Source organism: Python bivittatus, unplaced genomic scaffold (genome assembly GCF_059951505.1).
Source record: "Python bivittatus isolate LINGU-HERP-01145 unplaced genomic scaffold, Pbiv_v1 ctg000560_np1212, whole genome shotgun sequence".
Lineage (NCBI taxonomy): Eukaryota > Metazoa > Chordata > Lepidosauria > Squamata > Pythonidae > Python > Python bivittatus.
The window spans coordinates 7,019,968-7,575,000 of NW_028277083.1; the positions used below are offsets into that span (position 1 = coordinate 7,019,968).

Sequence of the window (555,033 nt, forward strand, 5' to 3'; positions counted from 1 at the left end):
AGATGCTAAAATCAGGATAAATGGCTTTCCTTGTGGGTTTTTAAGACATGTAAAAGATCATTTAGAGGGTAGATGAGATATACTTCAGAGAGAGCAAGTATGATGAAGGGGTGAAGGTGCTGGACAAGGGCTGGGGAGACCTGGGTCCTAGTCCTCCCTTAGCCACAGAAACTCCCTAGGTGATTTTGACCTACCACCCTCCCTTAGCCCTTGACTGGGAAATCAAAAAACATTGATCTTCCAACCCAACTAGAACAGAGGGATAGATTATGGTCCATAACCTTCAGTGAAGAGGCCTTCAGCCTGCAGTGGATTGATGTGGGTTGATAAATGTAATTCAGTGGAGAACCTACTAACACTTTATAGTGGTTTGTGAGAAATATGGTTGCAGGTGAAAAACTCAAGATGCTGGCTGTGACACATGGAAAATAGGCAGGGCTTTGATCATTGGACATGGTCCTCTTCTTGATTTTTACACCCCCTCTGCAGATACACCTTTGCTGATTGTATGTTCTTCTGTCCATTTATAGGTTGACATGATGCTGGGAACAGCAGTGCATAAGTAAAATTATCATCATTATATGCCTGTGTGCCCATCAATTTAGGCTAGTATTTTTGTCCTGTCTTGTAGTTCTTAAGCTTTGTGGTTTTAAGTCTGTTGTTTTTTATGGGAAGGGCTTACTGAAGTGTTTTAATGGTTCTTGATTTATTGTAAAAATATAATAAAATGTTCCCTGCTTTGGAATTTGTTTTTAACAGTGTAAAGGGGCATTAACGAAACAAATGCACACAGAGAAAATCACAGTCACAATCGTAAAAATGCCAACAATCCTTAATTTCCATTTTACCAATGCTTAGTTGTGAATTGGGGGATTCATGGTGAGTGAAACGGTCTTCTTTTTCAAGGAAGGGAGAGTGAGCAAGGGAACAAGAATTCAGGAATTCTCGGGGAAAAAACGGTCTTCAGTTGGCTGATAATCTGTTGGGAACATGACTGTCAAGAGAGACTGATGGTCCTGCTTGTTGCAATCACCTGATAAGGAAGTCTGCTCTTCAAACCTATGGGGAAGGTAGCAAAAATTACCCCAGAAAAAAGATACCATCACAAATAGCTTTGTATTTTGCTCATTTATAACTCTGATAACACTTGCTTGTCGGACTTGGCTTCCCACCAGCTCGATGAAATGCAAACAAATCTCAAATACCTTTCCTCCTCAAACAGAATCCTTCTCAAGATTGCCAAGGGCATCACGTCAGCATACAATGGTTATAGGAGGGGGGGGGGGGTATATTATTACTCCTTTACTAGTTTATTTTAAAATCTGTTTGATTTTAGCTTGTGAGGGACCTAGGAAAGTGCCCAGTTTTGAGCTGGATCACTGCTTTCTTTAGCCCAGCATTCTGAAGCTATGTTCAAACATGGCCCTGAGCTATGGTTGAACTATGTTTCTTCATTAATAAACCACAACATTCTAAGCCCAAAGCAACCCAGTTCCATGAGGGTTTAGTGCAGTGTATAACTGGCAGCAGCTTTTCTGGGAAGAGTCATACCTAGAGATACTGGGGGTAACCACATGTTTATAACCAGAAAGAAAATTCACATTCTAACCATCTGGACATCCCTCCATTATCACTTAAGAGAACAGCCTCAGTTTCACCAGTTCACACTGGCACCATGAATAAGAGACTGGGAATGTCTCCACCTTAGGCGCCCAGGAGATAAACTGAAATCTAAAAAGGGGAACCATCCAGTTGATGAGATGTTGGCCACCTGATCCCATCCTCTTTCAGTAAATCTTGGAAAAGAAAACTTGACACAGGGAATTGAACCTGGGAACATCTGCTTGCAGGCCAGGAGTGCCACCATGGAGATATGAATAGATAGGATGGAAAAGGTAGGAATCCATCAACCTGGAAGCTCTGGAAACTCTTGGCCACAAATACAATGGCCGATCTCTAATCTAGAAGGTCTTCTTTGGTGATGATAAGGACACTTTTAGGAGGAGGGTCTAGAACTCAGGGAGAGATTGTTTCAGGAGGATAAGGAAAGTCCATATTCGTACAACCTAATAAGTGCCGAACTAGTGTGGTGAGGTGGTATTATCATTTTCTAAATAGCATTATTTTAGCAGTGGTGAAGGTGTTGGACCAAGAGGAAGGAGACCCAGGTTAAACTCACTGGTTGACTTAGGGCCAATCCCTCTCTCTTACTTACTCCAACCTACCTCACAGGGTGATTGTGGGGAAAACTTGGAGCAGGCATGCCATGTCTCCCTTTAAGTCATGAAGGAAAGATAGGATATAAATCTAAAAATATACGCAACGTGTAATAGAACAATCAGATAAGAGACAGGATAGCCAGCAACTGGATAGTGGCCAGGGCAAGAGGCTCAAAAGAGACCCTCCCTAGTCTCTCGGGTTATAAAGGAGATGTGGGGGGAGAGAACTGTACTTTCAGACTTTCAAGATTCTGTTAATGTAGCTTTACCATAAAGTAGAATTTGCTCATCTGGTCGTGTTTTCTGTCTGGTCTACCTGGTAAGGCTGACATGTACTAATCAAACCCAGTGGGGAAAGGATCTGGGTATTTTAGCCTGGGAAATGTAATGGCATGTGGGAAAGACCTTGGGAGATGGGGCAGAGAGATGCTGCCCAGGGGACGGTCAGGTAAGAGACAACAGCTGGATAGTGGGAGGAGCAAGAGGCTGAGGGGAGACCCTCCCTAGTTTCTCGGGCTGTAAAGGAGACGGGGGAGAATTGTTCTTTGAGATTTGCAAGATTGATATTGGCCTTGTGGGATAAACCAGGTAGGAATCATAAAGTGATATGCAAGGATATTTAAAAAAAACAAAAAACAATCAGCACCAGCTGAACTCCTTTCTACCATCTTCAACAATAACATGAGCTCAAAAAAGCCTAAGAGAGAAATTCCAAAGAAATTCTCAAGCACACTGAGAATGAAGCAGAAAACCGGAAGCCTCTTTTTTTGCAAAGCAAGAAAACCTCAGGTAAATTGCAAGGCAGGCTTCCGTGCCACAAGAATTCTCACCTAACTTACTTTTGCCCCTTGGTGTTGGATCAAGTGTGTAATGACGACCTCTCAGGGAACCATTCCACAAATGTTCTTCCCGCGACCGTGTCTTCAGCTGAAAATGTCCTATCAGCGGCTTATTAACACAGAGATTTGCATCCAGAAAAAGAAAATACACCAAACACACCCAAAACCAAACCAAACCCAGCCATCGGTAGCCAGATAGTCTATTAGGCAGGTGGCTATTAACCTACTATGTTGTGTCTGCAAGAAGATGTTAGCGATAGCTGCAAAGTGGGCAGGGATGATGGCGGGGGAATCACGGCATTACCAAGCATATAAACAGGCATCAGGCTGGCACACCAACTCAAAGGTCATACAGCAAACAACCGAGATTCCCAGGCTTCTGAATCACAGCTGCTAAAACAAAGCTATTCTCAAGTTACAGTTTTAACTAAGAGCCAGCCTCTGCTCAGTTGCAGGGCTTAGTAAGCCCTGCTTGGTCCATTGGAAGGTGGCCAGCAATGGCTTAAAGTCCTTGCACTTTTTCCCTAGGCGGGGAAAAAAACAACCCACCCTAAAACTCAAATGCTAGGCCCCAAATCAACTATGCATGATCAATAGTGTTACGGGAGAGGAGTAGAGGAGGGGAGACGTAGCCTTCTAGCTCAGTGTTTCTCAACCTCAGCAACTTTAAGGCGTGTGGACTTCAACTCCGCATGGCTGGCTGGGGAATCCTGGGAGTTGAAGTCCACACGCCTTAAAGTTGCTGAGGTTGAGAAACACTGTTCTAGCTCATGGAAGAAATGAGGATGGGGATCGGCGCTCTGCCCTTTGTCCTCCTTCTCTGAGTATTCGCATGAGTGGTCCTTTGGACGCAAACTGTGATGAGAGTTGGCCAAGGACCCCCATTAGAAAGGTTACCTGATGTAGAGGCATAGGGAATGGCCTTGAGGGATAGGAGGAAAAGCCACCACCAAGGCAATGATCAGATAGGAGGGGTTTGAGCCTGGGCCAGGAAAATAACCTGAGGAAACATCTCAGACAGACCCTTCCCTAGTTCACACAAAGATAAAGGATACACATTCACACTTGCAAGATTCTGTTACTGTAACTCAGCTCTTCCCAAACTTTTTCCTTCATTACCCAAAACTCAGGTGGAAGAAGGGCGCTGGTGGGTGCGTGGGAGTGAGTGAAGGAGGGAAGGAGGGTGTGGTGCGTGTGAGCAAGCAAGTGAAGAAAGATCAGGGTGGGTGGGAGAGATTTACCCAAGCACCTCGTGACCTTCTCTGCCGGCTTCCCCATTGATTTTGCTTGTGGAAAGCCTGCAGGGAAGTGTTTCAAAGTGTGATCACGTGACCGCGGGATGCAGCAACTGGTCATAAGTGCAAGCTGGTTGCCAAGTGCCCGAATTTTGTTCACGTGCCCGCAAGGGTGCTGCAATGGCTGGAACTTCAAGGGCCAGTCATAAGTCCTCTCCTTCAGCACCTTCGTAACTTTGAACAGTTGAATGAATGGTCATAACTCGAGGACTACCTGCATTATAAATACAATATTATTGAATGATCTTTATGTCATTTCAACAAATCACCTTTGATCATTTCATTGATTTTCATCTTAATAGGAATACTTTGGGAGATTTTCAAATATATTTTAGTACACGTGGCAATCTTTAAGTCAGTTTAAATGTCCTGGTTGTGAATGGGTTTGTCGTTACCCAAAGAAAAAGCACTTTTACCCAATTTTGGGTAATTTACCCAGGTTTGGGAAGCACTGTTATAACTGTTAAAATAAAAGTAGTCCTGACCTATATGGTATTGGTTTCTTAGATGGTCTGCCTTATGGGCCGACACCCCCCGCCCATCACTAAAGTCCATCAGCTGATAGGACAGGGACTATTCTCCTGGGTTTGGGCTTAAACCTTCCATTTCTATCTGTCACCCACTTCTCCGTCCAGCCACTTGGCCCTAAAAAAGAGGATGATCTTTCTCTTTCCTTCCTCCCCTCCCTGCTGGAATTAGGACAGATTATTTGAGGTTAGAGTGAAAGCCAACCCCAGTGGGGCTCCATAGCACACAGGAATTCTATTTTTTTCTTCCCAATTTTTTGGATTCTATTATTTCTCAAAACTGTTTTACTACTTATATTACAGTTTCCATGCATCTCTTGTCTCAAAACGTGTCCTGGCTTCAGAAACAGTGGTGCTTATTTGGATAGTAATAAATCTATCAGACTTATCTCAAAATTGTAGATCAAGTTTCCTACGCACACCAGCAGATACACTAGGCAGGCAGCACCCAAAAGCTCTATCTTCAGAGGATGATGTCCTCAAAGGTTGGATGATGGAAGCTGCTGGTCTGGGACAGAGTCTGCTTGACCCAGGGCAGGAATGGGGGGCTGACTGGTCTCAGTTGTGGCCTGGCAGCATGGGTTCTGATTCTTGGGGTGCTCTTCCTGGTCCTTGTGGTCTTCTTTCTCATCTCACAAGGGTTTTGGGGACTGAACCATGCCATCGATATTTGACTTTTTGCTGTTGAAATTCAGTGGTCGGATCAAGAAAACATTGGGCTCCACAGAAAGGCCATTTGGAGTTTTGTGCACTCTCACCTTGAATGGTTTGCCTTGCGTTATTTCCTTTAAAAAGTATTTAATTGATCGATGGGATCTTTAATTCTGCTTTCAATTTAATGACTATGTCAGATGATCCCAGCTTGGTCAGACCAACACAAAAGTCCATTTAGAACAGACAGTAAACGGCTTTGCATGAATTCTTCTGGTGCCCTGAAATGAGCAAGAATGAAGGTCAGACATGATTAAAACTCCTACAGGATATTTCTTCAACAGTGGATTGATAATGTTCATGAGTCATCAATTAAGGACAGAAGCAATGAGGCTTTGTAACCGAGCAAGCACTACTTAGATGAATGAAAGTTTCACAGGGCACGAGCTTACGACTGATATCCTCTGGAGGGGCATCGCCATTTTATCTCATCTTCCTTGGCACTCTTCCTCCTTCATTCCAACCATTGCGAGAGCCAAGAAGTATAATTGACACATCATACCAACCTCTCCAGGGCAGGGACACTCATCTGTTTGCTTCCTAATCATTTCATCACAAGTTGCCAACAAAACAGGAGTTTAGCAAAAGACACCATGTGGTGCAGAGATGGATGTTATGGACGTCCGTCATCAATCAGAAAAAGCACCAGGTCCAAGGCAGCATTTGACAAGCCAACTATCCAATTAAATCATTACAGAAACTAGGCTGTGCAACGTCAACAGTCTTGGATGACTGCCTGAACAAACAGGTGTTCCATTCTTCAACTCAAGTTCTGGATATGGAAAGGTGGGGGAGAAAGGGCAAACATTTCAGAGACTGATCAGAAACCAAGAGTCTTGGGGCACCTTAGAGGCCAACAGATTTATTGCGGCATAAACTAGAATGTAGCCTAGATGTCATCATTTGATGGAAGGGGATGCTAGATCTTGAAGGGGTGGCGATAATCAGCAGGTGCCCTTGGAGTATCATGAGTTTCTTCAACAATTTTGTCACTCCCTAGGTCCTTCACTAGAAGTTTTTAATCAGCCAATACAGCTCATATTATAAATAGGAATGGCAACCGACCACCTTTTATGGTCTACAGAACCCCTCCCTCCCTGCCCCCGCTTCTATTGCTGAGAGCAGCTTTTAACACACTCACATGGAAGTGTGATTTTGCCATTTCTGTCTTTGTGTTTGCCTTCCTCTCCCAAATGCTGTCTGTCCGTCCATCCGTCCATTGGTTCGTCCGTCTGCCCATCTGTCTGCTGTCCGTCTGTCTGTCCACCTGTCCACCTCTCCATCCATCATCTGCCTGTCCATCCATCCATCTGCAGTCCCAGTCTGGAAGTGCAGTCTCTAGCACAATGGATCTGTAGACTTACATAGACTTTCAACAGCTCTGTAGGCTTTCAGCTTTGTGGAGATGTGGACATTGTGTTGATTGAGCACTCCGGTACGCAGCTGCCCCAGAGCCTGGCTGGCCTTGCTGATCCTGGAGTCAATGTCTTTGTCCAAAGACCCATTGCTCGAGATGATGCTTCCCAGGTATTTGAAGCTGTTTACATTTGTCAGCTGGGTGTGGTTAACAATGATTTTTGGTTTTATAGGGTTGATATTTGTCATGGGCTGGTAAAGTACTTCAATCTTGTTCAGGCTGATAATCGGGCTGAAGAATGTAGCAGCATCTGAGAATTTGTTCAGCATCAACTGATCACTGTCTTTGTGTGCAGAAGCAAAAAGGGTTTCTTCAATGACTGCATGGAGGCACTTTGTTTGTGTGTTCAAGTGGCGAAGGTCAAAGAGAGAGCCATCCAATCGGTACCCAATGTATACTCCCTCCTTCAAACCTTGGACAGTATATGTCAACTGGCAAGCAAAAAACAGACTGAACAGGACTGGAGCTAGTACACAGCCCTGCTTCATCCCATTGGAAATGGCAAGTGCAGCTGACGTATCGCCACTGTAAAGAACTTGTCTTGTCATTCCGTCTTGGAGTAGCTGAATCAACTTCATGAATTTCCATAACATCTCAGGATGATCCAAAGACCCTCCCTGTTTACAGTGTCAAATGCCTTTGTCAGGTCAATAAAGACAAAGTAAAGAGGCTTGTTCTGCTCGATGCACTTCTGGACTCGCCTCATGGTAAATATCATGTCTACTGTTGGCCAAAAGCCACACTGCATCTCCAGGAGGTTCCTTTCCAAGACAGTGACGTGTTCAGAAGAATGTGGGCAAAAATCTTGCCTGCGATGGACAGCAATGAGATACCCCTGTAGTTTCCTCAGTCTGATTTGCTTCCCTTGTCCCTAGTTCCCTTGACAGCCTGATTGCTCTTAATAAGCTCTAAATTTTCAAGATGCAACCCAGGAACATGGATATTTTTCTCCCTCTAAAAATCTGTAGCACCTTCGCTGAAAGTTGTTGGATGAGGGAGGGCTTAGGTGCTAATAGCAGGTGAGGGTTCTCCTCAAACTGGGTGGCACCAAAGTCAAAGTGAGTGGAGTTTGCGAAGTGGGCTGGATTTGCGGAATGGGCTAAGATCCTCAGGAAGGTAGGTCTCATTCCACCAACCCCTTCTCTTCCTCTTGCAAGTTCAACAGGGGTCTGATGTATCAACCACTGATGCAAGGCTAGGCTGATTATCACCGCCTGCTTTCGTCTGGATGAGCAGTTAGGTCCAGGGATGGTCCTAACTGGATGGTCCATTTTTCTGAGCTCCTATGTTGCTTTTCTTTCTACCCTGACTTATATTCAGCTCTCACCTTCACAAAGCTTTGATTAAAGATCTTTCCTGGGAAGTCTTTTAGCAGGCGCCCTGCTTAACCGAACTGAACCTTCCTTCCCCCTTTTACTCTCTACTCATTTTCTCAAGTTTTCTGACCCTCCTCACAACCCTGCCAGACTTTACTGAATTGCCCTGCCCTACAATCCTGGAACCTCATTTGCAACAAGGCATTATTTTTCTTGGGGGAGTTTATAATTCCACTTTAAGACCACAGGCACATCATCATCATCATCATCATCATCGTCGTCGTCGTCATCGTCATCTCCCCTTTTCGTATTTGGTGATACTTTAAACTTGGTAGGTGCTCTCACACGAAGGGTTGGCTGTTTGCAGCGATGGCCTCTGATTTATTATCTGATTTATCAGATGTTCAGCCTGTAAAGAACTGCCTTGGACTACATGGCTCAACACCGTCTAATCACCAAAATCAATCTGGAGACCATAAGAAATGATTTCATTTTACTAGGTTTGCGTGTTGCTCCAATCATCAAGTAACTTACACTTTGTGGAACTCAGCTGGGAGAATCTGATCTAATATGTAAAGACACATAGCCCAGGGCAAAATTCCTCGCCAGTCTCTGGGAAATTGGGTGTGAGTCTGATTGTAGGAGTATGTTTCCTTTTTCCACATGGAGAGATACTCTATCTTTGAATAAACATGAAATGGATGACATTTTAATTTGAATTTCACTGAGCCTCTTACAAACACATGTACCTACATGTGAAAACATACATGATGTACATTCCAATACAGTGGATGAGATGCGACAATTTCCCAGCATTTATTTGGACTTAGGGCCATTGCATGTCAGTTTCACTATTGCCTAAAAAAAAAAAAATACTGTGGTCTCCAACATGAGTCAATGTACTTGGAAAGCATACTTCCTGACATTGTTTTTTTCTGCCCAAAAGCCCCCCCCCCCCATGCCCCCCTACAAAAACCCATGGAAGAACATCCACACATCTGAGTCTCTGCCTTCAGAAATGCTGTTCAGTTTGTTTCTTTGGCCCGACAGGTCAAGAGAACCAGGCTGCTGAGCCCATCTGTCAGTAAATGCATTAGGGATCCCTAAAATTAGATTGACTCAGCCAAGGAGCAAGGAGGGTTGTTTCTTCTTCAAATTAGATTCTTAGAGGTAAGTTACTAGGGATTCAGAAACAGCTCATTAAGAAGCCTGTCCACCACATCTTGCATGCTCAACCTTAAAAAAGTCTGTAGGATTTGCTTAGATCTCCCACTTTCTCTTCAACCTTTATCGACTTTGAAATGCAAATTACCACCCCAAACTCTATCATTAGCTTACAGTCTAAGCTTGTGAACAAGACCAGCTAGATTGAGGTGAAACCTGAAGCAGCAGGCTGAGATATGTCGGGGAAGCAATTCAAGGCAGGTTTGCAGAGGGCCACTGAGATGGAGGATAGGAAGACTCTTTCAAGATGCCACAAGATATTCATGTCCATTGATATCTTAGAGGCTGTGTGCATCTTCAACTCCATATCTAACATGTTCACAATGACACAACGATCAAGATCGTACTGGATAAGCAATATAGCTTTGACTGGAACCAACTTACCACCATCTTACATGTACGCATGATGGATATCATTATGTCATTTCATAATTGTGCCTTTTCTGCAATGATGTCACGACATCCTTCCATAACTATACCATCTCAATAATGATGTCATGATGCTGGACCATCATTTTGATATCATTATGGTTTGTTACATATGCTGCTGAAGCCATAGTGACTCCACAAGCAAGAGGCATTATTGAAATATCTTGGAGACACCTTCTCATCACAGCAGAAGGGAAGCCATAGCAAGCAAGATCCTTGGCTGACATCCAGTAATACGTACCCCAGGTAAATCAGTATGGTTTAAATCACCAGTAGGCAACCTGTGATTTTCCAGGTTTTGTTTAATTGCTATCGGTCCCATCTACCCTGGCGAGGGGAGATGGGAATTATAGTCTAGCAGCACCAACAAGGTTGCCCACTCATATCCTAAATAATCCCATGGAAAATATATTACTCAGCAAGGAAAACCAAATCACACGTTACAAAAGCTTTTATGATGCTACCAAAAATTGTATCCATCCATCACCTCTGGCCCATCTTTCTGCCATTCTGCTTTCGAATAGTGAAAAAGAAAGTCCCGGTTTCTATTGCCTTCAAACAAACTTCAATAATCCAAAGCAAGGACAGAGGGCAACTGGTGGCCATGCTGGACAATTGGCCAGCATGGCAAGCCATTGGATTGCAAATGGAAGCTTCTTAGTGAAGAAACATCCTCCCATTTAGGTTGACGGCCGGGATCCTCCTGGACTGGAAATAATATAAAATTGTTTCCTGTTCCGGTTGATTAAACAGCAATCTCTTGCTGAGCTCTGGAACATTCCAGTGTCTTTCTGGTCTTGATTCCTGCCTTGATTCTGCCTTCTAGCCTGTCCTTTGTTTCTTTTATTCAGTCCTGGCTACCAGCTTGTCCAACAATTCCTTCTCTCAGCAGGCTGCAGCCCAGTTTTGACGGGCAATAACTACATCTGCTTTTCAGCCTGACATTTGCTGGAGAGCTCTTAAATAAACAGAGTAAGCCTTCTCGTCCTCAGCATTGCATTAAAGCAGCTGACTATTTGCCTATCAACTTCATTACTCTATTACTCGATTCACCTTTTTAAACTGCTGGGTAATAAGATAGTGTGTTGAATTAGTAGAAATACAGGGAAGGCTGGCAAAGCATAGTAATGATGTGGCTAGGATCAACATTTACTAGTTTGATGTTTTGCTCCCTTAATATCCTTGTATATGCAAGAGAGAGAAAGACTGTGTATAATATAACATGGACTGCACAGTTGGTGCAGATCAACCCTTTGCCTGGAAACACTCATAGGTTTAATAGGCTGAATCCAGACATAGGCAGACCAAGAGCAGACTTGTAGGAACCAACTGGACAAGGTGACCATGAACAGACAATTTTCACAAGGCCAAGAAATACTATTATTTGTTAATATCAATGTTCAACATATTTTGTAGTTATCCTTTCATCTGGAGCAATTTCTCTTGCCTAGTTTCAACTAGGTTAAGTGGGAGAACAATTGGAAAGATGCCAGACATCAAGCTCTGGATCTTTATTTAAGAAGATCCGAATAAAACTTTATTTTCTGGGAACTTCACGAGAACTTGGCTTCCCCAACTTTTCTAATCCAGCAAGCTCTATTACCATTTTCAGTAAAGCCATGTCTCCTGCCAAAGGATATATCTTTATCCATCTCACTGAAAAAGCTGTTTGATTTCCACTGCTGGTGGTTTATGAATATATGAAAAAAAAAACAGAAGACAGGAAATGGAAAGAGTAGGGAAAACTAACAAATAACACACACACACACACCCATTCACATGCTAATTGGTTTTAATGTTGTGGCAAAACTCAGCCTGGGCTGCTCTTAAATCAAATATGCCAGAGTTGAGTTTGGCTTTTAATGCAGATATTGTAGCCTGCAGGAGTTAAAAATGAAACTAATTACATTTAATAATTCAAGGGGACTTGATATGCTTCATTGTTACTCAGAAACTAATTACTTCTTTCCATCCAAAACCCTCCTTCACAGTATAAATAAAAGTGGGTGTAGGGAATATCATTCCAAATGAAATACAGGGATGTATGGATGAAGGTCTTTCAGAAGCAAGGGGTTTGGAGAGGGGTGAGCAATTTTTTTCTGGTGAGGGTCACACCATCTTGGAGTTGGCCTATGGAACTGTACAGTGGAAAGGGCTGTCATAGATGGACACCTGCTCTCTTTCTGGTAGCATTTTCTCTTTCCCAAGTTGGCTGCAGGCCCAGTGGTAGATAACTTCTACTAGAGGTATGATTCATCTCATGCATGGGATGATCCCCCCCCCCACCATTATGCCAAAAGTTGCATGCAATTAATTGTCTACTCTTGATGTAGCCTTCCATGGTGCTTGGACTGTAACTCCCAGGATTAGATTCCATAGTATAGTATATTCATTCCACCAAGGTCATCCCAGGAGAAGCTGCTATGCTAAGTGCCTAAACCTCAAACCAGGAGGGTGGGTTAGCAAAACCTATCTGCCTTCAAAATTACAATATAAATTTAGGAGTGATTATTTCAGAAGATGAGAGAACATGCTTTGTAACTTCAGGTACTTTGTCTACCTAATCTTGTCTTCTCAAAGCCAGTGTTCTGCAGATGTGCAGGGATCCAACTCCCATCATTCCAGGGCTACTATACTGGAATGACCAGTGACCTGTACTTCAAGAAGATGCTGGATTGGGGAAAGGGTGTAGAAGGACACAAAGAGCTGTGCATCGATGGGTCTGCAGCCTTCCCGGGTAGACCAGACAAGAAACGCGATCAGATGAGCTAATTCTACTTTATTGTAGGGCTACATTAACAGAATCTTGCAAGTCTGAAAGTACAAATCTCCCACTGTCTTCTTTACAGCCTGAGAAACTAGGGAGGGTCTCTTATGAGCCTCTTGCCCGGCCCATTATACAGCAGCAGGCTATGCCCTCTCTTATCTGACTGTTCCCTAGACAGCATCTCTTTGCCCTGTCTCTCAAGGTCTTTTTCACATACTATTACAGGGTCTTTGTCCCCTGCCCCACAATTTTATTTTGGGGGAGGGCTTCATGGTAGGGGGATAGAAATTATTTAACAATTATTCTAATGGAACATAGAAGTTACTTGACATTTTGAGAGTCATAATACTCCCCATTCTGTTGCTCTGTGCAGTTTCCTATCCTTCTCCAAAACTAACATGATTCAAGAATAGAAGGAAGTATGGATAAAATGAAAGCATGAATTTCATTATCCTTTTTTTTTTTTTTTTTTGCAAATGGGGGTCAAATACAATGGATGTCCAACATCCAAAAATAGTCCATGTCATGGAACCCCAGGTCTTTTTCATCAATACAACAGAGCATCTCCTGGAATTCTGCAATAGAACCATCCAGGCTGTGTAAACAGTGGTCCAATGAAATGTACATGTACCAACTCAACTCATTTGTCCCAATGGGTTTAGTTGAGTCAAACCTCGGGAGCAGAGGTGGAATTGGACAAGGAATCTTTAGCCTGTTCAATGCAAAATCCAAATCACATTAAGAGAGAAGCACGGCCACAGAAGCACTGGCAATCATCAAGAACCATGGCAATGAATGCCTGATATGCAATCGTGAACAACAGCAACAAAGAAAACTAGTGATATGTGGAAGGGTGTGAGTTCCTTATTAACAGGATAGTGGATTGTGAACCCACCAGGCTACCCAACTCTGTTTTTTGTTTAAAGATTACAGCAACAGCCTGTGCTGGCTTTTCAGCAACTTGAATCACCCAATGAAGTGTGGAATTTTAGAAAAGTCACAAGGCTTGTGACTGTAAGAGTTACTCTATAGTTTCTGTAGTCTGCTATCATGATCCCAAACCATGAAGGTCTAGTTGTATAAAGGCCAACTCTCCTTCAAGTGGAGTTTGACTCTTGAACACATATGAAGCTTTCCTGGCAGCAACACTGAAATGATTTCCCACTGCCTTCTCAATCTAGGCTATGGTCTAGGGATTTTTCTGGTGGTCTCCCATGGACTAACTGGTTCTTATCTTGCTTAGCTTTTCTGAAATCAGGCAAGGTTAGCTAGATGTTACCACCAGCCTGGGGTGAAAGTTTCCCTTGAGTTAAGCTTGACTCTTGATGACCATCTAGTTTTCAAGGCAATCACCCAAAAGTGGTTTTGCTATTACCTTTTTACAGCATGTTTTTTTAATACATTAAAAAATGAAATGGGGACAAGAACCTAAGAATTCTGCCAAGAACTTGATGCAAGCTGTATCATGTTACTTATGCTCTACAGCAGATGACCATTTGGGTCCCTTTTGGATTGGATGCAGGGCCTGTCACCCTTCCAAAGTCAGGCATGAGTAAATGGCAATTTCTTAATGGAAAGACTCTTTCAATACTTATTAACTGTGTTTATTAAATTTAATTCCACTGAAATCTAAATTAAAGCAAATTGAGCTGTTGCCATGGCCCATCCCATTCCTTTTAGGTCCTGGACCTGTCCACTTTCTGAGAGCATAGCTCTTACGTAGCATTCAGAAGGCTTTTCAGAAGTGGAACAGGCCTGCTCTAGAGATTGCATAAGCTGATCAAACTGCCCACGAGGCTAGAACATTTCCTAAAAAGAAGCCTTTTCATTTCATCTCTATGCTAGAAGAAAAAAAGACGAAGAAGCAGAAGACCTACCACACTGATAGAGCCAAAACTTATCTTCATATTTCCCTCTAGCTTTCCTTAATTTCTCTTTGCTTGTTAAGGTCATCGACAAGAGAACAATTTTTCTAATAAAGCTTTATTACTTCAACTTTCACAGGAAGCTAGAATGGATTGTCATTTTAAAAAGGAAAGATTGTGGAGAGCAATATAAATTGGAACTATACTTTGAAAAGCAAAGAAAAATGTTTGATTTTTTAAAAAGTCACTTTGGAAAAATGCCAGAACAGCCCATTTAATTTGTGTTATAAAGTCTGCTTTGATCATATCCTGATAGAATTTATGGATAGTCCTTGTTTAGCAACCACAATTGGGATCGGCAACTTAGTCATTAAGCGAAGCGGTTGATAAGTGAAACCACAACTGTGCTTATGATCTTACTTCAGCTTTCCTATACTTTACAGACCTGCAAAGGTCATAAATGTGAGGATGGGTCAAAAAGTTACTTTTTCATCATTATCATAATTGTGAATGGTCTCTAAATGAGGCAGTTGCTAAATGAGGACTACCTGTATAAGGACCAAAAAAGTTGAGTTTGCTAACAGCCAATCTGAACAGGTAGGTTAATGACAGGATTTATTTTAGTTGCCTGACCTAAGTACATCAGCAGATTGTTAATTCAGTACACAAATGTACAAAACAGTACATTAAAAACCCTTCTTTTTTTTCCCATTGAATTGCAAAATTGGAAAAATCCATGTAGTTTAGGTAGGCTAGAATTGTAATAGTCCCAATTATTGGTTATCCAGCCTTGTGATTGATGATCACTGGGAAGACAGATTCTACAGTCCTTCTGAACATCAGACTTTATTCTCCAATTATTTTACCACCAAATCTTTCTCATAATGTTCAACCAAGATGTCCACCCCTGCAGGTTAAGAGCAATAAGCCACTATTTAGGTACAGCTAGATCCAGTGGCATCAAGAAAACAGATTACTGATGGCTCAGTATTTGCTTCAGATATACTGCTTAATACATGGTAGTCAGGTTCAGCCCAAGAACCACAATGAGACAGTCCAGGAACAGCTCAGTTACTTTGTTACCTTGCACCTACTAGACAGAACCTTGCCAGACTAACTCTAACCCCAAACGACAGCAGCTATAACCCTGAATCCCTTAGGGAGGGGCCAGTCTCCTCTTCACTTTCACACGCCCCGGCTTGGGGCTGAGGAGATGCTTGGAATGTCTCTCCCCCTCCCTGTAACCTTGAAGCCCCATTCCAGGATCCTTCTCGCTCATGCCTTCCATCACAGTAGTACTTATTAGAAAATCCAGTGTGTGTGCGTGTGTGCGTGTGTGTGTACGTGTGAAAGAGAGGGAGGGAGGGAGGGAGAGAGAATTCTGAGACTAGACTATCTTATTTAAGGACCTGCCAGGAGTGTATTAGCCAGAGAAATGGCATTTTCTTTTCCAACAGTTTTCCTTCTGTTGGTTTCAATGGAAGCAAACTGATTCACATCCTCTAAAACTGGCATACTTTCCCCCCATTCTAAGAAAAGCTTTGGGGGCATTGGAGGACTTGGATATCATGGTTCCATAAGAAGAACAACAGTGTCTTCTTCCTTCATCCCATGGAGCATCTTTCATGACCTCTAAGACTGGTGGGTTCACCACCCAACCACCACCTAACAAGCAATATATCAAATATCCATAGGATCCTGACCATCCTATGCATGGTCTGGATCAGGATTCTAATGACAAAGCAACATGTGGATCAGCATCTATAAAAGTGTTCAGCTGGAGTCTAATTGTTGCTGAAGAAACATCTGCCTGCTGGACAGCTCCTCTTAATTTAGGTTCTTAAACCTTAACCAACACAACTACTGCTGAGGCAGAATTTATGTTCCTCAGCAGAATTGGCAAGAACAGGACAATTCATCTCAAAGGAAGCTTACGTGTGCCAAGAGTGGGTTAGGATTGTCCTTCCAGCTGTTCAAGTGTTTGCATGTCATAGGAGCTGACACTTGATCACCTTCTAAGCAAACTCCTCCCCAGCAGCTTAAACGCTGAGATTTTGATGGATGGAGTCAAGATCGGAAGTACTTGACTCCCAGTTTAAGGACCTTTTGGAGGAAGACCAAATTGGGGGTGTGCCAATTGCCAAGAGACCGGAAAGGACTTGCCAGGAAAGGTTGTGGCAGATTTCATTCTGTCCTTTTGCAAAATGGGCAATTTTCTTTTAATACATGAGTTTCACTTTGAGAAGGTCAGTGTTCCTGATGTTTTTAGATGCAGAAGTTATTCAGCTAAACGGTGGATCCAGTCTCAGTGTTGACCGATGTTCCACATTTGAGATATACAACAAGAATGAAGTGTTTTATCAGGAGCTTTTACATAAGGTGTTTGGAGTAATAATCTGTGGTAGCCCTTTTCAGAATGGTAACCTAACTTTAGCCCCATCTAAAGGGTCTCCATTTTTTTGCTCAACTTTTTATTTTATAGTTTGACTATTCCCTCAGGTAGCATCCTTCAGAAAACGGACCACCCCCCAAAAGGACTTAAAACAAACTCCCAGGATACAGATATATCAGCTCATAAAAGTTAAATGGTTGCTTTAGAAATATCAACCCACCTTCTCCAATCCCTTTTCAATCTTTCTTGGGACTTTGGGGGAGTTTAATGTTCAGTTATTTCATTAACTTCAAGAATCATATGCAGAGAAGATAGAAGAACACTTTATCAATATTAAACTCCAATCCCAAAATGCTAGAAGGAATTTGGTGGCAAAATTAATGCAGAATGACTATAAATTTTCTTTTCTACCAGCACCACCTTGGAAGATATTGTTATTTTATTGGGTTTTTATTGTATTTTTACTGTATTTTTATACTATTTTACTGTATTTTAATTAATATTTATGTTTTGTTTTTGTTGTAAACCACCCAGAGTCACTTCCTAGTGAGATGGGCAGTGACCATACTTGAAATAAATAAAATATAAATAAATACATACATACATAAGTACCACAAAGAGTATGAGACACACCAGGGAAGGGAAGGGAAGGGAAGGGAAGGGAAGGGAAGAGAAGAGAAGAGAAGAGAAGAGAAGAGAAGAGAAGAGAAGAGAAGGGAAGGGAAGGGAAGGGAAGGGAAGGGAAGGGAAGGGAAGGGAAGGGAAGGGAAGGGAAGGGAAGGGAAGGGAAGATTGGACACCTGTTGGTGCAATGACCCTCTAACTGAACACCGATGAGGACTCACGAGGGTAAGCCTTGCACATCAATATCTCTACAGGCACCTCCCTTGGAGCCCATCATATTCCCTGACTCATTTCCTGGCTTTAATTTTGTTTCGATTCTTTTAATTAAAACAAATTAAATGGGAAGCTGACATATTGCCAAACAAAATATCGCCCTCCAGCTTCGTTTGTTATTGCTCAGAATGCCTCAGAGCCCCGCATAGACCCCAAAGGCAATCTCAGAAAAAATTAAAAAATGGGAAGCTGCGGCCCATTGTTTTGTTGAGAAATATACCTGGGGGAGAAGAAATCTGGATAAACTGGGTGAGGTGAAAGGAAGCGACCTTATAGGTTCACTTTCTGGGAAATTGAGGTTGTACAACTGACCATGCCCTCTTGGCTTTCACGTTGTGAAAAGGCACAGGCCCTTCATGGTAGCCATTTTTGAAATTAAATGTGGACTCCAATGCCCCCTACATTTGCCTCTGTCTTTCTAGAGCAGTATTGTCCAAACTTGGCCACTTTAAGATGAGTGGACTTCAACTCCCAGAATTCCTCAGCCAGCATCAACTTTCAGCCCATGCATTGAGAAGAACCAGGGTATTTTTAGTTGCCAAAATCCTACGCGGTGTAGCTTGTATTCTCAGATCCTTTAAATGGGTACTTCTAGTTCTCATATCATCAGATTATATTTATGTAAGATTTTGTTTATGTAGGATTAGTGATTAGTCATGTAAGATTATATTATATTTGTATACTGTTTATATTATCGTATTAGTGTTATTGCATTGTATTATATATATTGTAAACCCCCTACAGTCCAATTGGACTACGTACATTTCATAAACAAACACGTAAAATAATTTTCATAAGATGTCTAATTTCATTTTAGTGAAGATAAAGTCTTGCTTGCATTGAACTCAACTCATAATACGGACATGGACTTGTAGTTTTCTAAGCAACAATATGGAAGTGGGATTTTTTTTCCCCTGAACTTACTAGTCCAGCCTATTGCCCTGGGATGTTCTAGTGGCCTTCCATCCAAGCACTCCCTAGGTCCAACTCTACTTAACTTTTTTAAGATCGGCCAAATTTGGCAAGGTGTTGCCACTTCCTAAAATAGCAGGACACGTTCTTTAATTTATGAGTGATCAAGTCCTCTTCTACCCTGATTAATGCTTCTATGTATTCCATGGGCTATGTTACACCCTTTTTGTTACAGTGGGTGGGAAACCTGAAGACTTCCAAATGCTGATTCCCATTAGCTTCAGCCAGCATGGTCAGTGATCATGAATAATAGAAACTGGGGCGCAACAATTTTGGTAGGGCCACAGATGCTTTGAATTTCCAAAGAGCCCTTCCTGCAGAACAAGGCTGGGGAGTCCTAAGAGGATTTATGGGGACAGCATCAACCAAGTGACATCTCTGTAGAAGATAACTGGAGAAAAAAATAACACTTTTATCACTAGATCAACTGATAAGTGAAAAGAATTTGCTCTTCCTTTGCTGGGGCTTCCTCTGTTGATCTTTCAACATATCTCTAATAGCAGAAATTACAGCCTGGAGAGGAACAACAACAACAAAAAACTTCAACCAAATCTAAAGGATAAGAAACAAAGATGCCCCAGTGAACAGTTATTAGATTGAAGCCTCATTGATGTGGCAGCATGAACATGAAATGATAAACGCTTTTAATATTGTTTCATCACAAAACCTATGATGGTGGAGGCATCATGGCTAATACTCCACATAAAAGCAGAGTTAGGGGTTCAGTGCCAACAGGATTAAGGGAAAAATAGAGCCACTGAGAAATAAGAGGAAGGCACCAACATGGAAGAGGACATTCCACATCTGCAGAAGTACAGATACTTATTTACAGGAGACCCACAGAACATAGAGTTAGATGGGCTCTTTTGTGTCTAACCTTCTGCTCAGCGCAGGAAGCCAGATCAAAACATCCGAAATTGATATTGCCTGGCCTCTGCTTATGTATAAATCCAGGGACAGGAAATACCATCAGAAAGTCCAAAAACAATTGAGTTCACTGAGAATATTGGACAACAGTTGGAGAAGAACACCAAGAGTGGAAGGTCTTGATCTGAGCAGATTCTACCCTACAGAATTCTGGAGGAACAACTGGCTCACTGTAACCCTGAATACAGCACTCCTCCTGGGGGTGAAGATAGGACACACCAAACATTTCATTCTACAGCATGTCTGTCTGCATTTTAAAGATTGTTTGATTACTAAATCCCCGTAGGCTATGAATATAATAAAGAGTCACCAAGTTAATACTGTAAAGTTAACCCATTGTCACCTTAACAGAAAATACATCTTGCTAGGTTTCTCGTTTTTATTGCTATCAGAATCACTGGGGCTCATTGAGTACTCATTATGCATTTTAAAGAGGTAGAGGACTTCTGTTCTAGTTGACCTGAAGTATAACCTTCTATAGCTAACGTTCTAACATTCCTCCTCCACCCACACATACAAATTTAACTTTTGATGTCTAAGCAAATGTTCTGATTGTGGAGGAAACAGGATGAGCAGAACAACAGAATTAGGCTGATCATTTTTAAAATGGCTCATGAGAAATGGACACACCTTTTAAATAATATCAAATATATTTTTCAGGCAGTTGCTTCAGGAAAGACCATAAGTAGAGCATAGGTCTTATTGCTTGGCCTCAATTTGAGTGATGCCCAGCTGATTCCATGAAAAGAAAGAGAATGTGTTTCAGCTGGTCCTACCATGAGGAAGCAGATGTTAAGAAGTGGAAAGAGAACACTGGAAGAGAGAACTGTGAGCTAGATCTCTTCTTCTAAGTTCACCTTCTGCTTCCAGGTTGTGTGGAGAGGCTCCCCCATCACCAGAGGGGGGGAAAAAGTCAACTTACAGTTTGTACTAGGAAGCTAAGATGCACCAATTGTTCTGAATCACAAATATCTGGGGCCAGCCCCTGAAAGAGCCAATGGAAAGGAGACAGGATCTTAGTCTTCTGATTTGCAATGGTTTCCAAACTATTTGTAGTTCTATCACAGATTGTTGGATATCTCAAATTTCAAATAAGGAATAGAGATTTCTTTCACTGATGATGGGTTGGGCTAAACCTGTGGAAAAATAATGGAAAAGATGTTAGACATTGGGGATTGGAGGGGAATCTCTTGGGAACTTATCCCATAAATGGCAACTCAGTCCAGGTGGTGAGAAACCTGAGAAGAAATTATTCAAAATGCTCTGAGAGATACCATCTGAATGAATTCACTATAAATGACAGTTAGAAATTCCCTTGCTGTTTCCAAAATTCTGTATTTATGCCAAACTAGGACTAAATATACATTCCTGAAATGGGGGAATTCTTGCTTCCTTGATCTTGCCCAGCTGTATGGATTTTGACATTACTGAGTCACTTGACCCAGAAAAGAAAGGAAGGTCAGCATCAAAGACAGCTGGGCTTTGTTTCTCTTCAAGAAAGTCACACACAAACGTTGACAAGCTGCTCATTTGGGAAGCTGGCTCAGATGGTGGTACTTCTAAGGGCCTTGTCAATCAGAGAAGGGGGCTGTGTGAAATATATGTCTTGGTATGAGTCTTTTTCTCTGTTGCTCACTTATGATCACTCCCTAAACACTTGACCATAGGAAACTATCTTATGCAACTTCAGAATGGTTGGTCTGCTTACCTCAACATAGTCTATACTGAGTTGTGGTGATTTTCTAAGTACCAGTAGAAGAGAATATCTGCAGCTCAGGGTTGAACCGTGGAGTCCTTGGGGTTCTCTGACTTGGTGGTTTGCTTGCAGATGTTTCATTACCTGACTAGGTAACATCTTCAGTGCTAGAAGGGAGCAATTTCCTAGTTTCAACTGGGAAACTGGGAAATCAAGGAACTGCCAACTCATACAATCAAGTAGTAAACAACTACCTAATCTAGGAACTACCAAAGGAGAAAACACCACCCTCACCAACACTGACAGGGCAAGCTAGTGTGTATAAACAGAGCAAACCCCACCCCCTTCTAGCACTGAAGATGTTACCTAGTCAGGTAATGAAACATCCGTAAGAAAACAACCAAGCTCAGAGAACCCCAAGGACTCTGCAGATCTTCAACGTGCCTGGACAGGAGAGCAGCTTGGAAAACATTGCAGGTTCAGCAATATGGACATTCTTCCATTATCTGGAAAACATAGTTTGTTCTCCTGTTCATCCAAGATTGTTACCAAGAGTATGAAGAAAACTCTACCCTAGCAAACTCAAAGATAAACTGGGTCCTAAATGTGAAAATCTTGCCGAGATTTCTGTAACCTGATCCCTTTTCCCTTTTAATAAATCTTGGTCTGGGTGACAATCTGGGTTTGATGTGCTTGGCTGTCAAGAGTTTGACATTAGAGACTGTTAGAATTTTAGACTGAATTCTTTTTCAGATGTACCTGGAATAGAGCAGCAGACTTTTGTTCTTCTGCCACTAACAATAGGCTTTTCGGAAGGGGTGGTGGGAAGACAAAGGCTATTGGAGATCTCCCTCCCATACACCCACCTGCTCCGCTGTTGGTTTTCTCAAATCATTGCTAACTGGCTTTCTCTTAATTCAAACTGAATCATTTCTAGAAAGCTTAACATCCCATGTAATTCAAATAATATACAGGACATTGTTTTTGAACATTTAGCTGTGAATACTTCTCAGGACTTTGTGACAGGGTCACGTCCTTCCTGAGTTGCCAGATGAGGAAGAGGTGTTTATTTGCAGAGACCTGGGATGAGTAAAGCAGCGCTGGCCTACAACTGGATGGTGCATGAGGCAACCCTTTGTGTAGTTACGGAGGTATTAATTCTTTTCCTCTAGAACAATAACGTTTCTGCGTATTTCTCTGATCTCTTCCTTTTTGCACAACCTTTTTCAGCTGCAACCTTCTGAAAAGTGTGGGTTTAGACAGACACAGACATCCTGGACTACCCCCAATGTTTTTTGCTGCGGGGTGGAAAAATTTGCCTGCATTTTTTTCCTCGCAGTTCTTATTTAGCTGGAGAAATGCACTAGATTTCAGAGTTAATTGTCATATCCCCAAGCTTAGTTTGGCTCTGTTCAGCCTCACTGCGTTCTTAAAAAATCACTGTCCGTAGGATTTCCAACTTGCTAACCAAGATAGAGGGAAAGTCGCTTGCGTAGCTTTGAGATGAATTGCCAAATCATTTTTTTTTTTTTTTTGCTACTTTGAGTTGCAGAGGCATCGAGTTCAGAAATGAACTCGGTCTCCTAGGGATCCATAATTCTTCACCGTTGGGCTAAGAGGGCATAATTATCATTATTTAGATGGCTGTCAGCTAATGAGATCCAGCATAAAAGTTCCTTCAGAAGAGGCAAAAGGGAACTGGCAATCTGGTTCGAGCTGAGCAGGCCAAATCATCTCACAGTGGCTGGCTCCCTAAAATGATAGAAAAAACCTCAGTGAGAAAATGAACTCTCTGTAACTCCCCATAGTTGGGGGGGTGTCAGCCTTTAGTGACTATGGGTCGCTCTGAATCCTTTCTGTTGGGTGCAGGACTGTAGGGAGTGGGTGTACAGGCATCTGGGGCAAATCATGATGGATGGTCTAATTCATGTCATTTGCATGACATGACAATGGCCAGGGCCAGGTGAGATTTTCCACTTTTTCTTGGATTTGGATAGCGGTAGTGGTGTTTTGAGCTGTGTGATGCTCATTTTAAGGCAGCCATTCCAGTTTCCGTGGGTTTCCTATTATAAACTTATCCAGCAAGTAGACAGAAAGAATACACATTGTCAGATAGAATAAATGAAGAACATTGCAGCAAACCGTGCTGTCTGTTGTCAGCAATCATGTTCTGGTATTGTCGAAGGCTTTCATGGCCGGCATATGATGGCTGGTGTGGGTCTTCCGGGCTGTGTGGCCGTGGTCTTGAAGTTTTGTTTCCTAACGTTTCGCCAGCACCTGTGACCAGCATCTTTAGAGTACAGGAGCAGTTCTCTCTGTGCCCAGAGTGATGTGACCCTTTTGTGGGTATTTATAGAGATCTGAGGGGGGGGAAAGGGGGGGATTAGGGGTGTGTGTGTGGGGGGGTTGAGTTACTGAGTGGCTGCTTGTTTTGGTGTCAGAATATGTGTGTATCTTCCTGGGGATTAGGCAGGGTTTTTTCTTCTATTGAATTGTTAATGAGGGGCTACTGGGGGTGATTAGCAAGTTCATTGTGTGAACTGTTCACATGTCCTGGTGGTTGAGCTGAGTTCGTTGACCTTTTGCAGGCTGTATTTTTCAGGATTGGTAGCCAGGTTTTGTTGATTTTTAGACTCTCCTCTTTTTTATTGAAACTGTGCTGGTGTTTGTGAATCTCAATGGCTTCCCGGTATAGCCTGGTATAGTGGCTGTTGGTGTTATCCAGTATCTCTGTGTTTTCAAATAGGATTTTGTGTCCAGTGTGCTTGAGAGCATGTTCAGCTACTGCAGATTTTTCTGGTTGCTGTAGTCTGCAGTGCCTTTCGTATTCTTTTATCCTGGTATGGATGCTGCGTTTTGTGGTCCTGATGTATACTTGCCCGCAACTGCATGGTATGCGGTATACTCCTGCGGCGGTGAGGGGATCTCTATAAATACCCACAAAAGGGTCACATCACTCTGGGCACAGAGAGAACTGCTCCTGTCTGTGCTCCTGCACTCTGAAGATGCCGGTCACAGGTGCTGGTGAAACGTTAGGAAACAAAACTTCAAGAACACGGCCACACAGCCCGGAAGACCCACACCAGCCAATCATGTTCTGGGTTTCCAAAAAGGATCTTGAGGGGGCAGATGGGCCAGCCTTGAAAACTTTGCTCTAATTCCCAGGAAATTTTTTCTCCTCTGTGAGAAGTAAATGCAGCTGAGCCAGAGCTCATGTAGAACATCTAACGCTGATGTTCCAGAGCCTCTCCAAATAAAAAGGTTCAGCCTGAACAACACTCAGAGCATGGGGTGGAGGGACAAGTTAATGCAAGAAAGGAGCTAGTTAGAGAGCTATGTAAAAAGGAGCTAAAGGATCAGGGAATTGGCCAAATAGAGTCAAGGAAGGGAGTAGAGGGAGAAAGACTCATATTCTGACACCTTCTGACCTGCCCACTGAAGCCATCAACTCCTGGGGAAAGAGTGGAACATGGAATCTGTGCTGGGGATGTGGTCTAAGGAGAAGGAATCTCCTCCTATTCTTTGGTTCAATCAGCAGTTTATTTTCAAAAAATAGAAACAGAAAAAAGGCACAATAATCACTGGGGATGGGGTGGGATGAGATCTCAACAGAACAATGAAAAGGTGAGGGAAAGATCAATCACAAGGCGCAATCAGATGATGTAAAGACTTCAAGCTTCAGTGGGAGAAAGCTGTAATTTCAGGGGGAGCCATGTACAGGGGGAAAAAGACAACTAAAGTAGGCTATGAGTACAAATGATTGGGAAATAACTTTTCCCAAAATGTAGACAAGAACTGAGCCAACTGCATCTCCCAAACTAACTCTAGCTATCCATGGGAGGAACCGGGCCCCCTTGGGTGAAGACCTCCCCTCTAACAGAAGAATATGTCTTCATCCTATTCTTCATCAGTCACTGTTTCTGGGCTTTAGGGTTTTCTTTGACTTCAGAGATCATAAATTGGGAGATGACAGAGACCCATTTCAGCTCAAAGTAGCTGATAGTCTACAATTTGCCGAGTTCTGCTTTTACTCAAGGAAGTGTAAGCGGTACTTCTGAGAAGACCTTCTTAATCAGTGCGATGGATGGTGGGGTTGGAGATCTTTTAGTAGAGGTGGGTAACTTGTGACCCCCAGGCTGCAAGGGAATCCCCAATATCTTTTTGGTGGCTCTGGGCTAACCATCCAGGTGAGTGGCCATTTGTTCAGTTACAGGGCTCAGTCTGCAGGCTGATTCTGCAGGCTGAATGGAAGTTATTCATAATTATGTTTGCAGGCTAAAGATAGAACTTCTCCAGTTGTGTGGGCTGGTGGCTCTCCAAGAAAGGGCCTTTTCTTTTTCTTGGAGGAGAACAAGAATGAAAGCCAACTTGCTAACTTTTCTTAAAGACTTGATACAAAACTGACCCTTGGGAGTTTAAGAGTAATTACAACCTTTTCCCCTACCATATATTCATGGTCAAGTAAAGCTACCTTTCACCTGCTCATGAAAAATACAGTAAAGTTTAGATTTTCAGGCAACATGTGTCCTCTATTTAAAAAAATCACATAAACAAACATTGTTCTCACTATCATGGCATGAAACAAATATTCAAAAAGGGGCGTAAGGGTTGTTAAGTTAGAGGAAGTACCATCATCAACAAAACATAATTCCTCCCAAGGCGATCAGTGAGGGAGGCCAAATCTAATCAGAATTCTCAGCTTAATTTCATTTCTGTAGATCATTTTATTTCCCTGTTGCTGATAAAGTTAGATGATTTGGTCAGCCACTCGTGAACAACATTGTGCATTAAGGGCTAGATAGAAACAAAATCCTGTTGATAGAAACAAAAACACAAGGTAAAGCTTAAGGATAGCCCAGTGATAAAATTTTATTTCCACGAAATCTCCTGTTCTTGCCCATTCTTCCACAGGATCCAAACTTACTTTATTAAAGTAAGTCCTCTGAGATTCAAAGGAGTTCTCCAGCATGAAGGAAGACCCCAAAGCCATCCTGGCCACATTCCAAACAGTTTCATAGCCACATTGCTGCCTTGTTCCTCTCTGTCAAATTATTAGAGTAAAATTTCTCTACTTCAGGGAGCCAAATCTGAGAGCAGAACCCTAGATGTTCCTTTATTTTAGAATAGTTCCATATGCCACACACCCTGTATGGAACTGAATGAAGAGGATCCCCCTTGATTACTCAGATCACACATATTTCAAGTCCTTGTCATTTCAGGAACATTGATTGTGGGCAACATTCAGTAAGACATGGGTGTGTTTTGTTGGCAATTCTGCTTGGGCACTGTGTTTTCATACTACCCAGATGTCCTTAGATTGATTCAAAACAGCCATTTTTTATGTGGCGCGTTCATCAAAAAAGTAGGAAAACATATATATTGATCTTTGAAAGTGCTTAAGTATAAGGTAAAAAATATGTCAAAGTTAAAAAAAAATCAATGTGTGTAAATTGAAGCTCCTCTCGGCTCTATGAGAAGAAAGAGGACTACAGACATTAAGAGGTTTTAAATGGACATTTAAAAACCTCAGCGCAGCAGATGACCAAAATAGTTTGAATAGGCCTTTTTTAAAAATAATAATTTTAATATGTGGAGCAAATGCATCCATTATGCATTTCTAAATTTTGAAAGGCATGGGATCTTACTTTTGCAAAAAGGCTGATACAATTGCCTGCTCTGTCTTCCACTACAATGACAGTTTGTCCTCCACAATTCCTGTCACATCCCAAATTTTCTCTGCCTAAACTAAAAGATCTGCCGTTCGGACATCCTTTTCTAAATGAAACATTTATCAGTTGTGCAATTTTCTGTCAATGATATGATAATCACCCGCTGAGATGGCTTGACAAGAGGTGAGAGGCTCAGAAGAGACCCTCCCTAGTTTCTTGGGCTGTAAAGGAGACGGGGATGGAGATCTTCTGAGCCTCTTGACCTACCCACTATCCAGCTTTGGGCTATGCAGTCTCTTATCTATTTCCTTGGTAGCGTCTCTTTGCCCAGTCTCCCAAGGTCTTTCCCACATACCATTACGCTTCTGCAGACTAAAACACCCAGATCCTTTCCTCATAGGGTTTGATTAGTAGTCCTCCACAGAACTTACTCCAGTTTGTCACTGTCCTTTTTGAACTGTGGTGCCAAGAACAGGACACAGGACTCCAAGGGAGGTCTGGCGGGTGCAGAGTGAAACAGTTACTTCCTGAGATCTGAACTTGTATGCTGGCCAATTCTCTTGGTGAAATCAAAACAGGGTTCTAGGAGACAGCAAATGTTTTGGGGACATATGCCAGCTGTGAAGTGCCCAGTCTTGTTTTCCAAGGTGTTTTCAATAAATAGACTCTCAGACATGATCTCAGTGTTCTCAAGGCATTTCAACTGATATATTATTAGTGAAAACAATTGCAATTGAAAGCATTCAAAATTCTCATCTTTCTTTCTCTCCCTCTCTCTGTGTTATTATCACCAGCTTCAGATTCCCATCAAACTGTATTACACACTTCCCTGGCGTCACGTCACTGTCTTTCAATCTTTGCCATATTTCTTGCAAACCAGAGGGGAGGCAAAATGCATAAAGATTAAAATAAGTCAGAAGCCACATTATTGAAAATAGCTAGCTCATACCTGTCTCAAAACAGAATCCAAAGGATGCCCAGAATTGCTGCTGTGATGGATTTGAGTCAAAAGGCTCCCATTTGTATTAAACGGCTGGTCTTTGGTGCTGAAGAACTGGGACTGGAGAGAGATTTGGCCCCGAATGTTTAGACTAGTGTTTCTCAACCTTGGCAGCTTTAAGCTGTGTGGACTTCAACTCCCAGAATTCCCCAGCCAGCAAAGTCCACACAGCTTAAAGCTGCCAAGGTTGAGAAACACTGGTTTGGACAACTGGAGCTATTTCTGATCTCCTAAACTGCTTCTACAAGCCAACATGGGCACTTTTTGAAATTTTGCAGAGGGGTTAAAAAAGAAATTCTATTCAAATGTTCACAGGGGGATTAGGAGGTGTGCATATATCAGAACTGTATAGCTTGCATTTTACTTGCAAATTGTTTGCAAAAAAATGTAAAAAAAAAAATGGAAACGTGTAGGAAAATATCTAAATTAGAAAGTGCCCAAAACGGCGGGGAAATGCTTGTGCACATTTCGGGGGAAGCCATCCAATGCAGGAACTGAAGCACATTTGGGGTTGGGAAAATTAAAAATTAGGAGAAAATAAAAGGGAGGGAATTATGCAACCCAACTAAAAAAACCCATAAAAAAAAACCCATCAAAATTCGCCTGACATTTTGCATGGACTAGAGTCCTTTGCCACCCTACCTTCCTACAAATTGGATGTTCAGTCTACAAAGCATCATCTTCGTTTCCAACCTTGGACTGTTGGATTTTGCAGGATTACACTCTTATCCCCTATGAACATTGATCCTGCTGGTTTTGGCTGACGGAAATTCCAGTCTTAAAATCTTGAGGACAGGGACGGGAAGCTGGAGATCTACTTCACATGTTTAAGAAGGCGTCTCAGGCCACAGTGGGTGAAAGAATCACAAATGGACGAGGCTGAGTCATGTATATGGGTGAAAGCAGGTTCTTTGTGTTTTTCTTGGGAGTTTGGGGGTGCGTGTGGAAGAGCATTTTTGTTTTCAAAGTTATATTAAATCTATTTGAGGTCCCTTGCTACCTCTAGAACGGAGAACCTCTGTCTCTTCAGAGTTAGTACCCCTCCACTTCAGAGTGGAGAAGAGAGAAATGTGAACTGAATTCCTCTCCTGATTAATGTGAAGTGTAGAATCAGAAAAAAATAAATTGTGCCAAAGTGCTCTCTTGGAAAGCAATATCATGAGTCAGTCTGGGTTTTCATCATCAACAAGTCCAGGTGTTAAGAGGGCTTCCCCAAATCACTTACTGGATGATACAAAGCCCAGGTGAATTAAAGTTGACTTCACCCAACTCCAGCTGGCAAAGAGAATTTGGAAATGTAGCAACAGACCTACATTAAACTATAGGAGGGCTCAGGACAGACAGCTGTCAATTATTTCTTTTGACATTGCAGTCTGAAAACATTGGCAGTTCTGCTGAAATAGCACATCATTCTTTTAAAAAAAACTGTGGATAAAGGCTGATATGGTGTAAAAGACAAAGCAAGGAAATTGTTCCTTGCCCAGATGTCTGAAACATGGATTTTTTAATCTGTATGGCTTTGCATGTGTCTCTCTGAGGGGTGCACCTGTGTAGAATTTGAAGATGCTCCAAATATTTTGCATTTGAGTTCAACTGAACGTTTCCTTAGGGCAGTGTTGTCCAAACTTGGCCACTTTAAGATGAGTGGACTTCAACTCCCAGAATTCCCCAGCCAGCCATGCTGGGAGTTGAAGTCCACTCATCTTAAAGTGGCCAAGTTTGGACAACACTGATTTACATGAATGTGTGTGTGGGAGGGAACCTTTTACCAATTATCTGCACCTTTTCCCCATAAAGATGCTTATTTGGGGGGTGAAATATTTGTCTCTCAAAAGAGCTCAACTGTCTAGTTGTTGTTAGGGGATCTGTAACAGCCGTGGACCTCTAGAGATTCATTTCTATCGGAAAGCATAACCTTGGCCTTTATGCTATCTTTCTCCTGTTGGAAATCAGCTATAGAAAAAATAGGTAATATTGTTTTGGGCAGGAACGGAGCCGAAATTTGTTGTTAAAATGTTCCCTTTTTACCTTCCCCCACGTTCACAGAAGCTGTCTGCCGTATCTAGTAACCGGGAGATAATGTGTTCTTTCATAGCTGTGAACGTTTTTTTTTTTTTTTAACCATGTTATTATACAGATCTGTTTTAATAAAATCAGGAAACTTCATTTCCAGTTGTCAGTGGCACCCGCAGGGGGGTTAAAAAAGGCAAGTTGGCAGAGGCAGTGTGGCAACAGAAGTTCTATGCCTTTTGTACATATACAAAAGGGGAAAGCCGTGCAGGCAACGCTGCCTTTGCCGTCTCGCCTTTACGACCCACACACACACACGGATGCCACCGAATGCAGTTCCTACTCCCAGGGTTGCAGCTAGACATTTACAGCTCTTTTGATTGACACAATACAGTAGTAAAAAGTGTAATACCATTTTCGTAAATGGAAGCATCTTCTGCACACAGGACATTTGGGGATCCAACTGATTATCTTTCCTCAAACCTAAAGGGCAAGTGTTGTGTACACAGGAGTCAAGGTATGCATGTAGGAGTCAATCAAAGTCTTTCACATACCCCGTTCTCTCCTTTCCATTCATTTATTTCAGGTTTTCTCCAGCTACAACAATGACGCCTCTTCCTGCATTTCTTTCCAACAAAGGAAACGTTCAGAATAAGTATTTCTTATGTAAGCTAAATTACATTGATTCTGACAGCTTTATCGTCGTTTGAAGATTAGAGTTGGCAAACGTCCCAATTATTTGTGGAATAAATCCAAGCAAATGGATTCCTGACCACAGGAAGTTAACCAAATGAATGTCTTCGATAGAACAGAACTTATGCGGAGCATCTCCACTTTTTGAATGGGTTTAGTGGCTTTGATTGTTTTCTTAGTATGGGACTACAGGAGGTATTTATTATATTGTCTTTGAGCTTGTTCGTCTGCTACTTTCCTCAGGACGATGTTGAAGCAGCCCAGCAATCTTTAAACTAACAGCAGTTCTTTGTTGGTGGTCAGTTTCTGAATTATTGACACAATAAAAAGGCTAATCAGGTTCAGGGAATGAAGCGAGGAAAGTTTAGGAAAGAGATTCTGTAATTGATTTTCAAAATGCCTGAGTGCAATTGTTCTGTTGCTGGAGCTTTTGGTTTCTGTGTGCAAGATCTCAGTCCTTGTCTTCTTCAGTCTGAAGGAGTCAAAAGCAGGTGATGTGACCAACATCTTCCTGGAAACCTGGATAGTACCTAGAGAATTATTTGCTATCTGGCCAGGTAATCATTTGATCTGGGATGAGCAGATTCACATAACTAAGAAGGTGTCATTTCCACCAGGTCTCCATGAACAACATTATGAGTTGTCCATCAACATTGCCTGACAGTCACAGCCACGGCCAACCATCATACAAATCTCTAGTTTCTATACAACTGTGTCATGTTACAATTGGTATATGAGAGAAAATTATAAATATTACTGAGAAGTATGACCATGCCTCTGGCTCTTATGTGCTCTGTGATCATAGCACAGACATGGTAGTAAAACATGTATTTATTCATAGGAAAATACATGCATGTTCTTCCTTACAGCTTGTTGAAATATGGGCCAGAGCTCTTCAGATTTGCCAAGGTCAATCAAGTCTGAAATGAGCTAAGAGCAAGACAGAATTGAAAGGAAGAATTCAGGCTCAAGACATTTATGTTGCTCGGACAAGAGTCCACTGGAACAGGAAGCAATCTTACATTGCTTTCTGTTCAGGAAGAGCCACTGGCCCACAGACGTGGAAAAAGTTCATCTAGAGCCTGATGGTACTTTATTAAGAAGAAGTCATTTGTAGCTATGGGCTAGCCACATGGAACAGTCATCCACAGATCCCAATTATATCAGTATTGGTAAAAGGTTAATACATCTGAAGAGACTCTAATCCTTGATTAAAAACAGAAATGTGTAAATTAGACAGTTGAGATCAATCAGCTTTATGAAAGACTACATGAATAAAAGATTCATTGCTGGTCTTAGAGAGAATATGCATTTGTAGCAAGTGCAGATTCTTTAAACATAGTGGTTAAAAACATAGGAAAGAATAGGGAGCTGAGATTTTAAAGCTGCAGACAGAATTTGCAATCAACCTGCTGCTTTGAATACTGGCTTGTTTCTCTTGGCTGAAAACTATGACATGAAAAGGTTGCACTAACATCTGGATGCTATTTAGATGGCACAAAGAGCAAACAAACAACATTTATTCAGAGTAAGGATTTAACTTTCTCTTATTCTGAATCCCATCAGTGGGATCTTGATGGTTTAGGGGAAGCAATAAAGACACTATCCCACAATCAAACAATCATCAGGAGGAATCCTGGTTGCTCCACTCCTGCCTCAGATACTTTGTTTCTGAGACCATCTTCCCTTTTGTGATCCCACATTCACAGTACCCCCTCCCCCATGGCAGAACAGGTCTCAGCAGAGCACAGGAAGACTATGCCCTTCCACTCCAAACAAGCAAATACTCATAAACACCTCCTCTCAGCCAGATTTGTGCTGAGCAGTAAAAGTGTACTGGCTCAGCACAAATCATGGGCTTGCCCTGTGAACTGGCAGGCATATGCTATTATTATGGATGTCATGGGTGTAATTTCTGCTCGTTCATAAGCCAGAGCACAGAAGGAAGGAGAAAGCAACATAGCTATGCCTCAGAGCTGATCCCTCTCATGTGAAAGCCTGAATAGAGACTCACAACCATCTGTAAATACTGACATGCAGGAGGAAATGGGCACTGAGGAAGACCGGTCAATAGTCCCTGTTACCTGTGACAGTTGGGTGGTGTGAAGGTGTGTGTGGTATGTACAGTTTGGCAATCCAAACCATTGGGCAGGGGAGAGTAACCGTTAGATCATTTTCCAAGCTAGGAGAGAAGATGGGGTCATCTCCTGAAGGTTAGCCTGCAAATGTCCTCTAACTGCCCAGTGGGAGTTCTGTGGTTGGGTTGACAGCTGGCCTCTCTGTGTTTGTTGACCTTTCCTTCACTCGCCCCTCCTCCAGTCTGCAGTAAGTGAACCAAGCTCTTCTTTGGGTTGTCAACTGGACATGGCTGTACCAGATGGAGCAAGAGAAGATGAAACAAACTACGTAGTAGGAAGCACTGACCTCTAAGAGAACTACATTGTAGAGACATAGGATAGAGTAATAAGACCGAAGTACTACAGCAGATAGTAATAGAGAACTAAATTGTAGAGAGATAGGATAAGAAATAGTATAGATATAGAGGTAATAGAAAATAGAAGGTTAACATTAAGAACATTGATTTAGCAATATATTTGTGTATATAGTTGTGTTCTACACTTCTGTTCTGTGAAGTAACTTTGTTTTACAGAATAAAAAGTCTCCCCCCTCCATTCTAGGGGGATACAAAACAAATCACCTGGTCTAGTGTCCAGTGCTTTTCCATCTGCCTGGGTCAATCTGATTTGGTATGGTTTCAAAAGGCTACATTCTCATCTGTCAGAACCAGAGACATTCAAGGAAGGATGCACAGAGTGATGCCAGGAGCCACTTATAGGCCTAAAGCCAAAGAGGAGCACCTTTGGTGTAAATCTTTGCCCTCTGCAAAATGCTCCAGCATCTTTTCTGATGAGCATTTGAGGAAGAGAAGGGAATCCATAAATCAGGTTCAAAATGTTCATCCATACTGAGTGAGGGCAGGAAAGATTGCCCACACCTGGATTTGACTTTACTGCATACTCTTATGGCAGTGTTGTCCAAACTTGGCCACTTTAAGATGAGTGGACTTCAACTCCCAGAATTCCCCAGCCAGCATGGCTGGCTGGGGAATTCTGGGAGTTGAAATCCACTCATCTTAAAGTGGCCAAGTTTGGACAACACTGTCTTATGGCTACATCTGCGGTGATATTACCCTGGCTACTTCATCTTTGAGTGTTTGGCTTATGCAGACTTTGGGAAACAGGAACCACATCTTCCCCCTCGCCATCGTCATCATTCCTTCTCTTAAGTCATAGCCAATAAGAACGAGATAACGGGGGGGGGGGGAATAACTGCAAAGAGGCCAAAATCTTGTAGGGTCTTTTTTTTTTAAATGGATTTCCTTCTCCAGAGCAAAAACATTCAGCAAAAATTCAGCATGTCCTTAGCTACACTATGGATTTGAATAGATGGAGAGGAGAGATAGAAACAAAGGTGTGTCTTGCTGTTTATGTTGTAAAGTTGAACATAAATCTGCACATTATTAAATGAACAACCAGAGGGAACAATTGGATGACAAATGCAGGGCAATCCGGGCTGTGCAACCCCCTTCCAATTATTCCTGCATCACACATCTTTTAGCCCACTAGAATATTCAAGTACGAAATACTGTCGAGAAACTAATGCTGGCTCTGCCAGCTGATCATTACTTATCTTCGGTTCGACACTTCATAAATTATTTGTGGCGGGTCTCTGCTTTTACGAATAATGATAAAATAGTCTGTCAGTAAGAATAAGCCTCAAATGGAGTTTCAGGATAAGAAATGTGAAATATGCCTTACTTAGTAATCTTGGTGAGCCAGATTAAAAACAGAGTCCATTGGAATACAATGTAAAAGTGTGTGATTTATCAAAGAAATAACAGGCACCTGATTTTCCCCCACGCCAGGACAGAGCGGTGAGAACCACTCAGAAACTTGATGGTTCCAGTGGCCAAATGGTCAAGAGAAGTTGGAATTTTTTTGAAGAACCTTGAATCTATCCATGGATTGACGAAGAGAATTATTCCGTGCAGGTGGAAGCAGAACCACACTCCCCACCCCAGGGAGAGGATTGCAGCGATGGCGCTTTGTCATTTTTTGAGATGTATTTACACTGTAGGAATGGCAAATGGAGCAGAAAGTTTCTAAACAAGTTACCTGCGGGACTATCTTCTCCTGAGGGTATCTGCCCATCTTACATTCTCCAACAGGGAGGGCTCACTCTGAGTCTCTTCTCTGAAACAATGTCCACCTCGTGTAGAGAGTAAGGAAGAAGACCTTGATGGAGATATGCAGACTCCATTGTCAAGGCAAAAGGGGCTGAAACATTTTTTAAGTCAAGAACAAGAAGATAACATTCAGAAGTGGCTCAGGCAGAGGCCTGCCTGATTCACAGGAGTATAAGAAGGGGGAGGAGGTACAACACAATCAGACTTGCGAGATTCTTTCATTACAGTCAATCTCAAAAAAAGTCATTGTAGACATCCTGTGGAGCTATTTCATGGTCTTGTCTACCTAGTGGGGCTGGGACTTTATGAGACCCAGGACCCTTCTCAGGGGTAGCCCTGCCCATCAGAATGATCTCTCCTCCACCAATATATAGTTCACCCCAACCCTGCAGGCCTTTAGGAAAGCAGTTAAGACCTGGGTCAGGATAAGTAGCGTTCCCAACTGGAAAGATACAATATATTTTTAATCCTGATTGTCATGTAATTGTTTTAGTTTGGTTTAGTGGCATTGGGTGATTTTTCTTTCGTATTTTTAATGACTTTGTACAGCGCCCAGAGCAACATTGTTTGAGTTGGGCAGCAATATAAATGTTCTAAATAAATGAATAAAGATGTTAAAGTTGTATATTAATATCATATGGACCTTTTTCTTTTTTTTTTCAGTATTCATTTATTTTTGTCCCTATTATATACTCTCTCTCTCTTTTTTTAGGGAGATTGTTTTGAATAATCAACTCAAGTGCAATGAATTTGGACACTGGAGGTTGTATTACTTAGTCAACTTTTGCTTCCTTTTTCCTGAAGTAAGCTCATCTCCAGCAGAATGAGGACAAGCCACATCGGTTTTTGATATGTAGGCCTAAAGGTGACCAACTGGGGTGACCCCCCCCCCCAGTGCTACGAGACATAGAGCAGAGATTAGCACACATGCAGATCCCCCCTCCCAAAAGCAGGGATCATAAGTACAGCATCTCTAGGCATCTGGTTTATTTATTGATTTGTTTTATTGCTTCTAATCTATAAAGAAGGGATAAGAAAAGACAACAATCAAATACAAAATGAAGTGATAATACAAAAACCAAAACTAAACAAGAAAGAAACAGGAAATTAAAAAAATACATAGCAAGGGACGAGAACAAGGAATACACATTAGAGTAAATCTCTACAGAACAAAACTCCGTGCCTGTGATAACCCCAAATGGCAAAATATTTTTTTTAAACAAATAAAATGGGAAAGAAAGAGAAGAAGGGTTAAAATATAATGAGAGCTCCAAATCTCTTTTAGAAGATCTCATGTAATAATGTGAAAAACCCTAAAAGGTTTTTGATATTCTTGAGCAAGATTCTAGGAGAAGGCTTGGCTTGTTATCATGAGATTGGATTATTTTAGGGGGCTGGGGAAGATTTTTAAATATATTGGGAGGGGGAAAAAGCTTGCCAGTTGTAGAAAGATGCTTGACTCGTGAACTTCTACTAAAAAAACTCTTCCTCCCCCGTAAAAAATCCCTAGCTCTGTTAGTTCAATTTGGAAAGCTTTCACACCATCATAGGAGGCCCCAATGGGGGCAAATTTAAATGGATACTAACTCTTCCCTATTTGATTTCTGTAATCAGGTCCATCAGCAAAAGCAATACCTGAAGTTGATGGAAGCATACTGATGGGCCATGAAGAACAGCTGATGTTTCTCCATGGAAGCTAAGAAGTCTAGGTGATCCTCAGAAGAGTTTACACTTCTGCATCCCCCCTCCTGATCTTAGGTGAAAAAAATAATGGAAGAGTTAAACAACGATGGTTTCTGTGTTTACACAACACACTACACCTTGGTTGAACAAATAAATCATCACTGGAGTTCACACAACATAGTAACCGAAAAGTATGGTTTACATACAACGATGCTTGGGTTCAAACAACTTACTGAGTCAAAACCTAAATGAACCTCATCCTGGGTTAGTCTGTTGTATGAATCTGTCCATTCAGAAGTCCAGAGAGATAAGCTAGGGCTCTGTATTTAGGGTGCTAGGTGGTCTCCTAGAGATATGCTATGGAAACAATGGGTTTTGTCATCTGATCCTTTGGAATACTGAAGCTGTTCCTTCACTTACACTCAAGCTGAACATATGGAAACAAACACAAATATTTGTAAGTATGTACAAATATTATAATGGACCAATGACCATCCAGTGATTTCCTTCAGGAGATCACCGAACACACAAAAACTCAGTGCTCTTGAAATCATTTGCTGCTCAAAGGCATGATGTAATATTATGACATTTGTCTGATTTTCCACAAACAGGGGTTTAATAAGAGAAAGGGATTACCCCAGATTTTATGAGGAAGCTAAGACATATTTACTTTCTCCATCTACCCCTTAGGTCATAAATCACAGCAGGCAGTTTAAAATAATACGCCTGATTTATAGGATATTAGTAATCTCAAGACTATCTGGCTTCTCCTCCACTGCACTTTCACACACACACACACTTTTCAAATTCCTTTTACAATGGTGAGCTATTCAGCAAAAATGCCCAAAGCCGAAACAAACAGCAGAAGTGCTTAATGCACAGAAAATAGGATTCCGATCAGCAGCAGACGTCATAATTTTTAATGGACAACTTTAATGGACAAGTGACTATAAATCAACGCTAGAGCAGATAAGCTTTAGGTTTTCCAGTGAGGGCTTCAGTTCTTTCTCTCCAGGTATTTGACTAACAACCTTCACTATTAATCCGCCCCCCCCCCCCAGGAATCAGGGCATGAGATAGAGCTTGGGGTGAGTCACAACTAAAGAGGTAGGATCTGCAGAGTATGGGACTCTGAAGGCAAAGTGGGCCAAGAAGGATTGGCATCACTGCAGGTGGAGAACACTGTGGGGACAGTCTTCCAAGTCATTTGTCCAGCATCCCAACTTTGGTTAGGAGCACCTGATCTACTTATCATTGCTGGGCCTCCAAAAGGTGAACTAAGAAGTCACCACTTCCTCTCATTCCCATTGCACTGGCCTGTATTCGATGACTCCAAGCAGCCTTCCCTGGTAAGATGCCCTCCAGATATTCTGGATTATAACTCCCCCAGCCTGGTCCATGGTCACCACATGGATCTTAGTGAAGTGACCAGGATGATGGACCTTTAAACAGTCTAATCCTGTTTAATACATTTTACATTTTAGCTTTTGTATTTATATATTGGTTGTTTGTTGTTATTATCATTGTTAAACATCATGTGTTAAACATAAACATCATGTGTTTATGTTGTACACCACCCAAAGTCATACTGTCTGAGTTGGATGGCCTCATACATCTTGAAATAAATATATAAATAAACAAATGTGAGAGTTTTCATGTGTATCCTATCTCAGAATGGAGGAAAATAATTTCATTGGTATTCTACAACTGTGATCCATAGACCTCCATCTTTCCCTGAATGATGTCACCACAAAAACCTTCCCGATTATTGTGTTAACCCATTTGGAGGGCTTACACAGTACCTAAAGTCAGTAACCAACAACAAAGCCAGAACGCTGTCCAAAACTTAACGTAGCGAGTGAATGCCGTCACTCCGATCTTAACTGAGCTAGTTGAATGTGTTGCGTGAACACATTCAATCTGTTATTGGGTTTTCATTCCTCCATAACTGTGTTATTTCCCCACCAGTCTACTTCTTCCCTTAAAAAGGGACCCATGGAGATAGGACTTTGGATTCAGACCGGAAGTTGTCCCCATGGAGGTCACCAGAAATGACCTTCAGGTGGGGAATGTCTATTTGGGGGGAGGGTATGAACAGTAAACCCTCCAAAGCCTATTCAGCTGTACGTGAATCTTCGGTGCACCTTGCCCCGTTTTGTGCCGTAAGGAAGCTAACCATTAATGATTCGGAGATTCCTTAATTACTTGGTAACTTGATATTTTGTTTTCTCCCCAGCCGGCTACAGCTGATTGGCCTCTTGAGTTTTGTGTTTCAAAATATAATTACAAGGTTTGCACCGTTGCCAATTCTTTGTGTGTCAGAGGTGAGCAATCTGGCTAATGTGACATTTTGTACACTCACTTGCCCTAACTGCTGTCAAATAAACAAGGTGAAAACAAAAAAAACTGAAATGCCCTTAAGGCTCAACTTTATCTATTTCCCTGTTGAAAAACCTTGAAGAAAAGCCACCTTGGGGTTGGTAGGTAGCTGGATGGTTTCACATGCTGTACATTTAAAAAAGAAAAAAGAAAACAAGAAGAGATTTCCAGCAAATTAAAACTATAAACTCAGATAGAAAGACAGCCAAAGAACTCAGGGCTATTTTGTGGAGACTTAGAATCCAAGGGAAAGTACAAGATTAATTAAGGCAGGTTAGATGAAAGTCTGATCAAAACCAGAGGAGAATCAAGTCTTCCCTAATGCAGTCTTCTCCATTTCCCACAATTCCAAGCTGGCATGACCAAGGTTCACCCCATCTGGAGGGCCAGGGTGATGCCAGGACTGTTAATACAATCAGGACCTTGGAGAGCGCTCAATGTGATCAGCTGAGTTGTATTAAAAACTGCTATATCCACCGGATCCTTCTAAGCCACACCACAGTTTCTTTAGCTCTGGCTTAGAAAAATGTGAGAATCTGGCTGTTGTGAGGTGTAAACCAGCACTGATAGCTCAGTATGTTCTGTGAATGCCATCAAACATGGCTTATTTACTGCAAGATGGTTAAACAGACCATAGCTTATGGTGACACATCAACCCAGCTTATTGGGTGCTTGATATTAAGCTTTGGCTTATTTTAACCAAAGTTCGTTGAACAAGCCACAATGGTTGGGCTCCCCAGCTACAGATGATGGTTTTGTCTGGCTTTGATTGAGTAGGCTGGGTGTGAACTAAGGTACTGTGGTTTGTCAATCATTTTTTATCACAGTTGATGTTGTGCCTATGCATTTATGTAAACACAAATCTATATTTGGCATTACACATCAGGGCTTCCAAAACTAGATTTTCAAAGTGGTTAATCGCGTTGCGTAAAAAAACTGATGACAGACAACCAAGCAATGCTCGCATTTTACAGGACAAAAAACATTTTATAGGTAAGGTTGAGTTGTAAGTGATTTTGCTAACTGCATTTAAATGACTAAAAGTCATTCTTGCTAATACATTGGAAATCCCTCCCTGGTTTTATTAGGAAGAAGCTTTTTACCACATTCAAATGTCACATTCAACTCTCTCCCCCCCCCCACCATCAAACTTTCTGACTGCATGGCACACCCCCAAATGCCGAACATTTCCAGAAATGTCAAAATGAAGCATATGCTAGCAAAGCTGCAGATTGAAACTCCCAAGGCAGACAACACAACGCACTGCCACTAAACAAATAAATAGCAAGTAAATGTCAGCAGAGATCCAGATTCAGTGAAGGAAATTGAGGAAAATGAATGCCAGATGTGGGGATGCCACAGAAATCCAACATGCTTTTTTCCCCGCAGATGAAATGACTTGACCTAGCAACTACACTCTGAGTCATCGCAGACGGACACAACCTCACGAAACCGGAGAAAGCTGTATATCTAATCAAACAAAAGAAAGCTATGGATGTGGAAACCGTAGGCCCAGAAACATGAATTTGGAAAAATGCCGACTAAGAAGAAATCAGGCATTGTTCACTTCCTAGACCTTCATGGCAACTTTTGCTCTGTAATTGCTGTGATATTTATTTATCTGTTTAAATTTATCGGCTGCCCATCTCCAGTGGACTCTGGGCAGTGATAGAGATCCTCCAAACAGAAACAAGATCCCTCTTTCAGAGACAGTGGCTGGATTGAGACATTATACCAAGCCATTGTTTTTTAAACCACAGTTTAGGGAATGAACAATCCCTGTTTGAGTTTAGGCTGTATGCTGTGCTATAAATCTCAGTGTATAAACCCACGGCTGGGCGTATAAACCATCTTGCATAAATTCAGTGGTTAGGGTTGCTCTACGCACTAAGCCAAAATCAAATCAATCACATTAAGCGTTAGAGCAATGGGTGAATCCAACGTCTGCTGGGAAGGCTGCATTCTGGGACACTCACCGAGACATGCCATTGGCCAAAATATGTCACATGACTTAGCTTTGCACATGTAAAAGAGATTTCAGCATAGAGCACCTGCTTTGATCACAAGTGCAGCAGCGCTGGGGTTAAAAGTTAGATGAATCCGTTCTTTTAACAAGCTGTTAAAACGGATCAGATTTCTGATCCAGCAAATTTCTGGTCCAATCCTATAGAATCTTGCTGGATCAAATCTAGGCTCAGGCAGAGATTGCATTTATTTTATAAATTTTACACAGTGGTCAAGGAGCCGCTTCCGTGGGTTTTTTTTTTTAATGAAACAGAAACGTAGAGGCTTCCATCTCAGCACTGGAATACCCATCTGATTATACATGATGACTTAGTGTTTCCAAGAAGTACACCAGGTTTTTTAACCATTAAACAAACCAATAAAGACAAAAAATTCTTGGCCATATTTCAAACGTATACATTAAGTGCAAACCACCAAGCTCCTTTTTTTTTTTCTGGAGAAGAATAGAATATAGACATCCATCTCGCCCAGGGTCTGATGAAAGCAGAACACTCAGCTTTGCATTGGGGCTGCCTTTTTCCTGCCTTCCCACAAAATCTTCCAGACTTCTCCAAAACCCGACTTAGATGTTACCACTTGGAAAATGAAACTGATTCTCTCACAGCACAGTTCTCATGGAAAGCTGTATTTATGAGGTGTGCTAAAGCATGGAAATGCCTAGGAGAAAAATGACTTCATTAAAAGAAATGCTGGGTGATGAGAAGAAAGAGGAGAATCATGTCCTCGCATGAACCTGGAGAACGCTGCTGAGGGATGTAAGGATTAATGTCAGCTTCTTGTTCACCTTGAAGCATGATTCTATGACTTTAACTCCTGTTATTAGCATATTAGCTTCTTCTCCTGGTAATAATAATTAGACAAAAAGATGTGTAGATTGGATTTTGTTCATCACGTTGTCTTGCATTTGATCACATCAAAAGATCAGTCTTATAAGGCATCTAAGGAAACTGAAAAGCCAACATCATATAATGGTTAAGGTGTTGCCCGGGAAACTCCCAGAGTGACTTTGGGCCTATCGCATTATCTCAGTCCAGCCTACCCCACATGGTGTTCCTGTGGGGATAACATCAGTGGAAGGAATGCCTTCTCCACTGCCTGCAAGAAAGATGGGATGGCCATCAAAAGAATAAATACAATGGAAAAGGAATTAGAGTGATCTGATTAAAATCTTGATCGAGCAAGAATTTGGGGGGGGCTGTGTAAGATGGCGTTTCAATTTGCATCCTGTGTTTCTGCTTTTAGGGGACTCCAAATGTGGCTAAGGGGAATAACCAATTATAAAACAATTAGAACCCTCTGAAACAGCAGTTAAAATAATGATTCATTCAACCTTCAAAGAACAAGATTTGGACTTGAATGCTCCATAGCTTGCGAGCAACACATCAAGAGCCTTTTTTTTTTCCAGGCCTAGCAAATGATTCTCTGAAAGCAGAGAGTCTTGCCCATGGCTGTCAAAGGAGGTCATGCAGCCAGGGGAACCAGAGTTGCAAAAAAAAAAAAGTCTTAGGATGCTGATCCTTGGATTTCTTGAACATCTCTTTGGTGTGCTTCTTACAAGAACTGAATGGACGTGGGATCTCTTATGCTAAGCAGCTGAGCACAGACAAAGGGCTATAACAAGGAAACAACTTGTCTGTGATGTCATCCCTGTCCATAATACTGAGCAGAGAAATTCTCCTGCATTTTTTTCCCCCATCAGCTCACAAGCACATTGATGAAAGAGAATTTGCTCTAAATCTCTTTTGAAGCTGAAGGGAATTTTGGAGGATTCCCCGAGAGGGTGACGTGATGTGTGACATTGCTGCACAAATTTCATTACCAAGTAGCCAAGGGAAATATGCAAACATCCTGCTGTTCATTGTATAATCTCCGCTCCTGTGATCTGTAGCCTTCCTGCTTTCCTACACTTCTATTAAACCCCCAAAGGAAAACATCAAGAGGAGAAATCTGGACCCAAAAGATTTCTTTAGTTTTTCTGTCAAATCCAAGGGGGAATCCTGACCTTAAGAAATGGTTGAAAAATTCCCTCTCCCCTTGGAGAAAGTGGGAGAAATCAACTACAGGTAGTCCTTGTTTAGCAACCACAGCTGGGACCGGCAACTTAGTTGTTAAGCAAAATGGCCACTAAGCGAAACCGCGACTATGCTTATGATCTTACTTCAGCTTTCCTTTTGCTTTACAGACCTGCAAAGGTCGCCAATGCAAAGATTGGTCATAAAGTTACTTTTTCATTACCGTCATAACTTCGAATGGTCGCTAAACAAGGCAGTCACTAAATGAGAACTACCTGTACTATGGTGGAGAACGTTGAAGGCCCATTTGTGGCTAAGATTGCATTAAGAGGAGGAGAAAGAAAATTTTGTCCTTCCTTCCTTCCTTCCTTCCTTCCTTCCTTCCTTCCTTCCTTCCTTCCTTCCTTCCTTCCTTCCTTTTCTGCTATTTCTGACTGATGCACAGGAGAGTATGTCTAAAAACTTGCGAGACAAAGAGTCAAACAGCCGAACCAGCAAAAATTAAACCTTATTCTGCCTTAAAAAGTGTTTCCAACTTCTTTCCCCTCCCCACTGTCTTCATTCTGATGAGATGATCCCTGCCAGGGGTTTAAAGCAGAATAGGATGGGGCATATCAACATTCAGAAACCTCTGAAATTAAGGCACTTGTGTTATCAAGCATGCATTTTACTTCACAGCCTATTTCCCTCACAGATTATGATAGAGTGCCACACAATACTGGATTAAATGCACACATAAGCACACATCCAAACTGACCTGGAATAAAGGCTTTACCTCTTTCCTTATGTCAGAAAAATAGTTGCCCTGAAACACTTACAGTCTAAAACATGGAATAAGAAAGAGATTTTGTGTTATACTGGAATGATAGTGTCCCCCCCACTCCCTGTATGATTATTTTTTACAATTGGAAGACTCTGAGCCCCCAGTAACCTATTACATTTTTTTTCCTTCATTCCCTTTCAGTTAAAAGTGGAGTTTTCCTGGACTTACATCCCCAAGTATTCTTCCAACAGATTTCTTCTGCACCGGGGAAAAGAGCCAAGAGCCAAGAAATAAAATAACCCAGCAACATTTCTTTCTCTCTTCCCTGCTCGCCCCAATATTGTTAGAAGTGGCTTTTTGGTCTGATGAATGATCTGCTCCTGGCTGGGTTTGATCTGCAAAAGTCTTTACAGAATGAAAAAAGCACCGAGCGATTGCAAAAGGCCTGACTGGAAGGTGTTAAGAGGAGGAATGAGTCTGTATATTTTAAAAGATCATGTTAAAGGAATCACCGACACAAAGCACAGGGGGACTGCCACTGCCATGCCATTGCTTAGCAACCGTGTGTTAACCCCCGGGAAGAAAACAGCAAGAGGTGTCCCAGCCAAAGCAGAGCTTGTGGGGGATATTACAGGCAGCAGACTCCATAGAAGCTGAGATCGTAAGAGGCTGAAGGTCACCGTTTTCCATTCCATCTTCGGGATCACAACAACCATGTCTTGACTGCATTGGGTGGTCCTTCTCTGGGCAGAATGGTAACCAGAGGTCTTCAGCATCTCCTCCAAGCAATTGAGGAAGCCTGATTTGAAACTTCTCAACAGCTTGGGAGGGAAGCTAAAGAAACTTGGACCACAGGACCAGTTTGGGGTAATGTCGTACTTGTTTTTCCCTTGCCAGCTTTCATGCAACTTTAGGAAAGAAAATTGGCATGAGAAGGTATTTCTAAGGAGAATTTGTGGTGAAATTCTCAGGGGGAGTAGTTATTTAGTTACAAGGTACTCAAGGGGTGTGTGTGTATGTGTGTGATTGTGGCCCACCTTTCTCTCCATTGACTGACAATCTCTCTGACTTCCTATGCTGCCATTCAGTCCTCAGGGAAGACATCTGACGATGCTTTCATGGGTTTTATTTTTCAAAGCAGCACTCCAGGAATTGCTAATGAGGAATTCTGCCTTTGAGAAATTCTTGGAGAACATTTCCCTCCCCTAGGGAAATTCTAAGAAACTGGCCAACTAATTTCTCTGTCTCAAAATCTGGTGGAGAATTTTGACAGAACATTTATGCCTGGCTCTTACCCTTCAACTCCTGTCTCTGGAATGAATAAATGTATATATGAATGAATGTACAAACAAATAAATGAATGTGCGTGTATGTACATTGAATGAGGTTATTCTCTTGTGGGGCTCTATGTACCAGGCTTAAACTGAGTCAGATCATCAACTTATTCAGAAAATCAATCCAAAATAATTTTTTAAAAAATCATCTTCAGATAGCCAGATCAACTCATTGATTCAGATTTCTAAACCAATTCCAAAAACACAACAGAAACCTCACACACGTTTTTGTACATGTGCAGAAACCTTCAAATCATTCTAATAAATTCGAAGGCATCCCAATCAATTGCAATTTCTGATTTAATTCAGAAAGTCAATTCAGCTTGGACGTTTGATCAAGTCACCTTTAAGTGGTGAAACAAAAGGAAAAACGTAAAGCAGTTGAGCTACTCAGGCACTAATTTAACTGCATTAACTTAGAAGCAAATTTCACTAAGGCAGTGTTTTTCTAACTTGGCAAGTTTAAGATGTGTAGACTTCAGCTTCCAGAATTCCCCAGCCAGCATGAGTTGAAGTCCATACATCTTAAACTTGCCAAGTTTGAAAAACACTAAGCACTAAGGCAGTTTTAGGAGACTCCATGCAACTTAATGGAAGTTGCTTCTAAATAAATGCCAATGGTTAAGCCAGTGTTTAAGATGTGTGGATTGCAACTCCCAGAATTCCCTGGCCAACTCCCTGGAATTCTGGGAGCTGAAGTCCACACATCTTAAACTTGCTGATGTCAGGAAACACTAGGTTAAGCAGTTCATACACAACATATGCATAGGATATGTAGAACCTGCTCCTAACCACAATGACATCAAATGTTCAAAGGTGTGTCAGTACAAACTCTGCCCCTTTGTGCTTGCATCATGACATCACACATAAGTACATAAGGGGTGGGGTTTGCATCACAATGTGGTGACATCATGGCACGCATTTCATCTGCCTCCCTCTACAGGGCCTAAAGTTGAATGTACAGGTATTAGGAACACAGCTGTAATCTTCCATCAATCCTTGTGTATGTAGAACAAAGATCAGAAAAGGAAACCCAATGATTTGGTTCTGCCATCACAACAATCCTTAATGTGGTCTGTTGTAGAGGAACTTAGCTCTGACCTTGAGAAGGAGGTGGGAGAAGGGAAACAGTTGCTTAGCCCTGGGAAAGTAGAAAATATGACTCGGCCCCACCTTGACCTTGTTGTCCTTAAAAGGGGGCAGTGAAGGTTCTGGACAGGCTTTCAAGATTCTGTTAATATACTCTGCTATAATAAAGTAGCATTCCTGGAATCCCTGTGGTGTCTGTTTCTTGACCAGGTCTACCACAAAATGTCAACATTTGTTTAGTTATGGCTTAGCATGGTCTATGACTTCAATAAACCATACTTACTGCTTACTCATTGCAGCTTAATCTCTTTCATTAAAACAAGACATGGCTTACCATAAAGGATGAAGGCTTACCCTTTGCAGTATTTCCTTGCACTAAGGAACTCTGTGCTTTTGGAATTTTTCAGCAGACAAGTTCTCTGACTGAAGAATGATCTTACACATGAACCAAGGTACAAACGTATGTTTCCATCTGAAAAATCAGCATCCAGTGAAGGCGAGCTTACCAAGAGATAGTGTTAGGACAATCCCATTTCGGCTTCAACTGGAGTAAAACGGGGGTGGGGAAGTGAAAGCAACTTTGAAAGATCTCTCCCCACCCATCACTGAAGTGCCCCAAAAAAACCATCCTCATGAAGAACATTCAAATTTCAAGATGCAAATGTTGAGAGCTTGATGCAGCTGTTCTTATAAGCATTGTGCTTGTGAGAACCCCTAACCTTGGTTTTAATTGCTATTTCACATTAAGGAGCATGTCAAAAAGTCAACAGGATGCTATTAGAATAATGATTTCTGAGTTGTTCTTCAAGCAGAACATCTGTTGCTGCTAATTAAAGACAAGTGAAGGAGTAACCTCTTCAAAAGGACTCTGATGTCTAAATGGGCATTGGAAGGAAAGTTAAAAAAAAAAAAGTTAGCAATGTAAGAGTCAAATGCAGTCCTTGATTTTTTTTTCAGCACCTGGTGCACCTTCAAACTACAGCGGTTGAAGATTGGTGGAATGGTTCATAAATACATCATCCTAGAAATATGATCTTCCACAGTACTGAGTTCCAAATCAGAAGCCTAGCTTTTTTCCCCTCTCCATATCATGTCATTTTCTTCATTCCCCTTTAACCTGAAATAACTCCTGTTATTTCCAGCTCCACCAGTTTCTCCTGTTCAAGTTGATGCATTCAGCATTGGAAAAATCCATGAAGACGTTCTGCATTTCTACCTGGGCAGTGAGGGGCTATCCCACTTTTAAAAGGAAGGAAGTCTTTGACATTATGAATAAGTTAGATGGTGCATCCACACAGAACCTAAATCATTGGGGGACAGGGAGAGACAAATTGATCCATAATGAAATTTACAGTTGAATTCGTCTAAGGAACTAGTAGTCTCTTCTTTGCTGGAGGGAAAGAGGAAGAGAAGTTGGGTGTCTATCTGCCAGGAATGGTTTAATTGCTCCACCATCCCAGAATTGTTTGGAGTTGGGCAGCCTCTAAATTTAAGATAGATAGATAGATAGATAGATAGATAGATAGATAGATAGATAGATAGATAGATAGATAGATAGAAGCAGGTTAGACTAAGTGACCTCTTCCATCTCTAAAATTCCGCAGCAACTTTGTTCATTCTCCGATCCATAAATGGGTCTTTCAGCTGCCAAAATTCTACCCAGCTTCTAGCATAAACACGTTTCAGACTGCCTCTGTATCTGCCACTTCATGTCTTTCTCTTGAAGAATTAAAATGTCTTTCGTGAAAGATAAGCGGTTTGGGTTCCATCGATGTGGCCATCACTTAACATTCAGAAACGGTGGGTATCATTCCCAACCACCGAAACGTGTACTATTTTTTAAAAATTGTCCCTGATCATATGCCTGAAAATTAGGAAAAAGATTTGGGACACAATGCAAACTGTATTTGTTTTACCCACAGCAGTGCCTTGGGGAGGGAGGGAGGTTCCCTTCATTTTAGCCCCCCAACAAAATTTGGGCTAAGTGAGAATAATTGAAAAAGTCATCCGGTGGCAGTGGGGGGATCTGATTCAGGATTTTCCCCAGTACTAATCTAACACCATGAAGCATTATAACAAATTGTTTGTGGCTGCTAAACAAGGGCAAATAATACACCTCCACCCTCCCAAATGTATGAAAGTCACTGCTTGTTTTCCAACAACCTCCTCAAACCCAAGAAAGCTCTCGCCATTGCATTTGGACAGCCTACCAAGTATGGTCCGTTTTAACCTTATCTGATTTGCGTGTCGCTGCACGTAGCTTGCGGTTCAATGTTCTGTGCAAAGCCAGATGAGAGGTTAAGTCAGGAAGCCAGTGAAGAAAAAGTTGGGTTGAACAAACCCAGTCTGTGGATCAGCATCCAAGTGTCCCTCTGTTGGCTGGTGCTGATCATGAGGGCTGCATCAGCACCAAAGATCGGATCTTGTCCAACGGACACCTCTACAGAGAGGTTAGACAAAAGGTCCCCGTGTGCTTGCTGCTAGCATGTAAAGCCCGGGCATTCCGCAGCCAGCATTGTGGTTGGCACAAATGGTCCTCCACTTAATACCATTCCTTTAACAACAGCACAAGCTGTACAGGCATGGCCAGTGTGCAGTAAAAGGTGGGGGTCTCTCCGATCCACTGTGAATTTCATTCCTGCAGCAGCATGTTACAGAATGATAAAGAAGGGGCTGCTGAGATCATCCAGTCCAGCTCAACAGCTCAGTTCAATGCACCCACAGAAATGCAGGATGTAATGACTGAGATCACCCACAGTTTGTTTAAACTTGGCTTCCTGAGCAAGCCACAGTTGGTTGAGTTCCTCCAACCCATTCCATTATCAACCATGGTTTACAAACCACAACAGCTGGGATATTTTTTCCCAGGCCTAAGACCTCCGAATAGCATGTTCAAAGTGGGGAGCTGTATGCCCACAAAGAGCCACAGCCAGGGCAAAAATGAAATTTGAGTTAGTCTCACTTCAATGGCTATGAATTTAAATGTCTGTTCTATTAAGAAAATGCAGAAAATGTCATGATTTCTCATTGTTTAATTCTGTTTCCCGTCTGTCTCCTATAAAATATTATTGGGGGATATCTTTTAGAAGGGAGATCATACCCCACCCCCTGCAAACATCCCTGGCCTGTGACCATCTGTTCTGGGGTCTGAGAGCTCTTACTGAAACATCCCTGCGAATTCCACCCACTCATTCTGTTCTCTTCCATGCGTTGGGCCTTCTCAAATTTGGTGATTTCCCCTGAAGCTTTTGCTTTCCAGATGAAACATGTTCCACTCTATCTTTTCTCTAAATCTTGCCTTTGGGCAACTCATTGTTCTGACTCACTTCTAGATTGAGGATGTGCAAATTGTTCAAAAACCACTTTATTGTCCTCATTAGTAGGACAGAACAGTATTCCAGCATGGTTTTTTCCCCCTCCTATTCTTTATTCTCCCTTCTTCCATTCATACTAATAAGCCGTTGATAACTTTCTGGAACTGAACACAGTAAGCAGTAGGAACCCTAGATCAAGCCTGCAGGTCACTAGGAATTGAATTAACATCATTAAAGTCCATTGGCACAGATCAACCTACACACAAACGCATACTCAGGAAAATATACAGAGCCTTCCTGTTCTCTTCTGCAAGGAAGTCTGCTTGATGCCACACAGAAGGGTAACAAAGGCAGTAATAGGGAGAAAAAGAAAATCAGGATGGATGGACAAGAACAGGCAGCAGAACTGATGGTGGAGAAGAATGCATTCTATGCCCCATGTGGGGAGGAATCTTCTATAGTCACAATCAGGACACATCTGTGCAATTGGTCGGAGCAAGTCCTTCATGAGGAAAGATTAGAACTAAGGCAAAGCAAGGTGGGAAGAGGCATGGAAGAGGGGTATCAAATATTCCCTGATGGTGAGAAAGTGGCTCTGAAGGAATATCCTCCCTTCCTTCATAGTCTGGGGTCATCCAATGAAGCTGAATGGCAGTGATGGAGGATCTGGGTCTGAGAAAAGGAAGTTCTTCACATAGATTATGTTTATTGGTTTAACAGTGTGTTTTATGAAGATGTATGGCCATTTATAGAATCATGGAAATGACAGAGGGGTTCAAGGCCAATCTCCTATTCATTGAGGAATTGAAATTAAAGCACTAGCAACAAATGTCTATCCTGCTTGACCACATTCATCAAGGGGGTGTCCAGCATCTCCCTAGATCATCAGTTCCACCGTTGAACTGCTGTCATTGTTGATTACGTGTCATGAATTTGGTGTTGACTCTTAGTGACCACATAGATAAATCTTCCCCAAGATGATGTGTCCCCAACTTGGCCCTTTAGGTCTCCCAGCAGTCCACCTATTACCACTGTAAACAAGTCCATCTACCTTGCTACTGGTTATTCTCTTCTCTTTCTTCTAGCTTTCCCCAAAATATTGACTTATCAAAAGAGCTAGTAGTTTTCCTCCCATATTCATCAGGAATCTGTCTCCCTGTACCTTGAGACCATTATTCAGTGTCCTGTACCCAACAAAAGAGAACAACTTGTGTCTTCTTTGCACACTTGAAAAATGTAATTATACCCCCTCTCAGACTTCTCTTCTCAAGGCTAAACAGATCCAGCTCTCTTGATCTCTTAAAGCCCTTCTTAAAACTTTGGTCTTAGAAGGGGATTCAGGATTTGAGGTGGAGTCTTATCTAAACCAGGTTTGGAACTAGATAACCTCTACAGAATCCCTTTCAACCCAGCCTAACATTCTCTTTTTATGCTCTCCATCAGAAGTCTGCAAGAACTTGATCATTCCCAACAGACCCTTGTATCTGACCTGGTATGGTCCAAGGTGGTTAAGATGCTGGACCAGAAGTGCAAAAACTAGTCCTGCCTTACGCATGACAGCCACCTGGTGACCTTGAGCCAATCACTCCTCCTCAGCCCTAGGAAGAAGGCAAGGTCAAACCACTTCCATGATGCTGCCTAGAAAATTTCATGAACTTGCCCACATAATGTCAAGGAGTTTGAAGAGTCTGAATTGAAGGGGGAAAAGAATGTCCAAGCAACGTTGCACCACTTGATGATTTTGAAGGCAAAGGTGATTCTCCTGGATCGCTGTAACCCTGCATTTCAGGGCTTCTTTTTGTGCATTTCTCTTTACTGATTAAGTTGGTTTGGTGACTCATGTTCTTTGTTCCTCCTGAGCTACTATCTGGACAGGGATAATTGCAGGAACCTCCTTTTTACATTCAGAGAAAGAGCTGTCACCCTCTGTTGATTCCTTTGCTAGACCTCATAAAGCAATTTGATGCTTTTGAAGGGAACTAGGTTTAAATGATTGTATCCCTGCATGATAAAAAAAAATAATGGAGGCCACATTTTGTGTAAGTTGGCTGCCAAGTGTATGATTCACAGAGGGCACGCCGGGTTGGGCCAAAGACTTTTTCCAGAATGTTCCAGGATGTTCAGGGCAATTAAGCCTATACCCCATTTGTGCAAATATAAAAATGCATATCAAGTGCAAAAGAGACAGACACTATTCTAACTACAGACAGATACTCCATGGCTGGTGGCTTCACACATCCTGTTAAGCAAAGATATGGTTTTATTTAGTTTTTAGCTTGATGTGTTCTGCAGACCTAGTCATGATGGTTTACAAGCCAAGATCTGAGGTTTAGCACATTCCTTGAATCCAGTCAGCTAGAAGAAACCACGGCTTAGGACCAATGTGAACTCATACAATGATGGTTGTGTATGTGTTTTCTAAGCAAGGAGGCCGTCTCTAGACAGTTTGCAAGTAAAGCAAATGGAAAGGAGACGTTCTCTTTGGGGTTCACAATGACAATAATTCAGTTTGGCCTTGGAAAGGAAGAAAGCTTGGAGTAACTTGGTGTTCAGCGTTTTCATGCAGCTCTGGTAGGAAAAGCAAGTGTCTCGGCTCAGAACACGCTCAAAGGCACACTCTTGTTGAATTCTAACTATTTATCTTTGACTCTGGTGGCCGATAGCCAAGACCTTGTCTGCTTAAAAAACAAAAACAAAAACCGAGAGACTAAAATGTGTCAGTCCCAAAGTTGCTGAAAGCTTTTCTCCAGCTTACAGAGACAGGAGAGGGAATATTCCTTTCTGATCAGTTGGCAATCAAGAGTTTCCTTTCTTTTTTGGTGGTGGTTATACATCGATGCCATCCTGCGTGCATCGTTCCCCAGCAGCTAAAGAATCACTCAGGTTCTGCAAATGCAGACAAAGCTTCTGTCAAATAAAACACGGGGTTCTGCAAGGAGTGGAAGACCTTTTCCTGAGGTTGCCGTTTTTAAGGTATTTGGAGGGGAAAGCCACCGCCTGCACGGACAGCGATCATCTTAACCGCATTTAGGTCAGTTTTGTTCATGTTAAATTGAATCTGAACAAGAGCCAGGGTGGTACAGTGGGGAAAGCGTGGGACTGATCTGTGGATAGCCGGGTTCTGGATCCCTTTGGGCCAGTTACTCCATCTGAGCCTTAAAGTTTGTTGCTGGGAAATTTTGCAGAAAGAGTGATCTATATAAATACAGATACATATAGGTAGGTAAGCTAATTGCTTTGGGAGGCCAGTAGTATGTAGTGGGTAAGGCACTGGATTAGGAGCAGAGAGATTCTGATTCCAGTCTACCGTCCGTCATAGAAACTCCCCAGATGATGGGGCCAGATACGCTCTCTCAGCCCAACTAGAGCTGTTGCTGTTGGAGAGGAATAAAAATAAGAGAGGAAGGAGTCCTATGCCTACTGCCTTGAGTTGCCAACTGAAAGGAAGGTAATCAATCTAATTAACCTATACCAATTTTGTCTTTATCTTAGCTCCAGCTTCTTTCTGGAGGGCAACCTATGGCATTTGGGGCTCCAAGCCCCCATCCTCCCCAAACTGGACTCTCCTGATGCAGTTCAAGCATGTAGTTCGAGCAAATAGCTTGAACTAAACACTTGGGGTGGGGGGCACGCATGATCCTTAAGCAGGCCTATGTGGAAAACCAAATCCATTGGTCTAACCTTGGATTAGAAATGGCCTCCGCTGAACTCAGTATTACTGATGGATGACTGCTTCGGTCCACCTTCGAAGACATGCTGAGCGGTGACAAAGACCATTCATTTTCCATCAGGAATTTAAACCATCCTTGCCAAGGCTTTCAACTAGTCAGCGGGATCCACGGGGTGGGGGGAGATGTCAAAGACCTCAAAGTGGCAGCTATGCAATTGAAAGTCCTGCCCTTTAGTCATCCGTCAAAAGTTGCCGGGAGTCAGGCGGCATATAAATTTAATCAATTATCGTTATTATTGTCGTCTTTGCATGCATGCAACAGGGGCGAGGCTTCTGTTGTCTGCTAAGAGCCCCCTCCTGACTTTTTAACCCCCTCCCCCAAGGCCACTGGAACTAGTAACATTGCTAGAACCCCACTGAAGCAAAAAAAGAAAAATAGCATCTGGAGTCTGCTTGATTTTTTTCTCTCTCTTTTATGTAAATCGATCATAGTTGGTGTTGAAACTTGAAAGCCTTCTTATCACCGCACTCGCTGCCCGGAGAAAAGTGAGTTTGATGCACCATTTCTGCTCGGGATGCAATCCCATTACAGGCTGTTATTCCCAATATTTTTGCCTAATCCGTTTAACTGGAGATGGTAGGATTCGAACCTTGGGCCAGCCATCGATCTTCTCCTCTCAAGCAACTAAGAGGGGAGCAATTCGTCAGATAATAACTTGACTGGCCGACACCAGATCCTTGCTAACTGCTCATTGCTCACCAGGGAAAGGAGAAGTATTACCCTGCTCTGCGATCTGTGAATGAATGAATGAATCTCCTTCGATGCTTGGCAGAAGATTAGCCCATCCTAGCTGTATTTCATCATATTTAAGGCTTGGTTCTGCTTCTGGTTTGGGAGGGAAATCCACTGGGTTTGACATCACTGTGGCTGGGTTATTTATTTACTCATCCTCAAAATGATATAGAAACATAATTTAAGCAAGTTGACTGATGCATGGGGCGTTTAAATCTTTAAATGGAGACTTTGACTTAAGCAAATGTTAAATGTTCATCACCATCATCTCAGATGTTATTTTTCAAATGCACTAACACACACCCACATTAATGCAAGCAAAGCAAAGAAATAGAACTGCCCATAATCACATCGTGTTATCCAATTAAATTAATCGTTGAGTCATTTTGCTTAACCCTAGAAACAAATTAAGCAGATACACTAGCACCTCTTTCAGCCATGAACATATGTCCAGGCAGGCACCAGGCATCAAGTCTGAATAGGTGACACCTAAGTAAATTTGGTCTAAATTTCTAAAGAGCCCTCCAAAACTGACCCAGTGCTTCCTCAGGTTTAAGGCTCATCCAGACACCCCTCCAATTGCACCTCAGATACCTCGCTAACCATTTTTGAAGAACGCATCCTGATGATGCAGCATTCATCCCATCAGCAGGCTGTAGCTGAGGCCACCTAAAATTGTATCTTCCCAACTGGATATTAAAGTCTCCACCCTCTCCAGACAGGCTTTACTCTAGAGCAGTGTCTCTCAACCTTGGCCACTTTAAGATGGATGGACTTCAACTCCCAGAATTCTCATCCATGACCATGGCGGCTGGGGAATTCTGGGAGTTGAAGTCCACCCATCTTAAACTTGTGGAGGTTGAGCAACACTCTAGAGAGTGCTTGTCAGCGCTTCGGTCGGACATCTCCCAGCTCCTGTGGACGCTTCCAGTTGCTGGCAGCTTCCTTTGTGACCCTTTTAGAGATCAGCCACCAGGCTACAGATGTGAAACACCAGTCAGATGGGGGCAGGGGTGTGGGGCAGGCTGAGGAAGGAGACACCCCCTGGCATCCCCTCCCCCCATCCACATGGCAGAGCTCACAACAGGGCAGGGAAGTGAGAGGAGGATGAGGGAGAGAGACGTAAGTCAGACTAGAGAGAAGGACTGAGTCAGTGTAAAGGAGTTTAGAGATGGCCCTGAGGAAAGCCTGCAAGAGCTGTTTAGGAGGGATGCAGAGAAGAGATTACACAGTCTTGAGGAAGAGGGAAGTGCGAGAAAGTAACTCAAAAGAACCCCATCTTGATTCTTTTTAGTATAAGATGGGGCAAAGGGAAAGCTGGATGGGATTTCAAAATTCTGTCATTCTGCTTTCCTACAATCAAGTAACTTTCCTGGAATCTCTGTGGGGTCTGTTTCTGGCCTGCCTCAAAGGACTGACAGGGAGAGGCAGACGGACAGACAGACCAGCAAGAGAGACAGATGAGCAAAAGGGAGGGAATGGGAGAAGACGAGATGAGGATGGAGTGGGGGATTGAGGGAGAAAGACATACAAGGGAGAGTGGGTTGAGGGAGCAAGCAAGGGGTTCCAGTGCTCCAGGAGAAAAAAAGAGGGGAGATCAACCATGGATCATTCATGGAGTGAGCAGGGCTTCCTGCAAAGCAAGAGAGGCAGAATGCCCCCCTCTCACCCCACCCCCATGAATCAAGCACTGACAAATGGCTAACACCCCCCAAAAAACCTCACCTCTTCCCCCAGCACCACCTGAGGGACAATGACTGAAAGGTGCTTTTCCTGCCAGCCAAAAATCCACCAGTTGCTTTCCTTAACTCGTCCCAAGGCCGAAGAGCAACTGGCTGTTGGGACAAAGCAAATTACACCCCTGTATTTTGGAACCACCTCAAGGACTACAGGAAAGGACATTAAAGGAACGGTCTGGATGAGACCATAGAAAGACAACAGTGGCTCCTTAGACTGCTGAGTAATTGTAATTTTATCCAATTTTATACAGTCATAAAATTGACCAAGCTTGGGCATTCTTCCAACTGAGTGGCTCCAATGTTGTGGTGGTTGTTTTTCAATTAAACACACACACACACACACACACACACAACCATTAATTATGGATGTATCTGTGCTCTTCATTATTATAGGACATTCTTTTAAAAATGTATGGTGGTTGTGTTTGATTTTATTTGAAAATATTGGTTTCATTGGATTGGTAGTTGTGAATTAATTTTATCGGTTGGAATTCTGTACTTGTTTTGCTCTTCTTTTGATCTATACCTTGATAAATATATTAGTAGTAGTAGTAGTAGTAGTACTTTAGTTTTACTTTTAGTTGTACTGGTCTATGACTGTAATAAACTGATTGATTGATTGATTGATTGATTGAGTAGTAGTACTACTACTAACCATTTCTGTCCTACTGTTATTTCTAAACAGTGGGATTTGGTAAAAAAAAACTCAACCAAACACAAACATCTCCAAAAATCAGTAAGTCTTCAAGAACCAAATTAAAATGAGAAATAACATCTGTCCAAAAGGGAGTCATTACAGGGCATGACCACAACCAGCCCAGCCTTGCCAACTTTTCGCCAAACTCTCCCAATTTCATCCCCCAAGGATGTAAGAAAGTCCAGCTTATGGGAAACAATCGTTTCAATTGAGTTCATTCTAATTAGAAAAGTATGGAACCATGTCCTATACATTCCCAAATGGTTTTCTCTGAATGAGGGTTTACAGGCCACAAGAGGTGTGTTTTCACAACATGTTGATCCACCATCAAACTGATGACCCATCTGCTCAGGGTCTTGTCTGAAGCTAGCCAGAATACAATGGTAAGGTAAAACACAGACACACACACATAAAAAATCCCAATCAAGCCTAACGTTGTGGGATTTCCCAGGAGTCTCCCACCCAAGTACTAACCAGGCCCTGCTGAGGTTTCTGGGAAACAGGGCCAGCTATGTGCTGCCACCTCCTGCGAGCCAGTCCTACAGAAAGCCCTTCCAATATCCATCCAAAGAAATGTATTGAAGGCGATGGGAGTTAGGACCCAGAAGGAAGACCAGGAAAGAACGTATGTGTGTCTGGTATGCATTTGTGTGTGTGTGTGCGCGCACAGCATTCGAAGGTGGGCGCCGCGCCTCCAGTCGGGAAGAACCATTAACCCTTTGCTTAACCGCAGGCTGGAATTGCCTCCTCCCTCCCTCCCTCCCTCCCTCCTTCCCTCCCTCCCTCCTTCTTCTTCCTCCCTCCCTGCCACTCTATGCTCGACTGGCTGGAAGGACCATGTGCTGCCTGGGCTGAGTTCCTCCCTCCCCAGTGACAGGTGCCCAGCCATCTCCAGTGGCAGAGGCTGGGATGTGGAACAGCCGATCCCGGAGCCCGACACTGCCTCCCCGCCTCCTAGCCCGGCTCAGCTCGGCAACCCAGAAGGAGCAGGTCAATGGAGCAGGACTACATTCACATGTATAATGCTTCCTTGCGTGGCTGCGGCTTAGGATACGCGCCCATCATTTATTACAGTCTCCTGCTCTGCTTGGGGCTCCCGGGTAAGATCTATCTTTCCTTCCTTCCTTCCTTCCTTCCTTCCTTCCTTCCTTCCTTCCTTCCTTCCTTCCTTCCTTCCTTCCTTCCTTCCTTCCTTCCTCTTAAAACTTACGGACAGCCACACGCCCTTCCTCACCCATGTAGAGGTGTTGGACTACAATGCCTACTATTGCCTTCAGGAAGAAGGTATGGGCATTGCCCTTCGGAAGGTGACAGATGGGGCAGGCTGCCAGCTCAGGCACTCGATTGGGAACTCTAGTCTGCCCTTTCCAACTTGAGGTGGGCTTGCCTTTGCAAGTTGTTTTAGGATCAGTGGACATTCTGCATTTAGCCTGCCCAGCATTGCTTTATTCATTTTTTAAGGAAGGGTTAGAAGCTACATGGGAGAGTATAGGAGGGTCACTTTCCCAAGGTTGGACCTGGGGGGGGGGGAGGCATGCATGGTGAAGGTTTACTCTGACTTGGGCATTTCCGCCCTCCAAAGTTTGGATCTGAAGAACGTGTTGCTGTTATACCGGGCGCTGGGGAATGGATAACTGATGATATCAAGTAAGATTAGCCAATAGAAGAGAATATACAACCAAGCTCAGAGAACCCCAAGGACTCCACAAGTGAGATGAGTCTTGCCTTCTTGAAACAGCCTTCTTGAACAGCCTTCTTGAAATGCCAGTTAGGGGCTGGGATCAGATGGTTCCTTCCCCTGTTTCAGGAGAGAGGCCTGGCATTTAGTTAAGTTCTGGGGCTGGACCCAAATTCACCCCTTTGGAGAGCTTGGAAGTCACATTTGGACAGTCAAGATTGGGGAAGGGCAAGGTAGAGGCAGAATAAAGAGAACAAGTTGAGGGAGACCAAACTCCATAAAGCTGGACTTGATGAGTCCTCTTGTTAAGTTCTACATCCAGCACCATGCTGGATCTGGCTATGTGCTTAGAAAAAAATCCCAGGGTGGATGGGCTATTAGTAAATCAGCAATTTTAGTTTGCCAGTAGACTGCCTTGACACTTGGAGGTTTGTTATTGCCTTGCTGTAAGTCATTGCTTTTATGAGACTTATCCTTTGTGAACTAGCCAAACCCTCTTCTCTTCTCTTCTCTTCTCTTCTCTTCTCTTCTCTTCTCTTCTCTTCTCTTCTCTTCTCTTCTCTTCTCTTCTCTTCTCTTCTCTTCTCTTCTCTTCTCTTCCTCTTCCTCTTCCTCTTCCTCTTCCTCTTCTTCTCCTTTCTCTTCTCTTCTCTTTTCCTCTTCTCCTCCCCTCTTCTCCTCTCCTCTCTTCTTCTTCTCTTCTCTTTTCCTCTTCTTCTGTTCTCCTGTCCTCCTGTCCTCCTCTCCTCTCTTCCATTCTTCCTTCCTTTTTAAAAACATCAGTTCAAATGTCTCCCAAAATCTACCCCCAGCGAGGAGAAGGAAAATCACGAAATACCTCTCCCCACACTGGTGCCCACCAGAGGGGCTCAGCTACAGCTCTCTCGTCATCCTCTTTCCAGCCGGCCCGGCTGGGGAGGATGGGAGTTGTGATCCAGGCCCCCTGGAGGGTCATCTGGTCCTGGAGAACGTGAGAGCGATTCCCTGAAGTCAAGGGCTAGGAAGACAACGGGGAACGTAGCCCGCCAAGGCAATGAGAATGTAGCAGAGATGTGCCTCCCCCCCGCCCCACCGCGCCATTAAAAATAAATAAATAACCGGGCGAGCTGTCCGTGGTGCTGACACAGCAGGAGCCGCTCCGAGAACGCTCGGGAGCTCACGTTCAAATGTACTAAGAGGGAGTTTTAAAACAAAAACAAAAAGAAACACCTCTGTTGGCAGCGGAGAGATGGCTCGATTTATGGGCTTATTTATTTATTTTGCTCGGCTTCCGTGCCCCTCCGACTGCAGCCGGCGTTGCAAAACAGGGCTGATTCATGATATCAGAGAGGAAACCTAGAAAGGAGCACTTAAAAAAAAAAATCTGGCAATGTGCTTTTTTGGAAAGGTCTGCCTTGGACCGTGCCATGCTGTCCAGCAAGTTCTTCAAAGGCAAGTCCTTCAAGAAGCTGGGCTACAGTCGTATCTGCGCCATAGCCCCCCAGGGCAAACCTTTGCAGATGAGAAATGGTGTTTTCAGAGACAAGAAGGACCATCCTATATTTTGGCATCCTATATTTTTAAACCTAGTCCTTGCTGCTGGCCCAAACCTGCACCCCCACTCCTGGATAGCTGCTCTCAAGCTCCTAGTCCAAATATCCTTTCTACTTTCTTAATAGGAACATCCAATATGGTGAGACCTCAAGGCTTATCTAGACCGACCCCTATTGACCAAGGAGAGGTCAACTCTCTTCAAAACACACTGATGAGAAGGTGGTTTTCAGGACTGAAAGGAAATGGTTTGGAAAACTGAGGGGGAGGACATTTACCCATGGATATCAATTAGCTCTTTTAGCCTGTAATTTTAGCCCACCCTTCCTCCAACTTGATCAGGACAACATTCATAAATCACGTCTTGGTCCTCCAAACCATGCTCTCAACTGAATGAGGCTAAGAGGGCAAACGCAACGTAGGGCAGCAAGTTTTGTGTCTAAATGGAGATTAAAGCTGGAGGCACCACCATTTGTTTGCAGAACCACTTTGCAATATATTTAATCAGTCAGCAATTCTTTTTAAAGTGATGGTATGTGAAAGACTATACAATGTGCTTTCTTCTTCTTTTTTGGGAGGAGGTAGTGCAGAAATAGCTATGGAAAGAAAGCGGGGAAATTATATCTGTTTGACCTTGGTGGAACAGCAAAATGGAAGGGTTTGGTTAACTTGCTTTTGGGGATATCCAAGTGATAAACTTTCCTGTGGGTACATCTGTTGTTTAAAGTTGAACCAAACTTATCAGCCAGCCTTCTTCCTCAGCTTTGTGCCCCCTCCTCCCATAAAATGGCAAAGTCCAACAGATCAAGAGTGTGCCAAGCTGGGAGAAAGCTGAGCTAGAACAAGCCCTGCCTATCTCAAGGGAACATAATTATGTGGTCCCTCCAGAAGTGGGTGGGTAGTCAAGGTCATTAGAAAAGGTTTGATTTGCATTTCTCCCCTGATTGCTGATCGTGCATCATACCCTCCAAATCACAGCTGATAGCTAAAATATCTGGTGTTAAAATATCTTTCTTGATCAAAGAGAGAAGTTCCATCTTGAGCTATAGAAACAAAGTTTGGAACATGGAATTGTGTGTCTCTGTGTATGTCCATGCGTGCATGATGCACAGACATCTATGTACTATACAGTTGTAGAACTTGGACCAAGCCAACTCAGGTTCAAGTCTAGATTCAGCTAGGGAAGCTCAGGGGGTGACTTTGAGGAATTCACTCTTTCTTAGCCCAACCAAATAAACAAACAAACAAACAAACAACCACAACAGATTAGATAAGCTTACATTTCCCTCCTATAGTATTCCCCAAATGCAATTGACTGAAGTGGGGGGAGGAATTCATGTTCTTCATTTATCCTGGCATTTGGGGGGAGGTATGCAAAACATTCTTCCTTGGTTCTTTGGATCAGTCAGAAAAAGTTATTACTAGTGCTGTGTGGCTGAACACTTAATCAGTCCATTGTTTCTCTGTCTCTATAAGGTGAAATATTAAGTCTGTCCTCTCTCCTTCTTTCTCTCCTTCCTCTTTTGGAATTCTGTGCCAAGAATTCAAATGAGGTCCTCCTGAAAGGAGAGGAAAAGGCAGCTGGACCCTACACTCAGCCAGGATTAACACTGCTGTAATTAGGCATCGCTTCATCTTCCTTCCCCAATGACTGGGATTCTCTTTGTCTTTGGAATAAATGGGTACAGATGCTGCAGAATGGATGGGGCCACCTTAAAAAGTCTGGCACAGGAAGATTTCTAGACACCCCTTCTCTGGACCTCCCTAAAAAGAGGACCTCTTGAAAGGAAGGGAGAGAGATGGCTGAGAAGTGTCACAGCCATCAAGGTCAGATAAGGACCTCTCTTGACATCTTAAGGAGCAGCCAACTGCTTGCATCTTAAGAGTTCCTGGAGTGAAAGTCAGGTGAGTGGAGTGTGCATGCCTAGGTGTGCAAATTATGTGTCCCTGGGATGAAGGCTATCGTGTCAGACAAATTCACGTTTTTTATGGTAAGGATGGATTCCTTCTGTGATGGGCAAGGGCAGCTGGGTTCAACTAAGCCACAAGTGTTTTCCCCCTCCCCCTTCAAATGCCGATGTCATCACTGCATACAATTCTACTGCCTTGAGTTGGTGATGTCATCTGAGGATAGGTCCAACACTATCCATCATAGCAATAGTGTAGAAGAAATGGGTGGATTCGGTTTCAGTGTTGTCATAAGTTATGGACAGTTCAGGCCACTGAGTTATTGGGGAGTTCGCCTAGCTGTGCTGGGGAAAAGGACATCTCTCAAACCACCATGGGAGTTTTAAGTGCACTGCTGTTCCCTCTGATGTTTTATTCCCACCACAGACCCAAAAATTTCCCCTGAAGTTAACATAGGACTGAAGATAAGGAACCAAGCTAATAATTCTAGGACTCACCACATCTGAAGATCCTATCCATACTGTTGCAAGAAAGGGAAAGGAAAATGGTGCCAGGGCAATTGTAAGTCAAACTGTTCTCCCCAAACTAAAAAATGCACTCTACTGGTATTCGAACCCAGCCAGCCAGTCCTCCAATGAAAAGAGATCGAGTTGTAGAGTGGCTGAAAACACAAGACGCTCCATTACAAAACTGGATGCCAGGGCCTGATAGCTACAAGGTACAGCTCCCAAATACTGATTGGCTGCAGAGCCCAAGCCACACCCACTTCTATCTGCCTGGCCAATGCGAATGGAGCTATTGAGGTAATGATGCCTTGCCAATAGCACAAGGGCTTATGGGATGCCAAGGCAGGATTGGAGGAAATGGGCTGAGATGCTGCATTCCCCACAGTTACTATGACTACGTGCTCCCAGAGCCAATTCTAAGGACTCTGATTGGTGTAATGCCTGCCCGGGTTATGCGTTAGGTGAACTCAGCCACAAAGTTGGAAATAAACTTGTACGCCATCGAATCAAACCTGTTGACTGATGCAGAAAGTTCAAAATCAGAGCTTTCAGCCTAGAAAGTATCCCTTCCCTTTCACTTAGAACTAAATGCATCTTACTATCAAGACATTCCCCCCCCCCACTAATGTTTAAACAAAACCTACTCTTCTTTAACTTAAGCCCACATGATTTGGGATGATCAGAGAATTTGGCTCCTGATTGTAAATGACTGGACAGGTAATAGCTAAACTTTGCCCAAAGGGAAAAAGCTTTCAATTCTATTCGCCTGAAATAAGAATGAAATGAACGCTGTGGCAACTGAACTTTAAACTCTAAATGCTAAGATTGGAGTAGAGTTTGGAGAAGATTAAAATCTCTGTGAATCTTATTTAGATTCAAAGGGGTGTTCTTTTACTGACTACATCAGAAATTCTTCCATAATCTGCATTTCTCAATTTACACCCCGAGGAGAACAAAATGGCTTGTAAAAACAGTGCAAGATGATAGGCTGATGCTCAGACAGGGAAAAATATTTGCCATTATGGTCATTGTCTATTTTTGTGATCAAGGGGAAAGAGCCATTGTGACAGCTCAGAAAAAGAAGAGAGAAACTAAACTCCAGGGCAGGTGTCAGTAAGGAATATGCATTAAAAACACTTAGTGCCAGTCAATATGATGTCTAGCAAAAGGGTCTACTTAACAGTCCCTGTCTGAAGATATAATTTCCAGAGAGAATGGGAGAATATGGTGGCAGATATTTGTTTCATTTCAAAAGACAGGGGAATTATGGTGCATCATGCGTATCTTGGAATGAAGCTGTGATGGAGAGCACTGAGATTCTGCAAGGAGGAAGCATCCACTGATAGATGCTCTGAAGTCAAGGTCAGGGCTGTAACGCATCAGCTGCTGAAACAAAGCGGAGGTTGGAAGTGCAGCTGTTTGCAGAGGAGCAACATGGAGAAAGATTTGTGGCGAATGAGTAGAGATGTCAGAGAGATCTGGCACAGATATCTATGGGAGCCGATTAATGGCATCTCCTGGAATAGACTGAGATTCCACATGGACAGCGGGAATGTCTGACAATTACTAGCATTCAGTAGCAACGAGCAGAATTGACGAGCAACCATCTTTTCTGGTCAAAAGAATGCACCCACACTCACTCATGAGAGACATGCATGTTTCTGAAATTGGCTCATAGAAAAGTAGCTATGTAAATGCTTGCCCAAGGGGCATTTCCATTTAAAAGCAAACCCAGGAGAAAATTGGTAACAAAGAAGGACATCAATGATATGAGGGTGTGTGTTTGTTTTTTTCGGGCAATTTATGCTAACAAGACTCTCCTTTAGGGAGACTTTACATGCACATTTTAGGTAAGTGGTTGTGTGTGTGTATGCACACACTGAGACTCTGATCAATATTACAATAAGCTAGATTTATATTGATCCATCCCATTTTTTTAAATGCCTCAGCAAGCGTTAGCACCCTGGCTATCTTGAAAAAGCTAAGCTGGTAGGGCTTGGTTGGTACTTGTATGGGGGATCACTTGGGAATCTTAAGTGGTTGGCTAGGCTGAGTACTAAAAACAAAAATCCTAGAAAGTGGCAATGGAAATCTATTTCTGTAATCCTGCCAGGAGAAGTGTATAGCTGTTGAGCTTGATATGAGTGTGAATGTATCTTGAGCTTTACTATACACCGTATCCTTATCTTGAAGTAGAAGAGAAGGGGAACTTGAATGTATCTAATGGGCTGATTGAACTCTGTAGGATACATATCTGCACACGATGGTGCAAACCGCCCCGGAACCAGTGCAGATGAACTGATGCACAGAGAAATACCATTGGAAGAGACAGTGGTTCAGTGGGCTTACATACATTTGGCTAACAGAGGAGAAGATTTAGACTCGTGGCTATGCTGGCCATCCCATAGGCTTACACATTTGTTCAATGTATAAGCCACCTCAATTGCCAAAGGTAATGTACACGATATTAAAAGATTAAAACGATTAAAAAAACAGGAACCAAAACAAATTACTATATCAGAGAAGGAAAGTTCTATGAACACCAAGGAATAATACTCCAGTGTTAATGTGGGATCACTCATTGTTCTGTCCTGGGTCTGCTTAGGGCTTTCTTCTCTTGTTGACAGTAGGAAGCCACCTTGCTCCCCCACATTGCTCAAGCTACCCTACATTTTGGGCAATATGGAAGAGGTAAGCAGAGTCAGGTTTCCTTGCCAATCCCCTGCAGAACTGCCCTTCAGTTTCGTATGCCTCCTTTAGGGTGAAGTTGAAGGAAGAACTGTGTTTTAAGCACTGAGCCAAGTGCATGGTTTACATTTGCAAACACCTCAATGCAAAATCTATTGACTCCCTTTCATCTTTCCATCAAGGAGAAGATGTTCATTTAGGGTCTTTGGGGGAAGGAGTAGCAACATCTCCATCTGAACCCCCTGCATTCATTAGCTTTATTCCCATCTCACTATTTTCCACCTGTGTCATAAGGCCTACGTGGCAACTAGAGAAAGAACAAAACTGCCAACACACATTTCAAATTTGCAGCACTTCCAGAAAGTCACGTCAATGTTAGCCTCCAGCAGGAGCCAACCCTCCTGGAAACCTATGGGTGAGAAGGCTGCTGGGTTGCCTTGTTTGGTAGAAGTTGCAGCCTCATCATGGATCATGAAAAATCAATAGCTTCTTCGGAGAACAAGGCAGAGAGCTGTGTCTGCCTACGGATCTTGCTCCATTAATATCTAGGAAGCTCCCTGGCAGCAGGACAAACTTTTTGTTCAGCTAGCCTAGGGTTACCTACACCAGGAACAGAAAACGTGCAGTTCTCCACATCTTGCTGAGCTCCATCTCCCATCAGACCTAGTCAGGACAAAGGTTGGCGTGTCTGTTTTGGGTGTTTGCCTTGAGTAAGGCTATCATATCTGGCCTGCCAAACTCAGGCAACCACTAGATGGTATCAAAGAATTAGACTGTTCTGTCTCTCCTTTTCTGCCCCTTAGTGCTCATCCAGATTTTTGCAAGCTCAGATTTGGTAGCTCTAAAATCTTGAGAATTTTCAAAGAAGCTTCCGGTGACCTAATGTTTAAAAAAAATTAGAAAGCAATGGCCTTTGGAATAGGTGAAGGGCTGATAGGTGAAGGGCACATTTATCTGAAAATGCTTGTACAAAACCAGCAGAGGAAGTCTGGGCGAAAGTAAAGCTATGGATCTAATAGGATGGACTTTGCACTGAAGTTTATTCATGGTCAGGGTCTTAATCAATCCTTTCTCTCTCTTACTTTGACAAATGGGTAAGCCTGCAGTAGCTAACTCATAAACCAGGGGACACATCCAGTGTCCACGTGGCAACCTGGTGAGTGTGCCCATGTTGCAGTATCAAAATTCTAGGAGGCCTAAGATATTTGTTTTCCACTTTAAGCCTCCTCTGGGCCACTAAATAAATTAATAAATGGCTGATTGTGTTTGGCTTGCACCCTCTGATGATTTCATGCTCTCTAATGGCCCCATTTTCTAGAAGGCCAAGAAAAAAGTTAAACAAGTGCAGCCTTTGAATGGGAAATGGTGCCCCCTCCCGTCCTACGATCTACTTAGTGCAGTTCTTGATCCATACATGGATTTGCACTTGGGAACTATGAATTGTACTTTTAATAGTGGCACCTAGGTGACCATGGTAGATCTCAAAAAATGTTACAAGGTCAGACCTCTTTAGTAGTTTGACGGGAGACATATATGAATATCAAGAGTTGAAAGCTAGAATGGGAGGTCCAACCTACTTCCCAGTGGAAGACAATGATATTATTGTTGAGAAAACTTTATGGATCTGTTCATATAGTCTCAAGGACTTAAGCTTGACTCAAAGGAGTCGTTCTCATTTAACTATGAATTGTAAACTTGGCAACCATGCAATCTTTTCAGGGATGTTATCCCCTCATGGAGACATCACCACTCTAAAGCTTCACCCATCAATTCCCTAGTCAGCTTTGAACAAAGGAAGCATTGGGAATGAAGACCACCTGATCTCAAAATACAGGTGGCTGGGTAGTGAGCCTTTCCATCTTCCCCTTCAGCATTTAGTAAAGCAGGAATTAACTTGAGAGTTTGAAGATGCAATTCTCTTAAAAAAAAAAAAAAAGTTGGCAAAGCAGAACGTCAGTAGCATCTTCCCCACTCCCATGCTGTCACTGTTTAAGTTTCTTTTTTCTCTGGGAAATCAAGTTTCCGCAGGATGCACTAAGAGGGTGGCCATAAATATTTGGCAGTTGAGTGGCAAATAATATGCACTTGTACTTTTAGCTACAGTATGCATCCAAGAGAATCATTTGCATCATGTATTTTGCTCCCACCTTTCTCTTCAGTTCTTAGCTAGAGGAATCCATGTCATTATTCTTGATTGGCCGTGGAAAAGAAAAAAGCACGATCAGAAGTTTAACATTAAACGTGGTGCATTAGGTCTGCAGAAAGAGTAATTACTGAATGCATATGAAATTTCAATACTTGGCAACTCACCCCGTCGGTAAACCAAACCTCTGTACTTTGTGAACTAATTAAATGGGTTGGTGGTGTGGAAACTGCTGAGAAACGTCTGCAAGAAATCCAGCCAGAATGTCTTGCAGCCAGAGCAGAATTAAATCAGGGTCCAGTTAAAGAGAATCAATGTTGACCCATATTCTAAAGGAGCCCATCCTTCATCTAAGAGCCATCTCCTCAACTGTAGTCATCTAGATACTTCAGAGTAAATGTTACTACTCTGAATGATCACATAAGAATAGCCCTACATCAAACCAAGGTCCATCCTATTCCAGCATCATAGTAGTCAACTTTTGACATATTTGCAAGTAGGAATTAGTTGCATACCCCTCTCCCACCATTGCTCCCGCAACTAGTATTCGGAGGCATAGTATTTCCAACCCCAAAGTAACACTGAATCTTCAAGACTAATCAGCCTTGATAGATCTATCCTCTGTGAATTTATCCAATCTCTTTTTAAAGCCGTCCAAATTAGCAACCGTCACCGCATCTTGCAGTAATGAATTCCACAGGGGAAATCTCAGTTCAGGTCCCATTCCTAAAATTAAGATATTTGAAAAATCCAAAAAAGACTCAGGGGAGAAAAAGTACTGGAAGCACTGGACAGCCCATGACAAAGAAGACACAAAATTTGAACCATGGTTGGAAAATCTATTGCTCATGCACAAGATCCATCTCCCCAACCCCAAGAAAAGACAATATCTATGTTTATTGCTGATAAAAAAACCCTGATGGACTTTCTGCATAAAAAAAAAAAATGAACTTACGATTGATGGTTTTGACAATTAGATAGGATAGATTACAGAAAAATAGAGTCACAATGTAACTTTAGAGAAAGAGGTAAATCTACAATTTTATTATGCTGTAAAGAAGATCAGAAGCGACTTCTTTATATATGTTTTTCTTTCTTTTCTATTTTTCTTCTTTTTTTTTTTGCACTTTAGCTTTCTTTTATTTCTTCCTTTTTCTTTTTTTCCTTCTTACTCTATTTTAGTTTGTATTACTTTTTACTCTTGTTTTTAAAACTTTCAATAAAACTATATTTTTTTTAAAAATCCATCTCCCCAACCCCATGTTTATGTTGGTGAAATGCAGAAAGAGTATTTTTCTGAAAGGGGGCATTAATCACCATTTTCAGTTATGTGATTATTATTTTTTCATTATTTTTTTCTTACGATTCTCAAGAACCCAAATAGGTGCATTAAGTTTATTCTGTTTTTATTTTTTTAATGCTTTCTCCCAAATGAAAAAAGTGCTGAAAATTCAGGGCTCCTCACTCCAATGATATCTTCAATTTGGTCCACAACAAATGTTGTGCAAAAAAGATCTACCAGATTTGCAAGCCTCCAAATTCTTCTCCTGCTCAGGTAAATAACCAAGCCAGAAAAGAATTTTCACTTTCCTTCTGCCTTTTTCAGTTCTCCAGTATGGTTGGGCTACATTATGGGAACTAGTTCTCACAAGATCAGAAGAAAACAGCCTGAAACCAGACCAGTCCATTACCAGAACAAGAGACCGCTGAACATTGTTCTTCCTGCCCCAAAGAGTATACAGGTGGGAGGAAGAGATTATAACTTAAACCTTGATTCCACTATAAATAGGGCTTGCATCTGAGTTGTAGCCAGGGGCACTCACGACTAGTCATGATTTCATCAAAATTACAAAATATGTGTGAGATGTCACCACCCGAGTTCCATCCCCTACATTCTTGTGTGCAACATCATGATGCAAGTGTAAAAAGGATGGATGTCATGATGCGCCTGTGGACATCTGTGGACATAGTGATCACTGAAATCCATCCCTTTGGAGCATCATTTGTTTTTCTACAATAAATCTCCTTATCAAAAGCTTTGGTATCCTTGAATGCCTGTTGTGTAAGCTTCAAGTCCTGTTTGTCAAGAGAAGTCAAGCACAGATATTCCGATAGGGATTGGTAACCAACATCTTCTAAAGTTAACGTAATCTCTCTCTCTCTCTTTCTCTCCCACGTTACAGCTAACATTTTGACGGTAATCATTTTGTCGCAGTTGGTGGCTCGGCGTCAAAAATCCTCCTATAACTACCTTTTAGCTCTCGCAGCAGCTGATTTGCTAGTTCTTTTCTTCATTGTCTTTGTCGACTTCTTATTGGAAGACTTCATCTTGAAGAAGAAGATGCCAGAAATCCTGGACAAAATTATTGAGGTCTTGGAATTCTCTTCCATCCATACCTCCATCTGGATTACTGTCCCTCTCACAATTGACCGCTATATAGCCGTCTGCCATCCACTCAAATATCACATGGTTTCTTATCCAGCTCGTACACGCAAAGTCATTGTGAGCGTTTACATTATTTGCTTTCTAACCAGCATCCCATACTACTGGTGGCCCGATATTTGGAAAGAAGATTACACAAGTACTCTTGTTCACCACGTCCTCATCTGGATCCATTGTTTCACCATCTATTTAGTCCCGTGCTCCATCTTTTTCATCTTGAACTCAATCATTGTGTACAAGCTTCGACAGAAGTGCAATTTCCGATTGCGAGGCTATTCCACTGGGAAAACCACCGCCATCTTGTTTACCATCACCTCCATTTTCGCCATACTCTGGGCACCGAGGATTATCATGATCCTTTACCACCTTTACGTCTCACCAATAAACAACAGCTGGTCTGTCCATATTGTCTCCGATGTGGCCAACATGCTCGCGTTGCTGAACACCGCCATCAACTTCTTCCTGTACTGTTTCATCAGCAAGCGATTCCGCACAATGGCAGCTGTAACTCTTAAAGCCTTCTTCCGGTGCCAGAAGCAACCCGTTCAGTTCTATACAAACCATAACTTTTCAATAACTAGCAGCCCATGGATATCTCCAGCCAACTCCCACTGTATCAAAATGCTTGTTTACCAATATGATAAGAATGGGAAGCCTATAAAGATCTCGCCATGACAGACACATGAAAGATTACCCATGGAAGCAAGTTCTTTTTAAGGTGTTCCGTCAATCGCATGGAAAAGCCAGAAATAATCACTGCAAATAGCAGCCATTGGATTTTGTTCCTCTCCGATCGTCAGAAGATAAACAGGCTACAATCGTTTATAGGAGCCTTTGATACATCCAGGAGAACAAAGGAGAGGGTGAAACAGCTTCATCTCTTGCAAGGCTTAATCAATAGCGTTGAATCAAGAGGCCTTCAGGACTGAGAGGTGTTCAAGTTCATTTCCCTGTGTAAGATTCTGGGTGAAAAGCCTACAGCGCAACTTTGAATTAAGTGTTGCTCTATCACCCTACCAGACATTTCAGAAGATATATAAATCTAAATATTTATATATTTCATAGACCTTGATGGAAACTTTCTGCATTTTATGTCATTGCTTGCTTCCTTTCCCGTTCCGGTTGGTTTATTTTCATCGTGGCATGGAATTTTATTGCATGGATGTTTGGACACTACATAAAGGAAGTTAGCCATCTTTAGAATATTGGTACGGCGCACGGGTATATCTTTGGAAGTTCCTTGGAAGAAGGATGAATACTTAGAAGGATGGGAATCACTTTCATGTCTCTTTTTTTCCATTTTGGCATGGAAACCTATAGAGTGGATGTTTGGGACGTTGAGTGAAGGAAGTTAGTCATCCTTACAATATTTGTATGGTCTATAAGTTTATCACTGGAGATTCATTGGAAGAAAGATGAATGCTTAGAAGGAATCACTTTCTTAACACTAGCATGTGAAGCAATGTGAAAACTCCAACCCTTATCCCATGTTACATTTTGAGCAATGTCCACGATAGATTTCTTTTTTTTAACAAAAGGAGAGTTTTCCTGAGCAGAGAATAAGAACAATCACATTTCTACCTGTATACATTTTTTTTTTTACTTAGCTTTTTTAAAATGGTCAATCACTAGCCCTACCAGTGCATTTTGTTTCCTTTAAGGCACCCAATTCATGGGTGATTTTTATGGAATCCATGAAGGTCTCCAAGAAATAGTCAAACTTTCCAAGGGTGAGTGCTAGGGGTTGTTGGCATACATTGGAAGAGACCAAGAATGTATAGAGGATGGAATCCAGTGGGGTTGCGTGTGTCCTTGTGTGTATGAATTCAAGTACTTAACTATTCACCTTCAAAAGTGACACACCCCAAAAAATCTATTTATGGAAGTGGCTTCTTAAAGTCCTTATAGTTTTCCATTGACTGAGATTTGGTTAGTTGGACAAAAGATTGAAAGCAATCTTAAGAAAACCAACCGTCACAAAGATCCAGTGGTGGGATGAGCTGAAGAAAGTGCATCGTCAATGACACTGACGTTATTTAACGTTTGTAAAATGCAGAGAAAATCAATGCCACCTCGTCTCTTGTGGCTGAAGAATTATGTTGGACTGTTAATGCTTGCCTTAGAAAACATGAAAAATAATACTTGGTATGTTATGCACCACCTTATATGATAGAATCCTGGGGAAACAGTAACCCCTGGATGTATCACTTTGGCACATATTTCCAAATAACTTATTTATTATGAGTCCAGATCTGCAATTTAGAGCTTTCAGGAATAGTACTGTGAATTCCACTGCAAAAATAATAATCATAATAATTTTAAAAATTAAAGATGGATTTAAAATGGCTACGGGGCATATTAATAATCTAAGAGCTCACGTTGCCAAGGACCAGATAGAATACATGTTTACAAGCCTTTTGGTTTACGGCTATGGAAAGAAGTACATAAATTGGTAATTAAGAAATTCAGTAATTAAGAGCACGTGCCCCCTTTCTGGGAAGAATTATGTTCATCTGAGCAGGGAAAGTACATATGCGGTTCAGTTGCCCAAAATGCTGACTCTTACAGACATCGAATCACAGAAATAGGGAGTTAGAAAAGATCTGGGAGGTTTTATAGTCCAACCACCCCCAAGACAGAAATCCTCAGAAAACCCCAGACAAATAACTGTATAAAACTGTCCAATAATGGAGCTCCCGGGACTCCAGAGGCAAGTAGTTGTTAGAGTTGGGAAGATACAAAATGTGTGTTATTGATCCCAGTTAATTAAAGATTTTTGGGAAACAGCTTCTCCACCCAGTTTAGCTTCTCCAAGTAACTGCTGATTATGCAAGGGTGTGTGTGGCTATTTAGGTATAGGCATGTATCAGATAGCATGGTTAATCTCTGATTGTTCCTCACACACCCATATCTATAGACACACACACACACACACACACACACACACACACACATATCCGCTTGAGATATTTCTTCACATTTCCATGGGCTTTTTCAAATAAAGCACTGTTGATTTCTTTCCTCTCCAATCTCATTAAAAGGAAGAAATCTAGGCATGAAACATGTTTTTTTCCCCCCTCTACTAGTTCAGCTTCATAAGGGAAAATTGCATGGAATGACACCTTCCTATTTTTTTAACAAGGCTACTTTGAAAAGAAGAGCATTTCATGGTGCGCACTTGAATTAAATGAGCGACTGGAGGTATCATCTGGCCCTTCTGTAAAACGATCGCTTTTGTTTGGGCTAAACAACGGCTTCCATTATGAATGCCTTCAGTGAGAGGCAGAAGAGGCAGCCATGTTTTTTGGGGGTGGCAGCCCATTTCTTATGCTGGCAATAATTTTAAATGTCCACCGTGGTAAAAACAAATGAAAATCATAAATGAAAATAAATGAAATATTTAAAAAGCACTTCGCAACAGGGCTTTTTGAGGAAAAAGAAACCGGAAACCATTCAAATTTCATTTCCAAGGGAAAGAAAAAAATCACCTCAACCTCAACAGTATGGTGGGGGGGAGGAAAGATGGTTTTGAACAGAATGAAGTGGTTGTGAATTGCTACTTGTCTGTTGTGACATCCTGATTTACATACAGTGGAGGTAAAAAAAAAAAAAGGAGTGGGGCTCAACTGTATAGTCATGTACGTCAGCCATCTTAACCCCTTCTGCAGACCTCCCTACGGGTACCAGTTCCTCCAATTTAACCTGATCCAGGAATGCCAGTTCATTGACGAACCTTCCAGGTTTTCACTTGTTTAACCGACGTTTGAATTTGGCTTGCTTTCCCTGAAACAAAGATGAGGGTTACTGTACCTGGGATGCAAAATTCTGGACCATTGCTTGGTTGAAGAAAAGAGATGCAGAAGACTCTGTTTGCTCATTTCTAGTGGTCTTCTGCAGCGCAGATATGGTAGTCTTACAAGTCTCATTCCTCAATAGCGCAAGAATCAACCGCAACCCCCATTGGTTCTGCACCCATGTTTAGCTCACAAATATACTTCTGGACCCTCTACAACTGAATTTGTAGAGGAAGAACAGCTAGGGTGGTTTCAACCAAAGATAGGGGATATCTTCAGTAACCCTTCCCAGCTCTCCTATCCCTCATTCTTTCTTTACCCTGCATTCACCCTTCTCCTCACTTCTCACTTCTCAATCCCCAATCCTCTCCTTGCTTTTTCCTATCCCATCTCCACACTTCCCAACCCCACCCAACAATTCACCCAAGACAATGTCCCAGAAGGTCATCCAGGATGTAGGGTGCCAGATCATTGCCTAGCGTTCCACCCTTAATGATGCCACAGCCTCTTTCTCCCACATTTTTGCCTACTACAAAGTGTCCCTCCTGTTAGGCTATTGCTGTAGAGAGAGTTGCAGTAGTTTGGTCCATGGGCAACGTGACCAGATCTGAGCATGGCTTATAGAGCAGCGAGGCATGGGCTTATCACTCCGTTTGCTAGATGCAGAAGATGCCTAAGCATTTTCACGACTTCTCGTTGTAGACATTGTGTCTGATGAAGGGATCTGCAGCTTGCAGATCCTTTAATAAAACACGTTAGTCAGAAAAAGTGCTACTAGACTGATTTTTTCCAGGACTTCCATGTGCTTCAGTTTCTAGAACTGGATTTGTGTCCGGGCTAAGTTCTCCATAGACAAATTGTGGGAAGACATTCTGTCCTAATGAAGACATTGTATGTCTCTGGGACACCTACATGATCAGACTCCACTGACATATCTACCCTTCATATCCTTCCTAGATGCTCCAAAGTGGAATAGTCCACTTTGAAGTGGTATAGTCCCACCCAGTTATGTTAAATTTCCCACAATGTCCAAAGACACCAATGTAGTGGTACCACAGGGAGAATTTTGCAGCTTGCAATGCCAGCCCACTGTCCATATCCAGTTTTAATGGAAAAAAAAAAGACAATTGTTCAAATCATGACCACAGACGGCACTGTATGTTTTACTATAGATCTCATCATTACACAACTGAATGTGAGCACTTTTGCTACCCTAATCTTAAAACCTCATTGTCTGTCTACTTTTCATTGCAAATGATTATATATACTAAACTGGACTTTTGAAACATTCTGTATTCTTAAGGTTGATCAACTTCTGTATTTTAACTTGTTTGGAATTTGCTTTGCAGAAAATTGGGCAAAGGGATTATATGATTGTATGATGGAAGTGTGATTGATATATATATATATATGTTTTTTTTAATGCATCTGATAACTCGGGGGGTGGAAGGGATAAACTATTTATATACAGCATTTTATTCTTCTATATTCACAACTACATAAGCAATTGAACGTTTAGATTAAAAAGAAGATGTAAACTTTTGGTGTGGAAAGCATAAGGAGATTTCTTTTCAACAGCAGAATGAGACTCCAGCAGAAGGTCAATTAGCCCGTTGTAAATCAGGAAGTCCACAACATTGGCTCATTTCGCCATAAATTCAGCTTTAGCCTTTGATCAGGATCACAGGGGGTCAGGCTGAAGTAGGTTTCAAGTCAGTCTGAGAATCAACATTCCCAGAAATGCTCAGGTTCCAAAAGGGGAAATCAGTTGCTGCTGGCAAACTGGGTATTTAGAGCGTTGAGAACATGTGGTGGGTGCACTCACAAAATGGATGCCACTGGACCCTTGCCAATTCTTAAAAGGGTTGGAATGGTGAATCGGCCAGTCCCCAACCTCCATTGGCCAAAAGTGGCCTTTGAAGATGCTCTCGACCAATTCACTGGGACCTCTGGGGTGGCCAAAGATTGCTGGAACCCTGTCCAATACGAAAGAGCAGGGCTTTGATCCTCAGCAGATCGGCTTTCGATGTCATGTTTTTATTCAAAGAATTGGAAAAAACTAAGGGAGGTCAGGCAGCCCTACAATTCCAGCCCAATTAAAAATCCCTGAGCTGTTTGTTTATACAGCATGATTCGTGACTTTGCCGTCTATCGCTCCTTTGGAAGTAAGGGTTTAATACGCTGAATATGTGACTTGACCATTTCCTCTTGAACTCCTCCTGACCTGTCCTCTTAGCTTCTCCATCCCTTCTTAGCTTCTCCATGTCTTAAGGCCCACACGAAATCCCGCCAAGACAAGAGCCAAGGAGTTCAGCAAACTCCAACCGTTAAATAATAACCAAGCTATTACTTCTCTGAGCGTGGATTTGATGGCACAGCCGCTATGACAAAAAGCAATTCATCTGACTCTGGGCAACCCTTCCCAGGGAAAACCATGAGTCTTCCAGTCTTCAGGAATGAAAAGGCAATGGGAATCAATCTGCAGTGAGATGGCTCCAAATCAATCAGGGCACACATATTTTAGGACCATAAAAAAATGTTGGAAAAGAAACTATGGAGGATGAGGTGTGTTATTAATATTTACTTATTTTCAACACGTTGGGCCTAAACTTCCATTCCTGGTATTAGAGGGACACCTAAGCAGGCAGTATGTACAAACTGTACATTTTATAGGAGGAAGAGTTTTAGTTCCCCACCCCCCAAAAATATAAAGAAGGAGTATTAAAGGATGGATCTCACTTCCAGCTTACTGGAATGGATGGACGTAGAGGTGGCCCAGATTGTTTTGCTTTACAATAGGAGAAAGCTTCTTGCCTCTCCAAAAGTCTGGGGGGGGGGTGTCCAGGTGGGTAGTCACAGGAAGGTGTGCCAAAATCCACCTTGCAATTTCTATCTTGAGAAAGAGGCTTCTGTTTTCCTTCTTTATTCTCAGGGCATGTGAGAATTCCTTGAGAATTTCTCTTGGGAGTGGTTTTGAGCCTGCTCGGTTTTAAGAGCTGGCAGAAGGTGGCGCTGTTTTCTGCGATGCATTTTCTGTCCCTCTTTCTGAGGCTTCCCAATCTGAAAAAAAAGACCAGCGGGAGAAGTCCCCTTCTGACGTCTTCCCAGGAGATTGAATGGAAGTGTGGGAAGCTGGAAAGGCAATGGCCGGTGTTCTGGCTTGCACGCAGGCTTGCATTTTTCCTCTTCCTCTGCCTTTCCCTCCCCTTTTCCTTTTGTGTTATATCCTTTTGAGCATAAGGGTGCAAGCAGGAACAATGTTTTTAACCGCATGTAAGAGCTCTGGGCCTGTTTTGGCTAAACACAGGGATGATGATGATGATGTTAATGACGATGACGACGATGCAATAACGTCGAAATAAAGAGAGAGAATTCTCTCTCTGGAATCGTCCACTCTCCTATGTTAAGGTAGCTGTCATTCCCCAGCCCCCTTTCCAGGAGTACAAAAGACCAGCGCGGTTTTCCATGGCTGCATGAAAGAGACAGGGTTGCCTACAGTCATAATAACGCAGCAGCTCTGAGCGGGCATTCTCAGGATACATCCCTGGGGTGTGGAGGGGGGGGATACCCTCCCTTCAGCCTCCCTCTGCAGGTTCCCCTTTCCAGGAATCGATCAGCTTTGCAAAGGAAACATCCCAGCTACCTCCATGCACCAGATGCAGCATCGAAGGCCTCCATCAAAAAAATTAATCAGTGTAATTATAATACGCTCTGAGTTTAAGCAGACTCTCCAGAGATCAGCCACGTGATTTGCTGCTCTTTGATCTGTCTGGCATGCACGCACATACCACACACACTGCATTTTAATGGAAAATAAGCCTTTCTTCCTTATATGCGTCTTCTCCTATCACTTCGCCTTCTCCTCGCTTCAGTGAAAAACAGAGAGCAGGGAGGGAAGGGAAGGGAAGGGAAGGGAATCAGAAAAGAGCCCCGTTAGATCACCCTCAGCTAGCTAGCATTCCGTCTCCCTCAGGGACCCACCAGATGATCTAGGAAGTCCACAAATTGTCCACATCAGCCCACCTCTCCATCGTTGCTCCCGTGCACCTCGGATGGAGATTGGTTGTAGTTCAAGCCACATGTTAAATCCTAAAGGCTGGCTTCAAAATGGCATCTGCCAACATGTTGGGATGGCAACTGGTCAGATGCCCAATCGGCATGGCTAAAGGCAAAGGAATTCTGGGACTTGTAGTCCCAACACACCTTCAGAGGTTTGGGTTGGAGAAGAATGCTATGAATGAATCGAATTGGCTCGGGAAGGGCGAGCTTGAGAGTCACATGGATTCGTTCTCAGCAGGCCGTCTGCTGCCAGTAATCAAGGAAAGCAATAAAGTTAAGCCCTGTTAGAAACAGACCGTGGTAATTGCAATTCATCGCAAAGACGGCTGGTGAACAGCCTCCCCTCAACCTACGTGACCATGGCCCTATCGTTCCTGCCATGATGAGGTCTGTTCCGCCTTGAACTGGGGCATTAAAAAGCCATCCATTTCTCCTCAATGTGCTGTCACTGATTAGGAATTTAATTACCACCATACACAAGGAGGCCTTTTAATTTCTCCTGCATAATAGGAACCCGATCAGGGCTGTACGGCAGATCCTCATGCACTCTGTAGGGATTCAGGGCAATGTGGTACATCTTTGCCTGGGAAAACTGCCCAGGCAAGTCACCGGATGGATTTTGGTGGTGGAGGCAAACTGGTGGCCCTCTTGATGCGGTGGAACTACAATTCCCAGCAGCCTCAGGAAACAAAGCCCATCTTGAGGGATGCTGGAAGCTGTCCTTTAGCACCCTAGGTTCCTCATTTACAATCAATGGCAAACCCTCTAGGAGAGGAACTAGCTGTGGAAGGCTGTGTTGCCAGAACATCACTTCCTTCCTATTCTTCAATCAGCTGACTTATAGGCAAGCCCGCCAGCATCTTATTTATTTAGCTATACTTGTCTTTCCCCTTCAGATTCCATGCCAACGTGCTACGAATTTCTAGGGAAGCTGGGAATGGATGTTGGGGAAATATCCAAGCGAATGAACCAACAGGCTGGAGAGAGCTAAAGGTGTGCTGTGATAGTATGTGGGAATGACCTTGGGAGACAGGAGGAAGAGCCGCAGCCTAGACAACAGCCTGATAAACAAAAGTTGAGTCGGGGTGGGGGGGTGGCGAAAACGACTCAGAAGGGACCCTCCCTAGTTTTTTGGGAAGTAAAAGTGAGGAACAAGAGGGGTACTTTCAGACTTGCAAGACTCTGTTAATGTAACCTTAAAAAATAATAAAGCTAGTGTTCCTGGTTGTGCTTCTTGTCTAGACTACCTCGCAAGGCTAACATCAATCTTGCAAGTCTGAAAGTATGCCTCCCATCCCTTACTTTTACTCTCCCAAAAACTAGGGAAGGTCCCTTCTGAGGCGTTTTCACAATCACCACCCCTCCTTCAGACTCAAATTTATTTTATCAGACAGTTGTCTAGATTGCAGCTCTTCCTCCTGTCTCCCAAGGTCATTCCCACATACCATCACATGTGCCTCTATTACATAAAAAAAGAATGAGGATCAACGTGCATTTTCCAGTAAGGGAAAATGTCCTTGGATGGAAGTACGAGCAGAATATACAGTGGACCAAAAGTCAGGCTCCAAAGACAAGCAATTACATAAATTACATTAAATGTTTGAATTGGTTGCCATTTTCTTCTAAACGCTTCCTTACTCATTTGACCCAAGACCTTTGAATGTTCCTAAGTACAGTAACATTTTCTCTGAAAACCAAATTAATTCATAAAACATATTGTTATGGGCCTATGGGGCCTGACTTTTGGTACATCGTGAATGTTTCCAAAATACATATCCACTTAACTAATATTCACATGGCTATGAACAACTAAGCAAGGTTACATTATCTCATCTGCATAGTGCTCTTCAAGAAGATTCATTCTGCATTTTGTGTAGACTTTCTCCTTTTATCTGTAGATAAGGATCCGTTCTGACCAGCTTACAACTAAGGGGATTGTGCCAACTCATAAGGTTACTAGAGTTTGCTTCAGGGGATTTCTCAAGGTTATCAAGTTCCTGTTATTGTCTGAGGAATCTGCTTGCTTATTTTTCCCATTACTGACCAAACTCACTCCACACGGAAAGGAAGAGAAAGTAGACATAGAGATAATGGGTAAATCAGTTGACAACATCTCACAAACCACTCCTGAGCCTAGGTGAAAAGAAACTGAGGAAGAAGCATTTTAAATCATTGAAAGAGACTCTGCCTTAATGACCTTACTAGACACGAAGCTGGGAAATTCCTCTTTCTGTTTCCAAAATGCTGTACTTATTCCAGAGGAGCATTTAAGATGCTGAAATCTGTATAGTTCTTCTTTCCTTGATCTCACTTTCCTTGATCTTGAAAGGCCACCAAGTTGGGAAACGTTGTTTTACACAGAGGAGAATCCATGTTGCAACTTTGCAAGCAGATGTCTTTCCTATCACCTACCTGCTGACCAAGAAAAGGATCTGGAGGTTGGGAAGGATAATGCCATGAAAACAATGACTCTGGGAAAGACAATTTCAATCTCATCCTGATAGCATAATGCCTTCCCATTTATGATATGCTAACATTTGGAACCTTGAGTAGAAATGGCAATGACGCTAGAGGGGGCAATAAAACTCATTAAGGATCTTAAGCTACGAGAAGAAGTTTGGGGCTCTTTAGCTAAAGGCCCTGGAAGAAGGACCAGGATGTCTCAAAATGGGCATACATTGAAGAAAGTGGAGACAGAGAAACCTGATTCACTCAATGTTAGAACCTGAAGGCTTCCAGTGAAGATGAATAGGGATTGATTTAGTGAAGATAAAAAAGATTGCTTTGGACCAGAATAGCATAGAATTCAGTGCCACATGAGGTAGGGTGCCTGTTGACATGAGCACCTTTAGAAAAGGAACTCCACTCAAGGTTGTCCAATAGAACCTGGAATGATCTGAACTCCTCCAACATTTCACATTTTCAGCATGGCCAACACACAGACCAGATCTCAAGCTGATCTAAATTAGAGCTGTGCAAACTCATATTGGGTGACCAACTCCAAAAAAGCAGGTCTGAAGAAGAAAATAGTGCTTTCACTCCCTAGATTGGAAACACTGCTTTGCTTCAAATGCTCAGGTGGCCCTTTGGCCCAAGCCCATCAGCTGGGAGAGATGCCACAGCCTAACAAAATGGCAAGGCAGCGTGTGCTCGCTGTGCACACTCTTCATCTCAGTGTAGGCTCTTCTTCATACCCACCTTGCCAGCCTGAGTCCAGGTGTGGGTTGGGTTTGTCAGACCCTTTGAAGATGAGCCAGCTGGTCAGGTGGTTTGGACCATGTAGCCCTTCTAAGAAAGAGCGAGCTGGATTTGATGGAAAAGAAAGAATTCTACTCATTAGCTCTAGTGTTAATGGCTGAGGATAATTGGGGCAATTAATGCTGCAGTCTCCCCCGCCCTTGGAGTAGGTTGGAAAAATAATAGAGATAAATAATATAGAACAGAGATAAAATATAGAATGGAGAGTTCATTGGGTTATAATTAAAAATCATGGCTGTGTTTTCACTTTAACAGTCATTTATGCTAGAGAGAGATGAAACGGTATTGTGGGGTTTGGATCTTCAGACTTAGCCCTGGAAAGCTAAGAAAAAGAGGGGGCAAAGCTGGAACAATGCTGGGATGTAGTTCCACCTTGTAGTTCTCCATATTTTAAGGAGAAACAAAGCAACAATTTAACACTCATTCAGGGCTAATTTTTACTTTCCTTCCAGTGTATTCCTTGCTCAAATCAGAGCCCAGCCAATAAAACAGGCAGGAGCGTAGCCCAGGTTAGTACTCTGTGGCGTTTAAAAGAGAAAACAAACATAACATCTGGCAAGCATGGCATGAATCTGCTCTCTTACCTACTAAAATGCTGAATTATCATTGCCCGTCACATCTGCCTGGGAATTGTCGTTCAATGCAGGTCAAGACAGCAATTTGGGGAAGGGGATCTTGAGGTGCGATCTGAACATGGAGGCCCATTACTATGGAACTGGGTCACTCAGACAGCATCTCCAGGCTGCACGCTTTTAACAGCACGTACCACGTGGGTGACTAGTTCTCGGGAGCATGAAGGAAAACTGGAACTATCAGGACTTTTATTGTCTCTTTTATTGATTTCATTGTAATGTCTTTGTTGGATTGTTGCGCTGGCTGGGGAATTCTGGGAGTTGAAGTCCACACATCTTAAAGTTACCCAGGTGGAGAAACACTGCCCTAGACAGAGGATTCTCCCTGGGATCTGGATGGCCCCCCCACTCTGCTGTGGTTTAGAAGAGCCATGAGGGCAAGCGAGACCCATTGCTTCATCGCGCTGGCCATCTTTTATCTTTAATTTTTTATGTCTTGCTGATTTTACTGTAATTTCTTTGCTTGTCGGGAGCCGCCCAGCGTCACTGAGAGTTGGGTGGCGTACACGTTTTAATTAATAATTATAATAAGAATAATAACAGGAATATCCTTTAAGGATCTCAGAATGTGTGTGCAGGTGGGTGTTTACGAAGGCTTCAGCAATCTGCCCCCAATGAACACAAACTTGTGTGAAATTAGGAAAATGGGTTTATCCTGAATAAAGACAGTACGAAACCTGGGTGCAAAAATGAAACAAGATGATGCTCAACAGCACGGTTTTTATGTCCGTAGGATACTATTGAACTGTTATCGATATCGAAACATCTCTCCACCTTTGGCTCTCAATCCTTCAGAGCTGATTAGAGATTTTTCCCCCCTCCGTAGCACGTAGCTGGTGCAACCACAACGGTCGTGACTAATTTAAAGCTGACGGGATTAAATTTAATGTCTTTAAGTAAATGTAGCCTGAACCTTTATTACCCACGCACAGCAACACGCCTGTAGCCAGCCTGGAGTCAAGATCCATTCACAAAAGGATTAAGCAAGCTTTTTCAGCCAGCGGCCAGGGTGGCCATGTGTGTGTGTGTGTGGTAAAATGGCTGTACCGCAAAAGAGGCACTTGTGGGCATACTGGTAGCTGTGAGCACCCCGACGTTGCCAATCAATTCCTATTTTACAAGTCTTTTCCTTCCCTCAACTATCGTGCAGGGTTGCAAGCAGCTAGCAGAAGCGAAGGGCCATTATCTTTAAATTAAGCCTTTGCTGGAAGACCTTTCCCTCAGCTTCTTTAGCTTTTAAGCCACCAATTTCTTCGCCAGGGAGAACGTGCTTCCCCTTGTCTGTCTCCTGCTTTTCTCACTGATTATTGTCTTCCATCTGGGTTCGCCTGAGACAAGCAACCCAAAAGAGCCCACTTTTCTTTTCCTTGATGTTACAGCTGAACCCAAGGCAGGAGGGTCCTTCATTTTCCTAAGGGTTAACTGGGGCAACCATAGCTCTGGCTGCTTTCATCTAAGTGACAAAAGTAGCCTCATGTCACAAGCACCACCCCTTGGGGATGTGTATGTGAAGCTGCCATGTAAGGCACAGAAGGGCTGAGGGTTGCATCATGACAGCTTTTGATGGACTGACCAGTGTGACTGCTGCCCCTGATGCAGGTATAAAGGACTTCGTGTTCCATCATTCCTCCATATCCTCTCTGGGTGCCCGTGACTCTAACCTGGATCAGTGTTTCTCAACCTTGGCCACTTGAAGTTGTGTGGACTTCAACTCCCAGAAGTCCCCAGGTTGAGAAACACTGCCCCAGATTTTGCAATGAAGCCCATAGTTGCATACTCAGAACACTATGAAAACCGTGGCTGAAAAAAAGGTACACAATTCAACGTTACTTGTAAATAGTGGCAGCTTCATTTTTAAAAATAAAGGCTTACAGGAAAGGAAATTTTGCACTTTTGAATTCTGAAACGGAGAAATTATGCATCAAAGTGTAAAAGCAGGTAATTTGCTTTAAAATAAAACAAAATGGGGAAATTTATCCAGCATTAAGAACTTCCATTAGGGGAAGATGGATAGAAAATCTGCTGCGGTGGAAATAGAACATTACACATTTTGCTCTCCGGTCATTTATCCACAAGGAAAAGAAAACACCAGTAGACCAGAATGCTGTTCTGTAATATGGATAATAAAGCAGGAAGGAGAGATTCACACGTTGTGAGTCTAGCTAGCCATCTATCTGCATATCAAAACCTAACCAAAGCTCCTACTGAAGGGGAATAAAAGAGAGTTTTCCTATCTGGATGTAGCAAAGGGGGAAAGAGAGATGCTGTTTCTCCCCACCAACTCTCCACCACCTCCCCCTGAGGCTGCTCTAATGTCCACGCACATACCCCCTCATTGCCTCCACATCACAAAGTCACATCCAATTTGATCACAAGTTAAGAACTTGTCAAGGGAAATGGAGGGAGAAGAAAAGTGATGGCATTGAAGAAGGAAAATAATTTGTTTGAGGTTCACTGTTGCTCCAAACGGGTCAAACAGAACATATTTTCCTGTCCATTGTTACTGACTTTATGGGAGTGAATGGAAGATTTTGGAAAGCAGACAAGTCAGGCTGAATTTGCTGCTTTGTATCTGCAGTTGTTGTCTCCATCTTATTTGAATTTCCACGTGAAACTGGCAGCTTATTGGAGAAGGGAGGGCTGTTGCAAATTTTCTTCCTCTTGCCAAGGAAATGACAGTACTAGTGTTGACTTCCATATGTCTTTCAAAGAATGAAAATTGGATTCCCTGATTGCTCAGATGCCCCATCAAACAGCCATCCATAAGCAACTCCCCCACAACTCCAGAATTTCCAGGCCACCTGGCTAAAGGCTGGGAATTCTGAAAGTGGTAGCTCAGCATATCAAGATAAATCATTAAGTCAGAATGGACCTTAGAGGTGTAGTCCAACCCCCTGGTCAGCAGAAGAACCACTAGAACATATCTGACAGTTGGCCATCCATCCTTTGTTTGAAGATGTCCAGTGAAGAAGGATTTGCCATATTAAGGTAGGAAGGCTACCATGGGGAAATATGCAGAAGAACAACAACTTAATGTGGGTTGAGCCATCTTACATACATGGCTTGTTCTGGGGAGAGTTCCCCAATATTTTTGATAGGAGATTCCCTTGCTTTTTAAATTATAATGGACCTTACAACACTCTTTTGGTGATTCCTGAATCAATGTGTTGGGGAAACCATGCCACAAAAATTTGGCAGTGCAGTTGGAGGTGGCCCCAGATGTTGCAAAAAAAAAAGCAGTGAGCTAGGGTTGACCCATGTCAATGAATGGGTTGGAAAAAGGCTCTAGAGAGAGGTCTTCTTATTGCCTTTATATTGTTATAACTTGGATTATTTGCCTTAGTCTGCCTGTCCCAGAAACCAGATATGGCCATCTGATTATGGCCATCTGAACTTATCATAATTTGATTCAAGAGTCCCTCAATAGGGATGGCCCTGTTAGCATTTCAAAAGGATCTGGGCTTTGAATAATTGATTGTATTTCTCTTCAAGCACTTCCTTGTTAATTCATTACAGAAAAGACAGATGTCTTATGCAAGGCCCCTCTCTGTTTTGCCTGTAGATCAGGATTAACAGAATATAAGCACAACACTTTTAAGAAACAGATCACAGTTCTTTTCACAACCTGGTGCCCTCCAGATATGTCAGGGCTATCATTCCCAGAATTTTCCCATTTCTTGTTTAAAAACTGGAGCCAAATTGGCCTCTTTTCTAGCTCTATGAGACAGACGCTGATTCTAGGGAATTAGCAAACCAGCCACTTTTTAGGTGCTTAAAAACTCTTCAGCAGATGATGTCTGAATTTTATTTTACTCATTTTGTCATCTCCAGATCACTTTTCCACATATTAAGGTCACAATTACAACATTTGGGGTAATGGCTGTAGGCCTTGGCAAGTTTGTGTATAATTTCTTTGGTTTTGAGAAGAAAAAAAAAAGCTAGCCCGAGGAACTAACTATCAGGCTGAACAAGGGGAAAAAGGAATAAAGGAAGAGATGGAGAAGCCCATGGGCTATTGCTTTTGTAAAACAGCTTCTCAAGAAGTGCTCTTCATAATCTGGAAAATTGGCTGAATGGTGTTAAAGAGGGAGAACATCTGAATGTCCTTCAGGCTTCTGTCATTAAATTCAAAGTCAAGGGAAGAAGGAAATTATATATTAGATCAATGGAAAGCAGCCTGAGGAAAGATGCATTGATTGGATATGTCTTGGTTAGGCAAGGAGGTGGAATGACACCAAACGAGAACACTAACCCACCATTAATTAGATGTTACCCTCTGTCAGCTGCAACCATTCACTGTATTTTAATCTCCTTTTTAAAAAACTAAAATATTGTGAATAAGAATTTCTGTGAAAGGCGTTAACCCAGAAGCTGGGTTTATCCAACATGCTAAGACAATGTTTACTTAACCATGGATGACTGAATAAACCACTGTTTGTTGGGGTCACCCAAACTCACTAAATTAGAAATCCTGGTGGACAAATACACTACCTACCTAGCCACAAGTATACATGCCACATTTTGGTTTGTTATCGGAACCAGTCAGTGGTTCAAATGATTTCTTAGCCTGTTGAACTTTCCCAATGGAGGCATTTGTGAATTTTAGATGCCAGCAGAACGTGCAGTAGAGGAAGCATTCTCCATGGTGCTGTTTCTGGAGCTCTCCGTGGTGCTGTTTCTGGGGCTCTCCATGGTCTGGTTTAAGACTCAACTGGAATGGGAACCTTTTCATATTTCTTCCCGAACCCAATAGCCACTTCAGATGGGGGAAGCCAGCCCAAAACATTCTTCCCCAATTCAAATGTTCATTAATGGGACTATGGCCCACACATCCAGCAATGGAAGATCCACCTTTGGTATTGCATGATGGTGCCCATTAAAAGGAATGGAACATCAGGTGATAGGAAAGACATCTCTCTTATTTTCATTATGTCATATAAGTCATCAGCACACCCCACAGAAGTTATTCCTGGGGTGAATAAGTATTTTCTTTGCTCTGTCCTGAATCTCAATCTACTTCAATTGACCCTCAATTCGGTTATTATAGAGCAAGCAACATTTCTTTCTTGCTTGTCAATGCATCATAGGTAATTTTCTGACAGGCGCTTCTCCCAAATGCACTTTTTTCAAAACAAAGTTGTATTCCCCCAAGCTAAAATGCCCCTATTGCTTCAGTTGTCCTGCTCTGACATCAGTCTTTGTGTTGCAAAAGACAACCAAGCCATGGTAGTTTGGGTTAATTGCTTGCCTGTGTCCTTGGCAGACTTTGTCGTGCTCCCGACAGCAGCAGGAGCACTTGATCCCTTTAAAGAGATTGCAAATGCTCATCTAGCAGCAAGAGTCAATTAACTGCATTTATTGGTTTCATCTGTCTCCCAGGCTGGGTGGTGGTGGTGGTGGTGGAAGCTTGCTGTCAAAACAGCTCCAGCTGTTTTAATAAAGCTTCAACTTGCTATCTAAAGGTTATTTCCCTGCCTTTCCTCCCTCCCCCAACCCATAATAATCTGGGCTCAGACACTTCAGAGGCCTGGTTGGGAGAGTTCCCTTCCCAAGCCACTTGACTCTGCTACGTGATTTCCACGTCTACAAAGTGAATTCAGTATGTTTAACCTGCTTGCTGACTTAACCCATTAGCTGGCTTTTCCAATGCACTGAACTATCAATTAACCACATGGTGGTTCACACAACACACTAAGCCACTAAAAAAGCAACAACTAAGGTTGACACCATACGTTGCATAAAGAGAGCCATTCAGTATGCAACTGACCTGGTTAAGCATGTTATATGGACACTGAGATACAGACACCTGCTTGTCTAAAACAAGCTGATTTTTTCCTAGATTCCAATTCCACATTCTGCATAAGAAATCACCTCTCTCAAATGGTGTTTAGATTTCCTTGAAAAAGGTCAGGCTTGAGAGATGGGGTTTCAACTGAAACTAGCTTTTTGGTTTGCTTCTTTTAGTGTGATCTACAAACTTTTGCTCCAGATTCCTGCTACTCCGTGCTAATCTCTGTCCCTCCTCCATTTTTCTGTTCTCTTTCCAAATAATTAGCCAGCATGGCTGGTTAGCATCTTCATTCCTCATTGGCCATTGGAAGGGGATGGAAGGTAAAGAAAGAGGTTCCCCCTTGGTTTGGGGTAAATGTTTTGCTAAGGAGTATTTAAGCTAATGCAGATATTAAGCTTACACACAGCTAATATCATTTAGGTAATATAAGCATGAGAAGTCACAGCCTGAAAACTGGAATCATGACAAACGTTTGCCTGTCCATCCTGCTTTTCCCAGCTAGGCAATAATCAAACTGGCTAATGTACCTCAAAACAAGACATTAGAAGAAAAAGAAATTTCATCCTCCAAAGTATTAGGAACCAATCAACCATTGAGAGTATGCTGGCCAATGGGAGTAAGAGAAAGAAAAACACTTACAACACTTCATTAAGAGCATCAAATGAGTATCGATATCAAACAGCTTACTAAATGATCATTTAGAACTGAGAAAACATGGATAATAAACATGCTTTGTCACAAATTGTTTCAGAATTGTATAATATGCATGCCTTTCACCCCATGGAGCAGGGAGATTCTTCTTAAGGTCACCATGCTCAAGTGTTCATTCCACTGAAGATTGGAATAATAACCATCAAGCCTCTGTAATCTTTCCAAAGAGGGCACAAGCTCCATTAAGCACAACTTTGAACAAAGTCAACCTGCGTAGGGGTATGTGGTTACAGAGTGTGTGTGTGTGTGTGTGTGTGTATATATATATATACACACAGTATATATATATATATATATATATAGACAGAGAGAGAGAGATTCGGAAGTAGACCCCATTTTGTTGCCCGAAAATTAACTTCTGGGTGACGGTGCTACTCCATAGAGGTGGGACAATTTAAGGAAGAGGAGTCATCCCATCGAAGGCTATGGGGGTACTGTCCATATGTTAAGTTTTATTAGGGCCATTTCCCTGTTCCATGAATCCAGTGATTCATCATTTTACCAGGATTGTCTTCTGGCTCAGATGTCAAACTGAAAAAAAAACACAACAAGAGAAGTGTGCTTGTCAAACTATAGTCACACAGAGCAGGAAGCCAACAGGGAAACAACAACAACACTGCATAACAATGAAGAATGAGAACACCAGTCCAACATCTAAATCCCAAACAAGGTAGAACAGAACGTTTTCACAATAAAATAAACCATAAACTTGCTTCCTTCAAACTCAATTGTGCTCTTATTTTGTAAAAGAGCATGTTGTCCCATCCTGAGAAATGAATGAACTGCTTGGATTCCAGCTCACTTCAAAATCCCTTGTTGAGGAATAAATTAATCCATTGGTCTTATTCCTCTTCTCTCCAGTTCCACAAATCAGAACAATGCTGTTACATTTGACTCCTCTTTACTTAATTCAATTCCTAGCATTGTAACACACAATGATATGGCTGGGGGTACTATTTACAAACATGCCGTAAGCAAAAGAAGTTCCATTCTATTGAACCTGCTAAGAACCAGGAGATGTAACCTTCTCCATCACTTATTCAAAATATATATTACTGTAAAGGTTGAGAAGGACCTTGAAGATCATGTAGACCAGGGTTCCTCAACCTCAGCAACTTTAAGATGGGTGGATTTCAACTCCCAGAATTCCCCAGGCAGCATGGCTGCCTGGGGAATTCTGGGAGTTGAAGTCCACCCATCTTAAAGTTGCTGAGGTTGAGGAACCCTGATGTAGACCAACTCCAGACTTTTGATGCAGTTTAATTCTGGGGTTTCCTTGGCTGCATCACACAACACATTTAATTTGGTTACTGAAATAAGCCATTTCTGAGTTTGTATACTCTGAACCATAAACTCACCAGATGGGTTGGATTCACAAACACAAATTCACACAGTACACACACATTATGCAATCACAAGTTTTTTTACTGACCAGATAAAGAACATTGAGCGTGAATAGCCTCCCCCCATTTTATTTGCTGAAATATTATTTCTGTTATGGATACCAAGGCTGCAACTTGGACTCCCCAAGGATTTGTGTTGTGGAAATCCAAACACAAAGATAATGTAAGTTGGGTTCACACAACACCCTTAGCCCTGACTCTAGTTGACAACCCAATAACATGCAAGGCCACCAATAAACCAGATGGTGGTTTAATGTGATAGTAGATTCACACAAAGTGCTTAGACAAGGACTGGGCTGCCCCAACATATGGGACTGAAAACACTCCAATTCCATTTCAGTCCTAGTCTGGTTTGACATGCAAACCCAGCTTCAGAGATTGTATCCACTTCTTCCTCCTAACAAACTCACATCTCTTTCACTCTTGTACACTCTGGCTCAGAAGTGGAGAAGCTGAATGCTGACACTTCATAAAGATTTTTGCAGGTTTGCTAGTGACTTCATAAAACGAGTTTCTGAACTGTCTTTCTAGCTGCATCCGGTATACTAGATAAGTGGCAAGAAAAAATAGTTATTTCTGTGTTCTTGGCCTTGGTACCCATTAACTCAGTTTTCTCATCTGGGAACATATTGGCATCTATATCCTAATCCTATATCTATATCCTATATCTATATCTATATCTATATCTATATCTATATCTATATCTATATCTATATCTATATCTATATCTATATATATATATATATAGGATATACCTATATCCTAAGGAGGTGATTTAACCCAGCAATTAGTACATCAAATGCCTTTCTTGCTTAGCCTGATCAATGTATAGAATACTGTGAAATTTGGGGTGGAAAGCCTACATTTTTGGCAGTGAGGTATATGTAGACGGCAGCTGCAAATTTCACAGGCAGAAAAGAATTGTTTTAAGATTATTTTAAAGTCAGCTGTTACCTCTACAGGGCGAATTGTCCTCAGATGTCTTCTTCTAATCTCAGGGTGCCATGAAAGCATCACCATTTTCAATCTGGAGCCCCAGAAGCAGATGGTTTGGGAAACTAAATGGCAGCTGCCAACATTCAGCCATCTTGCTCAGTGTTCGCCAACCTTGACCACACCCAAATGTGGAATTCAATTTCCAGAATTCTCAGCAATGACCATACTGGCTGGGGAATTCTGGGAGTTGAAGTCCACATGACAGGAGGACACCCAAGTTAGGATTAGCATATGTGGGCTGCAAAAAAATCAGTTCCCCGCCAGATTGCAGCAATTGAGGTGGTCATCTGGATTTTTGTACCCCACATATGGGAATCGTAGCCCAGGTTGGAAACAATGATCTATGTCATTAGTATTATTGTTGGTGGCCTTTTCCCAACAATACATATGCTGGAAACTGAAAGCCATGCTTTCTTTCTTCAAGGATGTCTTCTGCTATGGACTAACACTTCTTCCTTGGGGGAGGAAGGGGGAGTGCAAACACTAGCATGTCTTTAACAGTAAGGGTTCCTTTAGAAGCCACTAAGAAAGTTCTAAAAATCAGGCTAGAAAACCCAGGACTTTTTGACTACTCTTTAGAAGGCATTAGAGCATCAAGCTACGAGCTCAGGGCTATGAACTTGTCGTCATGGCTTTAATCCAAATTAGGGGCATCTGCAGGAGGATCAAAAAAGTCAAGATGGTGGCTGAGACTGTGCAGTCAAAGCCCCGTTCTTTCTGAATACCCGTTGCACAGTTGCCATCTCCACTTTTTGACCATCCCCCCTCTGCTGACACGCCTGACCTGAATTGTTGAGCAGAGAAAGGAACAGATGATTCTGACAGTATGAAAAATGATATAACTAAAATTATTCTGGGAACAAGACTTTTTCCCCAAAATTTCTATTCTGAAACAAGATCCAGCTTCTCAAAATGGTTCCCCATATCACAAATGTGTGCAGCCTGATACCCAATTGTGAACATTTGGTATCGCTGCATACAAGAAAATGAATGGTCAGCTTCTACAACTGAGAAGTGTTGGGCCAATGTCCCTCCTGCATTCTTTCTGTTCATGCTCCTTTGATACTGTTTTTTTAAAGAAAAGAAAGTGCTTAAAACACACCCAAAATTTGAAAAAAAATGAACTTATAGAGAGAGTATAAGACTCTTGGGTTGGGCAGAGTTTCAAGGTAACGGCAGCTGGGTGTGAGATCTGGTGTTAGTCTGGTTCATTTACTCATTTTCTGTTCACTGAATCTCAGTCAGTTACGTTCACACTTACTCATTTGTGCTGTATAACCGCAATGGCTGGATTTCAAACATGCTAAGCCCCAACTCAACAAATCACATTATGGCTGAGCACGTTGGGTATCTCCTGCTTTTCACTGGAGAAATAACAAACAACTCTGATGTTCTGCAGTGCCCCGATTTCTAGCACTTCAATTAGAGATGTGAGAGATGTGTAATCAAAGGAACCACAAGGCACTCTGGGTCATTTTGCCACAATAAAAAACTCCAACGTTTAAAGCATGGGGCCATCTTTCACAGAAGGAGAAAACTTGCAGGAAACTAAAAATTCGGAAGGGCAGATTTTGGCCCCACACCATTCGCCGAATTGCAGCTTGCAATGCCTGCATTTCAACCGGGGCTGAATCTGTAGCATCTGGCCTACGACCTGTGATGGTTTGAAAGAGCGTAATTATAATAAACGCCTGGATGACATTCCCCAAGCCCTACAATTTTTAGTGACCATCAGTTATCTTGGAAGATGCTTCACATTTATTTAGGATAAATTATTACATTGTTGTATTGTATTTTTAAGTGGTATTTGTCTTTTCTGTAAACCACCCAGAGTCGTTTTTTAACGAGATGGGCGGCGATAAATTCGATGTGTAAATTAAATAATTAATTAAAATAAAATAAAATAATTATGCTTCAGAGTTCTTCGGTATTTGAGGGATAGAGGAGAACCCCCAGAACCAGAGCTCTTCCATGTATGAAAAGGTTGCCGAAACCTTGACGCAGACACCACGTCTTCTAAGCAAATGAAAAATGGGAGCTTCCATATTGCTACTTTAATCCTGTTAGCAGAGCAGCTGATGACAGCTGGCATAAATCCAGAACTGACAAAGTGGATTTTAGGTATCACTGCAAGTTTCCCTTTCAGGAGGACAAAGTCTGTCTCCATTTTCATATTTTTCAATGCTCTCTCGCTCTTCCTGCCCCACTCGCCAAAGAGCACCCACCTCCCATTCACCAAGGCCAAAACATTTTGGCCAGCAGTGCCATCTAGTGTCCTCCAAATGAATGCAGCCAAAGCAAAATTTGGAACCTGCAGCGGATTTGGTGCATTTCACTGCACGAATGCAGTGATTGGCATGAATGTACTTAATTGCATTCCTGCACCGGGCCTAAGTCAAAAGCAACCGACTGCCAGTGGCTTCAACTGCTTGCAATCTGAGCACTCGGAGAAGCAAGCGCACAGAGTTCTTTTGGCTTCGACATCGTTTTATATGCCTGCAAAATGTGGGTCTCCTGAGATCCCCTTTTTGGGTATGGAGGCTGCTGTTTTGGCAGCATGAGGAACAACACTCAGCCTGCCTATTGTAAATATTATCTATTTTCTGCACAAACTCTTACACGCAGTTGCTTGTTCAGCATCGTCTATATCAATGATCTGGGTCCTTGTCCCAGAACTACAATTCCCACCATCCCTCATCCTTGTCCATGTGGGCAGAGGGTGCTAGACGTTGCCATTCAACAATACTAGAGGGACACAGTTCCCCACTGGTGCAGGATGATATCTCAGTGGCCTTTTGCAGGAACTCTAGAGGAAGGATTTCCACAGCCTCAACTATGAAGTCTACTGAAAATTACACTGATGCAACAGCAAAATTAAAGTCATCACAACAGTACATTTGATTTCAATTAGACATTGCCTCAAAGGAAGAATTACTCAGAGGGGGATCAATTAAGCCAAGAAGCCTTTTAATGTTTTGAAAAGCTAGCAGACTTCTTTTTCTATTCATTTGCTTTCACAGAGGATAAATTACCCTGGCTGTCTTCTTCTCAGTTTATAAAATCTCAGAGTCAGTAGTAAATTAAGGAAATTTCACCCAAGGCAGGAGGTTTTGTTAGCCGGCTCTGCTCATATATTTTACAAAATAGGGTACTACCATGTTCACCAAGGGATGAGTCCAGAAACTCCAAAGGAAATTTAATTCAATTAAAATGGCCATTTCTAATCATGATTTCCTCCATTTCTTAGGAAGGCTGATGCATATTTAACCAACACAGCAACACCAACATAGGACCAGGAGATATGAAAGAAAACCAAGATTTGCAGAAGTGAGAACAAAAGCAGAGGAACAGAGCTGAATAGGCGTTAGCAGTCTAAGATGGCTGCAAAGAATGGCGATCCCATCTCAAATCCTGCGCCCAGATCTTGAAACACATCCTAACTAACATTCAGAGAAACTGGAATAGGGACCAGGAAGAGCAACAAGGATGATCAGGGACTGGGAATTAATGAGGAATGATAAGAGGGCATTGAATATATTTGAGAAGGGGAGACTGGATCAGAAGAGCCCAAGGGGACTTCTCAAGAACTTGAAGAATGCCACACAGAAGGAGGTCAAGACCGATTATCTGTTATCTGTTCCTCTATAACTGTCTGGTTTGATTCCGCAACCAAACAGGACAGACTCAGACTCCAACGGATAGTTAAGTCTGCAGAAAGGATAATTGCAACCCGCCTGCCTTCTATAGAAGAACTATATATGTGAGGGTCAAAAGGAGGACAGAGAGGACATCTGCAGACTCTTCCCATCCTGGATATAAACTGGTCCAACTTCTTCCTTCAGGACGGCGCTACAGAGCACCATATGTTAAAACATCTAGACATCAGAATAGTTTTCTCCCTTGTGCCATTGCTCTGTTAAATACTACATGACTTGATATGTGCTGGACAGTGGCTTCTCCCTTTGAAAAAGTTATTTTACTGTGTAGTGTTATTGTTACTGTTTATTATTTTTCTGTTGCTATCCAAACGCACCGTTGATCTTGCTGTTCGTCACCGAAGACAAATTCCTTGTATATATTTTATACTTGGTTATTAAAGTATTTTGTATTTGTATTTTGTATTCTCCATTATTCCAGAATTCAAAACACAGAATAATGATCTTAAGTCACATGGAGGAGGATGCTAGACTGAAAGTTAGAAAATAGTAAGAGCTGGTTGACAGTGGAACCAGTGACCCAGAGAGAGACGGTGGGCTCCCCTTCACTGAATGTGTTCAAGCAGAGACCAGACAAGCATCACTTGCAGATGCTTTAAGATGGACTCCTGCATTGAATGGGGGCATGGTGTGTGTGTGTTAGACTCGGTAGCCTCAATGACCTCTTCCAACTCCATGATTCTTCTATTTTATGTCCGTTTCTTGCTGTTTTTCAATGGTGGGGACTTCTTTGATGCAGACACTGATTGGAAATAATGCCTCTCACTTCCTGCTTAATACAGTCCAATGTTTGGTCACTTTCAGGACAATTCAGAAGTCCCATCATACCAAGTGGCACTAGGCAAACGTGAAAAGGAAGGGAGGGAGGGAGGGAGGAAGGAAGGAAGGAAGGAAGGAAGGAAGGAAGGAAGGAAGGAAGGAAGGAAGGAAGGAAGGAAGGAAGGCAGGCAGGCAGGCAGGCAGGCAGGCTACTCATTCTTTAACCATCTCTGCTTAGGATCTTGGGCAAGGCAGACTAAGGAAATTGAGAGTGCATTCATGCTTCCACTGTACAACCAGCACCAGAACACTGACATCATGCTTTAAAAACAAGATCGATCAGTGATGCACAATTTCAGGTCACAAAACCACACGTGGTCCCTGAATGGTAGAGTAGAACTGCACTGCAAAAGTGGGCAAGGCCAGGACCAGTCAGGGCAGGATAGGATCTAACAAGAGGGCAAATTCGGTTTGAATGTTAGGAGAAACTAACAGCAACGGAAGAGGCTGGGTGACCAGTTTCTGCAGAGGTGACAGGCTCTTCCTTAGTGGACAGTCCTTCAACCAGAAGCTGGAGAGCTAACAATAGGAGAAGATGTAGTTCTAGGTTCCCTCAAGATCTGAGTCCTTTAGCATTAGCACGAATGTTAAAAAGGACAACGCATATGAAAAGAATTAGAGACCCAATTTGAGTATTTTCAAGCTTTAAAAAGTAACTAACTACATTTGAATCCCCTTTGAGCTTGAGACGCAGAACAAACGGCTGTCCTTTCCTGCCTCCCATTCCTGACCGCTTCTGCCTCCCTCTGGAGCATCTGTTTTGAGCAGAGAGTTGGGCGAGGGCCATGTTCTTCTACCCATGAGCTAAAAAAACCCTCTTCTGGCAATTTGGGAAATCAACTGTCCCAGGAAAGAGGGCCATCAGCATCCACTGCTTCTGCAGGATTGGCAAGCACCATGCTTGTGTTAGAATTAACATGCAGCTAACAGCATTTCATCAACAGTAGGTGTCTGTCTTGATAGCTTTATTATTTTTGTAAAGCAAACTTCCCTTGGGTTTTCTTACCCCCACCCCACCCCATTAGTGTCTCCTTTCTCTCAAAAGGGGCTATTTTATGCAGTGGGCTGTGCCAGGGAAATCCTTATCTAACTGCCGTCACCTCAAGGCCACTCTCAAAACACAGGATTGCTTTCACAAGCTGTCAGCCACAATAGTATGCACATGGGTGCTCATGCCTCTCCACGCCAGACTCCTCTCCCCCTCCCTCCAATTTCACAGCATGCAAAGGTAGACATCTGAGATTAGATGGGCCAGGAGTAAATGGGGTTGACTCACTGCACCACTAACAGTGAACAGAGAGAATTTAACTTAGAATTTTTGAAAACCACTAAAAACTTCTCAAAATAGCACCTCTTCTGCATCATATAAAAGATCAACTCACTAAGTGGTTGGTGGGATTTCCATTTGTCGTCTCACCTTCTGTAACAATGGGGTTCAGCAGGACGAAAAATGCCTCGTTTCCTCATGCTACTCTTACCTGTAACTCTAATCGTCTAACCCATCTGTCCCTTTCACTCCCTGCCCCCAACCCACGAGAACAAGCCCTCGATTTGACGCAGACCCACATCCTAAGCCTTAACCTTGAAGACTCCTCCTTGGCCGCCTCAACATCAGAGTAATTACGACACTGATCGCAGACCCTGAGCATTGATCTAGGGGTCTCCACCCTTGACCCTGGGTCTTGGCCTTTGACCCGGAGGCCTTGACACTTAACCGTGGAACTTTGGCCTTTCAACAGAACTATTGACTGTTGACGCTGAGCCTTGACCTTTGACCTCGGGTCCTGGCCTTTGACCCTGGGGTCCTGGCCTTTGACCCTGTGGTCATGGCCTTTGTTCCTGTAGTCTTTGGTTTTGCTACTGGGTTATTAATCTTTGACCCTGGAGTCCTGGCACGTAACCCTGGGGTCTTCACCTTGACCCTGGGGTCATGACCTTTGAGCCTGGGGACCTGGCCTTTGACCCTGGGGTCCTTGCCTTTGCTCCTGTGGTCTTTGGTTTTGCCACTAGGCTATTAACCTTTGACCCTGGGGTCCTGACCCATGACCCTGGGATCTTAACCCTTGAACCTTGGTGCTGACCTTCCATACAGGGGTCTTGGCTGTGGACACTGGGGTCCCAGGTTTGGACTTCTGTCCTCGCCCCTGACCCTCGTCCCAGACTTATGGAGCCGCGGTCTGAGCTTTTCAGATTCAAGCTCGGAATCCTGAGTCTAGATCCTAAAGGTCTTGACCTTTGACCCTGGGGTCCTGACCTCTGACCCTAGGGTCCTGACCTTTGCTCCTAGGGCGATTGGTTTTGCCACTGGGGCCTTGGACTTTGACAATGGGGCCCTGACCCTTGACCCCGGGGTCATGACCATTGACCCAGGGGTCATGACCTTTGACCCTGGGGTCCTGACCTCTCACCCTAGGGCCTTTGGGTTTGCCACTGGGGCCTTGGGTGTTGACCCTGGGGCCTGACCCTTGACCCTGGGGCCTTGACCTTTGACCCTGGGGTCTTGACCTCTGACCCTGGGGTCCTGACCTTTGCTCCTAGGGCCATTGGTTTTGCCACTGGGGCCTTGGACTTTGACCCTGGGGTCCTGACCTTTGACCCAGGGTCTTGGCCTTTGACCTGTGGACTTGACCTTTCACCCAATGGTCCTGGCCTTTGACCCAGGCGTCTCACCTTTTGCCCTAGGGGTCTCAGCCTTTCAGCTGGGGTTTCAGCCACTGAGCCCAGAGATCTTGACGTTTCACCAAGGGGTCCTAGCCTCTGACCCAGGGGTCTTCCTCTTTAGGCCTGGGCTCACTTCTTTGCACCTGTCAAGTTTGAGCCGTGTCCCCCTCAGTGGTGACCCTGGCCCTGGCCCCCTAGCGATTCCATGTCTTTTCTCACAACGTTATTTGTCCTCTTCAGGTGAAATTGCAAATGTGAGCCACCGGACGGAAGCCCCCTAATCCTCCACCCACCGCGTTCCCCATACAGATCACCAAGTCCTGCAGCATGGACAATCGCTCCCCAGCAGGGAATGCAGCAGAGAAAACAGGGGACCTACAAATTCTGCTCTCCCCTGGCACTTAGCCGCCTACCAGGGAATAAGGAGGATTTAACCCAGAATCGGTCGAAACCACTGAAAACCTGTCACATTCCTTCCTTTTCTGCTCCCAATCCTGCATCAGCCAGCCAAGCGGTCATTTCGCCTTCTGTAACAATGGGGCTCAGCAGGACAAAAATTGCCTCTTTTCCTCACGCTACTCTTAACCGTAACCCTAAGCGTCTAACCCATCTGTCCCTTTCACTTCCTGACCCCAACCCGCCAAACCAAGCTCCTGACTTGATCCGGACCCACATCCTAAGCCTCAACCTTGAAGATTCCTCCTTCACCCCCTCAACATCAGAGTGACTGTGACACTGATGCCAAACCCTGACCATTGACCTAGGAGTCTGGACTCTTTGACCTGGGGTCTTGACCTTTGACCCTGGGGTCCTGGCCTCTGACCCTAGGGTCCTGACCTTTGCTCCTAGGGCCATTGGTTTTGCAATTGGGGCCTTGGACTTTGAGAATGGGGCCCTGACCCTTGACCCCGGGGTCATGACCCTTGACCCCGGGGTCATGACCTTTGACCCCGGGTCCTGACCTCTGGCCCTAGGGCCTTTGGGTTTGCCACTGGGGCCTTGGGTGTTGACCCTGGTTTCTGACCCTTGACCCTGGGGCCTTGACCTTTGACCCTGGGGTCTTGACCTCTGACCCTGGGGTCCTGACCTTTGACCCAGGGTCTTGGCCTTTGACCTGTGGGCTTGACCTTTCACCCAGTGTTCCTGGCCTTTGACCCAGGTGTCTCACCTTGTGCCCCAGGGGTCTCAGCCTTTCAGCTGGTGTCTCAGCCACTGAGCCCAGAGATCTTGACGTTTCACCAAGGGGTCCTGGCCTCTGACCGAGGGGTCTTCCTCTTTAGGCCTGGGCTCACTTCTTTGCACCTGTCAAGTTTGAGCCGTGTCCCCCTCAGTGGTGACCCTGGCCCTGGCCCCCTAGCGATTCCATGTCTTTTCTCACAACGTTATTTGTCCTCTTCAGGTGAAATTGCAAATGTGAGCCACCGGACGGAAGCCCCCTAATCCTCCACCCACCGCGTTCCCCATGCAGATCACCAAGTCCTGCAGCATGGACAATCGCTCCCCAGCAGGGAATGCAGCAGAGAAAACAGGGGACCTACAAATTCTGCTCTCCCCTGGCACTTAGCCGCCTACCAGGGAATAAGGAGGATTTAACCCAGAATCGGTCGAAACCACTGAAAACCTGTCACATTCCTTCCTTTTCTGCTCCCAATCCTGCATCAGCCAGCCAAGCGGTCATTTCGCCTTGTGTAACAATGGGGCTCAGCAGGACAAAAATTGCCTCTTTTCCTCACGCTACTCTTAACCGTAACTCTAAGCCTCTAACCCATCTGCCCCTTTCACTTCCTGACCCCAACCCGCCAAACCAAGCTCTTGACTTGATCCGGACCCACATCCTAAGCCTCAACCTTGAAGATTCCTCCTTCACCCCCTCAACATCAGAGGGACTGTGACACTGATCCCAGACCCTGACCATTGACCTCGGGGTCATGACCCTTGACCCCCGGGGTCATGACCTTTGACCCTGGGGTCCTGACCTCTGACCCTAGGGTCCTGACCTTTGCTCCTAGGGCCATTGGCTTTGCCACTGGGGCCTTGGACTTTGACAATGGGGCTCTGACCCTTGACCCCGGGGTCATGACCCTTGACCCTAGGGTCATGCCGCTTGACCCAGGGGTCATGACCTTTGACCCTAGGGCCTTTGGGTTTGCCACTGGGGCCTTGGGTGTTGACCCTGGGTCCTGACCCTTGACCCTGGGGCCTTGACCTTTGACCCTGGGGTCTTGACCTCTGACCCTGGGGTCCTGACCTTTGCTCCTAGGGCCATTGGTTTTGCCACTGGGGCCTTGGACTTTGACCCTGGAGTCCTGACCTTTGACCCAGGGTCTTGGCCTTTGACCTGTGGACTTGACCTTTCACCCAGTGGTCCTGGCCTTTGACCCAGGCGTCTCACCTTTTGACCCAGGGGTCTCAGCCTTTCAGCTGGGGTCTCAGCCACTGAGCCCAGAGATCTTGACGTTTCACCAAGGGGTCCTGGCCTCTGACCCAGGGGTCTTCCTCTTTAGGCCTGGGCTCACTTCCTTGCACCTGTCAAGTTTGAGCCGTGTCCCCCTCAGTGGTGACCCTGGCCCTGGCCCCCTAGCGATTCCATGTCTTTTCTCACAACGTTATTTGTCCTCTTCAGGTGAAATTGCAAATGTGAGCCACCGGACGGAAGCCCCCTAATCCTCCACCCACCGCGTTCCCCATACAGATCACCAAGTCCTGCAGCATGGACAATCGCTCCCCAGCAGGGAATGCAGCAGAGAAAACAGGGGACCTACAAATTCTGCTCTCCCCTGGCACTTAGCCGCCTACCAGGGAATAAGGAGGATTTAACCCAGAATCGGTCGAAACCACTGAAAACCTGTCACATTCCTTCCTTTTCTGCTCCCAATCCTGCATCAGCCAGCCAAGCGGTCATTTCGCCTTCTGTAACAATGGGGCTCAGCAGGACAAAAATTGCCTCTTTTCCTCACGCTACTCTTAACCGTAACCCTAAGCGTCTAACCCATCTGTCCCTTTCACTTCCTGACCCCAACCCGCCAAACCAAGCTCCTGACTTGATCCGGACCCACATCCTAAACCTCAACCTTGAAGATTCCTCCTTCACCCCCTCAACATCAGAGGGACTGTGACACTGATCCCAGACCCTGACCATTGACCTCGGGGTCATGACCCTTGACCCCCGGGGTCATGTCCTTTGACCCTGGGGTCCTGACCTCTGACCCTAGGGTCCTGACCTTTGCTCCTAGGGCCATTGGCTTTGCCACTGGGGCCTTGGACTTTGACAATGGGGCTCTGACCCTTGACCCTGGGGGCTTGACCTTTGACCCTGGGGTCTTGACCTCTGACCCTGGGGTCCTGACCTTTGCTCCTAGGGCCATTGGTTTTGCCACTGGGGCCTTGGACTTTGACCCTGGGGTCCTGACCTTTGACCCAGGGTCTTGGCCTTTGACCTGTGGACTTGACCTTTCACCCAGTGGTCCTGGCCTTTGACCCAGGCGTCTCACCTTTTGACCCAGGGGTCTCAGCCTTTCAGCTGGGGTCTCAGCCACTGAGCCCAGAGATCTTGACGTTTCACCAAGGGGTCCTGGCCTCTGACCCAGGGGTCTTCCTCTTTAGGCCTGGGCTCACTTCTTTGCACCTGTCAAGTTTGAGCCATGTCCCCCTCAGTGGTGACCCTGGCCCTGGCCCTCTAGCGATTCCATGTCTTTTCTCACAACGTTATTTGTCCTCTTCAGGTGAAATTGCAAATGTGAGCCACCGGAAGGAAGCCCCCTAATCCTCCACCCACCGCGTTCCCCATGCAGATTACCAAGTCCTGCAGCATGGACAATCGCTCCCCAGCAGGGAATGTAGCAGAGAAAACAGGGGACCTACAAATTCTGCTCTCCCCTGGCACTTAGCCGCCTACCACGGAATAAGGAGGATTTAACCCAGAATCGGTCGAAACCACTGAAAACCTGTCACATTCCTACCTTTTCTGCTCCCAATCCTGCATCAGCCAGCCAAGCGGTCATTTCGCCTTCTGTAACAATGGGGCTCAGCAGGACAAAAATTGCCTCTTTTCCTCACGCTACTCTTAACCGTAACCCTAAGCGTTTAACCCATCTGTCCCTTTCACTTCCTGACCCCAACCGGCCAAACCAAGCTCTTGACTTGATCCGGACCCACATCCTAAGCCTCAACCTTGAAGATTCTTCCTTCACCCCCTCAACATCAGAGTGACTGTGACACTGATCCCAGACCCTGACCATTGACCTAGGAGTCTGGACTCTTTGACCTGGGGTCTTGACCTTTGACCCTGGGGTCCTGACCTCTGACCCTAGGGTCCTGACCTTTGCTCCTAGGGCCATTGGTTTTGCCACTGGGGCCTTGGACTTTGACAATGGGGCCCTGACCCTTGACCCCGGGGTCATGACCCTTGACCCTGGGGTCCTGACCTTTGACCCCGGGGTCCTGACCTTTGACCCCGGGGTCCTGACCTCTGACCCTCGGGCCTTTGGGTTTGCCATTGGGGCCTTGGGTGTTGACCCTGGGTACTGACCCTTGACCCTGGGGCCTTGACCTTTGACCCTGGGGCCTTGACCTCTGACCCTAGGGTCCCGACCTTTGCTCCTAGGGCCATTGGTTTTGCCACTGGGGCCTTGGACTGACAATGGGGCCCTGACCCTTGACCCCGGGGTCATGACCCTTGACCCCGGGGTCATGACCTTTGACCCCGGGTCCTGACCTTTGACCCAGGGTCTTGGCCTTTGACCTGTGGGCTTAACCTTTCACCCAGTGTTCCTGGCCTTTGACCCAGGCGTCTCACCTTTTGACCCAGGGGTCTCAGCCTTTCAGCTGGGGTCTCAGCCACTGAGCCCAGAGATCTTGACGTTTCACCAAGGGGTCCTGGCCTCTGACCCAGGGGTCTTCCTCTTTAGGCCTGGGCTCACTTCCTTGCACCTGTCAAGTTTGAGCCGTGTCCCCCTCAGTGGTGACCCTGGCCCTGGCCCCCTAGCGATTCCATGTCTTTTCTCACAACGTTATTTGTCCTCTTCAGGTGAAATTGCAAATGTGAGCCACCGGACGGAAGCCCCCTAATCCTCCACCCACCGCGTTCCCCATACAGATCACCAAGTCCTGCAGCATGGACAATCGCTCCCCAGCAGGGAATGCAGCAGAGAAAACAGGGGACCTACAAATTCTGCTCTCCCCTGGCACTTAGCCGCCTACCAGGGAATAAGGAGGATTTAACCCAGAATCGGTCGAAACCACTGAAAACCTGTCACATTCCTTCCTTTTCTGCTCCCAATCCTGCATCAGCCAGCCAAGCGGTCATTTCGCCTTCTGTAACAATGGGGCTCAGCAGGACAAAAATTGCCTCTTTTCCTCACGCTACTCTTAACCGTAACCCTAAGCGTCTAACCCATCTGTCCCTTTCACTTCCTGACCCCAACCCGCCAAACCAAGCTCCTGACTTGATCCGGACCCACATCCTAAACCTCAACCTTGAAGATTCCTCCTTCACCCCCTCAACATCAGAGGGACTGTGACACTGATCCCAGACCCTGACCATTGACCTCGGGGTCATGACCCTTGACCCCCGGGGTCATGTCCTTTGACCCTGGGGTCCTGACCTCTGACCCTAGGGTCCTGACCTTTGCTCCTAGGGCCATTGGCTTTGCCACTGGGGCCTTGGACTTTGACAATGGGGCTCTGACCCTTGACCCTGGGGTCATGACCCTTGACCCTGGGGTCCTGACCTTTGACCCTGGGGTCCTGACCTCTGACCCTAGGGCCTTTGGGTTTGCCATTGGGGCCTTGGGTGTTGACCCTGGGTCCTGACCCTTGACCCTGGGGCCTTGACCACTGGGGCCTTGGACTTTGACCCTGGGGTCCTGACCTTTGACCCAGGGTCTTGGCCTTTGACCTGTGGACTTGACCTTTCACCCAGTGGTCCTGGCATTTGACCCAGGCGTCTCACCTTTTGACCCAGGGGTCTCAGCCTTTCAGCTGGGGTCTCAGCCACTGAGCCCAGAGATCTTGACGTTTCACCAAGGGGTCCTGGCCTCTGACCCAGGGGTCTTCCTCTTTAGGCCTGGGCTCACTTCTTTGCACATGTCAAGTTTGAGCCGTGTCCCCCTCAGTGGTGACCCTGGCCCTGGCCCTCTAGCGATTCCATGTCTTTTCTCACAACGTTATTTGTCCTCTTCAGGTGAAATTGCAAATGTGAGCACCGGATGGAAGCCCCCTAATCCTCCACCCACCGCGTTCCCCATGCAGATTACCAAGTCCTGCAGCATGGACAATCGCTCCCCAGCAGGGAATGTAGCAGAGAAAACAGGGGACCTACAAATTCTGCTCTCCCCTGGCACTTAGCCGCCTACCAGGGAATAAGGAGGATTTAACCCAGAATCGGTCGAAACCACTGAAAACCTGTCACATTCCTTCCTTTTCTGCTCCCAATCCTGCATCAGCCAGCCAAGCGGTCATTTCGCCTTCTGTAACAATGGGGCTCAGCAGGACAAAAATTGCCTCTTTTCCTCACGCTACTCTTAACCGTAACCCTAAGCGTCTAACCCATCTGTCCCTTTCACTTCCTGACCCCAACCCGCCAAACCAAGCTCCTGACTTGATCCGGACCCACATCCTAAGCCTCAACCTTGAAGATTCCTCCTTCACCCCCTCAACATCAGAGGGACTGTGACACTGATCCCAGACCCTGACCATTGACCTCGGGGTCATGACCCTTGACCCCCGGGGTCATGTCCTTTGACCCTGGGGTCCTGACCTCTGACCCTAGGGTCCTGACCTTTGCTCCTAGGGCCATTGGCTTTGCCACTGGGGCCTTGCACTTTGACAATGGGGCCCTGACCCTTGACCCCGGGGTCATGACCCTTGACCCTGGGGTCCTGACCTTTGACCCCGGGGTCCTGACCTTTGACCCCGGGGTCCTGACCTCTGACCCTAGGGCCTTTGGGTTTGCCATTGGGGCCTTGGGTGTTGACCCTGGGTACTGACCCTTGACCCTGGGGCCTTGACCTTTGACCCTGGGGCCTTGACCTCTGACCCTGGGGTCCTGACCTTTGCTCCTAGGGCCATTGGTTTTGCCACTGGGGCCTTGGACTGACAATGGGGCCCTGACCTTTGACCCCGGGGTCATGACCCTTGACCCCGGGGTCATGACCTTTGACCCCGGGTCCTGACCTTTGACCCAGGGTCTTGGCCTTTGACCTGTGGGCTTAACCTTTCACCCAGTGTTCCTGGCCTTTGACCCAGGCGTCTCACCTTTTGACCCAGGGGTCTCAGCCTTTCAGCTGGGGTCTCAGCCACTGAGCCCAGAGATCTTGACGTTTCACCAAGGGGTCCTGGCCTCTGACCCAGGGGTCTTCCTCTTTAGGCCTGGGCTCACTTCCTTGCACCTGTCAAGTTTGAGCCGTGTCCCCCTCAGTGGTGACCCTGGCCCTGGCCCCCTAGCGATTCCATGTCTTTTCTCACAACGTTATTTGTCCTCTTCAGGTGAAATTGCAAATGTGAGCCACCGGACGGAAGCCCCCTAATCCTCCACCCACCGCGTTCCCCATACAGATCACCAAGTCCTGCAGCATGGACAATCGCTCCCCAGCAGGGAATGCAGCAGAGAAAACAGGGGACCTACAAATTCTGCTCTCCCCTGGCACTTAGCCGCCTACCAGGGAATAAGGAGGATTTAACCCAGAATCGGTCGAAACCACTGAAAACCTGTCACATTCCTTCCTTTTCTGCTCCCAATCCTGCATCAGCCAGCCAAGCGGTCATTTCGCCTTCTGTAACAATGGGGCTCAGCAGGACAAAAATTGCCTCTTTTCCTCACGCTACTCTTAACCGTAACCCTAAGCGTCTAACCCATCTGTCCCTTTCACTTCCTGACCCCAACCCGCCAAACCAAGCTCCTGACTTGATCCGGACCCACATCCTAAACCTCAACCTTGAAGATTCCTCCTTCACCCCCTCAACATCAGAGGGACTGTGACACTGATCCCAGACCCTGACCATTGACCTCGGGGTCATGACCCTTGACCCCCGGGGTCATGTCCTTTGACCCTGGGGTCCTGACCTCTGACCCTAGGGTCCTGACCTTTGCTCCTAGGGCCATTGGCTTTGCCACTGGGGCCTTGGACTTTGACAATGGGGCTCTGACCCTTGACCCCGGGGTCATGACCCTTGACCCTGGGGTCCTGACCTTTGACCCCGGGGTCCTGACCTTTGACCCCGGGGTCCTGACCTCTGACCCTAGGGCCTTTGGGTTTGCCATTGGGGCCCAGAGATCTTGACGTTTCACCAAGGGGTCCTGGCCTCTGACCCAGGGGTCTTCCTCTTTAGGCCTGGGCTCACTTCTTTGCACCTGTCAAGTTTGAGCCGTGTCCCCCTCAGTGGTGACCCTGGCCCTGGCCCTCTAGCGATTCCATGTCTTTTCTCACAACGTTATTTGTCCTCTTCAGGTGAAATTGCAAATGTGAGCCACCGGATGGAAGCCCCCTAATCCTCCACCCACCGCGTTCCCCATGCAGATTACCAAGTCCTGCAGCATGGACAATCGCTCCCCAGCAGGGAATGTAGCAGAGAAAACAGGGGACCTACAAATTCTGCTCTCCCCTGGCACTTAGCCGCCTACCAGGGAATAAGGAGGATTTAACCCAGAATCGGTCGAAACCACTGAAAACCTGTCACATTCCTACCTTTTCTGCTCCCAATCCTGCATCAGCCAGCCAAGCGGTCATTTCGCCTTCTGTAACAATGGGGCTCAGCAGGACAAAAATTGCCTCTTTTCCTCACGCTACTCTTAACCGTAACCCTAAGCGTCTAACCCATCTGTCCCTTTCACTTCCTGACCCCAACCCGCCAAACCAAGCTCCTGACTTGATCCGGACCCACATCCTAAGCCTCAACCTTGAAGATTCCTCCTTCACCCCCTCAACATCAGAGGGACTGTGACACTGATCCCAGACCCTGACCATTGACCTCGGGGTCATGACCCTTGAACCCCGGGGTCATGTCCTTTGACCCTGGGGTCCTGACCTCTGACCCTAGGGTCCTGACCTTTGCTCCTAGGGCCATTGGCTTTGCCACTGGGGCCTTGGACTTTGACAGGGCCCTGACCCTTGACCCCGGGGTCATGACCCTTGACCCTGGGGTCCTGACCTTTGACCCCGGGTCCTGACCTTTGACCCCGGGGTCCTGACCTCTGACCCTAGGGCCTTTGGGTTTGCCATTGGGGCCTTGGGTGTTGACCCTGGGTCCTGACCCTTGACCCTGGGGCCTTGACCTTTGACCCTGGGGTCTTGACCTCTGACCCTGGGGTCCTGACCTTTGCTCCTAGGGCCATTGGTTTTGCCACTGGGGCCTTGGACTTTGACCCTGGGGTCCTGACCTTTGACCCAGGGTCTTGGCCTTTGACCTGTGGACTTGACCTTTCACCCAGTGGTCCTGGCCTTTGACCCAGGCGTCTCACCTTTTGACCCAGGGGTCTCAGCCTTTCAGCTGGGGTCTCAGCCACTGAGCCCAGAGATCTTGACGTTTCACCAAGGGGTCCTGGCCTCTGACCCAGGGGTCTTCCTCTTTAGGCCTGGGCTCACTTCCTTGCACCTGTCAAGTTTGAGCCGTGTCCCCCTCAGTGGTGACCCTGGCCCTGGCCCTCTAGCGATTCCATGTCTTTTCTCACAACGTTATTTGTCCTCTTCAGGTGAAATTGCAAATGTGAGCCACCGGACGGAAGCCCCCTAATCCTCCACCCACCGCGTTCCCCATACAGATCACCAAGTCCTGCAGCATGGACAATCGCTCCCCAGCAGGGAATGCAGCAGAGAAAACAGGGGACCTACAAATTCTGCTCTCCCCTGGCACTTAGCCGCCTACCAGGGAATAAGGAGGATTTAACCCAGAATCGGTCGAAACCACTGAAAACCTGTCACATTCCTTCCTTTTCTGCTCCCAATCCTGCATCAGCCAGCCAAGCGGTCATTTCGCCTTCTGTAACAATGGGGCTCAGCAGGACAAAAATTGCCTCTTTTCCTCACGCTACTCTTAACCGTAACCCTAAGCGTCTAACCCATCTGTCCCTTTCACTTCCTGACCCCAACCCGCCAAACCAAGCTCCTGACTTGATCCGGACCCACATCCTAAACCTCAACCTTGAAGATTCCTCCTTCACCCCCTCAACATCAGAGGGACTGTGACACTGATCCCAGACCCTGACCATTGACCTCGGGGTCATGACCCTTGACCCCCGGGGTCATGTCCTTTGACCCTGGGGTCCTGACCTCTGACCCTAGGGTCCTGACCTTTGCTCCTAGGGCCATTGGCTTTGCCACTGGGGCCTTGGACTTTGACAATGGGGCTCTGACCCTTGACCCCGGGGTCCTGACCCTTGACCCCGGGGTCCTGACCTTTGACCCCGGGGTCCTGACCTCTGACCCTAGGGCCTTTGGGTTTGCCACTGGGGCCTTGGGTGTTGACCCTGGGTCCTGACCCTTGACCCTGGGGCCTTGACCTTTGACCCTGGGGTCTTGACCTCTGACCCTGGGGTCCTGACCTTTGCTCCTAGGGCCATTGGCTTTGCCACTGGGGCCTTGGACTTTGACAATGGGGCTCTGACCCTTGACCCTGGGGGCTTGACCTTTGACCCTGGGGTCTTGACCTCTGACCCTGGGGTCCTGACCTTTGCTCCTAGGGCCATTGGTTTTGCCACTGGGGCCTTGGACTTTGACCCTGGGGTCCTGACCTTTGACCCAGGGTCTTGGCCTTTGACCTGTGGACTTGACCTTTCACCCAGTGGTCCTGGCCTTTGACCCAGGCGTCTCACCTTTTGACCCAGGGGTCTCAGCCTTTCAGCTGGGGTCTCAGCCACTGAGCCCAGAGATCTTGACGTTTCACCAAGGGGTCCTGGCCTCTGACCCAGGGGTCTTCCTCTTTAGGCCTGGGCTCACTTCCTTGCACCTGTCAAGTTTGAGCCGTGTCCCCCTCAGTGGTGACCCTGGCCCTGGCCCTCTAGCGATTCCATGTCTTTTCTCACAACGTTATTTGTCCTCTTCAGGTGAAATTGCAAATGTGAGCCACCGGACGGAAGCCCCCTAATCCTCCACCCACCGCGTTCCCCATGCAGATCACCAAGTCCTGCAGCATGGACAATCGCTCCCCAGCAGGGAATGCAGCAGAGAAAACAGGGGACCTACAAATTCTGCTCTCCCCTGGCACTTAGCCGCCTACCAGGGAATAAGGAGGATTTAACCCAGAATCGGTCGAAACCACTGAAAACCTGTCACATTCCTTCCTTTTCTGCTCCCAATCCTGCATCAGCCAGCCAAGCGGTCATTTCGCCTTCTGTAACAATGGGGCTCAGCAGGACAAAAATTGCCTCTTTTCCTCACGCTACTCTTAACCGTAACCCTAAGCGTCTAACCCATCTGTCCCTTTCACTTCCTGACCCCAACCCGCCAAACCAAGCTCCTGACTTGATCCGGACCCACATCCTAAGCCTCAACCTTGAAGATTCCTCCTTCACCCCCTCAACATCAGAGGGACTGTGACACTGATCCCAGACCCTGACCATTGACCTAGGAGTCTGGACTCTTTGACCTGGGGTCTTGACCTTTGACCCTGGGGTCCTGACCTCTGACCCTAGGGTCCTGACCTTTGCTCCTAGGGCCATTGGTTTTGCCACTGGGGCCTTGGACTTTGACAATGGGGCCCTGACCCTTGACCCCGGGGTCATGACCCTTGACCCTGGGGTCCTGACCTTTGACCCCGGGGTCCTGACCTCTGACCCTAGGGCCTTTGGGTTTGCCATTGGGGCCTTGGGTGTTGACCCTGGGTCCTGACCCTTGACCCTGGGGCCTTGACCTTTGACCCTGGGGTCTTGACCTCTGACCCTGGGGTCCTGACCTTTGCTCCTAGGGCCATTGGTTTTGCCACTGGGGCCTTGGACTTTGACCCTGGGGTCCTGACCTTTGACCCAGGGTCTTGGCCTTTGACCTGTGGACTTGACCTTTCACCCAGTGGTCCTGGCCTTTGACCCAGGCGTCTCACCTTTTGACCCAGGGGTCTCAGCCTTTCAGCTGGGGTCTCAGCCACTGAGCCCAGAGATCTTGACGTTTCACCAAGGGGTCCTGGCCTCTGACCCAGGGGTCTTCCTCTTTAGGCCTGGGCTCACTTCCTTGCACCTGTCAAGTTTGAGCCGTGTCCCCCTCAGTGGTGACCCTGGCCCTGGCCCCCTAGCGATTCCATGTCTTTTCTCACAACGTTATTTGTCCTCTTCAGGTGAAATTGCAAATGTGAGCCACCGGACGGAAGCCCCTAATCCTCCACCCACCGCGTTCCCCATACAGATCACCAAGTCCTGCAGCATGGACAATCGCTCCCCAGCAGGGAATGCAGCAGAGAAAACAGGGGACCTACAAATTCTGCTCTCCCCTGGCACTTAGCCGCCTACCAGGGAATAAGGAGGATTTAACCCAGAATCGGTCGAAACCACTGAAAACCTGTCACATTCCTTCCTTTTCTGCTCCCAATCCTGCATCAGCCAGCCAAGCGGTCATTTCGCCTTCTGTAACAATGGGGCTCAGCAGGACAAAAATTGCCTCTTTTCCTCACGCTACTCTTAACCGTAACCCTAAGCGTCTAACCCATCTGTCCCTTTCACTTCCTGACCCCAACCCGCCAAACCAAGCTCCTGACTTGATCCGGACCCACATCCTAAGCCTCAACCTTGAAGATTCCTCCTTCACCCCCTCAACATCAGAGGGACTGTGACACTGATCCCAGACCCTGACCATTGACCTCGGGGTCATGACCCTTGACCCCCGGGGTCATGTCCTTTGACCCTGGGGTCCTGACCTCTGACCCTAGGGTCCTGACCTTTGCTCCTAGGGCCATTGGCTTTGCCACTGGGGCCTTGGACTTTGACAATGGGGCTCTGACCCTTGACCCCGGGGTCATGACCCTTGACCCTGGGGTCCTGACCTTTGACCCCGGGGTCCTGACCTTTGACCCCGGGGTCCTGACCTCTGACCCTAGGGCCTTTGGGTTTGCCATTGGGGCCTTGGGTGTTGACCCTGGGTCCTGACCCTTGACCCTGGGGCCTTGACCTTTGACCCTGGGGTCTTGACCTCTGACCCTGGGGTCCTGACCTTTGCTCCTAGGGCCATTGGTTTTGCCACTGGGGCCTTGGACTTTGACCCTGGGGTCCTGACCTTTGACCCAGGGTCTTGGCCTTTGACCTGTGGACTTGACCTTTCACCCAGTGGTCCTGGCCTTTGACCCAGGCGTCTCACCTTTTGACCCAGGGGTCTCAGCCTTTCAGCTGGGGTCTCAGCCACTGAGCCCAGAGATCTTGACGTTTCACCAAGGGGTCCTGGCCTCTGACCCAGGGGTCTTCCTCTTTAGGCCTGGGCTCACTTCCTTGCACCTGTCAAGTTTGAGCCGTGTCCCCCTCAGTGGTGACCCTGGCCCTGGCCCTCTAGCGATTCCATGTCTTTTCTCACAACGTTATTTGTCCTCTTCAGGTGAAATTGCAAATGTGAGCCACCGGACGGAAGCCCCCTAATCCTCCACCCACCGCGTTCCCCATACAGATCACCAAGTCCTGCAGCATGGACAATCGCTCCCCAGCAGGGAATGCAGCAGAGAAAACAGGGGACCTACAAATTCTGCTCTCCCCTGGCACTTAGCCGCCTACCAGGGAATAAGGAGGATTTAACCCAGAATCGGTCGAAACCACTGAAAACCTGTCACATTCCTTCCTTTTCTGCTCCCAATCCTGCATCAGCCAGCCAAGCGGTCATTTCGCCTTCTGTAACAATGGGGCTCAGCAGGACAAAAATTGCCTCTTTTCCTCACGCTACTCTTAACCGTAACCCTAAGCGTCTAACCCATCTGTCCCTTTCACTTCCTGACCCCAACCCGCCAAACCAAGCTCCTGACTTGATCCGGACCCACATCCTAAGCCTCAACCTTGAAGATTCCTCCTTCACCCCCTCAACATCAGAGGGACTGTGACACTGATCCCAGACCCTGACCATTGACCTCGGGGTCATGACCCTTGACCCCCGGGGTCATGTCCTTTGACCCTGGGGTCCTGACCTCTGACCCTAGGGTCCTGACCTTTGCTCCTAGGGCCATTGGCTTTGCCACTGGGGCCTTGGACTTTGACAATGGGGCTCTGACCCTTGACCCCGGGGTCATGACCCTTGACCCTGGGGTCCTGACCTTTGACCCCGGGGTCCTGACCTCTGACCCCGGGGTCCTGACCTCTGACCCTAGGGCCTTTGGGTTTGCCATTGGGGCCTTGGGTGTTGACCCTGGGTCCTGACCCTTGACCCTGGGGCCTTGACCTTTGACCCTGGGGTCTTGACCTCTGACCCTGGGGTCCTGACCTTTGCTCCTAGGGCCATTGGTTTTGCCACTGGGGCCTTGGACTTTGACCCTGGGGTCCTGACCTTTGACCCAGGGTCTTGGCCTTTGACCTGTGGACTTGACCTTTCACCCAGTGGTCCTGGCCTTTGACCCAGGCGTCTCACCTTTTGACCCAGGGGTCTCAGCCTTTCAGCTGGGGTCTCAGCCACTGAGCCCAGAGATCTTGACGTTTCACCAAGGGGTCCTGGCCTCTGACCCAGGGGTCTTCCTCTTTAGGCCTGGGCTCACTTCCTTGCACCTGTCAAGTTTGAGCCGTGTCCCCCTCAGTGGTGACCCTGGCCCTGGCCCTCTAGCGATTCCATGTCTTTTCTCACAACGTTATTTGTCCTCTTCAGGTGAAATTGCAAATGTGAGCCACCGGACGGAAGCCCCTAATCCTCCACCCACCGCGTTCCCCATACAGATCACCAAGTCCTGCAGCATGGACAATCGCTCCCCAGCAGGGAATGCAGCAGAGAAAACAGGGGACCTACAAATTCTGCTCTCCCCTGGCACTTAGCCGCCTACCAGGGAATAAGGAGGATTTAACCCAGAATCGGTCGAAACCACTGAAAACCTGTCACATTCCTTCCTTTTCTGCTCCCAATCCTGCATCAGCCAGCCAAGCGGTCATTTCGCCTTCTGTAACAATGGGGCTCAGCAGGACAAAAATTGCCTCTTTTCCTCACGCTACTCTTAACCGTAACCCTAAGCGTCTAACCCATCTGTCCCTTTCACTTCCTGACCCCAACCCGCCAAACCAAGCTCCTGACTTGATCCGGACCCACATCCTAAGCCTCAACCTTGAAGATTCCTCCTTCACCCCCTCAACATCAGAGGGACTGTGACACTGATCCCAGACCCTGACCATTGACCTCGGGGTCATGACCCTTGACCCCCGGGGTCATGTCCTTTGACCCTGGGGTCCTGACCTCTGACCCTAGGGTCCTGACCTTTGCTCCTAGGGCCATTGGCTTTGCCACTGGGGCCTTGGACTTTGACAATGGGGCTCTGACCCTTGACCCCGGGGTCATGACCCTTGACCCTGGGGTCCTGACCTTTGACCCCGGGGTCCTGACCTCTGACCCTAGGGCCTTTGGGTTTGCCATTGGGGCCTTGGGTGTTGACCCTGGGTCCTGACCCTTGACCCTGGGGCCTTGACCTTTGACCCTGGGGTCTTGACCTCTGACCCTGGGGTCCTGACCTTTGCTCCTAGGGCCATTGGTTTTGCCACTGGGGCCTTGGACTTTGACCCTGGGGTCCTGACCTTTGACCCAGGGTCTTGGCCTTTGACCTGTGGACTTGACCTTTCACCCAGTGGTCCTGGCCTTTGACCCAGGCGTCTCACCTTTTGACCCAGGGGTCTCAGCCTTTCAGCTGGGGTCTCAGCCACTGAGCCCAGAGATCTTGACGTTTCACCAAGGGGTCCTGGCCTCTGACCCAGGGGTCTTCCTCTTTAGGCCTGGGCTCACTTCCTTGCACCTGTCAAGTTTGAGCCGTGTCCCCCTCAGTGGTGACCCTGGCCCTGGCCCTCTAGCGATTCCATGTCTTTTCTCACAACGTTATTTGTCCTCTTCAGGTGAAATTGCAAATGTGAGCCACCGGACGGAAGCCCCCTAATCCTCCACCCACCGCGTTCCCCATACAGATCACCAAGTCCTGCAGCATGGACAATCGCTCCCCAGCAGGGAATGCAGCAGAGAAAACAGGGGACCTACAAATTCTGCTCTCCCCTGGCACTTAGCCGCCTACCAGGGAATAAGGAGGATTTAACCCAGAATCGGTCGAAACCACTGAAAACCTGTCACATTCCTTCCTTTTCTGCTCCCAATCCTGCATCAGCCAGCCAAGCGGTCATTTCGCCTTCTGTAACAATGGGGCTCAGCAGGACAAAAATTGCCTCTTTTCCTCACGCTACTCTTAACCGTAACCCTAAGCGTCTAACCCATCTGTCCCTTTCACTTCCTGACCCCAACCCGCCAAACCAAGCTCCTGACTTGATCCGGACCCACATCCTAAGCCTCAACCTTGAAGATTCCTCCTTCACCCCCTCAACATCAGAGGGACTGTGACACTGATCCCAGACCCTGACCATTGACCTCGGGGTCATGACCCTTGACCCTGGGGTCATGTCCTTTGACCCTGGGGTCCTGACCTCTGACCCTAGGGTCCTGACCTTTGCTCCTAGGGCCATTGGCTTTGCCACTGGGGCCTTGGACTTTGACAATGGGGCCCTGACCCTTGACCCCGGGGTCATGACCCTTGACCCTGGGGTCCTGACCTTTGACCCCGGGGTCCTGACCTCTGACCCCGGGGTCCTGACCTCTGACCCTAGGGCCTTTGGGTTTGCCATTGGGGCCTTGGGTGTTGACCCTGGGTCCTGACCCTTGACCCTGGGGCCTTGACCTTTGACCCTGGGGTCTTGACCTCTGACCCTGGGGTCCTGACCTTTGCTCCTAGGGCCATTGGTTTTGCCACTGGGGCCTTGGACTTTGACCCTGGGGTCCTGACCTTTGACCCAGGGTCTTGGCCTTTGACCTGTGGACTTGACCTTTCACCCAGTGGTCCTGGCCTTTGACCCAGGCGTCTCACCTTTTGACCCAGGGGTCTCAGCCTTTCAGCTGGGGTCTCAGCCACTGAGCCCAGAGATCTTGACGTTTCACCAAGGGGTCCTGGCCTCTGACCCAGGGGTCTTCCTCTTTAGGCCTGGGCTCACTTCCTTGCACCTGTCAAGTTTGAGCCGTGTCCCCCTCAGTGGTGACCCTGGCCCTGGCCCCCTAGCGATTCCATGTCTTTTCTCACAACGTTATTTGTCCTCTTCAGGTGAAATTGCAAATGTGAGCCACCGGACGGAAGCCCCCTAATCCTCCACCCACCGCGTTCCCCATACAGATCACCAAGTCCTGCAGCATGGACAATCGCTCCCCAGCAGGGAATGCAGCAGAGAAAACAGGGGACCTACAAATTCTGCTCTCCCCTGGCACTTAGCCGCCTACCAGGGAATAAGGAGGATTTAACCCAGAATCGGTCGAAACCACTGAAAACCTGTCACATTCCTTCCTTTTCTGCTCCCAATCCTGCATCAGCCAGCCAAGCGGTCATTTCGCCTTCTGTAACAATGGGGCTCAGCAGGACAAAAATTGCCTCTTTTCCTCACGCTACTCTTAACCGTAACCCTAAGCGTCTAACCCATCTGTCCCTTTCACTTCCTGACCCCAACCCGCCAAACCAAGCTCCTGACTTGATCCGGACCCACATCCTAAGCCTCAACCTTGAAGATTCCTCCTTCACCCCCTCAACATCAGAGGGACTGTGACACTGATCCCAGACCCTGACCATTGACCTCGGGGTCATGACCCTTGACCGCCGGGGTCATGTCCTTTGACCCTGGGGTCCTGACCTCTGACCCTAGGGTCCTGACCTTTGCTCCTAGGGCCATTGGCTTTGCCACTGGGGCCTTGGACTTTGACAATGGGGGTCTGACCCTTGACCCCGGGGTCATGACCCTTGACCCTGGGGTCCTGACCTTTGACCCCGGGGTCCTGACCTTTGACCCCGGGGTCCTGACCTCTGACCCTAGGGCCTTTGGGTTTGCCATTGGGGCCTTGGGTGTTGACCCTGGGTCCTGACCCTTGACCCTGGGGCCTTGACCTTTGACCCCGGGGTCATGACCTTTGACCCTGGGGTCCTGACCTCTCACCCTAGGGCCTTTGGGTTTGCCACTGGGGCCTTGGGTGTTGACCCTGGGGCCTGACCCTTGACCCAGGGGTCATGACCTTTGACCCTGGGGTCCTGACCTCTCACCCTAGGGCCTTTGGGTTTGCCACTGGGGCCTTGGGTGTTGACCCTGGGGCCTGACCCTTGACCCTGGGGCCTTGACCTCTGACCCTGGGGTCCTGACCTTTGCTCCTAGGGCCATTGGTTTTGCCACTGGGGCCTTGGACTTTGACCCTGGGGTCCTGACCTTTGACCCAGGGTCTTGGCCTTTGACCTGTGGACTTGACCTTTCACCCAGTGGTCCTGGCCTTTGACCCAGGCGTCTCACCTTTTGACCCAGGGGTCTCAGCCTTTCAGCTGGGGTCTCAGCCACTGAGCCCAGAGATCTTGACGTTTCACCAAGGGGTCCTGGCCTCTGACCCAGGGGTCTTCCTCTTTAGGCCTGGGCTCACTTCCTTGCACCTGTCAAGTTTGAGCCGTGTCCCCCTCAGTGGTGACCCTGGCCCTGGCCCCCTAGCGATTCCATGTCTTTTCTCACAACGTTATTTGTCCTCTTCAGGTGAAATTGCAAATGTGAGCACCGGATGGAAGCCCCCTAATCCTCCACCCACCGCGTTCCCCATGCAGATTACCAAGTCCTGCAGCATGGACAATCGCTCCCCAGCAGGGAATGTAGCAGAGAAAACAGGGGACCTACAAATTCTGCTCTCCCCTGGCACTTAGCCGCCTACCAGGGAATAAGGAGGATTTAACCCAGAATCGGTCGAAACCACTGAAAACCTGTCACATTCCTACCTTTTCTGCTCCCAATCCTGCATCAGCCAGCCAAGCGGTCATTTCGCCTTCTGTAACAATGGGGCTCAGCAGGACAAAAATTGCCTCTTTTCCTCACGCTACTCTTAACCGTAACCCTAAGCGTCTAACCCATCTGTCCCTTTCACTTCCTGACCCCAACCCGCCAAACCAAGCTCTTGACTTGATCCGGACCCACATCCTAAGCCTCAACCTTGAAGATTCTTCCTTCACCCCCTCAACATCAGAGTGACTGTGACACTGATCCCAGACCCTGACCATTGACCTAGGAGTCTGGACTCTTTGACCTGGGGTCTTGACCTTTGACCCTGGGGTCCTGACCTCTGACCCTAGGGTCCTGACCTTTCCTCCTAGGGCCATTGGTTTTGCCACTGGGGCCTTGGACTTTGACAATGGGGCCCTGACCCTTGACCCCGGGGTCATGACCCTTGACCACGGGGTCATGACCTCTGACCCCAGGTCCTGACCTCTGACCCTAGGGCCTTTGGGTTTGCCACTGGGGCCTTGGGTGTTGATCCTGGTTCCTGACCCTTGACCCTGGGGCCTTGACCTTTGACCCTGGGGTCTTGACCTCTGACCCTGGGGTCCTGACCTTTGCTCCTAGGGCCATTGGTTTTGCCAATGGGGCCTTGGACTTTGACCCTGGGGTTCTGACCTTTGACCCAGGGTCTTGGCCTTTGACCTGTGGACTTGACCTTTCACCCAGTGGTCCTGGCCTTTGACCCAGGCGTCTCACCTTTTGACCCAGGGGTCTCAGCCTTTCAGCTGGGGTCTCAGCCACTGAGCCCAGAGATCTTGACGTTTCACCAAGGGGTCCTGGCCTCTGACCCAGGGGTCTTCCTCTTTAGGCCTGGGCTCACTTCCTTGCACCTGTCAAGTTTGAGCTGTGTCCCCCTCAGTGGTGACCCTGGCCCTGGCCCCCTAGCGATTCCATGTCTTTTCTCACAACGTTATTTGTCCTCTTCAGGTGAAATTGCAAATGTGAGCCACCGGACGGAAGCCCCCTAATCCTCCACCCACCGCGTTCCCCATACAGATCACCAAGTCCTGCAGCATGGACAATCGCTCCCCAGCAGGGAATGCAGCAGAGAAAACAGGGGACCTACAAATTCTGCTCTCCCCTGGCACTTAGCCGCCTACCAGGGAATAAGGAGGATTTAACCCAGAATCGGTCGAAACCACTGAAAACCTGTCACATTCCTTCCTTTTCTGCTCCCAATCCTGCATCAGCCAGCCAAGCGGTCATTTCGCCTTCTGTAACAATGGGGCTCAGCAGGACAAAAATTGCCTCTTTTCCTCACGGTACTCTTAACCGTAACCCTAAGCGTCTAACCCATCTGTCCCTTTCACTTCCTGACCCCAACCCGCCAAACCAAGCTCCTGACTTGATCCGGACCCACATCCTAAGCCTCAACCTTGAAGATTCCTCCTTCACCCCCTCAACATCAGAGGGACTGTGACACTGATCCCAGACCCTGACCATTGACCTCGGGGTCATGACCCTTGACCCCCGGGGTCATGTCCTTTGACCCTGGGGTCCTGACCTCTGACCCTAGGGTCCTGACCTTTGCTCCTAGGGCCATTGGCTTTGCCACTGGGGCCTTGGACTTTGACAATGGGGGTCTGACCCTTGACCCCGGGGTCATGACCCTTGACCTTGGGGTCCTGACCTTTGACCCCGGGGTCCTGACCTTTGACCCCGGGGTCCTGACCTCTGACCCTAGGGCCTTTGGGTTTGCCATTGGGGCCTTGGGTCCTGACCCTGGGTCCTGACCCTTGACCCTGGGGCCTTGACCTTTGACCCCGGGGTCATGACCTTTGACCCTGGGGTCCTGACCTCTCACCCTAGGGCCTTTGGGTTTGCCACTGGGGCCTTGGGTGTTGACCCTGGGGCCTGACCCTTGACCCAGGGGTCATGACCTTTGACCCTGGGGTCCTGACCTCTCACCCTAGGGCCTTTGGGTTTGCCACTGGGGCCTTGGGTGTTGACCCTGGGGCCTGACCCTTGACCCTGGGGCCTTGACCTTTGACCCTGGGGTCCTGACCTTTGCTCCTTGGGCCATTGGTTTTGCCACTGGGGCCTTGGACGTTGACGCTGGGGTCCTGACCTTTGACCCAGGGTCTTGGCCTTTGACCTGTGGACTTGACCTTTCACCCAGTGGTCCTGGCCTTTGACCCAGGCGTCTAACCTTTTGACCCAGGGGTCTCAGCCTTTCAGCTGGGGTCTCAGCCACTGAGCCCAGAGATCCTGACGTTTCACCAAGGGGTCCTGGCCTCTGACCCAGGGGTCTTCCTCTTTAGGCCTGCGCTCACTTCCTTGCACCTGTCAAGTTTGAGCCGTGTCCCCCTCAGTGGTGACCCTGGCCCTGGCCCCCTAGCGATTCCATGTCTTTTCTCACAACGTTATTTGTCCTCTTCAGGTGAAATTGCAAATGTGAGCCACCGGACGGAAGCCCCCTAATCCTCCACCCACCGCGTTCCCCATGCAGATCACCAAGTCCTGCAGCATGGACAATCGCTCCCCAGCAGGGAATGCAGCAGAGAAAACAGGGGACCTACAAATTCTGCTCTCCCCTGGCACTTAGCCGCCTACCAGGGAATAAGGAGGATTTAACCCAGAATCGGTCGAAACCACTGAAAACCTGTCACATTCCTACCTTTTCTGCTCCCAATCATGCATCAGCCAGCCAAGCGGTTATTTCGCCTTGTGTAACAATGGAGCTCAGCAGGACAAAAATTGCCTCTTTTCCTCACGCTACTCTTAACCGTAACTCTAAGCGTCTAACCCATCTGTCCCTTTCACTTCCTGACCCCAACCCGCCAAACCAAGCTCTTGACTTGATCCGGACCCACATCCTAAGCCTCAACCTTGAAGATTCCTCCTTCACCCCCTCAACATCAGAGTGACTGTGACACTGATCCCAGACCCTGACCATTGACCTAGGAGTCTGGACTCTTTGACCTGGGGTCTTGACCTTTGAACAGGGGTCTTGAACTTTGAGTGGGAGTCCTGGCCTTTGACCCTGGGTCTTGGCCTTTGACCCTGGGGCCTTGGCCTTTGACCAGGGTTCTTGAGCCTTGACCTTTCACCTGGGGTCCCGGCCTTTGACACCAGGGTCCTGTCCTTTGACCCGGGGCCATGTCCTTTGACCTGGGGTCCCAACCTGCATATATATGAGTATTTCAATAATGGAGAATTCATGTAGCTGTGGTTCAAATCGTTGGAATCTTCCAACTTGCCTTTGTGTCTGCTAAGCAATGTTCATAGCATGAGTGTCCTGAGAAGATAGCAAATGAGCATGTGAGTGTGTCATGATGCAACTGATGCAACTTGTCTTCTCGTGTCAGACATCACACGTGCATTACTTTCCACATGATGATGTCATGATGTGGACATCATTTTTATACCCCTTCAGGTTGTCAGAGACTTGGCACTTGACATCATTTGCTTTTTCCTCCCAAATACAAGCAAGGATGCTACTGTCGAATTCTACCACTGAGGAAACAAAATTAGCCAGTTTTCACCACATTTTAACTAGATTTCATTCTCAACATCACCAAAAGAAAAAAGAAACACACTTTATACTGTTTTTTTACAAGTTGCAGGCTGAAAATACTTTTCAATATTATCTACTTACATTTCCAATCATTTCTGGGATCAGATGGTGTGCAGGTTGCTGGGTTCTGTTAGAAGCAATCACTCTGAGGCACCCTGCACATTGAATGGACTGAGATTACACAGAGCCCAAATATTTCCTTCCTTCCTTCCTTCCTTCCTTCCTTCCTTCCTTCCTTCCTTCCTTCCTTCCTTCCTTCCTTCCTTCCCTCCCTCGGTTCTTTGAATACATATAGCTAGATTCCCTTCCTCTTCCTTCCTTCCTTCCTTCCTTCCTTCCTTCCTTCCTTCCTTCCTTCCTTCCTTCCTTCCTTCCTTCCTTCCTATGCTGCCTTTTGTTCAGACGTGCAAGGCAGTGAAGATCTCACTCACTCCTCCAATATCTCCAATGCTGCCTGTTGCTGAAACAGACACCTATTTACTCACCAAAACCTTCTTACTGTAAAGGCTGAGCTTGCCATCCAGAATGAATTCCACCTTGAGGTACACCTTAGCCTAGGGCAGGGATGGGGAAATCTGTTAAACTACATCTCCCAGGAACCCAGTCAGTGAGGTCCAAACTGATGGATGCTGGGAGCTGCAGTTCAGCAATGTATTGGCTATTGGTGCTGGTTTAGGCTGCTGTGTTGCTCATGCATGTGTATGCATGGTGTATGCATGTAACCCTAACATGGAACGTCAGTTGGAGCTGTCCTTGGTCCTGCTAGATATCAAGAATTCTTCATCTGCATGCTTATCCCTGAATCTGGCAGTGAATAGCACTTCGAAGAGGAGAAACAGATCCACCCAAGGTAGTGAATCACACAAATGTGATTCAGGGCCAAAGTTAGCATGCTACTTTCCCCTTGGTAATTGCATTTTACAACCGGAGCAAGTGTGGCAACACATGACCAAGATCCCTGAAACGTTTAATACTTGCCCAGCTAGTTAAGTATTTGGCATCGAGGCCGTCTTAAATTTACAGACAGGATGTAAGATCCTTTCAGTGGCAAATACTTGCTCATTCTAATATAATAACTAGATTAATAATTAATATTAATAATAATAATAAGTACACCATGAAGGCTTCCTGAATACCAAAGAAACTAAACTGGCCTATAAGAAAGACCAAATGAAGAATAGAAAAGAGACATGGTAAGGCAAAGTATAACAGGACCTATACACAAAAAAACAAGCAGACAAAGCAGATAACAAGGAAACCTGGCAATGGCTAAGAGCAGGAAAGTTGAAGAAAGAGACAGAGGGACTCATTCTGGCTGCCCAAGAACAAGCCTTAAGACCAAATGGATATAAAGCCAGAATTGAGAAGACAGAAACAGACAGCAAATACTGCCTCTACAAAGAAGCTGAAGAAACAGTAGATCACCTAGTTAGCTGCTGCAAGAAAATCGCACAGACTGACTACAAACAACGGCATGACAAGGTAGCAACCATGGTGCATTGGAATATCTGTAAGAAATACCATTTGCCTGCAAGCAAGAACTGGTAGGACCACAAAACAGACAAAATCATAGAAAATGAAGAAGATGAAGTGCCCTGGGACTTTAGAATTCAAACAGACAAGCACCTGTCACCCAACACCCCAGACTTAACCGTTGTTGATAAGAAAGACGAAAAAGTCTGGACAGTGGACATTGCAATACCTGGAGACAGCAGAAGAGAAGAGAAAGAAGTGGAGAAAATCACAAAAGATAAAGACCTGCAAATAGAAGTAGAACGACTGTGGCAACAGAAAACAAAGTTAGTACCAATAGTAATAGGCGCCTTGGGTGCAATTCCAAAACATCTGGAACACCACTTGAACACCGTCAGCATTGAAAAAATCACCATCAGTCAATTGCAAAAAGCTGCTTTACTTGGATCAGCTTCCATCCTGAAACAATACCTTTAACACCATCAAACAACATCTGCCTATCCCAGGTCCTTGGGAAGGACTCGATAGGTGAACAAAAATGCCAAATCCAGTCTAACATCTGGCTGACTGTGCAACCAACCGTAATAATATAATAACTGGATAGATGGTCTACTGTCCTGTCCTGACCTTCTGGACACCAATTCCCGTAAGACCTGAGTAGCCTGGACAAGGGATTGTGGGATTTCTTCTTCAAAATGCCTGGAAGATAGCAGATGACTTTGTCTTTGAATTAAAGAATAATCAACACTCTACCATTTCAGGTCTCTGGTATGACTGCATTAATAGACCTAGAAAGGTAAGTTGGCTTCTTACACATTACCAAATGGCTAATGGTAAGGACTAGTGGGAGTTGTCATGTAGAAATGAGGTTTTCAAACTTTTTCAGGCTGCTGAACCTGTTTGTCAACAAACAAACAAAAGCCTTGGAACATCTGGTCAAGAAGGCTAGGGGCTTCTGAATGACAGCTGACAAATTCCACTCTATTCACTGTACTTAAGTGACTAAAGCTTAGTCCCTTGAGGAGATTTTTTCCCCCCCAAAATCACTTCTGGAGGATTTCTCCTCTTAGTCCCACAGAACCCATTCAAGTCCCTGTGGAATCTTCCCTGGAATTCAGTTTGAAAAACCCTGATCTAGACATCTGAAAGCATCAGTTGTTCCCTGAATTAGAAGATGTGAGTTGGTTGTCTACAAGTTACAGCAGCCCAGATTTTGTTTGTAAAATGTTGGAGACATCGGTTATGAAAGAGGACATGGGAAAGAAACACTGAGGACATTTGGGATCACAACAACATAGAGATCCCTTCCCTTCTATGCATGTTTGCTTGGACTATGCCCCTAGTCATGCAGAAAACTGGGCCCAGATGTCAAGGAAGTCTTCATCTACCAAGGTCAGCTGCTGCCTTTCACTATCAGAACTTGACAACGGAGTCAATTCATGGATGAGGATCTCAGAAATAGCCTGTCTTTCATAAAGGCAACCCAACCACAAACATTATCATCTAATGGCATTGATTCGTGGGAAGAACTGAAAAACGGAGCAGAAGGCTGGGGGCGAGGGGATTGGTTTGAAATGACCCATTGAAGCAAAAGCACCAGTGCAACGTCCAGCCATGACTGCCATTTTTAGAGAGGCTAAAAGGATGGAGGGAACAATAGTGGACCTTTTGTGAGAGCGACCTGTTTTAAATTCCTGCTTTAAGTCATGGTCAGTTTTAATTGTCAATTTTAATTCACAGGATTTGTCCCCCACAAAATATGAAGAGCCATAGATTCCTATCCATGCAAGTCAGTGTTTACCAGCATCCTTTAGTAATGTCCAAAAAGCTACAGACCTTCCTCCCTTGCGTCAGTAAGCATTAAGCCACAATGTGGTTGGCTAGCTTATGATTCAGCATGTTCTACAAAGGGAACCTGTCCAGCTTTTACTACAAGAAAAGCACCCTCCCTCCAGTGGCATTCAGGAAGATTCCAGGTTCTGCTATTTTTTCCGAAAAAGAGAAAAAGAACCGATTCTCGCACAGGAGAGAGGTAACAGGAAGTCTCCAATCTATATCTTCTCCCCAGGACTGCCTACTTATACCTGGTGATTCCAACAGTGGACACCCACCAGTCTCAGCTCACCAGGGATGGGTCAAGCTTGAGCTATTAATTCTGACCCACTTCTTCTTAACCTCCTGAAGGCCATCCATCTTTTTGGAAAGACAGCACCAGCTTAATGCATGTCGGGCATTGACTTAATCTGGTTAATCTGATTAACCTATTTACTAGTTTGCACCCTACCGTGATTCTAAAGCCAAACCCAGCCATCTGGATTTGTGTGTGGATTAAGGGAACCCCTTCCCCCCCCAAGAAAAAGAAAACAAAGACTGGCACTGAACAGCTTAGCATGCCGGGCAAATGCAGCAGTAGTTGTGCGGATGGCAAGAAGGGAACCCGGGAGGACTTTGCACCCAGACCCCGGCGACCCCATCGCCAGCGCTCACGCGCTCACGAGAGATATGCTGGCTGCAAAACTGCAGTTAAGTGAAAGTGTCCTCGCACAGGAGAGCAACGGCAACTTGCATTCGCACATTAGGCTTACCCAGATCAATCTAGTGACTTGCAAACGTGCGAAACTTGGTTGGAGTTAATCTTGGTTAATGTCTCTGTGGCTCACCCCGGAAAATGGGATTGATCGAGTAATCAGGTCCGGGGGGGGGGGTGTCTGTGAAAGAGCGCCCGCTCCACCCGTCCCTCTCACCTCGGAGAGTCCGGAGCGCGCGCCTTCTCCCCCCCAGCCGGGGGCGCTGTGGACCGCGGAGCCGTCGAGAGGGCGGGGCAGGGAGGCGAAGAGGGCGGGGACTGGGCGGGGCCTCCCGGACGGCGAGCCCGCGCTGGGAGGGGGGCCGAGCAGAGCAGAGCAGGCGAGCGGGGTGCCTCGGCTGGCCGAGCAGTTGGCGACGCCTCGCAGGCTGCAGCGGCGCGTCCAGTTGCGCGGCCCGGGGGGCGCCGCTCGTGTCGCTCTATGAGCCCGGCCGGGGCTGCGGCGCCGAGGGCGGGTCGTCTAGTGCCGCCGCCACCGCCACCGCCGAGCGCTCGGCTCCCCGCGGCCGAGGGGCCAGTGTGACCTGCGGGGGCTGCGGAACCGACGCGTCGCAGCCGCCAGCCGGCCAGCCTCCTCAGCCGGGGAGGGGAGACGAGAGGCAGCCAGGGTGAGCCAGCGGAGGAGGAGGAGGAGGAGGAAGGGGAGGCTCTGCACCGGGATCGCTACTCCGGACGCGTTGCCGGGGGGGGGGGGGAGAGAGACTTGCTTAAGTCCAGCGCACAGCAGCGACCGCTCCTGGAAGGCAAAGTCTGCGCGCGCGTGTCCTGAATTAGACCCGGGACGAGGGACCGTGTGTAAGTGGTGAAACGCCTCTCGGTGGGATCTGTTCCCCCGGCGCCGGATGGATGCCGAACCCGCCCGTCAGTTCGGCTGCGGTGGGTGGGGATGATGGGTCTTGGAACCTGGCGCTGCCGCCGGGAAAGCGGGAGGGAAGCTAGGTCGAAAGGGCTGGAGCGTGGCGGCGCGCCTCGGGCTCTGCAGAAAGCCGTGCCGACGCAGCCGGGCGTTGGAGAAGCGGCGGAGGCGGCGGCGGCGGCGGCGGCGCCCGCCGGGCCGCCCCCTCCCAAGCGCGGGTGTCGGCTGGGCTTGGAGGCGATCCGTCCTGGCATCCCTTGCCCCGACGGAGGAGCGCGGGGCCCGCGCGCGCGCTTGGCGGCCGGGGCAGCCTGCGAATTCGCGCTTCTGCGCGCGTCGACCCGGCACTGAGTCCCGCGGGGTCCTTGGGTAAGGGCGCCTGGCCGTGGAGCGGAGGGTCGCGCTAGAAGAGACCGTCAGCAGCTCAGGGTTGAACTACGGAGCCCTCGGGGCTCTCTGAGCTCGGTTCTCTGCTTGCCGACGTTTCGCTACCTGACTAAGTTACATCTTCAGAGCACTGAAGATGTTACCTAGTCGGTAGCGAAACGTCGGCAAGAAAACAACCAAGCTCAGAGACCCCTTAAAAATAACTTTTAAGTGATGGCTGCAAGTGTTCCTGAGGAGGGCGGGGTGTGTGTGTCGGGGTTTAAAGCTTGCTGTGCTCCTGCGTCCTCCAAAGGGTTTGGACTACAAGTCCCATGACCCCTGGGCTGACAGGGGAAGAGTAATCCAGCCTGCTTGGAGTTCTGCTGCCTGGGTGGCTTATTGGAGGTAAAAAAAAATATGTTCTTGTGCGGTGGCCTTTGGGAGTGAAGGCGGAGATGTTTTCAGTTACGGGGTGCAGAGTAGGAGGTAGGGCTGGGGGGGGGGAGAGAGATTTGCAAGGATCTGGGTGTTTGTTTGGGTGAGGGGTGGTAGTAGTCAGACGGGGCAGCTCGCTTCAGGAGAAGCAGGGCTGGAATTTGAGATCTAGGGTGGGGATGGGGAGGAATTCTCCAAGAGTGCCAGACCAAGAGCTGAGCCTGGTCTGCCTTCTTTGACTGAGAGCAGATGGCTGCCTTTATTCCCGAGACCTCCTTAGTTGCTGTTGGAGAGCAGTTTTTAAAGTTGTGTTTTTCTCACTGCCCAGATTCACTTGTCTGAGATGGATGGCTATAGAAATTGAGGGAGGGAGGGAGGGAGGGAAGGAGAGAGAGAGAGAGAGAGAGAGAGAGAGAGAAAGAAAGAAAGAAAGAAAGAAAGAAAGAAAGAAAGAAAGAAAGAAAGAAAGAAAGAAAGAAAGAAAGAAAGAAAGAAAGAAAGAAAGAAAACACCAACCTCTGGAACGCACAATAAAATTGAGAAACGCTTTTTTCCCCCCCCCCTCCAAAAGCAAAAGTATCTATTGGATTTTTGCCCTGGCTTTCCACGGCAAGAAGAGCTGTGAGGACCAGGTTGTCATCCCCCCCCCCCCGCCACTCTGGGACTGAAGAACATCTGCTTTGTGCTGCAGGAGCCAATAAATGAACCGAGGGGGGAGGACATGTGCCTTAATGGGTGGGGGGACACAGCTACGCTGGCCGTTGTCATCCAACCAGTCCAGAGGGCACCAAGTGGGAGCAGGCTGCTGCGGTCCTTGGAGGTTGGTTTTGACTTCCCTCCCCACCCCTTTTGCTTCCTTAGAACCAAAGTGGGGAGGGATGCATGGCAAGCTTTATGCAACTGCTTTGCGAGAAGGGTAAGAGCACGTGCGCTTTGAAAACAACAACACTTTGAAGACAAAGAGTTCCAGGCCTGCAACAGCAGCCGCTGATCTCAATGTCGCTTGAAGTCACTTTTCTTGGATGTATTATTTTTTCAAGCAGCTTGGCAAGGGGACCGCCAAAGAGAACGCAAAGGAGCCCGCCCCCCCGCCAAAAAAGGCTAGGGCTGTAAAATAGCAGGTGGAAATCCGAAAGGGTTAAGGAGGAAGATGCAGTGGTTTGAGGAATGGAATCCTGAAGGATTTTGCAACCTTTTGAAGCTGCCTTTCTGCCTCCTGCTTCCATCGTTTGAAATCCTTTTGCCAAGTTGGATGTTGGGGGGATGAAGGGTGTCTGGGCGTCATATATGCCTGCCCCAAGATGTCACGGTTGAAAGGTGTAAAAGAACAGGGCCGTGGAGAAATGGGGAGGGTGGAACAGGGTTCCTTTCGGAGTCCGACGCTTCCTTGGGCCATTTTGAAAAGCAGGTCATGCAAGCTGAACCTGCAGTAGGAAACAGCTGCTCTTTTCTCAGACAGCCCAGACAGAACTCAAAGTCTGGTTGGGGGGTGGGGGGTGGGGTAGATGCAAAGCATCCCATCCCCAACTTTCCTGAGAGAATTTCCTTGGTAACAGAATGATGGCTAAATCTAAAGACCAGGTTCGGCGGGGGGGGGGGGATTTAGTTAGATACAGACCTGGAAAAGACGGAGGGGGGTAAATGTCAAGATATATTGTCGGGTGGGGAAAACTGAAGGTTGTGTCTTGATGCAGGTGGAGGGGGGGGCGGCTTGGAGATCTCGGGCTGGGATAAAGGGAGTGAGAAACTGAATTGCAGATCAAGTACAGTCCCAAAGAGGTTACATATCTGTTCAGGGAGGTGTTGTTGACGCAGCCTGGAGAAGCACCGGGCAACGATTGGCTTGTTCTACACCCATCAGATCTGATAAAGCAAGTCCGATGATCTGGAAATAAACCCTATTCCGAGTAAGGGAGTGAAAATGCAAAAAAAAAAAAAAAAGCATTGTTTATCTGGTAGATGCTCAGAGGCATAGGTTGACCTGCTTATCAATGAAGTGGGAAGAAACACTTGAAGATTCCACTCCTGCCGTTCCCTCTGGAACTGCTTGGGGAGAATACGTTAAGAAAACTCCACTCCTCTGGGTCAGGCGGTGGAGTGAGTTATGTGTTGGCTGGATTACATCTGTACAAGGAGGAGAGGGAAAACAAGGTTTTGGCAGGCAGAGCAGCCACAGCTGGAGATGGCTAGTGCTGAGTTAATGGGTTGCTTCTTCCTTGTATCAGGCTCCTAAAAAAAATATTAAATGGATTTTGCTGCAGAAGCTGCCTTATTCACCCCAGTGTGTGCTGAGGTTCACAAGACTCAGCCAAACCCACTGGCTATCTGAGCCAATGGTTGGCTCAAGAGAAATCTAGTGGTGCTAATTTCCATGCTAATTGCTCCTTTAAAAAAAAAAAGTGACCAATGGGATGAAGAATACAGTTTCAGGGTGATGGTACAATTGTAAACGTACCAAAGCAATTCTACAGTTAGGCGGGTACAAGAAAGAGTCCTAGGCTTCCATCTAGGGCAGTCATTCGGCCACCCAAGAACAGGTTGGGCAGTTCTGATTGCATCCTGGTTATATTTCCCTTGGATCCTCATGACAGAAAGGCACGGCAGCTCAGAACTGTGGGTCTTACTTTGCCTTTTGAAAATCCTGGGTTCAAGCCTGGCTTCTCTACTCAAAAGTATCAGATGATAGCAAAAGGATTCTGTCGGCCTGAGAGTGGTGAGCAATCCAGGTGAACTCCGCTAGTCTTGCTAGGCTAAGTCTGATACAAGTCCACTTCCTGCGATGTAGATCCAGACTGAAGAACATCTGACCCTTCATATGCTGTACTTCTGTTTCCCACTGTCCCTGAACAGTGGCCATTGCATTATATGACAACTCCAAATAGTTTCCCAGTCCAGTGCAGACTCCAAGTTTCCTTTATAAGAGTGTGATCTGGTAGGACCTAGGAGATGCGCCTTCTCTGTTGTAGCACCTGCCCTATGGGATGGACTACTCCCTTAGATTCAAAGGGCTTTGGCATTTCAGAAGACCATGAAACCTTGGCTCTTCCCCTTGGCACTGGACCAGGGCATTAGATGTTCTATAGAAGTTTGGTTGTATTGTGAGGTTGGATATGGTATCTTGGTTGTGGTATTATGATTATTTCAATCTGCCTTTGGTTCATTGATGGAGGTATTTATTATTACATTGTTTTTGTAGATGGTTGTTAGCTGCCCAGAGTTGGTATGTAAGATAGGTGGCCATATGCATTTTCTAAACAAATAAGTGGAGTGCCTTCCCTTTCTGATGGAGACCAACTCTAGAAGCCATGATTTTCTCTACCAGGGTCCAACATCCATAAGTGGAGTGCCTTCCCTCTCTGATGGAGACTAGCCCTGAGCAATTTACAGTACCCCAACCTGAGTGCATCTCTGGCTCTCGGTGCACTCCTTAACATCTGGCTTTAATTTTAAGGAAATTAAAATGCTACTGTTTGGCAGGCTATGAAATGCAGGTAGCCTCTTGGTTCTTACACAATCTTTGGAATGTTCCAGTTTGATTCCCAGAGGGAAGGGGCGGAGGTAGCTATTCTCATGAGTGCAAAAGGAGGCTCTTGAACATGTGACATCAGGCCTGCTATATTTGGGGGGGATGGATGACCGAACTCCACAACCCATTTGGATTCCAGTTGGACTTTGGTCTTCTAAAAATACCCCATTGACATTTTTCATCCTACTTCTGCTTCTCTAAGCTGGGTCCTTTAGCAGCAGAGGTGCAGGGCTGTTTGTCTGCAGTGTTATTATGCAGAAAGAGAGGAAACAGTCATGGCACTTTTTCTGCACACCAAGCACAATGTCCTCATCAATTACGGTTCAGGAATCACATCTCTTCAGCAGGCTGATCTTCACTCCGCTGTCGTTTTGCTCCGTTGTCTCCCCTGAAGCTTATTCTTTTAGAAGTGGCTGGGAAGAAACTGGGCAGAATTCCCACTCATTGCGATATTCTCCAGGGAAAGAGGGTGGGGAGGTGTCAGAACTGCAGCAAAGGTTCAAGTTCTGAAGACAGAGTAGGATTTTTTTCCCCTTACCATTATTTTGCAGTAGTACTGCAGTGATAATCCAAGGCCTTCAATTCCTTGGACAGCTGAAATAATTAATGATGAAAACTCTATTGTGGTTCTTGTTTTGGTCCAGGAAGTCAACCCTGACTCTTGGTGACCACAGGAAAAAATCCCTGCAGTTTTCTTGGCAGTGTTTTTCAGAAGTGGCTTGCTAGTGTCTTCTTCCTAGGGCTGAGTGTGTGTGACTGGCCCAGGTGGCTTTTGCACCTAAGATAGGACTAGAACTCATGGTCTCTTGATATCTAATGTAGTATCTTTAACCACCACACCAAACTGGCTCTGTCTGGAAGATCTAGGAAAGTAGAATTTGCACAAATCATCAATTAATGTTTGGAGGCAGGGCCTCAATTTCCAGTTCATCAATAGACAGCGAGCAGGTAATGCAGATGCTATGCAGAACAGGGGGTCTCTGCATGGGCCTGTTTAGATAACACTAAAATTCTCCAGGAGGTTTCAACCTGTGCAGCTATGCTGGCTTGGAATTCTGCCAATTCTAGTGCCATCTTCTCTGGGGGGATTGCCTAGAAATAGGAGGAAGTAGGCAAAGATAGTCTTATTTTCTTCTTTTTTTTTACAGATAGAAAAATGTCCACTTTTCTTACAGTTGGCCTTCTCCTACTCTTTGTCGTTGATTATGGGTCCTCCGAGAACTCCAGTACTCCACGAGGATGTGGACTGGATCTCCTTCCTCAATATGTTGACCTATGTGATCTGGATGCTATCTGGGGAATTGTCGTTGAGGCTGTGGCAGGTGCAGGAGTGTTGACCACATTGCTCCTCAAGTTGATCTTGCTGGCGAGGCTGCCCTTTATCAAAGGCAAAGAAAAAAGGAGCCCGTTAGGCATCCATTTCCTCTTCTTTTTAGGGACCTTGGCTCTTTTTGGCTTGGCATTTGCATTCATCATTGAGGAGGATGAGACCATCTGTTCCATCCGCAGGTTCTCCTGGGGAGTTCTCTTTGCACTGTGCTTCTCCTGTTTGCTCGCTCAAGCCTGGCGGCTCAGGAGACTCGTCCGCCACGGCAAAAGTCCATCTGGATGGCAGCTGTCTGGAATTGCTGTCTGTATTGCGTTAGTCCAGGTCATCATTGCAACAGAATGGCTGATACTGACCATCGTGAGGGATGGAAAGCCGGCCTGCCATTATGAGCCAATGGATTTTGCGATGGCTTCCATTTATGTGATGTTCTTGATGATGGTCGCCATGAGTTTGTCCTTCTTCACATTGTGTGGGAAATTTAAGAAGTGGAAGAAGAATGGGGTGTGCCTTGTCATCACCAGTTTTTTCTCAATCCTCATTTGGGTGGCTTGGCTAACTATGTACCTTTATGGTAACAAGGAACTGGGAAGAAGAGACCAGTGGCGGGATCCAACTCTTGCAGTGGCGCTGGTAGCCAATGGCTGGGTGTTTATAATCTTCTATGCCATCCCAGAGGTTCACTGCGCCATCCTGCCATCCCAACAAGAGAACACACCCAATTATTTTGATACTACACAACCACGAATGCGCGAAACTGCTTTTGAGGATGACCTCCAGCTTCCTCGAAGTTACATGGAAAATAAAGCTTTTTCGATGGATGAACATAATGCAGGTGAGTGTGTATTAACTCTAGTAATTATTTCCCAATGTACATCTACACATTAAATCGGTGTCCTCCTAGGTCATCATAAGTAGTAATAATGTGGAATTATTCACCAAATAAAATTTGAGAATGGAATACTTCAAAATAGCAATGACTCAAACAGGAACCACCCCAGAGGTTGATGGTGTCATGACAGCACAACTATAGTTTTGTCTGGTTGTTGTCAAAAGCAATTCTTTCTGTTCTTCTGGGATCTAGAATATAATTTCACTAGGTAACTCCTAATCTGCATAGCTATAAGACTGAAGCTGTGTTTTGGCCTCTTTGTGATGAAGTTGCAACTTCCTGTCCGGTTTCACCTTGAATTAGATGCCGTACATCATTCCTGTTTGGCACTGAGTGTCTGAAACCTGATGTTCTGCTGCAATCATTAGCAGCAAGGTTGAGGAGACCAAGGCCCCCCATATGCTGCTGAACTACAATTCCCAGCATTCCCCAATTCTGGCCATGTTACTAGAATTATAGGAAGTATAGTTCAGCAACATCTGGAAGAGAACAGATCCAACAGGCCTTCCTTAAAGACTATTCTCTGTTCACTGGCACTGAGAAGATTTAACAGCCATTTGCCTGTTTCTGAAAAGTTGTCTATTTTTTCCCCCCTTTTTAACTTCCTTTCCTTTATTGAGGAAGATGGCAAAAATCGACAAGTTATGAGACTGAGTCTAAAAGATTTATTACTGAAAAACTGAAAACCCCCGATTGTGTATTCCCTTTTCTGCCAGCTGAATCAATACCTCTGCATCCTCAAGTATGCATTGTAGCAAGCTGGGTTGATCTTATTTCAATAAAGCAATGAATCACTGATTTACAATATCCTGAAATTTCCCCCAGGAAAACAAGAGACATAAGTAGGGTGAGAGTTGGTGTTTCTTTAGCATTTTTAAAAATCATGTTCTTTCCATTTCCTTTATGAAGAAAATTACAGTACAACTTTTTGATAGATTCCTTTTCTTTTTAAATCTCACCTGCCATATTGAGCATGTTTCCAACAAAAGCAAGCCATCTGGAATGGTCACGATGCTTTGTAAATGAACCTAGGAAGAAGCTGAGTTAGACACTGTGGATTTGACTCCCAAGTCAGCACAGAGGACAATGCCTCACATTGTGCTCCAGTGAGATGTCCTAATTTGGTGATGCTTAACTTACAGGAACGGTTAGGTTGAACACTAGAAGAAATTTGTCAGAGAGCAACTGGAGGGTGCAAAGCAGTTAGCTGTAGCAATAAAGGATGAGCTTTTTCTTCTTGAAAGACATCAAGCAAAGGACAGCTACCTGTAGAGGCTTCGGATTACTTGACTTGAGTTGAGGCCCGGATGACCTAAAAGTCCCCTGTTGAGCTTTATTCGGGCCCTTGTTTGGTGTGGCTGCAGCAAAGAAGAGGAAATGGGACCACAAGGGCTGCTCTACTGAGGACTCTCAATTTCATGTAACAGCAGCCATTTCACCAGAAACTGAGAGATGGACAGGACACTACATACCATTGGTTCAGTTTAAAGTTCAGTTGACATTTGGCTCCTTTTATCCCTCAACTATTTCCAACCATAGCTTGGGTTTTGGTTAGCTTTTTCTTGCTCTTCCCTCCACATTCCTGTTTCCATTTGTGTTGCATCCTTTAAACTGTACACTTTGAAGGCAGGAAGTACATTTGAGAGCTATACGGAATCAGACTAAGACTTTTTCCAGCCTTTAGTTTTTATGGTAGCTAACCACATGCCCAGCAGAATTGCAAAATTCTTGATCACCATGGCTTTTGTTTCTGGTTCTAGTTCTGGTGGTAATTTAATCATTATTATAGCCATTAATCTCCACCACTAATCTACCTAATCAACTTTTATAGTGTCCTAGGTTAGTGGCCATCACTTGAGGAAGTGCATTGCCTGGGTTTACCTGGTACAGTGGAAATAAGTTTCAAGTTTTAGCTTCTTTGGCTTCTAGTATTTTGAGAAAACATCTCAAAAATCTCTACTTTTCCTATACCATGCATAATTCTCTATATCACTGTCAAGTGTGCAATCTTTTGGGATTCTTTAGCATTTTGGTTTCTAACATGTCTAAGATATGGTATGTTTTCAGCTGTCTCTCATTGTTGGCTGAACAGAAACATTAAATAATTATGATATGAAACAAATTCTGTTACACCAGAGAAAAGATCTTGACATGATTTGTAAAACCACACATTTCTTGTGAACTCATGTTTTAAAAAATAACCTTCCTTTTAATTTTTGTTTAATTAAGTAGATTGATTAGATTTATTGGTGGGGGAATATTTCCTTCGCCCTGGCAGAGATATTGCACTTATATTTTTTTCCCATTCTGGTTTAGATTACTCTGTTACTGAAGAAATATTCGACCTTGTGGTATATGTGTAACCCTCCAGGCCAGTGTTTCTCAACCTTGGCCACTTGAAGATGTGTGGACTTCAACTCCCAGAATTCCCCAGCCAGCATGGCTGGCTGGGGAATTCTGGGAGTTGAAGTCCACACTTCTTCAAGTGGCCAAGGTTGAAAAATCACTGCTTCAGGCAGAGTTGGAGCTGTCCCAGGTCCTGCCTGGAGTTAACATCCTACCTGTAGATCTCTTCCTCACTTTAAAGACTTCTATGGAGAACTTCTGGCTGCTTCTGCTTTTGTTTGCTTCCCCCCTTAAATCACTTCTCCCTCTTTCTGTCTTCTTTCCCTGCCTCTTTCTTGATTGTGCGCAGCATTACGGACGGCAGGATTTCGCAATGGCAGTTTGGGAAGCCGTTCAAGTGCTCCCTTCCGAAGCAACGTCTACCAGCCCACTGAGATGGCGGTTGTCTTGAATGGTGGGACTGTAAGTATCAAAATATGATGCATAGAAGAAGCTGCCACTTAGGGGGAGTGCTGAACCACTGCTTTCAACTCAGAACTTCGTTCAGTTGGATGCTTGCTGATATTGGGGAGCAGGGGAGAATGAAGGGTGCGGTGGGGATGGGAGGTGGGAAGCTTTAACACCCAAGTATGCATGCAGGACTGAATTCCAAATTCCGTGTGGTTGAGCCAGTCAAGTTTTTCTTTGCTCAGGTTGCTCTCTGAGGACTAACACAACAACACCATCTCCTCCCTCTTTGGGGAAGGAGGAAAATGATCCATCCTGTCCATTTCATCATAGCAAGTCAGTGAGAAAATGTTGGAATGGTAACTTTTGCAATGTTCTTGTGGTCTGAGAAACCAGCAGATGTCTCTAGGAAAGCTCACCCACTTCTTTGTCCATTGGCATTGACCATTGCCACCTTTCCCAACAAATCACTGCCTGGTGTTTTGTTTTTGCTGAACTTCTGTCTGTTGGTTTTCTTCTTCCTTTAAATTTGAGTTGCTTTGCAAAAAGGGCCCTTATCAAAGAGTTCATACACATGGCAGCCAAGACACCTGGTGCTCGTGGTGCAAGTTGGTCCCTTAAAAAGATCCCAAAGGAGTCCCAACAGGATCCTTATAACTCCTTTGCATTGCCTTTTGCTCTTTACTTTCCTCCAGTTTTGCTGGCCCATCAATGGTGCTCCCCTCCCACAGTTGCTTAATTGTCATTACCATGACGCCATGTGGCCTGCTTCAAAATGCCATTCATTTGGCTTTTGCTCCATGGAACTTAGGTTTGCATTCTTTTAAGTCACCCACTGAGTCCATAAGGCAATTTGCATCTTTTCTTTGAGGCCTTTTTTTGGGGGGTGGGGGTGTTGATGTTGAAAAGGGTACCGTAGATCTCTTCTCCTCCAGCTTGATGCAGTCTGTTCCAGACCATATCAGGAAGGACATGCATGATTGCTTGAGTTTAGCCACTAGCAGAAGGAGCTGAGATGTGACTCCAAGTTCATGCTGTTCTGGACTGTAATAAATCCTGTGCCATCCTCACCTCCCACCCATGGCACGGTTCAGCTGATTAATATCAGGAAGCGGCTGGCTTTCTGAAACTCTCAAGCCTCTTTGCAACTCTTTAGTCAAACCCCACTGGGGCCTTTTGGCAGGTGGGAGGTTGAAAATTGAGCAATAGGGACTGTTACCCCTGGCTCACCCATGGAAGGTATCTCATCCCTAGTATGGTTCAGTAGTTGAAAGTCTTTGATAAATTCAAGGCAGTAAAACAAAGCAGTCAAAATATAAATTCCAAGCATTTGTTTCATCGTTGGAGGAAGAAGAAGAAGAAGAAGAAAAAAGTACATTGAATAGGATGAAACAAGAAAAACATTGGGGTGGGTCTAAAAGGAATATTTGTTCTGAGTCTCTCAAACTTAAAAAGCCTCCCCCCCCCCCAATCACAAGAAGACATTGCAGGAATCAGCATGACACAAACTGAGCCTTTCACTCACAGATCAGAATTTGCATAGCCCTTAACATACTACAAGGTTAACTGCAGTGCAGAACTATGTAATATAACTGTCGTAAAGCAGTGATTTCTTAACGCTCTAAAATGCTTAATTGTGGATGTATTATCCTTATTTCCAGATTCCAACTGCTCCACCAAGTTACACTGGAAGACACCTATGGTGAAAAAACTTAGAGGCCATAGAGGAAGAGAGAGAGAGAGAGAGAATCCATTAACAAAGTTTTATTCTCCCCCCCCCCCCAAACAGTGTGTGTCTTTCAGAGGAAGGAAACCCATCTGGGTGCATGGAAGGTCCTAGAAACGGATAGTTTGGCGGGGGGGAGGTTCCTCCTTTTTTAAAAAATAAAATGAATAAATAAAACAAAAACATGAGCACTGTCAAATTGATAAGCTAACTACAAGGAGCCTCTGCAATGCGATAGAAGCTGACCGAATTTAAAAGTAGATCTAGGCACGCTCTTCTTTTTTCAAAAGAAAAAAAGGGAGGGGGAGAAAAGGATTGAGCAGCAAAATCACAAGAAAGTGTTTGGTTAGAGAAAGGGGAAAGGCTTTGGAAGGCACTGAATTATAGTAAGGCAAAGATCTTTAATTCATATCTTCATAGATTCACGTGATTGCCCACACAAGTGGTCTTTTGATTCCTTTGCTACTCTTTGAGCAACATTTGCGTGGGGGGGAAAAAGCCCATTGTTCATTTAGAGCAGTGTTTCTGAAACTTGGCAACTTTAAGATGTTGTGGACTTCATGCTGGCTGGGGAATTCTGGGAGTTGAAGTCCACACATCTTAAAGCTGCCAAGTTTCAGAAACACTGATTTAGAGTCAGTTGTGATCTGCACTGTGGAACCTCAAGCAATGGACCGAATGCTTTCTCTTCACACGCAAGGTGCTGGTGTGCTTGTGGGACTCCAGATCAGGTGGCAACAATGGCCCAAAGACAGTGGTGTCTTAGCAGGCACTTTCTCGGGTGCTTAAGCTCTTTTTAAAACCATAAGAGCTTTCAGACAGCTTGTCTTCTGCCAGAATCAGTGCAGAACATTGGCCATCGGGATGTGCTCGGTAGGAACAAGAAAGCGTCTACTCTACCTTCCCTGCTGACCAGACTGTAAAGTCAAAGGGAACCAAAGAGTGGCAAAGCCTCTCAAATTGTGTCTCAAGAGGGGAAAACAACTGATGCAAGAGAGACAAGGTAGCTCAGGAGGAGGACCAGGAAGGGGGAGACAACACATGTGGGCAATTATTCCCCCCTTCCCAAGGGTTTTTATGTAAAGGAAAATGTATCTCAGTGAGTCACCAAATGTATTGCCCTCATCATGAATTCAAACTCAAGGTGCTGGGCATGCAAGAAAATCCTCTCTATGGGGTTTCTTTAAATCTCCCACTCTTTGCTCCCATACCTAGTTGAACACTGAAGCCTCACTGACTGCAATGGTTTGCACATGTATTGCCTTTTCTCATCTGTTTCTGGAACATTTGGTTATTATTATTATTATTATATTGTTTTCACGTGGATGTTGGGAATCTCTCCACCCCCCTTTGCCAAGACTCCCTCGTTCTTGCTGCCTTTTCATATTTCTATGATTTTAGTGATGTTTGGTAAAGCATTCCTTCATTGGTGAGCATTTGAAAGCATATTGGGCATGTAGATTTGTCATTACATTTGCCTGGCTAGCTAGCACCTGCTTTTTGCTTTCCTAGAGACTAAAAAAGCAAGTGTGATTTGCTTTGTTGATGTGTGTGTGCGTGAGAGTGCACGTGCGTGTGCACATATGTGTGAGACAGAGATCAATAAAACCGTGAGGCTACAAAATATCTCAAATGATGGGACTTTTTGCACTTGTTCTAAAGAGATTCAGTTTCCAAATGGGCAGGGACAGTGATAACAACAGATTGCTGAACTCGGTAGACTCGTGAAGCTGCCCACTGGTTTTTAGAAAAGAAAATGAAATGTAATCAATGCTGTTTGAAGATATTTTTTTTTCACATCCCTAGTTTTTAATTTATCTAATTCTATCGATTTCACCCTACTAACTAATGTATCCAACCTTGCTGTCTGGGTAATAGATCTGTAGTGGGTCGGGGGCAAACTGGCTGAATACTGTTTTATATTGTATGTCAGTTCCTTGCACTCAGAATTCTCCAATATTCAAAAGATACATCCTGTCTTCTCAGGAAAGATTCTAGCTGAACCCCCCTCTGGCATGCTCGTTTTCTAGACACAAGTATTAGCGTTAGCGTTAGTTATAATAATAATATTATATGAGGGGATGCCATTATGTAATACCCTGGATTGAGAACCACCTTGAAAATCTTGGATCTTGACTAGTAGAGAGCCTGTTTTACCTGCAAGTGGTCCTAAAGTCGTGTTCACTCGGACTGGGTTGTAGGGGATGGGAAAGTAAGCTCCCATCCCCACCAAATTTGCTGCACTTTAATATTCTGCTAACATTGCTTTTTCTTCCTGTTAAAAAACATGCTCTGCTTTCCTTTCATGATTTATTTGAGTCTTGCTGCTGTTTGGCGGAAGAAAGGGCTAATAAAACTCTGTCATTAATTTATGTATTAGCTTTTAAACCCTCGTCAGCTTTGAATATCCTTGTTTAGAGTGAAAAGGCAGAGTGTGAAAAGCCTTGAAATAAATGTGACTGTAGATGCCTCGTCTGTGCGTTGCACCGCCTCTGTGAGAACCTGGCCTATCTAGGAGTGCAACTGGTATAAAACCAGGCAGCGTGTGATACACTCTTTCCTTTGTTCTATGAATTCTGAACTGCTCTTGTGGCCATGATCATCTTAGCAAGTTTAGTCTTTTAAAAAATTGTCGAGTAAGTAACAGCAATAATTTTCATACAAGAGGAAAAAATTGCATTCTTGTGTTCTTGCAAATTTTAATTTGACACAAATCTAATTTCATCATGTAAGAACATGGGACAAGTGGATTATTTGCTGTTCTCCTAACCTTTGTTTAAAATATAAAGCTATATTTTTAATAAGGGGGACATTCATAAGAAATGTATGATTTCACTATGTGTGGGTACCTAACACACAAAATTGGTACTTTCCTTTAAGTCTGTGCTTGAGGGAGATTTGATACATATGAAAATGGCTTTTTGAAACTATTTTTATTATCCAAATGCATATGGTGAACATGGCATAAATGGTTGGAATAATTACTTCTCCCAGCTGAATTTTGATAAGAGGAGAGAAATAAAATTGTATTGTTTTTAACTGGAGGAAAAGACCATTTTTAGAAGGTTGTGAGGTTGTCCAATTTGTATTTATTTATTTTTTCTTTTAGACGAGGAAGGATTTAGCAGTCCTACTTCCCGTTAAATCAATGGCAGTTTGGGAACTTAAAGACAGGGTTGGATCTTGGAAACACAGGACTTCCTCTAACCTCTCCTGTGAACCTGGCCCGTGCCTCCTAGTGGTGGGAGGCGTGCCGATTAAACTATAAGAAGGGATTATTTTTTCTTGAAGTATTATTATTATTATTATTATTATTATTATTATTATTATTATTATTAGTCAGTCTGTGGTTTCTGATGTTCACTGCTGCTGCCACTCCCCCCCAAATGCCTCTGTTAGAAACCTTTTAAAAGGCACCCTTGTGTTAAGTTATATTTCTTTTTGTTAAAAGTTACAAAGTTGTATGTTTGCCTTTTGAAGAAAGTTGTTATGAATGTAGAGCGTCTGGGGAGGCACTTAATAACAGGAAGCAGAACTGCCTGGGTTTCCCTGTAGCTTGCTTTGGGAAGCATAAAAGTTGTTCTGTTCTTTATGATTGCCAATTAATATAACTTCAGAAAAATACAGCAACCACCCAATGATAGAAAGGCATGGTATAGAAGGTGATTACGTAGAAGTTGGGGAGATGAATTTTCCCCCAGCCAATTGAAAAGGAACAGTTTGAATTACAGATGCAATCCAAACAGCGAGCCAAGTTCCATGTTCTATCGATTGGCATAAGAGTGAGTTGTTTTAGTAGGACTACCAGAACTGGGCTGGAAACATCCAACTGACCACCAGATGGCAACAGAAAGGTAGAGTTTTCTGTACCTCTTTGCAGCCACCTAGAGCTTGCCTTGATTTCTGCAGCCCAGGTCCTGGAGCCCTGGCATCAAGTAGCAAATGCTAATAAGCGGTGGCAAAGGGTTGAAGGAGAGAGTTGGGTAGCATGTTCTCCATGCTTGCTTGCTTGCTGCCTTAGGTGGAGGATGGTAGGCCATTGTCTCCACAGAGGAAGCATGATCTGCCAGGCTTTTCTGCATGGGGTGGGAGCACCAACTTGTTCTTCCTTTCCTTCCCTTCAGTTTCTTGGGCTGACTCTGACTGCTTGTAAGCTGTACTTCCCCAAAGCCGGTAGCAACCTTTCCAGTGACTTTTAACAGTGCTGGGCCTCGTAGACGCATTCCAAAAAACGTTAAGCATGCTTCTGTTCTACTAATCTTGGTGCATGTCCAGTAGTCTTAACTTCCTGTCCGCTGCACCCCTTTTCCACAGCTGAATAGCTTGGAGGGTCATGCATGAAATACATGGAAAACAGGGCTGGCCAATCAGAACCCAAGGAGGTTTCTGGCTTGACGTCATTGGCTCTGAGTCTGAGATGTGTATCCAGTCCCATTAATCTACTGTCCATTTCCATTAAGCTTTAATTATGTGGGGATCACCTGGATAACGAGTTCTTCCTCCTAGCTCAGCCTTCTCAACCTTGGCACTCTCCTGATGAGAGCAAAATCATGAGTCTTGGACTCCCAGAATACTCAATGGCTACCCTGGTGGGGAATTCTGGGAGTTAAAGTCCATGCATCCGGAGGGTGTCCAAGCTGTGAAAGAGTGTTCCATCATCATGGCCAATGTTTGAGAAGGCCTGTGCTTCCATGTCTATGATATCAGAATGATTGCGGGTCCCAAGAAGGGCACGATCATTTCCAGGCTGAATCCTGAGTTAAGTAAGATGTCTTCCAATACTAGCTGAAATCTGCTTTTCTAGAACATCATTGCTTTGGCTAATTTGCTGCTTGAAGCTTCAGTTCTAAACAAAAGCAGCAGAATCAGAAGCTTATGTAGCTTTTATTAGGAGATTTGAAAAAAAAAATAGATTTGACTCCTCTACTATCCTACCAGATAACCCAACCGGTGCTTTTTATTAAATGACAAGTGCTCTCTTCTTCTTTTGATAATATATGTAAATATTTATTAAATGTATTAATGTGCATTTTTATAATATTCCCCTTTCCTATCCTGCTGACTGTTGCGTACCATTTCATATTCTACATCTTTGGAAGGTTTTTGAGACAATCAATGTGTACCATATTGACTGTACATAAGAGATATGAAATTTAAACAAAACAAAAACAGAATTGTAAAGCCTGGGCAGAAAGATACATTTTATTTTCAAAATGCTGTTCTTAATGAAGAAAATAAAAATTAAAAAAATAAAGAATTACTATTTACTTACAATGGCCTGGTCATTTTTTGCTTAAAGGCTTTGTGTTTCAATGTTCACGCGACGGTGCAGTTCACTGAGCACAGCTGCCGTAGCCAAATTTGGTCCCATGAGATCTTTTTGATCCTTGCAGCTGCTAATGCTTCTAGAATGAAGGTGCAGGGAGAACATTTTCTCAGTTAGCACATCAGATGGTTATAAACCAATTGCACAGACTGGGTTTGCGACACATCCTGGGTGACAGTGAAATTGGTTCGTCGTGAGAACACAGTCCCATGTAGCTACCAAAGGCTCTATTTTAAATTGATGGCAAGCAGCTTTTATAGGACAGTGGTTCTCAAACATTTTGGTCTCAAGACCCCTTTGCATTCTTAAATATGATTCAGGACCCCAAGGCTCTTTGGTTTATATCTATATCTATCAATATTTACTGTGTTAAATATTTTAAAATTTCCCAGTTTTAATTTCTATTTACTTGACTTCGCAGACCCCCTGAAAGGATCTTGGGGACTTCCAGAGGTCCTCAGACCTCACTTGGAGAACTACTATCCTAGATCATCTTTGCTTTGAGGCATTTATAATTTGTTTGGATGAATAGGAGCCCATAACAATGGCATATTTATTTATTGTATCTATCTACAGCCGATTCAGAGGACAACTCCTGATGCTTGATACCATAAAATATACAAACATAATAAAACATAAGAACTTCCAAAAACTCAAAACTGCCACAAGGCAATAGGGGCAATGGGACCTGTTCACTCCCCAAAGATTTCAGATGGCCTTCCCAGCGTTCTTTTACAAACTCCAGTTAATATGCATCTCACACCAAAGCAAAAAGTGAAGTAGAACCAGATATTCCAATCTAGCCAAGCTTTTGTTAATAGAGGTGCTGATTCCATTGTCGGGGGGGGAGGAGAGGGGAGATCCATGATGCATATTTGTATGATTTTTGATTGCATTTGTTCAAAAGGATCTTTAGTTTGGACTTGCCCTGGTAGCCGTAGTTTGCTTGATTACGTTTAACCACAATTGTCTAGATTTGCCCAGTATTTTAAATCATAAACAATGGATTACAATGAATCTACAATGCTAGATTCACACACACACACACTAACTGGAATCTAAACTAGCCTCATTATGGCTGAGTGAGTAGGTTCACATTTTGCACTATCGACATTTAAACTAAAACGCAATGTTGTGATGGACTTATCCATTTAAATCAAAGGACTCCTAAGAATTAAGCCCCTAGGCTGTCTTGTGTTATTCTGCCTTGAGAGGCTCAGAAGATAATTTAGGTACCAGTATGTCTAAAGCATGATCTTGTTCTATAGATCAATAAACCTACTCCAGCAAAGCTGTACCCCTTAACCAGCTGTCAGCCCCATGGGGTAGACTAGAAAATCAACTCCACAGAACCAGAGCCACACTTTATTAAGATAGGCTATAACAGGGGTTCTCAAAGTACGGCCCACGGGCCATATCTGGCCCGTCACGGTCATTTATCTGGTCTGCCCGCCTGATTGGCCGCCGCTGTCTGTCTGTCAGAAGTGGAAGTGTTGGGGCTGTGTCAGGAGCTGCAGGCAATGCATGAAGAGGGAGATTGCAGAGCCGGACTATTCTACATAACAGGTATGCCGGGTCCGGCGGCTCTCCTCCTCTCCTCAAACTATAGTCTGGCCCCCCAACATTCTGAGGGACCGTGAACTGGCCCCCTGTTTAAAAAGTTTGAGGACCCCTAGGCTATAATAACAGAAAGGTACAGATACCTCCCCTCCTTATACTCCAATGAATCAGGGAGGTGTTTGCCTGAATCACTTTCAAATACTATCTTGTTTCCCCAGGCTTAAAGAATGTTTCAGCCCCCTTTGTTTAGCTAACAGTTCTTGCATATTTCTCTCAAGGTCACCTCCCTTATGCCCTACACCATCACGCTGATGGTTTGGGACTCCTGAACCCATCATTCTGAAGAATACGACTTCATAACTAAAAGAGATTGGTGGCCAAAGCATCTTACCTTTGATGAATTCTCTGCAGGCTTGGAGGTGCTTGGCTGGTCTTTAATCTTCGGTACGACCTCAGGCTTCTGTGAGATTTCCGCAAATACGGTTTTTGAGAGATTTGGGCTGGGCTGCACAGAGTCTTCCAGCTTGGTTCCCACTGGAAAAAAAAATAATACCACATATTTGGGGGTTTATAATATAAATGTCTATATACTAATATTTTAAAATTTTTGACTGTTGAAAATGTTTTTAATAAGATAACATTTTCAGCAGTCAACAATTTTAAAATATTAGTATATAGATATTTAAATAGATGTGGATGGGGTCAGGGATCAGTAAAATGCCATCAAGTTGGGCTCAACTCATGGTCTCCTTGAACAAATGCCCCCCAACATAACAGTAATCTCTCCATCCACCCTATCCATTGTAATCTTCTTCCTTCAGCCTTTTGAAGCACAGTTATTATTTTTAGTCCATCATTTGCTCATATCACAAGCCCAAAGCATGTGAGTTACCATAAAACTTACTGGGTAACCTTGGAAAGGTTGTGGAGTTTCTGTCTTACCAGTGCAGGATTCCACCTAAAGTTCTGACTGGAGATGAGTTATTGCTGGTGGCTGATCACACAAAGCCAGTTTGTGGAATAAACACAAGTAGCTAGCTTTGCAATTCATGCTAAGCTAACAGTTCTCAGCTGTGGGTCAAGATTCCCCAGGGCTCACAAGCAATTTAGATGGGGAGGCTCACAATTTTGTAAAGAACTCCATCAGTCTTGGACAAGCAGGAAGGAAGCACATCCCAAACACTCCAGGATTTTTTCCTCACTGTGCCTGCACAAGCCACAAGAAGCAACTGCAAAAGTTTGAGAATCTCTGTAACATAAAGCTATAATAATTATATTTACTTATCAGAAGTGTTATATTTATGTCTTGCCCAACCCTAACTCCAATTAAATCATTCTTTTGTTATTATTTTAGGGGGGTCACAGCGCTATAAGGTTTGAGAAGCCTTGTGCTAAGCCATAATGTAAGTTTGACAAATCACTAAAAGTGGATTTACTTTGCTCCAACTAAGCAAGACTTATTATGGCTTTGTGTGATGTATGAATCCAACTAAAGGTGCCTTTTTTTTAAAAAAAAAAAATCCCCAGTCACTTTGATTTAAAAAGATTGATAAGGAGATGCCTTAGGACGTGCACGGTGGTGGTTGCTGTAGTTTCTAGTATAACGTAGGTCAAAAAGGAATGTTAGCCATGTGATTGGAGAGTGGTGCTCCAGTTGAGCAACGCTCTAAACACAGTGAGGCTGGCGTGCTCAGAGTGACCATAAAGCAACAAATCACCACCACAATAGGAGTAAAAGTCCCTACTTCCTCCCCTGTAGTCACGTAGGGATGACAGGCCAAAGTCAGATGATTTAGGAGGCTATGGTCAGAAATCCCACTTCTGTTCAACTCCATCTAGCAATTGGTCAACATCTTTTGGCTGATGACCATCCCTAGGGTTCGATGGACAGTTTCAGTTTTGTTGTTTTTCCCCCCAAGGAGTCTTTGACTTCCTTCCAAGTCAGCTGAAGGTTGCACTATAAGAGTTATGACACTCACAGCCAGGAAGTCGGAAATACTAGGGACATTTGCTCCCCAGTGGCGTTTGCTCCTTCCGTGGCATCTGCTCCCCAGAGGTAGTATTAAGAATGCAGCCTAAGCAAGTAGTGCAAGGCAATGGTCACTCTGTGGTGAGAGGGCGGGGACAAATTTGAAATATAAATAAATAAAAATAAATAAGTGGTTTAGAAGGAGAGAGGAAGGACCTGCCAATGCAGACGGCTGGCAGGCAAAGGGAAACAGACATTTGGAGAGTCATCAAGTGTACAGTCTTGCAAAGGAAAGATAACTCAGTTTTAGAAACCTCCAGCTGCAACCTTACAGCAAGGGCTGGGGTGAAGTATACATGCTCAAAGCACCTCAGAAGGTCATCGGAGCTGCCGGCATTTGGATCCAGGTCTTAAGAAGGCATAGGACATTCCACTTGGGGGAAAAAAATCTAGTCTGGGGTGATAGAGTCCGCTGTGTTTTGCAAATTTGTTCTTGGTGAGATGGCAGAGACCTTGCATTTCAGACTTACTACAGTCTTCCTGGCTTTTGCTTCCTCTCAAAGCAGAGTTTCCAAGACACCTACACACACACACACACACACACACACACACTGCAGACTTGGACCACTGCAGCAGCACTGACCTCTCCGTGGGGCCGTGGGGCTTCAAGCACTGCATTCTCAGCTGTTGCTGATGAGATCAAGTGTCTGCACCCTCCCTGGCACCTGAATGGCACTGGATGCAGACACAAACGCTCTTTAACATCCAGGCTCACACAGAACGAGTGCTAGCTTCATTTTGAAAGGACAGTTCACAATTCTGTGTGCATGTGTGTGGAGGAGGGAAGAGGGGAGGCCCAATCAAGAAAAAAATATTAAATGAAAGGCTGTCATTTGGCATAAACCCTCTTGCAGATATTTCTAAGCTTAAGCAGCACAGTGTAGGCAGCCTGGTCCTTCAGGTCTCCCAACGGTGCCCCCATCGCCACTGTACTTTCCACCTTGCTGCTGGTCCTCCTCTTCTTCTCTTTCTTGCCACCTTTCCCAGCATTATGGGTTTCTTGAGGAAGTCAGTTCTTCACATAATGCATCCAAAGTAGGATAATTTGAGCCTGGTCATTGGTGCCTTGAGTGAGACCTCTGGGTTCATTTATTTGATGATCCATTGGTTTCTTTTCTTGGCTGTCCGTGGTATTCTCAAGAGTCTTCTCCAACACCATAGTTCAAAAGTGCTAATACTCTTCCTATCCTGCTTCTTCAAAGTCCAACTTTCATTTCCATGAAGTGTCATGGGAAATACCATTGCTGTGAGTTAGCTTACTCTGGGATAACTGGGGTGCCACCGATTTGATCTATCGATCAATCAATCATTCTAACTCACAAGGCTGTCTTGATAAAATAGGGAGTCCTAGGGAACCACATCAGACATCCTCCAGGGTGTGGCCGCAAACGGGTATTTCTGAAGCTTTCTCTGATGACACAGGACAGACAATTATCAGGTGGACTTCAGCCTCCACAACTACCAACAGAATCAGTCCTTTAGAAAGATATTAGTATTCCTAAACTAGGAAGAGAATCTCAAGCATTCAATAAGGGGAAAGTTACACACAAGTGCCAAATCACGACACATGCCCATTGATAAGTTTCAACACTGAACTACAAAGTTTCAGGAAAGAGAACGGTAGCTTTTGTGCACATTTTGAATGAAGGCTGCTGTTTGCAAAGCACAGATGTGCCATTGTTTGGGTGGGAAAAAAAACCGAATAAACAATTTTGTTATCATGTGATGGGCCCCAAAGAGGCAGGCTTATGAAATCCTCAGTCTTGGGTCTGCCAACTCATGGTGAGTAAAACGCTTAAAAAAAAGGACAGTTCTTTTAAATAAACGTAGTGAAAGAAAAGGGGAAATATTTTTCTCTTCCTCCATCCAATAATGTGAGAGGGGATTTTTGCAATTTGAGGAGGTGGGGAGAATGGTTTAATCACTACCATAACTTCAGGAAGAACAAGAGCGGTCAAATAAATTGTGAGCTAAGATATCTGGGTTTGGGACACAAGAACCAGTTGTCTTCACAGAACAATGCTAGCACAGAGATGGCGGACAGAATTGCCATCATGATATTCTTCATATGCAATGGATGAAAAACACTTTTGGATGTGTCCATAAAGTAAAGAGCAAAGCATCTTCCAACCCCTTCATTGTTCAACGCATACTAGTTTCTTTCAAGAGTGCACCTTTAAATTGCAAGAAAACTTTACAGATGATCAGGAAGACAGATGGGGGAGACTGAGAGGGAAAGGAGGAAACAACATCATGAGAAGGTATGACTGGTGGGCACATGGAACAGAAGCTCTCCATAATGGAACATTTTATTACCACTCTCACGTATTATTTCCTATCAATAATGATGGCAATATCAAAAAAGTAGGCTTCAACTCATACAATGCGGAAAATTTAAAAAAAAAAAATCTTGATCCAAGGGTTAGGGTTAGGGTTAGAGCTTCAAGTAGGATTCTAAGGAGATTTTTTTTTTTTTAATATCTAAGTTTCATTGGTGTAACTATGCTTCTGGAGGCAAACTGTTGCCCAAAAGAAACATGGATGTTTGATCTCAAAGAATGATTTGCCAGAAAGCTAGAGAGAAAGATATCGTACTAATTCCTAATTTTTGGCAGGGCCACGTCAACCAATGTTTATCAACAAAATATATCTGTTAAATTATTTTTAATTCTCTGTTAGGCTTGTTATTGAAAGAATGACCAAACAGGGGAGTGATAATTCCAGTGATAGTAAAGTGGTCTAGATAGCAGTTAATTTTTTTTCATCTTGATTGCAAATCTTCCACTTACACACACATACTTCTTTTTTTTCCTGGACACAATCTTATGATCTCTGTGTCCCTTAGGCCAAAGATGAAGTCTGGCTACAATTTAAGAACAGGCATTCAATTATGTGCGTGCAAGGAAATGAGGAATTACTTAGTACATGTGGCCTTTCTTAAATTTTTGCAATAAAATAATTAATTATTCTTCCAAAATAATCCTGCTGCCTGATTATTTCAACTTTTGAGTGGTGGTAGGAGTATGATGGGTGTCCCTTTTTTAGTTAATCAAAAATGTGTTTACTGTTCATATAATCCATCCTTCCCAAGACCATAGCCCCAATGGGTTGGAGTTCAATTTCCTAGTGGTGAACCTATGACACGTGTGTCAAAGGTGACACGCCACGATATTTTGGGTGACACACCAGTGTTCACCAGCTCCTAGCAACAATTATTCTCCTTGTTTGAGTTACCAAAGAAACTGAGTTATTTTTACTTGTATTTCATTTTTGTAATTATTTGATGTTTCTTTATATAAAACATAGCATCACACATGACTGGACTGCATTTTTTTTTAAATCAATGAATATGTAAAGAATTGTTTCTCTTTTGTTCGGGGAGGGGGGTGAGATGCCAGAAGAGTCAAGTTAGGCATTTTCTGAATTTTTGACACGCGGAGCCCAAAAGGTTTGCCATTACTACCTTAGTGGGAAGCTGTAATCTGGTGCAATCTAACATACACTGTTGAGAAAAGCTGATCTGACTTATCAACCAGCCCAACATTTTTCAGTTCTGACACTGACCTCTTGAGAACAAACCATGTCAGCCTAGTTACCTTTCTTTTCTTGATTGGCCCAGAACTCTCGTACCCGTTTGTTAATGTTCTTTGTCTCCCTCAAATGTTTTTGCCACTGGCGTAATTCCTGGACTTCAGGATCACAACGGATCTAGAAATGGGAAACATAAATGCCTCTGTAAGAAACTCTAGGCTGTCTGTTGAGTTAGTATTAAATAGCCTCCTTGACAACATGCTTGGCCTCAATTTGCATTTCAACAGGAACACTTCTGTGATGGTGACAACGCTATGCAAGGGAGTCCTTTGTAGCTGTCAGAGTTCACTTAAGATGTTTGCTATCTGGATCAGAACAACAAATGGTGTAGCAAGTCCAGCTACAGATTACTCAATGCTTGGCAAGTTATTCAGCCACATAAGGCATAACATCACATAACACATAACATCTTCTATGCGTCTCTCAAATAAGCTGGCAATAATAGCACAATGGCAAATTATCGCATTGGACTAAGCCATGGCTTACTTAAACATGCTTTATGTATTAAACACGATTGGCTGGATTGACTTACGCCATGAACAAACATGCTTTACCATGTTTTATTTATTTATTTATTTAAATTATATGCCGCCCATCTTCCCCAGAGATTAACTGCTGAGTGCTGCCAGATGGCAGCGGAATAAAAATTTATTTCTTTACAAAACGTATATGGCCACCCAACTTAAATGAATAACTCTAAGCTGCTAACAAGAATACAAAAACCAGTTTAAAAATGGAAGAGAAAAATGCAACTAAAAGCAATCATAATAGAATATAAGAGTGACCCACAGCTCCCAAAACATTGGGAAAGGGTGACATGCAATGTTCTTATTAAGTTTTCCACAAAAGTTAAAATACAGAAAAATCAAGAAAAAAAGAAGGGGGAAAAAAGGAAAAAAGAAGAAAAAAGGGGGGGGAGAAAAAGGGACACGAGAAAGAGAGAGTAGCTTCCAACTTTCCTTGGTGCAGGTATAGATAGAAAATATATTCGCCTCTTACTCTAATATCTAAAAATGTACATAGTAATAAATAGTTGTTAATCTAATATTCAGAAAGATTCCTAAAAATTAATCATACATATGATTTGTACAAGGTATTTCTATAAGTTTAACAGCAAATCCCAAAATCAAGGTTGCTTTTTTTTTGAGTATCAAGCCAAAAGTCTAAGAGTGGTTTCCAATTAGAGACAAAGTTGGACAGGGCCCTGTCTTTGAGCTGAGCAGTGAGTTTCGCCATCTCAGCCAATTCTACTAATTTCAATATCCATTCTTCAATACTTAACTACCATTTTGATAAACAGAAGCAACACCTTCAAAGCAGTCTATTTCTCATTAGGTATTGTCCCCCATACTTATGTCTCAGGTATCTTAGCACCTGGACAGGGTTAAGCTCAAAACCAAGTCATTCGTTAAGAAATGGTTTTTTAAAGGGTGCTTGTGGTCCTAACCTGAGCACTAATTACTGTTTACAAAGTGTGCTGAAAATATGAGCATACAATGCACAAAGACACAAAGTAAGGGGGAGAAGAGACAATGGGAATAACATTTCCAAAGGCATTAAAAAAAAAAAAAAACAATCACAAGAGTCTGTTGATCGGAAGTACAGTAGTTATTCCTATTGTTGTCAACTTCCCAAACTCAGTTCTCCATCAACTGTTAAGTATTTAGGAGGTGATATTTTTTAACTGATTGGTACCAAAGAAACCAGAGACAACACCCCCATTTAACTTCTTGCCCTGTGGCCAGAAGCTTTGAAGGAATGTATTCAGGGAGTGATTTTTCTGGATTTTCCTTTACCCATCTTCCTCTCTCTCTCACTGAGCAGCAAGACAGAATAAGCTACCAAAAAGGTTATTCCTTGTACTGGAAACCATTATACGTGTGCTGTGTCTGGCTTAAAATAGCAAGGGGAGTATAAGTAGCAAATCTCCAGCAGTATTCTGTCTGCTGACCTTTAAATCCAGAATGAGAGGATGTGTCTGTGCAACCATCTCTGTACTCCCCAACACCATGTGCTCTCCTCTGATGAAAAAAAGCAGCACCACTAAAAGCCGTGCTGGATCAGAGCAATCAACCCATCAATCAAACCGTTTATTTCGCTCGTAGACCAGCAGAGGATTAGAGCAAAGGTCCTCTAGCCCATGATCATGTTTCCAGCAGAAGCTGCCCAGAAAATCCACAGTAGGGACATGCCAGCCAGACTTCTCCCACACTCTTATCTTATAGCCCATTGGGCTAAGTTCATCTGTCACACATTATGTGGGCCTGCTCTGGAGTGTGACGGTTGCTGCTCTCAGTTGGGCCTATTTCCTTTCCCAATCTCTGTGCGCATCACACAAGCTGTTTTGAGCCTTCAAATTGGAGGTCAACCACAAGGAAATAGTCATGGCAGCCATGTTGCTCTAGCAGCCGTTTTGTGAGAGTGCCCTCAGCACGCTTTCCATTCTCTAAATCTTTCTAACAGATCTACATGATTTACAGACTCAAATATATGCAAGGACATAGATTTGGGATTTATGGGCAAGATTCCTGAAATCTTGCAAAGTTTAGCTGGCAAAAGTCAGGGAATTGTGAGTGGGTGTGTGTTTAAAATTTCTAACAATTATTTAAACTCTAACATACTTTTGAGAGGATCTCAGCTGGTGTTGGGATGGGCAATGGACATCTCAAGGACAGGAACTAGAAACACCAGAAGGTTGTCCTCTCATAAAGCAGCTTTGTATGTTCTTAGCTTCCTTCATTTCCTCTCCTTATGACTTCTTTTCAAATTACCTTTCATGCCTCTCTCCTACATTCTCTTTTCTCCTTCCTTCTCAAATACCAAGCCTCCTGTTCTTTGCTTTTTCTTCTCCCCCAGTTTGCTGACACCCTTCATCCTCTCAAATGACACATGGAGTTTTTATTAGATTATCATCTGGACTAAAAAGGACAAGGGGCAACACAGACATTGGCTTGAAGTAGTTCCTGGCCCCTGACCACTTCTGCTTTTGAACTTCTGTATGGCAGAAAACAAAAGCAGAGTTTCACCTTGTCAACTTTCTTCTCCTGTGGCCAAATCTCAACTGTGAAACAGCTGCTATGCAAATCCTGTTGAACCCTCTGCATCTTTGTAGACATTTATAGCACTTGGGGCTGAAGCCATGCGCAGGGGGTTCCCCTGAAGCCAACAGCTCTTGCGCAGACTGAACATCAAGCAGAATTATTAGAGATGGCTCTTACCCGATGACCTCTCCAGAACGATTGGATAATGTTGCCGGCTTGTTCCTCCGTGAACAACAGAGACAGAGGAACGGGAGGCCTAGGACTAGAGCAAATATTTTCACTTCAAAATCATACATCATTTTGGGCAATTTATGAACACAAATATCTTTCTTTTTGAAACAAAACACTGTTTGCCTAGTCTTGTACCCAGCCAGATGCTAGGGACTTAAAGTAGGCATGCTCATAAAAAGTATCCTCTTTCTCACATCTGCACACAAGCATTCCTGCATTTACATTTGCAAAATGCTGCCATTTACATGTTGCCCAAAATATACTAGTCTTAATCAGTTCTGAAAATGCTCTGGACACGAGCCTATTTTTTCAAGGAGCTGGGAAGAACTGGCAGGATTATCTGGCTTTTATTCTCAGAATAAAACAACTATTGTAACGTAGCATGGCTAGGATTACTGACACTGGCTCGATTCACATGCTGCATTAAATCATAACACAAGATTGGTTGGGTTTGCCTTAATGTATTTTGTGCATCCAGATACGGCAGCTTGCAGACCATGGGTTGTGGTTTATGTTACATATAAACCCAGGCTTCCTTGGCTTATCCAAAACCATGGTTAAGACAAACACTGGTTTAGCGCAATGTGTACACTCAGACAATGACAAGAGAGAGGGAGGGAGGGGAGAGGGAGAGGGAGAGAGAGACACGTTTCAAAGAAGCTGAACCTTCACGACAATACAGCTTATCACATGGCTGTGAGCTATCAAGACACAAGGGCTGGATCAGCGCATACTAAAAGTCTTACGAATTCAGGAAATTTCACAGCTAAGCGAAATAGAAAACCACCTAATATCAGATCTGGCCGATACCGAAACAAAGCCAAGATGGAAACCAAGCTCCCTGCTGCCCAGCCCATTGCACAGCATGAGCAGGAGAGTTACAGAAACCGAAGACCGGAGTTCATTACGTAGAAGGCCTGTTTCTGATCAACAGCAGTCAATGGAATTCTTCTATAGTGGCTTCTTAATTTTTCTGTACTAGCATCAGAATATCAGAAGTTCCTGGATTCTTGTGCACCTTTTTAACTGCTTCCAGAGTAGCCTGCAGGAGAAGATCCAAGGGAATCAGTAATCCAGAGTTTAATGGTACAGCACATGTCTGGCAAGTGGAAAGGCCCGCATTCAATCCACAATCAGGGTGGACTTACCTACAGTACGTCCAATCCATGTTAGTTTTGCATGGGTGTTCACGCCTCAGTTCATTCCTTCCCACGTTCTGTAAATATTTCTTTTCACCCATGGAGGTTCGCATTCAACTGAAGGTCTTGTCCTTCAAATGTAAGTTACTGTATGCCTTTCACCCCAAATAGGCAGAATGTTGTACAGATTTTGTCCATAATGCAGGGTTTGACATACAGTTTCATCTAAGATACGCTTCTTTAGATGTAATGTTCTGGAACTGAGGACTGCATCACAAAATTCAGGGCATGATGCAATCCTGAAGAAAGTACTCATTTGTATAGGTCAGTGTTTCTACAATGTTGCTGGCTGGGGAATTCTGGGAGTTGAAGTCCACACGTCTTAAAGTCCCCAAGGTGGAGAAACACTGATCTAGGCAGTGCGAGCTGGGTTTATTTCTATATATGAGCAAAACAAAATTCTCCAGTATCCTGAATTCCTCAGCCTTGGGGAAAAATTAGATCCATCCCTTGGCCGAGGGTTCAGATGAATCCATACATTTCAACTGTTCAATTCCCTTTTCTTATTTTCATAATTAAAGCACGAATCCTTACGAGGCTACCAGGATCTTTGCTATTCTCATCAAAAGTGATCAGATGAACAAGTCTGGAAACCTCTTTTTTTACAATGACTTCATAATTTATCACAAGTCGCATCCTGCCAGCCCACTCAATTTTAGTTTTATCGTGGAAGGAGCGGGGGGAAAAAGGTCTCAGAATGCTCCTTTTCAATCAGCACCCATGCGATGTCTTTTGAGGACCAGTTTTCTCATTTCATTTTTTCTCCCTGATGTTTATGTCCCAGTATTCTTTTCCGGAGAAATACAAGCCCACCCTTCCTAACACTGCAATATGAATTCTGTCCACCCCTGCCATGGGCTTCATTTTTAAATCACGAGGATCTGTCAGGGAACCGATCCAAGACTAAAGTAGGAATGGCATGTATAACTCAAGTCCAACGGGGAAGGACTTCGTGTCCAGAGAGCCAATCATGGGAGACATCAATCATTCCAGTCTGAAGGAGCAGGAGTCACACCAGGTCCATTTTTCTCTGCTGGAATATTAGTAATTGACTTTAGGTCAAATGAAAATAGAATACCCGCAGGGGCAGGGGCCTATCAAAAGTGAACTGGGAAAGCGGGAATAAATTATTTGTGGCAGGAGACAGCTGGGACACTCCAAGATGAATCGGAGCTGACACACCAACGCAGAGAGAATGTGCGAGGTGTGTTGGTTTCAAAAATTAAATGCTCCCCACAGAGCATCCGTCAATAGAACGAAAATGCTTGGCTCACGTGGAATTGGATTTCCCAGAACAACTTGCCATCTCCTTTTGGCTTGCTGCCCTCCTAGGCAAAGTTTCAGCCACGGGAACAGATAAATCTAACATCAGCAAGAAAAATGGGGGAGCAGCCAGATTAATTACAGTTGACATCAACATGATATACCTGTTCTAGTTGGGTCTATAGATGCAACTTACTCAAAATGGTGGAGGCTGGAGATTTGTTTTGAAAAGGTTGCCAGAAATGTTGAGGGTTATTCCTTGACACGACTCTGTTGCAATTACTTTGAGATGTCGAGCTCCATCCTATGTATCTTTTCCATTTTCCAGAAAGACTTCCGTGCTCCAAGTTCTCTGCCTACGCATGTCCCATCTTCTCTGCATTTAGATCAGCCCTGTAGCTCAGGGGACAGCTATTTCACACACAGGATTGCAGGTTATTAAAAGATGCATAAAGATAGTCCCAAGATGTGGTGAAGCAAAGCAAGCCAAGAGCAGCTTTCAAATCCAAGATGTCGTGATGGGGGCAGTTTTTGCTGGTTTGGAGAGAAGCTATGTATATAAGCAGGTTTTTTTTACAAAGCATTGTCTGTAAACTCTGGGATATAAGCTCACAGGACTTGATTAGGAAACCCAACTCGCCCTGCTTCCCCAGTTCATTTAGGCATCCATCATCAAGACAATTGGCGAATGGCCCCATATTTAACCAATCTAAGTCATGGTACTTATCAGATCCCTTTTGCAAAGGTGCAGTTAAATGCCTTTCCATCAGAGGTCCTGCTAGGAAGATTCCAGGGTTTAGTTCTGCCCTTGTCAGAACTCAGAAGTAGAATCGGTGGAGCACATACTTTTGGGTTGCAGACGGTAGACTGATCTGAGAGAAACTTTTATTTCCCCTTTATTGATTCCTCAACCGGGTCGTTTAAACCATGCATATGTAAATTTTCTTTTATCCAACTCTAGGTCAAATGTGACTTTGGTGGTAGCCACATTTTTGGCTGAGGTGATTAGATGTAGGAAGAAACTATTTGCTGAATGACTTGTTTCCCATGAAATGTCAACTTGCATGCTGTTTTCTTTTTTTATTATTTTGCTCATTCTTAGGTCCTTTGAGTGTAATAAACCTTCATTCATTCAAGTACTGTTTGAGATGTTCCAGTGTGTAGTGGTGAAGGTGCTGGACTAGGAGTAAGTTCTAGTCACCCCTCAACCATGGAAGCTTCCTGGTGACTTTGGACCAGTCCCTCTCTCCCAATCTTCACTGGGTTGTTTTGAGGAAAAAATGGGAGGAGGGGACATTTCCTATACTGCCTTGAACTCCTGAATGAAAGGCCAGAGATAAATCTAACAAATAAATATTTTTGAACATTGCCGGAGGAAGGAATTTCAAGCAGAATCCAGCACGGGACAGCTGCACGTGCCACAGAAGGCAGCTAAGTTACAGTTACAGCTTTCATATGCACTTCTGCATGAAGGGCCAAAATAGAAGCATGTCAGAATTGATCATCAAGGTCTTTTTGCTCCCTCCCCCCCACCAGGAAAGAAATCAACTATCCAAAGAAGAGATGAAATCAGGGGTGTTGGTGGGGAGGAGAGGTTAAAAAAGAGGGTGCCTCCAACTGCGTACTTGAAGACTTGCCTCTTTTTTACTTGCAAAACTGGTTAAAAAGGGATGGGGAAACTTGCTTCAATTATGCAATTGCAGCTGCAGCCTTGACCTCCCCTCCCGCAGTGGATTCCCCTGCATCTACTGCAAAATTGCCCAGAGATTGCCTGTATGATCCATCAATCTGTTGCCGCCCCACCATTATTGATTGATTGATTGATCATATTTATATAGCCGCCCTCTCACAAAAGAGTGACTCTGGGTGGCGTACAACACTCAAAAAGAACCAATAAATACATATAAAACAATCATTAAAACTGTAAAAACTATTAAAAAACACACAAAACAGGAGAGGGTGATGTTAACCGTACCCAGGGAGCCATTGCAAAATCTCCCCGGTCCTAGTGTGCGGATCCCCTCGCGGATAACTCAGGCTGTTGATCTAAGTCAAAGGTGCCAGGCAGAGCGTGACGTTCATTGGGGTTGACGGGCCAAAAGCTCCAGCCTTGCAGGGTTTCTTGTGCCAATGTTTAGAAACAGAGCACCCTCCCTGCACGCTCCCTTCCCTGATTTGGGATGGAGATGCATGGGGAGGAAAGTCGACGTGGAGACATTCGGGCACTGTTGGGAATTTTTGTCCGCAATCTCTTCCTGTGGTTACTTCCCGCATAGCAAGCGAAAGGGAGCCTGCTTGGCATTTACGGATGAACCGCCTGACAGCTTTGTGGTGGGTGTGTTGAAGTAATGAAAGGGAAAACAGAGACAAAGCAATAACTGCAGCAGAAGACCTGGGAAATAGTGTGCAAACCCAGCAGGCACAGATGGCAAGAGAGCTGGGGCTTCTCAGTTCTGTCGGAAGGGAAAACAGCAGAGGAGTTGCAGAAAGGGACAGGAGGCTTGTATAATAATAATAATAATAATAATAATAATAATAATAATAATAATAATAGGGGAGGGAAGGAATTTCCTTGTTTTTCCACTCCAGCCATTCACCATCCCTTCCCTCCTTCCAGCTGCTTTTGCAGCCCCTGTGCTAAAGCGTTGCAGGAGGAAAGGGCCCACTGAGCAACAGCACCAAACATGCAGCAAGCAAAGCAGCCAACCCAAGTTGAAAAGTCATTCAGGAGCATTAAGTAGACATGAAATATTCATTAGCTTAACTTCTAGAGATGAGAAGAATGGTAGACTTTGGCAAGCCCTTCCAAGCTCATCAAATGAAACTGTAGTCATGACTGTGCCAGGATGCATTCTTAGTTGGTCCAGGGGAGATGTCCCTAAAACAAGCCGGCTCAGTCCCATCAGACCCAGAAGGGCTATGAGGTTACACTCGACTGTTCTGAAGCTTGCCAGAAAGAACCCACAAATAATGGTGGCTTCCCCTCTTTCCGTGTTTTACTAAAGATTAGGAAATACAAACTCAGTTGAGCCAAAGTGCATCCTTGGCAAGGTAGGAGAAACACTTGGTCTAGCCTAACACCCCTTCTGTACCTGTAAATGCCTGTAATCTAGTATAGACCTCGCTTAAACACCAAGCATGATTTCTCTTCTCCTCTTTTCACTTCTCGAAACTTGAATCCATTTGCCATTAATCCGTTATCTTTTGTATACAATAATAGATCATTCCGAGTTAGTCTCTAGGCTTTTCATTGTGAGATTTTTGTATTTATTCGTTAATTTTAATCTGTATTTTGATTTTATTTTTGCATTCTGCTTCTTTTAAACTTTGTTAACCCCCTTGAGGGCTTCTCAGAGAAGAAGGGCAGAGTATCATTCAACCGTACAAATGAATAAAACGTTAGGAACAATGTTATACACACTTTGGCTTTCTACTTGCTTTACTGATTATGCCTACTTTCCACGTTTTGTGTGAAGAAAGAAGGGGGGATTAGTAACCACCATTAGCACTGGGCCACAGAAGCTGGAACTCCTGAAACAAGGGTTTTGAAAATGAATGCTTGGCGGACAAGCTGGAGTAGGAACAGACGGACAGAATATTCAGGAGCAGAGAAGCTGAATGGAAGGAGAAACAGAGTGAAAAGCTGCTCATCCACGCAAAATTAGCCCTATGGGTCAACTAAAAACTAGCAGTGATGTGAACTATAAAGACAACTGAGACTAACAGACTTGGGTGCATTAGAATATGAAAAGGAGAAGGGGGGCTGGGAACGTTGCTTGGGCGTACACTTGACACACCACCGCCACTCTCCTGAAATCTGTTAGTGAAACAAAGTGAACAGCAGCGGCGCTGGTCTCCTGAAGGATCTGGAGGGGTGGAAGCCGGAGTGAAATTCTTTGGAGAATACAGAGAATGAGAGTGGGAGATGAAAAGCTCCAACAAGATGGTGTTTCCAAACCCTTCACAATACGAGCCCACTGAAGGGCCTTTGTCACCTGAGTCAGATGCTTGGAGACCAGCTGGCCGTGGGCAGATGGCACAGGAAGCCACACAAATGTAGAAATGTGGACTATTTCCTTTCATTCCCTGGCAATACGGCCGGGTGAATCTGAATGCAAGTCCAGGCCAGCTGAATATTGCACAATGTTCTTATTATATCCTACCTCCTCCCCTCTTTTCTGCAGCATCCTGGATGTCTCAGATCATCCATGAAGAGCAACTATATTCAGCCCCTTTCTGGCTGCATTCCAATCATCATCCCACCAAGGACTGAGGCAGGATAGGAAAATATAATCAGGTCTCTTAGGAGCAGCATCAAATGTGGAAACCCACGGGGGAGGAGTGTGAGCGTAAAATGGGGCCTATACATTCTTACTCTAGGGAAACATGTGTCTTCTGGACTGAATGGCAGGGATTCCATTATCCTTGGAAATTCATTTCCCCTGAGGGAAAATGCAGTATGTGAGTCAGTTCACGGACTGCCCTCGTCCAAGTCACATTATGACCTCATAATAGGTTGCTTGGTAACGTCACAATGCCCCAGTCAAATCTGTGTGCAACTTCTACATTCTTTGCGATCAAGAGCTACACAAGATCCTTGTGGTATTTTAAAGCTCACACACATACACAGAGCTCCCCAAGATTTCCCTGCACCCAAAAATGTGGAACCCAAGGGCTGCCAGCTGCCAATCTCTGCATATATGCCCAGAAGAACTGTACCCTTTTTCTGCATGGAGTACATGCACAGACTGGCCAGCAGATTCTGAAAAATAATAAAATTGTTGTCTAAAACTAATTGAAACAAAAAATGGAGTAAACGTTCGTGCATTTGGGGACATTTGTTGCTTTCCAAGACATCTGGTGATGCTTTGCACCTGAACTATTTGTTTCCACTGTAATTGCCCAAATGGTGAGTTTTCAAACTCTTCTGCTAGTAAACGATACCTGCTCATTAGCATAAAGGTATTCAAAATAACGAGCAGCAATATTTAAAGAAGAAAGCCAGTTCGGTGTAGTGATTAAGGCACCAAGCTAGAAGGTGGGAGACGGTGAGTCCTAGGCCCACCTTGGACACAAAGCCAACTGGGTGATCTTAGGCTAGACACACTCTCAGCCCTAGGAAGAAACAGCCGACCATTTCTGGAAATCTTGCCAAGAAAACTGCAGGGACTAGTCCAGGCAGTCGCCAGGAGTCAACACTGACTGGAAGGCCCAAATTTAAAGAAATGCCTCAGTTCTTCAGAACAGTGAATCTTTTTGCTCTCCCCCTCCCCTTCCCCTGTGCAAATAAGCCTAGGACAAAACATCTTTGCAAGGAAGTGGTAACCAAATTAGGCTGCATGTCAGGGTGTCATTGTGACGAAGAAAGAATAAATGGCAACTGAAAAGGGACAAGGAGATTGCATCTCATCCTCTTTCACAAGATAGCAAATGGAGCAAAGGAGGGAAATGGTGTAAATCACGAGTAATACTTACTGAGCCTTTAGCCAATCCTTCACAAAAGGGATCTCGAAAAATTCTACAAACGGTTCATCCTTTCTCTTTGCATTGTGGCTAGAAAAATCAGCATTGTGGGGAAAAATAGACATGTATAAAACTGAGAGTAGAAACTAAAACACACTGGTCTCTGTTAGAAGGAAAAAAAAAACGGAATATCTTCAAATACTTACTCCTGACAAAGAAACTTACTTGTATAACCATTCAGTGAGGAAATCAAGGGCAATAAATCTGGTTCGTTTCCTCTGAAAGAAAGAAGAGACAGCAATTTCAGAAGGACAATGAGGAGAATTGATAGGGCATTTTATTTTTATTCCACTTTTTCTCCAAGGGGCAATTTGACAAGGAAACAGCCCTGTTCAGCAAGCCTTCGACTGTGGGCAACCATGGGATGGTGAGGATAGGACCACACGTGTGTGATAATGCTATCATGCGAATGGTGATACTTATGTACAGTAATTGCTTCAGATGCAAGTACATAATTATGGCGATTGTACAAATACATCACTGCATTCTTTGATGTCATCGCCATTTGTCATAGGTATGGATGCCTTAAGTCAACGTATTCAGGAGTGCAGGAACACCCAGTCTGGTTTTCCAACATGCTGCTATTATCCCCAGCCTCTTGGCCCTTGTTGCTTGAGTCAATTGTCTTTCTGCCTAATGGCTGGGCTGGCTTTGCAAAACAGATTCCCAGAGCAACGTGCTTATCTTCTAAAATGGTGTTTCTCAACCTTGGCAACTTTAAGATGGGTGGACTTCAACTCCCAGAATCCCCCAGCCAGCATGTTGAGTTGAAGTCCACCCATCTTAATGCTGCCAAGGTTGAGAAACACCGATCTAAAAGATGTAAATGGGAAGTGAGCACAATCCGGTTGCAGTTTTCAAAAGCTGCACTCTTCTGACTACCTTGAACAGACACAGTATAGGGAGAAGAAAAAGTTAGCATCTCAGTCAAGCCAACAGAGCAGGTCCTGCTGTCACATGATGGGGGCACTGGGAGAATCCTCCTTGTACCTGGATGGTGGTCTTTTGGCTAGGAAAACTGGGGTACCCATCTCTGAACTTCGGAAATACAGAGAATGAATATTCAAGTTCCCCAAGTCCTGTTTGTGTTCAGTTTCAATAAAAAGGCAAGTCCTCCATGAAAAAAAAAAAGCCATCCCAACAGACATTTACGCCTACTGACTTCCATGGGGAGTTTAGCCCGTCCTCTTCCAAATCTAAATTCAATACTCTATCAAACTGATTGCTCTCTTGGAACGATGAGGCCCCTGCAAAGCCATCAAAATCATTAACAGCCCTATTTATTATTCAGGCTTGATTGTCTTTAAAGAAAGCAAAAAGGCCAGTTTTTCCCACAGCTGTGTTGGGTTAAGCAAACCCGGATATGCACAGGAAACCTCCATAACAATGTGCATTGTTCACCAGCAGATGGGTTGCATGTTATTTTTCACAATAAGAATTATTCCCCATTCTTGACTGTGTTTGTTTTTACACTCTGGAACACAATACAGTGCATAAAATAATTTAGCCACCCTGCTTGCTTTATTTTTTATATATATATAAAAAACACAACTTCTAATAAAACACACAACCTCTCTCTCTCTCTGACAGACACACACACACACACACGAAGACCAATTTGTTTTCTTTAGTCTGCAAACTATAATTTTAGCCTCAAAATATTTAGCCCAAGGTGTCTTAGAAGTGGCAGACTTGCTATTCTCTTACCCTTGAGAGCTGCCTTCCCCAACTGGGTGGCTTCCGGCTGCATAGGACTTCAAATCCCATCATCCACTGCCAGCCTTCTGCTGGCTAAGGATGATGACAATTTGCAGGTCCCTTATCAGAAGGGAATGGAGGTAATTGTATCACACCATCCAATCTGGTATTGCTGACTCTGATTTGCCGTAGTTCATCAGTCACATATCATAAAGACTCAATTTGTGTTAATACAATAAAAATCCATTTTGTAAAACACACATTGCCATTTGCTCAGCCCTCCTCAAACGTGCATCTGTCTTTTTGAAAAGCATCTATCTCACAGACGAAGTGCAAACCAAACATCCCGCTTATATTGGTTTAAAAGAAAGTTGCTGTTGTTTTTAAAAAGGGGGTTGGCGATTAACCTACCGTTAATAGCTGCATCTTAACTACAATAAGCCAGTCAGAAAACAACAAAGAAATACAATAGAAATGAAGGCTTAATAAGGTGAGCTTCCCTAAAAGCCGTCATTAAATCTGCAGGGAAGCAGCATTTCAACCCACTAATGGGATGCTAGGAAGAAGGCTACAGCTGTTTATGTCGGTTACAAAAGACTGAAATGGTAGGCCTACATCTTTCAAATTAATAGTCAAACTATACTACACATGCTAAGGTACGGAAACCTCTATAGAGTTTTGTGTTGAGGTACTGGAACCAATGCTCCTGATCCCTCCATTCCAGACCTGCAAAACCATCCATGTTGCTTTGTGCATCCGGTCCAGCATTCTGCGTCTAAGAGTGGAAACCAACATTTCTTGGGCAACACATTAGGTTAGGCTGAACCAGGCGATACTGCAGTTAGCTTTGTTGAGCTGTGGAAATCTGGCCACCGTGAACTACACTTTATAGTTTAGTGAGTTGTCTGGCTTCAGCAAATTGGGATTTAGTTAATAACCCGTGGCTGAGACAAATAAAAGCTTTGCTTGATGTGCCAGCCCAGACAACTGATCACAACAGACGTTTTCATGAAATATAGCCCACTTCATGACACTTTGTACTTTTATGGATAATATGCTAATCTTTAAGACATAAGATATATTGTTGCTATTACAGAGTAGGACTGTGAGGTTCCTTCTTTGAAATCTGGCTCATACCAGGAGATCTGGTCTCTTTTCAACAGAGACATTTCATTCCTTGCAGACAACCTATACACCAACGATCTGAACTTTGGGTCTGTCAATGTTGTCAGATTACAACTCCAACTTGCTGGGAGCAAGGGTGGTTAAACCTCTAAAGATGCAGGCTTCAGAAACCTTTTAGGTTCTCACATTAAATGCAGTGTCTCATAATTCACATCATAATGATGTGGTAGCCAGAATTTCAAAACAGTAGGTTTAATGTGGATAATTTGATGGAGGATTAGACTGTCAGTGATTACTAGCCTTGAATCATAGGTAGCATCCCATAAATACCAGCTGCTGGGAAGTAACAGTAGAATTGGGCACTTGCTCTCCTATCAATGCCCGGAAGCTTCCTGATTGCACTAAGCTGGCCACTGTTGGGCACGCAATGCTAGACAAGATGGGCCTTTCACATGATTCAACAAGGTTCTCCTTTTCTTCTTATGCTCTTCTTCCACTACCAATGTCTCACAATCAAAATTACACCATCCATGCATAAGGGGAAAGTACCAGCTTCAGCAACCCAATATTTTGGATATATAGGAAAGTTGAGTTGAGAATTAAAGGGAAGGCAGTTCAACACAGCATGAACAGACTGTGTTCAGTAGGTTCAGAATGATTGTTGGTGGAGAATAGAATATAACAACCCCCTGCCCCAACCTCATAGCCTTGATGTAGGCTGGATGACAACTCCCATAAACCCCAGCCAGAGTTGAGGTCATGGAGGTGGATACTGACTCCTCAAGCAACCTAATATCCTTCTGAAAACAAGCTGAACATTTTGGACTCACCTCAAAACATCTTTCTTTCTTAGCTTGATGTAACAGCTCTACCATCCCAGGAAGAAGCACTGGAAAAATGTAGCATTCCAAGAATTCTCTTGGAGTACCTGGACAAATCAGTGTTTTTTTTTTCAGCCATGGAAATATTAAGTCTGTTCCATTTACATATAATGGCCAAATTGTTATATACAGTTCTCTGCCTCATAGTAGTATTTCCTCCTTTTCTTGTCACCCGATTGCTACCTGATCCTTTTAACTTTCTCATCTCTTCTATTCTCTTCTCCCATCTTCCACCAATGCCTGCAAACAAAGTTCAGGCTAGGACTTTGGACAACTACCCACGATAAAAGGCAATTTCAGATATGACCAAATCATATGAGTTAATGTATCTTCCAGTTTGGGTTTCTTTTTGGAAGAATATTATAACATACATAAGTGGATGTCTTCGTTAAAGTTTTCAAGTTAAAGATGTCAACGTCATTTTGAATTAAATTCCAAACTTGTGGAATCTGACTTTTTGGAAAGAGTATTGGCTATATTGGGCATGGGGAACAGCCAAGAGAATTATATTAAGAGATTGGAAAAGTACTATTATTCCAGATATTGAAAACTAGATTCAAGAAATGTGTAATTTACTCCTTTCTGAAAAGGCTACTTTTTCTACAAAGGGACACAATGCATTTTCCTTTGCCATAGATTTCAGAATACTTTACACAAAGACCAATCTTATGCACAATTTGATATATCACCACATGATTAAATAAATATGCGATTCATTTAGATGATTAGTATTAATTTAGTATGTTAATTGTTTAGGTTTTTTTCCTGCATTTGTTTAATTTTCTATTTTTCTCTCTTCTTTCTTAATTCAATTGTTGGATATTACCATAAAACTTTTAATGTGTTTTTGTCTACTGTTCTCTCTGTATTTCTGTTTTAAACATTGCAATAAAAATGATTAAACATGCACAAAGGGGAATTCCAGACAGGTACATGGCTGCAACTGTGAAACAGGTCTCTTGGGCAGAAAACATGGTGTCGCTCCATTTCCCTCTCTCTCTCTCTCTTTTTTTTTTAAAGTGGCTCTTATGAAGCAAGATGAGGTGCAGTATGACTTACATGTTTTTAGATCAGGGAGCTCAGGAGCTACCGGTTCAAGAAGAGATGGAGTCTTCCGAAGGACCACTTCTTCAGTAACCACAGATTTGCTCTCATCCCAACTCAAATCTGGCAGTGCCCCAGCATCCGCAGGAACCTGTTGAAAAGCAAAAACAAGGAGATAAACGCCCTGCTCCAACTTCAATAAATAAATAAATACCATAAATGAATGAATGAATGAATGAATGAATGAATGAATGAATGAATGAATGAACGAACAAATGAATGAAGAACAAAACAAAGGAAACATTCCGTACCTACTCCCAATGCAACGGGGGGTAATTCTCTAAATCAGGATTTTTCAGTCTGGATATCCTTCATGTGTGTGATCTTAACTCCCAGAATTCCCCAGCCAGCCTGGGGAATTCTGGGAGATGAAACTGTAGAGCTGGAGTGTACCTCGGGGAAGGCTGATCTAAAGTGTTAGAAATGTATCAGGGAGATCCTCCTGGATTAATGATTAAGTTTCTAGGTGACGTTTGATCCAGTCATTAGCCAAGCTTACAAGTTTGTCAGGAATTCAAAATACAGAGCAAGGGTTAAAAAATCCACACATATGTCATCCCAAACTTCACTGCGGAGAAAAACAATCATTAAATGATTGTTAGGGAAAAAAGCCCTTAATAATAAGGATTCTGGTATTTTTAATTTTTAGACAACGGGGGAAAAAAGGGGATTACAGAATTTTTTGGGACTCACAGTTCTTCTGACCAAGACCAGAGCCTGAAATATGTAAGAACACACAGAAAATAAGAGCCAAGTATGGCTCAGTAGGGCTGATTTGTAAGGACGAAGCTGGCTACGGTGAACTGAGCTTGTCAGTTCATATTAGACAGATAACTTGAAAGCTGCAAAATGAGACTTGCTACATAGAGAAGGGCGGCCCTTAGGAAAACGTGCTTGCTTTGCCTGCAAAAATATCCAGATTCAGCTTCTTGCATCTCCAGGCAAAGCCAGAGAAAAATTACGGGAAGCAGTTACCCATCGGTGTTGACAAGCTGAATAACAGGCTCATAAGCTGGGAATAAAACCTGACAGGCAATTTTGGCTTGGAAAAACACAACAAGCCAGGATCCCCAACTTGGATTACATGCTAAAATGTGCCTGACTTCTTTAGCAGACATTCTAAGGGAATGGGGATGAGCAAACAGGCTTGGCATGCTCACACGCAACTCGAGCACGGTATGCCAGCATTCTCTGGAATTCCATTGGTTGCTTCCAAAAAAAGTAAGCATGGGGGATCTCATTTAGAACCATTTCACAAATCTGTGGGGGCAACTTGCATCAATACCTAATGCAATACTATGGAAAGACAAGCCGGGGCAGGTTCAGAGAAGCACCATTAAATGACTGGAAACTAATTCCTAAGAGGACAGATGGAGGGTTGAGAAGGTAGCCTTGAGAAGGGAATCTGAACGGGGAATCTGTTGGCGCTCTTCAAACAGGGGTGTCACCCAGAAGGACATTACCACCTCCTGAGCTCTCATCTCAGAGTTCAGGGCACCAAATAATGGGCTGACGTTACAGGAAGGCTGATTTGGAACATGCTTAGCAAAAAACTTCCTAACAGGAAGAGCATTCGACAGTACAAGAGCCAATTATACAGAAAGGTCATGACTCCTGTGTGCTGGGTGTTTTCAAGCAGAGGCCAAACGGACATTTCTCAGGGGTACTTTAATTTGGATTCCCACTCGGAGCAGGGGGATGGGCTTGATGGTCTCCACAACCCCCTTTCAACTCCATTTCTGAACTTCTCCAGCCGGGCAACTTCACGGGACTACACCAGCTTCCACATTATGAGAGAGGGGCAGAAATGGCTCTCAGTGGCAGAAGTGGGCAGTCTCTTGATGGCTTGGAGTGGGTATGACTAACTTGGAGGGGGGGCTGTCTGAAAAGTGCTACAGGTAGTGCCGAGGTTGAGTGGGCATGGGGTGGGATTTTAAAGGATGACATCTTTGAGTTTGGAGAAATTTTCTTAGTTTATTTTAACTGGATCAAACCCATTCTAGGGCTCACGCGACAGTGTTTTCAAGTTTCCCAGCTCAAAGCGGCAGGAAACTATGTTGGTATTTAGCAGCTGGCAACAGAAGTGGTTTGGGAGGTTGAAAAAGGGAGCTTGGGGGCACATGCAGGGCTGGAGTCTTTATCATAGAGCAGTGTTGTCCAAAGTTGGCCACTTTAAGATGAGTGGACTTCAACTCCCAGAATTCCCCAGCCAGCATGGCTGGCTGGGGAATTCTGGAAGTTGAAGTCCACTCATCTTAAAGTGGCCAACTTTGGGCAACACTGTCATAGAGAATGTCTGGCACCCTAGATGCTGCTGGCCTACCAGCCCTGATCATAGACCATACTGGGGACCCACAATTAGAAACAACATAACTTTATTCACAAAGTACATATAATTCATTTCAGGTCCTTGTTTTTTACCCATCTATCACATTTTTAATCCCCCCAATCACAGAGTTTCTCTGGGAAGATTACAAAGCTATTTAAAACATTATCGTATCTTGCTTTTACAGTAGTTTCTTTCCCCGTCCCCTGAAACTAAAACACCACAAACACTGTAGTCTTTCAGTGGTTCTATGCACATTGTGAGTATATCTAGAATAACAATCTTTTGGCAACACTACATGGAGTATTTATCCTCTCATCTTTTTTTTTTTTTAAACAAAGAATAAAAGAGTTTCAGATTTTTTTTAAAAAAAAAAGCTGAAGATGACCACCAGCTGGATTATTTCTATTTTTTTTTTTTTTTTTTACCTGTAAGGCAAGCACAGGTTCCTTTTTCTTCTCCAAATGATCCGGATGAACAGGCTGCTTGGCTTCAAATTCTTTTTTTTGTTTGTTTTCAAGAAGGTGAAAGATAACAGTGGAGAGAAAAGTACCAGAGGTTTATTCCTACTTTACAAGGGCTAAATACCTTTCCCTGAAAATATAAAAATCGCAATCACATTGTTGCATGCCTACTTCACTCAACCAAATTCAAAGTTAGGAATAAACAAGGTAAGACCTTAGGGCTGGATGGGGCCTTGGGGGTGACTCTCAAGTTCCTCCAAAATTTGCCAACACATTGAAATATGACAGAAGGAGAAAATGGTAAATAACACAATGAAATGAACAATATTTAATTTATTACAAGTAAATTTAATAATGCAAGTGATGCAAGCAAGTGAAATTTGGAGTTTGGCCTAGCCTTACTCACTTTTTAGCCAGTCAATGCTGCCACTCAAAGGTATCTGATTTGATTTGGCTTCGTTAAATGACAATACTGGAAAGGATTTAGTCTGTGGGAGACAAGCCAGCATTCCTGAATGTTGGACAGCTCAAATGTAGCCCACTGAGCGTCTCAAACATTTTCAATAAATCAATAAAATATAATGCATCCTCAGACCAGTGTCCAAGATTCATTACATTGCTTTGCATTACAATAACCAGAGACATAACAGACATATAAAAGTGAATAAAATCAATGTGAATGCAGTCACATGCAGGGGTGTCATGCGGGACAACAGGCGTTTTCTTCTCTATTAATGTGTGCATGAGTGTGCGTGTGTTGGGGGGGTAATTTCACTGATGGATTTATAGACAGAGAGATAATCAACTTTTCCAAGGCTCCCAAAGATCGATGCTAAAGAAGAGCCACAATTACTTTTCTCCTTAGGAACCGGAATGAGAGCCAAATTAGTTTTGAATTAATTAAGCTGCACTGCAACAGCAGTCACAATGTTTGCTTGGTGGTGCCATAAACTCATCCCCTTGCTGCAAGAACCGCGAGGCCAGATTGGCAAGGGACTCAGAAATGGGAACTGGGGGAATTGCCACTTTGCTGGGCATCATAAATAGTGCAAATCTTTCTGCTTGCTGCCAATCTATAATGCAGGAACTCTATATTGGGGTGGGGGTGGGGATTCCAGAGATTAGATGACCTGCTGAAAAACGATGTGCCATCCTTAGCATCCTTACTTCTCAGCCTGCACATAGACTTGATAGACATTTTTTAGAAAAAAATAGATTGGAATATCTTTTTAGAAAAAATATAGCAGCCCATAGTGTTGCTTAGAAGAGTTTTCAGGTCTCAGCAAAAAGGCAGAGCCAGATTGGGAGGGAACATCCAAGGGGGCTAAAGCCATTTCATAGGAATGCCCATAATGCACAACTAGAATTCCAGATGTGTCCTCTGGTTCATGAAGGTTGCCTGTGCTTTGGCTACACAATTCTATTAGGCTTCCCCAACTGGCACCAATTTAGAAGTGCTGGACTACATATCCCACCCATCCCCATTCAGACAGGGGCTGTAGTCCAACACCTCTTGAGTTATATCATTGCAGAAAGTTGGGTTAAATGTTCCTTCTCAATAGTGTCCTGAAAAAAAATGCTTTTAAGACTCTCCTCTTCCTCTTCTTCATTGTTCTGTGTCCTCCCTTAATTTACAGTTGTTTTAAGAAACCGAGAAAGGAAAAACAAACAAACCAAAAAACTGCAACCCAACCCATGACAAATTAAGATACAAAGTTGTCCAACAAGATGAAACACCCACACTTCAGAAAATAAAAGAATAACAGCAGCTCACTCTTCAGTTCTGATCTGCAAAACAAACAGCCAGGAACAGATCTGGAAACCCAACCAGACCTGCTGAGAGATGTGAAGTACCAACACCTAGAAGCCCACAGTTATCCAGGGAATTTCATGCCGAATTTGAAACTCAGGAGCCCCCTCAGACCTTGCCCAAGACTTTTTTCAGCCTTCTTTACCCTCCAGATATGTCAAATCTACAGGTCCCATAAATTCTAGTTGGTACAGGCTGCTCTCCATCAGGAGAGTTTCAATTCAAGCCACATGGGGGTCCCCAGACTGCTCCAGAGATTATGGCCCCCCCAGCCGTCTTTTCGGACAAACAGCTGGGGGCTGATGGGATTGCTCAAAATGTCTGTTCTGCAGAGACTGAAGATTAGAAATGCTGAATCTAAAGCGTTATCCCCTTTGCCATTTGCATTAGGACATCACGGGCATCTCCCTCCCCATCCATCGATTATGTCAGGCCAAGCCCAAGAACAACGGTGAAACGGTCCAGTTGAGTTAAATTCCTTTGCTTACACTATATAGATTAAATCTATAGTACTGCAACTAGTGGATGTACTCTGGGAGATTCTAGGGAGTGGCTACCCTGAACCTCTTTCGCTTCCCACGCTCCCCCTGCGGACTGTGTTGCCTCTTGTCTCCTTTCCCTTCCTGGAACATGCCCCCTCCTTCCTGGCAGCCTTGCTCTCTGCTGCAATCCACCACAGATTAGCTGGCAATCTTTACCAGGTCCTTCTGCAAAGGCCAACAAAATAACTGCAGACGCTCTGGAGTTCAGGGGCGTCTGCAAGGGAGGGGGGTCAAAAAGTCAAGGTGGCAGCCCCAGCTCTGCCCTTGAAGCCCCACCCTTTTCAAAGTTAAAGAGAGCAGAGTTTCAAATGCAGGGTTGCGCCCACCTTCTTGACGTTTTGAAGTCTGAACTCTTCCTCATGTTCAGACCACCAACTCCATCCAGTTGCTGAATGTGCCCGTTTTCTGGATTGGCACCATCTATTAAACTCTGGAGAGCCAGTCTGGTGTCATGGTTAAAGCACCAGGCTAGGAACCGGGAGACCATGAGTTCTAGTCGTGCCTTAGGCAATAAAGCCAGCTGGGTGACCTTGGGCCAGTCCCTCTCTCTCAGCCCTAGGAAGAAGGAGGAGGCAAGGGCCAACCACTTCTGAAAAACCTTGCCAAGAAAACTGCAGGGACTAGTCCAGACAGTCACCAGGAGTCAAGACTGATTGGAAGGCACCAAAAAATAAAACAAAACAAAATATATAAAATAAAATAAAATAAAATAAAATAAAATAAAATAAAATAAAATAAAATAAAATAAAATAAAATAAAAATAATATAATACAATACAATACAATACAATACAATACAATACAATATAATATAATATAAATATTAAAAAACAAAACAAAACTCTGGCCTGGGTTGGCACATACTCCCAGCACGGGGATGCACAAACCCTAACCCAGCGTTCCTCAAACTTGGCCACTTGAAGACATGTGGACTTCAACTCCCAGAATTGCCCATGCTGTCTAGGGAATTCTGGGAGTTGAAGTCCACATGTCTCCAAGTGGCCAAGTTTGAGGAACACTGCAATAACCAAAGCTGAAACAAACCGGGCTCTCTCACTGCTTTGGGGGGCTCTGGCTAATTCCAATAAAATCTGTGCGCACGGACCTCTCTTTCTGTCCCCACTCAGCCTTTCCTCCCTAAGGAGGAACTGTGTGGCACGTCCGTTTGCATGCGCGCGCACGCCCTTTGGAGGCGCAAGCTGCGCTGCTCTCGGCTTTGGATGCTCGACGAAAGTCCGGCCAATTCTCCCGGGTCTATCTGCCGCCACCTGCTGGTCACCCCCAGTCCTGCAGCCAGGAGCCCTAAATCCATTCAGGATTTGGGATACTTTCCCCCCGGGGGACAGACCCGTCTCCCCCTCCCCCGGCAAAGGCCCCTCAGCAGAAGGCCCCCGCCCGGCGACTTCCGTCCCCGGCGCCCCACCTGCGCAGATTTCCTCCCAGAGGCTCCGCAGCGGGGGCTCCTCCGCGACGGCCGCCATGGAAGGGCGCGAGCGAGGAAGCCGTTGCTAGGCGACCGCAGCCGCGTCGCTGGGCGACGCCGAGCCCGCCGCATTTTCGCTTCCGGGTCGAGGCGGGGAGAACTGCCCCGTCGCCCGCGGGAGAGGAAGTGTGGGGTACCGCGCGGCCGCGTGGGAAGGGGCGAGTGGTGAGTGGGGCGGCTCCGGGAAGGAGAGACGGAGCGTGTGACGGAGCCGGGCTGGGGGGGGCCGGGTGATCTTCCGCGGGTGGTTCAAGCTGGACTCGAGGGCGCCAGGTTGGGGAAGAGTTCCCCGAGCCTTTGTGGGACTGGCAAGGGGCCATTTGTAGGCGAGTGCCTCTGGGCTTGTGCAGAGTGCCTTTGGTTACAGAGCAGTTGGACTCTGATGCAGTTGCGGGGTGGGAGGGTGGTAAAGCGGTCTGTTCAGCTCCCTCCATGAATACATTTTTACAGTGGATGTATTCTGCAGCGTTTGTAAAGTAGTATTTTCTGCGAGAGACTGCAGTCTGCCTTGCAATAATTGCACTCGGTAGCACTGCCTTACTATCATTGCAGTTGGAGCTCCTTTATGCTCTAGGGCAGGGGTTCTCAACCTTGGCCACTGGAAGACGTGTGGACTTCAACTCCCAGAATTCCCCAGCCAGCCATGGAGAGATGTAGGTTCAAATCCTTCCTCAGCCATGAAGCTGACTTCTCACAGGACCATTGTGATGATAAGACTCAGAGTAGAAAATCAAACCTGAGGAAGGCTGCTGTGGTCAGTATTTCACCACCTGAACGCTAAATGAGATGTTATTTATTGAATACATAGAATTGTTCAGTAAGCCAGTCCCTTGTGGCTGGGGAGAATATTCCCCTGAATTTCCTTTGGGGTTAGAAATGTAGTTTGGAAAGAAATCTGCCTCTGCTTAGCATTCCATTTAAAACAATTGACTTTCCATACTTGCTGTGATAAATTTACTACTTGGTAAGCAGAGGTCTGTCACCCGCTGTGGTAATCATGTATCTAGAACCTCTATCTCTTGTGGATTTTTCGCCCCCAGAAAAGTTTTAAAGAATATGAAGAATTCTGAACCAACAGCAAGGAAAAAGAACAAAGCTACAGATCCTAATTGTGGCCAGGTTGTTATAATTGAAAGCACTAAGAAAGGATGCTATTCAGATTTAGCCATAAGAGTCAAGCCGAACAAGAAGAAGTGCTTGGTAAAAGGAATGGGTTCAGAACTGCTAGGCCCGAAGAAGAAAAAGAAACAGAGTAACTCTGAATCAAAGAAGAAAGCACGTTCAAGGTCTCCCATGATTATAGAAAACAACTCCGATTCAGAATTGTTAAGAGGCACCAGGAAAAGACTTAAGGTGTTCAAAAAAAAGAAAGACAGAAAGCTTTCTTATAAACAAGTCCAAGATTATGAGGCTCTGGGTGAAGGGCAGCCTGGTGCTGATTTTCATGTGAATAAAAAATGCAACAGGAATATTCTTAAAGTTGAGGAGCAGGTTGAAGAACTGATGATGAAAAGGAAGAAGAAGACAAAGGAAAAAAGAAAACACAAACCTACTTGCTCTTTGAGTTTACATAGTGGTGACAGTGAAGAGTCTGCGAAACAGATCTCAGGAAAACAGAAAGCCGATTGCCAAGAAATGCTATTCTCCAGTCAGAAAAAGAGAAGAACCCTTGGCCAGAAGGCTGTGGGTGACGGTGTTCTCGTCAAAAAGAAACACCGTAACTACCACATGGGCAATCAAGAGAATAGCAATGGCATTTCAAAAGAAGGCACTGCCAACTCTGTCAGCAAGTTACAAGATGCCCAGAGTTGGGACGGTCATATGCAGTGGCAGGAGGATTTGGTCTGTAGCTCAGAAAAAGGTAGTAAAGCCATCAAGAAGAAGAAGCGGCTGAAGAAAGCAAATACTGGTTCCCTCTCCTCCTTAGCCAAGAATCACAAAAACTATGGCAGTGTTAAATGCCAATCTAAAACAGGACTGGGGGTTGGCAAGGTCCCTAAAGAAGTTAATAAACCAGCGAAGAAGAAGCAGAAGAAGACAAGAGAAGCTGGAGATGTAAGCCATTTTTCAGAGGGTGGCCAAGACATCTTGTCAGAGGTGGCAGCACCAGGAGGGAAAGAAAAGAGGAAGAAAGCAAAAAAGGCCAAAATGGAACAAGATTGCATTGTGAGGAATGACCAATTTGAGGACAGCCAAGAACATCAGATCAAGAAAAAGAAGAAGAACAGGGAAACTGGAAGCTCTCAAGATAGCAACTGGGAGGCGAGTTGGAAGCAAGCCAAGGCAAGAAAGGAATCCAAGGTACATTTGGAATGGAGAGGGCTGTTGGTAATTTTATTTATGGGCTGGATCTGAACAAAGCACTTTGCTTTGCTAACTCCAGTGCGACTAAAGCGTGTCTTAAAATAATAGTAGTATGTATTCTGTTAGAAATGGTTTTAAAGGGGATTAGATATATTAATACAAGATCAAACCATCCATTTGTTCAAACCCTCAATGGCTAAAGCTGAGGCCCCAGTGGCATTCATGTCCCAGAAAAAAACCTCCAAGGGACCTGAGCCAGGTTAGATAGGCTGTGGGTCTCTAGTCCAACAGATCCCACAGACTATATAAAGTTCAGACTATCCGGTCTGCGTTATCCTTGCCGCAGCTCTGTCAGGTAGATTGAGAGTTTTGTGACTGAGGTGACATTTGAACTCAGATCTCGCCATTCCTACTCTGGTGTTCTAACCACTGTGCCATGATATGCCTCTCCAGCTCAGTTTACTTCTGTCCAAAGAATTCCAAACCATTGTTGTAGATCTTGTCCATATTCACAGCGAATTCCACCTTTACCTTAAGAATCAGCTCAGCTGGCTGGGGACGTGGGCAACATGACCACCAGACGCTTCTGCCTCCAGAAATGATTTTTTTTTCTTACTGATACACAAACTCAACCAATGCTTTGCTTACCTACTTGTTTGTTTTCTTGTTGAGTATTTTGATCTGTTTGGGATGGCCAGAAAGAAATCCCAGTGGATTGACCAACCTCACCCATTTGTTATAATGCTCATTCTATTAGGTTGTAGGGCCTCTTCATACTGCAAGAAGAGACCTTGCTTGCAATTGAAACCACCAGTAGTATTCCCTTTCTGGCTGTACATCAGCAACTGTAATACCCCTGGGTGGTATCCATACCCCCCGCCCCCATTTTTAATGGTCCTCCTCTTCCTCCTCATCTCTGGGGAAAAGGGACAGCCTTGTATATAAACGTATTAATTTATATCTCATTTTTCCTTGGAGAGCTGAAAGTTGACACATACCTCTATCCTACCTACCCATTTTTTTACTTACAACAAGCCTGTGAAGTTGACGCAAGCCTCATGGAGGAACAAGGATTTGAATCTGAGTCCCCATTCATAATCTGGCATGGCACTTTTTCCATCACCTCCGTCTTTTAAGGCAACACTTTTCAGAGCGGTCTAGTTAGCAGTAGGATAAAGATGCTGTTCCCCCAGCCCCAAGGCTTTTAAGATTTAAACAGGGGCCTCTTGGTCATATGCCTCCATTATACGACTTAGGATAGATAAAAGTCACATCTCCGTGGTGGTTTCTGTGTATATAGTTTTCCTTTTGCAAGACAGGATAGCTTGATTGCAAGGATATGTTTTCTAATTAAACACGCTTCGCCTGTTTGCTTATGATTTGGATGCGTGCAGACGTCCGTGTCTGATGCAATTGCATTATGGGGCTGCATACTGAAAATGGAGGCAAAGCCAAAATCACGAGCAACTGCAGAAGATGAGTTTAGAGAACGCTGGTTGTGCCACAATATTATTTCTTAGCTCACTATGAAATGTGTGATCTTCAGCACCTGCCTTTGAGTTTAAGGTGATAGACACTGAGATGGCGTAGATTCTAAAGGAGCAGAAACAAAATCCAGTGTAGAGAGAAACTGGGTAAGTTTAGCTTTGAAATGAAGACACACTGTAAATACCTGAAGGGATGTTCACACAAAAGAAAACTAAAATCTTCTTAGAGGATAAAGCATCACAGATTTAAATTACAGAAAGGCAGATTCCTGTGGAACTGCTAAGATGGGTTTGACAGTCAAATCAGTTGCTTAGAAGAGGAGCTCCCTTTCTCTGGGCTAGTGTTTCTCAACCTTGGCCACTTTAAGACGTGTGGATTTCAACTCCCAGAATTCCCCAGCCAGCAAGGCTAGCTGGGGAAGTCTGAAAGTCCACATATCTTAAAGTTGCCATGGGCGCTTCAAACCATATGATGCTATGAGTATCTGGGCAAGAAAGTTCTTCCATGAAGCTGCCCATCCTGTAGCCTCTACAGGAGCACTGATTCCAGCTGCAAAATGGCCTGACCTGTAGCACTTTGCCTTGACCACTTGATCTTTGATTCCCTGTGAAAAAATGGGCCTCAGACTTGCTGACATCAAACTTTGTTCAAGTCATTAAAAGAGTGATTGGGTTTTTTCACAGCAAGTTTCCTTTAACGAGGAGTAGCCAGCCAATGGCCCCCAGTCTTGTTTGTGGTGCCTTGAGCCCCTCTCTGGCCACATACGCAGACTGTAGTAACAAGGCCAGAGTTAGGCTTGATGTGGTTTTCTTTAAAAAAAACAAACACCAAAATAACAAAAATAAAAATCCTGGCCCTTTCCACACAGGCAACATGCATGAAGAAGCCACTTTGCAGTACATCCCTAGCCATTTCAGGTAGTCCTTGTTTAATGACTATTCGTTTAAAGACGGTTCAAAGTTACAACAGCCTCAGAAAAAGTGCTTTATGACCTGTACTCGCACTTACAACTGTCACCCCTCCCATGGTCCCGTGATCGCGATTTGCGACCTTTTTTATGAGGAATCATATGGTTAAGTGAATTCTGGCAAAAAACATCCATTGGGGAAGCTGGATTCGCTTAACGACAACATGATTCGCTTTACAGACATCGTAAAAATGATCGTAAAATCGGGTCTGGTCACATAGTAACTCACTAATGACTGCCCCGCTTAATGACCAATTTTCTGTCCCTATTATGGTTGTTAAGTGAGGACTATCTGTAATCAGAAGCCTTGCCAAAACTGATTGGAGGGTGGCCTGTATCCCCACCCTCCACAGATTACTGGCCTCTGCTTCAGAAACTCCTTTGCCTTCGGTGCCTTGTTTTTCAAAGCCCCGGCCTTCTGTTTGCTGCAGTTCTGGCCCAAAAGCGTCAGCATTGCCATCTTAGAAACCTGATGGTTTGAGAAAACTGTAGAAAAACCTACAGGTAATATTTTGCTGGCATAAATTCCAAGGGTGTTCCAATTCTCTGATTGTTTATGGAAGCGAAGGCTCAGTTAAGTCCTATAATCCCCATAAAAAAGTGGAATCCTTCAAGTACTGAGTGCTGGTGCATTCCAGTTTCTTGTGTGGTCTATAAAAGGGGCTGGGGAAATGTGGTTTTATACTTTGAGCAGCGCTGAACACCAAGAGAAAGCCACATAAGCAAAGGAGCTAAAATAAATAAAGGTGGCCTTGCTGACGGGATGGTTGGTTGATCCTTGCTGGAGGACTTGCCCTAAGCTGCATCTAGCTGTAATAGCAGGGAAGGGATGCTTCCCCAGAGAAGCAAGCATCTCCACAACTTAATCATAGTCCAAATATCATCCAGTACAACCTATTCTTTGCACTGAGACACTGGTGTGCTGCAAATCATCATCTTAATATCTCCAAGTTATTTCATGCTCGGGCTGACACTTTAACTGCTTCAATGAACGTATGCTAGCAACCTTTTCATTTGGAAAGCTGAAAGGCTTCAGTCAGTTTTATTTTATCTGGTCTGCTGGAGAATGGCTTCTGTGATTTGTACGATATCCCTTGGCCTTTTATTGCTTTGCACATATCTTGTACCCCAAACAGTTTAACATAAAGAGGAAGACTTCTTGGAATTGGCTGTCAAACATATCCTCTGTCCTTTTAGGTATGGCCACCTATTTACGGTTCTGAAGCATTTGGAATTCAGGTGCTGCTTAACAGTGGAACGGCCCAGACAGGATCTGGATCCTGTTTGCTAGGGCATATGGGAAATGTAGTGCGAAACCAGATCGGGGAGAAGGACTGCGAGGTTTTACCCTACCATACTCAACCATTAAGAGGTTTCAGCGGTATTGTGTCTTTTTTTAAAAAACAGGAAACAGAAGACGAAATAAAACTGGTGGCATTCAGAAAAGGAAACTGTGATGAAGTGAACATAGACAAGGTATAATAATTTCTTATCTTATGGCTGGGTTGGGATCTCGTTATGGTAGCACTTGTCGGATGAGGGCTGGTTTTGATGCAGAGGAGCCCTGTGTTGTCCGTCACCTCGTCTTGCCCTCCGGATGCACAGTGTTCAAGCCGTGTGAGACTTTTGTACGGAAGGGAATTTTGGGAACTGGTGCATGATGAGCAGTGTGAATGTCCACAAGTCTCAAAAAACCAGGCAGGCTTAGTATGAATTTCTTTTCCTTTGCTTTCTCGCCTATTTAGAGCTGCCTAGATTCATGAGAGTAGTCAGCATACAACTGTATGTAAATAAATACAATACATACATCTCAATCTGCACTGACCTCTATACTGAAAAAATTGCATTTGGGGTGCGTTTGCGGGCATCAAAGGGTCAGGGCACCGGAGAGTTTGAGAACCTCTGGGTGAAGAGATTGTGTGATTTGCTTCGTTTTGGCTTCGCAAGTGCTGTTATAAGCTACAAAGGGTAGCGTGTTGTGCCAGTGCAGCTTTTCTTAGTTTTGTCTTCATGGAGATTCCCTTAATCTTCAATAACATCAGTACGTGGCGTGCTAGTATGGCACATATGTAAAGGAATTTTTAAAAGTGGGCGCTTTATTTTGGATCAGAAAGAAACGATCCCCAAAGGAATGTTTGCCAGTCCTTAGCAGCTTCTCTTTCCAATTGTACTCAAGCTTTTCCACAGGAGCACCGAAATCAAATCCATTCTTTCTTGCTTCAGGTGAGACGCCAAGCACTGCAAGAAGAGATTGACCGGGAATCTGGCAAAACCAAGATTGTCAGGGAAGAACCGGTGAGTGCGCTCCTTTTGGGCCTAGTCAGTTTGGGTGGAGCTGTTTGGTAATGCTATCAGCTTACCACACTAGTTGCATCCATGACTTGATCCATCAATCTCTGATTGGAAACCTGAGGTCATGTCACAGGGCAAATTAGTCCAGCCCCTAGAGACTTTAAAAGCATATCAGTAGTGTCTGGCCTCTGGCAAATTGTAAATCTTGCCATTGATCCTGAAAAGTGGCATTTCCCCCCTCCCTTCTATTTCCTTAGGAGAATTAGTTGTGATGTCTTTGTGCAAAAACAACACTTCCTGTTTACTATGGAACATAAATAGTATGAGCTTCTAGGCCTTGCTGACAGTGGAACTTTTAATTAGATTTTTTTTCATGATTGACTATTATTTCCAATTGAATCAAAATGGAGAAAGCGAGGGAGTATGGACAGAGACCAGGACTCTGGGCTGCCACCGGTGCACTGATTGTTGCTGAATGACTTAAATCTTCTTCCTTTTAAAAGAATTTAGCTACATGGAGCCTGCTAAACTTTCCTCCTTGCTCTTCAGGACAACCGTTTTGGCCAGTGGAGCACAGCAACATTTGAAACTTCAGAGCAAAAGGCAACGTTTCTCAGACTGATGGGTGGATTTAAAAAAGGCACGGCGTCATCGCAGACTTCTCCAGCAAATATTATCAAACCAAATATGGCTCTGGATCGGAGCAGAGAACAAGAACTGCAACATAACCTTCAGGCAGAATTCGAGAAAGCCGTTGCTTTTAAGCACCATCGAGGTATCGGCCTGGGGTTCCAGCCCACTGCCCCAAGCCATGTACACATAGACAAATACACTTCAAAATCTATTAAATTTGAAGACTGACATGTTGGGAAGGGAAGAACAAATTGCCCAAACAGGTTGAGGTTTAATATTTTTCACCTACGACAAGAAAATGACCCTGGATTTTGACTCAGATGCTGTTTCAAACAGGTGAGAGATGGCCTCTACAATACTTGAGATCACTAGATATTGCTAGTGTGCGAATATGCATATACACACCCACACGTATTTGTAATGTTATATATATATATATATATTTGTAATGAATTGCTGTTTGGCAGGTTTAAAGGGCCACTTATGATGAGTTTGGGATGGGCAGTTGAGCTACTGAGTCATATAACAGTATAGCTAAATAAGTGGCAGGCAAGAATATAGCCTAGTTTAGCTCCAACTTCAGAGGTGGCAACATGTGGATTGCCTACAGGTTGCCACCATTTTTTTCAACCTTCAAGTTTCCGTATCAGCCACTGAATCTTGTGGACAGAATGTGAGGTTTGTCTGTTCAATTTTTTTCTACTCCAGATGCAAAACAAACAATTCCCTCTACCCCAAAAGGTACGTTAAGGCCTGTTAAGTCTTGTCTCCCTACCAGCCCTGGCATCTCCAGTCCCATCGCTGTCATCTTGGTCTAGTAGTGAAGGTGCTGGATTTAAAAACCAGGAGACCAAGTTCCAGTCCTCCCTTAGCCATCAAAGCCGGTTGGGTGATTTGGGGCTAGTCCTCCCTTTCAGCCCAACCCACCTCACAGGGTTGTTCTCATGGGGGAAAGAGGAGGAGGGACTATTATTTTTATACAACTCAAAGTGGGATACATAAGTGGGATATAAATCTATTAATAAATAAATAAGATCTCCCTGTGGCCTGTTTAAGGATGGGGGAAATTTAAATGCAGCCTCTGACCAATAATCTTGTCCACCCAGGCCATATATGATATATACATGTGCACGCACACACATACACACTTGTTCTCTTGGCCTCGGTGAGGTTATTCTGAGAATACTTTCAGTCTGTTCTGGGAGATGAAGTATTGAGATTTACTAGATCACACGGCCATGAATTCTGCAAATCAAGTTAGCAAAGGCTATACTATTTCAAGGTGGTGTCATTGCTTACAACGCTTATAGATGAATACCAGTTGATTTAACATTCCCATTTCTTACCCAGGTTAGTGTTAATTGAATGACAGGGTGGTTTGTTTTAGCAACATAATTGAGTTTTCCAAAATATCCTTTTTGAAATTCAACAGGGGGCAGGTTCAGGAAAAAATACACATGGACAAATGACTATATTAATTTATAGTCCTGGGATTGGTTTTGTGCTCATCTATCATATAGTGACTGTGTCCAGGGGAGAAAAGCTTATATCAATTTTATTAAATTTTTTCTACAATCCATCTTTCTCAAGTGGTATCTCAAAGTAAATGTCCTTGTATCTACAGGGAGATGATAACCTTTATCCTTAGCCAAGCTACACCTTTGCACCTCTACACAGGGCCACCCTTGAAGATGACCCAGAAGTTACAGCTGGTCCAGAATGCACCAGCGCATATGGGTGTGCCTAAGTATGCCCATGTAAAACCTCTATTTTATAAGCTGCACTGGCTCCCACTGGGCTTCTAGGTGCAATTCAAGCTGTTGGTTATTGCCTATGAAGCCCCTCACAGCTGGGCTATTTGTGCTGTTTTTTAAATTGTTCATTAACTGTAGTGGTTTTTCATTAAACCATCCAGAGTTGCACATTTGAATGGGCAGCCATGTCAATCTAAATCAGTGTTTTTCAAACTTGGCAACTTTTAAGATGTGTGAACATCAAGTCCCAGAATTCCCCTGCTGGCTGAGAATAGTAAGACTGGAAAAGAGATGACAGGGGGAAGCCGGGACCAAAAAGACAGGGTGGGCAAGCACTGCAGTGAACTTCAGAAAGAACATGGAGTTTATGCTGCAAAAATAATGCTGGGATATTTGTTTTGTATGGCCCCTGAACACTGTGCCAGTGGAGAGAGCCTCATGTTTTCAGGGGGCAACCAGCGGGTTTTGATGAGCTACTGTGGTCAAAGGATTCTGCAACAGAATCTCATGACCTCATGTACTCTCCTTTTCTTCTCTGTTTGAACTCCCTCCCCTCACTTTGTACAGTTGGTATGACATCACCTTTTTCCTTCAGATCCTTCCTCGAATCCAGCCTTAACATTTATGCAAAATCAGGGTTAAAGCTGAGATTAACTGCATTCCTGCTTATTTTGAATGCCAGCTTCTGCAGTTAGGGACTTCATTTTTGCTTTGTCGGGTGGCACTGAACTAGCGTGCACATTTTTCTCTGTTTTAAAATGCTGCTCCCCTGTTCTCAAAGGATTACATCATTTAGTAATTTAAAGGCAAAACTCTTCATTCACTCCCTGGCAATTATAAATTAAACAGATGAAGACTGCATCATAGTAACTACGCATAATGATTAAAAAATAGCCAGCTAAGGACTGCTTTGAAAGATGAATACTGAATATAAGTGCCTCCTAGCTTTTTAAATGCATTTTAAAAGAAATGTGTTGTGAATTAACTGATCTGTACTGTGAATGCATACATTTCCAGTACTTCACAACGTTTATCACAAATGTGAACGTTCTTTCAGTTGTGATGACTTGAATAGGTGGTTTCAAAACATATACTTTGAAGATATAAAATAATTCTAGCTTACCCATTTCTCAAAGCTAGTAAGGACTGCCTTTCTCCCTCACCCCGTCAACACAAATTATCATCTTTCTTTTCTTTGCAAGTCTGCCAAATTTGGATTTAAAAGTTATGTTTTCCACTCTGCAATGATTAAGATAACATTTCACTGACCCAACATTAGCATTAAAGTCAACTTTTAATGATTAACAGCTGTGTAGTGGGAAACAAAACCTCATTTAAAAAAAAAGTGACTGTACCACCAGGAAAATTTACCTTCTGTTCTCCAACCAAAGAAATCTGCCATGCACTGAGGGACACTTTAAAATGAAAAGATACTGATACAAGGCAGCTTGGAGTTTAAAGGGCTTGGAGAACTATCTTTCCACAGACGGAGCTGCATGAATCCATGTTCATTAGGTTCTTGACTGCAAAGGAAGGCGTAGCACCAGCTCTGTAAAATGGCTCAGTTCAGGATGCTTGCTTTGCAGCTTGATGTATTCCAAGGTTTTGACCTAGAAAGGGAAAAGGGGAAAAAAACATAGTGAACATTGAATGGTTATGCATCTCCGCATCAGCCTAAAGGGTGTTTTTAAGGTCCAGTGATTCAGGCATGAAATTATTACCCAGATTTCTTTTCAGACAACAAAACTTGACAGCTGAATTGGATGAAAGGCTACACAGATGAAAGAGCTTCTTCTGTCAAGTCAAGGACTATTTTTATGAACTAAGCAGAGATTGGCCTTCCATCATCACCACCCTGGCCTTAGGTGCCAGTTGTGTTCTGTCTCTCCTTACTGTGGTTTTGGTGTCAGCAAAGCCGTGTTTCTGAGCCAGGTTCCACAGGTTAACTGCAAGCTGGTTGAGTTTGTTGTTGCGCAGATCTGCGTGGGCCAAGAGGCTATTGAAGAAGCAGAGGGCCAGGTGACTTTGGCGCTTTAGAGTCTGCCAATTAGAGTAAGAATTGATTAGGGTACAGCTATGCAATATACAGAATTGTGCAAATTACTGGAGGGGACAGAGGATTCCCCCCCCCCCCAGTTGAATACCCATTTGTATATACTTGCCAACAGAGGCTAGCACTATGGGAAAGATGGAGTCTCACTCACAACCATCACACCATTAGATTTTAAGACGTTCAAAACAAGCATACCATCAAAGATGTTACAAGACTCTTTTCTTGTTTGGCGGCAGATATTCCACCAACCAATCAACCCTCCAGCATTGGAGGGGTAATTGTGGGAACACTGATGTATTTTGTAAATGATGCATGGGTAACATTTTATCCACAGAGGGAATTAAGATGACCATGTACTGAAGCTGCTATGAAAACATTTGTCTGTGCTAAATTCTCTTCATTCCTCTACCTGTCCCTATCTTCTTTACATACCCTTTACCTTCTCTCTGGGCAGAGAATGTCACAGTAATCCAGAACTGGGAGTAAGACCAATTACCTGCAAGTGCATGAAATGCATTGCCCTACAATTCCTAATGGACAGATTCCTAATCTCTGCTGGAAAATCTGACAAAAGAAAGCTGACCACCTTTCCTAAGCCATCTGTTCCCCTGTCAGAATGTCCTAATAATTAGCTGAAAGTCCTCCTCCTCTACATTTGAACTCAGAAGACAAACTTGCTTCAAAAATCACTTTCAGCATGTAGCATTAACATAGTAACTAAAGGGACTAAGAAAAGCATGTCTGACCAATCCTTGGAGAACCAACACCCAACCATGGACATAACCGAGTTACAGGAACTGATGGTCTGCCTCAGTAGTAATCAGGCGTATGTTTTCTTATATGATTTTAGTGGATGTCATGAAAATGACGGTACAGCAGGAGGGTAGGCCATCTGGTGTCCTTCAGATGTTTGTTAATACCACTTCCACACTCCTTTGCCATTGGGCATCCTGGCTGAGGGTAATGTAAGCCAAAGGGCAAAACACTGGGAAGGGACCAGTGGCCTGCTTCTGCAATCGTACTTGCCAAACTTTGGGGGAATGCCATGGCAAGCTCAACCGGGCATCCATGTGGAAGACCAAGTACTCTTTCTGAGCTTTCCCTCTGTCAAAATGTGCTTTTCCCTGGACAAAGCTTGGAACGAAACCAGGAAGTCCTCAGCTGAGAGGCTGAGTTACCAGCCATCTCCTCAAGCCATGACATCAGTCGAAAAATTATTTCTTTGGGAGTTGGTGAGCAATCACGGTTGACCTACCACCTCAATTAATGTGTTTCATACTTCACTGCAGCTCTCTTTAAAGTCAGCCAGCCTTAACTGTTGCCCGGGGTATGAGTTAACCACGGAAGCAAGCAGGGAAAGGAAATGCAATACCACTGCCAAAATGCAGCCACCTAGATTACTGTAATGTGCTCTACATGGGGCTGCCATTGAAAACTATTTGGAAGTTACAGCTGGTCCAGATTGCAGCAATGCAGGTAGTTATGGGTACACCTTAGTATGCCCATATCAAACCAATACTGTTTGTAGCTGCACTGGTTCCCATACAGTTTCTGGGTGCAATTCAAACTGCTGGTTGCCACCTATAAAGCCCTTCATGGCACAGGACCAGGACACTGCGGGACTGCCTATCTCCAACTATCTCTACCCACCCAGCAAGATCAGACAGGATTGGCATGCTCTGGGTCCATCTAAACAGTGCCATCCTGCAGGACACAGGAAGCATGGCCTGTGTCCTGTATGGTCCTGGTCCTACTGGCCTTTAGAAAGGCCTTGAAGACATGGCTCTTCCTTCAGGCACTGGGCCAGGGTACTGTATGTGTCAGTATGTATTATGTGAATTAGTGTGCCTGGTGCTATCAGTGTTAGGTGTGTTCCTGCTACTTTGATGGATTTTTATTACTCCTGTATTTTTTATGATTTTTAATATTGTCAGTCACTCAGTTGGTAGAATGAATGAATGAATGAATGAATGAATGAATGAATGAATGAATGAATGAATGAATGAATGTCTTGCAAACACACAGGCTGAAAGTTTTGCAGGGAGGAGGCTTCTAAGGGAGACTTGCTGTATCCACAGGCACTGTGGCTCCAGGAAAATCCAGAAGTCTGCCCAAACACAGGCCTCCCTTATACCAACTTTTCCACTCTGGGCAACTTCTAGGCGTGTGGACTTAAGTTCCCAGAGTTCTCATCAATGATCATGCTGGCAGTGGAATTCTGGGATTTGAAGTCCACACAACTGGAAATGGCCAAGGTTGGGAAACACTGCCTTATACAGCGGTGATAGAAAGTCTGTGAGTCCTTTAGAACTATCTGTATCCTACAGTGCAGAGACTTACAACACAGCTTAATCAAGCCCTACAGATAAGAGATTCTGATTAAACAACACAGAAATCAGGATATCATATTGGGCTAGACAGGGAAAAGCACAGAAGCAAGCAGGGAAAAAAAGCTATTTTTCAGTATGAAGCTCCAAACCATTTCACTGATGCTGTGAATCTCCTTCTCACCTCATCTTTTCCAAGATTCTTCAGATGCTCTAAGATTTGGCTTATCACTGTTTCACACAGCCTGCTTGTTTCTGCCAAAAATTTAGTGTCTCCACCATACAAGGTATCATTAGATTCAACTGAGGAAACAAGATTAAATACAGGGAGGGAGGTAAATAAGAACTTAGAAGGCTAACCATATATAAAATGAAATAAAAATTTGAAATAAACCTAGCAGAAGAGCTAACTTCCCCCACCATCTGCCTGCTTTGTCTCCCTTCTCACCTTTGTCTATGTGATAGATGTAGGTCTCCTGACTCATTGCAGAGAGAAGATGCACCACATTGGTGTAAATTTTGATTTTGTCATCACTGTTATCTTCCCAAGTATAATCCTGGATAACATTCAGCAACCCTCGCACGAGAAACAGCACACCTTGTTCAGGATGGTCCTAGGGAACAAAGACAGATGAAGGATACTACAACATATTAAGGGACTGACTTCTTTCCCCAGACACTGTTGTATTAAAGGACTTACATCAGAGGACTCAAAACTAAGCCTCAGAATGCAACATTGAGGGAGATGGGTATATGTTATGTTAGTCAGATGTTGGGTTGACTCAGGGTCTGAATAGACATACACTTGCCCTCTTGAACTTTCTCCAGTAACAGCATATAGTTCTTCCAAGGACATCCTGAGTATTTTTTTTTAATACTACCCATTTTACCCATTGCCTTCCCCTTCTACTTCTCTCAGTCTTGCCAAGCATATTTTTTCTAGCCTGTCATCTGTTTGAATCCCATCCTGAAACTTGTGAGTTTAGCTTGCTGATCATCACTCCAATGGAGTAATCAGCCTTTACTTGGTCCAACACAGAACAACACACAGTGGCCTGGTTCATATACAACGCTGAGCCATAATGGCTAGGGTCATACAACATACTCAGATCCAAACAAATTGTATGATGGCTTGACATTGGAGCATATAACCTCCTGATGGTAAGGGCTGCACTCAACATTTTTGGAGGTTTAGAGGGCAGTGAATATTACAAAGGCACTAGATGGCTAAGGCATCAGGCTAGGAACTGGGGGACTGAGTTCTAGTCCTGCCTTAGGCATGAAGCCATCTGGGTGACGTTGGGCCAGTCACTCTCTCTCAGCCCTAGGAAAAAGAAGGCAAGGGCAAACCACTTCTGAAATCTTGCCAAGAAAACTGCAGGGACTTGTCCAGACAGTCGCCAGGAGTCAACACTGACTCAAAGGGACCCCCCTCACCAACAAGAACTGTGCCATATGTTTTAGCAGAGCCCAACATTTTTTCCCTTGCATTTAATTTTTTTAAAAAAACTACATTTAAGCTCATTTGAAGGTTTCTGGGATGTTTTTCAAGTACTTCCAACTTCAGGAAACTGCACTGCCAATTTTCTATAGCATTTTGACTTAATTTTTTGTGAATATCTATACGGAAGCAAATAAGGGAATACTTAGGTGGGATCTTAGGTTATCCATTACTGGTTAGCTATATATGTGAACCGGGCCATTAAAAACTTTGTCAGAGTTCTCTAGCAGCAATCAGGACTGGAAACAACTGACCAAGGAACAAATCTCTCTGAGCCCTGATTAGTAACATGCATTAGGAAAAAAGGTTAAGGGGGCAGTACAAGAATTCCAGTAAGTATTTTTGCTTTCAAATGTGAACCCTATATATAGCAATTAAAGGTGGTTCCTCTTTGCTTTCACTGGGGTGGATGCATTGCCTTCTGCTGCTCTGGTGGGGTGTTCCAAAAATATTCCCCTACACCAATATATATAGGGATGTGTGTGTGTGTGTGTATCCTTGAGAGAATGGCTCAGTAGAGTCCATGAGCCATATGTTCCTTTAAGGCATCCTGGATGACTTTTATCCAGCTTGTCCTTAAGAAATTCCCTGGTAGACAGCAAGATTTCTATTTATCACTCCCTCTGTCTAACTGCTGTGGGCTTGGGTTGCCTGATTTTGCGTCTCTATACGCACCATCTATCTCTCCTTGCATGTGAACTGTATTAGCTTCTTTTCTTTTTTAGCTTCTCCGAGAGAGAAAGTGAATTTTTTATTGTTTCATCTTTATCTGACTGATTTATGGCTGTAATAGAGGTTTGGTTTGATCTGAAAGCCGTTTGCTTCTTCCTTTCTTTCTCCCATGCTTTCAGCTAGAGGGGAGGAAGACCGTCTGGTCTGAGAAGGTGGGCCAATCTACAGCTGGATATTGCTTATACAACAAGTACTAGGCCCTTTATCAGCATAAACTTCCTCTCCACTTACAGGAATGATTAACAAAGTTGAAAAGAAATTGCAGAGGAATTCTAAGAGATATGCTTCCGAAGGCCGCAGCTTCCCGTCTATGCTGATCATCTTTGGTACCTCAGGAACAAGACTTATCGCCGCTCTGAAAAAGGCATCCGCTATAAAAAGATCACAGTTGGGGCCTCGTTAGCAGACCAAATTGAGATTGATCAATACGCCTATCATTCAAAAGGGAGCTACAATCAGAAGCCTGAGAACATGCAGCACCCTCCACTCTGTGGGCTTTGTTTTCTTCTGAGTGATCCTTGCAGCTGTAGGAAATTCACGAAGGAGAGACTACAACAAACCGTTACAGAACATCCAGAGAGGCAAACTTTTGTTCAAGGTTTCAGCCTGCTGGGTCTTCTCCCCAGGATACTGTTAGAAGCTCAAGAAGGTCAGCTCATTTTCATTTGTAATTTTATTTATTTTATTTAAAGAGCTTACATGGCTGCCTCTTTCACGTAGTGGCTCACAACCACTAATAAAACAATAGGATAAAGACAAAGCCACCCTTCCCAACCAGGTGCCAGACCAGCCAAATGATTTGCCTCCTGACTCGACCCCCAGCCTGGCCCAATGCTAAAAAGGGTAGGGGGTCCCTCAAATCTCAGGTGGGAAGCCATTCCAAAGGGTTGGGGCAACTACGGAGAAGGCGCGCCTCCAAAGTCCCATCAGATGACCACATTTAAGGGAAGGGACCTGTTTTGTTTTCTGAATAGACATGCAATATTCTGTGACTAGGATATTGTTCACAGGGCTAATGACTTGTGTTGACAGTGTGGCTGTCTCCAGAAGGAGAAGGATCCTGAATTTCAGCAAACTTGGGTTTCCTTTGAAAATTCTGACACATTCCACATTTCTTGACAGGCCTGTTTTGGTTTCTTTCCTATATGCTCTTGCCACATGAGTGAATTATGAAAATGGTAGGAAATAAAAGCCAATCCAGCAGTAGGAGGACACCAAGCTGTGGGAAGCTGCATAAAATATAGCTTCCAACGCTGGCAGTTTTAGGGAGAAGCTGTAACTCTAAGAGCATCTGTTCCACATGGAGGTGTTGGAACCAGCTAAGATGGAGAAAGATCTTTCTGAAATCCAAGAGTCAGATGATAATGAACTAAATGGAAAAGGAGATATGGAAGCATCTTATGCTCATTAAATTAATGGACTGGGCTACTATTTATATCTTAAATTTCAACAGCTCATTTCCCAGAACATAAGGGTTTTCCCTCTTCCTAAAGACTATTAAGGCAAAGGTCACAGAATGTATGAATTTCAGTCTTATCTTCAGTTATTCTGGTTTTAAAAATATACATGTTCTAGACTATAATCATATCAGAGGGCAAATTCAATTTTACCACCAGAAAAAAAATCCTATTTGCACAGTGTTAAGTATCTAATTCCATAAACAGGAATACTTTGAGCTTCTAAAATTATACATCTTTTTTTTAAGTGGAGCTTTCATCAGTTCACTTATCCTACCTCAGTTCACTTTAGGTAAAAAATAACAATCAGGGACAAACATTTGTGTACATCAGAGTTAATAACCTGCATTAAAAGCTCAGTGCTCATGTTATCACTAAAGCCAAACAACACAATTAGCTATTTTGAACAGAGACTTCTGACTCCAGCGTCACTGTAAGCAAAAGTATGTAATTAAGATCATCCTCCCTTTTCATCACAGGAAGATTCCACTTTTACATAAGCCACAGTACCTGTTTAGATCCAACGTGATGGAAACTGACATAACTCCAGTTGAGGACAAGCCTGGATCAAACCATGATTGTCCACAAGGGAGACCAAGGCCAGCTGCATCCCAACTGAACTAAAAATGGATCTGATCAAATCTGGAGAAATGGAAGGAGGTGAAGAAGGAGATGTAATTTCTTCTGAGGACCTTTTTCTTAGATATGCAGAATATTCAATCTAGGAGATCAAATATTACAAAATGATGAAAAGGATCCTTTGTTCCTTTCTTCTGAATAGCTCTAAAACTAGGTCACTAGGAAAAAAATCCTGACAATCTTGTCCTCCTGTTGCACTTTCAAATACTGGGGGTTGGGGAGGGGGCAAAATAGAAATGTTAGCTCAATGAGAGCATGGTGTGCTATTGAACTCTGAATCTCAATTCAATATCAAACCAGAGCAAGACAAATCCCACCCCAGCATGGTACTTCCACTTTTGTTAGTCCCTTGGTGAAATTAGTCATCTATAAAACAGGCATTTGCTAAATAGTTCTGGCTTTGTGCCCCATTACCCACCAAGCCCAGCAACAATATAATAGCCAAGAAGACCAAAATGTCAGGACGACCCACCACATGGACTATAAAGAGCTGGACACTTGACAACCCTTCTTGAACCACTTGATCACTCAGAGGAAACATGCTTCAAAAGTATTGATCATTCTCTCTTGGCAACATTACTCTGGCTGGATTTACCCTTTTTGCAAACTCAGGTTTTCTTTTACTTCCATGTGCTGAATAAACCAAACGGCTGGATTCTCATGACCCAGTAAGTCCAACATGTCTGGAGCGTTGGAGAAGACCTTTCTACTGAAATATATTGACAGCCAGATCCTGGCAAAGCTACATCTAACTGTCAGTGATGTTTAAAGGCACTTGCAGCAAGAGTAGCCAATCTATTTAACAAGATATAGTAGTGGCACAGTTTGCTGCTACAAATGGGGTTAGTGGTGTTCCCCAATGGGGATATCCTCCAGATGTACCAACTTTGATGTACCAACATTTCCTAGCCAGCATAGCCACTGCTAGAATTCTGGAAGTCTGCATATTTGGAAAGTGCCAAGGTTGGTGGAGAAGACTTTAATATTAGGGACAAGAGCATTTAGAAACGGTGTTAGAGAACAAAGCAAGGAGGCAGCAGAACTGAAAAATGGTTTTAGACATTTTGTCCCACATTTCTCCTGAACTCATGCCAAACAAGCATATAAAACCAGGTGAGCAGGACCGGATTGCAAAAATCCAGACCACCACTGGATGGCATCAAAAAGAGAGGCTCTCATCCAGAATCCACTTTTCGAGGAACTTCCAGTCTTTCCAAAGATCATTTTTATTGCCCTTAGAATTATTTTTAGTCATTCAAACCTTCTGTGAAGAGGGGCAAGTGAAAATCCTGAGCAAACAAACACACCCATTAATTATCTGGAGGGAAAAACAACAACAAAACCGTCACAGCTGGCGGGAGCTAAAACATGACTTTATGCTGGTTTGTCTACAAATAAATACAGAGTGTACCTCGTTGACTAAATCTATTGTTTTTAGAATGTGCTTGGATGGTACAGTCAGCTTTACTTTAAACCCCTCTGTTCTCATGATGCACTCAAAACGATGTCTAAACAAAGGAACCCGCCGCTCTGCTGGAAAGGGCTTAGTCAGTGTCCCACATCAGCTTGTTTGCCTTTACAGCTGGAATTTGCTCGTAAGCGTGCAATGCTGACAATATTGGTTATCTCCCTGAATAGGGCAGGATCAAATTCTCCTTTGCAAATGCCAGGAACCATCCAAATTATGCACTGAATTCTGTGCCACTGTAACCTCCTCCCTCTCTGTCATCCCACATCACACACATGATTCTAAGAGGGAGAACTAGTCATTTCTTTAATATTTAACTGAAATCCTTTTTTTCCCCCCAAGAATGTTAACTCACTGATTGGACTCTTGCTTTCTGCAGAAAACAAAGCCTGCTTTGTCCCTCCTTTGAATCTCTCCCTTCAGACAGATAAAGGTAGCAACTGCCTTTGCAGTGCTTCCTGTAATATTTGCAGGGTTGTTTTTTTTTTTTTTTCTGGTTTTGCAACTTTTTTCAAAATAATCAGCAGGGGTGAGAAAAAATATAGGCGGTTATAAACAAACATGTTTGTGTACTGCTTCTGATTGGACAACTGAATCAGGAAATTCAGAGGAGTAGAGAAAAGAAAGTACTTTAGTTCAGGAATTGCCCGTTTCTCTTTCCTCTCTGCCTCCTTGCAAGGGACGCTGTTTTGGCTTTTGTTTTTAACATCTTGTCCAAAATGCAGTCACATTTAATCATCAGTTCAGTGCATTCTTTAAAAAGAAAACAAAAATAATGCATTGCTCTTAGATCTTTGTGATTCCAAACACTAGCTCATGCCATTTCCGTGTTTTCCACTGCTGCATATTATTATTGTTGTTGTTGTTGAATTGTTTTTTGCCCACATATTGCCTCTGTCTAAAATGTCGCTCTTCTGCCAAGGAATATTTCTCCACCAAAGCTAACCAAGCCATGAGAAGCAGAGTCAACATCCTTCTCAAGCTCTTTATAGGGAAGACTTTAAAAATCTAAGCCATCCTCTTCTGTTTTGCCTCTGGCAAGAAAGCCCCCCCCCCTGTAAAAAAATTAACATTGACAACAACGATGCATGTCTTAGAAAACTGGGCAGCTTACCACTCAGAAGATTTACCTTGTGAAAGGCACTGATTAGCCAGAGCAACTTGTCCAGAGTGCAAGTACAAATTGAGACGAGTAAAGATGCTGGTCAGAGATGGAATTGTAATAAAGCAGAAGGCAACACAAGCCTAAAATAAGGAAAGAACAGCTTCTGAAGATCAACCATATCCAGGTTTTTTAGATTCAGACTTTAATATCAACCTTTGAAATGGAAACTATTTTTGTACATTTTATCTATACAGTAGCGCAATATAAATAACATATTTAATGTAATAAATATAAGTAACATATAATATTGGCTAAATATAAGATTGGCTAAACAAGAAGCCTATTGGGGAGGTTTTCCCAGGTCTTTTAAAAGGCAGATTCAATCATCAGAGAGGATGCAGATCAGACTGAGATCTCTTCCCCTACAAGGAGTCATCAAGCCAAGATTTAGCGGTAGGTCTCAACCACCAATTGTTCCATGTCTGCACCTACCCTGACAAACGCCGCGGTCTTTCTGGAATGATTCCCTTTCATCACTTTTCTTGTTTCCATCGCCAGCTGATTCACGCTCTGTTTTGGAAGATAATGTTACCAATGGGGACAACTCTGCACCCCAGTCACTTAAAGACTTAACGACACAGTACCAAGAGCAGTTCAAGGAACAGAGCAAGCTTAGTGTGATGTTGAATTAGATTCAGAGGTGAAGGAAGGTAGAACTCCAATGATATGCAAGTGGACAAGTATTAACTCTGCACGAAAAAGATCAAAAACCTGCACAAAGATAGGCCAGACACACACGGGGAACTGAACGTAAATGATGCTGGGACATTACCAAGGTGGGTCAAAGGGGTAGACTCTGCTCAGCGTTTTCTAGGAATCTGAGGATATCAGTAGATGAGCAGGGATGGAAACTAGGTAGCATTGTATCATACACTAGTTGACTGAGGATATTATGTTTTTTCTTGACTCAGGAGAACAACTGGCATGAGCATCCATTAGAAGCCATTAGAAGGACTTTGCATGTACCATGAGGTCATTTGTGCCATGTCATCCTCACACCAGTGATGCAATTATGTTGTCTGGGTCAGCTACAACATGCAACTGCCCTGAATTATTGCATCACTTGCATTATGAAGTTGTGGTATGCTGGAATCTCTTGCTCTCCCATGGATACCCCCATGGAAACTGGGGACAAGATGGGGAATTAAAATTATGATGAGTTCATTTTATGGCACATGCTACAATTTTTGTATGCTTCTTCTCTCAAAATGGTCAGAAACTGAGCTTCTGATTTGGGGGGGCATTTCTGATAAGAGAATAACCTCCCATCCCCAAGCCCCAAAATGGATATGAGAGGTTCATATATATATATATATATATATATTCAATTTATTTATTTGAAGCATTTATATGCCCGCCCAACTCACTGTGACTCTGGATGGCTTACAATAAACCAAAAGACAATAAACCAGTCACAATTATAATCTAATGTACAACCCTTAATAGGTGACTAGGGATTCGCTACTACTGTCCCCCTTCAGATGGGACTCCAAACATCCTGGTCCTAGTGCCCAAGGAGAAACCCGCATTTTTAAATGCCTTTCTAAAGGCCAACTGATTTGAGGCCAACTGTATGTTTGGGTGCGGGGTTGGGGAGGAGCAGAGGAATTGTAGCTTAAAAATTGCTCAGCATGTTGGCTGGGGAATTCTGGGAGTTTTATTTATTTATTTTTATTTATTTATTAAATTTCTCCCCCGCCCATCTCCCCCCAATGGGGGAACTCTGGGTGACTCACACAGAACATTAAGAACATAAATATATATAAATACATAAAACTATCGATTTTGAAGTCCATGCATCTTAGCGTTGCCAAAATTGAGAAACCCTGGCCTAGCCCTGATGACAAATTCCTAGTTCCTAGCTAACTGAACTCCTTCTGAACCTCTCTCCCTGCCAAACAATTACTGACGTATCCCTAGACATTGCAAATACGTAGGGTTAAGATTTGAAACTTGCTTTAAAGAAAGCAAAGCAAAACTGACATTCTTAAAAGGTGGCATCAGCTCACTGCCCTGGAATAGCAGCTCCGGTTACGCATTGGTGGGACCACATTCAGACTAAGATCCTATCCGTGCTGCTGATTCAGAAAGGGAAGCAAAAGTGGTAACGTCTGACAGCGGGTGCCGATTTCAGGCTTTTTGTCACAGCAGCCGGCTAACGTCGGACATAAAACAGCGCCCAGAAATGTTCCTTCTCTCCTGTTCAAACGTTTAGGTAGCTGACCTTGCCTTGCGGAGAAATGTAAGGAATGACAATGCGCAGCAGCAAAAAATAGCTTCGCCGTTCATTTGCCCGGAAAACTACGCTTACGTGAATCAGCTGGACGAGAACAGGTTCCAAATGGCAAAACATGGATCTGGCTTCCACGTAAAAATTCAGCTGCTGCTCAAAGTCCCGGCCAAACGATACCTGGGATTAAAGAGATTCACCGAGCAGTTTTGTGAGATGTAGCAGCGGCATCTGGTTACCCATTCTTTCCGTTTTATTTGCAGCGCGGTCTCTAGGGGAACAGTTGCAAAGAAGGGCCTGTATCTGCCTCACAGCAGGGCCAGAAAATGTCTTTTCTTCCCAGTTAACGTCTAGGAAATTCCTCACTCTTTTGATGTGATGGGAACTAAAGAGCAGCTCTGCTGGATCCATCCAGAAGATCCATTTCCTTCAGGATCCCATGCTAGGCAGCATGCTTTCCAAAACCTCACAAACTAAACAGAAAAGCCCCAATCCCCCCCGCCCCCCATGGGTCACCTAAGCATCCTTTTAGGGATCAGAACTTATTGTCAAATGAACAGGGGCAACCTTCCATGAATTTAAAGCCAGCTAAGCTGGGAGCTATCACTATGTCTTGCAACAGGGATCTCTGTAGAAGGCAAAAAAAAGGGGGAGTGAGCCACTGGATCACCATAGCTAGGGTGGCACTGGCATCAGCGGGCATGATGAGTGGCTAATCTTCCACTTTACTTGACATGGAGCCATCAGCAAATACCATCTTGCACAGGGATTCTCTCTTTCCCATGCTCCAAAGTTGAGAAAATGATAATGACTGTTTGGCACCTACACAGCCAAGAAAGACCAGTGTGGTACCTCCTTCTCCATGACTGCCCAGCTCAAGGCCAAGACAACCAGCAGAGAAGGTGCTTCTTCCTCCAGATGAGGTTGGGGGGGGGGATTAATATTTTAGAAATTAAAATCCTTCTCATTCTCACACTCCAAAGGAGAACAAACATTTGGCACCTGCAAGCCAAGAAGGACCAGGTAGAACCTCCTCCCACAGATCTTTCCTGTTCAAGAGCAAGAAAAGCAGTCAGGGGAGATGTTCTTCCTCCAGTTCGGAGGGTTGGATTCTGTGCAGTCTAAAGATGGGGAAGGTGAATTTAAGACAGCAAAGACTGACTGGGCCTATCACTCCCACCAGGCCTTTCCCCTCAGTATGAGCCCAAATAAAGATTTAAAGGGCAGTACAACAAAACAGGAGAGCCAGTTTGGTGTAGTGGTTAAGATACTAGGCTAGAAACCGGGAGACTGTGAGTTCTAGTCCTGCCTTAGGCACAAAGCCAGCTGGGTGACCTTGGGCCAGTCCCTCTCTCTCAGCCCTAGGAAGGAGGCAATGGCAAACCACTTCTGAAATCTTGACAAGAAAACTGCAGGGACTTGTCCAGGTAGTTGCCAAGAGTCAACACTGACTCGAAGGCACCCCCCCACACAACAAAACAGATTCTCACCATTCTTATAAATCCATTTATCAAAGAGGCCAACGTTCGCTTTTCGTCTTCCAGAGTCAGTGCACTAGAAAAGAACATTTCGAAGCATCAGTTGTTAAAAACACAATGTTCATGTAACTGCTTACATGTCTATTTGGGAAGTCTCCTAAAGTGAGAATGAATCCCAGGAAAGTGGGCATGTAACTGCAGCTTTATTTTTTCCCCAAAGGGCTAGTGGCTGGAGGGAAAAGTTGCCTGGTCAAAGAGTGGGAAAAGTTTCTTACATGTAATAAACCCAACCAAGGTCACCCAGCATCTGTTTGGGAAAGCATGAAAGCTGCCTGGCCTTCCCCCTCAGATGCAGAATACTGTTAAGACAACGTGTTGCAAAGCACTGTGAGTGGGAAAGGTGGAGGAAAGTAACCCCCTGAATGCTGGAAGAAGCTTCTTCTCTGACCATTGCTGACACTGGAAGAGACTACCTTAGGAGGAGGAAAGACTGCAGGCTACCAGGGGTGGGGGCTGGTTGGGGACTGATTTTGAGCACCCCTAAACAGTAGGGCCACGTGTTCAGGATGGGGGGCAGGAGGAGGAGTAACCTAACCATGCTTGACTTTTCTGCCTCTTCTCTGTCAATTCTTTTGGGTTAGGGTTGCATCGTTGGACAAGATGGCTAGGTGGAAAACATGTCCATGAAAGAGTGATTAGAAAAATCCAGCAATTGGATTCACGCATTGCGCTACAATCTAATGTGACTGCTTGCTTTGGTTTGGCATAGCATTTTAAGTGAACCTAGTCATTCTGATTTGCAAACCATCACTGATGGCTCAGACCAGCCATAAGGAGCCTTATCTTTAGTTGACAACAGAATGCTGGTTTTTTTTTAAGGCTAACAATAATATTTAAGAATTATATAGCATTTGCAAGTGTTAGAAGCACTGAATGTGTGTTCTCAAGAAAGCCAGCATTTTCCAATATATTGCAGGGAGGGAAGACTAGAGACCGAGCAAAAAAATTGGGAGAAGATGAGCTTCTGAACTGGGAATAACTCTAAAGTATTATTTCAGAAAGCAGATGGCTTAGGGCAATTGTTTTATTATTGCACATGTTATTAGTTACAGCAAAAATCTTAATAGACTCAATATTGGATTTATGGTTACAGGCATGGAAATGCATTTGTTTCTGCAAATTGGGTGTCATTAATTTAAAAAAAAAAATTGATTTCGCATTTATTTAAATTCAATTACTAGAGTTAAGGAAGCAAAGAGAGTGGGAAACCTACATTTTGTTCCCAATGTTGCCAAAGAACTCCCATGAAGATTAACTCCACATCTTCAGAAAAGTTCAGATGTGATAATATGCAACAGCCTAAACGTACATGCTACTTTTCATCATCTGAAAAGCATACGCCCCTACGAATAGGGGAATAGCTAGCAACTCCGCTAGGTAGGCTGAAAAAGTGTATTGCTGGCAAAGGTGTAGCAAGGAAATGGGTTCCTTCTTGATAATACTTGGCCAAAAATATTCATGCTCCACAAAGAACCAGTTGGAAGTCAGAAAGCATGATCCAGAAGATGAATTACCATAAGCCATTTGAGTCAGCTCCAGTGATCCTAACCATCTACTGACCTCGGGCAACTAATTCAATTGTTAAATATGGGAAAGTTAACTTTGCGAACTTCCAGTGAGCCGTGGTGAACTGAACACGTCCCTGGATAACGGGGATGACATTATGGCTGAAATTCAGGGCTGGATGCAGAATCCGGACTGGCGAAATCTCTCTGGAGTAAGGAGAGATCTCGAGATCACCCATGCGTACTCCACACAGTTACTTCTTGTGAGTAAACCACAGGAACAGATGTTTTCATGGTCGCCTGGTGAGTGGAGCAGCTGGGATCAGAGCTCATAGCCACAACGTAGCCTTTTTTGGACTCAAAGTTCTGCCAATCCTCATTTCTTAAGTCACTTTGGACTTTAAATGTTTTACTACTTTGTAAATATTAAGAACCTCCAAAATGGCAAGTTTTATGGTTTTCACCAGGTGAGTTTTAATCCAACCTTTTGCAAAAGAAGTTTTAAATGTGATTTTAAGATTTATAAAAATTTGTATAAAGGAATTAACAGCAAAAGGGTGATGGGACCGTTGTTTTTATAAAGTTACAAATGGACTAAAGGCCCAGGTGGATTTATTATAAAAAAAATAACTTTGCCTGAATTGGTAGCTGAGAACATTATAGGTAGAGCAGCCATCAACTGTCTCATGAAGTTTTCCTAAAATTGCTTTTCATAGTTCAACCCCTGACCTTACCCCCTCCCCCATCACCACTCCCGCCTTTAGACCAGGTCCTCTGTTTCAGCAAAAAACACTGTATTGATATAATTTGTTTAATTTTCAACCAACAGTTTTACATTGTAGGTGTTAAATCATTCAGGAAAGGACTACATCTCTTCTGTTTTCTGGATGTGTGCGAGGCACTACAGTAAAATTGGGATAAAGCTCCCATCTGCCCTGCTGGCTTCGCATCAAAGAACATGGGCTGAATCGCAACTGCTTCGTGCCCAACGAAGCAGACATTATCAAAGTGGAAACACTGCCTGACCATAATAGAGACAGAACGCAGGAATGGCGCTTCTGTGTTCCTGGCACTCTATTGTCACTAAACAGGAGATCAGCTTTCTGCAGAAAGAGCGATAAAAATAGCATCCTACAAGGGAGAATTCATTTCATGTGGACAGGAGTAAGATTTGTTTTCAGTATCAATAAGACTGCTTCTCAAAAGGACCCACATCAATCCTGCCTTGTTCCCAGCGGTGCTTAAGCTTTTTCCAACAAAGGCATTAAATTGAAAGCACGTCTCACACAAGTGTGTCACTTGCTTTATCCTTTTTAACGGTCTTAAAATGTCCCTTGCCCTCTCTCGCTCTCTGTGAGTTAAACTGTGAAGTCATTTGCCAGAACATTCCTTCAGTTTGCATTTAAAACACCACTTTCTCCTGGCTTTTTTCTTTTTTTCCTAAACAAACGGTAGCCTTATTAATGAGGGCCCTGAAAAGAACTGGTGCTTGGAAAAAGACCAGTCCTTTCTGGTCCTTCCCTAGGTTATCCTGGAACTCAGAAGTGATCATGACATCCACCCTTGTGGAAAGAAATGGAAGGAAAAGGAAAATAACTTACTTTACTGAATCATGCATCGTTTTGCACACGTGCAGTAGGGCGTTGAGAATCACGGGGTCCTTGGTAGATTCCTGTTGGTGCCTAGGAAGTAAATGTGCATTTTCAAAAACAAGAATGAGAAGCACTTGGGCTACAGCCTAAATCAGGGTTCCTCAACCTCAGCAACTTTAAGATGGGTGGACTTCAACTCCCAGAATTCCCCAGCCAGCCATTGAAGTCCACCCATCTTAAAGTCGCTGAGGTTGAGAAACCCTGGCCTAAATGAAAATGGTAGCTCCTTATTTGATGTATATTCAAATAAATTCAGAATGGCCAGAGAAATTGGCCTACAGTTTAAACACACACACAATAAAAACAAATACATCTAAATGCAAGGAATAAAGTAATAGATCTTTAAAGATACCTGACTAGAGATGGGTCTTTACAGATTCCCTATAGGCAGAGAGGTGGGTCAGGGTTCAAGAACAACTCTTGAAGGAATGCATTTGATAGCCTGGGAGCACCAACAAACCTGTGCCTGACAAATGGATACTGCAGGCCTTTTCTGAAGATAGCTCACTCCATTCACAAGGCAAAGGGAAGGGAAATAAATTAAGGCTCCGACCCTATATACCAGAAGAGGGAAAGGTGCCCCCCTCCATGGGTCCCTAACAACGCCCAGCAGCCCCAGCCCATACCGCCAATACTGCAAGGAAGAGCACAGCTCTCCGCACTTTCTGTGCAAAGCTTACACGAGAATAGGATGAGGTCAGCTAAGACCAGGTCTCTCCTGGACCCCACTGTCAAACTTGAATGAAGATCAGGAAGAGAATATCTAGACCTATTTAATACAGGAGGCACCTTTGAGACCAAGGCCTGGATAGATCCTGGCCGTCAAAAGCCAACAAGAAGCAAAGCATCTTTGGAATCTTCTCCACGGTATTCGGACTCTAGCCAGTCCTTAAGACAAAAGAGCAAACTGAAGAGACTGATCCCATGACCTCAGCTTTGTGGCACCGTGCAAAAGGGACTGACCCCAGGGATCTGGAGACAAAGAAATTGAATTGCAAATCGGGACTAATGTTAGAAAGGAAGCGTTGTGTTTTGGCAATCAAATCTCGGAAGAAGATTGTTTTGTCCTTCTCTCTGAACAACTGGAACACCAGGAAATGCTAAATATCTTCATCCAACTTGATGGGGCACAATTCTACCCAAGGGTCCAGTTCCAATGCAGAGTTTTTGTGTGAGTTTGGTTTCTGCCAGCAGGGTGCTTTTCTGCTCTATCAAAATGCCCCCAGTTAAAAAATGTTTTGGAGAAGATGATCTAATTTTGCTCCTTATACCACAAACATTCATTTGGAAAGTAAGGTTCCTATGAATCGTGAAAGACCTCTGCCAACCAGCATGGACTAGTATTTTTATTTGTAAATAGAAGTCACATATGAGACATCCATTGCCCCTGAAATGCTGCATCACTGTACAAAATCAGAACCACAAGACTCTTCCAAAACCAAAATGGAATGAGAAAAAAGAAAAAAAGCTTGCTAATCAACATCTATCAAGGTTTAGCTGTCATCATAAAACAAAAAGGAAATAAACATCTGAAAGGGGCGTTTAGCACTGAAAAAGAAGGTATTTTGATGAATCTCATTTCAATTAGAACAATGCTGACTGTTCTCTTTTCACAATGCAGCTTGTTAACACGGCACTCCTGTGTTTTTCTTTCAGGATCACAGTTGCCATCAGCAAAGAAGAGAAACATATGGCAAAAAGATTGTTTCCGCCTTTTCAAGCTGCTTCACGGGGAACAACACGCCTGTAAACAGAAGCCCTGCATTCTGTGAAATCAATCCATTGCTTAAAAATATTATTGACAGACTAAAGCAGAATCATTATATCCATGTAGCTATGCAGGCATAAAAAGCAGGATTTGCAGGAAAATATTTCCTTCCTGTCCCCCTCCTTCCATTTTACTTTTCCAAACCAAGTCCTTGCGCACATTCTTTTCTTGTTTTCTTTTTCCAAGTGCCCATTTTTGTGGGCATATACTATCAGAGCAGGTTATTAGAAAGTGACACTTAGAAAAATTTGCAAATGTGAAAATTCCTCTTCAGGTGCCCAGCTGGGGGGATGTGCCAGTATCATCTGAGAAGAAATTGCATGTTCTCTTCCTTCAAAAGCATTGCTTTCATGATGTGCAATTTAATTCCCATTTTAAAAAGCAAATAGAATCCCATTAATTATTTTTTCTGATCAGGTATCAGCTCTGGTAAGCAGGTAACTTATACACCCAACCTTTTTTTTTTAGAAACACTGGGCACAATCCAACAATGTAAACTTTACACAAATCTTTCTTGCATTCTGGAGTAAACAATTCAGCACCCACCCGAACCATTCATGGCTTATTTTCTACTTTACTGTATACTTGTACTTTATATGGCCTTATTTCTACACTGCCTAGAGGCAGTTCATAAATCTTCTGAGTAAATAAAGGAAGCATCTAGCTCTGCTTTCTGATCTGTCCTTCTGCAAATGTTCACTCCTCATTGCATTTCTGGATTGTACCCAGCATGTCCAACAGCAAAACCAATGTTTGCAAGAATACGATTGCTTTAATGCATTCAGTTGCATAATAATTTATGTATCTAAATAACAGATCAATACAAATGAGAATATATTTTAAATTCTTTATTTAGAGCAATCTTAGGTGCCTTTCAAAACCTTTCAATGCCAAATGGACTGCAGATGAATTCTATCCGTCACACTTAACAGCACCTAAATAGATTTGTCTAGATTCTCTGAAGTGCACTTAATCAGAAGACTTTAGACTTACTTAATAAAAGCTTCCATGATGCACTTACAAACTTCTACTCTCACAGTCTCTTTCTGGAACATATCCAGGAACGGTAAGAATTTCTCCTAGGAAATCAAGGAAAATGTTAAGTTTAGAGCCCTATGCTCATATCTTTGTATAACTGAGGATGAAGTTGCTTTGTCATTGGCAAGGCACAGCTATGTTTGGGGCAAGTACCATGGAAATCAATGAAGATTGATGTGGGCTTTCTGCCTAAGACACAGTTGAGAGGACAACAATCAGTTGTTCAATTGAACCCAACTGTGTATTTGGAAGCCCAACAGTTTTCCAAATTCAGAGGACATGGAACACCAGCTAGTTGGAATTCCTTAACTCTGGGAAGGCAGCCAGGTGGCTGTTTGAGCTTCACTTAATATTCTGAGAGGAAAGACCAAACAGGCAGAGCATGTCATGCTCATGAGCAGAACTAGCATGTTTTGGACAGTTGTCCTGCTGATGGACAAAGCTGGACCCTTTTCCATGTAATTTCTTTCCAACGTTCCACCAGGTTGCAAGGAATAACAATGATGGTAAGCTTTTGGGTGAAAAATAGGGATATGCAAAGTTTTGAATTTGAACTCTTTATAAAATCTGATATGCCCCATTTCAAATCTGAAACAGGCTGTTTTTGGAAGTCACCAGTTCTGTTCAAGTTCACTCCCTTAAGCTCAAAACATTTCCAAAACAAGCAATGTGGCCCTTTCCAAACTCGAAACTCCCATTTTGAACTCAAAACTGGGTGGTTTGAATTCAAGACAGTTCAAATTCAGAACCTTTTCTACCACTCCAGAAAGAAACAGTGCCAATGATTTATATCACCCCTTTCCTTCAAGTAACATACATGGTCTCTGCCTTCCATTATATTCTTACAAGAAATTCACAGGGAAGGTTGGCCTGAAAGACAGAAATTAGTTCAAAGTCCCCAGATGACCTCCAAAGCTGAATGGGAACTTGCCTCCCTGTCTTCAATCTGAGTCCAACATTCATTCCCTGCCAGAGGACTATATCCCCTGGAACTCCCTAGCCAATGTGGCCAACAGCTAAAAATTCTGAGTTGTAGCCCAACCAAACTAATGACCAGCAGAGGGAAACATCCTAACCACAGCAAAATCATGTCACTTTGGGGTAACCTTCCCCTTACAATAAACTTCCAGAGTTCATAAAAGATCTGAACACCCTTTTGAGAAAAGATAAACTTTATATTGCAGAATACCATACCTGCTTTGGAAGGTATCTTGTCAGTGAGAGAACTATAAAACTAAAAGAAGGAGGTATGATTTCAATCTGACTCCACATCCCAACAGCCCCTCTGCTTTTCACACTCAGGGATATGTGAAGTTCTTGAGTTTCTTCAAAACCAAGAAGGGGCTGGTAAAGGAAAGCCGTAGTTTGGGGATGGGAACATTAAGACATGTATGAATGAGATTTTCTTCTAATTCCCAGATCTGCTCATCTGTCTTCCAGCTAACCTCAAATTGTCTCCAAGAGAAAGTGCACATTTCTTTTAGACAGTAGGAACGCAGGATCCTTGTAGCCCCATAGAAACTCACCAATGAAAAGAGAATGGAGAAATCATGGAGATAGGTGATGACTTTCTGAATTATTGATTGAAGCTAAGATCAAGAAAGGAGAAGAAAAAAACATCCAGTAAGGATACTCCTCCTTTTTATCAACCCTAACTCTAATTTCCTTTCATTTGAACCTACTGCCTCTGTCCTGTCCTTCAAGCATAAATAATATTGTTTCTTTGTTAAAAAATAGCCATGTAAGTTTTGCAATAAGTTTGGTTTTATACCATGCACACGTGCGCATGCGCACGCACGCACACACACACACACTAATGCATCTGGTTTCATTTGCTTTAGATCACTCTATACTGTATTTTCTTCTTAAAACAGGCTCAGGGTCATAATACGTCGGCATTAAAGCCACCCAGATTTCCCAGATCTACTGTACTATTTAGCTCAAGCACCTTTCTTTGCGCCCTTTTAGAAATTATGACTGAACTCTCCTTTTACCTGAGGGTAGGCCTCTTCAAAAGCCCGATCTGGAGTCATATGTTTAATGACATCAGCTAAAACGGTATTGACTTCGCGCTTCTGCAGATGCAATAAAATAAAATAGCATCACAGTGGTCATAAATTCAAAACTATACAAAGCCAGGACAAGTATATTACGAAGCTGAATAACTGAGCAGCTTTTTCCTACGTGACTAGCATCAAACAACTGGAATTCTTTAAGGCAGGGCAAATCATATTTTAAGACAATGCTGGCTGGGGAAGCTTATGACAGTTCAAATCTATTGCATCTGCAAAGTGTGATAGATTTGCAACCTTCTACGCTGAGAAGGCAGATTTCAAGATTTAATCCAATATTAAAGCTTGTAATACCAAGAAAGTACTCATGTTTTAGGACTGGATATCCTACCATGCAGATGTAATAGCTATGATATATTGCTGCAGATATTTACAGATTAATGTACACCACCAAACTGGAAAAGCTACGGAAACCAATTACAATTAGAACTCCAAGATTTGCTCTTTTTTGTTCCACTCTGGAGACAACTGTTCCTATTGCTATGTCAAAGTTCACTAATGACAAATGCATGATGTTACTTTCAAGGTCATTCATTCTCACTGCCTCTTAAACACTCCCCCAAGAGATATCAGCTTGACCTGTGAGCAACATCTAGATAAATGCCAGGCGTACCTACTTCCACTACAGCAGTAGCAAATGCTATAAACTGTCATAAAGGGGGGAAGAAGGGAGAGAAAGGAAAGAAATTAATATTGAAAAATGAAGGGCTTAAATCCGCACCTACCGTAAAATGCCTGCAAGTATATTCCATCCAGATTTCTGCACAATTTATATAATCCTAAAAATAAATGCATGGGCATTACATTTCAAGGCACTTTGACATGTTTTCACCCCACCCACCCTGCTTTTTCCATGTTTAGCTGATTCTCTAGGAAATGAGGTCAAAATATTACAACCATCTATTTATTTATTAGATTTATATCCCTCCTTTTATTCAGGAGCTCAAGCTGGCATACTCTGTGCTCCCTCCTATCGGGGGGAATAGAATTTGAGTCTTCCCACTCCTGGTCCAGTACCTTTACCATGGAACCACCATGGCTCTTGGGCTGAGAGGGAGGGACTGGCCCAAGGTCTCCTTGGGAGCTTCTGTGACTCTAGAACCTCAGTATTCCTGCTTCTAGTTCAACTCCTTCAAAGCTGCACCACATTGTTCTCCATAAGTGAGGCCAAGAATAGACAGAGGAGGACCTACAACATTGCCTGCCCCCCCCCCCAACTCTTTGCTAAAATCCTTTAATAAAACCTCAGGTAGGAAGCTGGTCTGGTGCAAATCAAAGTATCAGCTACTAATATAAGATTGATTGCCCACAATGTCTTTGGGCCCCAGAAATGTCCCACTAGGATGGCACACAGCATTCTGAAGAGGAAGAAACTAGTTTGCTTTCTGGAAAACGGATATTTGGGGCCTGGATACATTCATCCTGGTGGCCATTCTGAGAACAGACAAGTGGGAGCCACTCAAAATTTCAAACATACCCCCAGCCCTAACTCTGAGCTAGGCAATACTCTTAAGAGAGAATGTTTCTAATTTACAGTGTATTTATTTCAACCATCTGTCACTCCAGCTAAGTTGCCAAATTCTTCTCTTACTAATAACCCACCTGTGGACTCTTTAACTTTGTAATAACTTTCCAGGCTTCATTTAAGATTTGAAGCCGGTCGCTTTCTGGGGGGTCAGCTAAGGCCAAGTTCTGTCCCAGAGAGCAGAAGAGAAGATGCTGTGAAAATAAAATGAGTTGCATGCCCGTTTTACTGCCTTCATTCATGTTCTCACTTGGATAAAGAACATTAGTAATAAAAAGACAGATATTTGTTTTGTAAAAGAGAGAGAGAGATGGGAAATACCATCAGGGTAAAAATTTGCTATCCAGTTGAAAGAAACTTTGGTTAAATTCTTACAGCTTTTAATCAGTTTAAACTACTTAACATTTTTTGTTCTGAATCAAAAAAGCAACAACTTCATTTTTCGATGAAGCACACACTTGTTGCATGAGCAAAATCTCAGGAAGAGGCTTTCTCTCCCTGTGAGGAGAGTACTTTAAAGAATCAAGTTTCTAAATCTATTAAACTATTACAACCATAGTGGATCCCTTCTGCAAAGTTGTGCCCAAGACAGAACCAGCTATTGGCAAAAGAGCGGCTATGGAGAAGTCAAGTGCATATCCCCAAAAGATTTTTGAGCCATAGCACTAGAGCAAAAGACCATAATGCACATTTCATGGAACTATTTGGGGATCTATGAAGTGGCTGACAATAAAAGAGTTTGAGTGGAGAGGCTGCAGAAGAATTTACCTTGGGGAACCCAGATTCGTCACACTCTTTTATCATACCAATAAAATCCATCGACCTTGCAGCGATAAATTCAGCTCTGAAGGCAGACATGACAGAATTCAAGAGCAAGGCACTGGAAGAAATATTATTCAGAGCATTACAAGACAGCCCCCCAATTGATACTTTATATGTTGACCTTTACATAAAAATGTACCCAGAACATACAACATTTACGCCGCTACTGCATCCTTGCAGCCAGAGACCATTAGTGGCTTGTTTGGTAAAAGCGAAAGCTTGCTCTTTTTCCATTCTCTGGATCAGTTCACTCCCTGTTTCTGGCATGTTGCAAGAACTACAGAAGTGAGCAGCAACAAAACCACTTGTCACCCTTGAATGGCAAAAAACTGGGTCAAGGCATAAACCCATCCAAACAAAAGAGTTCTCAGACTTCCCGGCTGAAGGGGAAGGAGCCAAATGAAGAGCCTAGGAAAGGCTTCAAAAAACATTTTGCATCTCAGTTATGGAGGGTGGAATTACATATGCACAAAGCAATATATTCCCTCCTACATATATACTGGAGCACTGGTGTATTCTGTCCAAGACGGGGCTAAAGGACGTAGGCCTCTGATAACCACATGCTCAGTGGGCAAGAAGTCTCCAATTCAAAACAGCTGTACTGTAGCTTCATCAGCTGCCAGTCAGGGTTGACAATGATAGTTTTTACTGTATGCCACCCAGAACTGTTGTAAAATTGAGTGGCCTTATACATTTCTAAAATAAGAAAGATGACAAAAATGTTAGAGCACGGAACCAGGTTACTTGTGTGGGACCACCTCTTCTTGAAGTTATCTGCCCATCCCACCAGGCCAGATAGGGTGGGTGTGCTCCAGGTTTCTTCTCTTGTATGTTGTCATCTAGTGGGACCTAGGAAGCACACCTCCTCTGCAGCTTTTCTCCCAGAGATACAGCAGGTTCCCTTCCTCCTTGCCTTCTGGAAGGCCTTGAAGAGCTGGCTCCTCCCACAAATATGGGGGCAGGATGAGGCTGGAGCCCAACAAGATGACATGTTGACATGTGGGAGAGTGTAGCCACAGCACCATGAGTTTTTATTGTAATTGGAGCTTTTTTGTGTGTGTGTGACTGTTTTTATTGTCTTGTGAACTGCCCAGGGTTGTGGTTACAATGGGGGGGCGCTATATAAGTCTTTTTAAATAAATAAATAAAGCAAGGGTTTTTTTGTACAAAGCGCAGGTCTCTTGTAAGGGCTGTTGGGTGGAGGTCGGCCAACAGAAGATAGATCCAGGCAGACTTGCACAGGCACGGGCACCATTTCAAAAGCGAATGTTTCTTCTTCCTGTCCCCTTAATGAGGGCCAATGCCCCCGTTCATTGGAGTATCTCCAAAGGGACCAAACCAAACCTCCACCGACCCTACTCTTTGGGGCAAATGGGCAGGACTGACTGCTCCTTGACTGGGACCCTGGAATACAACCACTTCCATCCAAACTGATGCTGATGCCACAAGCGGAAGGACCCGGCCTTTCCTGAGATAAAAAATAAACTTAGAGCGTGGCACTTACTTGTTGCCCAGCTTCTTGCATCTCTCCATCATCTCTGTCAGCAATGCCTATGAAAGGGAGAACAGAAAAGCAACAAAAACAAAGGCAAACAAAGCCCCTGGTATTGCATCTGCTGTATTTTGCAGCAAAATAGCAGCTTTGGGTGGCATGAAACGAAGCTTCTGGAGGGTTTAAGGCTCCAATATTGCTGCGCTGCAACGAGGAAAATAATGGAAAACACCTCACCACAAAATGCAGCCCCCCCCCAAATGTTGCCTGCACATGCTGTATTGGAGCATGAATTTACAATTCTTTAGTTTCCTACAGCCCATCAACATCCCAATTCCAAACATCCCAACCCTTTTTGCTGAACGTGGAGCATGAAAAAAAATCCCTAACTCAAACTGCCATCAGCTTCTGGTAGAGGCAATTTCCCTCGCTCTCCTTGCATGCTTTTCATCACGTGATTTGTGTGCAGAGTTGTTTGCTTATTTATGTATTTTATGTGTTGGATGCCGAGATGCCCGATTCTTTAAAAAAAAACCTCCGGAGAGCTTCCATTATTTAAAAGAATAACTTAAGTTAAATAAGGAACATGACTGCCCGGATAAAACCACACAAATTCACATCCTGGAACGAACAAACAAAATTCACCAGCGGCTCCACAGTCACCCTAACCCAAGGCCTGGGGACAGAATCAGGTCTTAAGGGACTTCTGGAGCATTTTGAGAGAGGGAGCCATACGGATCTCCAGGGAGATGCAGTTCCACAGGGCAGGGACCATGAGAAATGCTTACGGGTTCAATCTTTACATACCCACTCATCGGAACAAGGAAGCATGTTCCGGCAGGGATCTCTTGGATCAGAGAGGGCAGCCATCGGTGGTCCTAACTCATCGCTCAACAACTAGCTTCTGCTACAACACACATTCCCTCCATCTCTCCTCTGCTAAAGAATATTCTAGCATAAAAAGGTTTCCACTTCCATTCAGGAAAGAACAAAACAATTCCCTTTGCTATCATCAGCTTAACAAAAGGGTGTTCTCCCTGAGAGCAATTTTTTTTTAAGATGTTTTATTCCCCCTTTGTTATTTTTATAAATACCTCAGGGCGGCGAACATACCTAATACTCCTTCCTCCTCCTATTTCCCCACCACAATGACCCTGTGAGGTGAGTTGGGCTGAGAGAGAGGGACTGGCCCAAAGTCGCCCAGCCGGCTTTCACCCCTCAAACAGGACTAGAACTCACCGTCTCCTGCTTTCTAGCCTGGCGCCTTCACCACTAGACCAAACCAGCCCTCTAATTTGCATTTACAACACGAAGAACAAAACTGATTTCTGGCGAAGCATCTGTTGTTGTCTTTTAAGATGCATGGAAAACTGAGGCAAAAGCTCAGCTTGTGAAAGATTTTTGTATTTCCACATGGTTGCATTTCCACAAGCTTTTTTTAAAACAAAAAAGAAAAAAAAAGAAGTTGGCACATTGAAGTGTCTCATTAGAAATCAGAAGTCTTGCTTCAGATTGTCTTAAAGAAGCTATCATATTAAGCCGATCGAGTTTAAAAATAAAAGGAAGTGTCATCTGTATGACCAAAGTGAAAAAGGAGTGCGAACAATGGCACCCAGGAGGATTCCAAAGTAGGATAACAAGTTCCCTTGTTTTGTGCCAAGAAACAAGCTGGGCTGTAAAAACTGGGAAGGGTACATTATGCTGAGGGGTCTGATGAAGGCTTTGCATTCAAACTGTCTCAAATGCCTCTATGTGGTCGTCTGCAGAACGTCTGAGGTTGCCATAGTTTTATTTCGAAGTTAAAAAGAAATCCTACTAACAAAATCTGTGCTGGATTGGGGAACTCTTCAGCTATAAAACAGCCCAGCCTTGAGAGAAAAGTCAAGTCAGTTCCTTGTCCCCATCCCCAAATTAACTCTTTTTCTACTGAATATTAGCAGCTGAGCACTAGGGAGGAGGAGTGATTAAGGGGATAAAACCGTTAAAATTCCTTTCTCCACAGTGGGCTCCCTCTCATGGTCGGATCATTTTTCTTGACTGAGGAATGGCTATGCCACAGCAAAGAGAGTTTCTACCATAAGAAACTGCATCTATTCACTCCCAACGTCTCTAACGAAAACAGTGGGTGCATTCAAATTAACATTTTCCGTTATACAAAGACAAGAGTTATTGAGACCTTCAAAACCTTTTCAGAATGAGTTTTTTTTTTACCTCTGCAGCTCGGTAAGCAATGCACTGTAGAATCCAATCTATTGCTGGAGAATAAAGCGTTAGATATAATGGGATCTCGACACACTGTGCCACCAGCTGATTCTGGACAGTATCCCCGTGAACCTGTTGAACACATCCAAGGCAAATGGTCACGAAAAAGTCCAAGTGGTAGAAAAAAAGGAAGGATTCACCACACAGTCAAGGCATTTGATGCTGACCTCAAGGAAAACTCTGGGAAACCTGTTTCAAGATGAAACCATCCAAGGTCATAGAAATGTGAGAAATCCCAGTTTGGTCAGCTTTCCCACATTGAAGAAAATGAATGTGGAGATAGCTTCTCATCTGTCCTGCTTTCAAGTAAAGTTCCAGGATGGAACATAATCTGAACAAGCCAATACTGTTGTGGATTGGAAGTCACACACCCTGATTTGCAGACATCTTGAAGACTATGGCACCCTTTAAGTCAGCACCAGATGGAAAGTAAACCAAGTCCTACTATGTGGATGAACACTAGATGATTTGTAGTAGACTGACCAGTGTTTCTAATTCCAAGGTTCTTTAACAATACCAACAACTAAAACACTTTCTGTCTAAATTAGGGGGCTGGAAAGAACCTTATAGGGGAAACCAGGTGTGGATTTTGTAGCAATAAGGACATCATTTCATCTACTTACTTGTTTAAATGTTAGAAGAAAGTCAAAGAAGTTCTTGTTGAGGCTGTCTTTCAGATGAGGAGCCACTTCCATCCCAACCTGTGTTTGGGGAACCAAAGGAATGAAATCTGTTCTTTATTTCTTTTAATACAATTCTGTGCATTTCCATATTTCTTCGAAGCCTTAATAAAAAAGGGCCAGCGTATCATGGAAGATTAATTTTGTATATGGTAATGGCAGCAAGATTATTATATGCACAAAGTTGGACGAATATTGAATTTCCCACAATGGATGAATGGATTGTAAAACTGTCAGAAGTAGCAGAAATGGCAAAAATGCTAAAAGAAGAAAAAAATGAAATGATTTATGGATTTAATAACTGAAAAAGATGAGAATTTAATATGGGGTTGAAAGGATTTCTGGAAGAGATAAGAGGGAGGAGAGATGATGGGTTTGTCAATATCTATTGAAGAGAAGGTTGGAAGTCATTATTTTTCATAATTTTAGTTTTCTTTCTTTTTTTCTTTTCTTGCACCTTTTTCTTTTTTCTTCTTTTCTATCTTTTTCTTTAGATTTGTCTTTTACTTTATGTAAAAATAAATGTAAATTTTAAAAATGGGTCAGCGTATATGAAGACAAAGAACTAATGCAAATGTTTCTATCCATCCATCCATCTATCCATCCACATATGTAACTGGAAACAAGGAAATAAAGAAAATTGAAAAAAAGTTAAAGGAGCAAACAGAGGCACATGGTAGCTGCACTGTAAATAGGGAAGCAAAGAACTACATCCCATCACCCGAGCACCCTGCAGGGTAGATGAGATCCTAATTTATTATAGTTTAAAATTAGGAAGCGGCATCTTGCCCTGGAGAAATGTTCAGTGGTGGTCTAATCGCTTTTCTAGTGTTCTGTAAAACCAGATTGGTAAGAACAAAATCTCACCCTGCAGAGATATGCTCTAGCATAGACAGCCACCAGAGGATCACCAATTCCTCGGATCATGGAAGTCAATCGGGGGAGGCATTCCAAAATTCCCCTAAAAAAATAATTTGAGAAATAGGTTTCATCACTGAAGCTGAGACCCACTGACCGATTCATCTTCTGACAACCTCCAACGCATATGATGGTGGCATCTTCATCCTGGTCACCCTTAAACAGTGTAATACTGAAATATTCCAAAATATATTTAGCAGCTCAGTTATCCCAAAGCCACTGCAGCAAACACAGCAAATCGCTCAAATCTAACAGAACATCCTGTGCATTCCTCCCAAGGGGGGAGGCTGAAGGTGATGTGAAGAAGCCCCCCCCCCCCCCAATAGAAGAGCTTATCCCAAGGTTCATGAAGCCCTTTACCCTGCTACTCTTTCATTAGGCTGTTAAGCTTTTAGCACTAATAGAGGTTTTACTAGAGGAAACAAGCATATGCTACCACAGAATTACCCAGACATTTGCTGAGAAATACTGCAAGGTTTTTATGTTACTTGACTTCTCAAGGCCACTGGAGCATCACAGTTTACATTTTTCAAGACTACAGTTACGTAACACCAAACTAGAAAGAACTCAACAGAAATTATACAGCAAAAATTTACCCTCCTATCAGAGTGTTCATCCCGTAGCCCTAAAGTCCTCCCTGCTATTTGTGATCCATGGAGCCTTCTCTGATCAGTCTGCTAAATTTCAGGGCCCAATCAATGAAAAAGCTCTTTGCATCCCAGACATATGTCTTTTCTCCTATTTTATGTCCCACGCAAAAGAGACTATCAGCATGAAATGAAATTGCAAATAGATGGGGGAGAAGTCTCAAGCCAGAATCCGTGTTTCATTGCCACATTCATTCCATTTATCTAACATACATTATCCAATGCTATCAAGCCTTACGTTTTGGAAAGGAATTTGTTGCACTTCAGTATTGCTGTCTCCACATAACTGGTACAGAGTCAGGGAAAAAAAAAAAGAATCACGAATAAAATTATACATAGCAAAAGAAGCAGATAATATATTTCCAGGACTGCTATAAAACCTTCCCTACATCAGGAGTTAGAGAAGCAAATAAGTTAAACCCATTCTAAAAAATTACATAATCTGCAAGTACATAGATGACCTCTATTTCACCCAGACCCTTCCTATAATCCAGCCTGCTGAAGAAGGAAAAATTCTTTTGACATTCATACTTAATAGTTTAATTCTCTGGACTTCAAGAAATCTATATATTGATCAGGTTTTTTTGCAGACATTTCACCCCACATCCCAGCAAAACTTCCTATGGCCACATCTATACACACACACAGAGACAGATAGATACCACTAATAAATCTGCTAACTTGGTTATTACTTTAGAGCAGTATTTCTCAACCTTGGCAACTTTAAGATGTGTGGACTTCAACTCCCAGAATTCCCCAGCCAGCATGGTTGGCTGGGGAATTCTGGGAGTTGAAGTCCACACATCTTAAAGTCGCCAAGGTTGAGAAACACTGCTTTAGAGGACCCTTGAGGGTGGAACCAATCCATCTTACCTGGAACACATTCTGCAGGGGGGAGGGGCAACCTTAGTAAACCAAAAATAGCTTTCAGAAGAACCCTTGGGTCTGCATATTTAGTTGACACATGTTGGCTTGATTCACACTAGAAACTAGATTAGGCTAAAACAGGGTTGGGTAGCTTATCGTTCAGTAGGTTAGCTACCAACCTAATCAATGTCTTAGCATGCTATGCAACCCAACCCATCATGCTAAACCATAATATGATTTATTTGTTGGGTGTATCACATTATGTGAAAACAACAATTGTGCTTCATCAATGCAGGTTTAGGGAGTTGTGTGAGTGCTCCCACATGTTCCTTCTATCGCACCATGCTAAGGCACCACACAAAAAAAAAGAAGAAAGGAATCTAGTGTGACAAAAATATTGTTGGAAAAAATAAGTTGGGTGAACTAAACATACATTGCTGGAAAGAGCTGGATGTTAAATAATTTCATTACCTCATTTATTACAGCTCTCCTCCTCCTGAAGAGCTGAAATTAACACATTTCTTTCCTCTGTATCTCTTTATGTCTACCATTGTAGCAGGTAGATTAGGCTAAAAGGAATATGAACTAGTTTTTCTGTATCCTAATCTAGGTCTGTTAGACAGTAACCCATACTTTATTTTTAAACCTACCAAAAAAACCCCTTCTTAATTAAAAATCATAAACACAGAGGAAATCAATTCACTTCTACTGGGTGATCAATGATCTTTTGTTTCTGAGATCTCTTGATACCCACTTAGCATATCCTTCTTGTTTCCCTCAGTGGAGAAAACTCAGATGCCATTTGAAATTCTTCTTTTCAATAGAAATTCAAGTATAAATCAGGTAATATTTCCTTTGTCAAAGTCTTATTCAAAAAAGGATACAATCTTGGAATGAGTTCTCGGATGGAAGCAATCTTGAAAAACCAGTTTAAGCAGGTTTCTTTGGCGATATCATTAACACTTTCAGGAGTAAAATTATCTGATTAAAAAAAAAAGAAGTCTTAACCGAGAACCTACTTCCTCAATTAAATTAGATATTTTAATCATACAGATCTGAGAAAATGGCATTCAATCATATAAAAATATAACATCATTAGAAAATGCTAATTTCAGAGGTCATCTGTCAATTACACAGTAATAAGAAACTAGAGATTCGACTACTGTTTGGTTTGTGATGGTTCTTGGCCTTAATTTCCAGTTTTATATTTCTGAAGAAGGTTTGTTTAATGGTAGTTCAGCATTTAATAGCCGTGTATCGTTAAATAGCAACTAATATGTTAGTCTACTAATACAGGCATTTATTCAGGAAAAAATAAGGCTATAATGATACACCCACTTATGTAAGCACACAGCCCAGTAAACAGAAGGCAAGATATTTTTGAGCAAATATGGATATTATGATGTCAAAGGAATCAGCCAAAGGCTTATTATTACACAAAATACTGTAATTGATTTAAACTAACCCCCTCCAGCACAAATAGCAGCAGCAAATGGAATACGCCAGAATCCGTTGCTCTTTGCTGGAAAAATGTGTCCCCAAATTGAACCCATTGGTAAAAGCTTAGCATATATACGAAAAGGATGCATGGAAAAATTGAATAATAGGCCTACTTGGGTTCAAATGGAGCATATATTATGGGAGCATTCAGCAGGTGGTAGCACCCCACTGACTTTGGGCTAGTTGCTAACCAAGGATGGCTGTTTAATACTTGGATGGGAGACTACTAGGAAACCCATTATTTTAAAAGCAGAGTTTCCTTAATGTTGCAATATCATGGCTCTACCACTAGCAAGAGCAGACATCTATTCAGAATGTAAATGGCAGAAGGAACACAGCTGAATGGTTGAATGCGCTGTACACGTTGCACAGAGAATACCCAAATGCAGTGCCCGGCATTTGCCTCCGCCCTGATCTACAATCTGGGTTCGGTGATGAAGATGAACCAAATGGCAGTTCTTACTTAAAAACTCCCTGCCACCAGGCCTCTGTATGCCTCTCTCCCCCGAGACTCAGCAGCAGAGGGAGAGACACTAAGACGTAGGCCAGCATTCCTGCAGCTGGGCTCCCTCCAGATGTGTGGGCTTCATAGTGGCTCTGGAGTTCTAGGAATTGAAATTCTCCCATTTGGGGGGTGCCCAGTTTGGGGATGGTGGCTGTGAACCCTTTAAGGGTTCCAACTGGATGTAACAGCATTGCCTTGTTCAAGAGCTGGCTGTGAATCAGTGCTGAAGCAATGGTGCTGTTCCTTTTGCTCCAAGCTCAGAACGTGCCCTGTATTACAGAATGACCCTGAACTGTGACTCTTTGCAACCAATCTGGATTAAGCCTCGCACTGCTTTTTTGGCTTCCATTCCAGATTATCAATTCTGACCACTTCTGATTTACAAACCATGGAGGTCCACTGCTTCAGTGGAAACGGATGTAGCAGGACTAGGGAAGAGCTCTGTGTGAAACTCTTAAGAGAGTCACACTGTGTACAGAGAAAATATTCAGAAACTGTTTTGTAACCAAGAGGGCAGAAGCATTCCCAGAGTCGCTCTTGAGTGAGATGGGCAGTGACTAAATTTGAAATATAAATAAATTTAAAAATTCCTAATTCCTGGGATGGGAGATCATATTAAGAAGATGACTCCTGCCTGGCTCACTGGGGTATAAGAGGAAGGGAAGGAGAAGCACAATCAGATTTGCAAGATTCTGTTATTACAGCCTATCTCAATAAAGTAGAGTTCCAGGCATCCTGCAGAGTGTTTCTCCTGATCTGGTCTACCTCAAAGGGCTGATGCCCCAGTCACTGGGCAGCTTCAAGACACCCCGTTTGGTTTATTGATTGACCCAATTTTACTCCATCAGGTCCCCTGGACCAAGATGCTTCCTTGTCTAGTAGAAGAAAAGGCCAGGCTCGTTCATTGTAAGGCAAAGTGGAACAAATGGATTGATGATACGACCTAGGATGATTTTATCCCCTCTGTATTCTGAGCACCTCTTTGGCATCAAACAAGAGAACAGCAGCAGATGCTTTAACTTAATTGCAAGACGCCACCATTTGTTATTCCACTGCTGTTCTGCTCTCTCTCTTCAAAAACACGGAGCCCGGGCAGGAATTGGAGAAAGGCCGCAATCCTCTCCCATTTTGGCCACTGCCCCCCGCCTTGAGAACTTTTACATAATGGAGCACTATGGGGATCCAGAGTCTGTAGTTCAAGCATGTACTAACTGCCAAGTTGGTTAAGGACAAGGATCCTTAATCAAAGCAGCTCAACAGAGAGCACAACAAACCAACAAGATAGATCAGGAATGTAACAAAGCAGGATCGAACCCCCCACAAAGCCGAACTAATTTCGGGTTGCAAAAACATTTCCATGTTTTTTTAAAAGGGAATTATGAAGGCTCCGGTAAGAAGCAGAGCTGGCTTCACAGAGCATTTGTTTGTAGCCATAAAGCTTTGGTCTCATTATCGGGGGCAAAACATAGCCCTTTCCAATTATTTCTGCTGCAGGCAGGTTTCTTGAAGGCAGGGGGTGTGGGCTCAATCAGAACCGTTTCTCTTTCATCAGAATGGAAAGAATGAGTACAAGGCGTCATGAGCATGCCCTCGTTTCACAGACAACTGCTCACGGCACAGCTTGGCCCAGGAAATTGTGTGGGTTTACCATACCTGGAATATCTCATTCCAGCATGAGTGCAAGAGGGAACCGTTTGCTGATCCAAGATCAGCTTCAGGCAAAAGAGACATATATCCTCCAACGATCAAGACAGGAGTAAAGGAGCAGTAGGCAGAAGCAAAAGATCACACGGCGTCTCAAACCATCCTGCGCATCTAGAGAGAGAGAGTTTGGGGTAGCGGCTAAGGTGATGGACTAGAAACTGGGGGAATGCAAGTTCTAGTCTTCATTAGGCACAGAAGCCAGCTGGGTGATTTGAGGCCAGTCTCTCAACCCAACTCAACTCAAGTCAGAGTTGTGGGGAAGATAGGAGCAGGAACATTATGTACAATGCCTTGAGTTGTATAAATAAAGGCAGGATGTAAATAATACATTTATATACGTATTTTTAAAAGGAAAATCATCCTCAAATTGAGCTAGTGATAAAATTGACACCACCATGCCATCTTCTTGAACGAGCGAATGAACAAACAAATGAATGAATGGACTTTATTAGGATGGACACCACCACACCATTTTCTCAACAACCGTATGGAAATGGTTTGCTTCTGCATTCTCCCAGGATCATTTTTCAACTTCCCAATCTAGTTACAGCCCTAGGATGTCCTGTTAGTCTCCCATCCAAGCCCTAACTTTGGAGATCAGACAAGATCAGCTAGGGATTGCCACTTGCTGTGAAACCTGTATGTTTATACAGAGAAACAGAGAGACTGTGGAAGTTGTCTTATAAGCAAGGTAAACCCCCAGTCCATCTAGGTCAATATTACTGTATCTACCAGAACTGGGGACTTTGTGGTTCTCAAGAAGATGCTGAAGAACAACTCCCAGGAGCCCCAATCAGCATGTAGTTTGGCAACATGCAGAGTCCCCAGTTTTGGTCTCTACTGACTCACAGCAGCTCCAGCCAAGGAACCTCTCTAGTCCTACTTTGATTTTGGATTTTCTGCAGAGAGGTTGTGCTTGAAGGTACGTATAATGGAATTATCCCACATTTCTTACTTAGTCTTTGTTCTCACTAACTAAAACACAGTCAGTCAACCTGAGGTCAACAATCCCCATGTGATCTTCCCCAAAAGCTTGCTAAGGCTCTCAGAGCCCCTTTCTCTTAAAATGCAATAGAACTATGATTGGAAAACTCATATCAATGACAAGACTGTTGGAAACAACATTAGAATTAACTTTTAGGAAGTTAAACTTCTGAGATATTTTGGAATGTGCCTTTATCTTTCTCCGTTGGGTCTTATTCATCTTTTCTACTGCTAATTCTGAACAATTGTCTCCAACTGGCTGCTGGTGACAAAGATGTTAATGAGTGTGCACCATCTTATTTGCTACAGAACATCTTACCTGGCAATGGGCTACAATGATCAGTACACATAGAAAAGATCCTTTCATACACCAACTTTCCTGTAATAATAACAATAAGAAGATGGAAAAATACCATTTGTGTGGCCCAGACATTCTCTGGATGCAAGTTCTGGAAGAGACTGTCAATTACTGCTTATCAAGTATATGGGTTAAAATTAGAAAATTAAAGTGCAGATAGTTTGGAAATTCATAAACTAATCAATGAAAACCCAGGAGGAACTTCGAGTTCCACCCTAGTTATCCAAAGCAAAAAGCTAGACAGGTAAGAAAATGAACTTTTGAGGGTTGCATTTAAAAAGAACAGAATATATAAATAAGACTGGTGATCTGCTCACAACATAATATCTCAGGAAATAAAATCAGGATGGTAAGCAAATTTTTATTTTATTATGTGCTACCTTTCCTCAAAAAGCTCAAAACCAAGCACAGAGTTCAGGCCCCCTGATCGATCATGTTTATTTTTGAGATTCCTTAAGGATAAGGAATTCATGGAAATCTCTAAAGTGGTTCACATAAATCAGAGGGGATTACTGATTGATACTGAGCTAGTATGACACAATAGGTCAAATCTCTCCTTACGCCACCATGGAATTCATTAGGTAATACATGGCTAGTCAATCTCTCAGTCAGACCTGCCTTCTGGAATGAGGTTCCCTCTGAGATCCAGACAGCCCCCACCCCGCTGTTATTTAGAAGGGCCTAGAAGACATGGCTCTTTGCCCAGGCCTTTGGCGGGGGAGAATAAAGACCCTTTGCTTCGTCCTTCTCCAGTCTGTCATTCTAGCCATTTTAATTTATTTTTTACATTGTTCTTTTTAAAAAAAACTGGTCATTTTTTGTATTTTCCTTGTTTTGCTTGTTCTAAGCTGCCCAGAGTTATTGAGAGTTGGGCAGCATGCAAATTAGATAGAGACAGACAGACAAAATCTCCACTGTAAGGTTGTTTTGAAATGGATTAATCCTCATGCTCTCTATTCCACTGGAGCTCACTGGATCATTATGTTAAATGATTAAGTATTTTATGAAATGCGCAGAAAACCTGCTTTCCTGAAAATGGTATTAACTGGATATCCTCTCTAAAATGTTTTGTGGCATACTCATGCAACCTCCATATCCTGCTGTCAGAAGAGAATGGGTTAGAAATCTAAATAAAGAGTTCTTCCACTCTGCCTCCTCTAATTCTAATCATGTTATGCTTTTTATTTGCTAAATGCACTTTTGTCATTACATCATGCTGCCCCCAAGTGGGATAATGGGTACATCGTGGTATCTTGCTTGATAGTCCAGATTTAAAAGAGGGTATAACCTGTTTCATTAAATTGCAGAATGAAAGGGATGAATGCTCAAAAACCTCCTAGTGTGTTATTACCCAAAAATTGCTTTTAAAAGTTGGCCATACAACATTTATTCTATATGGTATCCTGTACAGAATGTCTATAAGGCAGTGTTTCTCAACCTTGGCAACTTTAAGATGTGTGGACTTCAACTCCCAGAATTCCCCAGCCAGCCTGGCTGGCTAGGGAATTCTGGGAGTCGAAGTCCACATCTTAAAGTCGCCAAGGTTGAGAAACAGTGCTCTAAGGGGTCCATGTGTATACAGGTATATCTATGCATGTGTGGAAAGAATATCCATAATTACTTCTAGCTACCAGGAATTATAGACAAACCATGCTGTCAAGGAGAAACAAAAGCTATTATCAGTGCCTGCAAATGAAAGGGAAAATTGTTTCTTCAGCATGTGTAGATTATGCACTCTCACATACATGCACGCCAAGTTAGGTGATAGCTTTTAAAAATAATAAATAATCAAATAAAGACTTCTCAGCCATTGCAGCCAAGACACTTACAAGAAGGAATCCAGCACAATAATATTTCTACTTTTCTTGGAAGGGCCAGGTTGCAACAGCTGTTAGCAGGCACCTGTCAAAATAGTCTTCAACTTGGCTCACAACAACCCAAGCCATGAATATTGTTATTCTTGAGCTTGAAGCCATCCAAATCTGACACATTGTGGGTAAACCCAGAAATTTCAAGAGTTTGATCTTAGAGGTTCTGGGAACTGCAAAAAATAGAGATGGCTAGAGAAATGATGGCATAGATTTTTCCTAAGTGTTCCCCTGTTCCTATTGGAAAGAAGCCTCTATTTTCTCTTCAGGATTTTATTAAGGGCATAAGATTTTGTGACCTGCAGCTTAGAACAACTTCTGCCTTCTAATAAAATTTGTTACTTGGAAAAGGTGCTACAGGATTGTTCTGATTTTTTGCATCAGAGACTAACAAGGCTGTCCTCCTCCAAGATCCTCTTTTCCAGAATTCCTTGCTCACATAAATTATTTCTCAGAAATCATTCATATTTTTCTTTTTTCTTTTTTAATAAAAAGTACAATATGGCCCCATACTTACCAAATGTATCAAGGATGTCTGTTATTAAGACAAATTTACTGGGATAAAACTGAATTACAGTTGTATCTGAAAGAAGTTTAGAACACTAGGTGGGGAGAAAAAGAGAAAAGAAAATTAACATATTGTGTAATTACAGCTTGTCATTTTGCCAATTAAAAGGTAGCTCAAAGACAGCACATTATTTGAAGGGCAGAATTCATCCACTTTTAGAAACACATAGACTTCCATTCCAACTCTACAGCATCCAATTATTTATTTCCTGGCTGACCCTCAAGCTGCATACTGATTTCTTCAGCACTAAATTCCTTCTTAACCCAACAGCAATGGAATGGAACTGCTGCCAAGCCCCACCATATTATTTATAATATATTCCAGATGTCATTCCAGCACCAAAAGATAAACATTCCCAATAAACGCTAGTAACAATGCTGGGGAAGGAAAGGTGGAACAGCGGGGCCAGACTCCTTTCACAACTGAACACTCCAACGGCAAACCCCTAGGAAGTTTCTCTTTGAACCCTCCCCAACCATCTTTGCTAGAAGAAAATTAACCAGGGAGAAAGAAAATACACAGATATGAAGGGATTGTTCTTTCCATCCATTACTGCTGTTATTAACTGGCCTGAGCCTCTCCCCTACAGGCCAGCAGTGCTAAATGCTCTGAGAGAAAAAGTAACAGAATATCCCTGGATATCCCATTTCCAGTTATTCCTGTGTTAGCTACTCATTACAGTAACCGTGAAGAATTAAGCATTACTGCAGGATCATTCTGCTTTCCTCTTCTCTTCCCATCACCTTTTTCCTTCTGGTCAGCCCAGGGATTATCCCTCGCAATGAACCTTTCAGGTATAAATACTTCAAATAAATAAAATACCTATCTAGGAAGCAAAGCATCTCCTCTCCCTCATCTGCAAAGCTCAGGAGGAGGAGGAGAAGCAGAGTCACCTGGTTTGGGGGGTTGCACCTACCTGAAGCAAAGGTGGAGCGAGGGTAAAAAAGAGAAAACGCCAGTAAGGAGAATGAAGATGGGCCTCTGATTTCCTGCCTTCTTTCCAAGCAAGAGAGCATTACTTGCTGGATTCCTTCTTTGCAGGGAGCTATTGTACGGAGCTACCCCTGGTCTCTAATGTTTTCCTTGCCACTTTTTTACCTCTTTTCTAGTTTTATAATATTTTTCAAGGAGCAGTCACCAAAACTATACCCAGCAGCCAAAGCGTGCTCATCTGTGTTGCCCTAGTGCATGAGGGCATTCCACTGGCAGTTCTCTTTTGAGTTCCCTTCCTAAGCGTGGAATGTGCCTCCTTATAGCAGTCACAGGCTGGCTTGACTCTTTCACCAAACCGCCAACATAACTCCAAGATTCTCTGCTGGTCAGGCACTGCCAGCTCAGGAGTCTGCTGAGAACTTACAGCACCTAGATTTCTGTCTGCGGGCCACAGCCAAGACCAGCCTCAAAGGCTGGAACCACTAGGTGCCTGGCAAGGTTCCAGCCCAGGAAGGGGACTTCCAGTTCAGCTGTTGTGCACCTCCTTCCTAGTGCTGCTTATCCACCCATCTTCAGCAGGAGAGCGAAGAAGACACGGCAACAGCAGCAGCCTATGCTCATCTTGCCTGTCCATCTTAGGGCCTGTGCAGACAGACCCACTGGGAAAATTGAAATAAACACAAGTGGTGAAAGCATCAGAGCCAGGTTACCTGCACACTTCTTGTTCAAGCTTGTCCACTCAAAAAGAAAAGGGGGAAAACCTGGAAGCAGCAGTTAACTCTTCTGAAGAGGTTAAAAGCATTCTTTTTCATGAACTTGTAACCCTACTTATTATAATAACATTATAATACTCACCTGAATAACAATCTTTAGGGCTTTTACTTTCTGATCTGAGGCCCACGCATCCTTCAAGGATTGGTTGAGTTCTTCAATCCGGTTTGTATAGTCTTGCTGGGTTAAGTTGAGTAATTCTTTTTGGGACCCCTGAGAAAGTATACGTAGGGTGCAAACAGTGAGTTATTTTTTAACAACTTACTTCTCTCTCTTTGGGAGAACAGTGTGGAAAATGCAGAATTGCTGTCCAGTAGAAACCAGCTATCACTCCTGAAGAATTCCAGACAGCATCTTTTCTCCTCAAACAGGCATTTCTGTCTTATTGTTTACATTAGAACATAATTTTTTTATCTGTTACAAATTACAGGATCAAAAGCTCTCATCTGGATTTTCTCAAAAGACAGGGTACAATAGACTGTAAAGTATGTGAAAATCCCATAGAATACTGGAAATCAATGACAGATATTGTTTTAAAAAACAAGTTGTTGCTCACCTCTTCAAGATCATCCAATTCTTCTAGTCTGGTCCGCACTTTCTCTGAAACTGCAGATCCAGGAGTTGTAGCTTTTCCTGCAAGTAATTACATGGTTTAAATTGTACAATCCTCAGGAACTCAATTTTTGAGGATGAGATTCTACACTAATTTTGGATTGAGATTAATAATAAATTATGCCCCAATGATATCTGTAGAAAACAAATGCACACAGGGGTTAGAATAGACATGTTCTGATGTACATCTCGAACTTTTGTAATTGCCAGTATTTTACATGTTGTATGCCAAATTTCTGCTTTATAAAAGCCCTAGGAGTCCTCTGTTTGGAAAACAAATGTATAGCTGTCCAACCTTTAGGTTGTTTTTTTTTAAGAATGTGAAGACTCCATATGTATCAAAAGAGAGGGTGTCAGTTCATGAGGAAACTCCTTCATGTAATATTCTTTCAATTAAGCAACAATATGTTTTACAGGAAAGAGAACAGAAGATAATGCTGGCAGTTATATGTAAAACTTTCAATATAGTTAAGTATTTGGAAGCAAATGCTTACCTTTTTCAGATCCCATGTATAAATTCTACAAAAGAAAGAGATATTCAGTTTCAAAATTAGTGATGCCCAACTGCCCAGTTTTGTTACGTAACCAAAGGCCAACATAACAATCAGGACCTTTCAAAATTCACAATGTGAATTATCACGTACTACTCAAAGCTACAATATGGCTGGTTTGGTTTGATATGTTCTATGAATATAATCATTACACTTTATAAACCATGGCTTTTGGCTTAAAACATGAACCCAGGCAATTATATTTTAAAGTATGGTTTTGCAGCTCCAGATGTTCCAGGAGAAAGGTAGCTCAGGAGAAAAATGTGACCCACTGCCAATTCTCAACATGCCCCGATAAATTACCTTTCTTTTATAATAATTAGACTTGCCTCATGAAATGTTTTCCTTGATTCCCAACAGCTTTATTTGCATTATTTAAACAAGATTAAAAATTGACTCACTATGGACAGTTTCTCATTTGTTGTGTACCGTGCCAGTATTTCACCCCGTTTGCTTGACCAAGGTTCAAAGTCACTTCCCACAGACAAACTCTCATCTTTATCACGCTTCTTCCTGGCATTATCCTACAAAGGAATAAGAGAGTTACAAAGAAAGTGTAACATTCTTGCATAAATAAATAGTGCTGCTTTTATGGTTAAAAACGCCTTCCTTTTATTTTTTTCTAAATTGAAGATAAAATTAAATGGTACAACACAAGAATGAATAAAAGCCAGTGACAAACATGAATTGTCAGAAATATATTAAAAAAAAATAACTGCAGGCAAATCCATCAGCTATTCAGTAAAAGCAGACAGATTAGCTACCTATGGAGAGTAGCACAAATGAAGTCTGGCCTGTGCATTCAGCACCTTGGAGAGCTCACTGAAAGACTTGTTAAACCACTTACCTTCTTTGCAGCCCCCCATCCCTCTGAGTGCATCGGTGAATACTAAAAACGACAGCTGAAAATAACAGAACACTTTCTGTCATGGTATGTGGGAAAGACCTTGGGAGACCGGGCAAAGAGATGCTGCTAAGGGAATGGTCAGATAAGAGACGGCATAGTGGGAAGGGCAAGAGGCTCAGAAGGGACCCTCCCTAGTTGTAAAGGAGATGATGGGGGGGGAGGATTGTACTGTCAGACTTGCAAGGTTCTGTTAATGTAGCTTTACAATAAAGTAGAATTAGCTCATGTGGTTGTGATTCCTATCTGCTTCTCCTACCATTTTGAGACAGGAAACTCACAAAATATAAAGTAACACCGACCCTGAACAAGCTTGAAATGATTAAAAAAAGATATCCACCTTCTCCCCTCTATCGCCCCCCAAATATGAGTGGAGACCACAACATTTGGGAGGAGCCCATAGGTGTGACGTGACCCTATCCACTGCAATCCTCACTATAAGGAATTTAAATATAGCCCCCAGCCAGCAAAAAAACTTGTCTATCCAAAAGAGAAGGCAATTAAACTCTCATCCAGACAGCTGTCACTTCAGAGCCTGACTGTGATCCCAGGAGATGTCTTAACTCTATCCCTGCTTGCTGCTAAGTCAAAGGGTCTGTGTCCCCTTTCTGCAACTTGGAAAATATAGAGGCTATGGAGGAGTCATTGTCCGGCTAGGATGACATTACAGAGCATTCAGAAGGCTTCTTCTAACTGGGTTGACCTGGGCTCTCTTCAGTGGCCTCTGGGTTCGTGACCCCGGAGACAAAACATTACAATTTTGGACAACGCACATTTGCAGAATGCAGGGGCAGCAGGATATCAGCCCCCTCTAAAATCAGTCTGAAATAACATTACCATTGTTATAGTCACCATTGGATCTGCCGTAGCTGCAAACAAAGATAAAGGATCTGTGCCATCCAGAACGCTGCTCAGTGGATCCAACATTGAACTAGAGGAGGAGGAAGATGTAGAGGATGTGCTTCCTTTACGACCCAATTTTTTTGTCTTAGATTCAGTAACCTGAGGAATAAAATACCATATATGAGAGGTTTGCAGCCCAATCTCTTCCATGCTTATTCCAAAGGAAATGGCACTTATTCCAAGACCAGGCAAACATGTGGAAGATACCAGCTCTCGTCTAACTATTTCAGATTGAGATGATTCAATCTGTAAGCTACCACTGAGCTAGGCATACTTATGGCCATTTCCTTAAGAAGACAATGGAGGAGAATAAAACTCAGTGCTAGCCATAGCCAAATTCTGAATAAGCTTAAATCAGGATTTCAGGCATATCCACATGCTGCAAATAGAAAACTGAACATTCTACCACCAGTGTACACAGCAAATGGTGTAGAATTTAATTTCCCCCACTTGAAGTCACACTGATGGTATCAAACAGACCCCTTTATGGAGGATATGATTGGTGCCACAACTAAAAAGGTCTTGCTCTTTTATTAATCAAACTTGATAATGATACTGTGGATTTGGATTCTGCCCAAACAGACCAATATGGCAGTGTATATTTTTCTGCAGATTACAAGGTAAACCTACCATAATGGGTTTGAGTGGATGGAAGTCTCCAAATTCCACAGACACAGCTTCCAGCCTGCATAATTCCAATTCACGTCCATAGTTTCGAGTTCTTGCATGCCTGAAGGACAAAAGTAAAAATATATAATTTCATGAGCAGGCATGATTTGCAAAGCCCACTCACAGTATGGAAAAGCCTTATTCAACCTGCCACTAATGCAAAAGCTGATGAGATTCCCTCTATTTTGGCTTCACCAATGTGAAGGGCAATGAATTCACTGGAGGAAAAATAAATGGAGGAATCATAAATCACATCTTGCAAGTCAGCTTTACTCCACATCTGTTTCAGCAGAGACAAGAATTCAAACCAGTACGTTGAAGGCCAATTCTCACACACCTTTCCACAAGTCTCTCTATAAAAGGTTAGGAGAATTCAGAAGAAATCCACAGGGTGGACAGGCAACATGTGGTCTTCTACAGGTGCTAAATTCCAATTCCAACCTACTCTAACCAGCACGGGACACCCATGATGATGGGAAGACCAATCCAACACCATCCAAAGGGCCAACCCTGAGATATATCATAATTCAATAAAAATAAATTTTACCTATAAGCATAAGTTCAAGGCAAGTTGCAAGAAAAATGACCTAGCACTTCCAGTCAAAAGGACAGAGGAGCTGTTTTGAAATTATCTGAATGTAGGAGAACATTATTACACATAATTTCACTTTCATCAGTTCAATGTAGACGTTTTGCAGTAAGTAAACATTTATTAACAAAAGAGAAGAAACATTTCTTTCCTAAGATGAATCACCAGTGACACCAACTGGAATCTGAAAGAATACTTTTTTTTCCTTCCAGTCAAAAGCAAACTTCTGGACTGACATACTACCGTAGCTACACATTTGTTTAATGTTGGTATATTGAATAAACCACAATGGCTGGGTTCAGCAACATGCTCAGCTGTAAGATAGTTTATCAGGGTTTGGCTTAGAGTGTGAACCCAGTCAATCCATTTGAAAAATATACACTTCTCTGTAACAAATCGAGTTTGGAAGTAAACACCTGATCACTGGAGGGACAGAAAGTATTTCATCAATATTTCTGCACACGCACATTTCCATTGGAAGCCTATTCTTGTGGCATAATTAAGGGATGTGAAAATGCATGTAAAAGTCTAGTGTTTTCCCAAGTATGTAACTTTTCATCATGCTTTTCCCTTTCAGGATAATCAGCATAAAGCAAAAGGCATACCGAAGTTAGACATAGTAACCTGCAAGATGCTTTGCTGCTAAAACCTCTTTTTAGTTTGCATGTGATACGGCTGATTTCTCCAAGCAACCAAGTTACTGCCCATTGCTGCACCATTCACTGCTGCACAGAGGCACCTCTTTACTACCCGCCATAGCACTATTTAGAGGAAAAGTTTGCTGGCATCTGCACCTTGCTTTAAGGGTTCATATTCCTTTCCCTTCATCCTCCCTCCTGTCCCAAAAGAGATGGACCGGGGGATTGCTATTTGCTGGACAACTGCTAAAAGCCACAGTGTCTTTTTGCATTAAATATTAACACAGTTCATCTCCCCCCCCCACCATGCATACCTCTCCCACCGTTGCAGCTCTGATTCCAGGTTTAATTTCCATCTCTCAGACCACCAAAAGAACATCTCTTTGTCCTACAAATCTCCCTATTACCCCTTTCCTTGCCTCACCCCAAGTATATCCCCCAACTCCAAAAAGGCCGCACCTGTGGGATTTCCACCTGGTCCATCACTGCTAAGATAAACAGGGCTTTTTCGTTTGCAGACAAACCCTAATTTATTCAAAAGGCCAAGGCTGCACCTCAGATTCCCAGAAAAATATAGGCCTCCACTTTCCAGCTCGCTGACCTCCCCATCCCCATCACTCCAATTCCAGAGGGTTGCCTATAGTGACCATCCATCCTTTATTATAAAGGCCAGGCCTTTATTTCAGAAAGCTGTCCTTAGATTTATTTATTTTTCAAAACTCCCGCTGCTCCTTTATTTTGGTGATTTAACTTTTCCCGTACAAATGGTACCATTTAACGCAGTCTTTCACATTCATGTGAAAAATATGGAAATGGAATGGTCTTTTTAAAATAAATTTACAGATACCGTTTGATTGTAGAGGTTTTTATTCAAACAGGCGTTTTTGTAAAGTTTTTCTTGGTTTGGCTCTTGAATTTTCCTTTGCAAAGCCAAGTTGTCAACATAAACCATCAACATTTTTTATCCTGACGAACCTCTTTCAGATTTGCCCCTTTTTCAGACTGGTCCGTTATTTTTCCCAAGGAAATACGGTCACCGTAGGATGTCCCTGTTGGATTTCTATCTGCCCAAGCCTCTCTGAGGGCCTTAAGGCTGCTTCTCACGCCAAGACATGTAAAGCCCCCGCCCGCTTGCCCCCCCCCCGCCCAATGCGCCGGGAAGACAACGTCCGTCCTTCGCAGCCGGTGGAGGATGATGGGAGTTGTCGTCCCGACGCCTCTAGGGAGGATAAGGCTCGCCACGGAGGGGGCCGCCCTTTCAAGCCCCTGCGCCCCCTCCCCGAGCCAAGCCCCGCGGCCGGAGGCCTCTGAGGGGGGAGGGAAAAGGGCGGGAAAGCCGAGGCTCCCTTATCTGACGGGGTGGGGGGGTCCCTCCTATTTCTTTCTTCCTTTCCTTCCCTCCCCGCCGCGATCCTCACCAGGGAATGGCAGCCATCTTGGTCCCCTCACGTGACTCCCCGCCCGCCAGCGCCGCCCGACGCTGGAGCGGCCACGTTTGAGAAGGGCACTTGCCCGGCTGCCTTTGCTAGCGAGGGGCGGGGCGAAGGGAAGCTAAAAGGCTCTGCGGAACTTAGCGGGCGAAGGGAAGGCGCCTGAGACCAGCCTTAGGGTTGGCAATGCGTGACGCTGGGCACGAAGCGTGAGCTTAGCCTATGCTGGTTTTTAGCCAACAAGCTATTGTGGCTTAGCTGCCAGAACTCAACTTTTACAGCAGTGTTTCTCAACCTTGGCAGCTTTCAGATGTGGGGACCCCAACTCCCAGAATTCCCCAGCCAGCAAGCTGGCTGGGGAATTCTGGGAGTTGGGGTCCCCACATCTGAAAGCTGCCAAGGTTGAGAAACACGGTTTAAGAGGCTTCTGACTATGCCATGACATTGCAGTGCAAACTCGGCTTAGGGTGGCTTGTCCAACAAACCAGAGCTTAGGGCGAACACAGCTTATAGTCAACTAGCCGTGACTCGGTCCGATGTTGCAACTGAATCATAGCACTGCTCCGACTCTGTGTTCCCCCTCTAGGTTCATTGGGGCCAATGGAACTTGTAGGGCGGTGTCAAAAAACATTCGACTCCAGAAACTAAGAGATGCCCGTGTTTTGATAACCAAAGAGGGTAAGTAAGCAGCGAGCAAAAAGCAAACGTGTGAATCCAACTGAAGTGTTCGATTTTTAAAATGTCCCCTGACCGGTCACTGTCTCAGAGCGTAGAGGTGAAGGGGATCTAAAGTTAAAAACTGACGTCTGCATTGTTTAATCATCCAAAATTATCCTTGGCATCACAGAAGGGAATTGAGGAAGAAAACGAACCCACACGCATACACATATACACAGTTATTTTTTTTTAAAAAAAGTTTAATTGTATAATATACTTAAAGGAGATAAAAAAGGACAGGTGAAAACCAATATACAAAAATAAGGCTTATAATGGCATTGCATTCCACTCAAACTAAAAAAAAGGCAACCAAATATTAAGAGAATAAATAAATATGAAACATTAAATTACAAAAGTCATCCTGGCACTTGTAAACAGAAGACCATATCTGTTAGAAGATTTGATATTTTAGAACAGAAGTTCTACTTAAATTACTGAACAAAGTAAACATTCACTTGTACTTAAAAACATGCTTCTATTTACATACAGCCTATTGCTAACCCCACAGCACACAGTCAATTTCGATTACCTTTAGCATCGACATAACATGTAAACTGTAGCCTAACATGCAAAGTAATGTCCACAATTCTTAAGTAAGCTTGTGAATCTTCGGTTCAGATCTTTTCAGCCTTTAAGGAAGATGTTCAGGTCAGGCAAGAGCATTGAAGAATAGATTTAAAACCCCTTCAGAATGCAGTAAATTATTTTCATGGCAAGCACTTGCATTACGCTATTCAAATTAGCCAAGGGCAATCTTTAAAACCATGATTGGTTACATCACAATTTGTGGCTTGTCTACTTTTACTGTGAAAGCAGAGCCAACTTCTGTACTACAGAAGTTCACTCACTCCTATTTCAGTCCCCCTTCTTAGAAGCATACAAAACAAGTCAGAAATACAAAGCATTTGTGCAAAGTTCAAACTAGATGCTTGTTTTGCTCCTCATAATCAAGTTGGGGTTTGTTTATAAATCCTAGTTTAGTCAGGATGAGAAATCAAGTGTCTGGGGCTGGATACGCTTAAAACTTTACATTGCTGATTTTGTTTATCCATCTGCATGCTGCTTGTCTACAGTAAACCAGGATGACCCAGCAAGTTTGGATTATCATTCTGTCAATAATCCTTGACATTTTTTTACATTGGCATCAAGACAGCCCCAGTTCCAGAATGTGACTTTAAAACACTGCATGATGTAACAAAAGCTTTAGAAGGTGTACACATAAGTTTACAAACATCTCAGTATAAATAAATGTATCCATGTATAAAGCTTTCTCCCAGCTTTGTCGCTGAACCTTAATTATTCAATCCATGGGAATGATTTCAGTGGCACCACATTTGAAACTTCTACTATTGGCAAAATATTAATATCAATGTAACATGTAAAATTAACATCAGACGTTAACTGTGACTAAATACGCTACTAGGATAAAGCGCTATTAAACTAAAAGCGGCACACAAATTTATTTCCCAACATGGTCTTGTTTGATTCGATCTTTCAAAACCACCCTGAAATCCACTTAGCTTTTTCCCTCTAAAAGAGTATTTACATAAATACAATTCTTATTCTGAAATGGTTTTGTTAATCTAGCTTTTCTGTGAAATTAAATAAGGCTTATCTTATGCTGTAAATTTAAAGACAAGAGATGGACAATGCTAAAATTCTGTCCCAAATCACTATTAGCAATGTTCCATCAATTATTCAAATTTTGTTTATAGAGAACACCACCAGATATCTGGATCTAAAAAGAAAAATGAGGCTGCATTTACCAAAATAAGCTCCCCCACCCACCTAATTGTTATCATTTGTAAAAGGTGATATTTCTGGTCTGCCTACTATAAAATCAAGCCTTATAGCATCTTTTAAATGATCTTTCACAGCATGCTCAGAAACAAGACCATAGCAGGAAAAGAAGGTGGGTGGATACAACATTTATATCCTATGGCTAATAGCATCATTGCTGAAAGCTTAAAGAAATATACGTTCAACAAAAGCCAAAATGGAACCTCCTGATTTCCATAGGTCTGAAGTGGCCAAGAGAAGCTTTGTCTAGTACAAAAGTGCAGCAATCTTTGGAGACAATCCACAGAGCTGAGACCAAAGATTTCCTTTTCAGAAGTGCTTTGAATAATCACAAAGCGTGACCGAGAGAAGCAGGAATGCAAGATGTATAAAGCAGTCACATTTCAGGGTTACTTATTGCACAATTTAAAAATGCAACCCAGGTCCAAAATGTTTTTTAAACAGTCCCCATGAAAACATCTACTTGAGGGAGTAAGCAAAGAAGGGAAGCAGAAACACCCAGAGCACAAATGCTCCTTCTGGAAGGCTCTGCCTTATAGGCATTAATTTTTCCATTCCAGGGACAACTTCTACGTCTGATCAATAGGACAACGCACAGACCTGTCAACTCAGCCCATCAACCTGCAGTCCAGCAGGAACATCTGGAGAACATTGAAGGACAATGCTAAGCAACTTCCTAGCCTAGGGAGTGCTGCCTCCTTAGGTTGTCGCAACATTTGGCTTCTTTCTTTGGATTCTTCCTGCATATACTCCTGAAAGGAAAAATCAGAAATAACTCATTCTTGTTTACTAAAGGGTTACTAGCTTAGAATGCCTACTGTCTGTCGTAAGCAAGCAGTTTTAAAGCAGATGCAGGTTAAGTGTCAAACTGTGTATAGAAATAAATTAAGGTTGTCCATGAAACTGAAGAGAAACAGTAGCAAAGAGCCATTTGCAGCTTAAGCAGCTTTGTGGGGAACTTCTAAGAAACACAGCAGGTCCGCATTAAAATTCGGGATGTAGCCCATGGCTTTATACAACAGATATACCTGACAGATTTTAAATTACTTTGTCAGAACACATCACAGATTGCAGAAAAATCATTTTGATTTTTGTTGAGATACAAGAAAGTTGTGGAAAAGGCAGGTAGGTAAAACCACTGGAGGGCTGGTTGGCTGACTTTTAAAGAACTTGGGTTCATATTGATTTGATTTGCATATTGTGGTAAGTCATGGCTTATTAAATAAACCATAATTAGTCATGTTCATTCAACACACTACAACCACAAAAAATGCTTCCCAATCCAGAATGGCTGAGTTCACTCTCTGCCAAAACCAACCGCCATTTTGGCTTAACTCAATGGGCAAACCCAGCCATATCTTCAGAGCTACTATGAGTTATGTTGGGATTAATAGAAGATACCTGGAACCCTCATCTGGCAGAAAGAATAGTAAGAGACAGACTTTGCTGGACAGACACCACCGGAAGCTTCCTCCAGTCCCTTCTACCATTCAGGATATGGATGCTGAACTGTGGAGCTTTTAAGTTTGGGGCCCAGATATCAGAACTAGCTGTCTGTCTGTCTGTCTCTACAAGTGCCCCATCTCTATGATCCTTCATGAAGGGTTCTCAAGATGACCTCATTCCCTGTGGTCATGAAGAGTATCCAGTGGGGAGGGGACCTTTTCAAGGAGAAAGTTTGGTTCCAATGATGGAATTTGCTTCCCTGGGGAGATGCGCATAGAACTGGTAATCATTATGGTCTAACAGAATTTCTCTGGGGTGGGGAGCCCTGTGAGGGTCATGGGGGTGCTTGTAGTTGTCACCTAAGGAAGGCAACTCATGTATTTTTAAAAAATGTTTCAACGTCACACTAACAAGAATAAGCAAGCAATGTTTTTTTAAGAAACAGATAAATCCTTTCTGCTTTTTTTTCTAAATTAATGTTAGCTTTCTGAAACCCTTTGTCCCTCATCAAAAAAAGTCCACATGCACAGCACCATCAGTACCCAAGACCTTCTCAGGCCACACACTCCTCATCATATACATACATTATGATGTATGTATGTGGTACAAACATGCATAATAATGGGAGGAACAGGTAAGTGTTCCAGCCAGGATGTTTTAGTTAAAACACAAAAACCCCACATTCAAGGCACCTCGTGTTATCCACAAATGAAACACAACTAAAAAATATTCAATCTGCTCAGTTTCTGAAGCTTTGCTCAGAGTAGCTACTACAGCGGACTATAATGAAACTGAGTCGCCTATTCATGCAATTGGTGATCACGAATTTTTTATTTCGTGTTCTGTTCGTTCCAGTCGGGGTTAGTATAGCACAGTTAGAGCAGAGCTGGCACACCAAGAGGAAATAAAGCATCTGCTGCTTAAGCTTTTTCTACTGAGATGAAAAACATACTCTTTTTCTTCTTACGTGAGATCCCAGCACCCGCCTTTGTGTACACACCTGAAAAGGCCTTGTTAGGCACTCTGTTGTCTGAGGGTTTCTTTCTATTTTGCTCAGCCCCCTTCACAGAGGTCTTAGGGGTTCTGATTGAACATAAAAGGAGTTAATAAGTCACCTGCATCCAAGGTAAATGCTACTTCCCAACATACCCATGACAAGAGGTTCTTCACCGGCAAAAAAAACATCGTTTTCTCCAAATACATCATTCCAGAAGTCCCATGGATGATGCTTTGGCATGACATCAGCCTTCTCCAACCTGGTGCCCGCTAGATGGGTAGATTTCAACTTCCAGATGGCTCAACTGTGTCTATGGCTGAATCAGGTCATCTGGAAACGATCAGTAGCCCCATCCCACATCTAGAAGACACTCCAGTTGAGGAGGTCCTGCATTATATGAATGAATTTCCTGCTTGCACGTTCTTTCCTCCCCATTCATACTCTGTTTTAATTTATAAGCTCCATCTTTATTGAAACGGACTTGGAAGGAAAGGCAACATTTCACTGGTGCAAGACATACCTGATATTCTGAAAGCCACAGTTAGCTGGGAAAGATGGCAGGCCAGCCAACTATTTGATTCTATGAAGCTTACATCGCAAATCACAGTTCAGTTTTGATCTACAATCAGGGCTTGGAAAGATCAAGTCCTGACAATTTCTGGATTTCAACTCAATTGTTCAACTCAATTATGATTTTTGGCAAATTTCAAGGTAATTTATGAGGAACAGGGTGTAACTGGGAGTGGGGAGCATGTAAGCAGGTGTCTCGTTCATTGCATCTAAACCAATCTGTTGTTTAATACTCTTATTTGATTAAATTGCCGTTTATAAACCCATTCCTGAACCCAAGCTGAACCCAAAAACAAAATAATACAACAGAATAAATACTGTATTCATAGAGTGCTACAAAGATGGAAATGAAACTTCAAAGACCCTATATGACTAACAGGTATGCGACAAGAAATGCTAGATCATCATCATCTCGGTAAAGAGAACATTAGCATTTCATATCAGGAAATATCTGTCTTACCCTTGTCTGGACAGCAGCCTTTGAATAGGAGCATTTTGACCTTGGTTTGGCTGAAGAACTCTGCAGAAAAAATAACATATTGATTTTACAATCATAAAGGTTGCTTTCTGATCAAGCAGCAGTAGAAAGAGAATAATGAAAACTAATAGAGAATTCAGGATGGAATAGAACGGAAAAAGCAAGGGACAAAAAAAAAGAGAAATTGTTGTGAGCCCCCAGGAGTTATTGGGAGTTAGGAGGCATACAAGTTTACTTCTTGTTGTTGTTATTATTATTATTATTAAAAATGTTACAGACCTGTTTTCGAAGATCTTTTGCTTCCCAATTGTTTTTTTATTTGGAATTCCCATTTCAGCAGCCCTATTGGGGAAAAGGTGCACATGAATGAAAACAAGACAATAAAACAAGCAAGCATATGGTTGGCTTATTTCTATCTTTATTATGTACAAAGCTATAAACTGGGTAGATTGGTTGCCAAATGGTGTACAAGCAGGATGTATAGACAGCTTTAGAAAAGACAAGATTCTGAGCATTTTCCGATATGAACCTCTGAGCTTAAAGTCTTACACAACTCAAGACACCCTGATACAATTGTTGCTTCCACTATTAATGATAGTTGAAGTTAACCAGGCTTTTTCTTGGTTGCAAATAGGTTTACAGATCTTAATTAATAGGAAATCCTAGCATTTTAGAGGGGGGAGAATCATGAAATAAGATAATGCAGTCACCAGAAATTCAGTTACCTGAGTTTACACTAATCATACTAAATCAATAAAACAATACAGGTAGTCCTCAGGTTATGATCACTTGTTCAGTGGCTGTCCAAAGTTACCATGGCACTGGAATTATGACAGGTCCTGGAGTTCTGGCTGCCACAGCGTCATGATCACATAATCATGATTTCTGATGTTCCCTGCCAGCTTCCCATAAGCAAAGTCAATGGGGAAGCCAGCAGGAAGTCAGAAGATGTGATCACGTGAGGTCCTCGCTTAATGACCCACACAGTCCTCATTTAACAAAGGCAACTGGGACTGCCAGAATTTGTCACTTAGTGATATGGTCACATGACATTTTGCTTTACAATTGTGTCACTTAATGATGGAGTTCCCAGTCCCAATTGCCGTCATAACCTGAGGACTACCTGTGACTGGAAGAGAAAATTTAGAACAGATTCCCAATGTTTCATATTAATTGACAAACCTTAAAATACAAACTACTTTGCCAACACATTTATCCCTGTGTGCTGATTGCATGGGCATGTTACCGTTTCCCCCACGTACTTTATGTATTTCTTTCTATCCAGAGACTTCTGCGTGGCTGTAGAAAGCGTCACTCTCTCTCTCGGGGACTTGGCTTTATCCTATATACCCAACAATTAGAGACGTTGGTTTTATTACAAGCTAATTTGTAAGATATTACTTTTAACAAAAACAGCCTTGCCTAAATTACAATTAAAACCAGTTGTAATCCCAGCAGAAATCATGCATGTCGGCAATAAACTGTATTTAAAACCAGTATTGAGTTTTCAGGTATACTGGGATTTGGGGCCCTACGTTCAACTGTAAAACACAAACACCGCCATCAGCTCCTTAACATGAAATATCTATTACAGACACATGCACGGGGTCAATCTGTACAGACCTGCTCTTCAAAGTCACAAAGAAAACAAAAAGAGATGCTACTGAATGCAACAATCACAGTTAACCGAAGGGCGGCTGCAACGCACCAGCTGCCGAAGCATTTTCTCTTTGCGAATTTCTCGATCGTGACGCAAGATGTTCATTCTTTCGGATGCTTCCATTTTGAAGAAAATATCATGAATATCATATAGTGCTGCCTGCAGCTGAAAAACAACAACACCACCACCAAAACTAAACTTCAAATGCCCCAAGTTTTGCTCCGGTAACATTCACAAGAAACATACGGACACCACACAGATTGGATCCTGAGGGACGATTTTCGGTGGATTTCAGAAAAACTGAGGCAAATTTAATTTAAGGAATCTCAAAATGGACACCAATAACAACATTTTAGGTTCCCAGTTTAATACAGGAACACTTTGGTAAGTGCCCTATAGAGCCTCTGTTAAAGACTTCAGTGGAAATCAAACCACATTGGGCAGTGAAAGATTTTCACCGTTGCTGCCCCTTGACACTTTATTTTTGTTTTATCTATCTTTTTAATGTGTGTGCATATCCCTTTGGGTCATTCTTGATTCTAGTGACTGCTTGGACAAGTCCCTGCAGTTTTCTTGGCTACGTTTTTGGAAGCGTTTTATCCTTGCCTTCTTCCTAAGGCTGAGAGAGAGGGACCGGCCAAAAGTCGCCCAGCTGGCTTTGTGCCTAAGTAAGAATTAGAATTCCCATGAAGTGCCTAGACCCACTACACCAAACTCATGGCTTATAAGAAGTCAATATTCAAAGTCTGTGTTTGGAACAACTGTTTTTTGTGACCATGAACCAATCTCGGGTATACCTCTATACTTTACCTGAGCTACCACTCTCTCTTGTAGATTGGCATCCTGAGCTGGAACGTTTCCTCTCTTCAACAGAGCTTCGGACTGGAAGTTTTTGATGAACTCCATTGTATCCTACAAAATGCACAAACGTACATGCTTGTCGTGGCAGTACAACTCTTCTCATAATGAATTCAAACACCAAGCCACTGAGGCCATCGTTGCTTTAAAGAAGGCAGGTTAGTTCCTTCAAAGAGAGTATCTGCCAAGTATTCTTTTTCAAGGAAAATTGATTAGGAACGGGACGGTGCTAAACCAGGATTTCTCAATCTTGCCAACTTTAAGATGAGGGGACTTCAACTCCCAGAATTCCCTAGCCAGCCATTGTTGGCTGGGGAATTCTGGGAGTTGAAGTCCACTCATCTTAAAGTTGCCAAGGTTGAGAAACATTGCACTAAATAGTTTCTTAAGCAGGCCCCTAACGTTTTGGTTTCATGGATAAACCAACCACCATTGGCCTCCTAACTTTATCTATCCAAAAGTCAATTGGAAACTGAACTGAAAAGCTGAAGCACCACTTTGATCCTTCATTCCTGCCCTCTCAGAATTTAACACCGTGGGATTTGCATCTAAGTAAACATGCACCACATTACCCCACAGGCTTTGAGAAATTGCAGAGAGAACTTTCTTTCACTCAACTTTGCTTTCTTTTCTTTAAAAAAAAGTCTTTAAAGCCAAGCTACCAGTGATTCAAGTATATCTCAAGGTCAGCTCAAAAACATCTGTTTTAAAATTAAACAAGGTCTTTGCTTCTTTGGAGAGTGATAGATGAAAATAATCAACAGCTACAAAAATGTACAATTAAACAAAGTATTGGAGGTGGCCTCTCCAACATTTCTTCCAACTCAAAAAAAAAACAAAAAACCCCACCCTATAATTCTAAGTGCATTTTTTAAGAACTGGGGAATTTATCTGACAATTGCTCACTGCCCAGAGTCACCTGGTGAGATGGGCAGCCATACAAAATGAATGAATGAATGAATGAATGAATGAATGAATGAATGAATGAATGAATGAATGAATAGGTTTGGAGAGAAGATAAAAACTGTTGAAAGAAGTTGGGGAACCTCCATCCCTCCAGATGTCACTGGTTCCAGCCCCTGTAGCCACCATAGCCCGTGGCAGGAATGATGGTAGTGGGGGTCTAATATATGTAGAAGAGCACATCTTCCCCCCACCAAGACACATACTGGGGGGAGAGGTGGGAAAATAAAGGGGAGAGCTTTGGAGGTAACATTTGGGCAGCAAAGATGAGATAAGGAATGCCAGTGGCTTCAGGTTTCTGCAAATCATGCAAGTTTCTAAAGGAGCAGCTGCTGCAGATAAAGGAAGGGAGAAAAAGCATGCTCGGTGTTAATCGTGCGTACATGCACATTCACAGCCATAGAGCCCATGTAGCTGGTTCCTTACGTGGACAGTTTGCCTGAGATGTTTTAGCTTCTCTGTTTGCAAGAGTCTTCTAGTTAGAAATCCCTTGGCTAGAGCAGAGATCTTGTTCAATTTCCTTTTCATCTCAGGACTGTACACCTTCAAGAGGAAAGGTAAAATCACGTAACCATAAGGCTATCTCCCCCATGAGCTTGCATTTAACAACTGAAACAAAGCAGAAGTCACACTCTGGGGTCTTAATTACCAAATCTGGTGCTATAGCCTTTTACGCGCATTTCCTGGGAATGGCATACCCAACTCCCTCACACACATACCATAGCTGAGATGAATTTATCCAGTAATATAGCACATTAATTAAAGAGCAGTGAATAAATAGCTCTTTATTTGCCAATGAAATGTTAATATTCATTCCTCTCGGATTTATTTACCAACACATTTCTTTAAATCCCCACCTGAGACCACCTCATTTTACTCCTGTTAATAGACCTGGATACCGAAACAGGTTTTCCACTTGCTGACTGCTCCCAAAGGTAGAATGGAGATCCAGCAGGTAAACTGGGTACAGCAGCATTCACAAAACCTACGTTTAAAAAGTGTTAACAGTTGATATCATAATTAAGTGAGTATCAAAATTAAAAATGTATGTTCGTTACACGCTATTCCTCATTCCTGCTAGCTAAAATATTAAGGATTAGATCATTATGCCGGCTGTCTGGATCATGGAAATAACCTTGTTAAGGTTCAGTTCTGTCTTCCAAGAATTATTAGAGGAAGGAAATTGAGAGTTTCTGTGGCTTTTAGTTCTTAACTCCATATAGTCAACACAGGAAAACACATGAATATCAACCAAATATGAAGGATATGTTCTTCGTGGTTTATTCACCCTGGACTACATATTCAAATCAGTATGTACAGCTTCTGCTTTTACCAGCACTCTCCAAGTTCGTGCTATGGACAGCTTCAACTCGAGTCAGCACAGATTCCAACAAATGAACGTCGCTGATCTTTCTCCACTCCAGAGCCACACCAACATCAATTGGGAGAATCCCACTTTCAGCTGCAGCGTTTTTTTCTTCTTTTAACCTTCGTGCCTGCTCTTCTATCTCCTGACCATTTAAGAAAACAGAGATGTTGGTTATGACAAGCATTTGGAACGTCTCAGGACAAAACGTTGCTCCTTAAATCCTGTTTTTTGGAAAGTCAAGGAGTGGGGGACACGGGCTGACCACATTCAAGACGATTCCATTCTCCCAACCTTGTTGCTGATGGTAAGGATATCTCCCTAGATATATTTTCATTAGAATACTATCCAATCAATTGTCCCTACTGCTTTTAACATTTTAAAATTCAAGGTGCCTTGAGATAGTTTGTAATAAATCCTGGTAGGGAGACAGGAGACAGCATCAAAAGCTGAAAGAGACTAACATGGAAAGTGATCATCTGCAGAACTTGCAATGTCTTGCTTGAAAGACGCTTATGTGCAAAACCCCCCACCTTTGTTAGCTTTCTTCCCTAATCTGGCGTCTTCCAGCTAGGCTGGGATTACACCTTCCATCCTCCACAGCAAACACAACCTTTGCTAGCTGGCCATGAGGAGAGCCGTAGTCCCCACACATCTGAAAGCTGAGCAAATCTGATATATATATATAAAAAATCCTTTTACCTTTTTTTGTAAGGAAACATTTGTGGGACCAACCACCATTCTGCCATTTGACCACTATGCCCAGAACTCAGCTCTGGCTTCTACACGGTTGGAAAGGAGGGGGGCCATAATGGAACCTTCTCAATGTTTTCTCACTTTCCCCCATCCCACAGAAACAATTCCAGCATTCTAAGAAGACTTCACAAGAACTGGGGGATAGCTAGAGAACACAGATCTTTTCTTAGAGGAGCCCAATTCAGTCCAGGAAACATTCCATCAGGACTGTTTTGGCTGTCCAGCTGGATTTGGGCTTACCAACAATTAAATGACCAGACTACCTGTTCCTCCTACTCCAACTAGGTTGGTGGCCTTCAAACTCTGTTGCAAAGCCTTAGGTGAACGAGCCTAAGGCATGCTGACTACCGCAACCATCTGCCTCTTGCTGGCAAAACAATTCCCAGTTGCTTCTCGTACCATTTGAGGCACTGCAGCAAGGTACTTAATGATGCTACAGCCTCCCGGGAAGCTCTTCCCCCATCTCCAGACTATAATTATCCAACAGCCTGGCCTGATATTTACTAGGCATTGTTTTCACAACAGAGATACTGGCCTCCACCCAAAACAGTTTTGTCCCTACCTGGTGCATCCCAGATAGGTTGGAACTACCCTTCCCAATGTTCCTCGGCTGGGAATTCTGGGAACTGCACTCCAACAGATCCAGAGAGCACCAAGTTGTGGACGCCTGATCTTGAGACTCCTATCCAGGTTTTTCGATCACAACAGTTTGTTCACCTCCAGAATCCCTGCAGATTCAGGTTTCCGGAAAAGTGGAAAAGGTCAAAGGTCTCTACCCCCAGGGTTAGATTTTATTTGGTCCTCTCACCTTCTGCAGCCTCTCCTGTTCCCGCTCTTGCTCTGCTATCAACAACAACAACTGCTGGGCATGTTGCTCTTCGAGCTTCTGCCTCAGCTCTGCGAGGGCCCGCATCTTCTGCTTTAACGCCTCCTCTTCTGAAAAGCATCCGTATAAGATATAACCAATTCCTGTAAAACTCTGCGGTCTTACACAGCACGTACAGTAAACTTCCTCAATAGACTTTTCAAGACAAATGCTACCCACTCATGCAGGAACAGCCTCCCACTTGCAAGCTGTGTCACATCTGAGAAGGTTCAGTGCAGGGCAGAACAAGCATCAACTGGATGTCCCCTTAGTTCCTGCGGGAAAGAGCAGTTTTCAGGCCACCCCTAGGTAGAACATCCAAGTTTGGGAACGTCTATCGGTGGGCATCTCAGGAAGCTTTTTTGGGTCCAGTGGAAATGTCCCAGGCAACTCTGATGGTCTACCCACCCTATAGCATGGAATTAAAAGCATAGCTAGACCCAGCGAATGCCAAGCCTGCCCAGACAATTTTTTAAAAAATAATGTATTTTTCTTATCTATTTTTTAATTGGATTTATAGGGCCGCCCAACTCACACAATGTGACTCTGGATGGATGCAATAGTATGTGGGAATGACCTTGGGAGACTGGGCCCAGAGACACTGCCTAGGGAACAGTCAGATAAGAGACAGCATAGCCCACAGCTGGACAGTGGGTGGGGCAAGAGGCTCAGATGAGACCCTCCTAATTTCTCGGAGGTAAAGGAGACAGCGAGAGAATTGTACTTTCAGACCTGCAAGATTCTGCTAATGTAGCTTTACAATAAAGTAGAATTAGCTCATCTGTTGTATTTCCTGTCTGGTCTACCTGGTAAGGCTGACATCAGCTTACAACAGAAAGAAACAATAATAGTGCATTTTATATCTTTCTATCTATGTACCTATGACACATAAAGTAAGGCTGACTTTAATAGGGAAATCAGTTACTAACCTTTATGAACTCCCACTCAACTGGCAGCTGCAAAACTTTGAATCTTTCAGCAGTTAGGATAGCATTAAAAGTTATCATCATTATTACGTTAGCTGCCCAGTCATATGTCCAAGATGGGCGGCCATATAAATCAAATAAATAAATAAATAAATAATCAATCAATCAATCAGTCAATCTTGTGGCAATCCAGTTAGCATTCAGGAAATTCCTCCCTGAAATGTCTATTACTACTTTGAAGCTTCAATCCTGTACCTATTTCCTCAGGAGCAAGCCCCACTGAAAACAGTGAGGGACACCTACCGTCACCAAACAGACTTTTGTCAAGGCAAAATGCCACTGATCTACGAGAAGAGCCTGGTATCAGGGCTATGGACTTCAAGCAACTAATGCAAAAGAGCCCATCCAAACCAACTCAGGCTCTCGGTCCCACCTTCCACAACATCAGGTGGTGGCTATCCATGAACCACCATTTATAATTTTTCGCAACTTGAAATGGTTGATGTGGCATCCTTCCAGAGCACTGTGGGGAACTGAAGATGACAACTTCCATCTGCCCACTGCTGCTGTTGAGTCAGGTCACAACTAAAAGGAACCACCAAAATAAGAGTTCTACCACAAAAAGAGAGCCAATGGGCTACCACTAGAAGAGGCCTACAAGCTGGCAATTTCCTAAGACCCTTCTCAACTGTATTTAACTAATATAACTGAACCCAGTAATACAATATTTTAAAAACCCCTCTGAACATTTTGAAATCAACACAAGCTTACTACAATGTCTATTTTCTCACCTCTGAGACATTGTGGTGTTTCATTCTTGGCATCGAGTACAGCTCTCGTTGGATAGCTCTGATTGTGCGGCCGTCGCCTCTCTGGTGTGTCAACTTCTGTAGACACAACCCATGGCACGTTCTCCTTCTGCACGGCATCCACATCCAGCTCAAGTCTACGTTTCACCTTTTCCAACCCGTTTTCTAAAATCTGCTCATTTCCAAGAGTCACTTCCGGGGTATCCAGCAGTGGCTTACTCTGCATTTGCATTAATAAGGGAGATGGGCTTGCTACATCGTAAGATTTATTGAGCTCCATGGGCATGCTGCACTTGGCTCTGTCTGGCAGGCTCTCGGTCTTAGCTGGATTCTGGGTCAAGAGGGGACAGCTCACATATTGTAGCTCCTGGGGGCTGAAATTTGAAAGGCAACTGTTTGATGTCGTTCCATTTTCCAACATTGATTCTCCCTCTATTGTAGGATTGACAGGGAAACTTCTGCTTTCTTGTTGATTGGGCGGGAGCTGGCACACTTCATTGCATTTGCTGACAACTAGTTCATTGAAGGTATCTGAAGAGCTCTTGCTAAAAGCCTGAGCTTTGTGGGGACAAATGGGAACGAGATCCTTAGACAGTTTTGGCACAGGGTCAGAGGCCGTCTGCCTTTCACTGGCATCCTGAACGATCAAGTCTGCAGCTCTTCCCTTTTCTTTAGGACTCAACTCATAGGCATTCACAGGGTTGGTAATGACGATGTGCCCTACTGAAGAGGGTCTGGGGCGTCTCCTGTGCATCTTGGGGCTCATACTTGGCTCGGGACTGGGCAATTTTGAGTAAGAGCCTGTGAGGCTCCGGAGGATGCTGTCCCGTTCAAAGAGAGAGATGTTTCTGAAGTCTTCATCCGAATCAGAGTCCAAAACAGGAGGTGTTCCAGACCTCATTGGTATATCTACTTTAGAAAAACTGGATGAGGCTATTCCACTGGCATTATTTTTAGAGGCTGGGGAACTTTGAGGAGAAGCACTGGCCTTAATAAGGTTTGACTTCTCCTGGGTCAGAACTGGAGTACTTCTGCCCGTAAATTTTCCTCTCTCCTTCCCCAACTCGTTCATTTTAACTGCACTGTTTTCTTTATCAGGATGGCTTTCGCTGTTATTTCTCTTTGAACTGCTTCGCAGGCTGCGTCGGATTTGTTCTCTCTGAATGTACTCCCTGGATTTTTTTAAGAGGTTCTGAAGGCTCATTATGTATGGGTCTGGACCTTCCACATCAACTAGGACGGGGTCAGCGGACTCTGTCTTCACAATCTCATTTGAAGGAGGTGTGCCTGGAAGACTGGAAAATGTACCTTCTGGGCTAGTTCTCTTCTCCAAGCGGTTACTGCAAGTTTCCTTTGGATTATGAAGAAGAAATGGTTCAGTTCCTGCAAAAGTGTTCCCATCTGATGCACCCTGGGTATCTACCGGCTTAACATCTGGGGTCTGTTTAGGTTCTAGACATTCGCTGAAAGCAGTAGAATTTGGCAAAACGTTGCATGGTTCTGTTGCAAAGCCATTCAACACTTTGGATTCTAAATCCAAATGAATGTTCTCTTTCTCAGACTGATCTAAATCACTTTGGCTGGACATTTTTTTCATCTGTCAGAGGGGAAAAAAAAGAATTGACTTAAAGTACTAGGTTAAAAAATTAAGAGATTGTTCTAAAAGAAGTCCCAAAAGCATGTAAAAGGCATACTGGATAGGATCCAAATAATCGGGAGCTAATGATACAGTCATAAATGTTCACCCACTCAAGCCTTTACCCATTTCATTCGTACAAACCTTGGGCTTTTAATTGCATTTTAGGATTGATTTTATTGTACACCACCCAGAGTCTTTATAGAATAGGGCAGACTAATAAATTTAAGTAATGCATGGCAAACAACTTTTAGAACTAAAAATAAAATCAGAACCAGATTTGAAAGACAAAGTTCAAAGAAAAAAGAATCTCAGGGGCTATAAACAGGATTTTAACCATACCTGAAATAGAAGTCAACTGATCAGTTGGTTTACAGATGAAAGCAATTTTTTGGCAGATGCAGCAACCTAACAATAATCCTTTAGTTTGGTCTGTCACAATTTTTAAAAGCTCTTTTTTTTAAAGTAGAAAGAGCATCATGACAAAGGAGTAGCTTAAGTTAATCAGACAATTGCTCTTTAGCTCTGTTGCAGGCACGTCTTAAGACAATTAACTGGGTGAGAGCTACAGCATGGTTAAAAATACATACTGTGTAGAAGAAATGTAAGTGATTATTATCTTATTCTCCCCACACTCTTGCCACATCTTCTGAATCCCAAGCTAGGTAATGGTTGCCAAGTGCACACTAGTAAACATAGCAAGAAATTGAATAGATTTCTGTTTGGGCTCCTGTTATTACTCCAGCTCAACAAGCTGAACTAACAAGTGAGCTAATTTAAAGAAACAGAACTGCATTGTTTGCTGAAACACACTTTCGTTGTGCCCGTCAAGGACCGTGAAGACCTCATTCACAACTTCCAGTTAGCACACAGATCTCTCTAATTCAGTAGAAATGGTGTCGATACTTTAAAGTGTCTGATATAAAAAGAAGACACAGAGAATTTATGAGAGGGAGGGGCAGACCCCCGTGCCTACTTATGTAGGTCTGTTACAGCAAAAACAACAAAGAGTTTTCAACTCTTAGCAGAACTACAAGATTTGTTCCAGATCAAAGGTGCCTAAATTCTTTATCTAGCAAAAGTAAACTTGGCCTACAAAAAGGTATGCTCCAAAAAATCTGCTAGGGTGTTTAGGTGCCCCAAAATTCTTTATCACATTAAGATATACAAAAGAAAGAATCATGGTTATTTTACATCAATGTATATATCTTAAATGTCAAATTTCAACTAGTACATCCATTGAACAGAAGCTGTCATTTTATTTATTCATTCATTCATCATGTCCACCCTGCATTTATATCCTGCTTTTTCTCCAGGAGCCCAAGTTAGCTTATGTGGGAGCCTCCCCCAGTGTTATCCTTACAATAACCCTGGGAGGTAGGCTGGCCTGAAAAGTCCCCTAATATATTCTGTGGCTGGGGGGAACTTGAACTTATCCAAATCAAATATCTTGTTCCATTCTGGTACACGCTCAATATTTAGTATAAGCAGCCTATCCTTGACTGTGTTTAGTTAGAAAGCCTTCTCCAATTGCCATCCTGAAATCCTACTTTAATCTCAGCAGGATTATTTAATGTAATTTAATTATTTAATGTAAAACTCACAGAGATTTTGCTCCTTGAGAGCAAATGAGCGCAGGCACCTATTTCCTTCCAAATTTGCTGCAGATAAGACAGCTCCCCTTCCACCTTCTCAAAAAGAAGTGTTTCAACTTACCTGCACATCGGCCACAATTTCCTCAACGCGCGTCAGCAAAATCCTTTGCTTGGAATTCTGTCGCCAGCGTTCTAAATCCAGAGCTTTCTGCCTGTCCTGCTGAAGTTCTTTCTTTTTCTCCAGAGTCAGCTATAAAAGCAAAGGAGAAAAATGATTATCATCCTCTATTATTTATGAGTTCATACTTTATTTAATGTCATCGATTTACAGTCAGTGCCCCCAGAAACTTCTGCACAGTCCATGGGGGGAAAAAAAGTTTCAAATTAGGAATAAGATTGTAAAGTCTCAGAAAAAGATACACACATACACACACACACACACACACACCCATAGAAGCCAGACCCAAAGCCTTCTGAAAGCAATTGCAATTAAGCAAAACTTCACATTTCTAGAAATTTGGGGTTAAACGTCAGCAAGTAAAAAGTAAATAAGTTTGGTTTTGGCCCAGCCCTTGCAAAGAGTAAGCAGTGGGCATATGAACTCTTGTAAAGAACTATTAAAGATTTCCCCAGTGGACATTCTTAGTGATTCTTAATTTTTTAATGGAGGAGGGAAAAAACGATTTGCTCTAAAAATAAGGCAAAGCAAGACAGAAGTCTCATACATGCAGCAAGGTGTCAAATGTAATTTGAGTTTACTCACTTTCTTTTTACCATGGATACAATAAGCCAACTTACCAGAGGAGAAAGCACAGGAGCCCCATTAAATCGAATAAGGGAAACGTTTTTGCATTGAGCAACAGGAGACATTCCATTCTCCATAAGCTCTCCTTGAATCCTAGCCAGGTGCTTCTCGCAGAATTTTTCATATCCCTCCATCTTAATGCAATTGAGCTGAAGAATGAGAGAGGCATACAGAAAGAGAGAAAACAGACCCTTTTGCAAATAACAAGTAACAATACTGAGTAACAATAAGAATATATTGTTATTCTCTGCTATACAATTCCCTGGTTGATCTGCCTCTGTTGTTACTACTGGCCTGGAAAACTGCACTGCCAACTAAAGGAACTCTGCAACAGAGCTCTAAAATTATTACGGAAATCAGGACGAAAAACTCAGTGCTTGAAACCAAAGGAAAGCAAGTCTACTTTGCCCAACAAAACTACAAAACTCTCAACTCTTCCAGGCAGCCACAGCCCACAACAGGGTTCAATTCTGACCATATTAGAACAGGTTACTGATAAAAAAAGGTTCTAATAGGAATACTTACTGCAAAGACAAGCTTAAAAATCAATGTACCCCCATCCAAGAGGATGGCACTGTCCCTGTTATACAGTGACTACAAAGTTAAGGAGGTTCCTGGCATCGATTTTAGTCCCCAGTCATCCCACTCCTGCCGCCTCGATCCCCAAATCTCAATCGAGTCTTTGCAAGGATCTTTAAAGATCTGCTCTGCTGTCAGAAGCAGGTGATCGGGTGCAACCCCCTCCTCCATGAAGCTTCCCAGTTGACCTTTATTATTAAAGGCTTCTGTTGTTGTCATTTTTACTAATGAGGTTTATTTATCCCAAGAACAAACCCCTTCCGACCCCCCCCCCATACGCTTTGGCATCTTTAAATCAGGGCTGGGATTCCAGAGTAGCTTGACTGGGGGGGGGCAACGCCCCAAAGCTGAATAAACAGGTTCCTCCCCGTCTCAAGCGCCTGGCTGGGAGGTGGGGGGATAATTTCAACCAAGGCCAAATAAAGCTTAAGTAAAAATGAAGCTTAACATTAAGTACAGCTTAACATTAGGCGAAGCTTAACCTTATATGCAGCTTAAACGGCCCTCCCCCTTTCTCTCTCGGCGGACCAGGCCTCCGACCACGCTGCCGACAGCAAGCTTGCAGCCCCCCGCGGCTCCCCACAAAGCCGTCCCCGGCCGCCCCGCTTCCAAAGAGCGCAAACTGCGCGCCTTCAGCGCTCCTGCCCGCCAAGGCCGGCCCTACCCATCCCCTGGCAACCCTGAACACGGCCCGCCTCTTCCGGCTTGAGGCCGTTGCAGCCTCCCACGGCGTCTCCGGGCAACCGAAGGGAAGAGCCGGAAGTCGGGGATCGCAGCGGGCGGTCTCCAAACTCTTGCATTTTGGGAGTTGTAGTTTAAACAGGAAAGAGGCCCTCCAGTGGAACTGGATTCTCGGATGGAAGTGTAGTTTTCTTGGCAACCTTGTGGAAGAGGATGGCCATTGTCTTCTGGAACTGACAGACATTTTTTGAAGTTCTAGTCTAGTTCATGTGGGTGGGGATTTTCTGGTGGTCTCTCATCCTAGTCCTAACCAGGTTTCCCTCGGACAGTTTTTCAAGCTTCTTGCGTGCCATGGTGGTGCCCAACGGATTAAAAGAGTAAAAGAAAATCCAGGAGAAAACAATAGAAAAGAAAAAGTTTCTAGTGGGAGACTAGTGGGCTTCCTTGTGCAATCGATTGCCCCCTGTGAAAACTGATTGCTAGGCTAGATGGGTCAGGGGTCTGATTCACCAGGTCACTGCTTGGCTTCTGAAGCGCCACACTGCATGGATGCAGTCAAAAAGGGCCAAATGTAAATTCAGCTCACTGGAAAAGGCTCTAATGCCGGGAATGGTGGAAGGAAGGAAGGAGAAGAGGATGGCCAGCAGCAAGGTGGAGGGACTCAGTTACAGGGGCAATGAGTGCACCATTGGAAGACCTGAAACACCCAGGTTAGGGACAGATCATCCTGAGATTGTCTGTCTGTGTGGTCACTAAGCGTCAACGCTGACTTGATGGCATATAATCAAATCAATTAATCAATGCAAAGACCCAGCTCCCCTGAGAAACCCATAATGCTGGGAAAGTGGAAGGAAAGAGAAGAAGAGGACGACCAGCAGCAAGGTGATGGACTCCGTTACAGTGGCGATGGGGGCACCACTGGAAGAGCTGAAGGACCAGGTTGGGGACAGATTGTCATGGAGAAAATCTATCTATGTGGTTGCCAGGAGTCAAAAACAACTTGATGGCCCATAATCGAGCAATCGGTTCCACAGCTATTGAATTTCCTGGCCATCTTCTCCACGGACGAACTGAACCTGACCCTGTTTAGCTTTCCAGCATCAGCTGGGTTCATCTCTTCAAACGGCAAGCGGCGATTTGAGATTTGGAGTGGGTTTTTTTCCCCTAGTCGTCGAAAACAACCTGATGGCACATAATCAATGCAGCCTATTTGGGTTTTTGTCAGCCTCTCTCTTATAGGCATGGTCAACAAGGGAATTGGGGGGGGGTGTTGGTTGCCCAAATGTAACGCAGGCGCGGAATTTGGAAATCGCGCTTCTCGTCGCCGCCGCCTCGTCCAAACCCCGCCAAGCTTATTACTCCGCTACGGAAGCCATTGTTTCGCAAGCCGCCTTTGACAGCGCCCCGCGGAAAAGCCGGTCCGCAACTCAGCGCCGCCTGCCTCCCGATTGGGGGCGGCCAGCCAATCCCGGGCGCGCCCGGGAGCAGAAGGCCGCCCCTTCCCGCCCTCGCCGTGGCCGTCTTCTCTCGCGCGATTGGCTGAGGTGGCCGGCCCGCGCGGCCCGCTATTGGCCGTGCACCGCGCGGCCGGCGCGGCGATTGTGCGGTCAGGGCGGGGGCCCGCCGCCAAGCCTGAGGAGAGCGCTGCTGCTGCTGCTGCGGCGCCCGCCGCCCTCCTCCGCCGGCGCGGGGGCCGCCATGTTCTGCTATTCGGAGGGGCTGGTGGTGGCCTTCTCGGCGCTGGTGCTGGCGACGCTGGCGCTGAGCCGGAGCGCCGCGCTGGCCTGCGCGCTGTCGGGCGGCTTCTACGTGGCGCTGCGCCTCTTCAGTCTCGAGCCGGTCGCTCCGCAGCGCGCCCAGCTGGTGGTGCAGCCGCGCGGGAACCCCTCCCGCATCGCCCACCGCGGCGCCGGGCACGACGCGCCCGAGAACACGCTGGCTGCCATCCGGCAGGTCGGTCGCGCTGAGGGTGTGGGTGGCATTTATTGTGTGTGCAGAGTAGTCGTGGGGGTGTGGTGTGGGTGTAGCATTTTGCGTGCCCGGGGCGTATGTAGCATTTATTGGGTGTATAGAGCATTTATTGTGTGCGTGCACGGTAGGCACAGTGTATCTGGGCTGCAAACATGTGGATGGCAGCAAATGCGCACTCCGTGCTGGCGCTTCTCCCGATGAGAAATTTATGTATGGGCGTATACGTATTTGGACACATATGTATAGTGTGTGCGCATATGTATACATATATATGTACAGCATTACTACTGTGTCTGTTTATATTTGGTATGCATCCCATGTGTGCATTCTATGAATTGGTGTGCAGGTACAGTAGGTATTGTGTGGCATATATATATGTATGTATGTATGTATATACGTATATACATATATACATACACACACATACTTACGTACATACAGAGAGAATGCATTGTCTGCATGTGTATAGTATATCTTGTATGCATGTGGGCGCATATCTAATATGTATTACAGTATTTGTGTGTTAGACATACCACATCTGGACTGCAGACATTAGGACATCTGGATGGCAGTAAATGCCCACTCCTTGCTGACAGCTGGTGCTTCTCCAGATGAGAAATTTATGTCTGGGTATATATGTATAAGTACATACAGTATAGTGTGTATTGTGTTTGCATATGCATGTATGTATGTATAGTATTACCACTGCGTCTGCATTTTTATATTTTATATGTATTGTATGTGTGTGGGTCTATAAGTTGGTTTGAGGGCACAGCATGTGTTATGTGACTACATATATGAGGAAGTATGTATTTGCATGTGTATATTGTGTGCATGTGGTTGCATATCTAGTATGTATTGTGTGTAGTTAGATATACTACATCTGGGCTGCAAACATTAGGAGGCCATCTGGATGGCAGCAAATACACATTTGTTGCTAACACGTAATGGTCATCCAGGTGCTTACAGCTCAGGCATGCTATACTGAAAAATTATTATTGGAAAGGTAGCTTGGCAAAAGTCGATGGAAGGAATACTCTAAAGTATAATTACATGAAAGATGGCTTGTGTATGTTTGTGAGTATCTGTAAAACATGACTGGTTGGGAGTGGGGAGAAGTTGCAACCTATGAGAAGTAGAAATAAGCTTTGGTTTATACACTTTGGAGAGCTACATGGGTGAAATTGGGAGAGAAGCCTACAAACAGAAAATAAATTACGCTTGTAAAGGTATCTGGGATAGGCAGCCTGTGTATATGTATATGTATGACTTTCTGGGAAATAGGATGTCTTGAGTATGCACATCTATGGCTAAATCATATTGGTTGCATCAGTACAACATGCTAGACATGACTGAACTGGGGCTGAGCCATTGCTTGACTTACTATAGGGTTGCCTGCAAAATGTTAGAGCAGTAAGAATTGTAAGTATGAATTGTACCCCTTTTATGAATGAAGCAGTGGTGGAGAACTTACTTTTTTTTCTCCAAGTTCATCAACTTGAGAGTCAGTACAACAACGATCGAGAGATAATGGAAGTTGCAGTCCCACGACATTGACCAGAAATGACAGATACAGCCTTTTCCTCAGTCAACAGATAAAACACCTGCCTGTCCTAGAAGCTAGCCATCTTCTAGGAAATTTAGAATTGAACCAGTACATTTAACTCCCCGCTTTGCAGGATAGCTGAAAGTGTAAGGCCTAGGAAAATTAATATTACTCTAAGCTAGTTAAAGCATTATTGTGCATCACCAACCACATAAATCCTATTGATGTTCAGTTATACGTAAATTATACTTCCGATTTAACTTTAAAGGGATAGTGCGACAGGCAGCATGGATTTCAGAAAGTTATTCATTTATTTACAATATTTGCCTCTTGTTCCTGAAGGATCTGAGGGGCTAACAGAAACTCACAGAAATAAAGAAGGTGAGATGGGTCTTCCACTGCTACTTTTACTAAATCAGATGAATCCTAGCAGAGGGCCTTGATGGATTAAAAACCTGTTGGAAGCAAGCAATTGCAATTAAATGCATGATAAACAAAGGAAGGGCTGTGCTTGTTTGGTTTGCAAACGGGAGTGATTAAAACATCCAAGAACCTCCTAAACAGAAGCATCAAATTAGCAAGGGAGATTACCTGCAAATATTTGTGAATCATTAAAGGTAAATATAGTAACTGTCCGCTTCCCAAGATAATGCACGGTGGATTTGATCAGAAGGGAATTTATGAGAGAAGCTGTTTACCCTGTTGTCTTTTTCTAATGGCTTGTAGAAACCAGATTACTAATGCTTTTTGGGTGGCCTTTGCTGATTTCTGAATGGGAACTCTGCCTTCACACCTAACATCATTCTTTTGCATTATAAAAGATGGCATCTATGTTTATTTTCAGCTTTAGTGGCTTCTGCTAGATTGGGCATGAAATTGTAATGGCTTTGCTTTTTCTCCAAATATCCCCATGTAAAGATGATACATATCTGTTGTATCACTTAACTGCCTGATATGACCTGCGGTCTTAACGCGCCCTATTCTTTTGGGTGTTTGCGCAACATGGCTGATCCAGTCAGTGCTACCTTGAGGAAGTCCTTTAACCCCACACTCTGGCAGCACTTGGTCACAGAAGCCCTGTCAGATGAGGAACAACTATTTTGACAGTCTTCCAGCTGCCCCAAAGGGTCTTCCAACCCTCCCTGGTGATGTCAACAAGGGAAAATTTGCATATCTTCTGTCACTGAGCTTTCCAAGTTTGGGATTGCAACCTTGATATTCAAAGGATGAAATGCTGTAGTTTGAACATTTGTTTTTAGTTGCCCCTGTATTTGTAAGTAGCCATTTTGATTAGCCCTCATTGCTTAAGTCATGTTACTCAACCTCAGCAACTTTTGACTTCAACTCCCAGAATTCCCCAGCCAGCATGGGAAAATTCTGGGAGTTGAAGTCCACAGATCTATAAAGTTGTTGAGGTTGAGAAACACTGGCTTGGGTGAAGTGTTAGAGTGGAGGAGCAGAAGGTGGATTGCCAGTGCATTTGATAAACTTTAGCCAAAACAAAGAGTCTTGTAGCATCTTAAAAATCCAAGTTTATCCTCACATAATTAAAAAATACTAACCACAATGCAAGACTATTTATTTATTTATTTATTTATTTATTTATTTATTTATGGTTAGCTGTGAGACTAACAATCTGGATGTTGTTGTTCCTCAACTGGGATCATTGTTAATAAAAGATACATATTGAAGCAAAAAAGTGTTCTTAATTAATTTTTACAAAACTGTACACCCCCATCTCTCTGATTAAGGGATTGCTCTGCTGTTCTAGTTTAATGAAAATCTGACCCTGCTAACATTATTTTAGGGCTATAATTTGGTGCAGGTAGTTTTCATCAAGTTCTGGCTAACAGCCATTTTGCACTTATATGAATGACTCCAGGTAGAATAGGAAACCTTGCAGAGCCTGGCCAAAAACACACCGTTGTTTCAGGTATTGAAAACCAGGTGTCGAGGCTGTAGCTGGCAGACTGGTTTGATCATTTCCAATACAAAGTTATCCGAGCACATTCAGCTAAAAAGCCCACCTTATGTTCCCATGTTCTGTTCTGAAATCCTTGACTTTGTTCCTCAAGGCAGCTGAGAATGGAGCAACAGGTGTGGAACTCGACCTTGAATTCACGGCTGATGGAATTCCTATCCTGATGCACGATAGCACGGTGGACAGGACCACCGATGGCTCTGGAAGCTTACGTGCTTTGACCTTTGCTGAGATTCGACAGTTTAATCCAGCTGCTAAACATAGATTATGGTAAGGGAACAATCTGTAGTTCACTCACATCCCAGAAATAGTTTCTATATAATTTTAATTCTTTTAGAAGTTAAGTTGCAATCCAGAAATGTAATTTCACTGTTGTCTTGTTGACTTGAATGGGAAAGACACGCATATACTTTGTGGATTACAGCTTCCCAATAGAAAGTCATGTCTTCAGGCACTGAAATGACTGATCACTCAGGGATCTTTAAAGGACTTTTAAGAATTTATTTTCCCCTCCTAGTGGAATAGATCCTTAGATCTTTAGTGGTGGTACAGTATGAATGGGAGCGGACTTTTTTTTTTTTTTATTGGATACTTTTCTGTTGAAGTGCACACCTTTCAAGTAGTTGTGGTGATTTTCCTCCAGGAGGGATTACCGTGGGGAAAAAATACCAACTCTAAAAGAAGCTGTTTTGGAAAGTTTGCAACATGACCTCATCATCTACTTTGATGTCAAGGGGCACGCAGATCAGGTACTCTTTTAACAGCTACACATCAAAAGCTTTTCCCTTCCTGTAGAGCTTCCATTCAACAAAAAGTTCTGACGATAAAATGCTGAAACCGACTAAGTGATGTTTTTAATACTGTTTTTTTATTCATGGTCCTAAAGTAATGACTGGCTTAAGGTTTTCTCAGAAATGCTTTTTCTCCAATTCATAGAGCTCTGTTAAGGCAGGGGCAGGTGGTGGAATTTAAAAAAAAATAAGGCACTTACCAACAGCAATCAGTTTTTCTGATTAATATGGAGTAAATTGCATGAAGGTATGTGGCTGTTTGCATAGAGTTATTCTCCTCTAGCACTAGAAGGTAGAAGCTGTCAAACCTTTTATTTGACATAATCAAAAGAGTGAGGCTGGAAGCTTCTTCATTGACTCAAGTGCTGAATTCTGAGTCTTTCCCTAAATCCATGGTCTTTTAAATTAAAATAAGTTGCTGTTTTTGAACGCAGCTTTTTCACGTACATTAGTACAAATACTGTTCCGTTCACCCAGATTGATGTTTTTTTTTAAAGCACTAATTATCTTGCACCATCTGCTCTGCACATGCCACTTTAGTCATTAGCATCTTTTACACAAGAATTGCCTCCAGCAACTGAAAAGAACAAGAAAAAAACTGCCTTTGTCCAATGTTATTTAGAAAAATAATGTTAAGTGTTCTATAGCTCTTTCATGCCATTTTCCTTTTTCTGGCAGGCAGTTGCAGCCCTGAAACATCTCTACCTGGAATATCCCCGGCTGTACAATACCAGTGTCGTTTGTTCATTTATGCCAGATGTTATCTATAAGGTGAAGCTTTCAGAATGTTATTAATATCTCATTATTTCTTGCCACTGTTGACATGATAGGAAGTTTTTGAGTAAGTTAGGTGTTACACAAGGTGCGCGAAATGTATCTCATAGACAGGGAAGCATAGACTATCTTTCAGAGCTTTAAAATAATCTAGTTTATTTTAAAATAGTCAATAGAGTAATTACTGGTCCTTCCTTAAATTGGAAAGTCACTTTTAAGAAGAGTTCATTGGATTAAGCCCATGGGTTGATCACATTCATGTTTTACAATGGCTGCATGGTGAAGAAATGTGTTTTTCTCAGTATTTTTTAATGTTTGTGTGTTCAATTTATAACACTAATACCCCACTTCAGCTCCTTGAGGAAACAGTCAATAACAGGTAATCTTCTGTATGCAATAGGTGGGAGTAGTTATGTTTTAAAGTACAGTAAATATGCATTGAATGAACTACTGATCTTTAAATGTTGTATCATGAAATGCTGAAGCATTTCTGAGCAAGGTCAGCTGTTGAAGTTGGAAGTAAACACTCATGGGGAAAAAAATCAGTGGGGTATTCTTCTAAGTCAGTGTTTTGGATTTTAATGCAAAACAATGTGGATCTTTCTACAACACAATGATTTGCAGTTTGGTTCTCAGCCTTGTTTTTCCTAAAAACCCCAAACTGCCAGAAACCAGGCATTGTTAAATCTCTTGTATTATAACATTATTTAGATATCAGGATGCATGTATTTAGCTTTTGTGTTTGGTCTTTTAGATGAGGCAAGCTGATAGAAATGTCATAACGGCTCTGACCCACCGACCGTGGAGCTTCAGTCATTTCGGGGATGGGAGGCCTCGCTATACATCTTTATGGAAACACTATTTGTTTATGGCCCTTGATGTTATCATGGACTGGAGCATGCACAACTTCCTCTGGCATTTATGTGGCATTTCTGTTTTTCTGATACAGAAAAATTATGTTTCACAGTAAGTTGCACAGCATGACCCAACCGCATACTTGAGTTTAACCAATCTATTGCTGCTAGATTTCTTGATGGGGATTGCATGGAAAAAGAAGGCAAGCTTGCCTCACATTTATGAAACAGAGGCATGAGGAACAGTGGGATTTATACTGAGCCTTTTCTGGATTAATCCCAAATTTAAATGGCTTTAATTGCTTTTTCATGTTTTTTAAGGGAGGTAAGAGAGCTGTATCAAAGCAGTAAAGCACTATTGCTATAGAAATATTTTTAAAATAGGACACAGTGCAACTGCTTGTTCTCTCATATCATTTTTGCCTTCTTCCTTTCAGGGACTATATAAATCGGTGGTCTTCTAAAGGAGTTCACGTTGTTGCTTGGACCGTCAACTCACTTGCTGAAAAAATGTATTATGAAAATGTTCTCCAGGCAAGCTATATTACCGACAGCTTACTAGAGGATTGTGACCCTCATTACTAGCTTGATCTTCTACTGCTTATTGGCTTCATTAGTCAACTAAAGTTCATCAGCAGTGGAACTTTATGATTTTATTTCACGAAGGCTGCATTGCTTCCCTCGGGGGTAAAAAAAATTACATTTCAGATTGCACCAAAGTCTCTTCTTTTTGCTTAGATTGAGATTTCTCATTACTATCACTTTTCATCCAAGAAAGAATTAGTATTTTTAATCAAGTAGGCACGTGCAGCTTAAATGGAAAAAATTATTTGCTACAAGTGAGCTGTACAAGACTAAGGGGGTTGGGAAATTAACTTTTTGGAAAATTCTTGAATGTTCCATTCTGCCCCTGGACCACCCGAAACCTCTGCTGGTCCATGCTGCTTGGGTGGTTCCCCAGAATTAAATCCTCTAAACCAGAAGTGGTTTCAAGGTGTTCTGGGGGTATCCTGGCCCCCAAACAGTCCTGTTTTGTCCAGGACACCAGTTCAGAGAAATGGTCAACTACCCCAGTCAGCATAGTTGAAAGAGAGAATGGAACATTCTACCGTTTTTCCAGTGTTCTATTCCTAAACCTGTGATTTTTGCACATTTCTGGTACACGGCATACAGTAATGGCTGATTTATACTCAATCAAAACAAAATCAAAACAACCAGCTAGACTGACAAAACGTTTAGCCTTCACAAATTACTGGCATGACTTGAAATGTTAGTCTGTACTTACAAAGAACAATACAGGCAGTCCTCATTCAGCAATGGTTTGAAGTTACGACAGTGCTGAACAAATGGTGGCTATGACCTGTCCTCGGAGTTCCGTCCATTCCAGCACCCCCACCGTCTTGTGATTGCAGTCTGGGTGCTTGGCAACTGGTTTGCACTTAGGACTGGTTGCAGTGCCCTGCAATCATGTGATCACCATTTGCAACCTTCCCTTCCAGCTTCCCCAGAAAGTCAGTGGGGAAGCCAGCAGGGAAGTTTGCAAGTTGCTGGGGTAAGTCTCCCCCATCTGCAAACCCTCTCCAAGCCCCTCTGTGCTCACGTAGCACCGGCCAATTGTGTACCCAAGCATACCCTCCCTGACCGAGTCTCTTGCACGCCCCCTCCCCATGCTGTGCTGAGCATCTTGCACACCCTCCCTGACCCTCCTATGCACCCTCGCATGCCCTCCCATGCACTGTCATGCACCCCCTTGTTTCCTCCCCCACCCGGCAGCAGCCACTTACCTGCCTGCAGGCCTGGGACATGCAACTTCCTGCCGGCTTCCCCACTGACTTTGGGGAACGACCGTGGGATTCAGGTAACAACAGCAACAGGGACTGCAGGGATTGCTGTCGCTAAGCTTTACAACCGCATTGCTTAGCAATGGAAATTCCAGTCCCAATTGCAGTCATAAATTGAGGACCACCGGTAGCGAGTGCGGTGGGAACACTTGCGACTATGGCTAGTATGCAAGTATTTTCTGTCTCCCGCCCGCACATGAATTCAAAGTGCATTTTTGATAATAGAGTTAATTTAATCTCTCATAAATATTTAGCAAGGCAGTGTGCAATATATTTTGATGATATATTTTGATGTGATGGGGCATTTAATGAAAAGCTGGGAATGGGAGCTTTTCACAGCTGCCAGGGTTAGGATGCATGGGAGTGGGGTATGTTTACTGCATCTACACTTTTAAAAGTTAGCTTTTGTTCAAGGTTGCATTTGAAACTTGTAGGAAATACTTACACTGAAATTGTTCATGCAAACTTGAAACAGTTCTCTGGACTGCATTTTTCTTCAGTCATTTCTTTGCAGAATTGAGTCTTGTCCAAATATGAAAGAATGCCAATTATTTCTAAGGGATGTTTCCATCAGGATTGAAAGTATCACTTCAGAAAACATCACTGTGTGCTGGAGATTACAGCAACAAAGGCTTTTAAAATAACATATTTTAGATAACTGCTGTAATGGAAACCACAAGAAGGGGAGAAAATGGAGAAAATGAGGATAAATTATCTCATATACCCAGGGCATGGGACCATCTGAAACGTAATACTAAGGAGATGTTACACTAGTGCAAAAACTGGTGCCTTAAAACTTTGCAGCCAAGCATAAATAAAATTCTTGATGTTTCTTAGGAATGCTAAACTTCTCACTTGAATAATTTGGCTAAAGCAGAAACAGGTAGTTGGCAACTGCCATTAATATTGTTCCCAAATAAAAGGTTCCTTATCAACTGATTTAAGGCGCAGCTGCTAAGTCAGACAAAATATGTATTTGTGGTTATAATATTCCAACTTTTGTTTCCCCCAATACATCACTAACCGCTGTTTAAGCTGACATAAAATGTAAATCTGTTCCTGCCTTTCTTTCACCATGCCGCCATACATGTTCATTTAAAGAAATCAATGTTTCCTTTATCATTCTGTATAAATCTCTGTATAATTTCTGTAAAAAAAAAAATCCTTACAATTATAAAAATAAATTTGGAGAGAAAATGATGACAATGCTTAAGGAATTATTCCTGGCAGTTACAATCTGGAATAAGTTATATTACTCCACTATCAGATTTCCATCTTAAAATTGATTAGCCTGTTTCCTCAAGTGTACAGTAAGTTCTGGGGAGAGATTCTTGTCATAAAGAATAGTTTGGCACCTGCATTTTCTGAAGTCATAATAAAGAAAAACCTCAACAAATGTAAAAGCGTACAGTAATTTGATTTAAAAATTCTCATTTTTGGAGTTCTGTCAGTTCCTACTGAGACATTATTTGTGCAAATAGCAGAGTTCTAGATGAGGGGTGCTTGGTGCAGGTGGACATTACTTCACTCCAACTTTCATGAGCTTTCTTCATTTTCCATTTCCCATTCAGCCTCTTGCCTGGCTCTCAAAGCCAAAACCAGGGTTTCAGATACTCCAGCATTCCTGGTTATTTGGCTAGGCTCTGTTACAAGCAAAAGGAAGAAGAATGGTGTAATTCATTGAAGGCATCCATGTTCCTAATAGCCCCTTTAGGTTTTCTTATCCCAAAGCACACCAAACTGCCATAGGTAGCCCCACTGAACACCCGATTCTCCTGCCCTGGATATCCATGCACTTGTGTGGTCATGTGGTTAGCGAAGTCATGCTGATTTCTAGGGACGTTGATTTCTTTACCTCTGTAGAGTTGGGGAAGACTACATGATATTTTGGAGACAGAAAAAAAAAAAGATCTACCAATAAACTTTGGTTTTGCCACCAAATTTCAGTGACACAATTTGGGATACCCTGAGGTTTATTTCAACCCTTTTATAGAAGACTACATAAGTAGGTTTCCCTTTCTCCTATCCTACAAACCAAGTACCAGGAGAAGCTTTGCTGACTTAGGACTTCCCTGCAGCCTCTTTCTACACACTTGACCCATTTGATTTATGTCACTTCCCCTTCCAGACAAAGTTGACTTCCGGTGACTACAGAGTTATCAAGTACCTTTCTCCTAGACACGTTTTGACTTCCCAATCTAGTCCCAATACAAGCATTAATCATAGTTTACTTAATGTTTTGAGATAAGCAATATCAGCTAGGTATTGCATGCTTGATTATGCATGCTTTCAATTTAGCATGCTGAAATTAACTTTATTTTGATGAAAAAGACCCCAAACACCCATTGTGTAGGGCACTGATATAACTGTTCTGCCTAACGCTCTTAGTACTTACCGTGAGTAAAGCTGGTCATCGCAGGGTATCTAGCAGACTGAAAAGGAGACGATAATAACTGATTTGAAATACAGACCACTGTTTTAAAAATTAAAATGTTAACTCTTTAAACATATTCTGTGTCTCTGATGTTTATCCTGGTAGTACTCATTCATACTACCGACTTAAAACACTGGTAAAAAACCCAATACATTAATAATAAAATACTTCTCTGCCCTAGTGGAAATTAGGTTAGCCTCTCTGCTTTTTGTTAGCAGCAAATTCACAATGGGACCTATTACTGACTTTGTACTCCACACATACTGAACACTTCCCACAGCCAAAAGACTTCTACATCAACTAGTTGACTTGCTAATCAGTTAAAAGAATGATGCTAATGCTGTTCAGACAATTAAGGCAATGACCACGACTGCTGGTCATTTGGAGGTAAAGTTTACATACAAGTACATGGCAATACATAGACACAAAATAAGAGAAGAACCCAATATTGCTGTGTTTTGCTATCCTGGGAAAAGGAAAGCAGAAGAATCCTAGCATTCACCTCTCCCCAAAGATCTCTGTAAACTTCATTTTTTCTTGGGTTCCTTCCCTGGCCTGCTGCCTTCCTCAATCTGTTGCTCTTTAGGTTGGTTGGCCACATGGCCAAGAGATGGAAATTAGGGAAGTTGCAGTCCAACCCATCTAGAAAGTACCAAACTGGAGAAGGCTGTGCCAAGAACTATCAGAAGCACAGCACAGTGCAAAAATAGAGTTTCCATCTGGTGGAGACACTGATTGGAGACACTGCTAAGAACATTTATGGTTCAACTGTCTTCATACAGTCTGGATTATCATTTCCATCATCTCCAAACAGTATCAACATGATATAATCCAGATGGGTCAAACAATAAGGCCAAGGCTGGCAAAGAAAAAAAAAAAAAAGGCTGGCAAAGAAAAGAAAAAAAAAAGGGAGGTGAAGTCCAACCTATCTAGAGGACAGCATGGAGGGGGTAGTTAGCATCTGCAATTCAAATGCCTTTATTCAAAGGAAAGTGTTCCGAAGTTTGTTCTTCCTCACCCACACCACACCCTCTATTACCTCAGTAGACAAAGCTCTCTCTTCCATCCACGGGGAGTGCTCCATGCAGCTGGGCAGGAAAACACGGATTTGTTCCTTAGGCAGCTGGTTCAGAGAGAAATCCCTCTAGAAGACAAATCAAAATTAGACTTACCTTCTGTTCTTGACTAGTGTTCTGTGCCACCAATGACACACCCACCACCAGCTTCTGATAAGAAATTCAAGATATTTATTGCAGTCATAAAGCTTTCACCGAAGTCACACAAAGCATGCTACAAACCCAAAACTTTTTGCAGGCCTGAGACCTCATTTTAGCGAAATAATTCAGAGAGACAAACTCAGCTTCAGAAAGATCCAATCGCAGTCCATTTCTAAGCCATGCATCCAGGTAACCCAACAACAGCATACCGACAATGTCAAAGCTGGGGAACGGTTTGCCCCAAAGAGCTGGTCACAAAAGCCATCCTGCTTATCTAGCCGGGAATATCAGCTTGACTATTTGGCTGGGTCACGCTTCTTTCTTTCAAGTAGATGGCCAGAGTTGCCTGGCTCTTCTCAGTTTGTGATGGGTTGCTGGCCTTGGGACCTCTTCTAGTTCTGGCTTTTGGTCAGCTGACTCACCCTGCACCTAGTTGATCCCCAGGTGTGCTTCCTTCAGCTAATTCTTTGGTCCAGGCTGAGACTCAGTCTGGTCAAGCTCCTTAGCTTCTGAATTTCAAAACTCAGACAAATCCCTCACCACAGGGTACAACTGACCAAGCTGTTCCCCTGCACACGCGTACTGCCTGCCTGGTTTCTCTGCCTTTAGCTCAGTCTGCTCTTGTCATAGATCTCAATTAATTATGTGAGGTTTGGTATTATACCAAGGGTCTCCTGCGGTCAGTGGTGCACTGGTAAATGTTTAACAACCTGCTCTCCCCCACAAAAAGTATGCACATACATACCGTCAAAAGACCTGATCCACCGCCTAGTCTTTTGCATTCACCTCCGTCCCGAAAGACATGCTGCTGAGTGTCAGGCCCAGCCCAAGAACAACGGTGAAACAGTCCAGTCCAGTCCAGTGCCTTTATTTGCTTACACCTTATAGACAGAATCTTGCCAAACTCCATCTATACTACAGCAACTAGTGGATCTACCCTGGGAGATTCTAGGGAGTGGCTATCCTGAATCTCTTACTCTTCTCACACTCCCCCTGCGGACTATGCTGCCTCTTGCCTCCTCCCCCCTCCTGGAATGCGCCCCCTCCTTCCCGATAGCCTTGATCCCCCACATCACTCTCCTCCTTGTAGATACATTCCATCACACCAAGCTCTTCCAGCACCTCCAGGTCTCACTGACGCTGCTGGCTCCATTGTAGTTACAGCGCAGCACCGCTAGCCACCAAACAGCTGGTGAGTGCACCAGCCATCTTGCTCACCTCTGCTCTCAATTGGCTTGCAAAATTCCAGAACATTTAACAGGCTCCCGCAGGCTAGTACAAGCCAGCTCCAGTGCACCATATTGTCCACCTTGGTGTCAGAGCCTGGTTCATCCCCTGGCAGGCTACTGTGCTGGGCACAGCCAACGATAGCTCTGATCAGTCCACAGGAATGCTGTCACTAGTGCTCTCCCCTCTGTGGGAAGAGGTTCTGGCTTAAAGAGGCTGAGACCCTCTTTAGTCTTAACTCTTCTTTTTAAGGATTCCCTTAAAGTACCATACCATCCTTTGGCACAGTGTGTCTCAACCTCAGCAGCTTTAAGAAGTGTGGACTTCAACTTCTGGGAGTTGAAGTCCATACATCTGAAAGTTGCCGAGGTTGAGACGCACTGCTTTTGCATGATCCATTTTTCTGAATTCCTTATCACCATCTGCTGGCAGTCCTAAGAAACAACAACTCACCGTAAGGCATTTTCCCCAAATCCAGAACTGGCTAAATACAGTAATGGTCACTCCAACTCCCATCCAAAGTCTTTTTTTTTTTTTTAGATTGTCCACCTATCTTAAAGTTGCCACAGCTGAGCAACACTGTTATAGAGGGTACAGTATAGCAGGCCATGAACTGTAGTTTCAACAGCCCCTTATCCACAGGGGCACAGTCTCAGCTCTAGGGGACCTTTTTTGTATCGGCCCTCCAACACTGCTGTGGGGAGAGCGCTGAAGCACGCTAAAGTTAGTCTTCTTCGGAATTTGGAAACAGTTATGTGGCTGTACCTCACAGGTTTCTAAAAATTCAATCGCAAATTTCCCCCATCCCCTTCCCTCCGGGTTTATCTAAGTTTGGTCTCATGTTAGCTAGAAATTCAGCAGTTTCCCAGTGCTCAGAGGGCAGGATAACGTGTATACCTGGAGCTGCAGAGAAGACCATTCTTTCCAGCCAAAAGACTCCACCACTAAAGTACCAACACAAACCATGAATGGATACACGTTCTCCCCCTCACCTCCCGACAATTAGTGAATCGCCTTTTTCAATCTGCAGTTTTCCAAATAAAAAATATTTTGGACTGGTTCACATGCTAAGCCATTACACAGTGTGCTTGGCTTGACCTTAGTCACTGTGGTTTATGAGACATGGCTTCACAGCTTAGCATGTTAGTGGATCCCAGACAGTTGTGCTTTATTCAGTAAACCATTATTAAACAAAGAGCGTATGCAATGGGTACATTTGGTCTTTAAAAGCCCAGATCTGCAAAACTAACCTCTGGTTGCCTTCCCAAACACAGCAACTTAGAAGCTTCCAGTGCCCGTAATTGCTTCAGTAGAAACATTTTATCTTTGCCTGCCTACAAAATCAAGAAACAGTTAAATAACAAGGGATGATGGGTTAGAGGGATTCATTTGATATTTTTCTTTAAAAAATTAACAGGTAAACTGAGCAGTCAAACACCTCTCTTGAAAACTAATCCTTCCTTTGTTTTATTTATTAAACGCATTTCTATCCCGCCACAATCAAAAAGACCCTCAGTGGCTTACATAGAGTCCTAAACTTCCACAATAAAATCTGAAATTAGACAGAAACATCATAAATAACAACCATAAAACCACACTAACCCAAAACAACAATAAAGGTAATAAAAATAAAATAAAATTACAGATACATTACAATCTGTTCAACAAAGCAAATGCATATTTTAGAATCACAGAGCTGGAAGAGAGGTTGGAAAGCCTTCTAACCCAAAGCTAAAGTTCCCTGAAAGGTGCCTGTCTAGCCCTGTGATTCTTAAAGAATGAACTGTAGGCCACTAGGTGATCTGCTGTACTTCCCCACATTCACTGGCCAGAACTTACTTGCTGCCTTAGATCTTCCCTCGAGTGACCAGTAAATGCTTAATTTTAGATTATATGTTTAGTATAACATTTAGCTTAAAAATACATTTTTAAATAGAGGGAATAAGAAGGCATAAACATATGCAACTAAAGGATTATTTTATTTGCCAAAAAACCTAAACTGCCATATTTGTAAAGATAAAGTCATGGGGGAGGGGGTGTTTGTTTATCTGGGTGGTCCCTGAAATTCCCAAACTTTTATATGTAGTGACCCACAGTTGCAGAAAGTTTGAGAAACGCTGGTCTAGCCGCTGCTTGAAGACCTTCAGTGATACAGCACCCACCCCCTGTAGAAGCAACTACTGTAGTCAACCTTCTCAAATTGTTTCTCCCCATATTCAACAGTAAGATGCCCTCCTGTAATTTAAGCTAATTTGACTAGATCCCAACAGAGTTTCTCTAAGAAAATACTTACATTAACAATTTGCTCTTGTAGGAGTTTAACCATTGTTTTTCGCCCACTGATGATTTGCCAGTAAAGATATGTGATCATCCTAAAACAGAATGCAGAAATTAAAACTCAGTCTTTATTGGTCAATAAACTATGTTCCATATTCTTATTCATTGTTTACTTTTTAAAAAAATATATTCCTCAGCCAAGAACCCCAAACTGTGCCACCAGACAGAATAAACAACACGAAGTTTGTAGGGCCCATAATCTATAGAAGTGCTGCATTATGAAAGAATTCATTTAACAAATGGGTCACCTTCCTTCCCCAACCCACCTCTTTTTCCTTTATGGGAAACTTACAGCACAATGATGGAAAGGATGAAGAAGAAAAAGGTGCTCTCGATTATGTTGTGATAGATCCACACTACCCATCCTGAACTCGGGTAAGAAGCCAGGAGTGACACCCACCCAGAAATAGCCTCAAAGGTAGTTGTCAGACCTCGGAAAGGACCACATGCTTCTGAAGGCTTCCGTCTTGGAAAATAAAGGAAAGAAAAAAAGCCAGGTTCTTCTTATACAAATATAGCCAGTTTATATGTTTGTTGAAAGAAACACTCACAGACGCTGGGCAACATCAGAGACATCACTAGATATCTGCTGGAACCATGTCCCTGTGGAGATCTGCAAATCCTGAGATCTCTGACTTTGTTGAGAAGGGCTACCATGATGGGCAAGACTAGGGACAGGATCGAAGAGGACTCCACATGAACAGAGGAGCTGCCAGCCCCTTGAAGTAGGCCATGTCAAGAAGATGCACGGCTCTTTATTGTTGTAGATAGACCAACAGAATCTTAAAAGCCTATCCAAGCTTTTCTCTGCCCCATGTTATACCAAACAAAATCAATGTGGGGTTATTTTGGGTTTCTTTCTCATGCCTTCCTCTTTCTCAAGACTGGATCATCTTTTTCTGAAAGCCCCCCACCCCCCTTTAATGGTTTGCTCATTCCTTCTCCATTCCCAAAGTCAGATCTGCATTCCTTCACAGGGACACAATGGATCCAGAGGAAGCGAATAAACCAATGACCAGCTGCATCTTGCCTGAGGGTCCTCCAAAGCCTGGGCTGAAATGCCAAATAAGGCCCTGAAGCCACTTGAAAAGGGTGGACCAAGGAGCTTCTGACCTCCAGACGGTGACTGCGATGACCGAGAGGACTCCAGTGAAAGATGGGAAAAAGAGCAGGAAAACAAAGATGGTGTTCATCTGTGATCCTCGCCAAGCTTTGCGGGGCTGCTGGCAGTTCATCAACAGGCTGATCTGGAGGAGCAAGCCATAGAGACCATGGGCAGATCAAAGAGGTGCAGTCTTTTGGTGTTCCCACCATCAAAAGATTGACCTCTGAAACCAAAGGGAGCCAAACAGCGGCAGATACAAAAAGGCTGTTCATCTGTGAAGCAGGCAACCAAACTGCCCACTTTTTAGGATCTTTGGGAGGTAGGGGGGAGCAAAGGCAGAAACAGATGTCTTAACACATCTTGCCACCTAAAATCAGTAATTTGTTGTCAAATTTTGATGGGGTCAACTTGTAGGCCACCAAAAGGAGCAGTGAGGCACATGCATACCTTAAGCTTCCCCCCTCCCCTGTAAAAGCCATAATACATGGTAGGTTTGGCTTAAATATGTAGCTCATGCATTAGGGCTTGATCAATCGATTTGATTACTAGCCATCAAGTCATTGTCGACTCTTAGCGATCACATAGATAGATCTTCTCCATGATGATCTGTCCCTAATCTGTCCCTTCAGCTCTTCCAATGGCACCCCCATCGCCACTGTAACTGAGTTTAGGGCTTAGCAGTATGTATGAACCAGGCCACAGTAGCCTGGGTTAGCAAACTGGGTGAGCCCTGACCATTCCTCATTCTTGTACTGTTCCAGAGTGCTATTGATCATCCCGCTGAATGAAAGGAAACTGAACTGTGAGTCCATATACAGTATGTAACAGCAGGAGGCTTGAGGGAGAACAATGGAATTATGGCTGGCAAGGAAAAATCACAAAAAGCAGCCTAACCTTTTTCACGCAAAATATTATAAAAAATGTTATCATCTGGATGGCAGGAAGCAGAGGGGAGAAGAAGATCCCAATCCTGAAGAAGAGGGGGAAAAAAGACAATTGAGTAAGAATTCAAGGACAGAGTTCTCTTCGTATGCCATTCAATGTAAGTAGAGACTATTTTTTGTGTTTGGATAAAAATGCCGGATATGTGGCCCACTCTGTGAATGGTGACCTGTGACTGGTCTGGAGAGATCATATGCACAGAGGTAAGCAAACCCTGTATCAGCCAACAGAGGTTAGACCACACTTTCTCAGTTCCAACAAAGCAGGAAGTGATGGCTTAATGCATAAGAGGGGAGAGAAACTACAAGCTGTAAAATGAAATTCCCAACTATCAATGGAGCCAAGGTCTCCAACGATCAGTCCAGCAGAGAGCAGGGAGAAATAACCCCATAGTTTCCCTGAAATATCAAGATTCTTCCTAAGAAATTAAGAACAACCTGAATGTGCTAAGAACCTTCAACTTGATCTACAGTCATTCTCACTATTCCTGATACTCAAGCTATGAATGCTGCTGTTTCAATAGCTAAAAAATCAATGCCCAGAAAGAAGAAACACCATTTTCAGACTGGGAACAGCAAAGTATTTCACATTGCATCATCACCACCACCACCACCACCACCACCACCTCCTCTACTTTAGGGTTAGGTTTCTTCGTTTGTTTTCACAACTTTACATAGAGTGGAATGTTTTTGGTTTTTTGCTTTAAATCGTACTAGGACTTTAGGGAGCCAGTTGCATCAGCCCAGCAACACTTATTTTTCTGAGCTCCTGCCCTTTCAATTTCAAGTTACTTTATAATAATATATTTTAATTACTTTGGGGGGGTTTTTAGCTAATTTTTAGTTAAGTATACTAGGTTACAGTCGACTTATTAGATTTTTATTAGACTTATTAGATCTTTTTCAATTTAATCATAATTTCTTCGGGCGAGATGAACGTGGAGACAAAAGGCATAGGCAAAAGATTCTGAGTGGATTTGAACGTGGGAAAACGAAAGAAACAACATGGCATCAGTCTGGGTCCCCTTTCTTCATCAAAGTCTGCTAAATAACCAACAATAGAAGAACATTTGATATGAAGGGAGCCAGTTTTCATCTTCCATGCCATCACCCAATTTATATCAGGACATTTATCAGCAATATTTAGAAGCTTGGGCAATTTCCTCTGCAGTTTCTGTTGACTCAGAGACACAATAATTCAGATGCATTCAAGCATACGACAAAGGAAAAACTGCAAAAATCTTCAAAATGTGATTTTTCACTCACCATGTCAAAGTCTGAGCGTAGATCAAATCCAAAACATTTCGAGCAATGTCAAATTCTGGCACTCCAAGTTTTTTATAGCATTTCGTGCCAATAAGTCTGAAATGGCACATTTTTCAGTTACAAAGTTTGGCGACATCTTTCAGAACAGATTATGCAGCAGCTCTACAGAAAGACATTCTCGATGTGTGACAATTTGTAAGATATCTTTTTTCAAAAGGGAAGCTGTTCTTTCGATCAGCTGATTATCAGGAGTTTCTTTGGAGCACAATTGACTGGGCAAAAACAGGCTATAAATAAACTACTGTAATCTAGAACTGTCATTTATCATCTTGCAAGGGATACCAAGTTTCCAACCCCTAATTTTTAACAACAGCATTACAGTAGCATTTTTTAAATTTGGCGGCTGAAATGAAGAACGGTTGGGGTACCGCAAGGTAGACTTTCATGCAACCCCTTCTTCCCTGAGTTCCATTTGGAAACTGAAAACGAAATCCTGGTTTCTGGATATGCTTGGAAGGATTCTATTTTTTCCACTTTTAAATGAATATCCTTTGCTCCTGACAATTGGTTGTAGATTTGGGAGTTCTGCTGATATAACTGTGGCCCATCAGACATGTCTCTAACCTGCCTATCCCTATGTCAGAATTTCCAATCCAAATGTAGAAATATGAAAGTTTTATTTGAGTCAAATACAGACATATGCACATACCGTAGTAGATATTCACCAAAGAATGAACCTAGGAGGCAGCATACAAAGTCTGCTATGAGCAGCCTGTATATATCTTGGCCAACCATGGTCTCCCAGCACTAATGAGGAGAACAGATTAGAAGATGGTCATTTAGTTCACGCAACATGTTAAAGCCAGATCCAGATCTGTGGACATCAACTCCCAGAATTCTCAGCTGTGGCTGTGCTGGCTGGGAAATTCTGGGTAAGAACATCAACATGCCTGGAAAATATCTAGGTCAGAGAAGGCTGAGCTAAGCCGTCAAACAGTTTATTTGATTCTTGTTTAATGTACTGTGTGAACCCAGCAGTCATCCTTTAGTAACCATCGTTTATGGCTTAATGTATTGTACAAAACCAGCCAACGGCAGTTTGATCAATAAACCCTAGGTAGATAAACCATGGCTTAGCCCAATCTGTAAATCCAACTTAAGTGAAAGAAGGCCTCACATCACTTTCTAAGGAATTTTACAACAGTACAGAAACATGTTTGAAAACCTACCTCTACTTTGGATATAGCCACTATGTTGAGCCAGTAGTAGCAGAGGATTCCAATGATAGATATTTTCAGGATGATATTCCTACAAAGAGGAAGCAACAGCTATCAGGATTCAGAAGCATGGGACGCACACAACTGTTTCCTACAAGTCTGCTCTGAAAGGTTTGAAGTTGGGAATTTGAAGGCAATGTTCTGCTCATGGAAAAATACCTGGAAAAGAACTATTTCCTTCTCTCTCCCCTGTCATAGCATTGTGTAATGCGGTGTTTCTCAACCTTGGGAACTTTAAGATGTGTGGACCACACAAAGGGATTGTTGTGGGGGAAAATCGGAGGAAGGGGTCCTATTTCTGCTGCCTTGAGCTCCTGAAGGCAAAGCAGAATATAAATCTAACAGATCAATAAATACGTTCAGTAAAGAATATCTGGATGGGTTATTATGGTGTGGTTCACTCTAAAGGAAGGTAAAAACCACCACAATGTACCTGATAATAGCAGTGTAGATCTGGTGCCTGGGATAGGTGAACTTTTCAACCAAGCTGGAAAACGAGTATAGGAAAGGCATCACGTGGTTGAGGAGGCTCACCACGATAGGCAAAACCAGCGTGGCAGCTTCATTTGTCAGCTTGGTGTTTTCCTGGTTCAGAAATAACTTGAAAGGCGGTAGAGAGAGAGAGCGAACCTACGTTAAGAGCTCAGAGTAATTTCCTCAAGTCTTAGTCATTCTATATTCGCAAATGTATTGTAGAAATGGAAAAAAAGAAGGGGCAGAAGTTATCCCCTGGCATTGTGAAAGCCCATTTACATTTTGCAGTCCATCTTGGATTATGTTTATTATTTATTTGTTTATGAACTGATGGTTTCAACAAATATTTACGTTCACGTCATGTCTAACAACCAAGCATCCACAGCAACTGTGTGCAAAGACCCCAACTGCAAATCAGCTCACGAGGCTGTTACTTGAATGAGGAGGAGGAGGAGGAGGAGGAGGAGAACTTCCAACCAGCAACCTTGGGAGGGATATCAAGTAAACAGATTTATTTTACACTTCCTGGACTTTTAGACAGGCTGGTGATTGTGGCTTCTCACTCCCTCCAACCCTCTTCAGTTTGAAAAGCAGTTCTCAGCTCAACACTCGAAATCATGGCAAACTGCTCCAACTTCCTAGATGAGGGATAGACAGGTTGAGAGCGCCAGTAACCTCTGCCCCAAAGTAGGCAAGGTCAGGATGAAGAACTGGGTAGGCCCCAAGCTAGACCCAATTTCAATTTTAATTTACTCCTCCAGGGTTTTCAATATTTCTCCATCCTTCATTTCTGCCTCATTAAAAATGACAACTTTGTAGCAATGTTTGGAGAAGCTCTATGGGCTACACCTACATTGGGGTGGGGGAGAAATACAGTGGTACCTCTACTTACGAACGCCCCTACTTACGAATTTTTCGAGATACGACCAGCTCCGGCCCCAAAAATATACCTCTACTTACGAACTCGCCTCAACTTACGAACCAGATCCGCGGCCATTTTCCGCCCGTTCCACGTGGTCCGCGGCCATTTTCCGCCCGTTCCATGTGGTCCGCGGCCATTTTTCTGCCCGTTCCACGTGGTCCGCGGCCATTTTCCACCCGTTTCACATGGTCCGCGGCCATTTTTCCGCCCCTGACACGTGGTCCGCGGCCATTTTTCCGCCCTGCCGCGTGGTCAGTGGCCGTTTTTCCGCCCCTGATGCGTGGTCTGCGGACGCCGGAATGGATTAACGGTAATTACATTGAACCTTATGGGAAAATTTACTTCGACTTGCGACCAACTCGACTTGCGATCAGAGTCACGGAACGGATTAAGTTCGTAAGTAGAGGTACCACTGTATATTGTCCTGGGGAGTCAGTCCTTCTATCCAAGCTCAACACACTGTTGAGAGCATGCAGTCATGTTTAAAACCCACTCCCAGGGACATTACATATTTGTTCATTATTTAATACAGGTATGAAAAAGCAAAGAAGGTGCCAGGGAATAAAATAATCGCACCTAACCTCTAAATTAATAAGGCAAAAGAAATAAATGCCAGCACACGAAGCCACCGCAGAGCCCAACGAGAGAAACCATGCGGCCAGATGAATAGAGATGCGAGAAATCCTCTGCTTCAGAGGAAGCTTCAGAGATTCAGTACGCATTTCAGAAAGGGTCTCCTAGAATTAAAAAGAGCGGTTAAATAAGTTAGAAGCATGGGACATGAATTCAAGTCTGGCTTTGCACTCAACAACTGCCCTAAAGTTTAGAAGGCCTGGTTGGGAATGAGTTAGCAAAAGCAAGGGGTAGCAGTAAAAGGTTGTTTGGTGGATTGAGTATGAATATCATCTTCTGAATCAAATATTTCCCCACCCTACTTCCCAAAAGGAGACCATCAAAGGATGGTAGCAAAGGAATGGTGAGAAAGCCATGGACCACAGAACACATTATTTCCTGCTGTGTCAACTGTCCTGAGAAAAAGTGACATCTTGATGCATAAATAATTTACTCCCTGCCTTAGGGTGACTTCTCATACACCTTCTCATAAAATTCCAATTCAATCAAAATAACACATGGTTAATAAAATTGTAATAAAACCAACTTAACACTGACCTTTTTTTAAAAAAAAAAAAGCTTTCTTCAAAATCATGCCAGCCCAACCAGGTTAAACAACGTCACACATTATACAAATGGGGCTAGTCAACATTTCAGATATATTTAACCATAAGCACTGTTCCCCAACCTTGCTTTTTTCCTCTTCCCTCCCCACCCTTCTTTCCTTCTCTAACCGTATCCTTAAACTGGAAATCTTCAGACATGGGTTATATTTTTCATTAACTACCTATACACTGCTCTGTTTTTTTCTGAAGAGCAGAAGGAAAAGGGTAGAAATAATATGGCGTCACGTATTGGTATTATTACTATTATTTTAAAAAAAGGTATCAGTCCACCAGGAGAACAGGCAGTCTTACCACTGGCTACAGACTATCCATTCTTACAGATAAAAATACCAGTCATCACCCAGGGACCAGAGGTCTTTCTAACTGGTCTTTGGGCCACAATGACCAAATTGATGCTCCCAGAGGGTTCACAAGTGGGACATGAACATTCTCTTCTATGCTCCCAGAAACTAATATTTTGCCTCCAATCTAGCGAACATACAATCAGGACCAGCGGCATTGCCTTCTATGGACTTGAACCCATTTTTCAAGCCGCTGAAATTGGTGGCTGTCACATCCTTGGGGCAGGGAATTTTTTTAAATAGATAAATTCCTTGGTTTAGATCTTCTGCAAATCCGTGCTAGTATCTCACTTTCCTTACCTATCTCAATGCGACCGCCATCATCTTTACCTTGATCTGTGTGCTGATATTTTTCTGATTCATCTGTACGGCTTTCTCGCCGATTATGCTGAAGTCCCAGATGCAAAGGAGCTTGGCAGCGTTTCCAGAGCGCATCTGAGGCATAATGACATTGCTATGGAAGGATTTTGCCATGCTGTAGAGGGTAGGGAGAAAGAGAAAAGATGGCAGGCATCTTTATGTGCATTTTCCACATCTGCAATGGAAAAAGGTTCTATAAGTGTCATCTGGAATGCTGTATTTCTGTCTGGCTTATCCTTTGCTCTGCCAAGGGTGCTGGCCTGGTGGCCTGCAAGGGTACTTACAGACAGGCCCCGGTACAGGCCCCAAAACATACATACACACATAATTTTTTTAAATAGCTGAAATTTTGCAGAATTGGCAAATGCCTTGGCAGATTGGGCAGCCAATCTCATGGGAATACATGTATGTATATGTGCATGCATATGTAAGTATGTCTCTGTGTGTGTGCATGTATGTTTACACACGTATATACACACACACAACACATATATGAAGTTCCACTGAAAGGAAAACTGCTCCACCAATCTGCAACATAATTTGTTCAGATCTGCCTCATTGTGCTGATGACACCCAGCCAAATGTCCCTTATTCGATGCATTCCAGTCCTTAGGCAGGTATTTGTTTGCTCTGCCATTGTGGTAACTCAGCATTCTTGTGGCCCGTTCTTTCTCTGATGCAACTGCTAGGGAGAGGCTGTGTACCCGAGTCCAATTACAAGCCGCGTGATAATAAAGCAAGGAAAAGAATGAAAGGAAGGGCCTAATTACGCGTATTCAAAGGAGTAAACTGCTTCACAGGTAATGAAGCTGCAAGTTGCCCCAGCTGTTCCTTTTGCTTTTCATTCCAAAAAAAGAAAAACAAAGGTGAGAAACCACTTTGGGAGAGATTATTTGGAGTGGTAAAACAGGGAAGGGGATTGTTGTGAATTTCTTCTGCTCTCCAAACCCAAGATTCTGCTTTTTAACAGTTCTTCAGTTTCAAGTCTGCAGGCCCAGACCCATGCTCTTTCTTGTACGTATCTGGAAACCGTGGAGCAATGCCCCAAAAATAAGATTTAACTTTAAGTTGGCCCCCAAGATTCATAGAAGTGACCATGGGATGTTTCTTTCCTTTTTAGAAATCCATTTTGTTTAATAAAACCAAATATTCAGCATTTAAGGGGAACATTCAGGAGAGATTTGTATTTTGAAAGGACAGCAGTTTCACGCCAGGCTTTTGAGCCTTGTCAGCAATGACCTTCCTTTTGCTAAAGACTATTAAAGCTGCCCAGGACTGACTTAACACATTACATTTCTGTCTTCAACCTTTGCCAAAACTGCAATAATTCAGTTTTCTTTCTCGCTCTATCACACTGTGAATGGGACAATGAAAAATTATTCCAGCGTTGAGCACAGGGTGATACTTAGACACTATTTTCTTAGTTGTCAGCAGATAAAGCCTAAACTGCCATTACATCCACTTCTGTAACAGAATTATTTTTATGCTTAAGTAATATTCAAGAGTCCAACCCTTTTGTCTTAATAAAACGTATGACTCTTTGAAATTACAGAATTTGGAAAATACAGAGGTATCCAATTATATTCCACCTCTCTCTAGGCTTCATGGTGGCTTCCATGGGGGTCTCCCCAGCAAGAACTCGGTGAGGTGGGCAAGGGGCCAAGAGAGAGTGACTGGCCCACAGTCACTCAGAGAGTTTCCATGACTGAGGGTGGTCTTGAACTTAGTCTCCTCCCTGCTAGCCCAACACCTTAACCAACCTGTAGATCAAGCTGAGAAAGCAGATGATAAAATAAATCCCAATTGTGAAAATGTAAGCTAGCTGCATGTAATATGGCGAGGTGTTCTCAATTTTTGCTATTGTAGCGTTGGTATAAAAGCCGCTGTAGAGCACCGTGTTTGTAAAGTAACCCTGGAATGATAAGAGAAAGTATCAGAATTCAGGAGATCAGCAAAAGATTGTTATTGATAGTATCAGTTGTCTAATATTCTTCCCTCCCCGTACAGGCAGAGAAGAACTCGCTGGTATTCAGCCTGTTTCATGCTGGGTTTATTTTGTAACATTCACTCTTATTTTGGGTTGCTTCTTCTTAAACAGTCTTTTTAACAGGCAATTAGAATCACACACCATACTAAAACATGAAGTGGTTTGCTTGCTGGAGTTAAGTGTGTTGTGTGAATCCAAATACTGAAGTCTAAACCATAATTCATGACTTAGCATCTCAAGTGAACCCAGCCAGCTGTGGTTGAATCAATAAACCACAATTAAATCAGATTAGTACAATGGAAGGGAAAAAAGAAAACCCAGCTCTGTCTCGATTTTTCATTTTACAAACACACGTACAGCTCCGGTGAAAAACTCCAGGCCCATGAAGGAAAGGTGGTTTGGTTGGGCTGCAATGAGCTGAGGAACAGCAAGAAAACTGAAGTTCACAAGGAATGAGAAAACGTTGAACATGAGAAGCCATGTCAGAAACACAAAGTAGGAATGGATGCTGGTCCCAAATTGGCTGCCGATGTCTTTGAGCGTCTTCTGCCAAAACCGAAAGAGCTGAAGGCAGTCCACAAAGCTGTTCTTTAACTGCCGGAAGGACTAGGAGAAGAAAACAAAATCAGCTCACCATTGCTATGAAGAGCATCATGCCCAAACCATCATGTAACCATAGTTAAACGAAGAAACCCTAACTGCTTGGGTCCACGCCATGCAATAAGCGAAATACCAACCAATTCCTTCTTGGTTTTATCAAGTTTCAGATGCAAAATAACTCAATCAGGCCTGACAATATATATATTGACTCACAGGGAAGGAAACCTCCTGGGGATCCACATCAAGAGTAAACGTCTCAGACCAGCTTTGATAGGCTAATGCATCCCCCTTCTCAGGCACTGCAGCACACCAGCAGGGATATGCTACATGGCTGGGCCTGATGGAAACTGAAGTCTAAAATACCAGGCTGAGTACAGCCCACACATCCTCGCAATAGATAACATTTCTTTTTCTCTCAACAAATGCTCTTTATTCAACAAAGGCATGTCTCAGTTAACAAGAGTAGAATTTCAAGGCTGACCGAGAGGAACCTGCATACTCTTTCCACACGCCATTCTCTTGCCCACTGCCTCCTTTTCCTCCCAGGCATTACAGGAGGAAATGCAGAGAGGAAGGAGGATGACCTTGACAGAGATCAGCAAACGCTGTTGCTTAGGCAAAAGATGTCATGGTATATGGGAATGACCTTGGGAGACAGGAAGAGTCCCAGGCTAGGTAACAGGTCAGATAAGGGGCAGCTGAGCTCGCAGAAGGAATGGGGACCTGGCAGACATCTCAGGAGGGGCTCTCCCTGGTTTCCTGGATGTGAAGGTGAAGGGGGAGAGATGTATTTTCAGATTTGCAAGATTCTGTTAATGTAACCTTATAATAAAGATAGAGCTAGTATTCCTGGGTGTGCTTCTTGTCTGGACTACCTCGCAAGGTTGACAAAAGGGGCTAAAGCATTTTTGAAGTCCAGAACGTTCAGATAACATTTGGAAACAGCTCAGACAGACACCTCCCTAATTTGCTGAACTATTAGGAGGAGGAAGAGGTACAGCACAATCAGACTGGCAAGATTATTATAGCTAATCTCAGTAAAAGTACTTTTAGTCTTCTTGGGGACTTGATTTGCTGGTCTGGTCTATCTAGCGGGGCTGGCAGGAAACACAGGACCTAAAAGGCCATTCATCTGGGAACCCCCATGTTATGGGTACCCTGATCTTCTGCCCTATAGTCTGGCAATAAAAGGGTGACTTCTTACCAAAGCTGTGCTGTAGAAGCACTGGGTACAACAATTAAGATGCGCATCCCGGCTGTGGGAGTTCTTCTTTCTTTCTGTAAGAACACGGTTCCTGTCAAATATCAGACAGCAAAATAATATTAGTGAGATGGGTGGGTGGAAACCAGCTCTTTTAAAACTTTATTATCTCATCCTAAATTGGCAAGTCTAAAACACTAGATTAACTAAAGATGATAAAACTCCAGTTGTTGTTTTAAATCAGTTTTTTCCCTTATTTCATTCTCCTTCCTGCAAGATAAGACTGACGTGTTCCATTAGCAAAATGTGACCACATGCACAACATGTCATTTAGACATTTAAAATAATTTCTGTAGAATATTTAGACATTTTGTATCTAAAACCACTTATAGGGCAGTTTACAAAACAAACAAAATAAACAGTTCTACATATATCCAGAGAAAAAATTAAAGTGAGAACCAACAACAGTATAACAAGAGCTCTTTCCAGCACTTCAATTAAATGTCAGTCTTTTTCTATTTCTGTATAACACAAATCTCTGTACGCTTGCTAGATATGGAGAATAATATATATGTGTATAATCTCTATATGCAAACACTGTACTTGCTAGATGCAGAGAAGGAAAAGAATAGAAGGAGGTGAAACATTAAAATAATCTATTTATTTTATATATTTATATTTCGAATTTAGACACCACCCATCTCCCAAAGAAGTGACTCTGGGAGGTTTACAATAAAACAACAAGAACTAAAACAACAAAGAAACATTAATTAAAATAGAATAAAAACAGTATAAAAATAGAGTAAAACCAAACACATGCATAAATAATGCATTTTTAACCCTTGTGAGTTAACTAAGTACCCTCAGAATACAAATATGTGCCTGCTACCTAATCTCACGTTTTTCTTTCATTGATTTGGGAATCTTCTGGATTGCTTTAACTCTTTCACGGCTAGACATGGTTGACAAATCGTTGATTAATTTTTCTTCTGCAAAAAATAAAGATGGCAATAAAATCAGGAGAGAGACGGGGTTCATACATTCCATGAAGTCATAGTTTCTCAGTTGATTTCAGGTAAGTTTCTCTGGGTGATCCATCTTGTAATTAGGAGGCGACACAGCCCCACCAAACCAAAAAAGAAACTTTTGCATTCCAATGGTCAATGATTATAACAACAGGAATCAGTTCCTGATGGGACTCTAAAATTTGAAAAGAAAACTAAAGAGAACGGAATTAAACAAAATAAATAAATAACTGACCTTCTTTCCTCTTTGCTTCCATATAGCCTGGGTCTAAACGAAGCAAGCTGGGTGTTGCAAAATCTGCATCGCTGTCTCGCCTGCTATGTCTCCGGACAATGTTAACTGTAGTAAAAGAATTAACCGTGGAAAGTTTCAATGAATTTGCAATTAACTGCACAATCATACAAGCATCTAATCAGAAATCTACGCCTACCTTGCCTAGAACTGAGCAGACCAGGATTGTGCTTGCCAAGAAGGAAAAAAGGAGCCGGAGCAAACCGTTTCATAATATTACTCAATAAGGGAGAAAGGAATGAGGAAAAGGCCACAGAAGAGCCACTGTTGTGGCAAAGTAACCGTTGGCCTTCCAAACAGCACCGCTCAAACCCAACCGTTCACTCAAATGTATTGCTTTAGCAAATTAAAGGTCTGACCAAGGGAGATTCTGGATTGAGATTCAACGTGGCTCATTTAACCAGAGTTTACTGGCTCAACTACAGTTAGTTTGGTTTAGGCAACACACTAAGCCCTAAGCCCGGATACACGAATCATAGTGTTTGGCTTCACAACAAACCAAGTGCACAAAACCCAGATGGCGAGCAAGCTTCAGCATGAGGATCTAAGAGATCCGGGATGTCACGATGTTGTTTGGGTTTGCATGCAACATTATAAAGATGGTATATAAACCATAATGGCTGAGCTGTACATGTTAAGCTTTTCTAGCTATGGCTTGTTACTTCCTTGGGTTGATAGAACCCAGCTCTTGATGTCTTTTTGGTGCCAGGCTAAGCTCCTTCTCTGGGCGTTTTAAGTGATAGCCTTACACTTGGGCAGCAACATTTAACCTCTTATCTGTTCTGGGCTACTTATTAATGTATTTTATTGCATTTATTATTTTGCCTGTTTGGGAAGTTACTCTTTTTCCTGTTTTAAATATGTTTTTTTTCCTCTGCCAAAAGAGTTTCAGCAACTGGTCGGATTAGAAATATGATTATGGTTTGCCTCAATCTCTTTCATGGATATTTATGTGATAATTTCTACTGTCTGCTCACTAGGAACTTGACAGGAATATTGATCTTCTTCCCTGCATTCTTCTTTTGGCATTTGCTTTTCAGTCTTTGCTGGCCCAGAAAGAAAACGTGAATTATTTCTGAGTATTCCTGTTCTCCATCTGCCTTAGTGGAAAAGCCTTGTCCGTGAAGGACTTTCACCTGGACGCCCTTTCTGTGAAACCATTTAAACAATCTAGATGATTCATCTTCAGTATCTATCTATTTATTTATTTGATTTAGAGGTAGGGCGCCTAGTGTACTCTCCTCCCATTCTTCCCCTCAATAACAACCCTGTGAGATAGGTTGGAGTGAAAGAAAGTAACTGGATCGCTGTCCCCCAGGGAACTTCTATGGCTGAGGAGGGAGTAGAACCTGGATCTCCCTGGTGTCAGTCTAACACTTTAACCACCATACCACAACGGCTCTTACTCTGGCGTTTCAGTGTTGGATGTTAAGTCTTTAATCGGTATCTTGGAAAATCCATGTTCATACAGTTGAAACATTAACTAAAGAGATTTTCCAGTATGGAATTTCCTCCTTTCTTGACCAAAATGAGTCAACCCCCACTTTCCACAAATCGCCTAAAACATGTACTTTTGTGCAATTTTCCATAAATTGCCCAAAATACGTACTAGAGAATACGCCTGGTTCCCGCCTTACAAGCATAGTGACTGATAATAAAATTAATAAAATTTGGTTAAAGAATGTTAGAAAAAAATAAGGTTGGGTCACTGAATATTTTTGGACCAAATCTTTTAATAAATCCAGTAAATGAATTGTCTTAAATCTTACCGCTCTCTGATGCATCTGAGTACCTGTCTGCATCCTGAATATTGCAAGCATGGCTGGTAGGAGGTAACATCCATCCAAATTCTGGTTGATACTCAAAGGAAGGATTCACTGATAAAGGAAAAAGAAAAACACAGAATAAACTGTTTACACATCTTGTAATACATACAGACTGGATTTATCTATCTTCTTAACCTAAGTTTCTTAATCCATGATTGAATAAACCACAATGGGCTAGGTTCATACAACATGGCTAAATGGTTGGATTCATAAAACATGCTAAGCCACAATCAAGCTAATCACATTTTACCATAGTGTAATGTATGAACCCAGCCACAGAAAATGAGGGATATCTAGGCTATAGCATTTCCATCTGACATGTGAGTTTTCTACATGCAGGGAAATATGTATATGGAATGACATTAAGTCATGAGAACCTTCACCCCCAATCTGAAATGGTACAACCCGGACCCAAATTGACCAGCTCAATACAAATGAGGACACAGCCAAATTCAGAAGACTCATGCAAGCACACTTAGAACCATTCAGATCATTGCTCCAAACATTAAACAATTAAAAGTTGCATGCTCAGACATTTTGGCATAAGGACTAGAAATATTTGTTTAACCAGAAAACAGTTCAGGATTGTTAGTCTGCAAGCAGCAGATTAAAAAGCTCAAAGCAGGTTATAGAACCCTGGAAGGGTTAAAAACATTCACTACATAAACACCAGTCAAGACACTGACGACACCATCTTCATCCCCAAATGGATTCTTAAAGAGACAGATCTTCACAGTCTTCACAGGTAGACTCGTGTCTACATCTATATACAGTACAGAGACAGACTTATCTCTGTGTCTATACTGTGGACACCTCAATTATCTGCACTGCTTTGACCTATACATTCAGTGGAGCTGCATACCATGTGCATTTCCATATGGGTTTGAATGGGGCAACTCAACCCCCAAATCTCTTGGTTGATATTCATCCTCATATTCACTCCGTACTAAGTTCAGCGGTATTAGAACTGGTGCGTTCTGCCTTTGTCCTCCTCCCCTGTTGTAATCTTCAAAGGGGACATAAGGAAAGGTATTGCCTGAACTGTGATTAAAAGAAGTACTCCTTTGAGAAGGTCTTCTGTAGAACAAACAAAGAAGGGGGAAGTTAACAATTATCCAAACCAGATAAAGGTATTGCTTTCAAATTCACCTACAGATGCCGCAGAAACCTGGTGGAATTACATCTCCTGTGCAATTATTAGAGATCAAAGAACAACTTGGACTCCCTAACAGTACAATTTGTTACAGCCCTACTCAGAATAAGAGTGTGTTTTACATTTTTAACAACCTGAGAAACCTTTCAGAGTTGAAAAGTAGTATGTAAGTACATGCAAATAAACATCTTTTTCTAAGAGCGAAGTTAGAGGGTGAGTGCCAAAAGGATTGTAGCTTAAAAAGGGGGCACTGAGTAACACAACAAAGTAGGTTGCTAAATGTCAAGAGCAACCTTAAAGCTTTTATTTCAAGTAACCGAAATGAAAAATGGAAAACAGAAATTGAACTGATGCTGGGGGAAGGCAACATTGGCAGGCACACCAAATAGGAGTATAAAAATAAGAGGAGGAGGAAATATTGCAATCTTTTTGTCACCAATTCCACTTCTAATAGCCCCCTTAACAAAAACCAAATCTCTATCCAAATTTCTTTTAGGCACATACACAGTTCTTCCTGATCGGAAACTTACAGCTTGTCGATTTCCAATGTTTCAGAATAGCGGTAGCCAGGATTTTCAATATCACCGTAAGGAAAAGACATGATGGGTCCAAATCTTGGCCTTTGTAGGAAAGAGCCCCTGGAAATTTGCTTAGATTATCTCGGTTCTGCAAATCTCATCTTGAACCTATTTCAAAAGAAATTAACATCATGGATGTTATGGAGACTATTAGAGAGTTCTTCAAGAAGACATCTATTTTTCCGTTAGCAGGCAAAAGTAGCTATATTGGTATCTAGAGAATTAAGGAGAAGAGGGAACTTTACATTATTTTTTAACTTTCCTATTTCTCTTGAGTTCTGTCCTCTTCCTACCAAAAGTCCTATGTTTCATCTAAGGACAGACAGAAACCTAGCAGTATTACTTGACCTCACAGCAGAAGTTCAGGGCTCTGCAAGTGGGCTGTTTGTGTATGTGTGTGTGTTTGCATAAGAGAGACAGGGAGGGAGAATTAACACCCCATGACTAGCAAACGATTGGGGAAGCAACAAATCAGTCTGCCAATTATTTCCTCCTTTCTTTCTTTCCAAAAAGACAGTTTATAATCAAGAAGGAGTTAGATTACAACAGACATAGCTACCGTACAGAGAAACCCTGTTGTAGATTTCTGAAGAGGGAGTTGAGTATCTTGCATTACAGATGGAAATTCGTGTGACAGTATAAACACTAATTTATTATCATATAAATTAATTATTAGACTGACACTGCATCTTTTCCCCCGAGACTCCTTTTATTGATACGCATGATACTGTATCAGTATCGCAGGCTTTGTCTACAAACTACAGTCTTCTCTCCCAATTACATCTTGTAATCTGGCTATAAGAATGAAAATGTTTCATCTTTTATTATTCTCACCAAATGATGTGCTTTAACTTATCCAGAAACAAATCACCCCCAATGTTCTCTGCATCACCCAAAAGTCATGTGTGTTTGTTCATGAACACGGAAACATGCAAAGGCCTTAGGGATTGTCACACTGGCATTAAGAGACAAAGGTCAGTTATTTTCATGTTGGAAAAAATGTCTTATGTCAGCTACATAAAAGCATATTTCAGAGACTTTATCATCCAGAAATAGCTGGCAGTCCTAACAGAGCATAATAAAATGAATTATACTTTGATCTGATATCAAGCTCTTTCTCCTTCCCAACTACTTCCATCCCACCCCAGAAAAACCAACCATAATTGTTTTCATGTTTATCTATGACTGTTTGGTTTGATTGGAGTTTAATGCGACGAATACTATTTTATGTTATATACGAAGCCATCCCTGTGATTTATTTAACAAACCATGTTAAAAATCAACTAAAGTTTAGTGACTGCATTTAATATTTTTCCTCGTTTCACCAAACTTTTTGGCTTTTTACAAATTTTCCTTCTTGGCCCTCCTGTAGAATTGTTATCTATTCTTAGGGTAGAGGAGATCTTGTTTATTTTGATCTTTTCAATCAGATCATGTTTTAACATATGGCATTAAGCTGCCTTGAAATTCTATCCAGGTTGAAAAGCAGGAGGGAAAATTATTTCAGAAGTTTGAAAAAAAATACTAGTATAAATTTTTAAATTCTATCTCAACAGTATAAATATTACGAGGTACTGTACCCATGTCATTTAAAAAGCACTCATAACCTTCACCATGCACTAAAGTAAAATTATTTTATCTTTGCAATAGCTTCTCGGATGACCCTGAGCAGGAAAGGTAAAACTGATCTGGCTTTGGTACCAGTTCCACTTTATAATTTAATGAGATATATCGTTTTCACCAACCTCACTTACAAGCTCCTGTGCAGAACAAAAGAAAGAAACTGAAAAAGTCTTAAAATTAACAACACAGACTGGCTACTTGCCACTGCCTCAAGTTAATATAGTGCCTTTTTTTTGCCCAATATTGCAAAAAAGTAAAAGCAACATGTGCAAAAAGATGTATGTGGCCAATGCCACTTCAAGAGCAGAAACTATAGCTTATTTCTCACTGATAAGTCAATTTGGATTGTACAGTTTCAGACGAGCTGCATATTTATCCATTAATACATATACATACACAGAAACAGCATGTTGGGTAGAAGCCTTTTCCTCTTAAAAAGATGATTTATCTATACACATGGTGTTTTGACTTTAATTTCAGCACAGTAAAAAATGTATCTTTTAAATGTACCATTAAAATGGTATCTTCTACATGTTTTCCAATGCTGATCACACATTTGTGGATAATCTCTAGCTGCTCAGATGAAGAGTAAATATGGGGGTGAATACCAGCAGGACTTTAGCACAAATGGGGATACTGAGGAACCAAACAGACGAATCAGTGACAGGAGTGGGACACTGCAATGTACAACTCAGCCAAAAAGGAAGAGAAAAATGCATTTGGGGCGGGAGGAAGTTCCCAGCTGATGTCTGAAGTTTATCAATACTGATCCTGTAACGTGCCTAGATAAGAAGCACAGGTGTTCTCTTGTATACATTTTCTTGGCAAAAGTCCCACTAACCTCAAGGAAGATAACTTGGAGTAAACAAGTACAAGCTTGCATAGTTACGTGCATTTAAATCCCCTCCATTTCTATGGGAATTAAGCCTAAAATATTTATTTAGGGGCTCCACCTATATATAAACATTGTAACTAACTGATAAAGCCCTTGTAAGTTTTGTTTTTTAAAAAGTTACTGTGATAAAGCAAACAATGCTTTATTTATATATGTAGGTAAGTATGTATGTGTTTTATTTCGAATGTAGATACCGTCCATCTCATGAAGATGTTGACAGATATGCAACACAGGATATTTAGCCCTTAGATTTTCACTTGTATTTTATCATCTGTTTACATCTGAAAACTGTATAGGAGAAAACGAATGGATGATCCAGTTGTTTAAAGTCACACAAATACACTGGGAAAATGTAATTCCTGTACCGGAGTCTCAATAGAAAAAAATTCAACCAGTTAGTAGCTTTTTCCACTAGTGAGGCAGTCAAGAAGTACTACTGGAATTACTACAATACTACTATTGTCGAAAAGACTACCCTATATTTTCAAGAACTTTAGCAAACATCAATCCTTTGACTCTAATAATCATTAATACAACTCGTCAGATCTCTTTCTTCCCCGTCGTCCCCAGTCTAATATGTTGCATTTACTTCCTGATCAGTGAAACATTCGAAAATTCCCTGTGAAATTATTATGCAGTTCAGATAATCCCCAGTTTAAGAACAAGTTCCATTCCCAAGGTCTGTCCTTAAGTCAAATTTGTACGTAAGCTGGAACAGTATTATTGTATAATACTGTATAAGTAGTATTGTGTAATGAACTCAAACCATTGTGTATTTAACTCAAATTTTGCTACAGTAGGCTGTGTTCTTAAGTATGGGTCATCTGTAACTTGGGCGTTCTTAACCCGAGGACAAGACCTTTCAATGCACAACAAGGACAAGCTTCAAGAATCCTAAAAAAATTAAATTAAATTACTAACCCAGAGGCCAACACTTCCCCAGATAGCAGTTACATTCGCACAACACACCTATAGTTTGAATAATTCAGTTTTTTGGATTACCCACACAGTAAGGACATGAACAGAGTTTGCACGATACGCAGATTTAACCTGTGTGGTATTAGCAGTTGAACTTGAGAAATTGGGATTTTCAGGATGATTCTGTGCTATTGACTGAGTTCCCGCATTATGCTAAATCATAGCTTGTTTTAACCATAGTTCATTGAATAAATTATAACAGTTGGGCTAACACATGACATACTAAGGTAAAACAATGACTTGCAATCAATGTCTAGGTTGGTACGTTAAAGTAAATCAAGTGGCTTTAGACAAATTGCACACAGTTAGCTATTCTCACAGTCTGGCAAAGCTGTTGAGCAGATAAAACAACACAGAAGGATGAAGCATGAATGCCACCTTGAATTGCTTGGAGAAAGGTTGGGAAATAAATGTTAAGAAATGCAAAAGGTTCTCAGGTGAGGAAGGAGAGAAAGTATTTCTCTCCTTCCTCCATGGTTAGCCCTGGAGGGGGGAAAAACATTTTTTAAATACGGGAGATCCTAGAAACTGAGGAATGGGATGCAGAAATGCAGGAAACAATATCCCTGCAAAGAGCAGAAACTGGGTTTGGCAAAGCAAGGAATTACCAAAAGAGAAAAAAAAACATGTCACTTTTCAAAACAACAGGGCTAAAGTACCCTGATAGGAAAATCTTGTGGCTCCTTACCCCTCCCAGGATGAGTTTAATTTTAAGATCTCTTGGCAGACACCGCCGGCAACATTTGCTCAGATCCACTCATCTTTGCATTTTCCCGGCTTTCTTGGAAAAAGCTGGCATCAGTTCCTGGGGAGGAAGACGGAAAAAGAAGAGGAAAGAACCACGACGTATCTTTGGAACAGCGCTGGAGGAAATGCCCGTACCTGAATTTCAGCTGCCAACTCAACCCAAACTCTCAGAAATTCAATCTTTGTCCTGCAGGGTGTGCACACTCATTTGCAGTGCTGGGACGGAGGGGGGGGGGGATTAACTCACCATTGACTCACCTTCCTGAAACAAATCCCAGGTAGCTAACTTGAGATCAAATGAAGCGGATTGTCGGGGTCATAGGTTACCTTGCCCTGAGCTGTTTTTTCCCTGCGTCAGCATAATGCTTTTTTGTACACTTCACTCCTTTGGGATGGTACCTATTTTGATTCACTTTGGGTCTTTTAGGCTGCAATTACGGTTAGAGAAGGGGGTGTTATTGTTCCTGGCAGGTTTTGCCACCTGTTATTCTCAGCCTTTCACTTAGCTTTGTACGGAAGGAAAGGCCGATGTACCAAGAAGAGGCTCTTCCGCTGGGCCTTAACTGTCTTTAAGTCCAGAGGATTTTTTAAATTAAAAAAAGGGCTGCATTACTGGAAAAGCAACAGAGAAAACAAGCAGCCAAGTCTGGTTTTGTTTTTTTCTCATCCATGTGGAATTTATCCCCTAAAGTACTTTGTGTATTAGTCACAGCATTTCAATTGTCAGTATTGTTACAGGAGACTAACAATGTGTACGTTATTGATAATACAGTTCCTAGAGGAAGTAGAAACTGGATGTGTAACTTTGTCCAGTTCAGAACAGAAAAATCTGGCAGTTCGATAAAGACTCAGTTTTCACATGATAAAACCTTATGTCATAATAAATCATTGAATCTCTAAAATGCCCTAATGCTGTCTCCAGTCTGCTGTTACACAACCCAATAGGCCATATTTTGCTTAACCATAGTTTATTGAAGTCACCACAAACAGTCCACATTTGCTTAGTGCAATGTATGAAGCAGGCCTGGGTTAAATTTGCAGAAGACAATTGCACAACTGTACCAGAACTTCAATTTCTGGGGCACAGATTCAAGAGAATGAGAGCTTGGGGAACTTCCACGAGACGCCCAGCAATCTTGGTTACCTTAATTCAGTGCTTTGCTGGCTGGGGAATTCTGGGAATTGAAGTCCACACATCTTAAAGTTGCCAAGGTGGAGAAATACTGCCTTAATTGATGGAAAGGATACTGGAAGTTGTAGTTCCAGTGCCTGCAAAGCCAATGGCTGGTAAACTCAGAGGGCAGATCTGGACTTCCCAATTCCTTGTTGTTGGAACCACAGCAAGGTTATCCCATACAATGTAATGAGATACTGTTCAAAAGGCTTTAAAATCAGCAGGAGAAACTCTGGTTTATAATTCCCCAGCGACTGACTTATACTAAAATCAGTCCTCTTTCTTTTGAAATGTTTCAAAGATCATAGCCACAAAGCCAAGCGTTGTAAACGCCACTCCTAGTGAAACGCTAATACAAACACTGACTAGAATGCTCTGAACTGAAATTGAGTAGAAGTATTGTTGGATTATTCAAAGCTAATGTTTATCTTAAAAGGGTTTTTTAAAAAAAAGGTTTGATGAATGCAGAGTGGAAAATGCAACTGTACAATTACCGTTGTTCAAAGAATGAAGCATGGAGAAGGCGGTGGTTGATGAAAAGAATAATCCCAAATTAGCAATCCCTGCAGGAATTTGAGTTAAAACACTCTGTACAGTTAAAGAGTAGAAATTTAGGAAGAACACAACTGAAATTATTAAAAACAACTTGTGTTGTTGAATAAAAACTGAAAAGATGTAGCCAGTAATTCTCATTATTCTACAACTGTTTGGCCTCTTATTTAAAATTCTCAAATTGAAAGTTAGGGCAGAAAAGCATCAAGAAAGTCTGTTAAGAATTATTAACATATTTTAAACAAGAAAGTGAAGTCATAGAAACTATCATCTTCATTTCATCACTCTTAACAGGGTTTTGACCACAGCTGGGCTCACACATTGCACTAAAAAGTAGATTGCTTGGTTTGGTCTTAGTTTGTTGGGTGAATCCAACTTTTGTTCCTTGTACACCATGATTTAAGAGACTGTTGCATAAATCCAGTCATTGTGGCTGGTAAATTAACGACTTATCCTCTTGCTTGAACGTACTCATTGTGATTTGTAATGCAGAGATTATGACAATTGAGCTGATGAAATCATGATTAAACAAATCTTCACTGAATGAACCATGGGAGCCCAGCCAAAGGTAATTTAATTAACAAGCCAAAGGTAAACCCCTGATTTAACCTGAATGCGAGATGTGAACCCAAGTTTAGAAACACCTGCCAGGTTCCAAAAGGTGAAAACAGTAGGCAGCATTTATCTGCTAAGGAAGCACAATAAAATCAGATTCATAGAAATGAATGGCATCTAGCAATAAGATTGAATTTACAGAAGGGAACGGCCTTCATTTGATGGTGGAATAAAATCTAGTTCATGGAAAAGAATGGCCTTCATTTAGTAATGAAATTTAATTTACAGAAAATAGCATTTCTTTGCTAATGAAATGGAATAAAGTCGAATATACAGAAAAAATGGCATTCCTTGATGATGAAATGGAATAAAAACAGATTTATAGAAGAGAATGGAAGCCATGGAGTAAAAAACCTCCCTCAAATTTATTAAATGGATAATGAAATGGAATAAAGTTGATTTTACAATAACAGACCCAATTTATCTAATGGTAAAGCCAAATACAACCAAATTTTCAGAAGAAAAAGGCCTGCCTTTGATGATGAAACGGAACAAAATTGAGTTCATAGCAGAGAAAGGCAATAAATCGAATTTACAGAAGAAAAAGGCATTCATTTCAGGTTGAAAGGGAATAATATCAAATTCAGGTAAGAGAATGGCATTCATGAGATTTTAAACAATCAAATGTACAGATGAGATTTCCATTCACCATGAAATAAAGCTGAATTTACAGGACAGGATCCCTTCCTTCATCTACTGATCGAGGGAAATAAAACTGAATCTACCGAGGAAAAAGGCATTAAACTGATGAGGAAAAGTAGCAAGTTCAGAGAAGAGAAAGGCATTCCTCATTCCTTGAGTAAAAACACCTCCAAAAATGCTATTAATTGGATAATGAAATGGAATAAAGTCAAATTTCCAACAGAAGTCCCGATTATCTAATGGTGAAGCGAAATAAAACTGAATTTACCGAAGAAAAGAGGCATTTGTTCGGAAAAATGGAATAAAAATGAATTCATAGAAGGGCAGTCATGACTTTTTAAAAAGCCAAACGCACAGAAGAGAATGCCATTCATCGCGGAATGAAGTCGAATTTTCAGAAGATCCTATCGTCTAATGGTGAAGCGAAATAACATTGAATTTCCTGAAGAAAAAGGCGTTCTTTCGACAACGACACGGACTGCAATCGAGCGCACAGCGGCCCGAGGCGGACCCGCCCTCCCCCGATCGGCCTCCCGGGCCCGGAAGCACGGCGGCGCCGGGGCGGGGCGCGCCGGGCCGGGCCACCAGGAAAGCGCGGGGAGGCGCGGCCGGAGCGGGCCGGCGGCGACCATGAGCGGGCGGCGGGGCTCGGAGAGCAGCGGTGGGTCGGGGCTGCCGGGCCTTCGTTCCCCTGAGGAGACGGCCGCGGGCGAGGGAGGCTGGGGGCCTTCAGGAGCCGGGGCTGCGTGGGCGGAGGAGCGGCGCTTGGTCCGCCGCCGATGCTTTCCTCAGAAGGAGCCCCGTTGAAGCGAAGGGGGGCTGTCCCCAGTCAGCTCACCTCCAGCCCTGGCCCTTCCCGGTGGTCACCCGTCCCCGACCCAGATTCCTGGTGGTCTCCTACTTCCAACCCAGATTCCTCATGGTTTCCCATCCCCAGCCCAGGTCCTTGGTGGTCTCCCAGCCCCAATACAGGTTCCCTGTGGTCTCCCACCCTTGACCCAGGTTCATGGTGGTCTCCCATCCCAAGCCCAGATTCCTGGTAGTCTCTTACTTCCAACCCAGATTCCTGGTGGTCTCCCATCCCCAAACCTGATTCCTGGTAGTCTTCTACTTCCATCCCAGATTCCCGATGGTCTCCCACTTCCAACCCAGATTCCTCATGGTTTCCCATCACCAACCCAGGTCCTTGGTGGTCTCCCACCCCCAGCTCAGGTTCCCTGTGGTCTCTCACCCCTGACCCAGGTTCATGGTGGTCTCCCACCCCCAACCCAGCTTCCCAGTGATCTCCCATCTCTGACCCAGATTCCTGGTGGTCTTTCATTCCCAGCCCAGTCTCTGGTTGGGCCCCTGGAGCCATCAGGAATTGACCTCCACTGGAGGGGATCCTTATTTCTAATTCTGAATTTACGTGGCAGGAATCTGACTCTGAATCAAGCTGCTTAGAGTTTAGACTTCCCCCTTTGAAATCTAATCCGGTGGGATTTGCGCTCTGGATGTTTGCAATTTAGCCCTAAAATGGCAGGCACTTGTTCTTTGGCTGATGCAAAAAAGCGTTTAAAGAATGACAAGAATAATCATTCTTTAAACCCTTTTTTACCCGGTGCCTTCCAGGCATTTGGGATCCCAACTCTCATCAGCCCCGGCTAGCGTAACCAGTGTGGTCAGGGTGTATGGCAGGTGCAGAACTTTAATTTCTCTCTTGGAAATGTTGAAATAATCCTTTAAAAATGTCCTTAGAGATCGGGCAGTCAGTTGTCCTAAATCACACCTAATGCTAAACCACAGTGGTGAGTTTGTGAGTCCAACCCCCTGTGACTTGCTCAAGAAATGATGGCTAAACAGGCTTGGCTTAACACGCGTAAACCAGGCCAATGCGTTTCTCTGTGTAACAGAATGGTACCAGTCAGATTTAGCACGTCCCCTGTCTTTCTCTTGTCCTTCCATCAAGAATGGGGGCATTTCTCAAGTGGTTCTCTTGATTTCTTTTTATTCTTCATGGGGAGGGGTATCTAAAATAATTTATGTCTTTCAGTGATGAGGTTTGAGGAGGGAAAAAAACAGTTTCTGTGAAATATTAAATCTGTAGCCCAGTTCTGTAGGCACATCTGTTGTAATTGAAAAGCAAGCTAAAAAAGGTCTGTTTAAGCAGGCGTTTTAATGGTGAGCAATTGAGTACCTCTAGGGAGACCACATGCTACTGAATGATAAAGGTCATTTGTTGTTATTCTTCTGGCAGATGTTTTCCTTCCTGACTCACATATGCCAGCTGTAACCTTCCTCCAAGAACTGCCCAGTTACCAGTCTATGCGGAGGAGAAGACTGTTATCCCCACATGTGGGCAACTACCACAGTTTAGCCCGATCGGCTTCTGGAGAGACCAGGAATCTGCTCAAAGGGACAGAATTCAGAAGTCTCAACTTGGCATGCCCGCTGAGAGAATGTACCTTGTCGATTGCGGAGAAGAGACGTTTAAGGTTTGAGTGGAAATGCTGCCAATTGTAGAGCAGTATAGTTCTGGGGTCTCTTTCTAGTTGTTTAAAAAAAAATGCCCTCTGACATTGGACAGTGGGAGATCTAAGTCCCATTTGTAAAAGAGCGATCCGAAGGCTGTCGTGATGAATTGCTTTAAGCTTGGAGCTCTGTTTAAACATGGCCTTGCTTGGAACACGCATGTCAAGATTTTCCAAACTGCACGCTGTGTGTCAAGCTGTCTCCCACGAAAAGGGCATATGGAATGTGTTTGCCAACCTAGTGAATCTTTGAAAAGTTCAGGAACATGTTCGCACATCATGGTTTAGAAGAAAATTTTAATATTTAGGTTTTGTAATTGGAAATACAGGTGATCACATAATTCACATAATGGTGCTTGAAGACATCACAATTGTCTTTTGTGTTTTCTTTTGTATTTTTAAGTTGTAAACTGCCAGGAATCTGTTCAGAGTGTGGTAGCATATATGAATGCCACACCGTGTTTTTTAAAACGTGGTTTGTGGAAAGAAACAGTTGGGGAGATTCACAGAACTTGCTGAGCCGTAAACCTTGGTGTCACAACTGCAGTGGCTGCATTCACACAATACAGTAAAAGCCAAAGAAACCATGTTATGCTTAGCATAATGTAAGAACCTAACCTGTATTTTACTCATTCCAAAGTGAGATGTGAGATGCACTTACCATGTCTGTTTTTCTGATCAGGGAGATTGAGGAAAAACACATAAAATCTCAGTCAAGGTGGGATCAGTGGAAGAAATCATCTAATAGATCACTAAAAAGAATTACAGAGAATGCCAAAGAATTAATCTCTTACCTGGAATTGTGGAGATACAACATCCATAGCATTGAAGGTACATCTTATTTATTGCTTTTGCACTCTGCTACATTGGCTTCTTGGCTGGCAGATCTGTTGCATTGCCTGTGGTGTACATAGACTAGAAAGACATTTTTGGTGTCTGAAGGAGGATTTCCTGGAACACTTACTATGATCCCATTTGGCTGCTGAGTCTGGAACAAGGCAAGGCGTCTCTCCCCCAAATAGGAATAACAGGTCATCTGATGCGTGAGAGGTTTCAAGCTTTTGATTAGAAAAACAAGCTGAATAAAAAATGAATGATGCCAGTTGAGTGTCTTTAGAACGAACATCCTAAAATCAGGGTGCCCCACCAAACTGTATTTTATGTTATGTGTGTAATTTATGAGAAACAACCCTAAGATGTGGCTTGCTTGACCAAGATTTATTTAATTAACCATAATTGATTGGCTCATGGAGTTAGGTTAAGGCACAAACCATAATGTGACAGCCCACAACTGGCACAGCTGCACAGAAAGACAAGTCACCGAACGGGGCTGTGAGTCCCATAAAGGGATCAGTTGACTGTCTTAATGCTGAATAATTAAATGATTCATTTGTGCACCGCTGGAATATTTCTCTCTCTTTCTCTTAGAGAAATTTGGCACTGGGATCAAGTCTTACTTTTCTTTCCTGCGGTTCCTGGTGGTGTTGAACGTTGTCATCTTCCTTCTCCTGTTCAGCTTTATCGCCCTTCCGACTGCTCTTTTTAGATACGGAATTGTCAACGGCAGCTACGTGAAGGTTCCCCTAGAAACAGGTAACTTGCTCTTCCTGTGAACCTCTTTGCAGAGCATGATTAGAACTGCATGCCTGTGGAAGAACAGGCTATCCTCGATGCAGCTGATGGGCAAAATATTCAGGTTTTTTGCTCCTTCTAATGTTTTTCTTTTGCTCTGAATGTTGTTCTCTACAGAGCCAGAGTGCACGGTTTATGCAATCAGTAGCACCAAAGGACTTGTCTCTTTCTACAGTTATATTATAGATCTGCTATCGGGCACAGTGAGTAGTTGACCGTACCTTTCTAAATCCAACGAACACATGTAAAATAGCAATAACCCCCCCCCCCAAAGAGGTGGTTTTCATTATGCCTTTCTCTGCCAGTTGCAGAATAAATTAGTGAGAATGTGCTAGAGAGGCAGATCTTCTTAAGCCTCCATAGGATCAAGAACAGACCACCTTTGAAAAGTTGCTAAATGGATAAGCTCCAAGCAACCTTTGTCAGCATGTCCCCTCGCAGGGGATGTTAAAAGTTGTACTTCAGCAGCTTCTGCTGCTCCATAAAGACAGTCTTGTGTTTGGAGAAACTTTAAAGCGAATATGGGCACTGCACTTGTGTTTTTACAGTTACCAAAAAAAAAACCAAATACCCAACCCCACTATTATAACTTCAGCATCCTGAAAACTTTTGCTTTATTTTTTTTAAACCAAGTTCCTAGTTCTTTCTGATTAAAAACGCATTACTTTTCAGAAGCCTTCCCCTGTTGCTCCCAGTAGCTTATGACAGCATATCTATTTTTCTTTTCCTTTTCATTGCCGGGATGGGAAAACAAATCCTAGCTCTACCTCTAGTCCTAAAACAAAGAGACCAGTTTTGCTTTTTCGTCAGTTGAGGTTGGTACCAGCCCTGATTCCTCCTCCCCCCCCCCCGCAAATGTCTCTGGTGCATCTGGTGCTTTGACGTTCTTCAGTCTGGTTCATGTAGCTGGATATGAAGCCCTGCATTTGTTGGGATTTAGTCAGTGAACCACTGTTGGCTGGGTGTGTTGCCACCATGGAAGATTGGAGAAGGAACAGGGATGCAGAGCCCTTTTTCCCTTTCCATGTCTAAGAAATCCCTGGGTAGAAAGGAAAAAATTAGGGGTGCAGTAGTGCCTTTTCTGTGCAACAAATTTTGGTCAGAAATGTGCAGGTCGTGACACTTTTTAATAATCAGAGTTGTGAGTCAGAAAACGTGCTATCAGACTCCTGATTTTTTGCTTTCAGAGATTAACACCTGACTGTTCTACGACACTGTGTAGAAAGGGTTCTTTAGCTACCTGGGGCAATTTGTTTTTTAAATTCCTCCGCAGGTGTGCTTAGAAAAAGTGAATTGTGTCAGGCTTGCTTGTGAGCCTTTTATCTTTCTTCGTACTTGTCACCGTTAAGATAAAGAGGATGACACCAGCTCCCTAATCTAACAAAAGGGATGGGGCAACAATCACAGCACACTAGAAGCAGTGTTCTCATAGACATATTGCAAGGGCCACTTCTCAGGGACTCCAAATTCTTGATCAGAGATTTCATCAGACCATCCTGAGGTGCTGTTTGCTAGGGACTCTATCTTACTGAAAAATACCTGTGGCACGTGGTCCATCATCTGAAGTGATGACCAGGTCACTGATAAGATCGGCTACTGAGCCATTCCCAGTGGTACTTTTTTTTAATTAAGAGCCAGAAAAATGTATACTTTATGCTTAAGAATGAAAAATATTGAAAGATAACAAAAGCCCCCTAGAGAGCTTGAATCTCAGCATAGACCCAAAGTCTTAAGAAGGTGCCACAGAACCACCAGCTCCAGTGGTCCATCTGCTGACCCTCTTGGGGTTCTTGGCAAGCTGAAAGAATGTGGATTGGTATATCTTTTTTTCTCTGTAACTCTTCTAATATTTACTCAATAAAATCCTTTTAGACCTTTCACCCTAGATTAAGCCTATTGTCTCTGAATCCTAAAGAACCTGCTGTCTTCCAGCAGGCCGCTGGGGGGCAACACACTGGGTTTGCTCCACATGCTATACGAACCATGGTTTAGAAGCCACTAGCTTACAGATCATTCCTCGTTGCCTCTTGGATCCTTCACTGTGGTTGTATATATGAAGTAGGATGGATTTTATGTATATATGCTGGTCCGTGATCGTAATAAAGTCTTAGTGACTAGCCACTAACTGGTTTGCAATCCGTGGTTGCTTTTTTCAGACAATATGCTAAGAAATCAGATGATGGCTTAGTTTGTTATACAAACAGTCCTTTCAGAAGGATTTGACTTCTGTAGCTGGTGGATTTCTGAATGGGTCAATGGTAGAGGGGAAAAACTGCTTTGTAGTAGCTGTAGCCTAATAGCCATTGATGGCTTCAGACTGCTGGGTTCAGCATTCAGCCAAGCCTCTAAAGCATAACTGTTCCCCATTGTGTGTCTCTATGAAGCAGCTTGACCTTTCTTTGTTGAACTCTATTTGCAGGGGTTTCTTGAAATGACAAGTCTCTTTTATGGCTATTACACAGTGGATAATGTATATTTGGGCCTGCTGGAATATCATGTGCCGCTTGCGTATTTGCTGATCACGCTGGCTTACCTTTCTTTGAGCTTTGTCTGGATTATCAAAAGGTGAGTCCTGTTGGGAAAGTCAATCCATGACTTTGGTTCCCTCTGCCAACAGAGCACAGTAGAAATGACCATTCTAAAGAGCAGTGTTGAGGATTGAAGGATTCTAAAGGGCTGTGTATTTTTAACACACTGGATAGATATTCTGACCACATGAGCGTAATATGGATTCCCAAAATCTGACATCTCTCTATTCAGACAGCATTAACTCTCATCCTTCCAATATTGGTTTGTACAGTAGTCTAAAGTAAGTGTATTGTTTATAGCAAATTCAAGCTGAAGCTGTTCAACTCTCAGGTACTGTCCAAATGCAGCTGAAGATCCCATCAGTTTGAGCAGATGTTGGCCGGAAAGATGTTGGCTTTGTTGGCACAGACAGTGATTGAGCTGGTGATCAGTTGATCCTGGAGATCACATTTCGGTAATGGAGGATCCCAGGATGTCGGATAAACATGAAGCACTCTGGGATCAGGCTATGTTAAGCAACCAGATGATTTTTAAGATTGCAGTGGCTATGATGTGGATATACATATGAAAGTCTGTGCTACATCTGAGTGGCATGTAGGAGCAGAAAAATAGATATGAGGAGTGAAATCAGTAACAATCCATTACAATATTGAGAACCTAATTATTAGCACTGTTCTGAATGGAGGAAGGTCTTCAAAGCTCCATAGAAAATCATGACGATTAGAAAGAATTTGAGATAAAATAGTCTGAGTTCACACAACCCTCTAAGCCAGCCCAGACATTAGGGCTTAGCACAATGTGTGAAACCAGCCACTGTTAGAGAACCAAATTACGGCTTTATTACACGAAAACTGTGCTACATAAACCTTGAAAGCAACCCAGCTGCCTACATACAATGTTTTGCTTGAATTTCCCTACTGTACTTTCAAGTATTGGGGAGAGGAATAAAAGAAAGTATAACAAAACGTGGTGTTTTCATCTGAAGTTACACTGCAGAGTCATGGATTTGACCCTAGATGCCAGTTGGTGTTCTGATCTAAGACTGATCCCATTGAAAAAGTCCCAGATTAAACAGAACTGATTCTCATCAAGTATACCTGAAATGCTGCTGCAGAAGATGTAAACTCTTTGAAGTCTGTGTAAAAATTTTACACCCTGAAATTTCTTCATAATACTGTTTTCTTTTTTAAAAAACAAAACAAAACTGGCAATGTTATTAATAGGTCGGTTGAAGGTTTTAAGCGAAGCTTGGTGTACAGTGAAGATCCGTTTCAGAGCTACTGCAACAAAATTCTTGCTGGCTGGGATTTCTGCATTACAGATGTAAACGCCGCACGGCTGAAACAGAGTAGTTTACTTTATGAACTTAAAGTACGTATATGTTTTTTTCTAAGAGCGTATTGAACTGTGCTGCCTTATCAAATATCCCAAGGAGCAAACAACTGCATAAACTTGCAATATGGTTATGCAAAAATGGATTGATTGATAAACAGAATATTCCAGAGGATTCCAGAACATTCCATTTTCTCTCTGGGCCATGCCATTCAAAGAGCGGTCTGGTGGTTTCTGGAAGTAAATCCTCCAAACCAGAAGTGGTTTGAGATGTTCCAGGGAGGGTCCACCCCTGTTTCACCCAGAATACCATATCCAAGATATATCACACTGCTTCCAGTTTAGAGGGTTTATTTCTGGAAACTGCAAAACTCCCCCCAAAATAGCATGGCCAGGAGGAGGTTGGGCGTGGTCCAAAGGGGGAACAGAATGTTCCAGAGTTCTCCAGAACGTTCCATTTTGCAAAGCAATGAGTTTTGCATGTCTCTAGTTCATAGTATCCCTCCCCGTCCTGATGTCTGACAAGTGTGTTGACATTACAAGTCCTGGCCCACATATTTTTGGGTCATACTGGCTAGGAGTGATGGGAGGTGGTATACGGTACTTCTAGGGAGCATCAGGTCAAGGAAGACCATGGTTAGATGTCTGGGTGAAGAACAGGATGCAGTTACGTTAGATAATGGTCAGATTTGCAAACAAATTGTTTTGCAACCTGAAGAAATCTTTTTTGCAGGCCCCCTTAAAGACAGTTGTGGCAAGAACAAGAGCCTTTCCATGCCTTTGTTAGCACTCTCCATTACCAGGGATGAGCCAGGTGCACACTGTATTCTTTTATGTCTTTGTGCAAAGCTTCGTCTTGTATTGCAAGATGGACGGTTCCCAGACCCTTTTTTCCAGCCCCAGAAATTCTCTCAACTGGACTGGTTTGGAATTTTAAGAGAAATAAAAACAGGCTACGGGTTGTGTATGGGTCCCCGTAGGCTTAATATATCTATATTAGTTTGAAAAAGAGAAGGATAGAAAAAGTTGGATGACTTTGCCAGACAGCCTTTCGGAGCTAAATAATAAATAAAAGTGGAACCTCTGGCCACAAAACGAGTTTTGTAGTTTCTTCTCCGATCTCCTGACAGCTGCATTCAGGGATAATCCTAGAAAAAGGATGTGTGGTTTTTTTCCCCCCCTCCTGGCATTTGCCATAAGTTGTGTTAGAAATATCAGCAACAAAGGTAGGAAAACTATTCAGCTGGGGAAATGCTTGATTGTTGAATTATCCAAGATTTCTCTTCTTATGACCAGGAAGAGGTCATTGCTTTGTCTCAGATGATATGGTCTCTTCTTTTGACTCAAAGATTTGTTTAAAAATTATTCTTTTGATTGACTGATCAATTGATTGATTTAAAAATCAAACCTGTAAATATATTTTTGTTCACAGACTGATTTGCAGGAAGAAGACAGAAGGCAGAAGGCAGCAGAAAGAACCCTCAAAGAGAAAATACGTATCTATTGCTTGAGAATCTTCTTAAACGGTGTCGTTTTGGCTGTTCTATCAGCTTGTTTTTATTCCATCTATAGAGTAACTGTCTATTCACAAGAACATACTTTCCAAGTGAGTAGCATGCAATTTTTGAAATTATTCTATATTTAGAATATATTTAGAGTATAGAATGTATTTAGAATATTTAAAAGGCTCATGGCATTTTATTCTTTCAGTCAGTTTTATTTTCTCAACAACTCTGAGGAAAAGATTTGGCTTAGGGTGGTAGTTGGTTCACACATTGGGTTAAACTAGTATTTATTTTAACCATGGTTTGTTGAACCCAGCCATTGTGGCCATATATAAACTAGGCTACTGTGACATGCTTAACAAACCAATGTTCAAGCAGATCATTGGCTTAGCCCAATGTTGGGAGCAAACCACAAATTTCTGTGCAAAGATGTTGCACCTGTGGAACAATTTTGAAATGTCCAGTTTGATGATGGCAAGTTGGTATACGAGAGGAATAATGCAGAGCTGAAAGCCAGATCTATTTTAATCTGCTGGGAGAGGAGTTATCTGCAGTGCCTTAAGCCCTGGGCAGCTGGAGGCTGAAAGAAGGAGATTGGTGGCAGTTTGATTTGTTAAAGATTTCTTAATTGGATAGCAAAGAAACTTTTCCTCCATGCAGGAAAACAACATCAAATTTGACAACCTCTTTGTGCAATACTTACCTTCTATGGTGATCACCGTAGCGAACTTTTTTGCCCCCCTGATTTTTTCGTTTCTCGTCCAATATGAAGATTATTCGCCTGTCTTTGAGATACGATTAACTCTGATCAGGTAAGCCCACATGCTGGTGGCCTTCCATTGCTTGCTTGCTTTTCTAATATGGGGAGCAGGACTGCCTGTAGACCACAGGCAACCCACTAAGCTCCATTTGTGGGTCCTGAAATTGGATAGGATTCAGTAGCAGCTACAGTGGTACCTCGGGTTACGAACGCCTCTGTTAACAAACTTTTTGGGTTACGACCAGCTCCGGCCGCAAAAATTTACCTCGGTTTGCGAACTCCGCCTCGGGGTACGAACAGGATACGCGGCCATTTTCCCTCCCGTGACATGGTCCGCGGCCATTTTTTCGCCCCTGACACGTGGTCCGCGGCCATTTTCCGCCCCTGACACGTGGTCCGCGGCCATTTTCCCGCCCCTGACACGTGGTCCGCGGCCATTTTCCGCCCCTGACACGTGGTCCGCGGCCATTTTTCCGCCCCTGACACGTGGTCCGCGCCCACTTTTCCGCCCCTGACACGTGGTCCGCGGCCATTTTTCCGCCCCTGACACGTGGTCCGCGCCCACTTTTCCGCCCCTGACACGTGGTCCGCGCCCACTTTTCCGCCCCTGACACATGGTTGTAGGGAGGGGGACTCTCCCTCCAAGCAATAGCCGCCTCCCTGTCTTCCACACCAGAACGGATTAACGGTAATTACATTGAACCTTATGGGGAAATTTCCTTCAGGTTGCGACCAATTCGGGGTGCGACCAGAGTCACGGAACGAATTAAATTCGTAACCCGAGGTTCCACTGTATTTTCAGTAGGGAAATGATCAGGAAGAGGGGATTAATGCTACAGGTAGGAAATGGGACAAATGATCACATGGCCTTCCAAAACTGAATGATTTGAACAAGCTTTCAGAAATATGGTAGCTTGTCATATCCCAACAATAGTAGGTGGGGAAAAAACACTGTCTTGGCCCCCCAACTCTTGATTTGTGAATGAGTGGGATTTTGAAGGATTCAGTAGCAGTTCCAATGCAGCACATGAGCAGGGATCTCTTCCACCCCTAAATATCAAAGATTAATATAGAAATCAATATATCCAGTTCATTTCTTCTTTTTTTATGACAAGGCCTAAGTTCCATGCTTCAGCTGGGTCACACATTATTCTTAGTATAAAATATGGTTTCTTGGGGTTTTGGCTTAGTATATTATGCAACCCAACCGTTATGGGTTGTAAACCATAGTGTATGACTTGGTGTGGCATGTGAACCCAACCAGCTGTAGCTTATTGAATAAACCATGGCTAACCAAACCACAGCTTAGCAGTGTGGTACCCCCAGCAACCCATTTTATGCATGCCCACAATTCCTCTTTAATCTTGTTATCGCAAAATGTCTGGGATACGGAAACTGGCTTGTTTCTTCATGTACCTCCATCTTGTCTTGAAGGTGTGTCTTCGTGCGATTGGCCAACATTGTTGTCCTTTTGGTCTCGCTGTGGGCTCGGATCACATCCTGTGCTGACAAGTGCAAGACATGTGGATACAATTATGACCTTTATCCAGTAAGTAGGTTTACATACGAAATGAAATGAGTTATGACATAAGGTAAGTGAACAAAAAGAAATTCTCTCTCTGTTGGCTCTCCTTGAACGGTGCTCAGCCGTGAAGAAGATGTTTAGCAGAAGATGTTTAGCATCTGCCCTGAGACGCTTTGTCTTGATGTAAATAGCTCACTAAGATGCCGATGGCTGTTTTTAACATCTGTTTTATGCCGCTTTCAGCAATCGCTGTATTTAATCTGAGAATACCCTTGTCTCTTCTTTCAGTGCTGGGAATCTCGAGTTGGCCAGGAAATGTATAAACTGATGATCTTTGACTTGATCATCATCTTTGCCGTTATAGTCTTCATTGACTTTCCTAGGAAGTGAGTATTTTGGGGCAGAGGGTGAGAGTCACACCTGTCTGTAACTTTTCACATTTAGACTTGATTCCAAACTCCTCATAAACTTTTACTTTTTACTTTTACTCTTCCGGCATACCGCTGTTCGTAAAGTTGCCCTCTCCCTTCCATTTCAGCTGCAGGTTCTGATTAGATATTGCTGTCAAGCCTGTGTCTGAACAAAGGAGAGGAGCTCTTTGCTTGTTTTTTCTGACAGCTTGTTGTTGATGTTGACAATGCCCTCCAAGCTTTCCTGGCCAAGAGAACATAGCACACAAACCCACACAACCTTGGGTAGCCAGGAACTAGAATACCATGGATCAGTGTTTCTCAGCCTTGGCAACTTTAAGACCTGTGGTCTTCAATTCCCAGAATTCCCATGGCTGGCTGGGGAATTCCGGGAGTTGAAATCCACAGGTCTTAAAGTTGCCAAGGTTGAGAAACACTGCCATAGATTAATGGTGAAAATGGGCAGTCGTACTTTATCAAACCTTTCCAAACTTTCTAAGGCCTGTGTATACGGAAGAAAGAAACTGCCTTTGTGTTAAGTGTTTTGTGAAGTGGCAAAGATCATTTAACTTTGGGTCAAGCAAGCTCTGCTTGCTCACACTCAACCACATTTGCCACTTTAATGCCATTTCTGCCAATTGGTAGAGAACCTTTTGGAATTTCATGTTAAGTCTGCCTCCACCTTCTCTAGAGTAGCTATAAATCCATTTTTTCCAACATCCTGTTGTGTTGGATGATAGTTCCCCTCACCCCAACCAGCCTGGCTATTAGGCTGCTATGAATATAACCCAAGAACACAAGCTTTTTGCTTTCTGGGAAGACAAGTGCTGAGCATCAGAATTGGAAGTGAATGAATGTTTCTGCTTTTAGGTTGATCATTACCCATTGTCCCGTGAAGGCCTTTCAGTGGGTTGGGCTGCAGGAGTTTGCCATCCCAGACAACGTGTTGGAGATAGTTTATGGACAAACCATCTGCTGGATTGGAACTTTCTACTGTCCTCTTCTCCCAGCAATTGCAGCCATAAAATATTTCATTGTCTTTTATATTAAAAAGGTAACTAGATGGTCTTTCTGTGCCTTAGATTGTCTAGGAACATCTGTCCTTGTTCCATCCTGAGTGCAGTGTGAATACTTAGGGAAGTAAACATCTAGGAAGCCTTGGCAATTGTTTTCCTCTTATACGTATATTTTCCTCTACAGCTTAAGTTTTCTTCTCCAACTTTTTAATTCAAGCTTTGTGTATGGATTCTGTATTTAAGCTTTTTCTTGGATTGCACTGTCTTCAACGGTTGTGTTTCCATATAATGGGAAATCTCTCCATGTTCTTTTCTCTGAGTGTTTCGGTAGCAGATCCTAGTTTGTGATAGGAGAATGACAGAAAATAAAAAGGGAAAATGGAAAGAAGTCATCAGTTCTCTTTTTACTCTCCAGATAAGTTTGATGCACACATGTAAACCTTCTGCCCGGCCCTTCAGAGCCTCCAGCTCCAACTTTTTCTTCCTGGTGGTCCTCCTGATTGGTCTCCTTTTGGCATTCATTCCTTTGGGAATCAGCATGACACAGTAAGTAGCTTTAATGTTGGGGATGATTCACAGGTGTTCCTTAGTATTCCTTTGTGTTGTCACCCCACATATTGTAGCCTGTTTCCTTGCCCCCAGACCTCAGTTGCAGCTCTCCCCTTCGTGGGCAAGTAGAGGAAGCATGAAGCCTTCCCTGACAGATTGGACCTCAACCACCATCTCCAGGGTTGGCAGGCTGGAGATCGTGCGGGTTCTAGTCTACATCTGGCAGCCACTGGGTGCAGTAAGCTGCTATAATGTTCACCACAGATGGCAGAGGAACATTTATGTTTGGTAATATTTTGTATTTTCTCATCTCTCCCCTCCTGAACAGCATTCCGTCTTCTAAAGCCTGTGGGCCTTTTGTGAATTTCCATCGTTCGTGGGATGTCATTGGACATACCATAAAGAAATTCCCCCGCCTGTTGCAAAGAATCTTGAATGGCATTTCTTCTGAAACGTTTGCTGTGCCTTTCTTCATGGTTACCTGGTGAGCTTTTGCCGGCAGACACATGGGTGTGGTTCACATGACCATTCTAGCAAGCTATCGTGTGGTTTTCAGTGGGTGTAGCGTTTTATACAGACTTTGCAATTGTGGTATATTATCCAGGGTAGATAGTTTAATGTGAAATCCAAGCATTAACTAGACTGACTATTTTTCCAAAAACATCTAAAAGAACACTAAAATGGGGGTGGGAGATAGTGTTTCATGTTCCTGGTTGCCACCATAACTGTTTGCTGTGCTTGGTACTTACTGCATTATGTGTCCTTCCTTAATGCTGGTCATTGATGGCTTAGGTTGAAGGCTGCCACATTTTCCTGGTGGCATTCAAGATGATTGACAGATCTGTATTTATTTGAGTATGTAACTGTGTTTGGGTACTGTCCCAGGGACACTCCACATTCGTACGCTCAATATCTCGGTTGGGCAGTTTAACTTAAGAATCCTTATTCTGAGCATCCGCAAGGGAGGGCCAAACGACAATGACTCGGCTTCCATATTTTCATTAGGTGTTAAGATATCGTTACATAATCACGACATTCACGATGTCCTTTTGGCATCATTGTGGCTTACCACAGACCCCGCTGACCCTTGATTGATTTGATTGATTACGTGCCATCAAGTCGGTGTCAGCTGTTAGGGACCACAGAGATATTCTCCGTGACTAGTGATCCTTACTAGTCTCATCTTTGCCCTCTGTCTTCAAGAGATTGTGTTTTGCAAGCTTACACAAGCCAGCCATGCCAAAGTGTTCCATTATGTATTTTTCACCTTGTTTTATAGCTTTATTGTGTTTTGTTTCATTGCCTTGGCTGGAGCACATAAAAGAGTGATTAATCAACTGAGGGAACAATTAGCTATGGTAAGTTTTAATCTAATGATATTTATTAATTCTGTCCCTCCACCTTGCTCTTACTGAATGCATAATTTTATTAATCAAATGTGCACTGAGTGTGATGTGGTTTTGCTGATTGAATTTGGCTGGAGGCACAGATGGGAACACCGGATAAATTTTATACATGTCAAATTTATGCTTGAACTTTGGATCTGGGATCTCATTGCCTTCTTGCGGGTAATGAAATAGCATTTATTAGCTTTGGAGGCTGTAATCTCTGCCATAAGCGTTTTCTGTTGAAAAATATTGGAAGATCTTATTAGGCAGAGGTCCTTCAACTGTGTTAGATTTTAGCTCTAGTCAGCCTGTGATTCTGAGAACTGTACTGTTTCCTTGCATTTTGCTGGATTCACATTTTGTAATGTCGCAATGTGATTTGCTCAGTTTCGGCTTACTACTTTGACTGTTGGGTTTGTTAGCTAGAGTTTCTGGTTTGGCATACAGTCCAATCCAATGGCAGTTTATCCAATAAACCGGTGTTAATGAGGACGTGCGTGGATCGGAACTCACTTGGTTTTGGCCCGGTGTCTCCACAGGAGAGTCGTGACAAGCGTTTCCTGATTCAGCAATTGACTCAAGCTCACAGACTTCACTGAGTACCATTCATTCCCACTGGAGGGAACGTTAAGTCAAAGCAAGTAGGTGGTGGCTTAAGGAAATAACTGGAGTGTTCACCATCACGAACTGAGGAGGACATATTCAGCTTGCCGTAGATGGAGTGCCTACTGCAACGGGGGCTTCCATCCTGTTAGAGCGCCCTACTGTGGAGTTCATCTTTATTTATAGTCCTGCCATCCTCAATTTCACCCTCTTCCTTAGGATGCAGGACAATTGTCAATAGACCCAGGGAATCGCTAATGCCAGGCTGTGATGCTGATCTTGAAGTGAGCCTCCCATTTTTTTTTCAAAGGATTTCTGCACTTTGCCTGATTTCTACAGAATGAAATGACTGCTCCAAATCTCTGCTTTGGTTCAGAATGTACAGTAGTGACAACACAACAACAAAACCCTTTACTCTTCACAGGCAAGCTGTTTTAATTAACATTTCTTAATTTTTTAATGTTGAGCCCCTATAGAATTTTATTTGTTCAAGGTAAGTCTTTTCCAGATTTACATGGTGTTTTACTGTTTTTGTATTATTGTTTTATGGAGATAAAAGTCTTATGGAGTTGGGCAACTTTCTAAACCCAATCAGTAAAGAAAGTACAAAAGGTCAGGGATTGCTGGTCAGAGCTGAGCAATCATAGCCGTGGAGATTTCCAGGTTGCTAGACTCCATATCACTGGCCTTGTTTACATATCACCTTGACACCTTTGTTCAGTGGACACAAATCTTGGCTGCAGGCACTCAGAAAACAGCAACCATTCTTAAAGCCGAGGGGTTGAGAATTGAATGACTAGGTGACTGAAAGTTTCCTCACTAACTTGAGCACATAACTTCTGTTATAGGGCCCTAGTAAGGGTAGTCATTTAGTGACTGCTTCATTTAGCGACCATTCGCAGTTAGGATGGTGATGAGAAAGTAACTTTACGACCAATCCTTGCATTTACAACCGTCTGTACCGTCTGTAAAGCAAAAGGAAAGCTGAAGTAAGAGGATAAGCACAGTAGTGGTTTCACTTAGCGACCGCTTCGCTTAACAACTGAGTTGCTGGTCCCAATTGTGGTTGCTAAACAAGGACTACCTGTACTTATTTGGGGGAGAGGGACAGACATCTGGCTTCATGTTATTTGAAATGTTAAGCACTAACATCTGCATATATGAACTGTGCTTGTTAAGCAAATGATTATTATTGGTGCAAGACTGGTCCCTCAATGTATTATAGAAAACATTCATGAAACTAAGCAAGGATGTAAATATAATAAATATACTGTGAAAGCTTTATAGAAACAACATGTTTTTATTTGTGTTTGGATAGTTTTAAAAAGGTGATAAGGCTAACTGAAGAAGATCCATTGTAAGAAAAGATATTCAAAACAGCTTCTTCATCAAAACAAAATCATTGCAATGTCATAGGATCAGCTGTCAATTACATAAACAGCGCATATGATATAATCTCATGGCACTAGTCAGGTCATGGCTAAAATAGGGGGGAAAGCATCATAAAAATACATTACAGTACTGATAACTTGATTATTTGACTGCTATGAACACTGAAAATACTGTGTTAAATTGGATTAGGCTGAGCAGTAAATAAAGTAGCCGCCACAACATTCTTAACACAATTAGACACAACTCAGTTTTAAAATCTGTTTTAGGTTTGGGGGCCTGAGCTGAAAAGATTTGGGGGACAGAAAAACAAATTACTTGTCTGGAAAATATGCCCTCATTTCCATGATCAGTATTTGTCTTCTCATCAGGGGCCCTGTTTTAAAAAAAGGTAATTTTATGGATTCATGGGTGGGGGAAGGAAGCTGATTAGATGATAGTATAGCTCAGGCTGCAAAAAAAAAAAGTCTCATGCATTATTATCAAGATTGAGTTTTGCAGCTTCACAGAAGACAGGCTTGTTTCCTCATCACCCCCCACACCCTCATCTGCAGAAGGAACAGGGGTGTAGCAAAGTCTCTCAAGGGACCCTCCCTAATTTCTTGGACTGTAAAGGCGAGGGGGAGATGTTGCCATCAACTTCAACCAGCATAATGGTAAGTGGGAGCTATAATCCAACAGGTATAGAGGGAAAACATCTTGAAGGAATACTGGAGATCTTCAACAAATCATCTACCAGTCTATCAACCATCTATCAAATAGTTGTGACATCTTTGAGCACAATTCTGATTATTACAAAATAATAATATAGTTGAGATCATTCTGAACTATGAAGCAGCACTGCACTCTTAGAAACTTCTGGAGCATCAAATGAAATGCAAAGCAGTCATTTGCCAGGGAAATCTAACGAAGTTTTTACATCTGTTTTTCATGTTGATGAGACACTTCCTGCTGGGTGGTGCCATTTTCTGGAGCCTTTAGAAGTTTCTGAAGAAACATTTCCATCCTGGAGTTAACACTTTCCTTCTGTATAATGTTTTCACCCTACAATGACAGGAATTTATAGAGATGCATATAAATTGGGATTTTGTCTGGAAACTTAAAGCGAAAATATGTACTTCCAGTGAATGGCATAAAGATGTATAAATATTTATTATTGTTTTTTCAACAAATAAGAACTAAATATGGCCTTTGTCCCACAGAAGGGCTCAGATTGCAGGGAAAGGACAATCTTTAAACCAACCCAGGGACTTTTAGCTGTCCCAGCTCATAAAATAGTGAAGAAAAAGGCAGATCTCAAAAAGGGGTACTCAAAATCAGTGGCCAAATTCTGTTGCAGTCAACATACCCCCCTCCTGACTCAGCAAAAGATGACCACATGATTTAAGCATTCCAGAATATTCTACCATATTTTCTAAATGCATTCTCAAATAAGCTGTTTTATCTGACATGCCAGGGATAGGTCAATTGAGGATGCTTTGGCCCAAACAGCTGGTCTTCACAAAGTAAGTTACTGCTTTCAAGTACCTGCTTGAGGCCTCCTTTTTGCTGCTATTTTCAAGTTTATCAAGGTTGTGGGAAGAGGCCATTTAAATTTCCCACAATGCCATCGATATAAAGAAGCCCCTTTCAATCTGGAGCTCCCCTGTCTCCAGTATCAGCTTCTCAGCTATTATTTAGGAAATTAAGAGGAATATGAACTGCTTTGTATTAGCAGTTAGCGGAGACTTGGGCTTCCCAAGAGACCTTATCGCCCCACTTGTTATGGTCTAGCCCAGTGTTTCTCAGCCTTGGCAGCTTAAAGATGTATGGACTTCAACTCCCAGGACTGCATGCTGGCTGGGGAATTAGCCCAAATGCTCAGCTTCTGAAAAGCCTAGAGCTGGAACAGGAATGCCAAGTCAAATCTCATCTCATTTGAAATAATGGAAACTCTTGGCAGGCTTGTTGGAAGGCAACAGTCTATAAATATAGCATGTTAATATCCAGAAGCACTAACAAAAATGCATGGAAAGGCTCAATTTCAAACACTTTACCATCTGTTCACATAAACTGCTTAATGATCTGGCACTGCTTGAGAGAGACGAGATGGTGAACTCGTCTTTGGATTGTTCACTGTCCAAGCTTTTCGAAAGAGCTGCAGTTTTCCCAGGAAATCCGATCCCTTGCTCTTCCTTGATTTCACACACGCAGTAACTTGGTAGTTCTGAACATCTGCAACCAGCTGGAGCCATTGGTGGGACACAGATCACCTCTTGTTTACAGGACTCTTCTAACATACCCTCTTGTCTTCTCGGGCTATTGACATGATCCTCTTCTGCACTGGTGTCCCTTGGCTCACTCAGAGAGGATGGCTGGTTTAAAAGATAATGCATCTGTGGGTTTTCTGCATTTCCATTTACAATGATCAATTCCTTCCTAGTCCGATCAGCAGGTATTTCTTGAGTCACTTCCTGGCAAAGCTCATGCAGAAAAGATGGTCCTTGTTGGACTGTAGAAATACAATCACTGTTTTGTCCTCCTCTAATGCATCTTGTGAGCCCCCTGGATTTCTCTGTGTAAGACACAGTTGCATCATCATCAGAGCCTCTTACGTTAGCCCTCTGCAAGCCAAGAGGTTCCCAATCTGCAAAGTTGACCTTGTGGCATTTGGAGGTGATTTGGGATAGGGAATCACACCCTTCCCATTCACCTTTCGGAGACCTGTTACTTTGAGTGCATTTCAGAAGCTTTTCTCTAGGATCATTTTGGTTGTGCTTTGGATCGCTGGCCCTTTTCAGTATAGAGGACCTGGAAATCATTTCAGAACTGAATGGCTTTCTGATTTTTTTTCCGGCCTTTGAATGCTGGCTGCTGTAAATCTCAGCAGTTGATCTGGCAGAGGGGTGAGCACAGTTTCCTTGCTGCTCTTTGGTTTTCAAGACGACTGGGCGTTGCAACCCATCTTCATAGGCTTTGGATCCGAGGGTTTGGCTTCGTCTGGCAGCCAAAGGTTTTTTAGATGGACAGTACTCGCTTGAAACATTTCCACCAGCTTTGGAAGAGGACTCCTGCCTTCTGATTTTAAGCGGCATGTAAGAATGCACACCAACATTCTCTGCACTTTGCAAAGAGGGTACAAAGTGCTGCTTCTGCGTATTCCAAGCAGCCATGGGAAAAATTCTCTTAGATTTAGCAGGAGAGGTATTGGAAGCATTTGAAGCTCTGTTTTTTCTCCTTATCTCTTTTTCACTTTGTCTTGGTCCATCTCTGAAAGATCAAAACACAATATCCATCAACTTGAGCTTTCAAGAAGCCAGAAAGGATATTAATAGTGCGTTGCAAGACATCCAGACCAAAGCTGCATCCCACCTATCACAGCAAACCCTCAGTTTAAGAGACTAATGGCAGGAAGGGGTGTCTGTTAAATCAGAAGGTCTGTTAAATGGCAAATGGGATTTTATGCATGTGCAAAATGGGAGACGGAATCTTTTCATCATGTCTAAAATCCGCTAAACCAAAATCCAGTAAATTGAGGATTTACTGTATGCTCTTCTCACCTAAAACATGATACCAACAGCCATAACACTCCCAGGCTTTCATACCTTCTTGCTTCATTCTCATGAGAAAGGTTGGTGGAAAAAACCTCCTTGCGGCCATTGCTGAAACTCTTAACACTTTTTGTCTCTCTTCTCTTAAGTTCTTGAGTTGTTTTTAGTTCTTCTGGGGAGATTTCAGAAGTCTAAGAAAAGAATCAACAGAAATATAACCCCTTCTCAAGCAAGTTCAGATGACATACATTCAGAAGAGCTCAAATCCACTCAGGACCTGAAACTATGACAGAAATACTGTTATCCTTCTCAGAATATAAACTTTTACTTATTCTTTAAATCAAGTACATAGAACATTCGATGTTCCAGTAGTTCCCCATCATAATTTGTCCCAAAGGATGCTGAAAGTTGGAGTTCAGCCATATCTAGAGGACCACAGGGATCGTCTTCTGGTTTATGGTATTTTTAATTACTTAGAGACAGGTTTACTTCCAATCTGGAAAAAAGCGGCCATCCCTGCTTTCAAGTTGATTCTCGCAATAAGAACTTAAAAGAAGGAAAAGGGTCAAATTCAGCCACCAGTTTTTAAATTTATATAGGGTTTCACGATTAACTGGAAACTGTGTGACGGGAGGCATCACCCGCCCAACTGGTATTTCCAAAAGAAGGAACAGAATAGCTTCCTTCCCATTTCCTTCCACTCTGGGCTTATGAAACAGGACAAAAATAAGTGTACGAATTAAAAACAGAGTGGGATGAAAGGAGCAGAATTGTCAAAGCAGAGGCAGAGCATTAATAAGGGTGAGCCATTTTTTTGGAGAAACATTCAACTGTTTATGAATTTATAATGCCTCCTTTTGAAACAGATGTTTCCACAAACCGTTTCATAGTCAACGAGTAATCTCATAAGCAAGTTTGCAGGTCGCAGGACAATCTGCTTGCGCAGCACGTTGAGCCATAATGGGTGAATTCTGCTTTCACACAGAACAAACAAATCACACAGTGGCTGAGTTCACAAATTGGACTAAGCCGTCATTTCAATAAGCTACCATTGGTTCAGGATTTGTGCTGCAGGCTGAGCTATAAACTATGTTTATCAACTGCCAAGTCTATGTTTGAATAATAAGTTAAAGCAGTGTTGTCCAAACTTGGCCACTTTAAGATGAGTGGACTTCAACTCCCAGAATTCCCCAGCCAGCATGGCTGGCTGGGGAATTCTGGGAGTTGAAGTCCACTCATCTTAAAGTGGCCAAGTTTGGACAACACTGAGCTAAAGCAAAGCCCCAAAATACCATTTTGGTTTAACGCCATGTCAAAATGAGGTCTGAAGAGAAGAGGGTCCCTTGGTACATACCACAGCAACAATTAGCTTGGATGCTGATGAAACCAGTCTTTTTACTTCTTCTGGTGACATGGGTGGGACGGCATTCAAGTATAATCTGGAGAGGCTGCACGGCAGCTTGTTTTGCCTGGTGGAGGAAAGTACACTTAGTTCAGAGAAGCCACAAATGGGTTTCAATTCACAACTATTAGCCAAAGCAAATCCCCAAAGGAGAACATGGTCTTCTACGTAGACAAATCTTGCTTCCTCAAAACCGACAAGGCAAGCAGGCTGCATCCAGCCTGTCCTATTTCAGTTCAAAGAGCGAACACAAAGAGTCTCCAGATCCAGAAGTATCTCATAGCCCAGATGATGGCTGCAAGGCATGGTTGAGTGTGTTCGGCCAATATTAAAGGGCCTGCTGTCTACAGGAGGACAAGGCATTTCTTAGGGTTGCCCGAGATATATTTTTAAAATGTGAGCAAGTTGTGTTTAGCAGGATTGTTTAGGAGGCTGAAGGGCACCCAGAATATAAGGCAGATTTCTGGAGAACTTAAACACTCGCTCAGGGTTACATGTCATTCTGGTCAAACTGAAGTAAAGATACCAGTCCTGTGCTGCAAATAGCTGGACTACCACTAGTTAAGGGCAAGCAGACGCTTCTGGGCTCTTTGCTGCCTCCTAGGGGCTCTATGGATATTTACAGCTCGGATCTGGCAGCCCTGCACTTCGGTGCAATACATTTTGCTAGCAGTTCTGTGAGGAAACATCCTGATTCCACACATGGATTTGTATTTGCTTTTCTGCATGCCAACAAATGAACAGGGAGGCCAATGTTTCTGAAGCTGAACTAGCTTAATGACATTTATTACCTTGTCATGCTCTTCATTTTTACCTCGTTCATTCTGTCAGGTACATAATCCTACAAAGACAGAGGCAGGGCACATCATTGGCTTGTCTGCCATCTGGCATAACACAGATTCTTTTTAGAAAACAGGAATGCATGCAGTAAAATCACATCCAAGAATGATAAATTCAGGGTTTGCAGATATACAAAGGCTATGGATTCGGTCTAGACGATAAACTTAGAGTGGACAAACACTTTTTGTTCATTTCATTACTCCATTCATTTTCATAATGAAAAACTTAATTGCTTTCATTATTTCTTGGTAAACTCACATTTGTTCCATTCCCAGTTGAGCAGCTCCTTTAAAATGGTTGCTTCACAACCACAAGTTAATTTCCTAGAATGTCCCAGGCATTATGAGCTTGGGGTATTCTGGGGAAGTAAAGAAACTTACAGGGAGACATGCAAAAACTTCGGATATTTCTCTTCCAGAATACACTCCAGTCATACAAGATCCAGTGCATTCTATTTTCCAGGAAAAAGGTGAGTCCCACAACCACAAACAGGGATGAGTAGACAATCATTTGACAATACAGGAAATGAAATGGAACCTATTCAGACAAAGGTCCTGTTTGTTATCAACCAAACACATATTCCACACTCCACTACTGAGAGTAAGAATATTGTGGCACTAAGTTAGCTTGGAGATCAGTCAGAACTTTTCAAATCCTGCCCCTTGGACCCAGTTCTTGCCACATTTAGAGACTCCAAGCTGGTCCTCTTTCAATGGAAAGAAAGTTGAACTAGTAGCAGATACTGGAAGTGCCATCAACTGGTTTGGTGTTATAATGCAATGTTTCTCAACCTCAGCAATTTTAAGATGAGGGGTCTTCAACTCCCAGAATTGAAGTCCACACATCTTAAAGTTGCTGAGGTTGAGAAACAGTTTTAATGAATATGAACTGGAGTAAAACATAGGCCCTATTTTTCCCCTTACATGAAGTATATAAAATGATGTATCTGAGCATTACTCGGGCCATCTTTTTAATAAGCTTTTCCACATCCTTTTGCTTGGCCAGACTTCCCTGGATTTTCCTATTACATTCTTCAGCACTGCCAACATAGGCACGGAGGAATGCTTCCAGCTTTATTTTGGCAAAATTGTGCTCCTGTGTCCTGTGCTCAGTCAGATAAGCAGGGTGCTGCAAGAGAATTAAAAAGATTATTTTTAAAAAAACATATTAAAGAATATACAGTTACAGACAAATATCTATCTCCAGCATAAAGGTCTATTCATGGCAGAAATTAGCATAACCTCATCAAGACCCAACGGTTTCAGTCTGCCATAGCTATGGCACAAATTCGGCCACCTTTCTAGAAACTTCACAGTCCTGATCATTTAATGGGAAGTGCTGTCATTATTCTGCTCCAAATAATTGTGATTAGAGGAGAGATTAACTTCATCCTCCAAGTGTGATAAAAGGGCATTTCAGGACATGCATGACTGCCTCAATTTGCCAGAGTTTGGTGTTGTGATGAAGGTGCTGGCCTAGAAACCAGGAGATTGTGACTTCTAGGCCTTCCTTAGCCATGAAAGCCAGCTGGGTGACTTTGGGCCAGTCCCTCTCTCCCAGCCCAACCCATCTCACAGGGTTGTTGTTGTGGGGAAAATAGGAGGCGGGGTATTATGTATATTCATGCCTTGTGTTAACCAAATATAAAGGAAGGATAAAATAATTTTTTATTATTATTATTTAAAAATACATGAGCACTGTTTATATGGGAAATTAAGACAATCTTCAAGAGAGTTACCACGTATGTAAGAGGCATAAGATTTGTGATAGCACGTTTTGTCCTTTTGAGAAAATGTTTAGATCCTGTGCCTATCCCTGACAGCTCTTCAGCTTTCCTCATTAAAATACCAACAGTCTGCTTTTCAGCAGAAGAAATACTAAAACAATAATAACACTTAAGAACTAAATATTCAAAAGCAGTAAAGTCACAAAAAACAGTAACCAAATTTGATTTTAAAAATATCAGTTGCGTTTGTCTCTACGCAAATGCTGCTACATGCAGACAGCTCAGGAACCACACTTGAACTTTGAATTTGGGGTTCAGCCACAAGATTAGATGGGGAGGCTTACCAAATAAAAGCTTTCAGCCACATCCCAGGGGATGCCAGATGACTGGAAGGAGTTTTCCTTTCTCTGCACCTCAATGTAATACTTTCTAAGAGAAGGAAGGGATGTTATTCAATGGATCATTACGGCCAATGCCCACCACCACTGTTAAAATCTCATGCCCGGAAAGGTTTTGCCCGCCAAGGTTGGTGCCCCAGCCTTGTTGTGACTGCAGCATGGCTGTATCAATTTGCAGGCAAAAAAGGAGCAAGGGCCTAATTTAGTTTACATTTATTTATTAAATTTACATGCCACCCAGCACCCAGCGACTCTGGGTGGTTTACAAATCGTTAAAAAGATTTTAAAACAAGGGGAAAAAATAAAAACGACAGAAATAACAAAACCGGGAACAAAGAAAAAAAGATATATGGGGGGTGGGGTGTCAGCACACCATCCGCCCAGAGGATGGAGTGGAAAGCACTCTGCACATTCTCAGGAACACGGACACCCCTTCCCTGCTTCCCAGAGATTTCTTCTCCCTCCGCCCGGCCCGGCCCGGCCCAGCCCTTACAGCCGATGAGCCACCGAGCGAGCAAGCTTTCGCTCCGACCCCAAGCCGGCCAGCAACCCCGCCGCCATCGATCCGCCCCGGAGCCCCAACGACGCACGTCTCCTCACCACCCAGCCCTCGGACCGCGTTCTGCGGTTTCCCGGACAACACTGGAGGAAGCGCCCCTCAGCGAATTGACAGCTGCTTCCTCCAATCGGAGAAAGAATCCGCTCCGGGGGCGGGCTCCAATGAGGACATAGACACAATACAAATAGAGCGGCATGCTTCGTTTATGGAGTGTCGAACGAGAAACCTTGATGTAACGCTGCTTTCCGCGCACGGGCGGCCTCGAGGAGTTGGCTAGAGATTACGGAAGTCTTACGTCAACAAAGCGCCCCGGGCGGCCGTGGCCGCGGTCGCCCGTGACGCCATCACCCTGCGCGAGGCAGGATGGCGAAGGCCGCAGTAGGCAGCGGCCTTCTGCTGCTCCGCGAGCAATGCCGGCGCTGCGCCCACAGGGAAGGTAGAGCGTGGGCGGGACACCTCCCTCTCCCCTTGGGATCCCCACGTGGTTCTCTCCTCCCCGCCGTAGGTCCCTCACGCAGGCGCCCCCTTTGCCCTCCCTGGACCAACTGCCCCACCAGGGCGCTTTCTAGGTGGTAGAAACTACGATTCCCAGAATTCCCAGCAGGCGGCCATTTTGGAAAGGGACTTTGGTGCAGCCCACCTGGAGGTGGTGGTTGGAGGGGAGGCTCAGCAGGTGTCCAAGGAAGTGCCAGTATTGAGGTCACCCAGCACCCTCCTAGTGATGCTATTATTACTGCTCCTCCTACTGTATTCATTGCATTTTACGTTTTAAAGTGCTCATGGATGGTTTTATGGCTTTGCCTGTTGGTTTTTAACTTGTTTTTATTGGATTGTTGTTTTTAACTGTTCTGAGCCGCCCAGAGTCACTTAGGTGAGATGGGCAGCTGTACCAATTGAATAAATAAATAACTAAATAACCGCCCAGAGTCAATGGGCGGTGACAAATTTGAACAATAAATAAATAAACGTCCCACTTCTAATTTTCTCCTCACAACAACAACCCTGTTAGGTAGGTCGGGCAGAGCGTGGCCTCGGGTTGTCCAAATCTAACACTGTGAGTTGTCAGGCTGCATTGGGTTTGGGTGCTGAAACCCTGATGTGGGTTGTTTGTGGTGCTTTGTGGTTCGTTGAATGAGCCACGCAGGGGGAGTCCACAGAGGTCAAGATGGCAGCCGTAAGCGTGCGGTGAACGCCGCACCCCTTTTGGTGTGGGTCGTGATTTTGGTTGTGGCCCACATTTTGGCTGTCTTGACTCCCACCCTGAAGACCCCCCTGGAACCGTGGTCAGTTGGGGCCTGGGTTTGCATAGTTTGTGGAGCAAATCATTGTGCTGGGAATAATCCTCATAACAGCCCTACGTGGTTGGATGGATTGAGAGACAGCGACTCATTCAGTCCCATCCAATGAAGTTCTGCCCGAGACTTCCTAGCAGTTACTAAAGCGTCCTGATTATTTAATATTGGCCTGGATTGAAAAATCACAAGTTGGTGAGGCCTCAGAACAGTGTTGTCCAAACTTGGCCACTTTAAGATGAGTGGACTTCAACTCCCAGAATTCCCCAGCCAGCATGGCTGGCTGGGGAATTCTGGGAGTTGAAGTCCACTCATCTTAAAGTGGCCAAGTTTGGACAACACTGCCTCAGAAGGTTGAACACAGCTGTCTTGTACAACCAGGGAAGAAGCTGCCTTTTTTTTTTTTTTAACTAACGAATTCTACATACTTAGAAAGCTCTGAAAAGATGCATCAACGATTGTCTGTTTGACAGGTGCAGAAGGGAAATGGGGCTTGCAATCCATATGCTCCCCTTCCAGATTTTGTAGCACCAGAATAACTTTGGATGACATCAACAAGCCAGTTATTGACCGAATAATCAGAGTGGATCATGCAGGTGAATATGGGGCAAATCGCATTTATGCAGGTCAAATGGCTGTGTTAAGCCGAAGTTCGGTAGGACCAGTTATTCGTGTAAGTATCCCTAGCCCATGGATTTCATCTCCCTTGCTCTGATTCTTCTTCTATATTTTAAACTCGACTTTTAGCCAAAACAGATTTTTGTACAATCATTTTATACCAATGTTTCTCAACCTTACCAATGTTTAAGACACGTGGACTTCAATTCCCAGAATTCCCCAGCCAGCCATGCTGGCTGGGGAATTCTGGGAGTTGAAGTCTACATGTCTTAAAAGTTGGTACGGTTGAGAAACACTGCTTTATACAGTTAATTATCTTGAATGATTTGTGGAGTAAACCATTGTTGGCTGGTGTCCTATATTACGTTAAACCATCATATGATTGATTTAGTTCTGGCGTAGACTGTTGCATGCATCTAACCATTGTTCCTGAAAGCATGGCTTATGGCTCAGAGCAGTGTATGAACTCAGCTCAGGTTGGCTTCCTCATGGTTTAGCAGAACTAGCATAATGCCATGCGTGACTCCAGATGGAGACCGTCTACGGCTCGAATGTTTCCGAACTATGGGAAAGCATCATCATTTTGTTTCTTCACCCAGCAAATGTGGGATCAGGAAAAGGACCATTTGAAAAAAATGAAGGAGTTGGTGATTTTGTACAGAGTCCGCCCGACCGTTTTGTTGCCCCTGTGGAACATTGCTGGGTTTATGTTAGGTGAGCATCCGTGCTTTTTTCTTCCTCATATATATCTGGGATGTATGCTCCAAGCACAACTGTGACGTTGTCGTGTTTATTCTAGGGGTGGGCACAGCTTTACTTGGGAAACAAGCTGCTATGGCCTGCACAGTAGCTGTAGAAGAAAGTATCGCTGTGCATTATAACAACCAGATCAGGACTCTCCTAGAAGAAGACCCAGAGAAGTACAAGGAGTTATTAGAGGTAACAGTGTGTTAACAGTTTACCGATATACAGTGGTACCTCGGTTCACGAACTTAATTCGTTCCGCGACTCTGGTCGTGAACCAAATTGGTCACGAACCGAATCAAATTTCCCCATAAGGTTCAATGTAAACATGGTTAATCTGTTCTGACCCCTACGAATGTGGTCGCCAACTGATTTTGGTCGCCAACCGAATCAAATTTCCCCATAAGGTTCAATGTAAACATGGTTAATCTGTTCTGACCCCTACGAATGTGGTCGCCAACCGATTTTGGTCGCCAACCGAATCAAATTTCCCCATAAGGTTCAATGTAAATAAGGTTAATCCGTTCTGACCCCTACGAATGTGGTCGCCAACTGATTTTGGTCGCCAACCGAATCAAATTTTCCCATGAGGTTCAATGTAAATACGGTTAATCCGTTCTGAACCATATGTATTTTTTTTTTTAAAACCACAAAAATATGAAACAAAGTACAGTACAGTACAGTACGAAGAGAGAGAACGCTAACCTTGCTCGAGGTGACTTCTGGCGTGGAGGACAGGAAGGCGGGTGGGGAGGCGGTTATTGTTTGGAGGGAGAGTCCCACTCCCTACAGGAAGCCACGACCACGTGTCACGGCAGGGAAAATGGCCGTGGGTCATGTTCGTCACCCGATGCGGAGTTCGCAAATGGAAGCAAAATTTTGCGAATGGTGCTGTTCGTGAACCAAATTGTTCGTGAACAGAAGCGTTCGTGAACCGAGGTATTACTTTAATCCATGTATGATTTGATTTGATTTGATTTGATTTTATGCAGTGTTTTTCAACCTTGGCCGCTTGAAGATGTGTGGACTTCAACTCCCAGAATTCCCCTGCCCCACATCTTCAAGCGGCCAAGGTTGAAAAACACCGATGTAGAGTTATCACTCTGAAACTTTGGAGACAATTTAAGTAAGTTTCATAAATACAACAACTATTTCCAAAGTACTGATAAGGCAATGCAAATGAATGCAGAAGGAAGAAAAGCCAAAAAAAAAAAAATACTCAATTATATTTAAAGATCGATTACATTTTTGTCCTCCTGATCTTTATTTCTACTTTGTTTAAATAAGCATTAGCCTTAGAACAATGGCTGGGAATGCTGCAAAGACAGCTACTTAATCCCTTTCTCTTTTGTTCGTTCTATATTTGAAATGCCTATCTCATGTTAATTAGACTTTCAGACATGGGTTGTAGAAATCCAGATGAACCCTAGATGGCAGTAGGATTTGGGGAGAGGGGATTGTGTTGCTCTAATGGATCTAATGGTCACCTAGAGGTCTACAGGACAAAAATTTTACCAAATTTCTTTACTGTATGCTGTTATTACAATTAGTGCTCCTCCACCTTCATAGATAGGGAAATTTTAGATACAAGTTTTTCTTCTCAGCTCATTTATCTTAGGTCTAACTACCATTTGATTGCCAGAAATATAGTTTTAATGTGAATTACAGAGTTATAATATTAATGCTAACAGTAATACAGGTAGTCCTTGACTTATGACCATTCGTTTAACAACCATTCAAAGTTATGATGGCGCTGAAAAAAGTGACTTAAGAACAGTCCTTGTACTTACAACCGTCGTAGCATCCCCATAATCACGTGATCAGAATTCTGATGCTTGACAACTGGCATGTATTTACAATGGTTGCAGCATCCCAGGATCATGTGATTGCGATTTGCAACCTTCCCAAGGGACTTCCAACAAGCAAAGTCAATGGGGGGAAGCCAGATTCACTTAATGACCGCAGCAAAAAAGGTCGTAAAATCAGGCACAACTCACTTAACGACCACATCACTTAGCAATGGAAGTTTTGGTTCTAATTGTGGTTGTAAGTTGAGGACTACCCATTTTAGTTTAGGAGTTCTATATTAGGGAATATACACATTGTGTCTTATTTTGTTCTTTTTCTGATATCTGATGTTCAAGCAGTATTTGTAGTTTTGACTACTTTGTTCTAACCAAATTGGGTAATGCTTATGTAATGCTGGTCAATGACTAGAAGAAAGATTTGATTTGATTTTGACCTATAATATAACTTTACTAAATGATATATTTCCTGTAATAGGGTCAAAAGGTAATCTTCAGTGATTTCCAGCAGACGCATGGCAGGATTAGAAAAGAGTTAAGAAGTCTTAGTCTGTTGCAGCTTCTTGAATTCCAGTGGAAGCAAAGGTTGTCCTTGGCCATGTGTGATATACTGTAAAACCTTGTTGATCACTTCTTAGACTAGATTGTCAGCTTGCCAATCCCCCAAAAGCATATTCTTTGTTTTCACTGTTTTGAAAGCCTATTTTAAGAACTGATGACACGTCACAGTTTTGGGTCAGAGAGGGTTCCAGGAGCTGAAAACAGGGGCTCAGAAGCCATATGCTAACCTGATGTTTTATGGTTTCATTTAAAATGTAACGCTTTGGATGTTTCTCACATTTTTTAACAAGTTACATATGTTTTGTTTTCTCACTTGACTTGCTTCTTGGATACAAAAACACCACCAGATCATAAAGAAATTTCGGGATGAAGAGATGCAGCATCATGACACTGGGCTGGACTATGATGCTGAACTGGTAAGTTAGCATCAAACATCCTCAACATTTGAATAATCAGAAGCACCCACAACTGATGCTGACCTTGGTTCCCCATGCTGGTAGCCATTCCTCTGAGCCATCCACCACTGTTTACACCTCATGTAGCCTCATTCCACAGCATTAAGGGTTAAATGAAATGGGAAGGCTGCCACTTTAATCTCCCCCAATGCGCTTAAGCAACAATTTGTCAAGCTGTAGCATAAAGAATGGTCACCTCCTACCACTGCCCTCCCTTTCTCCCAGGTGTAGCTCATAAGCCTGCCAGAAAGTAGTCAATGTCTACAAGTAGTCCTCGCTTAACCACCACAACTGGGACTGGAATTTAGGTTGTTAGGCAGTGTGGTCATTAAGCGAATCATGTGACCAGACCTGATTTTATGACTTTTTTTGCAGTGGTTGTTAAGTGAATCATGCAGTCATTAAATGAATCACACAGTTCCCCATTGATTTTGCTAGCCAGAAGCTGGCTGGGAAGGTTGCAAATGGTGATCATGTGACCCTGGGATGCTGCAGCCGTTGTAAGTGTGACCTGGTTGCCAAGCACCTGGATCACAATCGTGACTGCGGGGCGCTGCAATGATTGTAAGTGTGAGGACCAGTCGTAAGTCATTTTTTAGCGCTGTCATAACTTTGAATACTTGCTAAATGAATGGTTGTTAAGTGAGGACTGCCTGTATTTCATTGATATATATGGTGACCCTTCTCATAAATGCTGCTCTGGGTGGCTAACAACACATGGAAAACAATAAAAAAAAGTTACAGTAAAAGCATAAAAACCTGTAACAGTGGCTGAGAACAAACCCATAAACACTCAACAGTAACATCTAACCAGCCATTAACCTCCTGATCCCTAGACCCATCTCTGTCTATCTAAAGGTTTTGCACTTGTCAGACTCTAAAGCTCTCCTTGAACCTGAAAGTAATTCGTTTTCCAAACAGGATTCTCAAGAGTCTCTTAGCACAGTGTTTCTCACCGTTGGGAACTTTAAGATGTGTGGACTTCAACTTAAAGTTCCCAATGTTGAGAAACACTGCTCTAGCAAGATGTGTTGAGAAAGGATGGGAGTTACAAGAATTTCAGCAACTGAACCATTTTCCCCCTGCAACCAATAGATCTCAAAGCATGTGAGGGTGAAGTCTTCATCATTTTCTTTTTTGCCACCTTTCTGGAAACCAAGGAACTGGAAGGTCTCTTCAATGATAATAGAAGAGCTTGCAGGGAGCAGTTTCCAAAATCATCTCATGAACCCTTAACAAGCTGGAGCGATTAAGGCACGATTTCTTAAAAAGCATTTTCCCTGGATAACTAGAACAGTAGGAGCAGTTCCAGTCTCGTTTATGGTGCTAATAAGACTTGAGTAGTTGCTGGTACCCATGTTGAAGAAAACAGAAAATATGAAATAGTTCTAATGTTGTGTTCTCTTTTTTCTCGCATAGACTCCAGGATATTCAATTCTGAAGAACGCTATACAGATTGGATGTAAAGCAGCAATATTTTTATCGGAAAGAATATAACCTATTTTTGGCAATGGTAAACGAATTGTGAATTAAGAGATGATTACTGCTGGATTCAATTAGTGCAAAACTAAACTTATACATTGAGAAGTCTCTGGATGGGGATTTTCTTATTTTCTTTGTTCTTCCTGTCAGTTGGGAAAAGCAGATGGTTACTTTTCTGCTTGTTTGCCTGAAATTGCTGTAAGCTTGCTTTAGAGATTGCACAACTCTTTGTTCATGCTTTCCGCCTGAAAATTGACCACAATTTTGCTGCAACCTTTTGGCAGCCGGAACACCTTTTTCAATGAAAGGGATTCCCACCCACCCCTTCCTTACAGAATACCCCTTTAGCCTTCCCTTCCGCGATGCATTAATTTATTACTAAAGTTTGCCCTGAAAAGGAAGCCGGTCCTCTTGAAATCCACCATGGGTTTTCAGATGGAAGATTCAGGATTGAAAGGAATGGGTCTTCGTTCCAAAGCTTTCAAGTTTGTTTTTAACTTTTTTTTTTTTACTTTATTTAAAAGTAAAAGATTGGAGAGCAGCTTTAGCTGGACCAGATGTTGAAAAACATCATGTTGGACACACACAGAGTACATTGCATGCATGGCTAAACGGTCATGGCATATTATGACCTAGCATTTTATTATTATTATTATTTAGGAATTAGCCACCGGGGCCCAGCTGTCTTTATGAACATGTGAGTTAGGCAAGGGAATTACGTTGCCACTTTTTCCCGTTCCAGGTGCTGGTGTTAAAAGGGCTTTTTGTGACTTGGAGCTCAAAATACCCCTGGGGGTACGACTGCTTTACGTATCAACTCGCACATCTCTTGAACCATTTTGCTGGAGGATCTGTGTGTCTTTTGCCCCGCTTCTCTCTGAACGTATTATGGGATGGGCTTTAAGAGTAGTTGGAGAAAGGAGACAATAAAGATGTGTCTTGAAGCAGAGATCATCCAACCCTTTTTTTGTTGTTTTTGTCCCCGATGCTCTTTCCCTAAATCTTAGACTCTGATGCTGTTTAGCAAAAGCTGTAGCCAATTCTTACCTGTTCTCTTTCGAACATTGGCAGAAATGAGCTGCGGGCATGATTTTGCTAGTATCGGGGTGGGAAAGAGGCGAGCTTCAAGATATCCTTTTGGTTACAGCTTCCCTCGCCCCAGCAATTGGCCTTGGGAGCTGGGGACGATAGGAACTGGAGTCCTAACTCTGCTTCTTCTTCCCAAGTTCTTTTCATCTTCACATTACAGAGAGCTTGTGATCTAGCACTCCAAGGAAGGTTTAAAACGTTGTGCCATACTGGTTTTAACCATGGTTGGTTGACCCAGCCACAATTTATACTACACATGAAGCCAAAATCAAAGAAACCTCATCATGGTCTGGTGGATTTTGTTAGCCAGGGTTATCACATAATGTAACACATGACAACACTTCAAGGAATCCTAGGATTGGAAGGGACCTTGGAAGTCCTCCAGTCCAACCTCTTGACCAAGGCAGGAGTCCTCATACCATCTCGGACAAATGGCGGTCCAATCTTTTCTTGAAAACCTCCAGCGTAGTTTGGGTGCACACGCAGAAAATCCTCCTCTGCTTTTGTCAGATGTTGTCGGCAGCTTACGTGACAATCTGTTGTTTGCTTGTGACAGAGGAACGTGCCCTCCCCCCCCCCCGTATTTGTGGGATTAGCAGTCCCAGGGTTTTCAACTAAACAGACCTAACAGCAAACATAGGGAAACCAATGTATACCTGGATTGCTTTACGTATACTTAAGGAAGCTGGATTTGGGCCCCAGGAACTGGGTTTCTTTAAAGCAGTGTTTTTCAAACTTGGCAACTTTAAGATGTGTGGATTTCAACTCCCAGAATTGAAAGCTGGCTGGGGAATTCTGGGAGTTGAAGCCCACACACCTTCGAAGTTCCCCAGCCTGCTAAGGGCTGTGCTTGGCTTTTGAACTCTGTGCTGCAGCCTTGTCTCGTTCATGATTAAATTGAATTAAATATCACGAATATTGTAAGGATCACCGCCCATTTCCCTCCTAAGTATTTTTTAAAATTCAGTTCCAGTATTAAAAAAAGGGGGGAACAAATTCTGAAGGCTGGGCAGGGGCTTTCCCAGCTGGAGCTGAGGGCGATGCATGGAGGCTTTTCATCTGCCCAGGCCAGCATCTCAGCATCAGAGCCCCAAACAAGCCAGTTCCCCCTTCCTTTCTCTTATCCTCTTTCTTCTCCTGGGCAGAGCTCTGATCACTGGCACACTTCTGCCTTTGGAAACGGGGCCTGCGCCCAGCTGTTCAGGCTGGCCGCCCTGGTCTCCTTGGGCAGCCCAGCTTCCTCCACGCTGGTCAAGCAACCGGCCTTGACGAGTCCGCTCCCCTTGTCGCTCCTCGCTCGCGCCTCCCTGCTCCTCCTCCCCCTTCTTCTGCCCGTCTGCCGCACGGGCAGGGCTGGACCCGCGCCGAGGGGGCAACCCAGCGCCCGGCCCCTCCGGCCCCGCCGCCCCCTCCTCCTCCCGCTCCATCCCAGACTTCGGCATTTCCTCTGAGCTCATCCCCCGAGTGACGCGCTGCGCTTCCCACTCGGAACAGGAAGCGAAAGTTTCAGCAGAACTTCGGAGTTTCTGCAAGCGGCGGCCCCGCAAGGCGAGCCGGCGGCGCTGGGCCCCACGACGAGGGCGGCCCGGGCGGGCGACGCCGCAGCCGCCGCAGACCGAGCGCCGTAAGTCCCTTCCTCCCGGCATCAAGTCCCGGAGAACGTTTGCCCGCCCGCGGGCGCCCGGCCAGGCGGGCAGCAGCTAGCGGCCGCGGAGCTGGGACCGAGCCCGCCCCAGGAGACAGCCGTCGGTCGGGGCCAAGGGAGGAAGAGGAAGAGGAGGAGGCGGCGGCGGCGGCGCTCCCGTCCCGTCGGAGCGGCCAGCAGAGCTTGCGGAGGCGCCCCGGACCGCCTCGAGGCCGCGGCGATGGGTTGAAGCGCTGCCAGCCCGGAGCGAGGCGGCGGCGGCGGCGGGGCTCCAGCAGCTGCCCTCGAGCTTGACGGACGATGCCCTCGTGGCGCGCTCAAAGGCCCTGGCGCCGGGCCGGGCTCCCCCGAGGGCCCTGGCCCCGCCGCCCCTGAAGGGGACCATGACCGCCTACAGCCTGAACGTGCGCGTCTTCTGGCCGCTGGTGACCTGCGGCTGCACCGCGCTGGTCTGCCTCCTGCAAGCGCTGCGCAGCAAGGCCGGGCCGGCGGGCGGAGAGGCGGGCTGGCCGGTCCCGCCGCCGCTGAAGAGCCTGCCGCTGCTGGCGCTGCTGGCGCTGCTGCTGGCCTTCCTGGGCTTGGGCTCGCGCGCCTGGTGGACGGGGCGGCGGGAGCGCCGGGCCAAGCGCGGAGCCACCCGCAGCCCCGCCGGCGGCGGCGGCGGCGGCGGCGGCGGCCGGGAGCCCCGGCGCCGCGCCCTGCTGGAGGGATTCTACGAGGCGCAGCTGCGGCTCTCGCCCCACGTGCTGGGCCACAGCAAAGCCCACGTCAGCCTGGTGGTGGGCGAGCTGGTGCGCGCCGGCAAGGCGCCCGGCCGGCTGGCCTTGCGCGGGGACTTCGTGCAGGTGGGCAGCGCCTACGAGCAGCACAAGGTGGGCAGCCCCGACGCCTTCGACGTGCTCGTGCCCCTGCGCCTGCCGCCGCGCCTGGAGCTGCGCGCGCTGCCCTGCCCCGCGGACCGGCCCGGCCTGCGCGGCGCCTTCCTCTGCGTGCTGCGCGTGGCCTCGGGCGCGCCGGGGGCGCCGAGCCAGGCGCTGTGCGTGGCGGGGGGCGGCGAGGGCGGCGCGCCCCTGCTGTCGGCCGCGCTGGTGGCGCGCTGGTTCCAGGCGCAGGTGCAGCGCTGCCTGGGCGCCGTGCGCTCCCGCCTGCAAGAGCGCTGCCGCGTGCAGCTGGCCGCCGGCGCGCCCTGCCCGCTGGCCCTGCAGGTCGCGCCCCGCTCCGACTACGTCTGCTGCCACCTCTCCCTGGCCGTCCACCTCACCCCGGCCATCCCGCTCGGCGAGGGGCTCTACCTCACGCCCTGGGCCTGCGCCCAGCCTCCCGCGCCCGCCCACCTGGGCACCTTCTGGACCCTCAACGTCTCCAAAGCGGAGCAGCGCTTGCTGGGTTGGCTGCGGGACCAAGTGCCGGAGGACTCCTGCCACCTCAAATGCCTGCAGATCCTCAAAGGGCTGAGGGAGCTGGGGGGGCGCGCCCTGGAGCCCCCCTGGGCTGCCCAGTGGGACCGGGTCCTCTCCTCCTACGTCCTCAAGACGGCACTCTTCTGGGTGCTCCTGAGCAGCCCGTGGCAGGCTTGGGAGGACCGGTTCCTGGTGGCCCGGCTGGAGGACGTGGTCCTGTTCCTGGTCCAGGGCCTGCAGCGAGGGAGGCTGACCCACCTGTTCCTCGGGAACCCCCACCTGCCCGACACGCTGAGCCTCCCCAAATTCCTCAAGGAAGCCTCTCCGGTGAACCTGCTGGCTGACTTTGACCAGCCCACCTTGGACAGGGTGGCCTCTCAGCTGCTGAGTGTCTGGAAGCAAGCGCCCAAGATCATTCGGATGTATGGCAGTCACCGGTCCCGGAGGCAACATCCCATCTGAGGCTCCTTGGCCAGCCTGGACCTCGCATCGTGGAACGGCCACATACTCCCCAAGGCAAATTTCCTCTGGGGCTTTAGGGACCAAAAAGGGGCAGTTGCTTAGCTGAGGTGGAAAATGGTGACTTCCATTCAACAGTTTGGACCTTTGAAGGACCTGCTTGTCTAGGAGCACGAAGACGGTCTGCATCTGACTTCTGGCCTTAGAGGTGGACACACGGGCTATTCTGATCCTATCTATGGTGGAACTCGGGTACTGGTCGGATTTGGGATGTTTTCGCCAGCAGGTTGCTTGAAGGAGGGAGGTGTGGAGGATGGCGGGAGCATCTTCTCGGGGTTAGTTTTTCACCAAAGTTCAAGAGGGCAGGTTGGCGCCCACCACATCCCAGATTGATTCTGCTTCTGAACACTTCTGCTCAGGGTTTATGCCTTCAGCAACAAAAGCAGGCAAATTTTCAAGGTTTCAAGTGCAATTCGTGGTGGGGAAAAGTTGAGGGCTGTACTTACGAAAACTTAGGCTCTTATGATTCATATTCCTTGGTGGGTTTTTTTTCCCCCAGCCAAGTTAGGAATCAGAGTGGGCGTTCGTCACGTGCTTTGGCGTTTTGCCCAGGGCTTTGAAGCAGTCTTGATTTTTCAGTGCAGGACCGAGGGTCAAAGAAGAATGCAAAGATGGGTTGTGGCCCTGAATGCAGCTGCTTATTATGGGCTGGAATAGGAGCACTTACAAGAAAACGCAGTTTCATTATGTTTAGAAGTATACCCGTTGGAAAGCAGTCATCCGCAACATGGGGGACTCCCAGATGTGAGTATTATACTGGCTCAGGATGATGGGAGCTCAGATTCCACACATCAGGAGTACGTCCAGTTGGGGACTTAATACCAATATGTATTCAGAGACCAAAATGAATGGCACTTTATTTTCATGAAAGGCTTTTTTTCCCAATGCCTAGGCTGTACGAAATTTTTTGAAGCATTTGAACATTAATTAAAATAATTATAAATGGAGAAGCTGAGCATACTAATAAGCTGTCTTCTTTAAAAGAGGCTGATCCAAAACACTGCTTCCTTATGTCATCATGTCAATTGCAAAGCAGTAATTACCCTTAACAGCTGTCTTTTAATAAAAGCTGACCTCCAGCGTAACCCAGAAGAATCCAGTTTAGAAAGAAAAGGATTATTCAGACTTCCGTTGTTTGTTATTCCTGTGAATCTCTTGGCACTTGGCCACGTTGACACCTTTCCCAGATAAAAGAACAGGAACTGGAGTCTTAAATCCTTCCTATGCGCAGGGACATATTGAAGATGTAAGGATGTGAAATGGTTCAGTACGTGAGTGTTTTCTGGCACTGCAAGTCCCATTTAGTTCAGTTAATGTGCCAAGAATCAGAACTGTAAACGCTATTTTACTGTCTCATGAGCAACCTGCAGGCTGCAAATTCAGACATCCAAAATGCATATTAAAAAATCCCAGCACTGTTTGTGAAATGCCATCGCTTAACTGCCAAATGCTAAAAACCACCCCTCTCTCCTGTGTGTGGCTGGAAAAAAATTAACCCTCCCCCCCCCCCCGGACACACACACACTTCCACAGGGCCTGGCACACATTTCAAGCCTATTGAAAGGATGACTTCTGTGCTGCAGCCTGAGGTGTGCAACAGGAGATCTGTGATGTGACTTTTAAAATTGGTTTAATCTCAAGTGCCTCCCACTTAGGTATGAAATATGGAGTGGGTTTTTTTTTTTTTAAAAAAAAGATAAATCTCCATTTTTATGGCATGCAGTTGGTTTCAGCCAAGGAAAATCAGTCGTTGAGATTGCTTGTAATCTCGGATGACTTTACATTGTGGATGTTGAAGATGGTTTTTAAGGGGGAGTTGGCAGGGAGTTGGCATTTCTTGGTGGGGCAGGACAGTTGGTGCAATGAGAAGAGTAGGCACTGGTTGTGGGTCCAAGCATTTGCCCAAGGGTACCAGATGCTAAGAATGAATTATTTTCCCAAGTTTGGAATTTCTGAAACGGGGAACTGTTGAACGTATCTAATGGACTTTTTTCATCAGCCGCAGGTCTTAAGAAGGGTGCAGGATCTAGTAACTTGCTTGGGTGTACTTTTCCGAGTTGGCAGGGTGAGCTCTGTTTCTGGTTTGTGTATCCTAACTTGTTTTTATATGTTTTGGGTTTGGTCCTCATTATTCAGAATATGAATAGTTGTTGTTGGCAGATCTGTGGAGTACATGAACTCGTGAAATGGGAAGGTGGAGATTGTTGGTTGAACAGGTGGAAAAGTTGGAAAAGAAACTTCTTGAACATGAAAGAGAGGTGAAGAAATGAGTTTGAAGAAATAGTCAAAGGAAGGAGGGCATGGAGGAAAGCCTACAGTTTATGAAAGTATTGGCTAAAAATAACACATTTCTGGGCATTGATCCTGTTCCTGTAAACCAGTGTTTCTCAACCTTGGCGACTTTAAGATGTATGGACTTCAAGTCCCAGAATCCCCCAACCAGCATGGGGGATTCTGGGAGCTGGCTAGGGAGTTCTGGGAGTTGTCCACACATCTGAACGTTGCCACAGTTGAGAAACACTGCCGTAAACCCAAGCTTGTTCAGCCATATGCGAAGAGTTATCTTGAGGACCACTTCTGACCCTTTGAGCCTTAAGGTCCAAGAGACAGTGTTATGGAATGGTTAAAGTAATATCTGTGTAACATTTAAAACTGGCGTCCATGATTCCACATAAGATAATGCAGTGGTTTCTGCCCCTTGAAAAAGTTATTTTACTCTGGGCTAAAGTGTTTGAGTAGATCCAGATTCAACCTCTGCTCAAGCCATGAAATGAAGTTCAGGGGGTGATCTTGGGCTGATCCTTGTATTTCATCCAACCTACTATAGATGGGTGGAATGAAAAGAGAATATGGGTGGAAGACACACATCTTTCCATCACCTTGAGTTCATTAGATGGCAGTTAGGTTCTAAATGTAATACATAAATAGGATGAGCTTTGCAAATCTTCCTTCCTGGTCTGGCCCATCTTGCCCACTGCTAAAGCTTAATTATTTTGTTATGGCATTCAGCTTCATTAGGAAGATCTGTTTCCTTTCTTTTTTTCTCTTTAAAGAAATTTCACTGTTCCAGAAGCCACGTTATTCTTCATTTCTGCTGTTTTGCTTGAGGGAGGCTCCATTTGTTGACTGCGGCATTAAGAATTTGTCTTCAACTTTTTAAAACAGTTGCATGTTATTTTTCTCAACATGCTTTTACTAGCGGTTGTCAAGGATGGTCATAATAGTCAAATAATTAATGATGAACTAGAAGGAAATGTAGAAGGCTGAGTTTCCAAGGAGATATTTGTGTTTTTTTTTGAGCAAAGGGTATATAGGTGAAAGAAACACTGCATCTTGTCTTTTAACTGTTTATATCAGTGTTGTCCAAACTTGGCCACTTTAAGATGAGTGGACTTCAACTCCCAGAATTCCCCAGCCAGCATGGCTTGCTGGGGAATTCTGGGAGTTGAAGTCCACTCATCTTAAAGTGGCCAAGTTTGGACAACACTGGTTTATATAGTCCTTTAAGCTTTATGTTCCTAGCATGTTTCTCCCACCTCATCTGTTCCTCGATTTTAGCTAAGCAGAAAGCTTTTGCAGCCTGGCAGCTAAACCAAAAATGGATCTTGATTTGAAGCCTCAAAGAATTCTGTATTTTGGTACACAAAAATGAACAGAATATTTCAGAGTAACACTATAATATGCCGTACGGTTTCTCAGTTTCCTTCCCCTACAAAAGAGGCTGCCGGTTTTGTCCCTTGTTCTCGGGTGCTGCCCGCCCTGCGAGGTAGTCCAGATCCGGAAACTGAGCTGGGTTTGAATTCACGCTGCTTCTGCGCCTGCTGTTTTTCTAACGGCTTTCTCCAAAATCATCTCCGTGGCTCCTTCCCAAGTTTCGAGAATTTCTTTTGCATTTCTCTGGGGGTGCTTTGGAGGTTACGATAATTTTGAGAGTGGGAGGTGTGTTGCCGTTGGTGTTTTCTGCTCCACACCTTTCTGCAGCCTCCCTTCCTGCCCACGCTTCTCAGTTTGGCAAAGTTCCCTCATGATAATCCTCCGTCGGGGTTGAACGGATGTGTGGGAAGCCACAGAAGTAACAATGGTACAACGAAACAGCTTTGCGCACACCTTGGCTGCCTCTTCACTAAGTCAGTGCAAGAACCCAACATCCCTTTGGGAGAAATTTTGAAATTCTCTTTCAGCAGATTGGAAACTGGCAAAGCAGGGCGTACGGGTGTGTGTGTAATTTCTGGATAGGATTACTAAAAGTTTGAATTGCACAGAAAAACGCTTTTCAGACGACTATTTAAAAGCAGTGTTTTCACAGTACGCTTCACCATTGGCAAGCGATGTGCAAATACACTTTCCCACTTGCTGTTTTTCTCCTCTTTGCTTCTTTTTGAAATGCCTTCTTTTCCACCAGTTCTCCAGATTTAATTTAATCAGGATGAGTCACCCATCAGTCTCTGCAGAAATTAATCATTAAGAGTTATCGTGGGTAGGTTTATAAAGCTTCAAGCTGGTAGACCTATTTATTCAACTATCCCGTGGTCTAATAAGAGCATTCCTGTTTAATCTGAAGAGCCATCCAAGGTAACGCAAGATTTCAGACGCTGCTACTCGGTCGCTTGTTAAAATATCTCCTTATCTGCACCGTGTGTTTCGAAAACAGTAAAATATAAGCTAAGCTTTGACTCACAGCCACAAGGAGATATAAGCCGCATTTAGCCGTGCATATTTTATTGGGAGGAAATGCACTGAACCTAGGCTTCTTGAGAGAACATGCATAGGATTGCACTGTAAGATTGCCTGCAAATATTTCCTGATCACCTATGGTGAGCGATGATATTTCCACATACGCAGGTACGAACTTTTCACAAAAACTGGTTCTCTCACCACATCACTTTCATTTGTTAAATGATTAGTGCAGACCAGGGTTTCTCAACCTTGGTGACTTTATGATGTGTGGACTCCAACTCCCAGAATTCCCTGTGGCGGGCTGGGGCTGGGAGCTGAACTCCACACATCTTAAAGCTGCCAAGATTGAGAAACACTGGTCTATATTATAAAGGGAGCCAGCCAATATTCTTGTATTTCTGTACACTTTATTTCATTTTGATTTTATTTCAGTGGGGCATTGTGGGAGTTGAAGTCCAAGACACCTAGAATACTCCATATTGTCTAGGGCAGTGTTTCTCAACCTCGGCAACTTAAAGATGGGTGGGCTTCAATTCCCAGAGTTCCCCAGCCAGCATGCTAGCTAGGGAACTCTGGGAGTTGAAGTCCACCCATCTTAAAGTTGCCGAGGTTGAGAAACACTGGTGTGGATACTAGTAGCTTTGGTTAACCAAATGTGGAGTGCCATAAATGCATCGGAAGGGACGAATAATCCTGCTGATGCTAATTACTTTTTTCTTCTTTTTTTAATTCCTGGACCTCAAAGAATTGTATAGAAGTGTACATCAGAGATGGTTGCTATTGCTATTGACAGGCCAAACCAACATCTCCCAAAATTGTCTTTTTTGGGGGAGGGGGTCTGTCTCTCCAAAAAGTCATTTTACTGACCCTACAATGCTCAGTGATTTCCATAACAAGCTTTCTGAAATAAGAACGTGTATGGTTTCGACTGAAAAACAAAATGCCTTGTGTTTTGAGGCTTGGGGCAAATGAATGAAATCTAGTGGACAAATTAGATCCAGTGCTTATTTCTGGATCTTAACCGGAACCAAATATGTTGCAAGAATCCTTTTCTGGGTTTAAATGAAAACCAGAATGGGAAGCAGAAGTTTCCAGCATGCACAAATATGTTCCCTTTTCCAATGCGCCTTGCGAAACACCAAAAAGCTCCAGGCTCTTTTACATTATGTGTAGTTCACTCTTGTAATGAAGCACCAGTCTGGTTGCCAGAGGCAAATCGAAATTTCATGCAGGGGTGCGCAATTACTTCACACCAAAAAGATGTGCTTCCTTTTTGCTTATTGAGGTCCACCCAAAATGCATCAGACCCGGACCGACTCTAAATTGGATATGATTGTTTCCCATGTAGATGGTAATTTTCTCCTCCTCTCACATTAAAAAATTACAGCGGAGTGACAGCTGGGGGGGCACACGCTTAGGATTCTTGGAGCCCCTGTTTTTGCATGCCTGAGAGGGCCGCTAGAGATAAATTGCTGAAGGAGGAATAGAACTTTTTAAAATGTTTCTGAGTTTCTTTGCAAGGTTGATCCAATTGTCTAAAGCAGTGTTTCTCAACCTTGGCCATTTTAAGACGTGTGGACTTCAACTCCCAGAATTCCCCAGCCAGCAAAGCTGGCTGGGGAATTCTGGGAGTTGAAGTCCACACGTCTTAAAATGGCCAAGGTTGAAAAACACTGGCCTAAAGTCTGGGAAAGAGGGAAATTTGTGTTTAAAGTTACCCAAGCCATGTTTTTAAAAATGCACTTCTATTGTTTCTGTAACAGGACAAAATTGATTTGAAATTTGTCCCTAATAATAAAATACTCTCTGGAGACTTCTGTGCCCTATTTGTTTCTTGCAAAGCAGCTACCAACTCTGCTCATCCTGATGGACACTCTGCCAGCTGTAACCATTGTCAAAGAAACCTTTTTTAAAAATCTAACATCTCTTGTAGGAAGTTTGCTTTAACGTTGGAATGATCAGTGGGACATTTTCAGTCTCTCAAAAGACTTCTGATCGCTCCGTATCCACTAAGCACCCGCTTTATAGATGGTTGACCAAGCTGAGGCTGCAATGGAAGGAACGTAACACCAGATCAAATCAAAAGGCCATGATTTTATTCCCACCTGCAGCAAGCCACCTATCAGAGCTCCCTGGGAATAAGATGGCAAGATCTTTCTTCAAGACAACTCTGTGTGCTAGGCTAGACTGAAAAATAAAAGCTGGTCCAAGGTCACCCATAAGGTTGGGTGGTAAGTGAGAGTTTCAGTCCAACAGTCACAATAAGGCTTTGTTCCACCTAGCAGCAGAATTTTTCCTGTCCCTCTTTCCGAGGCCTCACCTCCAATGTCTTGCAATCACCTTCCAATAACTGCTGTTTAAGATAGTGGCCACACACTTAATGGTTGAGTTGGTCCTGCCTTAGATGTTTCCTCCAGCTTGATACCATTTTCCAGCTGCTGCCTAAGATAACGGCTTGCTCTTCTAACAACAGAGCTGGCAGTGCCTTTTAGATCTTTCCTCCAACAAGTTGCCACGTTCCAAGGTCTACCACCAGTGATCATGACCTCAGCTCTGTCTAATGTTAGACCCAGTCCTACTCCTCTTGAGAGGCCCCATAGCAGCTCCTCAACTTGATTCCTCAAAGAAAGGCCTACTGGCCACTGAGGAATGTCCCACTTGGAACAGGCAGAGTAGTGGCCGGTGTTATTTTTGCTGCTCAGGACAGGCAGCTTCTGCTTCTAATTTTGGACCGGAAGATAGAAGGAATCACATCAAGAGAGACGTTCTGGAGCCAGCTCAGAATCATATGACAATCCTGGCCGCTTCTTGACTCGAAAACTTGGGGATGTTGACAAGTCACATCGGAGTTGGAGATACTTTTGCCACTAGAGAAGTCTCTGCTGGCTGGCTGGGGAATTCTGGGAGTTGAAGTCCACCCATCTGAAAGTTGTCAAGGTTGAGAAATGCTGCCTTAGCATTATCTCTGGATTTTTGCCTTCAGCCTTGGGCAGTCAGCATCTCTAACTTGCAAAGCCATCTAAAGATAAGTCCCAAGTATTGGTAAAAGCAATTTGTACACCCGAACTCCAGCTCACTCTTTCCCCAGGCAGACCCTTGGGCACTGAACACGGGAATGGCATAACAGGGGAAAAAGGGGAAATTATAATTCCACCCACTTGAAGATTTTGTCATGGGAAGATGGCTCCTGAGGATGTGTTTTTCTCAGCTAGATTGAAAAAATAACTTTTCCCAGCCTATGAGAAGGTGTCAGCCTTGCCAGGTAGTCCAGACAAAAAGCACACCCAGGAGTACTAGCTCTGTCTTTACCATAAAGTTGCCTCAACAGAATCTTGCAAGTCTCAAAGTACATCTCTCCCCCTTCGCTTTTACAGCCCAAGAAACTAGGGACGGGCCCTTCTGAGTCGTTTGCCTCATCCCCATTCCTTCTGCGGGCTCAGCTGCCGCTTATCTAACTTGTCCAGTCTGTGGCTCTCCCTCCTGTCTCCCAAGGTCGGTCTCCCATACCATTACAAAAAGTGAATTGACCCTCCCAGTTCTGTCCCTTATTTTAGGGTGATGTTTTTCCGCAAAACCCATCATTCTGGCCAGGTTCACGTTTTGAAAGCAGCCCTTTTTCCACATGGCGCTCTCTGCCCCCAAACATGGTGCCTTTTATGTTCAGCTGTTCACTTTTTTCCGACATAAGCCGTGAATATTCCAATTTTGGAATAAGTGAAGCATTAGCTCAGCTGTTGGAGAGGAAATGAATCATTCTTCTGTTTCCCATGTGAAAGCTGGCTAGCCCCCGTCTGATGGATCTTGATGGCTTTTTTCCCCCTCTTCTCCAGCAAAAATTAAAAATCCTGTCTTTGCCATTCTGAGTACCAATTGGGCATGTGCGTGTGCATGTGCATATGTGTATAGATGCATACGTCTCTGGGTAAATATAATTGTCAGTAAGTGGCGTGCGTGTGTTTTTCTAAACCCAGTGAGCCAACTGGACCCATTACTGTTAACACGATTAATACAATCAGGAGACAGCCTGCACCAAACAGTCGTCCTGGGGTGTTTCGTAGAGCTCCCTGACAGATGGTCTTGTAATTCATAACTCTGTCAAGAAGCCAACTTTGCATATTAATCACTCCAACATTCCTACATGGGTGAAAACGTGGGAGGCCTCCTTCCCCATTTGGGAAGACGTGGCCAATTTTCATCTCTAAAACAGAGGCACTTCGAATATCTTCAAATGCATTTTTTTCTTAAAGGTTTTGACCAAACAGATCCAGAGAGGCGGCATTAATTCATCCCCTCTTGGCACTGGGGACCCAGATGTGGCAGTCCGGGGCCTGTGGACCCCAATCTGGGCCTTTGCTGCTGGGGATGATGGGAGTGATAGTTCTATACATTTGGAGGGTTTTGGCTAGCTGTAATGATCTGTGGGAATGACCTTGGGAGACAGGAGGGAGAGCTACAGGCTGGACAACCGGCATGTAAAAGGGGTCTCAGCCCACAGAAGGAGAGAGGATGTGGGAAGCATCTCAGAAGGGACCCTCCCTAGTTTTCTGGACAGTAAAAGGAGAGGAGGGGAGAAAGACCTTCAGACTTGGAAGGCTCTGCTAATATAACTTTACAATAAAGCTAGAGCTAGTATTCATTGTTGTGCTTCTTGTCTGGTCTACCTCGCAGGGCTACAACTAGCAGAGAATGGCTGTATTTAAATAATACCAGTTGGGGGTATGTTAGGTTGTTGTGTGTGTGTTTTTAAGCGCCCATTAAAATTGTATTGGAAGCAAGTTGTTAATTTCATCTCTGTGCCCCCAAGGAGAAATTCAGAGCAGTGATGATGGTAAAATCCTGATGTAGAATAGTAGTAGTAGTAGTAGTAATAATAATAATAATAGTGATGATGATAAAGGATGTTGGGAGGTGCAGCAAAACATCTGGTTGCCTGCCTCTGCCATAAGCAACAATTTACAGATTTTCCAACAAACCACAGGATGACTATGAATCATGATTTCCAAACTGCAAGATGAAAATTATGATTTATCAGCCAAAGGATGTAAACCATGATTTGCATACCACAAGATGGCTTTGACTGCAGTTTAGGGTGAATTCACCAAACAGACCAAGCGACAAGGAATCCAAGGAGCATCCTATGGTGCTGCGTTGTCAGGGGTGTCGGAAACTGTGACCACGCAATCAAAGCCTGCTCCTTTTTTACATGTATCACATGTAAAACGGGGCAGGCCTTGGATCATGAGGTCAAGCTGCCATCTTGATGCCTGGTCAAAAGCCTGCCCCATTTTACGCATGACTTTTTGGCCTCTCCAAGGACATCCTTGAGCATTGATGTCAGCCTTACCAGGTAGACCAGACAGGAAACATGACCAGATAAGCTAATTCCACTTTACTTGTAAGGCTACATTAGCAGAATCTTGCAAGTCTGAAAGTACAATTCTCCCTCCTTTACAGCCCGAGAGATTAGGGAGGATCTCTTCTGAGCCTCTTGCCCCACCCATTATCCAGCTGCAGGCTATGCTTTCTCTTATCTGACCGTTCTCTTGGCAGCAGCTCTTGGCCCAGTCTCCTGAGGTCTTTCCCACCTACCACTGCAATTGCACCCCTCTTCCCATTCCACTTGAAGTTCCCACCCTTCCTAGCAAGCATGGCCAGAGAAGTTGGATCCCATCTTTCTATAGTTGGAAAGTTCAAGGGCTGATTAGCAAGAATTCCTTATTCGTTGTTCCTGGGAATGAAATGCAAACTGCCAGGGGCAGATTGATTGCAGTGAGGATCTCAGAAGGATAATCCCAGTTATGATTTCACCATCTCACCTGAAGGAAAACCTCAAATGCAACTTGGGCCAATGGAGTCATCAGAACTTTCCCAGCCACAGAGCAATGATCATTTTGGCTTTTGTGTCTTCGGTCTTCCAGTATGATATGGCCATGCTGGAATTTTTGATGCCTGGAGAACCACGAATGACATCGAGAGCTCCATGTGTTTTAATTTTTGCAGCTCGTGCTCCCTTTTGTACATGAATAATAAAACGATGGTTCTAATCCTTACAGATGGAAGCCTGGTTAAGAAAAGCACAGATGAAACCGGTGGCTTATATGGGGAATGCAGAAAATGAGCACCTGAGGACTAAAAACCGAACAGATATTTTCTCTCGTTCTACTGCATCGATGAAATAAAGAAGAAAGAAACCGGGGGGGGGGGGACATTTTGCAGATACCAACAATTGCAGCTCTCTGGGTGATCAGGTAGTGAGTGAGATCCAGGTTGGAAGTTGGTGGAGACATTGTTTGGGGTGCCGTGGGGCCGTGGTTTGAAAGGACGCATAAAAGAATGAGGGAGAAGCAGAAAGAAGGCGGATCATTCTTTCCTTTGCTCACCGCAGGGTACATGAAATGGAGTAGCTAATGAAGCTGAGCCTTGTGGAAGCCGAGGGAAGAGGGACAGAAAAGTTGAACCCAAGTGTGCTTGAAATCCCAGAGCATCGTATATCCTGGTCTAAATTTTGGGGAGAAAGTAATCACTTTGAACATACAGTATGAATCAGAGTTGCAACCCGCTGTTAACTTTGGTGGCCCTTGGCACAAAAGTTTGCCAAGCCCAAGCCATTCTGTAGAGCAGTGTTTCTCAGCCTTGGCAACTTTAAGACGTCTGGACTTCAACTCCCAGAATTCCCCAGCCAGCATACTGGCTGGGGAATTCTGGGAGTTGAAGTCCAGACATCTTAAAGTTGCCAAGGCTGAGAAACACTGCTGTAGAGAATAAGGAAGATGACCTTGATGGAGATATGACCTAGGCAAAAGGGGCTGAAACATTTAAGTCCAGAACAATGAGACCACATTTGGAAGCACCTCCCTGAGTCACTGAAGTATAAGAAGGGGGAGAAGATGCAGCACAATCAGACTTGCAAGACTGAGGTCAGCCCGCTAGGTAGGCCAGACCAGGAAATCAACTTCACAGGAAGGCTAAAACTACTTTTACTGAGATTGGTTCTCATAACAGAATCTTGTATACTTCCATCAAGGTCCTCTTTCTTACTCTCTACCCATTCAGAGAGCTACCACGAAACTAGATAACCACCTTAACAGAGAAAGTGAGCGCTGAAGCCTGCAGGGAACCAGGGCTTTCCAAATTGTATCATACTTACCACCACGCATACACAGAACAGCACATCATGGCGCATCTGGAAATATGGGGATCATTTACAGAGGCCCAATTCTTCCATGGTACACCTTAGAGCAAGGGAAGACACTTTTTTTTTTTCTCTGGTCCCTAAAAAGTATAACTGAAATACTTTGGATGAAAGAGGAAGAATTTGCTCTCTGGCACAGATAGAGCATCTCCAATGCATGTTTTATTTTATCATCAGTGATGGAGAGAAGAAAGGGTTGATTAGCATCCTGAATCTGTAGAGCTGACTTGGAACACTATTGGTAGCAACAGAGAGGGAAAATGTGCAGGGAATTACACATTTGCCCAAAGGAAAGGGATGGGGAAGGCATCACAAATCATGGCTTGGAAGCCTGCCAAGCAATGTAACATCAACATATGGATTATATTTCTGATTTACATAAGCACTGGGGATTCAGGCAATTAGCTAGGAGGACAGGACCAAAACATGGTTTCCTCCAGCAGCTTCAGAGCCCTGTGCAGTCTTCGTAAGCTCTTCCTTACTATTATTTTTTTCTGATCCAGAAAACTCAGGCAATGCCGAATAGCTGGACTGAGTTGCCATTTTTCATTTCCCACAGAGCCCTTCCCTTTCTATCACCTAGAAGAACGGCAGGATTTTTAATTTTTTTAAAAAAAATTTGCTTTTCAAGTATGGGCAGCCTAACCAGGGCTGGGTACCACAGAAGAGAACGCTTAGCAGAAGTCATTTTGCTTGGGATCCTTCAAAAGAGGGAACCCACCCTCATAGGAGTTATCTAGCTTCAAGCTGACGTCAGCTGCATCTAGAACATTCTACATTTTCTCCTCTAGATGTCAGCCTTCCGCTGCTTAGCACCAAAACTCTTGTCCTCGCTTCTTTGAAATCACCCTTCTAGTCCATAAGCACCTTCCCACCCAGCAGTACAAACACAAATGTGTCTCCATTCATTTCTCAACTGGCTGGCTGGCAGCATCTCACTGATCTTGCCTGATCTTAAAAAGCTAAGCAGAGGTAGACCTGGTTAGTACTTGGACAAGGGACCACCTGAAAATCTGAGAATGATAGGCTTGACCTGGAAGTCCAAAACACATCTCAGAAGAAGGAATTGGCAAACCTCTTCCATGGCAAGAAAACAACATGGATGCTAGTGCCAGAAGACAAGTTTGACATGAGACTCCTTTCTTCTCCATGTATAATCTTTCTTCTCCATGTATAATCTAAGGTTTCAAAATGGGATAAATGGGATGACTACAAGGGTCTCTTTCAATGAACCTGCTCTAAACAAGGAATGCCAACCTTGGAAGTCATCATTCTGGCATCAATGAGAGGAGGAGAAGGAGATCACCAAGCAGGGGGAAATAAACATAAATGTATTTTCTTTGTGGATTGCATTTAAATCCAAGCTTTCACTAGGTAGCTTCTCCAGCCTGGTGGGAATGAAAGGAAACTTCCACCAGGGCTATGTTGCTCTTCTGCATTAAGGAATAGCAATTTTGTTTTGGAGACAAAGGGCAAGTCACATCTACCTGTCGGTTCATGTACCTTCATCAGCCACTTTACCTAATGGTTGGGCCAGCCCCAGGATGGACTATTAAATATCAGTAAGTTTGACCTCTGCAGGTCTCCTGTAACAAATTCAGGGCTTGATGGAGTGCAGTGGGACATGATGACATGCAAACAGTATATCGGTTTCCTCTGCACAGATTTCAACCCGAGTCCCTCAACCTGCTTTGCGGCACAGTGATTGAGCGCCGAGAAAATCCTCTCCAAATTTCTCTTGCTTGTGGCGTTGACCTTCCTACAGATTGCTGTTTAGCAACTGCTCCGTCTGCCGATAGACAGATGGATGTTTCCGCTTCCAGGAGATGCTTCCTTCAGATACGGTCCCTGGAGTTTAAACTGAATTAAAAAAAAAAAAAGAAAAAAGGAAAGATGCCCCAAGAGAAAAGAATCCAAGTTGCTAAACAGAGACCAAATCTTGGTTGCTACCATGAAAACTAAGCTAACAGAAATTCATCACTTGCCAGGTGGAAAAGAAGAAAGGGGAAGGGGAAAGGAGAACGTTAATGCAGTAAATGACATGGTAAAAGAAATCCGTCCTTTTGCAGAAAGGAATGCAACTAATCTTGGAGGAACAGAGCTGGTCAAATTCATGTGAAAAAGAGAAGTCCCCATTCTTAGGACACCATTTTCATCCTAGCCCTGGGTGACAGTGTGCAAGAACAACCGAGCAGGAGAAGAAATGGCTAACTTCTTCCTAGAACAAACAAATCATGTTTGCGATGAGGACCAAAAAGGGAGATGAAAAGGAGGCCGTGATGGGGCCCGAAAGGAACTTGGATGGCGCTGGAGAATCACGCAGGTAGGCGTTGAGCATCGCTGGGGAATAAAAGATGCTCCAGGCCTCTGAGCATACAGGTAAATCACCCCAAATACGAGAATAAGTGTTGGGGTTGGTTAAAGGAAGCTGGCGATTCCATATTAGGCGTTGGGGAAGGTGGAGTGAGACTGGAGTGCTACCATTTTACCCCAAGTTGGAGTTAGAAATGCAAGGCATGGCCACCTTGCTTAGGGAAAGATCAATCATCAGATTCCGTCGCCGTCCGTGAGCGACTTCGTTCCTACCACGGGAGAGGCTGTTCCTTCGAGACAGCTGGGTTTTCTCTGCTGCTTAACGGATTGACGTCTCGCCTTTCAGCCGCAGAGGGCCATCGGCTTGCCAAGAGTCCCTTCCCGTGCTGGCGAAGGATCTGGGGGTCTGGTGGGAGGTCTGCAGCTGCTGAAGCCAGCTAGCAGGACGGCCTCGCCCCTGGCCTGGGCTTTGCACGCCAAGGGCCGGGCGTGATCCTTCGGCCATGGGGGCTTGGGGGCTCTTCCTGCAATAAGGGACAGCACAATGACTAAAGTCTTTTCTTGGGGGAAAAAAAACCAGCTCCCCCCTCCTTTTTTTCCTTTTTTTTTTAAGCACATCTCAGACCACAGCAGAGCAGGCCCAGAGAGTTTGATTCAGTAGGTGTGATCTGAATGGAGAGTCCTCCTTTTTCTCACGGCTGCCATCCTGGGGGATCACGAGGAAGCACCCCAGAAACATTGTTGACGGGCTGCTGTTTGCTTCTGAGCACATGGGAGAGGATGCAAAGACAGAGAGATGAGCATGCTCACTCAGGCGAGCAGCATTTGGCCAAGCCAGAACAGTGTGTCTTCCTTCCTCGGTCCACAATTTGTCTCCTTCCTCCTCCCTGGATCTCTCTAGATGTCTGCTGCGTTTGAGAGAGACGGAATTGTGAGTACTAACTTTGAAATGCAATTGGAGGGCGAGGGGTTTTGCGCTGGAGTTTCAATTGGGTTTGGGGGTTTTTTTCCTCTCTCTTTTTTTTGCATCCCTGGGAAAGAGAGCAATGTCTGTCCTGTTTAGTTTCACTTTCTCGCCAACCACCTGTTCAGCATTCCCTTCCTTTTCTCTCCCTAACTTTGGCTGTCGGGGGCAAAAAAGAGGACCTCTGTTTATGCTCAGAGGTGCCTGGGTAACAGAGCATGCAAAAGAGGTTTGGGCGCTCCGTGTCAGAGAAGCTAGTTAAAGCGTTTTCCTTTGAGTTGGTCAAAAGCCCAGAATTGAAGAACGGATGCCGTTCTGTGTTAAGAAAATGCTCACGGGTGCAACAGCCTCTTTGCATGCAAATGGTTCAGCATCCTGGCTCCTAACTCCCTGGGTTCATACATTGCATGAAACCATGAAACCTGGTTTAACAGCCTTTGGCTTAAGGTGTTGTGTGAATCCACAGATGGTGGTTTATTTAGTGAGCGTGGGGAACGCAACCAGTGTGAACCAGCCTGCCTTAAGCTGAAGAGCTGGACTACCAAGCCCATCATGCCCACTGGATGGGAGTGATTCAAGTGATCGTGCAACCCACGTGGAGGGCATTAGGTGGGGGAAAGCAGAGGAACACTGGATTTGCGCTTTGACAGAAGGAGCTTTCTATCCTGCACGGAGTAGACTTTTCAAAGCATGTTTACATCCCTGGAGGAAGCCATATTAAAACGAGTGGAACTTACTTTTCAGTAGATCTGGACGTGTGGTGGGCGTACCTCTGGTGCCGCACACCATGGTTGCTAAGGGCCTTTCCTTTGAATGAAGATCAGGTTTCTTTTCCCCTTTAATGTGAAATCAATCTTGGTATTTTTAAGGTTCCACTCCTTTGGAGAGACGAAACATGCCAGTTTAACTGGATAATTTAAATAAAGCAGCTTTAGTAGGTCAGAATTTTCCCATTTTTCACTCCAAGGCAGAAAGAGACAGAAGGGCTTTGCCTTCTGCAAACACGAATTAGAGCAAACTCCACCTGTGGGTGTGCTTTAATGGCACTGCTGTTCATCAGACATGCAATCGTGGGATATCATTTTTATACAGTAAAACTTCCGCTGAAGGTACCATCTGGGGAAGCGGGCATCTGCTAAGTCTGAGGGCCTGTGAGTTCCCAAATGACATGACTGGCATCATTTTATGTCACTTGCGTAATCACGTAATTGATGTAAATGGTATCTTCTGCAGTTAAACCTTAGTTTAATAGACATTAAACGGAGGTGAAGTCTGAAGAAACAAACGCATCGAGGATCCAGGGATGAAAACCGCATTGGGCTGTTATGGTGCAAAGTCCACCCCTTTTTTGCGTGCAGGCAACATCACAGCGCACATTCAACCCGTTGCATCCTTCCCCGATTAGCCCTTCCTTGACCTCCCTTGTGGACATCTCGGCTCTGGTCTTTGCCGCATAACGTGGTCCTAACCAAACTCGAAAGGATGTTGAGATCAGCGCGTTTATAGATGGGATAGTTCCAGAATAATGAGATTTTTTATTTTATTGATTAAATGGATATGCCGCCTTGCCAGCTCCTGTTGCTTTTTAGTATGTGATCTTTTATGCGAAGGGGGGGGGGAAGATGCATATCTCAAGGCAAATCTTTATTGCAGGATTGTTATTGCCAAGAATGCTGTGGGTGCCACAACATACAGAGGGGGAAAAAATTAAATTTCTACCACTTAAACTAAAAAACACCCAGTGATAGTTTCCCCTATTCAGGTTTACTGAATAACCCACCATAACGCACTAGAGCAGTGTTTCTCAGTCTTGGCAACTTTAAGACGTGTGGACTTCAACTCCCAGAATTCCCCATGGCTGGCTGGGGAATTCTGGGAGTTGAAGTCCACACATCTTAAAGTTGCCAAGACTGAGAAACACTGCACTAGAGCATAAGCCATGGCTTACAAACAATGGCGGGGCTTGTACAAGCCAAACCAAGATCATGGTTTAGGAACTGTGCAAACGCACTGAGGAATTCATGACATTCTTATTCCGCCTCCTCAAACAGATCCAACTAGCTGGTGAAAGAGTTTAATCCAATCCATCTGAAAGGCACCAGATTGGAGAAGGTGGGTCTTAATTTATCAAGAAAACAAGCCACACGTCTTGCTGCCGATTCCACCTTGCTCATCGTTGCTTTTTGAAAATGTGTTACGATCAGAAGAATATCACCAGTACCCTGGGCAGACCCCTTCGATGCCCAACAGGAAAAGTGATTTTTATTTATATATATATAAATATATAAATATATAAACCTGCCCAGGGTACTGGCGATATTCTTCTGATTGTAACATGTTTTCATGTTCCATATATATAACGTTCATTCATTCATTCATTCATTCATTCTTGGAAAAGGGTCCAAACCAGGGCAGGGTGACCTGAAGATTGAGCCGAGGCCCGGTCCAGCTAGTGCCAAAACTGAGAAGGATGTAGGAGGCTCAGCTTCGAACCCCGCATCAGGCAGAAAGCACTAAACCAGATCTGGCCTAGTCCTTGCCAAACTAATGAATATCTAACAATCCCTAGTTTGTTTTCAGCCTAGGTGGCATCAGCTGAAGCTTCCTTGCCTTGTCCTGACACTCCAATTTTTCTTGGTGGCAGGGAAGGTCTTGAGGGGGGGAGTCCACGAAAGGCAGGCTTCCAGCCTCTCTTCCCACTTCGCAGCTGACCCCATCCCTACTTCCTTCAACAGGCTGCTTAAGATGGCAATGCCCAGAATGCCCAGCTGGCACTTTGCAGGAAGAGGAATGCGGGCAGAGCCCAACAGACCCCCCTCCTCCCTCCCAGGAACATCTAAGTCTGTGTTTCTCAAGCTCCGCCACTTTCAGGTGGGGGCACTTCAACTCCCAGAATTCCCCGGCTGGGGAATTCTGGGAGTTGAAGTGCCCCCACCTGAAAGTGGCGGAGCTTGAGAAACACTGCTCTAGGTTCATCCGAGCGCCCCCTGCCGGCCTGTCCGCGGCACGGGGAGTCCAGTTGCGCCTGCGGGGGGCTCCCCTGCGCCCCCTGGAGGTCCGAGAAAGGGAGGAAGACCCCCCGGCACAACAGCTGACTCGCTAAGGCGGGCCCTTTGGCGGTGGCAGCTGATTCAAAACGGCTGGAGGCAGGGCAGACCCCTCCCTCGCTGCTCGCCTGCGGCATTTTCGCCTGACCGGCCGCTTTCCTCTCTGCCAGGAGTGATCCCCCCCCCCACCTGGCTGGTCAAGGGGGGGATGACCGAGGGGGCGGAGGGAGGGGCAGCTGCGATGCCAGGCAAGCCAGCCAGCCGCACGGGCGGCGGGTCCTTCTCCTCCAGCCCAGCCTGCCCGCTCGGCCATCCCAGCCCCGCGGGGCGACGGGCCGCGGCGGAGGAGCCCAGGCGCGAGTCGAGCGGGCTGGTCATTCCGTCAGTCCTCATTGAGCAAGCGAAGCACGTCGGACGGAGTGCTATTGTGGAGGGCAGGCGCCATGCTTAGGCTGCGAGGGGGCTAAAGTGAGCGCCCGAGGAAGATGGCGTACATACAGGTAGGGCTGGGCGGCCGGGGGGGAGGCGGGCGGGGAGGGGGCCGAGAGCCCCCGGCCGCCTTTGCGGGGGGCCGAGCAGGGCGGCGAAGCGGGCCGATGCAGGCGCGCTGGGTCCCCGAGCCCAGCATCCCCGGCGCTGCGAAAAGGGCGACTTCTCCCCCCAGGAAACTTGAGGCAGCCGAGCTGGAGTTTCGGAGCTGCTCCGGAGTTTCCTCCGACGGGGACGAACATGCAACCTGTAGCGTGGGTCGGAAAGTCCCCCCTTTCCTCGGCCCCAGCGCGGGCGGCTGCCGGTCCCTCCGCGCCAGCTTCCCCTCTCCCCTCGTCTGGCGGCCGAGCGCTTCCCCCTCGCCCAGCCCCCGGCCGCCTCGGCCCCTTCGCCGCCGCCCGCTCGGGTTCGCGGCGCTCGGAGGGGCACGGAAGCGCGGCGTGCACAGCGGGCTCCGGGGGGGGGGCGGAAGGGGGGCCCGCTGCAATTAGGCTGCACAAGCGGGCGTGGGGAGGCAGGGCAGCCCCTCTGGGAGCGGATGCGTGCAAATGCGCGGCGGCGCGGGCTGCCTTTCCCAGCCTTTCCTGGGCAGATGGGAGTGGGCTTGCCTGCTAACGCCGGGGGCGCGGGCGGGAGTGCCCCGCAGATAGATGTGAGGGCGGGAAGGGCCGGCACGCAGGTTGTGTGAAGCCCGGCAAAGGGAGGGAGGGAGAGATGGGAAACGCAAACACTGCACCCGGAGGCCAAGTGCCTAGCTGGGCTGGCACGTTTCTTTCGCTAAAGCTGCTTTCCGAAAATCCTCTCTTCTTGGATAGACCTGATCTGGTCTTATTTTGGGTCCCTCCGGCCCAGCTCTCCCTGGTCAAATAGAGGTGTTCGTTCTAGAGACCCCGGAGGTTGTCGGTTAGAATAATATTAAGTAATATAGGGGGTGGAGGGGCAATCGGATGCCAAAGGATATGGAGTTCGAATAATAGAAAAAGCATCTGGATCCTAATTTTGAGATGGGGCTGCCAGATCGGGAAAAGAAAAGGAGGGAAGGTGAATGTAGGTAACAAGGACAAAGAACCCCCAAGCTTCTTCACCCCCCATTCTTGCTACTCCAGAGAAAAGTTTGAGATGTATTGGATTTCAATTCCCATCATCCTCATCTAACACGGACAGAGGCCGCTAGAAGTCTACCCCCTCAGCAGCTTAATTTGTCTAAGGCAGTGTTGTCCAAACTTGGCCACTTTAAGATGAGTGGACTTCAACTCCCAGAATTCCCCAGCCAGCCATGCTGGCTGGGGAATTCTGGGAGTTGAAGTCCACTCATCTTAAAGTGGCCAAGTTTGGACAACACTGGTCTAGGGGCATTGTTGGTTTGTAATACACTTCCCCTCAAGGCAGCATGCATGATTTCCTTATTTTGTCCTCACAACAGTCCTGTGAGGTAGATCATGCTGAAAGAAGAGAGACTGGCTAATGCAGAGAGTGAGCAGAAGATAGATTATGGGCTGCTCATCTACTTCACGGGATTTGGGAAGGGTTTCTGAGACCTTGTTTAAGCATGACGTGGCACAGTCGATGGTTAATTGGCCCAGGGTTAAGTAAATAATAATTGACTGCATTAACACACTTTTCTGGGTGCACAACATGGAAAATGAACCACAGGCTATGGTTGGTACAATACACTTGGCAAAAATGGGGTGGGGTACTTTGGGAATTAGTCTGTGCACACCCAACCAATAATTCCCCTCCTTAGGGGAAGAGCAAATGAGATCCACAGGAGTGAATGCTTGTGTAAAAGGAGTGTGTGCTAACTCAGCGCTGGTGTGTTAAGGCTGCTAAGCCACAATGCGGCTTGGTTTTGGTTTAGCGTCTCATGCAAACCCAGTCACTAAGGGTTGTAGATCATGGATCAGGGTGATGCGTGATCCCCATTGATTCTGGCTTTTTCAGAACAAGCTGTCATTTAAGGCCATGTGTAAAAATTTGCACCTGGATCTGATCGGTGGATCTCGGAATTCTAATGAACAGATCAAGCACCTCCTGGAAGCCCAAAGTGTCTTTTATCTGGTTCCAGCTGAATCTGGATCCCTCAAATGTCAATCTGAGATTCTCACCACTGGGGCCCACTGGTCTTCTGGCAACCTGCGCCATCATTCTTTAGATTTTTTCACTAAGCCAAAACCGTGTAAACCATCATTTACAAACCCTAGTGTAAACCCACGAAGCCAGAACATAAAATTAAAGTAAAACGTGATGGGCATTTCTTAAATGCAATGTATAAGCCCAACCAGTGTGTAATTTAGACAGCAAAAAGAGGTGGTGCAGTCTTGGGCATTAAAGGGTAAAAAATATGAAGGTATTAGATACTCGAACTTCTCATGGCTTGTTCTCTTAAAAACTCCCAATGTGACTCATGGAAAACCTTTAAAAGAAAAGCAAGATTGACATTTCAGACTTGTTGGCCTGGGTGTTATATGATTTTGGAATTGCAAAATGAATTTCATGGCATTTTTCCGGGCAGAAGGACAGGTATATAACCCAAGGAGGTTGCTAACTTAAATTTAACACAGAGGAAGCCATAAAAGTAGCAATTGATGAATACAATGATGGGGTGTGGTGGAAAAGAATGGCTGGAGTTTCATGTTAAGCCATGGTTTGTTCAACCATGGGGTGTTGACCATGGTTGTGAACCCTGTTTATAAGCATCAGTAGTTAGGCTAATATGTACTAGAGCTGCAAAAAAAGAGTGTTATCAGAATTCACTCCAGGCTTCGCTTCCTGTTTGTGCAAGTTTGGACAGCTCAATTTGCCTGCAGGGACCTTTACGGTGCCACAAAGTTTGAGAACCCCTGTGATGTTTTGATTAAAATGGAATGATTAAAAGTAAAGGATGTAGTTATTTCTTGCCCAGTCTTAACCTCAGTGAAATCATTTGCTTTGTTTATTGAAGAGGAAGGAGTGCTCTGCTTATACTGTAGTATTATTTTATCATTTTGGGGGTGGGGGTGGGGTTATTGCAAAGTCTGAGGATCTCTCTGCAAACCCACATTTTGGCTTGGGGCATTGTGCAAGTCTGAGCAAAGTATTGGTGTTTAGAAATGGTCAGTTGCATGAGAGGACCCGTGTGTGGCCCCTGAACTGCTATTTTATGTGCCTGAAAGTCCCAGGAAATCACGGAGCTGGTCAGTTTCAGAAAGGCATAGAAGACCCAGAACTGTTCTCCAAGGCTGTTTTTGGGGCAAAGGCTCAATTGCATAGAGTTAGAAGCAAGTCCTTCTAAAGAGGTTCAGAGGATCCCATTGCAACCAGACATCTTTAGAATCAGGAATATATTTTCCAGAGCAATTTATGCTGGCACCAGAAACTAACCACCGTATAAGTAAGGCTGTAAATTGACTTTTTTATGTTTATTACCCTTGCTGGGTGCCTGAAGCCTGCAGTCATTTTATGAGAGGCAGAACTCCAGATGCAATGTTGGAGCACCAAAAAGATGGGTCTTCAAGCTCTTCCCCGGGTTTCCAGGATACCCACCAGACTAAGTTACCTGGGAATTGTTTGAACAGTCTTTTTCTTTGCCACGCTTCCTCAGTGGCTCAGGTTGTTTTATATGAGCTGTTCAATCGTTTATATGGATAGACTTCTTGGCAGTCTAGACTGGAGACAGGAAATCCAATTTAAGAGCTCTGGTTCACAAAATGTATTCGAAGGAAAGTTACGGTTGCAAAAAGAATTCCAGCAAGGAGCCTCCTTTCAAAGGAGGTGCCTATATATAGGCAGTTTAGGGCCTTGAAACTCCTGTTGGATTCTTTCTGATTTTTCCTGCAGAGGACTGGAAGCATAGCTTTTTTTCTTTTCTTTTAAACGAGGCAGTCTGTTCCATGATACCTGCCCTTTTATCAATGTGAAATGTAACTCACACACAAACATATTAAAACAAAATGAACAGATTAAAATCACCCTCAAACTCAAACCCTCCTGGCTTTAATCCCATATTCAGACCTACTGAAAACGTGGTTTTTATGGCCCATTCAATTCCATATTCCTCGGACTGATTCCACGCCAGGATTTCAGGCTGAAATTTCCAGCCATTCCTGGAAAATGTTGGGTTTAGATATGGGGTCTTCTGCCTGTGTAAAAAATAAGAACCAGTCTTCTATCGTGTCAGAACTGTAGAACAGTCAGTCTTATGTTGCTAACACTAGCTATCAGCAGCTGGCTGGAATTTCAGGCTGGCATTTTCTCCACTCTTCTTAGAGATGCAGGGATTGAACTCGGAGCTTCCTGCGTGCCAAACAGGTATTTTACTCCTGGGCTAGATCTGTTGAGGACAAGTTCCCGTTAGCAGAGATCATTTTAGCATGACCTTCCCCGCCCTTTTCATTTCTCCTGCAAGTGATGGTGGTCATTCTCTTGATTCACATCCTTCATGATACTGTCCTCCTGGTCCTGAACCCTACAATCATTGTGGGACATTATCTAAGGCAAGAGTGGCCATCACCAAGCAAACAAACCAGGATGAAAATGCATGGTTTGCTTTCCAAGCTATGGTTAGCACATCTGTGGTTTGATAGGAGTTCTGAAAACGATGACTGCTAAGTGGTTAATAGCAGCTAAGTCTTTGTCTCTGTCTTTTGGGGTTGGTGGGAGCATTCAGCAATATTCAATGTAAACTGAATAACTAAATGGGCAAAGACCATCTCCATAGTGGAATTAAATTTTCAATAATAATATATAATTTTCAATAATTCATTACATTTCAATAAAAATATATACTGTAATAAGATGTGTGTGATACAATAAAATCAGATGTTATTGTATCACACACATCTTACTTCAGTATTTATATTTTTTCCCTTATAGAACCACTGCTTGTCCTACATTAGGAAGCCTTGCTCCAGTCCTGAAGACCCCAATTTATGCTTTTAGAGTTCTGGAGCATGCAGGCAATCAAAAGTCTAATTAGATAGGCACATCGTATATGAATCAGCCGTGAGTTTATGTGCGGGCATGCAGACTCGCGTTTGCCGTTTTCCCATAGAGAAATATTTCTTGCTCCTCATGATGGACTTCATGTGGTTTGGGCTCAGTACTTTAGGTGAGCTCATGCGTTATGGCTTGTAAGGATGATTAGCGGCTGAGCACGTTGTACAAACCTAGGCTGTTGTAGTTTATTTGGCAAGCTATCATGATACAGCCTGTGGCTTCAGCATCTTTTTAAAGGGAGGGGCAGTTGCTGTCGTCCCCATCTGAAGTATCATTTAGGATTTGAAATGATTTGTTAGATCAATGTTTTTCATTCAAGGCAGCAAAATTAATCCATTAAAACATAATGGCAAGGATTATTCCAGTATTCCAGTAGAGACCTCCCCCCCGCAATCCTAATGCTGGGCTATTGACTTCAGTGGAGAAAAAAATTACATCGAGATAGGATGCAGTGAGAAGAAAGTGTGTGCTGTGTGAATATGTGTCTGCATTAAAAAGCCCTGATTACTTTGATGTGTGAACTGAGGTATGATGTCTCCTTACTGCTATTGTGTTGATAAGTCTGTTTTCTGCTCTCCCATCTCAAGCACTATTCAAGGCCCAAATATGGTTTTCGTACCAAACCTTCTATAGGAAGCCTAAACACCTTGGTTGGGTTCACAGCCTGTGCTAGGCCAGGTTTTGATTTAACCATGCTTTGTTAAACAAGCCAGAATTAGAGGTTCACTGGATATACTAAGCCCTAACCCACATTTTGCAAACCGCAGTATCTTTGTAAAGGTGTGATTTATTTATTATTTGTTGAGCATAACAGCCCATTTGGGATGGGGGCCATTCACATTTAAGAGTGACTAATACAGAGGGAGGTTTAGGATTATAAAAAGAGGTGGGGTTTTTCTTCCTGCAAAGGGACAAAAATAGTAAGCAATTGAGGAAACTTACAATAGCAATTGAATACCCCTCCTGGAGATCTTTCTTACCTGCACTTTCTTACCAGATCTTTCATAGGAAGAGCTCAAAATAGCATTTTTTTCCCCTGCTGGAAATGAAAGCTAAGGCCCGCTGTATGTATTTGTCTTGCAGGTGGGGAAAATCATTAAAGCTTTGCTAAACTGGTCTTGTCTTTTTCATTTTCTCTCTCTTTGCTTCATCATGGATATCTAAAAGGACAGTTGGAACCAATAAATGAGGTGAGTTAATCAGATGAGTCATCCTTTCTCCTGACACACAGAACGAGACGGTCATGTTTTTTCGTCCGCTCGCCTTGCTTTCTGATGTAAAATTTTGTGGGTAAAATACACCTTGGTGTATTATGGCTAAACAGCAAGGTGTTTTTCTCCTCCTCCTCCTCCTCCTCCTCCTCCTCCTCCTCCAACGAGGAAAACCCAAACAAACATTTGCCCAAATTATCTGTGGCTGGCTGATTTTAGCTGTCTTGGCTGCAGATAATTCCGTATGCTAGCTGTTACTGGTCTAGAAAATTTCTAGTCCTCATGTTTTGGGAGAGAATTTGGAATCCCCAGTTGCTCTGCTTGGACAGTCTCTTTGACCTACAACTGCAGCTTTGCCCGCTGAAGATGCGAACATATTATAACCTGGAAATGATTCTGTCAATAAAGCAGAGGTTCGTCTTTGTATCGGCAGATTATTCCCTGCTACAGTAAAGCATTGGACACCTGATCCAACTGCTCTTCTTCTTTGCCACAATAGAATCCTTTATGCCCGACATGTATGCTGGTCTTTGACTGTAATAAAGATTTGATTTCTGTCTGAGATGTATTGCCCTCCTCTGCCTTCAAACTCCAGAAGTTTGCCATGTCCTCAATCTTGTGGACGCCAAAGGCTGTTGAAATGAGCAACATCCTTTTCATTGACAAGGTTTCTTTTCGGCTGGCAAAGCTAGTTACCCGAATGGAGCCCCAACAGCAGCCCTATTTAAAATTCTACCTTCGTGTGTCTGTTGCTGAAGCAACATCTCAGTTGCTCCTACAGGGCTCCATCTTGGGTCTTCCTGGAGCTGTCCAAGGTTCTGCTCCACTGTCAACTCCTCCATTGTTGGCTTCAGTTTGGCCGATTTTGATTTGCTTCCCTGGAACTTGGACTTCATTTTTTGCTTTTCCATTTCTTGATGCATGATGCATGTGTCCTACTTCTATGCTGCTGTCGTCCTTGCTTGAAAAGTCCAGAAATGGTTGACCTTTACCAGGTAATCTGATCCACTTGCATGTCTTATATTGTTTTTCAAAGCATTAAAGCTTTCCTCTTTTTTGAATGCTCGCTCTGTTCCTCAAAAGACTATGGATTATAAAAATGTACAGCAAGGCTTAAATTCAGCTTACAATAAAATATTGAGACTCTTCCAGCTTGGTATATAATTTACTGAGTTGGTTAGTACAATGGAAACAAAGTAGGCTTCTCCTTTGGGTATAAACTTTGGAATCTCCCCCGTTTAATTAGGATTTGTTATTTATGAACCTTTATTCCTCTTCTACATCTTCCATTCTTCGAGGCTTGGCACCTGAAAACATTTTGCCTTGTGCGTTACAGTTTTACAAGAGTGCAAGCTTACGGGAAAACTTAAGGTCCAGTCTTTAGCAATTACTCTGAGATGCTGTTGTATAGGAAGTGGGGTATAATATATATTTAATAATAAAAGTACAGACCACTCTAGCTTTTAATGCTGTTGCTCTTACTTTCCTAACAGTGCTGTGTAGATAGGGTTTGAATGTCCAAATCTTTTCAGAAGAATTTTGCAGACCATCACTGGGGTTACTAAGAAAGAGTCTGTTATCCCTGATGTGGGACCTTCCAGATGGGTTGGGAAGCTGTAGTTCAGTGACAGAACACCTGTTTTTGCAAAGAGACGATTTGATCCCTGGCAGGGGTTATCTCAAAAGAGAGAGATGAGACCATTCCTGCTTGAAATTGGCAATTGCTACCATTTGACAATCCTGTTCTGGATGAACCAGTGGTTTGGGTCACTGAGTTGCTAAATCTTAGTTTCTCCAACCACTATGGCAGCAACTGTGTTATCATGAAGATTGTCTTCCGACTCCTTTTAGAAGGTACAGTCAGGTCCAGAAATATTGGGACATCGACACAATTCTAACATCTTTGGCTCTATACACCACCACAATGGATTTGGAATGAAACAAACACAATGTGCTTTAACTGCAGACTGTCAGCTTTAATTTGAGGGTATGTACATCCAACTCAGGTGAACGGTGTAGGAATTACAACAGTTTGCATATGTGCCTCCCACTTGTTAAGGGACCAAAAGTAATGGGACAGAATAATAATCATAAATCAAACTTTCCCTTTTTAATACTTGGTTGCAAATCCATTGCAGTCAATCACAGCCTGAAGCCTGGAACACATAGACATCACCAGACGCTGGGTTTCATCCCTGGTGATGCTCTGCCAGGCCTCTACTGCAACTGTCTTCAGTTCCTGCTTGTTCTTGGGGCATTTTCCCTTCAGTTTTGTCTTCAGCAAGTGAAATGCATGCTCAATGGGATTCAGGTCAGCTGATTGACTTGGCCATTGCATAACATTCCACTTCTGTCCCTTCAAAAACTCTTTGGTTGCTTTTGCAGTATGCTTTGGGTCATTGTCCATCTGTACTGTGAAGCGCCGTCCAATGAGTTCTGCAGCATTTGGCTGAATGTGAGCAGATAATATTGCCCGAAACACTGCAGAATTCATCCTGCTGCTTTTGTCGTCAGTCACATCATCAATAAATACAAGAGAACCAGTTCCATTGGCAGCCATACATGCCCACGCCATGACACTACCACCACCATGCTTCACTGATGAGGTGGTATGCTTAGGATCATGAGCAGTTCCTTTCCTTCTCCATACTCTTCTCTTCCCATCACTCTGGTACAAGTTGATCTTGTTCTCATCTGTCCATAGGATGTTGTTCCAGAACTGTGAAGGCTTTTTTAGATGTCGTTTGGCAAACTCTAATCTGGCCTTCCTGTTTTTGAGGCTCACCAATGGTTTACATCTTGTGGTGAACCCTCTGTATTCACTCTGGTGAAGTCTTCTTTTGATTGTTGACTTTGACACACATACACCTACCTCCTGGAGAGTGTTCTTGATCTGGCCAACTGTTGTGAAAGGTGTTTTCTTCACCAGGGAAAGGATTCTTCGGTCATCCACCACAGTTGTTTTCCGTTGTCTCTCGGGTCTTTTGGTGTTGCTGAGCTCACCGGTGCATTCCTTCTTTTTGAGAATGTTCCAAGCAGTTGTTTTGGCCACGCCTAATGTTCTTGCTATCTCTCTGATGGGTTTGTTTTGTTTCTTCAGCCTAATGATGGCTTGCTTCACTGATAGTGACAGCTCTTTGGATCTTATCTTGAGAGTTGACAGCAACAGATTCCAAATGCAAATAGCACACTTGAAATGAACTCTGGGCCTTTTATCTGCACATTGTAATTGGGGTACTGAGGGAATATCACACGCCTGGCCATGGAACAGCTGAGAAGCCAATTGTCCCATTACTTTTGGTCCCTTAACAAGTGGGAGGCACATATGCAAACTGTTGTAATTCCTACACCATTCACCTGAGTTGGATGTACATACCCTCAAATTAAAGCTGACAGTCTGCAGTTAAGGCACATTGTGTTTGTTTCATTCCAAATCCATTGTGGTGGTGTATAGAGCCAAAGATGTTAGAATTGTGTCGATGTCCCAATATTTCTGGACCTGACTGTACATGATTGGGGAAGGAGGTTCTAAACCCATTTCCCTCCAAATGAATCATCTCTGTGTCTGCTCACATTTCCACCAGAATCCCAGTTGGTATTTGATGTTCCTCCAGGCATTGCCTCTTTATCTTAACAGGCCCTGTTCCAAGTTGTCTTTTCCCCATCTTCTCCAGATGCAAATCCCAAACATAAAGGCATTAAAACAAGCTTTTGTATAAAGCCATAAATGTGTAAAGGCTATCAAAGTGTTACATACATTTGTGTGTGTAATTCAAATTCTATAACTTACTGTTTAGGTTTGAATGCCTGGAGAAAAATAATAAGATTTAGAAAAAATAAAATTAGGTTTCCCCAGGACCCTTCTGTTTACATTCACAAGATTTATTAATAAAGGTGGGACAATCTTTTCTGCCCGTGTTTTTTGGGGTTTGTCCTTTCTAAATATGGGTTAGCTGGACCATAGTTTGATGTCACAGGACCAGTAAGTGAAGAGTCCTGGGCATGCGATCTTCCTGTCCCCCCTTCCTCTCACATAATGGTCTGTCCGCTCAACTGCCAACCTAGGTTTTCATATCATGCTAACCTATAACATGGTCTGCTTGATTTTGACTTAATGTCTTGTCTGAAACCAACCCTTGTAGGTTTTAAATGCTAGTATATGGTTTAGCATGTTGTCTGCACTTGGACAAAGTTTGCTTGAACAAACATAGTGCTAAACCATGAATTTTTAGCCATGGTTTGGCTGAGCCATAGAGGCTGGGGTCATGCTGACCCATAAGCCATGGTTTAGGAACCGGAGTGGTCACCGTAAGCCAAAAAAGAAACATATTATGGCTTTCATATCTGTCTCCCTCCACTTGGATGTTTTGGACATCAGCTCTCATAATTCCCAGTTTTCATGGATGATAGGATTTGATGTCCAATATATCCAGAAATCATGGAAAAAATCTATCTATATGGTCACTAGGAGTTGAAAATGACTTGATGGCCCACAGTCCCTCAATATCCAGAAGCTTCCAAGTTGAGCAAAGCAGACTAAGCATAGATCCAGATCTGTGGTTGCAAAGATGTAAAAAAGCCACGGAGCTGAAAACCTCCTGGGATCTGCATGTTAAATTACAACTGTTTATCCTTGCTTGCCATCAGCTGGTTGTAACTCTGCTTTCTGGTTTCCAACGGCCTCAGGGCCTGTTGTCTAGAATCTCGGATCTCTTGCTGTGCAGATGGACATGTCGGAATTGTTGTCAGAAATGTTACGAGTGCAGCTGTTGCCAGTCCAATGAAGATGAAGTGGAGATCCTGGGGCCTTTTCCAGCACAAACCCCTCCCTGGTTGTAAGTTTGGAAGCGTTCTGGAGGGCCGCATTTATCTGAAGGATAGCTTCTTGAATCTTCTGGCGTTGGTGATCAGATGGGAAATTTCTCCTCCCCCTGGACAGCTTGTTTTCTTTTTCTTCCCCGCGGTTTGTGCTTTACGGAATGAATTGTGCTAATACTGTGAACGATGTAACGCCGCACAAGAAAGACTTACAAATATTGGCTTTGTCTTTCAAGATTATACAAATATTGACTGAATTATAATGGGTGGGCACCTTTTTCAGGCAAAGGACCAGACTAGGGTTTTGAGGGACCAGAGGGAGCCTGTGCTCCTTTATTTTCTCGTGGTTCTAGAAAGGCTGAAATTAACATTTGTCTCATTTCCCTTGACATTTAATTACATTCAGTTGAAGCTAGTATGATTATTCTCCAGTCATGTGGTTAAATATTGCAATTTGGGACAAGGTTTTGAGGGCTCTGAAGGCCACGTCAAGGCTTTGAGGGCTCTATGCAGCTCCAGGATTTGAGGTTATGCTCCTCCACTTTATAATCTCCATTTCTTCCATTCATCGATTTCTCTTGCAAATTTCCTAAGAGACGTGGTTGCCAGAGAAAGAACTTTGAGAAGAGCTTTTTAGAACAGGATTTTCCCCACTGTTGGCTACAATAAAATAATCAGGCACTGAACTTTTTTTACCCATGGAAACTTTCAAGTGATAGGGTCCGTTTCGAGTCTGAGCTTGCACAATCCATCTCTGATGTTCAGAAGAGTTTATAGCTTCACGTTGCCCCTTGATGAGAAGTGGTCTGCCCCATTAGCTAATTGTGGTGGCTTCAGTTCCCTGATAAAAACCAAATTTATCTTTGAGTGCTCAATTAACATGAACACTCTCTGTGCAATTGTGCCGAATCAGGACATTATAAATGCTTGAAACCAGCTAGCACACCATGCGTATTCTAAAGTCCTTTTAGAAATACTACATAATCCCCCACCCAAAAATTAACTCAGGTCAAGCTGGGGTACTTACAAGGAAAAGTCATATTGTGCTGAATGCTAGAAAAACTGCACTGTTTTACTACACATACTGATTGGGTTCTCAGGCAGCATCCTAAACTACAGTTTTGGTTAACAGTGGTTTGTTGAAATAAGCCAAGGTATGCTAGTTTATGCTTTGCACTAGACTATAACCATGGTTTACAACTACAATGGTGGGGTTCCTTTTAGCAAAAATCAAAATGCACTATGGCCTAGGGATGAACATTGGGATTCACTCAAGAAGCCATAGTTAAAATAAACCATGGCTTAGCCCAGGAAGTGAATTCATTCCATGAAATAAACCCCCGGCCTTTCCTCTGTGTTATGCTTGAACTTCCAGCAATCTATTTTTTAATAGCTTTGTGCTGTTCACAAGCAGGGTATCCTTCCTTTATAAATATATATTTGGAGCCAGAGTCAGATTGGAGCTGTTAAGCATAATTTCAGGTCAGAGAAGAAGAGCACTGTGCTTTTTAAATTATTGTACCATATGAGGGCTGACAAACTTGTCTGTCTCATAGTAGCAAATCCAATTATGCTGACTTAACACGTATGGTAGGGACCCCTTTCTTTATTCCCTCTTTAATATGTGCTTTCACACCACCTTTTTTTCTGGTTGCTTTTATTTCTTTGGGGAAAGAGCTGTGGGGGCTCTGAGGTGTTGTAGATCATAAGATAAATGACATACCCATTATTATTATTTTTTAAAAGAAGAAATGCCTTGTATTCTGTGAGATGAAACTGGAAGCGGAGCTCTATTCTTCTTCTCCGCGGTTGCCCTTGTTAAGCAAAGCCAGCAGCTTTTCGAAAGGGATCAGAGATGTTGAAAAGACTTGCAAATTAGCAGCAGCAGTTGCTTGGTAGAAGGGGGGAAAAAGCATTTGCTGTTTGGCTTGCCTTCTGTTTGCCATTAGTTTTTTCCCCCCCTAATTCTTCTTTGAAATCTTTCCTTTTTTAGCTTTCTCCTTTTCAGACTTGTATATCTTCTTAGCATGGGGTGGCCACATTAAGCCTAAAGAGTGTTGCGAGTCTGGCCAGAGAGACTGTATGTGGTGTCTGCTCCTTTCCTAAACGTGTTAGTGGTCATGCTTGCAAATAGGGCTGAGGTGTGGATAAAAACCCCTGGGGTCCAGAAAGTGTGAACGCAGTCAGGGCTCTTCCACTAGGTGTTCTTGGGGAAAGTCATTGGCGTGGTGTTGTCTTCTCAAATTCCAGGGATGAAGGTTCCCTCAATGTAATTTGCAATTTTCCCTTCTCTTTGCCTTGCCTACGGTCCGAGCAAAAAGATTCAGGTGGAAAAGACAGATGAACATTCTACTGACATGTGATATTGTCTAGGGCAGCGTTTCTCAACCTTGGCAAATTTAAGATGTGTGGACTCCAACTCCCAGAATTCCCCAGCTAGCATGCTGGGGAATTTTAAGGGGCGTGGACTTCAACTCATACCTTAAAGTTCCCCAGCATGTTGGCTGGGGAATTCTGGGAGTTGAATTCCACGTATCTTAAAGTTGCCAAGGTTGAGAAATAGTGGTCTAGGGTCTATTGTCTCATCATCTACTGTCTCTCATGTATTTTTTGCTCTCCATCCATAATCTATCATCAATGCGTTCATGAGGTCAAAAAAAGGTTTGAATTTTCCCCCAAAGTCCAGGCACTTTCTTGCTCATAGGGAAAAGTACTGGTGAAGAAAATGAGGGATGAAGATCTTCCCTGGATGATTCCAAGAGTTGTTCTTTCCAACAGGATAAGCAATCGAAGTGATGACAAAGATGGCAACTCAGATAACCCAACGAGTGAACCACCACCAACCCCTCAGGATGTTTCACTGGACAGAAGACGGTTGTCCACTGATACCTCCCATTCCACTTATAGCCTTACAAGACGAATTTCTAGTAAGTTGGCTCTTGCTCAGAATGATTGGCCAACACTTGAATGCCATGATGGCTGACAGGATTGGTGGAGCTTGATGGAAGTCGAGGAGGAGCTTAACTATCCTGATAGATCAGGGTCTCTTTAAGAACCTGGCTGTGTTTCCAGCACACATTTAACCAGGACAGGTGAAAACCCAAAGGATAGGCAGTGCCACAGCTAGCTCAGTTTGACTTGGGCGAACTTGGGTTTGATTTTTATGGTCTTGTGTCATATGAATCCAGCCCACTTATCATTCAATGAGTTATGCAAATATAGATAATTCAATAACCAGATTAAATACGTTGTGTGAACACAGACTTAGAAGCTTGAGAAATGAATGTACTCTGCAATCTCTCCTCCATGTTCTTCTCACTTTCTCCCATGACTGTCCGTGTTTTATTAAATCACACTTTCTCTCTCACACACACAGAGATACACGCACAAACATACATACATAAACACACAGATTCTGGAAGAAAAAATATTTATATACATTCTGGAAGAAAAAAAAAATACATTCTTCCCCTTCTTTATCAGGCCAACAAAACTACATGGATGTGTCCCGGCAATTCCCCAGGAGTTCAACTCAACCCTAGAGCATCTTTCTCTTTTTAAAGCTGCACACTTTGCGCCATTTTTTGACCGTGGTTCTTCATTCCTCTCATACAGGTCTAGAGTTGAGGAGGCCAAGTTCTCCACTCGTTGATATTAAGCCCATTGAGTTTGGAATTCTAGGCTCCAAAAAGGAAATTGTCCAGCCAAGCATCCTGAGGAAAACTTACACCCCAGATGACTATTTTAGGAAATTTGAGCCAAGACTGTATTCCCTTGACTCAAATAGTGATGACATGGATTCCTTGACCGATGAGGAGATCTTAGCCAAGTACCAGCTGGGGATGCTGCATTTTAGCACTCAGTATGATCTCTTGCACAACTATCTCATTGTTCGGGTCATTGAGGCCAAGGACCTGCCTCTCCCCATCTCCTATGATGGCTCCAGGCAAGATATGGCCCATTCAAATCCATATGTGAAGATCTGTCTCCTTCCAGACCAGAAGAACTCCAAGCAGACAGGAGTCAAACGCAAAACCCAAAACCCCGTCTTTGAAGAGAGATATATGTTTGATATCCCATTTTTGGAAGCCCAGAGAAGGACTCTGCTCTTGACAATTGTGGATTTTGACAAATTTTCACGCCATTGTGTCATTGGGAAAGCGTCCATGCCGTTGAGTGATGTGGACCTTGTGAAGGGTGGCCATTGGTGGAAAGCTCTGGTTCCAAGTTCTCAGGTAATTTGTGGTTTCCATGTGTTGTTTTCAGTTGCTTTGTTTTGATTTAATGTCTCAGTTGCAATGATATTTCTTATGTCTTTTTGGCCTCAAGTTGTTTACACTTTCTCCTCCCGACTCTAGTTGGGGTCATATATTGCATTAAACTATAATCTAGTTGGTTGGATCGGGCTTAGCGTGATGTGTGAGTTCAGCTACTGTGATTGTAAATCATGGCGTGGTGTCTTGTGTGAACCCAACTATTTGTGATTCATTCAAATGACAGGGGAACCAGGAAAGCAACTACACAGTGATTTGATCACCTCTTGGTTGTTGACGTGCACAGTAGAAGACATATGACTTCACTGTGGTCTTGATACACTCAAATGTTCTTCTTAGAACATCAGCATAGCTCCATCTCTGTAGCCAGGTTCATGCATGCAGAAAACCATGCCTTTTTTTAAAGCTGTGCATTTTAAACCAGTCATAGTAATCATTGCAACAATCTGATTAACAGCCATGGTTGAGCAGCCAAATGGGTTGGGTCCACACAAAAGCAAACAGATTGCAATAGCCTTATATGCCTTAGAGTACTTTAGGCTCATAGGGTGGCTACGCCAATCTGAATCAAGAATGAGAACTCTTAACAACCTCTCACAAATGTTTACTGTCTGTCCTCACTGTTGGTTGCATTATTCGAGGTATTGTTAAATGATAATGGCGTTTCATCAGTGTCAAAATTCAACTTGTTTCACTTGCTTGAGTCAGCTAAATCCCACCGCCATCCTTATTTTCTCAAATCCATTTGCATGCTGGCATCAGGGTTTACCTGTTTTCAGGAATGGCAGGAGAGCTTTTGATGGCGATGCTGATGGCCACCATGTTTTCCCCAGGATCACCTTCTTCTGGGGCATTGTGGGGAATTCAGATAGCATCCCCAAGCTAATGGCTCCCATCCTTCAATTTCCTGAGGGAGCCATATATACTGTAAGGTTGGAGGCACTTCAGGGACCAGGAAGAAAGAATGCTGAAGTGAGTTCTACAACTGATGCCCCCCCAAAACTATTATGCTTTCAAAGAGCAACATGTCCAAACCAAATGCAAAGAGAGATTTGAGGGATCCATAATGAAACAAGGGAGTATTTTCATAACAAAATACAGCAGAAAAAAAGATCATGGGTTTTTTCATTTTTTTCCCTAACAACATCCCGTTGGTGTTGAGGAAGGTCTGCTCCCTTTTGCACGATATAACAGTGTAAAAATGTTGTCGGTGGTGGTTGGGTTTTTGGGCTTTGGTTTTGCTTCCTTCCCCCGTCAGTCCCAGGCAATTTCAGAGATGCATGTAGCTTGCATTGACACTGCAAGAATCATTTTTACAGTATTTGATTCATCTGGCCCTTTTCTGTTGCAGAATGAAGTTGAACTGGGAGAACTCTTGCTCTCCTTAAACTACCTTCCCAGTGCGGGAAGACTGAACGTCGACATTATTAGAGCAAAACAGTTACTTCAGACTGATATGAGCCAAGGTTCAGGTAGGGTGTGTGTGTGTGTGTGTGTGTGTGTGTGTGTGTTCGTTCTTCAATGTTATCAGGCTTGGAGCATGTGGACCAACATTGTCAAACATTTTTCCCAGCACATATATATAAAACACTGGTTATAGTCTTTTCCCCCTACTATTATTACTGAGAGCCAGTTTGGTGTCATGGTTAAGGCACCTGGCTAGAAATCAGACCATCCATTCTAGTCCTGCCTTGGGCATGAAACCAGCTGGGTGACCTTGAGCCTGTCTCAGCCCTAGGAAGAAGGCCAGGGCAAGCCACTTCCAAAAATCTTGCCAAGAAAACTGCAGGGACTTGTCCAGGCAGTCATCAGGAGTCAAGACCGACTCAAAAGCATATCCATCCATCCATCCATCCATCCATCCATCCATCCATCCATCCATCCATCTCATTATTATTATTATCCTACAGTTTTGATTTTGATGATGTTTACCATGGATTTTCTGTATATTTTATTGGATTGCTATAAACCACTGTGAGTCTTTTTGATTTGGAGGTATGCACATAGAATAAAGAGACTAAATAATAAACAAATATTGACCGCTGTCCACCCATCTTGGAGACCTCAAAAAACAATTTTGGCATGACATTTGCTCTTCCCCTTCCTGATCCCCATCATGCTCCTGTAGCTTCCATTCCCAGTTCCTGCCTTCCCTCCAAGGTAATGGGTTGCCAAGCCTAACTGATTTTTCCAACTTTGAATCTACCCTTTCAACATTATTGGAATAAAGGAGAAAGCACTATTTTAACACCAGCAGAGCTAAGGATAATTTCAGTCTGTCTCACACCTGGGCTGTGGAAGAGATGACAACAACGTAAAGAAAAGAGGTTTGGGTTTGGTTAGAGGGAACATGGCCTAGATCTCTTTAGTGGATGAACTGTATTGGAGGAGAAATGGAGGACAAGTGACTTAATTAGTTCTTCTGGGTCTCTCAGTTCTCCATGACTTTCATCCTGAAAGGGCTCCATCAGGTGGACATTAGGGTTAGGATGAGTCAGCTCTGGAGGAGTAGAATCCTTCTGCTCCATTCCAGGCTTCAGTGCACCACATTGCCTTCTTGGTGCCTTGTTCTCAAGGTTGAGTTGGCACAGTGGACATGTCTACTCGAGACAGCCTCCTTGACTATTTCCTTCAGCCACAAAATTATTTCCTGCTCAGTCCTTTCCCCTGAAGCGCGCTTGTTTTCTCCCAAAGAGAGCAAGGCATTCATCTCTCCCTTCCCAAGGTCTGCTCGAAAGGAAACAGCACATTTTGACCTCTAGTGCTCAACAATAGCTGTGGCTCATTTGTCATTTCAAAAATTGAAACAGCGGGGCATCTTCCCAATCCCCATTTCTCAGAAGATCCTTCTCTTTCTGAAAACAGGTCTAGGCTGTTTCTTTTCCCCTCCCTTCAGGAAAAAAAGGCCCCTTGGCAGATCTTTCTCTGCATATTTTCCATTTCTTTTGCTGTGGACAAGGGACAGTCACCATTGTCTCCATTGGGACAGAAAAGGAATGGCTAGGTTGCCAATGGCCATGAAAAAAAACCCCCAGCATTTTCAGTCATAAGGAATTTTTCTGCCATTGGAGATGAGAAGTTCTGACCTTGAACAAGATGTGCGGTTTTTTCTCCCTCTGTTGCTTAAAAGCCTGCATTACTATCATTATGTTTAATTTTTATTATAGGGTATATTGAACAAAGATGAAAATAATATAACGATAATAACATAATCAGAAAAATATATAATGATTAAAATGGGGAGAGAGAGAAAAAAGTATATATATAGTATATTAATATAGATCTAACTCAACCTTTTAACATATAATTAAATCTAGATTATAAACCTAGGAATGTTGTGCTCCATTTTCTCATTTGTACAATCTTAAAAACCTTTTAAAAATGGATAAAGAACACATCTCTTGAATTCACTCTTTAACATCTGGCGTGTCGATTTCTTTCCACCTACATAGGATAATTCTCTAGACACAGCCAGAGTTGTTCATAAAATGTCAAGTTCCATACTTTTGGAATATAACTCAGCATCACTTTTACAGCTTTAACTGTTATGTTTTCCCCCAAGGTTCTATAACATATGTTATGGCTTGAAACCAAAAAATAGCTGTAAAGGAACAGACCAAATCATGTGAGTCAGGAAGCCTTCAGATTTCTTATAGCACCAACACAAAAAAACGATATCCATCCTTTTATACAGTCTTTGAAGAGACCAATAAAATGGAACAAGATTCCCGGGGAATCAACTTCATCCCTACGTCATAAGAAATATGTTTAACATTTCTTAAAACTTGACCCATACCCTTGAGAAACAGTTGGATGTTGCTTTCCCCCCAAGGAACTCTCTCAAAAATCCCCAGCGTTTTCCTTTCCACAGATAGATTAGAGTTTTTCAAGTGGTTGTTTGTACACAGCTCTTGCAAACCTTTGTGTGAAAAGCAAAAAAACCCACAACCCTTCTATACATTCCTTCTTCAACCTTGGGCTTTCCAGCTTTGTGGGATGGTACATCCCAGACTGGCTAGGTATTCTGTGAAGAGTAGTCCAATAGACCTGGAGCATTCCATGTTGGAGAAGACTTACAACTCATCCTAGAGGATGATGGAGAAGTTGAGGAGAAGTTCTTCAATCTAGATCTATCTTCAGGTATTGCTCTGAAGCTGGATTGGGAAAACTAGATCTCTCCAAGTCTTCTTGGTCATGAACACCCATTCCAAACAGTGTAGCTGGAGATCAAGGATGATAAGAGTTATAGTCCAGAACAATGACCAGTTAAACAATGTTGCCTAGATTCATACATTGTGCTAAGGCCTAATGTGGCTTGTATGTCAGTTTAGTGCGATATTTGAATAGAAGGTAATGAGTAAACCATGATTGGCTTTAGGATGATAATGCACCTCTTAAAGCCATGATTTCTTATTGGTTTTCTGTTTGGAATTGTGGCTTAGCATGACATGTGAGCGGAGCACATATTTTGTAGTTTCCTGGTTTGTTTTAATTTTGTGCATCTAAGCCTTTCAGCAAATTATAATGATGCAAAGTGAAAACAGCTAAAAAAGAGGATAAAAAACCAGGAACTAGCCAAGCAAGCCATGACTGTTCATCTGCAAAATTCACTCTGACTGATTTTGGCTTGTTCAATGAACTGTGGTTAAAACAATGCATGGCTTAATCTGATGCATGAATGGAACTATTCACTTGCAAAGCTGGAATTGTTTGTGTTTTCTATTCAGATCCTTTTGTGAAGATCCAGCTTGTTCATGGGTTGAAATTGGCAAAAACAAAGAAGACTTCTTGCATGAAGGCCACCATTGACCCCTTCTACAATGAGTCCTTCAGCTTCAAGGTTGCACAAGAAGAACTTGAAAATACTAGCCTGGTTTTCACAGGTAGGTTACCAGGGTCTTTCCAGTGTGTTTTTCTTGTAAAGCAATTAAGGAGATTGGAGGTGACTGAATTTCAGTGCCTTTCAATCAGCAGATCAATTAAATATGCAGATATTGGCATATAATAAAAAGCAGGCTCCAAGATTGATTTTTAGATAGCACATGGAGTAATCAAGAGGAAATGGCTCTTTTTAGAAGATACTTCTAAACGATGCATCGTTGTAAAGAAATCTGTTCCCAGATGAATTGGGAGGATCTTTTCATTTCAAGAATCCAACCATTATTGCCCTAGTTTTTTGTGGGTGGGTGCTACTGTGGTGGGGAGCCCAAAAGGAAGCCACAAATGAGTCCAGCCAGGCACACAGGCTTGCTCTGGGCACAGGTGTCTTTATCTCCAATGAACCTTAAGCAACTTCCCTCCCTGCCTCCAAGCACAGCAGCATCCCAAGGATTCTTGGTGATGCTGTGTTAGCTACAGAAATTCAGAGTATTGCAGAAATTCTCCTTAGTAATGCAGGAACGCAGGTGCAGGGAGCTATGGATGAGGGCTAATTGTTTCCTGAATGTTGGAAACATAAGACAGTGGATTTAACTGCTCCTCACCATTTATGGAAGAGGACTTAGGAATAAGCCTTATATTTGCATTTGAAGCCGGCCAGAAAGTGGGGTGGTTCTCTGGCAAGCCGAGTTGGTGGCCTCTTGCCTTTCAGTACAAATACTGCCCCTTAGGTTGAAAGAGATTAATTCAATCTTTAAACTTAGGTGGTAATTGCTAACCAAGCTATGGAGCAGGGCTGGCTTTTAGTTTTGGTTTTATTGGTGAAAACACCAAAGCTTGCCTTCTGTTTCTAACTTGCCTTCCAACTTCCAAGTTCTGAAGTTTTTACTTCCACCCTGGTGAATTATGGACATTCCTGTAAATTTTGGTTGTTTTCCAGTATCATTCCAACGGATGATCAAGTCATACTTCTACGTTTGTCTTGGCTGTGGAAAGACACACAAGCTTTTTCGATTTGGGGGATGTAGATGAGTTTTAGATCACAAGCATGGGCTGGCAATTCCTGTAGGCAAACAAGGAATTATTAAAGTCCCGTGAAAACCTTCTGAAAAGAAGACCTTTAGGAAGAGATGTTAGGTAGCTGGTGGGCCAATATCCCAGCACCATTAGAGCAAAGTGGGGGATGTTTTTATAAGGAATAGGTATTACAAAGGCAACAACTGGATTAAAAAAAATCAAGAGCTTGACATTATCCACATTCAAAGAGCTTTACATGTGCTCCAGATGTGTCAATAGAAAAGTTTCTAGCTGATCATGGAAAGGAAGCATGATTGTCCCTGGGCAAACCTTTCTGAGAACAGAATAAAAAGTTTGGTGCTGCAACAGAAGAGGCCTAATTTTTATGACAGATAAAGCAGATGTCTGTTTACCTAGTCCTGCTGTGTGTCTCTGTTTAGATCTACGTTCATGTAAGATGAAAAAAACGTGAGTACATGCTACACAGAAGAAGCTAATCTAACAATGAGAAGAAACACACATTATTTTTTTCTGGTCCACAGATTCTGAAATATGGGTGTGTGTACATGTGTGTGCATTTTTATGCACGCAGGTTTCTGATTCGGCAACTGCACCACTGACTACAGCCACAGAACCACACACCATTCTAGGGTTCTCAAAATTGTATGTTATTTTCACCGAATTACCCTGCAGTATTCTAGCAATGCATCAGGTTGAAAAACTGTTACTCAGGTGAACAAAATATCTGGTTTTTTTCCCCCTTGACCAAAATGACTTATTTCTTCACTCTTTGGGGTTAATGTACAAATGACACATAGTTAAATTGGAATTGAATTTGGAGAGGTTCATGGAGCATCAGGCTATCAGTGGCTTTAACTCAAGCTTAAATCAGAACATCTTCCAACTTCTCCAGCTGCTGAAACTGCACTTCCCATGATTCCCAGCTAGCATGATTGAAGACAAGGGAGTCCCAAAAGGGGAAAAATCTGATCCCAGGATTCTCCTAGAGTTCTGATTTAGTTTAGGAGTTTTCTCATTGTTCTTTGTTTCCTTCCAAGGAGCAGATAGATTCAGAACTGACAGAAGGAAATCCGCTTGTGCATAGCGCATAGTTAAACTGTAGAATTCCTTGCCAGCAGTTGTAGTCATATGGCAGCCAATTGGATGGTTTGTAGATGGGCCTGGCCAGATTCTTGGAGACTCTGGTGATCAGTAGCTCTTATTTTGATGGTTGCTTCCTGCCTCTTGAAACAGAAGGCGCTCAGTGTTGGTGCTGCAAAAAGATGATGGAAGCAGACAGTCCAGGCCATGAGCTTCTCAAATACATCCATTGGCCATTGTGGGGCCCACGTTTTGGTTAGATGGGCTGATGGCCTCATCCAACAGGGCTCTTATGGTCAGTGCCTGTGTTCACACATAAGGCTAAGCCAGGGTTGGATCTTTTAAACCATGACTAGTAAAATTGAGGTAGAATGAATTTCCCTGATTCTCTTTGTAGAGAGACAGAGATGAAAGCTGAGCTAACCCCTGCTGTTTTGGCCTTTCACCAGTGGAGATCTAATCCTTTCCCTTTTATTGCTCATAAAATAGGAACAAAAAAAAATGGGTTCTGTCTGACACCTCATTTTGCCACCTTGAGCTCCACATTGTCCTACTTGGAGAATGTTCTTTGTTGAAGGAAGATGTTGTGGAGTAACCTTTTCAGCTGGGATATAGGCTGTTGGACTGCTGCGTTAATAATCCCATGTGATTTTTTTCGAGAAAGCTTTTCCACGAATATGGCCAAACGATGAATGCTTTCTTGTAACTGTAGCATGCAGCCTCCACCGCGCCTGGTTCCTTTCTGGAGATCAGAAACGCTGATAATTATTGCAGGCATGAGTCATCCCGTGGCAGCATTTGGGAAATGAAGGATGGTCAAAATAGCATTTGCTGTTTAAAAAATAAAACAGCGATGCTGTTCCAGATCTCTTCCACCATGTATTTCTTTTGCATTTATAAGAGGATAGCCGTTGGTTTTATTTTGCGTCACGTCTCTGCGGTTTGGGCATAGGTACGGCTTCTCTGGGTCAGCTGCCCTAGCCTTGAAAGTTGAAAATCAATGCACCTTCGAAGAAGGCGAGAAGCTGGCTGCATTGACTAAGCAATTATTTAATTATGCTTTATTGAATGAACAAGCCTTGATTGTGTTGGCACAGCAGGTGAAGCCATAAATCAAGATTTGCAAACATCTCCTCTGGGCTCAGGCAACAATCATGTTGAAGTTCAGGCCGTGTACTAAGCCAAAACTAAACCAGCCACATGATAGTTCAGCATGGGTTCAACATCATGGTTTGTAGAGCTGTCGTTTCAAGCACCGCTGGCTGGGTTTGCCCCTCATTCTAAGCTTAAAGCATGGTTAGAAACCATAGGGTCTGGATTTAGACGTTGTGTGTCTAAGCCGGCTGTAAATGCACAACAGGTTCCTAAACTGATGGGCAAAAAATGAGGATGGGAGAATCCATTTTGTGATGATTGAGTGTTTTTTTCTGTGGGTGGGCTTTCTGCCCCATTTCAGCCCCTCTAACAGCTTTTAGTCTCCCCCCAGATATGGATAGTGAACTCCTTCTGCCAGTGTGGATCCTCAAACGGCCCAAATGATGCATCCAGACACAAATGGGCTTGAAAAAGGCACTAGATGGAATACACACACGCACACAGACACCCCCCCCCCCCGCCTTTCAGTGATGACTGTACATGTTTTGTGACCGTGGGATGCTGACTCTCACTGCGGGGGGAAAAGAAGAGGTGAACAGGATAACGTATTGCAGAAAGGAGATGGCTTGCTTGCTGTATGTTGGTGAAAGATTCTCTGATTTCCTTCGCTCAGCCCACGGCCCTTAATGTATACCTTTTTAACAAGTTTGAAGGAAATGCTTTCTCTAAAAAGGATCCACCCTGCGCTGTCTTTTTGTTAAAGGCTTTTCTGATGTCGGATTTCAATTACCGTCCAGTTGATCCGGAGGTTCTGGTCTTCAAAAGTTATTTCTCTCTTGCCCAGGACTTCTATTCTGCAACTTTCCTGCCGAGTTCGGACTGCTTTTGCGTTGTGTTGTCAGCTTTTAGCCGTCTTTCTCTCTCTTCCCACTACCCCCCCACCTTTGTTTTTCCTTCAGTCTATGGCCACAATGTGAAAAGCAGCAATGACTTCATTGGGAGAATTGTGATCGGCCAGTATTCAACGGGCTCCCCGGAATCGAAACACTGGCGACGGATGCTCACGTCTCACCGCACCGCCATTGAGCAATGGCACAGCCTCCGCTCGCGAGCCGAGTGCGACCGCGTCTCGCCGGCTTCCCTGGAGGTGACGTGAGCCATCAACCCCTCTCCAGATGCCTGTCAGACCAGTTCCCTACATACACACCGTCCAAGTTCATTGCCTTTGGATTGACCATCAACAACCCTTGGCAGCTAAATGTTTGCCATGGATCACTGAGTTTCGGTCATCTTCAAGTCCCACCTCCCACTTTTAGTTTTCTCAGGTTCACTAACCACAAACCATGGAAGAGTTTGCCTTTGTGGATGCATCCCTATCCAAGATGCTATTGTTGCTGTTAAGGAAGTGTGAGCATTCTGAGAGATGCCCATGGATTGAAGGCCTCCTTTGGTTGCCACCTGGCATTATCATCTAGGGCAGACCATTAGTCATGAAAATGCTGGGATACATGGATGTTTTTCTGTCCCCATTGCTCCACCATAACTCTCCATTCCTATGATCCATTGTCTTAGACAATGTTAATTCCCCCATGTGCTCTCTTTGGTGAATGTCTGGTAAACCAGCTAGAAGCTATGACAGTATTTTAGCAGTAGAGTGTAGGGCGAAATCTGTTGTGTCTAAATCCCGTCTTTTGTTCTTGTACTAGCTTAACAAAATATCATGTGTGCTTCTGTGTCTGAAATGGTGCATGTGGGTGATGGGCAGTGGAGGCCAAAGTTCTCACACCCACTCTTGTTTGTCCCACATTTTATCTGACGGATCCCGCAACACACTCAACTTTGAACTGCCGGAACCACTGCAGGAGATTGGAATGGGTGAGCCACATGGCTTCCATGGAGGAGACTCCATGGGTAGGAAGGAAGGACAGGAAAATGTGATGAAGCAGTGGAAGAATTCTGTCTGTGACTTGACATTTCACACCTGCATCTTGACTACACATGTATGGCCATGAGTGAGCTGGAATGAAACCCTGTGAAGAATTCTGGACAAATGTTTATTTTTTGACCATCTGTTTTTTTGAACCTCTGGGCCAATTCTACTTGAGCACAGATAGCACTTGAGTTTCCTTTTTATGCAAAAGCCCATGTCAGTTGATCTTTTCCATCTTTGGATTTCAGTGCAATTAACTACTTTGGGGCTTCAGCTTATGACCAGCTTTTGACTACCCACATGCTGGAACGATAGAAAAGTGGCTTAAATTTTAGGAAGTGGTGCGTAGGTGGACTTGGGCTGCAAATGGTCAAAATTATAGAAATTGGGGCGGGGGGGAATGGATGTTGGAGAGATACCAAAGTTGCTTTGCTTCTTATTTATTGAAATCAATCTATAATTGTTCCTTTCTGGATATCATTTTTTTTTCAAATTCTATTAAAGACATACTGAGATTATGTGGCCCCTTTAGTTGTACAAATAATTCTTTCCTTTTATTTAAAAATGAGAATTCCACTGTGAAAAAGGTTTTGCAGTGTTTAAACACCTTTTTAATAACAGCCAGGATGGCATCAGTTTTAAGTGCTTAAGTTTTAAGTTTAACAGAGTGTCAATGGATCTGAACAATTTTAAGAGCTGGCAAATAATAATGTTATTAAAACAGGAACCCATATTAGAGGAAAGGAAGTGGGCAGTCTCATCCTTTCTTCTTTTAGAAACGGAGTAGTTTTGAATTGAGATAAGCTCTTTTAAGAATGCTGTAGAGTGAGCACAGAATGGGAGTTTTAAAATGACCAGTATGGTTTTTCTGCAATGCAATTTGTTTTTAGGAAAATGTTGGCATTAGTGACATGTTGGTATTAGCATTCAAATCTCTTGTCAGTTGTGCTGAACTAAGACCCCTGGAGACAAAAACTGAACATTTGCTGAAATAGTCCCACGTGATTTCTGTTCAGCCCCCCTAAAGCCATCTGAAAGTGATTTTGCTGGGCCAGAAAATGTATTTAGACTGTGGAAATTGTACCTGGAAGGGCTCAATGGAGGGATTTTGGTCCTTTCTGCAGCTCTCAAGGAGACTTCTGTGTCTTTAGTGTATTTTCAAAGCATACTATTTCCTCCCTTCTCAAAATGGCTAATCAGTTTAGCAACTGATCCTCAGTTTCTGTCAACTCCACCGGACGCTTCTGTACACCCCTCCCTTCGCCACACACAACGTATTCTCTTCAGAGTTCTATTTATGGGCAAATAAAGATCTGTTTATTTGTGTCAACAAAGAGCTGCGTGTCGATCTTTTGTACACCTCTTGAAAAACAAGGGCTATCTTTGGTTTGATAAGCTCACAGCCGCCCTCAGAGATAAGAGGAACCCCGAAGGGCTGAGAGAGACTCATTGCCCATGGTTGCAAAGTTATTTGCGTGGTCGAAAAGTCAAGATGGTGGCCATGATGATGTGAACGAAGACTTGCGCATAAAAAAGAGAGGCAATCCTTCAGTTGCATGGTTGTGGACCCATCTTGTTTTTGACTCCATCCTATGGGCACCCCTGAAGTGGGATCTGCAGCTGAGTGTTTTGCTGCATTTTTGATCAGAGGGACAACCACGTCCTATCGTAAGATCCTTCCATCTTATTCTTTTCCCCTAGTCTTCCATTTCTCCTTCTCAGCCAGCATTCCAAGTTTGTTGAGTACACGCAGTCCTAATACTGGGGAAATGGGAGGGGGTGCCTAGGTTTTCCTTCATTTTTTATTTTTTAGATTGCTGGAAATCTTTGGTTTCCCCCAGTGTTGCTGATACTTCTGTCTGTACGGATGGGGCTTTTTTGTCATCAGAAATCCTTTGTTAGGATCTAGCCAAGATAACTAAGATTTGCTCCCAGGATTTTCTTGAACCTCTAATTTCGATTGCTCAAGAGCCCTCTCTGGCTATGTGGCTAAAGTTTGGCTGTACAGTTTTCCACCACTTCAAGAGGGAAGCCCCTAAAATGTCCTAAAATAAATTTATCATATATACTCACATGGGTATGGGCCGACCCTCGAATTTTGAACCAAACTACCGTGAAAAATGCGCTCCCTGCAGATAAGCCGACCTTCAAAATTTTTGTATGTTTTAATTTTCACCATTAGCTTACCTGTGGAGAATCCACAGATTATCCATTTTTCATGGTATTTTGGTTAAAAATTTGAGGGTCGACTTCTCCCCAAGTGGGCATGTATCCAAGTATATAATGGGATATATGGATACTTTAAAAAAATATTACTGTATATACTCGCAGATAAACCGAACCCAATTTTGGGGGTCCATTTTGGCACCTAAAATTCTCAGCGTATTTATGAGTATATACGGTATCAGGATCTTTTTAAAATCACCTTAAAAAAGAAGAAGAAAAATGCAACGTTTCAAATCCTGGACGTTCCCAGTTTTTGGGGAATGAGCCTTCCCCACAAAATTGCTATGTCTCAGCTTCCAAAAGTTTCCTCAGTATATTTAGCATTTCAGTTATAATGCACATTTCCCCCCAGAGAAATGAAGATGGTACACCACAGTCTTCTCTTGCAATGCTTCTTCCAGACACGCTGCGACCATAACTCCCAGAATCCTTAACTAGAACATGTCCAGTGCAACCCATTCTCCAGCTGCCCTCCTCTTCCTTCATTTCCCAGGCTCAGGACAGCAATATTCTCTATCAGATTTGCTTCTACCTATAGAAAGCCCAAGGTCGTCGGTGCAAGTTGCAACCCAGGCTTCTTTCTACATGACCACGCTTGGGACACGTTTGCATCTTCCAAGCAGGTGGGTTTAAAAATTCAAGATCTACGCCTGGCAGAGCTGAAGGTTAGTATGAACAGCTTCTAAAACAGCGATATTGAAACCAGTGAAATGGTTTTCGATAAGAAGTTGGGAACATGGATATGAAAAGGTCTGAGTACTTCCTAGATAAGGGATCAGCTACAAAGCCCAGGTGGATGAGCTTGAGTTTCTCAGAACAAATGGATCCAGGAACTGTTAATGGTAACAGATATTCAGGTAGGGTAACTTGCCTTTTGGCTGAGTTCATCCAAAGCGCCACTTCCTGGTTTAGCTATCCCGATCAGGCGCTTTTCTACTGAGAAAAGCCAATGTTGCATGTAGCTCAATGATGTTGATGCTGATTTGCAGTATTGCTTAAGAGAGTCAAAGCAGAATTTCCCCAACCATACTTAGACTGGCTGGGGATTGAACTTTCAAGGCCTCTAGATGCAGCTCAGGGGGTCGGCCCTTGAACTAGCATCACCTTTCACTTGCTGATGAAGGTCGCTCCTTCTGAAGACTCAAGCCACAATGATGGTGTTAGGCCTACTAGTTTTGTCTTTGGGCATCAGTCCAATGCTGCCCTTGAAAATCTTTTTTCGTCATAGCTCTTCCTGTTCTGGGACAACTGAGGGTCTTGTGACATGAACCGGTTCTGCTTCTTGGATTTTGCAGATTCAGAATAGCCTTGCTCATAGTCACTCTAACTCTCTTATAATAGGATTATAATCTATTGATCTATAATCTGTAATCTACCTTTTCATGCCAAGCTTAACCAACTTTTCAATTGCTAGCTTTATACAAAGTTCAGATTCCCTTCCTTCCAAACCAGTTTTAACAACAGTTTGTAATTTTTAACAGATCAAATGTATAATACCTACATGAGTCAAGCACATTTCTGGTTTATCCTGCTTGTTGGCTATCTTCCCAAAACATCTGTAGATGCAGCAGAAGAATTCTCAGTCTTTATAAGGGCCATGGCAGGGTCCTCTTTCATTCCAGTTGGAGGTCTGAATGTTATTGACATGGGGGAGCTGTAATTCCTTATTTTGGCGCAGTCATGCTACAGTCTGTCAACTATAAGAAAATACATGGCCACCCTCCCTGCCAAAATCATCCAGTCCAAAGGTTTATGTTTTATGCACATCTGTGGCCTCAGGGTGCACTGAGATGGTCAACCTATATTATGTCAAACTAGATGAGGGATCTTATGGGGGAATATTCTTGCTAATGTAATTACTGAGAAATTTAGCAAGCACTAAGGAAGGAATTTAAGCCAGATCTCTTAACAAGCTGAAGTTCTAGAAGCAAAGTTTAAGGAGAACAAGAGACCCCACCCCCATTACAGAGAGACATGAGTTGTCCATCTTGGTGCAGATTTGACCATCGTATAACAATCTAATCCTACGTTGCGATTTTTTCCCCTCCTTTGCATCTAAATCACCCACATGCCTTTGGTATAAGTGCAATTTAAGGCTGCAGAGAACACTGCGTAGATAACAGGGGTTAACTCAAAATAAAAGCAGAGGAAAAGTATCAAGGGACCGTGAAGCAGAAAGACATCTGTTGCTTTATCCCTGTCATTTGAAAATTTTAAATAAACACACTCCAGCCCAATCTCTCGGATGACCCGTCTGGAAAGATGTTTCAGGCTAATGTTCAGTGTGAATTGATCTTTCTTCTGTGCCTGACATTATGCCTGGGCAAACAAATATATGGAACCCTTTACATAGAAATGCATTCCTTAATTCACCATGCTCGCTTAGAGGATGGTGTAAGAGCTCCTCCTGCCCCATTGATCGGTTTCTTCTCATCTTATGAAATCTCACTATCAATTGTGATACTCCGGGAGGTTGTGATTTATAATTTTTTTCTGAACGTACTCATATTTCCGAGGTTCTTAATTTAGCTCTTCATACCCAAATGATTATATTTTATTAATATGCTATTGTTTACATCTTATTTCTTTTTAATATTTTATTCCCCTTGTAGGATCTGAAGGATGGTACTTAAACTCTTTTTATGCCCTTCATGTATCTATTTTACCTTTTCATTTGGCTCTTAATTGCCTTAGTACTTAATCGTTTTAGATTTGCAGAAAACATTGGTCAATGACTGTAGGAAACCTGAACTTATGAGGGAGAAAATGGGAAAAGGGGGTGCTATGTATGCTGTATTTTGCTACTGGAGGAACGACAAAACGTCAGTCGAATGAAGAAAGGAAATAAATATCAATCCAATGTTTTCAAAACCCAGTCTTATAAGTCGCTAACTAGCTTCTTTCAGAATGTATTTGTAAGCACCTGGTGGACTTGTAAAAAAGCCAGAAAATTTTGGGTTCAAATACATACACTGATATAAAGAATTTTAAAGATTAAGATTCAACTGAAACCAGAACTTGAACTAGCAGAGATGGCAAAATCAACTTGTTTACTTAGAGAAAGATCAATTATATTTATTAGTGAGTGGAAACCCCTTATGGACTTTTTGCTGAAAAAAGAAAAAAATGAATTTTTGATTTATGGGTTTGACAATTAGACAATTAGCTGCTTCTTTATAATCCCTTCCTTCCTTCCTTCCTTCCTTCCTTCCTTCCTTCCTTCCTTCCTTCCTTCCTTCCTTCCTTCCTTCCTTCCTTCCTTCCTTCCTTCCTTCCTCACATTTCCATTTCCCTTTCCCTTTCCCTTTCCACTTCTATTTCCATTTCCATTTCCTTTCTTACTTATTCACTATTCTTTAATTTCTTCGTTTCTTTTCTTATATTTGTATTGCTTTTATCTTGTTAAAAATTCTTTAATAAGAAATATATATGTAGAATGTATTTGTAAACAAGTCTTGTTATAGCTTTGGGTGAGTTCTTTAGCTTAGCTCCAGTATGTTTGGAACAGCCTGAGTCTGGATCATTGTGTCTGTGTGTGTGTCTGTGTGTGTGTCTGAAAGAGAGGAGGGGAAGCCGTGAGTAGTTTTATGGAGTGAGGATCTTGGCTGGTGTACCTTGTTAAGAAATTTTGTTCTTGCAGACGGGAAAGTTTGACTGCAAAACTTCTTTGCAGCTGCTCCAGGAGTTTCAGTGGCATTTGAAAATTCCTGGGGAGTCGAAGGAAGGGGTTGGACTGCTCGCCTTCTGCAGCTCTGGAGAGAGAAGTCAGCAATGATCCTCCGGTGGAATTTCTGGGCAGCTCTGTCTGCGGTCCTCCTTGCAGTCCATACATTCCCGCACACCAATATTAAAATAAGCCAAGGTGAGTTGACTTTTTTGATTCAGCCAATCCGAACCAGGGCAACCCTAACCCTTAGTGCTTTGATGGGGAGGTGAATCTAGTGTGACAATTTCAGCATTGGCTGAAAAACTGATCAAAGCAAAAGTCTCCATTGGTTAAAGAGTGTTTTATTTCCCCTTGGTTCCCAGTTTTTACTTATAGGTCCACAAAGCCATTCCTAATAGATTTCCTGTCTAGACGGAGGTCTATTTTAATAGAAATATTGAATGTATGGTTGTTTTGAAATATTGTCTCTCTCCTTAAGGCTAAAAATGCACTTATTGATCAAACCAATTGTGGCTGCATTCACACAAGTCTCCTGCTGAGTTAAATTATTATCTAGGCTTGCACAATAAATGGAATCATAAACAAACCAAACAGGTTTGCACAACAATAAGCTGTAGAAAAACTTAACCAAGGTTAAAACTGACCAAGTTTAGCATGTTGGGTGAATGCAGTGGACAGGTATTTAACTGACCTGGGTAAATGTATTTTGTGAACACTTTCTCTGTGTGGTTATTTTTCATATTTTTTCTCGCGTAGTATCTTGTATTATCTTTTTGTTTATTAAGCTTGCACTTTTTTATTGCTTTGTTTGAAGAACTTTGAACCCTAAATAATCGTTCTGGGTCTTATTCTTAAAGGGGCTCAGATTCTGTCCATCCGTCTGACCGTCAGCAAGATAACTCCCTGGAAATAGAAAAGAATGTGACTACATTTAGTGTGGATAGAGAAGCCAGGGAAAGAAAGAGGGAGGTTGAAAATGAGTTGGATCTGGCTGGGGTCTGCAGAGAAGAAAGATCCCAGATAATTTCCCCAATGTACCCTATGGAAGATGCCAATTTTTCCATTCTAAGCACCCATCCTTTCTGGCCACATGATCCCAAGGGGAGTGTATGCCACTCATCCTGTATACACCCAAATGCACAGATCCATGACATAGTGAGAGAAACACACACACACACGTGACTTGGTTACATAGAAGGAAATACAGGCATTTCCTATGGCGACTGCTCATGAAGGGGTTGGAAAGTATTACAGAAGCCAGACAGAACAGATTTTCCTTACCTTGTCTGTAGAACACACATTGTATGAAGATCCAGGAAAAGAAACTAAAAGGGAAGGAGTTCTCCAAGTTTCTTTTTCAATGGAGCATTGGACTCAGGGAGGGAAAGTGAATCTTGATTATTCCTCCTTGCTAAAGTTTCTAGATTTTTCTTTTCTGGGACATTTCTTGCTCTCCTAGTTTGAATTATGAAGGTAACAGGTCTGGAAGGTATTTTATTTCCTAGCTAGAATGCTGCCCCTTATCCCCTACTCAACCCCAAAGCCATGACCCCAACTTCCCCCATTTCTCTTCTCTTCTCTTCCCCCACCCTTTCAGGGTCCACCAGCAAATTGGTCCAAGGGCACATACGTCCTTTTTGATTAACATCCCCTCTGAGTTCAAAGCCTGATGGCTTCCTTTCTAAAGACCATTGACAATTTAACCAGACAAGTGCTAATTAGAGATCAGCCTGCTTACTTCTTCTCTTCTGGCACATTCAGCCCTGAAATTCCTGGGGGCACCTTTTGCACACCAGAGTTAATTGAATTAGCCTTACCTACTGGGATAACTGGGGCTTGAAAATCAGAAGGCCAAACCGTTCAGATAACTTCCCTTTTATTCCAGCTTGGAATCTGAGGACTGTTTTCTGGAGTGGAATGCAGAGATGCCGAGGGGTGGAGGACAGTGTAGAAACCTCTGACTAGGATTTGAATCCAGTGACATGCTGTTTGATATTTAAAAAATAGAAGCTACCGTGGCCTGACTGAATCCTCGCAGCCCATTTAGTATTGTCAATGCTGATCAGCAGCAGATGGCTTTCCCACCCTTGTCTGGAGAACTGTGGAACTGAACCTGGGAACTTCTGTGTTCCAAGTTGGCTTCAGCCGTTGAGCTATGGCCATCACAAAACCAAAGAGCTGGGCTTGGAAAATGCAGGCAGATTTATCTTGCAAGTGGCAGCTTTATCTAATCTGCGGATTGGAGAATTTTTATCTTTGGTTTCCTCCTGCTTCTCCTGCAAGCTCAGATGTATAAACACAACAGCTGGCCCTTGTCCTTTTAGACAACAATACTTGTGGTTTAAGAGATAGAACGGCTTCTTGACCCTTGTAATCTCCTGGCTTCCCCAAACTGATAGCAAATGTATTTAGCAACTACTATATATATAGTGTGTACACACACACACACACACACACACTGTATATATATGGATTTATATGGCTGCCCATCTTAAACAACTCTGGGTGGCTCATGACAACAGTAAAACTATAAAACAACCATAAAACAATAAAGCGGTAAAACGATCGAGCTCACAGGAAAAAGTTATATATGTAAACTACGTCACTAGCAACACACTATGAACTTTAAAAGAAGAGTGGAGAGTGGGGGAAGGCTTGGAAAATCGCATCATAAAACAAGCCCCCAAATGTTGATCAAATTGTTCAAAAGTCCTTTTTTTTTTGGTCTCTTGAAACAACTCATCTCGACAGTCCATCATGATAAATTCATTAAAATTATTATAAATGATAAATGATTCATTAGGGCATGGAAGAATTCTTCTGGCCATCCCCCATATAAGAAAAGTCTATAATCCTTGAATAAGGGAGACGTAGCCAATGATTGTTCTAAAGTCACCTTAACAATCCTTTTGATTCCCACCCAAACATGGCAGAGATGTGACGGTATGAAAGATCTTGGGAGACTGGGCCAAGAGATGCTGCCAAGGGAACAGTCAGATAAGAGACAGCATAGCCCACAGCTAGATAGAGGGTGGAGCAAGAGGCTCAGGAGAGACCCTTTCTAGTTTCTCAGGGTGTAAAGGAGACGGCGGGAGAATTGTCCTTTCAGATTTGCAAGTTTCTGTCAATCTAGCTTTACAATAAAGTAAAATTAGCTCATGTGGTTGTGATTCCTATCTGGCTTACTCCGCAAAGCCGACAAGAGGTAGGACAAGCCTACCTCCCAAAATAGCAACTCTCTGACGAAAAAACTTTGAAAAATGTGCCTTGAAAAAATGTTCCATCTTTTCTCCCAAGCTTTGCCAGAACCCATCTTGTCCTATTCTTGCCCTCTCTTCTGGACTGAATATGAAGGCTACTGTTATCGATATTTTCCCATCAATAAAACTTGGGCCGAAGCTGACTTGTATTGTGCGGAGTTTTCTATCGGCTTAAAATCAGCCAAATTAGCATCTATTCACAGGTAAGAATCCGCGAATGGGGTACCATCTGCGTTTGCTGCTGTCCAGTTTTATGGCTGACGAGTTTCTTCATACAGATCCTAGCATTTGGGAATGCCTCATAACAAGGATTTATGATAGCACTGGATAGGTCAGGATGTGTCCTGGGAATTTGAGTTGGGTTTTCAACATAGGAGCAAAAAGGGTACAATCTGCTACCCACCCCCCATCTTTAAATTATGTCCCTGGAGCGTTCTTTTCTCCAAAGCAAGCAATTTTTGCATAGCAAACTATTGACATATTGTATTGAATATGATTGTGTCTCTGGGAAGATCCAATCATTTGTGTAAGTCTTTTGGATCCTACCACATTACTCAGCAAGGAGGCATGGCATGCGGCAATCGTGCTAAATTAACTTTTGAATGCCCATAAATGTTGAAAATAGCAAGGGAATCATTTAACCAGAGAATATGGGTGAAACATGGACTGCATTCTTTAGTTCTCTTCCTAGAACTAGATGAGGAACTAGTATTTGAGGATTTGCAACAGATATGTATATGGTGAGTGGCAGTAAATGCCCAACCTTGGCTGATCTCAAAAAAAGGCTAAGCAGGATTGAACCCGGTTAATGGTGGCCTTCCATCCATTGCCTGGATGGAAGGCCACCAGGAAATCAGGCTGGTAGGCTAATCTGAAAAGTTGGAATAAAAGTCCCAAGAGAAGGCAAACCACTTTGATGCTGTTGCCCAGGACACTTCATGACTCTGCTCCTGTAATCACCAGGAATCACACTTGACTTGAGAAAGTCAGCCTTTTTAAACAGATATATATATATGTTTGTATAACACAGAGAAGCTGGTTTTGGTGCTGGTTTTGACCTTTAAAGCCGTATATGGCACGGGACCGGGTTAACTGAGGGAACTGCCTTTCCCTGATGAGATCTGCCTGTCCCACCAGATCCAGCAAAGAGGGCATGCTGCGGGTCCCATCCGCTAGGAGCTACCTTTGGCGGTCCTAGGCGGTGGGCCTTTTCTCCTGTGGCACCCCTTTGTGGAATATCCTTCCCCCCAAAGTAAGGCTGGCTTCATCGCTTTTGACCTTCCGAAGGCCCCTCAAAACCTGGTTGTGACTTCAGGCCTGGGGACCCCAGGAGAGTGGAGGATTATTGAGGTGGTTCCCCTATTATTAACATCTCTTCACCTATATTTCTTCTTTTTTAGCTTTGTTTTTTATAGCTTCTTAATGCTTTTTTTATAATAATAATAATAATAATAATAGTTCTATTATTTATTAATTTAATTGCTTTTTAGCCTGTTGTACGCCACCCAGAGTGACTTGTTTATGAGAAGGGCGGCTATATCAATTTGACAAATAAATAAATAAAAATAAATCAAAACGCATGTATACTTTAAACATATTTATATTATCGTTTATATTACATTATATTACATTTATGGCTAGAAAGTACAGAGTGACAGCATCTTCAGTAAACTCACCTTTTGATGTCCATATATGGACCAGCATCTTTAAGTATCCTTTTGAACCTTAAGAATTAGAAAACTGAACTTGTTAAATAATAATGTTGTTTTTACTTATTAATTTGCAATTAATGTTAGCTATCAATATAATTTATCCAATATAATATACTTTCATGTCCTATGTCTATCTGGCAGCTGGGAAGAGAATGTCTTTGTCTATGACCTAGTAAACAGCAGGGTGCCTGGTATACCCATGGATATCTGGGTGGGATTGAATGATCTCAGACAGGTAAGAAACCTATTTCATTCTTGTTTGCAATAATATTCAAGTTATCCCCCCCAAAAGAAGGGGTTGGGGTATAAGGAGAAGATTGCTTGTTCGGGAACACCACAAACATAGGATGCCAACTTGTTGAGTTCTGCAAAATTCTTCATTAGTCATGATCAACGAAAGGAAAGTTGGAGGGAGGTGAGGGGGGAAAAGAACAGCCAGTGTGTTGAAGCCGCAGAAGTTGAATTTGTTCAGCGTCTGAAGACGTAACGGGGCGGAGAAAGCAAGAGACATCTGAAGGAGGCTGTAGCGGGTATAATAGTAGGTTGAGTGTCTGAAACCTCCTCTTACATTAACGTCTGAAGATTGTGATTAAACACAGACTCCAAAAGTATCGCAGCATGAACGGGAATCTAATTTGAATATCTATAATTTCCTCCCACGTTGAATCTTGAAACAATGGCTCAGTGGCAAGCTGGATGGTAACATCAGCTGAAAAGGCCTCCCTCCCTCCATCTGAGGTGTTACCATCAGGTCCACAGAGGGGCAACCATTTTGGGTGCTGGGCATCATAGCACCATCTCCATCTCCCATCATAGCTTGGGGCCTCGTCCTCATCCTAAAATTAGTAGAGGAAGTTGGGGTACTGAAATCTCACCAGACCATCACATTTTGCCAGATTTTGGCTACCTGTGGAGTTCTTGGGGTTTTCTGAGCTTGGTTGTTTTCTTGCAGACATTTCATTACCCAGCTAGGTAACATCTTCAGTACTAGAAGGGAGCACTAGCCGGGTAATGAAACGTCTCCAGGAAAACAACCAAGCTCAGAGAACCCCAAGGGCTCCACAATTCAACCCTGAGCTACATATATTCTCTTCTATTTTAGCTACCTGTCAGACCCATCAGGTAGACCAGACCAGGAATCAACTCCACGGGAAGGCTAAAAGTATTTTTATTGAGATTGGCTATAATCTTGCAAGTCTGATTGTGCTGGATTTGGTTGGCTTATCAGTCTTACTTTCAAGTAGTCTTTGGACTGTTTATTCAAACCGATTTATTTTGGCTTTGGTCTCACATTCACATTTTGTGTTCCTGCCTCTAAGTGGCAGGAAACAATGTCCTTGCTTTTCGACAAGAAGCTCCCCTTTAGAGGCCTTGGAGTTGCATAGAACCCTTGGGCCACCAGTTGCCCATCTCTGCCCCAAGGCTAAAGCTCCAGTGATTTCTTTGGCAGGAGAGCAACTTTGAATGGACAGATGGATCTCCATATGACTACAACTACTGGGATGGCAGTCAACCGGATGATGGGATCCACACTAAACCAGAGGAGGAAGACTGTGTGCAGATCTGGTACAGATACAGCAGTGGTAGGTAGCATCTGATTCTCCAAGATGCCTTCTTCCCCAAGCGAAAACCCTCTGCCAGCAGCAACATCTGGGCAGAAGAAGCTAGGATTCTCCTTTTGTGTGGGAGCATGGACAGTCCAGAGCAGTGGTCTTGAAGCTTTAGAAAGAGGGCAGACAAAAAGGGAAGTGGGGAAAGCTCTATGCCCATATTCCTCAACCTGAGCAAATTCCAGTTGGATGGACTTCAATTCCCTAGCCACCGTGGCCATTGCTGAGAATTCTGGGAGCGGAAGCTCACACACCTGGAAGATGTCCAGTTTGGAAAAAGTTAGGCAAGCATGCTAATTCTCCACTCCACCCCAGCCTCAACTATCATTCTTGTCAGCATCTGCACATCAGATATCCAGGCAATTAGACTCTTCCCCTGTCCATGTTTCCCAAACGGACTTGAGAAGGTTAGAGAAGTAAATTTATTGCAGTGAAGTAGAAAGCCACACATACAAGAATTTCTCCATCAAAGAACCCCCAAGAATCCTGGCTCTGAAGTATGCTAGTCCCAAGACCTGAACTTTGAACCCTGGCTTTCCTCCTCCCACCTTTTTGAGTCAACAGCCATGTGACTCCTTCTCTGCTGGCCTTGAACGTTTCCACCATCTGTCTGTTGTTTACAAACAGCTTTCTCTGGCATGAGAACCAGAGATTTCTGCCTCACCAACTTCACCCCTTACACCGAGGTTGGGTCTCTGGTCGTGTGCTGCTTGTGGAAATGGGGTGGTCCAGGAGCCTGACTTTCCAGAGGTCTAAACTGGGCATTGAACTGCCCTTGCTGGAGGTGGGGTCCTAGTGCACAATTGTCCTTTCAACACACCCACTTCTCCTTCTCAGTTCAGTGCGTCTGTGCATCCAAGCTGATGAAGACTTGGAACCTTGCTTGTGTTACAGTTGTACACTTGTTTGCCTACAGATTTACACTCTAAAAAGACACGCCCCCAAAGGAGAATGGTGGGAAGTGGGCAGCAAAGAAGCTCTGGAGATCTTAAAAATGACAAAGTAGCTTAGATTGGGAGATGTCTCCCTGACATTGGAGATTTCTCTGTGCAGGCAATCTATCAATATTATTATAGGGAACTAGTTAAATGGATAATATGGACTGTCTCTGCAGGTAGATAGCTAGTTCATTAGGAAGTCTGCAAGTGTAGTTTTTATGGCATCCTTATTTGATATAGTGTGTCTTCACATAACATAAGCTGCTGCTGATTGAAGTTTAAGCTAGCTTTCCACTAGCAGTGTTTCAAGCCATTTCTTTCTTTTTTCATATGTTATATTAACTAAATACAAAAAGAAAAGAAAACACCTTATAAAAGAAGGGGGAAAAAAGGAAACAAAAACATACAAAATGTATGTTTGCAGACCTACAGATATCAATAAATGGAAGCCATCATTCATTACAGTCACCCATGGTTGATGGATGATCCATTAATGGGTGACCCATTAATCACTTCTGCAAACCACTGAAGAGTCAGAGCCCTATGTTTGTGGAAGCCCTGTCTGTTTCTCCTCTCCCCCCCCCTTTTTTTTTCTTTTTACAGCTTTACGGTCTTGGAATGACAATAGCTGTAGCCGAGAATTTCCATTTGTGTGTAAGATCCCATCCCTGGCAGCTGATTAGCCGGCTTTCCTGCCCTGGAGAAATAAAACATCTGAATTCAGAACAATCAGCTGGAGTGAAATGGATGTTTGTTTTTGGTGTTGTCTTATTTTGTTCTTCTCCTAGGCATCATCCACCAAATGCCGCACTGACTCATGCTTTCTGCAAGAGATCATTCTTGGATTGGGGCTAAAAATATTGGAGGAGGAGAGACGTGCTAGTCTACGGCAGCCAAAAACCAGGAGGAATCAGATTGCACCTTTTCTGACTAACATATTTCATTAAAAGGCATCAGCTTCCGTGAGCTTATGTCTTATTAAAAGACTTTCATGAGCATATGCCTTTTAATAAAATGTGTTAGTCTGAAAAGATGCTACTAGATTACTAATTTGGGGTTAAAGATATGCAGGAGCAAAAACGGGGGGGAGGCAAAATCTAACTCCTCTGACTGGAAAAATAACGTGTCTTTCCTTTTTTAGGTCCACAAGCTCAACTTTAGACTGATATAGGAATCCCATTAAAAGTCTGCATTCCAAAAACATACCTTTGAAATTGGTACGGGCAACTTCAGCATCTCTCTGCCTGGGGGCCCCTGAAGGGTGTTGGTTGCATTCTCATTTTCAATGGGACAGAAGCAGAAATGTATTAAAGAGACAACTGGGACAGAAACAAATATCAATGAAAAAAATTGAGCTTTTGTTCTGGCTCCACCCACTCCTCCTGGAAATGGGCCCCCTCCTTCCGCACTCCAATGGAGCCTCATCTCCCCCTCTCCCAAATGGGCACTTCTGTCCCCAAGAAAGTGAGAAGGACATTTAGATATACAGGGGTCGTGTGGATGTGGCCTCTTGCTTCCTTTCTCCCTTCTCTTCCCTCCTTTTTTGCCCCTTGAAAAAACAAGTTTGTAGTCCTGTGTTGATGCAGAGGGAAAAACACGACTAATCTAGTAAAGTTGAAAACTTCAGAAACTGGGAATCAGGAGTGTTTAATTTAGGCTCCCCCTCTCCTTTGAGGAGCTCCTCATTTCCAGGAGGGGAGGATTAATTAGGATGTGTATGTTGCTAGAAGGTAGTCACATCTTCATTTTTCTTCTCCTTTTTTCTTTCTTTTTCTGCCCCCCCTTGACTTAACTTCTCCTTCTGTTTTTCCTTCCTTCCTCACCTTTTGTCTGACCTTTCCCTTTTCCCCCTCCTTTTCTCTCCCCCCCCCCATCCAATGGGCTGCTAGATCAGCATGGAGCTGATCCCCTGCAGAGCTAGCTTTCAAAATTAGACTGTCACTTGAGATTAGGCAGAGGATCACAGGGTCCACCAGGAAGAATTTCAAAGGCTTTGCGCTATCCCTCCCTGTGCAATGTTAAGAGAGCCTCCCACCCCACAGAAAACAAATATTCAGGCTACTTTATCTACATTTCTAGATAATCAATTAAGCAGGCTTGGATCAGCGAGAGAAGCTGCCTTGATTTTAAGAAAACATATTTTCAGTGCAACTATTTTTATCAAATGACAGGTGGTAAGCACTGTTTTAAGAGAGGCGTTTTCTGTTTCTCTCAGATGGTACATCTGCACATTGTCAGCAAGCAAAGGAAACATGCCCTTCTAGAATTCTTGTGGATTTCTTTCATATGCAGATTAGTCATTCAGTTAAAATTCTTATGATTGACTTGAGATTTCCTTAACTGAGTGACAATCGCCCTGAAATTGGAGTAACATGTGAATACTGTTTACATCCTTCAGGCCTTGTAGTGGAGCTGAGTTTACACATTCTCTGAGCCCAATGTGCCTTATTTGGCTTCAGCTTAGCCTTTAGATTTGCAAACCATGGTTTAGGGCTTAGTGCAGTGTACATATTTAGCCCCTTGTGATTTGTTCAAGAAATCATAGCGAAGCAAGTGATGGCTTAAAGTGAAGGGCAAAACTCTTATGCCACTATGCTACAAAAACATTGATTAGAAGGGGAATTTACTTCCACCAAATACTCTCTAGCATCTCATTGGGGTTCAAAGCAACTCTGGTGAATAGATGTGACGTTAGGTCCTTGGGCTTTGTTTTTCAACACAGCGGCTTTTTCTCCTTTTTAATTAAAAGACGTTTAGAAAAAAGTCATGTGACCTGATGGGCACTAGGGGAGATTTCTGGATAACTGTTGATGCCTGTGGGCACCGCTTTGACTACCCCTGGAGTTTATGCTGCTTCAACAAGACTTAAACAGATGGGAAGACCTGATAGAACATCAGGACCACGGAGAGCTCCTGTTGGAACACTTGGATTAGGGCAGTGCTTCCCAAATTTTTTCCTTCATTACCCAGAATTGCTTGTCAGAAAGTCCTTTTTACTGAAGTCAATTTAAATGTCCCTGTTGTGATGGGTAATGGGTTTGTGTGTCGTTACCCAAAGAAAGACCACTTTTAGCCAATTTGGGGTAATTTACCCAGGTTTGGGAAGCACTGGATTAGGGGATTCAACTGGCCCAAAAGGTTGACAAGGGGATGCCTATGTGATATTGCATTCTCTTCCCTCCTCCCACCTGTCTTCCTGTTTCCACTTGTGCAACAGTCAATCAAAATTTCATGGTTCCCTTGTCATCAGGTTCCTGGTGACAAGGGAACTCTAGACCCTTCTAGATCCTCTAAATAATCTCATCCCTCTAAATCCTTGTTTGGGATTGTTGTGTTTTTGAAAATCTTGCATCTTCCCAAACCTCTTATTCCTCCTCCTGGTGCAATGGTAGTACAATGTCAACTATATATCCTCATAGCTGAAACATTGGAAATAGGAAAAAAACAATTCAAGATCTAATAGGGAGTGAGAAATTAGGATTGTGCAGGAACTGGTTGCATGATGCCAATAATATGAACTTCCAGTCTGCTTTCCAGTTTCCTCAGATGTTTCTCTTCTTGCACAAAAGAAGTTTCCGTTGGTTGTTCTTATCACTAAACAAGTATAAGAGCACCATATTCCAAGCATGATCATTTGGAGGATTTTTTTCCTCCCTTGAAGAAGGCAAATCTTCAAATTGAATAAGAATGGGTGGAAAACTTCAAGAGAATTCTGCACAGCTATTATATGGTCTTGCCATAGTACTTATTGCTTCTCAGTATGGAGCTGGACTACTACGACACGCTTTGAGTGGGGTTCCCTTGGACAGCTGTTCCTTGTAGTTAACTGACAAGGTTGAACTTTTGAAATGGAATCCTACTGAAAGCGCAGAGTGAGTTTCATTCTATCCACACCCCCTTAGAGCGCACCAGGCACATGTGAAACCCACCGGGACCAAGAAGAGGTGAGCATCCAGGTCAGTTGTATCCATGGAAACAAGGTAGCTTTCAAGTCTCATGAGAGTTTCCGAGATAACTGACACACTTCCGTTTTATTAACTGAAAAAGGAGGTATTTATTAGGAAGTTTCTTATAAGTGCAGTTGGATTAATTAGTGGTTCCTGGAAATGAATTTAAAAGGTGGTGTGCTTTTCAGTATATTTCCCAAAGGTTTTGGAAATGTTGCGGGCTTGTGAATTTGTGCTGGGTATTTTTCTTACTTTTTTCTTTTCAGAAAGCTCTTCTTTATTAAAAAGAAAGATGTCTCTCCCCCCTCCTCTTGCTTTGCCTCCCATCCATCTGGAAGAATATCTCATTTGAACATGACCCCAAGGTTCTTGTTTTTGGAAGAGCTGGTTTTGTGTTTCCTATAATCCCAGTCATCATCATTGTTATGATGACACTCATGCTAAATGCCTCTTAACGGGGATTGGAACCCAACAGAGAGGTGGGAGAGGAATGTGCTTTGTTCACATTTAATCAGAATTGTCCTAGAGGGCTTCATCCAATGGGTTTCTTTTTCCAAGCGTGGGCACTTCCAGTCTTGAACCCTCAGGTTACCCACCCCTCCAATAAAGCCATGCCCCATATTTTGAAAATGATCCATTTTATTCAGGTGCCATAAATGGGAAACATTTCCAATTTACATCTCTCTCAGATTGTGTGCGCACACGGTGGGAGGTGTTAGGAGAAGTGGGTGGCAGTTACTAGTGGCTTAATCATTTCAAGGTGGATCGGCACGCCATGTGGGAATCTGATCAAGATCCATATGGTTAGATCCGCTTTTCACATCGGGCTGCCTTAAAAATCCAAAGGCGCCTGCCATTCTCAGCTCCAACCAAGTGCAGGCTGTGGTGGTTAAAGAAATAATAATACAGCGTCTTAAGCTGGGACAAAACCAAATATTAAAAAGAAACATTGGTCCAATGGATAGGCATGACACCTGAAATTTACTTTCTCAAACATCAAAGATCCATTTATATAATGTGTTAGAAAAATCAATACATGCCCTGTATGGCATTCAAAGGTATGCAATTGGACACAAACATAAATACAATTAGAGACACTTACCAGAGAATTTACAACATCAAAATGGAATTGCAAATTCTTCAAAGGACATTTGCCAGCTGGGTGCTGATTTTCCTCAGTGACCTCTATTTATTTTTCTTTCTGTGTATAAATATAAATAAAAACCCTTTACCAGGCCACATGGGGCATAGAGCTTCTTCCAGTCGGCATCATCACTTTGCCCTCCGTCCTCAATGTCCTTGGCCATCAAAAGATTGACTGTCTCTGATGTTAGAGATTGCTACTCTAGGCATTTTTTCCTGCTCTGAATGGAGGAAGGCGGTGTACTACAGCTGATTTGGAGAAAATACTTTCACCCCAAACTGACCCAGAGTAAAAAATCACTAAGACAGTGGTTTTAAGGGGTCCCCAAGACCCTTTCATTGGCCCTTGAAAGTCAAATAAGTATTCTAAAATTTCTCAGGCTAAATTTCTAATATAGTAAATATTGATAGATATAACCCACATGAACCAAAGCTCTTTGGGGTCCTCCATTTTTAAGAATGTAAAGGGGTCCTGAGACCAAAATGTTTGAGAATCTGCTCTAAGTTATGTGCATTAGTCACAGCAACAACAGCCCTTGAGTGTCTGGCCCAGAGTCATCCAGTGAATGTCCACGGCTAAGGTTGGACTTGAATCTGGGCTTCCCCACTCCCAGTCCAATCTATTACTCCATGCTTACTTTTCACTGCACCAGAGCAAAACGTTCAATTCAAGAAGTCACACACTCAGGCCTGCAGGGAGCATCCATTCCGTCCTGCCCATCTTTAACTCCATTTGACAATATAACAAAAGGCTGTTTTCTTTGCTTCCAGCCATGTAGGAAAGGCGTGAAAACTGGCTGCACAATTCAAATCATGGTCCATCTCTCAGTTGAGATAAGGCAATCCTGAAATAGTTTCACCAAAGATTAGAGGAACGTTGCCTGGACTGGAAGAAAATACAGCTTGGGACAGGTAACATTTTAGTATCCAGGATATGCGTCTGTATAGAAGTTCTGGCTGTTCTCCAGCATGTGGCTGTTTGGTTTGGCTGTTGTTTATCATGGTTTTTATTTTAAAGTTGTTTTCTAAGCTGCTTTGAGCCTGGTTGGATTGACTGGCACATAAACTGTAGTAAATTAACGAGAAGGAAGGAAGGAAGGAAGGAAGGAAGGAGGGAGGGAGGGAGGGAGAGAGAGAGAGAGAGAGATTGATTGATTCAGGAAGGAAGGAAGGAAGGAAGGAAGGAAAGATTGATTCAGAAGGAAGGAAGGAAGGAAGGAAGGAAGGAAGGAAGGAAGGAAGGAAGGAAGGAAGGAAGGAAGGAAGGAGAGAGAGAGATTCAGGCAGGCAGGCAGGCAGGCAGGGTTAAATATTTCCTTCCTTCTGGGGTATTCACAGTGTGTGGTCAAAAAAGTCAAGATGGTGGCTCTGAAGCTGCCCCCCCCTTGATATGCTGGCTTCCTACACTGACGTCAAGGGACCTTTTAATTTTTTAATTTGCTTAGTATAATGAAGCCGCCCCTCAGCTGTCAGTTCAAATACACATCCGTTGCTTCTGTAGGAATTATGCTTTGCTGCAGTCATATTTCTTTGTCTCTTTATTCACCAAACAGTTGAGATTAAAAAAAAAAAATCAGAAGAGTGTTGAGATCACTTTGAAAAGAATACAAGGATGAGGGAATCAGGTTGGGTTTAGACACCTGCAGGGTTATTTTGAAAATAAACAGGGTCAGTGAAGAGATTGCAATTTGTTTCGCCCATAAAAGTGTCAGAACTGATACTGGAGCCAAAAGGGAGTAAGGCGGATGCACGCGTAATGCCTTTTAGAAATTTCTTAATTTGGCAGCATCGGGACGGGTTTCTCGATCAAAGATTCTGAGATGCAGTATTGAGTTACTCAAGAGGTTACTTATGGAAGTTTATGATTAACCAAAGCCAGAGGTCAAAGGAAATAAAACTACCCTTCACCATTTCAGGGACTGAATTTCAGATGCTCGTGGAAGTACAATAGATGTGAGACAACGGCGCCTTTGTATTATGGGAAATGAGGTGTGTAAAATAATACTATATCCAGATATGAAACAGGATACGGTGCAACGTTACAGATCAGGTTAACCTAACCAGATTGTTGTTCAGCCTTGACATTTCCTAACGTAAAGTGGGGAACAAAGAGCAGCTCCAATTAATTTTTCCTTTATTTGCTTTCTTCCACCTACATGTATCTCAGAACCTTTTCAGGTTAAAGCTGCATTTTCATGCTTTCCATTTTATAGGGCCAGGCTGCTGTAGAAACAGATATCAAGAAAACTCTAAATATAAATTAACATGGGTGGTTCCTGTGATTTAAATCTCACTTAATATCTGACATAAATAAATTAAAACACACACACACGCATGGCAAAGCAACCCCTTTCCCAAATTAGAGAAAGAACTTCTCCAGGTGGGAATCAGTTTTTCCTTCCTTTACATCATTTTTTAAAAATTAAGCTATTAATTGAAATTAAACTGGCAATTCTTATAATTTCTCTGCCCCACCCCTCACTTGAATCCTGGCTTCTAACGATACAGTTAATTCATTTATATCTCTTTGAGGCTTAATTCCATCCAAGTTTCAATATGCCTAAGGGGAGTTTTAAAATCTAATTCAGCTTTCAAAATACCTGGCCCTGTTCAATCAATGAAAGAGTTGTTATTGGCTCTCTCTCTCTCTCATCTCTCATCTGTCTATCAATTCTGACTGTTATGAAGTCTAAGCTTTGAAACTGACATCCCTCCCAATGCCACCCGGTATGATGGGGGCAAGTGCCAAGATCTGTGGGGCCTCCAAATGCCCACCGCTGAAGATCCTACATTTCTCCTTTTTTAAGAAGCAAATCATCTCCTCCTCTCCTTGATCACCATCTCTTCTTCCTCTATGTCATTTTCATCTTCTCCTTCATCTCCTTGTCTACAGCTTCATTTTCAACTTCATCTCTTCCTCTTCTTCCCCCGTCTTCCTCTTGTCCTCCTAGGAAATTTTAACCTTGGCACTTTGCGGAGACCCCTGGACAGGTCTTTCACTTAAACCTAACCCCGCTACTGGAGATTAAAATATGAAGAGGAAATAGTATGAAGCGTGTGTGTGTGTGTGTATTTATGTATATTTGTGTGTGTATACACAAAGACATACACCAAGTCTTTCTCTACCCACACACACATACCCCCCCACCAACACACAATATAAACATCTGACTTCTACAAGCTTCACAAAATAAATGCCTAATGAAATTGACATGGCTGCTTTTTCCCACTGGCATCTGAATGAAACTCCTTACATCAAGATTTCTGAATGATTTCACGACCAAAGTGTGTTCTGAACCCTTGCAGCATCAGGTGAAATAGGAAAGGATAACTGACTGAAAATAAAACAAAACCAAATAAAAACCTTTCATGTTTGTTTCCTGGACTGTGCTAAGAATGAACCAAAAAGCTTCCAGAGCCAGAAAAGCGTTTGGTGATCATGGAATGAAGGCTCGTCATTGGGGCGCAAGGGTGCAAAGGGCAGATATCGGAGAGGAAGCAAGATGGGGGTCTTGCGGTCGACATTCTGGAATTCTTTCCAATCCTTTGAACAGCAGTGGCCACAAGAGCTTCTGTATTTTCTTCTGTGTAACAATCTAAGATTGTGTGTGAGTGTGTGTGCGCGCGCACATAGAAGCACAGGGTGGGCTGTGTATGTTCTGCTTTGGGGCCTATGACTGGGCTTAGAATGCAGCATGTAGCAATGTTCTGAGCTCCTGTCCATCTGCCTCGTCCATAGAGATGAATGGGGGCTGGGGGGGCTTCCTCTGCTGGCCCTCAGCCTGATCCAGCCCATCGTTGAGTTCATTCTTTCTTTGGCTGGCTTCTCCCCACCCCCCCGGCCAAATTTGGTCCCACGGTGTTGTGTTTTCAGAGAGACCTCTTGCTGATGGACAGACGGACAGACTGTTCCAAACCCCTTTCCGTGATTCTTTCCAACCTTCTGTTGTTGGGCTGGAAAAAAGACAAAGGATGAAGCTTGCCAAACTTGGTGGAAACCTCGGGGAGTGTTCTGAAGCTTTTGTTTTCAGAGGGCACAGAGCAGTTAGCTTCCACTTCACCAGTTTGTTCAAGCTGATATTTCCTAAGGAGACAGAATGTACATAATTGCCTTGAAGCATATAGCTGGCACTTTGCTCCTGGCTAAAGTCCTGGCGCCTCTGAAATCCGGGTTTCAGTCCAGGGCAAGTAAGCAACCCAGGTCTGCAAAGGAAGGTTGTGTTCCTGGAAGACAGGAGGGAGGCCTTGTTTGCTAAAAAATCACCACTCAGTAATAATCCAGACATTGGGGCAGGCATTGAAAGGCTGGATTCCCACATCACATTAAGCCATTTTTTTTTAACCCACATCATGCTAAACCACCAATTAAGATTTATGAACAACAGCAACTGTGCTGAGCCACAAAGAGACATACTCAGGGCCATCTGGAGTTCATCAGCATAAAAATGAATAATAATAATAATTTATTAAACATGAATGCCACCCAACTCTCAATGACTCTGGGCACTGATAAATAATCAATAATAAATGATGTATAAATAATATATAAATAATGGCTTAGCAGATTGTGGAAACTGTAGGTTAGACTCATGCAAACAGAAAAGGTGAGCGGCCTAGTTCTTTGGTTTTGTGGTGCCTGTTGCAGAGGCCCTGCCATGGCAATTTAAAACCATGGTTGACAGTTTACTGTGTTGGATGAACCCTGACCACGGTGGTTTATGCTTCAACCCTAAGCAAGCTATGGCATAGCAAGACTTGTGAACCAGTTGATGATTGGTCAACAGCTTGGAAGCTAAATAATGACAACATAACCTTGGAGGATATTATTTAAGAATTATCTGTATCTGTTGCTCCTCAGATGGACTGTTCATTCAATCTGGAAGATTTTTCGTTTGTTTGTTTAGAGGATGAATATTCACCAAAGGGGGAGAAAGGATGGAGCAGTAATCACACTCTTGATATTAAGCAACAGGAAAGAAGAAACATTCGCCAAGAAACTAGAAATGTCTGCTGTTAATTCCTTAATCCATGCGGAATGAAAACATCTGGGCTTCACTTGAAGGTCACTGCAATTATATTAAGCTTTAATGTATTTTTCTTGGATTTATTCATCCCTTTTGAAGCTGAACATAGTAGAAAATGTTCAGTTATCGATTCATCATGATACAAACCACATCTGGATAGAAAACCATGTCATGATGAGACCTAAGGGGCCATAACAGTTTCCTGGTTTCCAAACATCCAAGCTGTACATAAACAGAAAAGAAAACAGAGGTGGAAAATTTTAGAGAAGCTAATAATTTTGTTCTCATGAGAACTGCCACCCTGACTTCATGGGAACAAAACTTTGCAGTGCAGTAACACTGTGGAAAGATACAAGCGCTATGCATAATGGTATGCAAAGCATAGAGATCCGAAATGTTATGAACTTGGAGTGGCTGATTCAAAGAGTTTTGAGTTCAGAAAAATTTCCCATCCTCCAGAATTTTGACCCAAACTTAGGACAAAATTAGGCACGTTGTTCCTCAGTGCTTTGAGTGTTTGTCCATAGGGAATAATGGGAACTCAAAACAAGCTCCTTACTTTTGATCCTGGAGTTCTGAAAATAGATGGGTGGTAGTTTTTACTAAGTACTATCTATCACCCAATTTACAGAAAAATTAGCCAAGGTGATGATTAAAAACAAAATCAAAGCATGCTTAAAACGTTATAATGCCAGCTTTTCTGTCAGCTGGTGCACCTCCCTTGAGGTCTGACCTTTCTCTGAAGCAAAGCTCACCACTTCCTGAGATGGTCTATTCCCCTTAACACTGAGCCAAAATCAGTTGGCAATAGCCACAGCATTGCACTCAAAAACGATGCCTGCAACTTCAGCCTGCGCTCTGGTTGCTCTGTGTGGAAGGTGCTAATTGTGCTGCTAAGCTGGGGGCAGGGGGGAGAAATATGTTCACTTTATCCACCCAAAGAGCTCGTAGAAAGTTTGTGATTAATTTGGCTCAGACAAGAGCCTCCGCATTTCAGGTTGAGAATGTACCTCTTGAGTAACGGGTGTGCTATTTTCAGACTGCAGACATGAGATGGATGACAATGTGCAGCCACCTGACTTTTTTTCCTTTTCAGTTCCAAGGAACTTTGTATCTGCACTATTTGCAGGGCAAACTGGATTCCACTAGACATTTTCCATTTCTACTCCACTCACTGGAAGAGCCAGAGATCTTTTCAAAGGACTGCGCTTACCTATTTCCAACCATCTTGCTTCCCCCTTTCATAGATGGATTTTTTGGGCTTCAACAAGATTTTCGTTGCAGTTATTTATTTGTGCTCAGGTGGGAAACATGGGAAGGAAAAAAACCTTAGGAGGGTCGTGTAGAAAAACACAAGGGAGTTGGCTGGTCCTTGCATAGAGTTTTGCTGATGGAGGCGGATGGTTTGCAAACCCACCCACCCAGTCTTAAATATTCAGTATGCAAGGCAATGTTTCAAAAGCCAAATAATTTCAGGAAGTATAAAAATGATGTCAAACTGCTAACCGCAAAGATAAGATGAGATAAAATGATAAAGGAGCAGGCAAACAAATACGGAGAAGTAGCGCCACCATGGTTTGGCACTCAGTGTAAAGAATCTGGGACTCTCTTCATACAATGTGCTAAGTCTTGGTTTGCTAAGGAGTGGCTTACTGAATTACAGTACTTGCAAATAGCTAGGGTCTTATAACCTGTTAAATCACTGTTCGTCATCTACAATGGCTGGCTTCTCAAAGCACAGTAAACTGTAAAAAGGCAAATTTGCATGCTGCATCTCTGGAAGGCAAGGCTCTGAAAAGAAGACAGAGTGACCCAGGACATTTGACCAAGTTCAGAACCAAAGACAACAGGCCAAGCTTTCAAACCAAGTTAGAAAACCAGTGGCAACCTTAGACGTCATTCCCCCGCCCAAGCAATTAAAATGCAGAGAGAACTTTTGACTGCTTACCCTTTTGTGACACCCGGAATCTGTCGCCAGAGACTTTTCAGGCGGCCTGTCCAATTTTATTGCATTCCCATCTGCGTGATGTTGGCTTCCAAAGCCACCAGCCAGTAGCTTATATAGTGAAATGCCGCCCTCACTTGGGTAAAGTCACGAGGGACATTTCAATTATTTGCAAGGTGCCCGCAGAGTACTTAGGTGACTCGTTGTGGTGGGATTTCTGCTGACAGTCTGCATACAGTTGTGGTGGGGTACAAACATGGTAGGCAAAGAAATAGTAAATGCATTTCCACCCAGAAATGTGGAGAGGGTAAATACTATTAGCAAAATAAACACGTGGATGTGACTGCACAGCATGCTGAGCTAAGCCAGGCTAAAATGGGATAAGGCAGGTTGGGGGAACCCCTCTGCTGTTTTAGCAGGTTGTGTGAACTGGGTCAAGTCAAGTCATCAAATGGTTTATGCTTTGGGGTATAGATCACATGAGTGTTTTGCTAATCTGGGTGTATATGCAGCTAATGCGGATTAGAGAACAAAAGGCAGACATCTTCGTAGCATCCTTAATGCTCTCACCAGCGTTCCAGTATCTTGATAGTGTTATGTCCGTTATAATGGGAGGAATAATGATCAAGGTGCTGTATTGGTAGGCACCCACCAAGGCCGATACATCTGAAAGGGACCCAGCGCTGGTGCTCCCCCTGCCAGGTGGTCCTCCTCTTCCTCCTCCTGACATCTGAAAAATAGATATATTGCAGTAATGACTTTTGAAGACTTGGGATTAATAATAATAATAATGTATTACATTTATATGCCACCCGACTCCCAGCAAGTCTGGGTGGTTTTGCTTCTCATGGACAAGAAATGTACGGCAGGGTTCCAATATAAGTGAAGCCATAACGGGGGCATCATACAATACTAACTCACGGTTTGTTTAGTCAAGGTGTGTTGAATGCACACCTGGCGGAGTTTCCTTGCACTCTGCGTTGTAAACCCTGGTTTGATAACTATAATGGCCAGGTTTACACAACAGACAATGCAACAAACGAGCAGGCCACATTGGGGCTTACCCACGTTGGAATTTTCCATGCTTACGTCTGTCTTTCTGCCAGTTTAGGATTTGTGCATCTGATTAAGAGGCTGTGGTCCATCCTTCCCAGCCCTATACTGGACCATATCTCCCATCATCCCCAACCACCAGAGTTGAGCTGAGTGGAGTTGAGAGGATGCTGGCTTCAGGAAGGCTGTTCCCCATGAACGTGAGCATCCCAAAGACGCTGCCAGACCCCCCTTGCATTTTGTTTCTGAATCTGCCCCCCAAAGGCACGTAAGCAGATGATTCAGCCCACAAAACTCAGCTCTCCCCTTTCCACCTTTAGGCAGACTCAAGCCAACTTACTCCATGGGTTCTATTTTTAGCATTCTCTCTACTCTGGGAGGAACTGCATAGCAGATCACCTTTTGAACTCCCAGGATGAGCTGGGGAGCACAACAGTTTAGGCGGAGGTTTGCCTATGCTACCTGATGCATGAGTGCTTGGGGGTGGTGGTAGGAAGAAAATAAACTATCTTTTCAGAGATGCCTTGATTGCAACTTTCCCTGGCTACACCCTTTTTGCTTTTTCACTTAAAAAATTATTTAAGTGAAAAAGCAAACGGGGGAAACATCAGATGATGTCCTGATGGACAGCTATTTCAATATCTGATGCTTCAGTGGAAGCAGTTGATAGCAGGTCTAGCTGGAATCCTTGTCTATAAGGTCTAGCCGGGCCCTTCCTTGTTGGCCATGTGGGTATATTTAATACCTATTTATCTAAGAAAGGCTTGGATGCAAAACTGTATCAATGGACTAGGTAATCAATTGTGGTGAAATTCTTTGGGGTGATTATCATATTTATATAGCCTTTAATAGGCAAATATCATTTGCTTTTAATTAAATAGAACAGAAAAAGACAACAATAGAGAAAGAGTAAAGAAAACGATTGTGCCATCCAGTTGGTATCGACTCTTAGTGACCATGCTGATTTTCTCTAAGAAGATCTGTCCCTGACCTGGTCCTTCAGATCTCCCAACGGTGCACTCATCACCACTGTAACTGAGCCCATCCGTCCCGTCCTCTTCTCTTTCCTTCCACCTTTTGCAGCATTATAAATTTCTCAAAGGAACTGAGTCTTCACATAATGTACCCCAAACGTGGTAACATACACACACAAGCTCCTTAATGCTCTAAGTTTTTGCAAACGGTGCAGCCTACATTTTCATCTGCAAATAAATAAATAAAAATCAAGACATCTGCTGGCAGATGCAGGAACTACATTAGAAAAAGTTAAAAAGGACTACAGCATTTCTGTCTGTTCCTTTCCCTGGCTGAAATCAGTCACTCAATACACTAAACCCTCAACTTGGGTTGACAAAAGACAATTGGTGTGTTCCCATGCTTTAGGCTGGTTCCCACAATGTGTTAAGCCAGTGGCTGGATTCCCAAAACATGCTGAACAATATCCTTCCACTTTAGTATAACATGTTGTTATGGCAGAATAAGGACTTTGCCTTTATCTGCAATCAGTATTCATGACTCACCTGTATTGGGTCCAAACTAGACACCACCATTTGGATTTTAAAGACTAAGTCGCAGTTGCCTCAATCCAGATATGGGAGCGGCATGTGTGCGCGCGCGTGTGTGTGTGCAACATCCCAAGCTGTTTAGCCGTGTTTGTAACATTAAGGGCCAAATTTCAGCTTTAACCATAGGCAGATGGTGCAGTTCATCCAAACTACCTTTTGAGCTCCCCCAGAATGCCCACTTTTGCACCCCTCCCATTGAGTATTTCAATAGGAGAGTTTAGGAAACCTTCAACAGGCACACCATGCTTGCGCACAAGGGGAGGGCCCCCCAGATTCTATTCAGGACAGGTGGTCTCAAAGATACCCAGGCTCCAACCCATGGAGGGCTTTATAGGTGATACCCAACCTCTTGAACTGCACCCAGAGCATACCAACAGCAACGCAGTTCCTGCGGTACTGGTGTTCTATGACAATACTGTACTTCCAAAAATAGAATGGCAAGAAATGTGCCAACAGAAAAGTACAGGACCTGGTTAGCTTTATAACCTTCCTTGTCAAGGAAAGGCTACTATTTTTATCCAGCAAAAACTATGACTCTCTAGGAAGGCAGACAAACCCTTTTCCATTTTCTTGGCAAAGATCCCAATACAGCAAGTAACTGGCAAGGGGACCTACTTCTCTCTGGAAGTGTGCAAGTTCTGACATTTAGTGTGCAGACAGCATATGGCCACGATGAGTGTCAGGAATTGCTTCTTATACAGGCAGAAAGCAAAGCCATCTTAGTTTGGGAATTACGTGGTAAGGAATTCAGAGGTTTCCTGAAGGTGCTAATGCTGCATGCCTGGAGACATTTTTAAACAGGATTGTTAACTACCAAAGTGATAGCTGTCCTGTTTTAGATGCATCCTGTCTTATTTTAAAGAGCAAAGAAAAGCTTGATGGGAAGGAAGAGCAGGGCTGCACAAGGCGTTCACTGTGAGCGAGCCCGCTGTCTGGTTATATTGGTTGCGCGGTGTTTGATTATTCTTGGTTGCTACTTTACGCTGTCTTATGCTATTTGTTTTATGTTTTAAAACAGTGCTTGAGTTTTACTTTGTTCCTATTTTGTTTTACTGTCATTATTAGCCGCCCAGTCATGTATGAGATGGGAGGAGATATAGACACATATATACATTCGTGCGTACAAGCAAGCAAGCAAGTCTGGTTTACAAATCATAGTGGCTGCCTGCACACAAGAGAAGCCAATAAATAAATACTGCAAATAAATAAATAAATAAATAAATAAATAAATAAGCAAGCAAGCAAGCAAGCAAGCAAGCAAGCTAGCCTGGTTTGCAATCATGGTGGCTCCCTTCACAAAACCGAAGCCAAGAAAGAAAAACAAAACGACAGACAGAAAGAACAAATCATAGTGGTTGCCGTCACACAACCGAAGCCAAGCCAAACTGGCTCGCTGGGAACTTTGCCAGAATGGGCTGGCTGTGTGTGTGTGTGTGTGTGTGTTGTGCGCACACAACCCTTTTATGTCCACCTGCTCAGTTACAACCCGAGTGGCTGTATCTACACAACCACCGAATGTGGCTGGTCCTGACCGTGTGTTTTGAGCGTGTTGTGCAAAGCCAGAATCGGAGGCTCAGATATAACTGGGGCGGGTCAACTCAGCAGAAGCTGGGGAGGCGCAGGTTCAAATTCCACCTCCGCCGCAGGAGATCAACGGAGCGGGGGTGGGGGGGGTCGGGACGACTTTGGGGCAGCTCTCCCTCCACCTGACCTTCCTTGCAGGGTTGTGGTAGGGACACACCACGAAAGGAGTAACATTCGGGGCCTGCGAGGCTCCTTCCCAGGTCGGCGGGGAGATGACACTGCCGCTCCCGCCGCTCTCGAGGAGGCTGCCCTCTCCGCCCGGCCTTCCTCGCAGGGTTGTTGTGCGGGGGGCCGCCAGGGAGGCGAACTCTTTCTCCACACGCTAGAGGCCCGTCAGAGAAATAAGCCAACGTGGCCTGCCCGTCCTTGCGGCCTGTCGAGACCCACCGAGAGGGGAGCTCCCAACCTACCGCTCCCTCGGCCTTGGCGGCGGCGGCGGCAGAGGCGCTGGTCCCGGCATGCTCCGCGGCGGCCTGGCTTCCCGGCATCCTCCGCGGCAGGCAGTCCCCGCGGCCCCTCCGGCTTCCTTCCCAGCGTGCCCCGCGCCCTGCCTCAGCCTGACTAGAATCGGAGCTGCCGCCGCCGCCGCCAGCAGGAGGAGGAGGAGGAGGAGCAGGCGGGGCCGCGCCGTCGTCGTCGTCCTTTCCGCCGCGCCTGAGGAGAAGCCCGCCCCGCTGCCGTAGCCCTCGCCGCCGCCCGCCTCTTCCGCCCCTCGGGGTCCCCTCCGTGCCTTCCCTTGCCCGCCCCGCCCTCTCCCCGCGCCGCTTCCCCGGCCGGCCATGCCGTCTCGGGCAAGGTAATGAGCCGCAGAGCCCCGGGGTCTCGGCTGAGCGGCGCTTCGTCCTCCGGCGGCGGCAGCAGCAGCAGCGGCGGCGGCAGCAGCAGGCAGCACTATCACCCGCGGAGCTGGAATGACTGGCAACCCAGGTGGGCCCCGGAGAGCGGGCGAGAGGCGCGGCCTAGGGGCTCCCGAAGCCTGGGCGGCCGGGGGCGGGGAAGCAGGCCCAGCCCGGCCTGGCCTGGCCGCCGGGGGTGGAGGCCCAGCCCTGCTGGGCCCGGAGTCCCCCTCGGCCTCGGGAAGTCCTGACAGCGCCGTTCCCGCCGAGGAGGAGGAGGAGGGGCAGGGGAAGGGAAGGGAAGGGAAGGGAAGGGAAGGCGGTGCCCGTCTCCGCGGCCTGCCGCCTTCCCCGCCACGTTCCTCCGCGGTTCCCTGGGCCGCGGCTGGCTCCGGGATCCCGGCCAGGCGCGGTTTCCGCCCTGGACTGCCTCCTGGGCTCCTTAGCCGAGGCTCCGGGGGGCCGCGTTCCCCCAGCACGCCCATTCCCCGCTTTTCTGGGCCATCCCCTGGGTTTCCCCGTGCTTGGAGAAAAGGGGGCTGGAGAGTCGATGCTTAGGAGCCTCGTCCGGTCCGAGAAAGCTTAGGGGCCGCCCTTGGGCGGTGGGCTAAGCAGGGCTAGTTTTAAACCCGGTTAATTTGGTCTCTTGCGTGAGCCCAACACATGGTTCGGTATATGACGTGAACTCAAAGTGGGGTGAGTTGGGGGGAGGCTAAAGGATGTGGATACAGCGTGGTTACTCTTTCCTCTGTGGGCAGCCTTTCCTCCAAGGCATGTGTTTGAGATGGGTTGGATTGTTCCCTTCCATGGTTTGGCTGGGTGGAGATTGTGGGAGATGTCCATGGGATGGGTAGATCACCAACCTGGGGGAAGCTGGACAGACAGACAGACAGATTGTTTTTGGTTACAAGCTGCAGGTGTTGCTTTCGTTTTTGATTATGCGCCTGGGCATGTATGCTCTGTATGTATGGAGAAGGAGAGTGTGCGTCAAATTGGGAGACTGGGTTAATATCGTCTAAGTGATAGGCGATTCATAAGAGTTTTCTTTTGCTTTTCCTCTCCTATTTTATTAGGTCTTCCCAGGTCAATTGGTTCTGGAAAGTTTACTTTCTCTGTTTGCATGTGTACATTATACTATACACAGAACAAATTAATCTATCCTGTGTAGTTTGTATTTCTTGTTATCTGGCTTACTTCTTTTGGGATGGGTGAGAGAAATAGACCAGAAAAAAGCATAGGACTTTTTTTTTTTTTTTTACAAGACTGCTGCAGGGAGAGAGAACTTTATATAAGGGCATTATAAAGATTAAGATCTGCATTTTCCCATCTTGATGTGATTCTAGAAAAGTGTATGAGTAGCTTCCAGTTAAGAGTAATGTTTGATGAAGTACAGCATCTTTCATATTTGTTTCTAAAAGGCAGCAAAACTTACAATGTTTTGCTGTAACAAACTATCAGTGCTATCTCTCTGGAAGTATGAAATATTTAGGTATGCAGAAAATATCAGTCACATTTCAGTTTTGTTCTGTTGCAGGATCATTAATATCTCTTGGGATATTTTTTAATTAATTTGGGTTGTGGATTGCTTAATCCACTGGAATAATTTTCACAGGACTTTCATTTTGCAACTTTGTTGCTTAGTCAATAACTTAATAGGTTTATGGGAGGGAGAAAGTCAGAGTCATGATGTTTGTTGGATGTTAAGGCTCTTATTTTTCTTTTTTTGGAGATTCATACTTTTTAAAAAATTACCGCAAACTAGTGATAGTGTAGAAGTGCATGCCTGTCTGGAAGAACATATTTGTCATTTGACATGGACATAGAGAATTTAAATGTATAAAAACAAAAACCAATTTTGCTTTGAGGGAAAATACATATATCCCCACAAACAGCTTTAACAGATTTAATTTTAAGATCCTGGCAATTACTTTAGTCATGCTTGTAGGCATAGGCTTGAGCTTTTTTTTAAAAAACTATTATGTAAGAGTGGGCCCTTTTGTGATATCATGGTCTACTTTTGAAAATTCCTTGGTGTAGCCTGGTGAGTTGCCTGTTCAAGAAACTCAAGTCCTAGCTCTCCTTGGGTGCATAGAAACAGATGCATGGGTGGCTTTTCGGGGGGACGGGAAGTCTGAAGTCTTACCTCCTAAAGGTTTGTACTTTTAAAGTAACATTTATTTAGTGGTCCAGCAGTTTGAACAGGAGTTCACAACTGATTGGCTCAAAATTCACACTAAGCTTGGTTTGACATGTTAAAGTCTGTGTTTCAAAAGTGGGCAGGACCTCAAATGGGCCTGATCTTGTGGGGTTTTAAGAGGGAAAATGGCGACTAAACTGGCTTTTAAAAAGGGTTGGAATTTTTTGGTTGGCCACATGTGGTCTGTGGGATACATCTTTTATGCAGTTGAGTTAGAGAATCATGTGAAGACTGGGCAAAACTGTTAAAATTTGTACTTGGCCAAGAAGCTTGTTGGATGATCTTTGCCCAATCTCCATCTCTTAGCCTCTCTTTCCTCAGACTGGTTATGAAGATAAAAGGGGGGGAGGCAGGCGAATGATCATGTATGTTGTCTTGAGATCCTTGGAAGGAGAACAGTAAGAAAATACAGGAAAGTACCTGGAGTTGAGTATATAATTAGAAAATTTCAGTGAACTATTTTGAATTATTAAAGATTGTACAAAATTACATTGGGATGTGAAAAGCTATCTGGAGAGAACATGTTCCAAATCTTCAGTGCTACTTTGAAGAGCTTCTGAAACTATATTATTAGTTTTACTTTATTTTTAAAAATCAGGTTTGTGTTTTGGTTTCACCCACCACAAAGCCATAATATGGTGTGCCTGGTGTTGGTTTAATGTGTTATGTGAACCCAACCACTACAGTTTCTAAACAATTGTATGGCTGAGAATGACACGTGAATCTCGCCACTGTATGGCCAACCCAATCTTAGTGTTCCCCTCTGCATGCAAAATTAATGGCATAACACTAGAGCCTTGACAATTCTTTTGAGTTTTTCTATAGACTCCAGAACTTGTTTCTGAAGATATATTATTTTTCAAACTTATAAGGCTAGATTTATAATATAATATTTATTATTCTGAAGATATATATTTTTCAAACTTATAAGGCTAGATTTATTTCAGGTTTAGGGACTGTATGTCACAAAACATTGAAACACTTGGAAGCATAGGCCTATGCAGACATTCACCTGCAGCACACCAAAGCTAACTATAAGTAGTCCTTGTTTAGTGACCACAGTGGTGACCGGCAGCTGAGTCATTAAGCGAAGTAGTTGCTTAAGTGAAACTGCGACTGTGCTTATGATTTTACTTCAGCTTTCCTTTGTTTTACAGACCTGCAAAGGTCATAAATGCGAGGATTGGTTTGTAAAGTTACTTTTTCATCACCGTCGTAACAACTAATGGTTGCTAAACAAGACAGTTGCTAAACGAGGACTACCTGCAACAACTTTTCTCATCTGAGCTGCTATAAATCTTAATGTATTTAACCCAATGCTCTGAAAAAGGTTTTTTTAAAAAACTGCATGTGGTTAAATGCACTTACAACATTGTCCATAGCTTTACCTTCCTAAGGGTCCTGATCATAAGAACTTGACAAATGTATTCAACCAGACATACTTAAAACTCTTCAGATCTTCATCTGAAATGTGATGATCCAAGATACTGCTGGAGAGGGGATTGTATGCACAGTGATGTTTTTTGGGATTTTAAATTGGAATCCTGTACATTTGCCTTAGTATTTACAGCATGCTCATTGCACCTAGAAATGCATCAAAAGAATTTCATTGTTAAATAATACAATATAATGGTGTTAAAATGATTTAAAATTGTGGAAATAGATAGAAATCCCCCATGAAACTGGCACATTAATGGTTAAACTATAACTAAAGCAGGTTATTAGCCTGTTAACAGCTGGTGATTGATAATATCTTTTTTTTTTTCTTTGAGGAAAGGAAAGAATGAAGAATCTGTCTGACTTGTGCCTATGAACTAAGGAGAGGCTAAATGGCAGGCAGGGTATCAATAAAACTGTGTCATCATAATGCAGTTAAAAAAATCTCTAAATGCAATTTAAACTTAATCTTGCTACCAAGTTCGAAGTGATTACTGGTTCAGAACCAACTTTATCCCTTCCTATTCAGAAATATATACATTGGCAAGAAATGCAGCTCCAATTTGAATGTGTTATAGGTGCAGGATTTTCTTGGTGACACTCATCTTTTTATGCCTTTTAGAATTCCAGTCCCAGCCTTCTATTGCCAGCATTGCAGACAGGCTTCCAGATTAGAATCTGTAGGAATGTACATAAGAACTCTCTCTTCTCTTGCAATTCATGTTATTAGAGGAATGCTACAGGGAACAGAATTTGTTACGGGGAGCCCTTTCACTTCTCTTGTGGACTCATGCCTGTATGGTGACTTGATTGAGAATATTATTTTGAAAGTTTTTTTTAGCTTAATTGATAGAATGGTGAAATTACATTTTGACTTTAACAAATGTCTTGATTTTCTATTTGTTGTATTTTCTGGTGATAAATTTTAAAAAATACATTAACACTCCATTCAGGTTGCGACTTTCATTAGAATTGTTATACAATGCTAATAGGACTGAGATGAAGGAGTAAAGATTTCCTCAATTCAGGTGACTACATGGACATTCTTTCTTTAATTCTTGGGAGTATTAAAAATGGTTTTCCACTGTCTCCTTCTGGGGTCTTGTTTTGACATCCCAGACTGATTTTTCAAGACCCCACTCCATAGTGGAGCTCATTAGATGATTGTGATTTACCTCAAAGGGTGCTGCTTTGAGGATAAAATAGGTTACACTCTCTGTGTGTGATGCTTTGAGCTCTCAGAAGAAAGATGAGATATAAATGTAACAACAGGGGTTTTTTTTAAAAGATTTTTTATCCCACTTTTATTATTTTTTTAAATAACTCAAAGTGGTAAACATAAATACTCCTTCCTCTTCCTATTTTTCCCCACAACAACAACCCTGTGAGGTAAGTTGGGCTGAGAGAGAGTGATTGGCCCAAAGTCACCTAGCCAGCTTTCAAGCCTCAGGCGGGACTCAAACTCAGTCTCCTGGTTTCTAATCTGGTGCCTTAACCACTAGGCCAAACTGGTTCTCAGGTTTAAAAATCTGATGGCATAAAGGTTCCTTGGTTCTTGACTAATGATATTAGAGTTGTTTTATTTTGTCTTGCTTTAAAGACTGAATTTTGAGAAAGAAGACAGTGGTATATATGTCTCAGATGTTTGAAGGGCTAACGTAAATGTTTCCAAAGTGGTTTATTGTTCTGTTTCAAAAAGATGTTTTCTTAGGGCTTCTAATCTCAAGAATAGACATTTGTCAAAATAGAGTGAAACTTCAATTTATCAAACTGTAGTAGAACAGGTATCACATGCAACAGGCCAGTTTTTGGGCATTATATATGATTTGCATAAACGACATCCTTATGTAAATGTCATAAATTGCTGCAGTGAAGTATTTTCATATTTAACAGATATTCATGAATAACAGACCCTCACCCAACCCTGTTAGTCCAGTAAAATGTGGTTTCACTTTATTTCAGTACATTCTCCACCCTCCACCCGATCTGAAATTCATCTTTTCCAGGTGGTGTCTTCTTCCCTTGTCATCTTAAATAAGGAGATCCTGCTGGTTTATCTAGAAGAAAAATGCAGTACTTATTCTATGCAGGCATATTGATGGGTGGCTAAAGGAGGAAAATGTGTTTTCTTTGCTTAAAATCTCGGGAGAAGTATGAAGCTCCGCAAAACTTTATTCCCATGAGTAAGCTTCATAATACAGATTTTAATTGGAAAGGGAAACCAGGTGGTCCTAAGCTTCCAATGTGCTTTCAGGGAGATTTTTTTTTTTAAAGTAAGTTATGCTTATATCAGAGATAATGTTAAATTTATTTTCTAAATTTCTTTGATATTATGTTTCAATCCAATATTTATTTTTAAGCATCCAAAAATAAACAAACAAACAAACAAACGGGGGGAAGGTAGGAAATGTCAGGGCGGCTAGAAGGGGTGGTAAGCTTACCTTCTGCTTGTTTTTTCTTTGAAAGTTTGTGTTTTTGTTAGTTGGCTTGTTTTGATGTGTTTGTTTTGCCTGTCTTTCAGCTTCTCTGTGTGGAGTGACATGTGCTTCATCACTAGTTTGCCTTCTGTGAAATGGGTGATGGAGCTGAAAATGAAATTCAAAGGGATGGTTTTGTGTTTGGAACTCCGACTCTGCCTTAAGTCAGGTTTTTGAGCAACAGGTTTTTATTTTTTTGTTTATCTACACTAATTTACCTTCTGGAAGTGGGTGTTTTATAGTTGGCTACAGCCTTCATGATCGCCATTTTGTGAGTGCGTACAGCACATTCCAACAACTCCAAATATGACCCCGAGATGAAAAGTTTCCTATGGAGCAGTCTGTGTATAGGTGGCATCTAATAGCATCAGGTTGTGGAAAATACAGTGCATCCAGTTAACATTAGAAATACTATTATGGAATTGCGAATAGCAGTATAACTGTATAAAGTGACTTTAGTAGCAAATTATATAGATACTATGTAGTTACCTATATAATTCCTTCTTTGTTGTCATTGGCCATGCAGAATGAGCTGCTGGGATTTCTGGTTCAGCACTATCTAGAGAACCATAAGTTCCCTACCCCGTTCGGATGTTTCAGGTGGTTAGACTGATCTGTTTCTTTCCCTTGCTTTTTGAAACCAGACTTTGCATGTTTCGCCTACACGACTTTGTACTGTTTCTGTTAAATTTATTTTTAAACTGACAGGATAGATGGTAGATTGGGCTGTAGTTGAGTAACATAGCTGTTCGGCCAGCTGGGCACAGTCAGGTGTTGCAAAAATGAAAGCGTTTGAGATATAAAGTATTTTAATCTAGATTTCAGGAAATACTCCAGAGCTGTAGCTATATTAGTGATTTTTTTTCCATCATGCAGTTTTAATTGGCTCATACTCTGGCTTTTATTTCTCTTGCTGACTTCATAGAGCTTGTAGAACTTTCGTTGCACCTCACCTGATTTTGGTTTGCCTGATTTGGGGTCTGGAGGAAGAAAAAAAGATTTTTCTTTAATTTGGTGCCGCCTGTGATTTAGGATGGCTAATTAGTAGAGATATGCAAAAGGGTTCCTTCTGAAACATTTCAAGTATGAAACTCCATGAAATGCCTCATTCCAAGCATGAAATAACACCCCTCTCTCCAACACTCTGGAAGTATCCTAACCTCAGAATAAAGAATTTCAAGCCTCACTGCATTTTCACTGTCAAGATGAGGCATTTCAAGATGAAATGCGTTTTGCATACCTTATTAATTAGTCAGTGAGGTTTTGCCCACTATGTAATTGCATAGATTTGGGCTGTCAATAGCATGGTTTTACAGCCTAAGCTGCTTAAGATAAGAATATTTGTTTTCAGTTGTCTTTCTATAATATCACATGATTTTCACAATTTTGTTTGTTAGAAATCCCTTCTACAGTACCATACATGTTTAGTTTCCTTTCAACAGTGGCTGCATTCTTGTATCATACTGAGCCATAATATGTTTTGGCCTAGTATATTGTATGAGCCTAGGCATTTGGTTGATATATTACGGTTTATGGCTTAGTGGTGTCTGTAAATTATATATGAGAGGTCCTGCAATCACACTGTTTTATATGCAAAAAAGAAGACTTATTTCCTGTCACTGCCTCTGCCCTCTGGAACAGCATCCCCCCAGATATGCATATGGCACCTACTTTACCGGGGTTCTGGAAGGCCTGGCTTTGTTCCCAGCCCTGGGGGTAGTATGTCTGAGACTCTTGTCGTGTTTTTATTGTAATGGTTGGTTTTAGTTCAGGCTGCCATGTTTTGTTTCATTTCTTAAACTGTTTTAATTGTATATTTGGATTTTGTAAGCTGCCCAGAGTCTTCTGGAGTGTGTGGCCGTAATAAATTTAATAAAATAAATGAAAATAAATTCTAAGTGCTTTATTTTTTTTGATGATGATGATGATAATAATAATATACTTGCTTCAGGCAGCTCTGTGTGTTAGCTGTTCTTGATTCTGAAAGCCATTCTGTTTAGTAAAGAAGTATATAACACTAATGCTTAATATTCATTTTGGTGTTTTTAATGAGATGTAGGATACACATGCATTTATAATATATGATCTACATTTTATGGGTTCTTAATTCTTTTTAGTGTCTGGAAATAAATCTAATATATCTGTGTGTTCTTTCACCCCCCAATTATTGTTTTTTCTTTATTTTTGCATGACATAGTTGATGTTGTGGTGATTTAACTTGGAGTAGCATGAAACAATTATGTATCAAGTGCTTTTCTCAGAAACTAGTATGCAAAGAATGTTTGGCTATGGACTTTTATAGTAGAATAAAACTAAAAGTGATTCCTTATTTATTTGTTCATTGTGCTACTCATAATGAGAAAATGTTCCTGCATGGTTTTAAAATGGAATTCTGTAATACTTCTGCATGCATGTTTTCAAGTCCCAGGGGATCGTGGCATGCAAACTGCAAAGCCTATCCCCTTGCTGAAAGCAGTCAGAATATCCAGTGATGTTTGCCAGTTTGCCTACAGAGCTGTGTACATTTGTGCTGACGTCAGTGTAGATACAAGGCAGTATGTAAATAGGGCTGCTTCTTTCTTGGAAAATGACCAAATGTGTCTACTTAATAATATTGCTGCCTTGTATCTTGCACACCATGGGCACCATCAACTGAAAGATGATGGTTTTAACCATCTGAGATAATATGGCATCTCTCTTTTTCCCTCTGCATGGTGCTTGTCACGATGATGTTCTGAGGCTGCTCCTGGTTTTATTCTTCTGTAGACTGGGTGTGTGAAAAGATTGCAGAGGAAAGAGTCTAGTATAAATGCTTGGAGCACTGAACCCATATTTGGGAAGGAACTCCAGTGAAATCTTTAGGAAGGGAACTCCCTCTAGTTTTATTTTTCTCATGGTACAGCTGCTTCGTAATGCATAAGGGAGCTATTCTTAGTACTATTTTTTTTTTGCTGAAATTAAAAGTAATGCCCTCATGGCTCAGGGGTTCCTTCTTGGCTTGTGCAGGTGGTAATGAACCATAGATTTATTATATCTCAGTGAGGTCATTATGAAGAACTAATATTAATTAGTTTGTTATCAATAATGAAGGTTCGTAAGTTCCACTCATTAACGTATTTTATTTGTTATCTTGCTTTATTATTCAGCCTTTTCTGTTTAGATCCCAGAGATTCGAGACATAAGCAAACTCTAGAGACCAAAGTTTGAAAGCACCTCATTGTCTTTTTCTTCTTACAGAAGTGACAATCAATCAGCTGACCAAGAGAATTTAAAATATCCTTCATCCAGAGACCGGGGTAGTTCTTCCTCCTATGGATTACAACCTTCAAATTCAGCGGTGGTGTCTCGACATAGACATGATGATATCAGAGTCTCCACTGACCTACAGAATGAAGAAAAAGGTACAGAGATGACGATCTTTTATACATAGCAGTTATGATTGCAAAAGAAATGAATTAGTTTAGATACTATGGTTCCATGGCTGTGAACAAGAAAGCAGCCTCTGGGTCAGTTTTTATTGGAATCACTATTATACTGTGTTGCATTTTGTTAGATGAGGTAATTGAATCAAGTCTGCGTTAATTAGCGAAATGATTTTTATAGGTAGAAACCTTTTTTAAATAGGAGCAGGGTAAAAGGGATTCTGTAATACTGACCACTTTCTTCCCTGGCTTGTTTCCTGGAGGAGGCTGTATTTCTAATTCTGGGGAAGAAGAGATGATCGGCCAGATATGGTGATGCCTGGTTGCAGCATCAGGAGCTGACCTAACTTGTTGCAGGCATTGGTGCACCCAAATGGGGCTTTTTGCCCAGGAAAACATTTGTTCGCTTCTGCCTTAGGATACAGTGTAATTTCCAAGAGAATCTAATGCTTTCTTTAAAAAATGGCTTTAATCCAGGTGGCTACAGTGTCAATGGAGGATCTGGGGAAAATACTTATGGTCGGAAGTCGTTGGGGCAAGAGCTGAGAGTTAACAATGTGACCAATCCTGATTTTACCAGTGTTCAGCATGGGAATCGTGCTTTAGTCACAAAAGACATGAGGAAAACACAGGGTAAGAACTGAGTGGGCTAACAGAAAATGGACACTTGCTTTGCACTGGTTTTATTACAGGTAGCCCTTGCTTAATGGCCACATTTGGGGCCTGAATTTAGGTTGCTAAGTGATGTGGTCATTAAGTGATTATCACATGACCGGACCTGGCTTTACAACCTTTTTTGTGGTGGTTGTTAAGCGAATCACTTGGTCATTAAGTGAATCACAGTCGTTAAGTGAATCACGCAGTTCTCCATGATTTTGCTTGCTGGAAGCTGGCTGGAAACGTTGCAAATGGCAATCGCATGACCCCGGGACACTGTACTGTTGTACGTGTGAGTTGGTTGCCAAGTGTCCGGATTGTGATCACGTGACCGTGGGGGTGCTGCAATGGTTGTAACGTTGGGCACTGGTTGTAAGTCACTTTCTTTAGCGACCATCGTAACTATGGTCGCTAAAGAAACTGTGGTTAAGCGAGAATTACCTGTATTATAGTAATACTAGATGTTTGCCAAAATTAGAGCCACGTCAAGGGCTTGAAAATGTGAAATTCTAACATTGGGTATAATTATGTTACAGTTTATTATAAATCCGGTGAACTTTAGCCCCAAGAATATTGTAATAAAAGGATTTTCAGTAGTTGGTCACTTTGTACAGGTTTCGATTTCTTTCTGAGCAGAAGTTCTGCAGCAAAGTTGGTTCAATTTGTTTACCATTAGTTGTGACAAAGTAAAGTGAAAGTACAAGTAGTCCCCAAGTTAAGAATGTCCAGTTTAAGGATGACGCATAGTTACGAACAGAGCAAAATTGTAGCAGAATTCGAGTTAAATCCATAATGGTTCAAGTTAATTACACAATACTACTTATACAGTATTATACAATGATACTGTTCTGGCTTACATACAAATTTGACTTAAGGATAGACCTTGGGAACAGAACTCGTTCTTAAGCTGGGGACTACCAGATCTGTTTTGCTTCCTGGGAATTGATGGTTTATTATTATGGGGATTGGTCTGATTCTGAGACAGAAAGCTATGCATGTGTGACAATATCTCAATTTTTAGAGCGATCGTTGTCTTACTCTGATGAGTCTCGACTGTCAAATCTTCTTCGGAGGATTACTCGGGAAGATGACAGAGATCGAAGACTGACTACTGTAAAGCAACTGAAAGAGTTTATTCAGCAACCAGAGAACAAACTGGTTAAGTATTGTATATATGGTTTTGGTTTTTTCTTGAGTAAGCGCTCCTTTGCTTTAAGTTTGTCTCCTGGTATCTTAATGGAAAGGATCATACAAGTTTCTGTACAAGGCTGAAATGTTGTCCATTGTCTTTTCCCAGGAAGTTTCTTCCTGAGTAGCCTTTGTGCATTAGTTACATCTATGTATAATTTTTTGTGAGAACCAGGAATTATATTTTTATCCTTCAGCTTACATAAAAGATGCTGACCTGCTAAAGAGATAAGGGAAGTGAAGAATAAAGATGGACTTATGAATGCTGAAGGCCAAAACAAATTCCTCACTCATAAGCTATAAGCAAGCATTTATATTCTGTTCAGGCCAGACTAACCTTCCATGACTGGTGATTGAGTTCATGTAGCAGTTGATCGCAAGTTGGGCCAGCGGAGGGGAAAATAAATGGCAATGGCAGTTGCCATTAAAGAAGACAGCCTCAGTTTGTATTGAAGTGACACTGCTTGTGAAACCTTTTTATGTTGACTATTACAGGTACTTGTTAAACAACTGGATAATATCTTGACTGCCATACATGATGTGCTTAATGAAAGGTAAGTTGAAATAAAACAGATTTTGAAAGGATGATCTTTTCTGATCTGGTCCATCTGGGAATGGACTGCTCTGGAGAATTACGGAGCATTCTGTTTCCCTCCAGACCATGCCATTTCCAGCAGATGGTTTGGCAACTTCCAGAGGAAAATCCTCCAAATGGAAAGTAATTCAAGCTATTCTGGGGGTAATCTGATCCTGAAATAGACCAATTCAGGGGAATCATCTGAAAACTGCCAAGCTATGCAGTCCCCATATGACATGATCCACAGGGAATGGAATGTTCTGGAGTTACCTAAAAAGAGCAATAAATTCTCCACCTCCTTTTAGCCAGTGTTGAGAAAAGAGGTGGTCAGAAGGCCTCATGAAAATCTCTTTCCTCTTATCAAATTGTTCAAAGCACTTGTTATAAAACATCAGCAGAAAATGGCTTCTGAAGCTGCTGGTTCTTAGTGCATTTAATGTCCCTCACTGTCAGTTGGTGAGAACAGAAGCAACTTCAAATAAGTTGAACTGAGGGACAAGGATGGGAGTAGGAATGTATGTATAAATGGGAACATACAGTACATCTGTCTGAATTAGATGCTGACTTGAATGTGTGAGTGCATTCCTCACAGCTTCTGTTTCTATCTTTTTTCACAAACCATCCTTAAAGAGCTAATGATGAGTTCACTGCCATTTTATTCTAGGCTGCCTTGCTCCTGGATGAAATGCTGTATTTCATAACTAACTGTCCTTTTTTTCTTCATAAATGCAGTAGCAAATTGCTTCAAGAATTGAGACAGGAGGGGGCTTGCTGTCTTGGCCTTCTTTGTGCTTCTCTGAGCTATGAAGCTGAGAAGATCTTTAAATGGATTTTTAGCAAATTTAGTTCCTCCACTAAAGATGAAGTTAAACTGCTTTATTTGTGTGCAAGTTACAAAGCTTTGGAGACTGTGGGAGAGAAGAAAGCCTTTTCATCTGTAATGCAAGTAAGAATAAAAGTTAAATCAGAGATTGTTTTGCTTTTCAAACAAATTGAAATATTAGCAGCCCATTGTGTTATGCCATCAAACCATTAAAAAAAATATTTAACATATAGCAGTTTTCTGAAATGGATCTGTACACTTGAAATATGTTGTAATATTTATTTATAATACTTACAGCCCTTCCAAATCCACAGACTCTGGGCATTGCACATTACAAAGTTTACTAGAATTTGAATAGGTGTTCTTGATCATCTCTAAACATTTTCACTGCTAGATTTCAACAAACTGTAAAGGGTTCCATACTTAATTGGGATTTCATTTTGGTTCCTAAGATGTATCCCTTCTGATTGCTTTGCAATACGTGTCCATTTATTTTGAACTATCCACTGACTTATGAACTGGCTCATACATGATTCCAGGCCATAATGTGTTTTCCTAAAATTTTGACATTTTAAATTTGATTCTTGCCTCTTGGAATATAAATGGAAAGCAGCATGTCATCTGAAGTGGACCACTTTATCTTAGAATGAATGTAAAATTCAAACATACAAATAAATATTGTTTAGTGTGCTGAAATAAAATGCTTACCTAAAAGATTTCTGAACATAGGTTAGTCAAATCATTGAAAGTGTAGTCTATTTCTGCAGTAAAATTTAGTTGGAAAAAAGATAACATTTTAAACTCTACAAATTCCTCCATCAAAAGTTACATTAGATTGTTTAAAATATACATGTTCAGTTCTATCTGCCATTATAATTAGAAACATATGAATTACCTTTGTCCACAATCCTGAAAGCAAATATGGTTTCTTTGTCTAAGTGGGGTTCCTGTTTGGCTAGTAACATGCAAATGAATGAGAGATTATCGGTCATTGAGAATGATATGAAAAACAAAAAAAACATATAGACATAGAATAATGTCAAAAGTACAGGCTCAAAACGAATAAAATAAAGGGGCAACTCATACTATCCTTGAAAGCAATTTTTCTGAAGACCTTGCTACTGACAATTACAGTTGTGCTTTTTAGCAGATCGAATGAATTCTGTGAATTTTACAATTAAAGGTGCATTCATTGCTGTGATTCATTTAATTGCTTTTTGGACAGTTGTAGCCATGCTGGTTTTGTATGGATTTGAGGATGTGTGTTTTTTTCCTTAAAGCTCGTCATGACTAGCCTGCAGTCTATCCTAGAGAATGTGGATACACCCGAATTGCTATGTAAATGCGTCAAGTGCATCCTTCTCGTGTCTCGTTGTTATCCTCACATTTTCAGCACTAATTTTAGGGTAAGGACATTGGTCTCTCTTTACATCTTATAGGCACGTTATGTGTTCCAGGTGGATTAATTTTTGTGTATTGCTTTCCAAGGACACAGTTGACATATTAGTTGGGTGGCATATTGATCACACTCAAAAACCTTCTCTGACCCAGCAAGTCTCAGGTAAGTCTGAAAAATAAAATAACTTCATGAGATGGCCATATAATATGCTCTGATTTCCTTCTGGAAGATCAAGAGTTATTTCTAATATGTGCTTTACATCCGATATTGCGTGCAAAGGAAATATGTTGCTTGTAAGGTTTCAGTTAAACATTCCAGCTTATTTCTTGAAAAAAAGAAAAAAATCTCACTACACTAAAATTTTATTTTGATCAAAATTCTGCCTGCTGCCCTTCCTTCCTTCCTTCCTTCCTTCCTTCCTTCCTTCCTTCCTTCCTTCCTTCCATCCATCCATCCATCCATCCATCCATCCATCCATCCATCCGCAGTGTATCTTGAATAGATGCATAACATTGATTACCAGAGCTGTTGCCTGCCAAAATCATAATTTAGTTTATTATACCCATGTAAAGATTGTTAATTAAAATGTAGCTGGTAATTTTTTGCAGAGTTGTCCACACGTGATTCAAAGTTTATTAGCACTGGCAGTTTTGCTTGCTTAATTTTTATGCCACTTTATTTCTAGAGAACCCAGACATAGCTTTAATCTTAACATGTTTTTCATTGCTCTGGCACTTTCTACAGGATGGTTACAGAGTTTGGAACCATTTTGGGTAGCTGACCTTGCATTTTCTACCACACTACTGGGTCAGTTTCTAGAGGATATGGAAGCTTATGCTGAGGTAATGAGGCCACCTGTCTTGAATCTGAATAAATGCTGGGAAAAAAGTGTGATACTGTCTAGGGAAAGATATTCAGTTTCTTATCTATGTCTCTGACATTGTGGTAGGAAAGTTTAGTGAATACTGTGGCTAATTCTTGAGGGGCTTAATAAATGTGCATTAAAATAATGTTTCCCCCTTCGTTCACTGCTTCAGTGGTTTGATGTAAAGGAGTAATGCAATATATGCATGTTGGTGCCATAGATTTCCAGTATGTTTATGCAAAGAGTGAATAGGAGAGGTAAACACAACTCTCTGCCCTGCCCACTGGTTTTCTGTCAGGCCGAGAAGAGTTGCTTGTAGCCCCCTTCTCCAATTCTGTCAGAGACAGAAACATTTATTTATTTATTTAAAAGACTTCTATAGCCACCTGTCTGATGTACCCTAATCCTGGCAACTCAGAACAACAGTAGAATAGAAAAATATGGTTGGAACAACCACAGATACAAAGTACTTTAGCACAGAGGGGGCTCCTTCCCTGAAGGATCTTTTTTCGCTCTTATGGAAAGGTTCTTCCCCTCCCTGCCCCTTTATGTATTGAATTACTTGCTGTTATGATTGGTTTGTCCCTTAAAGTTACCCACAAGATTAGTTTAAACACACTCTTGCTAAACTCCTATAGAACTTAAAAGGTATCACTAAGTTCTGTAGGAGTTTTATTGACTGTGTATAATTGAAAAGAAACCTGTGTAAGCAGAAAGATTTGAAGACTAAGGTCACAAGCCGTATCCCTTGTACCTTGATGCTAAAACACACAGAGCACACGCTCAATAAGTACTACCTTTATATGTTTCATCACTTAGGACCTCGGCCACGTAGCTTCTGGAGAATCAGTTGATGAAGATATTCCTCCTCCTTCTGTTTCATTGCCCAAACTGGCAGCTCTGCTTCGGGTGTTCAGTACAGTGGTGAGGAGTATCGGGGAGCGGTTCAGTCCCATTAGAGGGCCACCAATTACAGAAGGATACGTAACTGATGTAAGCCTCTTTCATGTTGTTGAGGGGTAAATGATTGGTAAATCATGGGAAGCTAACCTAGTGCTGTATACTACCTCTTTATCCTCTTTGGAAGCATAGGGCGGATTCTGCCCCCCCTCTCCCCGGTAAAAGGCTTAAGCTTTGGTTGGACTAGAAGCCCTTTGCCTGTTTAGAACTGCTTTGACCAGAAATAGAATTTCATTGTAGAAAGGCCTCCTTATTTCATTTGGATCAAGATACAATTAAACATTGCCGCCTTATTTTAGGATTTTGTAAGCAATGCATTTTTATGATAGGTGATTATGAATAGGAATTGAACTCAGATCCTGGGGAACGTCAAGACTTTGGATATCAAATTGGGTTAAAAGTTCTGTTTGGTTTTTCAATCACAGCAGAAAAGAATTGCCCTAGAACAGCATTCTCTATTTTATGTTTTATTGTGCACGGGCTTACAGAGCACTTCAGTTGTGAACTTTGGTATACAGGTAGTCCCCAGTTTAAGAACGAGTTCCGTTCCCAAGGTCTGTCCTTAAGTTGAATTTGTATGTAAGCCGGAACAGTATTATTGTATAATACTGTATAAGTAGTATTGTGTAATGAACTCAAACCGTTGTGTATTTAACTCAAATTTTGCTACATTAGGCTCCGTTCTTAACTATGGGTCTTCCTTAAACCCGGCGTTCTTAACCTGGGGACTCCCTCTATGTAGCAACTAAACATCTCCAATCTCACTGATTTCACTGGGATAAGCTTACCCTGTGAGCTAAAGCTATAATTGCTTCCAGTGTGACTTATTCATACAGCACACATTAACAAAAAATTGAATATGCTTGATCAGAATGGTTTCAGATGGGTAGTATGAGTTCAGGGGGATGACATAGTGCAATTCCAGTGTAATTGAATTATCTTCGTTTCAGGTTTTGTACAGAGTGATGAGGTGTGTGACAGCTGCAAACCAGGTCTTTTTTTCTGAGACTGTATTGACTGCTGCCAATGAGTGTGTCGGTGTCCTGCTTGGCAGTCTGGATCCCAGCATGACTATACATTGTGATATGATCATCACCTATGGATTAGATCAACTAGAAAATTGTCAGATTTGTGGTACTGATTATATCATCTCGGTGTTGAACTTATTGATGCTGGTACATACAATCCTCATAATATCTGGATTTAATGATACAGTTTTATTTCTTTAAAAATGTAAGACCAGGAGTGATAAAAAAGTGAGATTGGAAAATCAAAGTTAATCCTTTAGCTTAGTTTGAGCTTAAGAGATTCATGCTATGGCCTTAAACAGATTACTGTTTGCTATCTGTTCAATGTGGGGTTCTTGTTAGGATGGACAGTTCCTTAGGATTTAAGTGCTTTACAAATTATGTTCCTTATGTAATAATAAAAATAATATATTTTCCTGCTGAACATAATAAGAACAATAACAAGAATTGGGAATATGTATGAAATATGCTTTGCTATAGTTTGATGCCAGTGATTGTTGTTGAATTATGTTTCTCATGTCCTCCATAACTATTTGTAGGGCTTGTTAAATATAGTTTTTAAAAAAGTTAGTAAGCCAAGTAGAAATCCTGTACTGTCATAAGTGGTAGAAAATAAGGAAGCACATTTGCTAAGAGCATATGAGAGGGCCATCTTGGATTTTCCTCCCAGGAAACGTGGGATTTGATAAATAAAAGAAGTATGCTGGTTTAATGGGGGCAACATTTTAAATATTTCATGATCCACGTTTTAAGTCAAAGTGAAGGGATTGTCAGGTAAAAGTATAATATTAGTGACCTCCCTTTTTTTTTTTTTGCCTAGATTGTTGAACAAATAAATACAAAACTTCCATCATCATTTATAGAGAAATTGTTTATACCGGAATCTAAGCTTCTCATGCTCCGCTACCATAAGGAAAAAGAGGTAGGCAGCGCGTTAAATTTCATGCCACGGTGATCTAAATCAAGGTTCCTCAACCTTGGCAAATTTAAGATGGGCGGGCTTCAACTCCCAGAATTCCCCAGCCAGCCAGCCAGCCAGCCAGATTCCTGCCATTTCATTGTTGCATCAGCAAGTCAGTCTCAGCTGAGACATCAAACCTAGCCATAGAGGAAGCTTAACTGTGGTTTGAAGTATATTTTGAATCAACCAAACATAGTATTGTGGATTCCCCTTTGAATTCTGCTGTACCCTCAGGCAGGTGAGTACAGAGAGGATAGCAAACAATTTGGTCCATTTGCAATTTATTTTCTTAGTCATTTTTTCATAGTAACTCATAAATATCTGACCTCTGTGAAGTAAGTAATGTTTTGCTCACTTCGAGCAAAAATATTTAATGAAAAAAATTATTTGTAGGTACTTTAGAAGAATTGTACAATTACAATGAGAACATATGATGGTGTTGACTCAATACTGAAAAATCACCTACTTTTGTAACATATGCTCAAGATACTAGTGCATTTAATGAACTGGGAAAAAAAAAGAATTTAGCTTAAATCACTGATTTCCAACCCTGTATATAGTCTATAATGTGTTCCTATAGGATTTTGTGCACTTTGAAAATTATTTTTTAAAAATGCTTCACATCTTATGCCAGCCCACTCTACATTTTTCACTAAATCTTTTCATTAAAGCAGCCTGCGGGTTTCAGTGCATTAACTTTTATGAGTGGATTCCTTAAAGGAGCTGCAACATCTTTTCAGTTTGAGGTGGAAGCTTGGAAAAATGACAGGCTGCTTTAATAAATGTGAAGCTAAGCCCTACCATGCATTCCTCATTGCTATAGTGTACATCAGTGGCTGGGAAATTCTGGGAGCTGAGGTCCACACATCTTCAAGTTGTCAGGGTTGAAAAACAGTGGTGTATGTAGTCATTTTGAAAAGAAAACAATGTCCATAATTAATCCTGCCAGTTGGAGGAACCAGAGGAGAAGCTGTCATTCCCTTCCTTTTAAAATAATCTCATTCCATTTTGTCATATAAGTGCAAAGAAAACCAACAAATGACTTGTGTCACATGATAGAAATACTCATGATTGTGTGTAGTTACATAATTTACAAAACATCTATCATTTTTAAGAAGTGTTTATCCTGGAAGGAGAATTTGTACTTCTAGCACATTAGCTTTGTATGTTTTCATTTTAATCAAATCATTAAAACTCTTTTTTTTTTCTATTATTGCTCAACAGGCATTTTATTTATATTCTAAAAATCTTTCAGCTGTAGATGTTGACTCATTGTGTGAGCCTCCCATTCCTATGATGACTGTAATAATTATAGTGATTGTTATGATTGTTAAAGATGTTCTTTCCCCTAAAAATCAGGGTTGTATATGAAGATGGATGTCATAGTTAAGTTCAATCCAGACCTTCCAGGAATTCCATTTCTACTGAGGGAAGAGAAAAAAAGAGGCATCTGTCTCCTTTTTTCAGTCAGTGTTGTTTCCTGGGCCATCCTTGGGTCCAGCAGTGTGGTGGAATAGCTATTGCGGAATAGGAGATTGCTGAAAGTTCCCTTCCTCTAGCAGGAGAAGACATTATCCCATTTGTGGAAGGGCATGTCCAAAGTCAGCCTTGGAGTTTCAGCTTGGTTAAGGACATAAGCAATGCCCTGCTGGATCAGACCTCTAGCCCAGCTAGTCTGTTCTCACAGTGGCTGACCAACTACCCAAGAAAGCCCACTAGTCTTCCAGCAGATGGCCTCCAAAAGCAGTCCCACTGCCATCAAGGCTAATAGCCATAGATCCCTATGGCTTCTATGAATGTTTGAGCCAACCAAGCTGGTAGCCAGCATCACATCTCATGGAAGCAAATTATACATTGTGTAAAACATTTCTTTTTGTCTGTCCTGGTCTTCTGGGATTTCACTGGATGACTTCTGGTTCTAGTAATTTGGGAAGGGGAAAACAGCTTCTCCTTGTCCACTTTATCCACACCAAACATAATTTTGTACGCCTTAATCACATCCCATCTTATTTGCCTCCTTTCTAAACCAAAAAATCCCAAATGTCACCACCTTTCCTCATAGGGAAGCTGCTTCAGCCCATGGATCATCTTAGTTGTCTATAAATGCAGTGGGTGAGTGATAGGAAATGTTTAATGGGCAGCTCCAGGAACCTCACTGATGTGTTGCATTTTTCTGTTTTCAAGGTTGTTGCTGCTGCACATGCTGTATATCAAGCAGTGCTAAGCTTAAAGAACATTCCTGTTTTGGAAACTGCCTACAGGTTGATTCTGGGTGAAATGGCATGTGCCTTGAATAGTCTTCTTTGCAGCCTGCAGCTTCCTGAAGCTTGTTCAGAAATTCTCCATGATGCTTTCAAGAACCACGTTTTTGATGTGGCCAATGCAAAATTTGTTGTTATATTTGATCTTAGTGCACTGACTACTATTGGAAATGCCAAAAATTCATTGATTGGAGTGAGTATCTCTACAGTTGGGGTTTGAATGATTTTTGTGTTTCCAAACTCAGGTGGCTACGGAAAATGTAAAGCAGCATTGCACCCATTGTGCAAAGTAACTGCACTTTTTGTGGGGGAGAGGGAAGGAACTTTCATAGGAGTTCTGTGCTTTAGAAATAAGTCCATTAGTTTATCTAAGTTCTGCAATAGTTAGTAGTAGAATAAAAGTTCGTGGCTCTAAAATAATTTTACATGTCTTTATTCACAAGAAAACTAAAGTAGCTTTGCTTCCTTTTAGAACTCCTTCAAAGAGGAGCAGGTCCTGTATTCTCCATGTGTGCGCGCATGTTGGTGTGTTTCCCTTTGTATAGGAAACACAGAACATAGCTACTTTTGTGTAAAATATCCATGTTCATCTCTGCCCCATCCTTTATATCACAGTTTATAAGACATTTTTCACAACTGCTCTCATTTTTGTCAAGTATTTGTATTTCTTATTGGGCAGGAGCTACAGAAAATCATAATCTGTTTTTTGTATTTTTTAAACCCCAGTTCTGGTAGGAATGTAATTTCGATAGATGCTTTACTCTCTACATCGGCTTGCTTTGGCAGATGTGGGCTCTGTCTCCGACGGTCTTTGCTTTGCTGAGCAAGAACTTGATGGTTGCACACGGCGACATAGCGGTTCACTTTCCAGCTGTCCAGTATGCAGTGCTGTACACGCTCTATTCACACTGCACCAGGTGTGAAGGGGTTCATTCTGTAATATAAATAGGAATCTGGGGTATTTAATCAGTTCACAAACTATTTCAATTTTGTTGTCCTAGCGGGAGATCCTGCTGGACTTTTTAAACAGTACTTGCTGTAAGTGCTGCAGTAGGTTCTCCAATATTTCCCCTATTTGATAAGAGAGGCTGCGTTGTAAGAGCCCTGTTGCAAAATATAAGGATTATTTGAGCAAAAGGATAACCTTTTGTATTGGATGGGGAAGAGCTCACACATTTTCTAAGAATTAAACGGGAAGCTTAGAATCTGCACAGCTTTTTTTCTTTGTGAAGGAAATGAGGTGGTTGGCTGCCAAGAATGAGCCTGTCAAGAGAGGAGAAACACTATTGATAAGGGGAGGGTTGATGAAGAGAGTAAGGAAGATGACCTTGGCAAAAATAGGCCAGATCCGTTGCCAAAGTTACAAGGGGAAAACATGGTTTATGTCAAAAACAAGAAGAAGGTATGTGCCAGTGACTCAGGCAGGCACCTCCCTAATTTACATGAGTAGAAGAGGAGCTGGGTGGGGGGGCAAAGCGAAGTCAAACATGCAAGATTCTGTTTCTATAGCCAAATAATTTTAGCCGCCTTGTGGGGTTGATTACTTGGTTTGGTCTACATAGTGGGACTGACAATTGTTGAATGTGGACTTCTTAGGAGGTAGCGAAGGAGGGCGGTAAAGTAGTTTTCTACGGAAATGTTGAGCTTCAGGTTTCAACAGTTTTAATATTTCTGTCACTATTAGGCTACAGCAACACATGTTGCCCCCTTGCATATGTAGTATTTAGTCTGATTGTATGAGTAAGACCTAATTCTCTTTCCCTTTCCAGGCACGACCACTTCATATCTAGCAGCCTTAGCTCCTCGTCTCCTTCTTTATTTGATGGGGCTGTCATCAGCACTGTGACCACAGCTACAAAGAAACATTTCTCTATCATTGTAAATCTCCTGGGACTTTTACTTAAAAAGGACAACCTTACACATGATACCAGGTAACTAGTAGTTTCATCTGGTCAAAATAATGATTTCTCCAACAAAATGATCAGTAATAATTAAACATAAATAGCATGTGAATACAGGACAGGGAAGAAACTGGATATATTTAAGGGATTTTTTTTTCTTAGCATTATCAGGTGGAGGAGTCAGATTCCTGGATGTTTCTAATGTGGGTCTATTTGTCATTTAAATCTTGTGTGTCACATGTAACTCTAGGGCAGTGTTTTTCAAACCTGGCAACTTTAAGGGTTTGGGTGGACTTCAACTTCCAGAATTCCCCAGCCAGCACGCTTAAAGTTGTCATTTTAAAGTTGCCAAGTTTGAAAAATACCACTCTACAGAATGCATAGATGCATAACGTAACAATAGAAAAGAATGGTTCTGTGATATGTTTTTAGGAAACTGCTCATGACTTGGGCTTTGGAAGTAGCTGTTCTGATGAAGAAGTCAGAGACCTATGCACCCTTGTTCTCTCTCCCCTCCTTCCATAAGTTTTGCAAAGGACTTCTGGCAAACAGTAAGCGTTTTACTTTTCTAACCTAAAAGAGGGATAAGCAAAATATATGCACATTTTCTTGTGATTCTGCTGTTAGAAAACTAGCGAAGATCTATCTACCTGTTTTATCTTAAATAAAATAAATTACATTTTATATTTTTTTAATTGAGAACATTTTACATCCAAAAACAGCATAAATCAGAATTCATTCATAATTCCCATTAGTCAAAGCCTTGCCAAAATATGAACTATATTTTTATTAACATAATGTATACCAACTTCCACTGTTGAGCAATTATTAATTTAGCTGCTAGGAGAAAAAATGTAAGTTCCATATTAAGTAACTTAGCATTAATTTCCTCAAAAATATGTAGTAATCCCAATTCTACTTTTTGTTTAGTTATAATAATTCTTCAGGGTTTTTTTAGAATTTTTTTTTTCTACATATCCACCATACAACATTTTGCTTCCCCAACAATGTTTTGTTGAGTAATTATGAAATATTTGTGCTATTCTTATTAGAGCTGAATGCCAGCAATGTTCTATCTTTCCCTGCAACTCTTCTATAGAAGCAGCAAAAAATCCTCATGATTTCCACAGTGAAAATCAGGAAGCTATGAGTATAATATATTTTTATTATGCCTTAGTAAATATATTAAGTGTCCTAGGAATATCTGTACTGAATTAAAACAAAACCTTGGATGAAGTGACCAAGTTGTAGAAATGATATGCAATGTAGTAACAGATTTAAATGGCCTGTTGGGTAGGTAACCCTCTGATAGGTTGAAATGATTACACATATATAAACTGTTAAACTTGTACGTGGGGAAACAGAATCAAAAATTGAACAACTGACGAAGGTAGGGCCTTGAGCCAAAAGGGATTGACTTTTTTAGCTGCCCCAGGGAGGCAGTGGAGGACAGGAAGGCCTGGCGCAATATGGTTCATGGGGTCACGAAGAGTCGGACAAACTCCTTGCAGCTTCAGAAACAATTTGTGATGAAATTCAAAAAGAAGAGATCTACAATTGCACTGCTAGCACAAGGATTGTAAATTAATAATTTGCTGAAATCTCACATGTGCACCAAATCCCTTAAGGTTCTGTGTGAGATCCTGCAAGCTTTTGAGGTGGGGACTCTCACTGAAATTTCATAAGATTTTGGGTGCTTTTTTTGCAGTCTGTTTTCCTGGAAGTGTCCTGAGCTTTCTTTATGTTGGTTATTGTAAGTAGCTTAAACTGAAGATACTTAGGAATTGACATGTATACAAATTGAGGAAACGGAGTCCAACTTCTGCCATTCATTGATCACTACCTTTTAATATTAACAGTCTTGTTGCTAAAAGAGAAAGAGATTATACCATTCTGATGGATAATAAAGCTCTCTTCATTCCACCCAAAATACAGCCCTCTTGGAAGATGTTAACATTTGTCTTCAGGCATGCAGTAGCCTTCATGCTTTGTCGTCATCTCTCCCAGAAGATTTACTGCAGAGGTATTTAGTGCTTTGACTTTTTCCAGATCAATTGTTCTGCCAAATTTTGTGCAAGTGCCTGAGTTACTTCCTTGATTCTGTGTTGTTTTCCTTGTTCTGTGGCACAGGTGTGTTGACGTATGCCGCGTTCAGCTGGTCCACAGTGGTGCTCGGATAAGACAAGCATTTGGAAAACTCTTAAAGTCTATTCCTTTGGATGTCATACTAAGGTAATTAAGTGGGTTGCATTGGATGTAAATTCTTGCAATCAGCGTGTGAAGAACAAGGTCAAGTTATGTATTGTAGTCAGATACTTTCAATTCTAGTCTTAAGAGTTGGAGAGCAAGAATGAGATCTGAGTTACTGGAGACATTCAGGTCTACTGATGGCTACTCTCCTTAAGGAAAAATAGGAGTTGAATGGTTCTTCCCATGAAACCCATTCAGAAGCCTTTTTTTAAGTAGTTCATGGTGCATTATGCTGTCTCTTGGGAGGAAGGGAGATGGATACTCCAGGATATGTGGGAGTGGCGACAGAAAGCCTCCCACCCACTTCTTCTGGCCTGGTGCAACACCAAGAACATTTCCTAGAATGAAGGTTTGGCAGCAGCAACCAGCAAATCCTTCTACCCATAAGCTCCACGAAGCCTGGGTGCAGGAAGGGCTGTGTTCACTTACTCACCGGGAAAGTTGTAGATGAGATGCATTGGCTGGCTTGATGTTCTGTGAAGATTAACAGAAAGGTGCCAGGCTGTGGTGCTGCCATGCCGATCTGTATGTATATAATTATTTTCTAAAAAAAAAGACTTTAAAAACTCACATTACAACATGCTTATCCTTAGGGAAGCAGCCTTCTTTCTATTGATTATATGTATTAATCAGACTATCAAGGAAGATTTGGATCTACTGTTTACTTCCCTTCCAATAATAATCCCTAGATCTTTTCCCGATCCCTGGTGAGAACTTGATGGAGTGGGAGATGTATTCTCCCTTCTCCTTCATGATGCGAGGGGTCTATTTGGCTGCGCAGTGGGACAGAGAATTGTCTTTTTCTGCCCTTTCTGCACACCTAGTGGGATGGTGTATGTGGCATGAAGCCCATGAAAAAGCAGAGGGCCATTTTTGTGGGGAGGAAGGGTTGATATTTATGGGTGACAGATGAGAGGAAGCGTTGGTCTGCATTTGCCTCCAAGTTCTCACCAAACAATTGTGGGTTTTTCTTGGAATTTTTGATAGTAATCACCATCATGCAGAAATCCAAGAAATCTCCCTAGCCATTCGAAGTCATATGAGCAAAGCTCCAAGCAATACATTTCACCCGCAAGACTTTTCTGATATCATCAGTTTCATCCTGTATGGGAGTTCTCATCGAACAGGGTAAGAAGCACGTGTGAACTTCTAAGCTAAAAAACATACGTATTTGGTGGGGCGGAAGAACAGGGAAAGTGGGTGTGCTGCTAGAGGCAGTCAGTTACTGAGAGATTATACATAATACACCGCGTTAAATAACTCAGCCTGTACAAGAAATACCTTGAAGCAAAAACAACGTGCTGCTTCTGTCAAATTTTAAGATGCTGTTAATTCTTGAGTCCGAATCTTTTTCTTTTCTTTAAAATGCAATCGATATGAAGACACCTACATGGCTTATCCTTGGCGCAGTGGCAGTATAGTAGCCAGTAAGTTTTATCCGAGGCGCAATTATTGCTAATTGGAAACATATCCTTGGATGTAACGAATAAGATAACTTTGGGGAAAGCAAAAGATCAGGAATTGGCACCACCTTTTGGGGAGAGCAGGGTGATGATGTAAAGTGGACAGAGCCAGGATTGCTTTAGTTTTTGGATGGTGTGTTAAAATGTTTTAAGCATAATGTGAGGCGTGAGCAGCCATTTTATTCTGAGTCCTCCTAAACAACTGAGTACTCTGGTCAAAAGGGCTCTAGAGGCTATAATCTTTGCATTGTTCATCCCTGACCAAAGCTTTTGAAATGTAATGACTGGGTTCTTTCTGAATCAGTAGCGCTATTAGTAATTTTCACAGGCTGATTTTTATGAGCTATGACGTTACATTATGTGAGCACGTTTTGGGCTTGTCATCCCCACTTCTCCAACGAGGCTGCAAAGAGGTTATTGAAGGTGTGGTTTAGGAATGTGTCTGAATGCTAAATTGTGGTTAGTTTTAAGTGCAGTTTATTAAAAGTATTGTGTCCATTTCATTATATGTATGACTAACCACAATTTCTCTAGTTTAAATGTAGCTCTAAGCTTCAGTTACCTGAAACAGAAGTGACAGATTTCAGTTTGCTTGTGGCTGTGGAATGGAAGAGAGGAATTGACGCCCTGAGATACATGGATAGAATGAAAAACTGTAATTTTATTTGATATTAAATCTGAACATAGCCACTGTTACTATATATAACATTCCTCCTCTTCATCCAAACGAAATATAATTTGAATATATACAGTGCTAGCGGTTGCTTACCTGCCTTAATAATCACTTTTGTTTCAGGAAAGAGAGCTGGCTAGAAAGGTTATTTTATAGTTGCCAGAGATTGGATAAACATGATCAATCAAGTATTCCGCGCAATTTATTGAAAACGGAGGCAGTTCTTTGGCAGTGGGCTATTTGGGAAGCAGCCCAATTTACTGTCCTTTCAAAGTTAAGAACACCCCTAGGCAGAGCTCAGGACACGTTCCAGACAATTGAAGGTAACCTGAAAAGATTTATGTATTTTCAAAATTTCTATCTTGGGATAACTAGAGATTTAAAAAAAAAAGTTGATACATGCGTGTATGTTTCCAGAAAATTGAGGGTCATTTTGGAAATAATGGGCTTATTTTTTCAAATGTAAACTTGTCTTAATTCAAAATGCATAATTTACAACTGCATTTTAGAAAAGCATACTATTTAGCATGTTTCTGAAATTTACAAAATTGTTTCATTTAACTGTTTTTCTAGACTTCCAAGGCACAGTATACATAAGATTCCTATGCAAGTCTAATCTGGTCATAGAGAATAAAAAATTCCTTTCTAGTGGAATGGGATGCCAAGTCAGCAAACATAAGATTGTAGCCTTGGTTTTGTACAAGTAAATTTGTGAATATACTCAACAGAGTTTCATGAGAGATGCTCTTTTCTAACATTTTCCTAGATCTTCCCACCTTTATCCCTATTATTTCCTGCATGAGATACAATCAGATTTTGTTGAATATACATTATAATTATGAACCTATAGGCAACTTTCCTAAACTTGTATATCCAGTTAAGATTAAACATAAGGATGTCTGTGCGTTCAGTATGACCCAGTCCAAAATGCTCAGTGTGGTAATCTGATCTTTTCTGCAAATAAGGAATTACTCTTTCAGAAAAAGTAGCTTTGGTCTTTTAGTCTGATACTTTGTACCGTGATATATTCTGAATGGATGCTTTCAGGTATCATTAGAAGTCTTGCAGCTCACACGTTAAATCCGGATCAAGATGTTAGCCAGTGGACTACAGCAGACAACGATGAAGGCCATAGCAGCAACCAGTTGCGGCTGGTTCTGCTTCTTCAGTACTTGGAGAACTTGGAGAAACTGATGTATAATGCTTATGAAGGGTGTGCCAATGCTCTTACCTCTCCACCAAAGGTAAGTCCAATTATGGTATTATCTCCCATTTCTATTTTGAAATGTTGTGGGTTCATGGCTACTGGGACTGTTATAAATTCAATCTGGAGCAGTTAATCATTAGGACTGTGCATGCTTCAAAAATGACTTTCAAGAAGTGTTTGGACCTTACATAAACCCTGCACCTCTGCTATAAAGCAGCCCTACTTTTTACAGGCTTCCACGTGAGCCTAGAAAGAAGATGCTGCTGCTTTCGGACTTACCTTGACCTTAATATGTGAATTCCCTAAAGCAGGAACATGTTTTTTTCCCTCAAACTCATGTGGTAGCCTTAAAAAATCAAGTTGCTTTAATGAAGGAGCAGACCTGGGAACAGATCAGCTGCTTTAAGGCATAACTGATTGAAGTTATGTTTATAGTCCAAAGCACCTTCTGAAGATAGGCCCTGAAGTGCTTCACAGTTATACTACATGATGCAATACGTACTGGTTGCTAATTCTGTTGAAGGAGTGGCTTACTTGAGATTATTAATCTGGAAGGGTTATGGGGCTGCAAACATGCTTTCCATAGGTTTAGCTCTCCTTGTTTTGCTGTTTTTATGGTGGATAGGCTAGACATAGTGCAGATGGTTCTGTTATATATCTGTGAGTAAATGAAAAATAAATGAGATTTCTCCCTCTCCATTTATGAAGGTAATCAGGACATTCTTCTATACAAATCGTCAGACTTGCCAAGATTGGTTAACTCGTATTCGACTTTCCATCATGCGTGTTGGGTTATTGGCTGGACAGCCTGCTGTCACTGTCCGACATGGCTTTGATTTGCTGACAGAAATGAAGACTAATAATATATCTCAGGTACAACACTTCTGGGCAAAAATATTTTCATAATTTTCTGAATAAATCACAGTGTAAGCCAAAGATGGCTGGTTTATTTATCTCCTATTCTTTCTCTCCCTCACCCCCGACATGCAGAGTTATTATGTGAGGTATCACTCATGACTGACCTATTATAGAAATGCAAATATTTGAATAACCCGGGTTATTATAGCTGGGTGGATTCCAAAGAGCTATAATGAGCTATTCCTGAGTCAGAAGTTTGCTAGAGAAAGGATGCATTGCATTTTGCTCAGCGATGACAGTAAAAGCTTTCTGAGTCTTTGCCATCCTTTACAGGGGTGGAAAGGGCTCTGTGGGTTGCAATAAGCTGGCTTATCCCTAGGTATAAATTGAACTAACCATTTCTAACCTCCCTGCTGCCAGGGAAATGAATTAGAAGTAACTGTCATGATGGTGGTCGAAGCCCTCTGTGAGCTTCATTGCCCTGAAGCCATTCAAGGTATAGCTGTCTGGTCTTCTGCGATAGTTGGAAGAAACCTCACCTGGATTAATTCTGTAGCTCAGCAGGCTGAAGGACGGTAAGTAGTCTGTACAGCAATGCGTCTGCCAGGTACTGAATGAATGTAACAGTTTTCTTCCTTTTCATGTTAAGACCATCCAAACATGAGCATCCGTGGGGGGAGGGGAATCAAGTGGGATCATCTGTGTCATGACATCCTTGTGCATGTGATGTGATGGTGGCTTGTAGGGGTCCAGTTATCGGGGTGTGTATTTTCCAGAGCATCTGTGTTACCTAGTACCACTGCATCTGTCCTGCCTCTCTTATGGTTGAGTTTTAAGCCATATTGTGGTTTGTTTGATGTGTGTCATTTATTCTCATTATAGACTACTGTGGTTATGTGACACAGTATCATAAGTACCAGCTGGGAGTAGGTTTAGAAGATAAGGGGAGTGCAGAGTTTCTAGCATTCCTCTGAATAGTAGAGGAGAGATGAGCAAGAGGGTGGATTCACATTCATCATTCTCTCTTTTCCTTATTGGGAAGGGCAGTCGGGAAAGGAACAGTTGCAGGCTGAATGGGCTTCTGGTCTGCTTGTTGCCAAGCTATATGAGGGGCTTTTCTGCCCAATGAGGAGCGTTATATTATGGGATGGTCTAAAGCAGTATAAATAGCTGTGCAAAGCTTTGCTAACTCCTGAAACTGACATTGTTGAAGGTTTGAAAAGGCTGCGGTTGAATACCAGGAACATCTCTGTGCCATGACGGGGGTGGAGTGCTGCGTCGCCGGTTTTGATAAAGCCGTCCTCAAGTTGGCTAATTTGAACAGTGGCAATAATGCCAGCCCAAAACACTCACTAAATGGTGCGTATTGTTGCAGAGAACCTGTATTTAGTCAGTTAAAGCCTGTGATGGTCATGGATGAGCGGCATAGAATGAAGAGTGTGTCTAAAAACGAGTCTGCATGTGTGTGTGTGAAAATACTTATATACAAATACACACATAAACAATATAAAACCTAAAAAGAGTAAATGGTAGAAAAACTTGCAAATAAATGCTAAATATATGAAGTTTTCCTGTGATGCAGAGGAGTCCATTTGTGTTTGGGGATTGAGGAACATAAACTGCACATATGGTGACAGCAATAATGCCCAATTTAGTGACATTTCTAGAGGCTTCTTCATCCTTATCCTCCAAAAGGAACAACACTTCCTCCTCATTTTACCTGCAGAAAAATTTGCAGCAGGGGGCTATTAGATCTGAATGGCACCTTGGACACAATTGTACATATTGGACCATCTCAGTGTCACCCAGCTATAGAGGGACATTTGGTCTTGAAGTGGATGTTGATAAAACTGTAGCTCCCTTTTAATAACAATGAAGACAAGAAAATGAACCTTGCAAAGGAGAAAGCTTTCTGGTGCAGCAAGCACCAGATGTTAGATAGCTGGAGTGAAGGGTTTTTGGCTCTGCCCCTGCTCAAATAGCAGGGGAATAAAGCTCCAGGATTTTTGGAGAACAGAGTCCAGGGTATGTAGATTCAATTCCAAACTGGCTCCCTCCAGCTCTAATGGAACCAGATACTGGATTTGGTAGACCATATTTTGTAGGTCTGATTTAATTCTTTTCTTCCAAACTGATTGGTAACTAGGGTCAAAGTGAGAGATCCAGATTAAAGATCAGTTTTGACCACAATCCAAATTGATGTAGCTTCATATGGGCCATGAGAGAAACTAGCACAAACTCTAAACATCACAAAGAATTAGCTACACATCAAGGAGCTCAGAGTGGAGGTCTTAAATCTTGATAAATCTGCATCCTGCAGATGACATAATTGCCACCTCATTCCAGCAAAAAGCAGAGTTGGGTTGATAACCCACATGGTTTTCCGTGTGGGATGGCAAGCTAACGGCCTGCATGTTCCCTGGGCAAATGGAACAAGCAAGAATGTAAGGTTGGACTTGGTAGGGGTCTCTTTTGGGGACAGTTGCATATTTGGATATTCTCCAAAGGAGGTAGTAGTGCAACCTCTTGCTGGGAAGGAGGGGAAAAGTTGGCTATGTCATTTTCTGAACCTTTGCCCAAGACACAAATATTGCATTGACAGAAAGTAGCATGGGAGAGAATCTTGCAGACAGGAAAACAAAGCTCTTTCAGGAGACAATAGTAGGTAGGGGCCTCTAGTCAAACTTTCATTCCAAGAAACTAATTCCAAGGTGTCCGCAAATGAAGGGGCTCTGGTTTTTAAGAAGTTGTGTCTTAAGTTTGTCAAGGGCATTAATACTTGACTTTGACTTTTGCAGGAGATTCACGGAAGACGGTGCTAACTAAGCCAGGGGAGTCTTCACCTGAAGTAATTAATTACCTGGGTAACAAGGCTTGCGAATGTTACATCTCCATCGCTGACTGGTCTGCAGTGCAAGAATGGCAGAATGCAGTCCATGACTTGAAAAAAAACACCAGCAGTGGCTCAGTTAGTTTAAAAGCGGACTTCAACTACATCAAGTAAGTTTCACTGGCTTCTCAGCTGTTCTTTGCCACAAGGAAATGTTTCAGTCAACAGAGATGCTTAGGACATCTCACCTGTGTGACAGAAGAAAGGAAGGCAAGAGGAGAAGATATGTGAGGTCTTCCTGGAGATGGCAGTCTTGTAATTTTGAGCTGTAGTGGTTCTGCTTCCTGGTTCTTCATTACTAGCAAGATTTTTTTAAAAATAAAAAGTAGGCCACCCTCCCGTATAGATATTTAAGGACGTAAGCAGTGCCCTGCTGGATCAGATCCCTGGCCCATCTAGTCTAGCAGTCTGTTCTCACAGTGGGCTACCAACTGCGCAAGGAAGCCCACTCGTCTGTCAGAAGATAGCCTTCAGAGGCAGTCCTACTGCTCTCAAGGCTCATAGTCATTGATCTCCAGGAATTAGTCCAATCTAACACCTTCTCTTTTGCCCATCTAAACAATTCAACTGCTCTTCTTGAATGTATATCAAAATTGAAATAGTAATGTAACATGGACTGTTTGCAAAGATTTTGCACTCTACTAATTCTGTATATTATATCTTGTGGTGACCTTGCCAAAAACAGATTTTACTTATTTTTTCCATTTACATTTTAGGATAGTCATTCAGAAGAGTAATACCCTCAGGTATAAACTCTGAAGGGCAACATAGTGGGTTGGATGAAAGGAGCAGATGAGGCCAAAGAGAAAACAAAATGGGCAAATCCATTATTTTCCTCTCTTATCTCTTTCTAGCATCCATTTCTCTCTCTCTCCCAAATAGCAGCCTGTCAGAAAGAGAGCAAGCTTTTTTTGTAGAGGTTTGAAGCAATCTCTGAGCTTGCAGAAATAAAGCAGAGCGCTGCTGGTTGAGCTAAATTAAGAAATAGGTTTGATTTTGTTGCAGGTCTCTGAGCAGCTTTGGAGCTGGAGAACTTACCGAATGTACCGAACAACTTGAGCTGCTTCCTGGGGAAGACATCAACCTGCTTATTGGAGGAGCCAAAGAAAAAATAGGTATTCCAAATGAAAGGTTATCTTGACAGGAAGATTTGTTGGGGTGAGGCTTAATTTCCATGCATATCCATTGGTGGTTGTGACTTCGTCTGTTGTGAGGTTAAAAAGCCAACCGACCTGAAGTGAATGGATGTTAGCAACTATATATCTGCTAATACTTGTTGTAGATATGAAGAAGCTCCTTCCAAACATGTTGTCTCCCGATCCCAGAGAACTTCAGAAAGCAATTGAGGTTCAGTTGTTGAGGAGCTCCGTGTGTCTGGCAACAGCTGTAGGCTACATCGACCAGGAACAGAAATGGCAACCGATGACAGAGTAAGCTTTCTGTGGTGGTTGAACTGCTGGTATAGGTTAACTTTGCATTTATGGAAGGAGAGCAGCTTGAATAATTCTTTGCTGTGCAACTTTGTTTTTCAGGAACTTGATAAAGTATTTGAAGCAGACTTCCCGCATTGCTCTTGGACCCTTAAGGCTGGCCACCTTGACCGTTTCTCAGTCTTTGCCAGTACTGAGCACGCTGCAGCTGTACTGTTCATCTGCTTTGGAAAATACAGTGTCGAGCCGGCTGTCCTCAGAGGTATATTTCTTTGCCTCCTGAAGGACAGGACCAGGATCAGATATTGATGGGTGCACGTGCTTGTAGCCTGCCTGGCCCAGTGCATGAATTTAGAAACTCTGACCTTGAGAGACTTCATTGTACGATACAGAACCAAGTCCAGACCAGGCAAAATAACAAAGTAGGGTTGTTATTCTCAAAGTATTAACATAAATCAGTTAGGTTTACAGGATTAATATCAAGTCCTGCTATGCATCTATTTGCATACAAATGTTACATAGAATCGGTGCTTTCAGGAGGGGATTTCATTGTGCGTGTTTCATAACCAGTCTTCCTTTTATGAAATTCATTTATTTTTTATTTAAAAGATTTGTGTGGGCACCCATCTTAAACAGCTCTGGGTGGCTCACAACAGCAGTAAAGCCAGTAACTATAAACGTAACCATAAAACAGTAAATCAAAGCAAAAGAAAAACCCTGCACCTTAATCACCCCCTTAGGATGCTCTGCAGCAAGCTCCAATCACCCTTGTTCCGTTCTTTCTATCCCATTCCATTCTATCCTATCCCAGCGCCCAGTAAAAAGCCAGGTCTTGATGGCCTTCCGAAAGGCTAAACGGGTGAGGGCCTGCCGAATTGCCGGGGAGAGGTGATTATAGGTGGGGCAGTGTGGTGGATTGCAGCAGAGAGCAAGGCTATTGGGAAGGAGGGGGCGCATTCCAGGAAGGGAAAGGAGAGAAGAGGCAACACAGTCCGCAGGGGGAGCGTGGGACCCAAAAGAGGTTCAGGGTAGCCACTCCCTAGAATCTCCCAGGGTATACCCCCTAGTTGCGGTAGCACAGATTTAGTCTGGCAAGATTCTGTCTATAGGGTGTAAGCAAATAAAGGAACTGAACTCGACTGTTTCGCCATTTTCCTTGGGCTGGGCCTGACAGGCAGCCACGGAAAAGGCACGCTTCCGAGGTCCCACTAGGTGGCAGGATTTCAGGGAAGGGATCTGGAGCCTGCCTACCCTATCCGATCTGGTGGGATGGGCAGATATTCTTAGGGAGAGGCGGTCCTGCAGATAAGCGGTTCCCGTGCCATGTAGGTCTTTAAAGGTGATAACCAGCACCTTGAATTGCACCTGGAAGGAAACTGGGAGCCATTGCAGCTCACACGATAGAGATGTAATGTGGGTGAACCTATGAACACCCAATACTGTGTGCGCTGCTGCATTCTGGACCAGTTGTAACTTCCGAGTGGTCTTCAAGGGCAGCCCCATGTAAAGCACATTGCAGTAATCCAACTGGGAAGAGTCTGAGGCGTGAGTGACCATGAGCAAGGCCTCCGAGTCCAGGAAAGGGTGCAGTTGGGGCACAAGATGGACCTGTGCAAAGGCCCCCCCCAGCCACGGCTGCCACCTATTCATCAAGCAGGAGTCGCGAGTTCAGAAGGCACCCAAATTGTGCACCAGCTCGGTCCAGGGGAGTGCAACCCCATCCAGAGTCAAAGATGACAAAACTCTTGGGGGGCGAAAACCCCAGAGCCACTCCACCTTGCTAGGGTTGAGCTGAAGATCCTTACAGCCTCCGGACAGCACCGCAACAGCATTACCTGCCAGCCAAGGGTAGAGATGTATAGCTGGGTATCATCAGCATACTGATGATACTGTGCCGGTTCTGTCGGATGACCTCACCCAGCGGTCTCATGCAGATGTTAGAGAGCAGAGACCCAAACCCTGAGGCATCCCGCACTGCAGGGGCCTGGGGTTTGACCCCTCCTTGCCCACCGACTGTGACTGGAACTGGCCATGGAGAATGGAGGAGAACCACTGCATATTATAAAAGTATAGTTTTTATTAGAGATTTTCACATGAATAAAAGATAAGCACGACAAAAATACAGAAAATGAGATTAAGAAAGAAAAGATGAGAAAAAGTGCAGAAAAGAAAAGATATTTAAAGAAGCGATTTCCAATCTTCTTTAAAGAGGTTACAAACAAACTTAGTATCACTCCACCCCATAATCAGTCTTCTAACCTGCATAAAACTGCAGACCTTTGTCCTTAAAAGCTCACATCAGCCCCCTTCAGATGTGTGAATTACTAGAAGTCATAGATGCTATGAATGGTACTTTCTTATTTTTTCCACACTCAGACTAGAGAGCTCTAGTGTTCATTTTGACTGGGCCGTGTACTCGAAGCCTCAAGACCTCCCAACCCAGAGGGATCTGTATGATGGTGGCTATATTCATATCCACTACTAGGAGGCACAATAGGAACAAAAGGAGCCACAGTGCCTCCTAGAGGTCGGTAGTAAATATGACTACTCTAATACCCGAAGTCTGCTGGCACGACCACTGACTTTTCATTACTGTATTATCAAACCCCTATGACTAATGAAGAGGTGTGTAGACTGTGGCATCCAGCACATACTTTGAGAATGTGTGCAGGGCCTGTGTAGGAATGTTTCTATTCGAAGCTTGAGGAAAAAGCTGCTCAGAGGCCTTACAGCCTCATCAGGCACTCATCTCCCCTGTTTTTTACAGGATTGCCTCATTCCCTTGTTCAGCGAAGCATTGCGTTCATGTAAGCAACATGACGTAAGACCGTGGATGCACGCTTTAAGATACACCATGTACCAGAATCAGTTACTGGAGAAACTTAAAGGTATAGATGCTAAATACACATGCATTTTGATAAGGAGGAGATACTAGAATTGTTCCTCTGTTAAAAGTTTAGTAGTTGTATTAGTCTGCAGTTTGTTTCTTGTAAAGGATCATATTATCTCATGAATTTTTGTTTGTTCTGTTTGTATCAGTTATTCCTGGGAGAAATATAAAGTGCTTTCCCCTAGAGTTAAATAGAAAATAAAATTGCTCAACCGGATTTTCTGCCTTAAAGTTTAAAAAGAAAGAAAGACTGTTTCATCAGGATTAGTTACCCTTTGGGTTTAAGACAACCTAGCAGTTGAAATCATACTTTTAAATAAAAGAAACCGTTATTTAGATTCAGCACATGGGCATATTATTCAAGAGGAGGGAGCGGATATCTGTGGTCTGTTACATAGGATTCCTTTAGTTTATTACTTTTGGACTTCTGTGTTTTCAGAGCAAAGTATTCCGGTTAAAAGCCATTTAATGGAACTGGGGCTGACTGCCGCGAAATTTGCTAGGAAGCGTGGGAATGTGGCCCTGGCCACACGACTGCTCGCTCAGTGTAGCGAAATTCAGCTGGGAAAAACCACCACAGCCCAGGATTTAGTCCACCACTTTAAGAAGCTGTCGGCGCCAATTCAGATGGATGAAAAATGGGGTCCTGAGCTCGAAATAGAAAAGACCAAACTGTTATACACAGCCGGTAAGTGCCGCTTGGGTGATGTTCTCAAAAATCACTTTTCAGGGCTAATCACGTGTACCTTCATCTGGCTTTAATGACATTTTCAGATCAAACTGTTCACGTGAGACATTTACACATGTCTGATTTTCAACATGGGACTCAGATCAAGATGAAAAATTAAATTTAAGCATCCCTAAATTTGTGGCACCCCTTGCTGCACCAGTAGAGTGCCAAATGGGGATTTTTTACTTTTAAACTTTTAAGATGACTGTTTCCCAAAATCCAACATGGTTGGAAAACAGCAAGACATTTTGAGAAAACATCTGCAGCTAATCCTTTAGGTTAATGCAATGAATATTATGGTTCTTTGCTTTTGTCAGTGAGCCTTTCTAGCTGTCCCTTTGCCCCCCGCCCCCAGTGGGTTGTTAAGGCAACCTTCGTGTCTGAAATGTGTGGAGCTGAAATGGAAGCTTCTTGTTCTACCAACGGTCTTCCCTGTCCTCAGGCCAGTCAACCCACGCCATGGAGATGCTGAGTTCCTGCGCCATATGCTTCTGCAAGTCGGCCAAAGCTGAATATGCTGTTGCCAAGTCTATCCTTACGTTAGCCAAGTGGATCCAAGCTGAGTGGAAAGAAATTTCAGGACAGTTGAAGCAAGTGTACCGAGCGCGACAGCAACAAAATCTGACTGGCCTTTCCATGCTATCCAGAAACATCTACAACTTGATTGATCTGCCATCTGTTAACTCCATTGAGGAGGACTATCCGAGGATTGAAAGTGAATCCACAGGTAAAAGAGATTCAGGGCTGTTTTCTGCTCTATTGACATCAGTCCTGGAATGGGTGGTACCATGCCATTCACCTGAGGTCTTCATTCTCTCGGCTTGTTAAAATTAAGCGTTCGGAGTGTGGCCCGCTGGCTTTTTTTTGAGATAACCATGCCATGCTTTGTTCTATTTCTCCAGTAAACATTGGTGTTGGAGAACCCGATTTCATTTTGGGGCAGCTCTATCGCCTCTCTTCAGCCCAGGCTCCTGAAGTCGCTAAATCGTGGGCAGCTCTGGCTAGCTGGGCTTACAGATGGGGCCGGAAGGTAGTTGACAATGCCAGGTAAATCCGATTCTTAAAATTGATGTGGCCTGCGAATATGTTTCAAGTTAATAACTTTCTGTAAATGGATTTCAAGTGGAATCATTGTAAGCCTGCCTCGTCCAATGTTTGAACCTCTGCTGTAGAGTCACTTATTATGAAAGGGCATCGTATTTCCTGCAGTTTTAAAATGAGGATGTCATCATGAAACAAACAGATTGATTTTCTTAATCACAGTTATAAAATACAGCTTCCAGTAAATCTAACTTGAATCTTGTAAGCTTTTCATAAGTGGTTTTTCACATGCAGGCTTGGCACATAAAAGAAATCACTATAAGATCTCTTTTAACTTCAAAAGTAATGCATTGGTTATTTTGTCTAACTTTCCAAATATTTCTGTTGCATTTTGAGAATCATAGTTTTGAAAAAAAAAAAAACTGCCATTGATTCTGTTGGCTTTGTGGCCCTAAAGTTTTTATTTTCAGTTGCTAGCCTGTGTGTGGGGAAGATAATTGAATAAAAGCAGTCTGAACAGTAGGATATTAGAAAAATGTTTCATTCTGGCAAAGCTGTGTTTGCACCATCCAAATAACTTGCTTTTGGAAAAAATCTGTGATGTTACAGTCAGGGAGGTGTGCGCTTGCTGCCAAGAGAGAAATCTGAAGTTCAAAGCCTGCTTCCAGAAAACATTACAGAAGACGACAGAGAGAAAATCTATGGCATTCTTGGACAGGCAGTCTGCCGGCCTGCTGGGATTCAGGTTAGTTTAAATTAATGGGAACATTTGCAGATGAATAATGGCTGAAAAGTCAGAAATTTTCTTTAGTTACAGAATTAGGGCTGTGTAACAGTTTAATATGAAACTGTTAAATATTAATCAAAAGGCCAATGTCACTAGATAACTACAGCATGGGCATTTCTTTATATAATATATTTGAGGACCATGTTCTCTTGTACAATAAATATAAGAAAGGTACAAGAGATGGCACTTAGGCGTTGTAAATGTAAATGATGCCACTTTGATGTAAATAAATGAACAGCATGAACCTGCATAAAACTAGCTGCTTAAAAATACCCTTGGCTGAGATCAGATGAAAAATAGTCTTTGTATGTTTTATTTGCCAACTTGTAATCTGCTTCAGTGACATTCAGCTGTCAGAGAAAGATGAGAGATAATCTTTACATTTAAATTTCCCTTTAGGATGAGGATATAACCCTTCAGATTGCAGAGAATGATGATAATGAGGAAGATGATATGGTTGATGTCATCTGGCGCCAGTTATTGACAAGTTGCCCCTGGCTTTTGGACCTGGAAGAAAATTCAACCGAGGGCCTCATCAAAGTGTGGAGAAAAGTTGTAGACAGGATCTTCAGCCTTTATAAACTCTCCTGTAGTGCCTATTTTACTTTCCTTAAACTGAATGCTGGCCAGGTACGCAATTATGCATTTTGATTACTGTGCAAAGCAAGCTGTTAAGCTGGTGAGGTCTATGAAAGCAACTCTTCTGTCAGCACAGCTTCTTTCTTCCTTCGATATTACAGGTTCCTCTTGATGAAGATGATCCCAGATTGCATCTCAGGAATATTTCAGAACAGAGCACTGACGATGTAATTGTAATGGCAACCCTGAGATTGTTAAGGCTGCTTGTGAAACATGCTGGGGAACTGAGGCAGTATCTAGAACATGGACTGGAAACTACTCCTACAGCTCCATGGCGAGGTATGGAAATTTTTAGCAGCTTGGAATTCCATTCTCTTAGTCTTTAAGCTGTTTTAGAGAAATAAAACCAACTTGAGATAATAGGCTGGAATTGATAGTTTTCTTCTCTAAGCTGCGTGCTGATTATATTTGCATTTCATGGGGCTAAATTTTGAACATGGTAGATCTGATAAAATTACACTTTTTTCCTACCCTAAACTTAAGGAATTGTGTTATTTTCATCTGTAATATTGTTGAATACTTCACTAATGCATGCACATTTCTTACCCTTAGCTTCACAGTACGGAAATAGAATCATTTGTGCGTTAGGAATTCAAAATATTTTTTCTTGACAGGGTGTGAGAATGTATGACAAATATAGAATAAGTATGACAACAATTTGCTAAAAAGGCAAATGAATTTTACGATGCATTAACCCAAGTACAGGCTTCAAAATATTGACTGTATTCTGCATTGGTCTGATTCCACCACTTAGAGTTTTGTACAGAGCTGGGTTCTACTGGGTGAGATAGCTATTTGTAGTAATGCTTTTAGATGACAAGCATTTTTACACTTGAGCTGCAAGGCAATAAAGTGTGGTGCACATGTTAACAAGAGATTATACTTGTTAGTAGGTGTTTCAGGGCAATAAGACTTGCAGTTTTAAGTTGTCAAATGCAAAAATGACAGTTGTGTTTTTTTGGTTGCAGCGTGCAAATTAATTCTTTACACTGTCTACTTTTTATCTTCATAAAGGCATAATTCCTCAACTCTTTTCACGTCTGAATCACCCTGAAGTATATGTTCGCCAGAGCATTTGCAACCTCCTCTGCCGAGTAGCACAAGATTCTCCTCATCTTATACTGTACCCTGCAATTGTTGGCACTATTTCCCTTAGCAGCGAATCTCAAGCTTCAGGTATATTTAGCTCAGTATCTTTTGAAGTGTTTCATTTCGTCAGGTAATTTATTTTTAGCAGTGTTGCAAGCCTTCTTGCCAGCAAATAAATATATAGTACATGCTTTATATCTCTTTCATAATGTTTTTAAACACTGGAGTATGTTGCTGGGAATCTGTAGTCAGTATGAAGCACATTATCTTGGAGACCCCCAGTGTCATGTGAGCAGAACATCCCTTATTTATGCTGTTTCATTCATATGGAAGTCTCCCCTCCCCTGAAATCTATCCGGAGGGTCCCCCCTTCTCAAGAATAGACTTCCAGGAAAAGAAAGCTCCATTTTACAAGCAGTGCTCCATTTGTAGGTCATCTCCAAGCAATGGAGACACACACACATACACACCCAAAAGGAATCTGGGGAATTTTGTATTAGGCTAAATGTCAGAAATAGAAGGAATTGGATTGACATTCTGTTGGAACAAATGGCATCACCCACGAACGCTGATGCAGGTCTATCCCAGTGTTTAGCTTCCATAATCAGCCACCTTTAACAGTTTCATGGCTCTGATCCACCTTATCCTTACGCTGGACTAAGACCACTGATGTTGCCAATGCAGGCTCACATCAGTTTGAAGATTTAGAGATAAACTGATCAAGTGGACTCTGGCAATCTCTGGTTGACTTTTGGATTTTTGCCTCATAAGCCTAACCATCTTCTCCCTTGAAAATTAGGGAGCAAATTCCCCTCCACAATTCCTACATTTCTGGGCAATATTCAAGGGGAAGAACTGCTGGGCAGTGAGTGTGATGGGGCCAGCCCTCCAGCTTCTCAGGAGAGCCTAAAGGATGAGGCCAAACTGGGCTTCAATGAAGATCAGGCCATGATGCAAGACTGCTACAGCAAAATTGTAGAGAAGCTGTCAGCTGCAAATCCAACAATGGTATTACAGGTATAGTTTCAGTCTTCTTTGTGCTGGCTTGGGTTGAAGTCGGACCCTCTGTGCTTTAACAATTCTGGCTTAAAGCAGGAGAGAATCCATTTTCTTTGCATCTGGGAAAAGCGCCTTGGGAAATCCATTTCTGCTATTGTATTGTTAAAACAAACGGCCTGAAAACTTTTTTGTTGATGTCGATCTAGGTTCAGATGCTCGTAGCAGAGCTGCGTCGAGTCACTGTTCTCTGGGACGAACTTTGGCTGGGGGTCCTTTTGCAGCAACACATGTACGTCCTCCGGCGGATTCAGCAACTGGAGGATGAAGTAAAGAGAGTCCAGAATAACAATACCCTGCGCAAGTAAGCTTTCTGTCACAATGCACAAAATGATGTGCTGCATCCTGAAATGTCCTCTGAGAAATCAGTTGGATGGTTTCTCAAAGAATTTTTTAGTAAAAAGCCTTTGAATTTTATTCTTTTTCCTTAAAACACTGTACTTTACCCCTCAAGCCCCCAGTCATGTTAACTGTAAATCACAGAGACATTAACATCTGTAGAAAAAGTTCATGGTCTCTTAATCTTCTGTGCACTATGATTTTTATGACTAGTAGGAATTAAGTCTCACCTTGCTCTCAGCTTCGTAATGGAATGCTAATCAAAACTTCACAATTTTGGGAAAAAATGGTGCTGATAATATCAGTATTCTTCAAAAAAAAAAGAGGCAATTTCCCCTAACTGCTCTTGTTTTTCCCCCCTCCCTTAAGAGAGGAAAAAATAGCCATCATGCGTGAAAAGCACACAGCCTTAATGAAGCCCATCGTATTTGCTTTGGAACATGTGCAGAGTATCACTGCAGCACCTGCTGAAACACCCCATGAGAAGTGGTTTCAGGATAATTATGGGGATGCAATTGAAAATGCCTTGGAAAAGCTGAAGAACCCTTCAAATCCTGCGAAGCCGGGAAGCAGCTGGATCCCTTTCAAAGAGGTAGCTTTTTTTGCTCATCTAGTTGAATTAGAAGCAATTGTACAGTGTGTGCGTTAGAAAATGGCGGTTACGGCTCAGAGTATCGAAGAGTTCACTCTGGTTTGTGCAGTTTGATGTTACATCCCTCTCCAAGCGCATTCTGTTTTGATTGTGTGAAGAGGAGGGACTTGGAACGGTAACCACCTTGATCCATCCATCCCAAGATAAAGCTTTAGAATTAGCGAAACTCTCCCTATATGATGAGGCTGGAGCTTGCCTCCAAAGCTTATTGCAATAGGCGAAAGAGCGGATTTTAGTCCATAACATAAATAATGGACCTCTCTGGGATTTTTTTTTTAACAGCTCCTTTGTAGAATGTAGAGTTAATACATTGACTGGAATGGTTCAGCATTTTGGACCTTTTCTTAAACTGTCTATGTTTAAAAACAGGTGATGCTCAATCTTCAACAGAGAGCCCAGAAGCGGGCCAGCTACATTTTGCGCCTAGAGGAGATCAGCCCCTGGCTGGCTGCCATGACCAACACGGAGATTGCTCTCCCTGGAGAAGTGTCTGCCAGAGACACAGTCACCATTCACAGCGTAGGGAGTACCATCACCATTCTACCAACCAAAACCAAACCTAAGAAGCTCCTGTTTTTGGGCTCTGATGGGAAAAATTACCCCTACCTTTTCAAAGGTAAGGTTTTTCAGCGATTAGGGCAGAATACTTTTAGTGATGAGAGAGTCACGATACATCCTAGATTGCTTTCAACCTAAGCTACTCCCGTTGGCTTTTGGATCAGTTTAATTATTAAGTTGGCAGATGCACACACTTACAGAACCCAGTGACACTTCTAGGAATCTCTGTAAATGTCCAGTCAGTGTGCTGCGCAGGAACATTAACTGCATAGGCCTTAAAGAGAGCCACATTAAATTTAAAAATTTAATTAATGTTTAATTAATTACATTAAATTAAAAAATAATTAAAATTTAAAAATTTGATTAATTAAATTAAATTTTAAATTGAATTAATCACATTAAAGAGATCCACCATCCTCATATATATATATTGCAGAGCTAGATGAAAGACTTCTTCCTCGGGAACAGAAGGCACCTCTTCCATTTCCCATCTGAGTGCCACCTAGAGGCTAGCATCTCTTTGTTACATTCTGCCTGATCCTTTCCTTTTCTCCCTCGTTAGTGAAAGAGAGTTTGTGGAAGGAGCGCTGCCTTTTTCCACAGCCATAAAAAGGGCTGGGAGAAGGAAGGAACCTTTGGGTTGCAGTTCTCATCAGGGCAAATCTCAAAAAGCAGCCTTTTAGTCTTTGCTGCTGTAGAAAGAACACGCTTGAAAAAACCCAAGCACAAAACCCAAGGGAGCCTGCGCCAGAAGCAAATAATGGAAGTCCCACATAACCTTCTGCATCTGCTTTTCTATGCAGGACTTGAAGACTTGCATCTTGACGAACGGATCATGCAGTTCCTGTCAATTGTCAATACAATGTTTGCTACTATAAATCGTCAAGAGACACCTCGTTTCCATGCCAGGCATTACTCGGTTACTCCTCTGGGAACAAGATCAGGCCTGATTCAGTGGGTGGACGGAGCCACTCCTTTATTTGGGCTTTACAAAAGGTGGCAGCAGCGGGAGGCAGCGTTACAAGCACAGAAGGTAAACGTAACACGCGGCTTTCACACCTTTGAAGACTCTCCATTGTTCAGCATTAACATTCCATAAATTACTGCATTTTGGTGGGGTAGCATAAAACTGATCAGATTTTTTTTCCTGAGGTTATTCTTTGGAATGTACCGATTCCCATTCCGGTGCTAAATGATTTCCATTGGATGGCTTAATTTCTTCATCACCTATAGCTGGAGAGTTTAGGAGAGCATACATAATTGAAGCAGGAAAAGACACCTGAGCTTAGAGAGCAGCCATTACCCAACCTGATCCTCTCCAGCTCACTGTAACTCCCATAATCCCTACTGGCTGGGGGATTCTGGGAAGTCTGATCTAGATGGTATTGGGCTATAACCCCTGTAACACCTAGTCTGGGACCTCCTGGGGGTACTAGTTAGACAAGTTTGGCCTCAAGGCAGTGAGAGCTGTGCATTTTATCATGCTGGGTGTGAGCATCATGGTTGGGCAGTCAATAAGCAATATAAATTATTACTTTGTATGTACTTATACTGAGGAAAGAACTGATTTTGCTCCTCACTCAGTTTAGAGCTTAGTAATTCACATGGTATTATTTCTCCTTTACACAATAAAGTGGATACAAGATGCATCAGCTGACAGGCAAGTCATATAATACTTAATTTAGAGGGGTTGTGTTTTCTTGTCCTATCCAGAATAATGTGGTTTGTAATGAGAATGGTAAAAGGGGTAACACCTTTAAGATCTGTTATCCATCGTAAATTATTGGCTGGCCACTGATACAGTGGGGCAAAGAAGTATTTAGTCAGCCACCAATTGTGCAAGTTCTCCCACTTTAAAAGATGAGAGAGGCCTGTAATTTTCATCATAGGTATACCTCAACTATGAGAGACAAAATGGGGAAAAAAATCCAGAAAATCACATTGTCTGATTTTTAAAGAATTTATTTGCAAATCGTGGTGGAAAATAAGTATTTGGTCACCTACAAACAAGCAAGATGTCTGGCTCTCACAGACCTGTAACTACTTCTTTAAGAGGCTCCTCTGTCCTCCACTCGTTACCTGTAGTAATGGCACCTGTTTGACCTTGTTATCAGTATAAAAGACGCCTGTCCACAACCTCAAACAGTCACACTCCAAACTCCACTATGGCCAAGACTAAAGAGCTGTCGAAGGACACCAGAAACAAAATTGTAGACCTGCACCAGGCTGGGAAGACTGAATTTGCAATAGGCAAGCAGCTTGGTGTGAAGAAATCAACTGTGGGAGCACTAATTAGAAAATGGAAGACATACAAGACCACTGATAATCTCCCTTGATCTGGGGCTCCATGCAAGATCTCACCCCGTGGGGTCAAAATGATCACAAGAATGGTGAGCAAAAATCCCAGAATCACACGGGGGTACCTAGTGAATGACCTGCAGAGAGCTGGGACCAAAGTAACAAAGGCTACCATCAGTAACACACTATGCTGCCAGGGACTCAAATCCTGCAATGCCAGACGTGTCCCCCTGCTTAAGCCAGTACATGTCCGGGCCCGTCTGAAGTTTGCTAGAGAGCATTTGGATGATCCAGAAGAGGATTGGGAGAATGTCATATGGTCAGATGAAACCAAAGTAGAATGTTTTGGTCTAAACTCAACTCATCGTGTTTGGAGGAGAGAATGCTGAGTTGCATCCAAAGAACACCATACCTACTGTGAAGCATGGGGGTGGAAACATCATGCTTTGGGGCTGTTTTTCTGCAAAGGGACCAGGACGACTGATCCGTGTAAAGGAAAGAATGAATGGGGCCATGTATCGTGAGATTTTGAGTGAACACCTCCTTCCATCAGCAAGGGCATTGAAGATGAAACGTGGCTGGGTCTTTCAGCATGACAATGATCCCAAGCACACCGCCCGGGCAACGAAGGAGTGGCTTCGTAAGAAGCATTTCAAGATCCTGGAGTGGCCTAGCCAGTCTCCAGATCTCAACCCCATGGAAAACCTTTGGAGGGAGTTGAAAGCCCGTGTTGCCCAGTGACAGCCCCAAAACATCACTGCTCTAGAGGAGATCTGCATGGAGGAATGGGCCAAAATACCAGCAACAGTGTGTGAAAACCTTGTGAAGACTTATAGAAAACGTTTGACCTCTGTCATTGCCAACAAAGGATATATAACAAAGTATTGAGATGAACTTTTGATATTGACCAAATACTTATTTTCCACCATGATTTGCAAATAAATTCTTTAAAAATCAGACAATGTGATTTTCTGGATTTTTTTCCCCATTTTGTCTCTCATAGTTGAGGTATACCTATGATGAAAATTACAGGCCTCTTTCATCTTTTTAAGTGGGAGAACCTGCACAATTGGTGGCTGACTAAATACTTTTTTGCCCCACTGTATTTAATATGACATTAAAGGTGTGGAATGACGATTCTAATAACCCAACGCTCCTTGGATTGAGCTGAGCTGTGCAAACAACATTTAACAGACCATGTTTTTATGACCAGGATTCTTACCAGGCCCCACAAAACCCAGGAATAGTACCCAGACCCAGTGAACTGTACTACAGTAAAATTGGACCCGCCTTGAAGGCAGTTGGTCTTAGCCTGGATGTCTCCCGTCGAGACTGGCCTCTGAATGTAATGAAGTCTGTTTTGGAAGAATTAATGGAAGCCACGCCACCCAATCTTCTCGCTAAAGAGCTTTGGTCATCGTGTACCACACCTGATGAATGGTGGAGAGTGACGCAGGTAATACATTAAAGACTTTGGATGTACGTGGTGTATTTATCTGTACCACCCACTTTTCATTTGGATTTGTCAGACTCCTTTTCTGAAACGTTCGGAGTCTTTTCCAAAGTGGTTTCTCTCATTTTATAAAGACATAACCCCAAGTACAGATTTCAGAGTTACGTAATGGCTCTGGAGGTCCATTAATTTTGATCGTAACTGGCAGTTCTACTAAATGCTTGTCCATTTGGGGGATGGGGACTTGGAGGACGATTCCATGTCCAGGTGTGACAATTCCCCAACCAGCTGTTAGTCAAACAACACTGGAAATAGAAAAACATGCATGCACGATACTTCTCCCTCTCTGCTATGACGCACACAAAAGACACGATTAGCTTTACTGTGAATAAATTCTGTGCATGTGTTGACATTGTTCCCTTGAGGGGTTTTCATATTTAGAATGCACTTATTTAAGCATGGGGGGGAGGGTGAGAAAACAGATTTCTTACAATTTAAACTTTTTCCTCCTCCAAGTCATACGCAAGATCGACTGCAGTGATGTCTATGGTTGGCTACATAATCGGTCTTGGAGACAGACATCTGGATAATGTTCTCATAGACATGACCACAGGAGAAGTTGTTCACATAGATTACAACGTTTGCTTTGAAAAAGGGAAAAGCCTTCGAGTGCCAGAGAAAGTCCCGTTCCGGATGACCCAAAACATTGAAACTGCATTTGGAGTAACAGGAGTGGAAGGGGTTTTTAGGCTTTCTTGTGAACAGGTAAGCTGGTGGATAGTGGCTAAAAATGAAAGATTTGATCCTTGAGAACCTTGCTTTCTGTTTCATTAGGACTGGCAGTATTGCTTATTCCCTTTCCAAAGAGACCTGTCTAGGCCCTGGCACTAAATGACCTGTCCTTAGATGTTGGACAGAAACACTCCCTTTCTGTGAATGTTGATCTGGGCTCACATGTAGCACAATTGTTCTTAAAATAGGTTCTGCACATCATGCGTCGAGGACGAGAAACCTTGCTGACGTTACTTGAAGCCTTTGTCTATGACCCACTCGTAGACTGGACAGCAGGGGGCGAAGCAGGGTTTGCTGGAGCTGTGTATGGTGGTGGGGGGCAGCAAGCAGAGAACAAGCAAAGCAAGAGAGAAATGGAAAGGGACATCACCCGGAGCCTCTTCTCTTCTAGAGTCGCAGAAATAAAGGTATCAGCATTCTTGCAGTGGGTTTACATTCAAAAGACCTAGATGTATTAAATTTGAGGAGCAGTGTACAAATGTTATTACCAACAAACATTGCAGTAATTTTAAATTATCGTAGAGGAGTACAGAGATGGCCTTGAAGAAGAAAATTCAACAGCTGTTAAGTAAACCAGCTTAGCCTGGGAAGGAGGGAGAGAGTTAGAAAGAAACTCAAGAGTGCCCCACCTTGATTCTCTTTGGTATAAGAGTGGGGAGAGAGAATCTCTGTTAGTGTTTCAAGATTCTGTTATACCCTTTAACAACAAAGTAAAGTTGCAGTAGTCCTTGGGCAGTCGGTTTCCTGACCTGGCTTACTTTGAAGGGTTGACAATTACAGCATTTCAAATACTCTTTCTTTCTGACAGAAGTCAATTTATACTTTAAATTTTAAAAAGTGTTCCTCAGCTACACTCAGTTTAGCTTACTTGTAATGTAACATTTGTTCACAGGTCAACTGGTTTAAGAACAGAGATGAAATGCTGGCTGTAATTCCTAAACTGGATAGCAGTTTAGGGGAGTATTTACATTTGCAAGAGCAGCTGACAGATATTGAAAAATTACAAGGCAAATTGTTAGAAGAGAGTGACTATCTGGAAGGTGCTGAAGGGATTGATCATCCGTCTCACACATTGCAGCACAGGTAGTTATTTTTGCTAAATGACACTTACGTTTGGTGAGTCTCAAAATGTTTTATGAAACCTCAGGCAACTATAGTTGAGAGGCCATGTTCTGGGTCTAAAGGTGAGAAGACCTGGATACTTTGATTGTTCTTCTTTAGTGCTTTTCTTAAAATGTGAAAACTGCCACAAGGCTTACAATCATGCCAATGAAGCGTACAAGGACTTTAGAAAAATCATGTATCGCACTGTAAAAATCAAGGAGTTTAGAAGTTCATTATGGTGGTCTTGGCTGATTACTTATGGTTGATCACCTGTGAAGATCAACACGCTTAAACACTACTTCAACACGCTCCTACTTCAACTTTAACATGTTTATCAACTGTTTAACTAAAGGCAATTTATCTGTTATTTGATTCAGTATTTTTAAAGGAGAACTGCTAAACCAGCTCCAGATTTTTAAAATAGCCTGTTCAGAAACAATTAGGTTCAGTCCAGTTAACAGATGTGCCCAGCGAATAAATATCAAACGTTGTAAAGTTGATAATAACTCTCTAGAAATTTTGAGTTCACCTGTGGGTCTTCATAACCCCCCCCTTTTTTTTTTAAATGCAGGTATTCTGAGCATACGCAGCTGCAGTCTCAGCAGAGAGCAGTGCAGGAAGCAGTCCAGGTGAAACTGAACGAATTTGAGCAATGGATATCACACTACCAAGCTGCTTTCAGTAATCTGGAAGCAACTCAACTTGCAAGTCTGCTTCAGGAGATTAGCACCCAGATGGATCTTGGTACGAGACTGAGGGTTGGCTCTATTCTAAGACAGGATGCGGGGACAGACCGACTATTAAAAAACCAGTTGTTGGCTTTATTTAATTATATTATGCCTGTTCACAGTAGGGTACAGTCATTGCAAGTAGTGGTTTCAGAGGCCAATATACCTTTACAAATATAGCTAGCATATTTAGTTTGCTGTCATACAATTCTGGAGTTGGAAGGTGCCATTTGAGCCCTGGAGTCCAAACCCCTTTGCACTGAGTACAAGAAAGCCTGTTCAAAGTAATTGCTTCCATGGTTGATCTGCTCTTGCTACTAAGACAGTTTGCCCTAACATTCAAGTGGAACATTACGTGGTATCCTGCCATCAACTGAAGAATGCAGTGGCTATCTGGTCCAGGGCTCCGCTGATGTCCCTTTGAGTTCCAGAGAGAGTTTTTGAGTGTTTTTCTCTAACATGAGTAGATTTGAATGGTTTTCCTGGTGTTTGGTTTTTAAGGTCCTCCAAGTTATGTGCCTGCAACTGCCTTTCTTCAGAATGCTGGCCAGGCACACTTGATCAGCCAGTGTGAACAACTAGAAGGAGAGGTTGGTGCTTTTCTCCAGCAGAGGCGCTCAGTTCTACGTGGCTGTCTTGAACAGTTGCACAACTATGCCACCGTAGCGCTTCAGTATCCCAAAACAGTGTTTCAGAAGCACCGGGTTGAGCAGTGGAAAACCTGGATGGAAGAACTCATTGTTAACATGACAATAGACCGTTGCCAGGATCTTTATCGCAAGTAAGATTTCTGTCGAACCTACAGAAGGAGGGAGGATTAAATAAGATTCAGTTTCTGATCAAAATATTAATTTCTTCAAAGCTGACTCTTAAAAGTGCTATATATCAGCATGTGAAATATTCATTTTTTTCCTGACTAACCAAAAGTATTTTGACTCCTGTAGCAATAACACACTTTAACTTTTCCAAGTTTGGTTGCTTTTTAGTACCTTTTAATATACCTTTTTCAGTGTTTTCTCTAAGAACCTCGAGGAAGATTATAGTGTTTAACAGTGGGACACATTCAGTTCATGCTAAGTTGACCAGCTTTTGCATTATAGCAAACCATATAGTGGAATGTTCCCTTAAAAAAAAAGTTACAATTTTGTTGCTTCCCCAGGTATGAAATTCAGTATGCTCCTCAACCTCCTCCAGCTGTGTGTCAGTTTATCAGTACCACGGAAATGACTTTGCAACGCTATGCGGCAGATATAAACAGCAGGCTTATCCGACAGGTAGAACGGTTGAAGCAGGAAGCAGTCACTGTTCCAGTGTGCGAGGAGCAGTTAAAGGAAATTGAGCGTTGCATTAAAGTCTTCCTCCATGAAAATGGAGAAGAGGGTTCACTGAGCTTAGCAAGCGTTATCATCTCTGCTCTCTGCAGCCTCACCAGGTGAGATGCTTGGAAAAATGGATTCATTGGTTGCTAATCTGCCTTTGGAGACTTCTTTCGTTTTTCGAAGCATTTTTGATATTTTGGTTTTACTGATTGTAATTCATAAACTACTGCCATTGTGCTATCTCCCTTTGTTGTTACTATAGTTTGTAATCTTTACTTAGTGATTTATACTGTGTTAACCAGGTATTCTTAGTCTAAAGCCGAATAGTGATTTTTAGTTTAAAAAGTGATATATTTGTCATAATTTCATAAAAAACGAATGATATATTGCAAAACTGTAATCTCCATGACATTTTGGATCCCACGTTTCCTTATTTGTATCCTACTATTTGTACTTCACTGTTTCATTATTCTTGTATCCCCTTTATCTTGGTTTATATTCTTTCTTTCAAATGCTTGGTAATAAACTGCCTCAAATTTCATGCACTATTTTTAATACCTCCCATGAGCTTTCAGAGGAAAAGACTTGGAATGCACGGGGGAAAAAGAACAGCTGTGTTTACCAACAGAATTAATTTCTTATTTAGGCGCAATTTAATGATGGAAGGTGCTGCGTCCAGTGCTGGAGAACAGCTTGTTGACCTGACGTCAAGGGATGGAGCTTGGTTCTTGGAGGAGCTGTGTAGCATGAGTGGCAATGTCACCTGTCTTGTCCAGCTCCTAAAACAGTGCCATCTAGCCCCTCAGGATTTAGATATTCCTAACCCTGTTGAAGCATCAGAAGCGATTCACCTAGCAAATGGAGTTTACATCTCCCTTCAGGTGAAATACGTTTTTAATACATCTTGTTAATATACAAAGCCCCCACCCCCGTTGGGATAAATCATACTTTGACTGGATTTGAGTTACTCATTTTCTTAACACGTTAGAGAAAGGGGCTGGGTGGAGTAAACCTGAAAAGGGATCTAAACCTGCACCATTATCTTAAAATAAAAACAATTGAAAATAGGGGGTCAGGCTTATGCCTATGTACATGTGTTCTCATATTGGTGCCCTGAAGGTACTTTGTTTCTTCAAGCCTATTTAGAATAAAACGAGGCCACAATGAAGTCTTACGGTCTACACCAGGGTTCCTCAACCTCAACTTTAAGATGGGTGGACTTCAACTCCCAGAATTCCCCAGCATGGTTGGCTGGGGAATTCTGGGAGTTGAAGTCCACCCATCTTAAAGTTGCTGAGGTTGAGGAACCCTGGTCTACATGATGTCTTCCATGGAAGACAACAGAAAAATCCTAATTTAAGTGCTGCTGACTGTTTCAGTTTGGATGCCTCTGAATTTGGAATGTTTGTGTTCTTCTGACAGGAACTGAATTCAAATTTTCGTCAGATCATTTTTCCAGAAGCTCTTAGGTGCTTAATGAAAGGAGAATATACCTTGGAAAGTATGCTGAATGAACTTGATAACCTCATTGAGCAAATAACTGATGTTCCTTTGCAAAACCTGGTGGAGTCTCTTCAGGCTTACTTAAGAAATGCAGCCATGGGGCTTGAAGAAGAAACACATTCTCACTATATTGATGTTGCGAGGTAAAGAACCAACAGCTTTATCCTTCATTTGACCTTGAGTTCATTATATCCAGGTGGAAGAAGCTTTTCATTAATATCTGGGAGAGTAAAATGGGCAAAAGGATCAGTAACTCATGATCTTGTCCTCTTTTAAAGAGATTACTGTAGTGCACTCTGAATGGGACTGCCTTTGAAGACTACCTGGAAGCTGCAGTTGGTACATAATGCAGCAGCCCACTTTTTGATGAATGAGAGTCATAAAACACGAAGCACTGGTTGCCAGTAAACTTCCAAAATCAATTCAGAGTGTTGATGTTTAAGCCCAACATGGATTGATGCCCATGTATCTTCAGAGTCATCTGCTTACTGTTTCAAGTAGGGATGTTGAGGGTTCCGCCATGTGAGATTCAGCAAAGGGCGAGGGAGGAGGAGCCAGTGTTTTTCAGTTATGGTGCCCTCCCTTTAGAACAGCCTCCCCCCAGAGATCTGTATGACACCGTCCTTGCTGACATTTAGAAAGAGGCTAAGACTGAGGGTTTCACAGAGCTTTTAAACAGTCAAGATCATTGCTGGAGGTGTGAATAAAGCTTCTAACGTTGTGGAATTTGACTATATGTGTGTCTCATGTTAGTGGTTGATTTTAATTTATATTATAAACCGCTAGGAGTCTCGGAGAAGTCTGGTGCTTTATAAATACAGTTAGTTAATAAGTGAATCTGTGTTAGGCAACATTCTCCGTTGGGGGGCTACAACTCCTCCTTTCTGCATGTCTGTTCAACGGTGGCAGGAAAAGATCTAGAGTCCCAGTGGCCTTTCTGCTTCTTTCTCTAGGATGCTTCACGCCCAGTACGGTGAACTGATTCAACCCAGAAATGGCTCCGTTGACGAAACACCCAAAATGTCAGCAGGCCAGATGTTATTGGTGGCGTTTGATGGAATGTTCGCTCAAGTGGAAACAGCATTTGGCTTATTAGTCGAAAAGGTATAGACTTAGCAGCAAAGCTTTTTTGTTGTTGCTGTTTTTGAGTCAGTCTCGACTCCTGGTGACTGCATGGATACGTCCATGCGGTTTTCCTAGTGACATTTTTTCAGAAGTGGTTTGCCAATTCCTTCTTCCTGGGGTCGAGAGGGAGTGACTGGCGCAGCCATCCAGCTGGGTTCATGCCTAAAGTAGAACTCCTGGTCTCCCGGTTTCTAGCCTGGCGCCTTTAACCACTACAGGAAACTGGCTCTCAGCAAAACGTATTAAAATAGGTATGAGGCAAGCTAACTTTCTGCTTCATTTAATTATCCTACAGCTAAACAAGATGGAAATTCCTGCCGCCTGGCGCAAGATTGACATAATCAGGGAAGCCCGCAGCACTCAAGCTAACTTTTTTGATGATGATAATAATCGGCAAGTCTTAGAAGAGATTTTCTTTCTGAAAAGACTGCAGACAATAAAGGAATTTTTCAGACTCTGTGGCACTTTTTCTAAAACTCTTTCAGGTAAATATATATATATATATATATATATAATTTCTTCACTATAAAGCTGCTTAAATAGTATTTCCTGCCCTGTGCCTTTGAGTAAAAAGAAACTCAAATGGAAAATATTACTAACTTTAGATGGAAAAAAAAAAAAGATAATTGTATTCTAAACTTGAAGCTGTGATCTGCCATACCAGCAAAGTTGAAAATATTGATTTGGTGACTGCCATAATGTAATTGCAATTCCTTTTCAGGATGCGTATTGTAGTTACTATGGTAATCCTTTAAGAATGTAAAAGATAAAAATCATCATGGTGGGAGACTTATTTCAGTTACTGCCGATACTAACTGTTTTCCCTAAAGCAAAGCAGAATTTTCGCATGTTTTCAGGGTTGTTTTAGTACTTGCTCTGTTGTCAAAAAGCTACATGCCATAGAATGTATTGCTAACTGATTTACAAACATGAGTGGCTGTATGCATCTGGATATGGGAGTGCATATGGAACTGGAAGTTTTTTAGGGGAGAACTTCCCATATCAAGATGTTTTTCTATGTCTGGTTTGCTTGAAAGTGACCAAGTTTCTCCCCCCCCCCCCAAGTCAGCAGACCCAGAACTGCTATTTTGGCCTAGGAACATTTTTGCACACCTGTAGTACTAAGCAGTTAAAGTGAGATTCACACATTTTCTCACGGGCAGGGTGGACTTCGCAGAATGCCCCTTGTAAACATACTGTCACATTGTGATGTCTCCCTGATCTGAAACATCACTATTGCTGGTCCTGTTGAAAAAGTTTTTGGGACGCACTTGTTCTAAAGATGTCATCCTTTTTTCCCCCTCCCCCCAGGTATAAATTCAATTGAAGATCAAAACACTGTGAATGGACCAGTGCCCATGGTCAATGTGAAAACCTTGTATCGGAATTCTTGCTTTAGTGAAGACCAGATGGCCAAACCAATCAAAGCTTTCACCGCTGACTTTGTCCGTCAGCTTTTAATTGGCCTTCCCAATCAGGCTTTGGGGCTCACCCTGTGTAGCTTCATTAGTGCCCTGGGTGTGGATATCATTGCTCAAGTAGAGGCGAAGGATTTTGGAGCTGAAAGCAAAGTCTCTGTGGATGACCTGTGTAAGAAAGCTGTGGAACACAATATCCAGATTGGCAAATACTCGCAGTTGGTTATGAACAGAGCCACAGTACTGGCCAGTTCGTATGATACTGCATGGAAGAAGCATGACTTGGTGAGGAGGCTTGAGACCAGCATTTCTTCTTGCAAGACCAGCCTTCAGAGAGTACAGCTGCATATTGCCATGTTCCAGGTCAGTGTAGTTAATGTCTGAATCCTCCCCGCAGATCTGGGAAACTGCATAATAAATTGTAATTATTGGAAACAAACCAGTGTTCTGCAAAGAAATGCTTTTCACAGATCAATGCTTCTTGAGACTGCAGTGCAAAATACTTGCCCTACAAAATGGACAGTGTTAAATTAACAAGGCGGTAATAACATGATTTTCTTGTAAGAGTGCCATCAGCATTGTTTTTCTTCACGGCTTATTCTGTAGTATAACTTGTGATTGATTGTTTTTATCAGCTTTTGTTTTTAATCTATTTTTATGTTGTAAACCACAGGAGTAATTTTTTTGTTGAATCTGGTGGTGGTGGTTATTATTATATTTATTATCCAGTTTTAGTGCTTTTAAACAATAGTTAAAGAAACCATAGCTTGGCACAGACCTATGTGCAGACCAGACCTATATATGAAACTGAGTCTGACCTTCTACGTTTGTTGTAGTAGAGGTGGTAATTGTAGTAGTAGCAAAGTTGTAAATATGCTGAATCTCTGCAAGGGTGAATGAAAATGCCCCTCCCTTTTTTTCCTCTTTCAAAAGTGGCAACATGAAGATCTCCTCCTCAATCGCCCACAAGCCATGACAGTGACTCCTCCACCTCGTTCTGCAATTTTAGCCAACATGAAAAAGAAACTTCATACGCTTGGACAGATTGAAGCTTCAATTGCAGCAGTTCAGGTCAGCTGCATCACTAATCCATTGGGGAGCTGTAGAGAATAGTGAGGAAAGGTAGACTAGATAGTAATGCGTCAGGTGCTTAAGAATATAGCTGGTCCCTCACATATGGGGAGCATTGATCCTAACCTCATTGTTGGAATATGTGGAAATTTCAGAGCCTTAATAGCATTTTCCAAATACTGCATTTTCCAAATGGTATAGACTTTTGTTTTAATCTACATGGCCAAGGATGAAGTTGAGAGGTTTCATAATTTTTTTTAAATGTATAATAAGCTTCTAGTAATAGGTTTGAAAGCACTTGGGTTTAAAGAAATCAGCTATTAAAGTGATTGTGAATATAATACTCTGGTTAGATATTTACGCATATGGCATTATTTTGCCTCTGTCCATGGCAGTGATGTTATACACTAGCAGAAGTCTGGTAGCACCTTTCCTGACTAATAAATTTTATTAAAACGCTTATGCCTTTTAGGTGCTACCAGACTCTTGGGGGGTTTTTTTTCCTACTATAGGCTAACACAGCTCTTCTCCTAGAAGGTCTACATCAGTGTTTCTCAACCTTAGCAACTTTAAGATGTGTGGACTTCAACTTCCCCAGCCAGCAACAAGAGGTAGTTCCATGATGGCTGGGGAATTCTGGGAGTTGAAGTCCACACATCTTAAAGTTGCTGAGGTTGAGAAACACTGGCCTACATACTAGTAGAAGCCTGATCCCTGCTTCCTTTGTGAAAAAGATGTTTTTAAAATGTGATGTAACTACAGGTAGTCCCCAGTTTAAGAACGAGTTCCGTTCCAAGGTCTGTCCTTAAGTTGAATTTGTATGTAAGCCAGAACAATATTATTGTATAATACTGTATCAGTAGTATTGTGTAATGAACTTGAATCATTGTGGATGTAACTCAAATTTTGCTACAGTAGGCTCCGTTCTTAACTATGGGTTGTCTGTAAACTGGGCATTCTTAACTTGGGGACTCCCTGTATTCCAAGGAGTTTGCTTTGCAGATGCTAGTATGTTTGATTCCTCTTAACTATAAAAAAAAGATTACTTCTGCACAGGACCCAAACCTAAGCAAAAATATTAAGACTTAATCCGTTTTATACTCATTCAGGAAAAACTGGCCGCCCTTGAAGCAAGCATTGAGCAGCGTTTGAAATGGGCCGGGGGGGCCAATCCAGCATTAGCCCCAGTTCTTCAGGATTTTGATGCCACAATTGCCGAAAGAAGAAACCTGGTTCTTAAAGAAAGTCAAAGAGCGAACCAGGTATTAGGAATGGTGTGGTTGGGTTCGCTTTTTTGTCTAAGAGATAAAATAGGCAATTCAATATTTAGGACAAACTTTATGTGATCCAGTAGATTTAAGGAAGAAGCAGATAGGAGGCTGCAAAAAAAAAAAAACCCAAAAAACCAAAAACCCCATCTGATCTTTTTTGCTATGGAACTGAGTGCCAAGAGGATATGTCAGTGTCTTGTGCCACTAACATGGTTATTTTTGTGTAGAATTGTTATGATCTAACAATTTATTAAATAAATACATTTTAAAAAATAATCTTTTGGAGTCACTTCAGTTTTGGGATGAAAAAGAGAAAACTTCTTTTTAGGCTGCTGTAGTTTCCCAGTTCATTATGATGTATACATTATTCAGTGCAACTTAAAACCTAAATATCACTTCCAAGACAAAGAGGGAATCAGCACTCTTATCAAAAAGCAACCCTGAAAACAAGTAGATTGACTTTTGTGGACTACAGGGAATGACTGAGAAGAAAATTATGTTGAGAGTTCTCTGGCTTCCAAATACCTTTCTCAGAATAGGGAAAACTGTTGAGGGGAGATGTTAGAGCTAAGGGTTTTCTTGTTTTTCAAGCTTTGTATTAATTTTCCGAAGAAATCTTAAGTAAAGTTTTAAGGTTTAAGATATTTGAGCCTTTTCCTTCCTTTTTATGTCTTGCAGGTTACTTTCCTCTGTAGTAACATCATTCATTTTGAAAGCTTACGTACTAGAACAGCAGAAGCCTTAAACCTCGATGCTGCTTTGTTTGAACTTATCAAGCGTTGCCAGCAAATGTGTTCGTTTGCATCACAGTTTAATAGCACTGTTTCTGATTTGGAGCTCCGATTACTTCACAGAGTGGTATGTGGGGCTAGGGCTAAGGAAACAGAAGGGGGCAGTCATCTTAAAAAGGTAGATACTGTCTGTGGCCCCTTTCCCCCCTTCCCATTGTTTTCCCTACCATAAAGAGACCTCTCTCCTCCTCTGACCTCTGAGCAATTTGATTCAGTTTTTAACAAGGTTCAGATTTTCTGCAACAGCGTGCTCTCTGAATAAATGTATTTGTTGCTTGCTTTGGTTACGTTCTGAGAAACTTAATGTTGGACTTTCTGTTCTTACCTTTGCAAGAGCCTGGCCTAGCAGATGGTGATTTGCTTAAAGCTGTTTGCGACTTGTGGCTGAGTGGCGCCTTTTCAGGTTAATTGAATGCCTTGAATGCTATTGGAATGTTCCTTTTTCTTTAGGGCACCAATCACGACCATCCCATTGGTAGCTCAGAATGGCTTGTCATAGCTCACAAGCAGCTGAGCCAGGACACATCTGCTCAGAGGACAGCACAGGCGGAGAAAGAACAGCATATAGACACTGTGTGTGAAACCATTCAGAACCTGGTTGATAGTATTAAAACTGTGCTCACTGGGCACAATCGACAACTTGGGGATGTCAAACATCTGCTGAAAGCCATGGCTAAGGTAAGATCTGCACTACGGAGTGCGTTGCTGATACTAGTGTAACTGAAGCTAAGAGGGGATAGTCTTAGAAGTAGTTTCTCTTTGAGCTTTATGTAGAAAATCTAGCTTTGAATTAAGAATGGCACTTGGCACCTATTAAAGAACATCCACTGAAATTTTGGGTGGGTGCCTGATGCAGGTGCGTAATGTTGAATCCCTTCATTTATTGGGCAGAGTACTGAAGTCTGCCTCAATCTGAGTAGCTCCAAACCTCTTATAAAAAGAAGCTAGAATAATAAGCAGGTATCTGCCAAAAGCTGGAAACGTGTAAAAATATATATACAAAAATAATGGTCATTTCTAGAATAATCTGATACTGAAGCTTTGTATGGGCTATTTTCAAGAATATAGCGGAGAACCCCATTCGTGACAGAGAAGACAGATACGGTGGAGCTGAGCCAAAAGGAGGAAGGGAGGTGGTTATCAGTGTCCCAGCAGTGTTGAAGCCTCATTCATCCAAATGTTTCCATACTTTATAGGAACTGAACAGTAAATAATGTATATTCAAGCACTGTGGTTTTTTAAAAAAAGGGAAATGTGAAACTTGTTTAAAACTTTCCAGCAAATATATGATCTTTAAAGGAAATAGAGTTATTGTCATTCATTTCTTAAAAGTCCTTCATGGATGTGATCTTTATTTCAGGATGAAGAAGCAGCCCTGGCTGATGGTGAAGATGTTCCTTATGAGAACAGTGTTAGACAATTCTTGGGAGAATATAAATTATGGCAAGACAATATTCAGACTGTTCTGTTTACACTAGTTCAAGCTATGGGTCAAGTGCGCAGTCAGGAACATATCGAAATGCTGCAAGAAATTACGCCCACTCTGAAAGAGCTGAGAAATCAGAGTCAAAGGTAAGCAGATGTCCCTATTTATCTGTCTATGAATTAAAATGCAACTGTTACACTGTGTAACAGAGGTCTAGTTGCTGTTAGCAATAGAAATTGATAGACTCCCCAGTGCAAATATGATTTGGCATTCTCCATGACAAGCATTTCAACAAAATCAGTAAGGTACGTGGGTGGGGGGTGTAAAGAAAACTGCAATACATCAGGTACAGATATGCAGTTAAAATGGTCTGATTGAATTCCTTTAACATCCTTTAGAGCTCTGTTAACCTCTAAAAGGTTATTGATTCTTTTTTTTCTTTTTAGTGTCTACAATAATCTAGTGAGTTTTGCATCTCCCTTAATCACGGATACACCGAATGAATGCTCCAGCCCAACTTCTGTTGCTGCATGTCAGCCAACATTTGCCGCAGGTAAAATTGGGATCAGATTCGATCTCCAATTCCCCCGCTCTTGAGCATCAGTGCCAATGAGAATCACCATTATCTTTCTAATGTCTGAAATAATCTGCTCATTAAATACATTTTCTCTCCTGGAAAAATGTGGATGGCAGGAAGCTATGCACTTGAGCAGGTTAACCCTTTCCCCCCTTCTGTGCAGACCTACCTTAGATCCTGACTCCTTTTATGGTAAATTAAAGAATAGTTCCATCCTGTCACTGCTGAGGAAGAACACATTGTAATAGCATCAAGATGTAATTCAACTTCCTTTCAACTCTTGCGCTACAGTCAATATCAGCCTCTCCACAGAAATAATTTCTGGGAGGATAACGGATGCACCATCCTCCATATACTCTGAAGCACCTTGAATCTGAAGCGCTGCATGTTTTAGCAATTAGTGGCAAATGTTTGCTACTGTTTTTTTGGGGGGGGGGATTGGGTCTGTTGTAAAACAACAAATCAACACATGTTTCTTGCTCTTGCTCTTTGACTATTACTCAATTTTAGTTCATTTTTATAGTGTTTTCAAAACTTAAATTGTATTTTATTAGCTGTCCGTAGCAATACAGGACAAAAAACTCAGCCAGAGATCATGTCGCAGAATACAAGAAAACTAATTCAGAAAAACCTGGCACCGTCAGCAGATACTCCTCCAGGCACAATTACAGGAGCTGGAAAGAGTGTTATCTCTAGCCCTAAAAAGGCCATCAGAGACCCTAAAACAGGCAAAGGTAAAAACAAAACAAATTGAAAGCATCTAATATATTCTGTTGCAATGAGCAGAATGCATCAATGAATTTTCATATAATATGCATTTAATAGATTGGGGGGGCTTCTCTCTCTTCCTCTCTCTCTTTTAAAGCTGTGCAAGAGCGGAATTCGTATGCTGTAAGTGTGTGGAAACGTGTGAAAGCCAAGTTAGAAGGCCGGGATTTGGATCCCAACAGGAGAATGTCTGTTGCTGAACAGGTAACTTCCTGAGCAAACTTGGAGCATTTTTTCTCAAAGACTCCCATAGTAAATTACCGTTGGATTATTTTTCCATTTCTTGTGCGTTTGAATAGTTTTTAATATCATATATGCTTCTGCATTCTCAGAAAGAAAGATTATTTTTGCATACATTTTGCTTGAAGCGTCTTATTCTCATGTCTGAAAGCATATAACCCGTTGATGTGGGTTTTTGCCTCCTTTCTGTTTTTGACCTGTGCTTAAGCACTGTTCAAAATCCAGATTGTAGCTTCTCTTTTGTACGTGGTTAGCAATAAAGATTTAATTAGTGATCTACTTTTTGTCATGAAAGGATGGAGTTTTTCCTGATAAGACTCCCTGCAAAAGTTCGTTATGTAATTGAAGAACAATCCATGGTATATCAAGACCGTAGTTTAATATGTCAGGCTATTTAACTATACTGTTAACTGGACATCCTGACTTGCTGATAAAGTATTTTGAACTTCCCACTGCTGGCCAGATTTAGACACAGGATTAGACAACCTTCTTGGTCTATCCCTTTGGTTCACAAGAGGTCTTAGAGATAGGCCTCTGTGACATCTTTTTTGCTGTCCCTGTTGTAAATGTTGTCTTTAACTGGTAACAGGAGTGGATAGTCTTGGATTTTCCCCAACTGTTTTTGAAGTTGACTTTTCCGAAATAACGTAGAGGGTGGGTTTATTGATCAAATATTAGAAGCGGTCTCTCTCTGAACAGGATTGGAAGCTCTAACTTTCTAACTTGCCATTCCTTAGGTTGACTATGTGATTAAGGAAGCAACTAATCTAGATAACTTGGCTCAGCTGTATGAAGGTTGGACAGCCTGGGTATGAACAGGAAGAGAGCGGGTCAGTTTGGTTCAGCGAGGTGAGCGGCATCCATCAGAATCAACTGGGCCTCAGGCATCCATAGGAGCACCACGGTTGGTGGTAACGCCTTTCTGGGGCTTAATGTGAGGAGACCTCAGCAATCTCGGTGCACTGGGAACGTGAGCCCTGCAGAGTAGCTGCACTCAGGGATATGCTAAACACAATGGCCTGGACCCCCCCTCCCTCCCCCAGGGTCAAGAGTGGAAGCTCATCGCCTGAACACACAGGGCTGTCTTTCTGCTCCAGAAGAACTGCAAAGGTGTCCGGGGGGCGGGGGGGAAATAGCTGCAGAAAGGTAATTGGGAACGCTACAGACCGCAGAGTGATTTGGAACTCAGTTCCACCTGACCCTGTGAACAATCCAGGAAAAAAAACAACCCCCCCCAAAAAAGGGGGGCGGGCGTGAAGAAACTGCAGCAAAGGAAGATTTGAGAGATTGAGTTTCTTGAGTCGCTCTTGTTGCTCGGCAACAGCGCTGGTTGAGTCGACCAGTTGGTGCAAAAAAAAGAAAAAAAGGAGGAAAAAAAAGCTACACGAGATGAACTTCAGAAATAGACTGAAATGCAAAGAGCTGTACATCAGCTATGTTGGAAGAACCCTCTGAGAAGAGAGCCTTTTGTCTTTTTTTTTTTTAAGTTCTTTCCCTCTCCTGGTTTCTTCTCTTAGTTCAGTTATTTTTTCCAGAGAAGTGTTTATTTCACTCCTTGTATTTCACTCTTCAGTCAAATGAATCTTTTGTTTTGTTTTGGCAAGCCAAATTTCCAAAAGCACAGGGAATGCTGAACATTTAAGCCATTGCCTTCTGAGTGGGCTGATCAAATGCAATTTTTGGTTGGTTTTTAAAGCGAGGGTTTTTGTTTTCGTTCTGGTGATTCTATCATGTACAGTTTCCCCAGATTGACTGTGCATTTCAAGTAACATATTGAACAGGCATTTGATTTCATCTGCACCTTTCCCTGCTTGCAGTGCCTACTCCTTTTATAATTCAACCCTTGGCCTACAAAGCTCATTCTATTGTGATTTGCTGTAGTTTCTTTTGTAAACGTAGCTACTCCAATGTAATTTTTACCTTTTGCAACGAAGAAGAAAAAAAGAGCAACTACAATATCTTAAGTAGCCTTTTATGTTGTTGATGACAGAAAATCAATAAAGTGAAGTTTTAGTGGAGGTAGTTTTATGCTGATTCACTTCCAATTTTGATTTACCCATGAATGTATAGTGTTTCAGTTCGATCTGGGGATTTAAAGGCAGACATATAAACTGAAAATAGACTTTCGGGGGGTTTTGTTTTGTTCAAATGACATTGTATAAAGATTTGTGTGGCGTTACTTTTCCATATGACTTCCAATAGGTGGTGTTCAGTATAATAGATTTCATAGTGAATTTCCCGACCAGTTTTCCTAAATCTACCTTGCACTTTTGAATGGTGGGTGTGAGAGAAGTTGCTGTTAAAGTGGCACTTTAAACCAGTCTGTTTCCATACGTCTTCAGTGTTTTACTTGGCTGTGAAATAAAATTTCAGTAACTCCTCAGCTGGTTTTAGCGTTGCCTAAAAGAAAAACAGGCTGCTTCCTGATTCAGTTATTGGTGGTGTCCGTGGACCGACACCTGAAGGGCTCACACCCTTGCCCCCTCAACCTCTTTGTATGTGAACTTAATCTGTCTAATGTGAAAGAACAAATCAGGATTCTGCACATATCCTCTTTAGTGTTTTGAGGATTTAAAAAGCCTTTCAAAGAAGGAATAATTCCTCTACAGCAATGTTTCTCAACCTTGGCAGCTTGAAGATGTGTGGACTTCAACTCCCAGAATTCCCCAGCCAGCATTTGCTGGCTGGGGAATTCTGGGAGTTGAAGTCCACACATCTTCAAGCTGCCAAGGTTGAGAAACACTGCTCTATAGTAATGCCACCTATTCATCAAAGATGATGCTTAGGCCTCTATTTTAGAAACAGCCTATGAAATAAATACACAGTTCAGGATAAGGATTTAAAAAAAAATGATTATACCAGTATTTTATAACATAGAAAATCTTTTGGCTTCCTTAGAATATCTGATAAAGAATTGACTTGATGCTGTTATGCAGAAAACCCTTTGGCTTCCTCAGAATATCTGATTAAAGATTGACTTGATGCTGTTATCTATTTTCATATAGGCTTTGTCTTTCATTTTGATAACTTACCCTTAGCTGTCATGTGCACTGCCAACATATTTGCGGATGCTTGTGAGTAAATGTATTTGGATCTAATACTCTTAAGCCCTTTGCCCTGTGTTGCAAAAAATGAAAAGACTGCTGAATTTCTCTAAAAAGCCAAGTCAGAATTCATCCAGCTGGTGACTGCAGTTGTTATCCTTCCCAGCCTGAAGCATCATTAACCAGCAGTCTGTGTATGGATAGCAGTTGGGATAAGAGAATTACATATTTTATTTCTTGGAAGCTGTGGGTGGAACAGGCCACTTCACCTGTGTTTCATGTATGCTTATACTTTTGTCCAGAAATGAAACTTGTATGGAATGGGATCTTTACTGCATAATGTAATAAAACTAAAAAATCGACCTGTATTAATTAATTCCCTGTATGGCATTTGTTTCTTTTACTGGAACAAGTTTCAGAGTACTAAAGCTTCTATATTGGAGGATGTAAGCATCTTGTGTCTTTGTAACAAGTTGGAATACTTTGAAAATCTCACCACCTCTTTCACAGGGAGACCCACAGAAAACGGATTGGAACTCTAATATGTCTATCACACACAGTATCTACCAAATTCCCTTGAATATATTGGATACATAAGAACGTCTCTCATATCTCTGAAGTAGTTATTTGCAAAAGATCATTCTATTCCTCCTCTGGCTATTCCGGACTTCAGCTTTCCGGAAGTTAATCCTCTGTTGTGCAAATGGCACGTGATGCTTCAGCGTCCCGAAGACTGCTGGATTGGCCTGGTCTGGAGAAGGAACAGAAGGCTTTGATGTTCTCCAGAAAGTTCTGTTCCTGGAAGATTTGATTTTGTACACTGCTCACTTGGGGACAAAACCACCATTTCCAATTGGCCATTTTTAATTCCATCCCTGAGAGTGTTGCATGAACCACTGTTCATTGAAGATACATTTTCCTTTGGAACGCAACATAACAAATGAGCTTGTGCTATACCTGCTATAGTCCATTTTGGGGGGGCAGTTTGAAGTTTTGCCCTTTTGCAGGTCAGTACTGTATTAAAAAATAGGCAATATAAGGCAAACACCAGTTTGCTTGTCGTCCTGTTGCTTTGCTTTTAGATCACATCATTTGCCTGTTAAATGCAGGCTCTGGTTTGTGGTGCGCAAATTAGTAGGCTTGCCTTCCCAATTAGCATTGGGAAGCATCTTCCCACCGTGTTTTCCTCTTATGAGCGCACCATCGTGTCTTCCGACCGTGAAATTGAGCTGGCAGAGGGACCACGTAATTCCACACAGGCCTGTGAGAAATGCTGTTGCGGCTCCAATGAGGGGAAATTGATCGACCCTCAAGCGCTTTTGGCTTGCAACAGTAAAAGGCAAAGGCCTTTCTTCACTAAACCTTCTTATGGGTATTTAGGCACTTAGATTGGAAGTTTATTCAAAACGGAGGATGACAGCTCCCATCATGCCTGCTGGCTGAGGCTCATGGGAGTTGGAGTTCAAGCATACTTGCAGCTGTCTGCTTAGTGCCCAGAGCCGTTAAAACGCGTTTTTTTTCGGGGGGCGGGGCTTGTCTGCTTCTTCCTCCTTCACGAGCCAAGCCTGCGTCGGACCCCAGCAACGGCAGAAGGAAAGCGGCGATTGGTCCGCCTTCTAAACGAGACCGCCTCCGAGCAGCGCCAGTTGGCGCCCCCACCCGGGGAGGCGGTCGCTCCTGTCCAATAGAAAGCGGCGAGGCTCTCGCCTGGACAGGGGAGGCGGTGCTTCGGAGGGGGCGCGGCGGCGCGAGGGCAGGGAGCGAAGGGACGAGGCGCTGCGGCTGCCGCACAAAATGGCGGAGGGCGATAACAGGAGCACCAACCTGCTGGTGGGTGAGGGCCGACCGAGGGGAAGCGGGCGCGGGAGCGAGAGAGGGCAGTCGCTTCCCAGGGGGCTGGGCTCCACACGAGGGGAGGGAGCGATTGCTCAGAGCCCAGGCGGTTGTGGGGAAGAAGCGCGTCTGAGGGGGGAAGAAAGGAGGGCTCGCAGCTCTGAGGCGTCTTTGTCGGGCAGCCAGCTTGAGGGGGATGCCGCTGCGGGCCGGGCTTTACCCGCGCCCCCTCGGAGGCCAGTCCGTCCTCAGACGCGTGAACTGCGGTGCAGACAAGGGGGGGGGGCGGAATAATGTCCGCAGACCCTCCCAACGTGTGCACGCGCAAATACTCCGTGAATGCTCCGAGTTACGCGTGTTGTGTGAAAGCACCCTTCCTGAATACCCGTGTTTGTGTGTGTGTATGGATGTGTAAGTATGTATGTATGGATGTGTAAGTATGTATGTGTGTGTGTGTGTATGTATGTATGTATATATGTGTGTGTGTACATATATATATATATATATATGTATATATGTGTGTGTGTACATATATATATATATATATATATATATATACACACACACACACACACACACATACACACACACGCATATGCATATGCATGCATGTACTTCCCTGGGTCTCTAATTCCTGTGTGATACGATGGCCCGTTTGTGTGGAAAGGCTGGGTTCGCAGGGTGTGCTTGATTCGCTTCCTGAATTCACGCCTTTACTGGGTCGGCCTGGGGAGCTGAATCGGGAACTGGTTCGACGGGCTGGATTCGCGTGAGAGGGGAAGGGGGGAAGTGGAGTCGCCTTATCAGACAGAGCAAGTTGAGCAAATGTATTTGCTTGGCTTTTAATGGACACGGAGTTGTGCAAACCGAGTCCATCTCTTGTTGGAAGGGGTGCTTGACCAGGAGGGCAATTTGCTGCCCTCCAGATAGCCTGCCCTGCAGTGGCCAAGCCATTCTGGGAGTTGTTTGTAGGATCGCTTAAATGGGCATGAAGTTCTTTTTCCCTAACATGAACACTTAATCAAATCATGTGTATAACATAACATACGTCGTCATTATATTTTTATCCCACCTTTTTATATATAACTCAAGATGGTGAACATACTTAATACTCCTTCCTCCTCCTATTTTCCCCACAAGAACAACCATGTGAGATGGGTTGTGCTGAGAGAGAGGGACTGGCTCAAAGTCACCCAGCCGGCTTTCCTGCCTAAGGGAGGCCTAAAATTCAAATCTCCTGGTTTCTAGGCCAGCACCTTCACCACTACACCAAACTGACTCTGCATGCCTGTGAGCTACCACGCAGTGCGGTACAGAGCACACCACTTTCACTTTTGTCACCACTGGAAATATTTTCAATAATTGGTACGGTTGGTGACGTATCCCCAAAGCTTCTGTCCTCCTCAGTCTCTAAGTTGCTTCAAGATTGTATGTCTGCCTGCTTTTGCTATATTAGATTAAGCTTGCTGTGTTTTTGGGAGCTTCAAGAAGGAAATGCTTTTGCCGTAGACCCATATTCAGCCTGTTGGCTCAAGTGGGGCTCCCTCCTAGTCTAAAAGCACATCTCAGGTTGTGGCTTTTGAGAACTTTGGAGGAATCCAAAATGAGGGAGAAGACATTGTGTTCATCCAGTGGTGATGAGCTTCCAGGCTAATAGGCCGTGGTCTAATCATTTGGTATTCTGATGTTTTGCCAGCAACTGTTAGCAACATTCCAAGAAGTGAGCTACAGAGCAGACTAGTTTCACCTCTGAAGATGCCAGCCACAGATGCTGGTGAAATGTCAGGATACTAGATTGTTAGACCATGGCCTATTAGCCTGGAATCTTGTCACTATTGGATTGATGCTGGCTGTGAAAGCCTGCATCAATATAAGACGTAGTGTTGATTCACAGAAAGTGGTAGAATCTTGGGGAGGAAACAGTTATACTTTGAAAAACACAATATTTTGATAGCCTCGTTGCTGATTATGTAACACCTACCATATCCTTTTTCTGCAAATGTGATCACAGTATACTTCTTAGTTACTGAATGAATATATGGCAAGAACTGTTTTAAAAAAAAGCTTGAGTTTCATTTTGCTGGTTCTTCTAACAGAACTTGGCATCTTCTTCCTTGGCTTCAAGAGACTCTTGCTATGGTAATGGGAAGAGGAACAAGCAGGATGTTTTGAGTTGCACTGATTCAAATGCAGGTAGTGAAGTTGGATGCACAACATTTAGCTAAACCCACATATTTTCTTTGACTGGGTTTTTTTTTTTAAATTACAAGTCTTCAATTAATGTTTATGGTTTTGGACTGAAATAGTAATCATCACACAATATAGTTGACATATGCAAAGTGTCTAAAAGAGAATTCAGTGAAATAAATAGAATTTTATGAAGTCCAATTTCATCTAGAAAGATTTATGGCATAATTTAACATGATTAGGCAAAATAGCTTGCAAACTTTATTTAAAAATGTCCTGCTTATGACACATACATACCTTTTAATACTTTGTTACAGGCTGCAGAGACAGCTGGCTTGGAAGAGCAGTTGCAAGGATGGGGTGAAGTGATTCTGGTGACTGACAAGATCCTTCGTTGGGAAAAGTCATGGTTTCCACCTGCCATGCTTTCTGCCGTGTCTGTTATCTTTCTGTAAGTTATTGCAGATGATATTTCCAACAATTCTTTTAACTGAATTAGTAGGTATGTTTGCAAGACATAACTGTCACTGCAGTGCTATACAAAGCAAAGTGTTAGCTTATGTAGCTAAAAGTGTGCTACTGCAGAAAGTAAGTCTTGGTGTTGACTTAGGGTGCTGTCTTAATTTTCTTTAAAAGAGATTTGTTGGGAAAAGCAGCAAAGAGCAACAGAAATAACAAGAAGGGGCTTCTCTAAAATTAATCTGTTTTAAAGCAAACTTAGTGCTAGTAACAGAGGCATAAATTGATAGTGCACAATTCTTGTTAGGCGTGCAAAGCATTAGTTCTCTTTAAGCAGAAGGGCTCTGAAAATGGTTTACAAATATCAGTACCAAGCACAGGTGTGCAAAATGTTCTGGCACCTGAAACAAACTGGAACTTAGAATGGGCCTGTTCAGAATGCTCCATTAGTAGAGCTTGCACCCTCCTAGAAGGTGGGTGCTTATTATCCTTACAGTCTACAAGACCATAATACAGAAGGAAAAAGGATGTGGTTTCTGTCAGTCTTTGCTGTACTTCTAACACAAGAGCTGCTGGCTGAGTGACAACTGAAGTAAGCCGAAGGCAGCTGATCTCTCAGCAGAACTCATGATCAAGTGGTTGATTTGATTGGGTTTGTAGCTGCCCTGGGGGTGTGCGGGGGGTGGGTGTTGATGGGCTTTCTGTATTGTGGATTTTAATTCTGTAAGCCACCCAGAGTCACTGTGTGTGAGTTGGGCAGCCATATACATTTGTTAAATAAAATAAAATAAGATGCAAGACTGATTGCAGATGTGGGAAATGCTGGTATTGTCCCCTTAGAACGTGTGCAGAGTAAGAGCAATGATTAGAAAAACTGCTGCTGAAAGAGAAAAAAATGCAACAGCATAAAATCTGAAATTTGGAAAGAACAGATTTCCTGCTTTAAACTTTTCCATGGCTAGAAATAACAGGATGAAGCTTAAGAGATTAGAATAATTTATTTAAGTAGAAGCCTTCTAAGAACTCGACACTGTTACATTCCCATATTTGGCAACAGCTTGCAGTCTCTCAGCCCAGTGCTGTACCAGAGCCATAGTAAAGGTGATATTAATTACATGGTTGCAGTTATGTCTAGTGTTAAACATTCATATAGCAGCGGGGACAGAAGGAGCTGATCAGGGCTGCAGAAAAACTTTTTTTAGCCCATTGTTCCAGTGAACTCTGCCACCTGGTCTATCCTATAAGGACTTATTTTGATGCCAGTGAATTCTGTTTGCACGAACATGTTAGCTGTTTAAATGTCAAAATAGATTATATAACTTGGCCCTCAGTTTGTAACATATTTGCTTTTTTTTTTTTAAATTAGAAGAGAGGTGGGAGTCATTGGTGACTGAACCTAGGTTATTTTTTAAGTTGCTTAATCTAGAATTCATTTAATTTATAGCAGCAATATTAATAAACTAATATATGTCCTAGCAGAATTTACAATTCTAATATCTTAATGTCCATTTTTGAGACTTGTTAGGCTTGCCAATCTCACTGCAAATAAAAATAATGCAACCTGGAAGCGATGGATTACAATACATTTAGAGAATATCAGGTTGTAGAGGGTTCCAATTGCTACAGTTCTCACTAGTTTCTTTTACAGGTTGACAGTGAACTACTGTGTCTTTCAAAGTCAAATAGGTTTTTCCTTTCCCTTTCCCTCTCCCTCAGCTCCCTCCTAATACCTGCCAAGCTCGTTCTCCCATTAGTCAGCTTATGTTTCCATTGCAGAAATAAGATATGTAGCAAAAAGATTATTTTCAGATTCGTACTTGTTCCTGTTCCTTTTCCCACCCTCCAGTCCCTCAAGCATGGATGCACTTATTATGTAAGTGTCAGTTGGAATCTCTAATTAGAGTACACCATGCATACTATTCCCTGCTTCTCACTTTCTAGGAGGTGTATAAAGTTCATGTACTTAATTACAAATGCTTGTGGAGATGTTGGAGATGTACTGGTGGAACATGAATGTTATGTGTAATTTTGTATGCAGTTGATACTATCTTGTTGGCTGAGAACCCAAATGATTTGCAACAAATATTGGATCAATTGTATGATGCAACAAGAAATGTTGCATTAATTAAAATTAATTTAATTTTAAATTAAAATTAAAATTTAATTAAAAATAAAATTAATGTCCCTCCTGAGGAGTATTCAAGGCATCTAATGGATAAAGTTGCTTGAATCTGCTTTGAACTGAACTTTGCCTTGTACAGGTCCTATGAAGTTGACTGAGTCACAGTCTGATTTGGTTACCTGAGAGGAGTGAGCTTGTTGGTTGGGAGGAAGTGGACAGGATCTTTGGGGCTGTAAGCATGGCCATCTGTGTATTCAAGCCATGTTCCTTCTGATTGACCAAAATATTCTGGGAGGCAATGTGTAGTTAGGTCCAGGCGGTGGTAAATTCATCCTTCAGTGAGGGCATGGTTTGTCCCTTCCTCAAGAAGCCATCCCTGGACCCAGTGGTATTGGATGATTTTTGTCCTGTCTTCTTGTTCAGAAGGTGGCTGGGTTGAAGCTTTAGTGGGCCCTGGAAGAAACACATTCAACCTGGGTGTAGTACTAAGACAACACTGATTGCCTTTGTGGTGATACCTGATGAGATTGGGATGGTGGTAGTGCATCCATTGTGCCCCCCCAATCTCTCAGCAGCTTTCAATACCATTGATCATGACATTCTTCTAGACTGGCTCAGGACTGGGGAGTGTATGGCACAGTGTTGCATTGTTTCTCTTTTGTCTCATAGGATCAGTTCCTATTGAAGTCAGTAGGGGAAGAGGTTTAGCCCCTGCTTTGCAGGGCTCCTCTGGTCTCTATTTGCTCCCCAATGCTATTTAATATCTACATGGATAAGGTCATCTGTCATCACAGATATCATCAGTATCCTGCTAATACTCAATTATCTCTACCTTGGCTGATAAGTGATGCCTTCAAGGTTCTTCTCAGTGTCTGGAGGTCAAGGGAGCCTGGCTGGAAGGAATAAACTTGGGCTCATTCCTAGCAAACTGAGAGGTTATGGCTTTTAGGGCCTCCCAGAGCTTGGAATTTTCCATCATTGATTCTGAAGGGGATAGCACTCCCCCAAATGGAACTGGTGTACAAGGGGGGGGGGTTCCTTCTACACACTCAGCTCCTGCCCAAAAAGCAGGTAGCAACAGTGACTATGAGGGCCTTTGGACAAATCCATTTTGTGCACTATTTATGTCTATTGCTGGTTTTGGAGGTCCTGTCCAGTTACTCACATGTTAGTCACCACCTTGTTTGAATTACTGCAATGTGCTGTACATAGGACTGCCCTTGAAGGCTATTTGGAAGCTGCAGCTGGTCCAGAATGCAACAGGGTGGGTAGTTAGGAGCACATCTTAGTATGCCCAGGTGCACATGACTGTGGAAGCTACACTGGGCTCCAGAAGGCTCCATGGTGCAGTTCAAAAGTGCTGGTTGTCACCTACAAAATCCTTCATGGCACAGGGCTGGGTAACTTGCAGGACTGCCTATCTGCAATTATTTCTGCCCATCCCATAATAATGAACAGGATGGGTATGTTCCAGGTCTTTTCTATTAAATAATGTCATCTGATGGGAGCCAGGCGGTGTGCTTTCTTTGTCACTGCACCTCCCCTGTGGAGCATTGCCCCCAAGGTCTGGATGGCCCCAACCTTGACAACTTTGCATAATGTGCTGAAGACCTGATTTTTCTTTCAGGCACTGGGACAGGATGTTAGGTGAGCCTCTTTTCGGGGGTTTTATATTTATAATTATATGGTTGTCTATGGGCCTGATTTGTTTTTAATGTTATTTTGGTGACTTTTTCTTGTTTTTAATTAGATACTAGCCATCCAGAGTTGCATGGCAAGTAGGTTGCCATATAAAATGAATGAATGAATGAATGAATGAATGAATGAATGAATGAATGAATGAATGAACAAAGAAGCAAATAAATGAATAAATGGGAAGAATATAAAGTAGATGAACACCTTGGTAGAATGTTCAATAATAATGAGGAAACTGATGGATCATTTTTAAGATGTGCAAGTATTAGTAGAAAGAAATTAGGTATTGTGTGGACTGTGGTGAGAAACGAAAGTCTGAGTAAAAAAGTGAAAAATATTGATGTATTGATTCATTCTGGATTCTCAGCAGTGAACACAATATATAATTAAAACGTCCACAGTTAATTACAAAAATAAAAAATTCTCAGTCAATTAATAAAATAAAAAAAATAAACCAGTTAATGGCACATAATCCACTTTGACTAGTCACTGTTAGTCAATGTAATCATTATAGATATCTACAAACATTCTTCAAAAGAGCTGTTTTAAGTAGGGCCGGGACAAAAAATAAATGTAATTTATACTTACGCTTGAGTTGAAATATGATTACTCTCGTATCACATGCCAGCTAGGGCCCACATGTCATCTTTTGGGGACCTTCCCCAAATCATTGGATTGCACATTCTGCTTGAATTGATGAATCACTATCTCAGAGGCAATTCTTCCTTTGTTTCAACAGGTTGATCTACTATTTGGACCCCTCTGTTCTTTCAGGTGTTTCCTGCTTTGTCATGTTGCTTTGTCTGGCTGACTACCTTGTACCTGCTCTTGCTCCTCGAATTTTTGGCTCCAGTAAATGGTATGTTTGAGTATTAAAACCCATGAATGGTTTCTTTTTAAAAAAATAGTAAAAAAATCAAGCAAGAAAAGAAATGAGTGCTGATATACCTGTTGCCGTGTGAACTGTACATGTTGGTCAGAACGAAAATGCTGCTACTTGCCGTTCTTTAATGATTGGGAATAAAGAGCCCCCCATGGGAATAGCCTAGCTGTTGTAGTATTCCTGACTCTTCCCACTGTTGCTAGCAGGGTCATTGGGCTGAGTCCATCTCTTCTGTTTTCCTCTCTCTCTTGTTTTGCTTACTTAATAAGCAGCAACGTGCTTCAGTAGCACAGTCGGAACATTTTGAGGTAATGCAGCTCAGGAACCATGCTGCTGCAAATAATCATTTGCTGATCCAGCAACATAAAATAGGAGGGAGGAGCACTGTGCACGCCACCTTGAGCTCCTCTTACAAAAGGTAGGATATAAACCAAATAAATAAATATTCAACAGAAAACTGCCATCTTAAATAAAACTTCAGTTTGCAGTTCATGACACACTCTTTATCATATCCAGTAATCCCAGCCATATGTGGTAAGTGCAAATGAGTGCAGATTCTATAAAATATAGAAAATTACAGGGAATACATTTGATCAACTTAGGTTTTCCATGCATTCAAAATCTAACAGATAATAGCTAGGGATAATAAGGCTAAGGAGACACTTTGCTGGAGTAGGAAAAATGGAAGGAGAATAAATGAATGATGAATGTGGGTGCAGGGTTAAGTATTTTGTTCAGGAGAGGAAAAATATTAGTGTTTTGCTTTGAAAACTTTCTTAAAGGACAACTGAACAACAGCAACGCTTCCATGAAATCTGCAGCAATCTGGTAAAAACACGGCGCAGGATCGTTGGTTGGTGGAAACGCCTTTTCACATTTAAGGAAGAAAAGCCTAAAATGGTAATTTGTTTTCTGAAGTTGTTTCAACCCAATAACATGATTAACTCAGTCTAGATTACGTATAGTAAGATCAAAGGATTTAATTGCTACATTTGATTTGCATATGTTTAATGAGAGTCCACCTTTAGTTTAAATGTGAGTTTTTAAATGCAGACATTAGAAAGTTATTTCTAATTGATTATTATATTTTGATTTTACTTGTTGGCAGCAGCTTTACCAGGATAATGCTTTAGGCTTTGGGAATAATCAGACTGCCCCCTTGGGGTCAGTACGTAAAATAAAATAATCTTGTTCAGAATGAGCTAATGAACTGTTTTGTTTGTAACAGCCAGGGGGAAATGCCGAACTAAATAAAGCATTGTCTTATACCTTCAGAAGCTGTATTTTATGTTTGTTTAATATGTATGATCTCTCTTCCAGTACTTCACAACAATGCTGTGTTTGTTAGCTATGATCGCTTGGATAGGACAGCAAGTTCATAACCTCTTCCTCACTTATCTTATTGGTAAGCAATAGACAAAGTTGACAGGGCTGAAAATATTGTTGTTTTTCTCTACCAGAAAATGGGAATATTAAATTAGCAAATGTGGGAAACAAACCTGACAGGAAATGACTGATGATAATTTGTTCTTGTTTCTTTTTTTAAAAGTGAGCTTCTTGTTGTTGTTCCCTGGATTAAACAAACACGGAGTAATTTCTAAATATGCTGGAATGGCAAAAAGGGAGGTCAACAAACTCCTCAAGCAGAAAGAGAAGAAAAATGAATGAAGTGTTGCTTGCTATGTCACCCAAATATATAATTGTGTTCTGGGAACAATTCAAATGACTTGCTGCGTATTTAATAGTATAGAAGTGCTTATACCGGCCATTGCCTTTTAACTTTAAATGTGGGGCCCTTTTCTGCTGTACAAATACCAACCATACGGTCCTGCAACCACACATTAATACAGCGTGTTAACACAGACAGTCGTTCTTCTAGTAAGTGTGATTAGCAATCTCATAGTCTGATAAGGCTGTTGATCCATAATTATTGGTGGTGGTAAGCTGATTATAATTGTGTGGAGCTATCCTGTGTTAATATTTTTGGTGTAAAAGATATCAGCTTAACTGCTGTATTCCTTCTAAGTGTTTCAAGGACACACACTGGACTGACTAGATTTATTTGGTGATATCCTCCAGAGTAAATGAATACAATTCATATTAAATTGTGGATTACAGTGATTTGAATAAGCAAGGCTGCTGAATTGTGCATCCAAGTTGCCCCTGTGTTTATAATAAAATGTATTGCACTGGAATTATACAGGAAACAGGTTTAGGAAGTGAAATCAGCTTTTTGTTCAATTTAAATTGCTGTAATTTTGATGTCATGTGTTCTGATGTTTTTAACAAATATGGTCTAAAAATACAAAAATGTGTTGAAAATACGTGATGCATCCATCTTGTTAACATGTTTATCGCTGAGTTTCCTTATTGCTATTTTTCTTATATTTTAAATTAAAATAGCTATATCTTATTTGTCTCCAATATGGTTTCAAAGACAAATTTCAGTCATAATTTGAAATGAATGAACAGTGTTATTCCCGGTTTGAAATCAGTCTTGAGGAACCTGGCCAAATCGGTAAGAAGTATTCCCCACTGTGCTTTAAGCACTACATTATTTCGATACTCTTTTCTGTGGCCAAGTTTGCTTTTGCAAGGGACACCAACGTGCTTGACTTGGAAGTGTGGGATGAAAAAGAGGCACAATGCAATTAGCATAGAAATTCCATTTATTGCCTATATATTGGCACTGCAGATATTTGGCTGAGAGAGGAATTCATTCAGTTGTAAAACTTAAAATTCCTGGGATCTCTTTAGTGCTACACAGAGCTTCAGATAACTAATTTGAATATGATACCAAACTCATGGTATTATGTGGTGTTAGATTTCATTTATTTTTGGATAAATTGAACTTGGTCAAGATACTGCTTCTCCAAACCAACTGAAACTTCTTGTTTGAATATGCCACATTGGCTCATGTTGTAGGAATGACTTTCACCTTTATTAATGCCATCTTTACTTATATATTGATTAGATTTTTAGATACTGCACAAGATTCCTATAGTAGGAAAGGCTGTATCTTTGTCAAGTGAATAATACTTTGAGATTAGAAGCCTGTCAGAGTGATTTATTTCTCTAGTATTTGTGCCCTTTCATTGTAGTAAGAACATGCGGTAGGAGAAGCAAAAGACAAAAAGTGTTTTGATAAACTGATTTGAGTAAGTCATTTTTAGTTTTTTTTTTAAAGCATACACTCTATATTTACTGTCACTCCCTTTCTCTTTTTTTATAATTTTTTTCTAGAGGAGAACCAACATTATTTAGATTGGATTGTAATGCAGTGTTTTAAATGAGTGAAACAATATTGTAAGATGGAAGAAGCTCGCATTGTGTAAAAATAGGACAGATACACGTGGGCTGGGAGTCAGGATAATTTTTGCGTACTGTCCATTTTTTGTCCGTTTGATTGTATTAAATGTGTAATATAGATGGATGTTAATGTATACTTAGGAAACTGAAAATTGAATAAAAATGTTAATAGAAGAAAAACATGAGTGGTGTTTTATTGAAGGTGTATGCCAGACCCGGTCTTCAGTTATTCAAAAATTCTAAAGAAAAGTCCTAGTAAAACAGTTGTCTGTTATTCCTGAGACAGTAAGCTGCTGAGACCTTGATGGTCTCAATTTCTTTCCACTTTTTCTTAAATCACTGTTTGCTTGTTGACAAGTTCTTTGCTTGGGACACAATTTGTGTATCAAATTTTGAACCCCAACTTATTTCAATAGCTGATGAAGACAATTCTTAATCCCTTCCGTCTTTCAGGTTTTCTTTGGCAAGGTGGTTACACCTTGGACACAATGTGGGGTTAAGCTGATGATGAGAGGATCTACCTGGATTAACAACTCTGACATTTAAATAAAAGAAAAAACATTGAAATATTTCATATTTCATTGAGATAACCCTCAATTAGCACAATTTCTTTGTGCTAATTATCAGCCATTTCAGCTGGGGACATGGGACTTGTAGTTCAACACAGCTGGAGGACACCAGGCTGGTGCAGTTCCTTAGGTCAATATCCACTAGTTCACCCAACCCATTAAGCAGTGGTACAGTTGGACTTTTGGGGGTAAAAATGGTGATTCCTTCTCTTGTAGTTTATAAACTATGGTCTATGGTGTGGTGGTATCAGGTTCAGTTTATTGAAACAACCGTGGCTTAGCATGATTTTCAAACCTAGCCCCTGTCGCAGCGGGAGATTGAAAGCATGGGGACAGCATAGAAGAGCAAATGGTGTTACAAAGCAACAGCCAGCTATTTGGTTATATAGTGTTGAACTGGGACCTGGGTTCTAACTATGGAAGCACACCAGATGACTGTGAACTAGTTGTTCCTTCTCAGCCCAACCTACTTCATCGAAAGATTAGAAGAGAGCGTGGGATACATCACATAGTGCTCCTGGAGGAAAGTCTGGGACATCTGTCTGACCAATAATAATACCAACCCCACCCCCAACACCAAATTAAGTCATAATAGGTTTATATTTGTATCTGCTGGGTTTTTTTTTTTTTTCAAACTGCTGCTTCCCTGTAAAAGTGTAATTATCTTTCCAGATTCCTGATACTGAATAATGACCAACTTTAGGTTTGGCCAGTGGCTGGGTTCATTTGGAATCCTAAGCCATGTTTGGTTGAGTGGCCAAGTTTGAGAAACGCTGGTTTAAAAGCATTGCACGCTATAGTTTTCCATTAACACTGCAGTTTGATGTGAAGTTTAGATTTCCAGCGCCAAATCAAGCAGGCTACAAGTTGCCATGAACCAACTTTACCCTACGCTGCTTGATGGAGCTCAGGGCAGCCTGGGTTAGAGTTCGCCGCCCCGAGGCAGAACTGAAAACGGAACCTCTCTTCCCTCAGTGCCAAACGATGAGGACCCCTCTTGCATTTCCATTCTCTATGGTCTCCAAACCATCCCCGACGCACAGAATCCGGAAGGCTGGATCCGGAAGTTCTCTCTCCGCTCCTTCCTGGTTATCTTGCCGCCTCGAATTCCCATAATACTCCGCGCGCGTGCGGCCGCCTTCCTTTTTCCGCCATCTTGCTACCCTGGTGAGTAGCGAGAGGCTTTCGGTCCCCGCTAAGATCCGTCCGGCATCGCCTCCATCCCGCGTCCTCGGGCCCTTTTCACGCCGGTCCCGGCAAGCCGGGGCTCCGCTCGACCCGCACAGCTTCTTCGGAGGAAGCCGCGCGCGTCCTGGCCCTCGCGGCGCCGGCCTGAACCGAGCCGGGGGGTTGGTGGCGGCGGCGGCGGCTGGTTAGGAGAGGAATGCCTGGGAGTGGAGCTTGGAAGGCAAGCTCGGGAAACGGGCTGGGCGTGAGGCCTCAGGGAAGCGGGGAGGGAGAGGCTGTCCCGAACTTCAGGGCCGAGTTCCCAAGCGCTGGGTTAACCACGTGTCGTGTGAACCTAGAACGTGGGCTCATTCCCTCCCTGGGTGAAGCACGTTGTGGGAACGGGCTGGAGCGATGCCGTGCAAAGCAGCCCCGTCTAATCCCTGGGGCGGGGAGGGACCCATGGCTGGAAATGGGCAATCCTGGCGAGAGAAACCCTTCGCCCTGCTCGGGGTTGTGCTGTAGCAAAAGCAGGTCTCCAGGTTTGCCTTGCGGTGGAGACGCCTCGGAGCCCTTGCAGGGGGCAAGCAGCGCTTCCCCTTTTCATCCGTGTCCCAAGTTCGTAAGGTGGGCTGTCTGACTGGTGGCCGAGGGCCCGTCGTCTGTAGCCTTGGTCTTCGGTGATGGCGGTGGGCAGAATTATGGCACATCCTGCAGGCCGGGGGTAGAGTTGGAAGGATGGTGGCTCGCTGGCTCTGGGTCCAGCCTCCTCGTTTCGTTGCAATTCGGGTTTAAGAGCATTCTGCCTCTGCATGCTGACGTTCAGTTTACGTCCATGCCGCCCTGCACAAGGAACAATCCGGTGTTCTCCAGATGCATTGCTGTATGGCTCCCAGAATTCCCAGCCAGCATGTTGGGTGCCTGTGGGAAACTGTAGTTGCACAGCTCTGGGAAAGACACCAGCTTGGGATGGTGAAAAATATCCCAATTGTCCATGATGCTTCGGCTTTAATTAAGCTATCTTGCAGACATTTAGGAGAGAAATCTGATGGATAGGGACCAGAACTTGCTCTCAGTTGCAACTTATGTCCTGAAAAGAAATGAAGCATAATACAGCCTTGTGTATATATGCAAAATAACCCTTGTGTATACATGCAAAATAACTCTTTGCTTTCAATATAGGCGTAATCAGTTCACGTCTCTGAAGGCTAAAGAGAAGATATGGGTCCTTTTTTAAATTCAGTAGTTAACGATGCGCTTCAGGAAGATGTTACCAGTTTAGTCCCTGTATTTTGATGCCGATTAATTCATAGGGTTCACAGCAAGTTTCTGATCATGTCTGCAAAAGACATTAGTCCCACAGCTCTGTCATAAGTAATCTTGGTTTGTATTTGAAAAGCTCTCTTTGGCATGGACTGAAAGGGCACATGCATAAGAACACAGAATAGCTTGTGAAGTCAAGCCTTTTTTGTATTCAAATTTACTATTGCTGAAGTAACAAGTGGATTAAATAATATTGGTTGACCAGCTCACAAGGTTGAGCTAAATCTATATTATCCTCCAGGGTTGCTGGAGCTTTTGAAAATAGATATTTTCAATACTTTGGGTTATTGTGGAGTCCTTGGGGGTTCTCTGAGCTTGGTTCTTTTCTTGAAAATGTTTCATTACCCGGCTAGGGAACCTCTTCAGTGCTAAAATGGGATGGGGTTTGCATCCGATTTTAGCACTGAAGATGTTCCCTAGCCGGGTAGTGAAACGTCTGCAAGAGAAGAACCAAGCTCAGAGAACCCCAAGGACTCCACAGTTCAACCCTGAGCTACCCATATTCACCTCTATTGGTACTTTGGGTTATTTTTGTGCAACGGCTTTCAAACTTTCCAATGCAGCACTTTTTTATATAGTTTTTTTTTAACGGCACTGTCTATGTAGTTCAGTATTCGTTTAGTATTTCTGGGTACCAGCCAGCCAAACTTGTAACTGGAGAAAATAATTTAAGCAAATGGTGTTTCATTAAAGTCTGGTGAACGGTGTCCTTAACTTGGGCTGCATTAGTTTAGTGTAAAGTCAGAAACCTTTACTTCAGATGCTAAATGTGAGAAATTGTAGACAGAATGAATTCTAATAGGAATTGAGCCTCAAATGAAAAAGCAACTGCTGCTTTGAAGTCTTATGATTTGGCTTGATACATCTGTAATATGCTTTGGACGCTTGCTCTGACAGAACTGAACTTGAATTCGTAAATCTTTTTTTTTTTTGCAAATACTTTTTAGGAGTTCTGTGTCCTTTCACGCTTAATCTCTAAGCATTATAGCTATGTAATGTAATTTGTGCCGAGTTTGGAACAAAGCCAGTTTGTTTTGTAGGATAGTTAGGGCTTAGTATAGAAAGTTGCAGCTAGAATAGGCCAACCACTTATTACATTCATTCAACACCATTAAGAATGAAATTGCTTTTAATGTCTCTGCTGAATTCACAGGTTTGTTGTCTGCAACATTTGACTTCTTATTTCTTTGGTGTTTTGGTGGTTACACAGATAATGCATATAATTCATTGTATTGCTTGTGATATCTAAGACCACAGTTCTTCATATGTTCAGAAAGTGGTATTTTGAACAATCTTGCAGTGTTCTCTATTGCACTAAACATACCTAAGGAATCTATTAAACCAGTGTTTTTAAAACTTTTTTTCTCTCAGGACCCCTTCCCACTTTTAAAAATTATGGAGGACCCCAAAGGAGCTTTTGCTTGTATGGGTTTTATTTATCACTATTCATCGTATTAAAAATTAAAATGGATGCATTTGTTCCCGCTCCTTACAATTATGTGATGGGATTTTAATACCGTATTATTTTTCAGCATAGGTTGGCAAATAATTTTGATTTCATGGAGTCTTGAGGGGGGCCCCTGGGGGTCCTTGGACCACACTTTAAGAAAACACTGTATTAAACCATCATTTGGAATTCCAGGCTCACGAGAAGCTCTCAAATATTTGTTATTTATGCAGGCATCATGGTGCGCATGAATGTTCTGGCAGATGCTCTTAAAAGCATCAACAATGCAGAGAAGCGCGGAAAGCGTCAGGTTCTCATCAGGCCGTGCTCCAAAGTAATTGTCCGGTTCTTAACTGTGATGATGAAGCATGGTAAGTACCAGTATATACAAAGCTTATGTGTAACATTCTGGAAAATACTCAGCCTTCTGTGCTGCCTGGGGCTGTTAGAAGTTGCCCCAAATCATCAAACTTTGGGTTGGGAAGACTTGATAGAAACTTGGAAGATGGAGCTTCATATAATATAGAAACCTGAGGTTACGCTGAGTCTGCCTGAAGAAGCCAGTGTTGTTAAGCAAGTGGCAAATCCGAAATTATAAATCTGGTTTGCTTGAAAGCAGTTAATCAATAGTTTCTGCTTTTGATGTAACTTGAAGTTATCTCTTCCTGTTGAACTGCTTGCAGGAAAGGAAGATAGAAGTAGGAGTGAACAGTATTTGCTTGCTTTATGATTTATGAAGCCAGGATTCCTGGTTTATAGTGGTATCTGAATGTAGTCCATGGATCTCCAGTGACCTTTTATCAGGTCTTATGAGCGAGGATTTGAACTGTGGGCTTTCTGACCTAATTCAGTATTAGCCACTATTCCAAAGTGGTTCTTGGATCTCAGCAACTTAAGGAATAATACCATGAAACAATAAATGGTTGAGTTTCTTTCATCCCAAATAGAATCTAATGTTTTGATTCTCAGGTGGATTGAGATACTGAAAGTAATGGATATGTTCTTTAATTCACAGGTTACATAGGTGAATTTGAGATCATTGATGACCACAGAGCTGGGAAAATTGTTGTTAATCTCACAGGCAGACTTAACAAGGTAGGAATTGGTTTCTGTTTAAAGTGCTGGGTTTAAGTTAATTTTAGGAAGATGTGTTTTTTCACATATTTAAATTTATCTCACTTGGAGGAAAATTCTCACAGAGAAGCACATTTGTGTCTATAATGCGTCCATTTGATTTGAAGCTTTTTGCCCTCGTTCTTTTGCCTAAAAGAATAGTGGGTCCATCTCATCTTCAGATTGTACTCTAAAAGACACGACATATAGGGAAGACAGACGGGAAGAAAGGAGGAGAGGGTGCCCTACATACTAGCTAATTCATAAAATTAGCAGTGTAAAATTGTACAGCTTCTTACCATTAGCAAAAGAGAAGGACAGATCTCCCAAGTCTGATTCACAGCATCAGATGTTCCACTGATGTTCCTTAAACTTCCAGGACGGAGGCAGCTTAAGAAGCAACTGTGTCACCAGCCTGTTGCTGTGTTCCATGTAATGGAGATCTATGCTCATGTAGCAGTGCCTGTTTTAACAGGCTACACCAGAAAGCAAAGAAAGAGAACTCCCCCAGCCGTCTCTTACCAGCCATTTCATCAGGTTTCCTGTTGGCTTTTTAAGTTGTCTCCATCCTGGAAGTTTAAGGAACATCAGTGGAGCTTCTGATGCTGTGAATCACAATTGGAGATTTGTAACAGCTGCTTTGACTGCCACTTAAGTGACTGCCCCCCACTTCCTACCAAATACTCTTCTTCCTTCTTGATCACAATGAAACCTTGGGGAGCTGATGCCTCTCCAGGAAGGGCTTGTCCTGCAAGGAATGCATTCCAGCAGATCTGCATTGCATTTGTATGATCTGACACTTTAGCCCTTAGCTGGATTTTTTTTTGTTTTTGGACTGTCAGTGAATTGAGGTATGTGGCTCTTCTTAATTTCATCCGTGATTCTTGGCAGTTAATTTCAGGATTCAGGATTCTGGATTACTGGATTTTTAGGGGATTGAAATGTTTCTTTATTGGGTACTTCACTGTCCAGAAAAATCTAGCGGACATGTTTATGGAAAATGGCTAGGTCTGTTAGGAAGGAATCTTTCACAGCTTCATCTGAATTCTGTATTTATGAGTCAGATACAAGAGAGAGATTACTTTTTCTGGTTTCCTATAAAGGTCAAATGGAACAGCTCTAGTGATAAATTTGAGTTCTGTGCTGAATTATTAGAATGATAAATCTATTTAATCTATACAGGCATTCTTCCATCCCCCATGCATGAGCAAGCATGAATTCTTAAAAGCCTCTTTTATATCTTGCTGGAAGCCAGATCCTTTTTTAAAAATTGGGGTTCTGATAACTGGAAGACATCTAAACAGGCCATTTTTGTCAGAGAATCATTTTCAGGAAGGTTGAATCAAATAGTGTTTCCAAACATTGGTGGTATTCTCTCCTGAAATAGCTGGTACTTTGTAGTCTTGTCAAATTCAGCATCAGTTACTTACCTCAATTCTACTCATTTTTGTAGAAATAAAACAAAAAGCAAGTTGACAGATTTATGTTCTGTTAACTTGTCCCAAGGTTCTGAATTCTTTCTTACTGGAGTGACCCAAATAATAGGCAATAGCAGTAGGCTGTATCAGCCAAATTAGCAGTAAGCAAAAGACCTCTTTTGGAATAAACTGAAAGTCACAAAATAATGAAACTTTTGAATCCATCAGTAACTCTTCTTTCTGGCTTGAAATGAAACCAGCTCTCTTTCTTGTCTTTTATCTTTTCCCCTCCCATTTTTTTAAATGGCCTGCAAGGGAAGAATTCCATGAAAATCATGATGTTCTGTGATCATGAGCTAGTTTTAAACATAGCACTGGGCTGTTTATTTTTGACATCAGAAAGGCTTCATTTTCGTCTTAGTGATCCTGCATTTCAGTTGGAAATCTTCAGCTTTTGGTTGTGCAAGCCAGAAATGGAGGGCTGTCTTGCTGCCATGGGAAAAGGGAATTCAGGTGCTTTTAGGCAGTGAGGCCCAAATAAGCTGACTTGGACCATGGCCTTTTTCATTGGTGCATGTGGGATCTTGGAAGTCCCATTAGCTATTCCTGTGCAATGCTAAACTGCCCTTTCTCCCACAGTTGGAGCCAGAGGAAGAGGAGCATTGATCAGTAAGAGATGCCTTCCTGCTTCTGCAGGGTTGGCATTGAGAAGGGAAGATTGACTGCTTTTCAAGTTAGCCAGAAAGTTCAGAGTTGCCCAGAGTGAGTGGGATCTTACCTCTTCCCTCTGATATGCAGCTGTAGTACCAGTAAATGCTACCATATGATTCCTTCTCCTGGCAGAAACACACACACCAGCTGTAGTTTTGAGATTCATGACCATTGTCTTCTGTATGTAGGATGGCTCCTTACACTCCAATTGCAGACCAGCTAGTTTGTGAATTTGCCAAAAACACAGTTGTGTGCTAAAGCTGGAGGCAAAAATAGAATTCCTGTTTCACAAGTTCTTCTTGGTGCTGGTGTGTTGGAGGGTTTATTCTGCTTTAAATTTGGTCTTTTAAGGGTAGAGCCATGCAGCTATGTAATTTCATATCCTATCACTATGCAGTAGCTGGGTAGAACTCTTATGAATTTGTGTAGGTGTTATGGCTGAGCTGTGTCTGGGAAGCTTAGTTTTTTTTTCTGTAGTTGCCAGGTGAGAATGAAAAAATTGTAGAATTGTGGAACAGATCTTGGAGAACTTCTAGGTCAACCTTCTGCCAGCACAGGAATCCTCAAATTGTCCTAGACAAATGTCTGTCCAAACTTTTTTTTTTAGAAACCCTCCAGTGATGGAGCACCCAAACTCCAGGAGGCAGCCTGTTCTGCTTAATATCCCTCATTAGTCTGGACATTATTTCTGATTTTGAGTTTGGATCTTTCTAAACCAGCATTTCTCAACCTTGGAGCTTGAAGATGTGTAGACTTCAAGTCTCCTTCAAGCTGCCAAGGTTGAGAAAGCTGCTCTAAAGCTTCCCCCCATTGTTTCTTGTCCTACTCTTAGGCACTGCAGCAAATAAATACAGTGGTACCTCTACTTACGAACTTAATCCATTCTGTGACTCTGATCGCAAGTCGAGTTGGTCGCAAGTCGAAGTAAATTTTCCCATAAGGTTCAATGTAATTACCGTTAATCCGTTCCGGCGTCCACGGACCACACGTCAGGGGTGGAAAAACAGCTGCTGACCACGCGGCAGGGCAGAAAAATGGCCGCGGACCACGCGGCAGGGCAGAAAAACGGCCGCGGACCACGTGGAACGGGCGGAAAATGGCCGCGGACCACGTGGCACGGGCGGAAAAATCACCGCGGACCACGTGGCACGGGCGGAAAATGGCTCGTAAGTTGAGGCAAGTTCGTAAGTAGAGGTAAATTTTTGGGGCCGGAGCTGATCGTATCTCAAAAATTTCGTAAGTAGGGGCGTTCGTAAGTAGAGGTACCACTGTAAATAAATATTTAGTTGAGATGGGCAGCTATGCAAATTGATTAATTAAATATTTATTTATTTATTTATTTATGTAATCAATTTGCATAGCTGCCCATCTCAACAAGTGACTCTGGGTGGTGAACAATAGCAAGCAAAAAAAAAATTACACCATAAATACAAAAATTAAAATGCATTGCAGCCAAGGAAAACATCACAATTTGCAATGTTAATACAGCCAGGAGACAGTCTCTTCACACGCACTCAGGGCCCCAGGCCTGGGCACAGAACCAGAGGGAGAATGCTCCATAGGGTGAGTTCTGTGGCAGAAAAGACACGCCTTCTGGGCCCCACCAACTGGCATTCCTTAGCCAAAGGACCCAAAGCATGCCCAGCTTGCTGGACTGGATGGGACAGGTAGATACAACTGGGAAAAGACAATCCCTCAAGTTACCCGGTCCCAAGCCATGAAGGTGGCTTTAAAGGTGACGGCCACCACCTTGAATTGCACCCAGAAGCACAATGGCAACCATTGCAGTTCACAGAGTAGTGGTGTTACATACGCTGAGTAACCAGTGTCATTGACTACTTGTGCTGCCACGTTTAGGCCAAAACTTAAATTCAGTTTCCTTTACATTTATATCCCCAAAAAATTAAGATGATTACTTTCCAGGCCTGTGTTCAGTAATATTCCTTTTCTGTCACGTTTTCTGTTGCATTACCTTGTGACAACTACGTCTGAAGGTCTCTGGGTAGGGGCAGAAGAGGGAAGGCCCATAGCTCTGAGGCCACCTACTCCTCAGTCAAACAGGGTAGTGCAACAACTGCATAAGCCACAATGTCTGAACCCGCATTAATGTTCTTTCTTGCTTTCTTCCCGGCCTCCTGTGCTCTGTTTGACAGTGCGGTGTGATCAGTCCCAGATTCGATGTCCAGCTGAAAGACTTGGAAAAGTGGCAGAACAACCTGCTGCCCTCGCGTCAGTTCGGGTAAGTGTGAGTTGGGAAGGACGAAGTTGCCGAAAGGCAGGAGGGTGATCAACTGCTTTGAGACCTTTTGCTCCCTGCTTCTTGTCAGAGCTTCCTGGAGAGCAAAAACAGCATGCTGGCTTCTTAAAATAAGATTGAGCCTGTGCTGTTAACAAGTCTGATGCTGGAAGCTCCCCATTTTAAATTTAAGCTGAGCTCTGTTAAAGCTTGACTATTCAACTCTGCGACTCCTGTAGATTGGCAGAACTGGAGGGGCAGCGGCTTTCCCATTATTTTACTCAGATATTTGTGCAAGATGTGGGTTTTACCAGTTTAAACCTATATTCACTTTGGGTTGTAGTGCTGGAATGAGCAACGTTTTCTGGCTTAGGGGAGTGGCTGTCATTTACTAATTTTTTCAGCCTTATGGGGCTGCAGCAGGTATGTCTGGTGATTGGAATTACTGGGGGGGCGGTAATTGATCATGTATTAGGGGTGTTTTAATGTGCAGCGTAGGTAGCTTAAAGCTTATCAGAAGCTTTATGCACCTGATTTGGGGTTTTTTCCCCCAAAATTGGAGAATTCAATTGCCAAACACAAGGTTTTGCTGTCAAATTTAGGCACTGCCAACTGGGGTGCTTTGAGGGGGCTGCAGAATTGGGGCCAGGGGATATACACAGCCGTGTTGCAGTGCATTATTCTTCCAGGGGTCAGTTCTTCCAAGCCAGATTCATGACTTTGTGACCAGAAATAAACCCCAAGCCTTGCTTTTCACCAGCATCTCCTTTCTCTTAATAGGTACATTGTGCTGACCACCTCCGCTGGCATCATGGATCACGAGGAAGCGAGGCGAAAGCACACAGGAGGGAAAATCCTGGGTTTCTTTTTCTAAACTTGTAAAAAGCAGGCAAATTAATAAATTGTTCAAAAGGACTCTTTGCAGCCAGTGTCTTGAAGTGAATCCTTATTGCTTAGAATTCAGCAGGTGCCGAGAATATTTTCCTCTTAGCATGTTACCTTACCTAAAGTAACCGTGGTTTCTACATAATGGCAATCGAGCCCCATATGAAGTGCCAAAGTAAGTCTGTGCCTTGGTTTTTATGTACTTTATGCACCTGCTGGTATTCGTCTTAACCATGGTGTTTACAGAAGAGCAATTGTAACTCTGAACTTAAAACCCGCTGTCCACTCTCCGCACTTGGCATAATGGTCTGGCCTACTTTGGGAAGCCCTTAAAGCAAAAAGCCTACGTCAGTGTTGTCCAAACTTGGCCACTTTAAGATGAGTGGACTTCAACTCCCAGAATTCCCCAGCCAGCCATGCTGGCTGGGGAATTCTGGGAGTTGAAGTCCACTCATCTTAAAGTGGCCAAGTTTGGACAACACTGGTCTACGTGCATGCACATTTTCCTGTTTTATATGTTTTCTGGCAAAGCTCCTTAACGCTTAGTGGTTATTGCAGAATTTTTTCCCCAGTGGAGCCCCACGGGGGATAATTGATTGTATTTCTTCATTTTCTGTTATCTCAGTAGTTTTTTCATGTTAAACTGTGATATGATGGGAGATTTATTTCTGAGTTCACTTATATTTTGCTAACAGCATATGGAGTGTCGTCGGATGAAGGACTGACTTTTCCATAACTTTTGCTTTCTTTGTGACATATTCATAATTGAAGCGAGAGCAATTCGTTCTGTGCCATACCAACATTTCTACATATACTAAATATAACGTGAGCTGAGTTTTACACTGAGAACTGGTTTCCCACATCCCAGGTACCCTTCATCAATGTCCACGCCCTTCTCTACTACACTATACTACACAGTAGCTCAGCGTTTCTCAACCTTGGCAACTTTAAAATGTGTGGACTTCAACTCCCAGAATTCCCCAGCCAGCCAAGTGGTTGGCCCTTGCCTCCTTCCTAGGGCTGGGAGAGAGGGACTGGCCGAAGGTCACCCAGCTGGTTTTGTGCCCAAGGCAGGACTAGAACTCACAGTCTCCCGGGTTCTAGCCTGCTGCCTTAACTTCTATCCCAACTGGCTATTATTATCATTGCTGGTCACATAGCCAGATGTTTAGACTGGATTTGGCATTTTTATCCACCTTTTGAATCCTTCCCAAGGACCTGGGACAGGCAGATGTTTGATGGTGTTAAAGGATGTAAGCTGTTCTAAGTAAAGCTGCCTTTTGCAATTGACTGATGGTGATTTTGTTAATGCCAATGGTGCTCAGGTGCCCCAGATGTTCTGGGATTGCACTCTACCCCAACTGGGGGCGGCGGCTGCTGCTGTTATTATTAATTACTTATTATTATTCCTTGCAGTTTTCTTGGTAAGAATTTCAGAAGTGGTTGGTCCTTCTTCCCAGGGCTGAGAGAGAGGGACTGGCCCAAGGTCACCCAGCTGGCTTTGTACCTAAGGCAGGACTAGAACTCGTGGTTTCCCAGTTTCTAGCCTGGTGCCTTAACCACGACACCCACCTGGCTCTCTTTAACCCATTGGAAGAAAAAAATATGGGCAAAGTCGATGAAGAGAATTTTCTTTCTTTGAAGCAACAAAATGCTAAGTACGATCTTTCTATAAGCATGTTGGACTTCTTCCCCCCTAGTTGTTATAGTGGCTATCACTGGAAGACGTTTGCTGTCTTATCTGGCCTTTTGTTGAGCGAAAGAGATGGATGATACCATCCTGGGGAGCTCTAGGCCATGGTTTTATTGTACAATTCGCTACAAGTTCCAGCAACATTTGTCTGACCTTGGCTGATCTTGAAAAAGCAAAATACTGAATGTTTCATCCTCTGATAGGAGCTATAGGCTGGACTGAAAAATTGAAAATATTTGTTAAGAAAAAAAAGCAGGGGCAAACCACTTCTCTACCCTCACCAGGAAAAAAGGATGCATCCAGAAGCTGGGTTCATGAGCGACTTCATGAATTTATGGAAAAGAACAAGAGTTGCCCACTCTGTTCCAAAAGGCCCCCCTCCCCAAATGTTTGAATGAAATGCTCAAGCACTCTTGAGATTGAAGTGGCAAAACAGAAATGTCTTTTGCAGAGGAAGAAATCTGGGAAATTGGAAGATGGATTTTGGCATAACCACGATCCTAAAAAGAAGAGAGGTTCCATTCCACCATTCCACCCGTTGCAAGAACTGGTTAAATAAAACCACCTTGACTTTCATGCTGGGGAATCAAGAGCTCACAGAAGAAGATGTCAAGATGAAAAGCAGTTCTGTTTCATCTTGATTCTTCTTAGAGGCACAGCTCATTCTTTAGTACATGAAGTATTCCTTTGCATCTTGGGTTTATTTTTACTCTCTTGGTTCAAGTGACACCTTTTATAACATCTGGAAGTCTTTTTAGCTAACGTGTCTCCCCTTCTCTCCTTTTCTCATTGCATGGCAATAAAGACAGGATTGTAAGGGTAGCAATGGGCTAATCTTCACTTTATGCCAACATGGCCATTATTGGACTTCATTGTTTTGTGCATCTCCTGGGTCTCCTTAACTGCTCCTGAAATGTTATTCAAATGGGTTTGGTTCAATCTTCGCCCAGCTTCCCCTGCCTCACCCCCATTTGCTCAGCTTGGACAGCTCCACTTAGTTGGTACACTGATTCATTAGTATTACTTGCACGATTAGGACTAACTACTCCAAGAGCTGAAGGTGGTATATCTACCACACCCTCTATTTCCCCCGGATCAACAACCAACAGTCAAGGTTGGCTGAATGATAGAGGCCATGTTCATACAATGTATTTAACCATGTTCAACAAAAACCCAAGGACTGCATTCATGTAACAGCCCAAGCTTGGTTCGTGTTAATCTTGCTTAGCGTATCATGCCTTCTGAACCCAGTCTGTGTGCTTTGATTTTGGTTCAGTATAACATCTAAATTTCAACTGAATAACTTGGTGAAGCATATTATGTGAACACACCACCCCTGGCTCAAAATTATCCAGTAAATCCATGCTGAGGGGGAAACAATCTGATTCCCCCCTCTTAGTCCAACGCATTAGCCATTCTATCGCTGCTGCTCTCAATGGCTGTGGTGAGTGTGGAGGATGGGCTTGAAGGACAGAGGAAAGTTGTAAGGCAACAATCCCATAAACGAAGCTTGAGCCCAAACCAAGAAAGTGTTTTATGAAAATGCCCCAGACAGCCCCCATCTCACAATTCACATGAAGATAAAAGAGGGGGAAGGGAAGCACATTCAGACTTGCAAGAATCTGTTACTAAAGCTGTTCTAATAAAAGCTCTAGGCCTATGTGGTATCTGTTTCTTAGTCTGGTCAATAGTTATGCCTAGCTATCATAATTTCCCACAATGCCCACGGAGTCCTGTGTGTCAGGTGGTAGAGAGGGAAGGGGATGAACTGTAGTCATGTTCTACCACCTTCTTGTCTGCCAGTTTGGTAAATGCTTCATTCTTTGGCTTCAGAGCAGATTGTCCTTTGGAGACCCTGCTCTCTACGGCCGTGGTCCTCTACCAGCTCATGGTGGTCCATGATGGTGTGACCTTATGGTGTGGCCTCATTAGCACAGGGCAAAGCCTGGTATCCACCGAGTATCTGAGTACTTGAGATTGGCTCCAGATAGTGTGATGATAAGGAAACAACATTTTCTTGTCCTTTCCTCTGCTCATTCCCCATAAAGTCTTGAAGCTCTGACTGGCCTTCTTCCAACATCACTCAGCTTTATTTACCAGATGAAGGGTCTACCATTTCCTAATTCCAAGAGAGTTGATGACCATCTTCAACCTGTTCCCTCAATTTTAGGCAATGAGGGTGCTGGAGTCCAGCAACTAACTCCACACGTCTCTTTCTAGTCTACTGCGGTTAGAATACCACAATCTACCCTCTGCCCATCAGCTGCAATATTGACAAGATTAGCTGGTAATTAAAGACTCAGCCCAATCAAGTAGAATAGTGGGGGCAGGGGAGAGGACAACTCAATTAGCAGAATGTCACTGAATCTAATTTACTTTGTTTACTACAATGAATGAGAGAAGCAGAGTAGGTCACCTTGGGAGGAGATCTAGGGTCTGAAAGGCTGAATTACTTCCAACACAAGCATACACAATATGTGTGTGAAATGCACCTAGGCGATGTTGATACAAGCAGATCTTGCAGGAGGATGAATTCCTGACTGAGAAATGTACATGGAGAGGGAAACAGAGGGAATGGAGACAACCAGCAGATAAATATGAAGGACTCAGTACAGAATGATACAACTTGTACAACTTGCCATGCCCAGCTGAGTGTAAACATGAGCTGTGCAACTTTTCTGAGGCTCAGGGTCACCCTTGGCCTTTAAGTGGGGGGCCACAAACCACTCTTCTCAAAAGAGAGGAAAGGGTCAGAAGAAAAACATTTCATTGCATTTCAATCTATCGTGGGCACCATTACTGTCCAATGATGGGAATTCTTTTGTCGTTTAGTCCACTCCCAATTATGCTTTAGTCACAATTTTTGGAGGTTTGGAGCATTTATAGGGTTGGGGTGCACACTGGCTGTGAAACTCAGCATCTAGATCTTCCAGAATGGGAAGGGCAGAGATATTCACTACTCTGTCCCCATAGCAAAATATTTTGGGGAACAATCCCTTTTCTAGGAATTTGGATCTCTGGCTGGGCTCACAGTGGTTCAGAAGCAAAATAGTTAAATCTGTTATTTTACCCCACTCTTGTCCCCCTCCTCCTTCAATTTTTATTTTATAAGCCTCTAATGCACCATTGTCTGACCACTTCAATATTTTTAGTGGTACCTGGTGTGCAATAAATCTGGGTCTAATGCTCTGCCAGAAGGAGTGTTCTGGCATTACAGAAGATGAATTCACAGTTGCACACATCAGCCAATCTCCAATTTTTAATTTTATTGCTTAACTGAATCTGTGCCTTGGGCTGGTAAGTCTTATTTTTCATGTCCCAAGTGCTCCAAATTAGTCTCTGGGTGGTGAAACGTAACCCATGCCTACATGCACCATCGTCAAATTAAATTAATTTTGAGGATATGACCTCTTTCATTTAGTGGGCAATTTGTGGGATGGGGGTGGAAGCAACCAATGAAATATGTATAATTAAATGAAATCACATGGCACTTGACTGCCACAAATGTGAATGTATATAAGCAAATAACAGATTACAAAGAGCTACCCTCTGCAAGTCTGTCTGAATACTTATTTTTAGAAAAGAAGCCCTGTTAATTTGTTCACGCAGCATTTTTACCCAGAAGCATTATTTACCATTTTTAAAGGTAAATCCAATATTCTATGAAAATGGAAACCTGCCCAACCAGCCATTTCCCACCTTTTCATTCTCTGCTACCTGACTCAAATTCCTCCAATCTTTAACCGTCTGTTAGATCAGGGCCCAGTGAATTACATTTTTACATTTGCAAGGAATTTCCCACCCACCCATCTCAAGCGTTACTTTTTGTCAACTTTTAATGGCCATTAACTCCTCCATATTTGACACCCACCCAAAAACCCAAAGTCTTGCCTGCACTGAACACGACTAATCTAGAAGATCTCCCAACTTTGGTTGGGTGCTTGGATAACGTTAAGCCAGCGGTTCTCAAATCTGCTTCATCAGGGTCCCTTAAAACGATAAATACATCTATGACACCCCCACCTCACATGAATAACACTATGAGGGTTGGGGTTGGGCAAGAAATCAATACGCCACTGACTTTTCATAATTTCTTAATCGGTATATCACAATGGTTGTCAGACCTTGCAGTTTCACAACTGCCCACTGGGGCCGGTGCAGGCCGCGCACGGCAAAAAGCTTACGATACGCTCCGTTCTCTCTTCGTTTTGTGGCAAGCTCGGTTTCTCCTTTGAAGACTTACTATGATGTTTGCTTGAAAAAGATATTGTAACCCTGTCTTGTTCAACACTGATTAAAACTCGAATGCCTCTTGTTTGTTAGATTTGCTATTGATCGCAACAGCGGTTCAACAAAGGAAGGTTGCCGCTTGATGGGATGAAGACAATCCCCTTAGCCTGCAACCTCAGAGCAAATTTTAGCGCTACATTAAGACAGGAATGAAAACAAAACTGCAAGGCTTTTCGATCCCTATTGTTATTGCAGACAAAAGCTTCTGATAGAATTAATAGACTTGGGCTTATTCTAAATCTTTGTCTTGTCTGCATTGTCCTCAGGTAGTCCGTTCCCTTCCCTTCCCTTCCCTTCCCTTCCCTTCCCTTCCCTTCCCTTCCCTTCCCTTCCCTTCCCTTCCCTTCCCAATTTCTCCTTTCCTCTTCCATGGTCTCTCCATGTTTAGGGGAATGGAAAACAATCCCCTCTTCTATGTAAAAAGGAGCCATGTTTTATTTTTCTGCTGATTTTTCTGCTCTGTTTCCCCTTTTAAAGCTCATGACGTTCATGCAGAATTGCTATCACAAGAACCTTGTTTGGGGTTCATAACCAGCAAGGAAGTCTGCTGGGTGGGGCCAAAAACGGTTAAGATGGCAGCCCTGGCAGTACATTGAAAGGTCTGCTGGTTTTTTAAAGTATGTCATGTGCATGACACACATAAAAAATGGACGGAGGTTTAATGACACCGTCACAGCCACCTTCTTGACTTCTGTGATCGTGTCCGGGGACCACTCCTGAGAAAACCGATCTCTTTCCTCCACTTTGGAGGAAATTTTAGAGCATGCCAACCAACCATCCTTGATAATGGTACACAATTCACACACACACACATAGATGAGGAAGGTGCACATACCATTCTCCAGATGTGGCAGACCATAGGTTTCATAATCCCCTGCCAGTGTGGTTAATGATGAGAGTAATGAAATTGCCATCTGGATTCTCCAGGAAACTCTCACTTTTCTGCTGGAATGGATTTCCATATCTAATTTTTATGGCTCATGTTTAATTTTTATACAGCCTGTTATTCTTTTATAGTCCATTGTCAGAACAAATGACAAGGTATTTAATAATGGAGATTATTAGAATTCTTGCTGTATTTATGCCACATGAACAGAAGTCTGATAAATGATCCTAGTGCAGCAAAAGTGAACAATGAAAAAAGAGACGCATATTCACATGCGGGCTGCACTGGGGCAAAATGAAACTTTCCAGAAATGGAAACTACAAATTTAAATAAGCTTTATATATTTATAGCTTTGCTTCTTTATGAACAGCACTCAAGGGGAAAACAGTACAAATAGCCTGGGGTTGACCAGCAATGCAAACTCTTTTTTTTAACACAACACCACCTATTTTTCAAGGGCAACTTTTAGAAAGATTTTGATTTTCAAACATCTCTCTCTCAGACCAATTCCCCTTCCTTCCTTCCTTCCTTCCTTCCTTCCTTCCTTCCTTCCTTCCTTCCTTCCTTCCTTCCTTCCTTCCTTCCTTCCTCCCTCCCTCCCTCCCTCCCTCCCTCCCTCCCTCCCTCCCTCCCTTCCTTCCTTCCTTCCTTCCTTCCTTCCTTCCTTCCTTCCTTCCTTCCCTTTTGTATAAAATTTTATTAAAGAAATTTTAAGAGAATAAGAACAATACAAATTTTGAAAGAAGAAAGTTATAAAGCAGCACCCTCCCATCTTAACGGCAGTTAACAATACATTTATATTTACCCTCTCTCTCTCTAAGGTTACAACATAATTTCCTTCTTTCCATAGTCTGCCCTATCTAATCATCAGACCCATAAATCACAAGCTCATTTTTTCTTTTTTCAACAAAACGTCCATAAGGGGTTTCCAATCACTAATAAATGTGGTTATTGCCCTTTCTCTAATCAGACAAGTCAATTTGGCCATCTCTGCTAGTTCCATCATCTTCACCAGCATTCCTCCATTGTGGGTATTTCAGAGTCTTTCCATTTTTGTACATACAGTATAATAATCTCGGCTCCCAAACCATTTCTGCTTGAAGAAAGAGAGATGCCATCAGTCCCTGTTCAAGACTGCTGTTGGCTATAGCAGAATTTATCTTGGCGGAACTCCCAAATCTGCTCTGATTGAAATCCAAAGTAGATTTACTCCCATTGTTCTATTTTTGCATATAATGTGGATGTTCAGAGACTCAGAATCACAGTTCCTTCCCCCCCCCCTTTAACTGGAGGAAAGAGAAAGTCTGAGGCTTAATCAAAAAGTTTTGCTAATCATATTGAAGGCAGAGACTACTAAATTCTGCCATCTGATATTATCACAAAGGCAACATTTTAGTTGCGCGGTTTCATTTCATCCATTTTAGCTTGGCAAAGAGATTTTTTTCTTTTGTCCTCCAGTAATGCATTAGGATTTGTTTGTCTATGCCAACAGTTAATTTTTTTCCTGTCCTCTTTCTCTCTCTCTTTTCCTCTTTTCATTCCCCTATAGATCTATTTGCTAAAATAAATTGAAGCAGGCAAAGAATATAAGACACAATTTGTACTAGATATATTTGCAATTACTAACTCTGAATTAAACACATCTCTTCATGAATAATGAAGTAGAAATGGGCCACAGGAAGGAACAAGATAAGAATCTTCAAGCTGTGTATTTTTAATTGCTTCATTATCTAAAATTTGGTATGAATAGATACATATGCAGTTTGTGGTTAATAAGCACTCATACATAAAGAAAACCCTGGGAAAAAAGGGTTGGGGGGGAGGGAATAAAGAAATGGGAATTTTAAGTCAATTCACAAACACCTATCAAAAATTAATTCTGTGTGCTGAAATCACTAAAAATATAAATCTTCTGAGAGATGGTACAGACTGGCAAACCCTGTTCCTCCTAATCTTCAGCTACAAAGTCAGAATGCAAAGAGGTTCTTTCTCAGAAAAATGGAAAGCTACATCAGATAGACTGACAAATGTTGACCTGATTTTCTTTCTCCCCAACTCTGTTGGTTTTTACAGATCTCACGCCTTCTCTCCTGAACATTAACTAGTTGAAACATCTTGTACGGAATGGCACCATATGGATTTCAAAGGCCAAGGGAGGAAGGTCGGAAAGATATATTTGATATAGTGTCTTCTGGTGATTTGGTATTCCAGAATGTTCGATCTTCATGGATACTCTGCACCTCTAAAAGGACAAGGCAGAAGAACTGGGACGGCTTTGCTAATTTCTATTGCTCTCTAGCTGCTCTTAAGTGGCTCTCTCTTGTGATCTATTAGCAATGATGGCAGGTTTAATTGTTAATTATAATTAACCTATGGAATTTATTAGCACAAAGTGTGCTGATGGCTACTAACTTGAATGGCTTTAAAAGGGGGATTGGATGTATTCTTGGAGATTACATCTATCCAAAGCTATGGCTTCAAATGCCAGTTTCAAGGGAATAAGAGTGAGAAATGGGTAAGTCTATACCTTCAGATGATGAGCACCCCAAGATCATCTAGATGGTTGCTGCAGGAAACCAAAGGCTAAATTAAGGGGCTTTGGCTCCAGCAGGGCTACTCTTATATTCTTAAGTTTAGGTGGGTGGCTTTTTGCTGGTTAATACTTGTATTTGTCCCCTTGACACTAAAAATGTGATGAGAAGAGCTGGAAATACTGTAGAACAATATGTACTTGAGTAAGAATTCCAGTTTTTTGGGATCCATTCAACTGTAATGGGTGATTTCAATGCTCCATAGACTGTGAGTTCAATGCTCTGTTGTCTTCTGACCGACACACTTGAAGCTCTTATCAGTCAAGTTTGGTCCTATACAGATCCTTCACATAATTTTCCTGGGACTTGTCTAGTTCAGATGATAAGTCGCTTTGGCCTTGCTGTTCTTAATGCAGGCCCTCGTTTTGATTCAGCTAGTGAATGTACTTTTATGCCATTTTGTTTTATTTCAGATTAGGGTTCCAATTCAGTCTGCTACTTTCTGACCTCATTAAGGGCTCTTTCTTCTCTTGATTGCTTTTCAGTCCATTTCTGGACAGAAAGTGTTATTTTGCTTCATCTCCTTAACCCGTCTGTTCCTTCTGATTCTTGCTATTCTTTCTTTGGTATTCTTTTTCTCAGTCTGGTGCTATTAAAAACAACACTGAAGAATTATAAACACTTGTTTTTAATCTCTAAGCAAGGGCCAAGAAAAGATCAATGGTTGGCAGAGAAGATTGAGGAGATGATGATGATGATGCAAAATGGAGAGTCACCTTTTGGGAAAACGTGTTAGTAAGGTGCGTAGCAAAGAAAGGCTGATTCAGAGTTATTTCTACTTTTTTATTGCATGGCTGTATTCTAACTTCTCTCTGAGAGCTGAATTTAGGTCAGAATATAGTTCTGAGATCATCTGCAGCCCTTTCTGAAGGAGTTCATTTAAGATGGTTTGTTTTGTTCTGACAATACTGACAAGTTCATGCTGACTTCCCTCATCGGCTCTTTTGTGTCAAAATACCAATTTCCTCCAATGTTTCTTTTTAATTAATTTCACCCTCTAAGCAGAAAATGTATACGTTTGAATCAGAATCTTCTCTGGAGGGCTCGATACAATTAAAACAAGATTAAATCTTTCCTGTATTTCAGTTTCATCTCCGCCTCTGAGTTCCGAAGATTCTGGGTGACTGTACAGAAGAGGCTCTTCTCATGAGGTTCCAACTGGGCTTCCAACCAACCATTAAAAGGATATCTATGATGTCCAGCCCAAATGAAAGGCCAAATAAACCAGGATTATCTTCAAACAAGTGGCCACATGTCTGGAAAATATCCTGCATAAAAGACACTCCCAGTGCTTTTGGTATACTCCAACCAGATCTCAGAGTAACACTGAAATGAAGGCCAGAAGATGTTTTTAGATACCCGTCCCCATAACAGGATTTGTTTCTGCCATAATTGGAACCATGAGGATAAACAAACAGCTGTTATCATTCTTTAATTTCACTGGTGCAATTCAGTAATGTGAGACATGATTTTTAAAAGCTTTAAGTGGTTCTCTCTATAGTAATCTGAATTTGTGATGGCCAGAAAAATTCTCCTGCATGTCTTTCCATTGGTTTCTCATTCAGTTTGATGAGAGAAACGTCTTTCATCAAATTCTTTCAAAGGAGAAGTGAACTTCAGTAGCACTGTGTGATGCTTTGATTCAAATGTTCAGTATGAAGATAATTCCATTAAATCAGGTGCTCTGAATCAATCAGCTCGATGGACTTTTGCATGTGCAGGCACTTACTTCAATCAAAGTCTACCAGATCAATACATTGACTCAGATTACAAATTCACATAGAATCAACTTCACCTTTCAAATCACCGTTGGAAATTGGATCTTGGTTGGGTTGTATAGCTTTGGATTAGAGAGAAGACAATAACTAAGTTTATTGGTGACTGGAAACCCCTTATGGACTTTTTGCAGAAAACAGAAAAAAAAAAGAACTTATGATTTATGTTTTTGATGATTAGACAGGATCAATTATAGAAAGAAGAGGGCTATGTTGTAATCAGTGAGTAAGAGGTAAATTTCTAATTGTACTTATAAGTGCTGTAAAGAAGATCGGAAGCCCCTTTATATTTTTTCTCTTGCTTTTCTACTTTTCTGCTCCTCTTTTTAGTTTTTTCTTTCATTTTTCTTCTTCTTCGCTTTTCTTTTTCGCTCTCTTATAGTTGGCTTTAGTCTTATTTCCGTGTTTAACTTTTTCAATAAAATGACATATATTAAAAAAAAAGGAAGGGTCTCAAGTAGCATCAGATTGCATTCTAATTTAGCTGCTGCCAAAATTCAGATACTGGTTTTATCTCCAGGCCCGTGATGGATGAAGCGCTCCCTTTGCACTGTTTTCATTAGCTGTGATAGATGGCCCCTAATAATTCACATTTATGAACACCTTCTAGCCATCTCTAAATTGAGCAAGCATCATCCTGCAAATTTCCAAGGGCTGTATAATTACCACTGCAGTCAGCATTCCAGGCGCTTGTGTTAATGTCGTCTGCTTCATTGCAAACTTTATCTCTCTCTCTCTTTTTTTTCCCTTCTCAGTTCTCCCCATGAATGCTTCCTTGGCTCCGACGGCATCGGAAACAGCTGGTTTGAAGTGTATTTAAGCACTAAAAATACCTATTTTTATTGCCTATTACAGCAATGGAACAAGCGGTATGCTTTTACCCATCTCGAAAGATTGCAAATGGTTGTGTTTAATATTTGTTCCAGATGTGGTTAAACAAGAAACATCAATGAACCAGATTTCACGGACTCAGCTAGGCAACAACTCATGAAGTTTCTTTCTTTTTCTTTCAAAGCACACGTGGAGCACAGTCAGGATTTCTGGATAATTCTTAAAAACCCAAATCAGCAAATCAGCATGCAGACAGACAGACATACCCACATGTATACATATACACGTTGCACCAGAGGGTGACACAGAAATGGTTAACCATGCAATAGCTCTGAAATATGTGAAAACTCAAGGATGAGATTTTGATGATTTCCGCCAGCCAAATCACGCCAGAACATTTTCCACCTCCTGGATGAATATTATCATAGGATTACTAGATCTGGGTTGTGAACATGCAGACAACCTCTGATTGATTGATTGATATATGCCATCAGGTCAGTGTCAACTCTTAGCAACCACATAGATAGACCTTCTCCAGGTGACCTATCCCTAACCTGGTCCTTCAGGTCTTCCAACAGTGCACCCATCTGTCAGAACCTGCATCAACCAACAATTGTTAGTTTACAAAGCATAGCAGTCAATGGGAGTTTGATTGATTTGCTTCTGCCAGTTGTGACTAGGGAGGGGGGCTAGTAGTTAATGGTTGTAATTGGAGTAGTACTGGGAGATGGTGAGGAGCTTAACCTTATATGGGCAATGAGGCCGGACCTGATTGCAGGCAAGGCCAGTGGGGGCCTGATGGCCAGGAAAGAGCCATGTATCGTGGGAGGAAGGAAAGAGGCACCACCAGGTGAAAAGGAATTGAGGCACCAAGGCAACAAGGGGGGGGGGGGGATAAATAGAAGGAAGTTTACCCAGGCTTTAGTTTTAGCAATGTTTTGTTTCAAGATGCATGTACCACACAATAAAGGAGCATTTATCTGAACCAGACCTGGTTTCATGAGAATTCTTCTGAATTGGGGTTTGGACTTTGTGGACTTGACACCATCGCTGTTGTAATCAAATCCATCCACCTTAGTACCGGTTGTCCTCTTTGTCTCTTTCCTTCCACTTTTTCTAGCATCATGGATTTCTCAAAGGAGGTGGGATTTTTCCATAATGTGTCCAAAATATACCTTGAGCCTGAACACAACAACCTCTAGATGGCAGCAAACCCATTAAATAAAAAAAGGATCTAACATTTTACCGCCATTAGCTGCGGTCCAGATCACTGCAGCCCAGATATGGTAGCCCTACTAAAGCCCACCCTTGGCCAATCCTGTTTCTCATCATTATGCCCCCCAGCACATGTGAAGCTTATCTTCATGACCATGGCTCACACTTTGCTTGCTGGATCAGATGAAGATATTGGTACAAGTTAGACTAAAGGAGAACTGTTGGATCAAGAGACACCACCATCTCTGACTGTCAGCCCTTCAGAATAGGTCAGGTCAGGGATTCTAGGAATGCTACTTTATTGTTGCACAGTATATTCACAGAATCTTGAAAGCCTGTCCAAAATTTTCATTGCCCCCTTTTAAGGACAACAAGGTAACGGCGGGGCTATTCGGAGACTTTTCATACTTTCTACTTTCCCATTTGTTCTCTTGGTCTTTCTTCTCAAGATCGGAGCTAAATTCCTCTCTGCTGACTTAAGGATGCCTGTATTGTTCTGTGCAACCACCAAATATATGACTTTGACACACACACACACACACACACACACACACATATATTAAAGTAACCTTCCTGTTTGAGGGGGAGGTGTGTCAGTTGGTGGCTTGGTGGCATAAGTAAATAATATTGTGTTCTCTTTCTATGCTGGTCTATGAATGTGATTAGAACAATAGAGTGGAAGAGTTTGGAAGTGAAGTCATGGAAAGGGGGAGGTTCTTATCTCCTTGTGCTTGATCACTCTCTCCTCCTCTCGTATTAAAAAGGATAATCTTGATGACATTGGTCAAGCTGTCAAAAATGTACAAAGGAATATCAAACCCATGCTGGAAGTGTGAAAAGGAAGAGGGGACTTTTCATCATGGATGGTGGACTTGTGAAAAAGCAAAGAAATGTTGGGTGCCAATACATATGATGATGCAAAAGATACCCCAGATTAATATTACAATGAAACCGGAATTATTTCTGTTGGGTTTTATGGATGCTGAACTAGAAAAGAAATATGGGAAACTAATCCTGTATATAGAAATGGCAAAGCTGACCAGTTTGGTCAGGGAAAAAAACGACAAAGACTTTTTTTGAAAGACTGGAAGCCTCATGTGGACTTTTTGCTGAAAGAAGAAAAGACTGAACTGATGATTTATGGATTTGGGGATTAAAAGTGTTAAAGAGAAAGGGGAAAGAATAATCACTCAATAAAATAATTACCTGATAGAAAGAAGGGTGGAAGACATAATTCTACATTTTCTGGTTTTTTTTTTCAATTTTTCTTTTTTCTATCTTTTTTTCTTTTTTTCTTCTTTAATCTTTATACTTTTATTGTATTGAAAAATTCTAATTAAATACACACACACACACACATATACATATATAAATATATATAAAAAAGATAATCTTGGTGCAATTTTGGGAGGAACAGAGAGCCAGACCAATGTTTCTGAAGGCCATACACCCAGTTGTTGGGCCCCAGATTCAATACAGCAAATGAAGTCAGTGGTATCTGCCAGAAAGTGGGGAAAAGGAGTACAAAAAACCACAATGGTGGCTTCGATCATGCAGTTGTGGTTATCATCTTGACTTTTTTTTAAAAAAAAAAACCCTTCCCCCCTTCCCTCTAATTGCTCTGGATGAGCTTGTTTCAAGGGAGCACAATGAAAAATTCAGCTGAAAATAAAGGCACTTCTTACAAATTGCCTACCTGGAGTTGTTTTCTAGTATGGCCTGAGGTCTGGATTTTCTTAGGTTAGCTAGCATGAAGGAACAGGATGACTGGGGAAGAGGATAAATTAAGTGATTTCAGGATTTGGCAATTTTGTCCTGTTAGTAGTTGGTTCCTTAAGGGAAGAAACGATGGCTGAGTCAATTGCCTTAGTAGAAACAGCTGTGTTGGATTTACAGAAAGGGAATCCAACTTTTAGTCCTGTTGCTGTCTGAAGAGTAAGGGGGGGGGCACTTTGTTGGCTTGGCTGAATTAGATGAGAGCAACTGGTGTAAGTTGTTGAAGGGGATGGTTTTATTTTACTTACTGATTTACTATGCACACTTCCCCTATCTAGGTTCCATCAAAGGTCATCCACTAATGCAACTAATATTATTCTTGGTTGTTTAGGTGAAAAGATGAATAGGACTGTTGGCTGTACTTTTTTGTCGTCGAGTCGCAAGATACATAGCTAAAGCTAGCTAATTTGAACCTGAAGTCACCAGGAAGAGCTTGGTGGATGACCTTTGATGGAACCTAGATTATTGTTCAATATACTGCAGTTTTGCGGGGGGATGGGGGAATGTGTTTTTAGAAAGAGAGATCCCTCTGAGTAATTCATAAGTTATTTGCAGCCACTGCTATTGAAGCTTTACTGAAATATTTTTATGAAATATGAAAGGGCTCTGCTATCAGAGACGCCTGCACAGTATCTTGCTGTTTATTTGGCAAGGTTTAATGGTGGTCAGGTTGTTTAAAGGTCAGGTTCAACTGACCATCACTTTAAACTACATAAATGGAGCTCCTCCATGCATCTGATGAAGCTCACAAAAACTTATGCTTTATAATAAAATTTCTTAGTTGGACAAGGTGCTACCAAATTTCTGATCTCTGCTCTGCTGGTGGCTCCATGCTGGCATCTTCTGTCATGCAGAAGACCTCCAGTCTGGGAGATGGTTGGTGCAATCCCTTGGTTTTTTGGGTCATGGTGTGTCCTGAACTCTATTCCAGCTTCCTGTCTACCGCTACAGCTCTTAACAATCTGATAATCTCCGTGAACGAGTTTGGATAAAGGAAGTGTTTCTTCATGGGAAGTCTAATTAATTTACCACATTCCTTGGCTAGGGCCACTAGCTGAGGCAGTTTTAAGAAAGGATTAGTTCAAGCCACAGTGGATAAATTCGATATCAGTGGTTCTTAGGGATTCCCTGCTGAGTTTGGAAGCAGTTGCATTTATCTAAGTTTAGATCACATGATAAGAGTGAAGGATAGAGGATGGTAATCAGGTTGAGAGTCAGGGGTTCATAGTGGAGAAAAAAAAAAAACTCAGATAGCCTTTAGACTTTTTTTAAGAGTTGGAAAAGACTCTTGGAAGTCATCTAGTCCATCCTCTGCTTAACTCAGGCTCTACAATGCCACAGGTAAGAAACTCTGCCCTGGTTCTCCATTATACTAAACCCAACACTTGGTTTTTTAAAAAAGTTTTTAAAAACCCACAGCTTGCCACAGTCTGTCAGGCTAGCATTAGGGATCCATGAATCTTTCATGAATTTGGATAACAATTATTACCTGTGACTTTCAGTTTTTTTTGTGCTGGAATTGGCGTTACGTATGTACGGATCATAATGCCCGTTAACAGGCACCGTCCCATACATCTCCAAGCAACGATCAACTTTGGTCAGAAAAAAAACTAGACAATGATTTCTTCCTGCAAGTAGCTCCCGATATCTCTACTTTCAAAGAATTCTAAATTGTACCCATTGGGGAGTCTTACCCGCTATCAGGAAAGGTCCACACGTGGGCTTCCAGCTGTTTTCATAGCTCTTGGAGGTTAGAATGGAAGAACAACATTCTTTGAATATTCCTTGTTCTATGAATAGAATTCCAATAAAAACTGGTTTTCTCCCTTTCTTTTAACATTCAGCAGATGAATTTGGGGAGGATGGAGAAAAGCAACCTCTTTTATTATTACCCTCCTTAAATTGGTAGGAAGCCAACAGCCTCTAACAGCAGTAAAGCAAACAAGCTAGAGATGTAAAGAGAAATCTTGACTTGACCCTTTGTTTTAGGACATTATACAGCCCAACTATAGACATGCAGTGATGGTTACTAATAGAAGCAAATAAATGTAGCTCAGGGTTGAACTGTGGAGTCCTTGGGGTTCTCTGAGCTTGGTTGCTTACTTGCAAATGTTTTGTTACCTGGCTAGGTAACATCTTCAGTGCTAGAATGGAATGGAGCAGAACCCCATCCCATTCTAGCACTGAAGATGTTACCTAGCCGGGTAACGAAACGTTTGCAAGAAAACAACCAAGCTCAGAGAACCCCAAGGACTCCATAGAGATGGTTACTGTCTCTATGTAACCATCTATGTAAATTGTAAATAAATACTGTATTGACGGATGGATCGTTTTGGTAACCTTATTATAGATGTCTGCATTTGGAAAACACAATTTGTTGTGTGACGCTAACGTTTTTGGCAAGAGGTGATATTGTAAGATCTTTCTGCAAATGTTTGCTTTGTCAGAGAATTCTCTCTACCCTTCCCCCCCACCCCCAACCCCCAACCCGGTCCCTGGAGCCTTTTTAGTATAGCTAAAGCACATAAGGTATCAGCTAAACGAATTACCAAAAGATGAGTGCACTAATACATGCAAATGGATGTCGTTAGCAGTTAAGAGCGTTGGAGAGAGGAAGAACATTTAAAACAGGTCCCTACTTAGCTGGGAAATGTGTTGGATAATGGTGACCCAATCACTCTGCCATAGCCTCAGGGTTTATTCATAAAACAAATGAGGGGAAGAAGAAAAAAACCTTATCTTGATCTTCCTGAAGAGCAGTAGAGAAGCATTTTGGGTATAAGTATTACAGTAAGATATTCTAAAACATGAGCAATTCCCACCCTTCCAAATATCAAAGTATTATACTCCTTTAATAGTATGTGTTGAATTTTCTATTAAGGAATACTTAATAGCTTACAAATACTTGTCGGGCAGCTTTACGCATATCATGGGGTGTAACACCATCGATAAACTGTTACCCATTTTCTTAAAAAGTAGAAATGTGGCTCAAACAGGAGTGGGAAGAATGGGGTCTCCACCGGAGGGGTGGGGGTCAAAAAAGGCAGGAAGATGACTGCGGCCATGGGACCCAAGCCACATCAAATTGCCATCTTGACTTTTTTGCTTCCTTTCAGTGGAGGCTTCTGGGTGAGCAACTTATCTGTGATTTTTTTTTTAAGTTGGCCGATATAGAAATAAAGCCCAAATAAATCAAAATGTTGTATCCAGAAGAGAGTTATATTTTACACTTCGTATTTTTCTTGAATGGGGTAGGCAGATCACATGGTTAGAGTCAAAAGATGTTGAAAATTGTCTAAGGATACTAGGAAAGCCACATTGGCCAACTCTTCTCTGTACAGGTTTCTTTTGGAATGTGAAAAGAATACTAATTTTACGATAGTAGTCTAACTGCCGACATGGTGGTAAACGGGAGCTCGTCTGCCAGAATCTTCAAAGTTTCTTTTGCCAAAGCAAGAAAGAACTCAGTGTATCCTCCGCAGTTCTTGGGGAATTGTTTTTTCAAAAAGCAAAGTAATCACCTTAATGTTATCTGAAGTGTTGGACGCAATTATGCAGGATCAGAAGGGAGGGGAAAAAAAGGCCACAGCAGTTTGAAAGGGTTTTTTTTTTCTTTTTTAATACATTGACAATAGTCCAGAGAGAAAGAACATACAACAGCTAAAACTTCCAAACACGGTTGTTGTTTTTTAAGGCCACATTTAAAAAAAAAAAGATGAAGGACCTTAAGGCTTCTTTAAAAGGAGCAACTCACTGGATGCCATGGCATGAACGCTGAGTTGGAAATAGTCCAGATAAGATGATTTACCCATAGGGAAATCTTTCAACCAACAGCCTAAGTCTCAAACTTTTGAAAGAACTGATATTCTCCTGATATCCTTAAGAGCAACTTACGGATCAACGGAACACGTGATTTTCTCATCCAGCATATTCCCAGCAAAACTGAAGGTGCTAGTCTTTACAAGTGACAGGATCTCTATTTTTTTTTTTTTCCATCAAAGGTGATATATATATATATATATTTTCCTTAATCACAAACGGAATCAAAGAACAAGCCATTTATAATATACAAATGCAGCACAACGAACTGCGCCGGATATGAAAGTGCTCTGCTATCAGAGACGCCTGTACAGTATCTTGCTGTTTATTTGGCAAGGTTTACAAATCTAATACTTAGAAGTTTTTTTTTTCTTTCTCCATCTTTTATTTATTTATTACCAAAATAGAGAGAAAGAGAGAGAGAGAGAGAGAGAGAGAGAGAATTTGCATAGATTGTACATTCAACTCAAAGAGATTTTCCCTTTTCCTCCCTCTTCCGGTTTTCTGTTCCTCAAATGAATGTAATTTTTAATTATCAGTGAGGTAGTACCTTTGGTAGCACCCGTGAGCAAAAGAAGAAAACAAAGGCAGAAACAATAAAAACAGACAGGACAGACTGAAACGGGAGTTTGTCAGCATGGGAAATGGGTAGCGTGCCTTCCTTTGTAGAGTTGTATGACCATAATGGAAACTAGCATCCAAATCATTTGGAGTGGGAAGTAATCCCTCCAACTAGTAATCCCTCCAACCAGTATCCAAGGAAGTAATTCCTCCAACTAGTATCCAAACCATTTGGAGAAAAGTACTTCCCCCCCACCCCCATCCCATTTACAGTATCTACTTTGGTCAAGAACTTTAGCTACCCAATGGCTTCCAATGGCTGGATTTTGTAAAAAATGCTTCCAAATCCAAGGAGAGCAAAGGATGAAAACATTCTTTCCTATTTCAGTGTATCCTGCTGCCATCTGATATATCCCACTTGGCGAAATCTCAACCCTTTGGCTCCCCTATAAATTGGAAACAGCATGAAGTGACAACAAAGGAGTTTCTGACTCATGTTTAGATGGGTAGAAATCAAGGCAGCCTTGTTTGACCAAGGCAGCCTTAAGGGACAACTAGTATCTGCCAGTGAGACTCCTTGCTGCTTGACAGGGCCTTCACAAACCATCTAGGGTTACCTTGTTTGCACACTCAGTTCCAAGAACCTGGAAGATAGGTAAGCAGACTTCCTAAAGGTCAGTGGGGACAACCTTTGGGCCATTAGGTGTGGATAGATGACCACTCCCATCATCCCTGGCCACTGGCCATGCTGGAGCTCATGGGAACTATAAGCCAACTATCTGGAGGCCAGATCCCTCTTTTAAAAGCTTGTGTGAGACGTGCAGAGGGCAAGCATTCTTGACCACTTGGTGTGGCCTCTGGATGTGTAGGTCTGTGACCCCCAGCTGGCTGGGAAGGCATATCTGGAAGGCACTGACTGGAGTAGAGTAGACCCATATTGTACAATAGAATTTCTTAGATTTCAGGTCTGGAAAGGAATGTAAGATCCATGCAACCTTTCTGGCTCATAATCTCATGAGGAACCTTGTGTAGGCAGCAAATTCTAGATGGTAGTGACATGCAGTGAATCTCTTCTTTGCTGACATGTGAAGCAGATCATTCTGCTGAAAAGAGTTCCAATAGCCTTCCCCAACCTCTGCGCCCTCCAGATAGGTGGACTTCAACTCTCAGAATTCTCCAGCCAGCCAGCGTTGTTCTGGAAACTGAAATCCATCCATCTGGAGGATATTCAAGATTGTGGAAGTCTGGACTAAGACTAAATGAGTCCTATAGTCTCTTTCCAACTCAAAGGCTTTGACAGAATTATGATATCCCAGCCCCAGGTCGTGATGGATGGACAGCAAGGAAGTGACGTTTGCCTTCATCAGCATTCAAATCACTAAAAGTAGTTTATACTAACACCATCCTGTATACATACCTTTCTACCCTTGTAAACCACCCTCGCTTTTATTATATCCATATACTACTTCATACATCACTTTTTGTTCTTTAACCTTCTCATGCCTCTTTTCTTTCTTTTATGGATCTCAATAGCTCCATCCGGCCATGACTTTTGCAGCCTTCCCCGTCTTCTGGATCCATCCAGTCTTCCTTATGTATTTGTTCTAGCAACTCAGTCGTTATTCATTCTTTCTAGATGACCAACGCTGATCACATTGGTCACTCATTCACTTGTATTCAATTTATGTTCATTCACCACCCATTCATTCGTGTTTTACCCCACACACACATCTTAAATAGCCCATTCCCACTGCATTCAACTTACTCTCCTGACATATCCATCTGTCCATTTCCATATCACAAAGCAGTCAAAATCTTGCTTTTATACCGAATTGTGTTTTGCTTCCTTCAGCAAATATTCCTTGCAACAGATGTGCATATAAAAAACAGCATAATGGAATGTTGGGGTGACACTTATCTGTCCTTTAGAATGAGAACGATGGGCCTGCTGGGCCAAAAATAAAGATCATCTACTTGCCATCATCTGATCTTCAGGAGAGACCTAGATGTTTATCTGAGGCAGAGAAAAGCTATCTATGGAAGAAATAAGATAGATGTCTTCTAGAACACGTGTTGTCTTGTGACAGACGTGGATGGCTGAATGGACAGATGGAGACACCCATATGAAGCCCAACAGTGGATACATTTGGTTGGATGGTTTCTGATGAAAGAGTTTTCTTCTCACTTTGAGCAACTTGAACCCTTGAGTAAAATAACTCCTGGTCTTGGGACTCCCCTGGAGGCTGGAGCAGAACTCCTAAAATCTCTGACTGTTCAGACTGGAGAAGATGCAGTTCCTACATTTGGGAGCCTCAGATTTAGTTACTCTTGTAAATATTGGGGGCAGAAGAAAGCAAAACCTGAGGAAGTGGAAAGGGAAGGAAGGAAACCGAGACCATTTTCTTTTGTTTTAAAGGCCTTTCCTCAACAAAGGCAGCTTCAGTTAGCAAGATATGATCATCTCCAAGCTGCGCAAGGAGCGCCCTAAGAGTTAGTCATTGACTAAAACACAAATAAATACCTAACATCACCTTCTCCAAGGCAGCTTTTCCTTTGTGCCAGCTAAATATTTAATGCTCTGCCTTTACGCCAGCACAGCTAACACTGTAATTTCACAAGTCCAAAGCAAACTGTAAGAGCTTTAAACCAAAGAGGACGGTGGGAAATTCATGAGCAAGCCATCCAGATTCCAGGTTTGACACCACAGGGCTCACTTTAAAAGGGAAGCCAGATTTTTTTTCTCTTGTCCCCTGGTTATCTTCGCAGCCCTTCTGCTCTTTTCATGGTCTTTAAATGTGAGCTGGGTCCAAAAGTGGAGGAAGGGGCAAAAAAGGAGAAAACCAGCTTTTGTTAAAATAACAGACTTAACCCCAGAGCTGGAGCTCCATCAGAATCCAGTGGGTATGAATTAAAGATCCAAACAAAAGTGTGTGTCTATGCACAGAAACATCTGTCTCTCTTTGTCTGGGTGCAACCTAGGCTAAAGTAATTCACTGAACATCAGTTAGGACAATGCCATTTAATTATGAATAGAATTTTGCTTTTCGCACCCTTAAGACTAAAATCCCACAGCCCCCAAACCTAAAACAGGACTCAGAGTCTGCAAAAAGTTAAAGAATAAATACAAAACTGGATTTAACGTTGAGGCTTCTTGGACTTGTCTAGGAGAAGTCTTCTTGAAACCAAGCCAGCCTTTTTCCACCTTTTTCCAGTAAACGGAATGCTATGTAAGAGCAGAAGACAGCTAATTTTTTTCCAGCTATCACTTCCCCTGTCTGAACTTTTTAAGAAGCGCTTTCTCCTCTCTTTCTGGGGCACTGAACCAAGTGTTGGGAGGAGGGTGGTGGTGGTCAAAGGAATATTTCTCTGCATCCTGCCACTCTATTGAGCATATGACATATTCTTCCTGCTGGCTGTGCATTGCAGAAATAAGAAACAGCTTGAGTTGGCTGGGGCCGTCCCATCCAGCTTTGGTTTGGCTGTGTCTGTGCAACACAATTAATCCGACTTTTGAATTAACCCATTTCTAGCTGTTCCCCAAAGATGGAATCAGAAGCTAACCAGACAGGTTGGGTGCCACCACAATTAAACCAGAAACAAATTAGCCAAGTTGAAAACTAACAAGCTTAGCATGTTATGAATTGAATCACTCGATCTGACCTGGTCAAGGATGTTGTCTGAACACAGCTCTTGAGCATTACCCATCACTAATGACTATTAGAACTGGGAGGCATAGTTATCTCTTAATTTCTGAGCCCCCTGCCAAAAGGAGGCAATGCTGAGATTTAGGTAGTCTAGTGTTGCATTGTTGACACACTCTAGAAAGAATTTCTCTGGATTTCTGGAAAACTATTTTCCAGTCTGATCTGAGGACGTGGAAGATTCAACATAGGGGTTTTTACATGCCTAAGTGACTTTCGTCCTTCAGCTAACTCCCTAGCTATGCCTGTTTCGGAAGGCAGCCATTTTGGACGGTAGTCGAGAGGGGAGAAGTCTTGTGCCATTGTTAGCTCATCTGGAAGACCAAACACCGAATCTTTGTTAGCATGAGAGGGTTAAATGGCACTCCATATTATACCATCTGTTGATTCAATATAATAACTTTGAAGGCTTAGCTAGGTGGAGTAATGACGTCAACGTTTTTGCGAGACATCAAAGGGGATGTTTGGAAAAATGAAGACAACTGGGAAAAAAAGGCAATTTTAGCATTTGTGACTGAGCTGCATTGCTAAGACTTTCAGGAAACAGTGAATAACATGGCATATAATGTGTTGGGTGTGTGAGGGAGAAATAAATTAGCTAAGAGTTGAAAATATGCTGCCCCCTGTTCAGAAACTTCAGATGTTTCATACAATGGGTTTCTCCTTTCCTGCCTCCTCCCAACCTCCAAAACCCTTGAAATGGGAAAACCATTCAGTGAAAGAAGCTGGGATTTTCAGTCTCTTCTTGAACATCGATTTGTAGGCTTTCTTAAAGACCCCCCAGCAGCTCACCTGCGACCTGTACCAACCCCATCAAAAAATATCATGAGAGCAGAAAGCTCAGGTTCCCTTTTAAAGCCAGCAAAAGGTGTACCAGGTGCTACCTCAAACGTCCATCTGGTTTCACAGGGCCCAACTCGGACTTTGGGTCAGGACTGAGGGAACTCCAAGATGTCTGGCTGCAGGTCTGCATGACTGGACAGGAGGTCGGGCCTATACTACAGATATCGACTGCTGACCACACGCTTCCCACCAAGCTGTCTACCCAGCTCTCCAGCTTGGTCCCCGTCAACGCGGCATTCTTCTTCACCTGCTCCACTTGCCCAGTGCTGACTGGGATGTTCAGCACTGGGTTCAGCCCTTGGAAGCTCTGCTCCATGTAGGCGTTCTTCGGAGGTCCACCGTGCAGCTTTGAGGCATCTTCTAAAGGCAAGAGAGAACTATTTTTATCAAAAAATAATCTCCAGAGTAGAATAACAATACTACTGAGTTGATTTACATTTGACTGATTCTTATCCCTTCCTAGGTTCCCACAACAAGCTTCACAGCCTGGTGTCCAGATTAAGTGACTTGTTATTGATCCATTCTGTTGATATCATTGGGGTACTTACAAAGGGTTGCAGGAGGAAATAGGATCAATAGTGTATTGTATGACACATACAATAGTGTAAGCCATGGATGGGCAATTTGCAGACTGTAGGCACTCCTTCCAAGCATTCCCTGATCATGAGTCTGATTTTGGCAGTCCAATTTTTCACCTTTTGGGCATACATGGGCTGGCCTCCCATTTATTATTTTAATAAAAAATAATAATCCTGGGGCTGTAAGATACCCAAGAGTTCCAGATTGCTTACCCCGATGAAAGGAGACCCATATGGGTCCTACTCTTTAACCTAAGAGAAGCAGTGTAAAGGGATCTATCTATCTATCTATCTATCTATCTATCTATCTATCTATCTATCTATCTATCTATCTATCGAATTTATCACTGCCCATCTTGTTAAACAACTCTGGGCAGTTTACAAAACAATTAAAATCAATTAAAATTACAATAATAAATAAAAAATAGAATAAATAAAATAAAAATAAGTATACATAATTTTACTGACATTTTTAAACACAAGAATAAGACTAACACAAACTAAAATAGAGCAAAAAAAAAAGAGAAAAAGGAAAAAATGAAAGAAAAAAGTGCAAAAAGAAAAAGTCTAGCAGAAAAATAGAAAAAGATATAAAGAAGTGGCTTCCAATCTTCTGTACAGCAGTTATAAGTACAATTATAAATTGACCTCTCTCTCTAAAGTTAAGTCGTGACTCTTTTCTTTCTGTAATCTATCCTATCTAATCATCAAAACCATAAATCATACATTCATTTTTTTTCTGTTTTACACAAAAAGTCCATAAGGGGTTCCAGTCACCAATAAACACAGATATTGTTTTTTCTCTAATCAAGCAAGTCAGTTTGGCCATCTCAGTGAGTTCGGTCATCTTCCCCAACCATTCCTCTGTTGTAGGTATTGCCAAATCTGTCCATCTTTGTGTGTACAATAATCTCGCTGCAGTTATCATATATAAAAACAATATTCCATGACTGAGAAGCGGTGTAAAGTTGTGGAAGCCCCACACTTCCATTCCTGCAAGTATCAAAAACGTCACCAGGAGGCCTCTGGTAGCTTCTAACACCATCTGAGCCTAGAGGTGGAGAAGCCTCTGGCCAAGAGTTCTACTAAGAGTTAGTGAAAACAAGGTTGGGGACAGTGCAAGCATTCCTCCCAGCTTAATTCTCTGGTTCAGCTCTTGCAAAAATGGGCTGAGGCCGAGAGAGGTTGTGATTCAAGACATACAGACCATCTCTAGGAGAAAATGTGCTTACTCAAAGACGGTCCCTCCTCTGCTTTGAAAGCCAGGGTGGGTTGCAGGCCAGGAATTACATCACCATTTGTCTACAATTCATGCCACGTTGCTTTGACCCTCTGGAGCTTGCTCTAATAGCAAGCTCCAATTTTCAGGAGAAGTCGACATTTTTGCATCCGTTGCAAGTCGCAAAGTCTCGTCTTCCCTGGCCTGTGTGTTCTTTCTGTTGAGCCATCCAACTAAAGCTTGATTAAAGTTCCAAATGCAGGACACCCTCATTATTTCAAGGTCATCATATATTATATACATGCTGGGGGTTCCCTCCCCTCACTGCTAATGACTGCTTCTGGTACATAATTTGTCCAATTCTGCCTTGCTTGGCCAGAGGATGATCCTCACCGGTGTGTCACTTTTTTGAAAAAGTGCACTTGTTCTTGCGTGCAATTCCCTGTAAATTTTAACTTTGGTATGTAACTTGTATCCATGCTTGAATGAAGGTTTGAAGCCACAAGCTGAGCTGCAGAAATGGAGGCAAACAGTTACTGTCTGCTGAGCATTTCTGAGAAGCAGAATTCACTGCATTCATTCAAAGGAGGATCCTGCCAAGAGAAGATCGCAAGGGTGTCTGCAGGGTGTGGTCAAAAAAGTCAAGATGCGCGACACAGATCAAAAATGGGCAGAGCTTCGATCACACCATCATGGCTATCACATCTGGACCTTTCAATCATACCCTGCGGACCGGCTGGAAGAGCAGTAAAAAAATCAAAAGTGCGCTTGGGTTATTCTCTTCTCAGCCCACCTAAAATGATCCAGTCATTTTAAAGATGTGTGATTAAGGGGGGGGAAAGAAAAAGAAGAGCTTCCTTTTAGGTAAATATACTAGGTATGCTCATTTTCAAAACTTTTCAGTATTCTTAGGCCAACGTATTTGGAAGTTCCCTTTAAATGTTGGACTGCGCTCACTGTAAATATGACTAATGAGAACGTGGCATCGTTGCCGAGAAATAGAGCCAATGTTTAATTTTCAAGGCTGTTTCTAGGGCAGAATATTTTATGCTCCAAGTGATGACAAAGCTGTGGTCATGCAGAGGCAGATTACATGCAAGAGAGATTTATTTTATTGATTGATTGATTGTTAAACTTGTATTACAAGTAACAATTGCAACGTTTGAGAAAAACCCACTGAGGAAGGGGGGTTAACATGTAAACTTCCTCTGCATGACCCACCTGTCTCCCCCTCGTCCCAATTTATATCCTGCATCAGTCTCGGCCAGTGTTTCTCAACCTTGGCAATTTTAAGACATGTGGACTTCAACTCCCAGAATTCCCCAGCCAGCCTGCTGGCTGCGGAATTCTGGGAGTTGAAGTCCACCCATCTTAAAGTTGCCAAGGTTGAGAAACACTGGGGAATAGCATCCAGCAAGGATAGAGAAATAATGAGTTGGGTCACTTATGTCCTCTCTAGCCAGCAGCTGTTCTCCAGCGTGCCAAGACAGAAATCTTTTCGGTCCCTTGTACCTGATCCTTCTCTTTTCCCCAAACTGCAGATGCCTCAGACTGAACTGAAGAACCATTGCCTGCTCTCATCTTGAACAACAGCCCAAGCTGTCAGCTAGCCAACCAGCTCCAAAACCCTTCAGTTGCTGGTTTTATCCACCCCGCTCAGTTATCATGTGGTTGGTTTGGGTTGAGTTAAGAGCAGTGTGGGAATCCAGCCAGTGCGCTTTGTAAACCCGGATTGGCAGGCTTAGCCATTAACTTGGGCCAAAGTTATCTCGGTGGTGAGGTGCCCAGTAAGCGAAAGCTGTAGTTGAAACAGTAGGACGGTTGTCTTTAAAGGGCTGTTTCGACAGTCACCGTTGGAGATGGGCAAATTGAAGGGGAGCTGCGTGAAATACCCTCGCCAATAATTTTGCAAGTGAAAGAACAGCAATAATTGGGCTCCCTTGTGCCCCCAAGTACTAAAAGTACTCATGTGTTGTACTTATACAACTGTGGTGGCTTTCCCCATCCCCCTCAATGCTGCCCCCCAATTAATAAAGCTTTGCTTCGCCGTTGTGATCATTATCCAAGTCCTTGATATCAGTGGGAAAGAACTGAGGAAATGCTGCCTTTTCAGTTGAGACAAAGACTGAAAATATTCTGATTTTGCAGCGGCTGAATACTCTGATTTTGCTCCAGTATGGTTTTGTTTTGATTTACAGTGGTACCTCGGGTTACGGACGCCTCTGCTAACGAACTTTTTGGGTTGCAACCAGCTCTGGCTGCAAAAATTTACCTCGGGTTATGAACTGGATCTGCAGCCATTTTCTGCCCGTGCCACGTGGTCTGCGGCCATTTTTCCACCCCTGCCGCATGGTCCGCGGCCGTTTTTCCGCCCGACGCGTGGTCCACGGACGCCAGAACGGATTAACGGTAATTACATTGAACCTTATGGGAAAATTTGCTTTGGGGTGTGACCAATTCGGGTTGCGACCAGAGTCACGGAATGGATTAAGATCGTAACCCGAGGTATCACTGTATTGGCTTCCTCATTCTGGGGGAAAAAAAAAAAAGGCTTACCTTGTCTGATGGCTTGCTTGTTCAAAAATGTCAGAGGAGAGACCAGGAATTTGGTTTCAGCCACAGGGACCCAGTGATGCAGGATTTTAACTGTCCAAACTCCTGGCCGGAGGGGTAAATTCAGAGGCGGCTTGTAATGCGTGAACTCAGCACTGGATTCGATCAGGATATCGTAGGTGGCGGCAATGACGTTGATGGGGTCCACCCAGATGACTGTCACGGTGACATTGGGACCCTTAGCCCACTTCTGCATCCCCACAGGCTCATCCGTTGGAGCAATAAGGCTTCCAAAATTCCGGAATATCCTCTCTTTAGCATCCCAGTCTGTTCCAACCTAAAAGAAAGAAGGGGAAAACCACAGGAGATGATGCTATAAGAAAGGACTCTAAGCCACTGAAAATCTGTGATTTTACCTCTGTTGTTTAGGCAGAGACTGTAAATCTTACATACCCTATCAGTGTCCACCTTACCAGGTAGACCAGACAGGAAACACGGCCAGATGAGCTAATTCTACTTTATTCTAAGGCTACATTGACAGAATCTTGCAAGTCTGAAAGTACAATTCTCTCCCCATCTCCTTTATACCCTGAGAAATTAGTGAGGGTCTCTTCTGAGCCTCTTTCTCCATCCATTATACAGCTGCAGGCTACGCTCCCTCTTATCTGACTGTTCCCTAGGCAGCGTCTATTCCCCACCCCCGTCTCCCAAGGTCTTTCCCACATACCGTTACAATCAGAAACTTTCAGCACTCATTGATACCTCCAGAATTGTAAAAATATATTCTTGCCTTTCCTTTTTCCCAGTTTTGTTTAGAAACTCTTAATGTTCTCACAGTGTTGTTCTCTACCCTGTGTGTAGCATATTGGGTTGATTCAAAAATACTGCTACAGTGATGACGATGATGACGATGGTGAGGATGTCATGGATGCTCTCACAAAATGGCACAGAAGAGACTTACTATGCACCAAATGCTTGCTGGGGAGACCAATTATCCTGGTTATTGGTAAATTAGAAATCCAACCACAACAATGGTTCTTTCACACAAAACAAATGTGGAGTTGGCTTCCCCATTCACTAATTGGTTGTTATGGAAGTTCAAGGCAGCATGTATAGAATTTCCTCTTTTCGCTACAACAACACCTCTGTGAGGTAGGCTGGGCAGAGAGAGGGGGTCTGGCCCAAAGTCTCCCAAGGAGAGTCCATAGCTGAGGGGGAACTAGAACAAGGGTCTCCCCATTCCTAGTCCAACATCTTCACCACGACACAGTAGTAGTTTAAATAACAAGTAAATACATGGTTTATTTATAGTAAGTAGAAGGCAAATGATAAAAAAGGGAGCAAATTCTACCCAAATTCATTAAAAGCTGACCAGGGCTAACTATTGATCTGATTTAATCAACATGCATCAGATGACTTCATCCCTCCTGAATATAAAAGCAAGTGATATTTAAATATCAATATTTGTAATACTAACTCAAGATTAATCATTCTGTTTCTTCTGGCCTTTTGCAATTATTCCAGGAAGAAGCCAAACATTTTTTTAATGGCTTCGATATACAATACCAATCCTTTAAAAAACAATTCCAGAAGGAAAGGACAAATTTACTAATGCAAGAGCTGAAGCACAGGATCTCAAGATATAGTTAAGTGAAACGTTTCATTAATAATTCCGACCGCTGTTCCTTGAGTTCTTAAAAGATCACCTTCAGCTTTTTGACTAATCTCATACTTGCTTTCTCTCAGTTGCAATATATGAATAATTTCCATGCTGATATACACCCCAATGATGCCATTTTAATTAATCAGTATCAACGGATGCTTCTGCTAAAGAAACAGAGACTTTAAGATGTCCGTGTTTCAGCTAGCAAACATTAATCAGGCAGGAAGGTTATGAACAGGCTTCCTTTTTAAGGAGGGGGAGGTTGCAAGATTAACTTGCAATTGAAAAAGAATCCTTGCAGGGGGGGTCTGGTCGGGAGTCAAAAACATCAAAATGGCAGCCAGGACCACATGATTAAAGCCCCGCCCTTTTAAACATGCCACTGCATGTTACAGGTATCTCCTAGACTTTCTTGATGGTTCCTGTGGATTTCCCTGAATCTTAATCAGTGTTAATCCTAGATCCTAGGATTAGATCCTAGATCCTCTGGATATCCTGAATCCTAATCAGCAACTTTAAGATGTGTGGACTTCAACTCCCAGAATTCTCCCGCCAGCATGTACTGGCTGGGGAATTCTGGGAGTTGAAGTCCACACATCTTGCTGAGGTTGAAAAACAGTGTTCTAGATTATCCTAATATTAATTTAAGGGGGTCAGCTGTAAAAAAAGATCTACAGCTATTGTAAGCAGAGAATGACGAATAGCTTATTAAAGCCAAAATCAAGATTTCCCAAAACCCAGGGATATACATTCTCAAATCCACCAGCCCATTTGTTCCCCACTATCCCGAAACTTCACTTAGCCGTGGCTTGAAAGCAAAAGATTGCTTCATTTTAGAGTCAGAATACTTTCTCCTACCCAACTCTGTACTTTCTAATTGCAGTACGTTATTTCTGGTTATGAACGCTAATTTTATACCAAACATTTTGGAAGACGATTGTCCCTATAATCTTTGGGAGGTTATTTTTTTTTCCTTTTAAGAACTCACATTCTCTTATTTCAATGAGGGAGAGTGCAAAAATGCAACAAGCTTTTGGGAAAGATGGAAAACACCACTTGCAAACAGGGCAGACACAGCTGGTAGGAAGCCTTCAGATGTCCCCGAGCCACAAGTTGTAACCTCCCCATCTGCACGGCCAACATAAATTGCCATTCAGCAAACATTCAAAGAATGACAGGTTAGAAGAACTCTACCTCACTGACCTCAAAACCTCAATGCATTTCATGACATTGGCCACCATCGCCAAGGAGAGATGGCCACCAATTTAGATGGTTTAAAAAAGAGACAGGATAAATTCAGAGGATCAGGAACTCGGTGACTACTAATCTTGATACTATTTTCTACCTCCTAATCCACAAGCAACAGATTTTAAGTACCTGTTCGTACTTGGGAATTTTCCAAATTCCTCTAGCTGGCCATTCTGAGGCACAATTTATGCTTTGGACATGATGATGATTTAATACTACAAAAAGAATGTTCTTATTCTATTACAGTAGTTCTCTAGTACCATTATTATGTTTTAGAATTAATTACATGGTTTAGAAGGATCTATCTCAACTGCAAGCAGCAGCTACCTGACCTTGGTTGATCTCAGAAAAGCTAAGCAGAGACAGGACTGGTTAGTACTTGGATGGGAGACATCCAAGGACTGTAGCCTAGACGGAGAAGTTCAAAATATATCTTGGAAGAAGACAGTGGCTAACTATTTCCATATTGTTGCCAAGAAAACAGCAGAGTGGTATCCAGAAATTCATCAAGACTTCAGCTTGAGTCCAAGGAGACTATTAAAAGGGACTATTGAAAGTCATGGTGGGTCAGGCCATCAGTGGCTCTTAGTCTTAATGGCTCTTTACTATATTCTAAACTAACTCTGTTGGGAACAATAATAGAAACTTTCAGCTACAGGTCCATCTTATGAGTTTTTTGTGCACTGGTGAGTGATCCAGAGGGACAGGTGAGTCCTTGGCTCGATCTAGGAGGGCCTTTGTTATGTTCTTAGCCTCCAGTGGAAAGAAAGAGTGAACTTCTTAACACATTAAGATGTGAATCTAGGAATGCTCAAGGAACTGGACTTTTGAAACAGCCACTATGATTTCACTCAGTCCTGACATCCTCTCCTCATGTGGAGACAAAAGTTTAATGGATTGATGGACTGCTCTTTCCAGCAAAGTTTTAAAAAAGCACCAGAGCAGCTAAACTTAGCAACCGTTATTTTGAGAAAAAAAGCATATATTTTGAAATGTGTATTTTGGGATAGACTATGATTAGAAATATACATTTAATCTTTTTAAAAAATTGTGGATAAATGAAGGAACAAGATGAGATAGAATAGCCTCCTGAGGAATACACGAGGAACATGTGTGATCTTTCAATAAATTACAAGTAATGGAGAAGTGGGATTCGGAGTACAAGGAATGAAGCTGTTCTGCAAAGCACATCATATAAGCGCAAATCAAGAATTCTATTTTAGGTGCCACCATCACTGCTGTGTGCAGTGGGGTTTGTGGTCACCAAACTGTCTAGCTTTAAAAAAGAAGTAAGTATGTATTTTGTCCATCACAACCCTGCAGAACTCAACAGAGATATACAATCTCTCTCTCATACACATAACTACGTGTCAATGTGGACTAGTGTGTGAGTTTCCCTGTTTGGAATCAATAGGAACGCAAAGCAGGGCTTCCGGTAGACTTCTGGAAGTTTAACTTCTCATTTGGATGTCCCTTCAACGAAGCCCAGTAATAACACAGATACACACCATCAAATTTGATCCAGAAGAAAGCGAATGGCATTGTTTTCAGCTGGGATGTCAAAAATTGGCTTAGAACCTCATCTCCGTTTTTATTAGATTTAATCCCACCTTTCTTCCAGAAGCTCAACGCAGCAAACACAGTGCTCCCTCCTCCAATTTTTCCCCACAACATCAAACCTGTGAGGTAGTTTGGGCTGAGAGAGAGGGAGAGAGTGACTGGCCCAAAGTCACCCAGGGGGTACAAGAACCTGGATCTCCACATTCCTAACCCAGCACTTTCACCAGTCCACCATACTGGCCCTTGGGATGAGAGAGAGGCAGAGGCCCAAAGTCCTCCAGGGAGCCTCTGTGGCTGAGGAGATACTAGAACCTGAGGATCTTCCTCCTCTTTGGCCAACCCCTTCACCACACTGGCTTTTGGGCTGAGAGAGAAGGACTGGCCCATGGAACATCTGTGGCTAAAGGTGGACTAGACCCTGGGTTTCTCTCTCCTAGGCGAACACTTTCACCACTATACAACACTGGCTCCAAAAATGTTCCTACTGAAGTTCTGCATATCACACATGTTATGCCACTGAGAAACCCCTTTAGTTTGGAAGTGGATGTGTCCTAGAGATCTCTCAGCTTTTGGTTTGGGCTGAGATCAATATCCCTGATTGTTATGGGACTTGTTCCTCTTCTACAAGCTATTAATCTCACCTGTTTAGGCGCAAGAAATATTGGGGTGTCTGCTTTCCAAGAGCACATCACTTATGGAAATACAAACTACTGCTGTCATCTTCATTTAACTACATGACTCCCCCCTTTCTTCAAGAGAAGAACCTAGGCCAGAAAGTCACCGTTCAGACCAGCTTTCCTCAACTGGTGCTGCAGGTGTGGTGGGGTTGCAGCCATAATGAATAGCTGCCATGCTGGCAGGGGAATTCTGGGAGTTATAACTCCTCCATTTATCTGGAGGGTGTCAAGCTGGAAAAAGCTGGTTTAGGTTATCCATATTTGCTCTTATTAATGGAGGAGCTTCAGGAAATCTTGTCAATACAAGGAAACAAATTTCCATAAATATCCTCAAAGATATTCAGCCTAATGATTTTTTTTCCTCACTGAGCAATCTGGTCCTCTCTTCTCAGTCCCATCACCAGGTCCCTTGGCTCCTGATTCAGTTTTTGCAGCCTGAAAAGCCCATCTCTTTGGTCCCCTCCTAGACTGGCACATCATTTGGCCAAGACAAACGATGCTTTGACTACTAGTTTGTATCTAATTGTTCATCATAAACAGGGACTGTTCAGTTCACACAGGGAACACTAATTGCCTGCTGCCTAGTTAATTTTCTTCTCTGTGATGAATTGCAACAGCTAAGGCGGCCAGAAACCAACTTTTTTCCCCCTCCCTGTTTTCCTGATTTGGTTTAGCACGAGAGATTCTTGGAACTCTTAAGTTAAATTAAAGCCATCTTGTCTCTTCCTTGCCTTCCAAGGCATGTTAAGTGGTGAGGAACGAAGCCATCGCCTGCATATGGCTTTGTTTAGACAACAGGCTGCTGAACCAGGCTGGATAAAGACTTGGAGACGTGTTCAAATAGCATGCTAATAGCACACAAATTAGCGTTTGTGTGAACCAGTCAGCTTGGTTAGTTAAGGTTTCAATGCCTAGTATGCCTTCGAAAAAATGGGCGAATTCAGTAACCAGCAACCAGTAACCCATTTAGTTATAAGAAGTGGAAGAACCCAATCATCCATTTCAAACCTAGGCCATGATCCCTGACTAGGCACTCATAGGGATGTAAACTATTTTCGCTTCCAGAAATGTAGATGAGAAATGAGCAACGTGTACCTCCAAGAACTGCAGCCTTCCGAAATCACTCGGGGGGCTCGCAATCTTGAACACCTTCTTGGGCATAATCCACGTTTCTAAGGTCTCCAGCTTACTGGCAGCCAAATTGGAAGTGTGGTGTCTGATGAGGAAGCCCTGAAAATGATCAGCGAGAAAGTAGAGGTGGACCGAAACTGGATGGCCCATTGGGTAGTATCTGGAAAAAAACAAAGGATCAGAGAAGCAAGAATAGCAACATTAATTAAAACAGTAATTGGGAAGTGGTGGATCAGCTGTAGGAGGAACTTTTATGCTCAGAAAAAGCGAGAAATATTAGGGATCAGAGTGACCCCAAATTCAAACTGTAAATCTGATTTTATTAAAATGTGAAAACCGTTCAATGGCTGAAGCTCTCTAGATGGTTTACAATAAAATACACTTAAAAAATGGAATAAAAGCAAAGGTAAAATCAAATAAAAGGCAAAATAACATCATACAAGCTAGGCAGTTGCAAGGTGGGCATTCAAAAACTAAAATCATACTAATTAACAAACCATTAACAACTACTTTAAAAGCCTGGGCAAACAGGTCTTCACCTGGTATCAAAACGATGCTAACGAGGGTGCCAACTGAGCCTCTCTGGGAAGGAAATTCCATCAACAGATATGGCGTTCTATCAATGGGATTTGGACAAAGGATATGCTTGGGCAGGACCTATCAATTCGTAAGCATCCAGATCAGTTTCATGCGGAGGATCTGTTCACGTCGCCTTCGAACGTCTTGGTATCGAACCTTTGCACGGACCAAATCAACAACTCACAAATTGGAAAAGCGGCTTTTAAGAGCGGGCCAGAACAGCCTGCAGGAGGCGCCTCGGCCTTCTGATCGCGAGCTAATCCTCTCTCACCGCAGTCCCTTGTCAGCCTCCCAGACTGTCTTGGAGTCACTCCGGGTTGTCGGAGATACCGGACACTGGCTCCAAAATGCAATATTCAACAGTAGACCTTTCAGCATCTCCCTCCTCCCCTTGGCCCCTTGAGACAGGGTGCAGATTGCCTGATCTGTGGATTGTTCTCCCCCCTCCCTAGGAACAAACACGCAAGGTGTCTGGGTCAGTGACTGACAAGAGATGTGTAAAGGGATAAAGTGAGAGGGGGCAAGAAGAAAGAATTATCCAAGGAGAGAAGGGAAAAGGTTCGAAATATGCAAGGTCATGCTCCCAAGCCAGTTGCTGCAGATTAAGGGAGATGCATGCTGCAAACCAAACATATTAGAATAGTATTTCTCAGCCTTGGCAACTTTAAGATGTGTGGACTTCAACTCCCAGAATTCCCCAGCCAGCATGGCTGGCTGGGGAATTCTGGGAGTTGGAGTCCACACATCTTAAAGTTGCCAAGGTTGCAATCACTGTATTAGAGTGTGCTCTGTCCTATTTCGTTTATATTACATGCTACTAACTGAGTTATATCTTTTGGCAGTCACATACCTAAATATTTAATAGACTTGGTACAAATACGAAACTGGTATTTCTTAAACGGATGGGTAACTAAACTTTCAAGAGTGTGCTCTGTCCTGAACGCCTGCAGCGAGAGAGGGCTTGCTTCCTGAACACTGGACCAATCTTTTTCAAGGAAAGTGATAAAACAGACTCATTAAAATCAGCCCTGGGTTGAAATCGGTTTGGCAATCCGCAAGTGTTCCTCCTCTGCTTCCTCTGTTCTTTCTTACTCAGAGGATGCTTGAGAACGTTGTTGCTGGGCTGACTTTCTTTGGATTTAATGAAGGCCCAGAGAGGCAGGGGACACAACAGATGGCTAGCGAGATGAAGGTACAATGAAAAACTGGACATCTCGTCAGCAAACGAGGCCAAGGATATCACAGTCTATCGTTACATTTCGGTGAGTTTGTCTTTTCCTTTGAAAGAAATTTCAAAGGTCATTCTCTTTCATCTAACTGCCTGGGAGTTGAGAAGGAAAAACAAATCAACACTCCAGGTGACTTTTTCTACACAGCTCTAGTGAAAAAAAAACACTCCCAAGAAGTTATTATGGAAATTGGCATCTTACATACTCCTGCTGATTGGGCCACAGACTTCAATGGACAGAAAAGTCGACGTAGAAAAACAATCTATAGTGACATAAAATGTTGGGAGAAGAAAATAGGAAGGGCAGCTCAAATTCTGCCCCCGGCACCCTGGACCATCTTCTAGAACATCTCTCCTAGGATGTAGCAACCTGGCTTTCAAGAGTTTTAGAAGGGGCCATGCTTGTGATGGCACCAACGGGCAATACCTAAAGAAGGATGCTAGGAGTTGTAGTTCAGCAACATCTAGAGATCACAGCTTCTCAACACTGTCTAAAGAGGGGCACCCAGAAAACAACCCTTAGTTGGTGTGGTGGTTTGGAACTGCAGGGTGAAAGTACGACTTGTTTGATCTTACCGGCAACTGTTGTCACCGTCCATGTGGAAGGACGTTTCTGCTTTCTTCAAGCCCAAACGGGAAAACGAGTGGTACAGGGTCAGTGCAACATCACTAATGCTGTGGATCCCATCTGGTTCATCGTACACATTCTCCCAGTATGATCGAAGGCCCGGAGTACCCGATGGATAGTTACCATAGAGGTAATAATCCAACTGAGCAATGACTTCTTGGTTCACAACTGCCTCAAACTTGCGTGCAAAGAAGGTTGGTCTTGCCGTTTGCTGTGGTGATGAACATGTTTCAGAAGGAAAAATTACACCCAAGTTCTTGAATACAAGGCTTTACTTTCAGAATACAAATCCTTTACTGTTAGCCATGCGTGCTGGGGGCTGATGGGCATTAAAATATGGAACATCTGGAGGACATCAATTTGCTTAGTCCTGAGCTGTTTCCTCCATGCTAGCAAATCAAGGAAAGTCTCCTCTCTTCCCAAAGAAGTTTACTGACCCTCCCCCACATTGGACTTCAGGTAGATCTTGAAAAAAATGACTGTAGTTTAATGAGACACCATTTTCTGGACTGTTTGGAATTGATTTTCATTATAATATTTTAATTCTTGAATGTATCTCTCCTATATTTTAGTTTCAAGGATTGCTAGACTGTCCTTTCAACAAACCAGATACCTTTTATTTATTTGTTGCTTTATCTCTTGAGAGCTCATGGTAATGTATATAAGGATCTTCCAACATAATAAATCTGTGAAGGTGTTTTGGCTAAGCTAGAGTGATTGCAATGCCTTAAGTCACTCTGTGAGTTTCTACAGCTGAGGGTGGACTTGAATCTTGGTCTCCCTGATCCAGTCTATCATTTTACCCACTTACATATAATACAGTTAAAATGTGGCTATCAAACTACCAGAAACTGAAAGACATTGAAGAAACCTTTTCATGGCCTTGAAAAACTGCTGGGAGACGAGAGGGCTTCCTTGCTGCCAGTAAACGAAATTACATTCTTTTGCAAATATGGACAATGTGAAACGGAACGGGAAAAAACTAAGCTTGTTTCATCAGAACATGCAGCTGTTTTCAGGTAATTCGGATCTCATGCTCTCGGTGTTGAATATGTTCCATCAGGATTCTATGGTTTCGTTCTCTGATGTCTGTGAAATTCTATCACTTCTTTCCATATATGGATTGCCCTCCAAAGTCATCTGAATCACACCCAGTGTCTAAGCTAGACTGATGCTTTCTTCCAGACATTACTGGTTGGGCTACGCTGCACTGGATAAATTAGAATTGGCTTCACGCAGGACACCATAAAGACATTGTGAGAGATGGATATTATGAGAGATGGACAGAAGGATGGACAGACAGACGGACGGATGGCGGATGGACATACAGATGGACAGGGACGGACAGACAGCCGGCCAATGGACAGACAGACGGCAGGTGGACAGACGGATGGACAGACGGACGGCGGATGGACAGACAGATGGACGGGCAGACGGACAGACTGATGGACAGGTGGACGGATGGATGGACAAACAATTGGACAGACTTATTCCATTGTTGCTCATCTGTGGCAGCCCTTCACTGCCATTCATAAGGAGGCATTGAACATTTTGCTGCAGTTTTCAACTTCTTACATGTGTGAGCAAGGTTTTTCTTATTTAACAAGCATCAAAAGCAAAGACAGAAATCATCTTATTTCAGCTGAAGATGAAATCCGTGTGTGCTTATCTGAAGTTCGGCCCAGAACTGAGTATTTGTAGAGCAAAAAACAAGCACAGGCTTCACATTAAAGAAGTAAGTTTCATTCATTTTTTTTAGTTTAATTGTGTGAACAAAGAAAACAGGTTATTCAGCTCATTGTTTTCAGGGCCAGACCTCAAATGGAACCTGGTAAATCACTTCCCTTGTTCCAAAAGAATCACTTCAGGACAATGGCCAATTGTCCCCAGAACTGCCAGATTGGTGCATTCTGGGAGAAAAATGGAATATTCCAGGGAATACTTGACTAGATCTGTCTAGCTCAACTCGCAGCAACATTTTTTTTCAAGATCTGGCCTTGCCCTTAATGGAAAGACTTTGAAATACTCACAATGGAGGAATGATTGGTGAAGATGATGGAAGAGACGGCAAAATTAATTTGTTTAGAGAAAGGCCAACTACTACAAGATCAACTACTACATTTATTAGTGACTGGAAACCCTTTATGGACTTTTTGCTTAAAAAAGAAAAAAAATGAACTTGTGATTTTTGGATTTGATGATTAGAAAGGATAGATTATGAAAAGAAGGAAATTATGATATAACCTTAGAGAGGGTAAAATATAAATGCATTTATAACCACTGTTAAGAAGATCGGAAGCTACTTCTTTGTAACCTTTCTTTATTTCTTTTCTATTTCTCTCTTTTTATTTCTTCTTCACTTATCACTTTTCTTTATTCTTCTTACTTTCAACTTAAAATTTGTACTTTTTAAATTTTGTTGAAAACCTTCTTAATAAAAATTATACATTACACACACACAGACATATATATATTTATATATATTTATATATATATAAATAAAAAGAAAAAGAAAGAAAGAAAGAAAGAAAGAAAAAGAAAGAAAGAAAGAAAGAAAGAAAGAAAGAAAGAAAGAAAGAAAGAAAGAAAGAAAGAAAGAAAGAAAGAAAGAAAGAAAGAAAGATCTGGCCTTGCACTTCTGTGAAGGAGGACCCATTCAGGCCACAACTCACCTGGAACCGGTGAAAATCAGATGGCTTGAAGTCATTGGGAGAACAACCACACCAATCCACAATATTCTTGTACTGACATTTGCACCCCAGCTTTCGGTTCCAGTTCGTGATACGCAGGTTATTGTCTACCATGGACTCACAATGAGGACTGTTTTCCAAGACAGTGTGGAAGAAAGACTGTGAAAAAAAAAATTCCAGAGTTTTGATAGAGTGAGCTGGCATGGGAAGTCAAGGTTTCTTGAGATAGGAACCAACACACCCTGGCCTAAATAGCTGAGTCTACTACAGTGTTTTTCAACCTTGGGTACTTTAAGATGGGTGGACTTCAACTCCCAGGATTCCCCAGCCAGGCTGGAAGTCCACCCATCTTAAAGTGCCCAAGGCTGAGAAACGCTAGTCTACTATATCAGCTTCGCCATTGGCCTTAGATTGGTTCTGTAGCACGGTGGTTAACAGCATGCTCGGGATGGAAAATATGATCTACTTCGAGGTGCCTACATTTGGTAAAGGAAACTACATTAAATAAATATATGATAATTAATACAGTCTGAGCATTAGCCCCAGGCATCTCCAGGACCTCAACAACACCAAAAAACGATTTTAGAAACTTCTAGGAAACTCTGCAGAATCCCTTCTTCTCAAAGTACAAAATATTGGGTGGGCAAAATATCTGTTCTAGTATCCATAAGTAATAATAACGACAGAGTATCACAGCATGTTCTTAGGTTTTCAGTTCAAATCCTGACAAAACTTTACTGGATGACTTTACGCTGGTTGCTTACTTCTCCCTTTCTAACATACTCCTAACTTACTGCCATAGCTGATTTGAAGAGGAAAACTGGCAAATTGTGAGTATTGTTCTGTAAATCTTGACAGAATGAAGGAATGTGAAAAATCAGGTTGCCAGAGATCCTGTTAAGTGTATCAGTGAAATTACTCAACTAAGTATTGTTGATAACAGCTCTTCACAGTCTTTCAGACCTAGGTGGATATCCTATTCCTTAGTTACAGTCTCAGCTTTTACCATCTTCAGAGAGTGGTGGAGATATGTGGATATCTCACTGACAAGTCTCTGGATTGTGGAGCTTTTCATCAAAAGATGTTCAAATTAACCCATTCTGTCTAAAGCGGTAGAAGTTATCAGTAATCAAACTTCTTTTCTGCTTTCTCTCTCTTTCTCTAACCCTTAATATGCTTTAATCTTCTGTTGCTGGTAAAATCACTCAGTTGTTGGATGGATAAACTAACAGTTTTGTTAGGGATCGCGTTGGGCATGAAAAAAAAATATCCCTCTTACTTTTAACCATTACATTTTAATCTCTCTGTCACAGGAGGTCTCAAATGTTGTAATCCTGCAACTGGTTGTGCAGCAAAAGCAAGCAGCAAAGCCCAGGGTGAGTTTTACAAACTTGATTGGGTTTTAAAAATATTTGACCCCTCTCCAAGGTCTTTGTGCCCCTCCTGCCCCCCACCTGGGGGTCCCTGACTCAAAGCTTGAGGACTCCTGTTGTCAGGCTTTTATTGATGCAGTGCATTTGAAAGAGAACTGATTCTTTTGGATTTTTTTTCCCCTGAAGGGAAACTAAAGATTAAAAGGTTAAAACAAAAGCATTGAACAAAACTGTAGAACCAATGTACTCAATAAAAAAAAAATTCCACTGTAGCTCAGGAGAGCTATGACAGTTCTGAGCTCTGTATTTTGAAATACGCTTTGCGATATTAACACTAAAAAGGAGCAGGAAACAGAGGATACACATTTTATTCCAGCTTGGCTCCTTTTTTCTCCACTCTGCTACAGTCAAGGTTTGTTTCTGCTGATGAATTTCCCAAAGCCGTGCAGCAGGCCAGATCAATCCGCTAACAAAATCATTTTCAAGAAATACTATAAAAACAAACCCCCAATAAGCCCCCCAACTCCAAAACAAAACAAAATCAAAACATCGACTAACACCATCGTTGCTTTACTTGGAAGCTCTAATATGTTTATAATGATCTCATGCTGAATTATGCCACTTGCCCCCCACCCCCTCCCAAGGACAAGCTGTCTCCTGCAATTATTTCCAAAATGCTTACGCCACTATTTGCTGTTTGAAGGCAGACAGGAACTCTGATCTGGAAGGGAAGCTGTTTTTTTTTTTTCTTTTCCATTTTTAATTAGATCCCTGCAATTTTAACGTTTTGAAATCCCAGGTAATGGTGTGGCCCCGTAGGGCATAGTGGCATTTACACATTGAGGAGGAGGAGGGGGAGGAGGAGGAAGAGGAGGGAGAAACACAGCAGAACCCACTTTTCCAAGACAAAAGGGCACATGGATTATCAAAACATTTACGTGTGCTTAACTATGAATTCCAATAACCCTTGCCAAGCTGGATGGGGATGCTAGCTGTTCCAGGTCAGCAGCAGCTGGGGAGCTCCCAGTTGCACACCACATGTGCAAAGTTAGAATTGTTCGTAAGGATAAGAATGATTATAATCTTCAACCACAGACCCGACAATCGTTGAGAGAGAGAACACTTTCAAATAGAAGATGTTCTCTGTAAGTGTGGAGAGGGGAATATATAATTATCTAACTCTTGTGTTCTGCTCTTAAAAATTCAATGCCCAGGATGAGGAATTATCTTGGTCACTCCAAGGAAAGACTGTACGGTCACTGCAGGAGACAGCATGACCGAACAATGATTGTGGAGCTCATAAAACCAGGTTCCGGGAATTCACAAGGTCTAACCTCTTGGTTAGGTAAACTCACAGAAACCCCAAAGATGGCATGTTCTCAAGGACCTCCTTGACCTTGCCAAAATATTGCCATTTTTCAACTGCTAAGAAGCCACAACAGCAGAGAAGAAGAATATGGTGTCACTTGGTCCTTGTTTTAGTATCATTTCAGTATTTTAGAGCAGAGAAGTAGGTGAAAGCATTTTCAATACATTAACAAGCAAACAAAACTTTATAAGATCGGACATCTTCAAAGGAGAATAAGCCATGGTATTGGACACTTGGGAGATGTGATGCAGGATATGGAATCTTGCTTGGCTATTTGATGGTATTCTTGTTGAGAAGGCTGTAAGTTTACTCACCTCAGCAGGAAGCAGAGTAAAGGAATAGAACCTTTTCATCTTTGTCACCAAGTCATCAGTTGAAAATATGATGTATTCCACAAACTTCCTGTTTAGCAGAAACCAGTCTGAACCACCATCTACAGTGATTCCTTCTGGAATTTTCCGATCCCCAAGTCGCCACATGTGGGTATCACATTCCAGAAACAGCCTATCAAGGCCTTGTTTCCTAATAAATCTGGATAATGAAGAAAAAAGGAATGCTTAGGAAGTGTATCTTACCATGAAAGGAAGAGAAGGAAAGGAAACTTGTTAAACAGGATAAATAGGGAGAAAGTAATCACACCAAGGTCAACCAAAGACATTTTGCTTCCTTGAAGGACAAGATGGTAACTCTTCTCATTTCTTTATTTTAAAAATATTTCTAATCCCCAAATTGTGCCAATCCCCGAGCAGTAGAATATTGCTCTTGTCTAGAAAACTATGGGCCCACTTGAGATTTATTGTGAATTAATGTCATGCTGGTTAATATTGGGTTTTGCTGGCAACCTCAGATGTTAATGGTTGCTGTTAAATTGTGTTTTTAATGCGTGGACACTGTCCAGAGTCCCTTTTGTGAGATGGGTGGTCATGTAAATTGTTTAAAGACATAGATTTAAAGAAATGAATCTAGGAATTAAACTAATGGAAAGTCTTCCAACCTGCACTGTCAATACATTTTAAGACATGTTTCCAGTGGCAAAATAATAGACACAACATAGGAAAGATGGTTTACCATGGAGAAAAAGGAGGACATGAGTGAATAGGAATGGCTGGGTTATAAAACAGAGGGAGAGAAGAGCGAACTTCTGAAACTTTTCTGTCTGGACAATTAACAGCCTGATTTTTAAATAGACTTCTTTTTAAAACCAAGGAAGGCAAGTAAGATACTAAACCCCATTATGGATCTAATTAAACCCAACCCAACCTAGACACTCAAAACCTGTTGGCACATTAAGGAATTGAGGAGACAAAAGTGAGTTAAAAAAAAAAGGAGTTATCTTTTTAAAACAACTATCAACAAGATTCTAATTTCACATTCAATTACAAAGGATAATGGAAAAGCTTTGCAATTTTAATGCAGAGGTTCTAGAATCTCCACGTACAATATTGAGTCAATTCTATGCAGAATCAAATATTTATGGCTATGGAGGTTTATATCATTGATTTTTATTTTGGGGGGTGGGAGGACAGAAAGAAATGGAACCCATGGGGGGTTACTTTACTTTGAATGCATTATATATATATATCTCTTTAAGAAAAGGGGTTTTTGTTATGCAATGAAAGAGTGGTCCACAGATTCACCTAACGTTCTCATTCTTTAATGTTTTTTTTAAAGTCTAAGTTAAAAACTTAAGTTTTAGGTTAAGAAGTGTTTTAAAAATACATGATTATATTGTAGGTTCAGATGATTTATAGGAACAATCCACTGATGTGAAGGGAAGGGTCTTATATTTTCATGCCTGCTTTATACAGTTACAAGAATGTGGAGCCATCTCAGAGGGTTTGCTTGGTTTCCACTCAAAGTGAATAAAAATCACCCACAAAGCTAATTACTGCTGACTGCAACTTGGAAAAATCTGAAAAAGAATAAAAAAAAAAAACCTAAAGAAGGAGAAGCTAAAATTCGATCTCCGGTAAGTCCTTCCAGTGAAAGGAGCAGGACAAAGAAATTACTGTCTCAGCTTTGACTACCAGCTATTAAATATTCATCTTCTGACATTAATCAATAGAATTTGTTACAATGACGTCTAAGTGACATTGCGAAGGCCGAAAGATGGCCTCATATCCCCTGCTTCATTCTCCTTAACAACAAACAGATTTGTTGGGAGCCTTTTCTAAACAAATGGGTTGTCACTGTTCCCTTTAACATATGTTTGCAGAGTCACATGGTTCACGAAGCAAAAGTTGTGCCAGTGCTACAAAATGTGCTGTTTAACCATAGCCTTCCTGAATCCGGTTTCCTTCAGAAAGGTTGGACCTCCATACCCAGCTTCCTTCTGCCAGCCTAGCATGAATTAATGGAAACCTCTGTTTCAGGATGGGGACGATAGGCTTCTTCAAAAAATAGTAGTCATTATTTAGCAAGGAAGTTAAATCCTCTTTCAGTACAGCCTCCAAAGAACCATATTGGCTATGAAAATAAATACATAAAATTCCAGAATAGTTTGAGGAGATCTCTTATTTAGTTTAAGCCTTCCACCTTCCCACAAGTTACCAGGGGGGATTCATCTGTAATTTTCCAGATGTAAACACGGCAGCCCTTCTTTTCGCAGAGCAATGAATTTTAAAACAGGTTCAGAGTATCACACACTCCATTTCACAACTGACATGTCATGTGTTTATTCAGAATATTTATAACTTCTGAGCTCTGTTAAAATCAGGGCCTTGAACTACTAAAGTTGTTTTGTTCTAAATGGATGCCAAGTTTGGAGCTGCGTTACTCTGATAGGGGTATTACTGGCAACTGAAAATCTGCATTTCAGAGTTTATTCTACCAAGAATGGGAGCATGTCCCTTGCCAGCTGCAGGGGGTTCAAACCAGCTAACCAAGTTGGGTTCATATGTCTCATTAAGCCATAATATGACCTCTTAGTTTATATATTAATATAGCTTGCAAAATTTGAATTGTGGGTTAGCATGTTGTGAAGGGTTATTCAATGCACCACGGTTTAGCATAATATTTGAACCAGGTTGCAGAGAATGCAATTCATCCCAAAAGGCACATCTAAGAGTTTCTGCATTAACAGCAGAAGTAGGCATGTTGATTTTCATGTCTAACATACTGCCAACTGCTCTAGTCAAAACAAGTCATGATTAGATATCCAAGGATGTGGTCTAAGGTAGCAGCTCCTTTATGCATGGAAAGAATACAGTAGAATAAAACCATGGATCTTAATATTCTGCTGGTGTAGAAGACAGAATATTGCTATCTTAACATTGAATTCATTCTAAGGAGTCAAATGATTAATAAATTCTAATACATCTACAAGTTGGAGAAAGTTTCAAGAAGTTCAAACCAGCACTTATACGAATCTTCCTCGATCCGAGTGCCCTCCAAATGTAGGGACTTCAGCTCCCAGAATTTTCCAACCAGCTGGAGGACACCCAAGTCAAGAATGGCTGACGTGACAGATCCAGAAATAAGCTTCTGACCTTAGCTAAGAATCTCATCCAGTGTTCCAAGAAGGAACATTTAGATTTTAAACACAATCCAAACTTAATTTATTTTCCAACAGGACAGCCAATCCTTTTCACTCCATTTTCTTAGCAGATCCATTTTTCCTTTTAGCAGCAACTTCAAAAATGCATTCATTAAACTGAGTAGAATTCAGAAGAGTCAAGAAAGACATGGTGAAAAGTACAAGCAAGAAAGGGTTTATTGTTTTATTACAGCAAACCAGGTGCTTTTATATCAGAGAACACAGAGTAATGGAATACTCTCTGTACAGTAGATATATTTCTAAAGGCTTTTGCATTCGTCTTCATCTTCACCTCCTTTTTTCCCTAAAACGTGCTAATATTTCAAGAGCTACATCACTCCTGCAATTATCACATTCTGCTTTCCAAACGAAATAAGCATGATGTCTGCAGCCAAATGCATTTCAAGGAACCATCATACTCAAGCCAACATGAGAAGCAGGGTGAAATTCCCAATGAGAGATAGGGTGAGGGAGGCGAGGAAGTCAACTCCATGTAATGCCACCAAATGCTGGAGAGAACACGAATGCTCATAGGACCAAAAGGCTAAAATATTTGGCTGCAGGGAGAATAAACTGTGCTTTATGCAAATATGCAGTAGTTCTGGGCACTAAATGGGTAATTCATTGTTACAATAATATACAGGCATTTACTGGCAATGCCAATTCAGGCTAGTGGGATGATTAACTCCTGGAGCTCCACAGCCCAGCATCTGCTTTGCAGGCTGAAGATGGCAGGTTTGGTCCTCAGCCTTTCCATGTAAGGTTGGGATGACCTCCTGGTTGAAACTGGGAAGAGGGAATGCCAGTCAGGGTGGACCAACGGGGAAATGGCTATAGTGCAGCTTCCAAATTGTTACTGAAGCATGCATGGTCCACTTGCCACTTATTTGGAGTTGCTTCCATTTTCATTAACTTGAAAAATGATAAATTAGGAGACTGATATGGGATAAAGGAGATTTCTATATTCTACATCCTGAAGGAAGCACAGGGTGCAGCTAGCTGATGGCCAGGATTTATTTATTCATTCGGTAAATTTATACGGCTGCCCAACTCATATACGTGATTCTGAGTGGCTAACAATGAAAACAAATGAAAAACAGTATAAAGCACCCAATGTTTTGAAAAGACCACATCAATCACACAGAACATTCACAACATCTCACATTCAGATCAATCATAAAATGGGCTTACCCCTCCTACCAGGGCTCCAGGCTAGATGGCAAAGCCAAGTTTTAATGCCTTGCAAAAGGCCAGCAGAATTGGGGCAAGCCTAATCTCAGGGGGGATGATATTCCAGAGGGTGGGTGCCACAGCAGAAAAGGGTCTCTTCCTGGATCCTGCCAGATGGAACTCTCTGGTGGACAGGACAAGGAGCATGCCTCTCCTGGCAGATCTAACAGGATGAGTAGACACCACTGGGGAGAGGTGATCCTGTAAGTAACCTGGCCTCAAGCCAGAAGGATGGAGCCATGAAGGATGAAACCCACTGGAGCCTTTTGAAGCTTGAGACATTTCTTTCCCATAGGGATGTGAAAACCTGTTTTCAGGCAGGGATGTCCAAGCTGCACCTACTGATACCTCCTTAGCAAAGCTACATCTTCTCCTGTGCCGATCACAGTAGTTGGGTGAGCCCAGGAAAATATACACTTGAGTTCAGGAGGTATCAACAGCATACCCCTGCCTGTTCCAAAGCACCCTGTTGTGTGGTTACTACTTGAGTGCAGAAGAAGATGGAGGTTCTTTAAGAAGGTGATGATAGGTGTGATGTACATGCCCACACCCACTCCAAAACCCTTGTCTGGCTCTGGATCTGAAGTGCTGCACATCCCAACTTTCGAGGAATTACTTGGAAATACAATTAAAACCAAGACTGGTGGGGTGTGTGAAGAGGCTCAAGAAATTAATTTGCTGGGAATTTTGACATGAACCATTTTGCAATCACCCAGTGTGACATCTGCACACTCTCCATGCTACTTTGCAAAGTGGGACTACATTTTTTGTGGGATGCTGCATTTCTCCAAATTCGGTTGTTCAGTTCTTGACTCCCCTCATCTGACCCATGTTGCAGAGTGGGGAGGGGTGTTCCTTCATGAGGCAGCTTCCAAGGGATGCTTGATCACAAGTGATGTTTCCCTGCAAAGCTTTGCACAGCCCTAATCTTTACAAAAGCCCATTCTGTATGACAATCAATTCAAAATATTCGCAATATAAATGCAAATGTCTACATTTTCATGTTAACATCCTAATTGTACTGAGCACTCTGCAAACATCTCCTTGGATACAAGGAGCACAGAAAAGCAGAGTTAAAAGGGCATATAATACGAACCTTTTCTATATAGTGTAAACATTTCATACAGGGACATATTTTTGTGTCCAAGTAGAGAGTCCAACATTGGGTCCAACTTTGAAGGAACACAAAAGCTGGTCCAGACCGTGGGGATGAACCTCTGCCCTCCTCTGAGTAGAAAATAGTTTTGATTTTCCAATCATGACAGGAAAGATGGAGAGAAGGAAACTTATGGAAGATGTGGAGTGGGATGGGAGCACAGGGGTCCAATAGAAGCCATGATGGTGTCATGATGTTTGTGATGTTACTTGCCCCTCTGGCCACCCATGGAAGGGAAGTAATATAAAAACTATAAGCATCAGTGCTTTCTGAAGCTGTTATGAAATCTGTGCCAGGTCTGGGGCTCTGAGTATACACTTGTTTTCAGAGTTTGCAAACTATTTCATTCCTAGCAGTTGGGTCATCTCCCCACTGATGGTGATGGAGGCTGTTTCACCCCCATTACCCTTTCTGGCAGTCAGGAGCAATGCTGTGTTTTTCAGCCTGTGGTGCTTTGTAAAGTATTTGTCACCCAGAAGCCTCTTCTCAGATGTCCTGTTTCAGAAGTGCTAAAAAGCCAGATGTTACAGTGGGTGGGGGAGGTTGATTTAAAAACAAAACAAAACCCTCATGGAAAAAAATCATGAGAACTCCATTAACTCTTGTAAGGTTTGGCCATGGAGGAATAGGATGATACCTGCCCTATTAAGCAAGAACAAAGAATTATGCTGATTAAAATTGCCCACCCAAGCTAGAGATTTTGGCTGATGACCTTGAAGGTCTCTTCTGCTCTTTGATTCTGAGTTTGCCACAATATATTTGGGTCAGTTAGAAGCTGTCATTTCTCCTACTGGCCTGTATATTCAACAACCAGAAGATGAAAATAATTTCTGCTTACGTAGACTTACTCATTTTCCAACTAGAGCAGACTTAATATTTTGGCCAAAGAAGATGGTTTGTTGTTTTATACCAAGGCACATTTTCCTTTCACTTAGCCATTTCCCTTTCAAAAACAGCAGAATGTGCCTCCTGATTTGTAAAATGGGGTACATTTCTGGAGCTTCACAACTCCTGGTGGGCACCTTTTATTTTAATTGTGCTGTTTCCGTTGTGCTTGCAATGAACCTTAAAAAAACCAAACCGAACCCTAAAATCCCTTTATATAAAACTTTTAAAGAAAAGATAAGTGATTCTGAATAATACATAAATTGCTATGGAAAGTAAGGGCATTCATCTATCCAGCAATGTTCTGAGATGTAATTAACTGTTTATGTATTCTGGAGGGAGACCATCTATTAAAGCCACAAACAATTATTCTGCAGAAGAGAGGCCAAATGGCACATTAGTGCACCTTATCACTAAATTAATAAGCAGATTTAATTCATCTACATTGTTGTGGTCACAAACAGGGTTAGCTTCTTAGGCTGAACTTCATCTGCTGCTGAAATATGTGCACCTTCTCCTTGTATTTATTTTCTCAGTTTGAGGATCAATGATCAGATGAGTCAGATCCCAACCAAAGAATTTTTCCATTTCCTTCCTATGGGATTGGTTAATCCAACCCAGCTTCTTTTTTGCCGTTCCCAGAAACCCCCCCCCCCGACAAATAACATCACATCTTTTGTTCATTATCTCATCAAGATACAGAAGAGAGAGGCCATCACCTTGCGTTGTCTCTTCCATGCGACTTCAAGAAGTTCATGTTGCGGTACCTTGACAGGAATGCGACAAGCTGGTCATTTGTCCTGTGAAACATTTGGGGAAAGAATATGAAAAAAGATTAACATTAGCCCTGATCATCAGTAATGCTGTCAGAAGAAATGATAATTTGGATTTGCATATACCCATTTGCCTAATCAGCAACTTCAAATAAAGATCGTCCTAGGGCAGTGTTGTCCAAACTTGGCCACTTTAAGATGAGTGGACTTCAACTCCTAGAATTCCCCAGCCAGCATGGCTGGCTGGGGAATTCTGGGAGTTGAAGTCCACTCATCTTAAAGTGGCCAAGTTTGGACAACACTGTCCTGGGGGATCCTCATACTTCCATGGAAATACTAAAACCATGTTGGTTTTAATATTCAATCAGATCTTAAAAATCACCTCTTCCCACTTGACTGCGAATGTTTATGTTAGTGAAAGATTCCCATGAATGAATTGGGGAAACTCATTCAAGATTTAGACAAACAGATTTACATTTCATCTTCCTAGTGTTTCACATTAATATCAACATTAATTTCGAATCTGAAATACAGTGGAGGGGCTTTCTCATTTCAGAAATGAAACGGCCTCCATCTGATCAACTTGTGGCCTTTTACAAAGCCGAAACACAAGTGTGAAACACACATCAAGCGCGAAAAAAATCCATGTGTGAAATTCATCATGTCCCTTCAGAGCACTTGGAAGGGGCAGGGGGGGGGGGGGGGGGAAGCAGACTTAAGAATCTTTTAAACTCCACACACAAAGGAAATTCTTGCAGCCCATTACGAGTAGCAGATTTACTGTCACATCCATGAAACTTTATGCCACAATAAATCTGTTACCCTTTAAGATGTCAGAAGCCTCCCCCTCTCTCCCGTTCTCGTCTGCTTCCACCCACTGTTTGTGCTACCTTCCTAGAATTTGAAATCAACTTTGCATTCTCCCTGTCTTCATCAACCTTGTGGAGAGAAAACAACAGCGGAAAGGAATAATATCCTTCCTGCTCAAAGTGAACTCAGATATATGTGCAGAGAGATTCGTTGCCAAGAAGGAGATAACAGAATACTTCAGGGGGGTGGTAAGGTTTGGAGAAGTAACCTGCTTTTTTAAAATTCCTTCTAGATCTCAACCATGTTTTAAAAAATTCTAAATCCCCCCCCCTTCCTGCAAGACCACTGAAGTCTAAGTTCATTCTGGGGTCCAATACAACAGCTGGAATCAAATTATGGTAAACACAGGGGTGTGTTAAAATTAAAAGTCACCAGTTATTTTTAACCACAACTCCCATTATCCCTGGTCGCTGGTCAAGCGGGGTAGGGCTGAAGGGAGCTGTAATCCAAAACTCTTGGAAGAGTGTGAGGTTGGGGAAGGACGCTTACGGGATCCTCATGGGGGTGGGAGAGTAGAACGGGAAGCACTTCGCTAGCCAACAGAGATAGGCTCAACTATTTTCCTGTCAATCTCCCTTGTATGCAAGCTCAGCCTGGAATTAAACGGAAGGAGATCGTTAGTTTGCAATGATGCATGAAGAACCATCAACTCTGAGCAAAAGTTAGACAACCCTGTCAACCAGGGACAGACGATTTTTGGTAGCCGGAAAGCACATTTAATATTTGCTTTGGAGGTGGGGAAGAGAATAACAACTGAATTAAGTAGGAGTGATGGGACAAAATGGGAAGGTCACATATATGGCTGGAATTGGGGGGTATCTTCTTAGGGTTTGGGGGAGACTTCCCCTCTATCTGTTTTTAAAATAGTGCTTAGGCCTACTGGAGGGTTCATGCTGCCCTTTTCATGAGTCGCAGGAAACCAGATTAGTACCCCAGATTTCCATGGGTGTAGGCCTGGGGATCTGTAAGGCAAGGATGTCATGACAGCATCATGCAGATGAGACCACGCTTGTGGATGGCATCTTTTTGGATATCACACACTTTGCACATTTGTCTGATGACCCCATCTCTGCACCTTGCGCTGGACACTTGTGGCTAAAGGGGGCTGCTGCAAGGAATTAAGTATGGAAGTCAATCAGGGGGTTGGGGCTCTTCTTTCTCAAAAGCTACAGCATCCTTCCCTTTTAAATAAGCAGTGCCTAGAACAGTGTTTCTCAACCTTGGCAGCTTTAAGGTGCGTGGACTTCAACTCCCAGAATTCCCCAGCCAGCATGGCTGGCTGGGGAATTCTGGGAGTTCAAGTCCACGCACCTTAAAGCTGCCAAGGTTGAGAAGCACTGGCCTAGAACAAAACAAGCCATGTATGAAGGTATGCAGGCAGTCAAACTCTCCCCCCTACCCCAAAATCCAAGAACAAAACACATACACCGATCCCGGGACTCTATCAAAACCAGGAGCCTGCTAAGTAGCTTGCATTTACAAACTCCCCGAAGTAAGAGTTCATTATTGCTTGGCTGAATAACGAACAAGTTAACCGTTGACTTGTCCAGACCAATTGGCTCATCTGTCCATCAATGAAACCAAGCAGTTTGAATGCCGTAGCCGAGACCTTTTTCGGATGTGCGGTATTGTGACTTTAAGAAACCCCCCCCCAACCCAGGTCAGAATTTGCATGTCAATTTGGCATCTTCAATATGGAGACACACACACACACGCACACGCACACACTCGCAAAGCCCTTTTCATTATCAAGCCATGGCAATGTTCGTGTTTGCTGCTTGGCTGGCTCATTGTCTTATGGAGGAGGAAGAAGAGTCATTTAGGGAATTTACTTAGCAATCTTTCCACATGAAAAGGTCTCAATGCTACATCCTACTGCATTTCAATGCAAACACTGGCATGCTAAGAGAATCTTTTTTCAGGGCTGATCTCGATTTTTTTTTCCTGCTTTAGTTTGTTTGGAGAATCCATGCAATATTTAACAAGTTTACAAGAGGGGAAAAATCTTTCTTTCTTTCTTTCTTTCTTTCTTTCTTTCTTTCTTTCTTTCTTTCTTTCTTTCTTTCTTTCTATCTATCTATCTATCTATCTATCTATCTATCTATCTATTTTGGATGGCTTCTATCTTTCAATGACCCAATTCAAAAACACAATGACCAGGCAAATCTCCCAGCTGTTATCGCTATTACCCAGTGGGTCCTCTTGGATCCTTTCTATAGGATGATTTGGAGCTTTCTACGAAGCAATCCATTCCAGGGAAAATAGTCAAAGGAATCCTACCCTTCTTCTGAATGTGAAAAGTCCTTCCTTTGATTTCAAGGACAAGGCCTGGCACTGGAGGGCGAAGGCTCAGCTGTCAGCCAGCTTAGAAGTGTCCCTTTAAAAAGGGAAGGAGCAGGACTCACCCTGAGTAAAGTCTATTGGTAAGATCCTACTCATCAGTAGGATATTTGGAAGGGCCCCCATAACGGGCAGGGTTTTGAGAACTCAGGCCTAAAAGTCTTCCTTTCCAGGTTGCTAGAACAATACCTATTTACTATTCCTTTATTTGTTGGTCTTGCGCAACCTTATTTATTTATATTCATTCATTCATTCATTCATTCATTCATTCATTCATTCATTCATTCATTAATGCAAAATTATTGTATGGCCACCTGTCTCAAAACCAGAACTCTGGGCAGTTCACAATCACAATATAAAAAACAACATTATACCCCCACAATAAATAAAATTAAAAACAAAACACAGAACAAACCAAAAAACCCAACTAAAACAGCAACCACAAAAACGTGGCACCACACCCAAGCTTGATGCAATGGATCCTTGTTTCTTTGTTGGTATGCCTGGTGTTTGATCCTTAGACTTTGATTCTTTACAACTTATAACCCCCACATGATAAAATGGAAACTAATCAGACCTTTCTGATCCACTAAAACTCAGATCTCTTCTTTGTTCTTTCCCAATAGCACAAAGGTTGGGGGAGAGAGAGAGAGAGATCACAATGAAACAAAACAGTGAAAAATGGGATATTCCCACTAATTTCTGATCAACCCCAACCTCCGTTCCTCCATTTCCTACCGTGCGCAGAAGGATGGGTTAGATGGCCTTCCATAACCCAGTGGTGCAGCCTCTTTTTTCCAGAATGAATCTGACCTACCATAGTGAGTCAGTCTTCTGTTATAGCCAGTGACCCATATTTAGACACTCTATTCAGTGAAATGAATCCAGAAATTCTGGACTTCGTAGCAGAGCAGAATGCAGAAAATAAGTTGGGAAGAGACGTTTAGTCATTCCTGAATTCTGAGTCCCTTTGTGAAGTTTACATATTCCTACCAAGAGCCTGATAAACAAGACATCCCAGAGGAACAAATCAGATGAAATCTGGGCTGTATTTTTCTAAACTTTTCATTTCTCAGATTGAGCAATGGAAGTGGCTAAAAAAAATAAAATAAAAATTGAAACATCTGAGAATGACATTAAATAACATGAAAAGAATTAAAACAAGAGAAGCTCCAAGCATAAAATCCACAGCTGAGCTGAGAGATTTCCAGGAAAGTAGAGAGAACAAAATGTGATTAAAACTATCTTCAATCTGGACTGGAGCCAAAAAGCTGGTAGCGATACTTGATAATCAAACACACTTTTTCTTTCTTTCTTTAAAAGGATGTACGACACGCTACACAGCATAATGCAAATCCCATTTCAAAGATTTCTTCCTCTAATTAGAAAAATTGGTTTTAGCCAAGATGGGAACTTCTTTTAAGTGTTAGTTTAGAAAGCAGAATCTCATTCCTCTTATAAACCCCAACTATCTTGACCCTTGTGCACCCACACAGGCCCCTATAATCTTTTAGAATCATAATATTCCTAATAATAATACTTAAAAATCAGGAATCATTCTTATCTGTCTAGTGGCTTCAGAGTTGTTTTCCTCTGATGCTTTCCAGATATAAAGATAAATTTTCACTTAATTTGAGCTTAGCTCCTGGCCCATGTCATTTTGGGGGGAAGCAATATGTGAGAAGCAGAGATTCAGGTGGCAAAACAGATGTCAAAACATGTTCAATCATTGTGGCTTCTTAATGGGGTGATGCAGACCTCCTCAAGACTCCTAAAGTTGATTGCAAAATTAACCACACTGCTACAGGAGTAGAAAGGGGGAAAAAAAATAAATGTCAGGAGGGCACGGCTGGGATGGCGATGTGGCTTGTCATGACAGAAAGAAAAAAACATATGGTGTGTATTTTGGAAAAACAGAAGAGGTTCCAATGCTTATACAAAACTTATCTGAGTTCTAACAGCAACTAACCCGGATTTATTTGGCCAGCACTACCCATTATATCAACAAATGCATGTTTCCACAGTGAGACTTGCTGAGATACTGTGAAGATTTGGGTGTGGACAATGGGGACCAGAGCATTTCCTAATACAAAAAAGGACACCTCTAATTGTGTGTAGATCCCACTCAACCAGGAACCTCGAGGGCCCTTCCAACTCTACAATTCTGTGATTTGCTTCAGCCCAATATGCCCCGTTTATCGGACAACCCTCTGTCACAGAAATATGACGAGATTAAAAGAATGAGATGGTGTACACCAACTGCAGACACATCTGGAATGTGGAGAATGAATGTGCCACTAAAATGTCTGGCATGGAGACAATGGCCTAATCACAACATGGTTACCATGTTGTGCACAGCCAGTCTTAAAACCCTCTTCTACTAAAAAGCCAATAGGTGACTGTGTTCACCACCTTGTCTCGACCCACAAGATGATTCCTACCATCCCAGCTTTTCTTTGTCTTTCCTTGGGCAGACTTCTAAACAAAGTTCCCTGGAATGGTGGACCATCAAAAATTTGGGATTTGGGGCCTAGAGCATTCTTAGAAAGAAGTTGCTGGAGCACTGATTTCATAGTATGCCAGCTTCCTACGTTATTTTTAATTAAAAAGGCACTTTAATAGACATCGGATGAAACAAGAAATCTAGTGGAGATTCCTGAGAACATGAGCCAGAGAGTAGCTTTTAAGGTGTCCCATGCATCTGATGAGCTGAGCAACAGCTTACAATAACATTTCTTAGTCTGAAAAAGTGCAACCAAATTCTTTCTGATTTTGGGTTACTGTAGATTAACACGGCTCCCTCCTGATATAATATCACCAATATATTAACCTATTCTTCCCATAAGAGATGGGAGATTTATAAAACAAATGAATAGCCCTTTTCAACGAGGAAAATCTACTAAACAAAAATGCCCGCCATAACATCTGGAGGCACAGATCAAGAACAATCATCAATTGTCCCTTAGCATGTGTTAAACCATCAAAAGCTGACGGTTTTGATTGCTTCACTTGCTTGAGCCATGAAAACTGGCTTCATCTCTGCCCAGTCATTGACAGGTGGCATACAAGTTTAATAAATCATTATCATCATCATCATCATCATCATCATCATCGTCATCATCTCTCCTTTCTATAGCAATTGCCTATTGGCTTTTTAGTAGAAGCGGGTTTTATGACTGGCTGGGCACAGCATGGTAACCATGTTGTGATTAGGCCTTTCTTGCTTCCTAATTGAAAAAATAATGCAGCATGCCACCGATAGGAGAAGACAAAGTCTGGGATATGCAGCTCTGATCAACTTGATCCATTTCCGACTACCTCCGCTCCATCTTCTTTTCTATCTGCCACAGCGTAGGTTGACATCCCTTTTTTCTTTCCCAGACTGCCCACTTATCTCAGGATTTCATAAAACAATGTCTGTCTTCTACCTCTCCTTTTTAAAAATGTTTTGCAAGAAATGGCAGTCCTTTGATGTAAATTATAGCTGCACGTGTCACTTTCCACCAATCAGCCAAGACAGAGTGGGTGGGCACTCTCTCCATGGCAGTTTCAAGAGACAAGGAGCTATTCCTGAATTTCTCATTCTCAGTATCAACATGAGGATTCAGTGCCGTTGCAAAACCTGAATCTAAGAACATTTTGAGAACATTTGGATTTGGGGGAGGGGTTCATTGTGAAAGAAGAGACAAAACAGTTTTTTGACACCGATCTTTGGAGTAGGGATATTACCGATCGGAGCAGCAGCATTCTGGAGGGGGGCCCAAAAATGTCAACATGGGGGTCATGGCAGAATGAACAAAGCTTTACCCCTTCGTATATGCAGGCAATGTTGATATGCATACAAAAGGGGAAGGGTTTCAACTGTGCTGCCACAATTGCCATCTTGACTTTTTGGAACCCCTTCCCCTTGGCAGATGGTGCTGGATGGGAGACCAATATTTCCTTTTCTTCCTGTAGCTCCTCTTTTGACTACCATTTTAATTTTCCAATAACGGTGCAAGGATTCCTTCACAAAGCCAAAATGGAAGCCTTCAGTCACAGGGAACATGGAGGAATGCTGCACCTCCTCCCCCAACAGATAAATCATTCCCCTTTTACTGGTCTTCCAATGGGGTCCCCAACTGGAGGAGGACATGAATTTTGGCTTGGACCTACATATAATCTGTTCAGATTCCCAAGGATTCTTCTACTTGGCCAAGTAAGACAGTTGCCCAGATGGTACATCCTATGGGATGACAACCAGAAGATGGAGGAAAGACAGCTTATTCTCTGCCCCCTCCCCCAAATTTAGTATCCTGCCTTCTGGGAAGATGGAGACATTGTGTGTCACTTTCTGGACATCAACTGGAATGGAAAGACTGACCAATTTTATTCCATATAGTCAAGACTTAATGATATGTTTACAAATTGAGCTGTCTACAAGGAGACTGGGGGCACTGTTCTTCTGGGATGTCTCCCAACTAGTAGAATCATCTGCCATCACGGGCTAGGTTGGTGTCAATTCCGGCATCTTTGCAAAAAGCTCCTGAAACTGGGTTCTTCTGTAGGACCCTTGAAAGTAGAAGTAGTTCAATGTTGGGTTGGCCCTATCTGCTTTGGTTTAATGCTTCTTGCTTTTATAGTTTGATTCTTGCTTTTGGATGGTGCTGTTTTTAATGGAGTGGTTTTCAATGGGTTTTTAATGAAGATAAATTGCCACAAGCCATATGTTTTTGGTGACAGATAAATGAAATAAATAAACGAATAGGCTTTATTATATTTTTTGTTTTTCTTGTCTTTTGTTTTTCTTGTCTTTTCCTGTATACTGAAGAGATACAATTATTTAGAATTAAAAAGAAAAAAAATGGCTCAACATCAATATTGATGGCATCAACCGAGTCATCTGTGCAATCCATTCAATCATTAATGACAGAACCGTAGAAGATCCAGGATAAGAGGCTGTATGTCTCAGCAAATCTGTTGCTAGGAGACAAGAGAGGTTGCTAGGGAACCGTTGCTGGGATTATCAAAGGTTGGGCATCCTAAAACTCCAGGGTTCCTTGTGGCCCTTGAAATCCCATTTTTTGCAACTCCTGGAATGACCCAATTCCCACTGGGAAAAGCCAATGGCACACTGATCCAACTTTTTGAGGCTGATGGACATGTGAAAACTACAATGTAACTCTTAAATAGATTTTATATAATTAAAAAAAGGCAATGCCCCAAACTTCCTCAAAATCTTTGGAGAAACATCTTGATCCCAGCCATGCGTTTCCCTTAGCTCTGCACCCTTTGTGTCATTACCCCATGCACTGGAACTCTTGCCACTCCCAAACTCTTGAATGAAACCCTTCTGGCCATCCAAACGTTGCCCAATCTACAACAAAAGTTCATGCCTCCCTCACCACGTAGTCCCTAAAATACCAGTGTGTCTGAATCGCAACAGTCAGCATTCCCAGTTGAACTCAAGATGCTTGGATTTAGAGGTGGTTATAATTCAGCCATAGATTTCCTGTATGAAGTGCAGCAGCTTTCTCAGGGGTTCAAGAAGAAGACTTTCTCAATATGGGGAGGGCAGGGAAAGTATCTGGGTCCAGTGAAGGTTAGAAGAGCTATTGGTGAGTGATGACCCTCAGATTTTGAACCAGAACCAGGCAACCTGTGGACCTCTAGATATTCTTGAATTATACTTCCCAGCATTCCTCCCCATTAGCCATGCTTTCTACAGGTATGTGGAGTTGTAATTCAGCAATATCTGAAGGACTAGAGATTGTCTATTATGTAAGTCAGAGAACTGCCTCAGGTCCTAGGTTCTCTATCCCAATGGGAAGCATCTTTCCAAGACGGCCTGTATCCTCTTCAGGTGGAGATGCTGGAGTTCAGCCAGAGAATTCCTCCAGGTGGTATCCCACTGACTTTTAGATGTCCCCTTTTTTTCTACTTTAAAAAAAGTGTTTCTTGGAGCCATCAGGCTGAACACCTTTCTCTGTTCTTCTCTTCTCCCCTCCTCCCTGTTTTGAGGGCAAGGAGGAACAGAAAGGAAGAAAGTAACCTCTTTGACCCAGATTTAAGGACACTGTTGGTACTGTTTAAATTCATCTAGAACAAACAAGAGGAATGGTTTTCCTTGCCAGCAGATTTACTGTGCCAAACAGAAAGCAGCCTGTACTCTGGAGCATAACTAATACGTAGATGCATCTTGTGATGGTCCTAAGCAACACCCATGACTTGCATATTATGGGGTATGACCTTTCCTTAAAGATACACCATCAGCTATCTGGCAATCAGATTCTATTAAGCCTGAATGGAGGATATTAAAGGGCTTCCTGAACAATCCCTCAACAGTTTATGAATTGCTTTATGTCTCTGATAGTTAATAAACTCTGATTGTTAGACTGTGTTCTCTATGCACTGTATCAGGTCAGATGATTTGTTCAACCAGCTCAAGTGATGGGGACAATCTGAGGGCGTGCAACTCCAGAGCTGGGGCGGGGGCACAAAATTTAAAAAGCAAAATAGGTGACTTAAGTCTCTGTCAAGTTTAAGATATCTAGTACATCCCATAAACCTGAGAGCTTCCCTAATTTTTAATGTAATTATTGACTAAAGCTTCTATGTCTTTCTAACTGAAAACAATCCTGATTGATTTATATTCTTCATTCAAGTCAATAGGTTAAACTGCATTCACATTCTCAGCCAATGATAAAATGATAAAACAACTTCCTCATACATCGTATCACTCAATAATCAACAATCAACTGGTGCTACTTCTGCCCAAACCACACAACGTTCACCTATTTCCAAGATACTCCAGAAAAGCCAGGCCTTAATTGACTCCCAGCAGCAAAGTTCAGCCAGACCTCCTCTCCAGTGAAAGAAGGGTCTAAAAACCTTGGCCCCATCCACCTCAATGTTATTTTAACTACACTGTCCATGTTCCTTATGGACTCTGAACATGGTAGAAACAACAAGCGCAGACCCCAAGCTGAAAAATACTGCCCAACTCTATTCTAGCTTCAAACTGCTTACTCTTATTGGCAGTGATGTCTTCTCAATGTTTGGGCAGGCTTCTTCCTTAGGATCAGAACCCCTTCCCTTTTAGCAAGGGATGCCAGAGACTGAACCTGGAACATCATGATGTTGCACCAAACTGCTGCTCTGTTTATTTCTGAGGTTCCCTGAAGGACCTAGCTGCTCCCTCTTAGAGCACTGAGTTTAATGATGTATCTAATCCACCGCTGCCCCCGCCCTTTATTCTTTGCATTTGCTCAGCAGACAATTGGTCTTGTACCTGATAGGGTAGTCTGCAGCACTGAGGTTAATGAAGAAGTCCCACTGCCAGTCCTTCATCTCCAAGAGGTCTTGCATACTCTGCAGGTAGGTGGACAGCAGACTAGCTCCTCCCCAGATGGTTGCCATGCGCCAAGAGGTGACTCTCACATTTGGATATTGGCTTGCAAACTGGAGCACTTGCCGGTGTAAATAATTGGAGCGCTTTATGGGGAGGGGAAAAGGCAGAAAATGTTTAGTGAGAGGCAGTGACATCTAGCCATATGGGGCTGTTTCCAGACAACGGTGGTCCACAGCTTTCTGAACTGCGGAGGGGACAGTGAGACAGCCAGAATGGAAAGGCTGATCCATGGAAAAGAATTAGAGCTTAATCCTCTGGGTCCCCAGAAAAGTGTAGAACAGATATCTTGGAGTGAAGACCTATTTCCAGATGGCCCATTCAACTGGACCCATTCCAAAGCAAGCAAGGATTGGAGTAAACCTGGTTGAATTAAAAGGACCTACTTTCATAATTTCATTAGCAAATATGGTTAGGACTGATGCCTGTAACTGCTGCCCATGGGTGCAGTTCCATGGATAGTCAATTCACTCTAAAACAGTTCCCCCCCAACCTGATGCCCCCATGTGTACGGTGAGAGGACAACTCCCACAATTCCTGGTGGGCATAGCTTTTCCTGTCTTGCCCAACGAAAAGTAGAGTTATACAACATTCATAACTAAGTTTGCAGCTGCATATCCATTTGCAGAACACAATGTATGATGGGTATAAATGGAAACGACAGCAACATACAGAAAAAAGAAGAGGAAGGAATTAGAGAGGAACACTAGACCTTGATGAGCATGCAATGTATAGAAATATATATATATATATATATATATATATATATATATATAGCATTTATATATATATAAATGTAAAGAAACAAGAAATATGTTGATGCAGCTCTGATATATATCTGAGACTGCAAAACAAAAGAAGCACAAGATAAGCAGATCATGAGCTGGAGACTATAGAACTGATGATATATTACCTTGTCAACATGGATGTAATAAAAATGATCCTGATGATATATAGCCTTAAACATGCGCATCAGCTGTCGAGAAGCTCTGCCATGGACAACCAGGACAAAAGCAATCCTGACTGGGTCAGCTGGCATATATTCTATGGAGTCCTCGTCCCACTGGAGATTATTATTGGCTTTTCCTGTTTGGAAAGAAAACATCATCAGGGCTTTCAGGAGTGCTTTAGGGAGGAGCTTAGGTTACATTTCAGCAGTTGGATACGAGATGGCCATCAGTAGAAGAAGTGAGGTCAACCTAAAGCCTTTCCAGAACTTTTGGGGACTCCAACTCCCAGATTTTTCAACCAGTAAGGCTAAGAATGAGAGCTGGCAATTGGTGAAAGATGCTAGGAGAGCCAACCCCAATCTCACTTCCTTCCAGATATATGGGGTCTCAACTCCCAATGGCCATGCTGCTGAGAATTCTGAAATGTACCTGTAGGACATCAGAGTGGGGAAGACCAAGCTAGGTTGACCTCAGAAGGGAAGGGAAGGGAAGGGAAGGGAAGGGAAGGGAAGGGAAGGGAAGGGAAGGGAAGGGAAGGGAAGGGAAAGTTTAGAGAGACTGTCTGGGATTCATCTGCAGAGGCAACACCCATGGTTTGTTGACCTTGGATGCTTAAAAATCTAAACTGCATGGAAGTGAAGGAATGGAACAGACAGAGCAAATTTCTGTGAAACACTGTAGAGGCAAAGGATAGTTCTGATAGGGAGGAAAGGGAGCATTCCAAATGCTAGGTTTCTGAAAATTTATATTAATGTCTAAAACTTAAATATATGTTCTTGCAATTTAGTCCTGTTGATGTTGTGGAGTTATTTTTTTAAGCAAACACTGACCTCAGCCTTATGTAAAATATAATTTATGACTCTATAACTTTATAATTGAAGATTATACATGGAAAATTCCTTTCCTTCGAATAACCGTTGGAGTTCAGCAATGACATGGTGGGGAGGGGAGGATGTGTAATGGAAATGCCACAGAATGTTCATGAACATTCTAGCTTCTGAAAGAAAAGTATCAATCAATGAATATTAAGTTCTATAATGGATAGAAATTCCAGTCCTTCCATAACAATTCATATTCCTCGTTACCCCATTGCTCTTTTCTATATATATATATATATATATATATATGTATATATATACAATAGTATAAAGACGTAAATGAATAGCGTATTTTGTTCCTAATATTAGGCAATTCTTTGCTGATCTACTGCAAATAAACCAGAGATCTATAATTTCAAATCTACAGTATTTTTTACCCACCCCCTGACCTAACAGGATGTAAAGCTTTATGCCGAATGTTGACTCAGGAGCCAATGAACTGTGTGCTCATGGTGGGAAGAAGTTAAAAATAGGAGTAACAAATTCAAAGAAATTGTTACTTCTCTCCCATAAATTATTCTTTTGGCTTACAATTTTTTCCTACTGCTTTTGTACAGAACTCCCTAGAGTTTTACTCATATAGAGAGAATAAAAATTAAGGCTAATTTTTTTCTTCCTCTCGTATAATATGTTCTGCTATCAAACCCAGGGGAGCTATGATTTAAGATGATGGGCAAAATAATTGCCATTTTGTGTTTTTCTGACACAGAAGAAATGTAGATAGGTGATCTATTTTCCACCACGCATATTTCTATCCTGTATTCCCTTGATTAACCTTAGATTTTTACACATGATCCTCAGACCAAAGAAACTCCAACATTTTGGCTACCAAAGAAGTTTTAGAAATGCCCTTTCCATGGACAAATGAAAGTCTTTTTATTTTATTATAAGCAGACACACGTAAAAGGATGGGAAGACAGTTAAGTAACTGAACACAACAGAAAGTGACTCTTGTTTTGCTAATGACTCATTTTTTCAAAAACAAAGTTCAGTATAGACTTGAAGTAATCCATCTCTGTTTACAGTTCCAATATTAATTTATTATCCTTAACAATCTGTTCCAAGCAAAACACTAGTAAAATGACAGACTATTTTCAAATTAAAATAGAAAGAAAAAAATAGCTGCATATCATTCTGCCCTATTAAATGACTCTGAAGCACTCGTAAGAGAGGAGAAAGGGGAATTACAGTATACGAGATCCAGATTTATCTGAAGTAGCAACTTTCATGCTCCGTCAATATCGCTGAAGATGTTGCCAAGCTTGAGAATTTCAGCTCTAGCAGATATATTTCATCTTCAAAAATACCAAATGAGCAGAAAATCAACACATTTGAAAAAGATTGATTCTGAAATGCAATGACACAAAGGGCTTTTGCTGCAATGCTCTACTGTATATTAATTAGTGTGTGTGTGTGTGTGTGTGTGTGTGTGTATAAAAACACACCGACATACTAAATGATATACATTAAGGCTTTTTCTGGGTGCAGAATATCACTAATAGATTTGATTATCAGAATAAAAGCTTTTTAAGGACACTGGACCAAGGAAAGAGAAAGGGCATTTTGTTACACTTGCTAGCAATATCAGCATTATATGGCTGGAATGTTTGACACTGTTTAATGGCATCTTTTCTAAGCTGCTATTTTCCAGTGCAGTGAATTTTCAGATTAGTCTGGGAAATCCTTCTTTCCAAGAAGGATGGTCACATAATCTCTACAAATGCCTATTAAGGGCTCGTGTTGGGGAACGGCTGTAGAATTAAACATTAGTTTGGGGTGGAAGCTTATCTCAACCTCACCTCCCAATATAATCCACATTTAATTGTGAAATGATCACACAGTTCTTCCAGAGGTTCTTCTCTCACATCAGTCAACAAGGAATAATAGCCAGTTGCACTAGAACTTAGAAGAGGAGGCAGATCCTAGACACAACTGGCAGAAGACCCTGGAGGAATGAATTTCTCTTTATGGGTTTAGTTCCACATTTATTTGCTAAGAGTTTATGCTAGCACCTAGCTGACCTTGGCTGATCTTTAAAAGCTAAGCAACATCAGATCTGGTTAGAATTGGATGGGAACCCACTAGGAATCCAAAGTGTTGTAGATGAGGCTGCCAACAACCTTTAAGTTGGTAATAGCAAATTGCTGCTATGATGTGTCTATGTAGTCCCCCGGAGTTGAACTTAACTTGAAGATGACTTGACATTCTACTGATTACCAAAAGGTCTTGGCAGTTTTTGGCAAAATGATCAGCTCTCACCATCCAGCTCAAATCATGAAGATGAACTAAACTGAACTGTCCAACACTTAAAAAGTCTACCCCAGAAGAGATGATTTAAGAGGTAAAGCATGTCAATACAGCAGAGGGTCTAAAACAAAGAACAGGGACAACTACAGAGAATGGCTGAACTGCCACTGAGATAAGCCAGCAAAAGGATCTCAATAAATTAGTGTTTCTCAACCTTGGCAACTTTAAGGTGTGTGGACTTCAACTCCCAGAATTCTGGGAGTTCAAGTCCACACACCTTAAAGTTGCCAAGGTTGAGAAACACTGCAATAGATAGTGGGAGGAGATTTACTCGGCTTTAAAATATTCCACGGTATCAATGTGCTGCACTTGGACTACATCTTCTACCAATGATGACTTCTTACCAATTCCCTACTCAAAATTTCAACTTTTCATCTTCCTGATCCTCATCAGTGCCCAGATCAGTTCTGCCTTTTCCCCACCAACATCACAAGATTTCAGAGAGCAACTGACATTTTTGGCATAGGTTCCACTTGTATGAAATAAAATGCATTCGCAAGCAAGGGGCAGATCTCCTCAAAATGCTTATTGGGTTAATTTAAGCTTGATGCAATTGGCTGAAATAAATCAATGTGCTTTAATGGAACAAGGGCCATTGATGTGACATCTGTATTTTTCTTTCCCAACTGGTCAAAGAATGGAGAGCTAAGAATATAATGAAACAACATTGGTCAACATCAGCAGGAAGACATTGGCTTTTAATAGGGTTTAATGTATTAAAATGTAGAAGCCTAGGAAGGCAGGATTAATGTCATAGAAGAACTTGCCCCAGCCTGCATCTCTCTGCACTGTAATTTCTTGGGAAGTTTTCTTCCCCGATGAAAGAGGTTTCTGTTCTTCTACCTGATCCTCAGGGTGCTAAAGGACCATTTTATTCATTGACTATATAAGAAGACAGGACATTCACGTGCAACTGTTGTGCGAGCAAGTAATTAACTGCCAGAACACCAGACACCATCCGTGAGAAAGTCACCAAGATTCTCTCATCTTCTGAAATGAATATTTCAAAACAATTCTTTCTCATCCATGCCCAACTGAGCCAGCCTACGGAATGCCCTTGAGATCTCCCCATACTGACAGGACATTGATGATGCTCTGAGCCTCCTAATCAGCCACACAGTTAAAACAGAATGAAGGGTAGACGGACGAGCATGTGAGTTCTTCTCTTCTGCCTCCTTCAGGAGTTGGAGAGAGAATCTGCAGAACAAGTAGATCATTATGATCTTCTAGGTTCCACATTACTCAAGAAGGGGTAAGCCTCTATAAGGACAGCTTGAATCCTACTTCAAATGAAAGTATTTCAATTCATAGAAAGGACAGGGCTAGCGTGGCATCCTTTCTCTCCATTTTAATCATGTTGGATTAGAATTCCTAAAGACTGCTAAAATCTCTTTGGGACGTTGTGAGATAAAATTGTGGAAGGTTAGTGTTGCTTTTCATTTACTTGCAATGCCTAGTGCTATGTCTTTGTCATTTCTTTTCCTCCCCTTCAACCATGCTCAATTTTGGAAAATTACTTCCGTACAACGTACAAGCACCAAATGCTGAAACCACAGACATGGCTCCCAAAAATGAGTCCACCATTCCCTGGTCTTTGTACTGGTCTTTATTCACCACAGAGCTGAGCCGGCCTTTACAACTATCTCGGAGTCTATTATTTGCAAGCTCCATGGCTACACTGCGCACATCAGTTATTGTAAATAAATGGGTTCGCGGACAGAGGAGAATGTCATTCCTCTACAGCTCTGTGAACCATTTATTTTGATTGTGCCAATAAGTGAAATTAAAAACAAGCGAGAAACATCACAAATCATTAGAGTTTCATCAAACAAAGCTGTGGATCAGGGCTGGGTTTTTTCACTTTTTCTTTTTGGGGACAGGCGGTCGCTATTGTTATTTTTAATGACACTTATTTCTGCTATTAGCATAATTGATTTCAATGGTTCGGTGCAGTGACAAAGAATTACGGAGAAAGCTGTCTGCCATTGATCCACCCACCCACTCACATTCAGTCATAGCTGTCAATCTCTCGGGCAGAATCCTTTCAAACAAACTGATACTTTTCCTTTGCTGGATTTGGAGATAATGCTTGTTATAATTTAGTACTGGGTGCATCCGTTGTGTATTCTTCCTCTCCCCACTCCACTTATGAGACTAATTATTTTTCCACTCCCTAACAGAATTCAAGCTTTCTCCTGATTTGTGTTAGGCACACACACACCTCATCGCAGCTTCAAAATCAATGGTAAAGCTTTCATTCCGAGAGGCTCAAATTCCGATCTTGGCTGGGCCCTTGGAGACCTCCAAACATTTCTAAATGCTATGTTTTAATGTAGCCGAAGGAGAAAACTATTATCGATGTGCCTGGAGGATGATCAGATTCCCTACATTTCATTTTAATTCCATTTATCTGTCAGGGAAATAAATGCTTGTTTTCCCTTGGCACTTCTCACTACTTTCTGGAGTTGAGCCCATGGCGTGCTGTTGAAAACCAAAACGTGGCCCTTAGGCCAGAGATCGGGTTGTGCTCCTGTGTTTTAATTCAACAGCGCCTTGTGAACCATTTTCCTCCCTCCTGCTGAAAATGAAAAAGTAATGTAAAGGGTCATGCAGTTTGCCCTCAGAATATGGGATGCTCTTCCCCCCACCCCCAATTTACCTCCTTTGGTGTTTTGTTACAAGACAATCTCCAGGAGTAACTGTTTTGTGAATGGACCTACTACAACTTTTCAAGACTCTGAATAGGCTCATGGGCTTAAAAAGATGACCTGCTCCTGCCTTCAAACTGTGCCAATTTTTGCAAGGAAAAAAAAAAGAAGAACCAAATCGATGAATACGGCAAGCAGAAGGATGGCTAACCCGCATTTGTGTTAACCTTACCTGTAGGATCCTTTTACAATGAACAAATGTGTCGTTGGATCAAAATGCTAGGCCTGGGTGTTAATTACAGAAACGAGTGAAACGTTGCCCAACCA

At 42.9% G+C, this 555,033-nt stretch overlaps 19 protein-coding genes and 2 pseudogenes across 45 annotated transcripts in view; 14 read left to right on the forward strand and 7 right to left on the reverse strand.

Annotated features, from left to right (window-relative positions):
• Nucleotides 1-57,603: 57,603 nt before the first annotated feature.
• On the forward strand, nucleotides 57,604-70,180 carry GPR139 (G protein-coupled receptor 139). The gene is made up of 2 exons (XM_007435633.1): nucleotides 57,604-57,709; nucleotides 69,246-70,180. The coding sequence occupies exons 1-2, from the start codon at nucleotides 57,604-57,606 to the stop codon at nucleotides 70,178-70,180; spliced, it is 1,041 nt and encodes a 346-aa protein (XP_007435695.1).
• Nucleotides 70,181-120,555: 50,375 nt separating this feature from the next.
• Nucleotides 120,556-121,776, forward strand: LOC148214815 (uncharacterized; annotated as a pseudogene).
• Nucleotides 121,777-124,189: 2,413 nt separating this feature from the next.
• On the forward strand, nucleotides 124,190-141,066 carry GPRC5B (G protein-coupled receptor class C group 5 member B). 3 transcript variants are annotated; one of them, XM_088148107.1, is made up of 4 exons: nucleotides 124,190-124,494; nucleotides 130,218-131,231; nucleotides 133,984-134,096; nucleotides 135,743-141,062. In XM_088148107.1, exons 2-4 carry the CDS (start codon nucleotides 130,226-130,228, stop codon nucleotides 135,785-135,787), a joined length of 1,164 nt encoding a protein of 387 aa, XP_088004233.1. In that variant the 5' UTR covers nucleotides 124,190-124,494; nucleotides 130,218-130,225; the 3' UTR covers nucleotides 135,788-141,062. The 3 variants fall into 3 exon arrangements, with proteins under 3 accessions (XP_088004233.1, XP_088004234.1, XP_088004235.1); XM_088148108.1 differs by lacking the exon at nucleotides 124,190-124,494 and adding an exon at nucleotides 124,591-124,681 and having other exon boundaries at nucleotides 135,743-141,066; XM_088148109.1 differs by lacking the exon at nucleotides 124,190-124,494 and adding an exon at nucleotides 124,724-125,111 and having other exon boundaries at nucleotides 135,743-141,066.
• Nucleotides 141,067-141,077: 11 nt separating this feature from the next.
• Nucleotides 141,078-171,127, reverse strand: IQCK (IQ motif containing K). 2 transcript variants are annotated; one of them, XM_007440025.3, is made up of 10 exons: nucleotides 170,943-171,121; nucleotides 167,133-167,203; nucleotides 164,334-164,469; nucleotides 163,224-163,321; nucleotides 159,736-159,788; nucleotides 159,523-159,600; nucleotides 151,532-151,616; nucleotides 148,319-148,430; nucleotides 143,085-143,227; nucleotides 141,078-141,212 (listed from the first exon to the last, which is right to left on the reverse strand). In XM_007440025.3, exons 1-10 carry the CDS (start codon nucleotides 170,998-171,000, stop codon nucleotides 141,204-141,206), a joined length of 843 nt encoding a protein of 280 aa, XP_007440087.1. In that variant the 5' UTR covers nucleotides 171,001-171,121; the 3' UTR covers nucleotides 141,078-141,203. The 2 variants fall into 2 exon arrangements, with proteins under 2 accessions (XP_007440087.1, XP_025030052.1); XM_025174284.2 differs by having other exon boundaries at nucleotides 141,085-141,209; nucleotides 170,943-171,127.
• On the forward strand, nucleotides 171,077-182,321 carry KNOP1 (lysine rich nucleolar protein 1). 4 transcript variants are annotated; one of them, XR_015797424.1, is made up of 6 exons: nucleotides 171,077-171,167; nucleotides 172,043-173,303; nucleotides 177,169-177,237; nucleotides 177,985-178,056; nucleotides 178,603-179,022; nucleotides 182,178-182,321. XR_015797424.1 is itself a non-coding variant. In XM_015890206.3 (5 exons), exons 2-5 carry the CDS (start codon nucleotides 172,059-172,061, stop codon nucleotides 178,912-178,914), a joined length of 1,698 nt encoding a protein of 565 aa, XP_015745692.1. In that variant the 5' UTR covers nucleotides 171,077-171,167; nucleotides 172,043-172,058; the 3' UTR covers nucleotides 178,915-180,281. The 4 variants fall into 4 exon arrangements, 2 of the variants coding, with proteins under 2 accessions (XP_015745692.1, XP_088004232.1); XR_015797425.1 differs by lacking the exon at nucleotides 182,178-182,321 and adding an exon at nucleotides 180,311-181,576; XM_015890206.3 differs by lacking the exon at nucleotides 182,178-182,321 and having other exon boundaries at nucleotides 178,603-180,281.
• Nucleotides 181,738-228,353, reverse strand: VPS35L (VPS35 endosomal protein sorting factor like). 2 transcript variants are annotated; one of them, XM_088148104.1, is made up of 31 exons: nucleotides 228,274-228,353; nucleotides 225,590-225,689; nucleotides 224,894-225,058; nucleotides 223,554-223,676; nucleotides 223,096-223,120; nucleotides 222,546-222,622; nucleotides 222,074-222,202; nucleotides 220,235-220,319; nucleotides 217,811-217,870; nucleotides 213,683-213,779; nucleotides 212,170-212,217; nucleotides 211,234-211,327; nucleotides 210,310-210,387; nucleotides 209,636-209,758; nucleotides 207,437-207,483; nucleotides 205,879-205,990; nucleotides 205,188-205,304; nucleotides 204,311-204,364; nucleotides 203,508-203,588; nucleotides 203,040-203,102; nucleotides 201,469-201,554; nucleotides 198,657-198,737; nucleotides 195,503-195,566; nucleotides 194,094-194,192; nucleotides 192,215-192,292; nucleotides 191,748-191,862; nucleotides 187,285-187,424; nucleotides 185,269-185,434; nucleotides 185,005-185,123; nucleotides 182,334-182,480; nucleotides 181,738-182,050 (listed from the first exon to the last, which is right to left on the reverse strand). In XM_088148104.1, exons 1-31 carry the CDS (start codon nucleotides 228,288-228,290, stop codon nucleotides 181,952-181,954), a joined length of 2,889 nt encoding a protein of 962 aa, XP_088004230.1. In that variant the 5' UTR covers nucleotides 228,291-228,353; the 3' UTR covers nucleotides 181,738-181,951. The 2 variants fall into 2 exon arrangements, with proteins under 2 accessions (XP_088004230.1, XP_088004231.1); XM_088148105.1 differs by lacking the exon at nucleotides 217,811-217,870.
• Nucleotides 228,354-229,224: 871 nt separating this feature from the next.
• CCP110 (centriolar coiled-coil protein 110) lies at nucleotides 229,225-247,796 on the reverse strand. 3 transcript variants are annotated; one of them, XM_007437914.3, is made up of 15 exons: nucleotides 247,594-247,796; nucleotides 246,526-246,681; nucleotides 245,849-245,977; nucleotides 242,479-244,093; nucleotides 240,705-240,832; nucleotides 239,108-239,285; nucleotides 238,632-238,759; nucleotides 238,201-238,317; nucleotides 236,764-236,865; nucleotides 236,002-236,118; nucleotides 235,556-235,635; nucleotides 234,573-234,635; nucleotides 234,276-234,335; nucleotides 233,249-233,331; nucleotides 229,225-231,554 (listed from the first exon to the last, which is right to left on the reverse strand). In XM_007437914.3, exons 2-15 carry the CDS (start codon nucleotides 246,664-246,666, stop codon nucleotides 231,502-231,504), a joined length of 2,994 nt encoding a protein of 997 aa, XP_007437976.2. In that variant the 5' UTR covers nucleotides 246,667-246,681; nucleotides 247,594-247,796; the 3' UTR covers nucleotides 229,225-231,501. The 3 variants fall into 3 exon arrangements, with proteins under 3 accessions (XP_007437976.2, XP_025028756.2, XP_025028755.2); XM_025172988.2 differs by having other exon boundaries at nucleotides 229,225-233,331; nucleotides 240,705-240,829; XM_025172987.2 differs by having other exon boundaries at nucleotides 229,225-233,331.
• Nucleotides 247,797-249,333: 1,537 nt separating this feature from the next.
• On the forward strand, nucleotides 249,334-258,750 carry GDE1 (glycerophosphodiester phosphodiesterase 1). The gene is made up of 6 exons (XM_007437921.3): nucleotides 249,334-249,745; nucleotides 253,385-253,560; nucleotides 253,934-254,039; nucleotides 254,760-254,852; nucleotides 255,610-255,821; nucleotides 256,147-258,750. Exons 1-6 carry the CDS (start codon nucleotides 249,491-249,493, stop codon nucleotides 256,292-256,294), a joined length of 990 nt encoding a protein of 329 aa, XP_007437983.2. The 5' UTR covers nucleotides 249,334-249,490; the 3' UTR covers nucleotides 256,295-258,750.
• TMC5 (transmembrane channel like 5) lies at nucleotides 258,703-288,863 on the reverse strand. Its single transcript, XM_007437922.4, has 24 exons — nucleotides 288,846-288,863; nucleotides 285,536-285,652; nucleotides 281,304-281,459; nucleotides 280,483-280,697; nucleotides 279,564-279,671; nucleotides 277,738-277,842; nucleotides 277,367-277,466; nucleotides 276,481-276,571; nucleotides 275,034-275,282; nucleotides 274,450-274,601; nucleotides 272,660-272,804; nucleotides 271,332-271,487; nucleotides 269,788-269,954; nucleotides 269,307-269,385; nucleotides 268,787-268,884; nucleotides 268,078-268,173; nucleotides 266,765-266,840; nucleotides 265,879-266,012; nucleotides 265,058-265,231; nucleotides 264,722-264,800; nucleotides 263,679-263,762; nucleotides 261,024-261,128; nucleotides 259,946-259,982; nucleotides 258,703-259,193 (listed from the first exon to the last, which is right to left on the reverse strand). Exons 3-24 carry the CDS (start codon nucleotides 281,372-281,374, stop codon nucleotides 259,087-259,089), a joined length of 2,628 nt encoding a protein of 875 aa, XP_007437984.3. The 5' UTR covers nucleotides 281,375-281,459; nucleotides 285,536-285,652; nucleotides 288,846-288,863; the 3' UTR covers nucleotides 258,703-259,086.
• Nucleotides 288,864-288,877: 14 nt separating this feature from the next.
• On the forward strand, nucleotides 288,878-305,634 carry TMC7 (transmembrane channel like 7). The gene is made up of 16 exons (XM_088148111.1): nucleotides 288,878-289,238; nucleotides 290,814-291,051; nucleotides 291,770-291,918; nucleotides 292,516-292,680; nucleotides 292,837-292,922; nucleotides 295,139-295,284; nucleotides 296,472-296,619; nucleotides 298,013-298,186; nucleotides 298,746-298,897; nucleotides 300,280-300,394; nucleotides 300,659-300,756; nucleotides 301,651-301,834; nucleotides 302,212-302,342; nucleotides 302,674-302,829; nucleotides 303,625-303,703; nucleotides 304,273-305,634. The coding sequence occupies exons 1-16, from the start codon at nucleotides 288,992-288,994 to the stop codon at nucleotides 304,330-304,332; spliced, it is 2,328 nt and encodes a 775-aa protein (XP_088004237.1). The 5' UTR covers nucleotides 288,878-288,991; the 3' UTR covers nucleotides 304,333-305,634.
• A 4-nt stretch (nucleotides 305,635-305,638) lies between these two features.
• LOC103060173 (uncharacterized) lies at nucleotides 305,639-314,455 on the reverse strand. Of its 3 annotated transcripts, none has more exons than XM_088148113.1 (8): nucleotides 314,407-314,455; nucleotides 313,568-313,652; nucleotides 312,421-312,625; nucleotides 311,449-311,498; nucleotides 310,610-310,724; nucleotides 309,310-309,446; nucleotides 307,762-308,974; nucleotides 305,639-306,769 (listed from the first exon to the last, which is right to left on the reverse strand). In XM_088148113.1, the coding sequence occupies exons 4-8, from the start codon at nucleotides 311,478-311,480 to the stop codon at nucleotides 306,641-306,643; spliced, it is 1,626 nt and encodes a 541-aa protein (XP_088004239.1). In that variant the 5' UTR covers nucleotides 311,481-311,498; nucleotides 312,421-312,625; nucleotides 313,568-313,652; nucleotides 314,407-314,455; the 3' UTR covers nucleotides 305,639-306,640. The 3 variants fall into 3 exon arrangements, with proteins under 3 accessions (XP_088004239.1, XP_007437981.3, XP_088004238.1); XM_007437919.4 differs by lacking the exon at nucleotides 314,407-314,455 and adding an exon at nucleotides 314,115-314,338 and having other exon boundaries at nucleotides 312,455-312,625; XM_088148112.1 differs by lacking the exon at nucleotides 314,407-314,455 and having other exon boundaries at nucleotides 313,568-314,338.
• Nucleotides 314,456-314,461: 6 nt separating this feature from the next.
• COQ7 (coenzyme Q7, hydroxylase) lies at nucleotides 314,462-322,102 on the forward strand. 2 transcript variants are annotated; one of them, XM_088148116.1, is made up of 7 exons: nucleotides 314,462-314,616; nucleotides 315,946-316,145; nucleotides 316,690-316,804; nucleotides 316,890-317,029; nucleotides 319,548-319,616; nucleotides 321,075-321,168; nucleotides 321,880-322,102. In XM_088148116.1, exons 1-6 carry the CDS (start codon nucleotides 314,544-314,546, stop codon nucleotides 321,150-321,152), a joined length of 675 nt encoding a protein of 224 aa, XP_088004242.1. In that variant the 5' UTR covers nucleotides 314,462-314,543; the 3' UTR covers nucleotides 321,153-321,168; nucleotides 321,880-322,102. The 2 variants fall into 2 exon arrangements, with proteins under 2 accessions (XP_088004242.1, XP_088004241.1); XM_088148115.1 differs by lacking the exon at nucleotides 321,880-322,102 and having other exon boundaries at nucleotides 321,075-321,249.
• A 1,520-nt stretch (nucleotides 322,103-323,622) lies between these two features.
• Nucleotides 323,623-332,383, forward strand: ITPRIPL2 (ITPRIP like 2). Its single transcript, XM_088148114.1, has 2 exons — nucleotides 323,623-331,988; nucleotides 332,130-332,383. The coding sequence occupies exon 1, from the start codon at nucleotides 324,255-324,257 to the stop codon at nucleotides 325,731-325,733; it is 1,479 nt and encodes a 492-aa protein (XP_088004240.1). The 5' UTR covers nucleotides 323,623-324,254; the 3' UTR covers nucleotides 325,734-331,988; nucleotides 332,130-332,383.
• Nucleotides 332,384-344,102: 11,719 nt separating this feature from the next.
• SYT17 (synaptotagmin 17) lies at nucleotides 344,103-370,746 on the forward strand. 3 transcript variants are annotated; one of them, XM_088148117.1, is made up of 8 exons: nucleotides 344,103-344,483; nucleotides 350,619-350,636; nucleotides 355,344-355,492; nucleotides 358,254-358,402; nucleotides 359,091-359,710; nucleotides 361,101-361,221; nucleotides 364,477-364,632; nucleotides 368,800-370,746. In XM_088148117.1, the coding sequence occupies exons 1-8, from the start codon at nucleotides 344,469-344,471 to the stop codon at nucleotides 368,994-368,996; spliced, it is 1,425 nt and encodes a 474-aa protein (XP_088004243.1). In that variant the 5' UTR covers nucleotides 344,103-344,468; the 3' UTR covers nucleotides 368,997-370,746. The 3 variants fall into 3 exon arrangements, with proteins under 3 accessions (XP_088004243.1, XP_025026183.1, XP_025026182.1); XM_025170415.2 differs by lacking the exons at nucleotides 344,103-344,483; nucleotides 350,619-350,636 and adding an exon at nucleotides 350,659-351,652; XM_025170414.2 differs by lacking the exons at nucleotides 344,103-344,483; nucleotides 350,619-350,636 and having other exon boundaries at nucleotides 354,100-355,492.
• Nucleotides 370,747-375,406: 4,660 nt separating this feature from the next.
• CLEC19A (C-type lectin domain containing 19A) lies at nucleotides 375,407-384,113 on the forward strand. The gene is made up of 5 exons (XM_007434044.3): nucleotides 375,407-375,858; nucleotides 378,961-379,126; nucleotides 380,777-380,870; nucleotides 382,086-382,218; nucleotides 383,787-384,113. Exons 1-5 carry the CDS (start codon nucleotides 375,768-375,770, stop codon nucleotides 383,864-383,866), a joined length of 564 nt encoding a protein of 187 aa, XP_007434106.1. The 5' UTR covers nucleotides 375,407-375,767; the 3' UTR covers nucleotides 383,867-384,113.
• A 3,427-nt stretch (nucleotides 384,114-387,540) lies between these two features.
• LOC112541345 (uncharacterized) lies at nucleotides 387,541-400,025 on the reverse strand. Of its 11 annotated transcripts, none has more exons than XR_015797431.1 (4): nucleotides 399,855-400,007; nucleotides 395,246-395,972; nucleotides 388,233-388,331; nucleotides 387,541-388,010 (listed from the first exon to the last, which is right to left on the reverse strand). XR_015797431.1 is itself a non-coding variant. In XM_088148120.1 (3 exons), the coding sequence occupies exons 1-3, from the start codon at nucleotides 399,930-399,932 to the stop codon at nucleotides 391,957-391,959; spliced, it is 1,032 nt and encodes a 343-aa protein (XP_088004246.1). In that variant the 3' UTR covers nucleotides 388,093-391,956. The 11 variants fall into 11 exon arrangements, 2 of the variants coding, with proteins under 2 accessions (XP_088004246.1, XP_088004245.1); XR_015797432.1 differs by lacking the exon at nucleotides 387,541-388,010 and having other exon boundaries at nucleotides 388,093-392,497; nucleotides 395,246-395,470; nucleotides 395,813-395,972; nucleotides 399,855-400,011; XR_015797426.1 differs by lacking the exon at nucleotides 387,541-388,010 and adding an exon at nucleotides 388,912-392,497 and having other exon boundaries at nucleotides 388,093-388,331; nucleotides 395,813-395,972; nucleotides 399,572-399,932.
• A 20-nt stretch (nucleotides 400,026-400,045) lies between these two features.
• On the forward strand, nucleotides 400,046-464,355 carry SMG1 (SMG1 nonsense mediated mRNA decay associated PI3K related kinase). Its single transcript, XM_088148118.1, has 63 exons — nucleotides 400,046-400,371; nucleotides 409,629-409,792; nucleotides 410,291-410,446; nucleotides 411,492-411,628; nucleotides 412,154-412,212; nucleotides 412,968-413,181; nucleotides 414,339-414,464; nucleotides 414,547-414,619; nucleotides 415,202-415,299; nucleotides 416,142-416,315; nucleotides 417,233-417,457; nucleotides 418,131-418,232; nucleotides 420,456-420,725; nucleotides 421,319-421,449; nucleotides 422,302-422,463; nucleotides 422,866-422,984; nucleotides 424,369-424,456; nucleotides 424,564-424,665; nucleotides 425,671-425,811; nucleotides 426,943-427,142; nucleotides 427,867-428,063; nucleotides 428,735-428,899; nucleotides 429,305-429,459; nucleotides 430,098-430,243; nucleotides 431,683-431,884; nucleotides 432,780-432,889; nucleotides 433,057-433,204; nucleotides 433,307-433,466; nucleotides 435,972-436,092; nucleotides 436,534-436,782; nucleotides 437,267-437,551; nucleotides 437,727-437,871; nucleotides 438,475-438,610; nucleotides 439,052-439,282; nucleotides 439,393-439,570; nucleotides 440,306-440,467; nucleotides 441,180-441,397; nucleotides 441,586-441,740; nucleotides 442,145-442,367; nucleotides 442,797-443,043; nucleotides 443,789-444,018; nucleotides 446,497-446,739; nucleotides 447,253-447,501; nucleotides 447,717-447,935; nucleotides 448,421-448,611; nucleotides 449,204-449,376; nucleotides 449,862-450,141; nucleotides 450,520-450,792; nucleotides 451,326-451,560; nucleotides 452,102-452,325; nucleotides 453,136-453,286; nucleotides 453,603-453,792; nucleotides 454,619-455,088; nucleotides 455,659-455,796; nucleotides 456,906-457,058; nucleotides 457,746-457,925; nucleotides 458,309-458,536; nucleotides 459,219-459,430; nucleotides 459,731-459,837; nucleotides 460,416-460,595; nucleotides 460,727-460,833; nucleotides 461,607-463,482; nucleotides 463,601-464,355. Exons 1-62 carry the CDS (start codon nucleotides 400,244-400,246, stop codon nucleotides 461,682-461,684), a joined length of 11,013 nt encoding a protein of 3,670 aa, XP_088004244.1. The 5' UTR covers nucleotides 400,046-400,243; the 3' UTR covers nucleotides 461,685-463,482; nucleotides 463,601-464,355.
• Nucleotides 426,082-426,159, forward strand: LOC148214816 (U4 spliceosomal RNA; annotated as a pseudogene).
• Nucleotides 464,356-465,590: 1,235 nt separating the features above from the next.
• ARL6IP1 (ARL6 interacting reticulophagy regulator 1) lies at nucleotides 465,591-476,581 on the forward strand. The gene is made up of 6 exons (XM_007434046.4): nucleotides 465,591-465,743; nucleotides 468,251-468,384; nucleotides 472,949-473,068; nucleotides 473,875-473,992; nucleotides 474,413-474,497; nucleotides 474,642-476,581. The coding sequence occupies exons 1-6, from the start codon at nucleotides 465,708-465,710 to the stop codon at nucleotides 474,758-474,760; spliced, it is 612 nt and encodes a 203-aa protein (XP_007434108.1). The 5' UTR covers nucleotides 465,591-465,707; the 3' UTR covers nucleotides 474,761-476,581.
• Nucleotides 476,582-478,009: 1,428 nt separating this feature from the next.
• RPS15A (ribosomal protein S15a) lies at nucleotides 478,010-487,300 on the forward strand. 2 transcript variants are annotated; one of them, XM_007434047.3, is made up of 5 exons: nucleotides 478,010-478,137; nucleotides 481,141-481,278; nucleotides 481,923-482,002; nucleotides 486,303-486,388; nucleotides 487,166-487,300. In XM_007434047.3, exons 2-5 carry the CDS (start codon nucleotides 481,146-481,148, stop codon nucleotides 487,257-487,259), a joined length of 393 nt encoding a protein of 130 aa, XP_007434109.1. In that variant the 5' UTR covers nucleotides 478,010-478,137; nucleotides 481,141-481,145; the 3' UTR covers nucleotides 487,260-487,300. The 2 variants fall into 2 exon arrangements, with proteins under 2 accessions (XP_007434109.1, XP_088004247.1); XM_088148121.1 differs by lacking the exon at nucleotides 478,010-478,137 and adding an exon at nucleotides 478,195-478,378.
• Nucleotides 487,301-509,711: 22,411 nt separating this feature from the next.
• The window catches only part of XYLT1 (xylosyltransferase 1), a 151,198-nt gene continuing 105,876 nt past the window's right edge, over nucleotides 509,712-555,033 (reverse strand). Inside the window, exons 4-12 of one of the 2 annotated variants that reach the window (XM_088148124.1) lie at nucleotides 548,837-549,009; nucleotides 547,807-548,009; nucleotides 537,273-537,353; nucleotides 530,062-530,278; nucleotides 526,988-527,164; nucleotides 524,264-524,526; nucleotides 521,845-522,040; nucleotides 515,605-515,938; nucleotides 509,712-511,608 (exon numbers count right to left, since the gene is read on the reverse strand). In XM_088148124.1, the coding sequence (XP_088004250.1) occupies nucleotides 511,289-511,608; nucleotides 515,605-515,938; nucleotides 521,845-522,040; nucleotides 524,264-524,526; nucleotides 526,988-527,164; nucleotides 530,062-530,278; nucleotides 537,273-537,353; nucleotides 547,807-548,009; nucleotides 548,837-549,009 (1,964 nt within the window). In that variant the 3' untranslated portion in view covers nucleotides 509,712-511,288. Of the gene's footprint in view, nucleotides 511,612-515,604; nucleotides 515,939-521,844; nucleotides 522,041-524,263; nucleotides 524,527-526,987; nucleotides 527,165-530,061; nucleotides 530,279-537,272; nucleotides 537,354-547,806; nucleotides 548,010-548,836; nucleotides 549,010-555,033 lie in introns of both variants that reach the window. The other variant, XM_088148122.1, reaches the window with a different exon arrangement.

Excerpts from the sequence above, each read along its gene's own strand:
- GPR139 (XM_007435633.1), top strand. The coding sequence starts at position 57,604 with ATGGAGCAGGACTACATTCACATGTATAATGCTTCCTTGCGTGGCTGC. Across the intron at positions 57,710-69,245 it reads GCTCTGCTTGGGGCTCCCGG|CTAACATTTTGACGGTAATC; the intron begins GTAAGATCTATC and ends CCCACGTTACAG.
- GPRC5B (XM_088148107.1), top strand. The coding sequence starts at position 130,226 with ATGTCCACTTTTCTTACAGTTGGCCTTCTCCTACTCTTTGTCGTTGAT. Across the intron at positions 131,232-133,983 it reads GATGGATGAACATAATGCAG|CATTACGGACGGCAGGATTT; the intron begins GTGAGTGTGTAT and ends GATTGTGCGCAG. Across the intron at positions 134,097-135,742 it reads TTGTCTTGAATGGTGGGACT|ATTCCAACTGCTCCACCAAG; the intron begins GTAAGTATCAAA and ends CCTTATTTCCAG.
- IQCK (XM_007440025.3), bottom strand. The coding sequence starts at position 171,000 with ATGGCGGCCGTCGCGGAGGAGCCCCCGCTGCGGAGCCTCTGGGAGGAA. Across the intron at positions 164,470-167,132 it reads AACCTGTGCTTGCCTTACAG|GTTCCTGCGGATGCTGGGGC; the intron begins GTAAAAAAAAAA and ends GCTTTTCAACAG. Across the intron at positions 148,431-151,531 it reads CGTTCTGGAGAGGTCATCGG|ATCCGTTGTGATCCTGAAGT; the intron begins GTAAGAGCCATC and ends TCCCATTTCTAG.
- KNOP1 (XM_015890206.3), top strand. The coding sequence starts at position 172,059 with ATGAAGAATTCTGAACCAACAGCAAGGAAAAAGAACAAAGCTACAGAT. Across the intron at positions 177,238-177,984 it reads ATGAAGTGAACATAGACAAG|GTGAGACGCCAAGCACTGCA; the intron begins GTATAATAATTT and ends TTCTTGCTTCAG. Across the intron at positions 178,057-178,602 it reads AGATTGTCAGGGAAGAACCG|GACAACCGTTTTGGCCAGTG; the intron begins GTGAGTGCGCTC and ends CTTGCTCTTCAG.
- VPS35L (XM_088148104.1), bottom strand. Across the intron at positions 225,059-225,589 it reads ATCCACTCAAACCCATTATG|GTTACTGAATCTAAGACAAA; the intron begins GTAGGTTTACCT and ends TTTATTCCTCAG. Across the intron at positions 223,677-224,893 it reads CAATGGTGACTATAACAATG|GATAATGCCAGGAAGAAGCG; the intron begins GTAATGTTATTT and ends ATTCCTTTGTAG.
- CCP110 (XM_025172987.2), bottom strand. The coding sequence starts at position 246,666 with ATGGAGGGATATGAAAAATTCTGCGAGAAGCACCTGGCTAGGATTCAA. Across the intron at positions 240,833-242,478 it reads AACACCACAATGTCTCAGAG|AAGAGGAGGCGTTAAAGCAG; the intron begins GTGAGAAAATAG and ends GATGCTTTTCAG. Across the intron at positions 236,866-238,200 it reads ATCTCAGGCAAACTGTCCAC|GATACAATGGAGTTCATCAA; the intron begins GTAAGGAACCAG and ends TGCATTTTGTAG.
- GDE1 (XM_007437921.3), top strand. The coding sequence starts at position 249,491 with ATGTTCTGCTATTCGGAGGGGCTGGTGGTGGCCTTCTCGGCGCTGGTG. Across the intron at positions 254,040-254,759 it reads TCAAGGGGCACGCAGATCAG|GCAGTTGCAGCCCTGAAACA; the intron begins GTACTCTTTTAA and ends TTTTTCTGGCAG. Across the intron at positions 254,853-255,609 it reads TGCCAGATGTTATCTATAAG|ATGAGGCAAGCTGATAGAAA; the intron begins GTGAAGCTTTCA and ends TTGGTCTTTTAG.
- TMC5 (XM_007437922.4), bottom strand. The coding sequence starts at position 281,374 with ATGTCTTTTCCTTACGGTGATATTGAAAATCCTGGCTACCGCTATTCT. Across the intron at positions 276,572-277,366 it reads AAAGAAAAACGTGAGATTAG|GAACCGTGTTCTTACAGAAA; the intron begins GTAGCAGGCACA and ends GATATTTGACAG. Across the intron at positions 271,488-272,659 it reads ATATCAGCACACAGATCAAG|GAGACCCTTTCTGAAATGCG; the intron begins GTAAAGATGATG and ends TTTTAATTCTAG.
- TMC7 (XM_088148111.1), top strand. The coding sequence starts at position 288,992 with ATGGTGAAGCGAAATAACATTGAATTTCCTGAAGAAAAAGGCGTTCTT. Across the intron at positions 296,620-298,012 it reads GTTTACTTTATGAACTTAAA|ACTGATTTGCAGGAAGAAGA; the intron begins GTACGTATATGT and ends TTTTGTTCACAG. Across the intron at positions 302,343-302,673 it reads TTGGGAATCAGCATGACACA|CATTCCGTCTTCTAAAGCCT; the intron begins GTAAGTAGCTTT and ends CCTCCTGAACAG.
- LOC103060173 (XM_007437919.4), bottom strand. The coding sequence starts at position 314,182 with ATGGCGGCGGGGTTGCTGGCCGGCTTGGGGTCGGAGCGAAAGCTTGCT. Across the intron at positions 309,447-310,609 it reads CCAAGCTAATTGTTGCTGTG|ACTTCTGAAATCTCCCCAGA; the intron begins GTATGTACCAAG and ends TTCTTTTCTTAG. Across the intron at positions 308,975-309,309 it reads CATGAGAATGAAGCAAGAAG|AGATGGACCAAGACAAAGTG; the intron begins GTATGAAAGCCT and ends TTGATCTTTCAG.
- COQ7 (XM_088148116.1), top strand. The coding sequence starts at position 314,544 with ATGGCGAAGGCCGCAGTAGGCAGCGGCCTTCTGCTGCTCCGCGAGCAA. Across the intron at positions 314,617-315,945 it reads GCGCTGCGCCCACAGGGAAG|GTGCAGAAGGGAAATGGGGC; the intron begins GTAGAGCGTGGG and ends TCTGTTTGACAG. Across the intron at positions 319,617-321,074 it reads TGGACTATGATGCTGAACTG|ACTCCAGGATATTCAATTCT; the intron begins GTAAGTTAGCAT and ends TTTCTCGCATAG.
- ITPRIPL2 (XM_088148114.1), top strand. The coding sequence starts at position 324,255 with ATGACCGCCTACAGCCTGAACGTGCGCGTCTTCTGGCCGCTGGTGACC.
- SYT17 (XM_025170414.2), top strand. The coding sequence starts at position 355,074 with ATGTCCAATATATCCAGAAATCATGGAAAAAATCTATCTATATGGTCA. Across the intron at positions 358,403-359,090 it reads CCTTACAAGACGAATTTCTA|GTCTAGAGTTGAGGAGGCCA; the intron begins GTAAGTTGGCTC and ends CCTCTCATACAG. Across the intron at positions 359,711-361,100 it reads CTCTGGTTCCAAGTTCTCAG|AATGAAGTTGAACTGGGAGA; the intron begins GTAATTTGTGGT and ends TTTCTGTTGCAG.
- CLEC19A (XM_007434044.3), top strand. The coding sequence starts at position 375,768 with ATGATCCTCCGGTGGAATTTCTGGGCAGCTCTGTCTGCGGTCCTCCTT. Across the intron at positions 375,859-378,960 it reads CAATATTAAAATAAGCCAAG|CTTTGCCAGAACCCATCTTG; the intron begins GTGAGTTGACTT and ends TTTTCTCCCAAG. Across the intron at positions 379,127-380,776 it reads AAATTAGCATCTATTCACAG|CTGGGAAGAGAATGTCTTTG; the intron begins GTAAGAATCCGC and ends TCTATCTGGCAG.
- LOC112541345 (XM_088148119.1), bottom strand. The coding sequence starts at position 399,932 with ATGCCGGGAAGCCAGGCCGCCGCGGAGCATGCCGGGACCAGCGCCTCT. Across the intron at positions 395,973-399,571 it reads ACCACAACCCTGCAAGGAAG|ATGTCAGGAGGAGGAAGAGG; the intron begins GTCAGGTGGAGG and ends TCTATTTTTCAG. Across the intron at positions 392,498-395,812 it reads ATCAAGATACTGGAACGCTG|GAACACAACCTTCCTTTGCA; the intron begins GTGAGAGCATTA and ends CCTGTCTTCCAG.
- SMG1 (XM_088148118.1), top strand. The coding sequence starts at position 400,244 with ATGAGCCGCAGAGCCCCGGGGTCTCGGCTGAGCGGCGCTTCGTCCTCC. Across the intron at positions 448,612-449,203 it reads TCTCACACATTGCAGCACAG|GTATTCTGAGCATACGCAGC; the intron begins GTAGTTATTTTT and ends TTTTAAATGCAG. Across the intron at positions 450,793-451,325 it reads GCTCTCTGCAGCCTCACCAG|GCGCAATTTAATGATGGAAG; the intron begins GTGAGATGCTTG and ends TTTCTTATTTAG.
- ARL6IP1 (XM_007434046.4), top strand. The coding sequence starts at position 465,708 with ATGGCGGAGGGCGATAACAGGAGCACCAACCTGCTG. Across the intron at positions 473,069-473,874 it reads ATTTTTGGCTCCAGTAAATG|GACAACTGAACAACAGCAAC; the intron begins GTATGTTTGAGT and ends ACTTTCTTAAAG. Across the intron at positions 474,498-474,641 it reads CTTCCTCACTTATCTTATTG|TGAGCTTCTTGTTGTTGTTC; the intron begins GTAAGCAATAGA and ends TTTTTTTAAAAG.
- RPS15A (XM_007434047.3), top strand. The coding sequence starts at position 481,146 with ATGGTGCGCATGAATGTTCTGGCAGATGCTCTTAAAAGCATCAACAAT. Across the intron at positions 481,279-481,922 it reads AACTGTGATGATGAAGCATG|GTTACATAGGTGAATTTGAG; the intron begins GTAAGTACCAGT and ends TTTAATTCACAG. Across the intron at positions 482,003-486,302 it reads TCACAGGCAGACTTAACAAG|TGCGGTGTGATCAGTCCCAG; the intron begins GTAGGAATTGGT and ends TCTGTTTGACAG.